Genomic DNA, 576,716 nt, shown 5'->3' with positions numbered 1-576,716 from the left:
ATGCAGCCTCGATAGTATTCCAGCTGAGGTCTTCAAAGCTGCTGGGCTTTTGCTCACATCAAGACTCCAGCTACTCATCCTACAGATTTGGGAGGAAAAAGGAATTCCCCCCAACCCCAATTCAGGAATGGGACAATTGTAACTATCTTCAAGAAGTATTAAATACTGTCTAGATGGAAAACTCTTTAACCTCACCCGCCTCCGTGCAAAAACTAAACTGACAACCATTGGCATACATGATCTACAGTTTGCAGTGCCATTGCCCACTCTGTATCAGATTTGCCAGCTACTCTTAATCTTTTCAACTTTGCCTTCAAGAAACTCAGCCTGTGCTTGAATGTTGTCAAAACAAATCTCATATGTCAACCCACAGCTGGTCAGCCAAATATTCCACCTCCCATGTATGCTGAAGGAGAGACTCTGGAATATGTTGAGCACTTCCCATACCTTGGCAGTCACCTCTCTCAAAAGGCCATAACAGATGAGGAGATCCAACACCACATCAGCTGAGCTCCAGCTCAGCCTTCTACAAACTACGGCAGCGAGTGATGGACAATGACAGCCTCCCCAAGTCAACAAAAGTCCTGGTGTACAGGGCAGCTTTTGTCACCACACTCATGTACTGCAGTGAAACCTGGACTGTGTATCTGCAACACATAAGAGTGCTAGAGAAATTCCACCGCATTCTTCGGATTCAAAAGTAGGATGGTTGAACAAACGCTTGAAGCCAGACTTTAGTGGCGCAGATACTGTGTCTGGATGGCTGAAAAGCATCCCCCCTGTCAGGTTCTGTTTTATCGACTCTCAAATGGCCAATGTTTCAAGGGAGGACAAAGAAAACACTTCAAAGACACTCTGAAGCTCTCCTTGAACCACAGCAGCTTTGACATCAATGACTAGGAGGAGCTTGCTACCAATAGTTCAAAATGGTGACAACTTGTCCATCAAGCTGCATCACATTTTGAGTTAACATGTCTTAATGATGCAGCAGAATGGTGGCAGAGAAGGAAAGAAAAGGAAGCAAACCCGGCACTCTGGATCCTACTATAGCGTGGAACATCCTGCCCAATGTGTCTGAGGGTTGAAAATCGGCCTGTTCAGTTGCCTGAGCACCGATGGCAGAAACCTGTATCCTGAGTAGACTTTATCTTCAAATCGAGGACAACTGACACCCAGGTGGAGCAGCTGTTCCCTCTGAGGTCAGGTCATATGGTAAGGCCTATCAGTATCAATAGAAAAGGAAAGATTAAGTTTTAAATTATTACAAGCTAAGAGATGGTAGCTACTTGTTTGATATGCGAGACATGAGAAAGCAAAAAAAACAATATCTTCAGTGCAACATCAGAACGTGTGGAACAGATAAACATGTAGTGATTCAATATCAACTTGCATTCATTTACTGCTTAGGAAAACATTCCAAGGTTCTTCACAGGAGTGTAATCCAACAAAAAAAAATTCAATCATTATATTGGGAGGAATGCTGGTTATGTGCATTTGAGGACATGTAATCAGTTGATAACTATAAAGTGAAATCATGTGAAAAACAATGAATAGAGTTGGCTAATGAGCGGAGGAAATTATTCATGTGAAGAATAAACAGAGTTACAGGGCAGACAGGATCATGGGAAATTCCAGAGCTAATGGAAAATAATCAGAGTGCAATCAGTCAACTGTGACACAGACAAAATAAACTGAGAGGAAACAAGAAAGCATGAAGGCAGGTTTTGTGAGATGTCCAATGATGGTACCTTGTTTTAAAGTAGACAGGTGGATTGAAAACTGACAGTAATGATATTGTTACAATCCCTGGAGAGACCGATAACGTTTACAAATAGTTATGAATTTCTCAGTGACCCACACAAAGGATTTTTACACGATTTCACGTTTTAAAACTTTTACAGTAACAAAGCACACTAAAATAGATAAAACATTGCATAGTAGGCAACAAATACATTAAACTACAGAAAAGGTACTCCTAGTAACTTCTTAACATAACCGAAAACCCATCTTGTGTTTAAGTCCAAGCTCCTCCTGGTTCTAACAGGATCTCTTCCCACTGCCTCACCAGTTTGAATCTTCCAGTGTCCTTTTAAACAAAGCCCCCTTCACTCAACCCTTTCAGCAGAATCAAATGGACTTCCCATTGCAATGTACTCTCTGGTGATTTTGTGGTCATTAACTCTTCACAATTCCCTGTTTCCTCAAACAGGTGTTCCATCCTCACCAACTCTCTGCTTGGTGATTAATTCAAAAACAGTCAATTTCTTCTCCAGGCATAGCAACACTTCCTGTGGTCTTTTTCATCCAAATCTCTTGATCTGGCAGTTCTTGAGAGTCTGTGAGTCTGGACAAAAGGAAGGCCAACTGCCTCCTCCTTTGTGTCTAGGTGTTAAAGCCTGCACCTTACTTTCAATACGTTTTGACCTAGGCCCCTGACCTCGTAGCAACTAGGTCACATGGGCTTGCTGACGCAACTCCCGTATGAGGCCACTTGGGCTTGTCTTGGGGCAGTTCCTGTAGGAGATCAAATCCCCACTCCAAACTATTCCATTTTACCTTCAATTAAAGGAGACACTTTAAAATAACATATAAAGCCCAACATTTATAACAATATGGTACAGGAAAGGGGTATTGTGCATTGCTTTAGTGTGCTATCCACAAACAAGGACCCTTAAATATTTGCTCGTCATATTGAGCAGGATCATAATTTTATTTTTATGTTGCCTTGATAGGAAGCTCCACCTACTTTTATTTGGTAGTTATCACCTCTGCATGCTGACTGATATTTATGAATTCCCTATCAAGTAGTTGTTTGGTAGTATTGCTGAAAAAAAAGACTTGTTGTTGAAGTTTTTCATCTTGCACTCAGGACAATTTGCAAGAATGCTAAATGTAAAGGGAACAACAGTTTATACTTACACTTCATGAGAAGAGAGTGCTGATGGTTGGCAAGTGGACTCTGATTGGTAGAGGCTTTGCCATACATAATGCACCAGTGCTTACAGTGTGGTGCATTTACACATGCTTGTAGCTACATATATTAATACACAAGCAGGTCCCTGTTCTTTGCAGACAGAAAGAACATGTACACACATTGCGCTTGTTTCAACTAAACCAAATAAATGACAATCATTTTTTGGTTGATTCTCTGGGGCACTGCCTTGACCAATCAGAGTCCACTTGCACACCAGTCAGCACTCTCTTCTCACAAAGTAAAAATTGTTGTTGCCTTTAGATTCACTATTCTTGTGAATTGTCCTGATGAGTGCAAGACAAAAAGCTTTGACATGTCTTTTTTCAGCAATTCCCTATCAGTAGGTTAAATGCTTTAATAAAGTTGAAATAAATGTTAATGAGGTTTACAATGAAACAAAACCACATAATCACTTACTAATTTGAGAAGGTTTTGCTGATTTATACCTTTAGAGAGAACCTGGCATACCAATTAATAATGTTTTTCTCTTTATTTCCACACTCCTTAATCTCAGCACCTCATGTCACTTTGTATATAGGAATTTTCAAACAAGTGGAGTAATGTCTCCATACTGATTACTTCCAGTTGTTTTTTTAAACAAAGAAGTGTTGAACCAATCTGTGTCCTTTCCGAAGCTCAGGAAAAGGCCTTTGATTGTTCCAATGCTCTTACTGAGCTTGTTGAATGTGAAGTTTTGAATATCCACCACAGAGGCACTTTAAGCACTCGCAAATGTCCTCAGTTCTCTCCATTCAAATACATGACAGAATGACTAAACTGCTGCCTTTATTTACAAAATGCTTTCTGATGAATTACTTGAGCCATATTATCAAGGCAACGTCTCTAGTGATGAGATAAAGCAAGACATATCAATCCATATCAAAGTCAGTCATCCTGCAACAAAAAATAAACAGAAAGCTCAAAAGTGATCAGAAATGTAGCCATGGCAAGCTTTCTGTATTTGTTCTTTGGCTGATCTAGAACTATGTGACTGATATTTGTTCAACATTGCTATTCACCTTTAATTGAGTTTTACTTCATTTTATAATTGTCCTTACAAAGGTGGTGGTGAGCCACTTCTTGAACTGCAGTCTGTGTGATTAAGGTATTTCCTCAGTGCTGTTGGGGGAGGAGTTCCAGGACTGTTACCCAGCGACATTAAAGGAATAAAAACAAAAAAACTGCGGATGCTGGAAATCCAAAACAAAAACAGAATTACCTGGAAAAACTCAGCAGGTCCGGCAGCATCGGCGGAGAAGAAAAGAGTTGACGTTTCGAGTCCTCATGATCCTTCGACAGAACTTGCGTTCGAGTCCAAGAAAGAGTTGAAATATGATGTATATGTATTTCAACTCTTTCTTGGACTCGAACGCAAGTTCTGTCGAAGGGTCATGAGGACTCGAAACGTCAACTCTTTTCTTCTCCGCCAATGCTGCCGGACCTGCTGAGTTTTTCCAGGTAATTCTGTTTTTGTTTTTGACATTAAAGGAATGGTGCTTTCGTTCCATGTCAGGATAGTCTGCAAGTTGCGGTGCAGTTTTCAGGTGATGGTCTTCCCATTTGCCTCCCCATGTTGGGGTTTGGGAGGTGCTGTCAAAGAACGTTTGCTGACTTGTTGCATTTTGTAGATGGTACATACTGGAATTACATTGTGTGGTGGTGGAGGGAGTGAATGTTTAAGGTGTAAACAAATGGGCTGCTTCATCCTGGATGATGTTGTATGTTCCTGGAGCTGTATTCATCCAGGCAAGTGGAGAATATTTAATCACATTCTGGACTTATGTCTTATAGAAGTGGAAAGGCTTAGGGAAGATATGAGATGAGTCAATTGGCAACAGAACACCTAGCCCCTGACCTGCTCTTGTAGCCACAATATTTATGGGGCTTATCCAGTTAAGTTTCTGGTCACTGGCAACTCCCAGGATGTTGATGGCGAGTTCAATGATGATGAATTTCAAGCTAGTTATGCTTTCCCTTTTTGGAGATGCCATTGTCTGGCACTTGTGTGACACGAATGTTGCTTGTCACTTTTCAGCCCAAGACTAAATATTGCCCAGGCCTTGCTGCATGTGGATATAACCAAGATGATTGGGGCTAGGACACTTCCTTCAGGAACTCTGGCATCCAAAGTTAAGGTGAGATAATTGGCCTCTAACAACTATAACTTTCTCCCTTTATTTTAGGCATGCTCAAGCCAGTGAAGAATTTTCTCCCTCATTGCCAGTGACTTCAATTTTACTTTTGTCTGTGGCACCACTGTCAAGGGCAGTCACTCTCAACTCATCTCTGGAGTTCAGCTCTTTTGTCCATGCTTGGACCAATGCTGTAAAGTCTGGAGCCAAGTGGCTCTGATGGAACCCAAACAGAAAATGACTAAGCAGGTTATAGATAATCAAGAACTACTTGATAGCACTGTCAATGACTCTATCCATGACTTTATTAACAATTGAGAGTAGGTTGATGTGGTGGTAATTGACCAGATTGGGTTTGTTCTGCTTATTGTGGATAGCACATCCTAAGCAATTTCCCACGTTATTAGGCAGATACCAGTGTTGACTAGAGATGCAGCTGGCTCTGGAGCAAAAATCTTGAACACTGAAGCCAGGATGTTGTCGAGACCCACAGTCTAAACCCACGGTGCTCAGCCATTTCCTGTCATCACATGGATTTGAATTTGCTGAGGACTGCCATTTCTGATGATGGGACCTCAGGAGAAGGCCGAGGTGGATCATCCACTCAACATTTGTGGCTGAAAATAGTTTGACTACTTAACCCTCATCTTTCGCACTTCACATGCTGAGCCCTGCCATTATTGAGGATGGGGAAGTTCATGTAGCCCCCTCCTCCCAAAAGTTGTTTAGTTGCCCATCAACTTTCATGATTAGATGTTGCAGGGTTGCAGAGCTTTGATCCGACCATTGTGATGGGATTGCTTGGATTTGTCTATCACGTGCTACTTCTGCTGTTTAACATTCATTTAGTCCTTACGTTGCAGTTTCGACAGGTTTGCACCTCATTTTCAGGTATACCTTGTGCTGACACATTCTTTTATAGTCTTTATTGAACCAGGGATTCACACCTTGCTTGATGGGTAATGGTGGAGTGAGGGATATGCTGGGTAATAAGAATACAGATTGTGACTGAATATAATTCTACTCCTACAGATGGCCGACAGAATTTCATGCATAACTAGTTTTGAGCTGCTAGAACCTATTCCATTTAGCACAGAGGTCCTGACACACAACCTAATGCAGCATGACCTTAGAATGAAGTCAGACTTTGTTTCCTCAAGAAATGGATGGTGGGAATAGTAAAAATGTTGTCAAGTAGGTTTCTTACTCATTTTGGTTTTCTCACCACATGCTGCAAGCCCAATTTGCCAGCTGTGTTCTTCAGGGCTCTGCCTGCTTGGTCAGTAATGGTGCTACTGAGCCAGTCTTGGCAATGGACATTGGCAAAGTAACCACTCAGAGTAATTTCCCCTGTGCCCTTTCTGCCCTTAGTGCTTCTTCCAAGTGATGTTCAACATGGAGGAGTACTGATTCATCAACTAAGACAGGGCAATAGCTGATAATCAGCAGGAGATCTGATCTGATACCATGAGGCTTCAGGGGGGTCCAGCCTCAAATTTGTGGACTTATGGAGCCACTTCCTCCAGACTGTGCTGCCACCTGTTGTGGGTCTGTCCTGCCTTTTGGACAGGGCATACCCAGGGAGAGTGATGGAGGAGTCTGGGACACCAGCTCATAGGTATGAGTCTGTGAATAAGATTGTCAGGATGTTGCTTGACCAGTCTGAGGGACAGGTCTCCCAATTCTAGTACAAGTCCCCAGATGTTAGTGAAGAGGACTATACAATGTTGACCAGGCTGGATATGTCTTTGTCATGTCCTAATCTAAAGCCTAGATCAATGCCAAGTGGTCAGTTTGGTTTTATTCTTAATGTACTTTTTTTGTAGCAATTTGATACAATTGAGTGGTTTACTAGGCCATTTCTGAGGGCAGTTAACAGTCAAACACAGAGATAAAAACAAAAAACTGCGGATGCTGGAAATCCAAAACAAAAACAGAATTACCTGGAAAAACTCAGCAGGTCTGGCAGCATCGGCGGAGAAGAAAAGAGTTGACATTTTGAATCCTCATGACCCTTCGACAAAACTGATTGAATATTAGAAGAGGGGTGAAATATCTGTTGGTTTAAGGTGGGTGGGGGGTGCGGGAAGAGAAGTGGGGGGGGGGTGGTGTGGTTGTAGGGACAAGCAAGCAGTGATAGGAGCAGATAATCAAAAGATGTCACAAACAATGGAACAAAGAAGTGTTGAAGGTGGTGATATTATCTAAATACATGTGCTAATTAAGAATGGATGGCAGGGCACTCAAGGTACAGCTCTAGTTGGGGTGGGGTGGAAAGACTAGCCCGGCATACAAGATTTAAAAATAATTGAAATGGGTGGGAAAAGAAAAATCTATATAAATTATTGGAAAAAACAAAAGGAAGGGGGAAGAAATGGAAAGGGGGTGGGGATGGAGGAGGGAGTTCAAGATCTAAAGTTGTTGAATTCAATATTCAATATTCAGTCCGGAAGGCTGTAAAGTGCCTAGTCGGAAGATGAGGTGCTGTTCCTCCAGTTTGCGTTGGGCTTCACTGGAACAATGCAGCAAGCCAAGGACAGACATGTGGGCAAGAGAGCAGGGTGGAATGTTGAAATGGCAAGCGGCGGGGAGGTTTGGGTCTTTCTAGCGGACAGACTGCAGGTATTCTGCAAAGCAGTCGCCCAGTTTACATTTGGTCTCTCCAATGTAGAGGAGACCGCATTGAGAGCAACGAATGCAGTAGACTAAGTTGGGGGAAATGCAAGTGAAATACTGCTTCACTTGAAAGGAGTGTTTGGGCCCTTGGACGGTGAGGAGAGAGGAAGTGAAAGGGGCAGGTGTTGCATCTTTTGCGTGGGCATGGGGTGGTGCCATAGGTAGGGGTTGAGGAATAGGGGGTGATGGAGGAGTGGACCACAGTGTCCCAGAGGGAATGATCCCTACGAAATGCCGATAGGGGGGGGGGGTGAAGGGAAGATGTGTTTGGTGGTGGCATCATGCCGGAGTTGGCGGAAATGGCGGAGGATGATCCTTTGAATGCGGAGGCTGGTGGGGTGATAAGTGAGGACAAGGGGGACCCTATCATGTTTCTGGGAGGGAGGAGAAGGCGTGAGGGCAGATGCGCGGGAAATGGGCCGGACATGTTTGAAGGCCCTGTCAACGACTTTGGGTGGAAAACCTCGGTTAATGAAGAAGAAGGACATGTCAGAGGAACTGTCTTTGAAGGTAGCATCATCAGAACAGATGCGACTGAGGTGAAGGAACTGAGAGAATGGGATGGAGTCTTTACAGGTAGCGGGGTGTGAGGAGCTGTGGTCGAGGTAGCTGTGGGAGTCAATAGGCTTGTAATGGATATTGGTGGACAGTCTATCGCCAGAAATTGAGACAGAGAGGTCAGGGAAGGAAAGGGAAGTGTCAGAGATGGGCCATGTGAAAATGATGGAGTGGTGGAGATTGGAAGCAAAATTAATAAATTTTTCTAGGTCCAGATAAGAGCATGAAGCAGCACCGAAGCAATCATCAATGTACCGGAGAAAGAGTTGTGGGAGGGGGCCAGAGTAGGATTGGAACAAGGAATGTTCCACATACCCCATACACAGACAGGCATAGCTGGGGCCCATGCGGGTACCCATAGCCACACCTTTTATTTGGAGGAAGTGAGAGGAGTTGAAGGAGAAATTGTTCAGTGTGAGAACAAGTTCAGCCAGACGGAGGAGAGTAGTGGTGGACGGGGATTGTTCGGGCCTCTGTTCGAGGAAGAAGCTAAGGGCCCTCAGACCATCCTGGTGGGGGATGGAGGTGTAGAGGGATTGGACGTCCATGGTGAAGAGGAAGCGGTTGGGGCCAGGGAACTGGAAATTGTTGATGTGACGTAAGGTGTCAGAGGAATCACAGATGTAGGTGGGAAGGGACTGGACAAGGGGATAGAGAAGGGAGTCAAGATAACGAGAAATGAGTTCCGTGGGGCAGGAACATGCTGACACGATCGGTCTACCGGGGCAGTTCTGTTTGTGGATTTTGGGTAGGAGGTAGAAGAGGGCCGTCTGAGATTGGGCAACTATCAGGTTGGAAGCTGTGGGAGGAAGATCTCCAGAGAAGATGAGCTCAGTGACAGTCCTGGAAACAATGGCTTTATGTTCAGTGGTGGGGTCATGGTCCAGGGAGAGGTAGGAGGAAGTGTCTGCAATTTGACACTCAGCCTCTGCGCCAGCCAACAACAGCACCACCCTTGTCAGCAGGTTTGATGACAATGTTGGGGTTGGACCTGAGAGAACAGAGTGCAGCAAGTTCAGAGAGAGACAGATTAGAATGGGTGAGAGGAGCAGAGAAATTGAGACGACTAATGTCACACCAACAGTTCTCAATGAAAAGATCAAGAGAAGGTAAGAATCCAGAGGGAGGGGTCCAGGTGGAGGGAGAATATTGGAGGTGGGTAAAAGGATCCGTTGAACAGGGAGAGGACTCCTACCCAAAGAAGTGAGCACGGTGACAAAGACGGCGGAAGAAGAGTTCAGCATCGTGCCGGATCGATATTCATTGAGATGAGGGCGTAAGGGTATGAAACTAAGTCCTTTGCTGAGCACTGAACATTCAGCGTCGGAGAGGGGAAGGTCAGGGGGTATAGTGAATATACGGCCGGGGCTGGGATTGGAAGATGAGGTGGGGATGGAGGGACAGGCAGGGGTGGAGGGTCCTAGATAGGTGTTGGTGTCGATGAATTGTTGGAGCTTGTGTTCCTTAGCACTTGAGAGAAAGAGAAAAAGTTTCTTGTTGAGACGTCGGATGAGACGAAGAATAAAATGAAACTGGGGGCACGCGCAGCTTTGAAAAAGGGTACGGTGGTGCTGCTGGAGGGAGAGGTCGATTGTGTTCATATGGCGGCGCATGGCACTGAGTGTGGATTTCAGAATGTGACAGGAACAGCAGTCTGAGAAACGTTTTATGTCTCGGAGATACCTGTAATCCTGGGTGGGTTCAAAACAAGAGGCTTGGAATTTCAGTTGAAATCCACGTGGGATAAGTCAGAGACGGAGACAGTCACTAAGAAAGGAGATATGGCTGTGAAAGCAGGTTTTAGTAAACACCTTGTCAAACACCAGGAGAGAAATGGAAAGCAATGAAGGTGAACAAGGCAAAAGAGAGATATGGAAATCTTGTCACAGAGAGGAACAGAGCTTCTTCAAGGTAGGCATTTCTTGAAGAGGGGTGGCAGTCAATTAAGCACAGAGATAAAAACAAAAAACTGCGGATGCTGGAAATCCAAAACAAAAACAGAATTACCTGGAAAAACTCAGCAGGTCTGGCAGCATCGGCGGAGAAGAAAAGAGTTGACATTTTGAATCCTCATGACCCTTCGACAAAACTGATTGAATGTTAGAAGAGGGGTGAAATATATGTTGGTTTAAGGTGGGTGGGGGGGGGGGCAGGAGGAGAAGTGGGGGGGTTGTGGTTGTAGGGACAAGCAAGCAGTGATAGGAGCAGATAATCAAAAGATGTCACAAACAATGGAACAAAGAATTTTTGAAGGTGGTGATATCTAAACAGATGTGCTAATTAAGAATGGATGGCAGGGCACTCAAGGTACAGCTCTAGTGGGGGTGGGGTGGAAAAACTAGCCCGGCATACAAGATTTAAAAATAATGGAAATAGGTGGGAAAAGAAAAATCTATATAAATTATTGGAAAAAACAAAAGGAAGGGGGAAGAAATGGAAAGGGGGTGGGGATGGAGGAGGGAGTTCAAGATCTAAAGTTGTTGAATTCAATATTCAATATTCAGTCCGGAAGGCTGTAAAGTGCCTAGTCAGAAGATGAGGTGCTGTTCCTCCAGTTTGAGTTGGGCTTCACTGGAACAATGCAGCAAGCCAAGGACAGACATGTGGGCAAGAGAGCAGGGTGGAATGTTGAAATGGCAAGCGACAGGGACATTTGGGTCATTCTTGCAGACAGACCGCAGGTGTTCTGCAAAGCGGTCGCCCAGTTTACGTTTGGTCTCTCCAATGTAGAGGAGACCACATTGGGAGCAACGAATGCAGTAGACTAAGTTGGGGGAAATGCAAGTGAAATGCTGCTTCACTTGAAAGGAGTGTTTGGGCCCTTGGACGGTGAGGAGAGTGGAAGTGAAGGGGCAGGTGCTGCATCTTTTGCGTGGGCATGGGGAGGTGCCATAGGTAGGGGTTGAGGAGTAGGGGGTGATGGAAGAGTGGACCAGGGTGTCCCGGAGGCAACGATCCCTACGGAATGCCGCCGGGGGGGGGTGAAGGGAAGATGTGTTTGGTGGTGGCATCATGCTGGAGTTAGCAGAAATGGCGGAGGATGATCCTTTGAATGCGGAGGCTGGTGGGGTGAAAAGTGAGGACAAGGGGGACCCTATCATGTTTCTGGGAGGGAGGAGAAGGCGTGAGGGCGGATGCGTGGGAGATGTTTGCCTTCTGCACTGAATATTGAATTCAACAACTTTAGATCTTGAACTCCCTCCTCCATCCCCAGCCCTTTCCATTTCTTCCCCCTTCCTTTTGTTTTTTCCAATAATTTATATAGATTTTTCTTTTCCCACCTATTTCCATTATTTTTAAATCTTGTATGCCGGGCTAGTCTTTCCACCCCACCCCCACTAGAGTTGTACCTTGAGTGCCCTGCCATCCATTCTTAATTAGCACATTCGTTTAGATATCACCACCTTCAACACTTCTTTGTTCCATTGTTTGTGACATCTTTTGATTATCTGCTCCTATCACTGCTTGCTTGTCCCTACAACCACACCCCCCCACCAACCTTAAACCAACATATATTTCACCCCTCTTCTAACATTCAATCAGTTCTGCTGAAGAGTCATGAGGACTCGAAACGTCAACTCTTTTCTTCTCCGCCGATACTGCCAGACCTGCTGAGTTTTTCCAGGTAATTCTGTTTTTGTAACCGTCAAACATGTTGCTTTCGATCTGGAGCCACATATATTCCAGACCAGATAAGAACAGCTGGTTTCCTCCCTCAAAGAACATCTGTGAGGTTTTTATCGACAATCTGATAGCTTGGTGATCTCCATTACCGATACTATCTTTGTATTCCAGATTTATTTAATTAGCTGAATTCAAATTCACAAGCTGCCAATGGGATTTGAATCCCTATATTGTTTTATCTGTTTGGAGATTGAAAAATAGGAGGCATAAAATTTTGGGAAAAGCCAACATATTTCACTCAGTTCTTTAGCAGAGCTGCATATAATACCAATGGCTACCTGGGAGATCTAACTGTGAGGAGGAATCCTAGGAAATCTATATGAGCGGCTAAAAATTGGTTTGCCCTGTTTTTTGAGTGACCTGAGATTTGGGCATAGGAGAATTAGGCAGGTAACATTCTAATGCCCTAGTTTCCTCAATCTTTGATGCATAGGATTTGTTTTACGCCCAATTGCAAATGTCTCTGAACACAAATACACAGGAAATTTCATTCCACTGTTCATGGCATATAGGAAATAAAGCTGCCTCTCTGTGAGGAGATTCTGAGGGCATGCTGAAAAACACTGGGGAACTTTACTGTTCAAAGTTAGATTCAGATTATTGAACTTCCACTGTTTTATTTTCTATATTGTAACTGAGATTTATGCCATTGAGACTAACACAACTACAGTTTCAGCTCTTCACTGTAAACAGCCATTGTTCTAGGTGGTCTGCTACTTTGTTGCTTCTTTGGGAAGACCATCATCAGTAAGTTTTCCAGCCTTGCATGCAAAGTGTGGGAGGAAACTGTATGTTATTGAGAGCCCTTTTAGATTGCTGAATCGGAAAGCCTGGCCAAATCAAAAGCTATTATAATCTCAAGTCTTTTCTAGTATCCTGTCCAGGAATGTAAGGGAAGCATTTAGATTTTACTAAAGAACTTTTCAGAAGGGAATAGATTATTCCTATTTACCAGATTATTCCACCATAAAACAGGCAGATAAATATAAGAGATGATATACATACCTGCAGAGGCATGGATACTTTACACTTACTAGTTCCAGCAAAGTGTGGCAAATGAATATGGTTGTTGCCAGCACTTTACTCAATGTTGAGTTTAGTATCTTATTTTTGTCACAAGTGCTTTCCCAAAAGGAAAAAAAACAGTTCAGAGCAGCGCTCTTCGCTCCCAGTTTTCACAGATTACAGAATCACAGAATTGTTATGGTGCAGAAGGAGGCCATTCAGTCCATCATGTCTGCACAGGCTCTCTAAGCATTTTAACTTAGTGCCAATATCCTGCCTTTTCCCCGTAACACTGCACGTTGTTTCTATTTAAATAATCATCCAATGTCCTCTTGAGTGCCTCAGTTGAACCTGCCTCCACCACACTTCCAGGCAATGCATTCCAAACCCTAACCACTCACTGTGTGAAAAAGGTTTTTCACACCTCGCATTTGCTTCTTTTGAAAAACACTTTAAAACTGTGCCCTCTGGTTCTCAATACGAGCAGGAACAATTTCTCCCCATCTACTCTGTCCAGACTCCTCATGATTTTGAAAACTTCTATCAAGTCCCCTCTCAGCCTTCTCCTCCACAAGGAAAACAGTCCCAACTTCTCCAATATTTCCTCATAACTGAAGTGTCTCATCCCCGGAACCATTCTCATAAACCTCTTCCGCATTCTCTCCAATGCGTTCACATTCTTCCTATAGTGTGACGCCCAGAACAGTACACAATACTCCAGCTGAGGCCTAATCAGTCAGATCCATAGTCAGTGATAATCTAATAAATTCATCAAAACCTCCCAGCTCTTATAATCTGTGCCCCTATCAATGAAGCCTAGAATACTGTATGCTTTAGAAACTTGTCCTGCCACCTTTAATGACTTATGTACATATCCACCCAGGTTTCTCTGCTCCTGCACACCCTTTAGATTAGTATTCTTTATTTTGTTACCTGGAAAAACTCAGCAGGTCTGGCAGCATCGGAGGAGAAGAAAAGAGTTGACGTTTCAAGTCCTCATGACCCTTTGACAGAACTTGAGTTCGAGTCCAAGAAAGAGTTGAAATATAAACTGGTTTCATGTGTGTGGGGGTGGGGGGGGCGGAGAGAGAGAGAGAGAGAGAGAGAGGTGGAGGGGGGGGTGTGGTTGTAGGGACAAACAAGCAGTGATAGAAGCAGATCATCAAAAGATGTCACCAACAATAGAACAAAAGAACACATAGGTGTTAAAGTTGGTGATATTATCTAAACGAATGTGCTAATTAAGAATGGATGGTAGGGCACTCAAGGTATAGCTCTAGTTGGGGTGGGGAGAGCATAAAAGATTTTAAAATATTTAAAAATAATGGAAATAGGTGGGAAAAGAAAAATCTATATAATTTATTGGAAACAAAAGGAAGGGGGAAACAGAAAGGGGGTGGGGATGGGGGAGGGAGCTCAAGACCTAAAGTTGTTGAATTCAATATTCAGCCCAGAAGGCTGTAAAGTGCCTAGTCGGAAGATGAGATGTTGTTCCTCCAGTTTGCGTTGGGCTTCACTGGAACAATGCAGCAAGCCAAGGACAGACATGTGGGCAAGAGAGCAGGGTGGAGTGTTAAAATGGCAAGCGACAGGGAGGTTTAGGTCATTCTTGCGGACAGACCGCAGGTGTTCTGCAAAGCGGTCGCCCAGTTTACGTTTGGTCTCTCCAATGTAGAGGAGACCACATTGGAGAGACCAAACGTAAACTGGGCGACCGCTTTGCAGAACACCTGTGGTCTGTCTGCAAGAATGACCCAAATCTCCCTGTCGCTTGCCATTTTAACACTCCACCCTGCTCTCTTGCCCACATGTCTGTCCTTGGCTTGCTGCATTGTTCCAGCGAAGCCCAACGCAAACTGGAGGAACAACACCTCATCTTCCGTCTAGGCACTTTACAGCCTTCCGGACTGAATATTGAATTCAACAACTTTAGGTCGTGAGCTCCCTCTCCCATCCCCACCCCCTTTCTGTTTCCCCCTTCCTTTTGTTTCCAATAAATTATATAGATTTTTCTTTTGCCACCTATTTCCATTATTTTTAAATATTTTAAAATCTTTTATGCTCTCCCCACCCCTACTAGAGCTATACCTTGAGTGCCCTATCATCCATTCTTAATTAGCACATTCGTTTAGATAATATCACCAACTTTAACACCTATATGTTCTTTTGTTCTATTGTTGTTGACATCTTTTGATGATCTGCTTCTATCACTGCTTGTTTGTCCCTACAACCACACCCCCTCCACCTCTCTCTCTCTCTCTCTCTCTCTCTCCGCCCCCCACACACACACCTTAAACCAACTTATGTTTCAACTCTTTCTTGGACTCGAACTCAAGTTCTGTCAAAGGGTCATGAGGACTCGAAACGTCAACTCTTTTCTTCTCCGCCGATGCTGCCAGACCTGCTGAGTTTTTCCAGGTAATTCTGTTTTTGTTTTGGATTTCCAGCATCCGCAGTTTTTTTGTTTTTATTCTTTATTTTGTATTGTCTCTCCATGTTCTTTGTACCAAAGTGCATCACCTCACATGCATTGAACTTCATCTGCCACCTATCTGCCCACTCCACCAATGTGTCAATGTCCTTTTGAAGTTCTACACTGTCCTCCTCACAGTTTACAATTCTCTATTGTGCCATCCGCAAACTTTGAAATTGTCCACTGCACACCAAGATCTAGATCATTTATATATATCAGGAAAAGCAAGGGTCCCAATACCGACCCCTGGGGAACTCTACTACAAACTTTCTTCCATCCTGAAAAATACCTATTAACCATTACTTTCTGTTTCCTATCCTTCAGTGGTGCTCCATTTTAAAATATACAAGACCACTTCAGACCAGTATTCTTATTTCCCAGTTTTTACTGTTTTTTTGTTCTGGGTTTACTTTACTAGTCTGCTCAACCTTGCTGTGTTGATGTGACGATTGTGGAGCAGCAAACTTGATCCACAAATTCACATCACAGCATAAAAAAGGCAATTCAGAACAGATCCATGATATTGTAAGATTGTCTCCACAGGAAGCATTTATAGAATTATAGAATGATACAGCACAGAAGTCGGCCATTCAGTCCATTGTGCCTGTTCTGACTCTTTGAAAACACTATCCAATTAATCCCACTGTTCTTTCCCCAGCCTTGCAAATTTCTCCTCTTCAAGTATTTATTCAATTCCCTTTAAAACTTACTATTGAATCTGCTTCCACTACCTTTTCAAATAGTGCATTCCAGATCATAATAGTGAGTGTAGCAATAATAATAACTCATAGTAATTCTGCAATGTAAATAAGGAGTGAGAAAGCTACTAATGAAATACTGTTGTAAATTATGTAAAACTATAGGTCTCTGAAAAGTACAACTGGCTGGTGAGGAGTAGAATTGGCAGGCACCATGAATCCATTCTGGAGAATAATTTCCACATTGAAAACATTAATTTTAGTGTTTTGCCACATTTATTATTTTTTATTATAGTAAAGTATGTAGATTTTGGACAAAGTAAAATGATTGAATAATGCTTGCAGAAAAAAACTTAAAGGATAATCCCCAAAGTCTCAAACATTGAGAGAAGGTAGGACGCTCGCCATTTAATCAACATAAATCTACAGTTGCTCCATCTCTCAGATCGACAATGGACGTTGAGGCTAATTGAAATTGAGGAATATTATACTTAAGGTTTAACTGTGACAAAAGGTATATAGCTCTCCAATTGATCACAGCACTGCAATTAATCACTCTATAAATCAACCATGAGACATATAAAAGCCAATCCTCCAGAGCAGAGGCATAAAACACTGCCTTAGTGCGCTATAGTTGATTATTTAAATGGATTTTCTGGTATCCCATTTTATCAGCTAAAAGCGTGATAATGTAGCTTTCTTATTATTATTTATTCTCAGGATATGGGTGGCTCTGGAATTTTATTGACCATCTACGGTTGCCCTTGAAGAAATGGTAGTAGGTCTTCTTGAACTGCTGCAATCCATGTGCAGAAGGTATTCCTATAATACTGCTGGATAAGAAGTACCAAAGTGACATTGACGGAATGGCAATACAAGTCCAAGCCAAGATGGAGTGTGACTTGCAGAGGAACTTGGAGTTGAAGATGCTCCCATGCACGTGCTGTCTTTGCCCTCCTAAGTCTGGGAAGTGCTGCTGAAGAGGACTTGGAAAGTTGCTATAGATAGTACTCTCCCTGGAGACAGTATGCCATGCTGTGGCTCTCTTGCCTCTAAGTCAGTGAATTTTGCATCTATGTCCCGTCAAAGGACTTGAGCACAAAATCTAGGCGTACAATCCAGTACAGCACTGAGGAAATGTTGTGTTATCAGAGATATTATCTTTCGAATACAAACATACGAGCTTACAAAATAGGAGTAGAAGATCACCTGTCAGAGGTGATCTACCTCCACCTTAAAAATAGTCAAAGACCCCATCTCCACTGTCTTCGGAGACAGAGACTTCCAAATACGCACAACCCTCTGAGAGAAAAAAATTCTCCCCATCTCTGTCCTAAAAGGGCGACCCCTAATTTTAAAACAATGCCCCTTAGTTCTGGACCCATCCACAAAAGGAAACATCCTTTCCACATCTGCCTTATTGAGACTGTTCAGGATCTTATATACTTCAATCAAATCACCTCTCACTCTTCTAAACTCCAGTGGAACCAAGCCCAGTCTGCCAACATTTCCTCATAAGACAACCTGCTCATTCCAAGTATCAATCTAGTAAATCACCTCTGAACCGCTCCAACACATTTGCATCCTTCCTTAAATAAGGGCAACAAAATTATACACAGGAGTACTGAGGTCTTGCTTCAATTGTATAGATGCCTGGTTAGGCCGCACCTGTCATACCATGTGCAGTTTTGGTCCCCTTATCTCGGAAAGGATATTATTGCCATAGAGGGAGTGCAACGAAGGTTCACCAGACTTGTTCCAGGGATGGCAGAACTGTCCTATGAAGAGAGATTGGGCAAACTGAGCCTGTATTCTCTCGAATTTTGAAGAATGAGAGGTGATCTCATTGAAACCTACAAAATACTTAAAGGGATGGACAGGATAGATGCAAGTATGATGTTTCCCTTTGTTGGGGAGCCTAGAACCAGGGGACATAATTTCAAAGTAAGGGGGAAGCCACTTAGGATTGAGATAAGGAGAAATGCCTTTACTCAGAGGGTTGTGAATCTTTAGAATTCTCTACCCCAGAGGGCCGTGGAAGCTCAGTCATTGAGTATGTTTAAGGTAGGGATTGAAAGATTTCTGATTAATGATAATGTAAACGGTTATGGGGATATATGGGTAAAAGGCATTGAAGTGTTCGATCTGCGATGATTGTATTGAATGGCGGAGCAGGCTCGATGGGCTGAATAGCCTTCTCCTGTTCTTATATTCCTATATTCGAGATGTGGTCTCACCAATGCCCTGTATAACTGAAGCATAACATCCTTACTTTTATGTTCAATTGCTCTCATAATAAAGGAAAGCATTCCATTCACCTTCGTAATTACTTGCTGAATGTAAACATTACAATGAGGCTGTCTGCCCTCTAAGGCGGGTGCAAAAGATTTCACGACATTGAGCAAAATTTGGTGAGCGAGCACGAGTCCAACCCGCTCGAGCATAAAATGACGTGCTTTGATGTTGGGCGAGCATCTCGACGTCAACATGCAGCCGCACGATGTTTCATTCGGTGGGCGAGCGCCGGATTTGGCAGCATGCCTACCGACAGTTAGAAGGCCTGTTAAGGCCATTAAAGGATCAACTAAATAGAAATTTCCACTGCCCATCCAACCATACAGTTGGCGGGCAGGTGAAAATTCCAGGCAACCTTTGCACTTTTTAGGAAACCTCATTCATGCGCAGGATAAGGTTTCCTAAAGCAAATAAAAATAAGATAAAAAATGTAAAATTCAATTAATAACATGTCCCTGCTCATGTGACAGAGTAACATGAGGGGACATGTTTTATTACATTCTTAATTTCTTTATTTTTTTTACAATCCTTCATTTCCCTGAGGCAGCTCCTCACGAGCACGCGTGAAAGTCCCACTCATCCCTTTCGCCCCGCTTTTCCTGCTCGTCCCGCTTGTCCCGCTCGTCCCACTCGCCCCGCTTGCCCCGCTCATCCCGCTCATTGCGCTGGACCCGCTCGTCCTGCTCATCCCGCTCATCGCGCTCGCCCGCTCGCCCCTCTTGCCCTGCTCATCACGCTCGCCCCGCTCGCCCCGCTCATCGCGCTCGCCACACTCGCCCCGCTCGTCGCGCTCGTCCCGCTTGTCCCGCTCGCTCCACTCGTTGCGCTCGTCCCGCTCGCCCCTCTCACACCACTTGTTGCGCTCATCCCGCTCGTCCCGCTCACCCCGCTCGTCCTGCTCATTGTGCTCGACCCTTTCGTCGCGCTTGCCCCAATCATCCCGCTCGCACCACTCATCCCGCTCGCCCCGCTCATTGTGCTCGACGCTTTCGTCCCACTCGCGCCACTCGTCCTGCTCGCCCCGCTCACCCCGCTCACTGCGCTGGACCCGCTCGTCCCGCTCGTCGCGCTCGCCCCGCTCACCCCACTCACCCCACTCGTCCCACTCGTTGCACTTGCCCTGCTCTCCCCGCTCGTCCCGCTCGTCGCGCTCACCCCATTCACCCCGCTCGTCGCGCTCGGCCCGCTCGCCCCGCTTATCCCGCTCGTCCCACTCGCCCCGCTCGCCCCGCTCACCCCGCTCACCCCGCTCGTCCCGCTCGCCCTGCTCATCCCGCTCATTGTGCTGGACCCGCTCGTCACGCTCGCCCGCTCGCCCCTCTCGCCCCGCTCATCGCGCTCACCCCGCTCGCCCCGCTCATCGTGCTCGCCACGCTCGTCCCGCTCACCCCGCTCGTCCTGCTCACTGTGCTCGACCCTTTCGTCCCACTCGCGCCACTCATCCTGCTCACCCCGCTCATTGCGCTGGACCCGCTCGTCCCGCTCATCGCGCTTGCCCTGCTCACCCCGCTCGTCCCGCTTGTCGCGCTCGCCCTGCTCACCCCACTCACCCGACTCGTCCCACTCGTCGCACTTGCCCTGCTCATCGCGCTCACCCCACTCACCCCGCTCGTCGCGCTCGGCCCGCTTGCCCCGCTTGTCCCGCTCGTCCCGCTCGTCCCGCTCGCCCCGCTTGTCCCGCTCGTCCCGCTCGCCCCGCTCGTCCCGCTCGCCCCGCTCGTCCCGTTCGTCCCGCTCGCCCCACTCACCCCGCTTGTCCCACTTGCCCTGCTCACCCCGCATGTCCCGCTTGCCCCGCTCGCCCCGCTCGTGTCGCTCGCCCCGCTCGCCCTGCTCGCGCTGCTCACCCCGCATGTCCCGCTCACCCTGCTCGCCTCGCTCGCCCCGCTCGCCCCGTTCACCCTGCTCATCCCACTCATCCTCCTGCCCTCCCTGCACAGTTTCATGCTGGGTGGGCCTAAATTGGCCAGCATGAAATCACCTTCCGGCCTTGATTGTGGGCAGTGGTTGGCTTCCCACCCACCCCTGCCCGCCCCCATCGAGCCCGCCCAACAAGGGTGAAATTCTGCCCATTATTTTGAAGATGAGCAGTTGAGTTATCCCTAGTTTCCTGGTTGATATTTGTCCCTCAAACAGAGAGAGTGAAATTTTTGCTGGTGTCAGGTGTGATCAGTGGCGTGAGTGGACAATATGGCGCTATCGCTTTTACAATGGTGGAAAACCAGTTCACAATTGTCCGCTCAGCCCGCATATCATTATCAGGCTAGCCAGCTGGGATCATCCCCCCAGCTGGATAATCCATCCACGTTGGCGGGAAAGCACTCCGACATGTTTCACGACAGCACATGAGCGACATGCACTTGGCAGCCTTCACTTTGAGGGGAACCCGGAGGTGAGTTCACAGTAACAATGTGTTGGACTTCAAGCTTGAGGGGTGCTGGGAGGTCGGGGTTAAAGGCAGCCCTGCCGTTGAGGTGACCTTTGCGGATTGGGGGAGGCAAGCGCAGCCCTGCCATTGAGGTGAGTTGTGGGGGGAGGCAAGCGCAGCCCTGCCATTGAGGTGAGTTGTGGGGAGCGGGGCAAGCGCAGCCCTGCCATTGAGCTGAGTTGTGGGGGGAGGCAAGCGCAGCCCTGCCATTGAGGTGAGTTGTGGGGGGAGGCAAGCGCAGCCCTGCCATTGAGGTGAGTTGTTGGGGGAGGCAAGCGCAGACCTGCCATTGAGGTGACTCATGGGGAGCGGGGCAAGCGCAGCCCTGCCATTGAGGTGACTCATGGGGAGCGGGGCAAGGGCAGCCCTGCCATTGAGGGAACTTCTAGGGAGGCAGGGGGCAAGGGCCTGCTGTTGAAAATAGCACACAAGCATTCAGGTAGGTATAACGTGGGTGAGGGAAGTGACCATGCATTAGGGAAACCTGTATAAAGTGACCATTCCTCTGCAACTCAGACAGTTCAGGTGATAAGATTAGAATCGGGCATCTTGCTTATCTGCCCACTCAGGCAATGCAGGAGGCACCAAAGTGCCACCAAGTGCTCCAGAGCTTTTCACCCACACCCACTTCCCCCCACCCAGCACAGGCTGCAAAGCCATGAGCATTTTAGTGGACAGCAGAACAGTTGGACAATTGCACACGTTGTACAATCTCTTTGCTAAAGCTGGCCATGGAGCAGTCACTGCTGGAGGCTCTCACAGCCCCTTGCAATGTCTGTATCCAGGTTTGGACCAGTCTTGCCCATGGTTCAAGCTAACAGTGCAGCCTTGCAGTGCAGGTTAGGAGAATGCCTGCGCCTGAGCTGAGAGCACAGCATGCAGTCCAGTGGGCAAAGCTGCCGACAATTGGTCAGATGGAGTAGGGTGGAGGTGGGTGGGGTTTTGGGCAGCCATGCAGCGCATTAATCTCTGGCCATCCAAGTGGTGGCCAGTACTCTCCGAGAATCATTAAGGGGCATTCATGCTAAACCAAGACAGGTTCTTAGTATACCCAAGCTAACCACGGATCTCTCTCTTCCATCTGCAGGAGGAATACATCAGGATCATGGAGCCTGGTGAACTAGCTGTATGCCTGATGGCCTACAGAGAGCAAAGAAGACAGAGGAGAGAGTGACTGAGGCTCTTGGCTGTGCAGAGACAGGAGCAGCACCCTCAGGAAGAAGGGACGGCTGGGGCTCCCGCACATGCTGCCAAAGAGCCACAGTGAGCCGTCGCTGGTCAGCGCCTAGCGACACCCAGAGTCTATGGACGCTGCCTTTCATTCCTGAAGATGACTGAGAACCAATGTCTCTGAAGACTGCACATGTCTAGGGAACTGGTTAGTCACATCTTCCACCTGCTGCATGATTAAGCACCACTGGAACATGGAGGGCATCCACTGCCAGTAGCTCTGAAAGTGACTGCGGCACTCAATTTCTATGCCAGTGGCTCCTTTCAGAGGTCCACAAGTGACCTCTGTGGGATCTCAAAAGCCCTGACCCACAAATGTATCCATGAGATCATGGATGCCATCTTTGTGAGGGTACACAACATTGTGCATTTTGCCTGGGACCAGGACAGCCAGGATGCAAGAGCAATTGGATTTGCCCAGAGCTTGGGATTCCCACAGGTGCAGGATGCGATCAAGTTCTCTCACGTGGTGCTCAGGTCTCCGTCGCAACACACAGTGAACACGCGGTCACAGGCCCCTGGAGTTTTCCAGGGTTCACAGAAGCTGCAGGGGACAAGGGCTACCCACAGATGCTGTGACTGATGACACCCATGGGTGGCCTCAGACTGCAGCAGAGCGACGCTATAATGGGGCTCGTGCTGCAGTTCACAACTTGGTGGAGCAGACCATTGGGATGCTGAGGGTGAGGTATCAGTGCCTGGACCAGTCTGGTGGAGCCCTGCAATACAGTCCGCAGAGGGTGTCATGCATCATTGTCATCTGCTGCACCCTTTACAACCTGGTGCTGCAACAGGCAGAGGAGCTGGCTGAAGATGAGATGGAGGAGCAGAAGGTCTCCTCCAATGAGGAGGATGTGGACGGGGATGAGGGTGAGGGGGTCCTCGAAGGAGACAATGATGGGAATGAGACCCTTGCACTGACGAGTCGAGGCAGGTGCGCTCGGGAGGCCCTCATAGCTGCTAGATTTGTGAAGGATGATGACGACATGCAGTGAGGTGACCTCATACACTCTCACATCGCATTTGTGAATGTTTGACTCCAGTCTGGCTAATGGCAGTGTGAATACCCTCTGTGAGAATGCCCCTGTCATGGAGATGCAGTGGAGGCCCTAATAGTCGCTTGATTGCAGGAGGATGATGACAATGTGCTTTGAGGACATTCCATAGATCTTCACATACCCTCTGAGAATGTCTGACTCCTGTCTAGCCGAGGGCAGCTCGCTTGCACTCTGTGATTAGGATCAGGCTCATATCATAGAGACGCATCCATGAAACTTTAGAAGCATCTGATCCTTTGTCCGTCTCCAGCACCTGAGCCCTTCAGGAGCACAGTATCACTGGTCACAGATGCTGAAGAGATGGGGGCCAGCCCTACCTTAAAGGTGCTGAGGGACACCTAGAGAATGAAGGAACTCTGCGACACCTGTCTACGACATTCTGGCAGCAATGACAAGCACCGCCAGTGCGCAGGCATCAGTAATGTGTCCAGTGAGTCTGAGGCTGGACCATCATTTTAGTCTGAAGGTTGCACAAAGCACAGGGAAGAGGCAAAAACAGAATTACCTGGAAAAACTGAGCAGGACTGGCAGCATCGGCGGAGAAGAAAAGAGTTGACGTTTCGAGTCCTCATGACCCTTCGACAGAACTAGGCGAATCCCAGGAAGGGGTGAAATATAAGCTGGTTTAAGGTGGTGGGGGGGTGGGGTTGGGTGGGGGGAGAGAAGTGGAGGGGGGTGGTGTGGTTGTAGGCAAAAGCAGTGTAGGAGCAGATCATCAAAAGATGTCACAGACAGCAGAACAAAAGAACACATAGGTGTCGAAGTTGGTGATATTATCTAAACGAATGTGCTAATTAAGAATGGAAGGTAGGGCACTCAAGGTATAGCTCTAGTGGGGGTGGGGGGAGCATAAAAGATTTAAAAATATTTTAAAATAGTGGAAATAGGTGGGAAAAAGAAAAATCTATATAATTTATTGGAAAAAAACAAAAGAAAGGGGGAAGAAACAGAAAGGGGGTGGGGATGGAGGGGGGAGCTCAAGACCTAAAGTTGTTGAATTCAATATTCAGTCCGGAAGGCTGTAAAGTGCCTAGTCGGAAGATGAGGTGTTGTTCCTCCAGTTTGCGTTGGGCTTCACTGGAACAATGCAGCAAGCCAAAGACAGACATGTGGGCAAGAGAGCAGGGTGGAGTGTTGAAATGGCAAGCGACAGGGAGGTTTGGGTCATTCTTGCGGACAGACCACAGGTGTTCTGCAAAGCACTCGCCCAGTTTACGTTTGGTCTCTCCAATGTAGAGGAGACCACATTGGGAGCAACGAATGCAGTAGACTAAGTTGGGGGAAATGTAAGTGAAATGTTGCTTCACTTGAAAGGAGTGTTTGGGCCCTTGGACGGTGAGGAGAGTGGAAGTGAAGGGGCAGGTGTTACATCTTTTGCGTGGGCATGGGGTGGTGCCATAGGTGGGGGTTGAGGAGTAGGGGGTGATGGAGGAGTGGACCAGGGTATCCCGGAGGGAACGATCCCTACGAAATGCCGACAGTGGGGGTGAAGGGAAGATGTGTTTGGTAGTGGCATCATGCTGGAGTTGGCGGAAATGGCGGAGGATGATCCTTTGAATGCGGAGGCTGGTGGGGTGATAAGTGAGGACAAGGGGGACCCTATCATGTTTCTGGGAGGGAGGAGAAGGCGTGAGGGCAGATGCGCGGGAGGTGGGCCGGACACAATTGAGGGCCCTGTCAACGACCGTGGGTGGAAAACCTCGGTTAAGGAAGAAGGAGGACATGTCAGAGGAACTGCTTTTGAAAGTAGCATCATCGGAACAGATGCGACAGAAGTGAAGGAACTGAGAGAATGGGATGGAGTCCTTACAGGAAGCGCGGTGTGAGGAACTGTAGTCAAGGTAGCTGTGGGAGTCAGTGGGTTTGTAATGGATATTGGTGGACAGTCTATCACCAGAGATTGAGACAGAGAGGTCAAGGAAGGGAAGGGAAGTGTCAGAGATGGACCACGTGAAAATGATGGAGGGGTGGAGATTGGAAGCAAAATTAATAAATTTTTCCAAGTCCTGACGAGAGCATGAAGCAGCACCGAAGTAATCATCGATGTACCGGAGAAAGAGTTGTGGAAGGGGGCCGGAGTAGGACTGGAACAAGGAATGTTCCACATACCCCATAAAGAGACAGGCATAGCTGGGGCCCATGCGGGTACCCATAGCCACACCTTTTATTTGGAGGAAGAGGCCCTGGACTGAGACACCTGCCTTTATCTGGTGCAGAAAAGTTTCACATCTGAGTGACAAGAACATTGCACATTAGAACAAGGAGCCATAGGCAGGGAGACATTCTTAGGAGTTTATTGACAATAATGAACAGTTTGTACAAGTGATCAACACCCGTGCCCAGGCTGTGCAACCAGTTCTCCTTAAATTCCCTAGCCCTGCCGTTACATCTTGCTGTACCCCGGACATCCACAGCGGAGGTGGAGGCAACTTGCTGACTGTTACACCTTGTCTGCGATGACCTTGACGGGTGTGCTCTGGAGGTCCAAGACTTAGAGGGCCCTGGCCTGCTTTCAGGGTCCTTGTGTGGCAGTGGTACTCTCCTCAGCCTGTGGAGCTGGAGCTGCTGAGGTCACAGGAAGAGGGGATTCAGATGGGCTGGTCACTCCCAGAGTCACCTGGATGCATGGGCCTGGAGTGTGCACCTACTGATCCTCCTCCCAATAAGTGCCCAGGGACCCAGGCTCACTCCTTGAGGAGAAGAGGTAGCTGGAGTGAGATCGAGCTGCCTGGCACCCCTCTCACTTACAGACTGTTGGAGGCCAACTATGGCATCAGTGATGGAGTTGAGCCCATGCAGCAGTGCAAGAGTGATATCCTGGACCAAGGTCTTCATGGCAGGCCGCCATCCTGCCAGTGTTGACCTCGGTGCATTGGTATGCTGGCACTATCACCTCAGAGTGAAAGTGAGCTGGCATCTCCATCTTGCCTTGCAATTTGAGGATATCCCTTCCTGTTGTTCCCGAGCTTGCCTTTGCAGCTCCAGCAACTGTGACATGACCGAGTCCAGAGGGTCATCATCTGACTCGGACTCAGCAAAGTTCTAGCCTCCAGCAGCCCTTCAAATGCCAGAGACCTCAGAAATCCCTGCATCCACCTGCTGTGCATCAGAAAATACGATGTGCTCATCAGATTGTGATCTCAAGGCTACTCTAAAGCTAGGTTCCACCGAGGTGTGTGTCTCTGCGCTGGTGGAGGATGTGGGTGAGCGCTGTGATGGGATTTCAATTAGGGTGTCAACAGATTCTTCTTCTGAGGTTTCTTCGGAGCTTGATTGGAGGCCCTGGGTCATGGACTCTGTCGGCTGTTTGGCAGATGTGCCTGTGGGAGCAAGGGAGAGGTAATTAGTGCATGACAGTGACCTGTGAAACAGGACACATCACCCACAGCATGGTTGTCTGATGGAATGTTGCACTGCTGGACCCTCACTTGGTACAGCAGCACCAACCTCACCGTCGGCACAGGACCGGTCCTGGTCATTACCGGCCAGCTGGATGGCTCTGTATACAAAGTCTGTGAGGACCTTGATTTCAGGCATTTTTCCACCGGTCTGCGACCTCCCCCTCTTGTTGTGTGCCAGCTTGTCCTGCATGAATAGAGTTTGAGGGAGTGTAAGTAGGTCACCTGCCAGGCCAAATGATAAGTATGCCTGGCCTGTGTGGGTGGTGAGTGGTCCCATGGATGGGATGAGGACAATGATGATCAGTGTGAGAGAGTGAATGGTGATGCTCCTTGAACCACCAGTGAGTGAGGGCCATGTGGATGTGTGGTGGGTTTGTGAGTGTGTGAGCTGAGAGTGTGAAAAGAGTGACTTACCCTGGCAGAACAGAAGAGAGAATTAATCCTCTAGCGGCATTGGGTGGCAGTCCTCTTTTGAAGGGGGTTGGTACTAAAGACCGCTCCACTGCCTCCCAATCCAGGATAGTGCTGTTGCTGCCCATCCTCAGGCCAGAGCAGGGGGTAGAAGGATCTCAGCGGGCCTCCACTGCGTCCAAGAGGCGCTTGAGGGACACATCGCTGAACCTGGGGGCTGCAGTTTTCTTTCATTTCAGGGCCATGTCTTCCGTGCCACAGCGGTGGTCTGAAGAACATTGACCCAGTTTCTTCAACCTGTCCTCATAGTACAATTCCGCTATCGAAGGAATTAGTCGAGTGAACCTCCATTGCACTCTCTCTTTGGCAAGTTTATCCTTCCTTAGATAAAGAGACCAAACCTGTACATAATGCTCCAGGTGTGGTCTCACCAAGGCTCAATACAATTGCAGCAAGACATCTTTACTCCTGTACTCAAACCCCCTTGTGATGAGTGCCAACATACCATTTGCCTTCCTAATTGCTTGCTGCACCTGCATGCTAGCTTTTAATGACTCATGAACAAGGGCACCCAGATCACTTTGGACATCAACACTTCCCAACCTCTCACCATTTAATAAAATCTCTGCTTTTCTGCTTTTCCTACCAAGGTGGACAACTTCACACTTATTTAAATTATATATCCACCTGTTATGTTCCTGCCCATTCACTTAGCCTGTCCAAATCCCCTTGAAGGCTCCTTGCAGCCTCCTCACAACTTACATTCCCACCTAGTTTTGTGTCATCAGTAAATTTGGAAATGTTACGTTTGGTCTCCACATCCAAATCATTTATCTATATCGTGAACAGCTGTAACCCCAGCACTGATCCTTGCAATGTCCTATTAGTAACAACCTGCCATCCTGAGAATGGCCTGTTTATTCCTGCTGTCTGTTTCCTCTCTGCTAACTAAATCTCAATCCATACCAGTGTATTACCCACAATCCCATGTGCTCTAATTTTGTTTACTAACTTCCTGTGTGGGACCTTATCAAAAGCCTTCTGAAAATCCACATCCACTGTTTCTCCTTTATCTATGCTACAAGTAATATCCTCATAAACTCCAACAGGTTTGCCAAACATGTTTTCCCTTTCATAGATCCATGTTGACACTGCCCAATCCTATCACATGTTCTAACATTTTCCCTGCTATGTCAAACTAACCAGTCTATAGTTCTCTGTTTTCTTAAATAGTGGGGTTACATTTGCCATCTTCAGTCTACAGGAACCTTTCCAGAACTTATAGAATTTTGAAAGATAACCACAAATGCATCTATTATCTCTATTTCCACCCCTTGCAACACTCTGGGATATAGCTCATCAGATTCAAGGGATTTATCAACCTTTAATCTAATTAATTCTTAAGTACTACATTTTTATTAATGCTAATTTCTTACAGTTCCTCATTTTCACAAGCCCCTGATATTTCTGGGAGATTTTCTGCATCTTCCTCTGTGAAGACAAACATAAAGGTTAGGATTTTCCAGTCATCGGGCGGGCTGGGTGGGGGCGAGTGGAAACAGCCACAAATCGGACCACTGCCAACAATCAGGCCACCACCGCCATTTCATGCTGGCTAATTAACAGCAAGCCAGTGTGAACCGCGTGCTACAGCGCTCAGCGCTGCCTGTGTGGGGGGAAGGAGGGCAAGTGCGGAACTTTGTACATGCGCACAGGTGTGTGCAGTAAAAACTCCCTGAGGCACAGAGTTGTCTCAGGGAGCTGAGGCTTTTTGATAATAAAAAATAAAGAATTTAACAATGTTAATAACATGTCCCCTCATGTAACTCTGTCACATGAGCAGGATATGTTACAAATTAGTTTGAAATTTTTTTTTTAAAACACTGATTGAAACCTCATACCGCCCATGAATGAGGTTTCATAAAAAATCCAAAGGGTGCTTGGCCTTTTTGCTGGTCCACCAACTGTAAGGTTGGACAGGCAGTGAAAAATTTCATTTAATTAGGTCTTTAATGGCCTTAATGGGCCAGTTAATTGTTGCCAGGCGCGCTGTCAACTCGCGCACAAGCCAGTGCCTAAAATATCACGCGAGTGCGCGATGACGTCAGGACACTGGCCCGACATTATCGTGCGTCATTTTACGCTCATTCAGGTCGGGTGCACACCTGCCTGATAAGCACGATATTCTGCCCAAAGTAATTGCTTCGTTTCTCCTCCATTTCCCTATCCTCCATTATAAATTCTCCTGTCTTTGCCCATAATGGACCCACATTTATCCTTGATAATCTTTTTCTTTTCACACACCTAAAGAAGCTTTTACAGTCCACCTTTGTTTCTCGCTAGCTTGCATTCATATTCTCTCTTCCCTTTCTTTATCTGTTTCTTGGTCATCCTTTGCTGGATTCTAAATTGCTCCCAATTCTCAGGCGTACCACTTTTTCTGGCAACTTATAAGCAACTTCCTTTGATCTATTGCAATATTTAATGTCTTTTGTTAACCACAGTTGATTCACTTCTCCTGTTGGGTTTTTGTGTCAGAGAGGAATATATACTTGTAGACCATGTTCTACTTCTTTGAACATTAGTCATTGCCTGTCTGCCATCAAACTTTTTGGTGTATTTTCCCAGGCCAGAGTTAAGTGATAGAGGGAGGCGTTTCACAGGTTTGGAGGTTGTAGGGGGTGGAAGGGGGTGTTGGCAGGCACAGCAGTAAAGTGCAAAGGGGCTTGCTCTCAATGGTCACCCCCTTTTCTGATGCCAGGCCCCCCAATTAGGCACTGAATGCTTTTGAAGGAGGGACCCCACCCCCCCCACTCCCACAACCTGCAGGAGAGAAGAAGAAGCCTGCCCAGGTTTACTTGTCGTACATACTGCATATGGAGACCTATGCCCAAACTGGTTTATTACCAGTGGCAGTGGGATGAGGGCCTTAAGTGGTCATTAATTAGATATATTCACTTAGAACGTCTTGTTGTCAATACTCTCCCACATACTGCAGTTCAGACACACAAACTGCTCTGCCTTTTCTTAGTTTGTATTCATTAATGGATAAAATTTAATTATAGATTTCTTTTCGCTTTAAAGCTATTTAACTGTTTAGCCAACACCAAAACACAAATGCTAACCACTAAATTTTAAAAAAACACAGCATTAAAAATATAAATATAAAAATAAATATAACACTTACCTGTTGTTACAATGAGTTTTATAAGATTATTATATTTTGGGACTGAAACTTTTAAATTTAGGGTAAATGAAGGAGGTCATGTAACCTGTTCTGCAGTCTGCCTAAAAGTAAGTCTGGCTGTTTTGATTGTTGAAGATCAAAGGAAGGCTTAGATGATTTTACTAAGAAGAAAATGCAAGGTATTTACACTTGGGGACAATGGCAGCAGCGTCTGGGTTTGCAGTGAGTAGTCTCTGAGTCTCCCAAAGTCCCAGACAGGTATACTTGGTATCAGGTTGTAAACAGTTTTGCCTTGAGCTGTCCATTTTCTTCTAAGATGAAAAGGAGTTCAGATCCAGGATAGCTAATTCGCATTCCTACTTAGATACAAGTTTAGTATGTTTTGTGTTGCCATGGGGAAGAGGGTGGAGGAAATCATTTTTGAGATCAGGTTGCAGGCTTCCCTATAAATCATTGAATACCACAGACAGACAGCAGAGGTCCTGTGTGGCAGAAAAGATAAAATGTTGCTTGACCTTACAAGTCACCTTAGCCAGATCCAGGAGGGTGATTGTCTCTAGACTTTTACGGATTCCAGGATATTTGTCCAGTCATGGCCAGGGAGAATAATCAGAACAGGCTTTAGCGCTGCTGGTGGATTTAAGAAACTCTCCAAAAATGGAGGGAAGTTCCTGCTCACTTGAAGTTACTACTTGATAAAACAGGGAAACAGGAACCCATTGGATTTTTTTGAATTTTAACCTCTGACCCAACCACAATTCACCTTTTTTTGGGGGGAAAGGGTTAAGATTCAACATATGATTCCATTATTCTGATTAGACAATAAGAGGATGCTTGTGAAGGAGGGATGCAGGGAGGGAATAGAGAGCCGAGTCAAATAGTGCTGAAGAGGAAGCAGGAAAATTGGAGTATTGAGCATTTGCTATAAAATATTGTGTTTCTCAGATATGATCAGTTTCATCCATGAGATCCCTCAGGCATTGTTAAAGACAATAAATGATCTCCAGGAAATCCTCTTTTCCCCTGCTGGTATATTTTATGTATACAGTGTTTTTACAGAATACATTGCCTCACTTACCTTCAGATGATTTTTTTTATGTCTGAGTTCATTCTTCATAGTTGGGAGCACTCAATGGTTTGTAATGTTATAAAATGGTTTCTTGTGGAATGAAGAGATGGACTGCCTCAATGAAAAATTATTTAAGCTCATACAATAATAATTACTTTATAGGGAAATAAATCAGTAAAATGAGATAAAATAATTTTCAAATTTGAAATTAGTTAAAATGGTTATTTTTAAGTATCCTGTCATTATTTGATTTCCTACTCAATTGCCTTGGTGTAAATGTCATAAGAAGTTTATTTCTCTTGAAAGCCAACCATTAGCTATTAACCCTACTTTTTCTTTGAAGCTATTAATGGTCTTTCTGTAATATGTTGTTTATAGCTATTGAATTACACATAGCCAATAAAGCCAACTGGAATGCTTAACATCATTCTTAAGGCAAGATGTTTTCACTCTCCAATCTGCAGCTCGAAGTGGTGCAAGGTGAATTTTCCGTTTGACGGGCGGGCCCGACCGACTCGGTGGTGGGCAGGTGGCCGATTGCCGCTGGAGAAACGGACTGCGCCGCTATTTTCCATGGGCAGGTCAATTAAGGCCCAGCCAGCGGGTAAGTGACTCCCGTGGAAAACAGGAAAATAGTCGCGGGGACGGGCAGCCTCAGACTGCCGGCTCCAATGGGGAACCAGCAGCCTGTTTAAAGAGTGGCCAGGCAGCCTGCTTGAGGCAGTGCACCATGGCCACTCGGGGAGAGAGGGAGGGAGGTCCGAGTGCACAGCAGCATGAGCAGGAGGAGGGGGGCAGGCTGCAGGAGAGGCCAGCGGGGAGCCGCTGTGTCCCCAGATTTTCAGGTGCATGCCTTGCTGTCCTCCTGCAATAGATGGGAAACTGGTGTCAGATTCTGTATCCTGAGGATGGGAGGAGGGGGGCCCCAGTGTCATCAGCCAGGCGTGGGAGGAGGTGGGTAAGGCTGTGCACTATCACCCTGTGCAGGAAACGATTCAATGATTCGCTGCGCTCTGGAAGGGTGAGTACCATGACCCAGAAGGCAGCCTTAGCCTTTGACTATCACCAACCCGCCCCCCCCTCCCCCCACCATGTATTGCTGTCTTTACTGCATTGGGCATCTGTCACACACTAGGTGGTCAAATGGGTACTGACCATGCTTACATCAGCCTTAGTGGTTGAGGAGAAGAAGGGCTTTCCTCGCAGCATATGTTGGTTTCTGTGGCATTTGAGTAGTATGGCGGCAACCTGCAGGGGAGGCTGGTAGACACAAACTCAGAACTCCAACACATGTCATATTGATGGTAATGAGATGGTCCAAGGGGAGCCTCAAGGGCTGTTGGGCAAGTCCTATCTGCTGGCCTTGGTGCCGCACCTATTTGCTCCTCCTTGCATGGGTGCTAGGACCCGTGTGCTATTCAAAGTGATGGGCGCTGAATGTGTCCAAGGTGGCTGTTGGGGGAGGGTGTTGGGACCAGCCATACTATCTTCTGGGGACTCATCACTAGTAGTGTGGACAGGAGCCGCTGGAGGCCTCAGATGGTTGGGGTGCACCGTGCACATGCAGAGTACATGAGCAAGCTGCCCCAATAAATTCTTTTCTCTGTTTTTCAGGCAAAAAGTAACCACAATGCCCGGGAGCGCCAGAGGACTGGAGGTGGGCGCGCCCTCCTGCAGCGCCTCACGCCTTTTGAAGAGCAGGCCATGGAGCTGGGCAGCAGTCAGGAGGCCAGGGCAGCGGGGGGCGGTGAGGCTGGAGTCCAGCGGGCAGGTAGTTGAGGCCCACAGTCCCATCCACTCTGTCTGCCCACCATCCAAACCACTGATGGTTGCTGCAATCATTAATGCTGCAACACTGCTCATTCACAGACTGAGACATTCTGACGTGTGGGTCTTACAGGAGGGACCCTTGTCCTCTTGAGGGATCATGTCTCCCACCACCTTCCAAAGTCAACTTATCCCATTTGTGACTACCATCCCCATGGTCTAACATGCCATTGGATCGCTGCTGCACAGCCAAAGACTTATTGCATCTTAGGGGTTTGGGACGTCCAGCACCCTTTCAGCCAGTGAGCCCCACATTACTCTGTCCAAAAGGTCCTCAGCACCTCAGCTGTGAACCTCATGGCGCTCAACTTAAATAAATGCCACCACGTTACTCATCCCTGCGGCAAGGGGAAATGTTGCCTTCTGCCCACCCGGTCTATGCCCCTCCTAACGGAATGAAGGCCAGTAATGTGACGTCTCAATCTCCTGTGCTCCACGGCAAATGTCGCTCCTGTTTGTGATGTTTCCTCAGCCCCGCAACTATCCAGGCCACAATGCATCTAGGTCAGGTACCTCTGCACTCTCCCCACTCCTATGGTACATTACATGCCATGTGGCATTCCTGAGGCCATCTGACCAGCCTGTCTGCATGTGTGTTTAATGTTTGGGGCCCGTCTTGACTCTTTTCCACCTCACCAATATTCTTCTCCTTAGGGTCTTGAAGGGTGAGTGACTTATGAGGCTGGGGTGGGGAAAGGGATGAAAGGTTGAACTGACTTTACACTAACTGATGCACTGTCCTTGTTGTTAATTTCAGCATCACCACCAGAGCGACCCGCATCTCAACCCCACAGCTCCCCCCCCACTCCACACCTGAGGGGCAACATGTGCAACTTGCAGCACATCATTTCAGCCAGCCAGGCACCAGCGCAGACACACACACCTCAGTGGGGACTTTACCGTCGGCTGGTGTCCCAGGTCACATTGGAGAGGGCACTTCACAATCGCTGGAGGAGATGGCAGGGACAAAGAGTGCCGATGGCTCCAGCAGCCAGAGGGCTGCAGGGGACAAGGCACATGCTGAGTCCGGCACTGATGATGTGCCTCTGGAGTTGTCCCCATTGCAGCAGCTGCAGGACAGGCAGCAGAAAGTGTTTTTGCATCTGGCAGGGTTGCATGAGGGAATGGTTCAGTTGCTCTCTGCGACAGAGGAGCCTAGGCAGAGTGCACATGAAGGTTTGGCCCTCATGCTTCCTTCAATGAGAGACTGGTGACTCTTATAGAGAGGGGCTTCCACCAAATGTATCAAAATATGATTGTGTTACGTTCTGACAAGTTCTCACAGTGGTACTGGCCACAGGTGGTCATTCCCAATGTGGGAGATGTTGTGGACACCAAGTGCTGGCACTTGGTGCCCATGCATCTACGGTGAGCAGGGAGGTCGAAATGGACCTCACGTCGGTGCAGCACCATCCTCTCAGGGTGCTCCGGATGAAGGCAGCAGCTCCTCCTCCCCTCTGCCAGTCAATGTTTCTTCCGTTGAGACTGCAACAACTGGGGAGGTGCCAGTTCAGGAACTGGCCACTCCCTCCCAGGCGGAGCCATCACAGGCTCCACGGGCCAGAGGATCCCCGCCAAGGTCATCGAGCCCAATAGGACACCAGAGTCAGCAGGCTGTCTCTCAGGCTATTCCAAGCTATGGGGCGGCACGTAGACGTGGCACCCGAAAACATAAGTATAAGGCACCTTAGGCACTCCACGGGTATGTCACTGGTGATTTTGTGTTGGCCTTAGAATAGGGACCCATTTTTCTGTATTTGTGAAATAATCATGTGTGCTTTAATTTTGGACACAATAAAGTCCACCTTTGTAACCATTACTGAGGGTCTTTTCGCTGTGGTGCTTATTTCTTTCTCACATAATTATCATGAGTGCTTAAGTGGTCCAGGCAACGGATGCGCATCTTGAGAAGACTGATGGGTCTCTCCACCACAGCCCTTGTGGTGCCCTGGCTCCTATTGTAGCGCTGCTCAGCTTCTGTTCTTGGATTCTGGAGAGGCATCATGAGCCACCAGCATCCATCCAGCCGAGCTAAAGCACTGAATAGCCCCCGGCACCTGGGAGTGTCTGAGGATGTAGGGGTCGTGGGAGCTGCCTGGGTACTTTGCACAAACTTGCAGAATCTGCATCCTGTGACCACACACTATCTGCACGTTCATGGAGTGGAAGCCCTTCCTGTTGACGAAGGCACCGGGCTCACCTGCTGGCGTCTTGATGGCCACATGTGTACAGTCTATAGCACCCTGGACGTGGGGGAGGCCAGCAATGGCTGTGAAGCCTCTGGTTCACCGAGCCTGACTTGCCTGGTCACAGCGGAATTGGATGAAGGTGGATAACAGAGCGTCTGTAACCTGCTTGACACAAGTGTAGACAGCTGATTAGGCAACACCGCAAATGACACCCACCGAGCCCTGGAAGCAGCCAGAGGCATAGAAGTGGAGGGCAACTGTAAGCTTCAGAGCCACTAGCATGGGGTGTCCACCCACACAGTTAGGGGAGATCTCGGCCAATCATCTGACAGATATAGTTGACTCTCTTTATGAGTCGGAGCCTCCTTCGACACTGCACCTCAGTCATACTGAGGTAGCTGCTTCGCCACCTGTATACCCTGGCAGCAGGATAGTGGCATTGTCTGCGGCCTCTTGCACCTTGGACAACCTCTTGGCCCTGCACCCCTTGTGCCTGTGCCTGGACACCCAAAGGTGGCTCCCCTGGAGGCTGATTGTCCTGTCCTGGTCTCCTCCTTATTCTATCCCTTCCTTCCTCCTCAGGGGAGCTGCCTCCAGTGGAGAGGTCAGAACCCATAGCCTCAGGCTAAATGGAGGCCTCTAGAAAGCTGCAGGCCTACTGTCTGCAGGCCTACTGTCTGCAGGCTGGTTTCAAATTACACACAAACCTCTTGGAAATTGATGTGAACTACTAACAATCACACAGGCAACTTTTAAACACTTTCAGCAATTATAACTTCTTCAAAAATATGAACAACCCCTCTGAGTCCACATATCCCGACAGTGCAAAAGTTTTCATAAGTAATCTCCTACCCGCCTGCCCATTGGGCCTGTGCGCCGACCTGCAGTTCACACGGGCCCCTCATAATCCTCGACAATTGGCAAGTTAAGGGGCTTAATGAGCCCTTCAATTACCGGTACTGTACCCACCGAAATATCACGATGCAGGGCGCTGACGTCAGCATGCTCACACAACATTTTACGCGCTGACATGCGGGCTCCGCCACCCACACGTCAGCCTGAAAATTCTGCCCGTTGTGTGTAGTTTGGTAGGTCTCACAAAGAGATTCAGAGTCTTACATAGTTTAACAGTAACTATTTATTAATTACTCCTAATTATGTACACATATACAATATATAGTCTAAGCAAAGAGCCATCTCCATGCTTGGCTTTGCACATGTCTCCATCCAGTAAGACTGCCCTCTGGACTCACATCATGTGTTCCTTTGCATCGCACTGTGGGCGGTACTGTACCCAGTCCCAAGTTAACGCTTTCAATGCCACTCTTATACTACAAAAAAGACATTTGTTGTTCAAAAATCAAGATTTTAATTTTGCATTCTCAGCTTTTATTGCATTGTATAATATGAACACTATATTCAATGCAAACCATAAGCAATTATTTCCCACAGTGACAGATCAGTATACATCAAAACTATAACCAATTTAACTCAAGAAATGTTCAGACGAAAACAGACAAAATATGTCATACTATTAATGCATTTGGTTTGAGAAAATTAATGTTGATCTACCCAAAACTTTGGATCAACCAGGTTGGTTGTAAGTGGAGGAGAGTATATTTTGACTGATCATACAGGCAGGTTAATGCAGGCCTCCACAATCAAATTCCGTTTTTGGTCAAAATTAATTTTGGAAAGTTTTCATATGCTGCACCATCTAAATTGATGGTCAGTGAGAGTTCGCATCTCTTTTTTTGCTTCAGAAGGAGGGTGCTCAAAATGTAATGTTAACATGGTACTCCAGTTATCAAATTGCACACTGCATAGGGTAAAAATGAATACTGACAAGACAACCCAGATGAATTAGAGCACTTCAACATCAAGTGATAGTAAATACATTATTTGTTTCCAGTTTTTAAAATTAGATTAGTGATGGAAAGGGGATAATGGAAAATTATCATTATTTGGCAATTTAAATGGTATTAATCTTCACAGGGTATGTTGGAGAGGTGCAGTTATAGGAAATACACTATTTTATGGTGGTTTGTGCTATTTATAATTAATTGTCACTCTTCAGGATATTTTTCCCATTTTTCCATACAAAATGCCTTTACCTAAATGTTAGTCTTCTAGAACAAACCATACTCACAATTATTTTTGAAAAAACACTGAGATAAAAGTTTATTAAAATATTAATTATCTAGGCTTTGAGGTTCTTTCTCTAAAGACTGGAAAAATTAAGCAATTTATTATCCAATCTTAGTAATTGATAAATATCTCACACTCATTGTATTGCACTCTGGGCGTTTTTTTCTGGTTGTGAATAGAGATAGAATTAGGTGTAAAACTTTGCAATGACAGCCAGGGTTTTAAACAGAAAGCTATTAGGGTAGGCTTAGGCCAATCTCAGAAGACTGAAATGTACAAAAGAAAGTTAAGAGTTCTTTTTCATGTTAAACAAGACAACTCACTAATGTGAGAAAGCATACCATCTTTGTTGTTTTGTATGTCATGCTAACATAATGTGTACAGATTGAATTAAGTGAGTCCAATCATAACTGTTGCTCTTTATGTTCACTTGCTATGAAAAAAACAGCTAACAATTTATAACAAAAACAGAATTACCTGGAAAAACTCAGCAGGTCTGGCAGCATCGGCAGAGAAGAAAAGAGTTGACTTTTCGAGTCCTCATGACCCTTCGACAGAACTTGTTCTGTCGAAGGGTCATGAGGACTCGAAACATCAACTCTTTTCTTCTCTGCCGATGCTGCCAGACCTGCTGAGTTTTTCCAGGTAATTCTGTTTTTGTTTTGGATTTCCAGCATCCGCAGTTTTTTTGTTTTTATAGCTAACAATTTATATCTGGCCCTGTCTTATCATACGTTACCTTGGACTGACTTTGAAAGTATTGGGGAAGTGCAGTGGAGCACGTGTGAGAAAGACACAAATATTCAGTTCAGACTACAAAGGAGCAATATGGTTACTCTCATGGGTTATGCTATTCTATAGCTGGATATTTAGCAGTACAGGCACAACACAAAAAGTATCAGCCCCATTGTACCTGACAAAATATTCAAGGCATGGCCCTAAACACACGTACACTATTTAGTAACGGAAAAACATAACCAACATGCATTCTGAATAATCAAGTTTTGGAACTGTTTCCAGAATATAAGTAATCTTGGATGCAGAAGAAGTGCAGTCAGGGAAATTTTTAATTTATTTAAAAGATCTGTGGAATCTCTAAAATTTTAAGGATGTTTGAAAAAGACTTTTAAGAGTTTGCATCAATTGTAAAGGAGTTAATTGTAATTTTTCTTAGATAGTAAGAAATACTGGTCCATGTGGCCAGGTGGCCTTTGACCTGGAAGTAGTATCAACAGAAAGTTAAAAAAGAAGCTGCATGGCTGGCAGACACAGAGGAGAGCTGCAGGCACAAAGGAGAGCTCCAAGCAGAGGAGCTGGAGGGTGAAGGTCCTAATGCAAACACAAGAAGAAAGCAGACAGAGAAAACACACTGAATTCTGTGAGGAGAAAAAGCAAATCACTCTCATGAAGAGGTGAGTTTTTCTGTTTGGCAGAAAAGGAGCAGCTCTTGGAGGTACTGTGTAAGCTGGCTAAAAAGGCTTATAACCTGGAAAGCTGTGAAAATAGCTCAGGGATGTTCAAGAGCTGGGTCTTTTCCCAGAAGTTGTCAAAACGTGAACCGGGATGTTATTGGTTGGTTGGTTGAGAAGGAGCTCTGGAAAGCTACACCATCAGAATTATTGTGATCCAAGGGAAAGATTCACAGAGGCATGTGAGCATGCCTTGCTGATGATAATTGTACCTGTGAAACTCGGGTGTGAATGCTGTTGTCGGATAGGAATCCTGACCTCCCCAGCATGAATAAAAAACAGCATATTGCAGAACTGAGTCGCGATTGATGCCACACATGCTGAAGGGGAATATTTGTGGTGGTGTAAGATGTTTCTTTATTGTATTGACTATTTAAAGTGAAATTTAGCTTTTTATTTGAAGTATCATTTGCCTGTTCATTTGTGTTAAAGTAAAAGTTGCAAAAAGTGAAATATTGTTGATCATTTCTTCTTTGGGGATTATTTAGTAAAGTTAGGTATTTTGGTTTTCGGTTCCACCTCAGGATTTGTTACAGTACTAATGAGATAGTTGGACAGTTGTGATATGTCCTTACATTTTTAAAAAATATGACTCCACCTATACGTAATCCAGAATATGTTCATCAATGGCTGTTTATTCTCTTTGACAATAGGCCTGTGTACTATTACTTTTGTTAATGGTTACCATACATTTTTCACATAGGTTTACATGAAAATATGAACTTGGTGTTCTACCTTTATTAATGTTGCTGTCTGCCACTCTTAGAAGCAGGCCTTCCCTGCTACACATTATGGGGCGCAGCTATGATATTACAAATTTTTAGAAAAGCTGTTCTAAAGGTCACATTTTTTTAAAAAACCTTGTACTGAGTTTAAAGACCGTTCTCAAGATGGCTCCAAGCTACCTGACAGAAGTGTGGATTTCAATCATCTTTCTATTACTGCCTGAGGAGACCAGAATTAATTCCTGAGACATATACATTTAAAATTTAATGAGCATTCCAAAAGAGTAATCAGAAACTCATTGAATTAATGGCTTTTCCTCCAAACACAATGATATTAACTGATAATCCACTGTAAGGTGAGATCAGCCTTGATCCTTTTGATCACTACTGGGGCTAAGGAGACTTTGGATAAACTTAACGGAATTACCACTTGCCTTATATGAAAAATTACTTAACATTGTTGTACAGGCCACATGATAAGAGTGGCCATCTAGCTTTACCTGCAAAAAGCATTGAATAGGGCAGGAAAGAAGCAGATCTACAGAGAACCATCTAAAAGAAAAAGGCTTCAACCTAGGGAGAGACAAATAAAGGCATCTAAATATAGCTATTGGTCTGCTATAAAGTAACTAGGCAGGTAAAAGTGCCACACCTGCTGAACAGAATTAAGGAACCTTCTCTCCTACTTGTAAATTTTGACTTCACCTACTAACCTGCTAAAGCAACCTCCAGCAATTCGACAGTGGAAGCCATCGCAGCTCTAGTGACAACTCTACCAAACTCAAGAGCTTCACTTCAGACAATGCAACACCTCGACTTCAAAACATATCAGGCCTGCACCAAATGTACAATAATTTTGATTTACATTCATTATCTTTAATTTTACCTAATCTTTTATCTTTTCTTAAGTGACTTCCAGAGCAATACAGTGAAGTAAACAAACCTTTGCTGAATTATTTGAAATTGAATTTCTCACTCCATGGGTAAGAAAATAAACACACACATATAAATATATAGTTCACAGGTGACTTTGGGGAAACAGCTTTTAAAGCGTCCGTGACACACACAAGAATTGCATAGCCATTAAGTGTGAACGATTTGTGTTTCAACCAGATTAGATTATCTTGTTTAGCAGTCATGCACACTTCAATAAAACAGCAGCAGTTGACATATAGAGTCTACCCTTAACTTCTATGATAACATTGCACTTTGCCCTGGAGATGTTAAAGGTATATATAAGCTGTCTAAATATTTCCTTTTCCCAGTGATCACTTCCTTCTCATGAAGCACCATGATACTGTTTGCTGTTCTGGAGACTGCTTTTAATGGCTTTGCTGTCTCACTGAACAAATGACTCTCTGGCTTCGTCCAAATTCTCTCTCTCCAATACGGTTTACTAAAGTTGTGTCCATGTGGATTCTGCCTTTCAGAATCTGAGCTGGCTCAGTGAAAGGAGGATTATTTATTTAACAAAAAACATCTCGAGTTCAGGGTCATGAGCTCTGACATTTTGTACATGTTATCAGTCTCCTATCTTGTACTTTTATAGAAACTAACTGTGTTTGGTAAGTGCACATAAAGTGGTCCTTTTGCTATTCAGACACTGGAAAAATGACAGCAGTGATTAAGGCTGGTATTTTCGGCCCCCATTGGTAATGGGTGTCATAGTGGGTGTTGGGGGGTGGGTTGGGGGCCAACAATATGGTGGGAAGGTCAAACGTTGGCTTCGTGTCACCGTGAAACCAGTTTGCGATTGTCTGCTCTGCCCATCAATGGCGGGACACATTTCCTACCACCGGACGTCGGGAATGTCATTTTAATACGTTTGCATCTAATTATAAGCCCCCCACACCAGAATCATCCCCACACGCTGGATCATCCGTGATTGCACACTGATGTGTTTCACAACAGCATTTAAAAGGCATGCACCTGGTGAGCTGAACTTTGAGGGGAACTTGGAGGTGACTGCTCACTAACTTTGTGTAGAACTTTCAAGAGTCATCTGTTCGACTTCAAGGAAGAGGCGCTGTGCATTCAGCTGAGGGCACAGGCAAGTCGCTTTTTCCCAGCTGTCTAACAAAGTGGTGCCAGGGCAAGAGCTGCACTGTAGTTAGGGCAAAGTGCAGGGGGCAAGGTAGCATGGTCTGATGGTAGTGCACAGGCACATGCAGGAGGGGGTGGCGGGGGAGGGAATGGTCCACGCATTAGGGAAACCTTGTATAAAGTGACCATTCTTCCGCAGCTGAGATAGTTCAGGCACAGCTACTCATCAGAACAAGGAGCCATAGACAGGGAGACATTGTTGAGAGTTTATTTACAATAGTGAACATTATGTACAAGTGATTAATGCCTGTGCCCAGGCTGTGCAACTACATCTTCTTATCTTTATTAACCTTGCTGCTACATCTTGGTGCTCCCCTGACATCCACAGCGGAGGCAGCCTGCTGACTGCTATGCTCAGTCTGTGATGACCTTGGTGGTTGTCATTTGGAGGGCCAAGACCTGGAGGGCCCCAGCCTGCTTTTGGGGTCCTGCGGTGTGGCAGTGGCACCCTCCTTGGTCTGTGGAGCTGGAGCTGCTGGGGTCACAGGAAGAGAGGATTCGGATGGGCTGGACATACCCAGAGTCACCTGGATCAATAGCACCAGCATGTGCAACTGCTGATCCTCCTCCCTATGGGTACCTGAGAGCTCCTGACTGATTCCTTGAGAAGAAAGGGAAGCTGGAGTGAGATCAAACTGTCCCACATCCCTCTCGCATTGAAACTGTTGGAAGCCAACTATAATGTCAGTGATGGAGTTGAGGTCAAGCAGCAGTGCAGGATTGGACCAAGGTCTCCATGGCTCTTTCCACTTAGATTAGGAGAGACAAACACAAGAGGACATGGCTTTAAGATGAAAGGGGAAAGGTTTAGGGAGAACATTAGAGGGAACTTCTTCACTCAAAGAGTGGTGAGAGTGTGGAACGAGCTGCCATCTGACGTGGTAAATGCGGGCTCACTCTTAAGTTTTAAGAATAAATTGGATAGATACATGGATGGGAGAGGTCTGGAGGTTTATGGACTAGGTGCAGATGAACGGGACTAGCGGAATAATATTTTGGCACAGACTAGAAGGGCCGAATGGCCTGTTTTCTGTGCTGTAGTGTTCTATGGTTCTATGTGCCTGCAAAAGCAAGGAGACATATTTAGTGTATGGCAGGGGACTGCAGAACAGAGGAACTGACTCACAGCATGGTTGTCTGATGGATGTTGCACTGCTGGATCCTCACTTAGTTGAGGACCACTGACCTCACTGTCAGCACAGGAATAGTCCAGATCATCGCCAGCCAGCTGTATAACTCTATTTTCAAAGTCTGTGGGGGCCCTGATGTTAGGCATCCCTCCACCAGTCTGCGACCTCTCCCTTTTCTGGTGTCCCATCTTTGTCCTGTATGAATACAGCTAGAGTGAGTGTATGCAGGATGCCTGCCAGGCCAGATGATAAGAATGCCTGGCACATGTGTATGGTGAGTGGTGCCATGGATGGGATGAGGACATGATCTGTAGGGCAGATGAAGGTGTGTATGAGAGAGCAAATAGTGATGTCCCTTGAACTGGCAATGAGCGAGATCCTTGTGGATGTGAATGTGGTTTGTGTGTGTGTGAGTTGAGAGTGATGAGAAGAGTGACTTACCCCAGTGGAATGGAGGAGGCCATTCATTCTCTTTCGGCACTGGATGCCTGTCCTCTTTTACAGGGCATTGGTGTTCAGCACCACTGCCATCACCTTCCATGCTGGATTTGTCACCTTGCTTGCTGGCCTTCACCCAAACCGGGAGCAGAGGACTTCATGGCGGGCCTCCACTGCATCCAGTAGGCACCTGAGGGAGGTGTCACTAAATTTGGGAGAAGCATGTTTCCTCCCTTTGGCAGCCATCAGTTCCCAGAAGCTTCCGATGCCTTACAGAGTGGTAGCTCTGTGCATGGGCAGACTTTAAATATGGTGCTCAGATTACTGAAGGCCTGAGGTGATGGCGGGGCAGACGAATCAGAAGACGTTTCACCAGCAACCCAGCATGTTTTTCCGGGAATGCATTATTAATGAGGTGGGACGTGCCGGGAATGGGACGATACGACGTGAAAAACCGCCATTGCTGCCATCGGGTAAAACATCCTTTTTCCCGCCCACTACCGCTCTTAGTACAAATCTGGGATGATTCCACCCTAAATCTAGGGGCCATGAAATATAAGGTAGTCACTAATAAATCAAATGAGGATTTCAGGAAAAAGCTCTTTACTCAGTGGGTGGTTGAAATGAAGAACTCGCTGCCACAAGAATGGAAAATAGCATAGAAACATTCAAGTAGAAGTTACATAAAAACATGAGGGAGATAGGAATATAAGGCGATTCTAATAGAGTTAAATGAAGGTGGCTGGGAGGGGGTTTGTGTGGGACATAAACACCTGTCTAGACAATTTGGGCTGAATAGCTTGTTTCTGTATTGTATATTTCATGTACCTCTATGTAATATGAGTGCTGAATATTTTGCCCATTGCTAAATTTGCATTATTAGCACTGAACATACAACAATTTCAGTTCTTACCACATGGAGGTGAGAGATGAGCTGAAGTCTGATGTTACTTTGATCATATTGGGTTGTTTTCCTTTGTTACAACTGGTGGAATCACATTTGGGTGCAGCTGAAGAGAACCAAAACAAGGGCTGGTATCTTCAACAAACTAAAATACCGCAGATGCTGGAGATCTAAAAGAAAGACAGAAAATGCCGGAAGTACTAAGCAGGTCAGGCAACATCAGTGGACATAAAGACACCATTAATATTTGAGGTCTAACCTTTCATCAGAACTTCAACAAATTGGCAGTACCTGATGGTACTGAAATACCCATAAAAACTCTGCAGGTTCCAACACTTACCACAGGTTAATGCATCATCCAGCTAACTATATTCCTGGAAGCAATTGTTGACCTCATCTAAACGCAGTTCTGGAATTGATCGCCTCTGTCATTTTATCAGTAATAGTCTCAATACAAGCTGTAACTTCAAAAAAAAATCAAGACTATTAACAACATTGCAATTGCCTGTAATGTAGCCATCCTTTATTACAAGCCCTAATGGTCATGCTCAGTCTCAAATGAGACAAAATATGCCAATATCTCATTCACAACTCCCTTGAGCCACCTACTCCATTTGTATAATGTCAACGGTTAGTGAAAAAGTTCAGGTGACTTCCTCTTGTGAAAGAAAAACAATCGTCTTGCAATATTTTAACTTAAGGGCCATTTTATCCAGGGGTTAATTTTTAGCTTGGTCCGATTGACCCAGCAAGTGTTGCACTCTTTGATCCTGTGATGAAATCCACAATTTACGGGACCAGTGGAGTGGCGTATGTGAGTTGTCTACACAGATGTCTTGTTGGATGGTTGCAAAACCTGTATTATTTTTTGAGACAGTCCACAACTGAAAGAGAAAATGTTTCTGGGAAAAATGGTTGTGACCTCAGGTTGCTAAGGGAATAATAACTTTAATGATGTTGTCAGAGTTAATTATTGTCAAACAAGCTCTCTGGCACTAAAAATTAATTCTTTGAGTGTGGGTCTCATTCAGGTATTAATTGTTGAAGATTTTTAAAAATGTACAATTTAAAATGTGTACTGCCTGTGATTGCTGTATCAGCAAACCCAGTAAGAAGAGCGCATGTATGGAAATTATGTGAGTACAAAGAATAGCCCTTAATTGAGTAAAGGCACTGGGGTGATGTATGGAAGAGCAGTTGGTACTTATGGAACCAGACCGTAGCAAGAAGTTCACATATTCAGAGGGAAACAGGTTGGAGAAAATTGGCAAAAGGTTTGTGAAGGCAAAGAACATAATATATGTTAATATAAAAGCAAAATACTGCAGATGCTGGAAATCTGAAACAAAAACAGAAAATGCTGGAGAAGCTCAGCAGGTCTAGCAGCATCTTTGGAGAGAGAAACAGAGTTAACGTTTTGAGTCCACATTACTCTTCTTCAGAGCTCATACAGACTTGAAACGTTAACTCTGTTTCTCTCTCCACAGATGCTGCTAGACCTGCTGAGCTTCTCCAGCATTTTCTGTTTTTGTTTCAGATTTGCAGCACCCGCAGTATTTTGCTTTTATCTTAGTGTTTAATTGACTGCCACTTCTCTTCCGGGAATGCCTACCTTGAAGAAGTACTGCTCTTCCCTCCGACAGGATTTCCGTTTGTCTCTTTTGCCCTGTTCACCTTCATTGCTTTCCATTTCCCTCCAGGCGTTTGACAAGGTGGTTGCTAAAATTCACTTTTACAGTCATATTTCCTGCCTCAGCAACTGTCTCCATCTCCAACTTACCCCACGTGGATTCCAACTGAAGTTCCAGCCCTCATGCTTTGAATCCACCCAGGATTACAGGTATCTCCAGGACATACAACGCTCCTCAGACTGCTGTTCTCGCCGCATCCTGAGATCCACACTCAGTGCCATGCGCCACCAAATGAACACACTCGACCTCTCTCTCCAGCAGCACCAACTCTTCCTATCTCAAAGCTGTCCCTGTCTCCAGCTTCATTTTATTCTTCGTCTCATCTGACAAAAAAAAGTTAAGCTCTGATAATAACCAGAAGTGACAGGAATTGGACAAGGAACTTCATAGTCATGAGCAGCAGCCTATTTCTCTTAAGTGCTCACTCTAGTAGGGATGTCAAGGCAACACAATAAGAGCTGGAATTACATATCGTTTGGGTGCAGCTTTTCTTATTGTCTGAATGAATTGTTGTTGACAAGGCATAAGTATGGAATAACTTTTGGATCCAAATTGCTCTTCATGTGTCTTTTGTTCGTAGTTTTTTTTAAATAAAAGATTCACTGGGAGCTGAAATCAATAGCCTCCTGGGAACAGATGTGGCAATCTCAATATGAGGGTAAACAGTGCCTGATTCTTCTTTGTGCGGCCTGCTAATTAATGTGAGTGCATTGTGCAGCCAGCATTAACTGTGCTGTTGAAAAGCTGCATACCTCTGCAAAATGGTGAGAGGCTAGCACGTGTGGAAGTGAACATTCATTACTTAAAAAGAAGCTGGATTGTGGCTGGAACAGGTGCTGGAAGCCCTGAACCCAAATGTGATGCAGTGTCTGATGGCTGATGACACAGCTTCCATAGCAGCAGAAACCACCCAATGTGGGTACCAAAGTGGAAGCTTAGATCCTGTCATGCAAGGCAACCTTGCTGCTATACAAGCTCAATTTTCTCTTATGTGAGTTCAGGTTGCTGCCATCATAGCTGTGGATACCAGTTGTCAAAGGGACTTCCAGGGTGTCACAGCAGTCCAGCAATCTGCACTTCCAACACACTACAAGGGCTGCTGAGATGCCACCCTGGAGGAGTAGCTGTTGCTCCATGGAGTTTGAACCTGCTGTCCTCTCTGAGTGTCAGTATTTTTACTCCCACCATTGCTCTTCTGCCAATGCCCTTACTGTTGCTTGTCAGTCAGCCACCCCAAGGTGCTGCTGCCCATGCCAAGATGGTGCACTCTGTAACCAGACATTCTGGAGTCAAAGCTGCTCAAAACCAAACTGCAAGGCCGTCTGAAGTCTCCTCCACTGAAAGTCAGCAGTCTTTCACTGTTATGAGACAGCCTTTTGGTAAAGCTGAATTATTTAAAGATCCCAGAGGGAAACTTTAAAAACTGTCTTAACCTATATTTTTAAGTGGTATGTTTGAGATGCAACTCTAAATTCAGGATTCAGACCACCAATTCTCGAGAGATTTCATATTAAACTAAATGAACCATTTTATTAATTTACACAAGTTAAATACATATATATGGCCACAAATTACTACCATCATAACTTTTAACAAATTCCTAAACTAATCTCCATTAAGGCAACAGCGACCCATAGGCTTTCAACAGACACCAGGCAAAACATTTTCACCTTACAAGTTCAAAATGAGGTTCCTTTCACTTTAGTTCCTGTGAAGACAGTTGGAGGCTAGCAGCTGCTTTGATCTTACATTGCCTCTGCTCTGCACACACAAAAACTGCTAAAGTTATACCTAGCACAGCTCATTGAATGTAAATTCTCATTGTATCACCAGCCTCTTTGAGCCCACCTCATCTAACAATAAAACCCCTTTCATAGTTCCAATTTTATTAGCAATATAAACACGTTACTTGGTCTCTGCTAGCTAGGTGCCAGTTTTCACCCCACTTCTTGAATGCTCTTTTCAACAAAATGCAAATGCACTCTACCTAACTTACATCTCAAAACTAGTACACATCAAAGCACCCAGACTAGTTGGCTTTAATCCAATTAAGACATACCCACAGACTAAACCTCTTTTTTAAAAGAAAAATATTTTCCAATAATATTATATACATTAATAGCTTCATGGCATTCACTGGCCATGCTGCAGCAATTGGAGCAGCACCACACAGGAGCACTAGGACAGGCAAAGGCAGCTGCAAGACAAGCACCAAGGGAATGCACAAGGGTGATTAGTTGACATTTGTGTGAAACATGGCATGGGGCAGAATCATCCCAGAATTGCACTAAGTGCGGTAACGGGAGGGGAAAATGACGTTTTCCTGCCAGTCGCAATGGCAACTTCTCACACCTCAACATCCCAAACCCGTCGCATTAATTATGCATTCCCGTGAAACACGGGAAATGGGCTCTCATTTTCCCACCATGCCATTACCTACTGCTTCATCATGCCAGGTGACACATTTAAAGTGCAGCCACATGCACACCTATCCAGTGCTTCCAGCCCCGGACTGCTGCACAGAGGACAAGATGGCCCTGAAAGGCAAAAAGACAATGCGGTTGAAGGACCTCAAGCACCCTTTGGACATTGTAATGTCCTGTACCCCTAACATGGGCCATGACATAACCAATCTGGCTTGGGGGAGTCGGTGGCAGCAGTGGTCAGTGCCAATGCCCTGCAAAAGAGGGCAGCCACATAGTGTAGAAAGAGGATGAAGATCTCCTCCATTCTGCCAGGGTAAGTCACACTTCTCATCACTCTCAACTCACACAGTCACAAACCCATCAAATGTCCAAAGGGCTGTTATTCACTCATGGTTCAAGGGACATCACGGTTCACCCTCTCACACACACCTTCAGTGACCTCATCCCGTTCATGGGACCAATCACCACCCACATATGCCAGGCATACTTATTATCTGGCCTGGCAGGCATCCAGCTTACACTCTCTTCATCTCTATTCATACAGGACAAGCTGGCACACAACAAAAGGGGGAGGGTGCAGACCAGTGGAGGAATGCCTGAAATCAAAGTCCTCAAAGACTTTGAAAACACGGCCATCCAGCTGGCTGGCAATGACCGGGACTGATCCTGTGCCGACGGTGAGGTTGGCGGTGCTCTGCCAAGTGAGAATCCAGAAGTGCAACATCCATCAGACAACAATGCTGTGAGTGATGTGTCCTGTTTCACAGGCCACTGCCATGCACTAATTATCTCTCATTTGCTTCCACAGGCACGTCTGCCAAAGATCCAAGATGGTCAATGATCCAGGACCTCCAATCAAGCCCCAAAGGAAGTGCAGAAACCCTGAAGTCCCATCACAGGGCTCACCCACAGCCTCCACCAGTGCAGAGACTCACACCTCAGTGGGACCTAGCTTTACAGTAGCCTCAGGATCACAATCTGGTGAGCACTTCACACTGTCTGATCCACAGCAGATGGAGGCAGGGACTTCCCAGGTCCCCGGCACTTGGAGCATTGCTGGAGACCAGAAATTTGCTGAGTCCAAGTTAGATGATTAGCCTCTGGACTTGGTCATGTCACAGTTGCTGGAGCTGCAAAGACAAGCTCGGAAACATCAGGAAGGGCTGTCCGCTGCATTCAACAGATTGCAAGGCACGATGGAAGAGTCCGTCAAACTTGAGGCTGAGGTGATAGCACCAGCATGCCATGAAACGAGGTCAACACTGGTAGAATATTAGGCCCCATGGAGACCTTGGCCCAGGACTTCTTTCCTGCACTGCTGTGCGGGCTGACCTCCATCGCTCAATCCATAGTTGGCCTCTAACAGCTTCAAAACGAGAGGGATGCGGGGCAGCTCAATCTCACTCCAGCTTTCCCTTCTCCTCAAGGAGTCATCCAGGGGCCCTTGTGCACCCATAGCGAGGAGGATCAGCAGGTGATCCCCTGGGGTCATCCATTTGGGAGTGTCCGGCCCATCTGAATCCCCTCTTCCTGTGACCTCAGCAGTTCCAGCTCCACAGGCCAAGGAGGGTGCCACTGCCACACAGCAGGACCCCAAAAGCAGGCCGGGGCCCCTCCAACTCTCGGCCCTCCAGAGGATGCCAGCCAAGGTCATCACAGACAGGGTGTCACAGACGGCTGGCTGCCTCCACCTCCGCTGTGAATGACTGGGGAGCACCAAAATGTAGCTACAAGGTTAAAAAAGATAAGAAGATATAGGGTCACTTCCCTGTGCTTTATGCAGCCTTCAGACCAAAATGATAGTCCAGCCTCACACTCCCTGGACACATTACTGATGCCTGCACCTCGATGGTGTTGGTCATTGCTGCCAGAATGTCGTGGGCAGGTGCCACAGAGTTCCGCCATTCTCTCCGTGTGCTCTCAGCACCTTTAAGGTGGGTCTGGCCCCCATCTCTTCAGCATCTGTGACCAGTAATACTGTGCTCCTGAAGAGCTCAGGTGCTGGAGACAGACAAAGGATCAGATGCTTCTAAAGTTTCATGTCTGCATCTCTATGATATGACCCTGATCACAGAGAGCAAGTGAGCTGCCCTCGCCCAGACAGGAGTCAGGCATTCACAGAGGCTATGTGAAGACCTATGTAGTTTCCTCATCATAATGTCATCATCATCCTTCTGCAATCAAGTGACTAGTAAGGCCTCCACTGCCTCTCAATGATATTCTCACAGAGGGTATGTGCACTGCCATAAGCCAGACTGGAGTCAAACGTTCATACCTGCAACGTGAGGATCTGTGATGTCTCTTCACTGCATGATGTCATCATCCTCATCCCCATCAACTTCCTCCTCATCAGAGGGGACCTCCAGCTCCTCCATCTTCTCCTCAGCCAGTTCCTCTCCCTGTTGCAGCAGCAGGTTGTAAAGGGGGCAGCAGACAACAATAATGTGTTACACCCTCTGGGGACTATATTGCAGGGCTCCAGGCACCAGGACCTCATTTTTCAGAATCCTGATGATCGATCTGCTCCATCAAGTTGCGAGCTGAAGCATGGGCCTCTTTATATCTTCGCTCTGCTGCAGTCTGAGGCCACCGCACGGGTAGCCCTTGTCCCCAAGAATCCATCCCTGCAGCCTCTGTGGACTCTGGAAGACGTCAAGGATATGTGACCAAATGAGAATGTAGGAGTTGTGGACAATCCCTGGAAACCGTGCGCAGACCTGCAGGACATGTTTGTGGTGGTCACACACCATCTGCACATTCAATAACTGGGAGCCCTTGCGGTTGACATAGTTGAACCCTTGTTGCGACGGAGATTTGAGCACCATGTGAGAATAGTCGATGGCTCCCTGCAACTGTGGGAAACCCGGGATCTGGGCAAAGGCAATTGCTCTTGCACCCTGGCTCTCTTGGTCCCGGGCGAAATGCACAAAGTTGTGTGACCTCGCAAAGGTGGGTGGAGGCTTGTGATTTCCCACAGAGGTCACCTGTGGAGCCCTGAAAGGAGCCACTAGTGTAAAAATTGAGCGCTGCAGTCACTTTCACAGCCACTGGCAGTGGATGCCCTCCATGTTCCCATGGCGCCAAATCCTACAGTAGCTGGCATACGTGACCGACCAGTTCCCTGGACATGCACAGTCTTCGGTGACACTGGTTGTCGATCAACTGCAGGAATGAAAAGTGGCATCTCTCGATCCTGGGTCAAGCCGACCAGCTGTGGCTCTTCAGCAGCGTGTGAGGGAGCTCCAGCTGCCCGTTCTTCCTGAGGGTGATGCTCCTCCATTAGCACAGCCAGGCGCTTCCGTCGCTCTCTTCTCCATCGTTTTCGCTCTCTGTACATCATGAGGCATACATCTAGTTTATCAGGCTCCATGCTCCTGATGTACTCCTCCTGCAGGATGAAAGAGAGAGACACATGAGTTAGTTTGAGTATACTAAGAACCTCCCTTGTTTAAGTCTGAAGACCCCTTAATGCATCCTAGAGAGTGCTGCCAACCATTAGGATGGCCAGAGTTTAATGCACTGCATGGCTGCCCAAGAGCCCACCCACCTCCACCCCACTCCACCAGACCTGATTGGTGGCAGCTTTGCCCACTGGACTGCATGTTTTGCTCTCAGCTCAGGCACAGGCATTCTCCTAACCCACGCTGCAAGGCTGCACTGTTAGCTTAAATCCTGGGGGAAACTGGTCCAAACCTGAATGATGACATTGCAAAGGGCTGTGAGCACTTCCACCAGTGACTGCTCCATGGCCAGCTTTAGCAAGGAGATTGTACAACGTGCCCAGTCGTTCAAGTGTTCTGCAGTCCACTAAATCACTCATTAGTTTGCAGTCTGAAAAGGGGTGAAAAGCTCTGGAGCACTTGGTGGCACTTTCATCCCTCTGTGTTGCTTGAATTGGTAGATAAGCTAGAGGCCCAACTCCAATCATATCAATGTGGCTGCATCCGAACTGTCTCACTTTATATATGGTGTCCCTAATGCATGGCTGCTTTCCTCCCCCCACTGTGCATGTGCTTATGCACTACCTTCAACAACAGGGCAGCCCTTGACCACACCCCCCACAATGCACATCAACCAGAGGACAGCCCTTGCGCGTCCCACACCCCCAACATGCCTCAACTTTGAAATCCAACAGGTGACCCGGGCAAGTGCTGTGCATCGTTACTGTGCACTCACCTCCAAGTTCCCCTCAAAGTTCAGCTCACCAAGTGCATGCCTTTTATATGCTGTTGTGAAACTTGTTGGCACGCAGTCACGCCGGTGTGGGTGGACGATCCAGCGGGGAGGACGATTCCTGCAGGCAGGCCTTATAATGATGCAAATTTGTTACAATGAAGTTCCCGACGTCCAATGGCAGAAGACATCAATGGGCTGAGCAGATGATCGCAAACTGGTTTCACAACATCGCCATATTGTCCGCACACACCGCCAAACACACCCGATACCAGCGGGCCTGGAAAATTCTGCCCATGGTTTGGCTTATAAATTTGATTTGGAATATTTATTTTATGGTTGCTTTTATTTTTCCATTGAGCTCAAGCAGACAGGGTGATAGTCAGTGCCAGAGGGACTTTCGCAAGTGGTGAAACGAGTTGCATTTACTGATATCGCATTCAGATGAATTCTTCATAGTCACTTCAAGAGGAAAAAGGATTTCTAGGTTGCCTTCTTTCCTCTTCCTCCTCCTCCTCATTCTCAGCCAGTGGCAGATAACCTCATGATGACGAGGCTGTGCAGTAAGCAGCAAATCCCCACAAACCTGAGTACAGCAGTCCTCCTTCAGAGGGATCCAGGTAGCTAAAGTGTTGTTTCAGTATGTCAATGGTCTGCTCCATCACATTCCTTGTGGCAGCATAGCTTTCGTTACATGAATGCTGCCCATGTGTGTGTGGGCTGTGCACTGGTATCATCAGCCATGCAGTCAGCAGATAATTCCTGTCGCCCAGAGGTCACTCTCTGGTTTGTCATCATGGCTCAAATATAGATGGTACAGCAGACTGCTGGAGAATGAAGCCATCATGACTACTGCTAGGTTACTGGGCACTTTACCTGCATTTAACTGTATGTGTGGTCACAAACCAGCTGAACATTGAGGCACAGGGAACCCTTTGGATGCAGTACATCTCACAATTGACATGCTGTGCCTGCAAAGTGACGTGTGTGCAGTCGATGGCACCCTACACCTTGGGAAATCCTGCAATCCTTACTAGACTGTGTGCTTACTCTATCTGCTTCTCTGTAGCAAGAGAAAATGAAATGTATTCAGGTCTCTTGGAATACAGGGGGTCCCTTATGCAACAGGAGATGTGAACTGGAAAATGTTGTAAATATCACCTGCTCCAGCTTGGAAGGAGCTAATAGGGAGGTCTTTCTAGGCACGATGGGAAATTTAGCCAATACTATAGGCATGATGGGATCTTTGGCCAAGGATACTTCCAGGGGTGGCTAGCCGAGCAGTTATAACAGTAACAGCTTTCACAGACATTCATTGCTGAACAGGAAAAGAAGGAGATAAGGGGGAACTGAAGGCAGTACCCAAGGTTGAGAGGTGAGATAATGGGAACATCCGCTGATAGAAAAGATTGGCTATTTAAGAAATTCATGAGAAACATTATAATGAAAACTACGAGTATAAGAATTATAAATATGTGCTTCAAAGCCTGTATCATAGAGAGAGGTACCCCATGGCAGGCTATGGTTCACTCACTCCAGCTTATGCTAAAATAAAGCCTTCACTTCTTGAAAGCTTAGGTTCAAAGTTGTTGTTTTTACCACAACAGCTGACCAGGAGACTTTCCCACACTTACTTCCTGCCATAGGTGCATCGGAAAGATTTACAACAAGTTTGGCAACATTATGAGCACACCTTCCGTGGCCATCAAGTCCTGAAGTGGGACTTGAATCCAAAGCCTCTGATTCAGAGGCAGGTACTCACCACAAGACCTCCCAGTATTATGTTTAGCAGCACTTTTTAAAAATTACTCCCTTCATTTTTATGCCTGTTCAGTTGACATAATGGTATGCACAAAATAGATTTTTAAAACAGTGAAAGGTATGCAAAGGGACAGCATCTTCAAGCGAACAACATCTACTTAAGCAAAGCTCTTTCATCTGGAGTGTGCCCAAGGCAGTGTTTCTCAAATAGCAGCATGAGAAAAGTATTATGCATCCACAAAGCAAAATAAAAATCAGATTTGGTTCAAATGATTAATATCCATTAAGTTAGCCATGCTAATTGGCTCAAGTACCACTAAAAGAAAATAAACCAACGCGGCAGATCTGAAAGCTTTTAATCAGCAACAGGTAAGTGACAAATAAGCATACTTGTCATATTCCTCAAATTTGATCACATTCCACAATCTGAAATCAGCAGCTGCCACAAGCAAGGAAATCAAAATATGCAAATTGTTTATTCAGAGTGGTTTTCACCAGCATTCTGCATTGTGTTTTTCTTCTCCTTCTGCTTACTTAGTAGATAAACATCAAGGCACAAAACACACGTAAGGGATTGGTTAACACAAAAATATATAGGTTCATTTTTTAAAGATTTGAGAAGTTGTTAACAATATTACACAGTTGGAGAGCTTGTACACATGTTTGAGTTGGTAGCTTCCTCAGACAGGCTAAGATTGAATCACATGATACATTGCAACGTTTCCCCTCCTTTGATATATAGCTTGGGCTGACAAGTTGCAAGTAACATTCATGCCACACAAGTGTCAGGCAATGACCATCTCCAACAAGAGAGAGTCCAAACGTCACTCCCTTATGGTCAATGGCATTATCATCAGTGAATCCACCATTATTAACAAACTGGGGGTCATCATTGACCAGAAACTGAACTGGACTAGCCACATAAATATTGTGGCTACAAGAGCAGGTCAGAGGCTAGAAACCCTGCAATGAGTAATTCACCTCCTGACCCCACAAAGACTGTCCACCATCTACATGGCACAAGTCAGGAGTGTGATGGAGTACTCCCCACTTGCCCGGATGAGTGCAACTCCCACAACACTCAAGAAGCTTGACACTATCCAGGACAAAGCAGCCCACTTGATTGGCACCATATCCACAAACATTCACTCCCCCCACAAGCAGACTGTGTGCCATCTACAAGATGCACTGCAGGAACTCACCAAGGCTCCAGCACCTTCCAAACCCACAACCACTACCATCCAGAAGGACAAGGGCAGCAGATAGTTGGAAGCACCACCACCTGGGAGTTCCCCTCCAAGTCACTCTCAATCCTGACTTGGAAATATATTGCCATTCCTTCACCGTCGCTGGATCAAAATCCTGGAATTCCCTTCCTAACAGCACTGTGGATACACCTACACCACATGGACTGTAGCGATTCAAGAAGGCATCTCACCACCACCTTCTCAAGGGCAACTAGGGATGGTTCCTTTTGTTTTTTCCAATAAATTATATAGATTTTTCTTTTCCCACCTATTTCCATTATTTTTAAATGGAATTTTACCTGTTCTTAGGTAAAAAAAAACCTCTTCAACATGCTTGGTATTACCGATGTTAAAAATAATCAGTAAATCCATCAGTCACTGAAACCCAGTCCAGAATAATAGCTCATATTGAATAAATGCTAAAAAGAAATCTTCTCTTTTAAGTTTTGTTTTTTTCAACTGCTCAGTTATTATTTGTAAATATTCTGTCTGGTTGTCCTATGACATGTGTTGTTAAAATACAACTAGATACCACAGCTCCTTCATGCATCTTTCTCACACACACAAAATCAATCTAAAAAAAATGACTTCCATTTGTAAACACCTTTCACAACTGTGCGATTAAAGTACTTGTGGTCATTGTTGTAATGTAGGAAAAAGCATTTGGCAATCCTCAGTGCTTATAGCCCAAATGAAAGTTCCAACTCCAAGCAGAATAACAGGTCAATAAGAGGGAAACGTTATGGTTAAATCTTTTATGCTCCCCCCACCCCCACTAGAGCTATACCTTGAGTGCCCTACCATCCATTCTTAATTAGCACATTCGTTTAGATAATATCACCAACTTCAACACCTACGTGTTCTTTTGTTCTGTTGTCTGTGACATCTTTTGATGATCTGCTTCTATCACTGCTTGTTTGTTCCTACAACCACACCACCCCCCTCCACTTCTCTCCCCCCACCCAAACTCCCCCCCACCCCCCCACACACCTTAAGCCAGCTTATATTTCACCCCTTCCTTGGATTCACCTAGTTCTGTTGAAGGGTCATGAGGACTCGAAACGTCAACTCTTTTCTTCTCCGCTGATGTTGCCAGACCTGCTGAGATTTTCCAGGTAATTCTGTTTTTGTGATGGACAATAAATGCTGGCCTATCCAGTGAAGCCCATATTCTGTGAATGTATTAAAAAAACATAACCCCCGCTTAAATGTGTACCACATTCGTCTTCCTTCAGACCACAACTGCAAATAAAAAAATTCTCAAAACTCACTGATAAATTTGATTATATAACTGTCAGAATGTAACCATAACGTTTCCCTCTTATTGACCTGTTATTCTGCTTGGAGTTGGAACTTTCATTTGGGCTATAAGCACTGAGGATTGCCAAATGCTTTTTCCTACATTACGACAATGACCACAAGTACTTTAATCGCATAGTTGTGAAAGGTGTTTACAAATGGAAGTCATTTTTTTTAGATTGATTTTGTGTGTGTGAGAAAGATGCATGAAGGAGCTGTGGTATCTAGTTGTATTTTAACAACACATGTCATAGGACAACCAGACAGAATATTTACAAATAATAACTGAGCAGTTGAAAAAAACAAAACTTAAAAGAGAAGATTTCTTTTTAGCATTTATTCAATATGAGCTATTATTCTGGACTGGGTTTCAGTGACTGATGGATTTACTGATTATTTTTAACATCGGTAATACCAAGCATGTTGAAGAGGTTTTTTTTTACCTAAGAACAGACATTGCAGCTGAAGTCACCCAAATATGCACACATCATTGTGAATGGCGACCATTTTTTTTTTGTCCAGTGGGGAGGTTCCTGGTGTTCTAATGGAATATACTTTGGGTGTAATTTTCCAGACTTAGTCTCTGAGTTCCCCAATCAATCAGGGAGGCCAGGCAAGATGAGATGTCTAATCAGACAATGAAGGATCTCTATTCAAAGGGACGTAATGGTAGGGTTCACAGTGGCAGCAGTGGCTGAGACATTGAAGATGCCAGTGAGAAAGAGGAAACATTTGCAGGCTGAAGGCAAGATGTGGAAAGGCTGCCCCCGCCTCCCTCTCTGTTCTTTGACTTATCCCTGAGCATTATGTTGAATGCAGTGAGGACCTGAGGAGGAGGCCAGTCAGCTTCATCAGGCAGGGGTAACTGCGAGTTGAAGAGGCAGTGAGCAATGTGGGTGAGGTGCAAAGGACCTGAATCCAGTGCTGCAAAGGTTTCAATGATCCCATGAGCTCCAGCAAGGTGAATGTTCTGCATCACCCTGCTGGTAACCATCACTGTCTCACCTGTCTAGCATTCTCCTGAACCACACACCTATGACCTTGCTGATATACACATTATTTTCTCTCCAGCTTTCACCTTAAATCTACATCTCAATAGACATCACTCACACACCATCATTCTATTTCCCCCTTACATCCATTCCTTCCCGTCACCCTCCTCAGATGTTCACCCTCTATCCTCAGCACTCGGATCATTCCTCACACTCCCAAATCTCTGCCTTTTCACATTGCAGGAGAAAAGAGCCCACAACTCCAGGGAGAGGCAGAGAACTGAGGATGGAGCTGCAGCCATGGTCACCCTGACACCATGGAGGAGGAAGTCCTTGAGATCGGCAGGATGGCATCAGTGTAGGACATTGGTGATGGAGAGATGGGGGTAGCCCAGTGATCTGGTAACAGCATTAGCTATCACTCTACCACTTTGTACTTAACCATCACTCACGTTGAATGGATGTCATCAGTACATTAAATGTCATGATCTGCATTATGCTAACTTGAGACCCAATTTCACCTACATTCAGCACCAACTCATGCCTCTCATCTCTCATGCATTGACAATGCCAACAGAGAAAATGAGCACTCTGAGGATGCACCATCACATGACTCCTGTACCCTCCACCTCGGTGTGTCCAGCATCTCAGATAGACAACCTGAAAAAGGGTCATGCAGACACGAAACCTTAACTCTGTTTCTGTCTCCACAGGTGCTGTCAGACCTGCTGAATTTTTCCAGCGTTTCCTGTTTTTATTCCTTTGTGCTAGGTATGACTCTAACCAGTGGACAGTTTTTCCCCTTTATTCCCATTGACTTCAGTTTTATTAGGGCTCCTGCATGCCACACTTGGGTAACTGCTGCCTTGATGTCAAAGACACTCTCACTTCACCAATAGAATAGGAGCATGGTGGCACTGCTACTGAACTCATGATCCAGACACAGGATCAATTCCCACAACAGCAGCATATAATGACTGGACCATCACGGCTCATTATTAAACCTGTCTGGTTCAGGGAAGGAAAGCTGCTGTCCTGAACCAATCTAGCCTACATATGACTCCAGACCCTCAGCAATGTGGTTGACTTATCACTGCCCTCTGAAGTTGTATCAAAATCCACGACAGAAAATAAGTTTAAAATTGTGAAAGAATCCGCAGCCACGGGGAGGCCATTCCCAACAATGGCTAAGGAACCTCGACACTGAGGAAAGAATCATCAAAAAGGTGTAATCTCCAAAAATAGGGAAAGATTTCTCAACAATGGATACAAATTCTTGACAATGGAGAAAGAAGCATCGGCCAAGGGGAAAAGTTCCTGGCAATTAGGAAAAGACCTCCGGCATCAGGGAAAGAATCCTCAACAATAGGGAAATAGACTTAGAAGGCTTCCCGCATCTGGAGATGCATGAGGCAGACAAAGCACATGCCTACATCGGTTTTCCGTAGCTTGTTTTTCCAGGAACAGCTCGCTAGCCTGAAGCCAGAGGTGATAGTTTAAGGGGCACCACTCTGCATCAAGCATGGCTGACCAGGAGTCTCTCCCCCTCTTACCACATGCCATAGGCTTATTAGAAGTATTTGCAGGTTGACATCCAACCTGTTAGGCCTCATTACAAACAGATCTTCCGTGGCCATCAAGTCTTGGAGTGGGAGGCAAACTTGGAGTTTCTGGCTCAGAGGTGGGTCCACAAGCCTTCCTCTAAAAAGGGAAATAATTGCAGATAATATTTTCAAGGGTTGCACACAGATGTCTAAGAGGAATGGAAAGAGCAGATAAATGGAGACCTAGGGAGGTAATAGTTTGGAACTATGAAGACAAGTCATTGAAGAGATGCTCTGACTCTGATTGTATAAAGTAGAGTGGAAGCAGTTACCAGAGGATATCATTTGTGACTTTGGCTTGAGACTGGAGTATTGAAAGAATAAGTATCCCTTGCAATATATGATGCTCCTCAATTCTACAGCGTCTGGCTAACTTTTGGCGATCCCAAGTTAATCTGTTGGGTATCACAAATTTGCAGATGGTTTTACCTCATTTCATTCAAGATAAAACAACCACAGTAACATGAATGCTTAACTTCTTCAAAACATTTGTGTTAAATATGGATGGAGTTGTTTCAGAGAAACACTTATTGATGGTATGGTCAAACTCGTGTTGTTTAAGTTGAAGTTGTTTGTGTTATTTCCAAATCCTCCAGATTGTCCAGTTTGCTTTTCAATTGACAGAAAATGATTACAAATTCCTTTTGGGTACATTGTGAAGAGCTCATTCCTTCACCACTCATCCTTGACTTGTTGTTGCCCATAGCTGCATCTTTAACAAGAATTCACAATCACCATGTTGTCTTCAGGTCTAGTTTGAGTTTCAAAAGAAAGATTTATTGGCCCCTTTTTCAAACTGAGAGAAATATTGGCCTAGGTTTTTCCTACATGTTTACTTACTGCACCATTCATGCATAATGCATGACTATAAACAACATCCATACCAGTATACATAATAAATGAACATTGCCTTGTTGATTTTTACATGCAGGGAAGGGATTAAAGACATTGACTTGATCTATTTCATTTTGTATTTGATCAGCTTCAAACAAATTTGTGTAACAAAATTTATGTACCACTTTCCACAGCATTGCTTTTAAATTGCATTATATAACAATAATACCAAATAAAAAATGCATTTGAAGATTTTCAATGCAATGTAATATCAGATTATGTGGAAGTGATTTGCACAAAGCACCAAATTAATTTAGCTTTCTTATAACAAATGTAAGTTCAGCATAAACCATTTATATACAAAAGTGATAACTTGTACAAAAAAAGCACTACATATTCCCTTTGGGATGGATGAGAGTTGGCAGAGTCTCTTTGGGGTCATTTTGTTCCAAAATAATAGTCTTGGTGATGGTATATTGGAAGGAGGTTGTCCTATGGGACAGATTGGTAAATCAATGTCTGACTGAGACAGACATAGTATTGCATGTTTGAGGACTGACTATCAAGACTGACTCACAAATGGAATCTGGAGGATTTATTGGAAGCATAGAATTCCCCCCGATAACCCAGCAAGTCAATGGTCAAATCAGCAGAGTGGTTCCAGCATGGAAAACTGCTGGAGAAAGTTGTAATGGTTAATTCTGTCATTATAGAAGTTTAAACTCTAACAGTGCTATTCTGCAGCAGCTGCTGCTTCTCTGCCTGGCCTCATGTCCTCCATTTCATCGTCCAGATCAAGGGGAACCCCCTATCAAGAAATCCTTCCTCCTGGTGGCTCCTATAAACTCTCCAGTAAGATGGAGTGACCCAGTTTTTTCAGGTAAAGTCTTCAGAGAATTTGTGGAATAAGCATTGCTCACGTGTTGGTGAAGTCTTTCAAAGCTCCAGAAAATCTCCAGATGTGTTGCAGAGATCCTCTCCACAATGTCAACAGCAATGACCATGAAATGGTGAGGTCCCATTATTAGGACATGGAATTGACATCAACACCATGAGCAGAATCATCCCAGGTTTGCACGGAGTACGGTAGCGGCCGGAAAAAAAGGACGTTTTACCTGCAGGCCATAATGGCAGCTTTTTGCGCTGTGTTGTCCCCTGCCTGGCACGTCCTGCCTTGTTAATAATGCATTCCCGGTAAACACGCCAGTTCGCTGGCAAGGCGGCCTCTGATTCTTCCACCCCGCCTCAGGCTGTCACCTCTGGCTTTCAGTAAGCCAGGCACCATATTTAAAGGGAGCCCCTGCACAGAGCTAGCTCTCTTCAAAGGATTGAAGGCTGCTGGGAACTGATGGCTGCCAAAGGGAGGAAACATGCTGTCCCCATATTTGGTGACACCTCTCTTGAGCGCCTACTGATCGCAGTGGAGGCCTAACATGAGGTCCTCTACAAACTCTCTGGGCAAAGATCAACAAGCAAGGTCATCAATCCAGCATGGCAGGCAGTAGCAGCACCAATGCCCTGCAAAAGAGGACAGCCACTGAGTGCCGAAAGAGGATGAATAATCTCCTCTGTTCTGTCAGAGTAATATCACTCTTCTCATCACTCTCAACTCACACATTGACAGACCCATCACACATCCACAGGGATCTCACTCACTGCCAATTCAAGGGACATCACCATTCACTCTCTCATACACACCTTTATCTGCCCAATGAACTGTGTCCTCATCCCAGGTTTGCACGGAGTGCTGTAGCGGCCGGAAAAAAGGACGTTTTACCTGCAGGCCATAATGGCGGCTTTTTGCGCTGTGTTGTCCCCTGCCTGGCGCGTCCTGCCTTGTTAATAATGCATTCCCGGTAAACACGCCAGTTCACTGGCAAGGCGGCCTCTGATTCTCCCACCCCACGTCAGGCTGTCACCACTCACCATCCACACATGCCAAGCACCTTATTAGTTGGCCTGGCAGGCATCCTGCTTACACTCTATCTGTATTCATGCAGGACAGACAGGCACACAACAAAAGGGAGAGGCTGCAGACTGGTGGAGTAATGCCTGACATCAAGGCTTTCACAGACTTTGAAAATAGAGTCATCCAGCTTGCCGGCAAAGATCTGGATTTTTCCTGTGCTGACAGTGAGGTCAGTGGTGCTCAACCAAGTGAGGATCCAGCAGTGCAAAATTCATCAGATAACCATGCTGTGAGTCAGTTCCCTGTTCTGCAGTCCCCTGACATGCACTAAATAACTCCCCTTGCTTTTGCAAGCACATCTGGGAAACAGCTGAGAGGGTCCATGACCCAGGCCCTCAACTCAAGCCCCAAAGACACATCAGAAGAAGAGACTGATGACATCCTCACAGTGCTCACCCACATCCTCCGCCAGCTCAGAGACCCACACCTCAGTGGGTCTAGCTCGAGAGTAGCCTTGCGGTTATAGTCTAGTGAACACATCACACTGTCTTATCCACAGGGTGCCGCAGCAGGGACTTCCCCAGCTTCTGGCTCTTGGAAGACTGCTGGAGGCCAGAAATCTCTGAGTCCAAGTCAGATGACAAGCATCTGGAATTGGTCATGCCTCAGCTGTTGGAGCTACAAAGGCAAGTTTGAGAACATCAGGAAGAGAGATCTCTTCTGCACTCCTCAACTTGCAAGGCACGATGGAGGAGTCCATCTGCCTTCAGTGTGAGGTGATAGTGCCAGCATGCCAATGGACCTAGGTCAATACTGGTAAGATGACAGTTACCATGGAGACCTTGGTCCAGGACATCTACCTGCATTGCTGCATAGGCTGAACTCCATCATTGATGCCATAATTGGCCTCCAACAGTGTCAACAAGAGAGGGGTGTGGGCAGCTCAATCTCACTCCAGCTTCCCCTTCACCTCAAGGAGTCAGCCAGAGGCCCTCAGGTACCCATAAGGGAGGAGGATCAGCAGGTGCACACCCTGGGGCCATCCAACCAGATGATTCCGGGAGCGTCCAGCCCACCCGAATCCCCTTTCCCTGTGACCTCAGCAGCTCAAGCTCTACAGGTCAAGGAGGGTACCACTGCCACACAGCAGGATCACAAAAGCAGGTGGGGGCCCCCATGGGCTCAGCCCTCCAGAGGATGCCCACCAAGGTCATCACAGACAGGGCGTAGCAGTCAGTCTCTACTGTGGATATCAGGGAAACACCAAGACATAGCGGCAGGGTTAGAAGGTTAAGAAAATGTAGCTGCACAGCCTGGGCAATGAACGTTAACCACTTGTACATAATGTTGACTTGTAAGTAAACTCCCAACAATGTCACCCTGTCTATGGCTCCTTGTTATGATGAGAAGTATTTGTGTCAGTCTGAAGTGAAATCTTGGTCCCTGCACAAGATTAAGGCAGGCTCTCAGTCCAGGGCCTCTTCCCTGTGCTTTGTGCAACCTTCCCAGTACTCTGATGGTGCGCCTTCTCTTTCACTAGTCACATCAGTCATGCCTGCATCTCAATGGGGCTTATCATTGCTGCCAGAATGTCCTGGGCCGGTGGTACAGAGTTCCGTCATTCTCTCTGTGTGCTCTCAGCACCTTTGAGGTGCGCTGGCCCCTATCTCATCAACATCTATATCCAGTGACAGCATGGTCCTGAAGGCCTCAGCTCATGAAGGATGCCATAGAATCAGGAGAAGTTAGTTACCCCACTGTATCTACATGATATGACCCTGTTCGCAGAGCACAAGCGAGGTGCCATCAGCCAGACAGGAGTTAGACATTCACATTAGCTATGTAAGGTTCTATAGAGTCCCCTCAATGCATGTCATTATTATCCTCTACAAATCTAACAGCTAAGTGGGCTGCTCAAGCATGCCTGCCTCGTCTGGACAATGCGATAGCTTCATCACTGTCATCCTCGACTTTGAGGACCTCCTTGCCTTCATCCCCATTGACATCCTCCTCATCGGCTGCAGCTCTTCCATCTCCTCCTCAGGCTGCTCCTTTCCCCGTTGCAGTGCCAAGTTGTGAAGGCTGCAGCAGGCAACGATGATGCATGGCACCCTCTGTGGACTTTATTGCAAGGCTCTACCATACTGGTCCAGGCACCGGAATCTCATGTTCAGCATTCAAATGGCTTGCTCCACTGAAGTATGAGTTGCAGCATGAGCTTTGTTGTACCTTCTCTCTGTTGCAGTCTGAAGCCACCACATGGGCAGCATCAGCCACATCCTCTGCGGGTATCCCTTGCCCCCGAGGAGCCAACCCTGTAGCCTCTGTGGACCCTGGAAGACATCAGGGATCTGAGACCTACTGAGAATGTAGGAGTTGTGGACACCCCCTAGGAACCATGCGCAGACCTGCAGGATACATTTGCTGTGGTCGCAAACCAACTGAACATTCACTGAGTAGAAGCCCTAACGGTTGACGTAGTTGACTGCTTAGAACCATAGAACCATAGAACACTACAGCACAGAAAACAGGCCATTCAGCCCTTCTAGTCTGTGCCAAAATATTATTCCGCTAGTCCCATTGACCTGCACCTAGTCCATAACCCTCCAGACCTCTCCCATCCATGTATCTATCTAATTTATTCTTAAAACTTAAGAGTGAGCCCGCATTTACCACATCAGATGGTAGCTCATTCCACATTCTCACGAATCTCTGAGTGAAGAAGTTCCCCTTAATGTTCCAGCTAAACCTTTCCCCTTTCACCCTAAAGCCATGTCCTTTCGTGTTTATTTCTCCTAATCTAAGTGGAAAGAGCCTACTCGCATTTACTTGTTGCCATTGTTATGACACAGCAGTTGGTAAAGGCTGAGTTTGTTTAAATCCCAGAGTGAAACAACTGTCATAACCTATATTTTTCATTGGTGTGTTTGAGGTGCAGCTCTAAATTCGGGAATAAGACCATTGAGCCTCAAGAGGGTTTTTAGTGGCCTTAAAAGTGGATAAATCCACAAGCCTGGATGAGATGTATCCCAGGCTATTGAGGGAGACAAGGGAAGAGATATCAGGGGCCCTGGCTGTAATTTTCAAATCCTCTCTGGCCACGGGTGAGGTGCCAAAGGACTAGAGAACCGCTAATGTTGTCCCATTATTAAAAAAGGGAGGAAGGGATAAACCAGGAAATTACAGGCCAGTCAGTCTAACCTTGGTGGTTGGGAAGTTGCTAGAAAGAATTCTGAGGGACAGAACATAACTGCACTTGGAGAGACATGGATTAATCAGGGATAGTCAGCTTGGATTTGTTAAGGGAAGGTCACGTTTGACAAATTTGATTGAATCTTTTGAGGAGGTAACCAGGAGTGTTGATGAGGGTAATGCATTTGATGTGGTCTACATGGGCTTTAGAATAGCTTTTGATAAGGTCCCTCATGGCAGACTGGTCAAGAAAGTAAGAGCCCATGGGATACAAGGCAAAGTGGCACATTGGATCCAAAATTAGCTGAGAGGCAGGTGATGTTAGAGGGATGTTTCTGTAACTGGAAGTCTGTTTCCAGTGGGGTTCTGCAGGGCTTGGTGCTGGAGCCCTTGCTGTTTGTGGTGTATATAAATGATTTGGACTTAAATGTAGAGGGTATGATCAAGAAGATGCAGATGACACAAAAATTGGTTGGCTGGTAAATAGTGAGGAGGGTAGCCGTAAACTGCAGGAGGATATCAATGGACTGGTCAGGTGGGCAGAGCGGTGGCAAATGGAATTCAACCCGGAAAAGCGTGAGGTAATGTATTTGGGGATGGCTAACAAGGCAAGGGATTACACTAAGAACGGTAGGACTCTGGAAAGTACTGAAGGTCAGAGGGACCTTGGTGTGCAGATCCCTGAAGGTAGCAGGGCAGGTAGATAAGGTGATTAAGAAGGCATATGGGATACTTGCCTTTATTAGCTGAGGCATAGAATACAACACCAGGGAGGTTATGCTGGAACTGGTTAGGCCAAAACTGGAGTACTGTGTGCAGTTCTGGTCACCACATTATAGGAAGGATGTGATTGCACAGGAGAGGGTACAGAGGAGATTGACCAGGGTGCTGCCTGGGCTGGAGGGTCTGAGCTATGAGGAAAGATTGGATAGGCTGGGTGTTGTTTTCCTTGGAGCAGAGAAGGTTGAGAGGGGACCTGATAGATGTGTATAAGATTATGAGGGGCATTGATAGGGTGGATAAGAAGGCATTTTTTCCATTAGGGGTCAATAACCAGGGGGCCTATTAGGTAAGAGGGAAAAGGCTAAGAGGGGAGTTGAAGACAAATTTTTTCACCCAGAGAGTAGTGGAAGTCTGGAACTCACTGCCTGAAAGGGTGGTTGAGTCAGAAACTCATATCATTTAAGAAGTATTTAGATATTCACATGCGTTGCCATAGCCTCCAGGGTTATGGGCCAAGTGCTGGAAAATGGGATTAGTGTATTAATCTTTGTTGACTGGCGTGGACACGATGGGCCAAATGGCCTCCTTCTGTGCTGTAAATGTCTATGAGTCTATGAGCGCTGTGCATAGCTAGTGAGCACTCACTTCCAAGTTTCCTTCGAAGTTCAGCTCACCAGGTGCATGCCTTTTAAATGCTGTTGTGAAATATGTTGGTATGCAGTGCCTGGATGATCCAACGTGGGGGGATGATTCTGGTGGTCAGTCAAGATGATGAGATGCAAATGCATAGAAATTAGGTTCCCAACGTTGGACGGTGGGAAAGGCAGCCTGCCATTGACAGGCAGAGTGGATGATCGCAAATTGGCTTCACAATGGCATAAAACCAATTTCTGGCCTACACGCCATATTGTCCGCTCATGCCCACCATGATGCCTGACGCCAAGGGGAGCAGAGAATTCTGGCCCATATTTTGCTCCTGTTCAGGAGAGGATGTTAGTTGAAGTGGCAGCCTTCAAAATATCTTGCCAACTCTTAATGAGCAGGTATTTTAAGTGATAATCAGTTTTTAAATGATCCTCTGAACAGCCTTTCCTATGGTTGACTTCAATTCCTTTAAGAAACCATTATGCTCAATGCTGACCAACTTGGCATTTCAGCTTAAAATCTCGGCTTGGCCACCTCAGAGGTTCTTTAGCATTTAAAATATCTATCGTAAATCACCCCTTCTTCCTGAACTAGTGTAATAGTGTAAAACGAGTGATAGTGAGTTGGCAGCCTGTTAGATATCTCGCTCCATTTGTATTCTAGGAGATGGGTAAGAGAAGCTGATGATTTGTTACGAAATGATTTACAGCAATGGTCAAGTCAGGATCTACTTCATGGTTTCCAAACCTCTCCAGCCCATTGGGATTTTCCTCACCTCATATCTAAGCCTTTTTTAAAGTAACTGATTGATCCCGTTGTTAGTCAACAACTCAATTATCATTGTATCAGCTGATTGCCAGGATGATAGAAGGTGACTTTGATGGACTGTGGTATTTTATCATCAACATTTCCAATGTTCCTATGGGAATTCTTTAAAGGATTCCAGTAATGCTGCATGATTTAAATGAGGAAGGCAAGTTCCTGAGGACAAAACAAAAACAGATGTAGCAAAACCTGAGGCATTTTGTTCGCACATGTCACATTTCATGAACCTACCATTACACAGCCTCTGCTTCAACAGACAGACTATTACATAACGATGCCATCTGCAATTTGACCTGCAGACAACTTGAATCACAGGGAAGACACATCCCTCGAGCATGTATCAAGCTTTAATATTACTACCTCTTTCCAAGCTTTCACTGAGGATACATACTAATTCCGTCACATTGGCTGTGAAAAGGAGAGGCCACAGAACATTTCCCAGGTTTCCCAAGAGTTCAGAGAAGTGCACTTGGCAACCAGATAGCGAACTATGAAGCCTGTGTATCACATTCTGAGAGGCAGGTGCACTTTGGCCCTCTGGGAACAAACTATTCCTTGCACTAACCTCACATGATGACATGACAACAGTGACAACACTTCAAAATAGTATTTCATTGGTTGTAAAGTGCTTTGGCAAGAGGTCATGAAAAGCACTAGACAAATGGCAACCTCTTTCTTCACATCACTTTGGAAACCACCAAGACCATTGATTAAATAACTTCAAGCATTTTTCAGAACTGTTTTTTTAATGTTTATAACTTTTTGGGCTGACCATAATACCTCTTGAGACCTGTGCAGCCATTTTTCAATGCCTGCCCTAAGTGGGATCATCAATGGGGGCAGAAATACTGTGGGCGGAATTTTCCAAGCCCACTGGCGGTAGGTGTGATAGGTGGTGCAGAAAATGTGGCACAGCCTGCTTCATGATGGCACAAAGGCAGGTCGCAATCATCCACTCAGCCTGCCAATGGCAGGCCGTTTCCCACCATCAATCGGCGGAGAGCTAATTGTAATAATACAATACAATATAATTAAAAGACCATCCTGCCAGGCTCTTGGAACCCTGCCGTATCATCCGTCCACATCAGTGGGAAGGCACTCTGATGTGTTTCACAACAGCACACAGGCAACGTGCACTTGGTGGCATTCACCTTGGGGGAACTGAGGTGAGTGAGCAGCGGCATTCTCCACAGTTCGCCCGTTGTTTACAGGCATTTGGGGGGGGGCACTGATGCCTGGCCCTGGAGGCGACTGCTTAGGGTGGGGGCAGGGGGGTGGGAGAAGCAGGGGGGGTGCACACGGGGATCCTGGGCAAGTGCTGGCCAGCCTCGGAGGCAACCGTTTTCGGTGCGAGGGCTTAAGTGCTGCCCTAGCGCTATATCCCGCACACAGGCAATTGAGGTGGGGGGCACACATTAGGGAAACCTGTATAAACTGACCATGCCTCTTCAACTGAGACAGATCAGGCACAGCCACAATGATATGATTAGGGTCAGGCTCCTAGTCTGCCCACCCATGCAAGCTATGGGGAGGCACCAAAGGGCCACCAAGCGCTCCACACCTTATCCTCCCCCACCCACACCCCCACCCCAACCAGCACAGACTGCGATGTACACCATCACTTTATTGGACCCGCGGAGCAGTTGGACTGCACACATTATACAATCTCCTCGCCAGCACTAGCCATCTAACAGTCACTGCTGGAGGCGCTCACAGCTCCTTGCAATCTCAGCAACCCGGTTTGGACCAGTATCCTTCATGTCACAGGTTGACAGGGCAGCCATGCAGCGCCTCATCTGCGGCCATCCGAGGGGTGACCAGCATTCTCCGGGGAGCGTTAAGGGGCAGTCACACAGGGACAGGAAAGGTGCTAAGTACAGCCATGATAACCACGTCTCTCTCGCTTTCATGCTGCAGGAGGACTACGTCAGGATCATGGATCCTGGTGTCCTAGCTGTATGCCTGATGGCCGACAGTGACTGTAGAAGACGGAGGAGAGAGCGACTGAGGCACCTGACCGCGCAAAGGTCAGAGCAGCAAACTCATGAAGAAGGGGCAGCAGGGACCCCCGCACCTGCTGCCCAGGAGAGACAGTGAGCTACGGCTGGTCAGTGCCTAGCGACACCCAGGGTCTATAGACTCAGCCTGACATTCCTGCAGATGACTGAGAACCAGTGTCGCCAACAGCTGCGCATGTCAAGGGCCCTGGTGGCTCACATCTGCCACTTACTGCAGGACTTGGCACCAAGGGGACATGGAGGGCATCCACTGCCAGTGGCTGTGAAAGTGACTGTGGCACTCAATTTCTGTGCCAGTGGCTCCTTTCAGGGCTCCACAGGTGACCTCTGTGGGATTTCACAAGCCTCCACCCACAAATGCAGCCATGAGGTCACAGAAGACATCTTCTCCCTGACACACAACTTTGTGCATTTCACCCGGGACCGGGACAGCCAGGATGCAAGGGCCATTGGATTCGCCCTGAGCTCGGGATTCCCACAGGTGCAGGGTGTGATTGACCGCACTCATGTGACACTCAGGTCTCCGTCGCTATACCCAGGGGACTTCATCAACCACAAGTGCTTCCACTCACTGAACGTGCAGCTGGTGTGCGACCCCAGAAACACATCCTGCAGGTGTGCGTACAGTTTCCAGGGAGTGTGCACGACGCCTTCACCCTGAGTCACTCGCAGATCCCTGGAGTCTTCCAGGTCCATAGAGGCTGCAGGGTGGCTCCTCGGGAACAAGGGCTACCCGCAGAGGCCTTGGCTGATGACACCCATGCAGCGGCCTCAGACTGCAGCAGAGCGATGCTGTAAGGAGGCTCATGCTGCAGCTCGCAAATTGGTGGAGCAGATCATCAGGATGCTGAAGATGTAGTTCCGGTGCCTGAACTGGTCTGGTGGAGCCCTGAAATACAGTCCGCAGAGGGTATCACACATCGGCATCATCTGTTGTGCCCTTTACAACCTGGCGCTGCATCAAGGAGAGGAGCTGGCTGAGGAGGAGATTGAGGAGCTGCACGTCTCCTCTGATGTGGAGGACGCCGAAGGGGATGAGGGTGAGTGGGTCCTCGGTGGTGACAATGACAGGGATGAGGCTCTCGCACTGGCTAGACGAAGAAGGCACACTCGAGAGGTCCTCATGGCTGCCAGATTTGTGGAGAATGATGACGACATGCAGTGAGGTGTCCCCATAGACCCTCACATCGCAGTTGTGAACGTTTGACTCCAGTCTGGCTTATGGCAGGGCCAATACCCTCTGTGAGAATCTCCCTGTCATGGAGATGCAGTGGAGGCCCTAACAGTCGCTCATTCACAGGAGGATGATGATGACATGCCGTGAGGACACTCCATGGATCTTCACATAGCTTCTGAGAATGTCTGACTCCTGTCTGGCTGAGGGCAGCTCACTTGCGCTCAGTGATCTGGGCCATCTCAGAGATGCAGCCATGAAACTTTAGGCACATCTGATGCTGTGTCTGCCTTCAGCACCTCAGCCCTTCGGGAGCTGGAGCACAGAGTCACTGGTCGCAGATGCTGTTGAGATGGGGGCCAGCCCCACGTTAAAGGTGCTGAGAGCACATATAGAGTATGAGGGAACTCTGTGGCGCCTGCCGACTACATTCTGGCAGCAAAGACCAGCACTGCCGAGGTGCAGGCATCAGTAATGTTTCCAGGAAGTGTGAGGCCGGACCATCACTTTGGTCTGAAGGCTGCACAAAGCACAGGGAAGAGGTCCTGGAGTGAGACGAGACACCTGCCTTTATCTTGTGGAGAAAGGTTTCACATCTGAGTGACAAGAACACTGCTCATCAGAACAAGGAGCCACAGGCAGGGAGACATTCTTAGGAGTTTATTGACAATAGTGAACATTATGTACAAGTGATCAACACCCATGGCCGGGCTGTGCAACTACTTTTACTTAACTTTCCTAACCCTGCTGTTACGTCTTGGTGCTCCCCGGATATCCACAGCGGAAGTGGGGGCAGCCTGCTGACTGCGACGGCCTATCTGTGATGACCTTGGCGGGTGTACTCTGGAGGGCCTAGACTTGGTGGGCCCCAGCCTGCTTTCAGGGTCTTGCTGTGTGGCAGTGGCACCCTCCTCAGCCTGTGGAGCTGGAGCTGCTGAGGTCACAGGAAGAGAGGATTCAGATGGGCCAGACACTCCCAGAGTCACCTGGGTGGATGGCCCCTGTGTGCACCTGCTGATCCTCCTCCCTATGGGTGCCCGAGGGCCCCTGGCTAACTCCATGAGTGGAAGTGAGATCAAGCTGCCCAGCACCCCTCTCGCATACACACTCCTGGAGGCCAACTATGGCAGCAGTGCAGGAGTGAAGTCCTGGACCAAGGTCTCCATGGCGGCCACCAACCTGTCAGTGTTGACCTCAGTGCGTTACAATGCTGGCGCTATCGCCTCAGCCTGAAGACGGACGGACTCCTCCATCGTGCCTTGCAATCTGACGAGAGCAGCGGACAGCCCTTCCTGATGTTCCCGAGCTTGCCTTTGCAGCTCCAGCAACTGTGACATGACCAAGTTCAGAGGCTCGTCATCTGACTCGGACTCAACTACGTTCTGGCCTCCAGCAATACTCTGAATGCTGGGGACCTGGGAAGCCCCTGCCTCCGCCTGCTGTGGATCAGACTGTGCAATGTGATCCCGAGGCTACTCTAGAGCTAGGTATTTGTCTGTGCGCTGGTGGGGGGTGTGGGTGAGCGCTGTGATGGGACTTCAGGGAGGGTGCCTTCAGATTCCTCTTCAGAAGTTTTTTCGGAGCTTGATTGGAGGCCCTGGGTCATGGATTCTGTTGGCTGTTTGGCAGACGTGCCTGTGAAAGCAAGGGGAGATAATTAGTGCATGGCAGTGGCTTGTGAAATAGGACACATCACTCACGGCATGGTTATCTGATGGATGTTGCACTGCTGGATCCTCACTTGGCAGAGCAGCGCCGACCTCACCGTCGGCACAGGACCAGTCCCGGTCATCACTGACCAGCTGGATGGCTGTTTTCAATTTCTGTCAGAACTTTGATTTCCCGTATCCTTCTCTCTGTGACCTTTCCCTCCTGTTGTGAGCCAGTTTGTCCTGCATGGATAGAGATATGAAGGTGTATCAGGACTCCTGCCAGGCCGGGTGATAGGTATGTCTGGCCTGTGTGGGTGGTGAGTGGTTCCATGGATGGGATGAGGACAATGACGGTGTGTGTGAAAGAGTGAATGGTGATGTCCCTTGTACTGGCAGTGAGTGATGGCCCTGTGTATGTGTGATGGGTTTGTGAGTGATGAAAAGAGAGACTTACGCTGGCGAAATGGAGGAGATCATTCATCCTTTTGTGGCACTGGGTGGCTATCACCCTCTGCAGGGCGTTTGTGCTGACCACCACTGCCACCGCCTCCCAAGCCGGATTGGTGACTTTGCTGCCCATCCTGCAGTCAGAGCGGGGGTAGAGCACATCCTGGCGGGCCTGCCATGGCATCCAGCGGTCACTCGAGGGACCCGTAGTTGAAGCGGGGGACTATAATCTTGTTTCCTTTGCTGGCCACGTCTCCCGGGCAGTGGCGGTGAGCTGTGGCAACGAGCGCTTTGCTGGTGGCTGCCTTTTAATTTTGGCAGCTGGCATGATGCAATAGCAGGGTGATGGCGGGCAGGCAGGCGAATGAGAGCCCGCTCGCCATGGAAACGGCGTGTTTCGTGGGAGTGAATAAATAATGAGGTGGGTTCGGGACAATACAACATGAAAACCCGCCATTTTCGTCAACGGGTAGGACACCATTTTACCTGCCTGCTACCGCACTTAGTGCAATTCTGGGAAAATTCAGCCCTGTTAGTTGTATCCCACATTACATAAAGGACCTGACCCTGGATGTGCCAGGATTCTGCTGCAGCAGAAATTCCCAGCCATTCATTCTATGTTGAATGATAGCCAATCAATATCTTCTGCAGTAACAAGCCTTTGTTAAGACAAGACAATAATTGATTACATAAACTGTTTAATTCAACCTCAGTTTCAACCCTGTTTGCATTGTAAGGTATCTGAATTATTTTCTGGTGCCTTTAAAAACTTCTTACTGTTTGTCTTCCTTGGCTATGCCTAACTCTAGGCCCTTTTGCTGTTATTTTTCTCTGAGCACTTTTTGGAGATTCCTGTAATCCTTTAGTGAGTTCCCTAACCCTGCATCATACAATAGAGCTCATCATTCTTGTTTCATCTTGCATTACCTTATTATTTATTTATCCTTCAGTTTGTATTCATTAATCTTTGGCAGGCCTTTGTCCTGCAACTGAAGCTTGGGTTTAAACTCTTTCCTCATTCCTTTTCAATTGCTTTTTTAAAGTTGTATTTCTGATGCCTGTTAATGTCAAGTCATGTCAAATTTAACCATGCCCTCAGCCCTGAGGTGCTGAGAAAAATAGCACAGGGATGTTCTCTTCATACATGTTTATTTTTCTATTCTTTGTGAAGATGATATCAAAGACTATTAAATGTACTATTGACATTCGGTGGCACATCATCAATACTGCACTAATCTTTAATTTTTACTGCACTGACAAACAAGGCATTTAAGATGTCTTTGATCTATTGTTTGTGATGGAAAATCAACCACCTTTATGGAGAGATGATGTACTCCAACCACTATATATCACGAGTTTATTACTCAATTTAAAGGAAGTAGTATAACGGGTTGGGGGCAGGAGGGATGTAATTAAAACAAACTGTAGATGGTAAAATAATATTTACAATACTGATTAGCAGTGTTGACTGGGCCATATATCATTATATATGTCGATAAGTTGCACTGAAAGTTATAATATTACATCCTTCCATCATGGTGAGAAGGTACATGTCTAATGTCTACCATATACCTGAGGAGGGAAGAAGACTTGAGATGACTGACACTGCAAGATGTTGAGACAAAGCATGTCCCTAATTACAGGGATTAGCTACTGTGATTGGATTAAAGGGCGTGGTAATAAGCAGCAACTGAAGCTTTGCACCTCCATCTGGTTGGAGATGCAAAGTAGGGATTTTGTTGTGAGTCTGTGTTGCGAGAAAAGGATGGAGACATCCAGTTACACATTTTAGGGTGAGATTGTCACATTCATCATGTCATTCATTATGAGCTTTTGATAGCTGCTGCCACCACACTCACTTCCCCACCCCAATGCCCCCCCTCCCCCGCCCCCACCTTTCCCCATTGCCCTGCAAATTTATTCTCATATAATAACTATCTAATTCTCTTTTGAAAGCCATGATTGAATCTACCTCCACACATTCTCTGGCAGTGTGTAACAAAGATCAAGAGAAAGAAGATAAAAGATAGGCAGAGTCTCTGAGTTTTAAGTGACTTCCAGATAACATGACTTATGGAAGTTTGGCAGATTGTGATTCAAACCACTTGCATTTACATAGTGCCTGTCACACTGGAAAATAGCCCAAGATGCTTCATGGAGCTCTATCACAAAATGGACACCAAGTCAAGGAAGTTGAGTATAAGGATATTTAGTTAAAGACATGGGTTCTAAGGTTGTTCTTCAGGATGAAGAGGTAGAAATATAGAGGGCTTTATGGAGGGCATTCTAAAGAATGGTGCTTCAACAGCTGAAGGCAACCATTAATAGAGTAACATGGGGGAGAGATTAATAAAAGGCCAGGGATGGATTTGTTACTGTTGGAATGCAGAAGGTCAGCATCAAGGTAATGTGAAGTGTCAGATGGACATGGGTGCTACATGCAACATCATGAGCGTCACAGACTTATGTGAAGTTCCTCAGGATGGTGACTTGAAAATGAAGCCATCAAAGGTAAAGTTGAGGTTCTTTGTTGGCAGTTGCTCAGCCTCAGAGGCCAAACCAAGTTAAGAGTCCAATGCAATGGGAAGAAAGTACATGTGTAATTCCGGATAGTGAACATGAAGCAAAGTCCCCTCATCACAGCTGAAACAAGTCAAGTGCTTGAACTGGTAATCCACCATGTACCAGAAGAGATTTTCAGTGTTTCACATGACAACAAGCCATTGACTGCTAATCAGATCCTGACTGACAAATGTCTTACTCAGATCAGCCAAATTACACAATGGATCACAACTCTTTAAGTGCTACAGGAAGCCATGATGAAAGGATGGCCAGCAAACATTAAGGTCACACCTGTTGCTGTAATGCAGCACTGGTCATAAAGAGATGAAGTGATCATCCATGATGGCATCTTGTACAAAGGAACTAGGGTCATTATCACCACAGAGATGAGAAAAGAGATGCTGAAGCACATCCATGCAAGCCATCAAGGAACTGATCTAGTCTGAGGAAAGCAAGGGAAGTGCTCTACTGGCCAAACATGAGCAAAGAAATTAAGGACCACATCAACCAATGCAATGTGTTATGACCAGATGAGAAGAGGTGAAATGGTTCCCCTCTATTCAACCTCCTCGGTTGGTCACAACAAAGATTTAAGTTTCTTTCTCATGAGAATATTTCCAAATAAGAATGTATTTAACTATTTACACTGTGAGCAATAAGGAGCCAATCATCAAGGTTTTCTTAAGTCAAAGAAAGAGCAAATTTATTAACCACTAAACCCCAGAAAATAATAAAAATGCAACATCAAACATTTGGCCCTCATGCAGTCATTCAGGCCCAGACACATGCAGGTATCAGAAATAAGGGGAGTTAGAGTCCAATAAAAAAGTTAAAAGAATATACAGCTGTCCTTGAGGCATATTTTTAATGTATTATCCTTAGACAGCTATGAGTTTTAATGGGGTTGTAGGAAATGTCTCTCTCTTCATTCTCCGCTAAGCATGGTTTGTTGGTTTCTCACTTTCACCTTGGAATGTGGCCTGGCATTTTTAAACACTTTGCTCAGTCTTAGTTCAAATTGTAAAATTTCCTCTCAGTTGAAAGTTGAAAAATCATGTTTTCAAAAATCTTGTTTTCAAAAATAAAGGGGCATAGTCTCTTAACAAATGCTTGTAATGATTATCAGCCTAAGCAAGCTAAAGAGCCACTCAGGACTCACGACATCCCAGACAGACCATGGATGAAACTAGAAATCCACTGAAGCCAGAAGTAGTAACAGGAGTGAGTGACAAGGTCAAAGTAAAATGACAGCCAGCCAAATTTCACTTGGATAAAGCTGCCGAATCATTGCCAGAGCTGAGAATTTGAGAGCGGGTCAGGATGCAAACATTCAACACATTCACCAAAGGTTTTCCCACTTGGTAACTTGGGACTTGTGTCACGAAGTTGTCACCTTGAACGTACATGGCGAAAGTGAATCATCACTGCAACCGCAGGCATCTATGTGTAACTGGAGAAGCCCCTCCTTCACAGGTAGCTGATGAGGCAGATTTGATTTTACCGAGCAAGGAACTGAACAACCATCAGTCCTAGAGGTCAACCATTCCCCAACAAATGCAACAGATCAGCAGCAACATTTGCCACATTCCCCAAAGAAGCAACATCACTTATGGAACCAGCAGACACCAGATAAATAGTCAGCAACAACTCACACGTGTCCCCTGAAACACTTGAAAGATTTAAATGCAGTGTGTGCAATGTGGCTGTAGGGACAGGTGAAATTGTAAATGTCTAGAAAGAGTAAACAGTTTTGATTCATGCATGATCATTTTTTATGGACTGTGTATGTGGAGTAAATTGCAAACACTAGTGCATGAATTTATTTTCTATTGTATGAAAGCAGGATGTTTGGATAAATATCTTTGTACATTGTGGCTTGCCATACTCATGTGACTTCTGATGTCATGATATGTAGATAAAGGTTTTAGGGAAGTAGTCATTTTACACACCACATGGAACAGTGAGAGTGACTTTCCTTGACATCAAGCCAGCATTTAACCAAGTGTGGCTTCAAGGAGCCCCAACAAAATTGACGTCAATGGGAATCAGGGGAAGAACTTTCCAATGGCTATCTAGCACAAAGGAGGATGATTGTGGTTGTTGGAGCCAAATCATCTGATCCCCAGGGCATTGCTTTCCCAACATGAAAGCAGTTCACCATCCCTTTAAGGGCAATTAAGAAAAAGCAATACGTGCCTTGCCAGTGACACTCGCATCCCAGGATATAAATTAAAAATGAAGAAGTGGCTTTCTCCTTTAAGTTGCTGCAGGCCTTCAGCAGCACATGAATTCTTGCCCCACCGCAATTCAAATCAGCAAGTTGTGAATATTAGGCATTAGTCCTGTTTGCCGCTTGCTTATGACATGCCAATGAGTTGAACCTGAAAAGTCAGCCAGGTTCTGCAAAGTGACTGATAGAAATACACTGGCTGATTCAGGCAGGTCAAAAGTCAGTTCTTGTTGAAAAAAAAACACCCTGAGAAGAGTCTTCAGAAAGTTGGCATTTCCCAGGCTCAGAGCAAAGGGAATTGCCAGCCTGGCATTGGTGATTCAGGCAGAACTACTTCTTGTGCAAAGTTCTTTTGCTGCCAATATTTTTGTGGGAAAACCCATGTGAGAAAAGGCCTGGATTACCATAGAAGCACTTTGCATTAAGAGGTGCCTTAGCAACACTTTTGCTACGACTGCACCTGAAAGAAAAGGCTTAGCAATCACTTCCACTCTCAGGCTCACTCTATTTTGATTAAAGGAAAACAAATTGGCAATTTTGTTGCTTCAAAGTCATCTTGGGGACACTATTGTTAAAGTTGCATCTTCCTAACTGTACAGAATTTTTTTCCAGGCGGAGCTGCTTTAGATTCAAAGAGAATAGCTGTCTCCTGCCTTTGAGCATTCCCAGAAAGACCATTATTGAAATAAAAACAGAAAATGCTAGAAATTTTCAGCAGGTCATGCAGCATCTCAAGAGAGAGAGAGAGAAACAGTGTTAACATTTTCGGTCAATCTACTGATGCTTCAGTCAGTACTGCCTCTGAATCAACAACATGAACTGTTTTGTTGCCACTGAACCTGCTGAGAAAGGCTAATATCTGACTACTTGTTTCCTGAGTGAATATGAAAACTGTTCCCTCAAAACTAGCAATTCTTTTTCTGCTCAAAACTTTCTAAGGCCAGCTGTTTCCTTTCTGATCAACTGTGTTTAGTTAAAATAATAGCTCAATATGATTCAATACGCACTGTTCCCTTGCTACTTTGAGATGTCTGGAAAATGCCATAATGCAGCTAATGCCTTTTTGACTTAATGTAGAAGCAACACTACATTAGAACCATTCCCCAAGCCTTTAGATAAAAACTCTATAGAAGGTTCCTCTCTTCATCAAATCAATTGTTGAACCTTTGACTAAAAGCTTTTAAAAAGTTTATTGCTTCCTAATATAAAGATTATTTCCTAATACGCAAGCAGAGATCCCATTCACTTGCAATAAAAGTGTGAAACTTTTCTCCTTCATATACTTTTTCTTAGCTCATTTTATTTAAAAACAATTTTGCCTCCAAAGAGGATCTAAAAGTAAGAGGTCACTGACATAACATGTAGCTTGTTTGTGTCTCATTAATTAGGCATATATATTTACTCAAATTAACAAATTTGCACGCAGGAAATATCTTAATTTACATCCCATAAAATATATGTATTTGGGAAAATATGATTTAATGAATTAGTATAAATTTGCCTGTCTCTATGTATGGGATTAACTCATTCACAGTCTATGAGAACACTCATCTAAAAAATTGTATCAAATCCCAACCACCCTTGGAGCTGAACATTTTTACTGAAGAACTAGCCAAACAATGCTGGTGATCAGTAATCACGTCTCTGTTTGATATTATCCAGCAATGAGTACAGAATTGTGGGTCAAGGCAAATGCAGTTTGACACATTGATTGCAAGCCAAATAAAGGAGATGGTAGCATAGTGCTGATAGACCATAAGACGTAGGAGCATAAGTAGGTCATTCGGCCCATCGAGTCTGCTCCACCATTTAATGAGATCATGGCCGATCAGATAATCATCAATCCCACTTTCTTGCCTTTTCCCCATACTCCTTGATCCCCTTACTGATTAAAAATCGGTCTACCTCAGCCTTAAATATATTTAACAACCCAGCTTCTATCGCCCTCTGCGGTAAAGAATTCCACAGATTAACTACCCTCTGAGAGAAGAAATTCCTCCTCTTTGTTTTTAATGGGCACCCCCTTACTCTGAGATTATGCCCTCTGGTCCTAGACCCCCCGCCCCACAAGGGGAAACAACCTCTCAGCATCTACCCTGTCAAGCCCCCTATGAATCTTATATGTTTCAATAAGGTCACCTCTCATTTTTCTAAACTCCAATGAGTACAGGCCCAACCTACTCAACTTCTCCTCATAATAAAATCCCTCCATACCTGGGATCAACCTAGTGAACCTTCTCTGGACTGCCTCCTATGCCAGTGTATCTTTCCTTTGATAAGAGGACCAAAACTGTTCACAGTATTCTAGGTGTGGTCTAACTAGTGCCTTGTATAGTTTTAACAAGACTTACCTATTTTTATACTCCATTCCCTTTGAAATAAAGGCCAACATTCCATTTGCCTTCCCCATTACCTGCTGAACTTGTGTTAGCTTTTTGGGATTCATGCACAAGGACTCCCAAATCCCTCTGTGCTGCAGCTTTCTGCAGTCTTTCTCCATTTAAATAATATTCAGCTCCTCTATTCTTCCAGTCTGCCAAAGTGCATACACTCACATTTTCCCACATTATATTCCATCTGCCAAGTTTTTGCCCACTCACTTATCCTGTCTCTATCCCTCTGTTGACTCCTTGTGTCATCCTCACCACTTGGCTTCCTACCTATTTTTGTGTCATCCCCAAACTTGGCAATAGTGCATTCACTTCCCTCATCTAAGTCATTAATATATATTGTAAATAATTGAGGCCCAACACTGATCCCTGTGGCACTCCATGAGTTACAGATTGCCCCGAAAATGCCCTCCTTATTCCAACTCTCTGGGGAGAATTTTCTCCCCATCGGGGGAGATTGAGTGGGAGCGAGCGTGCAGCTGATCACCGTCTGCAATCGGCTGTGCACCACCACTCCGCTTGCACCGGCCAATCAAGGCCCGCCCAGCGCAACGCACACCCGGAAGCGCTGCACGCCTCCCATGCAGGTGGGGGCAGTAGGCCGAGCCGGGGCCTGCGCTTCCACAAGCGTGTGTCCCTAAGGCACAGAGAGATTAGTTCGGTTTTTAAAAATTTTACTAAAGAGAAAAAGATTTTTTAAGACATGACCCCTCATGTGACAGTGTCACATGAGCTGGGGACATGTCAATGAATTTAAAAAAAATTTTTTTTTTAAACTTTGAAAACCTTCATGAAACCTCAGCCCGCCTGTGGATGAAGCCAGGCTAACTCTGCTTGATTAGATTATGGGCAAAATTTTACATTTAGTGTACGGGGGCAGGCCCGATACGCCGGAATGTAAAATGACACGCAATGACGTTGGACATGCGTCCCCATGTCATCATGCTTTCTTGCAATATTTCATTCGGTGGGTGCGCGCCGGAATCGGCTGCGCACCCGCCGATAATTGAAAGGCCTATTAAGGCCATTAATGAACTAATTAATTTCAAATTTATGTTTGTCACTAGCCTAGTAATCTAGGGGCCCAGGCTAATGCTGGGGACATGGGTTCAAATCCCATCATGGCTGCTGGTGGAATTTGAATTCAATAAATAAAATCTAAAATTATTAAACTAGCCACAAGTAATGGTGACCATGAAACTAGCATTGATTGTTGCAAAAACCCATCTGGTTCACTTACCAGGTGTGGCCTAGTTGACTCCAGACCCACAGCAATGTGGTTGACTCTCTGAATTGGCCTAGCAAGCCACTCAGTTCAAGGGCAATTAGGGATGAGCAACAAATGCCGACTTTGCCAGCAAAGCCCACATGAAAGAATTTTTTTTAAAAATCAGTGCAATCTCAATTTATCACCACAATAATAAACTTCTTATATCCTTTGTATATCACATCTAGGGCCAGAAATTGGTCCGCACTGACCTGTTGGCAAGAACTGGGCTTCCTGCAATGAGACCAACGAACTTCAGATGGTTGCTGAGTGTCCATAGGCAGTTCACCAGCAAAGTGGATTCCAATTTTGGATTGCTGCAACTTGAGTGCAGCCAAATTTATAGGTGCAATGTTATCAAATTGTACTCTTCGCCTACATCTCATTCCAGATGTTTCTTGTTTTATGAAGATGAAGATCTGCTGATTTGGAGAAATGACCTATGAAAGATCAGGGCAGCCTCAGCATGGGCTATCGTAACATTATTTGATATTTGTCCGTGTCTGTGCATTTTGGTTCAGTTCTTTTTTTTAATCCTTTGTGAAATGTGGGCATCGCTACCTAAGCCAGTCTTTGTTTTCCACCCCTAATTGCCCTTGAGAAGATGTTGGGAGTCATCATCCAGAACCACTGCAGTCCATATGGTGTAGGTACACCCACAGTGCTGTTAGGAAAAGAGTTCCAGGATATTGATCCAATGACAATGAAGGCATGGCAATATAGTTCCAAGTCAGGGAGGTGTGAGACTTGGAGGGGAACTTGCATATGCTGGTGTTTCTATGCATCTGCTTCCCTTGTTCTTCTAGGTGGTAGAAGCCGCAATCAGAAGGGGCTGTCGAAGAAGACTTTGCAAGTTGATATAGTGAAACATTGTTGCCAGTATGCGTCTGTGGTGAATGGAGTGAATGTTTAAGGTGGTGGATGGAGTGCTAATCAAGCGGGCTGCTTTGTCCTGGATGGTGTTGGAGCTGCACTCATCCAGGCGAGTGGAGGGTATTCCATCAGACTCCTGACTTGTGTCTAGTAGATGGTGGTCAGGCTTTGGGAAGTCAGGAGGTGAGTTGCTTGCCACAGGATTCCTAGCCTCTGACCTGTTCTCTTAGCCATAGTATTGATATGACTGGTCAAGTTCTGTTTCTGGTCAATGGTAACCCATTGTCAATAGGATGTTGATAGTTGGGGTTCAGTGATGGTAATACCACTGAATGTCAGGGGGCGATGGTTAGATTCTCTCTTGTTGGTGATGCCCATTGCCAGGCACTTGTGTGGTGTGAATGTTTCTTGCCACTTATCAACCCAAGCCTGGATATTTTCCAGGTTTTGCTGCATTTTGACATGGACTGCTTCAGTATCTGAGGAGTCACAAATGATGCTGAACGTTGTGCAATCATCAGTTCTGACTTTATGATGGAACGAAAGTCATTGATGAAGTAGCTGAAGATGGTTGCGCCTAGAATACTGCCCTGAGCAACTCCTGCAGTGATGTCCAGGAGCTGAGATGACTGACCTCCAACAACCACAACCATCTCCCTTTGTGCTAGGTATGACTCCAACCAGCGGAGAGTTTATCCCGATTCCCATTGACTCTAGTTTTGATAGGGCTCCTTGATGCCACATTTGGTCAAATGCTGCCTTGATGTAAAGGGCAGTTACTTTCACATCTCCTCTGGAGTTCAGCTCTTTCGTCCACGTTTGGATCAAAGATGTCATAAATTCAGGAGCCCTGGCGGAACCCAAACTGAGTATCAGTGGGCAGGTTATTGCTGTTTAGGTGCTGCTTGATTGCACTGTCAATGACACTTTCCACCACATTGCTGATGATCAAAATTAGACTGATGGGATATAATTGTCTGAATTGGATTTGTTCTGCTTTTTGTGGACAGTTGGTCAATTTTCCACATTGCTGGGTGGACGCCAGTTTCGTAGCTGTACTGGAACAGTTTGGCTGGGGGCGCAGCTATTTCTGGAACAGAAGTCTTCAGTATTACAGCTGGAATGCTGTTGGGGCCCATTGCCTTTGCAGTATCCAGTACTTTCAGCTGTTTCTTGACATCATGTGGAGTGAATCAAATTGACTAAAGACTGGCAGCTTTGATGCTGGGAACCTCAAGACAAAGCCGAGATGGATCATCCACTTGGCACTTCTGGCTGAAGATGCTTGCAAATGCTTCAGCCTTGTATTTTGCACTGAAGTGCTGGGCTCCCCCATCATTGAAGATGGAGTTATTTCTGGAACTTGCTCCTCCAGTTAGGTGTTTAATTGTTCACCATCATTTATGACTGAATGTGGCAACTTCATTTTGATCTGACCCATTGGTTGTGGGATCACATGCTGCTTCAGCTACATGCATGTCATGCTGTGTTGGCGCTTCACCAGGTTGTCACCTCATTTTTAGATTTGTCTGGTGTTGCACCTGGCATGCCCTCCTGTACTCTTCATTGAACCAGGATTGATCCCCTAGCTTGATAGTAATGGTAGAGTGAGGGATATGCAGGGCCATGAGGTTACAGACTGTGGTTGAATTAAATCTGCATACAACTTTGTGGAAGTGGGGGTCTGGATGTGAGATTGTGACAAATGAGCTCAGAAAATTAACAATAAATTGTGTTATGGCAATGATTGTGTAAGATTTGCAAAAACCTGTGCAATGCTAAGATGTGCATTTCAGAAGTTGTAAAATACTGTGTTACAATACAGCTTCAGCTTTAGACTCTGAGGTCTAAAAATGCAGTAAAGGTTTCTGGCAACACTTGAGTAAATAGCTTTACAGTCAGTTAATCACAGCTGCAGAAAAATAAATAAACCTGCACAGTAACAAAATAAGGTGGCATCCTTTTTTATAACAGCAAGATCGGGTGGTCTTTACTTTTAAACAGCAATTCTGTTTGTAAGGTATAAATATCTGCGGTTTCAACAGTATTCCAATTTTCCATAAAGAAATAAGTATATTTTGATAAACATGCCTGCAGCAATAATTTCTCCTGCATAAATTTCCTCTCCACCCTTTTCACTGCTTGGTTCCAGATCTATGTATCATTGCCTTAAGCCCACGTGCAGACTAAAACTTTGGCTCCAGCTTCTGTTGCAACCTGGTTTGACTTCTGGGCTAGGAACTTACTTCAGGCTGATTACCATAAACCACAAGAACTCAGCAAATCTGCCTGGGAACAGCAAGGAACTTTCAAAAATCAATGTTAGCCATCGTGCCTGCAGGCACTTATAGAAACTACTTAGGCCTTCGTTTTGCTAGACCTAATTAATGTAACTATTCTGCCTTCAGCGCTCTTGAAACAATCTAGCCTAAAGGCTATAAATAGGTTTGCCCCATTTTTTGGGTGCAAGGGTTGCAATTCATGACCTGTCCATGCTGATTCCATTGAAGATGGGCAGCATGCAAATTTGGTGCTCGCACCTCATTTGTCTGATTGTAGTGTTGGGCCAAGCAGGTTCCAAGCTGCTGGAGTCCTCTTTGCGCTGCCAGCTGCCTCTGCATCCAACAGGGGGCCAAACAGCGTTATTCTGAGATCAGGGAGTGCAATTTATTCTTAAAGACAGTCTATTCTTCTTAAAGAGAAGCTGCACTGTTATTGCTATTATTATTGCTACGATTATTGCTGTAATATGGATGATGGAAAATGCAACGTCAAAGCAGAAAGAGGGTTCCATGGCAATGGATGCAGTACTGCGGGCATTAAAGGAGGAGGATGCAGGGAAATGGTGGCAAAGTGGTAATGTCACTGGACTAGTAATCCAGAAGCCCACGTTAATGTTCTGGGGACACAGGTTCAAATCCCACCATGGCAGCTGCTGCTAGTCTCAGTAATGGTGACCATGAAACTATCAACGATTATCGTAAAACCTATCTGGTTCACTAATGCCCTTCAGAGAGGGCCCTTCAGAGAGGGCAATCTGCTGTCCTTACCTGATCTGGCCTACACGTGACTCCAAATCCACACCAATGTGGAAATGGTGTGCAAGCCACTCAGTTCAAGGGCAATTATGGATGGGCAGTAAATGTTATCCTTTCAAGCAACATCCACATTGCATGAACAAATAAAGAAAAAAAATGGTCCCCCAGAAGACCCTCGAAGACCACCCTCAAAAGATACTGGGAGCAGGTGGCTATAGAGGCCAACTCTCAGAGTCTGGACCCAAGAAACTGGCAACAATGCCATGAGAAGATTAATGACCTCACAGGGATGGTCAAAGTCAGTGAATAAATCTTCATATGACATCTCCCACTTACTGCGTCACTAACCTTACACACTGATAAACCATACCGCATCACTCACCCAGCAGCACTCCCAGGCAATCAAGATTCAAGCTTAACATCCAGATTCCTCACCTCACCCTCACATACATTCCAGTGCCCTCAGCGTCACACTCAACTCTCACTGACTCCACATAGCTTCAGCTATGGCAGGCACACCACCCAAACACAAGGCTATGCATTCACTGACACTTTGCCCTTTCTCTTACATCACAAGGTCATACACAAGAGAAGAGAGCAGAGTGGAACTGGCGGGGGACAAGGACTCAACATCTCCTGAGGCCTATGGAAGAGAGTGTTCTCTTCCTCATAGGGCCGACTGTGACAGAGCCTATGGTAACTGGTATTATTGAAAACATTGAGGATGATGGTATATTCCTGCCTTATTCTCCTTCTCAACTTCCAGCTCACACTGATCCTACTATCTGGTATGATGAATAAATTGCTGATGGTCATGGGCCTCTTGCTTTCCACCCTACCCCTTCTCTCTCATGTCAATATTATCCTTCTGGTTTCCTGATTTCAGACACTCAAGAATTGCCACCTCCCCAGCCACAACAACCCCTGGAAGAAGGGGAAGAGCACAGCATTGGATAAAGAGACCTCAACACTTGATCAGACAATTACAGCCATCAGCTCAGATACTGGCACTACATGTATCTTGGAGACCAATGTCAAGTTGGAATCAGCACATGGTGAGTCATCCTGGCATGAGTGGGCCAAGAAGAAAGGATGGTTTGTTTGCCTACCCATGGGAGGGTGAGGTTGCAGATGAGTTCTGCTACAAAGAGCTCAGATGAGGACCCCTTTGGATGGCAGACAGTAGAACATTGATGGGCATGCACACCGAGTTGCTGAGTTCATTGGTTAGCCTGTCAGACAACTTCCTGTAACTGCCAAGAAGCATGGTGGAGTCCAGCTCCAGATTGGCAGAGGACATCATGCTTGCTCTTTCTGCAGCCTCTGCTCCACCTGCCTGTCATCCTGCTAACCAAGAGGCACTGTTACTTTTGCCCCGATACCTGTTCAAGCCTTTGTGTGGACAAGTCAGTTACTCCTTTGTTACCCACATGAGGATGCAGCAAGGCTCCCCAGCAAATCCAGGAATTCACCACAACACCTCCAGAATGCATTATCTAGCAGACCAAGATAAGAGTGGGTTAAATGAAAATAGATGTCAATTGGAGGAAGCAGAACATGTGGCATGGTGAAGGAGTAGACACAACAGGATTCACAACAAATGACTACTAGGTGGGTGGGCGATTGGATGTCTAGGAAAAAGGACGTCAGTAAATTGATAGAAATTGGAAATGAAGGAAAGAGATAGAGAAAAAGGGACAAGAACTGGAGGTGGTGCGATAAGTGGAAGAAGGAAGAAGCTGGGAATACCATTTGGGATGTGAGAGGAAGGAGACTGCCAGCATTAACTGGGAGAGAATGGGGAAGAACAATGCATGAACCAGGCAGAGGCAAAAGTGCTAGAAAGCACCTTGGGGTTAAGTGGGAGCATCAGCTTGAAGATGTTAGTGGAAGAGAGATGTTAGGTTAGAGAGTGGGGAGAGTGCCATACTTAATGATGAGTTGAGAGAAGACAGTACCTCAGTAAAGGCTGAGGAGTTATGTCTTTATATGAGCTGAATCTGGAAGAGATAACTCTTTTTGAACTTGGGGGATTGGACCTGAGGGAGCAACTTGAAATATTCAAAATATAACTCATTTCCCCCCATACCATAATTAATTGGCTAATTAAGTTTTTTTCATTAACTTAAAGTCTATTGAAACATCTTCTATACAGCACAATAGAAATATAAGTTCTTTGTGTGAAGGCTTTTTGTATTAATAATGTCCCAATATTTACATCTGTTTCAATAATTTCATGATGTAAATAAGCGTACAGTTCATTGTTACTTACATCATATAATTCAGCTCTAACACTTTTACACATGAAGGCCAAATGCACCATAATCACCATAATCACCTTCTAGTGATGCAAAATTGAAAATTCAATTCTACCATAAAAAATTCCTGAACGAATGATACCACATTTCCCCATGGTTGAAAATGGTGGAATTGAGGAGGCTTGTATAAGAGCTCAAACCTTAAGACTTCATTTTCAATCCTGTATGAGTTTAAGTATTAGTGCTGCTGCTGAAAAATATATTTCCCCTCTCAATTTTTACCCTGACTTGAAAGATTGAAGAAAATTGCTAGTCACCATTTAACAGGCCTAAAATATCCATCTATTTAAATATGATTGTTTGTGATAACATTTTCTCTTATTTGTAATGGCTCAACACATCACAGAGATCTTAAAAAGAACCTGGGGTTTGATTTAAATGTTTGATTCACATTGTAATGTAATGCTGAAAACAATAAGTCTTTCCTACGAACTATCCAGGTTCATTGTATTGAGATAACTCAATTCAGCTCAAAAACAATAGGAGTTAGTGTCTAGGGATCTCCACCTCAGAGGACGCTGTAGTTGTCTTGATCGGCTGCTGTATTGGTCACCCTGGACAGGGAAGTGCTCAGAGGCGAAATTGTCAAATTCCTGTCTGAAAAGGATTAAAAAAAACAAGAAAACACATCCTAGAAATCAGTTGGGATGTTCCACTCAGAGATGCAGGGAAGGTCCTAGGTCCTTCCAACTTAAGGAGAGAGCCAACCACATCCAAGGCAGGACCTAGTCTAATTCAGTCATTAGGCTGACTAAAAAAAAGTGTTACTTAGCTACCATCAGGGTTAGGCTGGCATGGTCTTATTTTCTGTATTACAAGCATCATGTGCAAATTACTGTTATTCTTTGAGTGGTCTCATTATTACATCCCTGGGTCATACTCCTATTCATCTCATAATAGGCAGTGAAAGTGAAGCCCCGACTGTAAGGAACATGGGGAATTCTTAGAGGCAAGACTGTTAACATTTAAGCTCAGAGAATATCTAGGGCCCATTTGTAATTTCTAACATTGCTATGCAGCCCACATGGAAAATCTCCCAGAGACATTACATCTTTTTGTCTCCAAGTAGCCCCTGCTCTCAGTCAGACATTAGTTTTTCAGGCAGAACCATATCTGACTCAGTTCGCTGCTCTTTTCTTGTTCCAGAGCTTTGAGGAAAGGACCATCAATTACTCTCAATCTCTAATATACCAGTGCTGTGTCATTAAAATACAACATGGAATAAAGGAATAGCTCATTTGCACCAAATTCTTTTTGATAAATCTATCATTAAACTGAGGCCTTTTCACTTAAAAGCATTTTCCTGCTGGAGCTTAAATTAAGCTTTGTAGGAAGGGCCTCCATGGAATTTGCCTCTTTTTAGTTTAGCATAAAAAGAGGTTCTAAGGAATTGACAGTGGTTTAGTCCAAACTACACACAGTCAAAGCAAGGTAAACTTTGGCACCAGCCTTCTGGGAGAGGGCATCAGGCACCTAACATGTGTCACTAACATGTAATATGATTTACATTTTAAGGACAACTGTTTTAAAGGTACATTTCTGTTTTCAAATCTTTACATTGAGTTTAAATGCCTTTTTCAAAATGAAAGTATAGACACACAACCTGGCACCTTTCTGTATTTATTCAAACCTTTTCAGACTCATATCTCTAGAGCTAGCTCTGAAGAGTCTTTGAGGATACAAAGACTCATCCAGGGATATCCATTGAATCTTCTAAAAGGTGTGAAAACCCCTTTTACTTCTGCGGGAACAGGAGCCAGGAATGGATTTCAAAGGACTGTGATGTAATTAATCTATTTGCCTGGTGAAATAATGACTCCTTAAAAATAAACATAGCTGCCATTTTTGTGTTTTCGAACTGTATACAAGAAGCTGTAGGAACCATCTTGGGTATCAAGGTGGCAGAACCCCAGAAAGAACTCTGAGACCCAACCTTATAGAGGGTTCTTAGCCAAGGGAGGACAAAGAGGAATATATTAAGAAATCAACTGCTGTTCTACCAGAAGAGTCCAGGTGATCTGCACGGATTAGTGGGGAAAATGAAACTTTCTCGCTCTCCCAAAAACCTGCTGAGTCCACCTAAAAACCAAAGTTCTAAATAGTCCACTGCAGAAGCCATCACATCTGCTGAACTGAACCTCAGGTTTCAACCCCTTCACTTCAGAAAGAAGGAATTCAAGCAACGGCCTGCAACAACATCATACAGAGACTAATTTGAAATCTCATCATTAAATATCTTTTTGTCTTTATCTTTATTTTAATCTTTATATGTTTTTTAGTTAATAATTTTATCACTTTTACCTAAGTAACTTTCAGCAGTAGTTTCATAATAAACTAACATTCATCTTGTTTAAGAATAAAGCTTGATTACTGGATTATTTTTAAATTGAATCATTCACAAATTAAATTGAATCATTCATAAATTACACACACGCACGTATGCACAGACGCACATGCACAGACACACACACACATAAATTCTTAGCTTACAGACCACCTTGAGGAAACATTTATCATGTGGTCATTACAATTGGGGCCTCATGTCCTGGGTTATACCCATTGCAAAATGAGCCAAAGCCAAAACTGTACTAAAAGCTAGGATTTAATCCATTGGTAAAAGAGTCAAATTTTGAACTGCAAGGAAATTGAAAGGACTCACAGTTGCTTTCCCTTCTTCAGCTGTGAAGTAACAGATTCCAAATTGTTTGAAACCAAGCCAGAAGCTACAGCAGAAAGCTTTGTTTGTAAAAGTACTAAGAATACATTAAGATAGCAATTTTTGATGCTCAAGACTTTATTATTTAGGAGGGTTTAAATTGGCAAAAGTTAGCATCCTTAGACATGGAGCAAGTAAAGCCATTGCTAAGCAGGTAGGACTTAATATTCCCAGTAAGACAAAGTGACTCGCTGAAAATGCTGCATGAGCATTCTGAATTTAGTCCAGAGTCAGGATAGGCAGCAGAAGCTGAATCAGAAGCAGATTGTATTACTTTAGCCAAAATAGAGCTGGGGAATTTGGATTGAGCTGGAGTTTAAAGCCCAGAAAGAAAGGGAGGAGAGGCTAGCCCAAGAAATAAGCAGTTAGAATTTCGAGAAAGAACAACAAGCTCAGAAAAAAAGGGAAAAGGCAGAATGAGAAGCTCAGAAAGAGAGGGACAGGGAAGAAGGTAATTTCCTGCTACAGGAGTTGGAATTTGGGTTGCAAGTGCAGAGAGACAAAGACCAAAGACAGTTTGAAGCTGCTGGGGGAAATCTCACTGTGCCTAATGACAGCCAAAATCTCTGTAAATCCATAACAGGCCTTGAAGCCCTAAATTTCTCCAAGTCTGTTCCCAAATTCAAAGGAGATGTAGAACCCTTCTTTATTGCTTTTGAAAAAGTAGCAGATCAGCTACATTTACCCCAGGAGGTGTGGACACTGTTGATCTTGGGTAAAGTAGCAGGAAAAGCCCAATAGATCTTCTCCATACTAGCCCTGAAGTGACTCTTGATTACAAGCAGACTAAGGATGCAATGCTGAGTGCTTGTGAACTCATGCCAGAGGCATGTCACCAGCAATTCTGAAATTCCTGTAAAGATCCCATGAAAACATATCTGGAATTTGAAAGAATCAAACAGGGTGTGCACTTTAAAGATAGAGCACACTTACGATGGAATAAGAGAACTGTTGTTGTTAGAGGAGTTCAAAAATTGTCACCCTTACAATACTAAAATACACCTTGAGAAACAAAAAAGATTACCTCAGCAACGGCAGCTGTTGTGAAGGCTGAGGATTATGAATTGACTCACCGATCTCTGATTCTCAGCAGATCTAGGTCAACTAGTTTGTACCAGAAGGTAAAAGAGGGAGACAGAGGGTAGGAAATAGATCCTAAGGAAAAAAAGAATGGATAAAATGGAAAAACCTATCCCCAACTTTGAAAAGAAGGAATGCAGAAGGCAGAGCTGCAGCGCTGCACTATGTCTGTTTTAACTGTGACAAACCAGGCCACATAAAAGAACACTGCTGGCATGGGAAGAAAACCACCAGGAATCCTTCATCACAGCTTGTATCCTTAGTCACTAAAATCATAACCCTTTGTGCAAATGCAAAGGAAGGCACAGAAACCGATCAGGGTATCTGGCAGAAAAGGACCCTTGTGGTTCCAAAGAACTGGGGAAGGAGATTAACATTCTCTGGGATGCAATTTGTTTACAGACTCTGCCAGTGGGGAGAATTGAAGGTGTCCCATGCAGAAGCAAAACAAATTCCTAAGTGTTAGTCAAAGGCCTAACCGGGGAAGGTGTTAAGGTACCATTGGTGAAACTTCACTTAGTGGACGTGTTCCCAGGCTGATAATGTTGGGGTGTAATCTCAAACTTGCTCGTGCAAGGTGTCGACCTTTTGCAAAGGAATGACCCTGCAGGCTGGAAGGTATTCCCCCACAAAACTCAAAAACAGTTCAGAGAAGCTCAGCAAACAGAACAATTTCAGCAGCAGTAATCTGTAAAGTTGCAGAAAGTTAAGAGGTTTCAGAAGCCCTACAACGGGAGATGCTCATGAAGGTTGAAGTGGCTTAGCCAGAGCCCACAGAATTAAATAGGGACCAAGGGAATCCACAAGCAGGTCAAGAGACAGTGAGGGAGATGCCCCACTTGGTCAAAGAGCTTGAGGGGAGTCACTTGGGTATTAAAAAGGCTGAAGCCAAGCCAAATGAGTTAAAGGAGGCAGAAGAGGAATCTACCGAATTCCCAAATCAAAATGCCCTACAGGAAGGAGTGAGATCTCAAAGTGACCCTAAATGGTTAATGGCAGTTAACACTGACTTAAAAGGCCCTGGCTGAAGTAGCATAGAAGTTAACCACACCCATCAGCATGGAATCACAGAATACAACCACAGAAATAAAAGTGACTGCAGTTCAAAGCATGACTTTGATAAAATAACCTATGAGTTAAGGGGCAAACTTAGAGTGATAGAGAAAAAAGCAAAAGCTCAAAATACGGAAGCTGTTGACCTGGCTCGAAAAGAATTAAATAGGATCCGATCTGAGTGAAATGAGGAAAAACTGAGATTTTAGAATGTTCAATGAATGGCCCAAACAAGAAAACCATGCTTGAATATAAAAAGCATCTTAATGACATTCTTGTAACAGCCAAAAGGGACTTTGATCAAAGAAGGGACAATGTATTCGTACAGAAAGAGACCATTGCTAACTTGCTATTTAAAAAAGAGAATTTAAAGCATTTAAGTCTGGGAAGTGACCAGGAAGCATGTCCAGATGAAGCAGCAGCAATTGATTTAGCTTTAGATATATCTGGCACATTTTTTGTAGATAAGGAAGCTCAACTGCCGAGTTATTTTAAAATTGAATCACTCGCAAATCAAAAGGAGGCTATGTACACACACACACAAACACACAAATTCTTAGCTCACAGGTCACTTTGAGGACATACCTTTTACGTGGCCATGACACATGTTATGAGTTTGGTGCAAGGGAACAAGGTGGAACACCCATTCAAGTGCATTCAAATCTACTTAAGCATTTGACAGTGTTGGTTGGGAACATACGTATTGCTTACATGGAGAATTTGACCTAAAGAAGTTGCTGAACGTTCACCAATTTCTATAAACTTGGTGCATATACAAAAATTGCAGAGATTAGTGGGGTGGGTAGGGGCAGGGAAATGGCCAGACAGACCTGTAGAAATTTCACATTGCTAGCTACATCCTTGAGACTGTCAGTGAAGTTATCATAGCTTCTTTAACTGCCTACCTAAGATCTTCCAACAATTAGACCCTTAGTACTTGTAAAATCACTGTCAAGAATGGAGTACTGGTTTATATAATATAATGTGTGAGATCAGTTTGAAGATAGCACCGTATAAGATCATTTCTGTCTATTGAAGAACTTAACAAATCTGTTAGTGTTCATTGCCAAATATTCAGGACTTGTTATGTAAAACCAAGTTGAGCCACGTGCATAATTTGGGCCTGTTACAGCATGTGTGATGTTTCAATTCTAGTTCCTGCTTGGTAGTACAGTGGGAGCAGCATGTGACAACTGTGCTAATTACTCAAAATGAAGTATTGTAGATTTACTACTAATTGTCAATTACCACTGATTCATTCTGGTATATTGATATAGCCTTGGGCAAGATATATTGTCACAGGATCATCCTACAAGCAGAGTGTATTTTTTTTTTAAAAATACAGTTAAAATGTTATCCTTTAAGTGGAGTTGAGGCAGAAGATCAGTCATGATCATATCAGGTGGCAGAGCAAACTTGAGGGGGCATATGGTCTACGCTTGCTCCTGTTTCTTATGTTCTTAAATAAGTTACATAGAATAGTATAGAGCATCCAGCATAGAAACAGGACATTTGACCCAACCAGTCCACGCCAGCATGTATTTTCCATTTGAACCTTCTCCCATTCTTCCTTACGAACTTTATCAACATGGCCCTCAGCTCCCTTCTCTCTCATATGCTTATTTAGATCTCCCTTAAAATGCATGTATACCAACTACTCCCATGTGTCAATTGTGGCTCATTTGGTACCCCTCTTATCTCTGATTCTGGGTTCAAGTTTGCCTCTAGGATGTCAGCACAAAAATGACATTTCAGTGGAATAGTGAAGGAGTGCTGCACTGTCTGAGGTACTATCCAGTGGAATTATTTCAAAGAGGAGTAGTGGAGTTATCCACTTGTTCAGGCTGGTATTTATCCCTCAATCAAAATCACAGAAATAGATTAAAAGCAAAATGCTGCGGATGCTGGAAGCCTGAAACAAAAACAGAAATACCTGGAAAAACTAAGCAGGTCTCACATCATCTGCGGAGAGGAGCACAGTTAACGTTTCGACTCGAAATGTTAACTGTATTCCTCACCGCAGGTGCTGTCAGACCTGCTGAGCTTTTCCAGCTATTTTTGTTTTGGTTACAGAAATAGATTATTTGGCTCGTTGCATTTTGGTTTGAGAGAGTTCGCTGTGTGCAAAGTGCATGCTATATTTCCCACCTTACAATAGTGAATACACTTCAAGAAGTACTTCATTGGCTGCAAAGTGCTTTGGGATGTCCTGTGGTCAAGCAAATATATAAATTTCAAGTCTTAGAGTTAGCAAGGTTCACACTCTTACCACTCTCTGGGTAAAGATGTTTCTTCTGAATTTCCTGTTTGTTTTCGTGATAACTAACTTATATTGACAGCCTCTAGTTTTGCTCTACCCCACAAGTGGAAACATTCTCCCTATTTCCACTCTATCAAACACCTCCAATAGTGCAGCGCTTCTTCAGTATTAAAGCAAAGCAGAATTGTTGCCAAACCACTTCCTTTTGGGAAAATTGGGAGGAGCCACCAGCTGTCCTGACTGTTTTCGAATATAAACATGAGATGTGGATGTGGATGTCATTGGCAATGTCAGCATTTAATGCCCATTCCTAGTTGCCCATGCAAAGTGGTGGCGAGTCACCTTCTTGAACTGCTTCAATCGATGTGGTGTAGATCTACATGCACAGCGCTGTTAGGGAGGGACTTCCAGGATTTTGCACTAGCAACGATGAAAGGAAGCAGTAGTATATTTCCAAGTCAGGATGGTGAGTAATTTGGAGAGGAACTTACAGGTGGTGGTGTTCTCAAGCACCTGTTGCCCTTGTTCTTCTAGGTAAAGGTTGTTGGTTTGGAAAGGGCTGTTGATGAAGGTTGAAAAGGTGAGACGTTAAATGGCACCACTACAGAGGAGAAAATGGGAAAAGAGCTAATGCTAAATATTTCTATTACATAAATCATGTCCCAGAATCATATGTCCAGAAATCAAAAACAGCCCAATACAGTAAACCAGATTTATGGTTACACAAACCAAACAAGAGCCTATTGCATTCAGATTTTCATTTACTTATGTAAATGCAGGGAACGTAAGGAGCCAGTCAAAATGCATGAAGACAAACAGGTAAATGTATTTCATGAAAGAATTTGAACTTTGCAATTCCAAAATCCAAATGTAGGAGAGAAACACAATCCTGGCTTAAAAGTTCATGATCGAAACTGTGATTGTTCTCATTTGTCATACATACAAAGACCCCATTATATCCAGGAGTGGGGAGCACAATCAAACAACTGTGATTTGAATTAATGAAGTTGCCATACTGCAACTTAAACTGTGCAACTCAAAACATGTTTGGGCTTAATGGAATTCTTGCATTCAAGTTAATAATTAATAGCAATTCAACAGTGTATTGCAAAGCATGAGGATGTTTCAATGTAAACAATGAGTAGCAAATATTATAACCTTTTGATTAATCTGTTTTTCAGTAATAGTCCAAACTGCAGCAATGTTCAGAACCTGACCTTATCAGTAACAGCTTGGCTTGGCCTGTTGATATTGGTATTATGAGGCTAACCAATAGGGAAATAATAGAGAATTATTTTGTAGCATCCTGCCTGCAGAATATATGAATGTTATTAACACAGATTCAGGAACCATGTGAAAATTACACTACTGCATATGATTGATATTTCCAGAAAAAGGTGAATGAATTGGACTGGGCAAATGCTAGGAGATAATGGGATATTAAAAAAGGTGATAAAAGGGTTGATGGAAGTAAAAAATGAGGGGACAGAGAAGAATAAAGATGCTTTTTGACACCTGAATTATGGGAGAGCATATGGAGAATTGAAGAGAGAAGCAGAAGACAGTCATTTGGAGAAGAGAGATTTGAACCAGAACCTGCCTTAGGCCATTGATGATAGTGACAGAATAGTGCCCCAATTGTAAAACAAAAATAAAAATAAAAATAAAAATACCTGGAATAACTCAGCAGGTCCGGCAGCGTCTGCGGAGAGGAACACAGTTAACGTTTGGAGTCTGCATGACTCTTCAACAGAACAAAGGAAAAATAGAAGAGAGGTGAAATATAAGCAGGTTTAAGGGGGGGTGGGACAGGTAGAGCTGGATAGAGGGCCAGTGAGTGGAGATAGCCAAAAGATGTCATAGACAAAAGGACAAAGAAGTGTATTTCCAAAGATGGAAATACATTTAAACATAATGGAAATAGGTGGGAAAAGAAAAATATATATAAATTATTGGAAAATAAAGGGGCGATCGGAAAGGGGGTGGGGATGGAGGAGAGAGTTCATGATCTAAAGTTGTTGAACTCAATATTCAGTCCAGAAGGCTGTAAAGTGCCTAGTCGGAAGATGTGGTGCTGTTCCTCCAGTTTGTGTTGAGCTTCACTGGATCAATGCAGCATCCAAGGACATACATGTGGGCATGAGAGCAGGGTGAAGCGTTGAAATGGCAAGTGACAGGGAGGTCTGGGTAATGCTGGCAGACAGACCGAAGGTGTTCGGCAAAGCGGTCACCCAGTCTGCGTTTGGTCCCACCAATGTAGAGGAAACTGCATTGAGAGCAAGGAATGCAGTAGACTAAATTGAGGGAAGTGCAAGTGAAATGCTGCTCCACTTGAAAGGAGTGTTTGGGCCCTTGGACAGTGAGGAGAGGGGAAGTAAAGGGGCAAGTGATGCACCTTCTGCGGTTGCATGGGAAGGTGCCGTGGGAGGGGTTTGAGGTGTAGGGGGTGATGGAGGAGCAGACCAGGGTGTCCCAGAGGGAACAATCCCTGTGGAATGCTGCTGGGGGGGGGGTGAAGGTAAGATGTGTTTGGTGGTGGCATCATGCTGGAGTTGGCGGAAATGGTGGAGGATGATCCATTGAACGCGGAGGCTGGTGGGGTGATAAGTGAGGACAAGGGGGACCCTATCATGGTTCTGGGAGGGAGGAGAAGGCGTGAGGGCAGATGCGCGGGAGATGGGCTGGACATGGGTGAGGGCCCTGTCAACCACTGTGGGTGGAAAACCTCGGTTAAGGAAGAAGGAAGACATGTCAGAGGAACTGTTTTTGAAAGTGGCATCATCAGAACAGATGCAACGGAGGCAAAGGAACTGAGAGAATGGGCTGGAGTTCTTACAGGTGCTCATGGAGGAGTGCTATAGTCTAAATGGCTGTCCCATACTTTCGTGGTGGAAATGCCAGCAGTTTCTAACCAGATAGCTGCAGAATGGCCTGATGATGGAAAACCTCCTTATCTTTGACAGAAAGAGGTACCCAGCAGGCTTATTGGTTCACTCCTCAAAGTATGCCTCCTGCTGGCCAATGTGAAATGGTCTTCTGGCAGCATTGGAAGAGTATACAGGTATCAACCAATTGTACTGACGAAAGAACTGAATTAAGGTGACAGGCCAGAGAAGAGGATTTAAAAGAAGCATAATTTACTACAGACTTTTCAATGAAGTATGTCTGACTTTTAAAATAGTCTTCATCTTCCTTTGTGCTATTATAAAAATGCAATAAAAATGAGAATCATAGATAATGAAGCCTGTTACCTTATTCTCTAAAACTAGCCATCTTTATTATGTGTGCTAAGCCTCATTATGCACAGAATAATACCACCATACCTTATCTTACAGACTGCTCAGTGATCAGTAAAAGTTAAAGCCAAGGTGGTAAGTACAACAGGATTCCAGTTAATTGATAAGCAGATTCATGCATAGAATTCAAATACTGGGGTAGAAAGTATCACTTTCCCAATTACTTCAACTCAGTCATGTATTGATGAGACACAAAACTTATCTTTTAGCTTTGTCACGTTTGTAAGGAGCCCAAAGGAACAATCTGCTGGTTAACCACAAATTCTGCACAAGTTTGCATGATTGGAGAGCGTTCTGTTGCCCCCTGTATACGTCAGTGCTGTTACTCTGCAAATACTAACCTCAAACCAGTGAATACAGGAAAAGCTCTCATTCCTGTTGACAGATTTTTCATTTCAGACAGCACCTCCTTGAATAATACTGAATCCTCAATTACTCAATTAGTCAGTGCCTTTCTTCCAATTGTTAATCACATCTGGAACAGGCTTTTCAATTGAGTTGAGGGTTCATTAATCACCTTTCCAGAGATCTGAAAAGTCTTTATAGGTTCCAGCACTATATGTATAAAAAAATGTTAATATGGTTTGAACCCTAAACTATATTCTTGGTCGCTGGCTGCCTTCACTTAACATCTTGAATTAACTTTCTTCTCTCATCTCAAACAGAAAACCTGTATCTTATACGGTATTATTTAATATTTACAGCACAGAAAGAGGCCATTCAGCCCAGCAGGTCCATGCTGGTATTGGCCCCATATGAGCCTTCTCCCACCCTCTTTCATCTAACCCTATCAACATATCCTTCTGTTCCTTTGCCTTACGCAGCTTCCCTTAAATGCACTAATTTTTTTCAAACTACTTCTTGCAGTAGTGAGTTGCACATTTTAGCTATTATTTGGGTAACAACATTTTCCTGAATTCCCTATTGGATTTATTAGCATCTATCATATATTTATGGCCTCTAGTTATGGTCTCCCCCATATGTGGTATCATCTTATCCACATCTTCCCCGTCAAACCCCTTCATAGCCTTAAAGACCTCCAATAGGTCACTTTTCTTTTCTAGAGAGAAGATGTCCAGCCTGTTCAGTCTTTACTGATAGGTAAAACCTCACAGTTCTAGTATCATTCTGAACAATATCTTTTGAACTTTCTCTGGTGCATCTATATCACTGTTATAACATGGAGATCAGAACTGTTCAAAGTATGTTAAATGTGGTCTAATCAATGTTCCCTGTAAGTTCAATACAACTTCACTGCTTTTCAATTCTATCCCTCAAGAAATGAAATGAGGTGATTTGTTTGCTTTTTTATGACTTTATTAACCTGTGTTACTACTCCTAATGAACTGTTCATCTGTACTCCAGATCCCTCCTCTCCTAGCTCTACACTGTTTCAAACTTCAGTGTTAAAGCTACTTCAGTAAACTTAATTTCCTGTTTCAGGTCAAACGTTTCATTTCTCAACATTTTTAAAAACTTTTATATATCAGAACTCCATCAAAATTTCAGCACTGCTCTAATGTCTATGAAAGCTCCTCTAACCAGTCCATCCGACTACTGAACATAATTCAAGATAATGCTAACGGCTACGCTCTCCTGTTACTTCCAGGAACCTGCCATTCTGTCAAAAGTTTTCTTCGATATATTCTAAGAATACTTAAGCTCTTCCTGTTGCAAACATTCTTCCCTTGTTCTTCCGAATATGTTATCCTATACATTCTTCCTCTTCCCTCAAGTACATAGATTTACACAAACAAGAAGTTCATTTCTTGCTTCCTCTCTTAAGCTTTTTATTAATTCTGCAGGAGTTGTCTCAATGCTTATGGCCTTTCTATTATTGTGTGCACTTCCCCCGATCCCCACGCTACACTCAAGAGCTTCAGAGCACATTAAAATGAACTCCCAACTCTTATTCTTTCCTTATTCCAGGCAACAATTGACAGACCCAAGTGAAGTCAGAAAAAGTTGGAAAACATACATTTTTAAGAACTGTAAACCAGATATAAGCCAACTGACGCTGAAAGCTGATGATCCAGCCTGGACTTTGTGTTTATGCCCTGAAGTGGCATAAAACCCATAGTCTTCTGATTCAGAGATAAGGGAGTTACCAGCTGAATCAACCAGACACCTTAACAGATACTCACTTTGATCCCTGTCCTTTGCATCTCCCTCACCACCCCACATTAAAGCTGAATGCTGATGGTAGGATTGGAATTTTCTCTTGTAACAGAAAGAATAAGAATTTGGAGGCAGGGCTGCCATATGTTCAGTAGCTGAGTAACCGGAAGGCTGGTAGCATTCTGCTTCTTAATGACACTCCCTTGCTTTGTACAGGTGGAGAACAAGGGCAACAGAAACTGGCGCTGAATTCTGGTACCAGCAACTGTGGGCATCTAGTGGGTGCAGTTCTGATCTGGAACGTTAACTCTGTTTTTCTCTCTCCACAGATGCTGCCTGACCTGCTGAGTATTTACAGCACTTTTTCATTTTTATTTCAGATTTAAAGCATCTACAGTACTTTGCCCAAGTTCTGTCGAAGGGTCATGACGACTTGACACGTCAACTCTTTTCTTCTCCGCCGATGCTGCCAGACCTGCTGAATTTTTCCAGGTAATTCTGCTTTTGTTTTGGATTTCCAGCATCTGCATTTTTTTTAGTTTTTATACAGTACTTTGCACATACTTTAACTTTTAATGCCGGGAACATAAGAGATGCAGCAGCTGAAACCCAACAATTGTCCTGATCCAAAGTCTACTAAGACTATCATCAGTGTAGCTTGATAAACTACCTTCCTGTTTCATCGCAGATAGTATCATTCAGCCAGAGATCTGCCCCTTTCTACAGTTGGTCAGCATCACTTGCTGGGGTATGCTTTAGCAGATGTAGAGTATCAGTGCAATTACTCTAAGCCTTTCTGTGACCTGAGACAATCACCCTTCAACTTCTTGAGCCACTGACCCTAGTTCCAACAGTTTGATTTGCACCCTGTTGCTGTAGCACCCCATCTGACCTCACAGTCTGAAGGGAATGGAGACGTGAATGGAAACATCACTACAATCTAAAGAATTTATTCCTCTCAACCTTCCCAGAAACTTATTCTGTTTAATGCAAAATGTACAAGTAAACTATACAACGTGTCTATATGAGTGAGTAATTGTTCAGAAAAGAATGTGTCTTGGAAAGTCAGTCTAATGTGCTTACATACACACAGACACTCACACACAGATATTTGTGTAGAATTATATAAAAAGTACAGCTCAGAAACAGGCCATTTGGCCTGATTGGTCCATTCTAGTGTTTATGCTCTACACAATATTATATCTTGATACTCAACCCACTGCCAAATTAGTTTTAACCCTCCTCCAAAGCACTGGTTAAACTATCCATGAGATTATTGGTCCCAGCTCCATTCAGGTCAACCCATCCATCTTGATTAGGTTCTTTCCATAACAGAACTGCTCTGAATATCCCAGGAATCTGAACCTGAAGCCCTCCACTCTGTTCCATGCCTCTGGCCAAATGGAGGTTTATCACATGACCTCCTGCCTTCAACTGTATTACCTGGTCAAACAGCCCTTTTTAAAAAATCTACAATATTTATAACTAATAAAGGAAAAAGTGTTTAAAAAAAAGGGGGAAAAAAAATCTTTTTCAAAGTCCCTGTGAATATCCTTCTGAGTTGCTTGCAGTAGTGTCCTGAAGGTAAATCTTTAATACCTGGAGCCACGAGATAATTGTGCCACAGGTTGGCAAGGCCATAAAAAAAGCACACCAAGACCTTGGCTTTATACTTAGATGGATAGAATTCAAAAGTAGGGAAGTTATACTGAAACTTGATTGGACCAGACTTAAGGGTACTATGTACAGTTCCAGTCACCACATTATAAAAAGGGTATAGAGGCACTAGAAAGGGTGCAGAGAGAGTTTACAAGGATGATACCATAAATGCATGGATATATACTTATCAGGAAAGGATTGGCTGTTTGGGTCTCTTTTCCCTTGAAAAAAGATGGCTGAGTGAGGGGTGACCGAATCGAGGTCTTTAAAATTGTGAAAGATTTTGATAGAGTGGATACAGAGGGAATGTTTCCTCTTGTGGGAATAAACATAACCAGAGACCATTAATATCACATAGCCACCAAGAAACCCTACAGGAAAAAGAAACTTCAAACCCAGAGTGGTGAGAATGTGGAGCTCGCTACCACAGGGAGTGGTTAAAGTGAATTGTATGGGCGCATTTAAGGGGAAGCCAAACAAACAAATGAGGGAGAAGGGAATAGAGGGTTTTGATGATAGATTTGGATGAGAAAAGACGGGTGGCGAATGGAGCAGAGCATAAACACTAGCAAGGACTGGTTGGGCTACAAGGCCTGTTTCTGCGCCATGTATCCTATGAATTCTGGAGGAATGGCCACCTTATTGTAGGCCCATGAGCAAAAGAGAGTGGAAAAGGAAAGCCTGAGCTGAAATGAGACTTTTTTAAAAAAATGCTGTATTATGATCCAGAATACGTTGCTTGAAAGAGTGGCGGAAATGGAATCCATGGCTCTGATTGTGTGTTAAGTGGTGAAGTAATGGTTCTCAACACTCAATATATTGACAGTGGCCCACTGTTTTTTTGAGCTTTAGAGTGGAGACCTACTGTCATTGGGCATCCGATCTAGTATGGTGTATCCTTAAAAGGAGATCTGTGGCTTGCGTCAGCAGGAAAAGCAATATCATGGCTCTTCAACCTGACTGATGAATCCTACCTGATCCTTTCAGACTATAAACCAGAAAATATAAATCAGATTGAAATCATGTAAAGAAAGTGAAGTAAAAAGAGGGGCTTAAGAGAGACCGAAAAAAGACAGATCAAAGAAGTTTTTTTAAAATAAAGTCTTAAGATCTCCAACACAAATAAATCCTGTAAGATTGAGGTTCCACACTTGTAAAATTAAATTTTCATGGCGAGAGATGTTATTTCACAGTAATTATGACTGATCATGCAATTAAAAATTCTGAATGCACCAGCCTAACTTATTTTACTGTGATAGGTGGGTAATTAGCGAATAAGTTCTGGATCATAATAATTGTTTTAAAAAAAGACTCTTCATTTTAGCTCTGGCTTCTTTTTTTCACTCTCTTTTGCCCATGGACCTGTAGTAGGGTGGTCACCCCTTAGATTGATTTAATTACAGAGATCATTGTCAAGGCCAGCAAGAGCATACACTGTGGAAGAACAGGGGTGACTTAGACTAGATAGATAGGCTAAGCGAATGGCAAAGATCTGGCAAATGGAGTTTAATGTAGGAAAATGTGAAGTTGTTCACTTTGGCAGGAAGAACAAAAAAGCAGAGTATTACCTAAATAGAGAATGGCTGCATAATTCTGAGGTGCAGAGGGATCTAGGTGTTCTGGTACATGAGTCACAGAAAGTTAGTATGCAGGTACAGCAAGTAATTAAGAAGGCTAATGGAATGCTATCCTTTATCCCGAGAAGGATTGAACATTAAAGTAAGGATGTTATGCTTCAGTTATACAGGGTGAGACTGCACCTCGACTACTGTGCACAATTGTAGTCTTCTTATTTAAGGAAGGGTGTAAATGCATTGGACGCGGTTCAAAGGAGGTTTACTAGATTGATACCTGGAATGAGTGGGTTGTCTTATGAAGAAAGGTTGGACAGACTGGGCTTGTTTCCACTCGAGTTTAGAAGCGTGAGGGGTGGTTTGATTGAAGTATACAAGATCCTGAAAGGTCTCGACAAGGAGGATGTTGAAAGGATATTTTCTCTTGTGGGTGAGTCCAGAACTAGGGGTCACTATTTTAAAATTAGGGGTCACAATTTTAGGACAGAGATGAGGAGAAATTTTTCTCTCAAGAGGGTAGTGAGACTTTGGAATTCTCTGCCTCAGAAGGTGATGGAGGCGGGGTCATTGAATATTTTTAAGGCCGAGGTAGATAGATTCTTGTTAGGCAAGGGAATCAAAGGCTATCAGGATTAGGTGGGTATGTGGGAATCAAAAATCAAGATGATCAGCCATGATCTTATTGAATGGCAGAACAGGCTCGAGGGGCCGAATGATCTACTCTTGTTTCTATTGATGTTATGACTCCAATTTACAGATTTCCACATTTAACTATGCATTTGCGTGCTCTGCAAGTTGCTGTCTGATTGCCAAAATAAGAGGGCAGTGTTAATCATACATTAATCTCAACACAAAACCCAGACCATAAGCAATTTTTTAAAAAATGAGTTGAATATACCAGAAATGGAAGAAAAAATGCAGGGCTGTGGAGGAAGAGCTGGGAGTGGGACTAATTGGATAGTTCTTCCATGGAGCCAACACAAACACAATGGGCCAAATGACCTCTTTCAGTGCTGTAATATTACATGATTTTCTTTAAGAACATAAGATATTAGAGGAGTAGGCTATATGGCCCACCATTAAATAAGGTAACGATTGAACTTCTACATCAACTCCATTGTCATGCCACGTCTCATATCCTTTGAATTCCAAAGTGCCTAAAAATCTGTCGATCTCAGGCAGTACAGTAGATTAGGGCAGCTTTCCGTCTCTCCATTACCAGGCAGTACAGGAGGTTAGAGCAGATCTCCGTCTCTCCATTACCAGGCAGTACAAGAGGTTAGAGCAGTTCTCTGTCTCAGTCTCAGCTCCCTCCTCTTAGCTGGTCAAACACGTGTCTGACTGACTGAACCGATCGCTTCCGGGTTCCCCTTCCCCCTTGGCCAGTGGCTGCTTAACAGGAACTGAGCGGGTGAGTCCCACGTTTTTTGCGGCTGAATGAACTTCTAGGTTTTACATGCACTGAATATAAAGCTGCAATTTCATGTTATTTCCTGGAAGGGTGGGTTAAAGCGAGGATTCACTCCGGACACATGAGCCTTTAATGCAGAAACAGGAGGAAAATGTGGTGCAAAGCAAATGACGAAGAGGACGGGCACAACTGGAAGTGTTTGTGATAAGTTAGTGTCTGGGTCATATCTCGTACACTGCAAAGCGCTCCGAGTTCTTGCTCTAAACTATCAGTTACAATGATCCAGCAATTTCGGATAAGGGAAATTAACACCTTGCGTGTAAACAATTAAATCCCATGCACTATGTTTAGAAGTTATTGCCTAAACTGGACAAGTAGCCGTCAGATGGTGCAGCTATATCTGTGCATCTTGTGTTTCAGATGCAGATGGACTGCATTAACTCAATGTGTGTTAGGAGAGGAAACGTGCAAACAGCAGCGCGCTAAATTTTAACCTTAAACAGGCTGGCAACAGCCCCTTCAGCAAGACGTGCCCCAGGGCCTGAATAATTATCCCCTGCCTCAGGGAGTAAAGTGTGGGGATAACATTCCTCCAAGTGGGGGAACCTGCATTGCATTAAGGCCAGTAAAATGCGGAAGGTGTGGGAAGCAAGAACCTTGGCAACCCACATGGAAATGAGCCCAAATGAAACGACTCTCCGTTTTGTGTTTTTTTCCCCAGCAATAATAGTTCACCTGATTAGAAATCTCCTCAATGCAGTTTTAACGGTCAAAATAGTGAAGGAGACGGTCTATGAAGGGAAGGATTCTGTACGCTCTTTGTTTGAATCGAAGTTTTTTCCAGTTGATCTGTTTTGGAAAAAATTTACTTGCTTTTGCTGCACTTAAGTATGTACTTTTTCTGCATAAATTGTTTGAAACACAGTAATCCTTGTAAGATATGTTCTTCAGTGGTGCCCCCCACCCCATCTGTGCTGTTATGTTGGCCTCATCGATCCTACGTTACCTCGAATCCACGTCTGAACTAAGTCCAAAAGAATGTTGTTTCTTGCGGACAACTTGATGCAGCCATGCACTGCAATGAAAGGCAGTCCCAGCTTGTGTTGGACCAGTTGATGCAGTCATTCTGGATTGTGTTGAACCAGTTGATGCAGTCATTCTGGATTGTGTTGGATCAGTTGATGCAGTCATTCTGGATTGTGTTGGACCAGTTGATGCAGTCATTCTGGATTGTGTTGGATCAGTTGATGCAGTCATTCTTGGCTTGTGTTGGACCAGTTGATGCAATCAGTCCTGGCTTGTGTTGGACCAGTTGATGCAGTCAGTCCTGGCTTGTGTTGGACCAGTTGATGCAGTCAGTCCTGGCTTGTGTTGGACCAGTTGATGCAGTCAGTCCTGGCTTGTGTTGGACCAGTTGATGCAGTCAGTCCTGGCTTGTGTTGGACCAGTTGATGCAGTCAGTCCTGGCTTGTGTTGGACCAGTTGATGCAGTCAGTCCTGGCTTGTGTTGGACCAGTTGATGCAGTCAGTCCTGGCTTGTGTTGGACCAGTTGATGCAGTCAGTCCTGGCTTGTGTTGGACCAGTTGATGCAGTCAGTCCTGGCTTGTGTTGGACCAGTTGATGCAGTCAGTCCTGGCTTGTGTTGGACCAGTTGATGCAGTCAGTCCTGGCTTGTGTTGGACCAGTTGATGCAGTCAGTCCTGGCTTGTGTTGGACCAGTTGATGCAGTCAGTCCTGGCTTGTGTTGGACCAGTTGATTTGCCAATCATTTCTATTGTTTACATGTTGCTCACTCATTGAATATTGTTATAGGAGGATAGGTCTTTTTCCTTATTTTGATCTGACAATTTTTTTGTAAACCCAATTGTCGTTCTGACCCAAACAAAAACAAAAATACCTGGAAAAACTCAGCAGGTCTGACAGCATCTGCAGAGGGGGACACAGTTAATGTTTCAAGTCCATATGACTCTTCAACAGAACTAAGGAAAAATAGAAAAGAGGTGAAACATAAGCTGGTTTGGGGGGTGGGACAGGTAGAGCTGGATAGAGGGCCAGTGACAGGTGGAGATAACCAAAAGATGTCACCGACAAAAGGACAAAGAGGTGTTGAAGCTGGTGATATTATCTAAGGAATATGATAATAAAGGTATAGATAGCCCTAGTGGGGATGGGGTGGGGGAAAGGGATCGAAATAGGCTAAAAGGCAAAGATAAAACAATGGATGGAAATACATTTAAAAATAATGGAAATAGGTGGGAAAAGAAAAATATATATAAATTATTGGAAAAAAAGGGGGATCGGAAAGGGGGTGGGGATGGAGGAAAGAGTTCATGATCTAAAATTGTTGAACTCAATATTCAGTCCGGAAGGCTGTAAAGTGCCTAATCGGAAGATGAGGTGCTGTTCCTCCAGTTTGCGTTGAGCTTCACTGGAACATTGCAGCAGACCAAGGATGGACATGTGGGCATGAGAGCAGGGTGGAGTGTTGATATGGCAAGCGACAGGGAGGTCTGGGTCATGCTTGCGAACAGACCAAAGGTGTTCGGCAAAGTGGTCACCCAGTCTGCATTTGGTCTCTCCAATGTAGAGGAAACCGCATTGGGAGCAACGAATGCAGTAGACTAAATTGAGGCAAGTGCAAGTGAAATGCTGCTTCACTTGCAAGGAGTGTTTGGGCCCTTGGACGGTGAGGAGAAGGGAAGTAAAGGGGCAGGTGTTGCACCTTCTGCGGTTGCATGGGAAGGTGCCATGGCAAGGGGTTGAGGTGTAGGGGGTGATGGAGGAGCGGACTAGGGTGTCCCGGAGGGAACAATCCCGGTGGAATGCTGCCGGTGAGGGGGGGTGGTGAAGGTAAGATGTGTTTGGTGGTGGCATCATGCTGGAGTTGGCGGAAATGGCGGAGGATGATCCTTTGAATGCGGAGGCTGGTGTGGTGATAAGTGAGGACAAGGGGTCCCTATCATGGTTCTGGGAGGGAGAGGAAGATGTGAGGGCGGATGCGCGGGAGATGGGCCTGACACAGTTGAGGGCCCTGTCAACCACCGTGGGTGGAAAACCTTGGTTAAGGAAGAAGGAGGACATGTCGGAGGAACTGTTTTTGAAAGTAGCATCAACAGAACAGATGCAACGAAGGCAAAGAAACTGATAGAATGGGATGGATTCCTTACAGGAAGCGGGGTGTGAGGAGCTGTAGTCGAGGTAGCTGTGGGAGTCGGTAGGCTTGTAATGAATATTGGTGGGCAGTCTATCACCAGAAATAGAGACAGAGAGGTCAAGGAAGGGAAGGGAAGTGTCAGAGATGGACCATATGAAAATGATGGAAGGGTGGAAATTGGAAGCAAAATTAATAAATTTTTCTAGGTCCAGATGAGAGCATGAAGCAGCACCGAAGCAATAATCGATGTACCGGAGAAAGAGTTGTGGGAGGGGGCCAGGGTAGGACTGGAACAAGGAATGTTCCACATACCCCATAAACACAAACTAGAGGAACAGCACCTTATCTTCTGACTAGGCACTTTACAGCCGTCCGGACTGAATATTGAGTTCAACAATTTTAGATCATGAACTCTCTCCTCCATCCCCACCCCCTTTTCTGATCCCCTTTTTTTCCAATAATTTATATATATTTTTCTTTTCCAACCTATTTCCATTATTTTTAAATGTCTTTCCATCCATTGTTTTATCCTCATGACCCGAAACGTCAACTTTGCTCTTCTCCGCCGATGCTACCAGACCTGAGTTTTTCCAGGTATTTCTGTTTTTGTTTTGGATTTCCAGCATCCGCAGTTTTTTGTTTTTATCTCTATCCAGCTCTACTTGTCCCACCCGCCCTTAAACCAGTTTATATTTCACCTCTTTTCTATTTTTCCTTAGCTCTGTTGAAGAGTCATAAGGACTCGAAACGTTAACTGTGTTCCTCTCCACAGATGCTGTCAGACCTGCTGAGTTTTTCCAGGTATTTTTGCTTTTGTTTTGGATTTCCAGCATCCGCAGTTTTTTGCTTTTATCTTGTTGTTCTGACCCGTTTTTGTGGAACATTATCATGTTTTTTTTCTCTGCTGTACTAGTATGACTCTTAACATTCTAGCTGTATAAGGGAACCACTCACTTTCCCATTACCTCCTATCCTTGAATGCTTTGTATCCATGCAAGTTATATTGACTTGCATTGTCCTGGGCCAGGCTTGTTGTTTGTGTTTCCTGGAGCAGTGTAAGTACTATCTGCTACCAGTGCCTTATTCAGTCACCTTACTCTGAATTCTGTGTTCCAGTTTATTTCATTGCAAAGTACGTTAATGATGCTGGCCATTTGCAGAAGGGGAGAAACTGGACAATACATTGTTCATTGTGGTCATACAACAAGTGGAAGAATTTAAAAAAATAACCTTGTGCTTCTCTGTTAGTTTTAAAGACGTCCAGTACAAGATTGATGGACCTTTTAATATCTCAGCTACTAAGCAAATGGTCAACTTATACAATACCTGTCAGGGAAATTTCTAAAATTCAGAAGGGCCAATTTGACCTCAAAGTAAGTTGTGATTATTTCACTTCATGTCTTGCCAAATAAATCGACCTGTCACTAAGCTTAGTTGTTTGCTGTACAGAGGAAAATAGCTATCACCACAGTTGGATACAAGAAGTTAAAAGTGTACCACGTGGCAGGTTTAGTGCAGAAATAGGGCTTTAGATAACTGGTGAGTGTTATTTCACTAACTATATCACAGCCTTGCTAAGTGGAAGATGCACAACAAAGACCCATAATTTACATTTGTGAGTGAGCTACCCTAATAACCTTTTCACGCCCGAGTTTCCAAGTTACCAGGTGCAATGCGTAAGGTAACTACCATATAATCTGATCATAATTCTTTATCCAAAATATTTTTTTGAAAAAAATCTATGTGTAGTCATGAAAAATGATCTGTGTTGCCAAGAGATCACTTCCTGCACATTCATACTCACCATTTCCATGATTACATGTACGATGATTTGTGGCATTGTGTATTGGGGAGCAATAATTCGATTCATTTTATAATTAATTTACTTTGCAAATTTATTGCAACTACAAAATGATGAACTGTAGGGCAGAAGATATTGGTAAGATGCACTTGATAAATATGAAAAGTATATTAATGTTGCAGTGTTCTCACTATGATTTTAATGAAGTATGGTGGCTGTGTGAAATAGTCATACTTTGCATGAATTACCAAAAGAATCCTGCAGTGCAATTTAAGGTTTTTATCTTTCCAAACTTAGTATCTGGAGAAAGCATTTTAAGCATAGCAACTAGATTGAACTTTCAATGGTTGAAGGACAATTGCTGAGTGCTAGTGTTGGCAGTGGAAGTTAAAGATGATAAAATAAGAATAAGATACCATACAGTATTGAAGCATGTTGTGAAATATATGCATGAATGGTGCACCACCATACGTGCATATATTTTGTAACATGCTTTAAAAATGGACGAGTAATCCAAAGAGTGTGAGTTCAAATCTCATCATGGCAATTTGAGAATTTGAAGTTAGTTTTAAAAATACGAAAATAAAAATCTGGTATCAGTAAAAGTGAAAATGAAGTCATTGGATATTTGTTTGAAAAATCAATAGTTCACTGATGCCCTGTAGGGAAGGGAACTTGCTGCCATAACCGGGTATGGTCTCCTTGATTTTGGTGCTAAAATGGTTGACTCTTGACTGCTCTCTGAATTAGCAAACCATTCAGCCATATCAAATCATTCCAAGTTGTTACAGAAGCTGGCTCAGCACCATTTTCTCAGGGAAACTAGGGGCGGGCAATAAACGTTGACGTTCCCAACAACATCCATATCCTGAAAATGAATTAAAGTTAACACATGTTGATGAATTTAGGACCATAAAAGATAGGAGCAAGACTAGACCATATGTCCTGTCAAGCCTGCTTCGCCATTCAGTATGATCATGGCTTCAACTCCACTTTCCTATCTGCTCCCCATATCCCTTGATTCCCTGAGAGACCCAAAATCTTTCACCGTCTTAAATATATACAATATTCGAGCATTCTCAACCCTCTGGGGTAGAGAATTCCAAAGATTTACAACCCTTTGAATGAAGAAATTTCTCTGCATGTCAGCCCTAAATGATCAGCATCTTTTTCTGAAACTTGTGCTCCCTTGTTCTAGATTCCCCAGCTAGCGGAAACAATGTCTAAATATCTACCCTGTCAGTCTTGAATGTTTCAGTTAGATCACCTTTCATTCTTCTAAACTCTAGAGAATATATACCTGATTTACTCCGTCTCTCATCATAAGACAACCCTTTTATCCCAGGGGCCAATCTCGTGAACCTTCACTGTACTGCCTCCAGTGCAAGTATATCCTTCCTTAAATATGGAGATCAAAGCTGCACACAGTATTTCAGATGTAAACTCACCGAAGCCTCGTACAATTATAGCAAGGTTTCTTTACTCATGAACTGTAATCCCGTTGCAATAAAGGCCAACATGCCATTTGCTTTCCTGATGGCTTTCTGTACTTGCATGCTAATTTTTGTGTTCCTTTTATGAGTACACTCTGAACATGAATATTTACAAGTTCATGCATTTTGAAAAATATTCTGCTTTTATATTCTTATGACCAAAATGAATAACCTTACACTTCCCCACATTGTACTCCATCTGCCACCTTGGTGCCCACTCACTTAACCTACCTATATCTGTTTGCAGCCTTGCATTCCCTAGATTTGTATCATCAGCAAACTTAGAAACATTATTCTATGCCTCTTCCTCTAAGTTATTAATATAGATTTTAAATAGCTGAGGCCCCAGCACTGATCCTTGCGGTACACCACTTGTCACAGCATGTCAACGTGAAAATGCCCCAGTTATCCTTGCTCTCTGCTTCCTATCTCTATCCATGCAATATATCAGCCCAACTCCATGATCCATTATCTTTTGCATTAACCTTTTGTGTGGCACCTTATTGAATGCCTTTTGGAAATCCAAGTTTACTACATCTACTGCTTCCCTTTTATGGAGCCTCATAAATTTGTCAAACACTATATCTCCTCTTCGTCAGACCACGGTGATTTGTTCTAATCATACTGTGCTTCTCTAAGTGCATTTTTAAGACTTCCTTAATAGGTTTCTATAATTTCCTGATGACTGATATCTGTCTAACTGGCTTGAAGTTCCCTGTTTTCTCTCTCCAGTCTTTCTTGAATAGAGGAGTTACATTTGCTAGCTTCCAATCTGCTGAGACTGTTCCAGAGTCCAGGAAATTTTAGAAAATCCATAGCCATCTCTTCAACTATCTCTTTTAGAACTCTAGGATGTCAGATTTTAGTCCCTTGAGTTTCTTCAGTAGCTTCCCCCTGATATTAATCACCTTAATTTCTTCACTCCTATTAGAGTTTAGGTCACCCCCTATTTCTGGAATGTGTGTTTTCTATTGTGGAGACAGGCATAAATTATTTGTGCAATGTCTTTGCCATTTCCTCATTCGCCATGATAATTTCTGCTCTCACTGCTTCTACAGGATGAACATTTACTTTGGCTACTCTCTACCTTTTTATATACTTGCAAAAGGTCTTACACTCTGTTTTTATGTTTCTGGCTAGCTAGCTGTCATATTCTATTTGTTCCCTTTTTATCAACTTTTTTGGTGGCCTTTTGCTGGTTTCTAACACAATCCCAATCCTCAGACTTACTACTATCCCTGGCAACATTATAACCCTCATTTTTTAATCTGTTACTATCCTTGACTTCCTTAGTAAACCACAGATGGGCCTTTCTCGCTGAGTTTTTCAATGGAATCTATTTTTGTTGAACATTTTGAATTGTTTATTTAAATGTTTCCCACCATTTTTGTAGTGTAATAGCATCCATAATGCTCGATGAGCAATGATAGTGTTCATAACACTAGTCATTCACGTTTGAGTCCATGATTTGCAGAAGTTTAGGAAGCAGTAATGATTTGTGGAGGAAATTTAAACTCGTGGAAAGCTTCATTTAAAGTTCCCAGCCAAATCCTGAGCATTTACAAAACACATTGTGCTGATCAATGGAACTCTTAGGTATGGTCCGTGTTTCCCGAACTCAACCAGTTATTGAATGATATGAATTCCTTTTTCACTTTTTAATTGCATTGGCTAACTTGATTTTTTTTTTGTGCAGAGAGTGACTCATGTATTAGAATAGGTTGTAAGAATGTTACTAAAATGTATCTTAACGCTGCATGCTAACGGTTCATAACTTGGCTGGACAAGAACATGATGCATGAAGTGGAATGTGATTGAGCATAAGTCAGGAGCTCACCTCAGTGTCTTATAGACACAAGTAGTAAAGTTATGATTTGCTTTTAAAAATTCCTTTTGTTGAAATTGTATTATATATTTGAGTTTCTTTATTTGTTATGCTCTAAATAAAAGTGGGCTACATATGAATTCATAATTCGGCTGAAGAAACTGGGCCAACCACTATGATCCTTGCCTATTTTTTGAAAAAGGAATTTTACTTCTGAGGTCCCAAGGAATGGAAATCTTATTGGTGCTGATATTTTTTTATATAAATTTATTTTTGTTGAAAATTTTATATTAAAGTTCAGCTTCTTTATTAGCTCTGCCCCTTTTAAACCAGCTAGTCCGGGTGCTTTGATGTACTCATTTGAGATGGAAACATAGAGAGAGTGTGCATTTGCATTTTTTGAATAGAGCATTCAAGAAGTGGGGCGAAAACTTGATGCTTTTCTAACAGTTACCAAGCAATATGTTTATATTACTAATAAAATTGGTACAAAGAATAGGGTTTCATTGTTAAAAGGTAAAGTTCGAAGAGACTGGTGAGACAATGAGAATTTGGATTCAATCAATGGTGATAGGTATAACATCAGTAGTTTTCGGGTGTGCAGGCAGAGGCAATGTGAGATCAAAAGGCAGCTACAAGCCTCCAACTGGCTCTACAGTGAAAGGAACCACATTTTGAATTCGCTTTGCTTGGTCTTTGGTTAAGTCTATGGGTTGCTGTTGCCTTAATGAAGATTAGTTTGGGAACTTGTTAAAAGTTTTGTTAGTAGTAATTTGTAGCCATGTTAACCTGTGTAAATTAATAAAATGTTTCAATTACTTTAATATAAAGCCTCAAGAACTGGTGGTCTGATTCCTGAGTTTAGAGTCACATCTCAAACATAACACTTAAAATTATCAGTTATGACAGTTGTCTAAAGTTCCCCCTGGGATTTTTAAATAACTCCTCTTTACCAGCTACATTGGTCATAACAATTGGAGATAGGTAAGTTGCTTTTTTGTTGCTGTCACTGCACTGACCCTGTGATATCCTTAAAGGTCCTTTAAAATGATGGAACCCTCCCTGTAGAGGAGGAGGGCAGTCCTTGAGACGCTGTCCTCCTGTAGCTCCATCCGGATGGGGGTTGGGGGTTGGGGGTGGGGGTGGGGGGGGGCTGTGTGTGTCTGTCTGTGTGTGTGTGTGTGTGTGTCTGTCTGTCTGTCTGTCTGTCTGTCTGTCTGTCTGTCTGTCTGTCTGTCTGTCTGTGTGTCAAAGGTAGGTGCGGGGGTGCAGGTGTGGAGAATCGTAAAGACATATGGCAATGTTAAATATTGACAAGGACGTCTTGCTACAGTTGTACAGGGATTTGTTAAGAACATACCTGAAACACTGTATGCAGTTTTGGTCTCCATGGTCTTCCTGAAAGAAGGATAGACTTGCTTTGGAGGGGATGCAGCAAAAGTTCACTAGATTGGGTGCCTGGGATGCAAGGCTGAGTAAATTGGATCTATATTCTTCTGTGTTTAGAAGAATGAGAGGCAATCTCATTGAAACATTCAAGCTTATTGAGACGTGGTTTCCCGTGGCTGGGAAACGTAGAACACAGAGGCGCAGTCTCAGGATGAGGGACCAATCATTTAGGATTGAGATGAGGAGAAATTTCTTCACTCAAATGGTTGAGTGTCTTTGGAATTGTCTACCTCAGAGTTGTAGCTGCTCCATCTTTGAATATGTTTAAGGCTGAGATAGACAGATATTTGGTCTCTCAGGGATTCAGGGGATATAGGGAGTGGGCAGGAATGTGAAGTTCAAGCCAAAGATCAGCAATGATGGTATTTAATAGTGGAACAGATGCAACGAGCTACACCTGGTCATTTATCTTATTTTCTTATAGTTCAATTTTGCCCCTTGACCTTCAAATCAACATTCATGCGCTGCAAATTGTTGGAAGTGCACCATAGTTAGACTGATGTCTTTAAAATTCTGTTGTGCCAGGCCAGTTTCTTCAATGCGTGTGGTACCTTTTAAATTTTTATCTGTGCAGATATGAATGCGTGATATTTTGCACAAGGCCATGCAGCATCTTCCAGGTTGCTGTGTGTGTAGCCTAGTGGGAACAATGACCATGGTGCTGTGTGTGTAGCCTAGTGGGAACAATGACCATGGTGCTGTGTGTGTAGCCTAGTGGGAACAATGACCATGGTGCTGTGTGTGTAGCCTAGTGGGAACAATGACCATGGTGCTGTGTGTGTAGCCTAGTGGGAACAATGACCATGGTGCTGTGTGTGTGTAAAAGTGGAAAATGAGACAAAAAGAATATATTTTAAATTTTGAAAATTGGGAAAGGGAATTTAAAATTTTGAAAAGCCTGAGTTTGCTAACTCTAAGAATGAGAGTCAATGGTTATAATTGTTCTCTTTCTGGGCTGGAGTAGTTGAATGGCATTGCAGGAATGGGAATCTCTTCATTAATAGGGCTCAAACACTGTAAAGTACCAGCATTAACTTTCTTTGTCGAGCTTAATTGGCAATTAATGTACAAATGCAGCAATGTTTTGAAATGTGTGAGGAGTTTGAAGGAGCGATGCTTTTTCCATGAGCTGAAACTTGTGTTCTGCAACTCTCAGGGTATATCTTCCCTGCTACAAACCACTGGCGATTTACACACTAATAAAGACGTGCACCATTAACTTAAGTTATTTTCCCACAGATTCTGGGCCATTCCCTCACAGACTATAACATATATGTGGGTGTATATATGTAGTTAGCATTTGGTATCATGATAGGTACACAGAAGGCATCTTAAAAAGGAACTACAACAAAGCAAAGGTTATTCTGCGCTAGAATTATTGATAGGTGATATCCAGAAAGCCCAAAGCTGGTCCTGAGATTTTGGCAGCATTATTGATCCTTACCTTCCACTAGTAGTTGGAAGACTTCAGTGCATTTTGTGTAGATAATGTCCTGATTTTGCAGTCAGCAGCAAAGAAATGCTGCTCATCGTTCATTATGCTTAAAGCTGTCCCCAAACCTTTTGTGGGATTTTGCACAACAGCTTGCTGTCATCAGGTGTCTGATCCAGTGCAGCTCTCCTTCAGTGGGTGTTGGCAGAGTGAGCAACAGCATGTCTTCTCAACCAATCAGATTAAAAAATCCTCACTGAGCCACAGAAGTTACAATATTTAATTCAATATAAATATTGGACAGAAAATGAAATGGAGAGAGAGAAAAATAGACGGGATTGAGAGATAGACAAAAATGAAAGTAAAGAAAAATTATTAATATATTTTTAATTACAGACTGAAGGAATGAATTCATTTTCAGTACCAGAGAGGTTGTTTGACGGTAATTGACATTTAATGTTGTTAAAAAATCACTTGAATGGACACACCCATAACTTTCTTGGACATTTTTAGTGGGTAATTAGTGACCAGGTATTGTAATGTCATGCCTTTACTATGTTTTAATGCTCAGTCAATTGGTGAGTTATCAGTGTTGTGAAGCCTGTGGAGGAGCAGGCCAAAGTGGTTAGCAGCTCTAGGACTTTCATGTTTAACTATGGTGTGCAGTTGGCGGACGTTACTGTTTAGCTTTCTCTGTTGTAAAGGTGATGGGTGATAATTTCACCTTTGTTATTACCCCCAAATCTGGGCCATTGTCTTTTTTTTTAAAGTATTATGGAAAAGCACTGCCACCGGTCTGCTCTGTGCATTGAGGATTGGAGCTCTATGCTAGTATGTAGAAAATGTTCCTGGCGTCTGTCCAAAGTTTGCCTTTTTAACTCCCCTAAACCTCTATTTTCTGGTCTGGCTGGCTTGACTTCCCTGAATTTTTTTGGGAGGAGTTTCTTTCATCTCTCTCTCCCTGCCTAAATTTCACTTTGCCCTGAAGAAAATTTGGATAACTGGGAAGGTAGATGGTTGGAGTGTGGAGAATGAACATTCCAGTGTTTATCAGGATTATGATATTGTACATTAAAGTTATACTTTATGTCAACAATCATACTGTATATAGGGGTCATGGTACTGTGCATTAAGGCTAAAATGTTGCATGTCAGTGCAGTGAATCTATGTTTTAAGATAATGAGAAGCTGCAGTAGACGATTACTGGTTATGCAGTAAGTATTTGGCAGTATTCCTATGGGGGAGTTAAACCTGCAGTTGAGCTAATAGAATGACGTCATGTTATAACTAAACACTGCAGCAAAATTTGTTGGAAAGAAAATATAATCGTAAATCTAAAATTGGGCACTGTTTGAATGGGATTGGCAAGATCTTTCAAAAGGTGCAAGTTTCTCAGAAATAATCAATTTTTGCCAGGGACAATATTGGTTAGCTGGGGTATTTTTGCAGAGTTGTATGTTTTTGCTGTCGCAAGCTTTACGTTTATTCTGATTGCATCATAACATGTAGGCATTGTGAACAAGAGCATCAGAATGTAGCAAAGGTAAAGCAAAATAGATGAAATCTCATCATTTTAAATTGGCAACCTAAATAAGAATGCAGCTTTTCAAGACCTGGGTCTTTGACCTATTGTCAGAGGTAACGATGACACAGTGTATACAGGACCTGACAGACTGTGGTGTCTCTAACACCAGTGCCCTTAAATCATATTTCCAAAGGTGGGGGTGACGGGGGGGGGGGTGTGGGGTTTGTGTACCAGTCTCACATGCTTACACATGGTGGGTAAGTAAGTGTGTGGGTAATCTTTGTCCTCAACAGCTGTTGTAGATGTAAGTGTTAACCCTGCACACAGCATGCTTTGAAAGATCAGAACATCAGAGGTTGTTAGTAAGAGCTGTGTTCTGTAAACTCACTGACACACACATTGGACCTTGTTGCATCTATTTTATGGGAGTGTGGTAGGTGCAATGAGAGCCAGTTTTGGGGACCAACTTCACTCCGAGGATGCCTGAAGAGATCCAACCCTATATTGGGTTGACCGAGGCAGGCATTAGGCTCCTTCCGTATGCTGATGAGGGGCTTAAGGCCTATTTTAGCTAGCCACTGGGAAATTACACTGCTTAAGGCCGATCAGGCTACTAGCATAGATGCTGCCACCACCAACAAAAGGGTAAATGTCATTTCGATGCAGAGTCAGTGGGAGGTTACCTTGAACTTCAGAATACCGTTGTCTTTCAAAGAATCAAAGAAGCTACAGCACCCAGCCCATCACAGCCCTGCTTCCCAACAGGAACTGCTGCATCTACCTGCCTGTTAATTGGTATAAATTCTATCCTTTCATTTTGTATTTTTAAACAGGGGTGAGATGGCCTGTTTGGAGAAGGTGTTGTTAGGTGGGAGAAGGGCCACATACCTGCTGAGTTAAACTTACGAATCTTGTAACAGTGTAAAAATGTGCTAATAACTGGTTCATAAGAAATAAAGCTTTTTTTTCTGCATTTAGTTTTTAAAAAAAAAATAATTTGGTTGAAAATCATTTAAATTGGATTTTTTGACCTCCGTTTGTTTTGTTATATGTGGAACGAACTGGTAATTTTGTGTGCAGATTATTTTATAATCTGTTGTAGAACATGTGTGAAATAATTGTAGGTAACCAGCTAGCTGTTAGTGAGAAAGTTTCCTTTATTATTTAAGCATGATGATGTTGGAGGTTATTTTTAAAGTTGTATAATTGACACTCGGAAATAGAGAAAATCTCAGCAGATGAGTTTTGTTTCAGGATGTTTCCTTTTGACAAAGAAATTTTATCATGTTTTCTTGCCTGAATAAAACACTTCCATAATTTTCTTTCTGCTGTAATTGAGACCCCGGGGAAGGGAAAATAAATATTTAATCTATCAGGAAGAGAACAGGATTATCATTAAAGTAAAAGTTGGGTTAAATTGTTGCAAATTGTGAGTAAAACCTGTGTAGTCATTTGGTAGTACAGAACTTGAGTATTGCTGAAAAAAGAGACATCAAAGTTTCTTGTCTTGCACTCATCAGGACATTTCGCAAGAATACCAATACAAGGGGAAAACAACAATTTATACTGAATGAGAAGAGAATGCTGATTAATTGGCATGTGGACTTTGGTAGAGGCGTTGCCATGGAGAATGCACCAGTGATGGTGACTGACAGTTAACTGCCAAGCATTGTTTGAAATTTAAACTCGGCAGCTTGACCCTGATTGGTCAAGGCATTGATTTTCTCTGCTGTGGTTTTCTCAGTTTCCAAGTGCCAATTATACAATTTTAAAAATAACCTCCATCATGCTTAAATAATAAAGGGAACATTCTAACCAACAGCTGGCTGTTTACCTACAATTATCTCACACATGTTCTATGACAGAGTATAAAACAATCCGCACCCAAAATTACCAGTTCATCTTGCATCTAACAAAACAAATGGAGGTCAAAAATTCTTTCTTCAATCCAGTTTAAATGACTTTCAACCAAATTATTGTGTTTTTTAAAGCTATACTCGAGGGAAAAAACATCAACTGTGTTTCTTACCAGTTATTAGCACATTTTTACATCGTTACAAGGAGGTTTGTAAGTTTAATTCAGCAGGGTTAAGCTGCCTGGTTTAAATTTCAAACAATGCTTGGCAATTAACTCAATCACCATCACTGCTGCATTCTCCATGGCAACTCCTCTACCAGTCAGAGTCCACTTGCCAACCAAGCATCACTCTCTTCACATACAGTATAAATTGTTTTTTTCCCCTTATCTTGGTGTTCTTGCGATGTGTCCTGATGAGTGCAAGACAGAAAGCTTTGACTTGTCTCTTTTTTCAACAATAAAACCTGTATGTGTCTGAATATGTTTAAAGGTTTGCGAGTACCAGTCAATTGTGGATTTTCAGCTGTGTTCTGTGATCCAAACCCTTTACATTGGAACAGTCGCTGCTCTCTACGTTGTCGCAATTCTGTGGACAACAATTAGTTCTTGCTCAAAAAGTCACCATAATAACAGCCCTCTCCTGCACTCCAATAATTTTAAAATCAGTGTTTCTTCAGACAAAATTACAAAGTTTCGTCGAGTTACTAGACAGTTTGTCACACAGTAAGTTGGAAGAGGAATAAATGTATATATTATGACAGTAAGTACTTTGGTCATAAGTTGGGAACAGTGTGCTGTTTTTTATTCAGAATGGCCCTTTGGGCAAGGCTGCATTGAGAGCTATATGAAGGGTCCCACATGGCGCCTCCTTCATAATTGCAGACATTTGAAATGCTTTGGCAATCTCCTAAATGTCTACAGAAACTTGGAGATAAAAATCTTCGAATAAACTCTGGGATCCTGACTGAGCAACTGAAGCAGGTAAGATGTGCTGGGATATATTTGAAGATCCCATTGATTAATGAACTGCCAAAGCTCCATGATGTTTTGGAAAATGGTTAAGGAGCAAGTTGTTTTGTATAAATGAGAGACTTCGACCTAATAGAAAGAGGAGGCCAACTTGCTAAATAGCTTTGAAATGTGGCATTGGAGGAGAATGGAAAGAATCAAATGGACATAAAAAGTAACATGATGAAGTGCTGAGAAGAGTGAATGAACAAAGAAATTTGCTGAATGTAATTAGGAAAAGGCAGAGCGGGCAGGACACACCTTCAGAGGAAATGGACTAGTAAGACCTGCTGAGTTTTTCCAGGTAATTCTGTTTTTGTTTTGTATTTCCAGCATTCGCAGTTTTTTGTTTTTATCTAGTAAGAGAAGTTATGGAGGGAAGATTCCAAGGAAAAGAGGAAGAGAAAGGGAGAGAACATCAATGCTGGATGGCCTGAAAATTGAAGGAAGTTATTGGCAAATGAAAAGACTGGCACAGAATAGAGAGACATGGAGGAGACTATGAGCCAAGGATCTGCCTTCAAACAGAGCATGCATGATGATGGGGTAAGGTGGAGAAGTTTAGTTTCTTTTGTTGGGCTCCTGTAGCCCTCACTTCAGGGAAGTCTTACCTTGCTCTAATGTTGCCTGGTTCTGTGGTCAATGCAAAAAAGTGGTGCATAGGATCACCCTTGACTGGCACTGGAGGGAACATATATAATAGTTGAAGTCAGAGTATAGGATTTTAATCCACTTCTTTACTCCGCTTGATAAAATGCTGCCTTTGTGCCCAGGGAGGAATGCGGGGCAGAGGTATTGGCCCTGCTGCAGTGCAGCAAAATGTTGCCACATGAAGCATGCTTGCCAAATAGTCTGTGTTCATTGGCAAGTAGGGATATGGACCTTTGTGATGCACTGCAGGTGGCATCTTGGTCTTTGTCACATGTTAGCACTTCAGTGATAGCATTCTCACCTCTTAAGTCAGAAGATGGTGGGATCTCACTTCATCATAGATTTAAAGTCTTAATCTAAACTGATTTTAAAAAGTGTGTGTCTGCCTTGGATGTTCCTTCAGTGAGAGCAGTGCTAATTGCCCTTGTTACTGTTTTGAGCATCTTGCATTCAGAGTATTGTCTGCGTTGCTCAAACTTAACTAGACAATAACATAACCCGGGGGCGTAATAATATGCCCCTTTTGTCAACTGAACTGGATGCTTTTGGTACTTACCTTGTGTGCCCCATCCAATATTCTCAAAAGCAAAATGGGAGAACTCAGTGAGACCAGGTCAGATATGAATTGTGAAGCTACTTCATTTCAGACAGCAAGTAACGCACAGAGTTACAGTTATAAATTGACTCACTCAATTCAGTCAGTATAACATGTCTCATTATAATACAAAAACAATGATGGTGCTATGTTTCCCCATGTCAGTGAGTAAGCTTGTTTGATTTAAACAAAATCACTTTTGACCTTCTGACCTCGAGTCTGGCAAAAGACATCCAAGGCAATTCTGTCTTTAAAACCCTGTCTGTTGGTGTGCATTTCTGTTCCTACTCTACCTCCCTGTGTTCATACTCTGAGGAGGGACAATACTAGACAACTCCTGCCAAGCACACCTTGGGAGTGAGATGTTTATCCAGTACCAAGACAGGCTAATGAATTACTTCTTGTCCTCAGTCTTTGTGCAAGCAACTTTAGTGCCTTAATCTTTAGCATGCTAACTTGTTGCCCCCGCCTCTTTAAAAATAAAGGCTTTCAATGTACTTTGCTTTAAAAGTTCAACATTTAAATGTAATTCTTTTCCAGACCCTTTCAATGGAAAAATGGTCAAGAATCCTGAAATGTGACACTGATATTGCAGGGTAGGCAGAAGTTCTAACTTTTAGATGAAACGCTGATGTCCATGTCTCAGTATTATCAGTAGATTCCTGGGAGTGTGTCATTGTTTGTAAGGAGTTCCTGGGAGTGTGTCGGTATTTGCAGGGAGTACCCCCACATGTGCCATTGTTCTTAAGGAGTTCCCCCATGTGTGATTTTTTTTAGGAAGGATGTGAAGGCAGTGGATAGAATGCAAAAGAGGTTTATGAGAATGGTTCCAGAGATGAGGGACCTCAGTTATGAAGGAAGATTGAAGAAGTTGGTACTCTTCCTTGTAGTAAAGAAGGCTTAGAGGAGATTTAATTGGGGCACTCAAAATCATGAGGAGTCTGGGCAGAGTAGATAGAAACTGTTCCCCACTCATGAAGGGATCGAGAATGAATGCGTCACTCTGTGGAGGGAGCCCTCGGGAGCGCGTCACTCTGTGGAGGGAGCCCCCGGGAGCGCGTCACTCTGTGGAGGGAGCCCCCGGGAACGCGTCACTCTGTGGAGGGAGCCCCCGGGAGCGCGTCACTCTGTGGTGGGAGCCCCCGGGAGCGCGTCACTCTGTGGTGGGAGCCCCCGGGAGCGCGTCACTCTGTGGACGGAGCCCCCGGGAGCGCGTCACTCTGTGGACGGAGCGCCCGGGAGCGCGTCACTCTGTGGAGGGAGCCCCCGGGAGCGCGTCACTCTGTGGAGGGAGCCCCCGGGAGCGTGTTGGTATTCATACTGTGTTCCCAATAGTTAGCATGGACTACTGCTGGATGAACCAACATTGTTTAAGATGGAGTAAGTGTGAGAGACTACCAGTCAGCATGATGTACCATGGGATCAGCACAGAGTGCCGGTCACTGCCGAGCATAGAGGGAGTCACCGCACAGCGCTGAGGGAGGCATTGGCTTAAACATCAGTGGATTCCTGGCCATTTTTATAATTCCGATGTGGCGGGGGAGTCGTGCAGAGCTCCAACCACCTGCTCCACACTTTGGCGTGGGACTGGATGAACGACCCTGCCTTCTGCATGGTATTCATAGAATTGTTACGGTGCAGAAGGAGGCCATTCAGCCCATCATAGCTGCACCAGCTCTCTGAGCATTTTAACTACGTGCCAATCTCCTGCCTTTTCCCCATAACCCTGGACATTGTTTCTATTTAAATAATCATCCAATGTCCGCTTGAATGCTTCAATCGAACCTACCTCCACTGCACTTCCAGGCAGTGCATTCCAAACCCTAACTATTCAAAAAAAAAGTTTTTTCTCACCTTGCATATGCTTCTTTTGCAAAACACTTTAAAACTGTGCCATGAGGACTCGAAACGTCAACTCTTTTCTTCTCCGCCGATGCTGCCAGACCTGCTGAGTTTTTCCAGGTAATTTTGTTTTTGTTTTGGATTTCCAGCATCCGCAGTTTTTTTGCTTTTAAAACTGTGCCCTCTAGTTCTCGATCCATTTACGAGTGGGAGCATTTTCTCTCTATCTATTCTGTCCAGACCCCTCATGATTTTGAAAACTTCAATCAAGTATCCTCTTAGCCTTCTTTCCAAGGAAAACAGTCCCAATTTCTCCAACCTTTCCTCATAACTGAAGTGTCTCATCCCTGAAACCATCCCTGTAAACCTCTTCTGCACGCTCTCCAGTGTGTTTACATCCTTCCGATAGTGTGGCGTTCAGAACTGTACACAATACTGCAGCTGAGCTCTAACCAGTGACTTATATAAGCTCATCAAAACTTCTCTGCTCTCATACTCTATGCCCTGATTAATGAAGCCTAGCATACTGTATGCTTGAGAAAGAGCTCTACCTGTCCTGTCACCTTTAAGGACTTATGTACATGTGCACCCAGGTCTCTCTGCTGTTGCACGCCCTTTAGAATATATCCTTTATTTTATACTGTCTCTCCATGTTCATTGTGCCAAAGTGCATGACCTCACACTTCTCTGCATTGAACTTCATCTGCCGCCTATCTGCCCACTCCACCAATGTGACAATGTCCTTTTGAAGTTTTAGACTGTTCTCCTTGCAGTTTACAATTCTCTCAATTGTCTCCTGCACACCAAGATCTAGATCATTTATATAATCAGGAAAAGCAAGGGTCCCAATACCGACCCCTGAGGAACTCCACTATAAACCTTCTTCCAGCCCAAAAAAATACCTATTAACCATTACCCTCTGTTTCCGATACCTCAGCCAATTTTGTATTCACATTGCTACTGTCCCTTTTATTCCACAATCTATAACTTTCCTCAAGTCTGTTATGTGGCACTGTATCGAACGCCTTTTGGAAGTCCATATACACCACATCAACAGCTGTTCCCTCATCAACCATCTCTGTTACCTCTTCAAAAAACTCCAGCAAGTTAGTTAGACATAATTTTCCTTTAACAAACCCATGCTGACTCTTCCCAATTAATCCACATTTTTCCATGTGGCTATTAATTCTATCCTGAATAATTGTCTCTAGAAGTTTCCCCACCACCGAAGTTATACTGACTGGTCTATATAACCAGACCAGGGCAGATCTTTACAACCTTTTTTGAAAAACGGCATAATGTTTGCAATTCTCCAGTCCTCCAGCACCTCCCCTGAATCCAGGGAACATTGAAAGATTATGGCCAGTACCTCTGCAATTTCCGCTCTCATTTTCTTCAATATTCTTGGATGCATCTCATCCAGTCCCAGTGCCTTATCAACTTTAGGCACCGACAGCTTATCCAATGCCACCACTTTATCAATTTTAAACCCTTCACTGACTGAGTTTCCTTCTCTGCCACCATGGCCTGGGAGCATCTGCCTCATAGGTAAAGACAGATGCGAAGTATTCATTTAACACCTTAGCCATTCCTTTTGCCTCTATGTGTAAATTCTCTTTTTGGAGGTAATCGGCCCTACTCTTCCTTTTACCAGCCTTTTACTATTGATGTGCTTATAGGATACTTTGGGATTTCCTTTTATGTTGGCTGCCAGTCTTTTTTCATAACCCCCATTTGCTTCTCGTATTTGTTTTTTCACATCCCTTCTAAACCTTTAGTATTCCAGGAGGCGGTGGCATAGTGGTATTGTCACTGGATTGGTATTCCAGGGACCTGGATTTGAATTCAGTAAAAAATTCGGAATTAAAAGGCTGATGATGACCATAAAACCATTGTCGATTGTTGTAACAACCCATCTGGTTTACTATTGTCCTTTAAGGAAGGAAATCTGCCGTCCTTACCTGGTCTGGCCTGCACGTGACTCCAGACCCACAGCAATGTTGTCAACTCTTAACTGCCTCCTGAACAAGGCCAATTAGGGATGGTCAATAAATGCAAGGAGTTCTATCGGTTGGGCATTTGCCAGCAAGTGACTCGGATGGAGTCTTAAGCCCTGAGAGTGGGCTGAAGGAAGGGGGCAGGTGCAGAAGCAGCAGCCACGACGAGAGAGAGTGAGGGGGAGCAGACAGAAGAAGCATGAGCCCTCAATTAGTGAGCTGCAGCATGATGGGAGCAAGCGCCACAAAGAGAGCAGTCCAAAGCCTCGCTAAGTGTCTAGAGAACTGGTGAGGGGAATTGGAACAGGCCAGAGACCAAAGAGGACACCTGGACAGCACAGTAGCCTGAGTCTGAGAAGCCCGCAGGTGTAGAAGATCCTGTGGTCTGAAGGGCATGGTAATCAAGGGCAAGTGATCAAGGGCAATTAGCAATAGGAGTACCACGAGTGGGTGGGCTCCCAAGCCTGTTTCTTTGCTGCAATCACTAACAGTTGCTTCTGCTAGATGCAGGAATCCCTGTTCCCATTACTCTACAACCAATCCACAAAATGACTGATTCGGGACCAGGAATTGAGCTCCTAGAATGTCAGGCCATGGTCGTCCATTGTAAAAAGTTCATTTCTGCAACAATAAGCTTTGACATGAATGTATTTATAGGTTTGATGCTGGTGGAATAAAGGATCACTGCGCTGGAACCTCTGTGCATTCTGTGTGCTTAAATTCTGCGTTACACTGACAAAGCAGCCTTAGCAGTGATGTCACAGCGAACGTGGAGGAGAAGTTCTGAGAGTGATAAATTGGGTGGGTGAACAGTAAGAAATTTGTTTTGTTTAATAAAATCTGTCCTCCTAATTTTAACTCAGGCTACCTATAAACAAACAAATTAAAAGTTTAGGGATGACAGGGCAGGTCACAAGATGGCAATGCAGTTTTGTGGGATTTTGTCAATAGTGAGACTGCCCTGGGTTTCCATGTCTGCTGGAAATGCCTCTTGTGTTCAATTACTCTAGCTCAGTGTTACTGATCTGGATTGTGAGTTGGAGACACTGTGACACATGAGGAAGGAGAGGAATTTCTGGATAGTTTTCTCCATTTCCCAGGTAGTGCTGCATCGTCAGCTGCCACCTTTCAGATGAAACATTAAACTGAGGCCTGTTTACCCTTTCAAGTGAGTGTGGAAGATGCCGTGACACTGTTGGAAGAAGAGCAGTATTCTGGTCGCTCTTTCCTTCTCAGCCAATGTCACTAATCATCAGATATTGCTGTTTGTGGGACCTTGCTGCTGCATTTCCTATATTACTCTTGAGGTGCAGTCACTGCCATATTTCGTTGTCACTTTGGGACCCCCTGTGGTTGTAAATGGTGCGATATAAATGCAAACCTCTTTTTTTATTAGCCAAAGAGAGAAATTGTACCTGTCATCTGTGGTTACAGGAAATCTGCTCCTCTGTAAAATGTAACATAATCTGCAGCAGTAAAAGGCGATAAGGTTACCACTGCAAAATAGTAGTTTTGATAAATCAAAGTCAAGTAACTCAAGCCTCCCAAAATGTGGTTGGAACACATTATTTCTGTATAAGTCAGTTAGGTATGAAGGCACACCCTGGTTTTCCAGTTCTCAGCTACCTGACTACAGTCTGTGGCATGTTCTACGGAAGGGTGGAATGAATAGCACAATTAAAGGAGTGTATAATGAATGTCTGTGCCAGCTGCTGAGAGAGCAGTGTATTTACAGAAACTGACCTGCTGTGAGAAGTCCAGTGCTGCAGAGTGGGAATTCAGCATTGCTCTTTCATTTGAGCTTTGATGAATCAGGGGAGGAAGATGCTGGTACACACTGTCAGTATCGAGGATATAGGAAATAAAAGTCGTACAGGCTAATAGGTGCTAAATGCTAAGGGGGAAGATGAATGAGCAAAGAGGGGTTAAAATTAAGGAAAAGCTAAAGTGAAGGCACTATTGTAATGTCGCAAACATGGCAGATAATTTGCTTCCAGTCTGATCCCATAAGCAACAATACGGTAAATGACCAGCTAAAGGGCTGGATTTTCAGTTCAGCGTATGTCCAACATGCATGAGCATGAAATAGTGCGCAGTGACGTTGGGCGAGTGTCCCGACATCATCGCGCGCTCGCAGCGTGCTCTCCAACAATTAAGAGAGCTGTTAAGCTCATTAATAAATTAATTCGGCTGGTGGTTGGGCGAAATGGCCAAGCGGCCTTTGGATTTTTGAGCGGGATGAGGTTTCCGATGATAATTAAAAAATAAAATAAAAATTTTTAAATCTCATTTTTAATATGCTCCTACTCATGTGACAGAGTCACGTGAGGGGACATATTTTCGTTTTTTTAAAAAAAAAACTTTATTTTTAATGTTAAAAATCTTCAGCTCCCTGTGGCAGCTCTATGCCTTCAGGGAGCTTTCTGTGAGCGCACCCACGAGCATGCACTGACTTCTGTGCTCACCGTCCTCCTCCCACCCCCTCCACGCACCCAGGCGGTGTGATTGTTTCAGCGTGCTAGTCATGCTGGCTGGTTGTTAATTGACCAGCGCCCGCCCGACGAGGGGAAAATCCTCCCCCATATGTTCTTTGTAATGTTGATTGAGGGGTAAATGTTGGCCAAGACACTTGGAGAGCTCTGTGCTGTTCTTCAGACAGAAACACGTAATCTAGACTGAAATTTCAGTGCAGTACTAAGGGAGTGCTGCACTCTGAGCTGCCGTCTTTCAGGTGAAATGTTAAACTGAGGCCCCTATTAGCTGAATATAAGAGATCCCATAGCCTATTCAGTCATTTATCTCTTTGCTGATTGAGAGACCTTGCTGTGTTTGGCTGTTTTATTTCCTTTAGTTACAACAGTGACTACACTTCAAAAGCACTTCATCGACTGTGAGGACTTTGGGACATCTTGAGACTGTGGGGGGAAAAAAATGCAAGTCTTTGCTTTCTTTAAGAATGATTTTCTGCCATGTGTGGGAAGCAGTGAAAAGCAACCAGTAATTATTAAAGTTAATGACCGAAGAAAGATCAATAAAATTTGCTGGCAATTCTTGAGGTAAAAATTCAGATGTTCCATTGTTCTCCAATGCCTATTTCAGTCGTGAGGAAGAACTTCACAACCATGTTGCGTTATTCAGTCTTTGTCTCAAGTGAATCAGCCAAATTATTCATTGTACTGTTCCCTATATGTCTCCCTTTGTTTTCACGCTGTTGATTATGTCTACCCAAACTAACCTATTTGATCTGGAACATGTAGCAGCTGAAAACGGTCTTTTTTTATGATGGAATGGCAAATAGTTCAATGTTGTACTGCAGTGGGAATTGGGTCCATGTCAATCTGACTGATTTAGCTTTGTTGTGGAGCACTAATCTTGCTCCTTCTCTGGGGCAGCTTATAATTCTGCTTTGGAGTGAAACATTTTGAGTGTGTAAACCCAGTGCTACTGAATCACAGTTTTATTTGTTTGCTCTCATCAAGTTGAAGCAAAGCATTGGATCTCTTTTTACTATTTTTGTCTTTGGGAAATTCTTCAGCCTAAGGAGAGAAACAAATATACCTGGTTATGGTTACAGAACAAAAGTTGAAGATTGATGTAACTCTGTGTCTATGCCTGATTCCTTCATTTCATTAGCTTTTTTAACTAACATCTTTTCACTTTTTATTTCGCACTGTTTTTAATTTTTTTCTGTTTTGTTTGAATATTTTTTTCATTTCATTTTTCTTTCAGTTTTTTTTGCTCAATACAGGCCAGTGTTAGACCACAGTAAATATTTACTGTACAGCCATCATAAGCACAAGAGTAGATCATTCAGCTCCTCCAACCTGCTCTGCCATTAAGTTAGATCAATGGTAATCTGTACTATTGGTCTGTATTCCTTGGTACCCTTGCTTAAGAAAAATATATCAATCTTGATCTTAAAAGCTCCAATTGCCTCAGCATCCTTTAGGCGAAGGTAATTTTAGATTTTTACTCCTTTTGTATGAAGAACTCTAATTTCAAGATTATACCTTCCCCGTCGATTCCCCTCACCTGAAGAAATAGTTTCTCTGTATCTACCAAGTCAAATCCTTTTAACATTTAAACCCCTCGATCCAGTCATCCCCTTCACCTTCTACACTTAAGGAAATATAAGTGAAGTTCATGCAATCTGCCTTCATAATTTTCTACCTGGTTCTCATTCGTGTTTTGATTTATAGTTGTAGACTGCAGTTACAAAATAACTTTGGGATGTAGGAATCCATTCCTGTGTTTCACTATTAATGCAAGGGTTTCAATTTAATATCGGTTCACCTCCCCTCATCCAAAGAAAAACATGTTGTAAAGCCTCCATATGCCAATAATTTAAGTGTGAACTGCTCCAACATTCTGGTGTCACTGGTATACAAAATGTAGTTATCCAGTGTCCTGTCACCACCCTGTTAAGGCAGCAGGCTTTTCCTGTGATGGCAGCCATCTTCCATCTTTCCTAATTGCTATACTTAACCATTTCAGATCATTAACTCCAGTAATTTGCTGAATCTTCTTCATTCCATCCTCGCTAACTGTGTGAGTATTACAATGTTTTCTATATGTCCCTCTGTTTCTGAGCATTTGTCAGTTGGCTTGACTTCCTTTTTTTGTTAACCTTCCTGACCAGCGTGAGGTAGATTTTCTCTGCTCCATGTGTCATTAAGAAATGTCCCCTTGTAAATGACACCAAAGTTGCCCTCAGGAGCTGCTTGTTAATGGTAAATAGAAGCTTTTTCAAAAAAGATTCAAATTGTTTGCAACCAATTTCCTAAAGACATACTGTTCAAATGCTTTGCTGTGAGATTAGTTTATCTCCCCCTCAGTTCAGGTTCTGGGGAGATAAGCCAAGACCTTTTCTCGCATGAAACTTGCTCCCAGTTCTTCTTCAGATATGTTGGACTGTATAATGACATGCTGACTGATAAAGTATTTTACTGCTGGTGATGGAGAGTTAATAAGTTTGACTTGATCCAGATTTTCTGTTTGACAGAAGGCGGAGGCTGCAAAAACACTTGCTTGTACTGTAGCAGGATCTGATTTTTAATCTATTTTCAAAGAGTTCCATACTGCAAAGATTTCACTTCTTTCTTTTTGCACTGTTTTTATCCTCGTGCTAGGTGTTAGATGCAAGGTGGAGTTCCTGGTATTCTGCCCCTGCAGTGGCTTTCAGCTGTATGTTCAGAAAGCTGTCAGAAATTGGCAGCCATGTTTTGGTCTTTCAGAGTGAGATTGCGAAGTTAGTGCCAAATGGGTAGCAATTTGTGTCCATTCCTACTTGATCAAGTCTGTCCAAACCTGCATCTTGTAGAGGCAGCAAGGAGAGGTGACTTTCACCCAACAACAAAAACAACAACTTTCATTGATATAGCGCCTATAGTGTAGCAAAACGTCCCAAGATCTAGCTTGGGCTCAATTTGAGATTGGATCTCAGGTGAAAGGCCACTGAAAACCTGCTGAACCACATGTTGCCTTTCCTTCAATTTTCCTCAGCGCCTCCCGCTATTATTTTCAAGCTTTTGTTCCATTTTAGCTATTTAATTTATTGTCGTCTATCTGTTTCTCTCTGTCTTGTGGACTTATTTTTACTCAAAATCTTTTAACTGCCCTCTGCAGGATTTTTGTAAATTCTTCATTGTATTTTTTTTCTGTTTTTTTTTCAGTATATTTGTTGCACTTCTTCACTTCTTTAGGTTTCTGACTGATTTTCAACATGGTTAATGCAGACAAATTGAAAACTGTATAGGTTTGAGCTATGTGTGTGTGTGTATGTTTGTCTGTCTACACTTTTCAGTAATGCGCACTGTTGACCTCAAGAAATTAGAGCTGCAGCTTCTGTTCAATCGACAATAACCTCCTGCTTGCAACCAAATCTTTTTGTACATCCACACACTCCGACCGAATTTGGATGGTAATTTTTTCCATATTGATGCAAATTCCTGTGCTTTATGGAGATGAGAGCTTTTTCGTGTACATTAAGGGAGAGAAGGAAAATTGGTGAAGTACCTGGAAATGAGAGTGAGGGAAGTATGTTCCACCTCAGGCTTTATTACCATATCCAAGTGTAATGATTTTAAAACTGGAAATGAGAGGATATGTAATAATAGATATACATTCTCTGGGACGCTAACTCGATGATAAGCTGGCGATGAATAGTGGTTATTGCAGAAATGGAACTTCTAGGTTAATATGGGGACAAGATAGTTAGTGTACTTTTTGATTTTAACAGTGTTAATGGTCAGTTGGTAATGTTGTTAAAGATACACAGGTGATGGGCATTATTTGATTAAGGACTGAGAACACATATAAAGAGAGCCAGCTGGAACACTGTTAAGAGGCAGAGGTCCATAGTGCTGCATCCTGTGAATAAACCTACTAGTAAGGTAAAGACCTGTGTCCTGTTTTGCACTCCTGGCTTGAATCCATTTAACATAGAGAATGGTTGCCTACAGGTGCAGATTGGAAACTGAGAAGAAACCTTTTTTGGAAAGAAGATTGAAATTGGAGTTACTTTTGAGAAGAATGGCTGAAACCAAGTGTAAAATGTCAGGGTATGATTTTCCACCCATGTTCTCTGAATCTGAACCGTATGACCAATTGGAAAATGAAGTAGATATATGGGCATGGGTTACATCCTTACTGAAGAGAAAATAAGATCTGGCCTTGGCACTGTTGCTTTCTAACAAAAGCAGAATCAAGTGTAAAGTATATTCAGAGCTAGAGGCTCATCAGTTGGACATTGAGGAAGGTTTGCATGTTCTATTAAGCTTTATAGATAAAATTTATAAGAAAGATGATCTATTAAATACAGATGAGGCATGGTCAGACTTTGATAAATGTAGTAATACAAATGGTTAATCAATAGAAGAATATACAATGCAATGTAACAGGCTGTTTACAAGATTGCAGAAATTCTATTTGGAAATTCATGGTTCAGTGCTTGCTTTCAGATTGTTGGATTGTGCTAAAGTGTTGCACATGGATAGGATCCTGGTCTTAACTGGAGTTAAATTCCCAGAAAGGGACCTGCTTTTTGAGATGTCTGAGGCTTCAAAAAGTATCTCTGGGAAAGCAGCCATTTCCAGTGGTGGTCTTGGCACAAATGGAACATTCAGTGGTGTGTCAAAAGATGGAGGATTCAACGCTTGCAGCATTTTGAGATTGTTCAGGTATGGGGTGCAGGCTTCAATACAACAGAGGAATCACAGACAAAAGAAATGAGGCTGATCTTGATGATTGGAATGGAGTAATAACAGAAGAATGAAGCCTAGGAATGCGCTGGGAATTATTAACAGGTGTTTCAGATGTGATTTGAAATAGTATTATGCAGTAAATTGTCCAAAAGAGAACAAGAGGGTTTTCGGGGTGATGCAGGTCACGGAAGGTTCGGAAGGGGAAGATGATGATATCAATCAATCTGAAGGTAATGTACTGGTCACAAGAAGCTTCAGTCTGGTCACAAGTGCACTAGTCATGGATTCATTTAATTGTGCCGTGTTGGACAGTGGTTGCACATCCTCAGTTTGTGTAAAGGATTGGTTGAAATGTTATTTGGATTAATTCAGTATAAGGATTGAAGTAAAGTCACGGAATGTGAAAGTCTACTTCAGGTTTGGGGATGATGACACATTAAAGTCAGTGCAAAGAGTGGTGATTCCATGTAAAATAGCTGGGGTAAGCCAATTCATCAGTACTGATATAGTATCTGTAAGCCATCCATGAAAAAGGCTGAAATGAAATTGGACATGAAACATGATAAAGCAATTGCAGTTTACCCAATCAGGACATTGCATCTCTTTAACAAAACCTAGCATTTCTAATCAGAATGTTAAGATCACACACCCATGCCTTTAACAGTTATGGGGAATAGAATACAGTAGGTAAGGGGCTGGATGATGATGGACAAAGTGATATGGATGCACAGAACAGGGCTGTTTTTCGAATGGCGAATGCCTTTGTTACGAGTGTAACATAAATACCAGAAGGGCCCAGTGAATGGAGCGATGCGATCTTGCAGGGAGAGCAGGGAAAGCCAGTGGCAAATTCAAACACTGGCTAAATGTTCAAGATGATGGACAAAAGATAAAATCAATGAACCGGCAAAGCGAAGTGAAACAGTGGAAAGCAAGAAAACGCAGTGCGAGTTTACATAGCAGACCTAGAAGTGACTGGCACTAGGAAATGGTCATGTACTGGCAACAGAACCTTTGATCTGGGAGGGAGAGGTCGTTTAGCAGTCATCCAGAAAGAGATAGGAGGACAAGTAGAGACCATAGTTTGACTAGAATGAGAACGATCAAGGAACACCACTAGGAGTAGGAGCCCTTATGATCAGGAAGTTTTGGTGGCTACAAACAAATTAGAAGATAAATTGATAAGAGAGGCAAAATAAAAAGAGTTGGGCAATTGGAAAGTATTTGGTGGCTGCTCTGAAGTACCAGATAAGGGGCAGCCAATCTTATCATACAGGTGGATATGTATGGCAGAAGTATTTCCTGATGGAACATATAAGGCTAAATTGAGATTAATGACTCGGGGTTTCAAAGAGAGATTTGGTGATCAAGATGGGCTACCCACTGCAAGATGGACTAGATTGGACTACCCACTGCAGGAAAAGCAATCCTGAATATTTTCTTAGCTCTCTTAGCCACATATTTGTGGGAATGTAGGTCAATTGGTATAAAAGCCACATTTTTGCAGGATGAAACATTTCAAGGAAGTGGTTTTGAAACCACCTAAAGAAATGGGTGGTGTAGAAGGGAAACTGTAGAAATTAAACAAGTGCATTTATGGATTAAATGATGTGCCAAGGGTATGGTATTTCATATGGGCTCGCAATGTTAACTCTGTATTTCTTTCCACAGATGCTGTCAGACCTGAGTTTTTCCAACATTTTTTGTTTTTGTTTTAGATTTCCAGCATCCGCAGCACTTTGCTTTTATGTTATGGTATTTATGTCATGCTGAAAGTAGGTTTTCAGCTGAAAGCAGACCCAGCAATGTTCTATTGGTATCACAAAGAGAAACTCACAGGCATATTTATGATGCACACTGATGATTGTCTATTGGAAGATTCTGTGGAATTTGAGCAATTTATTTTAGGTAAGATAAAAGAGAAATTTAAGGTTGGGAAGTCAGGCTTTGGGGGCCTTTAGAGTTGGATATTAGTCACAGTTGGTCAGGAGTAACCTTGAATCAACAATAATACTTATTGTTAATTGTACCCTGATTAAATTGGGCCAGGTTCTCACAGTAAGATGACCTTGCATCCGAAGGAAAAACAGATCAGTTAAGAAGTTTGATTGAGCAGTTAAACTGGCTATGCACTCAGATGAGACCTGATGCCAGTTATGACATATTGGAACTTAGTACTATGGTGAAATACACTACAATTGAGGAGGTTCTGAGGGTAAATAAAACATGAAAGAAATTAAATTTGGAGAAATGCACACTGCAATTTCCAGCCTCGGGTGACCTGAAAGACATGAAGTTAGTCCTTTTTAGTGGTGCTTCCTATGTCAATCGTCCAGATGAGTATTTGAGTACAGCAGGGTTTATTATATTATTGGTGGGTGAAAAAGGAAAATTCCCCTTGGCCAAGGAAGACACGGCTGCAGAAAAACTGGGGGCTAGTGGAAGCGATAGATAAGGGTTTGCACATATCTCACATTCTGAAGGAAATCCAAGACAAGGGGCACTCTGAGAAAAGTTTTCCCATTTGAATGCTATGTGGTTAATCTTCTGTTTGTAATAAAGTACATTGGTCAAAGAGCATCACTGAGAAAAGGTTGAGGATCGACCTTGCTAGAATAAAGGAAAATGTTGGAGAATAAAGAGAGCCGACACAAGCCACCAAATATCAGACTGTTTTACAAAGTGGCTTGCTCTAAGAAATTGTTGGAGGTCCTAGGAAGAGTGATATCTTGTGTTATGATGAGCTATAAGAAATATGGAAAAACAATATTTCTTTCTCTTCAATTGCTTTGCAATTAAGTATATAAAGATTTTGTTTAAAGAAAGAAAGTGGAATCTGTTAATGGTGTTGTTTATGTGAAGGACATTGTTTGATTAAGGACTGAGAACACATATAGTTCTGGAACACTGGGTTTGTTGTTAGGAGGCTGAGATCTGTAAATGCTGCATCCTGTAAATCAACCTACTAACAAGGAAAAGATCTGTGTCCTGTTTCATACTTCAACATTTGACTTAGATCCATTTAAGAGCCCTTCTTACCATGATTGTTGCAAACTGTAGATATGCATTTTGTGGAGTTGTTATCAGAACTGTGATTATGAGAGGTGTTGGGACCACCGCCACTCTGCCACCTACAGCCCCAGATCAGGAGGGTGAATTTACATTTGTTTTTAATAGCAAGTATGAATAGAATGACCCATTCAACATTGGCTGTAGGTGCCCTGTATGTTTAGCAGAATGATTCTTTAAAAGAAATTCTTTCACGGGATGTGCTTGTCACTGGTTAGGCTAGCATTTTTATCCCCCATCCCTAATTGCCCTTGAGAAATTAGTGGTGAGCTGCCTTCTTGAACTGCTGCAGTCCATGTGATGTAGATGCACCTGCAGTGCTGTTAGGGTGAGAGTTCAAGGATTTTGACCCAGCAACAGTGAAGGGACGACAATATAGTTCCAAGTCAGGGCAGTGAGTGGCTTGGAGAACTTGCAGGTGGTGGTGTTCCCATGCATCTGCTGTGCTTGTCCTTCTAGAAGGTAGGAGTTGTGGGTTTGGAAGGTGCTGTCGAAGGAGCATACGAAATAGAACCAGAATGAGGCCATTCAGCCCCTTGAGCTGCTCTACCATTCAATAAGCTCATGGCTCATCTGGTTGTGTTTTTAATTCCACATTCCCGTCTACCCCCAATAACTTTTGATTCCCTTGCCTTGGTGAGTTGCTGCAATGCATCTTGTAGAAGGTACGCACTGCTGCCACTATGCATCTGTGGTAGAGGGAGTGGATGTTGAAGGTGGTGGATGGCGTGCCAATCAAGTGGGCTGCCTTGTCCTGGATGGTGTCGAGCTTCTTGAGTGTTGTTGGAGCTGCACTCACCCAGGCAAGTGGAGAGTATCCATCACACTCCTGATTTGTACCTTGTTGATGGTGGACAGGCTTTGCGGAGTCAGGAGGTGAGTTACTGGCCGCAGAATTCCCAGCCTCTGACCTATTCTTGTAGCCACAGTATTTATATGGCTGATTCAGTAAAGTTTCAGGTCAATGGCAGCCCCCAGGATGTTGATAGCGATGGTAATGCCATTGAATGTCAAGGGGCGATGGTTGGATTCTCCCTTGTTGGAGATGGTCATTGCCTGACACTTGTGTGGCATGAATGTTACTTGTTCGTTTGCACCATTTAAGGTAAGAGCTAAATATGGCCTTGCTGAATATAAGCTACTGACCCTGTCCTAAGAAATCTGAAGAATTGAGTTTAATTTTAGGTGAATAAAGTTAAATGTTGTACAATTGACGAGAATTTCCTTATTTAGTTAAGAAGGTGGCATGCTGATGAAATGATTAGGAATCCCCCCATACCACACTGTCGATTCCTTCAACAGTGATAATGCATGGCATGAGAGCATTGAACAAAATTTAAGACCCTAAACTCATTAAAGTTTTTGTTATTCTGAGAAACCTATTCAATTATTTTTAAATATTTTCTTTCACCAAATGGAGACCCTGTATGTCTTTGAATGGTGTCTCACAAAAATATTTGGTAGCTGAAAGATGTATTTTTAGTAGTCTTGTTGAAAATGCTCTCCCTGGTATCTGTGTGAATCTGGCCTCTCTCCAAAAGCTTCAGCCAAAACCCACGTTGCTCTTCAATCTTCTTTGGTTTGACCTCAGAGTGTCAAAGATAAAAGCAAAAAACTGCAGATGCTGGAAATCCAAAACAAAAATAAAAATACCTGGAAAAACTCAGCAGGTCTGGCAGCATCTGCAGAAAGGAACACAGTTAACGTTTCGAGTCTGTATGACTCTTCAGCAGAACTAAGTAAAAATAGAGAAGGAGTGAAATATAAGCTGGTTTAAGGGGGAGGGTAGAGCTGGATAGAGGGCCAGTGATAGGTGGAGATAACCAAAAGATGTCATAGACAAAAGGACAAAGAGGTGTTGAAGGTGGTGATATTATCTAAGGAATGTGCTAATCAAGGGTAGAAAGCAGGACACGCATGGTACAGATAACCCTAGTGGGGGTGGAGTGGGGTGAAGGGAAGGGATCGAAATAGGCTAAAAGGTAGACATAAAACAATGGATGGAAATACATTTAAAAATAATGGAAATAGGTGGGAAAAGAAAAATCTATATAAATTATTGGAAAAAAAAGGGGGGGATCGGAAAGGGGGTGGGGCTGGAGGAGAGAGTTCATGATCTAAAATTGTTGCTCTCAATATTCAGTCCGGAAGGCTGTAAAGTGCTTAGTCGGAAGATGAGGTGCTGTTCCTCCAGTTTTCGTTGAGCTTCACTGGAACAATGCAGCAGGCAAGGACGGACATGTGGGCATGAGAGCAGGGTGGAGTGTTAAAATGGCAAGCGACAGGGAGGTCTGGGTCATGCTTGCGGACAGACTGCAGGTGTTCTGCAAAGCAGTCACCCAGTCTGTGCTTGGTCTCTCCAATGTAGCGGAAACCACATTGGGAGCAATGAATGCAGTAGACTAAATTGAGGGAAATGCAAGTGAAATGTTGCTTTACTTGAAAGAAGTGTTTGGGCCCTTGGACGGTGAGGAGAGGGGAAGTAAAGGGGCATGTGTTGCACCTTCTGCGATTGAATGTGAAGGTGCCTTGGGAGGGGGTTGAGGTGTAGGGGGTGATGGAGGAGTGGACCCAGAGGGAACAATCCCTGCGGAATGCTGCCGGGGGGTAAAGGGAAAGTGTGTTTGGTGGTGGCATCATACTGGAGTTGGCGGAAATGGCAGAGGATGATCCTTTGAATGCGGAGGCTGGTGGGGTGATAAGTGAGGACAAGAGGGACCCTATCATGTTTCTGGGAGGGAGGAGAAGGTGTGAGGGTGGATGCGTGGGAGATGGGCCGGACATGGTTGAGGGCCCTGTCAACCACCATGGGTGGAAAACCTCGGATAAAGAAGAAGGAAGACATGTCAGAGGAACTGTTTTTGAAGGTAGCATCATCAGAACAGATGTGACGGAGGCGAAGGAACTGAGAGAATGGGATGGAGTCCTTACAGGAAGCGGGGTGTGAGGAGCTGTAGTCGAGGTAGCTGTGAGAGTCAGTAGGCTTGTAATGGATATCGATGGACAGTCTATCACCAGAAATTGAGACAGCGAGGTCAAGGAAGGGAAGGGAAGTGTCAGAGATGGACCACGTGAAAATGATGGAGGGGTGGAGATTGGAAGCAAGATTAATAAATTTTTCCAAGTCCAGACGAGAGCATGAAGCAGCACCGAAGTAATCATCGATGTAGCGGAGAAAGAGTTGTGGAAGGGGGCTGGAGTAGGACTGGAACAAGGAATGTTCCACATACCCATAAAGAGACAGGCATAACTGAGGTCCATGCGGGTACCCATAGCCATACCTTTTATTTGGAGGAAGTGAGAGTGTCAACTTGATTGATAGCATTGCTGACTAAGCGTCGGGAGGTCGGGAGTTCAAGCCTCCACATAATAACCTAGGCTGACACTTCACTGCAGTTCTGAAAGAATGCTGCACTGTTGGAGGTATCGCCTTTCATGTGGGATGTTAAATGAGATCTCTTCTGTCTTTTCAGGTGCATGTTAAATCTCCCATGCTACCTTTGACACAATAAGAAGGAATTTTCAGTTCTGGATTAGCATACCTACCAAACCAATGTCCCACAAAAAAGAACTAATTGTTTTTATTGTTGTTTGTGTGATTTTGCTGGTGAAAAGTGCCTGCCTTTGCATAATAGCTAGTTATGCACTTTTTAAAAAAAAAAGTATGATTATTTTATGAGATATTATGCCAGGTAGCTTAAGCTGCCTGACTCCTTAGAAGTATATGACCGAAATCAAGGTATGTCTGTTTGTTGGACGTAGGAGAGTAGGAACAGGAGTAGGCCATTCAGCCTCTCAATCCTGTTCTGCTTGAATTCATACTGTATGTCAAGTGATCTGAGGTTTCACTTTAAGCAATTGTTGCCGAAATACACCAGTGACCCAACTTTTCCATACTAATCAGCTGTTGAATTATGCCGCCATCATTTGCTGCTGCTTCCCTTTAATTGCACACTGCCTGATGTCTTATTCTGTTGGTTGGGCTGTGGAATCAAGGGCTCCCTGGTTATCGGAGTTTAAAGTTGCATTCCTTACTCATTACAGATTTTGAAGGAGTAAAGAAGTATCACCAGAATACTGCTTAGTAACTCCTGTAAGTATTGTGATTCTCAAATCCATTTAGAGTCAAATGGAAACTGCACTAAGTTGAATAACAAGTGATTTTTGTCTTTGTTATAGTCCAACTTGCTGATGTTGGTGTATTTACACCTGGCTGTTGCAACAGGTAAAATATTTGACAGTAACTGTACAGCTGTGTGGGATATATCTTCCTGCAACCACAGGGGGCAAAACCAACTGGTTATTATTAGCTATGGAACAGGTCAGCTGTGGCTTATCTTTTGAACATATTTTGCGGCTGTTTAAATGGTTTTGAATTTAAAGTACTTTCATCTCCTCTTGTCCTCTGTTGTTTCCTCGCATCTGTCTCGCTGCAGCTGAGCTTGAGCCAATAGTCTCTTCTGGCCATTTAACTGTATCATAATTAGGCCACAAGAAGCAGCACAGAAGCAGCCGAGGGAGACTTCCTATTTCTGTGCCCTTTGCTTCTGAGGAAAATGTGTAGTCTCTACTTGGCACTTCTGCAATGATATGGCTTATAGCTGAACCCAGTATGTATGGTGTTCTTCAATAAGAATATGTCCCACTCAGCTTTGGAACTCTTATAATTTCCTTTTCACCAAGTTCACAACTAAATAGCTACAAAAAAGATGAATCCAAATCGGTTTGTAAACGGCATCACATGGAATGTATCGCATAGAAACAGGCTGTACAGCCCAGCTGATCTGTGTTAGTGTTTGTGCTGCACGAGCCACCTCTCATAATACTTCAACTCATCCTATCATCATATCCTTCTATCTCTTTCTCCCTTGTGTACTTACCTAGCTTCCCTTTAAATGCGTCCATACTATGCACCTCAATTATTTCATGCAATAGTGGGTTCTACGCTTTCACCACACTTCTGATCAGAGAGTTTTTCCTGAATTGCTTATTGGATTTATTTGTGACAGTTATGCAGAAGATAGTGCTAGTTCGCAGGTATGTTGTGCAATGTCTCCCTCTGCCTGATGTTATCGCAGCCCATTTACTTCAGCTGATTCAAACTGTCTGCCTCCCGATGAATGTACTGTACAACTCAGAATTCACGGACTAAGGCCAGACTGCAGGATAAAGCAGTGATGTGCGACACATTGTTGGGGGGTGGTGAGGAAAGGGGGTGGGGATGGAAACTGGTGAAGGGAGTAAGTAACTTATATTTAAAATACATATCACTTCTTTAGTAGTGAATTATTTCTAGGTTATAAAAAGGAGGAATGAAAGTTTGCGTTGTGGCAAGTTGAATTTCAGGGTTTGTCTGATGATTCAACTGTGTAAGAATAAATCATAAAGAAGGAAAGAATTTGCATTTATGGTACATAGTACAACATCCCTAAGTGCATTACAGCTAATGCGGTATTTTCAAAGTGTAAGTTACTGTTGTATTGTAGGACCAGTGGCTTCATTGGCTACAAAATGCTTTGGGATGTACTGAGGTATAGAAAGGTGCTCTATATTAATGCAAATTATTTTATTATTCCAGACAGATCAGGAAAGAGTCAGGCCTGACCTCCGATAAACATGGAGTCTGCTGATCTCAACCAGCTGTCTCGAGGAGTGTTACAACTGGCCTCTGTACCTCTGGGTTAGGGAACAGAAAACTGTCCCCAGGTTCCTGCTGGCATCCTCTATCCGCCTGTGTACATATTTATTGAGGACAGGATCGAATGATCTCTGCTGCTCAGTAACCTGGGGACACATGCTGTCTTGGTCCAGACTCTTGGTCCAGACATGAGGAATGACTATGCCTGAGGTTTCAGTGGGTGATTGGCCATAGCGAAGCTGAACCCCACCTGTACAGTAATACTTTCAGGGCTGGCGGAAAAAAAGACAGTGATGCCAAATTATTGGGTGAGTTTCAATTCTCAATTACTATTTAAATTGCTGCCACAGGTAATAAATGAGCTGATTGTGGAAAGAACACAGATAACTGGGGTGCTTCACATCACAATGGAATTTGAAAAATTCTAGTGACACTTGTAATGATTTCTAAATCAATCGAGTTTGCACTCGAGCCTTCAGAGGAAAGAAAATCTATAACTATGACTTTAACTAGATTCCTGCAATTTTTTTTTACTGGGGTTTTTGTAAGTGCCACTGCACTCCCATACTCTGCTATTATAGTCATCAAGAGTGCCTCGGTAGCACCACTACTGACCGAGCTGGTTGAGTCCTGAAGGACACATTTGGCAGACTGGGCCTGCAGCAGGCAGCGAGGGAACCAACAAGAGGGAAAAGCCTAGTTGGCCTCACCCTTGCCAGTCTACCTTCGCAAAAGCAACTGTCCATGACAGTATTGGTAGGAGTGACCATCGCACAGCCCTTGTGGAGATGAACTCCTTTCATCACACTGAGGAATACCATCCATCATGTTGTGTGGCATGTCTAAATGGGATAGATTCAGAACAGATTTAGCTGCTCAAAACTGGGCATCCATGAGGCAGTGTGGGCCATCTGCAGCAGCAGAATTGTATTCAACCACGTTCTGTAATTGTCATGAAAGTATAATAATTTTTATAATATTTTTCTGGTTCATTGTAAAGTAGGTTTATGGGGGTAAGTATAGTTAGGTCTGTCTGTGTGTGATTCAATAACATTTGAAGTGAGGTAGATTATAGACTTTAACTCTTCAAAAGAAGCTAGGTGCTCAGTGTGCTAATAAATAAACGATGCTGACTTAGCATGTAAGGTGTGAAGTTTTAGATAGATGAAAGGGATTTTAGTTTGTTTACAAATAGCCAGACAAGCAAGGCTAAGAAATGTGTTTATTTTTCCCAAGGGTTACTGACGAGTAGTAGGAACATGAAAGCTTTTATATTGTGAGGAAGATACAATTTTAAAGACATATGAAACAGTTGAATTTATATAAGAAGAAGAGAAACATATATATAAAGGAGAATGAGGCTATGTATCAGAGGAAGGCATTATGAGATCTAACAGAAGTGTGTGAAATAGCCTTAATGAAGCCTCCAGTATTTGTGCATAAGCCTGCTGTCTACAGAAACTGGAGGAGAAAGCCATCTGGAATTCCACTGTCCAGGGTATTGTGTTAATTTGCTGGACCTGTTTAAAATCTAAAATCTGTTTTTGGACATTGCCTTAAAGGGAGTATAACTGGGAGTCAGGTTAATTAGGGATTTTAGGAGTTATCATAGTAGTAATTTGTAGTTCTATGTATGTGCTTGAAGCCTTCTGTATTGTTAATATTTACTTTAGTTTTAAAAAAGACTCAAAGTCTTGGTGGACTTATTACATCTGAGTTCAATGCACGCATCTCAAAATAAATACGAATTGCAAAACCATTGTGATAGTGCAATCAAATTTCCCTTATGGATTTGGCACACACCATCTGCTGCATCGTAACAGTAACCTCATGACCCAGCATATTACCATCAAATCAGGGGTCAACCTTGGTTCAATGAAGAGTACAAGTGGGAATGCTAGGAGCAGTACCAGGCATACCTAAAAATGATGTGCCAATCTATTGAAGCTAAAACACAGGACTACTTGCATACCAAACAGTGGAAGCAACATGCACTGGAGCTAAGCGAACCTGCAACCAGTGGATCAGTTCAAAGCTCTGCCAATTCCAGTCAACAAATAATTAACTGGAGCAGAAGGTCCCACAAGTATCCCTATCTCATGATGGGAGAGCCCAGAACATCAGGGTAAAAGAGAAGGCTTAAGCGTTTGCAATCATTTTCAGCCAGAAGTGCCGAGTGGATGATTAATTTTGGCAGCCTCCTGAGGTTCCCAGCATCACAGATGAATTAGCCTTCAGCTAATTCAATTCATTCCTTGTGATATCAACAGCTGAAGGCATTGGATACTGCAAAGCCTATGGGCCCTGACAACATTCCAACAATAGTACTGTAGCCTTGTGTCCCCGAAATAGCCATGCCCCTAGCCAAACTCTTCCAGTACAGCTAAAACACTGGCATCTACCTGGCAATGTGGAAAACTGCCCAGGTATGTCCTTTCCACAAAAAGCAGGACAAATTCAACCTGGCCACTTAATGCCCCATCAGTCTACACTTGATCATCAGCAAAGTGATGGAAGGGGTCATTTACAGCGCTATCAAGTGGCACTTCCACAGTAACAGCCTGCTCACCAATGCTCAGTTTGGGTTCTGTCAGGGCCACTCAGTTCCTGACTTCTTTACAGCATTGGCCAAAACATGAACAAAAGAGCTGGATTCCAGAGGTAAGATAAAAGTGACTGCCCTTAACATCAAGCAGCATTTGATGAGTGTAGCATTAAGGAGCCCTAGCAGAAGTGAAGTCAGTGGGAACCAGGGGAAAACTGGTTGGAGTCATACCTAGCACAAAGAAAGATGGCTGTGGTTGTTGGAGACCAATTATCTCAGGCACGGGCCAAGTTGCAGAAGTTCTTCAAAAGAGCATAAGAGTTTTTAAAATTTCTTTCATGGGATATGGGTGTTGCTAGCAAGGCCAGCATTTGTTGCCCATCCCTAATTGCCCTTGAACTGAGTGGCTTGCTGGGCCATTTCAGAAGGCAGTTAAGGGCCAACCACGTTGCTCTGGGTCTGGAGTTACATATAGGCCAGACCAGGTAAGGATGGCAGATTTCCCTCCCTAAAAGACATTAGTGAACCAGATGGGTTTTTATGACAATCAATGTTTCTTTCATGATCATCATTATATTCATATGTTATACCTATATTCCAGATTTTTATTGATTGGATTTAAATTCCACCAGATTTCATATTGGGAATTGATCCCATGCCCCCAGTATAGCAGGGGAACCTGGAGAGGCCCGAGAGTGTGGTCGGCTCTGCCCTTTTCTGAGCCCCAGGTTCAGCTGACCCAACTGATAGCCCCTGGTAGGGTCCCATGCCAGGGTTATAGTGAAGCCATTGTGGAAGCAGGGTGGTGTATCATCTTGGCTGGCAGAAACCAGTTTCAACTGGCATAATGCTAGCCAGTTCAAGCTGTTGTTAGTTGAGCACTGCAGAAGACAATGGTAAATCACTGCAGTACCTTGTCAAGCATAACTGTGGACCAACCCAAACCAAAGAAAAACCACAACATCAGGGGGATCCCCTCCAACCCAGGAGGGAATGCCTGGCTCGGTACGGTTAGTCACATGCTGCAGGTGACACTAGGTCGCCTCATTCTACTGTCGGCTTCCAAAAGAAGAGCATCAGCATCGGAACATGGAATGCGAGAACCCTGTTACAACCTGGAAAATTGATGAGCATCAAGCATGAAATGAGTTGTTTGAAAGTCAACATTCTTGATTTGAGTGAAACACGCTGAAAAGACTCAGGTAATTTTTGTATCAGACAGCACACCCATCTACTCAGGAGATCAAAATCATGAGGGAGGTGTAGGAATCCTCCTAGGTGAAGATTTTCAAAATGTATGCTGGGTTACCAGATGACCTCAGACAGTGATCCTAGTTAAAATTGCAGCCCAACCTATCAATCTTACCAATCTTACCAATGCGCACCAACATCTGACAGCGAAGAAGAGGATATTGATCACTTCTATGAGGATTTGGATAAGGCCAAACTTCAATGTAAAACACATGAGGTGATTTTTGTATTGGCTGATCTAAATGCAAAAGTAGGTTCTATCGTGAAAGGCAACATAGTTGAACTATACATCCTGGGTGATCCCAATGGATGAGGGGAATTGTGGCTCGATTGGTGTAAAGCAAATGATCAGGTCATTCTAAATACCCGGCTCATGGAGCATCCAAGAAGGAAATACACCTGGGCAAGCCCAGGTGATATGACCAGAAATCAAATTGAGTATGTGACAACAAACAGCAGCATCCAAAGTGCAGTTCAACAAGCAAAAATCTACCCTGGCGCCGACTGTGGAAGCAACCATGTACCTGTAGTTTGCACCGTCAAATTAAAGCAGAGGAAGTTTTAAAAAAAACAGGGACATTAACAAGACTAGATTATGAGCTACTCAATACAGAGAGCTCAATTAAAGAAAAATTTAAAGTGGAAATCCAAATGTTTCTAACAGCTTGAAAACCGAGGAAACCATTCAACACGGGGAATGTTCAAAGCATCAATGCTAGAATCATCAAAAAGTAGCACTCCAAATAGAGAAAAGAAAAACAAAAAATGGATGACAGATGAAATATTGGACCTGCTGGAGCACAGAAGGAAGGTGAAGCAAATAGCTCAATGGACACATCAGGAATTGGACAAAAGGATAAGCAAAAGTGTTGAAGAGAAGGAAAAATGGTTGAACAAAAAAATGTAAAGGAATAGAAGAATATAAAAAACAGACTCAAGAACAATGCATTAAGACATTAGGGAAATCACAGGATAAGTTGGGTGTATATCTGGTGGATGCATCAAAGGGAAACGTGGGAGTTAACATGGAAAGGAACTAAGTGCTTGCAGGATATACTGAATACATACAAGGCTTATTTGAAGACAAACTAGAAGAAAATCCAACAATTAAGAAAAACCTGGATAATCCAAAAATCATAAAAGATGAAGAAAGAACAGCAATAAATAAGATGAAAAACAATGAAGTCAAAGGCCCAGGTGAAATAAATTAAAAATTTAGAAGACTTTGGAATAGACAAACTGTCTCTCATTTTTAATGAAGTTTATGGCAAATGAGAAATCCCAGAAGACTTAAGTAAATAAATATTTATTCCACCCCCTAAAAACCATGGAGCAATTTAATGTGAACTCCATCATGCTGTCTGGTAAGTCACATTACTAAGGTCCTTCTTCGAGCACTGATGAATAGGGCCAGGAGCAAGATAAAGACAGACACGTCAGCTCTCGAATGTGGTTTTGTAGAACATAGAGGAATGCGAAATACTATCTTTATGGTACGCATGCTTTCAGAAAGAGCATTAGAGATGAAAAAGATGTATTCATGTGTTTTGTTGATTATGGTAAGGCATTTCATAAGGTGAAGCATGAAGAACTGATGAGCATGTTAGAGTTTTTTGACTTTGGTGGCAAAGACCCTAGAGTGATAAGAAACCTTTATTGGGAACAGACTCTAGCTGTAGAAGTTGAGAACGATCTAAGCAATTTTGTGAAGGTTAAAAGCGGGGGTCAGACAGGGGTGTGTTTTCTCCCCAGATTTATTCAATTTGTATAGTGAAAATATTCTTCGAGAGATTGAAGTCCTTCCTGGAGTAATAGTTGGAGGTTACAACTTGAATAATATAAGATACACTAGGACACCGTTCTTATTGCCAACTCTGAAGAGAAGCTGCAAGTGATTTTGGATGGAGTAGTGAGTGAAAGTGAGAAGGGCTGAGCGTCATTTGCAAGAAAATAAAATGTCCAGCAGTGTCCAAAAGAAAATCATAGAATTTAAGATTGCAGTGAAGAATGAAAATGTCACATAGATAGACAAATTTTGTTACCTAGGAAGTATGTTAACATTGGACTGAAATTGTGACCAAGAAATAAGATGAAGGATTGGAATGGCCAAAGATGCATTTCAAAAAATGAAACAGATTATGATCAACTCAAAAGTAGCCGTGAAAACAAAGTTAAGTGTCCTGGAGTGCTACTTCACACCAATTTTAACACATGAAACAGGTGTTAGATGATAAGCAATGCTGAGAAGAATGGAGGCTGCAGAGTTGTGGTTTTTGAGGCAAATAGTGAAGTCCCACTACTAATGAAGAAGTGCTAGTAAAATTTGAGATCAAAAGAACTCCGCTGACCAAGATCAGGAGGAGACAGTTGGATTTTCTTCAGCACATAACAAGAAATCATGATTTTGAAAGTCTGATGCTGATGGGAAATGGTAAAAGAGATTGAGATAGACAAAGAGTGATCTTTCCCAAGAGCTTTAAAAACTGAATGAATGTATCACCAATGACGATGATCCTCGTCTCCAGAGCAAGATTAACATGGAGGTCCATGGTCACCAACTTGGGGCATGGTAACTGAAGAGAGAGAGAGAGAGTCCCCAGAACATTAGCCGGGGCCTCTAGATTATGAGTCTAGTGACATTACCACTATGCCACCATCTCCCCAGTGCAGGAGTAGGCTATTTGGTTTCTTAAACCTGCTCTGTCATTCAATAAGATCATGGATGAACAGACTGTGGCCTTAACATCATGTTACTGCTTGCCCCCCATAACCCTTGACTCCCCTGCAGATCAAAAATCTGTCTAACTCAGCCCTGAATGTAATCAATGGCCCAGCCTCCACGGCTCATTGGGCAAGTGAATTCCAAATACTAATGACCCTCTGAGTGAAGATATTCCTCCTCATTTCCCACTTAAATTGGAGACCTCTATTTAAAATGTACCTCCTAGTTCTTGATTCCTCCATGAGGGGAAATGTGCTCTCTGCATCTACCCTGTTAAGCTCCCTCAGCCTCTTATACTTCAGTAAGATTACCTCTCATTCTTCTAAACTCCAATCTTATGGCCCAACCTGCTCATCCTTTCCTCATAGGACAGCCCTTTAGCCCAGCAATCAGCCTAGCTAACCTTCTCTGAACTGCTTCCAATGCAAGTATACCCCTGCATAAGTAAGGAGACCAAAACGATACACAGTACTCCAGTTGCAGTCTCACCAATGACCTGCACAGTTGTAGCTAGACTTCTCTACTTTTATACACCATCCCCCTTACAATAAAGTTAACATTCATTTGCCTTCCTAATTACTTGTAAGCTGATATTTTTGTGATTCATGTATAAGATCACTCTGAACTGCAGCATTCTGCATTCTCTCTCCATTTTAAATAATATTCTGCTTTTCTATTCTTCCTAGCAAAGTAGGCAACTCACATTTTCGCGCATCTGCCAAATTTCTGACCACTCACTTAACCTATCTATACCATTTTGCAGAGCCTTTGTATCCTCATAGCTTGCTTTCCTACCTATTTTTGTATCATCAGTAAATTTGGCTACAGTACAGTCAGTCCCTTTATCCAAGTTATTCATATAAATTGTAAATATTTGAAACACCAGCACTGATCCCTGTGGCACTTCACTGGTTAATCTTTGCCAAGGTGAAGATGGAACCATTTATCTTAGAATCTCAGAATTGTTGCAGTGCAGAAGGAGGCCATTCGGCTCATCGTGTCTGCACCGGCTCTTCGCATGAGCATTCTGAGTTACTGTGATTTCCCCTGCCTTTTCCCCCTAACCCTGCATATTGTAATCATCCATTGCCCTCTTGAGTGCCTCAATTGAACCTGCCTGCGCCACACTCCCAGGCAGTGTATTCCAGACCTGAACCACTTGCTGTGTGGAAAAGTTTTTCCCATATCGCATTTGTGCTCCTTTTGCAAATCACTTTAAATTTGTGCCTTCTCGTTCTCTATCCTTTTACAAGCGGGAACAGTTTCTCCCTACCTACTCTGTCCAACCCCATCATGATTTTGAACATCTCCAGCAAATCTCCTCTTAGCCTTCTCTTCTCCAAGGAGAACAGTCTTAACTTCTCCAATCTATCTTTGTAACTGAAGTTTCTCATCCCTTTAGTCTTTAGTCCCATTAGAAAAGAAGTTCTAGGAAAACTGCTGGTTATTTTTTTAAGCTCCTTCCTCCCATTTGCCTCTTGATTTTCTACTATTCTTAGGATGCTTCTTGTGTCTTCTACTGTGCAGACAGTGAGTAAATGTTTGTTGAAAGTCTCTGCCATTTCTTTGCTTTCCATTACTAATTCCTCAGTCTCATCCTGTAAGGGACCAATGCCTTCTTCAGCTACTCTTTTCCTTTTTATATACTTGTAGAAGCTTTTACTGTGTGTTTTTATATTTCTTGCTAGTTTTCTCTCATGTTCTAATAATTTCTTCTTTATTGTTGTTCTAGTCATCCTTTTCTGGTTTCTAAAATTTTCCCAAACTTCTGGCCTACCAATAATCTTCATAGCTTTTTACGCCTTTTCTTCCAATTGGATAGCATCCTTAACTCCGTAGCCATGGATGATGCACCCTTCTCAAGGAGTCTTACTTTATCAATGGAATATAACTGTATTGAGAGTTATGAAATATTACCTTAAACGCCTGCTGTACTATCTTAACTTTTAACCTATTTTCCAAGTCCAATGTAGCCATCTCCCTCCATCCCTTTGCAATTGCCTTTATTCAAGTTTAAAACACTAGTTTCAGACCCATCCTCCCCCCCTGTGAATGTGAAAATCTGTCATGTTAGGATCTTTCTTTCCTGAAGGATCCTTTACTATGAGGTCATCAATTAATCCTTCCTCATGATCCATTACTAGGACTAAAATAACCTGCTCCCTGCTTGGATCCAGAATGTATTGACCTAAGAGACTGTCCCGGATACACTCCATTAACTCATCCCCCAGCTACCTTTGGCAATTTGATTTGTCCAAAAGCTATGAAAATTAAAATTGCCCACAATTACTGCAGCATCTCTCTTATGCCATGGTGCTGTGGTCAGTTTGCTCATCCTGCCTGCAGTCCTTGTTCTTACCCACACATACTGCAAGGATGTCAAACCTTTTGTGCATGTGCAAGGGCTGTGGCTCCTCCCTTGCTACCTTCTAGGTCCCCAAACTTGCTTCACTTGCAGTCACATCTTCTTGTCCTTGACCATGGACCGACCATCTTTGGTTGCTTCATCAATGACCTTCTCTCCATCATAAGGTCCGAAATGAGAATGTTTGTTGATGATTGAACAATGGTTAGTACCATTTGTGACTCCTCAGATACTAAAGCAGCCTGTGTCCATATGCAGCAAGACATTCAGGCTTGGACTGACAAGTGGCAAGTAACATTCATGGCACACAAGTGCTAGGCAATGCACATCTCCAACAGGAGAGAATCACATGTTTACATTCAATACCATGACCATCACTGAATCCCCCACCAACAACATCCCAAAGGTTACCATTGACTAGGAACTTAATTGGACCAGCCATATAAATACTGTGGCTACAGTATTCAGGAATCCTGCGGCGAATTATTCACTTACTGACTCCCCAAAGCCTGTCTGCCATCTCCAAGACACAAGTCAGAAAAGTTGTTAAAATTATTCTTCACAGGATGTGGGGTTCACTGGCTGGGCCAGCGTTTATTGCCTATCACTAGTCGTCCTTGAGAAGGTGGTGGTGACCTTCTTGAACCACTGCAGTCCATGTAGTGTAGGTATACCCACAGTGCTGTTAGGAAGGTAGTTCCAGGATTTTGACCCAGCGACAGTGAAGGACGGCGATATGTTTCCAAGTCAGGACGGTGAGTGACTTTGAGGGGAACTTCCAAGTGGCGGTGTTCCCATCTATCTGCTGCCCTTATCCTTCTAGATGGTAGTGGTCGTGGGTTTGAAAGGTGCTATCTGAGGAGCCTTGGTGAATCCCTGCAGTGCATCTTGTAGGCTGTACACACTACTGCTACTGTGCATTGGTAGTGAAGGGAGTGAATGTTTATGGATGTGGTGCCAATCAAGCAGGCTGCTTTGACTTGGATGGTGTCAAGCTTCTTGAGTGTTGTTGGAGCTGCACTCGTCCAGGCAAGTGCGGTGTATTCCGTCACACTCCTGACTTGTGCCTTGTAGATGGTGGACAGGCTTTGGGGAGTCAGGAGGTTAGTTAAGTGTCATAGGATTCCCAGCCTCTGACCTGCTCTTGTAGCCACAGTATTTATGTGGCTAGTCCAGTTCAGTTTCTGGTCAATGGTAATCACTGGGATGTTGATATTCAGGTATCAGTGATGGTAATGCCATTCAGCGCAAAGGGGCGATTGTTAGATTCTCTCTTGTTGGAGATGGTCATTGCCTGACACTTGTGTGCCATGAATGTTACTTGCTACTTGTCCAGGTCTTACTGCATTTGGACATGGACTGCTTCATACCTGAGGAGTCGCAAATGATGCTGAACATTGTGCAATCATCAGCGAACATCCTCACTTCTGACCTTATGATGAAACGAAGGTCATTGATGAAGCAGCTGAAGGTGGTTGGGCTGGGGACACTATCCTGAGGAACTCCTGCAGTGATGTCCTGGAGCTGAGATGATTGACCTCCAACAACCACAGCCACCTTCCTTTGTGCTAGGTATGGCTCTAATCAGTGGAGAGTTTTCCCCCTGATTCCCATTGACTCCAGTTTTGCTAGGGCTCCTTGATGCCACACTCAGTCAAATGCGGCTTTGAGGTCAAGGGCAGTCACTCTCAATTCACCTTGGGAGTTCAGCTCTTTTGTCCATGTTTGAACCAAGGCTGTAATTAGGTCAGGAGCTGAGTGGCCCTGGCGGAATTCAAACTGCGTCCGTGAGCTAGTTATTGCTAAGCAAGTGCCGCTTGATAGCAATGTTGATTACCCCTTCCATTACTTTACTGATGATCGAGAGTAGATTGGTATGGTATGTGGCTGGGTTTGGCTTGCCCTCCTTTTTGTGTACAGGACATATCTGGGCAATCTTTCAGATAGCTGGGTGGATGCCAGTGTTGTAGCTGTACTAGAACAGCTTGGCTAGGGGTGCGGCAAGTTCTGGAGCACCAGTCTTCAGTACTATGGAATACCCTCTTGCCTCGATGAGTGCAGCTCCAGTAACATTCAAGAAGCTTGACTCAATCCAGGACAAAGTAGCCCACTTGATCAACACCCCATCCACCACCTTAAACATTCCCTTCACCACCATAGTGGCAGCAGTGTGTACCATCTACAAGATGCACTGCAGCTACTTACCAAGGCTCCTATGACAGCACCTTCCTAATCCGTGATTTCTACCAGCTAGAAGGACAAGGGCAGCAGACGCATGGAAACACCATCACCTGCAAACTCGTATTCAAACCGCACACTATCCTGACTTGGAAATATGTCGCTGTTCCTTCACTTCGCTGTCACTGGGTAAAAATCCTGGAATTCCCTAACAGCACTCTGGGTGTACCTACACCACATGGACTATAGCGGCTCAAGAAAGCAGCTCATCACCACCTTCACAAGGGCAATTAGGGATGGGCAATAAATGCTGGCCCAGCCAGCGAAGCCCACATCCCATGAAAGAATAAAAAAGAGCAAATGGGCGAAAAGTAAAATTTCTCAACAGATTGCGGAAGAGGTGGGAAAAAAAAATCAAAACTCAGGATAATTGGGGAGGAAACTTGAATAATTGCTCTCTGACCACTTTAGGTAATCAAAATGTGTTTCAGTTGCGTCTTTCATGAGATGAAAACTGGTTTTCAGTTGGAATGGGGAGCATATATATTGTGATGCACGCAATAACTGAGTGGGACTGGTTGGATTGACCAAAGGGGCTTTTTCCTGCCCACTCGTGTGACTTTCTGGAATATATGTCATTCCCCTACATTGGTTATTGGATGTGAGGATGGTGCAGGTGGGTTGGGGGCTTTATTTGATGTATAGAATGGGTTATCAGTGGTCTTCCATTGTTTCCAGCTGCTGGGTGAGGAATGCATTGCTGTAGGCTCTTAAAACGGCCAGAAATGCACCAAGTTATGGCAGAAGGAGGGACAAACACTGGGGATATTCCCTGTGACAAAGAACTCCCACCCTTCAGTCTCAAATATTTTCTAGGATCTTCTATAGGCAGCGATACTGGTAAGGAGAGACAAGCTCAGAAGTTTCAGAAGACCAAAAGTCTTCAAAGAGCATTATGGAGGGAGAATAGCACAGGCATTGAGTGGCACCTTGACCATCTCCTGTACTGCAGTGCCAGAAACAATTTAATAACTTACAGTGATCAATCACCAAAATAAATTATTCAGGAATGCCCATGAATATCCTGGAAAAACACAGGAAGCATGAACACCTCTATTTCTGCTGTGGTCCCCATAGTTTAAATATTAGGGTCATTTGCCCTTGCTTCAGATACCAGGATGAAATTAATGCTGCTCCTACTGGGTGCCTTTCGCGATCTATATTTTCCTTGCAAAGAAAACAGTTGCCTATATTCATCAGCAAAGAACCATCATGTGGGAGGAAGAACAATGCTCAGAAACTGAATGAAATTGCAAGGATCATTAAAGCAACCCAATTGACCACTTGTGGTGAGTTAAACTTAAGTGAAAGTACTTGTAGATTCAGGGCTTGGCCTAAATAGCCAAGTGGTTATGGTACTGGGTTTGTAACCCTAAGATTAAGAGATCAAGAGTTCAAATCTCACAATGGCAAACTATGAAACAATGTAACTTCATCTGAAACAGATGGAAACAGGTTTACTCAAAAGAGTATCAAGAGTTCAAATCTCACAATGGCAAAACTATGAAACAATGTAACTTCATCTGAAACAGATGGAAACGGGTTTGTACTCGAAAGAGCTACATAGTAATTCATTATAGAGTTTCTGTGGCGCAATCGGTTAGCGCGTTCGGCTGTTAACTGAAAGGTTGGTGGTTCAAGCCCACCCAGGGACGAAGCTTATTTTCTGCTTGGCCTGAATAGCCAGGTGGTTATGGTACTGGGCTTGCAACCCCAAGATCAAGAGTTCAAATCTCACAATGGCAAACTATGAAACAATGTAACTTCATCTGAAACAGATGGAAACAGGTTTACTCAAAAGAGTATCAAGAGTTCAAATCTCACAATGGCAAACTATGAAACAATGTAACTTCATCTGAAAAAACAGATGGAAACGTGTTTGTACTCGAAAGAGTTACAACCCTTAGTTTGGTGAGGCTTGGCCTAAATAGCCAAGTGGTTATGGTACTGGGCTTGTAACCCCAAGATCAAGAGTTCAAATCTCACAATGGCAAACTATGAAACAATGTAACTTCATCTGAATAGGAACAGATGGAAACGTGTTTGTACTCGAAAGAGTTACTTGTAGATTCAGGGCTTGGCCTAAATAGCCAAGTGGTTATGGTACTGGGCTTGCAACCCCAAGATCGAGTTCAAATCTCACAATGGCAAACTATGAAACAATGTAATTTCATCTGAAACAGATGGAAACGTGTTTGTAATCGAAAGAGTTACACCTTCTTAACGCTTGGCCTAAATAGCCAAGTGGTTATGGTACTGGGCTTGTAACCCCAAGATCAAGAGTTCAAATCTCACCATGGCAAACTATGAAACAATATAACTTCATCTGAATAGGAACAGATGGAAACGTGTTTGTACTCGAAAGAGTTACTTGTAGATTCAGTGGAGCAAATGCTGGTTGAGGTTGCAGCAGAATGTCTCACCCGCCCCACTTACTGCAACTCAGTGTCTTGTGAGTTCTGCTCAAAGGCAGGTCCTTGGCTCATTGTTGATGCTTCAGTGGGAGCCATTTCCTTTGTGTTTTTTTGTCAGTGGTGGTTTACCATTGCCTTCCACTCTCAAGGGCAGAATGAGGAGGCAAATCCCAAGTCTACCTCAGCCGGAACCGGAATCTAACCCGCACTGTTGGCGTTTTTCTGAACCACATGCTAGCCATCTAGCCAACTGAGCTACTTTGTTAGCGAATCTAGCAGCAGATGTCTCAAACACCTGGATCCCAGGCTCTTGAACTGTGGGCTACATATGCTGTGAGTGAAAGGTTGGGTTTGGTTTGTGATATTATCATCAGTGGATTATGTTATATATTGCAATATAAATTAAACATTGGATTTCTCAAACAGCAAACCTTAGCCTCTTTAATCATAAATAAACTTACTGAATGTAGGTGATTCCTCCCACCTCTCTACCCTTGAAAATAAAGAACACACTGATTCCTTCTTTAACTTTTGTGGGTGAAAAATGATTTGTCGCACTGTTTGATATTTGCATAGCTTCTCATGAAATTTCTTTTCTGCTTTGAAGTCTGGTGCACAGGTTGAGTGACGGTGTTGGTGATCTGCAAGCTGGCAAATTCTGGTACATATACTAGTCCAAACTTTAAGTTTTGCTGCTTGGCCTAATGATCAAAAATAAGTTACAGCAGCCGTCTACATATCAGCAAAAGAAACTGGGGATAGAAGGCTCCTTCATCGCAGTTTGAGAGAATGAGATAGATAGTTCCTTACCCCAGTGTGAGAGATTGGAAATAGAAGGCCCTTTCATACCAGTTTGGGAGACTGGAGACAGATAGCTCCTTCATGCCACTGTGACACTGACGATAGATGGCTCTTTGATGCCAGTGTGAGAGACTGGATATAGAAAGCTCCTTCATACCAATGTGAGAGACTGGAGATAGATGGCACCTTCATCCCAGTGCGAGTGACTGGAAATATTTGAAATGTTTCAAAGTATGTTTCAGTGCTTAATAAATCATAATTGCTGACAAAGGACAAGACCTAGAATAAAAGGATTATTTAAAATTTTTTTGCCAGGATTTCAGATATTCTGCATCTTCCTGGGATCAGCCAATATCTAAACCTGCCCATTTATACCAACTACACTAACTCCCTACCATTTCACCATTTATAGATCAGGATACACCTCCATTTGGAATACAATCGGAAGGTTTGACCACCACTTTCACCAAGGTTCATGGAAGATTGAGAGGGTTGCTTCTGGATCCTGGGGCTTTAGGATATAAGGAGTAACTTGCACGATTAAATTTTTTATTGGTGAAAACATGCGAGGTTTGAGAGAAGTATTTTTGGTTGTACTGTAGATGGAAACACACTGACTTGGATTGTGAGAGCAGAACTAAAGTTTGAAGTTAATGCTATTTATTTTGTGTTGTAATGAAAGAATTTCACATTGAACTTGGCTAATAGAAATATGAGTGAAATTGTTTGGACAGTGTGAGTGAATGTGAAGGAACTGATAGAAGTTTTTAAAGAGTTCTAGATCACTTTTCATTTTTACTCGTCAGGGAAACAGCCACTTTGATTTCATGCTTTCTGTGTTGTCTCGTGTTTAAAAAGGACCCATTAAAAGCTTTGTAAGGCACAAACCAAAAGGGGGAATCAGTACCAGTCATCGTGAGCCTGATTACATTTTCTGTACGAGTGGGCAAAAAGCTGTGTGCTCCATAAAGCTGAAATTAAGAGGAACGCATTATTACACAGGCCTCAAGAGAGATCAGGACAGATAATTAGGTTTTCCCCCGTCACCATAATTAATCAGCCATGAGCACCAAGCACATTTAAAATGGCTTGGAGTTATCTGCCTGAAATTTGGAACTGCAACTTCATTTTTCTCGTATGACATTTCCACGAGGCACGTTTTGTTTGTATCTTCAGACACCCGTTGGCATTTGGAATAATTTATTTCTTCCTAAAAACAGTGCAATAATGCATAACCAGTGGAGATGCAAGAGGCTGTGCGATTGTATCTGATAGAGAACCGAGGCTTTGAAATTACCTTGTGGATACTGGAAGTGAAAACTGAAAGTTTTCATACAAAATTCCCTCCATTTACTGGTTTTTGGGAGGACCTGGCTCATTTAGATTGTAGAGAAAAGAATTTCACACCAACACCTTAAGTGTTGCTTCACTGGTGCCCCTACCATTTTGCAAGTAGTTTTAATTTTGTTGGATTCAGTCCAGTTCAAATAATAATTTGAGGAACACACAGTTCCCAATGCTTAGTGCACCATATTTGTGGGGGAGTGAAACTTTCACCCTGCTGCACTGTGTGTGTTTAGTTCACTGTGATTACAGTAAAACAATATCCAAATGCAGTGACCTGGACAATATCCAGGATTGGCTGACAAATGGCAAGTAACATTCGTGCCTCACATGTGCCAGGCAACGACCATCTCCAACAAGAGAGAACGTAACCATCGCCCCTTGATATTCAATGGCATTATCAATGCTAAATACCCCACTATCAACATCCTGGGGTGCGCAGTGGGGGGTGAGTGGGGGGGGGGTGTCCAGAAACTGAACTGGACTAGCCATATAAATACTGTGGCTGCAAGAGCAGGTCAGAGGCTAGAAATCCTGTGGCGAGTAACTCACCATCTGACTTCCTAAAGTTGTCCACCATCTGCTAGGCACAAGTCAGGCTCCTTAGACACTTAGACAGCACCTTCCAAACCCATGACCACTACTATCTAGAAGGACAAGGGCAGCAGATAGATGGGAACACTGCTACCTGGAAGTTCCCCTCCAGGCCACTCACCATCCAGACTTGGAAATATATCACTGTTCCTTCACTGTCACTGGGTCAAAATCCTGGAACTCCCTCCCTGACCACACTGTTGTTGTACTTACACCACAGGGACTGCAGCCTTTCAAGGAGGCAGCTCACCACCACCTTCTCAAGGGCAGTTAGGGATTTGCACTAAATGCTGGCCTAGCCAGTGATGCACACATCCCATGAACAAATAATAAAAAAAAATGTAATCTTCTGTCGCAAAATTTGATTGTGTTGCATCCGTACTTTCGGTGTAATGGGTGCGACTCGGGTTCCACAATACGTTGCAGTGCACGCACACTTCTGGTGCTGGTTGTGCTGGATGGTATTTGAATGAGGCCATTGACGTGGACACGGGGATTATGCACCAGAAGTATACTGAGTAGGCTGATTGTGGTGTCAATCAGTGGCTAACATTGATTTGATGCCAGCACTGTCTTTTTCAGCCTTAAGACTCCAGTTAAGACAATCTCTAAACCTCACACAGCTAAACATGTATTCAGCAGCAGTATGGACCCCTCTGTAATCTCCACCAGCGTTATTTTAAGGGATTATCCAATACTCCTGGGATCATTGCTGCTTTATTTGAATTGATTGTTACTAAGTTTGTAGGAATGTTTGGTGCTTTATCATGCTATTTAAAGTTGCTGAAGTTGACAGTGAGTGGTGTGACTGGTACCTAAGGACTTGGTACTGACCTCAAGGGTTCTACTCAAACTACATGCTCCCAGGTATGGGTGCAATAGTTGTCTTCCTCCTTGGCCTGCAGCATGACAACGAGAATGAGTGGAGCGTCACAGAGCAGGACAAGCTGCTTAAAGGAGGAGGAGGAAGGCGGGGAGAAGGATGCTCAGCAGGAGGCTATATTCACCCAGGATCACCTTAAAGCATTTCTCTAAACTTGGACTTAGTGGAGAACAGGAATGATGTTTCAGATGTCTCTGCTTCACTTATGAAGTATCATTGAAATCTGCTACCTGTTACAGCCAGAACTGCAGCTTCAGGGCATAGAGAGGGCCTTATTGGCAGTAGCTGTGGAAGTGACTGTCCCTTCAACTTTTAGGTGACACTCCTTCCAGTCTGGGTTAAATCTTTTTGCAGTGTTTCTCAGTTTGTTGCCTACTGTTGTATAAAGAAGATCACTGAGGTTCTATATGCAAAGAGAGCTGACTACGCTTCATTTGCTCTTACCATTTGAGAAGTAGGCAATACAAACACATGGCTTTACTCGGATTGCAGACTTCCCCATGATGCAGGGTGCCATTGCTCGCCCGCACATCACTTTGTGGGTGGCCTATGTCACTTCTGAGATCTGTGCAACTGAAAGAGATTCCACTCCCTCAATGTCCAGATGTGGTGTATCATGCTCGTCACTCTTCAATAACTTGATAGCAGTCATGATTCCTTCACCCTGTAGCAGTCCACTGTGCTATCCACGTTTGAGCCACTATGACAAATCAGACTGTGCCTACTGGGTGGTGAAGGTTATCAACTGACCAGCTGGATCAAGACACTGTAATCCACATTGATGTAGGCAGCATGCATAAAATGAGAGCCACAACTGGCACAGGAAATGTGATTGTGTCGGCCTTTGGAGTGCTCAAACAATGGAGGAGCCCTTCGGTACTTGTCAGGGCACATGTCTAGGCCTGCTGTGGTCTGATGTACGTTTCACAACCTCACAATCATGAAGGCACTGTCATTGCCAGCAGACATACGGTGAGCAGCTAAGGAAAGAACCAATGCCATCCACGTCCTGTTTGGGCTGTCAAGGATTGACTCATCCGACTGCAATATTGATGAACACATTTCCAGCTCCTCATTCAACAACAATCTCACACCTTAGCTTCTCTTTGTTACTGACCATCACGGTGTCCTCTTGGCCACAATGCTAAATTAAAAACCAGCAGCAAACAAACATTTCATGACAGATTTATAAATCAAACCACCTAATATTCCATACAAAAGTTACTATTCATCCCTGTGCATGTCCTCTTTGCCTTTTGCCTGTGTTCCCATTGTGCCTTTTCCTGTCCTGGTGCTCCTACACAGAGCTACCTAGTGGCTGCAGCATGGCTGGTGAAAGGATGCTAACTTTCGTTAGGGGACACTGCCAATTACCTTGCAGAATGACCTTGAGCAGCTCTGAGCCTTGAAGGCCTGGCTTCGGACTGCACCATCTGAGCCTGGGTGACAGTCATCCTGGCTGGCTGACAGGCAACCGGAAGGACACTGGTGGAGGGGCAGTGGTGGGAGTGCAAATGCCGATAACCTGAGAGAGGACGGCAGGTTTATCCTCCATGGTGTTACCCCCCCACCAGGCACCTCCTTCGCGATCTTAGCAATATGTTGGAGGTCAGATTGCTGGGCTGCTGTGATGTTGGTTTCCAGAACTGATGGCAGCAGTCTGAGTTTGTGCAGGAGGAAATTTGGGTTCAAATCCACGTGGCAGCACGGAAATATTGGGTGGCTTCTGCTCGTGCTGCAATGAAAGCTGAAACGTTGACCATCAGACTCTGCATCCTGAATGGGTCCTCAAGCTATCTTATGGAGTTGACCACCGCTTCCACACTGGAGAGTGTGGGATCCAAGCTCTGCATAAAGCCCTGTAGAAAGTTGGTGTCGGACTCCTCCATGTTCCATGACAATGGGGGCAGGCCCTATAGTTGGTATACCAATGCACCAAGTATTTAATTGTGCATAATACCCATAATTCTCTTCCACCGCCGCCTGGCCAGGCAGTGGTGGAAGAGAATTATGGGTATTATGGCAACTCTTCGGTATCTAAAAAGAGAAATGCACAAGGGCGGAATTGTGGTGAGGGGATTTTTAAAAAATTCATTTGCAGGATGTGGGCGTTGCTGGCTGGGCCAGCATTTTATTGCCCATCCCTAATTGCCCTTGAGAATGTGGTAGTGAGCTGCCTTCTTGAACCACTGCAGTCCATGTGGTGTAGGTACACCCACAGTGCTGTTAGGGAGGGAATTCCAGGATTTTGACAGTGCAGGAACGGTGATATATTTCCAAATCAGGATGGTGAGTGACTTGGAGGGGAACTTGCAGGTGGTATTTGCATCTACTTGCTGCCCTTGTCTTTCTAGGTGGTAGTGGTCATGGGGTTGGAAGATGCTGTCGAAGGAGGCTTGATGAATTCCTGCAGTGCATCTTGTAGATGTACATACAGTTGCCACTGTGCATCGGTGGTGGGGGGAATGAATGTTTGTGGATGAGTGCCAGTCAAGTGGGCTGCTTTGTCCTGGAAGATGACAATGGAATTGGGGAAAGCAAGAGATGCAATGTTAAACCATCTGCAGCTTGCAACTCGGAGGAGATTATGGGATGAGAGGGAAGTCTGATGTGAGGAGAATTGGGTATGAGAGTACCGTCACCTTTAGTGGTTTCAGCTGCGCTGCTGGCCATCACCTCAATCTTGGCCACTCCACAGAGGAGAATTTGTCAGTGAGGATCATGCAATATGTTTGGCTGATATGCCTGTCATGGTTGAATAGCTGGCAGTGTGTGCAAGCTGTGAGATTGGGCGTGAAACTTGCAGCAGATTAAGTGTGAAATGTCTTATCTAAGGAAAGATATACTGGCATTGGAGACAGTCCAGAGGAGGCTCAATAGGTTGATCCCAGGGATGGAGGGATTTTCTTATGCGGAGAGGCTAAGTACATTGGGCCTGTGTTTAGAAGAGTTTAGAAGAATGAGAGGTGACCTTATTGAACCACATAGGATTCTTAGGGGGGTTGGCTGGGTAGGTGCTGGGAGGTTGTTCTCCCTTGTGCGAGAGTCTAGGACCAGAGAGCATAATCTCAGAGTAAGGGGTCGCCCGTTTAAAACAGAAATGAGGAGGAATTCCTTCTCTGAAAGTAGTGAATCTGTGGAATTTCTTATCGCAGAGGGCTGTAGAGATTGGGTTGTTAAGTATATTCAAGGCTGGGATAGACAGATTTTTAATCAGTAAGGGAATCAAAGCTTATGGGGAAAAGACAGGAAAGTGGAGTTGAAGATTATCAGATCAGCCATGATCTCATTGAATGGCGGAGCAGATTCGTTAGGCCGAATGGCCTACTTCTGCTCCTCCATCTTATGGTCGAATTTAACTGTCCATTTACTTCTAAGATGAATGGGGTTGGGATCAAGGATAGTTGATCAGCAATTCTACCTGGATGCAAGGGTGATATGTTTCATGATATCATGGGGAAGGGGGGCAGATGAAATAGTTTTTGAGCTCAGGTTACAAGCTTGCCTGCAAATCAATGAATATCACAGATAGACAGCAGTTCTGGAAGGTCAGTAAAGTGAAAAGGCTGTGAGCTACCACAGCTGAATGTGGGAAGCAGACAGTTTCCCGTTGATGAGATGTGTCCTGTAGTTTTCTGAGGATTCCGGGAGATTTGTTCTGGCATAGGGCAGGGGAGAAGAATCACTGGAACAGGCTTCACTGCTGGTGGTAGATTTAAGGAACTCTCTGAAAACTGAGGAAAGTGTTTGGAGATGGTCACTTGAAGTTACTACTCTGAAACAGGAATATGGCAACCCAACGGAAGCTGGGAGTAACTTTGGACTGTTTGCTAAAAGGACTGTAATTTTGTGGAGAGAGTGATGGATGATGAGTATAAAAGAAGAATGTCACTTTATGTAGTTTAAAGTCTAAGTTGCCTACAAAAGAAAATAGTGTTTATTTAATAGTATATTTTAGCAATTTCTTACAGTAAAAGTTTTTTAAAATGTGAAATCTAGTCATGTCATTTTTCAGCTAGTAACTGGAAATTCAAATCTCTTTTTAAAAGTTATCGGTCTCTACCGTGATCGTAACAGTACACTAACTCATATAGTGATGGATTATGAATATTCTATCACCCATGTGTATTGGCACAACATTAAAGTGTTATTTTTTAATTGTGCCTTTCCTCCAGCATATTGATAGCACTTTTAGTTCAGTGGTAATATTTCTGTATTAAGCTGAGAGGCATGGAGTTAGACGACATAATTCTATCTCCGGTGCAGACATAAACATTCATTGAGCCTGGAAGGAGCCATGGGAGGGGGTTGTGCTGTAGGGGGTGATGGAGGAGTGGACCAGGGTCCACTGCAGAATGCCGCTGAGGGGTGAAGGGAAGATGTGTTTGGTGGTGGCATCATGCTGGAGTTGGTGGAAATGGCGGAGGATAATCCTTTGAATGCGGAGGCTGGTGGGGTGATAAGTGAGGATAAGGGGGACCCTATCATCATTCTGGGAGGGAGAGGAAGGTTTGAGGGCGGATGCGCGGGAGATGGGCTGGACATGGTTGAGGGCCCTGTCAACCACCCTGGGTGGAAAACCTCAGTTAATGAAGAAGGAAGACATGTCAGAGGAACTGTTTTTGAAAGTGGCATCATCAGAACAGATGCGACGGAGGCGAAGGAACTGAGAGAATGGGATGGAGTCCTTACAGGAAGCGGGGTGTGAGGAGCTGTGGTCGAGGTACCTGTGGGAGTCGGTACGTTTGTAATGGATATTGGTGGAGAGTCTATCACCAGAAATTGAGACAGAGAGGTCAAGGAAGGGAAGGGAAGTGTCAGAGATGGACCATGTGAAAATGATGGAGGAGTGGAAATTGGAAGCAAAATTAATTAATTTTCCAGGTCCAGGCGAGAGCATGAAGCAGCACCGAAGCAATCATCAATGTACCGGAGAAAGAGTTGTGGGAGGGGGCCGGAGTAGGACTGGAACAAGGAATGTTCCACATACCCCATAAAGAGACAGGCATAGCTGGGGCCCATGCGGGTACCCATAGCCACACCTTTTATTTGGAGGAAGTGAGAGGAGTTAAAGGAGAAATTGTTCAGTGAGAGAATAAGTTCAGCCAGATGGAGGAGAGTAATGGTGGATGGGGATTTTTCGGGCCTCTGTTCAAGGAAGAAGCTGAGAGCCCTCAGACTATCCTGGTGGGGGATGGAGGTGTAGAGGGATTGGATGTCCATGGTGAAGAGGAGGCAGTTGGGGCCAGGGAACTGGAAATTGTTGATATGATGTAGGGTGGCATAGGAATCACGGATGTAGATGGGAAGGGACTGGACAAGGGGAGAGAGAGAATGGAGTCAAGATAGCAAGAAATGAGTTCTGTGGGGCAGGAACAGGCTGACACAATCGGTCTGCTGGGACAGTCCTGTTTGTGGATTTTGGGTAGGAGGTAGAAGCGGGCCATCCGAGGTTGGGAGACTATGAGGTTGGAAGCTGTGGAAAGAAGATCTTCAGAGGAGATGAGGTCAGTACAGTCCTGGAAACAATGGCTTGATGTTCAGTGGTGGGGTCATGGTCCAGGGGGAGGTAGGAGGAAGTGGCTGCGAGTTGATGCTCAGCCTCTGCAAGGTAGAGGTCGGTGCGCCAGACAACAACAGCACCACCCTGTGGTATGGGCCCCAGTTATGCCTGTCTCTTTATGAGATATGTGGAACATTCCTTTCTCCAATCCTATTCTAGCCGCCTACCACAACTCTTTCTCTGGTACATCGATGATTGCTTCGGTGCTGCTTCATGCTCTTGCCTGGATCTGGAAAAATTTATTAATTTTGCTTCCAATTTCCACCCCTCCATCATTTTCACATGGTCCATCTATGAGACTTCCCTTCCCTTCCTTGACCTCTCTGTCTCAATTTCTGGCGATAGACTGTCCACCAATATCCATTACAAGCCTACCGACTCCCACAGCTACCTCGAATACAGCTCCTCACACCCCGCTTCCTGTAAGGACTCCATCCCCTTCTCTCAGTTCCTTCGTCTTCGTTGCATCTGTTCTGATGATGCTACCTTCAAAAACAGTTCCTCTGACATGTCCTCCTTCCTTAACCGAGGTTTTCCACCCACAGTGGTTGAGAGGGCCCTCAACCGTGTTGGGCCCATCTCCCGCGCATCTGCCCTCAGACTTTCCTCTCCCTCCGAGAACCATGATTGGGTCCCCTTGTCCTCACTTATCACCCCACCAGCCTCTGCATTCAAAGGATCATCCTCCGCCATTTCCGCCAATTCCAGCATGATGCCACCACCAAACACATCTTCCCTTCACCCCCGGGACACCCTGGTCCACTCTTCCATTACCCCCTACACCTCAACCCCCTCCCACGGCACCTTCCCATGCAACCACAGAAGGTGCAACACCTGCCCCTTTACTTCTCCTCTCCTCACTGTCCAAAGGTCCAAACACTCCTTTCAAGTGAAGCAACATTTCACTTGCACATTCCTCAATTTAGTCTACTACATTCACTGCTCCTAATGCGGTTTTATCTACATTGGAGAGACCAAACGCAGACTGGGTGACCGTTTTGCAGAACACCTTTGGTCTGTTCGCAAGCATGACCCAGACCTCCCTGTCCCTATCATCACTCCACCCTGCTCTCATGCCCACATGTTTGCCCTTGGCTTGCTGCATTGTTCCAGTGAAGCTCAATGCAAACTGGAGGAACAGCATTTCATCTTCCGACTAGGCACTTGACAGACTTTCGGACTGAATATTGAGTTCAACAACTTTAGATAATGAACTCTCTCCTCCATCCCCACCCCCTTTCCGATTCCCACTTTTTTCCAATAATTTATATAGAGTTTTCTTTTCCTGCCTATTTCCATTATTTTTAAATGTATTGCCATCCATTGTTTTATCTCTACCTTTTAGCCTAGTTCGATCCCTTCCCCTCACCCCATCCCCACTAGGGTTATCTGTACCTTGCTCATCCTGCTTTCTACCCTTAATGTCACCTATTAGCAGATTCCTTAGATAATATCACCACCTTCAACACCTCTTTGTCCTTTTGTCTATGACATATTTTGGCTATCTCCACCTATCACTGGCCCTCTCTCCAGCTCTACCTGGCCCACCCCCCTTAAACTAGCTTATATTTCACCTCTTTTCTATTTTTCCTTAATTTTGTTGAAGAGTCATACAGACTCGAAACGTTAATTGTGTTCCTCTCTGCAGATGCTGTCAGACCTGTTGAGTTTTTTGAGGTTTTTTTTTGTTTTGGATTTCCAGCATCTCCTGTTTTTTGCTTTATTTCAAACTGGTTTGCTGAAGAAGTGCTGCTGATTACGATATGTTGATCTGATGGTCTAAAAGATAGTGATTATGTTAAAGGAATTAAAGCATCTGATGAAGTGCATCGCATTGTAGAGACTCCTGATAGCAGTAAAACACTATTAAAAACAGGCCCAGCAGTCAACCACTTAGATCATCAATGTTCACCTCAGCAAAATTGACTCATCCTCCCACCCTCGGGTACTTGAGAAACTTCTGTAGACTCACTTGATAAAAAAAAAATCTCTCAAATCACCCTACTTGCTTGACAGAAAGCAAAGATGAAATATTATTGAAACTCTGCTTGTCTCCCAAGTATTTCTAATTCCAGATTTAACTGTCCGGGTTCTTCCAGATGGTGTGACCTGCTTCTTGGATCTTGCACGATCTGTAATGTGCTGATGGTGCCGTGCTTTATCTATCTTTCCTCTTAAAATTAATTAAATTCGTAAGGATTTGGAGAAGTAACTGTGTTCTTAACCCACCACACACAACTGGGATCGTTCCAGCACCTTACTAGACAAAAAGTGTCCTTGTGTACATTAACATTCTACAGGTGTTTCCATATCCTCCTTCCATATGCTATAAACTGCAGTTACCTTAGCCTCTATCTAGGCACCATCCATGCCACATTAAATAGTCCCACCCTAAACCCAGAACCAGTTAACACATCTTATCAGTTTTGCTATCTGCCTATCATTAAGGCTTAAGTGGCTCTAAATATAAAGTTGAGTGTGTTGCAGCACCAGAGCACATGGGAGGCCATGGTGTAGTGGTATTGTTGCTGGACTAGTATTCCAGAGACCCAGGGTAATACTCTGGGGACCAGGGTTTGAACCCTGCCATGGCAGATTGGGGAATGTGAATTCACTAAAAATCTAATGATGACCATGAATTGATTGTCGTAAAAATCCATCTGTTGCAGCACCAGACCATTACCCCATTCAACTTGTTGGCGTGTGCTCCTTGTTCTGTGGATCAACAGTTGTAGCTTCCTTCTGGCTACAATCTTGACTGATGTTCCATTGCTAGGAGTCCTCTCTTTAGAAATGTAGTCTACCATGATGGGTCAGTGTAAAGGAAAGTGTCCCATCTCAAGATAATGGGCTTTGAGGAAAAAGTCTGATCCTTTTTCTGCTCAATACAACAATGCCCCAATGTTTCTACATTGTTGTAGCAAAAATATGCTTTGAAACATGACTGCTGAATCTTAGGATGTATTGTACCAGTGTGGAGTTTGAATTCTTTTCTGGTTACTGCTGGTTGATGGAGCGCATCTATGTGATAACTTCATTCTTTGTAAGTGATCCAGCCTTGCAGTGAGTGGCAAGTGATAGCAGATAACTCATGACACTACCCTGTAACCAGCACTCAATTGTGTGATGTGGTTTATTGAAGGATAATTTATTAAACAACTGTTAAGATTTTACAGCTAGGGCATACCCTGGAGCTTGTAATTTATGGTAAGCCAGAAACTCCATGTTATTTTTTATTCATTCATGGGATGTGGGCTAGGCCAGCATTTATTGCCCATCCCTAATTGCCCTTGTTCAGAGGGCATTTAAGAGTCGACCACATTCCTGGAGTCACATGTAGGCTAGACCAGGTAAGGTCGGCAAATTTCTTTCCCTAAACCAGATGGGTTTTTATGGCAATGATTTTGTGATTTTTAATTCCAGATTTTTATTGAATTCAAATGTCACCATCTGCCATGGTGGGGTTCGAACCCAGGTCCCCAGAGCATTATCCTGGGTTTTCTGTATTATTAGTCCAGTGGCAATGCCACAGCTTGCTCCCAGTCAATATCTGATAAATAGAAGAGTAACCATCTCCCAATTCCTCAAAGAAGATTTCCTGTACAGTACAGTATCACAATGTGATTTATGCATTCTCCCATCCCACCACCCCCCTTACTGCCCAACATAACTTTGTGTGTTCATGTATGTATGTGTATATAAAAGGAATGGAAGGCCAAGGGCCTTACAAGTTGAGAGAGGAAACAAGCTGGTGAAAAATGAAACTCATCTTTTCTTCAAGAAGGAATATTTTCAGAGCTAGTTTGACCTGTGGGTGTCAGTAAACATTATTCCTGGACCAATAGATAATGCATCACACATAATGCACCTGCAAGACATAAAGGAAAGAACAAATGAACTCACCTTTTATGATGGAGCCATATCACACCCTCAGGGATTCTCAGTTTGATGGCAATGGTGTGAAGTGATCTATGTAATGCTAGCAAACCAAGTTGCACTCACCAAGGCTCTGAAAGCTGTAATGAGATAACTGTAGTGTTGGTTGAGAGAGCAATGTTAGGCGCTGCGAATAATGTTGTAGGATTTTCTTTTAAGAAATGCCCGAAAAGTTGTTTCTTTATTAAACGCTTGTTGCCATTTCATCTTAGCCACAGAGGGAAAACAAATGCTAAAATGATTGTTGGGAGTGCATGTGAAAGAAAAGAATAATGGGAAACAAAATCTGTTCTATAATCCACAGTTGCATTAGCTGAAAATCTTCAGTAAGGTTTCATGATTTAAATGACATATATAAATTGTGATGCATAAATTATGACAAGCATCTACAGTTTTTCTACAATAGAATTTGAAGAAAATTAATTGCCCGTCACATAAAAATGTCTTTCTAGAAAGAGTTTCTTAGTATCAGGGCTTTGATGCAACTGTTCACTGGAGCAGAGTTTATTTGCTGCAGTGCAAGATGGTTAGAAGACGTCTCTAAACTCTGTCACCTGGATGATAATGTAAAAGTTTTTGCAATCCACCACAGTGTATCCACAGTATCATACCTTTTGGGGATTGAACCCCCTGTTGAAGAAGGAAATACACAGTCATTGTTCTGATATGCTGTGGATTTTCTCTGTTTCCACATTAGTCTGACTCCCTCGCTGTGGCTCAGTTTGATCCAGTGTCAAATGTTCCATGTGGCTTTTGGCATTTGTGCCAGTGCCACTCCAGGGGTGCATAACAGCCTTAGGTGAGTCAGTCTCCTGCTATTTAGCAACAACTTATGTTCCTGCTGGATCACATTATTGGTGAATATTTTTACGAGGAGGGCAGGATTTGTAATGGACCCTGCGTCAGTCTCTACAATGTAATACTTTAGAGAAGGTGCACAGAAAATTTACCTGAATGATGAGAGGGATTGAGGGACTTCAGTTATGTGGATAGGTTGGAGAAGCTGGGATTGTTCTCTTTTGAGCAGAGAGGATTAAAGGGAGATTTAATAGAGGTTTTCAAAAGTGTGAAGGATTTTGGTAGGGTGGGTAAGTTTCCACTGGCTGAATGGTCAGTGTCCAGAAGACACAGAGAAGGGAAGATGAGAATTTTCTTTTATGCAAGGAGCTGTTAAGATTTGGAATACATTTCCTGGAACTGTGGTAAAAGCAGGTTCAGTAGCAACATCTACAAGGGAATTAGATCAGTACATGAAAAGGAAGACATTTCAGAGCTATGGGAAAGAACAGAGTGGGACTAATTGGATAGTTCTTTCAAAGAAGCTGGCACAGTTGCAATGGGCCTAATGGCCCCGTGTTGCACGATTTCATGATTCCATGGTTTCACCTCCTCTCTCCATTTGTGTCTAAATATATACCAGCAGCTCACTTCAACCTTTTTCTTTCCTCCTCGTAGCAGATTGCTATTTTTACCTGTAGCGCAGGGTTTGTTTTGCTTTGCCCTGGGCGTGTGAGCAATATGAATTCAGAGGTTTGCTGAGAAATGCTGCTAGCCTTTGAGCTAACTTCCAGAAAATCTGCTACTCTTGTCCTACCACAGGCCTTTGAAAGTTTCTGGCTGCAGTTGGAAATGGGTCACATCTCAGGCAAATCAGTTTGTTGTGTTTCTTGCTAACTGGGTCAATTGACAAATAGATACTTTGAATAAATTAATACAGATACTATCACTTGTAAGGAGGCAGCCAGCATGGTGGAACTTTGCAAAGGAGAAGGCCTGTAGTGCTGATTCAACATTATAAGCAATACCTTTTATTTGCTGCATTTAAAGAGTCACTTAACAGCTTAAATGCATAAATCAACTATGTAAATCGCATTAAAGTTTGTTCTGCTTGTTGTCACACTGAAAATGGTCCACATTCAATCTCTCTAAATGAGCATTTTAAAAAGATGGTGCCCCTCAGTGAACAGTGAGAGATTTTGGAGTGGTACACTGGGCTGCTTTCTCAAGTAAGGTGAGCAGATGCTCTGCTGAATGGGCATCTGCAAGACATTCCATTTACAAAAAATTCAGGTTCTCTTCTGTAAACCTAACCAGGAAAGGAGGGACGGAGATGACCTATCTCCTCTGGCTCAGGACGGATTGTAGTGACCCCAGATTTGCCCTTGGTTATTCTGTAGATGGTTTTCACCTCATCCCGGCTGTTTCATCAAGCGGCAAGCTGTCATCAAAACGAGGAAGGTGCTCATACTGTTACTTAGATTGTTCTCTCAGTTGGAGGTTCCTAGCAATCAGAACTTGTGGTGGGGCAGAGGGAGGTGTGTAATTATACTTTGATTTCTAGTTTTAACTGTTAAAGCACTAATACTATTTGTTGCTGTTGCACTATGGAGCTCTCTTTTTCATGCTGTAGTTCCCAGAGACACTTTCACTCTTTTTAAATATAGCATTGCTTTGTGCAAATATAGGAGAAGTGCTTTTAATCCCAGTCCGTTTTTTACCCACTCCTAAGTGTTGTTGAGCCCTTTTTGGGGCTAGCTGTGCCTCAGTGAGAGCAGTCTTGGTCTGCTGCAGAAACTTGTGGATCCTTACTGTGCATTACAACAATGCCTGTTCTTCAGAATACTTTGGCTGTGCAGAGCTTTAGGACATCCTGCAGCCATGAAGTGCACCGTCTCAAGTCTTTCTTTTGGGGTCCAGTTCCACAGGTACTGAACAATCTTTTGGTACCTCCAAACAACTGGTCAGAATTCACCTTCTTGGTGTTAGTGGGCGTTGATGGTGGAGTGGAGATGTGATTTTGTCATTATCTAATGTCTACAAACACCATTTCTAGCAGGGGCCAGGCAGCATAACAAGTCACAGGAGCCATGCCCGTTTATTTCCCTTCCCTTGCACTGGGGCCAATAATAGCGCTCCCTACCACCATTCCTGGCTTTGATCAACTTTCTCTACGTAGACTAAAGGACCAAATCGGGGCCTTTCCTTGTGTGTTTGACACTACTTGTGGAATAAGCTCTCTGCATCATCAAACATTGTGAATTTGGTTGTTCAGAATATGGCCAACATTAGAAACAGCATTATGCTGTTCAGCGCTATTCAAGTAGATCATGGATAATCTGTACCTCTGCTCCATTTCCTCCTCTTGGCTCCATATTCATTGATAGCCCAGCCTAACAAAAATCTGTCAATCTTAGTCTTGAAAGCTCTAACTGTGCCAGCCTTTCAACAGTTTCAAATTTCTGCCATCTTTTGTGTGAAAAGTGGCATTCCAGTGTTTAGGAGGGGAGAAAAACAGAAGGTTTGGAGTATAATTGGAGGCTCTGTTGGGTTTTATACTGGTTCTTGCTACAGTTCCTGTTTATCCTTATCAAGACACTTCATTGCTTCATGGGCCCAGGATGTGTTTGAATGTTCCCGTGTCTCTGGGGTTCTGATGTGCATAAAAAAAAATCTTCCATGTTTTTTGTTCTGATTGAACCTAATCTGTTTTTTTGCTGAGTTGCTCTTACATCTTTTTATGAGTAATCTGTACTGAGGAATTTTGAATTTTATTTCATTTTCTTTTCAGTCAACGGGATCAGTGATGCCATTTCAGCAGCTCAGTGAGTCTGGCGCAATTGAAGCACAATTGCCCAGCTACATGCAACGGATTGAATTCGATAAACTACAGTTGTCTTCTCCCTGTGACGACAAGTATGTTGAGGTAAGTTCTCTCTGCTTCCCCGTGGGTCTTACCAGGACACACGCTAACCCTCAATAATTGTTCTGTAAATGACTGAAATTCCACTGTCTTCGGAAATGCTGGTTATGGCTCTTGAACACTTTGAATAAGTCATGCAGATTTATGGCATTTTTTTTTACATTGAACAGATGATGCATCTCAAATGTACAACAGTATTTAATGGGTTTCATTCTTGTAGTACTTTTTGTGCAATTGTTGATAATGAACAATAATTTTGGCTTCAGCAAGCCATGTCTATAAAACTGATTTGGCTGCAATGACTGGCTGAGTCTGCATACACTGGATAATAAGCACACCAAATTATATTGACCCTGTGGATTCTTACAGCTGTGCTAACCTTGTTGAATAAACTGCTCTGCTACCAGCCTGTACGGAGTACTACTGTTGCCATTGATTTAGACAGCGGTGCTGTTGCATCAGCCTGATAATCTGACAACCTGTCCCTCGTTACCAGTCTATCTTCTCTCAGATCTCAGTTGTGTGATGCTTATCTGGAATGTAGTTTTGATTCCGTGATAGCAGGATTTTTCAAGTGCAGACTTTTTATTCATTCACCAGCATTTATTGCCCATCCCTAATTCCCTTGTTCAGAGGACATTTTAAGAGTCAACTACATTGCTGTGGGTCTGGAGTCACATGTAGGCCAGACCAGGTAAGGACAGCAGATTTCCTTCCCTAAGGGACATTAATGAACCAGATGAGTTTTTCCGACAATCGGCAATAGTTTTGTGGCTATCATCAGACTTTTAATTCCAGGTTTTTATTGAATTCAAATTTCACTCTCTGCCATTGTGGGATTCGAACCCAGGCTCTCAGAGCATTATCCTGGGCCTCTAGAATATGAGGCCAGTGATAATACCATTATACCTCCCCCAACTTGTTGAATTTGGTTTGCTAGGAGGTTCATTATGTACTGTTCCAGTGTGGACTGGAAACTGATAGATGGCATGACGAGAACACTGAACCAATGCCACTCAAGACCCAAAGGACCTCTGTTCTTGCCATCATGTACTCAACTGCAGAATACTGCAACCCAGTATGGTACCCAGCTGCACACTAAACTTCTCAATGTGCAACTCAACTCAACAATGTGCATTATCAGGTATTGTTCAACCAACCTGCCTCCCCTGGCTCCCAGCCCTGAGCAACATTGCCACCCGCCCCCCCACCATCAGGAAGGTACTTGCCACAGGCAAGCACTGGAGAAGGTCCACTCCAGCCCAGACCTGTCTGTATTCAATGACCACCTCAACCCACCAGCAGTATGCCTTCCCTCACACCATCCCATACAGTTAAACCAACCACACTGAGGAAGTAACAGTTTAGGATCTATGGCAGGAGGATTGGCAAAGAAAACACCCACCAGAAATCACTGTCATCACAGACCTCATTGCTCAACCACTGGCTTTGACCTCCTAAGGCTGGGCCCTTTTCAACAGTTTCTGGACTGGCCAAGGCCTCTGTGTGGCCACCCAAAGCCTGTGGGGTCACCGAGACCATTCAGGCTGCAGCTGTGCTGCAGTCCAAACAATGACTCTCATTGTCACGGAATGTTCACTGACTAAACTTAAAGGCAGGCTTAAAGAACTCTACCCAGCCACTAACAAGACTATTGCTTGGCTTTGTGACTATGCACAAGCTAAATAAAATAAATCTGACACGTGGAAACCGGTTTTAGATGGAATTGACACCTTTGAAAGTGCCCTGCAATCATTCCCAAGCACTGCCACAATAATAGCAAACTAATTGTCCTGTGTGCAGGTCTTTTCATAAAGTACTTGAAAACCATTTTTAATGTTTGACAGCAATTAAATACAGGAATTTGACATTTTGGGATATGACAATCAAGTCTAGTCCTGACCTCGTTCCTACCTTTATTTTTAAAGGGGACTTGTTCATTTTGTACTGTAGCCTCTGTTACAAGTTAAACAGCCTTGTCCACAATCTGTACCCATGACATAGATCATGTTCCCCCTCAATCTCCTTTTCTAATCAGTTACAGAAGCTCAGTAATTTTGTATAATTTTATGTGTAATTCTCCACACATCTTTTCACCCCTTCCACTGCTTCTGTGTTATCAGACTTCTTGGCTGTCATCCAGTTTTGGGTAGATACAGCTGAATATTGAGAATACCTTGTCCTCCACCTCCGTCACAAATCTCATACCATTCCAACCAATTTCATCCACTTCTTAACCACTGTCTCAGGTTGAACCAGACTGTTCACAGCTTTAGTGCCCTATTCATCCCTGGACTGAGCTTCAGACCCTTTATCCTCTGCAACTTCACCAGCCTATACTCCTGCGTCAACGCTCTCTACTAAAACCTGCATCTGTACTGTTGTGAGCTCCAGATTCAGCAATTCCAAGCTCCCCTAGCCAGCCACAAATCCTGCACTCTCCATAAATCTCAGCTCATCCAAAACGGTATTTGACACCAAGTGACGCACTCAAGTTTTCTGTGGTTTTGTTGATCTACATTGGTTCCTGGTACCTTTTTATGTTTCTAATTTGGAATTCGTTTCCTTGTCTTTCAAATCTTTCATGGTCTCTCCCTCTACTTTTGCAAAACTTCTCCATCCCTGTAACCCACCTCCAAATTCTCAATTACTCTGACTCCAACCTCTTATATTTATATTCCATATGGATAACTCCATCCACCATCCCTTAGCTGCAATATTGCCAGCCTTGGTCCTGCGCTCTGTCACTCCTGAAAACCCCTCCTTCCTCTACAACTATCCCTCTCCTTCAAGACCACTAAATTGCAGCTCTTGACCACACTTCTTATCACTTAATCTCTCTCCCCATGACTTTGCTTCCAATATGTCTCTGTGTAGTACCTTGGGATAGTTATCAATGGGAACCCTAGTAAATCTAAAGTCAGTGGAGATCAGGGGACACTCACCAGCGGTTACAGGAAGATGGCTGTGATTGAAGTCCAATCATCTTGGCAAGAATTTCTCAGGGCTATCTTCAGTTTTTCCCTTAGGTAATGGAGCAGTTTATGTTTGCGTACAGTATGAACTGGATAGCACACAGGCATGGGCTGATTTGTGACAAGTAACATTAGCACTACACAAGGCAAGGACTGTCTCCAACAGGAGAGAGCCTAACAACTTCCTCTTTCAAAATGCCCAAATTCTTCTACCTAAAAGGATAAGGGCAACAGGTGCCTTGGAACACCATCACTTTCCACTTTCCCTGCAATACTCACACCACCCTGACTTCATCTTTGCTGGGCCAAGTCCTGGAACACTAACAATACTACGGGAACCCCTCTACTAGAATGACTGCAGCATTTCTAGAAGAAGATTTACCACCACCACCTCAAGAGCAACTAGGGGTAAGCAATAAATACTGCTGACGATGGCCACAGGACGAGACTGAATAAAGACAAAATACAAAAGTAGTGTTTCACTATTATATCTGTTGTAGTAGTAGTAGTAAAATTTTTTACTACTTTAAGTTTTAGAAAAATTATCTTGTTGCCAAGACGCCATTAGCCTTGTTGCCATGGAGTATTTTCTAAAGAGTTCCATGGGAGAGAGAATTGGCTAAACTCTGAAATTTGAATAAGCTTCCTCTGGATATGTAAGTCGTATAAGAACTTTGTAATAGCCAAGATAGTGTCCTCAGCATTTCAGGTTATTCTGATGAAATATAACCCCTTCTGCTCCAATCATTTTCCACCAATAACCAGCCTGCAAAGGTCACCCATGGGTACCAGTGTTCCAGTGCTCCATAGCTGGCACAGTAAACCACTACCAAAACCACAGAGGGAGAGCCATCCACAAATGTGAAATAGGAGCTTTGAGATAAATTTGCAGGCTTTCTTGCAGCTTCAGCAAAGAGTTGCAATTATAAAGAGCTTTTAATTCAGTAAACCGTCCTGTGCAGAGGTGCAAACAGATGTAACATACAGACTAGAATGCCTTATGCTGGCAAGCCACATGAGGTTTGTTTGCTTTGGGTTAGATGAAGACTTCACTTTGAGGGAGAACATTGTGCTGACATGTGATATGGTAATGATACTTGCATTAAATAAATATTCATATTGAGAAAATGGAGCCATATGTTTCCAAAGAAAACCTCCCTGGGCAGTGTTTGAATTGGTTTGCCAGCCACAGATTGATAGAACGCATTCTGGCTGTTAACAGCCCAATGGACTGTTGAAAAGAGAGCAAGGCATTACCGTGCCTGAGTGCTTGTTTGCTTTTAAATCTCTGCACTGAAAACTTCGTGTTTATGACACTTCAGTGTTGAGGAAATATGCCCTTCTAGAGTAACATAGTCAACGTATTGTGTTAACTGTAGAAAATTGTTTGGCCATCAAACTTGTTGCATCAAGTTGACAGTCTTATTCCTTGCATGCACGTATTCATTAGAACAGCCTGCATTGGTGAAGAGGGATTCATCAGGAAAATTAAAATTTAGAAAAACTTTTGGGATCTCTACTTTCAAATGCAGCTTTAGCAAATATTAATTATGCCAGACAAAAGACTCGCAAGGTGGAGCATCTAAATTGATGTTGACAAACCGTAATTGCTTTGAAAATTGCCTTCCAATTTTAACAGCTCAGATTTACTGGCCTCCTTCCATCTATGAAAGATGATGGCTATGCAATAAACAACCCATTTCAGATGGGGTGTCTTTGAATGGTGCACCTTTGCTGAAGGCTGTGAAGGCCAGTCCTTGAGAGGCAGTTCCTGCCACAAGTGTGCATATGAAGCTACCAAGTGACATTGTGGGTTTTGTTGTTTTTGACATTGGTGCTGTTGCCAAGCCGCTGTAGCCATTGGTTTTCATGGTGGTGCATCAACCCATTGGAGGTGTCGCCAATTTCCTCTGTCATCAGCTAGTGACCCAGGTGCAGTAATTGATGTCCAGGGCCTTCATGTCACGCTTGCAAGCATCTTTGAAATGGAGTTTTGAGCATCCTGCTGGCTGTCTGGCTCTGACTACCTCACTGTACAGAAAGTTCTTGGGTATGTGACTGCCTTCCAACCTGCGGATGTGGCTGAGCTACTGAAGTTGCCCTGTTTGACTAGTGCCAGCAACTTTTGAGCTCTGCCTTTGCTCTGCCAGGATATACCCCTGATACACTGCAGATAGCGAAAATGGAAATTATTGCTTCTTTTCCTAGTAACTGCAAGGCCCCCATGTTTCACAGCTGTACAACGAGGTGCTGTAAACACAGGCCTTATAAACCAGGTCAGATTATATAGATAGTAACCAATAGCTTAAAACATGCAGTCCTTTTGCCACCTTTTTATAGTCCAGAAAATTCATATTGAGGTGTTGTTTAAATGTGCTGTTTGAATTTTACTATCTTACTTCAAATTTTTCATAACTGTTGTCAGATTTTCTTCCCTGCTGATGTTCAGGGCATTGCCATTTAATCTGGTGCTTTGCAACCTTCTGCCTTGGTGCTCCTAGCTGTCAGCAATACTCTCTGAGGCGGAACCCTGCCTTCCCTCTCAGCTAGATGTTAAAGATCCCATGGCACTATTCAAAGGAGAGTCGTGGACCTCTCGGTGTTCTGGCTTTATCCCTGAACATAAAACAGATTTTCTGGTCATTATCACATTACTGTACATGGAACCTTGCTGTGTGCAAATTGACAGCTGTGTTTCCTATGTGACAGCAGTAACCACACTTCAAAAGTACATAATTGGCTGTAAAGAGCTTTAGGATGTCTTGTGGTCATGAAAGATGCTCTATAAATGCGAGGTTTTATCCTGTAAAAGTGCCAGCACAGACAGAACTGCGATGTTGTGAATGGCCTACTCGCTTGTTCAAAATACCAGCAAGAAAATCCACATTGGAGAAAAGCAAAGCTATATGCCAAAATGCAGTAGAATTAGCTAAATACTTGTACCTACTTCATACAATTTGTATAAACAGGCACAACACAACTGATCTCTCACATGAGCAACCACACAACAAGGTAAACTAATAAAATTGAAATGCTGGATCATTCTTTCTTTATAATTTTCTGGTGAGTGACATACAGTGGCAATAAACTGCTTCTGGAATCAGAAGCTAATGGTATTTTGGAACATGCTGTCATTTTGAGTCCTAGGGTAAGCTGCTGCTTATTTCAGTTGTCCATCAAAAAACGCAGGAAGAAACAACCTGTTGAATTTGTTTTTAAAATGTGAATCTTTGACTCAGTGCAATGCTCAGCAGGAGTCTTGTATCCAAGAGAGTGGATGACCTTCTCCTTTGGCTTCCACTGATAAAATTGGCACAATACAGGGGGAGATGGTGGCCTAGTGGTAATGTCACTGGACTAGTTATCCAGAGACCCAGGCTAATGCTCCGGGGACATAGGTTCAAATCCATGGCAGCTAGTGGATTAATACATCTCGGAATATAAAACTATTATCCACAATGGTGACCATGAAACTGTCAACAGTTGTAATGACCCATCTGCTTCACTAATGGGGAGGAAATCTGCCATCCTTACTTGGCCTACTGTAACTCCAGACCCACAGCAATGTGGTTGACTCTTAACTATCCCATGAAATGTTCAGTTCAAGGGCAATTAAGGTTGGGTAACAAATGGGCAGGCCTTGCCAGTGAAGCCCACATCCCATGAAAGAATAAAGAGAAAAAAAATACTAATTTCCCCGGCCTTGTATTGGAGGGAATTAGCTGACCAATGTTTAGCATCTCTTTTAAGTGAATTAGGAATCGTGAGTGGATCCCTGTTGTGAGTTTATTGGTTGCACACTACAGGTCATTACGAGGATGCTGTTCATTCTTACTCCTGGATTCTTTACTGAGTTTGCCTATTCTCCACTGGGAGACTTAGGCAGCCATTAGAGAAAGAGAGGGCTTAACAACTAAATCTTGAGCATGGTCAAACTGGCTCCAAATGTGATATTACAGCAGCCATTGTTTAATTTCCATTGTACCTTTGTTTTTGCTATTTAGGGAACTATTTTGGTGAAGTACCCACCACACGAATTTGGATCAGGAGAAAAAGTATTCAAAATGGTGTTGGGAGGTATGTTGACATTGATTGATGGACAGATTGTGAAAGTGCTGTATATCATAATTTGACAAATTTGGTGGTAAGTTGCTAACATTTCAGTTTTATATTTCAATATTTGCCAACTTCTAAAACATTTTAAATTGCTGCCATTTTAATGTGGGTAGAAGGACTCTACATGTACTTTGTACTCCAGCAACTCTGAGGTTAAGGTACTTGTGCGTGAGTTTTTAGTCATTTTGTACCTAGACACACAAATCCCTTTACTCCAATATAATTCCCAGTCTCTCTCCATTTAGAAAATATTCTGATTTGTTTTTCGTTTGGTCGTAAGTGTTTGATGTCACACTTCTCCACATTGAACTCTGTCTGTCACAGTTTTCCTCACTCATCTGTCTAGCCCCTCTGTAACTTGCTGCTCTCATCTATGAAATGGTCTATGCCCCCTACTTCATGTAATTTGAAAATTTGGATGTATAAACCTATGGGTCAAAATTGGATAGCCTCTGAAAACGGATCGGGGTAATGCAATGTGCAATTAATATGTGCCTGTTCCTTCTGGCGTAGGGAGCATACAAACGTTATACCGCCTGCTCATTACAATGATTGTGTGATGGCATCCTTCCATCTACAAGAGATGATGGACACTCAGCAAATAATCTATTTAGGTGGAGTGTCTTCCTTTGATGCTTTGATGGGTTGTGTAGCCCAATTCATGAGAGGCAGCTTCTGCCACAAGCCCTGCACATAAACTGCCAAGTGACATTGTGGGCTCTTGTTTTCGATGTTGGCACCTGTTGCTAAGCTGTTGGAGCCACTAGTCATCGTAGTGGTGCAATCCCAAGGGAGGTGCCGCCATTTCCCCCTTTCGCCAGCTTGTCATTCCCAGGTGTGACAGTAGATGTTTAGGGCTTTAAATCATGCTTGCAAGCATCCTTGAAATGGAGCCTTGGGCGCTCCACTGGTCGTCTGGCTACCTTGCCATACAAAAAGTCTCTGGGTATGTGACCCTCTTCCATGCTGAGGACATGTCCAAGCCACCATAGCCGACTCCGACTCTATTTGATTATGCCAGCATGCTTGGGGAGCTCTGCCTTTGAGAGGACAGCCACATTCATGATTTTGTCCTGCCAGAATATACTCTCAATGTGCTGCTGACAATGAAGATGGAAATTATGGAGCTTCTTTTCTTGACAACTGTAAGTCAACAATGTTTCACAGCCATACAAGGTGCTAAGAACACTAGCCTTATAAACCAGATCAGATTAGGTAGTTAATAACCAGTAGCTTAATACAGACAGACCTTCAACCTCCCTTTTATAGTCCATAATACCACTTGTCACAACCTCCTAGAGTTTATGCCTTTTATCCCTACTTTGCAAACCAATTACTGACCCATGTCACAATGTTATTTTCAACTCTGTGCGCTGTTATTTTTCATATTCCCTTGTGAGGAACCTTAAAATGTCTCTGGAAGTCCATATGAACAACATCTATAGACAGTCCTCCTTCCCTGTTAGTTGCATCCTCAAAAGTCAATTAATTAGCCCGACATGACCTATCCTTTGCAAACCCATGCTGACTTTCTCTGATTGACTCCTATTCATCCACATGCTCAGCCTCTCTGTTCCCGATGATCGATCCCCACAACAGAAACTAAACCAAGAGGCCTATAGTTTCCTGTTTTTTTGCACTCCTTAAATAATAGAATTATATTTGCAGTTTTCCAATCCACAGGCACAATTCCCAAATCTAGAGATCGTGATAAAATTGTGACCAATGCATTTATACTTTCCTGAACATCTTTTAATGCTCTGGATGGAAGTCGACATGTATAGAGACTATTCAGTTTAAATATCAATGATTTCCCCATTAGCATATTTTTTTACTTTTTTTTTAAATCAACTCAGTTTCTCTCCTCTTGTCTTCTTTTTAGGCTTCTTTATGCCTTTGGTATTTTGTCTTCTTCCTCTGTTGTGAGAACAGATACAAAGTGTTTGTTTAGCAAGTCTGTCATTTCTTTATTGCCCATTATATTCTATTCATTGGTCCCACATTTTGCTTATCACTGCTTCCCTTAGTAGTTTTATATAAACTTGTTGCTAGCTTTAACATCCTTTGCAGGTTTTTTTCCATGTTCCCTTTTTGCACCTTTTTATACTTTTATACTTCTTATATCTTTTAATGGTTTTTATAGCTTTCCTGGTCTGTTGAAGTTCCATTTTTCTTCCATTTGTGTCTGACTTTTCTTTTAGCTTGATGCTGTTTCTTACCTTGTTTGTTGACCATGATTACTTAATTGCACAAGAGGAACTTTTACCTTTTTAGGGGTTCATGTTGGTTTTGTATTGTACCAAAATACTTTTGAAATTTTTCCCGCTGTTTGTCGGTTTAACCATGAATAGTTCAGCCCAATTTACTGTGATCGATTTAACTGCACCCTTTTGAAGTTTGAATTCCTAGAGTATAAGCCAATCTCCAGACAAATAGCAAAATAGAGTTAATAGTTATCCCAGCTGGTGCAATGATCACGGAGAGAATTGTCCGTGCCCGCTGGCGTCGGGCATGTTTGGTGACGTGAGCGGACAATATGGTGAGGAGGCCAGAAATTGGTTTCACAACCTCCTTGAAACCAGTTTGCGTTCGCCTGCTCAGCTGTCGATGGCGGGCCATGTCTCCCGCCATTGAACAACGGGGCCTCATTGTAATACATCTGCACATCATTATTATGGCCAGTCTGCCAGAAACACAGCACCCCACCACCCCACTGCTGGACCATCCACCCATCAGCGTGTTTCACAACAGCATATAAAAGGTGTGCATTTGGCAGGCTGCACTTTGAGGCGCACTCGGAGGTGAGTGCACAGTAACGTTCTGCAGTGCTCATCCTGCATCACCTGTTGAACTTCAAGGTTGAGGTGCATTGGAGGTGTGGGGACAAGGACTGCCCTGCGGTTGAGGCAGCTTGGGGGTGGGGGCAAGGGCAGCCATGGGGTTGAAGGTAGTGCACAAGCACATGCAGGGCGGGGACGAGGGAAGCGCTTATGTATCAGGGAAACCTTGTATAAAGTGACCATTCCTCTGCAGCTGAGACAGTTCAGATGCAGCCACATTGATATGCATGGAGTCAGGCCTCTAGCTTATCTGCCCACTCTAGCAGCGCAGGGGCATGCAAGTGGCACCAAATTCTCCAGAGCTTTTGGCCCCTCGGGCACAGTCTGCAAACTAATGAGCATTTTAGTGGACTGCAGAACAGTTGGACGACTAGGCTTGTTGTACAATCTCCTTGCTAAAGCTGACTGTGGAGAAGTCACTGGTGAAGGCGCTCACAGCCCATTGCAATATCACTGTCCTAGTTTGGACCAGCCTCCCCCATAATTCAAGCTAACAGTGCAGCCTTGCAGCGCGGGTTAGAAAAATGTCTGTGCCTGAGCTGCAAGCACAGCATGAGGTCCAATGGGTGATTGGGGTTTCAGGTCGCCATGCAGCACACTAAATTCTGGCCATCCAAGTAGTGACCTGTACTCCCCGGAATGCGTTAAGGGGCCTTCAGACTTAACCAAGAGAGGTTCTTAGTACACTCAAGCTAAATCATGTGCCTCTCTCTCTCTCATCCTGCAGGAGGAGTACATCAGGAGTATGGAGCCTGGTGACCTAGCTGTATGCCTTGTGGTGTACAGAGAGCGGAGACAACGGAGAAGAGAGTGACGGAGGCTCCTGGCTATGCAGAGGGAGGAGCAACACCCTCAGAAGAAGGAGCGGCTGGAGCTCCCGCACACACCACTGAAGAGCCGCATTGAGCTGTCGCTGGTCAGTGCCTAGCTAGACCCAGGGTACATAGGTGCAGTCTTTCATTCCTGCAGGTGACCAACAACTAGTGTCGTTGAAGATTGCGCATGTCTCAGGGACTGGTTGGTCACATCTGCCAGCTACTGCAGGATTTGGCACCATAGGGACATGGAGGGCATTTAGTGCCAGTGGCCATGAAAGTGACCGTGGTGCTCAATTTTTATGCCAGTGGCTCCTTTCAGGGCTCCACAGGTGACCTCTGTGGGATATCACAAACCTCCACCCACAAATGCATCCATGAGGTCACGGATGTCATCTTTGCGAGGGCACACAACTTTGTGCATTTCACCCAGGACCAAGAGAGCCAGGATGCAAAAGCGATAGGGTTTGCCCAGATCTCGGGTTTCCCACAGGTGCAGGGTGCGATCCACTGCTTTTACGTGGCGCTCAGATCTCCATCGCAACAAGTGGCCTACTATGTCAACCACAAGAATTCCATTTGCTGAATGTGCAGCTGGGGTGCGACCACCAAAAAAGCATACTGCAGGTCTGTGCACAGTTTCCAGGAAGTGTCCGCATCTCTTACATCCTCAGTCGGTCGCAAATTCCTGACGCCTTCCAGAGTCCACAGGGGCTGCAGAGTTGGCTCCTCGGGGACAAGGGCTACCTGCAGAGGCCATGGCTGATGACACCCGTGCGATGGCCTCAGACTACAGCAGAGCGACGCTACAATGAGGCTCATGCCGCAGCTCACAGCTTGGTGGAGCAGAGCATTGGGATGCTGAAGATGAGGTTCCGGTGCCAGGACCAGTCTGGTGGAGTCCTGCAATACAGTCCGCAGAGGGTGTCACATATCGTCATCATTTGCTGTGCCCTTTACAACCTGGTACTGCAACAGGGAGACGATCTGGCTGTGGAGGAGCTGGAGGTCTCGTCCAATAAGGAGCTCGTTGACTGTGATGAAGGTGAGGAGGTAATCGAAGGCGAAGATGATAAGGATGAGGCCCTCGTGCTGGCCAGACGAGGCAGGCGCACTGGGAGACCTTCCTGGCTGTTAGATTTGTGGAGGTTGATGATGACATGAGGTCAGGAGACACAACAGGTCATCAGGTTGCATCTATGAATGTTTGACCCCCGTCTGGCTTATGGCAGTGCACATACCCTCTGTGATAATGCTCCTAACGTAGAGATGCAGTGGAGGCCTTAGTAGTTGCTCGATTCCAGGAGGATGATGATGACGTAGTGAGGACACTCCATAGACCTTCACACAGCCTCTGAGAATGCTTGACTTCTGTCTGGCCGAGGGCAGTTCACTTGTGACTTGTGATCAGGGTCATATCATAGCGAGGATGCCATAAAACTTCAAAAGCATCTGATCCTTTGTCTGCCTTCAGCACCTGACCCCTTCAGGAGCACAGTATCAGTGGTCATAGATTTGAAGAGATGGGGGCCAGCCCTTTTAAAGGTGCTGAGAGCACACAGAGAGAATGAGGTAACCTGCCCACTACATTCTGGCAGCAATGACAAGCACCATCGAGGTGCAGGCATCAGTAATGTGTCCAGGGAGTGTGAGGCTGGACCATCACTTTGGTCTGAAGGCTGCACAAAGCACAGGGAAGAGGCCCTGGACTGAGACACCTGCCTTTATCTTGTGCAGAAAGGTTTCACATCTAAGTGACAAGAACACTGCTCATCAGAACAAGGAGCCACAGGCAGGTAGACATTCTTAGGAGTTCATTGGCAATAGTGAACATTATGTACAAGTGATCAACACCTGTGCCCGGGCTGTGCAATTACACCTTCTTAACTCTCCTAACCCTGCCTTTACGTCTTGGTGCTCCCTGGTCATCCACAGCGGAGGTGGAGGCGGCCTGCTGACAGCTACGCCTTGTTTGTGAAGACTTTAACGGATGCCCTCTGGAGGGCTGAGACCTGAGGGTCCCGGCCTGCTTTCGGGGCCCTGTTGTTTGGCAGTGGCCCCCTCCTCGGCTTGTGAAGCTTGAGCTGCTGGGGTCACATGAAGAGGGGATTTGGATGGGCTGGCCATTCTGAGAGTCACTTGGGTGGATAGACCCGAGGTGTGCACCTGCTGATGATCCTCCCTATGGGTGCCCGAGGGCCCCTGACTGACTCCTTGAGGAGAAGGGATAGCTGGAGTGAGATCGAGCTGCACCACACCCCTTTAGCGTACACAATGTTGGAGGGCAGCTATGGTATCAGCAATGGAGTTAAGTCCATGCAGTGGTGCAGGACTGATGTCCTGGACCAAGGTCTCCAGGGTGGCCGCCATCCTACCAGTGTTGACCTCGGTGCATTGACATGCCGGCCCTATCACCTCGGTCTGAAGGTGGATGGACTCCTCCATCGTGCCTTGCAATCTGAGGAGTGCAGCGGACATCCCTTTCTGTTGCTCCCGAGCTTGCCTTTGCAGCTCCAGCAACTGTAACATGACTGAGTCCAGAGGTTCATCAGCAAATTTCTGGCCTCCAGCAGTCCTCTGAATGCTAGACACCTGGGAAGTCTGTGCAGCTGCCTGCTGTGGATTAGACAGTGCGATATGCTCACCGGATTGTGATCCTGAGGCTACTTTAAAGCTAGGTCTCACCGAGGTGTGTGTCTCTGCACTGGTGGAGGGTGTGGGTGAGCGCTGTGAGAGATCTCCAGGTAGGGTTTCAGCAGATTCCTCTCCTGAGCTTCCTTTGGGGCCTGATTGGAGGCTCTGGGTCGTGGACTCTGTCAGCTGTTTCCCAGATGTGCCTGCGAAAGCAAGGGGAGATAATTATCGCATGGCAGTGGCCTGTGAAACAATACTCATCACTCATGGTATGTTTGTCTGATGGATGTTGCACTGCTGACCTCACCGTCAGCACAGGACCGGTGCAGATCCTTATGGCCGGCTGGATGGCTCTGATTTCAAAGTCTGTGAGGACCTTGATTTCAGGCATTCCTCCACCAGTCCGTGACCTCGCCCCATTGTTGTGTGCCAGCTTGTCCTGCATGAATAGAGGTTGAGAGAGTGTAAGCAGGACGCTTGCCAGGCCAAATTATAAGTATGCCTGGCATGTATGGGTAGTGAGTGGTTCTATGGATGATATGAGGACAATGACGGTGTGTGTGAGAGAGTGAATGGTGATGTCCCTTGAACTGGCAGTGAGTGAGGGCCCTGTGGATGTGTGATGGGTTTGTGAGTGTGAGAGTTGAGAGTGATGAGAAGAATGACTTACGCTAGTGGAACGGAGGAGATCATTCATCTGATACGGCACTGGGTGGCTGTCCTCATTTAAAGGGTGTTGGCACTGACTACCACTGACCAACGCCTCCCAAGTCCCATTGGTGATGTTGCTGCCCCTCCCAAGGCCAGAGCGCGGGTACAGGATATCACGGCAAGCATCCACTGTGCCCAAAAGTCGCTCGAAGGACGCGTCATTGAACCTGGAGGCTGTAGCCTTCTTGCCTTTCGCAGCCACATCTTCTGGACAGCAGCTGTGGCTGGAACATTGAGAGGTATGCGCTCGGCTGAGAGGAAGCGGCGACGCAATGGCATGGTGAGCGAATGAGAGCTCGCATTCCATGGAAACAGTAATTAATGTGGCGGGTCTAGGTCGACACAGCCTGCGAAGTTGCCATTGCGGCCAGCGGGCAAACCGTTTCTCCCAACCACTACCACACTTAGTGCAAATCTGGGATGATTCTGCACCAGGAATTTCAGCTCTAAGCAATAACTGTTGTCACATAATTTCACCTTTTTGTGTGTCCTCCCTTCAAAATGCAGTTTAAATTGCCACTTTAAAAACCTTTTAAGTCAAAAGCATAGATTGCTTATAAATCAGCCAAATCCTCGGTAAACTTTTAACATATCTAAATTTATTCCGAAAAGCTAGTGTGCTTAAAACGTCTGAAAAACTATGATTTAATAAGCTCCCAACATCATTAAACTATAAGTGTTCATGAGTTTTTAGAAACCATTTGTTGTGTAAAAGTGTTTCTCCTCACATTGCCTCTCATTCTTCTGCCCGTCACCTTAAACCCCTGGCTTGTTGGTTTATCAACTTTTCAGTCACTGGAAACAGTTACTCTTTGTTTACCATATTTAAACCCTTCATAGTTTTAAACACCTCTATCAAATCTCCTCTTGCCCTTCTCAGATTCTCCAGTCTATCCATGTAATTGTAATTGCTTATCTCTGGAAGCATTCTGGGAAATTTGGGCTGTAGCCTCTCCTTCCTAAATTGTGACGTCCAGATTTGGACTCCGTGCTCCTACTGGGGCTGAACTTAATGTTTTGTACAGATTTAGCATAACTTCCTGGCTTTTCATCTGTACTTTTTTTTATAAAGCCAGTTACCCCATATCGGTTTCTAAACTGTCCCCCTATCTTCAACAATTTAGGCACTAACACCACCAGGTTTCTTTGCTTTTGCATCCCTGTAAAATTGTACCTTGTATTACCTCTCCCCTTCCCTCTGATCAACATATATCACCTCATCAAAAACAGAATTACCTGGAAAAACTCAGCAGGTCTGGCAGCATTGGCGGAGAAGAAAAGAGTTGACGTTTCGAGTCCTCACAACATTTCAACAGAACTGAGTGAATCTAAGGAGAGGGGTGAAATATAAGCTGGTTTAAGGTGAGGGGGAGGGGGGGGGTTGGGGAGAGAGAAGTGGGGGGGGGGGTGTGGTTGTAGGGACAAGCTTCACCGCCCCCCCTCCCTACAACTACACCACCCCCCCCCCCCACTTCTCTCCCTCCCCCCCAGCTTAAACCAGCTTATATTTCACCCCTCTCCTTAGATTCACTCATTCTGTCGAAGGGTCGTGAGGACTTGAAATGTCAACTCTTTTCTTCTCCGCCGATGCTGCCAGACCTGCTGAGTTTTTCCAGGTAATTCTGTTTTTGTTTTGGATTTCCAGCATCCGCAGTTTTTTGTTTTTATATATCACTTCATGCTTTTCTGCACTGATGTTGATATGCCATGTGTTCAACCATTCAACTCACCCATCCATGTGCTTTTCAAGCCTATTGCATCCATTTCACTCTTTTCTACACTTCTAAGTTTCACATCATCTGCAGCTTTTCCAGTTCCACCAAGTCCAAGTCATTAATGTACATCAAAAACAGTGCTGAACTCCGAGGGACGCCACTGTACATCTCCCTATAGTCCGAGAAACAGCCATTGACCACAACTCTGTTTTCTGTGCCTTAGTCAATTTTATATCCATGCAGCCATTTGCTGCACTTCAAATTTAATTTGTTGCCTGGGATTCGCATCCTCTGGGAGCTTGGGAAAGGCACTGGATAAATATATAAATGAAAGTCCGGTCAAGTAGCCACCCACCCCCCACAACCCTGGCCCTACACTTGCTGTCCAGAATGAAAATCACTGCTGTCATTTAAGTTGTTACAGCCTCTAGTAACATCATGAATTGATGTATATTGAAATGAAAACAGTTGTCAATGTAGCTGATGTAAAAAGTGCAAAAAATAGTTGTAATTTTATATAGAGTGGAGACACCAAGATTCCCTACTTTGGTGCAAATGCTTTTGCAGAACTTTTGTTAAATATATCTGTGCAATACAACTTTTGTAGATAATTGGAATTGTACCTGAAAGCTATAGCATAATGCAGCTCTTATTTTCTGCTTTTCTTAGAAGCAACTACACAACAGTCAGTGTCCAACCAAGCATCCATCAACACCTTTATTTTTGGAAAGCTGGTGAATGACTGTGAACATGCTCTTAAACAAGGGGTAAGGTATTTGATTAAATGAGTATGTCAACTGAAAGCTTATAATAATCAGGAAAGATTGAACAGGCTGGGGATCTTTTGTCTAGATAAGGACCAGGCTGAGGGGATGAAGTCTTTCAGATTATGGAAGAGTTTGATAGGTAGAGAAAATGTTTCCACTTGCGGGGAGACCAAACTAGGGGCCGCACATAAGACATAGCTAATAAATCCAATAAGGAATTCACAAAAAACTTACTTACTCACAAAGTGGTTAGAATAGGGGCTTGCTATCACAAGGAGTAGTTAAGGCAAATAATATAACTAGAAGGGGGAAGCTAGAAAAACACTTGAGTGGGAAAGAAAAGGAATAGGTTATGTTGATAGGATTAGAAGAAGAGGGGTCTGAGCAGGTGTGTGGAGAGCATAGACCCGAGAATGGACCATTTAGCTGAATGGCCTGTTGCTGTACTTTAAATTCAATGCAATTTTATATCAAGTGAAAGGTTATTTGTTTGGGCTGGAGCTTTTCATTGCATTGTGACAATGTCAAACAGGCCAATAGGCCTGCCAAATTCAGTCATTATGAATGAGATTTGTTCTTTTTGAGGTATCTGATTCTGAAAGTCAATCAGAGCACCTTTTGTTTTAACTGGCCAGCAACCTGTCTTACTTCCTGAGACTGTCATCCTAGTCTTTCTCTGATGTCGATAACTCTGCTCACCACCTGGACCATTCCACACTATACAGAGAACACCCCTGTAACCTGTCAAGCTCACTGCCCAATTTATAAGAGAATGGCAGGCTGTCAGAAAGATGGGTCCGTACAGGGAAATGCCATGGAGATAAATTTCAAAACGTTAAGTAAGCTTGCAGAATAACATGAGTACACTGTAGTCTGCAGCGAGTGATTTTTCTTTCACTTGTGTTTAAATTGAACCTTAGATGAGAGGACAGTTTTTAAATCTGTTGTGTCAGAATTCTACTACAAGAAGAAGTCTGTCAGGACAGAAAAAGAAGTGTACCATTGAACCACTATTTTACAACTGGATTTATAAAATCCTTTTTGTCATAACTGCCTTCCACAGTGCTGTAATTCTTTAGAAACATAACTTGGACCAATTTCTCTGCTCTTTTTGTTAAGAATCCTAGAAAAGGGCTCAAGGTCCATATTGCTGGATAAAGAACGAAAGAGGTGATTCATTCAGGAAGTAGTATTTACGTGATACCAGGCTTAGATATGAAAATTCTGAAGACTGCCTCCAGGCCTTGGAAGTATTTGAACATTGAAAGAGCTAATAATTTTTACAGGGAAAAGGAAGTGACTTTGTTTGGCACCAGAAGGGGAAATTCAGCTTTTTAGGAGTTGTTTTCACAATGAAGGAAATGTAAAAGTTCCATTTGAGATCAAGGGGTAAAAATATCGACAGGTGAAGAAGGACTATGGTTGAAACCATTGAAGGTACAAAGTGGACCTAAAGAAATTGTTTGAAAATTTGAAAGAATCAAAATGTTAGTGATCTCAGAGGTACATTAAAAAGAGATTATACTGGTTCAACCGTTGATCAGGAAGAGACCTGGAGGTGATGGATATAAATTTAAGAGTTAGCAGCTTTTGTGTTAAAGCTCTCTATCATCTACAGCAACCGTGACACAGCTCAACATCCCTCCCGACAGTGTTCTCCCCTCACTCCGACAGTTCTCCCCTTCCTGACAATGTTCGCCTATCGCTCCCGATAAAGGCCACTGCCCTCCCACATCTATTTTCCTGGCTCAACTTCTGGAATACCTGGCTCCCATCCAGCCCATGTCAGTAGAGCCAGCAATTTTCAGCTGTTCGGTTAGGATGCAGGGGTGGTTGTCGGGTTAGGGGGCCAATGAACATTGTTGGGCATGTGAGCATTGTTGGAATGTAAGGGAGAGGCTGAGCAGGAGCTGAATGTTGTTGGGAAGTGGGAGAGTGGGTGAGCATTGTTGAGTGAGAGGGTGTGAGGTTTGTCAGGGAGTGAGGGGGGTGAGCATTGTTGTTGGGTCGGAGAGTGAGCATTGTCGGGTGGGGGCGGTGAGCATTGAAATGGAGTTGGGGGGGTGTGGGCATCGTCAGGGAGTGGGGGGTGTGCGAGCATCGTTGGGGAGGGAGGGGGAATTGAGCATTGTTGGGCGTTGAGGGGGAAGTGAGCATTGTTGGGGGTTGAGGGGGAAGTGAGCATTGTTGGGGAGGGAGGGGGAAGTGAGCATTGTTGGGGAGGGAGGGGGAAGTGAGCATTGTCGAGGAGGGAGGGGGAAGTGAGCATTGTCGGGGGTTGAGGGTGTGAATTGTGAGAGGGTGAGGGGTCTTGAGTATTTTTGGAGGGTGGGGGGAGGGCTGAGCATTGTCAGGGGTGAGGGGGTAAACTTTGTTGGGGGGAGTGAGAGAGGTGAGCGTTGGGTGTGAAGGGGAATTGCACCCCCCACCCCAAGTCTGCGGGCTGCTGGGTTCAAACTGGAGCCGGGAGCAGAATGTCCTGAAGGCCCAGTGTAAATGTGGGCAGTTTAAATCTCAGTTAATGGCAGGCCCTCCCATTCTGACACTGAGTGGGAAAACTGGACCAACACTGTACAGTGGCAGAAAATTATCAGCAAATTTCATTTGATTACAGAATTTCTAATTTGTAACTGTGATACAATAATCACAGAAGACACAACAATTTTCTCTCAACCAAATGCAGGCCAGAATCCACAACTTACCTGAATCCATCGACATACAATTTCCATCGTTTATTTCACTTGACCCAGAAGAACCAAGGTCTTGGGAGTATGCACCCAGGGGCACACCTTTTGCGGGCTTTGAAGTCCCAGCCTGGGTCATAGGAAAACAAAGGTTTTCCAGAGTTAAAACGTGTCATCAGGATGATCAGCTATATCTCAATACCAAGATTTTATGAACAAAAAGCTAGATAACTGCAGATGCCACAAATCTGCACCAGGATCAAAATGCTGGAAACACTCAGCAGGTCAGGCAACAGCTGCAGACAGAGCAGGGGAGTTAACATTTTAGAGGTGACCCTTTGTCAACACATGAGTATTGCCTCAGTTCTCTTGGATGCTGCTTGACTTGATCAGTGTTTCCGAGATTGTTTTTATATCTCTGGTGGTTTATGACTGAAGAGGTGATGTGGGGTAAGGAAAACTCTAAATGTTGCTGGTTGGTGTCAATTAGTCTTCAGTGAGTGGAGCCATTGAATAACAGATCGCAGGCTTTTTGTGACTTGTTACTAAACATGGCGTCCGTGGCTTAGGAACATTCTGAAGGAGAATCATATGAACCCAAAACATTAACTGTTTCTCTCTCCACAGATGCTGCCAGACCCGCTGAGTTTTTCCAGCACTTTTTGTTTTAAATTCTGACCTCCAGCATCCGCTGTGTTTTGCTTTTGTTATAGGGTCTGTGGAGTTTTGACTGAGTATTTTAGAATGATGCTCCACCATTAACAGGGAGCTCAGAGCACATGGTTTGAACGGTGTTGTGGTCTGAGTCCTGGAGTTCACCCCCACTAGTGACTGCTGAGGAATAGGATTTACAGAGTCAGCGTTTTCTCCTAGCCTCTGTCCCTATCTGCTTGCTGATGGTTTGGTTTTGCCTTTTGAACTTAATGGTATAGTCATATACTCTTGTCGTGTAAAATAAATTATTCAAATACGAAAAGGAGTTTTGAACTGGAGGTAAACTATTCAATAACCCCTTGGGCTATAGAAGTATTTTTGGTCATGCATTTTATACAGATTCTGCCACTTATCGCAGATGCCTTGGTGTTAACACACTTTGCTGACAACATGAGGTGGGTGGTTCAAAGGGGTAGCGCTGGACACAGCTCAATTTCAGGGATGATTAATGAACAAACTAAACCTTGCCATTTCAGAGGATTTTGGAGGCCAAGTCACTGAATATATTTAAGAAGGAAATAGAGGGATTTCTAGACTCTAAAGGCATCAAGGGGTATGGTGTTGAGATAAAGGATCAGCCATGTTATTGAATGGCAGAGCAGGTTCGAAGGACCGAACGACCGACTCCTGCTCCTGTTTTTTATGTTTCTGTGAGTTATCCTAAGAACTATAAGGAGAATTTATTTTACGCAGTAAGTTGTGATATAAAATGCACTGGCTGAAAGGGTGGTGAAAGCAGATTTGGTCAAAAGGGAACTGGGTATATATTTGAAAAGGAGAAATTTGCAGGGTTATGGGGAATGAGCAATGGAATGGGACTAATTGGATTGTTCTTTCAAATCTATCACAGCATGAAGGACTGAATGAGCTCTTTCTGTGGGATCTGATTCTACAATCATGTTCATCATGTACAGTTCACTCATAGTCAGGAGTTGAATTTTGTTGCTGAGGTTCAGAATCTTGCCTCGTTTGTACATGTTTGATATTGGAGGCCATGCTGAGTGCAACACTACTCCGAGACGATTATGTATGTAAGGTAGTTTAATGAAGTGCAATCTTTTTACCAAAATAGCCGACACAGTTAATTCACTAAATGGTGTCTTCATGGTTAACATAAATGGTGATGGAGAATAGTTAATGCTGTTTGCCAAATATAAGCAATTGCCTGTGTTAAACGTGGATGGTATTAGTAGTGGTGTAGTACTTTTTAATTACCAACATGGCTTTACTATAACATGCTTTTATAAAAATATATCTTAAGGAACTAATTGTGTGTCTGAGTCACTGAGAGCATTTTGTTTGTAACCAGGATGCATAATGCAATGGAGCCATGTTCCATCATTTAGACCCATTGTTTTAATGGGATGCAGTTGATAATGGTTGCATTGGTGGACTTGTGGGCATGAACACAATTCAGAGCATATTTGAACGCAAGCTCAAATCCCACCATGGCAGTTTAAGGATCTTAATTCAGTTTAAAACAAAACTCAGAAAATAAAAATCTGATATCAGTCACAATGATCACGAAGCAATTGGATTGTTGTAAAAGCACAACTGGTTCATTTAATGCCCTTAAGGGAAGAGTACCTGACATCCTTAATCTGATTTATATGTGACTCCAGTCTCACATCAATGTGGTTGTATCTTAATTGCCCTCTGAAGTAATCTAGCAAGCCGCTCGACTTGCCTCAAGATCAAGGCCACCTCCTCAGGGCAACTTGTGATGGGCAATAAATTCTGCCCTTGTCAGCAATGTCCACATCCTGAGAATGAGTAAAAAAGTGGTGAGAACAAGCTCATACCTATACAAACCTGCTTTTAACACCAAGCGGAACAATAAAGAAATTAACTGTTTTGATAGGTCAGGTGCATATATGTAAAATAAATCCAGTAGCTCAAGATTCACCCATTGGAGAGCAGAAGCACTTCACTTTGGAGAAGTTTGTTCTCTCCCTTTTGTGAAATAAATTTCATTTTTAATGGCTATACTTGGAGTATCCCAATAATTTATCAGTCTGAAGCTTCTGATAGTTACAAACCTATAATATATTCTGATTGCTGAGCTTGCAAACTATTCACTGTGGGTGATAGTTTTTCAACTTGCTGATTCTCTTACAATCATTAACACTTTAGCACACACATCATCTTATTGAGTGTATAATATTAAACAAAAACAGAATTACCTGGAAAAACTCAGCAGGTCTGGCAGCATCGGTGGAGAAGAAAAGAGTTGACATTTCGAGTCCTCATGACCCTTCAACAGAACTGAGTGAATCCAAGGAAGGGGTGAAATATAAGCTGGTTTAAGGTCTGTGGTTGGTGGGGGGGGGGGTGGTTTGTGGTGGGGGAGAGAAGTGGAGGGGGTTGGTGTGGTTGTAGGGACAGAAGAGTCATGAGGACTCGAAACGTCAACTCTTCTCCGCCGATGCTGAGTTTTTCCAGGTAATTCTGTTTTTGTTTTGGATTTCCAGCATCCGCAGTTTTTTTTGTTTTTATCTGAGTGTATAATATTCGCTGACAAAAGCCAATGTGGGAATCGGGTGACTGTTCGCTGTTACGTTTCAAAAACCATTGTAAATCAGGGCTGTATAGTTTGTTGAGTTAGATAATCACAGCTGAGGAACAATTGGGAGTCTCTCAGTTGTCCTAGCGATGGAGGGTAAAGTGAGCTTGGATCGTACTATGGATGGGTTTCTACTGACTCCAGTGGGCGTGGAAATTAGCTGAGGATAGGATTGGACTCAGCAGTGATGCCCCTCCTGAAGAAGTGCCTTGTTAGTACCCAGTGATTCACAAACAAAGGATGTTAATTATGGACGAGATGCTGGGAAGCAATCATACTGTGGGAAATTTTAAAAATTATTTTAGGGTGTTGAATATTTAATCTGCATTTTCTTAGCTGATTACTTTGCATATAATTTATTTCTGATATATGATCTATAACTCTTCATTATTAATGGTCCCTCAGTTGTGCAGTATGCTTGCCCTATTATGAATAAAGGCTGGAACTTTCTTTGTGTGAATCACTATTAAAATGGATCATCTACATCAAAGATCTGTGTCTGCATTTCTTCACTCCTTGTCTGTCTTTATTTTCCTATAGCAGAAAAACATGATTATTTATGAATTATTCTTCAAAACTAGACTGTTATGGAAAATACACTTGTTGAGAATGGCTCTGCCAATCTTCAGTTGTTTATATTGTTGTTGCTGAAAAAAGACATGCTGTCAAAGCTTTTTGTTTTGCACTCATCAGGACAGAATCACAAGAATATTAAATTTCAAAGGGAGCAACAATCTATACTGATGAGATAAGGGTGCTGATTGGTTGGCAAGTGAACTCTGATCGGTAGAGGCATTGCCATGGGAATGCACAGGCAAAAACTGCCAGGCTTTTTAAATTCAAACTAGGCAAGGTGATTTTAATTGACAATGCATTGCAGTAGGGAAAGAAGCAGGGAACGGCTTTCTTCTAAGCTTTTATTTAGTTGAAAAAGGCTCAATATGTGGACATATTCTTTCTGTTTGCAAAGGACAGTGCCCTGTGTGTGGACATATGAAGCGTCTAGCATGTGTAAGTGAGCCATAGTGCAAGCCTGACTGATAATCTTAAATTAGTTGAATTGGTTGTTTGTGCCAAGAGCTACACTATCAGGATTGTTTAGTAAGTGTTGTCCAATCACAATCACATCTAATGTTGGACATTGAATTAACAAGCATGGGCTGATTGAGGACGGTCAGTCTGTTACGAACAGCCGAAGGGACGTGTTGTTTGATATGATCCACCAGTTGTTGGGACGTACAGCCCAGATATCTGGCATCACACTGGCACCAAGGTTTATACACCAAGTTAGTCATTTGTGTGATAGGCAGAACATCTTTTTGGCTTGATGGCAGCATCCTGTTTGTGGAGAAAAGCATAGTAGCAGCATGAAATGGCTAGCTTTACCTGCTGCTTAAATTCTTGAGACACCTTACCCTTCAGGGTAATCTGAGGTTGACTGGGCACTTTTCAGGACCAAAATTGGTGGTCTTGGGCCCATTCATGAGTTTGCACGATATACAGCCAGAGGTTTGAATCTGCAGCTACATATAAGAATTCCCTTACACACCTTAATGGGCTCCATTCTGCATTTAAATTTACTTTTGAAATGGAGCATTCAAATGAGCACCCTTTCCTCAGTATGCAAGTTGAGAAATCTACCAATGGGTTCTCTACTACTGTCTACCACAAACTTACCATCACTGATCAGTAAACGTGTTGAGATTCTTACATTTCCACATGCTGTAAGGTTGGCCTTATTGGCAACCTCATAGAGCATGAATCATTTGCTCACCACGCAAACTTGATGCCAAATTGGGCACATCAAAGCTATCCCACGTCAAAGTGGGAAAATGACTATTCCTGATCAGAAAATTGCTAGCTGTATATCGTGCAAACTCATGAATGGAACTAAGGATGCTACTTTTGGTCCTGAAAAGTGCCCAGCCTACCTCTACTTACCCTGGAAGTGTAAGGTGTCTCAAAAATTTGAGCAACAGGTGAAGCTAGCCGTTTCATGCTGCTACTATACAATAGCAACACAAGTCTCTTATGATATGGCATGCGGTATTTGCCAGGCTGACCAAATCTCAAAGGGAAGCTGGGTGAGGCTATCTCAACAATTTTGCAATTTATATTTCTTACGAGGAGGTATGTGTACTGAAGACAGAAGTAAAGACTGCACTACGACTTTTTGAGATTTTAAATGTTAAATTAGAACATTCATTAACACAAGAAAACTTAAACACACAAGGTTACAGTTACGCAGTTAAACTTAGTCTTATAACATTTCCCAAAAGATTTCTACTTAGCTAGACTTACAAATAAACACCCTTTTCCAGGCAACAGATCCTTTGGATTCTTAATCTATAAAACATCCAGTAATATAACCCAAGGCAGCCACTGTTGCTATAGGGGAGATATTTCACAAGCTTCTCTCCCTCTCACTCAACAATGGAAGTCCAGTGCTTGTAACAAAACCTTGCTTTCTGGAACAACCAAACACTTCTCTGGGGTGGTTAGAGGCTGCTCCCTTCTCAGGACGGTGCTCGCATAGCACAGTCTTCAAGATCATATGGTCACACACACCTCATACAGCTTTCAATCTTTCTTAAATATATTTTTCCCCTTTCACCTTTAAACCCATTGTTTTTAACTTTCTTTTGAAAGTAACCTTTCTCAGAATCTAAAGATCTTTCATGTTGTCTTTATGGCCACCACTTTCAGGAAAAATAAACTTAATAACTTTGCTTTATTTATTTATGATCTTTACCAGTTGTAGAACATCCTTTTCTTTCTCTCTTTGAAATTCAATAGCTAAAAAAATCACTCTTTATTTATCTCCTAATGCAAATTCCTATTCATGCTGGATCTACTCATATCCCATCTTAGCTTGTTCATTTCTGCTTCAAAAATGCCTGCTTTGCACCTAACCCTTTGATAATTTAAACCTTGCAATCTGACCATCTTCGGTCTAATTAAATCCGTCCCACACACACACAAGCCTGCTTCACAATATCCCACAGTAATATTGTAAAAAATGATATTTTCTTTACCAGTGGTATCCTCCACTAACAAGACGCTGCCATCAAGCCAAAAAGACATACTGCCCACCACACAAATGAGTAGTAATGTGGTATATGAATGTGATGCCAGGTATCTAGGCTGTACATCTCAATGATTAGTGGATTGTACCAAACAGCACATGTCTTTGTTCGCAACAGGCAAAGTGCTGACCAAACTGAACCAGCCCATGCTTGCAAAAATCAGAATGTAGTGTCCAATTTTAGATGTGATTCTGCGATTGAATCACAGAATTGGACAACCCTTAAAAATACAATCCTGATTATGCTAAGAATTTCACTAACAACCAATTGAAAATTATCAGTTGGGCTCGCTGTGTGGCTCACTTATGAGTGCTAGATGCTACATGTTTTCACATACAGGGCCCTGTCCTTTGTAAACAGAAAAAACATTTTCATGCATTGCAGTTTTTTCAACTAAACAAAAGATTGAGGGACAGCCATTACCTGGTCCTTCCCCATGGCAATACCTTCCATCTCTGACACTTCCCTTCCCTTCCTTGACCTCTCTGTCTCAATCTCTGGTGATAGACTGACCACCAATATTCATTACAAACCCACCGACTCCCACAGCTACCTCGACTACAGCTCCTCACACCCCGCTTCCTGTAAGGACTCCATCCCATTCTCTCAGTTCCTTCGCCTCCGTCGCATCTGTTCCGATGATGCTACCTTCAAAAACAGTTCCTCTGACATGTCCTCCTTCTTCCTTAACCGAGGTTTTCCACCCACGGTCGTTGACAGGGCCCTCAACTGTGTCCAGCCCATCTCCCGCGCATCCGCCCTCGCGCCTTCTCCTCCCTCCCAGAAACATGATAGGGTCCCCCTTGTCCTCACTTATCACCCCACCAGCCTCCGCATTCAAAGTATCATCCTCTGCCATTTCTGCCAACTCCAGCATGATGCCACCACCAAACACATCTTCCCTTCACCCCCCCCATCGGCATTCCATAGGGATCGCTCCCTCCGGGACACCCTGGTCCACTCCTCCATCACCCCCTACTCCTCAACCCCCACCTATGGCACCACCCAATGCCCACGCAAAAGATGCAACACCTGCCCCTTCACTTCCTCTCTCCTCACCGTCCAAGGGCCCAAACACTCCTTTCAAGTGAAGCAGCATTTCACTTGCATTTCCCCCAACTTAGTCTACTGCATTCATTGCTCCCAATGTGGTCTCCTCTACATTGGAGAGACCAAACGTAAACTGGGTGACCGCTTTGCAGAACACCTGCGGTCTGTCCGCAAGAATGACCCAAACCTCCCTGTCGCTTGCCATTTTAACACTCCACCCTGCTCTCTTGCCCACATGTCTGTCCTTGGCTTGCTGCATTGTTCCAGTGAAGCCCAACGCACACTGGAGGAACAACATCTCATCTTCCGACTAGGCACTTTACAGCCTTCTGGACTGAATATTGAATTCAACAACTTTAGGTCTTGAGCTCCCTCCCCCATCCCCACCCCCTTTCTGTTTCCCCTTTCCTTTTTTTTCCAATAAATTATATAGATTTTTCTTTTCCCATCTATTTCCATTATTTTTAAATATTTTAAAATCTTTTATGCTCTCCCCAACCCCACTAGAGCTATACCTTGAGTGCCCTGCCATCCATTCTTAATTAGCACATTTGTTTAGATAATATCATCAACTTTAACACCTATGTGTTCTTTTGTTCTATTGTTGTTGACATCTTTTGATGATCTGCTTCTATCACTGCTTGTTTGTCCCTACAACCGCACCCCCCCTCCACTTCTCTTTCTCTTTGCCCCCCCCACACACCTTAAGCCAGCTTATATTTCAACTCTTTCTTGGACTCAAACTCAAGTTCTGTCGAAGGGTCATGAGGACTGGAAACTTCAACTCTTTTCTTCTCCTCCGATGCTGCCAGACCTGCTGAGTTTTTCCAGGTAATTCTGTTTTTGTTTTTTGACCAATTAGAGTCCAGTTGCCAACCATTCCAACACCCTTTTCTCATGCAGTATAAATTGTTGCTCCCTTTGAGAGTTGGTATTCTTGTGATTCTATCCTGATAAATGCAAGATGAAAAGCTTCCACGTCATGTCTCTGTTTTTCAGCAATACTCAAGTTCGGCACTTTGAAGTGACTAATTTATATTGTAATTGTAGGTAGATAGGCTTTACTATAGAGGTAAGTCTACACTTGGTGCATAGGGTAAAGGTACCTAAAAGTCACTGTATCTGAACCAGGCACAAGTTAATGGTGGTGTTATCTTGTGGTTGTGCCTGTGTTACATGAAACAAGATTTTTTTGAAAAAGAAATCATATACCATCAAAGAAACTTCTGCAGACCTCCATCTGGTGTTTATTTTCACTTAAAAAAAACATTGCCTGAAGACATTTAATAATTGGATATTGCAGTGGATGGATGAGAGAATCCTGTGGCTATCGAGAGGGAACTGTTCTTGTAACTTTATGTTAATTTTGTCAACAACACTTGTGTTGTATTAAATGATCATATTTAGTGTGTGAAGGAAAACATCTCTGACATTTTCACATCATGTTGCATTGTGCTGAAGTAAGTTCCATTGTTAGTAGAATTATGGTTTGCCTCCGAGATGTATTGAAATGTGCAGGGCTCTGATTTCCAGTTGCATCACTTCTCTGCATGATTTTCCCAAGTAAAATGTTGCAGTTTCAGATACGAATCTGTGTTTGGGGCTGATCATTCACCAGTTTCAAGCTCCTACCCATTATTGAATTGGATTTAAAATCTATAATGCACAATATCAAGTCATCTCAAAACAGAGGTGAGGTTAAAAGTTGTTACCCAGATTGGTAAATGGTGGGAAATGGTATTCTATCAGGATCAGTGCTGGGATCACCGTTTACACAAAAATTTGGACTTGGGATTTGGAAGTACAATTTCAAAATTTGAGCATGACATTAAATGAGGGGGTGAAGTTAATACAGAGGAAGAGTGTGACAAAGTACAGGAAAACATTAATAAATTTGCAGAATGGACATGTAAATGGCAAATGAACTTCAATATAGATGTGAAATTGTACATTTTTGTAGGAAGAATAAGATGCTCGCATACTCTTTACAAATTAAATTTCTAAATGGGTAGAGCAGGATTGGGCAGTGCCCAGGTACAGAAATCACTAAAAAGTAGCGGCTCAGGTTAAAAAGGCCATCAAAAAATGAACAAAACACTTGAGGTTCATCTCTAGAGGGATAGAATTGAAAAGCAGAGCAGTTATGTTCAGCTTGTTTTGAACCTTGGTTCACCCACACTTGGAGTACTGCAATCACTTCTGGTGTCTGGACTGAAGAAAGTGCAGATAAGATTTACTGGAGTGATACCAGAACTTAGAGCTTATATAGGCTGTGGATGTTGTCTACATGGACTTTAGTAAGGACAAGGTCCCACATGGGAGGTTAGTTCAGAAGGTTCAGACACTTGGTATCCATAGAGAGGTTGTAAACTGGATTCGAAATTGGCTGTGTGGGAGAAGACAGAGAATGGTAGTGGATGATTGCTTCTCAGACTGGAGGTCTGTGACTAGTGGTGTGCCTCAGGGATCTCTGCTGGGACCATTGTTGTGTGTTGTCTATATCAATGAATTGGATGATAATGTGGTGAATTGGATCAGCAAGTTTGCTGATGACACTAAGATTGGAGGTGTTGTTGACAGCGAGGAAGGCTTTCAAAGCTTGCAGAGAGATCTGGACCAACTGGAAAAATGGGCCAGAAAATGGCAGATGGAATTTAATGCAGAAAAGTGTGAGGTGTTACATTTTGGAAGGTCAAACCAAGGTAGGACATACACAGTAAATGGGAGGGCACTGAGGAGTGCGGAGGAACAAAGGGATCTGGGAGTTCAGATACATAGTTCCCTGAAAGTGGCATCACAGGTAGACAGGGTTGTAAAGAAAGCTTTTGGTATACTGGCCTTCATAAATCATTGAGTATAGGAGTTGGGATGTTATTGTGAGGTTGTATAAGACATTGGTGAGGCTAACTTCGGAGTATTGTGTGCAGTTCTGGTCGCCTAACTACAGGAAGGATATCAGTAAGATTGAAAGAGTGCAGAGAAGATTTTCTAGGATGTTGCCGGGTCTTGAGGAGTTGAGTTACAGGGAAATATTAAACAGGTTAGGACTTTATTCCTTGGAGCGTAGAAGAACGAGGGGAGATATGATAGAAGTTTACAAAATTATGAGGGGTATAGAAGGAGTAAATGCGAGTAGCCTCTTTCCACTTAGATTAGGAGAAATAAACACGAGAGGACATGGCTTTAGGGTGAAAGGGGAAAGGTTTAGGGGGAACTTCTTCACTCAGAGAGTGGTGAGAATGTGGAACGAGCTGCCATCTGACGTGGTAAATGCGGGCTCACTCTTAAGTTTTAAGAATAAATTAGATACATGGATGGGAGAGGTCTGGAGGGTTATGGACTAGGTGCAGGTCAATGGGACTAGCGGAATAATATTTTGGCACAGACTAGAAGGGCCGAATGGCCTGTTTTCTGTGCTGTAGTGTTTTATGGTTCTATCTATCAGAGAAGATTTAATAGACTTAGGCTCTTTTCTCTAGAAAAGAGAAGATTGATGCCTAACCTGATAGAGGCCTTTAAGATTATGGGGAGGTTTGATAGGGTAGATGTAGAGATGCTTCCACGTGAGCGCGAGACCAGAACAAGGGGACATAATCATTAGACAGTCACTCATAAATTAAACAAAGCATTCAGGAGAAACTACTTTATCCAGGCAATGGTCAGAATGTGGAACTTGCTAACATAGGGAGTAGTTGAGGTGGATAGAATAGGTGCATTTAAGGGAGAAGGGAATTGAAGGGCTATGTTGATGGTGTTAATGAAGAAGGGTGGGAGCCCTAGCTGCCACTAGCCACTACCACTCTAGCAAAGATATATTGGGTTAAATGGCATCTTTCTCTGCTGTGAATAGTTGGTAATAGCTACCTCTTTGGGGGGCAGAATGATTCGGTTTTAGATAGGATGCGGTCACTTTTAACGTGGTCACTTTCATTGGGTGGGCGGTAGATGGAGTAAGAAAAGTGAAGAATTGGATTGTATAATAATGGAGTAATTGTTAAAGTTTCAAAAGGCTTCCTTTTCAAAATGGAATGCTTTGGAAGCAACTTGCAGAATTCTCCAGAAATATTTGCATGGAACTAGTTCATTGTGTCGTTCTAATTGTTTAAACCTAATTTAAGAATATGTTTGAATGATCTCTTCTCTTCTGTTTCTCTCCTTGTATCTCTGCAGGACAGAGTAGTGTTTACCAAATTCCAAGTCAGCACGTCTCCGAGTGCCTGTAAGGATGGAAGGCATGCTTTCCAGCTTGAACTCTCCGAAGAGACAGGAGCAACAGTGTTTGTAAGTAAAGCTACAAGGAATCTTTTTCCATACAAGTTAGATGAGGGCTGTTAATGTAATTTCCATTGAAAACGCTGGAAATTCTTAGCAATAAATGAGGAGATTGGAAGCTTACAATATTATGATGGGGCTTGTAAAGGATATGTGGCTGGATACTCAAAGTAAAACTCTGGAGTCATTGAAGTCATGAGTAGATGTGGTGCACGGTATTTTGTTAATGGATGAGCTGAGCTGGGTAGAATGCATAATCAGCTTGTAATCTTAAGAGTTAATACTGATGATGTCATTTGAGATCAGAATTAGAGCTAGTGGCAGTGAATAATAGAAGAACCATGAGTGTAATTGATAAAGTAGGTCTCTTATCAATCAGAAGCTCATAAAATATTTATGAATGAGGAGTCCATTTGGTTTATTTTAGTTCACCATTCCAGAATGTTCTTCAAGTATTGCAAAATATGATCATTTTTCTTGTGACTCCAGGGTTTTGCCTCCACTGCTCTGTTTCCACGTATTGACTGCTTTTTGCGTTAAGACCTTGCTGATCTCAATCCGAAATGTGCCTTTCATTAGCTTCCTTGTCCTACTCCCTCAGTTTAATTTAAAGTTATTTTCTGGATTTGCCTTTTTCAGATCCTTTAACTATCTAGAATGACCCCTTAAAGCTTTCATGTTGCTACCAACTTTCAAGGCCTAAAAACCCAAGTTTCTAGACTTATAACGCTACTGGTCAATACTGGGCCCTTTTCTGCACAGCTCCAAACTTTGATTGTTTCTCTTCTATTTCGGCTCAGTGGCTGGAACTGGGCACTGTATTGATGAGATGAAGACCTGAGCGTGACTCAATTTGGTCATGACTTCCATAGACTTGTAGACTTCAGTTCTGGCTAAATAATTCCAACATTCCCTTCAGTCTTATAAGTGTTGTTGTTTTCATCCTCAAGTACATTTAAAGGTTAATTTGGGAAACAAACAAAATTGAACTTCCTTTATTTCACAGTGCGGCAACACAGCCAACCCTTTGGATAGTGGATGAAACCACTGCAGAATGAAACAATTTTTGCCAAAAGATGTCTCAATGTACTAATATATTGACCTTTCCCTAAAGTTTCTTGTTTGCCCACAAGAGAATCCCATCAAAATATCGCCTATAATCTTGGAAGGACTTTTTAGTACATGCAGAGATCTATAAAATGCCATTGTTCTGCTTGGATAATCATAATTATTTTGTTCTCATTGCTGTATCTTTAAAAAGAACAGTTGTTAACATTTTGTTGCACTTTCCTATTTACTGGCAAGCTTACTCCCCTATAAATCTGTACACAACTGTCCTTGGTTCACTAGTTTTTAATTTATAAAATTGACAAGCATGTCATTGAAAGAAAGATACAAGAGCTTTAACTGTTAGTCATTTTCTTTCAAATATATGATGCAGATTTGCAATTTAGCTACTGATACAGCAAAATTACTTTATTTGCTTTTAAATCTACTTATACATATATCAAAATGTTCCACAGCAGAGAATTAATATCAAACTACCTCTTAGGAGAGGTTGAATTTATTTAGATGTTGACAAATGAATCCTGAACTCTGTTGTATCTGAAGTATTTTCCACAGTTCTGGACTTTTTTGTTGAATTAGATAGAGATTGGCTGTATTATTATGATTTTGCAGTACATCATTTTTATCATAAGTGTATCAGAAGCTGGCAGAATGTGAATGTAATTTGATTTCAGCAGCTAGCCCAAACTGCATATCCTTAATCTTGGAATGTACTTGATCTTTTATACATTGAAATGTTCTTCCTGTAAGGTGTTAAGATAGGCTAGAACCTCCTTGGTCATCTTACTATTATATCTAAAATAAAAAAAACCCCTCCTTAGTGAATGCCAAATATCCTTGCTGAAAGTTAGGACATTCTACACCATCCAGGGGTTGTTTATGTGCTGTCACTTTACTACTAATCTCTGTCATCTTTTACTATGATTTACAATTTTTCTTTTGGACACGTACCAGCCATGATGTTCCAATTTTGTACTAAAAGTAAGATTTATTAGGGTAGAGTGGAGATTCTAATTTTTCATTTTGATGAAGACTAGGTTTCAAGAGCCCCATTGTAAATGTGACAGCCACCTTATGCCTCAACACCCATCTGTACACATGAATGTCGTGAACTCTCCCCCACACCTCACGCAACCTAAATTGATCATGGATGTTCTGAATCTACCCCATATCACTTTGTCTCTGTGGTGATGGAACCCTCAGCTGGCACAGTTTGAGATCACCCTGGTTTGTAGGGAAGCTGCCATTTAAAACATGGTCACAATGGTTTAATCCTCACCACTGGTATTTTTTTATTTCTATTCAAAGCATTTGTAACTTTATTCAAGACTTTCACCCATATTTATGTTTAAATGGAATTGCCAAAGTTCCTCTTGCCATCATTACAATAACCAAGGCCACTGATTTAGAATTTTCAACTGCAACTGCATTTATGTGGCACCCTTAATGTGAAAAAAGTTGCAAAGCACTTCGCTGAGGCATAGACACTGAACCAAGAAGGCGAGATTAGGAAGGGTGACCAGAACTTGTGATGCAGAATAGGCTTTTAAGGAGGAGAGAGTGGATGGCTGAAAGAATGGTCTCTCATGGAGCAAACAGACAGTGGAGCAGATGGGTGGATTTGGTGGTGGTGGTGGTGGGGGGGGTGGGGGGGGTGGTGGTGGGGGGGTCGTGTGCAGGGGGAAGGGTGCTGTGTAGTGCAGAGATGGCTGGAATCAGAAGAATAGAAAGTGTAGTTATAGCACTGGAGAAGGTTACAAAGGTAGAGAGGGGTGAGGCTAAGGGAGGAATTTAAAAATTAAAATCAGAATTTTAACTTTGAGGGGCCAGCAGTCAATGAGGCGCTGGTTGATGGGTAAATAGAGCTTGCTACAGGATTGAAAGAGCAGATGAACTGGGTTTACAGATGACGGAGGACAGCAGGCCGACCAGGAGCACATTGGAACAAAAAACACAAATGAAGGTTTCTGTGGCAGATAAGCTGAGAGAGGCCAGTGGCAGAAGTAATATTGTTTTTGACGAAGAGAACGTAAGACTGGAGCCTCAGTTCGGGGTTCAACAGGATATCAAGGTTGTGAGCAAACTGCTTGACCTGGAACAATGGTTGGAGAAGTTATGGAATCATTGGAAACATTAAGGATTTTCACAGGAAAATCACATTGCAATACCAAAAGCACCAGTAAAAGTCCTGGGATCCTTTGGACTAATTTGATTTATTCATTCATTGCAGGGGTGAATTTGTGTTCTGGCTCTTCTAGCCCTCAACCATGTGGGACAATCAATGGGCCTAATTAGAAATGGACAGGCTCCTGAAATGAAATTCCCCAAACCCTGGGTGAAGTCCCAACTTCTAATAAAAAGTGTTTAAAATAAACCAGTCACCATAATCAGTGATCTCGATGTTGACCATTTTTCAACAAAGATGTTCAGTGCTTCATGACAGCGACTCAGCCAAATAGTTTGGTGTTCATATTCAATTATTGAACCTGTACATAGTGTTCCAATGTGCTTTGTAATTATAAACCACTATAATTTACTGGTCACTCTTCCCCAACTGTGTTCTGTTGGGCAATTACTGTCATTAAAGTTACCAGAAGACTGCCTCTTTGAGTTAGAATTCAAAGCCAGATGTAACCTGAGTTTAGTTAATAACTCACTAATTTCCTTTGGACTGTCTAAAGAGTGCAAGATCAGTAAAACAACTATATCTGCCTGACTTACAAGGTTAGCTGGTTCATCAAAACCTGAAATAAAGTAACTGATGAAGCCTCTCCTAATTGATGCATGTCACCATATTGCAATTGGATTATTTATTACAGTAATTCTAAACAGCTATCTACAGATGTTCAGTTTCATTGATGCATTAGGCAAAATTTAATTGCAATATTTTCAAAATCCCTAGCCACTCTGCATACAGTAGAAGTTAGCCTCACCACCTCAATGTCAGCTGCATATTTCCAGACATGAGAGTAAGGAGGTTTCCATGTATTTTCACACCTGTTTTGGCTGGGAATAACCACATTTCTTAGTGTTCCTCTAGTTTTTTTAAAATACTTCCAAATACGACATTTTTATTGCACAAGATAAGCCTCAATAATCCTTTTACTTCTACTGAACAGTTTCTAAAATGGAACTAAATAAAATTACAAACTTGTCACATGTTTTATCACATCTTAATTAGTTGGAAACAGAAAATACCAACTCAATTAATTGGGCTGAAATGTAAGCCTCCAAAGAACTCAGTTTGGAAATCAGAACATATTAATCCTGGTTTAGCTTTTGGGGTGAAGGAATGACACTCACTGGTCACCTCACTAATAGATGCCCAGAGATTTTTCACAGGCTTGTCAGTGGAGATTTTTTCTAACTTGGCATCTGATTCAGTATGGTAACCTCTGTGGGGGTCTGTGGCTTGTATGAGCAGGGCCAAAAATAGCGAGGTTCTTCAAACAATCTGATGGAAGAATCTTCATTGAGACATGCAGAACCCAAACCAGGAAGTATATAACATGAAATGTAAATTACATTTAAAATATACATGCAAAGCGACATAAAAATAAGGAATTACAGATAGGATCAAGCAAGAGCGATAAAAGGGACGGTCTGAAAAAGTGAATTTTTTTTTAATATAAACCCCCAATTTTAACTTCTTAGGGAACAGGAATCCACACTTGTAAAATTAATTTTTCAGGACCAGGAAGTTTTTCAGCCATAATTATCACTCATCAGGCTTTTAAAATAGAGGTTTAGTCTGTGGGTGTGTCTTAATTGGATTAAAGCCAGCTAGTCTGGGTGCTTTGATGTGTACTAGTTTTGAGATGTAAACAAAGAGGTAGAGTGCATTTGCATTTTTGACGAGCATTCAAGAAGTGGGGTGAAAACTGATGCCTATCTAGCAGATAGCAAGCCATATGGTTATATTACTAATAAAGTTGGTACTACGAAGAGGGTTTTATTGTTAGAGAGGTTTAGTTCAGAGGTTGGTGATACAATGAGAATTTACATTCAATGGAAGTGATAGGTATAACTGCAGCAGTTTGTGTGTGCAGGGCAGAGGCAATGTGAGGTCAAAAGGCAGCTACAAGCCTCCAACTGCCTCCACAGGAACCAAAGTGAAAAGAACCTCATGCAGTAGGGTGGGACAAGGCTCGTGTAGAGCATAAAAACAACTGGTGTAGATTAGTTAGGCTGAGTAGCCTGTTTGTGGTAAATTCCATGTAATTATTCAACTACATGTTTCATATTTCCTGTTCTAATGTGAATGGTTTTGTTTCCTTTTGCATTAAACATTTAATAGACATTTGGTCCCGATCCCCTTGACATGCTCCTAGTCTGTCTTGAACACGTAATGTTACTGACACGTAATGTTATCATTAATGGTATAAGTGCCCTTTGGATGCAATCTATGAAGGGTGTGAACAACAGGTCTCAAGTATCTGAAATGCTCAAATTACTCTATATAGAATCGGTAAATACAGCTTTACTTTGTTTCTACTGTGTGATTAGAGGTGAAAAGAAACCAACATGGTATTTTTTTTCTTCTATTTTAGGTATATGCCAAATCAGTGAAAGAATCCTCAGCAGCTAGCAATGTTAATTCCCCAATCATTCAAAGGCCTAAGGTAATTCCTATATGTTTGACCTCTTGAGATATCAGGTGTATTGATTAGTCAAAAATGTAAACTGCAGATTTAAAAAGGCACTTTGGGACTAATGCAAGAAAGAAAGAACAAACTTGTATTTATATACCTTGATGCTTTTCATTGTGTCCAAGACGTCCCAAAGCACTTTACAGCTCATGAAGCACTTTTGAAATGCAGCCCCTATTGTCATCAAGGACAAACTTTAACTTGTATAAAACGGTTTTGAAAGCCAACTCTTTCTGTCTTAGTTTCCATGGAAACTATTTCAATTAAGTGAACAGGATCAAAGTGTATACTTAAAACAACTGGAATGTGTCCAAAGGGGAAACTTTAATGGTGAAATAACCCTGTTATTCTAACTGTTTTAAATACATTTTCAGCCAAATTCTGCATAATTTCTGGCATTCTAGCCATTTCAAAAAATATTCCACAAAGTGCATTTAGGGAGCATTAACTTGTCTGAGATACTGAGCTGATAAATACCTCAAAGATCTCTTCACACTCACTGAGAAAGCTAGATGAAGGTCTAGAGCCAAATTGAATGACTCTTGCAACTATTACTTATAAAATTGCATGGAAATTACAGCACAGAAACAGGCCTTCAGCTCAACTGTTCTATGCTGATGTTAATGCTCCACGTGAGCCTCCTCCCACCCATAAGTAGCAAATGTTACGTGAATCAAAATACGGGAAGCAAATAATTTCAGTCGTAACACTAAAATCAAAGCATAAGAAAGTAACATATAATGAGTAATAAGAAATGAGATGCAACATAACGAATCAAAGTAGCAGAATCTAAAAGAAGTGCCATTTGTGCATGAGTACTCTGCCATTATCTTTTTCACAAGCGTTGATTTTTGAGGTTTTCCATAAAAAAAAGTTCCTTGGAAGGCACCCAGGAAGACAAAATGTTAATGGTGAAGACCAAGGATGGCACTATCACTGATAAGAAATGACGGTTGTTAATTTCATTTATGAGAGCCACAAAGAATTGAAGGAACACGATCTCTTCTGTCTCATCAAAGGCAGAAGGGAGATCAAGATGTAAGAATTTAACCATTGCAGTACAGTGTGAAGAAAGCTGCTGTAGGCTATGTGGAATCATCATCAGTAGGTTGGATTGTGCTGGTCAAAGAGTGAAGGAGGTCATTTATAAAGAACAGTAAGAGAGCTGGAGAGAGAATGGAGCCCTGAAAACCCATTAGTTGTTGTAAGTACTGTCAGAGGATCAACTATCAACTACTGTACAGATAAAGCACTCTTGTGTGGAATCACGAATAGCTGTGACCATAGTTTTGGTGGAGGGCCATTTAATAGTAACTTGCTCGAGGATCTCCAGGTGATGACAAACAAGTTAGGAAAGGAAGTACACTGGCTATAACAAAAACAGAATTACCTGGAAAAACTCAGCAGGTCTGGCAGCATAGGTGGAGAAGAAAAGAATTGACGTTTTGAGTCCTCATGACACTTCAACAGAACTAGGTGAATCCAAGGAAGAGGTGAAATATATGTGTGTGTGTGTGTGTGTGTGTGTGTTGGGTGGGGGGAGAGAAGTGGAGGGGGGTGGTGTGGTTGTAGGGACAATCAAGCAGTGATAGAAGCAGATCATCAAAAGATGTCACAGACAAAAGAACACATAGGTGTTGAAGTTGGTGATATATATCTAAACGAATGTGCTAATTAAGAATGGATGGTAGGGCACTCAAGGTATAGCTCTAGTGGGGTTGGGGGGAGCAGAAAAGATTTAAAAATATTTAAAAATAATGGAAATAGGTGGGAAAAGAAAAATCTATATAATTTATTGGAAAAAACAAAAGGAAGGGGGAAGAAACAGAAAGGGGGTGGGGATGGAGGAGGGAGTTCAGGACCTAAAGTTGTTGAATTCAATATTCAGTCCAGAAGGCTGTAAAGTGCCTAGTCGGAAGATGAGGTGTTGTTCCTCCAGGTTGTGTTGGGCTTCACTGGAATATTGCAGAAAGCCAAGGACAGACATGTGGGCAAGAGAGCAGGGTGGAGTGTTAAAATGGCAAGCGACAGGGAGGTTTGGGTCATTCTTGCGGACAGACCGCAGGTGTTCTGCAAAGCGGTTGCCCAGTTTACGTTTGGTCTCTCCAATGTAGAGGAGAGCACATTGGGAGCAACGAATGCAGTAGACTAAGTTGGGGGAAATGCAAGTGAAATGCTGCTTCACTTGAAAGGAGTGTTTGGGCCCTTGGACGTTGAGGAGAGAGGAAATGAAGGGGCAGGTATTACATCTTTTGCGTGGGCATCGGGTGGTGCCATAGGTGGGGGTTGAGGAGTAGGGGGTGATGGAGGAGTGGACCAGGCTGTCCTGGAGGGAACGATCCCTATGGAATGCCAACAGGGGGGGTGAAGGGAAGATGTGTTTGGTGGTGGCATCACGCTGGAGTTGGCAGAAATGGCGGAGGATGATCCTTTGAATGCGGAGGCTGTTGGGGTGATAAGTGAGGACAAGGGGGACCCTATCATGTTTCTAGGTGGGAGGAGAAGGCGTGAGGGCAGATGCGTGGGAGATGGGCTGGACACGGTTGAGGGCCCTGTCAACGACGGTGGGTGGAAAACCTCGGTTAAGGAAGAAGGAGGACATGTCAGAGGAACTGTTTTTGAAGGTATCATCATCGGAACAGATGCGACGGAGGCGAAGGAACTGAGAGAATGGGATGGAGTCCTTACAGGAAGCGGGGTGTGAGGAGCTGTAGTCAAGGTAGCTGTGGGAGTTGGTAGGCTTGTAATGGCTATTGGTGGACAGTCTATCACCAGAAATTGAGATAGAGAGGTCAAGGATGGGAAGGGGAGTGTCAGAGATGGACCACATGAAAATGATGGAGGGGTGGAGATTGGAAGCAAAATTAATAAATTTTTCCAAGTCCCAACGTGAGCATGAAGCAGCACTGAAGTAATCATCGATGTAGCGGAGAAAGAGTTGTGGAAGGGGGCCGGAGTAGGACTGGAACAAGGAATGTTCCATATACCCCATAAAGAGACAGGCATAGCTGGGGCCCATGCGGGTACCCATAGCCACACCTTTTATTCGGAGGAAGTGAGAGGAGTTGAAGGAGAAATTGTTCAGTGTGAGAACAAGTTCAGCCAGACGGAGGAGAGTAGTGGTGGATGGGGATTGTTCGGGCCTCTGTTCGAGGAAGAAGCTAAGGGCCCTCAGACCATCCTGGTGGGGGATGGAGGTGTAGAGGGATTGGACGTCCATGGTGAAGAGGAAGCGGTTGGGGCCAGGGAACTGGAAATTGTTGATGTGACGTAATGTGTCAGAGGAATCATGGATGTAGGTGGGAAGGGACTGGACAAGGGGAGAGAGAAGGGAGTCAAGATAACAAGAAATGAGTTCTGTGGGGCAGGAGCAAGCTGAGACGATCGGTCTACCGGGACAGTTCTGTTTGTGGATTTTGGGTAGGAGGTAGAAGCGGGCCGTCCGAGGTTGGGCGACTATCAGCTTGGAAGCTGTGGGAGGAAGATCCCCAGAGGAGATGAGGTCAGTGACAGTCCTGGAAACAATGGCTTGATGTTCAGTGGTGGGGTCATGGTCCAGGGAGAGGTAGGAGGAAGTGTCTGCGAGTTGACGCTCAGCCTCCGCGAGGGTAGAGGTCAGTGCGCCAGACAACAACAGCACCACCCTTGTCAGCAGGTTTGATGACAATGTCAGGGTTGGACCTGAGAGAATGGAGTGCAGTAATTTCAGAGAGAGAGAGATTAGAATGGGTGAGAGGAGCAGAGAAATTGAGACGAGTGCACTGGCTATCATGAGTTCAGCCAGACCATTAAATTGGTGGACAGTCTAGAGAAATCCATGATGGAAGGGACAGTTCTAACATCAAGGGCTTGTTAAAATTCAGAAAACACTCTCTATTTGCTTTGCTGGTCCTTCAATCAATTAACTCCGTTCCTGTCATTGATGTAGTTCTTAATTGTCTCTCTTTGTCCTTTTTTCTTGCTTCCATCCTTGCCATATTCAATTTGGATGAAGGATCTGTACCCATAATGTCATAATGACTTTACATTTTGCAAATGTTGACTGACACGCTGTGTATTTCTGGTGTTTTCTGTCTTTCCTATATTTATCTCTGTGGGATGTGAACTCTGCATCTCTTGTATATGTTCCAGTTCAGAAAAACTCTTTTGGCTAAATTGGAAGCTACTTTAATTATTGCTGCACGGGCATGGTAGTTGCCATTAATTTGGGACCAAACTTTGTTTTTGTGTGGGCAACATTTAGTTTTCTATTCTTTATTTTGAAACTTGGGAGGAAATCACACACAACAGTCACAAGTGTGTGCTGCAGAGCATGTATATAAAAGGCCCTCCAACTCGTTCAAAATAGAAGCAAATTTGTCCAAATTATTTTCTACACTAGCTAAATAGATTCTCATTCTATTAAAAATCAAATTCTCTATGATGGTAATCATACAACTTTCCCAATTGCGGATGCATGTGTACAAAAGTTGGCAAATTCCAGATTTGGGGTGAGTACACCTTACCAGCTGTGGCCCCCATTAATGTTGTATAGTAAACCCATACTTGATTTTGTTGGGAAGTTGATAAAGTAATCTAAACTAAACTATTGTAGGCTAATCAACAGGACTGTCAACTCATTTTTTAAACAGGTAGAATATGAAATCTAACTATGGGGGACCAATATTAATGGAAATGCCTGTGCATTAAATTAGCCTTCTGCGAGTGAATGCACTCTTGTCTGCAGTAAGAGACAATGACTTGACCTACAGTATTAAAAACAGAAAATGCTGAGAACATTGAGCAGATCAGGCAGCATTTGTAGAGAGAGAAAACCAGTAGATATTTCAGATTGATTTTATGTCAAAAGAGATGATATTGCATATTAAGTTTCTAAAAAGTAAAGAAATTTAAGATTTGTTCAGAGGACGTGGAGATGATTGTAGCCTTTTTGCTTCTTGTTCCTATTGTTTCTTTTGCCTTGCACCATCATCCCTTTTATCCCCCTTGTCATTTAACTACTCTTACCTATCTTAGAGATTCCTTTTGTTCTTTCTTGACCCAGTTTCCCTGGTTCTGTACTTACTTGAAACCATATGAACAAAGGAGTAGGAGCTGGAGTGTGCCACTTGGCCCTTGAGTCATCACAAATCTTTCAATACTATCCCCATATCCCTTAATTTTCTTAGTATTCAAAAATTGACTGACCTCTGTCTTGAATATACTTAATGACTGAGCATCCACAGCCCTCTTGGGTAGAGAATCCCAAAGATTGACAACTGTTTGACTGGAGAAATTTCTCTTCATCTCGGTGCTAAATGACTGACCCCCTTATTGTGACTCTGTGAGCCTGTGCTCTTGTTTCCCCTGGGGGAAACATTTTCTCAGCATCAACCCTGTCAAACCCCTTAAGAATGTTTGATTTTTCATTTAGCTCATCCCTCATTCTTCCAATCAGTTAATTAGTTTCCACTGGCAGGCGAGTCAGTAACCTAAGGACACAGATTTAATCTAGACTCTTTAAGGTAATTGGCAGAGGAACTGGGGGAGATGGGCAGCTATTATTTTTATGCAGCAATTTAGTCTGATCTGGAATGGAGTGTGGCAAAATCAGATTCAGTAACAACATTCTAAAGGGACTTGCACCTATAAATAAATGAGAGGGCCAAAGGGCAAGAACAGAGGACTGGGACTAATTGACATTTCTTTCAAAGAATTGACATAGGCACAATGGGCTGAATGGCCTATTTCTTTACTGTATCACTCTATGATTCTATGAATCACAAAATCCATGTGCAGTCACTGTGATCCTGATGAAGGGTCATTGATATGAAGCACTAACTCTGCTTCTCTCCCCATTGTTGATGCCTACTTTGCCAAGGAGTATTTCCAGCATTCTGTGTTTTTATTTCAGGTTTCAAGTGCCTGCGGTACTTTGCTTTTGGCTCTTTTTGTTTTACTTTATGCTTTAATGAATACATTGTTATCTGTAGTGAGAGATTGCAGCTTGTTTTACTGTGTGTTTAATGAATGCACTGGATCTGGTTGATAGCACATCACTTGCTGCAGCAAATCTCTTCCCCAAGCCATCCAGTATTTGTAGCGTTGCATGTGGTGAAGTAGTTGCATGCAGACGCAGGAGATTACTGTTCACTACAACTGTTGTTCATAAGCATTACTTAAGACTGAATAAGGTAAGCTGAACTACAAAGTTCCAGGCCAACCAGAAACTGCAATAATTTACTGGCTAAGCAAAGCAAACTAAACAAGTCAAATATCAACAGTATGGCCCACTGGTCAAACTGAACTCTGCAGAAAAACAGATACATAACTTAAACGATCCTTCCTTTGCAGCTGAATCCATAGAGTACATTTGTAACAAATACTGGCCACGGTAACAAATCAATAACATTCCGGTGCACTGCACTGGGGATCTCGAGCAGAGTTGTCATAAAATGGACAAATTCCAGCTGTAAGATTTTCAGTCGTGAGGCACCTACCACTCTATTTCTGTGTCCCTTTTTCTGTATTTCTCTTTCTGCCTTCACAACCCATCTGGCTGCGGATTTGCAAGTGAAAGAGGAGAGAAAGCTGGGGGCGGCAAAGCTAATCCGCTATTCAGTGTGCTAAAGAAAGATTTCTATTATCACTGTAGAGTTTATCATTTTCAAAGATGATTTTCTCTATTGCGATGAATGCTTGGATAGCTGTGCTTCCATAGTCTCACAATGCCTCACTCTCCTGTGAAATGCAACAAGATAAATAGAAGGGATTAAAGGCATATTGCGATCTTCTGTGTGAGAATTCTTCACAAATGCAAGAAAATTGGCGGCCCTTGCCAAAAAGATTACAGGTGCAATGTGCAATGTGTTATTGAAAGGTGCAACGTGCTATGTGTTGAATATTGAGTAGTTATGAGTGCACAGTGCTTGTATTTCCTGAAAGGCCTAATTGATTTGGCTGAAAAATATTGGAGATTGGCTTCAAGCCTAAACTGATATCCACTATAAGCATGATCAAAGCTAAAATCATCCTGATATGTTTGAATGAAACACTGCTGTTAATTCTAATTGATCTGATAGATGTATGACTATTGTTATAGTACCAGGCATCCATGAATATTGTGATTTTGAATATGCATCAGTGGAAAAGTTGTAGGAAAACCTTTGTGTTGGGTCCAAACTTGATTCCCAAGTGCACCACAACAGGGAGATGTTGAGACCATCTCGAGTCAGTAGACGTTCATCTTTCAGTTTGTGCCTTGTGTGCAATAACTCTACTCTGTCCTGAAGGTGCATTTTTGAAACTGTCCCACTGTACCTTAAACTTCAGTGTGGAATATTTTGAATGTTTCTTCATTGTGATGTACTTAATTTCCCATTTAGTCAGATATGCAAATAGGATATGTTTGTTTAACTTAAAGCAATTTCGATTAGAAAGGTAATTTTACTGATTTGAATCTTGATGTCTATTCTGAGCTTTTTATACTATATGTGGAGTTGTGGATGGATGCTATGAATTAAGAACCCTGTCTAGTTTTCTGCACCACCATTGGAAGACAACACCATAATTAGGAGCAGGAGTAGGCCATTCGGTCCCTTGAACCTGCTCTGCTATTTGGTAAGATCATGGCTGATCTAATTGTGGCCTCCACTTTCCTGTTTGCCCCCTTATTAGGATAATCCTGTAACTGGCACTCAGCCTTCCAGTTGTGGTTGGGAACTTGGAGTGCGCTGCATTTTGAAGGGAAACTACAAAAATGCCAGCAACTTGTAACTGATTTTCGAAGCACCTGTCATCTTCTAATCCAAGTGGGTGGGTTTTTCTTGTGGCGTTAGTAGGCCACTAATGCTTTCATTTCATGATATTGTAACAGCTGGGGGATGGACACAGTTAAAAGTACTGCTTTAGTTCCAGTTTTAATGAGTGAAAATGACGATGCAACTCAGGCGCAAGTGTGGCACAAGAGCAATTCATTTAAAAAAAAATCTTGTTGCATCAAACATCCTTAGTATCAGGATAAGATGGAGCAAGGTTACCCTTGTTTACATAGTGAAAGCAATAAGGTGTGATCTTTAGCACATGTCAAGCAACTTTTTCTGTTACGATGTAAGTAGACAAAAAAATGACAGATTGCTACAGGAGTGTTATGAAATTCATGAACACTGGGCCACCACAGAGGGTGGGATGAAAATAAATGGGGCACAGTTCATTATGAGCTACTGCATCTGGTCTGGAGTGTCACTGGGGTTGGGCCATTGTTCTTAGGATATGTGAAGCAAAAGATATTCTCATTTGGCCGTTTGCATGTGCTTGTCTAGATAGATTGATAGGTTCTTGATTGGTAAAGGGATCAAAGGTTATGGGGAGAAGGCGGGAGAATGGGGTTGAGAAACTTATCAGCTATGATTGAATGGCGGAGCAGACTCGATTGGCCGAATGGCCTAATTTCTGCTCCTATGTCTTATGGTCTTATGGTCTCTCCGTCATCTCTCGATGTTGAGACGTTCTAGAAAGAAGTGCAGACTGGTAATTGCTCAAGCCAGGTAAGGGTTTTTTCTTATCATTCTGTGGAGAGGGTCAGCCATGGTTCAGTGTTAGCATTCTCTCCTGAGACTGAAGATTGTGGATGCAAGTCCCACTCCAGAGAAATAAGCACATAATCCAGGCTGACATTCCAGTGTAATGTTGAGGGAAGTGCCATCATTTGGATGTATGTTAAACTGAGGCCTCATTTCCCCTCTGAAATGGATGTAAAAGATCCAATGGCATGATACAAAGAAGAGCAGATGCGTTCTCCTGATGTTTTAGCCAATATTTATCTCTCTTTTTCACCCTCCAGATCACTAAATTATCTGATTATTGTCACATTACTGTTTGTGGGTGCTTGCTGTGTGCAAATTGACTGCTATGATTCCCACAGTGATTGCAACAGTGACTGCACTTCAAAAGTACTTCAGTGTCTGGAAAAAGCTTTGAGACAACCTGAGGTTGTGAAGGCGCTATATGAATGAAAATTTTTTGTTTTAGCGGAGAGCTTTAAGGGACTTCTCTGTAGCGGATTGGTACATCATGTAGACAGTTTTTTGAAAGATGCAAACAACTCTTCAAAAGCCTTTCCATACTTTGATGTACATTTTTGCACATAAAAATCAATAGACAGATATGAAGTCAGGTTAATTGCTCAGTTGTGGGGTTTTTGTTATTTTTTGAGAATTCTAAGCGAGAGTTAATCAATTTTTTAAAAATGGCTTAATGATTTTTTTTAAAGAAAAATGAAGGTAAGCTTAGTTATTGCAATACTTGAAAGTTTTAAATAAATACACTGATTTAAAAGTTTCGCACATTGCGGACAGTAAATAGTGAGTCCTTCCTACATCTTCGGGGCTGCCAGGGATTCTTGATTTTTTTTCTCTCTTTTATCGATCGGTAGCTTTGACCAGATTTTTATTACCCTGCTACTCAATGTTCATTACGTGATTTTATGTTGGTTCATGTGGTCTTTGCACTAAAAGGTAATGAACAGCTGTGTCCAAAGCAAGGTTTCACTACATTTCCTTGTAGTAATGGAATTACCTTTGTGATCCTGTATCGACAGGAGTATGTAACAAAGAGTCCATTAACCAAGGGCTCTTTTAAATTTGCATTTGTCATTAATTTGTGCTGAATGATTCCAGCCTGTGGTACAGTATGACGTTCCCTGTTGTGACTAGTGCTATCTTCATGCCACCTTTAGATCGGAATGCAGGATTATACTTACGTACCGCTAAATCAAATCAAAGATGGAGTCACTGTAAACGTGTATGGTGTTGTGAAATTCTTCAAGCCTCCATATCGCAGTAAAGGAACAGGTACGTAAGAATATATGGCTTACACATGGTCAAAGTAAAGTCATTCGAAGGATGAGGGGTGATCTCATCGAGGCTTACAAAATTCTTACAGGGTGTGACAGGGTAGATGTGGACAGGATATTTCCCCTGGCTTGTGATTCTAGAACCAGGGGATACAGAAGAAGCGCAGGCCATTTAGGGCTGAGATGAGGAGGAGTTTCTTCATCGGAAGTTGGTGAATCTTTGGATTCTCTTACCCAGAGGACTATGGAAGCTCAAGCACTGAGAATGTTCAAGACAAAAATTGATTGACTTCTGATGCTAATGACACCAAGGAATATGGGGGTAGTGGAGGAAAATGGCTTAAAGGTAGATGATCAGTCATGATCTGTTTGAATTGTGGAGCAGGCTCGATGGGCTAAATGGCCTACTCCTCCTATACACCTAAGAGTATAACATTATAAAAATAATGTGCATTCCTATATTGCCAAAGATGATTATAGGGTTAAGAGGCTTCATTTATCATTAAAAAACTAGGAACTCAGGGATTCTTTTCTTGAGAGCAGAGAAGGACAAGGTGGAGATCTGATAGAGGAGTTCAAAAATTGGAAGGGGTTTTGAAAATGTAAGCAGAGAGAGACTATTTTCATTGTATGCTGAGCATATCAGTGAACACATTAGAGGCCATTTATTAGAACGTGAGATGTCCTATTAGAAACAGTGGTGAAGCAGAATCCAAAATATGGTTTTAAAGAAAAATAGATAAATCTTTGAAAGAGAATAATTTGGAAGGATATGAGGAAAGAGCAGGGGAATAAGATAAGTGGGTGGTTCATTCATATAGCCGACACTGGTATGATAGACTGTCACATTAAGATTCGTTCAGTGCTGTGTAATTCTTTGACCATGCACAACATGTGCATATATATTTACATACTTTACATATATATTTACATGCTTTACAATATATATAGAAATATATACTAATTATAATTAAAGCATGTAATATGAATGGAAACATATACAGTCAAGTAAATGTTTTGTTGGAAAATGTTACATTTATTGTTGAAACTGGAAATAGAAGGATGCATTTGCTTTACGATGTATCTTGTATTACTGACTGCTGTTCAGCATTGTTGTTTGATAGAATTGCTGTCTTACTGTTTGAGCAGCTGGATTAATGGTGGAGCTAGGGTGATATAAAAACAGAAAGTGCTAGAAATACTCAGCAACTCTCAGCAACTGTGAAGAGAGAAACAGAGTTAATGTTTCAAGTCAAGTACGACTCTTCTTCAGAACTCAGCTCTCGAGATCAACATTTATTACCCATCCCTAATTGCCCTTGAGAAGTGACCTTGAACCACCACCTTGAGCCACTGTAGCCCATGTGGTGTAGGTACGCCTACAGTGCTATTAGGGAAGGAGTTCTATGGTTTTGACATAGCGACAGTGAAGGGAACGGCGGTAAAGTTCTTTGTCAAGGTGGTATTTGATTTGGACAGGAACTTGGAGGTGGTGGTGTTCCCATGTGTCTGCAGCCCTTGTTCTTCTAGGTAGTAGAGGTCATGGTTTGGAAGGTCCTGTTGAAGATTCCATAGTGAATTGCTGCAATGCATCTTGTAGATGGTACTCACTGCTGCCACTGTGTGCCAGTGGTGGAGGGAGTGAATGTTTAAGATGGTGTATGGAGCACCAATGAAGTGGACTGCTTTGTCCTGGATGGTTTTGAGTTCCTTGAGTGTTGTTGGAGCTGTACTCATCAAGGCAAGTGGAGAATATTCCATTACATTACTGATTTATGCCTTTTAGATGGTTTTCAGGTTTTGGGAGCCAGGAGGTGTTGCTTACTGCAGGATCCCCATGCAGAAAGCCCCTGACCTGCTCTTGTAACCACAGTATTTATGTGGCTTGTCCAGTTAAGTTTCTGGTGAATGGTGACTCCCAGAATGTTAATGGTGTGGGATTAATCAATAATATTGTAATTAAAAGTAGAGGGGATGTAGTCATTGCCTGGCAGGTGTGGCACAAATGATACTTACTGCTCATCAGCTCAAACCTGAATGTTTTCTGGGTTTTGCTGCATGTGGGCATGGATTGCTTCAGTATATAAGGGGTTGTGAATGCAACTGAAGACTATGCAAACATCAATGAACACCCTCACTGATATTATGTTGAAAGGAAGGTCGTTGATGAAGCAGCTGATATGCTTGGCCTCTAATAATCTTCTTCATCATCATCATCATCACTGTCACCATCACCATCATGTGTGCTCTGCCTCAAGGCAGGTCCTTGGCTCATACTAGCCTTTCCATGTCTCTCTATCCTGTGCTAGTCTTTTCATTTGCCAGTAACTTCCTTCAATTTACAGGCCATCCAGCATTGATATTCTCTTCCTCTTTTTCCTTGGAATCTTCCCTCCATAACGTCTCTTACTAGCCCATTTCCTCTTAAGATGTGCCCTGCTCCCTCTGCCTTTTCTTAATTACGTTCAGAAAATTTCTTTGTTCATTCACTCTCCTCAGCACTTCATTATTTGTCACTTTTTCTGTCCATTTGATCCTTTCCATTCTCCTCCAAAGCCACATTTCAAAACTATTTAGCAAATTGGTCTCCTCCTTCTGTAAGTTTCTCATCGATACAAACCAAGCTATTTACAATTCGCGTTTTGAGTTTTCAGTTTTTCAGAGTATTCAGCTTTCTGGTTAGCTACTGTCTCTTACCAAATACAGCCTTTCCCATTGCTGTCCTTGTTCTTATTTCTTTTCTGCATCTTCCATCTGCAGATATTATGCTTCCTAAATACTTGAGTTCTGGCACCTCTTCAAGTTCTCTTCCTTCTACGAACATATGAATATTTCTTGGTGACTTTTAGGTATGCATCGCTTTGGTTTTGTCAATTTTCACTTTCATTCCGAAGTTCAGGCCTGCTGTTACTAACCTATTCAATAGCTCTTGTAATCTTTCCTCTGTCCTTGCTACACGTACTTTGTCATCTGCAAATCTAACTGATGTTACCATTTTCCCCCAACCTTAATGCCAGATTCAGTCTTCAAATGCTTTGTTGATCATTGCTTCTGCACAGACATTGAAGAGGATTGGTGATAACCAACACCCTTGCTGAACTCTTCTTGGTTCCAACTCCTCACTGGCTGCTCTCATGGTTGCAGTTTATCCCATGTACAGATTTCTTATGAGTCGTCTATCTCTCCGGTCTACTCCAATGTCTTTCCGCGCTTTCGAGAGCTTAATCCAGTCAACCAGATCAAAATCTTTTTCAAAATTTATGAAACAAACATATTGTTTCCTGTCCAAACTCTAAACTGCATTCACTCATTAATCTTATAATGCCAATTGCTTCTCTTGTCCCTCTTCCTCCCTGGAATCCAAACTGGTCATTTCTGCTGTAGCTTTTTGCCTTCCCACCCATTCTCTTTGTTGCAACTCTCAAGAAAACTTTTGATGCATGGGCAATCAGTCTAATTGTATGAAAGTCAGAGCATTGGCATGCCTTCGGCTTCTTTATAGGCTGATCATTATTGTCTGTGTGAAGTCCTCTGCTCATTTTCTTGAGCACATATCTTTACACAGCTTAGTAAACATTGGTATTCAGTTCTTTCCCATGTTTTTAATCAACTCTGTAGGTATTTCATCTATTCCAGCTACTTTTCCAGTTTTTATCTTATTTATTGCTGCTCTTATCTCACTCTCTAGTATTTCTGGCCAATGAAATCAATATTAATATTACTGTCTTTATCCAGCTCAATCATTTCGGGGTTTTCATTTTTTGCATGTAGTTCTTCAGTATGCTCTTTCCATCTTTCTCTTATTTCACCAGAGTCTGTTAATAAAACACCTTCCTTATTCTCTAACGCTATTGTTTTCAGTACTTAATGCTGAGTGCCAATAATCTCCTTTTTCATACATAATGTCTACCCTTCATGGTCAAGCCAATTCTTTGAGCATATCAAACTGCTCTTTTCTGAAATTGTTATTCAAGTGTCGTATCTCAGCTTGCCTTCTTCAACATTGATATTCTTTCATTTTCTCTTTTCTTCCATTGTTTGAGTCATTCCTCTTAAAAACCCTATATCCCTCCTTCCTTGACAGTTTCTTGAATCTGTTTCCACTGCTCACTTGTATTGATGGTATCCTTGTCTTTTCTAGCTATTGCTTTGTTCACTTCATTTGCAAATACTTCATTTACTTCTTTCAGCCTCTCTAGGCTTCACTGTTTTCTGCCTTGGGTCTTCTTCAATTGAAGTACTCTTCCCATTTTCACAACATTATGATCTGAGTCTGCTCCTGGCTGAGCTTTTGCGTTCTTAACACTATTCCTGTATCGTTGTCTCACCTCCACTTGAAATCTTCCTGTATTGCCAAACATTTTCCATGCATAACGTCGTCTTTTATGTTGCCTGAACCATGTATTTGTTATCATGAATCCTGATCTTCTGCACAAATCTTCCAGTTTTTGGCCTTGCTCAATTTCTCCAAGACCATATGGCCTCCAATAATCACGACCATTTCCCTTTGTGCTCGGTATGACTCCAACCAGTGGAGAGGTTCCCTCCTGGTTCTCATTGACTATATTGCTCAAGCAAAGCTTTTGGTTCACTAAGACACAGTTTATGTGGTGCCATACTAAAAATGTCACATCTATTTGATGGCTGGATAAGAGAGTTGCGAAGCGAGACAAATGAGAAAAATGATTTACGGAATGTTTTTCGATGTGAAGCATATGACAGGTTTCCAAGGTGGGTCAACTTTGCTACTTAAAGAAATTGAGTGTTTTTTATTCATCTATTAGCTTCCTCTGATGCTTTGGTTCTCTGTATGGATGAGTCGTATCCACATTTCATTACAATCCTTCCCATTGAGTAAAATTGAGATGCGGAATGTTAAAACATGAGTATGTTGTTAATCTTCATTTTACAGGCAGATTGTAAAGCAGTGATCTGCCATCTGCTGTTGAAAGTAAGACAACAGATGCTCTTCACCTACATATTTCTTAAGTGGCAGCTTGCTATAAACTTAGGCCATTCATTTGACTCTTGTGCATGAAATATCTTCACGTACCATGAGGCAAAGCTAAAGTCTGACTGTTATATTATGGTCCTGGTTTACAACAGTTCGCATTTGTTTTTGCTAGAGGTGTCAATCCTCCCTAAAATCAGAATGTAATATTATTTAAAACGTTTCATTAAATGTTCCTTATCCACAGCTTTAAGTTAGGCAAAGCATAGCTATTGCAAATGGAAACATTTGAAGACTTATTCTAAACAAAAACAGAATTACCTGGAAAAACTCAGCAGGTCTGGCAGCATCGGCGGAGAAAAAAAGAGTTGACGTTTCGAGTCCTCATGACCCTTCAACAGAGCTGAGTGAATCCAAGGAAAGGTCACCTAGTTCTGTTGAAGGGTCATGAGGACTCGAAACGTCAACTCTTTTCTTCTCCGCCGATGCTGCCAGACCTGCTGAGTTTTTCCAGGTAATTGTGTTTTTGTTCTGGATTTCCAGTATCCGCAGTTTTTTGTTTTTATCTTTGAAGACTTATTGTGTTGTTTTAAGCTGTAGCCTAGCCAGGGCAGCACTATAAGTACCTGATACTCCTGTACAGAGAATTACAGAGTGTACAGCATAGAAACAAGACATTCAACCCAACTGACCATTGTTATGCCGCACATGAACCTCCTCGCCTCCACATCCCCACCCCCAACTATACTCCCTCTCACCCAACAGCATGTCTTTCTGTTCCCTTCCCCTTCCACGTTTGCCCAGATTCCCCTTAAATGCATCTATGCTAGTCACCTCAGCTAATCCTTCCCAGATTCTAACCATTTTCTGCTGAAGAAGTTTCCCCTGAAATCTCTATTTGATTTATTAGTGACTATCTCATATTGACGACCCCTAGTTTTAGACTCCCCAACAAGTGGGAACATCTTATCTGTCCACCCTATCAAACTCTTTTGTAATTTTAAAGGTCAGCTCTCAGTCTTTAATTTTTTTTCTGGAAAAGAACTCTAACTTGTTCACTCTCTCCAGATAGTAATCAAGTCTCAGTTCTGACATCATACTTGTAAATCCTTTTCTTTGCACTTTCCCTGTATGCTTTCTGTACTATGAAGACCAGAACAGTCCACCTGTAGGTGACCCTCTAATGAGTATCTTCAATCTTAAAAATGTCACACAATGGCCGCTGTTTTATATTAAGAGTACTTCACTCTGTGTTTGTGTAGACTGGTCACCAAGTTGTCACAAATTGTTCAAAATACTTCCTGAACTTCTGTTTCATACCCAGTGACCAGTCTCAATGGCCAAAACTAAGACATCAGCAAAAATAACAGCATTCAAAAAAATGATACATTTGGCAATAGCATGATTGTATTTATCCATTGAATTAATACTTTTTTCTTTCATTGCCTTCCTCACAGTTGTTACTTCAAAGGCTTCAGGCTCTCCCAAGAGCCCGGGCCTGGGCTTTTGCAGACAGCTAGGAGCTGACTTTGGATTGTTCAACCTGAACATGTAGTTTGTGCCACATTCCCAACGATGCAGCAGTGAACTGCATGTACGAAGGAATACTTTCTCTTAGCAATTTATGTTCAAAAGTCTTTCAAAATTATTTTAACAATGTCTAGAGGAAAGATTTCAAAGGGTTTTTTCCCAGAGAGAGACAAAAATGGTAGTGTGTCGATTTGTTTTGTTCTGCATAAACAAGAGAAAGGGGAGCGAGAGAGATGAAGGAAAGAATCTCCCATTCGTCATGCAATGGTAGTTTAGTTTTTAATAAGATGAATTTTGAAGATTGCTGTTTAGCTCACCTGGTTCTGTTGACAGTAATGTCAGCACTAATGGGGCAGAGAGACACAAAAATGCAGGAAATGGTAGATGGGCAGCTTCTATCCTCACTTTAATTTGTTTTCTTATTTGAAAAGGAAAGTAGAATCGGGAAACAGATAAGAACATATAGCATGTAAGAGATGTGCTGGAGGGAAAGTGATCTGAGGGTGATAGGGCTGCTTGCTCTCTGCCCTCAGGGATGGTGATGTGGTTGGAAGATTAAGGGTGAGGTGAGTGACAACAGAGCAAGGCTCTGAGGATAATGAGATTAAGGAAATAGTTCATAAAGGATCCAGTAGAGGTTTTGATGTGAATGAAGGTGTGCTCTGGTGGGTGAGAGTAGTGAAATTTGAGGGGTGATGAGATAATGCAGGAAGAAGAGGTTGTGGGGAAGTATAAATGAATGGGGTTATGAGAGTGAGCTAATGCCAAATCTTTTCAATGGTTCCCACCCCAAGTACAACCCGCAGTCATTGGTGGCTCAGTTCCCTCCTACAAAACCCCCCACCACCCACCTGAAAGGAAAGAAGCAAAAGAGAAAAGAGAAGCAATTAGCACTAAAACGGGAAAAGCTGGAGAAAGGAAATAACTAGTATTTTAATATTGAGAGAAAAAGCAGTAAGAGAGAGACCATATCCTCTCACTCATCAGCCCCGATATTACAGAGAGTCAGGTCCCCTCAGGTTCTGATGAATTCAGTGACAGGCTGATGAACATTTTTTGTCCCCATCGCCCAGTCTCAGTTAGGTTGATTGAAAGATCAGCTGACTGCTGGGAGGGTAGGCTTCGGGTGGCTGGCAGGAGCCAAGAACCAAGGGGAAGGAGGGAGGGACGGATCAAAAAGGCTGGGTTTTCGAGTTTTTGTATGTTGGGGAAAATGGGGTGCGGGTTGGGGGGAGATCACAGGCCAGAGTATCAGTTGGGGGAGATTGGATATCACAGCCAAGGGAGCACAGAGGAGTGAGGGATCAGAAAGCTCAAGGCAAGGGGAGATCAGAAAGGCAGGGTCACTGGGAGATTGCGAGTCGGAGGAGAGAATGGGCTGTCAGGGTTGGGGCTGAGTCTGGACTTTGAGGTGAGGGGGGGTTGGATATGGGGGCGAGAAATAGGATTGATCATGCTCCTCTGTGTTGCCAAGTAGTGCAGGAAAGGCATTGCCCATTTCAGGCAGCAGTCCTCCCTACCTTTAGTTGACCGGTTTCCTGACGCCAGCAAAAAAACTTAAAATGGAGATAAAACCTGAGGAATGCAGCCTCGGTAAAATATTTATATGGGTGAACTGGGAGTGGGTTGCTTGCCTGCCCCATAAGCCCACCTCTGTTAAAACCAGGTGGGCAGCTTTGAAATTTGAGATATTTTACACCCCACCCAATCCAAACCCACCCATTTCCAGGGGTTAAAATTCCACTCATTGTACAAAACATCATAGAAAATTAAAAACGAGCAGCCTGGGACTTGATTAATTTTACCGCCATCCATTAAAGTTTTTTTATGATATTCAAATTCTCCATTTACTACCAAATGATCTGAAGGGATGGGGGCAAATGTGACATTAGCTGCTGCTCTCCGGATGGTGTGTTCTGATTGAACATGGCATTACCTGGAGGGCAAAATCAGTGCCTAAGTCAGTCCTCATTAGCCTTGTGCTTCATCCTGTAGGAGAATTGACTGCTTACTTTTGTCAGTAAAGTACAAGATGTAACAATAGGAAGAATGGGTAAAATTCAGTAGAGAGTTGCAGCTCAGCAGTCTGAGGCACTGAGATATTGCATCATCATGATTGCCAGAGGGCAAGATTCTCATTTAACTATCAGGATAAGTTCTTGTGGACCCCTTCATTGTTTGATAAGGTGGTGATCAAAGATTGGCTCATTAAAGAATGCATTTACTAATTAGAACTACTAACAGAAATGCAAGTTTGAGTTTGGTTAACTTTCCATTTTTTTGGCAAGCTCACCTTTTTTTAGCTGATGCAGACAGCTTGAATTCCTTGTTCTGGGTTCAGTTGAGCTTTGAATCTTATTAGTAAGCAAGAATGACTTGGGAGAGAGATAAAATTGGGGTGCATAGCGACCATTTTTCAGGTGCCTTGTGATCTTATAAGGTGTCAAAATGGAGGCATGAATTGTGTACAGACTTACAACTAGAAGTGCACTGCCCACATATTGGATGAGGACAAACAAAAGGTGACTTTATCCACATCTGACAGACATTAAGCCCTTTGCATATAGAAATGTGGAGCCTAACAGATGCTTCTTATCTCTACTGCAGCACGGCTTTTCATGGGCATTGACTGTACTAGGGTAAAGCCAACCTAAGCATCCCCTACATAAAATAAAGAGAAGTACTTAATCTCAGTTGCTATCCCAATTGCTATTGTTCCTGGTCCTGAACCTTGAAACCACTCCCCCTTACACCTCCAGGTCCTGATCTCTGGTGTTTCTTCCCTCCCTGACTTGCTCCAACCTCCAGGATCCCTGATCTTTCCACGTGAGGCTTTCTGCCCTGAGTCCAGACATTTAACTGGAGCACCTACAGTCCTCTGCCTCCAATGCTGAAATGCAAAATAGACAATGCCAGATTTTACTCCCTAGAATTTAGCGCCCAATTTAGCAGCCTCAGGCTGCTACAAAAAGGTTTCAACAAATTGTCCATAATAGTGAGTAATAAACACTTAGGCTGCATTGGTGTATTTCAGCCATGCGAGTTCCTGGTTTCCATTAAGCCGGCACCAGAATGAGATGAAGTGAGGAAATGGTTGTCCCAAGGGCAATTTGGAAGAATTCCACTGGCAAGGACATGCTGTTGGCCAGCCCTAAGCAGCATTGTAAAGCATTGTTGTATAGGTAATCAAATGAAGCAGCAGAAATTCCTGACAACATGTCACTATTATCTGAAGCTCAGTGGGGTAGATTTTAAATTTTGGGTGATTGATCAGTGGAACTGGTTGGCCAATTGGTCATTCATTCTGGCAATGAGCTGCAGGGCACTAAACAGGCCTTGGAATGAGGCCTACAAGTTGGACCCCCAGCAGCTGTCAGCAAGGTAAATTACATATGGGGGGGCAGTCATGACCACCATGGAGAGCGGGGGTCGCGGAGTGACACTGGCCCAAATTAATTTTGTGGGCTCCAAAGGAGGCACTCTTGCACCACCAGCACCCAGTAAAATAGTCCAACATTTCCTTTACTTCCATCGTTCATGGATGTAATGGTAGCTAGTGTGATGCACGTTCTGACCAGTTCTGTCTTAAAATCGTAATCTGAGTCCGATTTACAACATAAGACACCAATTTCCATAATAAAAGGGGCCTACCGCCTGAATCAGGCATGTGCTTTAGAAACTTGACAGGAGTCCTTTTCAAAATGGCTCCAGCTGACTTGCTGGTTGTAGATAATAATCTGTACTCTGTGGCTTTAATAATAGCTGTCCCTTTAATGGTGCGGTTGCCTTTAAGGTCCAGGATTGCTCTTCCTGTCTCCTGGCTGTGGTCAATATGTGTCTGACAGAGTGTCCATGTGGGACCTTCTTTATTCACAGAGCCACAGAGCTATAATGGCACAGAAGGAGGCTATTTGGCCCATTGTGTCTTCACCAGCTCTCCAAATGAGCATTATGACCAAGTGCCATTGCTCTGCCTTTTCCCCATACTCTTGCATGTTGTTTCTATTCAAATAATCATCTAACGCCCTCTTGAATGTCTCGATTGAACCTGCCTCCGCCACACTTCCAGGCAGTGCATTCCAGACCCGAACCACTCGTTGTGTGAAAAAGCTTTCTCTCATGTCACATTTGCTCCTTTTGCAAATCTCTTTAAATCTGTGTCCTCTTGTTCTTGATCCTTTTACAAGTAGGACCAGCTTCTCCCTATCTACTCCGTCCAGCCCCCTCATGATTTTGAGCATCTCTGTCAAATCTCCTCTCGGCCGCCTTCTCTCCAAGGAGAACAGTCCCAACCTCTCCAATCTATCTTCATAACTGAAGTTTCCCATCCCTGGAACCATTCTTGTAAACCTCTTCTGAACTCTCTCCAATGTGTTCACATCCTTCCTATAATGTGGCACACAGAACTGTGCAAAATATTCCAGCTGAGGTCTAATATAAATTCAGCATAACCTCCTTGCTTTTGTACTCAACACCCCTATTAATAAAGCCCAGCATACAATACACTTTATTAACTGCGCTCTCCACCTGTCCCGCCACCTTCAATGATCTATGCATATACACACCCAGGTCTTTCTGTTCCTACACCCCTTTCAAAATTTCACCCCTTATTTTATATTGTCTGTCCATCTTCTTTGCACCATATACTTCACCTCACACTTCTCTGCATTGAACTTCATCTGCTACCTATCTGCCAACCCCACCAACTATGTCCTCTTGAAGTTCCACACCATCCTCCTCGCAGCTCACAACACTCCCAAGCTTCATATCATCCGCAAACTTTGACGTTGTCCCCTCACACCAAGATCTAGATCATTAAAAAAATCAGGAAAAGCAAGGGTTCCAATACTGACCCATGGGGAACTCCACTACAAACCTTCCTCCAGCCCGAAAAATATCCATTGGCCATTACTCTCTGCTTCCTATTTTTCAGCCAATTTTGTATCCACATTGCTACTGTCTCTTTTATTTCATGAGCAATAACTTTTCTTAGAAGTCTGTTGTATGGCACTGTGTCAAATGACTTTTGAAAGTCCACATACACCGCATTACCCTCATGACCTTTTCTGTTATCTTTTCAAAAAAAATCTCCAGCAAGTTAGGTAAACGCTATTTCCCCTTTAGAAATCCATGCTGGTTCTTCCTTATCAACACATATTTTTCCATATGACTACTAATTCTGTACCGAATAATTGTTTCTAGAATCTTGCCCACCCCTGAAGCTTAACTGGCTAGTTTGTAATTACTAGGCTTATCCTTGCAACATTTTTTGCACAAGTGCGTAATGTTTGCAGTTCTCTAGTCCTCTGGCACCACCCCTGAGTCTAAAAAGACTTAAAGGTTATGGCCAGTGCCCCTGCAATTTCTACTTTCACTTTCTTCAATATCCTTGGATGCATCTCGTCTGGTCCCGGTGTCTTGTCAATTTTAAGTACCAGCAATCTGTTCAACACTTCCTCCTGGTCAATTTTGAACCCTTCTAGTGACAGAGTTTCCTTGTTTGTCACCATGGCCTGGGTAGCATCTATCTCCTTGGTAAAGGTGGATGCAAATAATTCATTTAATACCTCAGCCATGGCCCCTTCGTACACGTGTAAATTCCCTTTTAGGTCCTTCATCGGCCCTACTCTTCTTTTTACCACCATTTTACTATTTATATATCTACAGAAGACTTGGGATTCCCTTTTATGTTGGCTGCCAGTCTTTTCTCATAATCCCTCTTTGCTTCTCTAACGTGCTTTTTCACCTCCCCTCTGAACCTTCTGTATTCCTCTTGGTTCTCAGTTGTATTTTCTACCTGACACCTGTCATAAGCTCACATTTTATTATTTTCAATCTCCTTTTTCATCCAGGGAGCTCTGGATTTGTTTGCCCTACCTTTCCCTTTTGATGGAATATATCTTGACTGTGCTGGAACCAATTCTTTTTTGAAGGTAGTCCATTGTTCAGCTAATTATTCCTTTTCTGGATTGCCTATCGTCCTTTTCCATCATCATCCTAAAACGTACAATACAATAATCACTGTCTCCTAAATGCTCCCCCACTGACACTTGATCTACTTGGCTCTCCTCATTTTCAAGAACCAGGGCCAACAGTGCGTCTTTTCTTGTTGGATTGGACACATACTGTGGTAGAAAATTCTCCTGAACACTATCTAGGAACTTTTGTCCCTTTCTGCTCTTTACACTACCACTGTCCCAGTCTATATTCAGGTAATTAAAGCCCCCCATTATAACTACTCTATAATGCTTTCATGTCTCTGTAATTTCCCTGCAGATCTGTTCTTCTATGTCCTTCTCATGATTTGGCAGTCTATAGGCTACAGCGAGCAATGTCATTGCGCCCTTTTTGTTTCTTCACTCTAGCTAAATTGATTCTGTCCTGGAATCCTCTAGGACATCCTCTTCCTCCAGCACTGCAATGCTCTCCTTAACCAATACTGCCACCCCTCCTCCTTTCATTCCTTTCCTATCTCTTCTGAACACCTTGTAACCGGGAATATTTAATACCTGTTTCTGCCCTTCCTTGATCCAGGTCTCTGTTAGTGCCACAATGTCATATTTCCACGTGGCAATCTGCACCTGTAACTCCCCAATCTTGTTTACTATACTCCGTCCATTCACATACATGCATAGTAACCCTGATCTAGATTTTGTTACTTTCTCCATTACTCCGACTTTGCCTACTAACTTACTTTTCTTTATACTAGTGCTATCTGTCCCTCCCAGTATTTTGTGCCCCTTGGTATTCCCCTCTAATATTTTCCCACACCTCTGTCGAGTTAGTTTAAAGCTATCCCAACAGCAATAGCAAAGCGACCCACAGGGAACTCAGTCCTTCTCTGTTCAGGTGCAACCCATCTGGCTTGTACAGGTGCCATCTCCCCCAGAGCCAGTTCCAGTGTCCCAGGAGTATAAAGCCCTCCCTCCTGCACCATCTTTCCAGCCAGGCATTAATCTGCCTTATCCTCCTATTTCTCTACTCACTGGCACGGGGCATTGGGAGTAATCCGGAGATTACTACACTTGAGGTCCTGCTTGCTAATTTCCAATTAGCTCCCTAAATTCTGGTTGCAGGACCTCATTCCTTCCCTATCTAAGTCATTGGTACCAACGTGGACCCCACGACCTCTGGCTAATCACCGTCCCCCAGAAGAATGTCCTGCAGCTGCTTTGTGAAATCCTTGACCCTGGCACAAGGGAGGCCATCCTGGAGTCACGTCTACAGCCACAGAAATTCCTGTCTGTCCCCCTAATGAATGAATCCACTGTCATTATTGCTCTTCCTTTCTTCTTCCTCCCCTCCTGTGCAGCCGAGCCACTCATGGTGCCACAAACTTGGCTCTGACTACACTCCTCTGAGGAACCAGAGCCCTCACAGCTTCCAAACAGAAAACCGATTTGTGAGCAAAACCCCAGGGGACCCCTGCATTACCTGCCTACTTCTCTTGGACTGCCCGGTGGGGGCACCCATTCTCTACTTCCAGGCTCTTAAGCTGCAGAGTGACCACCTCTCTGAACATGCTATCCACGTATCTCTCAGCCTCGCGGTTGTGCCACAGTGACACCAAGCGCCACTCAAGCTTTGAAACCTGGAGCTCAAGTTTTTGCAGCTGGCAGCACTTCCTGCACATGTGGTCAGTTAGGACTCCGGTAAGGTGCATATTATATATGGACATATTACAGGACACACATTCCACTCAACTGAGCTGCCCAGCCATGTCTTAAACCTGCTTCCCTTACATTAACTTTATTCTACTTTGGATTATTTATTCTACTTTATTATAATGGCCCTAAATTCCCCTTATTCCTGGCACTTCTCAGTTAAACTCAAGTATAGCAACTTGGTTAAAAATATTACATTTTTCTAATTTACTTAACAGTTCCTATTAACCAAGGCTGCCGCTCTTCCTCCCGAGGAAAGGTAGAAAAAGAAAGGAGCATCTCCTCCCTTCTCATCGCACTCCCTCAGTCACAAAACTCCAACTGAAGCACTTGACTGCAGCCAAAAGCAACACTCCAGTGCAGACATTGAAGCCTTGGAGCAAGTCTGGGTACTCAGCTCCTGGTCCCTCAGAAAACTCTTCTGTGCCCTGCATGAACTGCACCTGAACATAACAGGAAAGGAATATAAGGACAAACAGTGCTGGAAAAACTCAGCAGGCCAGTTAGCCTCTGTGGAGGAAAATAGGAATGTTTCAGAACTGAGTTCTGATGAAAGGTCATCGACCTGAAATGATAACTCTGTTCGTCTGCACGGATGCTGCCTGACCTACCGAGTTTTTCCAGCATTTTTTACTCTTATTTCAGATTTCCAGGATCCTCAGAATTTTACTTTTGTGGAAAGGAAGATAAAGTTCACGATTAATTTCTGAAAACAGCTAAGTACTTTCCTTATCTTTTGTCATTAGCATGTTGCACCTTGCCTGGAAGTGTAATGAAGCTAACATGAGGTAAATGTTGATGTACTCCCTGTGAACAAATGTCCTAAAGCCACAAAAGGCAGTGTCAGCTGCTCAGAAGGATGCAGTGCAAAAATAACTCAATAAAACCTGAAATCTAATATCAGGTGAATAAAAATGTCATGGTGTTGTGGATTCCACCATCTCTCCCATCGCCAGCCACCCCCGCACTGTTAGAATCGCCTTGTAAACATCTCAATTACACCTCAATGCTGTATAGCTTCAGGTGAGAAGTACTGTAGGAGTAGCAATTAGCGAGATCATGAATGGATTCTTCAATTAGCACAAACGAAGAGACAAGTGATGAGACTGATTAGAGTGAGGAAGATGACACTTTTGTCAGCACATGATTCGGGAGTGAAAAAGAAACTTGAGATGGCTATTGGGCAGATAAATTGATGACAAATGATCAAGAGGTACTGAAAGAAGACTGTGCCTCAATAATATAATGAAATAGGTAAGTGCAATGGCAATTGACCTGTGTAGAGACTAGAAAGCATAGAATAATTTGGCCACTACCATTGAAGAAAGGAAGTGTTAGGAAACGAAGGGTGTGGTGCATTAGAGAGAAAATCATAAATATTTTCAGCACTGGATTTATCATCCTGGAAGTAATTAATGAACATTGATTTATGGTACCACTTTATGCTCTGTGTTGCTCATTCATTCGGACTGCTTTGTCAAACCAGCTTCCGAGACCCTCTGTTTCCGTCACCATTTCACAGTTTGCTTTTTTGCCCTTGCTTTGTAATTAGGTATTTACACCTGTCATGGCATTTGTCAGTGTATTTTAGCAAGAAGTACCAATGTCGTCTTAAATCAAATACCAGGCACAACATATCGAACATCTCGGATAGTTAATCTGCACAGAAGTTGGTTACTCCCAACCCCTGTGTTTCTTTTGTTGGTTTGTGAATGATCCGTATGAGCCAGTGACTGGGACAGAGAGGGTGCTGAGTGTGCAGATGTGTTTTGTTGAGAAGATGCAGCAGTGCCTTGTTGGCGCAGGATGAACAGCTGCATCTGGTGCCAGTGGGTGGTACAGTGCCTCAGTGACACCCGAGGAAGAGGTTGCTGATACCAACTGGCATGTAAATAATTCTAATAATTTTCACAGGCCATAATTAGAGAGCTGCTTCTCATTTTAAACGTATCCATTAAGTTGAGGTTGTAGGTCAAGTTGATTGACTGAGTTAGCTGCAAAGTCTGCTTGTGGTTTCTTGAGTGATCCAGTAAAAGTGATTGAACACAAATACTGTGCTTTTGTCTTCACGTATACACAAGCTATTTTTATGTTTCTTGGTGACAGCATTACTTGAGGAGAGAATGCGTATGAATGCGGCACTCTCTGTTTTGCTTGCAGTTTGCTTTCTTTCCCTGTTGGGCCTGTTAGAGAAGCATATGACACATATAGCGCTTACAAATGGTCATTCCACTTATTCCTGAAATCTCTAATGAATATTTGGTTTTATTGGCCTGGAATGTCCTGTAAATTTGTTCCAAAACAGATGCATAATTGATGCATATTGCCAGATTTGATGTGTGGCTTTGTCTTGTTTTTATGGGGCATTGACAAAGACCTTGGCGTGCACAGTCTCCTTTTCAGCTAAAACATGGAGTGTCATTTGAGCAGAATATATATGTATATGTTTTTAAAAATAGTTCAATTGCATCTTCTGCTCTGGCTTTCTCCTCTGTCTTCCTGCCCTGAAGGCCTAACTTGCTCATTGCTAATCACCATTCAGGGCTTTGACCAAATGGTCTTTATTGATGTTTGGGCCTTTACTGTTGAGGACATCATAACTTGTTCTTAACCTTTTCCAGCACGTGCACTTCAGATACAATTCACTGGACAAGGATTAATAATGAGTCAATATTCACAGACACAGCATCTTCTCTGTGTACCAGTCACTGGTGCTGAGGCCAATTGTAGTGTCTCTATCTGTATTCTGGCTAAGATCGACTGACTAGACCAAGACCAATGATTGGATTTGTAACCTTTCTCATCTGTATGGTCCATTGAGGGTGACTTTAACTCGGAACAGTTTGAGTACAAAAATATAATTTGCAGAAATAGCAGCTGAGCTCTTTGTCTCTTTCTTGTCAATCAATTCAGAGTTAAAAGGCTAAATTGTTAAGATAATATTGATGTGTTTGATAATCCAAGGACAGGTTGCTGGCCTGACCTTTGAATCCCCATTCTCAGTTTGCAGTGTCTCTTTTGAAATAATTTATGCGGTCTTAATTATGTTCCTGAATGTTGTCTGTGGTACTTAGGGGACCATTGACATTATATAATTAATAGGCATGGTTATTGACTGTTTAAAAATATCTGCTCTGCCTGTAGAGCAAGTGGGAGAGCTTACCATGTGCTCAGGATTTCAAAAGTGGCATCATGCGATTTATTTTGATGGATCACTGACCAGAGATTCCGAAGTGTTTGACAATCATTTGGGCAATGTCAGCCGGAAGATTATATGCTGTGTGCAAGCAGTATCTTAGATTTATTCAGTTTTCTGACCATCATCTGAATTTACAGATCTCAGTACTCATTCAATGGGGAACTTGAAGCTCAATTATAGAAAAACGAGAGAGAATTATCTAAAAAATATCTACATTCCTGATTGCTTAGCTTTTTCAAAACTAAGCAGCAAGATATTATAGTACCACAGTGAACAGAAGGAAAGGGTCTTTGATGGTTGTTCCCACTAATTAGCATGGCAAGTGCATTTTGATAATCCGTGATCAAGTAAAGTTAGATTATCTCAGCGATTGCCATTGCCCCAGTCTCCTGTTTGTGTAGTCGTGTGGTAGAGCTTGTAAGTCATTTATTCTAGTAGGGACAGTTAATTTTTTATTTCTTTTTTGGATGAGTAAAATAACAAACATTTACACTGTTGGAGTTAATTGTTCTATTTTGGTGTTTGATTCAATGTTTTGTATTCCATAGCAACATTTTTAAAAAAAGTTAGACAATGAATTTTTTAAATTAAACAAAAGGTAAGAGGGCAGCAAAGAACAAAAGCCACAGGAACAAACACATGAAGGTTAGAAGCAGAGGAAAACAAGAATCAAGGGGCAAAGTGAGCTGCTTTAACTAGGGGGAATCATTCTGATGAATGGGGATAAGGAAATTGAAGCTGTAAGAAGAAATAGACAAAACAGGGGGCAGCATAGAATAACTAGAAGAGAAAGATGGAAACAACAAGACTTGCATGATTAGGAAATGGTTCAGAACTAACATCACTGAAAAATGTGTGCACTCGTGTGTACATTCTGGGAATGAAGTGATATTTTCCAACTCCTGACTGCTGCACGATTCATTGTCACTTGCACAATTGAATGCTGACGTTTTTAAAAATCATTTTATCATGTAGGGCAGTCCTTGCCAAAGGCACAGCTGCCTGAATGTGCTCAGGGACAGGACTGCAGAAGTGCAGCTTTGCAGTTTCACCCCTTTCAGTCTAAAGACAATTTTGAGGGTGAAAAGTGCCAAAGCTGCACCCAAAATTTGCTAAGAACAGGGGCCTGCTTGCAACCCCAGAAGCTATGTGCTGTGGTGAACATTTCACTTACATAATGTACTGGTTATATTTTGTATTAGGAAAAAAAACTGGAGGCGATTATTCTACCATTAGGGGCAAACCTTCAAAACGATAGTTTGCACTTCTTGGAGCAATCAGCAAAACTGTGCCACCCAAAAGGTGGGCAAGGTTTTAGGTTGAGATTTTTTAGGAATTTATCACAAATGAACACAAAAGCATTCCATTTTTTTTGTCATACCCTTGAGATGACTAACAAAATGAAACCGTATATTGAATCAGCCATTTTCCTAAGTTACTATTTTTGCAATCTTTTCAATTATTTCAGTCAGACTTATGTGTTAATGACATATCCAGTGAAAAATGTTGGAGGCTAATTGTTTTAATTGTAACAAACAAATATTTAATCCCATAAACTTCACATTTATTTAAGTCTTGTAACCTTGGTTATTGTAAGTTCATGTCATTTTAGCTGAAATAAAAGTTCACCATTTTGAACCTAAAATGGTCAATGGACCTATTAACAATCTTATTTTTCAAATTATTGTGATTCCACCTTTATGAACATCTCATTCTCAGTTACTGCTTCAGCCTCGGCTTGAAAGACTGCATTGCTCTCCAGAGCCACTGAGGAGCTCCTCATCCCTAGTAGCTTTATTCTGTCCACTTTCTTCCAACTTCTCCACCCTCTTATCTGAGCTCAATCTCATTAATTCATCCCCTCAACCAGGGCAACCCCTCATCCTCACTTTTGTGCAAAGGCCCCTTGCCTTAGTGGCCTGCAGCAAGGCCATTCTGATCAATTGATTATTTTTCTCCATATTTACACTCCTCCTCCTGTGCTAATCCCCCCCACCCTTAGCCTATGTCCTTCAAAAATCCATCTTCTAGCTCTCCATCTATCAACCTGTTAAACAGGTCCTTGCATTTTGATTTTGGCACTCTTGCCATGACTAGATTCAATATAGACTTCCACAGTTCCTGTTGTATTAGTATAATCCCCACTGCAACCTTAAGGCTAGCGGTAGAGACTTTGCAGCCACTGGTATGCAGCTGTCCTGATCATTCTGTCGTGTGCCTGCAGTGGAGGCAGGGTTATTGAATGTTTTTTTAAGGCTGAGTTAGATGGATTCTTGACTGACAAGGGAGGCAAAGGGTATAGCAGGTAGACAGGAGGCTACAATCAGATCAGCCACGATCTTATCAAATGGCGGAGCAGGCTCAAAGGGCCGATAAGCCTCCCCCTCCTAATTTGTATGTTTTTATGATCATTCTGCCTGATTTGAGTTGAGTATCTCAATATTACATTTGCAATCCCTTCTCAACCTCTTGCACTACTTCAGGTTCACCTTGAGGCTAGGTGCATGAGTATGGACAATGCAAAGTCTTTTGTCAAACACACAATGCCTCTTTGTTGTACTGCATATCATTGGATGTAATGTGCTTTGTTCTGAGGTTGTGAATATATAAATTCAAACTTTTGTTTTGACTTTCTACGCTCCGTCCATCCTCATATCTTTCTTCATACATAAGGAGCTCATGTGACAATTTGCTTGATTGCTCTTGCTTCAAACCAAAATGATTGCTTTTGGTCTTGCCAAGTTTAGCTGGAGGAAATTTTGATTTATCCGTAACTTTATGTTGAACATTATGGTTAAGACAGGAGAGCAACAGTTGTGGAGGAGAGGGTGACTGTGAAGAAATTCATATAGAGGCTGACCCCAGGCTTGCAGATGATGATGTGAAAGGAAGCCTTGAGGGAAGACAGAGATCACTATGCAAGAGCAAGACAAGTCATTGATAAGGAGAAGTCATTAACTATCAAGTTAATGATAGATAACTATCATTAGGTATGGGTATGACCTTGTGAAATGCCCTTTGAAGACAATGTAAAAGAGTCAGTTATTTATGTATAAAATCAATGATCCTATTTCCTTGATAACATTTTTGTCTCTGTGGAATGTAATAAGACTCAAAACATTCAAAAGCCCAACAAAATTATATAGTCAAAATCACTGTTGTTCTGGTGAAGGAGTTTAGAAAGAATCTATTCTGTACATTTAATCATAATTTTAAATGAAATTTTACAGACATTATTGATTGTTAGTAAGAGGCAGGCCTACAAATTCCAAATTTCAAATAGTCTTTACCTGCCTTTTTTTATATAATTAACCCAGCAAAGGATTGAAGCTTCCGAATTCTGAACAGCAATGAAGAAACTTGTTTTTTTTGTGAAACCAACTCGTCCGCATGCTCTGAGTGTTGGGAGATTCTTTATGGCAGTTTCAGGGAGGAAGTGACAATCCTGCTCCTAGTTCTTATGTTCCTATTAATGGGTTAAAAGGTTATGGGGAGAGGGTGGGAAATTGGAGTTGAGGCCGAAATGAGATCAGCCATGAACGTTATGAATGGCGGGGCAGGCTTGAGGGGCTGAATTGTCTACTCCTTATGTTCTTATCCCTCTGTTCACTGAAGATGGTTACGTGGCGTTTGGGGAAATGAAGCTGCAGTAACCAGTGGAACAGAACCGGAAGGAGCTTGCTGCATTCTCCCCAGCAGATGCCCCCAAACCACTGCCTTATGGAGATGTCACAACAATGGGGTGTTCATAGTTTTAAGGGAAAAAATCTAACTATGTTTCTGGACCTGCAGCATGCTCATACTCACGGCCTTGCTCTTCGCTGGAGAGGGAGCTTCTCTTCCCTGCATCTCCAATTTCCACATTTCTGTGCAGCTCTAGGCACCAAAGGAACATAACAATCTTGTAAGTGCTTTGCTAGTCCTGGCATCCATTTTCTCCAGCCACCCAGACAATCATTTACTCTCAAGAGTGAGGGGAAAGTCTGGCATTCAGCGTTGGGCAGTCTGAATGGATACAAAAGCAAGTGCTGGAAACCGGAAATAAAACAGAAAATGCTCAGCAAGTCAGGGAGCATCTGCGGGAGAAACAGAGTTGAAGTTTCAGATCAATGACCATTCATCTGACCTGAAATATTAGCTCTCACCCTCCACAGATACTACCTGACCTGTTGAGTGTTTCAGTCTGAATTCAATCTTACACATCAGTAGTGTATGTATTATTTTGAAATATAGGAAAGATTAAGGCATTATAATCTACATGTTTCATTCATTCATAATTTTATGCAGACTTAAAGATCACTTTGGAACTAGCATGATGTGTTTTATTTTCTGGAACTCTGATACATTTGGATATTTCTACCTACTTTCTGTGTGCCTAATGTATGATGTGCTCATGTGCGTTTGCACTGCCCTCTGGTGTGATATGTACACACTGCTCTGCTTCAGAGGAGGGGAAGCTGTGTGAGTGTAATGGAGGAGCTACTTTTCATTTCTCAGTGCTGCAACCCTAGATCATGCAAAAATGTAAACTGTTCATAAGTGAGGAGAATTGTTAGGTTTTGCTGATTTGATGCAATTGTACATGAAGCAGAATCTTCAAATAGAATCAATTCTAAGTCTAATTTTTCAGAGTTCTTGAGTGCATTTCTTTTCATATTTTAATCGAGTTCAACATTCCAACTAAGTCAGAACAATGAATCATACCTTTTATCGTATACCCCAGCAGCTTCAAAAGTGAAACGGTTTTGACTGAATTGAATCGGAACTCACGATATATGTGATCTAAAAAAGCCTTTACCCCCACACACCTTTCGCCATCTCTGCCTGCCAGATGCTGTCTTCGACCGAGTGGCTGCAGCCTGGATAATAACTGTTGCCAGGGTATTTGGACTCAGGAGGCATGACAGCAGCAGCCCATACCTGTGCCCACCCAACATCTAGCCTCATGTATTTACCATGTGAAGTGCATCTCATGAGAATTCCAATGATTGATCCATCCTTAAGTCATGACTCTAAGTGGAATATAACAAATAGGTTTATGAACTGGATTTTGTGGGCCCTAGGTATTTGCGAGGAACTTTCAGGGCTTTGGCAGGTCTTCCAGTCTTTCTTCTGGGACAGGACATACTGCATGTCGTCAGTACAGTGTTTGGAGAAATCTGTATCTTTTCTGTATTTGTTGACTTGGTAACAAATTATTTCTGGCTGCTCTATTCTATTCAGATTTTATGCAGTTATAGCACTGCTTTCCTTTGGTATCCAACATTGTAATTTAGACATTACGAAAGAAGTGTTGCTGGTACTGTGTTAATATTCACAGAGGCTCCTGGCATTGTGTTTGCAGGTGGTCATATCTAAGCCAATGAAAAGGCCATTTGGTCCATTGTGCCTGTGTCGACTTTTTGAAAGACCTATCAAATTATGTTCTCTCCCCATAGCGCTGCAATTATTTCTTTATCACATAATTATCTATGTCCCGTTTAAAAGTTACAATTGAATCTCCATCCACTGCCATTCCAGGCACTGCTTTCAGATCATAACAACTTGCTGCTTAATTCTTTTTTCCTCATGGCAAAAGGACAAAAAGTGACATTATCTTAGACCTGTGTCCTACGATTCCTGATCCTTCTGCCAGTGGAAACAGTTTCCCCATAATTATGGGATTGTTATGGGATATTTCAGTCAGCACATAGAGTCTGGAGAGAGTCAAGCAGGTTTATTCAAGCCTGCATGCAAGGGAGAGTCCTTCTCTCAGAATCAATGGTTACAGTAGCCATATTTATACTCCCTCCCACCCCCCACTCCCCTGCCCCTTAGCGGAAGCTTTGCATCACAAGACAAAATTTCTGTGGCCATATTGTTCCAATTGATCCAATTAACCTTGACCCAATTAATGGCCACATGGGGATTCTCAACTTATTACTTACACTACTTCAAAAATCCTTCAAGAATTTGAACACCTATCAAATCTTTGCTTATCCTTCTCTGCTCAAAGAAGAACACATGCAGCTTCTTCAGTGTCCACCTAACTGAAGCCCCTAATTCCTGGTATTGGAATTGGCCACAGTACACCAGCTGGGGCCTAATCAGTGTTTTATAAAGGTTCTGCAAAACTTCCTTTGTTTTGTACTCTGTGCCTCTATTTACAATAGCGTAGTGGTAATGATGGAGGCTTGATTGGCCTGATGTCTAGATTGTGGTTCAGAATAAGGCCAACAGTGTGGGTTCAATTCCTGTTGCGGCTGAGGTAGACCTTGGGCTTGCCTCCTCCCCTGCCCCTGAGAATGGGAGGTAATGGCAAACCACCACTGACAAAACACTGGCAAGAAAACAGATGAAGGATCAGCTGAGGCAAGGACCTGCCTTCAGGCAGAGCAGACATGAATAAATGAATGAGTGGTAATGTTACTGGACTTGTAATCCAGAGACCTAGACTCATGACCTGGCAACTTGAGTTCAAATCTTATCACAGCAGCTGATGAATTTAAGTTCAGTTAATTGAATAAACACCGAGAGTGAAAGAGTAGTATCAGTAATAGTTACCGTGTAACCATGGGACTGTCGTAAACACCCATCTGCTCTACTAATGTCCTTTAGGGAAAGAAATCTGCTGATTTTACCCAGTCTGGCTTACGTGTGATTCCAGGTCCATAAAAATGTAGTTGACTCTTAGTTACCGCCTGAAATGACCTAACTTGTTGTACAAACCACTGTGACAAAGTGTAATAAGAGTAAAACTGAATTGCTCACCCGGCATCAGCCTAGGCATCAGATTTGAACATGGTGAAGGCATACCCAGACCAGTAGACCCAGCAAAGTTCTCCACATTAACATCTGGGACTTGTGCCAAAATTGGGAGAGTTGTTTCACAGGCCAAGTCAAGAAATAGCCCAGCATGGTCATACTTACAGAATCATACCTCCCGGCCAACGTTGCAGACTCCTCCCTCACCATCCCACCAGCAGGTAGAACCACCAGAGATGGCAGCTCTATGCAGTCAGGAGGGAATGGCTTGGAAGTCCTCAACATTTACTCCGATCCCATGAAGTCTCATGGCATCAGGTCAAATGTGGAAAGGGATTTCCTTGCTGATTACTCTCTCTCGGCTGATCGGACATAGGAAATAGGAGCAGGAGTAGGGCATGCGATCCCTCAAGCCTGCTCCGCCATTCAACTAGAGTGTGGCTGATCTTCTATATGAATGCATTTTCCTGCAGTATCCCCATATCCTTTGATGCCTTTAATGTATAGAAATCTATCAGTTTCTGTTCTGATTATACTGGATTACTCCGTCTCCACTGCACTCTGGGATTAAGAATTCCAAAGATTTACCACCCTTTGGGTGAAAATATTTCTCCTCATCTCAGTCTTAAACGGCCTGCCCTTATTCTGAGACTGTGTCCCCTGGTTCTAGACCACCCCAGCCAGGGAAACATCCTTTCTGCATCTACTCTATCGAGCTCTGTAAGAATTTTACATGTTTGCATGAGATCACCTCTCATTCTTCTGAACTCGAAAGTATACAGACCCAGTCTCTTCAATCTCTCCTCATAGGACAATCCCGCCATCCCAGGAATCAGTCTGGTGAACCTTTATTGCATTGCCTCTATGGCAATATATCCTTCCTTGGGTAAAGGGAGACAAACTGTACATGCTACTCCAGGTGTGGCCTCACCAAGGCTCCATACAATTGCAGCAGGACATTTTTACTCCTCTACACAAATCCCCTTGCAATAAATGAATCCATCCTCCTCCCTGATGGACACCACTTGGAAGAAGCATTGAAGGTAGCGAGAACACTGAATGTAGCCTGTGCAGGGTCTTCAATGCAATTACCAAGAGTGGCTCAGAGCACCACTACTGACAAAGCTGGCTGAGCCCTGAAGAACATATCTGTTAGACTGGGTCTGCATCAGGTGGTGAGAGTAGCAGCACGAGGGACGAACCTATATGTTCCTGAACAATGTATTTATAGCAGATGCCTCTGTCCATGACATTATAGGTGGAAGTGACCACTGCACAGTCCTTGTGGTGATAAAGTCCCAGCTTCCATACTGAGGGCACCTTCTTGTCGTGTTGTGTGGCAGTACCACTGTGCTAAATGGGATTGATTCAAAACAAATCTAGCCACTTGAAACTAGACATCCTTGAGATGCTGTAGGCCATCAGCAGCAGAATTGTGTGGTGGGGGACAACCCTGGTTCAATGAGGAGTGCTGAACATGCCAAGAGCAGCACCAGGCATGCCTTAAAAAAAAGTGCTAACCTGGTGAAGCTACAACAGGGCTACATGTGCGCTAAACAATGGAAGCAGCATGCAGTAGACAGAGCTAAGCAATCCCATGACCAACAGATCAGATCTAAGCTCTGCAGTCCTGCCACATCTAGCCATAAATGGTGTGGATAATTAAGCAACTAATGGGAAGAGGAGGGTGCACAAACTTCCCCATCGTCAGTGGTGGTAGAGCGTAACATATCAGAGCAAGAGACAAGATCGAATCATTTTCAGTCGTCTTCAGCTGCAAGTGTCAAGTGGTTGGTTCACTCTGATATCCCCCCGACAAAGTGGAAAATTGCTGATGTGTGTCTTGCCCACACAAAGCATGAAATTCAGTCAGGCCAATTACTGCGCCATCAGCCTATTCTCAATCACCAGAGTGATGGAAGGCATTGTTGACAGTGCTATCAAGTACTCTTAGTTACGAATAACCTGCTCATCGGTGCTCAGCTTGTGTTTTGCCAGGACCACTTGGCTCTGGCCTTCCTTATAGCTTTAGTCCAAACATGGTTCCAGTTGTGATTTGAGAATGACCGCCCTCGACATCAATAACTTATATTTTTAGCATCTTTAAGGTAGTAAAGCATCTCAGGGTACTTCATAAGCAATGTATTGAAATAAAAATTGACACCAAGTCACATAAGGATATGTAAACAGCCTCCAAAAAGAGGAAAGAAAGGTGGAGAGGTTTAGGGAGGGAATTGAAGGACTTAGGGCCTTGTTAGCTGAGGCCCAGCCACCAATGCTGGAGTGATTAAAATCAGGAACGTTTAAGAGGCCAGAATTAGATGAGCGCAGAGATCCTGATGCAGTGAGACCTGGACAATATTCAGGCTTGGGTTGATAAGTAGCAAGTAACATTCACACCACACAAGTGTCAGGACAATGACCATCTCCAACAAGAGAGAGCCTGACTGCCTTCCCTTGACATTGAACATCGCTGAAACCCCCACCATCAACATTCTGAGGGTCACTATTGACCAGAAATTTAACTGGACCAGCCATACAAAATATCACCATAGATAAATAACTCACCTCCTGACTCCCCAAAGCCTGTCAATCATCTACAAGGCACAAGCCAGGAGTGTGATGGAATACTCTCCTTTCAACTGGATAAGTACAGCTTGAACAGCACTCAAGAAGCTCGACACCATCCGGAACAAAGCAGCAGTTTGATTGGCACCCCATCCGTCGCCTTAACTTTTTTGTTTGTTCATGGGACATTTTCCCTCTGGTTCCCAATTTTACTGGGTCTCCCTCATACTACACTGAGTCAAATGCTGCCTTTCCTCCGTCCTCTGCCATGCCTGAGAATGAATATCAACTTTGGTGCTATACGTGATCCTATTTATTGCCCATCTCTAATTGCTCAGAGGGCATTTAAAAGTCAACCATATTGTTGGTGTGCCTCTTAATTCCAGGTTTTTATTGAATTCAAATTTCATCATGGTGGGGTTTGAACCCGGATCCCCAGATCATTACCCTGGGTCTCTAGAACACTAGTCCAGTGACAATAACACTATGCCACTGTCTCCCTTAATATTCACTCTATCTCCCCTGGCGTACTGGGGCTGTGGTGTGTGCCATTTACAGCATGCACTACAGCAACTTGCCAAAGCCTCTTTGATAGCACCTCACAAATTATTGATCTCTACCCAGAAGGACAAGGGGAACAGGTTCATGAGACACCGCCTCCAAGCCGTACAGCATCCTGACTTGGCAATATATCGCCGTTCCATCATAACTGGGCTAAATTCCTGAAACTCCCTCTCTTATAGCACTGTGGGGATATCTTTAAGATAAGGCCTGACCTCATTCAGGAGGGTGGTTCACCATCACCTTCTCAAGGGCAAATAGGACGAGGGGTAACAAATGCTGGCTTTGTCAGCAACGCCCACATCCTGCGATTGAATCTAAAATAAATAAAGCCAGCGATCTCATATGCTTTTATAACAGTCTTTTCAAATGATCTGCCATCTTCAGAGCCTTGAGTATGTATAATCCCTAGATTTCTCTGTTCCTGCACCTCCTTTAAAATTGTACCATTCAATTCAAACCCGATGAAAGACCTGATTCTTTAACTCTGATTCTCTCTGCACAAATGCTGAGTATTTCTAATATTTTCTGTTTTTTGTTTCAGATTTCTAGCGTTCACAATATTTTCCTTCTGTAATCAAGGTCATTAATAGATATTTTTAACATTTCTTTGGTATGAAGAATTACAAAAGTCCAGTGAATTCCGGTCCATTGAACTGAAGATGACCATTCTGGAAATTGGGTCCCCATGACTTAATTGAGTAATTACAACCGCTTAATCCGTTCTGCCACATTAGTTAACTTCACCCTTCATTGATTAGGACGTAAATCAATGCAAGAGTTGTGAGTAGTTAGTAATTTAGTTGAGGACAATTGTCACAAATCTGGCACTGACACATAACCCCCGATATATTCTTGTGTAATATTACATTTTATATATATATATATATATATATATATATATATATATATAAATTAAAGCAATTAACTGGTTTGCTCAGAATCAGAACTGGGCACTATTGTGCAGACAGCTGCAGTTGAGGAGTTGCAGCAGTTTTGCACTTAGTATTATCAGGGACCCACTTTTCCGTATGAAATAGGACAGCATGTGTCTTTAATAGTGTGTTTGTGAATGGTGCACTCTTTCACATTGTTTGTTCTACTAAAAGAAGCCTGCGCCATGTCCCACCGTTGGCTTGACTGATAGTGATGGCAGCCCACCGTTGGCTTGACTGATAGTGATGGCAGAGCATATCTTGGCATGGAAGCAACCTCACTGGTGATGTGCACAAGGATATGACAATGTTTTGCAATTTTTCTGGGCAATATAGTGGCTCAAAAACTGACCCTGAGGATCCCACTTTTTGACTTGTGTTTTTCTTCTATGTTTATGTCTACAAGGATAAAGGCAACTTGTTGTGATGGTCCAGGGTAGCTTAAGATCTAACCAGTGAGGAATATCCTACTTAAAGATTATGTGCACAGATATGCCAACTTGATCCCGTTGCCTAGGCCATGGTAAAAGAGGCTGACCCTGCATTTAGGCTTCACATTCCAGTCATTGAATTGTGATTCTGTCTGTAAGCTTGCATCATCCTCTCAGGCTACTTAGTGAGTTATGTTCTTTGCAAGCTCTTCATTTTCACTTGAGCTTTAGTATGCTGTAAGGGATGTGTCAGCATGTTTATTGCTACTGTGTTGCCAAATCCTTCAATGTATTGCATAAAGTGTGGGTAAGTTGTGTGTAGATAGGGTGATATTAACTTATTTGAGCTTTCTGAGTCTTTTTGGGTGTTTCATTGAGCAGGAACTGACCCGATTTTTTTGTTTGTCTCACAGTACGCCCATTTGAAGTTTATGATGAAGGCTTGCTCAATTTCTTGATGACAAGCATTTCAACATTTAAATTGATTCCAAAAGAACTAGGTAGACAGACACCAGCTCACTGCTTATCATCTCTGAATTAGTAGGAAGCATGCTGGTGTTATGTGAAAAGTTTATTGATTAAAAGTCAGCAGCAATTACTCACTTCCATGAATTCAGCACTGAGATTATTTTCCTCTAACATGTATGTGAGCATGTGTATATTTATTACATATCATTGTAGAGTCATCAATGTACACAATAATGAAATTTAATCATTGTAGATCTAGGCTCATCTATCATTTGGGTCCTAAATAATCAATTGGGTGTAGAAACAGAGATGCTTAGGCTAAGCTGATGAACATTCAGACTACGAAAAGAAACGGGCAGGAAAAGACCAAATACTTTCAAGTCTGGTCCAGAATCATGATGCCTACAGGATTTTACTAGATACTTATTACTCACCTTCCTTTGCATTGCCCCTATCCCAGCCCCCTCCCATAAACAGCCATGTAATCTGAAAGAGGCAAACAATGGGCCAGTAAGGAGTGGGGTGCAATTTGGAAAATTTCTCTCTGACCCATTAGGTGATCAAAACTGGTCTAATTAAACTCATTGGCCATGTGTATGTGAAATGTTAATCTATTTATGTTTTATATGATGCCATCTGTGTCCAGCTAAAATTGTTCTTTTCCCTATTGATGGGAGACAGTATGCACCCCAAAAGCCAGCAATGCATGTCAGTGGCTCTCACTCTGAAGAAAAGAATTACCTAAAACCTGGCCTGGTCCTACTTTTGCATAGTTTTAACACATGTACCCTAGTCCTGTCTGATCTGTCCAACTGAAATAATCAAGTTGTTGAGTTCAGTCTTCGTTTCTCTACAAGATACATCTTTGTTGAAAGTTCTGAATGAGCTTGAAAAGAAAGCTTCATTTTTTTTTTGAGTTTTAAGCAGTATGTTCCTCAGCTGAAACAATAATGTGCTCTCCCTGGTTGGTTGTTTCACCACTCTTGTTCCAATTTGTGCTTTGTACATGCTGCCAGCTGCAAGATAGTAGCAGTGCTCAAACTTTATCCTCATAAAATGGCTCCAGATTAAAAAAAGAAGTTAAAGTATAGTATATACTTTTAAAAAAATGGCCATTGGATCTTCAGTCTCCAGAACAAAGGTTCTGCCTTCTAAAAGAGGCAGGACGACCTCAGTTGAAATACTTGTATGAACAGTGAGTCGCAGACGAATACTGTCAGCACAGTGAGACTGGACTCAATGGATTCATTGGAAAAATGTTTGATTCAATGGAGTGGAGAGATATTAATCTTAAGATTGGAAGGAACACGTGGGAAAGCTCAGAATGGGCTGGGTGCAGAAAGGTGGGATTAGAAAGGGCACCTGGGCGTTTTCGGGCTGGCATGGACAAGATGGGCTGAATGGCCTCCTTCTGTGCTGTAACTTATCTATGGTTTCTATCTGATCTTTTGTATTGGTCGAAATGATGATAGTCTTCTAATTGCCAACCCCTTTTGTTCTTTAGTTTTTTTCATGCATGGAATGTGGGTGTCACTGACAAGTCCAGCATTTATTCCTGCCCCTTAATTGCCTTTGAGAAGGTAGTAGTGATCGTTTGCTTGAACCCCTGCAGTCCATGTGGTGTAGGTATAGCCACAGTGCTGTTAGGGAGAGAACGCCAAGATTTTGACCCAGCGACAGTGAAGGAATGGTGATATAGTTCCAAGTCAGGATTGAGTGTCACTCGGAGGGGAACTTGCAAGTGGTGGTTTTCCCTTGCACCTACTTCACTTGTTCTTTTAGCCAGTAGTTGCAGGCTTGGAAGACGCTATCAAAGGAGGCTTGGTGAGTTGTTGTAGTGCATCTTGTAGATGGGACATAACTGCTGCCATACTGTACTGGTGGTGGAGGAAGTGAATGTTTAAGATGGTAGATGGGATGCCAATCAAGCGGTTATGTTCCACATTATGTCGAGCTTCTTGAGTGTTGTTCCTGACTTGTGCCTTGTAGATGGTGGACAGGCTTTAGAGATTCCAGGAGGTGAGTTAATTGTCACAGATTTCCAAATCCAGGAACTGCTCTTGGAGCCACAAAATTTATTTATTATTCTTTCATGAGACCTGAACGTCGCTGGTAAGGGAGCATTTGTTGCTCATCCCTAAGTGCCCTTGAGAAGGTAATGATGAGCTATCTTCTTGAACTGCTGGTTTTTGACCCTGAAGGAATGACCATATAATTCCAATTTAGGATGGGGTGTAGTTTGGAGGAGAACTTGGAGGTGGTGATGTTTCCATGCATCTCTTACCTTTGACCTTTTAGGTGGCTGAAGTCACAAGTTTGGATGATGCTGTTGAAGCCTTGGCTTTATGTAGCTGGTCTGGTTAAGTCTCTGATCAATGGTGATCCCCAGGATGAGAATAGTGCGGGATTCAGTGATGTTAGTGCCTTTGCATGTCAAGGTGAGTTGGTTAGACTCCCTCTTATTGGAGATAGTCATTATCTGGCATTTGCATGGCACAAATGTCACATCACTCCAAACTTGAATATTGTTCAGGTCTTGCTGCATGCAAACATGGACTTCTTCAGTATCTGAGTAGTTGTGAATGGAATTAAGCACTGTGCAGTCATCAGCAAACATCTCTATCCAGTTTTACTCCTCATGTTTTTTGTAGCAGTTGGATGTAACTGACTGGGATGCTAGAAAATTTCAGTAGATACTTGGGCCAATCACAATGCTGTCAGCCTGGATAAGAAAGGGAAATTTCCTTCCCTAGACTACATTAGTAAACCAGATGAGTTTTACCATGACCATTCCGCAGTTTCATCATCACCATTATTGATACCTGCTTTTTATTCCAAGTGTATTTAATTTTCTGAATTTAAGTTACCAAGCTGCTATGCTTTGAACACACATCTCAGATCATTAGCCTAGGAGGCTGAATTATTAATCCAGTAACATCACTATGCTTTCGCGACTGTTCTTTGTGTTTCTGTCTGATGGAATACAAAATGTAGCAGCCTCTTCCAGGTTCATTTGTTACCATAAAAAGCAGAGAGAACCTCCCAGTTTTAAATCAGTAAAGCTGTAAATGTGGTGCTGCTGCCATAAATCATCAAATGTGAAAGGACTGAAGTTGGACCAGCACAGAGTTTGAAAAAAGCACATGCATCAGATCTGACATTCACTACTGAATCAAATTAGGGTACATAAATTGAAAGTTTAAGCCTCATTTGTTAAGTAGGTATTGGCCAGTTACTAATAGGCAAAGGTAAGAGGAAGCTGTATGACAGCAGGAGGCTGTACCCTCCATAAATCTACCTTCATCCAACTATAAATGCCAAAATCAGTTCTTTAAAGGGGTATACTTTCCTTTTTACTTGCTCAATACATTGCCTTATGTATCTGTGTTTCTTTCTGAAAGGTATGCAAATTAATAAGGATGGCGAAAAGTGTAGACAAGAAATAGGAGCAAAGAGCCAACAGGTGCAAATGTCATAGAAAAAGAATGGTTGAAAGATAATTAGATGATCTAAAAGATCAGAGAAGATGCAGACGCACAGCTAAATGTTGCTTCACTGACAACAACAACCACTTGTATTTATATAGTGCCTTCAGTTGAACGAACATCCCAAGAGGCATCACAGGAGCATTATAGAGAAAAAAATCTGATGTTCAACCATTAAGGAATTACTAGGGCAGGTGGTCAAAAGTTTGGTCAAAGAGTTAGCATTTAAGGAGCATCATAAAGGAGGAAAGAGACATGGAGAAATTTAGGGAGGGAATTCTAGATCTTAGGGCCGAGGCAAATGAAGGCATGGCCACCAGTGGCGAAACAGTTAAACTCAGGGATGCTGAGGCCAGAATTAGATGAGCGTAGATACCTCAGAGGGTTGTGGGGCTGGAGGATGTTACAGCAATGAGGGCAGGGCCATGGAGGGATTTGCAAAGAAAGATGAAAATTTAAAAATAGAGGCTTTGCATAACCTGAGACCAGTGTAGGCCAGTGAGCACAGGGGTGATGAGTGCAAGTAAGGACTCAAGTAGCAGAGTTTTGGATGATCTGAAGTTTACGGGGAATAGAATGTGAGAAGCTGGAAGTCGAAGGTTTTAGTGAGGGTGCAGATATCTGATCGGAAGTTCATTTTGGGGTGAGATATGACACCAAGGTTGTGAACAGTGGCACTGAGTTGGCTGCATTCAGTTCTGAGATGCTGTTGTACTTTGATTGGGACACCTCCCTAATTGGTGTTTCTGGTAATGCTGGTTGCTGCCAATCCCAGGTGTATGTGGGGGTTTGAAATGGAAGTGAGGAGTGAATGCCTCCCCACCCACTGCACAAATAGAAGAATATCTCCAGCAAGGTAGTTTATCTATCTTCCATGTCTAACCTACTTCAGGCACAACTGTAGCTTCCCCCTGTGATGAAGTGTGCACCAAAGTAAAAAAAGGAAAGCTGCAGATGCTGGGAATCTGAGGTTAAAGCAGGTCAGTCAACATCTATGAAAGAAAAGATAGGTTATGATGTTTTTGATGTGTATTCTTCGTTGGAATGTCAATCCTTTTGTCCTTATTGTGTCCATATATTTTCACTGATCTTTGATATCATTTAACTGGCTTCTATTAAGCAGTTCATAAGACATTCTTTAGCCAACTCCCTTTCTGTGATTTTTCTATCTGCTGGTTTTCTTCCTCTTTTTTCTCTTCATTTTCCCCATCCTTCCTGAAGTCCCTGTCCATCTTTCAGTCTGCTGTGCTGAAGGTGGGTACATGCCGAACATCATTCTGTTATTTCTCTTGACTGCTGTAGACTGGCCTCCTGTGTATTTTTGAAATGAATTGAGAAGTATGATGTATAGCTGCAAACCTGCTGCTTTAAGGTTTCCAGATAACTGCAGATGTTTGCAAAATCCCAGGATGATTTAGGGGTCATTGTATTACTTGCATTTTTCAGTCTGCAGGTCGATGACTGTATTAATTTCTCTTATTTAAGAGTGTTTGGCATGTGCAGTACGTAGTATGTGATGGACATGTACTAGCAAGACTTTTAATAGTGGACCACGAAGCTGCGGTCTCACCATAAGCTCTCTGTGTTATCTTTCTTTGTTTTGGTTTCCATGTCCTTTCTCTGTTTTTTTTGCAATATTTTCTCATTGATTTCTTTGGCTTTGTCACCTTGCTATTGGTTCTCCTCCACCTCCTCCCCCCCACCACACCTCCCCGCCAACCTTTCCCTGCTCCTTTCCCCTCCCCATCCTCTCACACTTTCCCTTCTTGAGCTTTTCCTTCTTTCTCTCCACTTAACGATTCCCTTCCACCTCTTCTGTTCCTCTTCCATGTCCCTTCAGTGACTTCCTGCCTTTCTCCTTTCCCACGCCTCTATCCCGTGCATTTCCTATTATCTTAATCTGCCTGATTCCCATCATCTCTTACCCTGTGCTTTTCAACACCTTTAACTACTCTCCTTATTATCCTGCTTTTCCATGGTTTTTACCCACCATTCTCTAGAAGTCCTTGTGCCCTCTCTCATACATTCCACTTTCCTCATCAACCTTCCTTTCTCAACCTCCATGGTCCCACAAAATTCCTTCTTCACTAAGGACTTTACTAAGCCCTGTCCTCACTTTTTCTGTCATCCATTAGGTTTCCTCCGAGCTGGATTCCTTTCTCATTCTTAGGCCATGCTGCCTTCCTTCGTATTTCATCCTTTCTTTTGCATTGAAAATATATAGATTTTACACCACAAGAACATGCTATTTTGCCCAAACTGTTCTATGCCAGTGTTAATACCCTACACGATTATCCCTCATATTATTTCATCAGTCCTATCAGAAAAGCCTTCTGTTGAAGGGTCATGAGGACTCGAAACGTCAACTCTTTTCTTCTCCGCCGATGCTGCCAGACCTGCTGAGTTTTTCCAGGTAGTTCTGTTTTTGTTTTGGATTTCCAGCATCCGCAGTTTTTTGTTTTTTTCCTCATCTTATGTTTATCTAGTTTCTCTTTAAACACATAATTGCTATTTGCTTCAACTACTCCATGATGATGGCTAGTTCCATGTTCTAACCATCGTTTGGGATAAAGATGTTTCCCCTGAATTCCCCATTAGCTTTACTATAGTGACTATCTTACATTTCTAAACCCCTAGTTTTGGACTCCCCCAGAAGTGGAAACATTTTGAAGTTTAGAAAAATGTGAGGTGATTTTATTGAAACATATAAAATCCTTAGGGGATTTGATAGGGTACATAAAAGTGAAGGAGTCTAGAACAAGGGGACACAGTTTAGTAACAAGGCAGAGATGAGGAGAATTTATTTCTCTGAAGGTAATTAGTATGTGGAATTCTCCTTCCCAGAAAGCAGTGGAGGCTGGGTCATTGAATTTATTCAAGGCAGAGTTAGACAGATTTTTGATAGGCAAGAGAGTCAAGGGTTTTGGGGGGTACAGACAGGAGGGTGGAGCTGAGAATACAACCAGATCAGCCATGATCTTATTGAGTGGTGGAGCAGGCTCGATGGGCTGAATGGCCTACTCCTGCTCTTAAATCCTATTTTCCAATCAAACCCCTTCATGATTTTAAAGACCTCTAGTAGGCAATGCTGGTGTCCCTGCATCATTGTTACAAGAAGCCTAGGTTCACAGTAAGTTATTTTTGTTCATTTTTTTTCTCCCTCTTTAGTTTTTGTGCAATGCCACCATTTGCAAATCTCGCCTCTCATTATAGCTGGACTGGCAACTGCTCCTATTTCCCTCAAAATGAGCAATGTAATCAAAGCTGCAATGGCATTTACTTCTAAAGATTCTGACTTCAATTCCTAGCGATTTTATTGCAAAATAGTTCACCTTATATGTTCCTCTGGGAAAAGTTCCACCAAACTGGTTGGAGTCCTATTTCTGGCTGATAAATGAAAAGTGACAGTGCTGGAACTTCACACACGCAGCCCAAATTGCTTTATGGAGAAAGGCCAGGCTGCCATTTTGAATAATGTGGGGAACTACTGTGGGAAGTTTATTGATGCTGCTTTTAAAAAATATTTTAGTTTATGTGTTACGTGGTATAATTCATATATTTTGTCAGCTGCATGTCTGGGACATACAGAAATGCATCACTGTGCCGAATAGCCTATAAACCAAATAAGTTAGCCTGCCCCACATCCCCCATCAAAGAAAACCATTAGGTTGCACAGAAACAGAGAATGCCAACAAGAACGCATGTTTCAGAAACTTAGTGTTGCTGTTAGCAGCCCACAATTTTTTGGCCATGGGCATAGCAGGCTTTTTTAGTTAAACCCACGTTGAGAGGAGTGAAGTCATAGGTTCGTGTCAAGAACATTGGTTTTAATAGTAGCATAGGAATCAAGTGGTTAGTGGAGCATGATTGGCAGTCGCCATTCATTGTCTTCAGTTACTTATGCTCTTTAAACCTGATTTCCTTATCCTGTCTTTTACCCCAGGCATGCTCACCTCAAATAATTTTAGCAGCCAACCCTTGCTGTCTCTCCCTGGCTCCCAGGCCTGCTTCAGGATACATTTTCTGAATACTGGGAACCAGCACTTAACCTTTCAAAAGGGCTTATAATATATGTAGAGGGTGGAAATTTACAGAAACGGACAAGGCCATTCAGCCCATTGTGTCTGTGCTGGATAAAGTAGGGGCTCGGGACCACTGGGGAAAATGAAGATTGGCAGTAAAAGCTTAAAAACACGTTAAGTCTAAGCTAAAAATAAAATAAATGTTCAAAAATATGCCTGTAAGAAACACAATGCATGGAAGGGGGAAATAGATACATCAAATTTACCTCCATTGTCATCTAAAATTGATTAGAAGTCATGCTGGCTTTTTTTAATGGCTTTGTTTTTAAACGCAGCACAGAAAGTTGAAGTGTGATACCTAATGGATGATGGAGAGAGACACAAATAGGTGTACTATTTTTAAAAAATGTGATAATCGACCTCCTGTGGCAGTGCCCACAGTGAGTCCAAACCAAGCTCTGTTTTCAGATGAAGTGATGTTCAGATATAGGGAGTAATTGGAGCAGAGCATACAGATGTAGCTCAGTCCCTGGCTTCAAGTCATTGTATGTCATGTTTTTGTTTATATAATACTTGGATTTTATATCACTACTATATAGCAAAACATAAATTAGAGCAGAGAATTAGATTTGATTTTTTTCTCTTTAGCACAGACTGAAGAACTGGGAGACCCAAAATTGAGATTAATTACAGTGAGAAATTTACCTAGGCAGCTTTTATTATAAACATTGACATAGGAAATTATAATGGAAATAAAGATGACACAAAATCTGAAAACAGGAGGAAAGGTTTTGTGGACAGACGATTTGCACAGATGTTTGACTTGTGCAATATGTAAAGAGATAAAGCAGTTGCAACCTATAGCATATAAGGATTGATAATCTATTGCTCTGACAGATGTTCATTCTTATAAGCAGATCATAATTCTTTTGTGGAATAGATATCACATTGTGTACACTTCCATTTGTTATCCCTTAGGAAATTAAAGCTTGAATTGAGGGAGCACTGCCTTGACTAACCATATTGTAGAACATTTTGTTGAATTTGAGCTCTGGAGGAAAGTAGAAAATATTTGTTTTGTAAACAAAAACAATTCAAACAAGCTGTAAACTTATGACAAAAGAATCTCAATGAATGGAAATAAGACAGATTTATTTCAGAAAAGATCATATAGTCGATGAATAATTGAGACATGACACGGAAAGTGTGGTAGGTTTGGAAGGGAACAGGTGACTTTGGACCAATGATTACCAAAGCTCTTCATTATTAGACGTTTTCCTCCAGTTTTTTTTTTAATTCCTCCTGGGATGTGGGTGTTGTTGGCTAGGCCAGCATTTATGCTCATCCCTAATTGCCCTTATAGGACATTTAAGGTCAACCCCATTGCAGTGGGTCTGGAGTCACATGTAGACCAGACCAGGTAAGGGCAGCAGATTTCCTTCCCTAAGGGGCATTAGTTATGTCTCTGTTATCATCGCTGTGGGTCTTAGGTGTGGTGGCCATGGAACTGGATTTATGGATTAGGCAGGAGGCTAGACTCTTGGTAAACTTCACCTTTTATTGAACATTAGGCTAAATGTATACAATACAGATTCTGCACAAGACTCTACAAAGAACTATCTCTCTCCATGTTCTGTTGTGCTCTTGCGTCACTGATGATGTTGACTATATATTTACATATTTAACAGTAACCCTTTCTGCTACAATGTCCAGATCTATTGTGGACTAACTGGTAGGGATTGATTGCGACAGTTAGCCAACAACAGCAAGCCAAGGACAGACATGTGGGCATGAGAACAGGGTCACATGTCCGTCCTTGGCTTGCTGCATTGCTCCAGTGAAGCTCATCTTCCGACTAGGCACTTTACAGCCTTCTGGACTGAATATTGAGCTCAGCAATTTTAGATCATGAACTCTGTCCTCCATCCCCACCCCCTTTCCGATTTTCCCCCTCCTTTTTGTTTTTTTCCAATAATTTATATAGATTTTTCTTTTTCCACCTATTTCCATTATTTTTAAATGTATTTCCATCCATTGTTTTATCTCTACCTTTTAGCCTTTTTTGATTCCTTCACCCCACCCCCACTAGGGCTATCTGTACCTTGCTCGTCCTGCTTTCTACCCTTAATTAGCACATTCCTCAGATAATATCACCACCTTCAACACCTCTTTGTCCTTTTGTCTGTGACATCTTTTGGTTGTCTCCACCTATCACTGGCCCTCTATCCAGCTCTTCTTGTCCCACCACCCCCCACCCCCTTAAACCAGCTTATATTTCACCCCTTTTCTATTTTTCCTTAGTTCTGTTGAAGAGTATTGTGACTCGAAACGTTAACTGTGTTCCTCTCCGCAGATGCTGCCAGACCTGCTGAGCTTTTCCAGGTATTTTTGTTTTTGCTTTGGATTTCCAGCATCCGCAGTTTTTTGCTTTTAAATTTAAAGGCAGTTTAGTGACCACCTGGATAACTTTAAACTCCATACTGTGCTTTAGAAATGGTGTACGATACAAGTTGAGTATTTTAATAATTGATTGGGTAGAAAATATAGGGAAGTGAAAGGTCAGAGAAAAGGAAGAATGTCTCTTAAAAATAAACTGCAGCAGTTCTGTTGAAGGGTCATGAGGACTCGAAACGTCAACTCTTTTCTTCTCCGCCGATGCTGCCAGACCTGCTGAGTTTTTCCAGGTAATTCTGTTTTTGTTTTGGATTTCCAGCATCCGCAGTTTTTTGTTTTTACCAATTTGAATCCTCCCTCCCAGACCACCTTGGAGATAGTCAAGGGTTTGACATTTTTGGGGCCTCCTCCATTTTTCCCGGTACTGCTTTATTATCCTGTGAGCTGAGCAGAGAAATTATTTTTGTGATGGTACATGTTTAAAGAGTTCATCAGGTGGCACACTGGTGCCCAAATGAAGCCCATGCTGTGTATCAGTAAAGGAACATGCATTATGCAACTCGCTTCTAACTTGGAAGGATTTGTTTTATAAATCCCTCTTAAAGTGTCATGTGAGAGCAGTTTCTGATGTCAGTTACTTCACAGAATCTTCGCAGTACTGAAGGAGGCCATTCAGCCTATCGAGTCTGCACTGGCTGTCTGAAAGAACATTCTACCTAGTCCCACTGCCTGTCTTATCCTCGTAACTTTGCACATTCTCTCTTTTCAGATAGCAGTCCAAACCCCTTTGAATACCTCAATCGAACCTGCCTCCTCCACCATATCAGGAAGTTCGTTCCAGACTCTAAAAAAATTTTTCTTCACATCACTTCTACTCCTTTTGCCTGTTATTTTAAATCTGTGCCCTTTAGTTCTTGATGCTCTCTTGAGTGGGAACAGTTTCTCACTATTTACTCTGTGCATATCCTTCAGGGTCTTGAATACCACTATCAAGTCTCCTCTTAGTCTTCTTTTCTCCAAGGAAAATAGACCCAACTTCTCCAATCTATCCTCATGGTTCTTCATCCCTGGAATCATTCTTGTGAAAATCCTCTGTTGTTTCTCCAATGTCTTCACATCTTTCCTCAAGTACGGTGGTCAGAATCAGATCCAGTACTCCAGATGAGGCCGAACTATTTTCTTATACAAGTTTAACATGACCTCCTTACTCTTGTACTCAATACCTAGGATACCATATGCTTTATTAAGTGCTCTCTCAACATGCCCTGCCACCTTCAATGACTTATGTGCCTGTACACTGAGGTCCCTTTGTTCCTGCACCTCCTTTGGAGGCTCTTCTTTTATTTTATACTGTCTCACCACATTCTTTCTGTCAATATGAATCACCACACACTTCTCTGCATTGAACTTCATCTGCCACTTGTCTGCCACCAACATGTCCATGTCCTTTTGAAGTTCAAGATTATCCCCATCACAGTTGAAAACGTTTCCAATCTTTGTATCATCTGCAGATTTTGAAATCATGCCCTGCACATCACAAATCTAGGTTGTTGATACATATCAGGAAGAGCAAGGGTCCCAACACTGAGGAACTCCACTGCAGACCTTCCTCCAATCTGAAAAACAATCATTTATCTCTATTCTGTTTTCTGTCACTCAGCCAATTTCTTACCCAAGTGCCTACTTTCCCTTTTATTCCATGAGCCAGAATTTCGCTCACAAGTCTGTTGTGTGGCACTGTATCAAATGCCTTTTGAAAATCCACATACATCACATCAACAGCATTGCCCTTATCAACCTTCTCTGTTACCTCTTCAAAAACTCCAGCAAGTGAGTTTAATTTGATTTTCCCTCAATGCATCCATGCTGGCCTTCTTTAATTCTCCCGCAGCTGTCTAAGCTGTAGTTTCCAGAAGTTTCTCTACCACTGAAGTCAAACTGGTTTGTTGGATGTGTGCCATACTGCAAGATGGGATTGTAAACATTCATTGGGGAGGAAGGTTGTTTGAAAGCTTTTGGTGGGAAGAGAAACAGGCTTTGACAAAAGACTTTGTGACTTAAATAATTGCAGCAACTATTTGCGTTGGAAGCAGCTTGAGAGTTTTGGCTTGGCACTGTTCAGGTTTGCCATCTTCTGCATTTGGAAGGACAGCCTTTGTGCACCAGACTCCTGCAGAGGTGATTTTCAATGCCAAAGAGGTAGCCCTCCTTTCCTTCAATTGCTGCAGCGTGAGATGTAACATAATATGAGTAATTGTGGTGGTGTACGGTTGAGAAAGCAGGACATCAGCTGTAAAATGTGCACACAGTCTGTAGACGAGATTGTAGGCAGATGCATATGCTGAATAGAGAAACGTATAACTACCAAATATTGAGAGCAAATAGCAGAGTAAGTGCAGTGAAAGAAAACACTTGTGATGCACAGTTTACCTTTAATTTGTGGACAAACAGAAATTTCCAGATTGATTAATCAGTGTGCTAAATCTCACTGTTAGATTTGATATGTTATTCTAGTCAGTTATTTTGTAACCTAGGCTTTTTTAGGATGATGATTGAGGCAAACACTGGGAGATTTCAAATTCAGGATATAAAACTCAAACCAGTAATTGTATTTCCAACTAAATACAACCATTTTGTTTCAATGGAGAGTCAATGTCAACTGAATATAGTTAAATTCAATAAAAATGTGATCTTGCATTTATTCCCCAGTAGTGGCATAACAGACACCAACCAATTTGAATGTTACAGACTGACAATTTGATGAAGTGAAGTAAGCAGTGAGTTCAAATCCTGACATTGTAAATAATTGGTTTAGACTAAAATGGGTGGATTCTTAACATTGATTGAAAGACCAATTCAAAGAGCCTAAGTCAAAGAATTATCACATTTCCTAGATAAAAACAAAAAACTGCGGATGCTGGAAATCCAAAACAAAAACAGAATTACCTGGAAAAACTCAGCAGGTCTGGCAGCATTGGCGGAGAAGAAAAGAGTTGACGTTTCGAGTCCTCATAACCCTTCAATAGAACTGATTTTTCTTTACAATGAGAGGGGTGAAATATAAGCTGGTTTAAGGTGGGGGGTGGAGTGAAGTGGAAGGGAGCAACGAATACAGTAGACCAAGTTGGGGGAAATGAAAGTGAAATGCTGCTTCACTTGAAAGGAGTTGCTCCCAATGCAGTCTCCTCTACATTGGAGAGACCAAACGTAAGCTGGGCGACCGCTTTGCAGAACATCTGCGGTCTGTCCGCAAGAATGACCCAAACCTCCCTGTCGCTTGCCATTTTAACACTGCACCCTGCTCTCTTGCCCACATGTCTGTCCTTGGCCTGCTGCATTGTTCCAGTGAAGCCCAACGCAAACTGGAAGAACAGCACCTCATCTTCCGACTAGGCGCTTTACAGCCTTCTGGACTGAATATTGAATTCAACAACTTTAGATCTTGAGCTCCCTCCTCCATCCTCACCCCCTTTCTGTTTCTTCCCCTTTCCTTTTGTTTTTTTTCCAATAATTTATAGAGATTTTTCTTTTCCCACCTATTTCTATTATTTTTAAATCTTTTATGCCCCCCCACCTATAGAGCTATACCTTGAGTACCCTACCATCCATTCTTAATTAGCACATTCGTTTAGATAATATCACCAACTTCAACACCTCTGTGTTCTTTTGTTCCTTTGTCTGTGACATCTTTTGATGATCTGCTCCCATCACTGCTTGCTTGTCCCTACAACAACACCCCCCTCCACTTCTCCCACCCCACCACCCCCCCCCCCCCCCCCCCCCCCCGCACCACCTTAAACCAGCTTACATTTCACCCCTCTCAATGTAAAGAAAAATCAGTTCTGTTGAAGGGTCATGAGGACTCGAAACTCCGCCGATGCTACCAGACCTGCTGAGTTTTTCCAGGTAATTCTGTTTTTGTTTTGGATTTCCAGCATCCATAGTTTTTTGTTTTTATCTCTGTGTTTAATTGACTGGCACTGCTCTTCAAGAAGTGCCTACCTTGAAGAAGTTCTGTTCGTCTCTGCGACAAGATTTCCGTATCTCTCTTTTGCCTTGTTCACCTTCATTGCTTTCCATTTCTCTCCTGGTGTTTGACAAGGTGTTTACTAAAACCCACTTTCGCAGCCATATCTCCTTTCTCAGTGACTGTCTCCGTCTCCGACTTACCCCATGTGGATTTCAACTGAAATTCCACCCCTCATGTTTCGAACCCACCCAGGATTACAGGTATCTCCGGGACATAAAACGTTTCTCGGACTGCTGTTCCCGTCACATTCTGAGATCCACACTCAGTGCCATGCGCCGCCATATGAACACACTCGACATCTCCCTCCAGCAGCACCGCCGTACCCTTTTTCAAAGCTGTGCGTGCCCCCAGTTTCATTTTATTCTTCGGCTCATCCGATGCCTCAACAAGAAACTTTTTCTCTTTTTCTCAAGTGCTAAGGAACGCAAGCTCCAACAACTCATCGACACCAACACCCATCTAGGGCCCTCCACCCCTGCCTGTCCCTCCGTCCCCACCCCATCTTCCAATCTCAGCCCCAGCCGCGTATTCACTTTATGCCCTGACCTTCCCCTCTCCGACCCTGAACATTCAGTGCTTAGCAATGGACTTAGTTTCATACCCTTACACCCTCATCTCAATGAATTTCGGGCTCGGCACGGTGCTGAACTCTTCTTCTGCCGTCTTAGTCTCCGGGCTCACTTCTTTGGGCAGGAGTCCTCTCCCCGTTCAACGGATCCTTTTACCCACCTCCAATATTCTCCCTCCACCTGGACCCCTCCCTCTGGATTCTTACCTTCTCTTGATCTTTTCATTGAAAACTGTCGGCGCGATATTAGTCGTCTCAATTTCTCTGCTCCTCTCACCCATTCTAATCTCTCTCTCTCTGAACTTGCTGCACTCCGTTCTCTCAGGTCCAACCCTGACATTGTCATCAAACCCGCTGATAAGGGTGGTGCTGTTGTTGTCTGGCGCACTGACCTCTACCTCGCAGAGGCTGAGCGTCAACTCGCAGACACTTCCTCCTACCTCTCCCTGGACCATGACCCCACCACTGAACATCAAGCCATTGTTTCCAGGACTGTCACTGACCTCTTCTCCTCTGGGGATCTTCCTCCCACAGCTTCCAAGCTGATATTCGCCCAACCTCGGACGGCCCGCTTCTACATCCTACCCAAAATCCACAAACAGAACTGTCCCGGTAAACCGATCGAGTCAGCTTGCTCCTGCCCCACAGAACTCATTTCTCGTTATCTTGACTCCCTTCTCTCTCCCCTTGTCCAGTCCCTTCCCACCTACATCCGTGATTCCTCTGACACCTTACGTCACATTAACAATTTCCAGTTCCCTGGCCCCAACCGCTTCCTCTTCACCATGGACGTCCAATCCCTCTACACCTCCATCCCCCACCAGGATGGTCTGAGGGCCCTTAGCTTCTTCCTCGAACAGAGGCCCGAACAATCCCCATCCACCACTACTCTCCTCCGTCTGGCTGAACTTGTTCTCACACTGAACAATTTCTCCTTCAATTCCTCTCACTTCCTCCAAATAAAAGGTGTGGCTATGGGGACCCGCATGGGCCCCAGCTATGCCTGTCTCTTTATGGGGTATGTGGAACTTTCCTTGTTCCAGTCCTAGTCTGGCCCCCTTCCACAACTCTTTCTCCGGTACATCGATGATTACTTCAGTGCTGCTTCATGCTCTCGTCGGGACCTGGAAAAATTTATTAATTTTGCTTCCAATCTCCACCCCTCCATCATTTTCATGTGGTCCACCTCTGACACTTGCCTTCCCTTCCTTGACCTCTCTGTCTCAATCTCTGGTGATAGACTGTCCACCAATATCCATTACAAGCCTACCGACTCCCACAGTTACCTCGACTACAGCTCCTCACACCCCACTTCCTGTAAGGACTCCATCCCATTCTTGCAGTTCCTTCGCCTCCGTCGCATCTGTTCCGATGATGCTACCTTCAAAAACAGTTCCTCTGACATGTCCTCCTTCTTCCTTAACCGAAGTTTTCCACCCACGGTCGTTGACAGGGCCCTCAACCGTGTCCGGCCCATCTCCTGCGCATCTGCCCTCACGCCTTCTCCTCCCTCCCAGAAACATGATAGGGTCCCCCTTGTCCTCACTTATCACCCCACCAGCCTCTGCATTCAAAGGATCATCCTCCGCCATTTCTGCCAACTCCAGCATGATGCCACCAGCAAACACATCTTCCCTTCACCCCCCCTGTCGGCATTCCATAGGGATCGTTCCCTCCAGGACACCCTGGTCCACTCTTCCATCACCCCCTACTCCTCAACCCCCACCTATGGCACCTCCCCACGCCCACGCAAAAGTTGTAACACCTGCCCCTTCACTTCCTCCTCACCATCCAAGGGCCCAAACACTCCTTTCAAGTGAAGCAGCATTTCACTTGCATTTCCCCCAACTTAGTCTACTGCATTCATTGCTCCCAATGCGGTCTCCTCTACATTGGAGAGACCAAACGTAAACTGGGCAACCGCTTTGCAGAACACCTGCGGTCTGTCCGCAAGAATGACCCAAACCTCCCTGTCGCTTGCCATTTTAACACTCCACCCTGCTCTCTTGCCCACATGTCTGTCCTTGGCCTGCTGCATTGTTCCAGTGAAGCCCAACGCAAACTGGAGGAACAGGACCTCATCTTCCGACTAGGCGCTTTACAGCCTTCCGGACTGAATATTGAATTCAACAACTTTAGGTCTTGAGCTCCCTCCTCCATCCCCACCCCCTTTCTGTTTCTTCTCCCTTCCTTTTGTTTTTTTTCCAATAATTTAGAGAGATTTTTCTTTTCCCACCTATTTCTATTATTTTTAAATCTTTTATGCCACCCCCACCCACACTAGAGCTATACCTTGAGTGCCCTACCGTCCATTTTTAATTAGCACATTTGTTCAGATAATATCACCAACTTCAACACCTGTGTTCTTTTGTTCCTTTGTCTGTGACATCTTTTGCTGATCTCCTATCACTGCTTGCTTGTCCCTATAACAACACCCCCCCTTCAACTTCTCCCCTCCCATCCCCACCCCCCATCCCCCCCACCCCCTCCACCTTAAACCAGCTTATATTTCACCCCTCTCATTGTAAAGAAAAATCAGTTCTGTTGAAGGGTCATGAGGACTCGAAATGTCAATTCTTTTCTTATCCGCCAATGCTGCCAGACCTGCTGAGTTTTTCCAGGTAATTCTGTTTTTGTATCACATTTTCTATGTTTACAGCTTGTTCGTTTACCTGGAAATTAAATTAGTTCTTTGCTAAGTGGATGGTGATTCTGAAACTACAATCAAAGGATCAGATCAAAGCTCTGCTTTCCAGTTCCAACCAGTGGTGAATTGTGATGGATAATTAAACAGTTAACAGGAGGAGGAGGCTGCATGAATATCTGTACCTTCAGTGATGACAGAGTCCAGCATCAGGCTACAAAAGACAAGGCCGAAACATTTTCAACCGCTGTCAGCCAGAAGTGTAGAGTGAATGGCCTCCTGTTGAGCTTTCCACCATCACTGAACCAGGCTTCAGCCCTTGATTCACTCTATGTGGTATTAAGAAATGGCTGAGTGCATAGTATACAGCAAAGGAAATGGGCCCTCACAATACCCTGGCTGTAGTACTGAAGACTTGTGATCCAGAATAAGCCTCACCTTTAATCAAGTTGTTTCAGCAACTGGAGCTGGAATTCTCCCATGGTTGTTAGGTTTAACGGTGGGCAGGTGGGGAGGGGGAATTCGGCGGGAGGTCCAAAAATGCCTCCATCCCCCTGCCCCGCACCTGCTTGTATGTGATGCCAGTGGGAAATCATGCCAGTCCAGCTTTGGACCAATAGTTGGAATTTACCTTAAGAAGGCCTTGGGCGGCTTGCAGAGATCTGAGGAGAGGGTGGAGGCTTCCAACCACCGGACCCTGGAGCACCACGTGCAGCACAGGGTGGGTGGAGCTTCATCCACATGGCTCCTTGGCAAAGCATCTTCCATAAAGTGGGAGTTCTCCACTCAACAATTCACTCAGGCATCAGACCTTCTTCCGTGGACTTCATGGGAGACTTATAAAGAAGCCAAATGCACATGGGATACAGGGTAATTTGATAAGGTGGATTCAAAATTGGCTTAGTGGTAGGAGACAGAGGGTGATGACAGAAGGATGCTTTAGTGACTGAAAACCAGTGCCCATTGGTGTACCACAGGGATCTGTGCTCGGTCCCTGTTATTCGTCATTTATATAAACGACATAGATGACTATGTGGGGGGTAGGATGAGTAAGTTTGCGGATGACACAAAGATTGGCCAGGTGGTTAACAGTGAGGTTGAGTGTCTTGGGCTACAGGAAGATATAGATGGGATGGTCAAATGGGCAGATAAGTGGCAGATGGAATTTATCCCTGAAAAGTGTGAGGTGATACACTTTGGAAGGAGTAAGTTGAAAAGGAAGTATTCAATGAATGGCATGACACTTAGAAGTTCTGAGGAACAAAGGGAACTTGGCATGTGTGTCCATAGATCTCTGAAGGCGGTGGGGCATGTTAGTGGGGTGGTGAAAAAGGCATATGGGACTTTATCAATCGAGGCATAGATTACAAAAGTAAGGAGGTCATGTTTGAATTGTATAGAACCTTGGTGAGGCCACAGCTGGAGTACTGTGTGCAGTTCTGGTCACCACATTATAGAAAGAATGTGATTGCACTGGAGGGGGTGCAGAGGGGATTCACCAGGATATTGCCTGGGATGAAACATTTAAGTTATGAAGAGAGGTTGGATAGACTTGGGTTGTTTTTGTTGGAGCAGAGAAGACTGAGGGGCGACCTGATCGAGGTGTACAAGATTGAGGGGCATGGACAGAGTGTATAGGGAGCAGCTGTTCCCCTTAGTTGAAGGGTCAGTCACGAGGGGACATAAGTTCAAGGTGAGGGGCAGGAGGTTTAGGGGGGATGTGAGGAAAAACTTTTTACCCAGAGGGTGGTGATGGTCTGGAATGTGTTCCCTGGGAGGGTGGTGGAGGCGGGTTGCCTCACATCCTTTAAAAAGTACCTGGATGAGCACTTGGCACGTCATAACATTCAAGGCTACGGGCCAAGTGTTGTTAAATGGGATTAGGTAGGTAGGTCAGGTGTTTCTCACGTGTTGGTCAGACTCGATGGGCCGAAGGGCCTCTTCTGCACTGAGATTCTGTGATCCTGTGACTTCATCATGGCTTCGGGCCTTCTTCCAGGCCTTTGCCCTGGGATTGGTCCTTCTTCCTGGGACTTCGCCATGGGATTGGATCTGCTTACGGGGATTTGGCCATGGCATTGGATCTTCCAGCTGCAGGTGGTAGGCAGCAGGAAGTACTGTTGGGTGGCAAGAAGTACTGTGGGGTGGCAGGGGTCTTCTGGGGGTGGGGGGTTGGTTGAATGAAAGGAAGCAGCTGAATGAAGAGGTGATGCGGGGGTTTAGGCCTAGAGGGGAGTATGGGCAGATCAAATTGTCAAATTACTCCTTCCAAAGTGTGTCACCTCACACTTTTCAGGGTTAAATTCCATCTGCCACTTATCTGCCCATTGACCATCCCGTCTATATCTTCCTGTAGCCCAAAACACTCAACCTCACTGTTAACCACCCGGCCAATCTTTGTGTCATCTGCAAACTTACCAATCCTCCCCCCCACATAGTCTATGTTGTTTATATAAAGGGAGAAAGGGTAATAGGGGGATCATGCAAGGCAGCAGATGGAACAGAGCAGGAGGGCAGGAAGGGCTGTGGTGGGTTCTGGACATGGGGATGGGAGGTGATGTTGTGTGCATGCATGGGGCAGGTGTTGTGGGTTGAAGGGGCATGGGGGCTTGACGTCTGAAGGGACATTGGGGGGGTGTGGAGGTGTGAAGGGGCATTGGGGATTGTGGAGGTGTGAAGGGGCATTGGGGAGTGTGGAGGTGTGAAGGGACATTGGGGGGGTGTGGACGTGTGAAGGGGCATTGGGGGGTGTGGACGTGTGAAGGGGCATTGGGGGGTGTGGAGGTGTGAAGGGGCATTAGGGGGTGTGGAGGTGTGAAGGGGCATTAGGGGGTGTGAAGGGTTTCACAGGGAGGGATCGATGGAGTCAATTTTGGACTCCTCGGGTGCAAACTGAGGGTAACTGTGATATGAGTGAATGGTAAGGGTTACAGGGGCAGAGGGAGCGGGTAGGATGAGGATGCAACGATGTCGCATGAAGAGGCGCCGAGGGTTGTTGGTGGGGATGTGGCGATAGACGTGAAATTGGCAGGGGGAGTGTGGGCAACTCGGTGGTTACGGTGATGGGATTCTCCAGGAGAAAGGGTACGTGGACATTGACCTGTGCGTTGTCGAAGGAGAAGGGAGAGGATTGAAGGGTAACATGGGGAGGTCAAATGTTATCCTAGGGGATCAGTGGTTATGAGGGATAAGATGCGAGTGACTGGGGGAGGGGACACTGTATTGGAGCTCAAGAAAAATGTGACTACCACCATTGCTGGACTGGTTGAATATGCAGAGCCTTGTGGTGGAGATCCTGAGATGCTGCATGGGAGTTGGGTCAGTAGGTATGTGAAGATGCAGGTCATCTCAACTGGAAGAGATCCCCAGCAGGTAGTATTGCCAATGTGAGGGACCAAGGACACATGAGGCTTTGAAGAATAAGAGCTCAGTGTGTGCGGAAGAGTGTGCTTGCACATGGCTCGCAAGGGTCCTGGCTCAAACTCTTGACTCCCTGTAGGTGCCTCATTGTTTGGCGGAGGGGGTCAGGTGTCTGCAAGAGAACTGGGGTTGGGGTGGGCGGGTGGGTGGAGGCGGCCAGTAAGCCTTAACCACGCCGAAACAAGACAGGTGACATTATTGAAGTAAAAGTGATTATATTTATGAAAGTTCTGTAATTGTTACCCGTGCAGCTAGTTATGATTTAATATTTCATGCTTTTCCTTGCCCTGTTGCCTTGGGTAACTTTGGTGGCCATCCTTTTGAGAGCCGAGGCCTGGAGGGCCCTGGCTTACTCTGACTGTCCTGCTGTGGGCCAGCTGCTGCCTCTGTGACAGAGGTCGAGGTTGAAGGGGTCACACGCAGAGGAGATTTGGAAGGCCCAGACAACTTCTGAGATTCCTGAGTGGATGTCCTAGGGGTGTCCAGCTGCTGCTTCTTCTCACTTTGGGTGCCCAAGGACCCCTGCCTGACACCTTGAGGTGAAAGGGCACCTGGAGGGAGGTCGAGGCACCCTGTTCCGCCCCTCTTGCATAGCCACTGCAGTGGAGTGCAGGTCTGTGCTCATCTCCAGAAGAATCTACTGGACTAGGAGTCTGCCATCTTCCCCATGGAGACCTTGATGTGTGCACATATCGACACCACTTCCTTAGCCAGCTGGCAGACGGACCCTTCCGACTCATGGGCCACCTTGCTGAGGGCTTCCAACTTCTCTGCCTGATGTTCCCCCGCCTCTTACTGACTCTCCACCTTGAGTTGGAAGGCTGATTCCAGAGGCCCGTCATCCAATTCGGACCTCACAGATGCCACTTTTCCATCAGTCCTCCAAGTGCCGGTAAGCTGGCTGACCCTCCCTCCTCATGCTGTGGACACGTGTCCGTGCAGTGACCACCAAGTGTCAGACCCTTCCCACACTAGAACTCATATCCACTGAGATGTGTGTCTCTGGGCTGGTGGAGGTTGCAGGTGTCTGCTGTGACACCTCTACAGTTGCACATCTCACTTCTTGTGTTCTCTCCTTGCTTCTCTCCAGGCTTGGGCTTGTGCTGAAGCCTGACAGGGCTGTTCCTGGCTCAGCCCTTGGCCTCTCCCTGGTGGCACCTGTAAGTGAGAGAGCAGAGAAGGAGTGACAGCATGGAGGCACCCTTGGCCCTGAGGTTTCTGTTCCATACATGGACCCTTATTGGATGGAGACCCAAATCCAGTCTCCCCATCTCCAGTGGCCTGGTCCCACTCCGCACCTGCCAGTTGGCCTGCCCTCTTCTCGAACTCAGTCAGAATCTTCAGTTGTGGGCGGGCCCCCTCCCATCTCCCATCTTCTCATGCTCTCGCTGGCTGTGGCTCAACTTCTCCTGCTCAAAGGCAACTGAGAAAATAGGGTTGAGAGGAACTGAATGTTACATCCATTTGTACATAGCAATTTCATGTGCTCCCACTCTTAGAGATAACTCACTGGATTGTGTGGCATGGCATTAATGCAATGCATATTGCCCAAAAGGCTTGTGGGTAAGGCTCAGAGAGGCACATCATTTGCAGAGGTTTCTGGTGCCTTTTGCACCTAAGCCCCTTCCGCCACCCCCCAACCTCTCCCATACAACATTGAGCTCTCTGTGTGGAAGGGTGAAGGAGGCATAGTGGTCACTCCATTGCAGAGTGAATGGACTGCAGTGGGGCTATGAGGCACGACTATACCATTGCCACTGAGGCCATGTCCCATGACATTCATTGGTTTTGTTGTGGTTAGTGCGAAAAGCTGAAGCTGGCAGAGCGGATGCGATTGTTCATTCTGTTCCAGCGTTACAGGGGTGGCCTGTACCGCACAGCCTGGGCACTAACAGCATCAGTGACCTGCACCCACGCAGAGTCGGTTTCCCTGCTCAGCTTCCTCCTCACATCAGCTGGGTAAAGAACATTCCTCCTGACTTCCACCTGGCTGAGGAGGACGTGCAGGATGCGTCACTGAACTCAGTTGTGGGTGATCCCTGTCCCCTTCCTGCCTCCTCAATGGCCCATGTCAGCAACTTGGATGCCTGAGCGCCTTTTAAATATGAACTCAGCTGCTATTCAGCCCACCCTGCCACTCGAGAGATGGGAAACCCCCAAATTCATACTTAATGACTCTCGGGCCACAAGATAGCGCCAGCCTCCACGGCAGGAAATACACCCCATGCCGTCCCCGCCACAGCACTTAGTCTCGGATGGGAGAATTATGCCCTAGGGCTGTAGTAAACACAAAATAAATAATTTGGCTGGGGAGGGGAGGTGAGGCTTCATGTGATGGGGGTGAAGGTTCAAGTGAGGGAAGCTTTGGAAATTAAAGAGAGAGGACAAGGCATTAGTGCATGGTAGCAATACAGGTAATGATAACCAGAGTGTGACAGGAAGGGACAGAGTGTACAAACATAAGAGTGCACCAGCAAATATGGCCAGAGTAGGGAAAAATGGCTTTAAGCTAACACAGGGGAAGGAGGGTTTGGGTGAAGAGAGATTTAGAAATCCAAAGATAAAAGTTGAGACAGGAAGAGCTTTTTAAAAATTCATTCACGGGATGTGGGGTTCTCTGGCTGGGCCAGCATTTATTGCCCATCCCTAGTTTCCCTTGAGAAGGTGGTGGTGAGCTGCCTTCTTGAACCGCTGCAGTCCATGTGGTGTAGGTACACCCACAGGAAGTTCCAAGATTTTGACCCAGCGACAGTGAAGGAATGGCGATATATTTCCAAGTAAGGATGGTGAGTGACTTAGAGGGGAACTTCCAGGTGGTGATGTTCCCATCTATCTATTGCCCTTGTCCTTCTAGATGGTAGTGGTCGTGGGTTTGGAAGGTGCTGTTGAAGGAGCCTTGGTGAATTCCTGCAGTGCATCTTGTAGATGGTACACACTGCTGCTCCAGTGCGTCGGTGGTGGAGGAAGTGAATGTTTGTGGATGTGGTGCCAATCAGTGGGCTGTTTTGTCCTGGGTGGTGTCCAGCTTCTTCAGTGTTGAGGGAGCTGCACTTATCCAGGCAAGTGGGGAGTATAGCATCACACTCCTGACTTATGCCTTGTAGGCTGTGGACAGGCTTTGGGGAGTCAGGAGGTGAGTTACTTGTCGCAGGATTCCTAGCCTCTGACCTGCTCTTATAGCCACAGTATTTATATGGCTGGTCCAGTTCAGTTTCTGATCAATGGTAATGGTAATAGTGCATCAGGGACTAAGGTCCATGCAAGGAATCGTAGTAGGAAAATAAAATTGAAGTCATGTTATCTGAACGGACGGAATACCCACGAAACCATAGATGAACTAACAGCACAAATAGAGATAAATGGTTCAGATCTCGTCACCATTACAGAGAAGGTGTATTTATAAGGTTGGGAAATAAATATTCCAGGGTACACATCATTTCTATTATCTGGTTATCATTACCCATATCGCAAAGGTAGATTGGAAAAGGAGGAAGAGTAGCTCCGATAATAAAGGATGACAAAAGGACATTAGTGAGAAAGGATGTTGCCTCAAAAAAATCAGGAAGTAGAATCAGTATGGGCAGAGATTAGGAATAGCAATGGTCAGAAAACACTGGTGGGAGTAGTTTATAACCAAACTCCCCAAAAAAACGGCAGTTATACTCTTGGACAGAGCGTTAAAAAATAAATTATTGGAGCTTGGGAAAATGTGAGGTTATGCACTTTGGCAGGAAGAATAGAGGAGCTGAATATTATTTAAATGGAGAAAGACTGCAGAAGGCTGCAGCACAAAGGGATTTGGGAGTCCTTGCCCATGAATCCCAAAAAGCCAACATATAAGTTGAGTAGGTTGGGCCTGTACTTGTTGGAGTTTGGAAGAATTGAGAGGTGAGCTTACTGAAACATATAAGATTCTTAGGGGGCTTGACAGGGTATATGCTGAGAGGCTGTTTCCCCTTGTGAGAAAGATTCATCCTTGGTTTACTAAGGAGGTATTAGATTAAAAGATGACGCTTATAATGTTGCAAAGAATAATATTAAGTCTGAGGTTAGGGGTGTTTTAGAAACCAGCAAAGGACCACCAAATGGTTAATAAAAAGGGGAAAACATAGAATATGAGGATAAACTAGCCAGGAATATAAAAACAGATTGTAAGAGCTTTTACAAGTATATATGAAGGAAGATAGTGGCTAAAGTAAACATTTGTCCCTCAGAAACAGGGACAGGAGAAATTATCATGGGGAATGAAGAAATGGCAGAGACATTGAACAAGTATTTTGTGTCTGTCTTCACAGTAGATTCATAAGCTACACACCAGAAATAGAGGGTAACCTAAGGACTAAAAAGAGTGAAGAAATTAAGGTATTTAATATCAGCAGAGAAAAGGTACTGGAGAAACTCAAGGTTCTAAAATCCAGCAAATTCCCAGGACTTGAAGATCTACATCCTAGGGTTTTAAAAGTGATAGCTGCAGAGATAGTGGATGCGCTGGCTATGATTTTCCAAAATTCCCTAGATTCTGGAACAGTCCCAGTAGATTGGAAATTAGGAAATGTAACACCGCTATTCAAGAAAGGAGTGAGAGAGAAAACTGGGATCTGCAGGTCAGTTAGTCTGACATCAGCTGTCAGGCAAGTGCTGGAATCTATTATTAAGGAAGTCTTAACAATGTATTTAGAAAATCATAGTATGATCAGACAGAATCAACATGGTTTGACGAAAGGAAAGTAGTGTTTGACAAATTTATTAGCGTTGTTTGAGGATGTAATTAGTAGGCTAGGTAAAGGGGAACCAGTAGATGTAGTATATTTGGATTTCCAAGAGACATTTCATAAGGTGTCACAAAAAGGTTAATACACAAGTTAAAGGCCCATGGAGTGATATGTTATCATGGATGGAGGATTGGTTAACAGACAGGAAGCAGAAATTAGGGATAAATGGAGTATTTTCAAGTTGGCAGGCAATAACGAATGGATTACCACAAGGATCAGTGGCTGGAGCCTCAGCTATTTACAACCTATATTAATTATGTAAATTAAGAGACAAAGATGATGATGACACAAAGCTTGGTGGGATTGCAAGCTGTGAGGAGGACACAAAGAGGCTGCAAACAGATATAGACAGTTTAGCTGAGTGAGCAACAAGATGGCAGATGGAGTATGTGTGAGGTTATTCACTTTGGTTGTATGAGTAAAAAAGCAGATTTTTTTTTAAGGCGTGAAGCTTGTATGTGTTAATTTTCAAAGAGACTTGAGTGTAACTCTTTCGAGTACAAACCCGTTTCCATCTGTTTCAGATGAAGTTACATTGTTTCATAGTTTGCCATTGTGAGATTTGAACTCTTGATCTTGGGGTTACAAACCCAGTACCATAACCAAGGAACACAGAAAAGCTAGCAAGCGGGTATAACAAGTAATTAGGAAAGCAAATGTTGGCCTTATTTGCAAGGTGATTGGAGTACAAGAATGAATAAGTGTCGCTACAATTATGTGGGGCTTTGATGAGATCATGCCTAGAATACTGTGTGCAATTTAGGTCCCTATATTTAAGGAAGGATCTACCTGCACTGGAGGCAATGTGGCAAAGGTTTAGTAGACTGGTCCCTGGGTTAAGAGGGTTATCCTATAATGAGAAGCTGAGTAAATTGGGTCTTTTTTTTCATATTTGTTCATGGGATGTGGGAGTCACTGGCTAGGCCAGCTTTTATTGCCCATCCCTAATTGCCCTTGAGAGCTGAGTGGCTTGCTGGGCCATTTTAGAGGGCATTTAAGAGTCAGCTACATTGCTGTGGATCTGAAGTCATATGTAGGCCAGACCAGGTAAGGTTTTCCTCCCCTAAAGGGCATTAATGAATAGAATAGAATAAAGAATATAGAATAGAATATTCTCTGGAGCTTAGACGAATGAGAGATGACCTCATGAAGCATTCAATATGATGAAGGGACTTGACAGGGTAGATACTGAGAGGTTATTTCCCCTGGCTGGGGAATGCAGAACACGGGGACACAGTTTCATGATAGGGGCTGATCATTTAATACTGAGGTGAGAAACTTCTTCACTCAGATGTGGATTTTTGGAATTCTCTACCAAAGGATTGTGGAGGTTCCATTATTGAATATATGTAAGTCTGAGCAGGCAGGAAAATGTAGTTGAAGCCAAGATCAGCCATGATCATATTGAATGGCAGAGCAGGTTCAATGGCCATTAGGTCTTCTCCTGCTCTTTTCTTAACGTCCTTATGTTTAGTACAGCTACAACACGGACGGCTGCCCAACAAAGTATATCCTATCCACAAGAAGCAGGCTAAATCCAATCCATCCAATTTTAGCCCATAACCATCAGCAAAGTGAAGATGTTGTTGACAGTGCTATCAAGCGACATTTACTCAACAACAGTCTGCTCACCGATGTTCAGTTTGGGTTCTGCCAGAGCCACTTGGCTCCAGACTTCATTACAGCCTTGGCCCTAAATGGTGAGCTTGGCTCAGCCGCGCCTTAACTTCCACATTGAATTGCCTCATCTTCAGCCAATCATTTAGTGTCTCCCACCTTGTTCTCCCATTTTCACTCCCTCATGAGCAAGAAGCACAAACTTGAGCATACTTGGCTCACAACAGGCTTCAGCATTCATCACCAGACCTGGCTACATCACTCCCTACTATTAAAAAATAAAGTATTGCAGTTGCTGGAAATCTGAAGCAAAGACAGAACCTTATTTTTTAGCTCTTCCATTTCCATTTCTTACATTTCAGTTCTGGAGAAGCATCCACACTGAAGACTGAACCGAATCTGTTCACTCTGCTAACTAACTAAGCTGCTTTGTGTTTTCAGCAATTTTTTTTGTTTCATTTTACTTCCTCTTGGTTTTGATTTGTTTCATGCTCCACTGAACACCAAGTGGTTCTGCCAGAACTGTCCAGTACTTTAAAAACATATTTGTGGTAAAAAATATCCCTAGACTCTCTTCCTCCACTGACAGGAAATGCTGTACACCTCTCCCCTCTGGCTCCCTCCATCTTCCTCTAACATGTAAGGTGCTTTTGGATTTCTTACTTTGTAAGATGAGGACAGTCTCCATTCACCTGCTTCTGCTAGTTTCTAACTATCCCCTTTCCTGATGAGCCAAACCTCTCCCAGTCCACAGCTAACTTTCCTCCATTACCTAATGCTAGCTATTGTTAATGCTTCGCTCTCATTCGACACCAATCCTTTCTCTTTCAAAAGCACAATCATTACTCTTTGCTCACCCTGCGTTAGGCTGAATCAGATTTTTCTCAACATCAGTGCCCCTATTTGACTTCAATCTAACTCAAAGCCCTCTCCGTTGCAAAGGATGCTCATTCCCACCTCTGTAACATCATGTATCTCTGCACCTACTTCAGCCCATGTGTTACCGAAACCATCAATCCTGCTTTTGGAACCTGCAGACTCAATTACTCTATTTCTCACCTAGCTGGCCTCCTATCTTCCACCCTGCAAACCTTAACTGCTCAAACACAATGCTATGTATACTACCCAGCATTGAGTTCAGTTTACCCATCACTTCATCTTTGCTGATTTATAATGGGCCCTGCTCTCCCCAGTGCTTCATATTTTGAATTCTCAATCTTGTCTTGAAATTCCTCTTGTGGCCTTGTCCCTCACTATCACTAAAATTCAGTCATCTTGGGCCCAATATTCTGAAATACCTTCCCATCTCCCTCTTCCTCCTATAAAAGCCAAATCATTGACCAAGAGTTTGGTCACTCCTGATATCTTCCTGATTTCCCTTTCTTGATCAGCACCCTTTTTTTTTCTGTCTCACCTTTGCGAAATGTCTTGGGAAGATTTCCTATGTTCAAGATATTACCTGTTACCTGTTGTTTAATAGAGCTTAGAACTGTTGCCTGTAACATGGCTGTAGGAGCTGGCAAACTGTGTCAAAACCTTCACAATACGCTGGCGCAGATTGGGCAACATCTCTTTTAATGTCCATCACATCAGTGTCACAAGCACAGCATTAACATTCCACAGAGAGCTAAACACTGACCTCAGCAAATGTACAAAGGGCGCTATAATTACATGACTCAATCTGAGCATTAACAGTGAATAACTGGTAATAAATATTAAAAAATAGCTTTTAGAGGGAGAAGCATTTTTATTGAAGAGCAGCTCTCCAATGTTTTTGCTAGTATGTGAAGCTCCCCAGCTTTTAATAACGATTTTCTCAAACACCCCAGCATTTCAGATAAGAAGGAGCAGTGCAAAATCAGTCAGTTCAGCCAGAAAAAAAACTGCTAGTACTTGCTGAAGTCAAGAGAAAAGGATCACAGTGCCGAATAAAATGACTGAATGTCATAGAGTGATAAAATACAACTGTTTTTCTTGTAGTACTTTAGTTCAAACCTACTAATAATAAATTAGCTGTAGCTAAGTGCTAGCACTCTTTCCTCTGAGTCAGAAAGATATGAGTGAAAAGCACATTCTGGAGTCTTCAGAGCATAGTCTAGGTTGGCATTTCAATACAAACCATAATCACAAACTTTCTTGATGTTAAGTTTAGTTATTCAAATGCTAGAGTCATTGGTGCTGCCTGCAATGAAGTAGAGCTTTGGACAGGTTTCATGCTGTGGTTGCCTCCTATCACTGTATTTGCCCAAAGGACAATCAGCTCAAAGTTTACGCACCGCCACAGAAACCGTTTCTGTTATTAAGATACATGAGCATGAGTTCACAGTAATCTTGCCAGAGTTTGAAAAACAATAGTCTATCTTACACATTGGGCCCTCTTGTCTGAACTTAGACATCAACCATTGGTTGCACTGTCGCCTCTGAGTCAGGAGGTTCTTGGGTTTGTCTCACTCCAGAGGCTGGAGCACAAAATCTAGGCTGATAGTCCAGTGCAGTAGTGAATGAAAGTTGCACTGTCAGAGTTGCTGTCTTTCAAATGAGACAAAAGGCCCTTTCATTAAAACCACCCCTTCAGATGGGCATAAAAGGCCCCAAGCACTGTTTTACAGAAGATCAGGTGAGTTTTGGCCAATATTTATCCCTCAACATCACCAAAAAAGATTATCTCGTCATTTATCTCATTGCTCTTTGTGGACCCTCGCTTTGCTCGATTTGGCTGTTGGGTTTCATACATTACAACAATGACTACACTTCAAAAGTGCTTAATTAGCTGTAAAACACTTTGGGCAGCCCTGGGATTGTGAAAGTTGCTATACAAATGCACGTTTTTAAAATATTATTCCTCTTTAACAGCAGGATGCATAATGTGGAAGTGTTTTTTTTAAATTCACCTTCATTCAACTGGGCAAAAACTGATCAACACTGTGAGAAGAAATGTAGTTATTGTAGTCCTTGTGACTTACCCATTTACAATTCACTAAAAACATTTAAAGATTCCAAAATCAAGCAGATTGAAAATGATCTTGCTGAAACAGTAATAATTGAGCAGGTAGACTCAATTGCTTCACTGTTAATTGCTTGATAGGTTCACTGTATATATCCCTATGGTGCCACCTGAATTAAATGACAGCTGGCTCTTAGAAATAGACTACCCCTGTGGATGACATTGCAAAGAACACACTGCTCCGAAAACATTATTCCTAGACATTTCTAATGATAAGTGGGTGTTCATTCCAAACCTGAGAGAATACAGTTGGACAAACATATTCAATTTTAAAAAAACATTTTATTAAATTATCTTTAGAGGGGCTGAGGTCTCCAAAGCTGGAAAGTTGTGTTAAATCAAAAACTATGGTTTTGAAAGCCTGTCGATCATAGGAGGGAAAAGAGTTTGAGTGAACTCAGGATAGTTTGAAGTCCCAAAGAGTGATTTAGAGTCGGAGATATGTGATAAATCTTGATCTTAACATAGCTGAGATTGTAGCAAAATGGTACTGAGTATCCAATGGCTTTGGAAGCAAAAAAGAGAGCAGTTATCCCCACAGAGAGAGAAGAACAATTGTGACAGTGTTACTGAGGTTAAAGAAAAGTGAGAACATTGGGTTAAGTGAACCTTAAAAACAAAAAACTGCAGATGCTGGAAATCCAAAACAAAAACAGAATTACCTGGAAAAACTCAGCAGATCTGGTAGCATCGGCGGAGAAGAGTTGACGTTTCAAATCCTCGTGACCCTTCAACAGCGTCATGAGGACTTGAAACGTCAACTTTTTTCTTCTCCGCCGATGCTGCCAGACCTGCTGAGTTTTTCCAGGTAATTCTGTTTTTGCTTAAGTGAGACTTATCTTGTGCCCCCTTCAGGGCTGTAAGAGATATTAGAAAAAACATCACCCAAGGAACCTCTTGTGCAACTTGCATGCAGGAAGCTGTCTCATGTTACTTCACAGTAATGAAGCCAAAACATTGGATGCCGTATTGTTGCAGGGAAAAATAGAATTGGCGAGGACCCAAAGCACAGTTAAAAGAAGGTTTCTGAGGATGTTGAGAGCAAAGTGCGAGATGGTAAGGTGGAGACAATTGGGCAGGGAGTTGCAGAGGGGATGAGTATCGTGGCTGAGCAAGAAGCCATAATTTGGTGAAGTAGGGAGACTGGCAGCTAATGAGAATCTCAATGCAATGTGTAATGCAGTAGAAGGTTGTGCGGGAGAGTTGGATGAGTCCATGGGGAGAATTAAAAGCAAAAATTGAAACTTTGAAGTCAACTCTTACAGGAAGACTGTGAAGCTTAGAGATGCCAAGGATGACCGTGTGGACAGTGTAAGTGAGGAATATGCTGCATCATTTTTTGATTAATTTGACTCTTGAGGCTAAGGAAATGCTTCAGAAAAGTTGAACCTCCAGCTAATGAAGGCTTTGACTAGTGCAGAAGTGGGCAACCTTTTTATTACCTGTAGAGTCTTCTTAAAAAAAATTGCATAAATAAAAACTGATGGCAGCTACAAGACAAAAATTGGGCATTTCTAAACCAAATGGTTGGCAAATTGCTAAGTGTCTCTGAAGAATGTATAATTCACATATATAATGAACAAAATCCATATATTAAATAATGTTTCAATAGAAAGAAAAATTAATATTAAAATCAACCTTACTCTGAATTATCACATTTTTTGCCTTTCTTTACCATAATTTTGTCAGTAAAGTCGTCTTTAAAACAGATTTTAACTTAAGATGTGTAGAATTAATTCAGACATTTTTTTCAGCTATTGATTATTGTGATTAATAAAACTTCTAATAGTACATACAGAACAATTTATCATCTGTTATATTAGAAACAATAACGGTCACAACCATATAACCTGTACCTTGAAACAGAGGCATTATCTATAACCATGAATCTAGATCACTCAAACAGGTTTATATAGAGCACAGTGATTTTTTTAAAAATTCATTCACATGATGTGGGCTTCGCTGGCTGGGCCAGCATTTATTGCCCATCTCTAGTTGCCCTTGAGAAGGTTTTGCCCTTGAGATGTTTTTTGTTAAAGTAATTATTTGAAACCGTAAAGCGGAACATGATAATTAGCCTTTTAGCCCCATAATAAAAACACGGCTCTCACTTTTCTTGACTTAATTTTTTAATCCAGCTAGAAAAGGTTGGGAGGCACTTGGGGGATGGTAAAGAGCCATAGTTTGCAGACCCCTGTACTCAGGTTTTGCTAATGGAAGGATAAAGTTTGGGTGGAGTGGTCAATGTTGAGGAAGTGAAAGAAAGCAATCCTGTTAAAGGGATGGAGGTTGGGTGGAACCTGAGCACAAGACCAAGCAGTGAACCAAAACGCCATGGGCAACATCTTTTATTCGGCGAGCGGGGGTGGGACCCACTCGCTGATGCGTAAAATAATGTGGGGATACGTCGGGCGTGAGTCCCGACATCACCCCACGTCATTTAGATTTTCAGTTTGGCGGGTGCGCAGCCAAATCAGCTGTGCGCCCTCTGAACTGTCAGTGGCATATTCAGGCTGTTAAAAATGTAATTAACCTGATTGATGGACTTAGTTGTTGATAGGCAGGCTGGGAGCCCAGGCAGGCTTCGGAAAAAGCATGAAACAGCCACGGGCAGGATGAGGCTTCATGAGGGTATTTATTAAAGGTTTCAATAAAAATGATGGACATGTCCCAACTCATGTGACAGTGTCACATGAGGAGACATGGCAGGGAAATTTTTTACATACCTTTAATTAAAGTTTTAAATTGGAGCCGATCTCCCTGAGGCAGCGCTTTGCCTCAGGGAGACCTGTGCACTCTTCTGTCAAAGAGCGCACTCCCGGCTGAGGGAATCCTGAACAGGGAGTGCATAGCGCTTCCTGGAGGACGCCACGCTGGGTGGGCCTTAATTGGCTCACCCATGTAAAATGGCGTCCCCCCCTCCGACCAGGGTTGCTGATCGGAAGGTCGCCTGCCTGCGGCCGCCCCCAATCCCCCCTGCCCCCACTCCCCCCTGCCCCCGCTCCCCCCCACCCTCCCTGACAGGGGGAAAACATTGCCCCATAGCTCTTGATAGCCTGAGGTGGCAGCCAGGCAGGTTGAGTGTAACAAGAGGGATTAAATATCTGACAAAGGCCAAAAAGGATATTTGGTATTGAGCAAGAGGGAATTCTGGTTCAATGCAGGTCCTATTATTGAATAGGCAGTTGGACTGTGTAGCAACCATTCTATGAGGAATAGGAACCATATTCAATTCTTGAATAGCCTTAGTCTTTATAAGTTGCTCAAAGAGGAAAGTATTTAGCTCAAAATGAACAAAGCAAACTTCTTGGAGGCAACTTTACAAAGTCAGAGCCATGGATGTTCCAATTAAGTTAACGTAAAAGAATAAGGCCAAGAATGTCACTAAATGAAGAAGGATTTTAAGGTTAGAGTCTTCACAAGTAAGAGATGTTAGTTATTGGTTACATTTGATAGAGACCTGTAGAAGTTGGCCTAAGTTTTCCAATCACGGTGTCAATAGTCTTCCACTGACATGAATGGATTACTAATAGTGTTGTAATCAGAAAATCTAGGCCACTGTGTCTTTCAGCTGTTGATTTTAATTTGACAAATTAAAGATCTTTATTATTTGCTGAACAATGACAAAATCTTCTCTAGCAGATTCTTACCACACTGCAACGTGTCAGTCAGGCACTGCAACATCGGTTGAGAGTGAAGACAAGTTATTGTTTTGCGTGCATTAAGACTTACGTGTTTCTGTGCCAGATGCTGCTCCCCATGCAATGCATTCTCAAAAACTTGTGTTTCATTTTATAGATTTTCCTTTTACCTTTCCAATCCGGTAATAGAGCAGCAGCAGGAAATTTATCCCTTCCACTTCATATTCTTGGAAATATTTTTGTTGTTATGTGCCCCTCTTATCTGCTGGGAACAACCCATCAAAACTCAACAAGTTTCCTTTGTCACCACCTTTTAGAAATGAGTACTGTCACAATAATTTTTATAAAAATATTTTATACTATGTACCCAACATGAACAAAACTTCAATATACCAAACTATCTCACAGTCCCTCTTTACATGCATCATTTTGACTCCAGCATTGTTTAAATCTTCCACTTTTCTTTCCTTAAGATGTTGACTTCTTGTTTGAGTAATGTTTCATGGGATGCAGCAGTTCAATCCCCTCTCCTGTGTAAGCTCACAATGGGAAAACAGACCCAGGTCAGGGTTGATGGTCACTCATTACATAAGAAAGAAAGACTGGCATTTATATCGCCCCCTTCACAACCACAAGGCATGCTGAAGCACTTTGTGGAAAATGACGCACTATTGTAACATAGGAAACCCAGCAGCCAGTTTGTGCACAGAAATCTCTCACAAACAACAATGTAATAGTGACCAGGTAGCCAGTTTTTGTGATGTTGCTTAAGGGATAAATTTTGGCCAGGACACTGGGGTAACACCCTTCATCTTCTTTGAAATGGTGCATTAGAGCTGTTACAACCACCTGAGAGGGCCTATATTGAACTCTTATCTGAAAGACAAGATGATAAAGCATGTACAAAAACAGCTCTGAAGAAAGGTCATACGGACTCAAAATGTTAACTTTGTTTTTCTCTCTCCACAGATGTTGTTGGCCTGCTGAGTTATTCCAGCCTTTTCTGTTTTTGTATCAGATTTCCAGCATCCGCAGTATTTTGCTTTTATCTGTGATAAACCATACGCTGTTTAAATTGATTTGTAACCTTAGTATTTTTTTTACCATCCATATTCCATAAATTCCTTTGTTGTGCCTATGACAAAACTGGCCAAAATGACACACACTCAACCTGTAAAGACTGACTGATGGTGGAAATGGTAAAAGTGGCAAATATAATTGGGGGACACTTTGGTGACTAGGATGCGGTTTATTGATCAACCAGAGCACCGTAGAGTAAACTTTACTCTGCACCTGACAGTGATGTAACTGGATGCTGACACCGCTGGACAGTGAGTAACAACAACTTAGATTTGTGTAGTACCTTTAACACAGTAAGATATCCCAAGGCATTTTTGTAAACCAGAATTTGACACCGAGCTACACAAGGAGATAGTAAGGCAGATGTCCAAAAGCTTGATCAAAGATTTAAGGGGCACCTTAAAGAAGGAAGGAGAGTTTTAGGGAGGAATTTCAGAGTTTAGGGCCTAGATAGCTGAAGACATGACTGCCAATGATGGAGTGATCAAAATCCAGTTGCTCAAATGTCACAATTAGAGGAGGTACATAATCATAGAAAGCTGATGGCACAGAAAGAGGCCACTTGGCCCATCGTGTGTGTGCCAGCTGTAAAATGAGTCACCCAGTCTAATCCCACTTTCCAGCATTTGGTCTGTAGTCCTGCAGCTTGAGGTGCATATCCAGACACCTTTTAAATGAGTCGAGGGTTTCTGCCTCTACTATGCTTTCAGGCAGTGAGATCCAAACCCATACCATCCTCTGGATGAAAAATAGTTTCCTCATCTCTCCTCTAATCTTTTTACCAATCACTTAAATCTAAGCCCCCCTAGTCACTGAACTCTCTGCTAAGGTAAAAAGGCCCTTCTCATCCACTCATACAAACATGCAAACGAGGAGCAGGAGTAGGCCATTCAGCCCCTCAAGCCTGCTCTGCCATTTAATAAGATCATGGCTGATCTGATAGTAACCTGAAATCTGCGTCCCACCTACCCCCGGTAACCTATCATTCCCTTGCTTACCAAGAACCTATCCACATCTGCCTTAAAAATATTCAAGACTTTACTTCCACCACCTTTTCAGGAAGAGAGTTCCAAAGACTCACAACCCTTTGAGAGAAAATGTTTTTGCCTCATCTCTGTTTTAAATGGGTGACCCCTTATTTTTAAACAGTGACCCCTAATTTTAGATTTTTCTACAAGAGGAAACATCCTCCCCACATTCACCCTGCCAAGACCCCTCAGGATCTTACATGTTTTAATCAAGTTGCCTCTTACTCTTCTAAACTCCAGCAGATACAAGCCCAGTCTGTCCAACCTTTCCACATAAGACAGCCCACCTGTTCCAGGTGTTAGTCTGGCAAATGCTTTCAACATTCTTCCTTAAATAAGGTGACCAGTACTGTACACAGCACACCAAAGATAAAAGTAAAATACTGCGGATGCTGGAAATCTGAAACAAAAACAGAAAATGCTGGAAAAACTCAGCAGATCTGAGCATCTGTGGAGAGAGAAACAGATTGACGTTTCAAGTCTGTATGTCCCTTCTTCAGAGCTAGAGAGAAGTAGAAATGTGATGAAATTTGTACTGTTTAAGGGGTGTGGAGCAGGTGAAGCTCAATAGAAGGTCAGTGATAGGTAGCGGCAAAGGAGAGATTGACAAAGATGTCATGGACAAAGGGAGTGTTAATGGTAGTGGTAAGGGCTAAAAAAGGTGCTGATAATAGCAAAGGTAAGAAAGCAGAATGTGATAATAGCAGAGCAAGGGTACACACAGTACTCCAAATATGGCCTCACTAGTGCCCTATACAACTGAAGCATAAACTCCCTACTTTTGTATTCAATTCCCCTCACAATAAATGATAACATTCTATTAGTTTTCCTAATTACTTGCTGTACCTGCATACTAGCCTTTTTTGATTCATGCACTAGGACACCCTGATCTCTTTGCACCTCAGAGCTCTGCAATCTCTCACCACTTTGATAATATGCTTATCCTTAATTCTTCCTGCCAAAATGGACAATTTCACATTTTCCCACGTTATACTCCATTTGCCAGATCTTTGCCCATTCACTTAACCTACATATATCTTTTTGTAGCTTCCTTATGTCCTCTTCACAACTTTCTTTCCTAACCGACTTTGTGTCATCAGCAAATTTGGCAACCATCCCTTCAATCTCTTCATCCAAGTCATTTTATAAAGTGTAAACAGTTGAGGCCCCATCATTGATCCCTGTGGCACACCACTTGTTACATCTTGCCAACCTGAAAAAGACCTATTTATGCCTACTCTCAGCCAGCCAATCTTCTATCCATGTCAGTATGTTCCCCACTATGCCATGAGCTTTTATTTTCCGCAATAACCTTTGATGTGGCATTTCATTGAATGCCATCTGGAAATCTAAGTACAGTACATCCACTGGTTCCCCTTTATCCACGGCACATGTTACTTCCTCAAAGAACTCCAATAAGTTGGTTAAACACGATTTTCCTTTCACAAAACCGTGTTGATGCGACCTGATGACCTTGAATTATCCAAGTGCCCTGCTATAACTTTTTTAATAATAGCATCTAACATTTTCCCTAAAACAGATGTTAAGCTAACTGGCCTGTAGTTTCCTGGTTTCTTCCTCCTTCCCATTTTTAATAACAAAGTTACATTTATTATCTTCTAATGAGACCTTCCCCAAATCTAGGGAGTTTTGGAAAATTAATCAACTCTAGCCGCGTCTGGAAATACCTCGGTATTGGTGGGGCTGGGGGAAATTACAGAGATAGGGAAGGGAGAGGCCATGGGGGAGGAATTTGAAAACCAAGATTGGAATTCTAAAATCAAGGCATTGCTTAATTGGGAGCATAACAATGAGCAAAGGGGTAATGGGTAAATGGGACTTGGTGCGAATTAGGACATGGGCAGCAGAGCTTTGCATGTCTCCCAAGTTTATGGAGGGTTGAATGTGGGAGGCTGGTCAAGAGTGTGTTGAAATAATTAAGTGTGCAGATATCAAAGGCATGAGTGGGTGTTTCAGCAGCAGCTGAGCTGAGACATGGATGAAGTTGGGCAATGTTATGGAGGCGGAAATAGGTGGTCTTGGAGATGGTGCAGATATTGGTTCAGAATCTCATGTCAGGATCAAATATGACACCAAGTTTGTGAACAGTCTGCCAAAGAGAGGGCTGAAGTCACTGGCCAGTGAATGGATTTTGTGGCAAGTCTTCAGACAATGCAATGGCTTTGGTCTTCTCAGTATTTAGTTGGAGAAATTTTAGCTCACCCAGTTCTAGATATCAGGCAAGGAGTCTGTCAATTTAGAGCTAGAAAAGAAGTTACAAAGGGTGGTGGCTGGATAATTTTCAGCATTCGCATAGAAATGGACACTGTTTTTGGATAGTGTTGCTGAAGGGCAGCATTTAGGTGAAATGTGGGATGTGGAGCCAAGGATAGGTCCTTGGGGAACACCTGAGGTAAGTTTGCAGGGGTGGGAAGAGAAGTAACTGCAGCTGATTCTCTGACTACGGTACGATAGATAAGAATGAAACCAAGAGAGAGTAGTCCCAAGATAAAAACAAAAACCTGCGGATGCTGGAAATCCAAAGCAAAAACAAAAACAAAAATACCTGGAAAAACTCAGCAGGTCTGACAGCATCTGCGGAGAGGAACACAGTTAACGTTTCGAGTCCGTATGACTCTTCAGCAGAACTAAGGAAAAATAGAAAAGAGGTGAAATATAAGCTGGTTTAAGGGGGGGTGGGACAGGTAGAACTGGATAGAGGGCTAGTGATAGGTGGAGATGACCAAAAGATGTCACAGACAAAAGGACAAAGAGGTGTTGAAGCTGGTGATATTATCTAAGGAATGTGATAATAAAGGTACAGATAGCCCTATTGGGGGTGGGGTGGGGGGAAGGGATCGAAATAGGCTAAAAGACAGAGATAAAACAATGGAAATACTTTTAAAAATAATGGAAATAGGTGGGAAAAGAAAAATCTATATAAATATTTGGAAAAAAGGGGGATCGGAAAGGGGGTGGGGATGGAGGAGGGAGTTCAAGACCTAAAGTTGTTGAATTCAATATTCAGTCCGGAAGGCTGTAAAGTGCCTAGTCGGAAGATGAGGTGCTGTTCCTCCAGTTTGCGTTGAGCTTCACTGGGACAATGCAGCAGGCCAAGGACAGACATGTGGGCATGAGAGCAGGGTGGAGTGTTAAAATGGCAAGCGACAGGGAGGTCTGGGTCATGCTTGCGGACAGACCGAAGGTGTTCCGCAAAGCAGTCACCCAGTCTGCGTTTGGCCTCTCCAGTGTAGAGGAAACTGCATTGGGAGCAGCGTATGCAGCAGACTAAATTGATGAAAGTGCAAGTGAAATGCTGCTGCTGCTTCACTTGAAAGGAGTGTTTGGGCCCTTGGACGGTGAGGCGAGGGGAAGTAAAGGGGCAGGTGTTGCACCTTCTGCAGTTGCATGGAAAGGTGCCGTGGGAGGGGGTTGAGGTGTAGGGGGTGATGGAGAAGTGGACCAGGGTGTCCTGGAGGGAACAATCCCTGCAGAATGCTGCCCGGGGGTGGTTTGGGGGAGGGGGGGGTGGGGGTGATAAGTGAGGTCAAGGGGGACCCTAACATGGTTCTGGGAGGGAGAGGAAGATGTGAGGGTGGATGCGCGGGAGATGGGCCGGACAAGGTTGAGGGCCCTGTCAACCACCGTGAGTGGAAAACCTCGGTCAAAGAAGAATGAAGACATGTCAGAGGAACTGTTTTTGAAAGTGGCATCATCAGACCGGATGCGATGGAGGCGAACAAACTGAGAGAATGGGATGGACTCCTTACAGGAAGCGGGGTGTGAGGAGCTGTAGTCGAGGTAGCTGTGGGAGTCCGTAGGCTTGTAATGAATATTGGTAGACAGTCTATCACCAGAAATTGAGACAGAGGGGTCCAGGAAGGAAGGGAAGTGTCAGACCTGAGAGAACGGAGTGCAGCAAGTTTCATCATACCCCCTGACCTTCTGATCTCTGATGCTGAACCTTCAGTGCTCAGGAAAGGACTTAGTTTCATACCCTTACGCCCTCATCTCAATGTATTTCGGGCTCGGCACAATGCTGAACTCTTCTTCCGCCGTCTTTGTCTCCGGGCTCAATTCTTTGGGCAGGATTCCTTTTCCCGTTCAACGGATCCTTTTACCCGCCTCCAATATTCTCCCACCACCCGGACCCCTCCCTCTGGATTCTTATCTTCTCTTGATCTTTTCATTGAGAACTGTCGGCGTGACGTTAGTCATCTCAATCTCTCTGCTCCTCTCACCCACTCTAACCTGTCTCTCTCTGAATTTGCTGCACTCCGTTCTCTCAGGTCCAACCCTGACATTGTCATCAAACCTGCTGACAATGGTGGTGGTGCTGTTGTTGTCTGGCGCACTGGCCTCTACCTCACAGAGGCTGAGCATTAACTCGCAGACACTTCCTCCGACCTCCCCCTGGACCATGACCCCACCACTGAACATCAAGTCATTGTTTCCAGGACTGTCACTGAGCTCATCTCCTCTGGGGATCTTCCTCCCACAGCTTCCAACCTCATAGTCTCCCAACCTCGGATGCCCCGCTTCTACCTCCTGCCCAAAATCCACAAACAGAACTGTCCCGGCAGACCGATCGTGTCAGCCTGTTTCTGCCCCACAGAAGTCATTTCTTGCTATCTTGACTCCCTTCTCTCTCCCCTTGTCCAGTCCCTTCCCACCTACATCCGTGATTCCTCTGACACCCTACATCATATCGACAATTTCCAGTTCCCTGGCCCCAACTGCCTCCTCTTCACCATGGACGTCCAATCCCTCTACACCTCCATCCCCCATCGAGATCACCTGAGGGCTCTCAGCTTCTTCCTCGAACAGAGGCTCGAAAAACCCCATCCACCACTACTCTCCTCCGTCTGGCTGAACTTGTTCTCACACTGAACAATTTCTCCTTCAACTCCTCTCACTGCCTCCAAATAAAAGGTGTGGCTATGGGGACCCGCATGGGCCCCAGTTATGCCTGTCTCTTTATGGGGTATGTGGAACATTCCTTGTTCCAGTCCTACTCCGGCCCCCTTCCACAACTCTTTCTTCGATACATTGATGATTACTTCGGTGCTGCTTCATGCTCTCGTCGGGACCTGGAAAAATTTATTAATTTTGCTTCCAATTTCCACCTCGTCACGTGGTCCATCTCTGACACTTCCCTTCCCTTCCTTGACCTCTCTGTCTCAATCTCTGGTGATAGACTGTCCACCAATATCCATTACAAGCCTACGGACTCCCACAGCTACCTTGACTACAGCTCCTCACACCCCGCTTCCTGTAAAGAGTCCATCCCATTCTCTCAGTTCCTTCACCTCCATCGCATCTGTTCTGATGATGCCACTTTCAAAAACAGTTCCTCTGACATGTCCTCTTTGTTCCTTAACCGAGGTTTTCCACCCACGGTCGGTGACAGGGCCCTCAACCGTGTCCGGCCCATCTCCCGCGCATCCGTCCTTACACCTTCCTCTCCCTCCCAGAACCATGATAGGTTCCCCCTTGACCTCACTTATCACCCCACCAGCCTCCGCATTCAAAGGATCATCCTCCTCCATTTCCGCCAACTCCAGCATGATGCCACCACCAAACACATTTTCCCTTCACTGCCCCGGCGGCATGCTGCAGGGATCATTTTGTCTGGGACACCCTGGTCCACTCCTCCATCACCCCCTACTCCCCAACCTCCTCCAACGGCACCTTCCCATGCAACCGCAGAAGGTGCAACACCTGCCCCTTTACTTCCCCTCTACTCACCGTCGAAGGGCCCAAACACTTCTTTCAAGTGAAGCAGCATTTCACTTGCACTTCCCTCAATTTAGTCTACTGCATTCGCCACTCCCAATGCAGTTTCCTCTATATTGGAGAAACCAAACGCAGACTGGGTGACCACTATGCAGAACACCTTCGGTCTGTCTGCAAGCATGACCCAGACTTCCCTGCCGCTTGCCATTTCAACACTTCACCCTGCTCTTATGCCCACATGTCCATCCTTGGCCTGCTGCAATGTTCCAGTGAAGCTCAACGCAAACTGGTGGAACAGCACCTCTTCTTCCGACTAAGCACTTCACAGCCTTCCAGACTGAATATTGAGTTCAACAACTTTAGATCATGAACTCTCTCCTCCATCCCCACCCCCTTTCCGATCCCCCATTTTTCCAATAATTTAGATAGATTTTTCTTTTCCCACCTATTTCTATTATTTTTAAATGTATTTCCATCCATTGTTTTATCTCTACCTTTTAGCCTATTTCAATCCCTTCCCCCCCACCCCACCCCCACTAGGGCTGTCTGTACCTTGCTCGTCCTGCTTTCTACCCTTAATGTCACATTCCTTAGATAATATCACCAGCTTCAATACCTCTTTGTCCTTTTGTCTGTGACATCTTTTGGTTATCTCCATCTATCACTGGCCCTCTATCCAGCTCTACCTGTCCCACCCCCCCCACTTAAACCAGCTTATATTTCACCTTTTTTCTATTTTCCTTAATTCTGTTGAAGAGTCATACAGACTCAAACGTTAACTGTGTTCCTCTCTGCAGATGCTGTCAGACCTGCTGAGTTTTTCCAGGTATTTTTGTTTTTGTGTTGAGAATAGTTCCACCCAGCTGGATAATGTTGGAGAGGCTTAGGTGGAGGATGGAGAGGTCAGCTATTGTCAAAGACTGCAAATAGATTGGGAAGGATAAGGGTGGATAGTTTACCTTTGTCATACATAGAATATCATTTGTTGAAGGAATAGTTAAGTGCATAATTTCAGAGCAACTGAAGTGCAGAATCCTCTTTGATGAGGCCTTTGGAAGCAGGAATAGAGGTGGTGAGATTGAGGGTTTTAGAAAGGTAGTTAGGGAGCAGCAACAAATAGGAGAAAGCAACTCTGAGGTCAGGGGGTCTCTCTTTGAACCCTGATGTCTCAGAATGGCGCAATTAACATATAACAATGTTCATAGCAATCTAAAAATAGTAGACGGTTTTTAAAAAAAACAGAGGTGTACTCTTTACTCATGGTGAAAGCTGCTCCACAGTTGGAGTAGAATAAAATCCCAAGTACCTTTTAATAGGTGTGTAGTGAGATTTGTGATTGATGGAACAATATGTACATTGGTATTCAAGCACGAATTAAAATGAGCCAAAAACCCTGGTCGATGCATGAGACAGTTTCAGTTTTCCATCAATGCCAGTGTTTTAGCCAGTCTGTCCCTCTTCATTGGTGTTAAATGAGACGGGAATAGAATTTGTTCCTTGGTAATTTTTAATTATTTTTCCACATTATTGTGTTAGCCGAACCAATAGCTTCTGACACATCATAGCGTCACGCATCACGTTCCTTTATAATCATCGCTGTTTCCCTTGAGAAATAACATTATGAAAAATAAAACTGTAAAGATACTTACAGATTCGAGGGAAGGAAAGCAAAGTTAGGTGAAGTTCCAGAAACTCCTCTTTTGCTGTCAGATAATAAAAGCTCACTTCAGTGAATTGTGCTGCGCACATTTGATTGTGTATCAAAAATCACAAGTGGAGGAGGAAGGTAAACGGGGAGTTGGGACAAAGGGAGGCAGAGGTCAAAAATGCATTCATGATGCTGAATGAGTAAACGTGGTATTGAGCCAGTCAGAGTGAAAGGTCCTGGCTATTTCCACTCACAGCCAGTGCTGAGGTAGCTGATCTCTGCTGAAGCAACAATTGAGCTGTTCACCTCTTGGCCAAAGAGAAGTAAAATCCGTTAGGGATCCCATTCCCGATCAGCGACTCCTGCTGTGAAGTATGAAGGTGTAGATGTCAGCTCAGGACAAGTTGGGCTCCTTGATGATACACATCGCAATTGAATATCTTATCAACCCAGTAGCCAGCGTTATGAATTAAGAATGGCAACTTAGGCGAACTTCAGAAAGATACTGGGGCCGGTTGAGCTGTACCTCAACAAGAGTTGGCTACTTCAGGGTCTGAAAGGTGGATTCTCCTCTTCTACAAGAAATGTAATTGTGCAAGTATTACTGCTGTTGATGAGCTGGGAATCTTTGTAAAATGATAGAATTGTATCTGCTTAATCCGTTGATAGCTTGGGAATTCTGCAAGGATGCAGCCTTGTCCCTTTTCCTGTTTCTAATCTATATACTGCCTCTTGACAACGTCATGCGAGAGCAGAGTCAGGTTCCACATGTATGCTGATGAGACTGAGGTCTACCTCAGGTCTCTGTGTTGTCATACTGTTTGGATGGCCTCCAAGCTTGGATAGGCCTAAATTTGCTCCCATTAACTTTTGCAGAGACCATTGACTTTGGCTCTGGCCACAAACTCCATCCCCTAGCTCCCTGGCTACTATCTCAGACCAAACCAGACAGTTCCCAGCCTCACCATATGACCCTGAGTTGACCTCCCAACCCCATATCCTCCCTATTGGCACGACAGCCTCTGTCTACCAATGTAATATTGCCCACCTTTGCCCTGCCTCAGCTCATCTCATCTATGGCCTTATTTTTGCTGCCTACAGACTTGACTATTGCAATGCTCCCTCCACTTTTCCACTCACTGTAAACTTAATACAAAACTCTGCTACCCATATCACTGCACCAAGTCCTATTCATGCATCACCACTTTATTCACTAATGCACCTTGGCTCCGAATCCAACAAAGCCTCAATCTTAAAATTCTCATTTGAGTATCAGATGCCTCCATGGCCTTACAGCTCCCATCTTCATAATCTTCTCTGGCTGTACAACCCACATAGAAATCTGCATACTTCCTTTCTGCATTACCCACTTCCTACACATGACCAGTGATGGCCATGCTTTCAGCCATCTAGATCCTAAGCACTTGAACTCCCTGCCTAACCTTCTCTGCCTCTTCACCTTTTCCTTTAAGGCTTTGCTGAACATTTACCTCTGACCAAGCTTTTGTTTGTAATGTCTCCTAATTCCTTTTTTCTTTTGTCTAATTATGCTCCTGTGTAGTTCCCTGGGAGAGTTTGCTACATCAAGGGCTCCATATAAGTCCAAGATTTGTACAAAAGCATTAGAATTCTTCTTGCAGGATTTGGTGAATCTAGCTAAATACTTTTGTCTGGATTTTCTAGTCGGTGGTGATCAAACACCACTTGACCTTTATTTCACTGATGCTTGCCCGTATACTTTTTGTGGGTTTTTGCACTTTGGTTTGTGATAATTGTCGGGTTAAAAGAGCACAGCACCCTCTCCAGGGATCTGAAACCTGTGTGAAAAGGGCAGTGTGTCTCCTCAACCAATCAAATTGAAGAATCCTTACTGCGTCACGCACATTCTAGTCCAGGAAGTGTAAATTAGAATTTGATTCAATGACAAATCATGTACAGAAAGCAAAATAGAGAGGAAAAGAAAATTGTATTGAAAAAGTTAAACAAAAAAAATTGTAATTTTTCAAAATCTCAAACAACAATTAAAATCTGAAGGAATGAAACTCCTTATTTATAAAAGTTTATTTTCATGTCTGAGAGGTTGTTTCATAGTAATTAGGACTCCTCACACTGTTGAAAATTCACTTACAATGGAATGGACAATCCCTAACCGTTTGGCAGGTTTGGTGGATATATATCATAATGCCACATATCTCGCTGAGATACTATTATAGTGAAACTGAGCAGGACAACTCAGGCTGCAACCTGGGTTTAATTGCACATGTGTGTGACCAGAAGTTGCAGACAGTGACAGCCTCACTTCCACTTAACAGAAAATCCTGACCAATAAATATTTAGTGACAGAAGAACCATTACCTTAATTGTAGAGCTGATTTATATATTTTTCCAGGTCATGTTGGCAGCCTGAAGAAGCGAGCAAAGAATCCAGAGCATCATACATGATGATATAACAGAATGAATATAAACCAAGTCCAGTAATGAGTTTTGACTTTAGACTGTCTCACTAACCTTAAATGGACGAAATAATTATAAACTTACATGATACTGTTGGAGATAATGAATACTTTATTGCATTGTGACCAAAGCATCATTTTCTTTACGATAACAAAAGCAAAATCTTGAAGCCTGAAATAAAAACTGAAAATGCTGGAAATACTCAGAAGGTCAGGTAGATTCATCAAGAGAGAAACAGAGTCAACATTTCAGTATCCTGATGAAACGTCATTGACCTAAAATGTTCTCTCTTTTGTATAAATGTTTCAGGTCTGAGTTCATTGTCAATTTTTATCCTCTTATACTTTCTTTGTACATGTGCAGTTCATTAAAGAAAGCCATGGGGCACAAAATGTAGTTAATTCAGAAGCAGGTGTATACACAGATGAAAACAAGCATAGTAGGTGCACACAATTAGGATGACTGGCCGTATAATATTTTAATGTTTTTGAATACGATTTAGGCTCAGACATAGCAATAGTGGTGGTTTGTTTCTGTTTGTAATTTTATGTGATGGTAACAATCCCTTTCACAATGTCTTGAATTCTTAAGGCTCATGCATTATTTGTGATCAGATGACTGGCATTTTGAGCCAGACTTTTCAAGCTTTGGAACAAGAACCCCAAATGGCATTCCTCCCCGATTTTTCCTCTCCATTCACCTTCTTCTCTGGTTCCCCGCCACAGCCTTGGTTCAAACAAAAGGGCCGAGCAGGTGAGGTGAGAATGACTGTCTTTGACATCAGGGCAGCATTTGAATGAATGTGGCCTCAAGGAGCCCCAGTAAAACTTGGGTCAATGGGAATCTGGGGGAGAATCCTTCACTGGTTGGAGTCATACCTAGCACAAAGAAAGATGGTTGTGATTGTTGGAAGTCAATCATCTCAGTTCCAGGACTTTACTGCAGGAGCGCTTCAGGGTAGTGCCCTTGGCTCAACCATCATCAGCTGCTTCATCAATGACCTTCCTTCCATCATAAAGTCAGAAGTGGGGATGTTCGCTAATGTTTGCACAATGGTCAGCACTATTTGCAGCTCCTCAGATACTGAAGCAGTCCATGTCTAAATGCAGCAAGACCTGGGCAATATCTAGCCTTCGGTTGGCAAGCGGCAAATAATATTCACGCCACACAAGTGCCAGGCAATGACCACCTCCAACAAGAGAGAGACTCTAACCATCACTCCTTGAATTTCAGTGGCATTACCAACACTGAATCCCCCTCTATCAACATCCTGGGGGTTACCATTGACCAGAAACGGAACTAAACTGAACTAGACTAGACACATAAATACTGTGGCTATAAGATCAGGTCAGAGGCTAAGAATTCTGTGGCGAGTAACTCCCCAAATCTTGTCCACCACCAACAAGGCACAAGTCAGGAATGTGATGGAATACTCTCCGCTTGCCTGGATGAGTGCAGCTTCAACAACACTCAAGAAGCTCAACACCATCCTGGACAAAGCAGCCCACTTGATTGGCACCCCTTCCATAAACATTCACTCCCTCCACCACCAACGCACAGTCGCAGCAATATGTCCTATCTACAAGATGCACTGCAGGAATTCACCAAGGCCCCTTAGACAGCACCTTCCAAACCCACGACCCCTACCATCTAGAAGGACAAGGGCAGCAGAAAGATGGGAAAACCACCAACTGGAAGTTCCCCTCCAAATCACTCACCATCCTGACTTGGAAATATATCGCCGTTCCTTCACTGTCGCTGGGTCAAAATCCTGGAGCTCCCTCCCTAACAGCACAGTGGGTGCCACCATCATCAGCTGCTTCATCAATGACCTTCCTTCCATCATAAAGTCAGAAGTGGGGATGTTCGCTAATGTTTGCACAATGGTCAGCATTATTTGCAGCTCCTATACCACATGGACTGCAGCGGTTCAAGAAGGCAGCTCACCACCACTTTCTCAAGGAAAATCAAGGATAGGCAATAAATGCTGGCCGAGCCAGCGATGCCCACATCCCGTGAACGAATAAAAAAAAACCCCGCCCTCCACTACCTCGCTAATTCAAGGTAGGAAATCACAAATAAAATGCTTGTGGAGAAGATACTAGGGCCAATTCCTGTCTTTGGAATAGAGACATAACCAAACCAAATGTTTTGGGGGTATGGAATGGGAAACAGCCCCCTCTGTGCCCTAGTGCTTGTGTCCATCTGCTCAGTGTCTAATCAAACTGAGATTGACAATGCGAAGGGATTGAACCCTGGTCCCTGGTCACTGTTCACTGCCCACACACAAAGTGCCAGACATCCAAAACTTCTGCAGCTTCTTCTGTTAAAAAGATGCTTTAAAAATATGGGCTCATGAGGAAAAAAAACTGAACAAAGAAATCACAGCTTATGAAATTGAAGAGCACATTTGTATATATTATATTAACAGTGGCCATTTTGTTTAAAATTTGCCCTTTGATCAGTTTTAAGGTCAGAATCAGTAGGACCACAAATAATCATTAAGGTATTAAAAATAGTGATAACATTTGTGATATGTGAATTAAACTGAAAACATGAAAGGCTAAAAACAAAAAACTGTGGATGCTGGAAATCCAAAACAAAAACAGAATTACCTGGAAAAACTCAGCAGGTCTGGCAGCATCAGTGGAGAAGAAAAGAGTTGACATTTCGAGTCCTCATGACCCTTCAACAGAACTGGGTGAATCCAAGGAGAGGGGTGAAATATAAGCTGGTTTAAGGGTGGCGGGGGGTGGTTGTTGGGTGGGGGGAGAGAAGTGGAGGGGGGTGGTGTGGTTGTAGGGACAAGCAAGCAGTGATAGGAGCAGATAATCAAAAGATGTCACAGACAAAAGAACAAAAGAACACAGAGGTGTTGAAGTTGGTAATATTATCTAAACGAATGTGCTAATTAAGAATGGATGGAGGGGCACTCAAGGTATAGCTCTAGTAGGGGTGGGGTTGAAAGGCTAGCAGGGCATAAAAGATTTAAAAATAATGGAAATAGGTGGAAAAAGAAAAATCTATATAAATTATTGGAAAAAACAAAAGGAAGGGAGAAGAAACAGAAAGGGGGTGGGGATGGAGGAGGGAGTTCAAGATCTAAAGTTGTTGAATTCAATATTCAGTCCGGAAGGCTGTAAAGTGCCTAGTCGGAAGGTGAGGTGCTGTTCCTCCAGTTTGCGTTGGGCTTCACTGGAACAATGTAGCAAGCCAAGGACAGACATGTGGGCAAGAGAGCAGGGTGGAGTGTTAAAATGGCAAGTAACAGGGAAGTTTGGGTCATTCTTGTGGACAGACCGCAGGTGTTCTGCAAAGCAGTTGCCCAGTTTACATTTGGTCTCTCGAATGTAGAGGAGAGCACATTGGGAGCAACGAATGCAGTAGACTAAGTTGGGGGAAATGCAAGTAAAATGCTGCTTCACTTGAAAGGAGTGTTTGGGCCCTTGGACGGTGAGGAGAGAGGAAGTGAAGGGGCAGGTGTTACATCTTTTGTGTGAACATGGGGAGGTGCCATAGGTAGGGGTTGAGGAGTAGGGGGTGATGGAGGAGTGGAGCAGGGCGTCCCGGAGGGAATGATCCCTACAGAATGCCGCCGGCGAGGTGAAGGGCAGATGTGTTTGGTGGTGGCATCATGCTGAAGTTGGCGGAAATGGCAGAGGATGATCCTTTGAATGCAGAGGCTGGTGGGGTGATAAGTGAGGACAAGGGGGACCCTATCATGTTTCTGGGAGGGAGGAGAAGGCGTGAGGGCGGATGTGCGGAAGATGGGCTGAACAGGGTTGAGGGCCCTGTCAACGACCGTGGGTGGAAAACCACCGTTAAGGAAGAAGGAGGACATGCAGAGGAACTGTTTTTGAAGGTAGCATCATCAGAACAGATGCGACAGAGGCGAAGAACTGAGAGAATGGGATGGAGTCCTTACAGGAAGCAGGGTGTGAGGAGCTGTAGTCGAGGTAGCTTGGTGGACAGTTTATCACCAGAGATTGAGACAGAGAGGTCGAGGAAGGGAAGGGAAGTGTCAGAGATGGACCACGTGAAAATGATGGAGGGGTGGAGATTGGAAGCAAAATTAATAAATTTTTCCAGGTCCCGACGAGAGCATGAAGCAGCACCGAAGCAACCATCGATGTACCGGAGAAAGAGTTGTGGAAGTGGGCCAGAGTAGGACTGGAACAAGGAAGGTTCCACATACCCCATAAAGAGACAGGCATAGCTGGCGCCCATGCGGGTCCCCATAGCCACACTTTTATTTGGAGGAAGTGAGAGGAGTTGAAGGAGAAATTGTTCAGTGTGAGAACAAGTTCTGCCAGATGGAGGAGAGTAGTGGTGGATGGGATTGTTTGGGCCTCTGTTCGAGGAAGAAGCTAAGGACCCTCAGACCATCCTGGTGGGGGATGGAGGTGTAGAGGGATTGGACGTCCATGGTGAGGAGGAAGCGGTTGGGGCCAGGGAACTGGAAATTGTTGATGTGACGTAAGGTGTCAGAGGAATCACGGATGTAGGTGGGAAGGGTCTGGACAAGGGGAGAGAGAAGGGAGCCAAGATAACGAGAAATGAGTTCCGTGGGGCAGGAGCAAGCTGACACGATCGGTTTACCGGGACAGTTCTGTTTGTGTATTTTGGGTAGGAGGTAGAAGCGGGCCGTCCGAGGTTGGGCAACTATCGGGTTGGAAGCTGTGGGAGGAAGATCCCCAGAGGAGAAGAGGTCAGTGACAGTCCTGGAAACAATGGCTTGATGTTCAGTGGTGGGGTCATGGTCCAGGGAGAGGTAGGAGGAAGTGTCTGCGAGTTGACGCTCAGCCTCCGCGAGGTAGAGGTCAGTGCACCAGACAACAACAGCGGGTTGTCAGCGGGTTTGATGACAATGTCAGGGTTGGACCTGAGAGAACGGAGTGCAGTAAGTTCAGAGAGAGAGAGATTAGAATGGGTGAGAGGAGCAGAGAAATTGAGACGACTAATGTCGCGCCGACAGTTCTCAATGAAAAGATCAAGAGAAGGTAAGAATCCAGAGGGAGGGGTCCAGGTGGAGGGAGAATATTGGAGGCGAGTAAAAGGATCCGTTGAACGGGGAGAGGACTCCTGCCCAAAGAATTGAGCCCGGAGACGAAGATGGCGGAAGAAGAGTTCAGCATCGTGCCGAGCCCGAATTCATTGAGATGGGGCTGTAAGGATATGAAACTAAGTCCTTTGCTGAGCACTGAAAGTTCAGCGTCGGAGAGGGGAAGGTCAGGGGGTATAGTGAATACACTGCTGGGGCTGGGATTGGAAGATGGGGTGGGGACGGAGGGACAGGCAGGGGTTATGGCTTATCAACCTGTTTTGCTCTAAAGTGTGCTATCCTATCCCCTGGCCCTCATCAAACTGTGAAATGAAAAACCCCTGTTGAGGCAGGACACAGGATGAAGCAGTCTCATGTTGTACACTGGTGGAATAGAGTTTTTGAATCATTCTGAAAACCAAACTCCCGAATAGAGCAAAGTCAAGTTAAGCAGACTTAGGTGTCCAATGTCTTCCATTTGCCAGCATGAATGTAAGGGCTGGTTTAAGCATAAAACAACATGCTGACTGGAGAAAATGTACCTGTTAGCTTGTGAACACGAGTAGGCCTGCTGCTTTCTGCAGCTTCTTAGTTTATGAGTAACAGCACTAAAGCCGTTGTCTTCTGATGACTGAGCAGCTCAGTGGGTTAGTATTCTCACTTTCACCTCTTTAGTGAGATGAAAGACATTTCTCTGCTGGCTGTTGAAATTGCTCAGTTCCCAATGGATAGAGGTAAATGGCACAAAACTAATTGGCACTAAATTGGCAGCCTTTACATTTAAGAAAACAGAAAACAAAATGACACTTGCATGGTGGCAAAGAGCGTTTTTCAACCTGTGCTCTCAAACCTCAGGAATTCTGTGAGGGAGACACGAAGGACCCCCAGGGTCATCACATCTCTGGCCACCTCTTCTAATTTCTGTTTGTTAACTCGGTGACTTTAGCCCAGGCCTTGCTGGTATAGAGTATCTTGCAGTGTGCCCTGTCATTAGATTTTTTTCTGCTCCCTGCAGCTCAGTTTTTTTGCAGTGCAAATTGCTGGAAGTCGGAGCTAATAATGGGCTGGCAATGTCAACAGGGCATTTGCAACCTTAATGAACAAAAGGGAGAAGCCAATTATTGGCATTATGGAAGTTGGGTGAATTCGACAAGTTAGATACAGAAAAAGAAATAGGGAAAGAAAGATTGGATTAAGCAAGAGAAAAAAAGACTCAATGGGAAAGTAAGAAAAAAATAGTAATTTTAAAAATCTTCAAGAGCAATTCACTACTTACAGCAATGAGATTTCTCAGTTTCAGTTGTTCTCTTTCTAGGCTAGAGAGTTTGAGTGGCACTGTAAGAAAATGAATCTTGTTACTAAAGGAGTTCTTATATCGTTAAGTATCAGCCCATGTTTTCTACCATACTGATTTGTTTCAACAGTGCAATTGCATCAATGTCTTGAAACTCATGAGAGGTTTTGTGGCAATTCACTTCTCACGAGATATCTCTTGCTTGTTACAAATAGGTGAGTTATTTTTTTAATGGTGTGCATATTAAAGTCCCCCTCATTTTCGCAGTGAATTTTGGGCCATTATGTTGATTGTCATATTCTACTAAAACACTGTTTCTGTAATGACTTCTTTGAGCAGCTGATGGACTCTTTTGCACACAAGGTATGTGGAATTGTGGAGTGGGTGCAGATCCAATGAGTGTGTTAATATTTGCAGAGTCTGTGCACAGAGAAAGAATTCGTTGTGAGGGTGCAAGAGGGGTTAAACCCTGCTGAATGGACATGGAAGTACTTGACACTAGCCCTGGATGAAATAAGCGATTTATTTTTCAAACCTTTCCTTGACCCCCTCCCACCGCCACAATCGCCTCCATCTGTTACTGGCTCATGCTGAGGTCCAAGATCACAAGCCACCACCCAACCTTCAATAGTTTTGCAACTTTGCTTTTATTTAACTCATATCTATACAGAGATACTAGGGTGTGCCCAGAGTTTCCATGACTGTTAGAAAGTTAGAGCTTATCCTTTGATAAATCCTTTGTGTCCCTCCCGTTGATTGTGTTCATTTGTTTGTTGGACACTTTACTGAACTTAATTTCAGCTTGCATTTCTCTCCAAAATGGAGTTTTTACTCTCTCCCAGAGCCGCTTCATCCAATTCAGGGTCGTGGGGTGTTGGAGCCAATCCCGACAGGCAGTGGGCACTAAGTGGGGTATAGCCAGGACAGGATGCCAGTGTATCACAGGGCACGCACACACGCAAACACTCACCGGGGGACAATTTACTGTAGCCAACCCACTGAACCAGCACGTCTTTGGATGCTGGGAGGAAACTGGAGCTCATGGCGGAAACCCACGCAGAAATAGGGAGAACGTGCAAACTTCACACAGATGGACACCCGAAGTCAGAATTGAACCTGAGTCCCTGGAGCTGTGAGGCAGCAGTGCTAACTGCTGCGCCACCATGCCGAGAATCTTCAGTGATTGGAAAAAATTAACTGTAGTCAACCTTCACTCTAATTTTGCTTTTAATGCATGAGCGATTCCTTAAAGTACGTGACCTTTTAAGTTTTTTTCTGCACCCATCCACTAAAGGGACCAACTTGTGTGTGGCCTGTGTGGGGGCTTTCAGGCTGTTGCATAGCCCTGCAGCTCAGAGGGAGCATTGACTTTATTGATGAGGTGTGCTGTTTTGTGGAATAAATCAGTTTTGAATATAGGTATGTCCTCTAGATGTAGGGAAGACTTTATTTTCACTTGGAATATGCTAAAATTACGCAATAAATGATGCAAACAGAATGATGCATTTGTAATACAGGGTATCTATGCCTGAGTACCACGTAATTTGAGGTGCAATATGGCAAAGGCTGTATTGATTTTATCCTTCAGGACAGATTGAAATGACTGCCTGAATCAAATTACTGTAAAGCAAGGATGATGGACAGTGGTTGTTTTTCTATTTTGAAGCCAGTTGCAATCTCTGAAGAGCATAATATTCCATTGACTTACATTGATAACCAGCTGGCTGCTACTGCTATGGCCAGTTCGGCTGATGGTAGTTGAAGGTAAATTTGTATGCTATTCAGCAGAAAAAAATAATTTGTACTGAGCTAACAGAATTATTCTATTAGGGTGAATAAAGAGAGAATACTGATTAGTAAAATTTTGGGAAAATGAGATAACTGAAATACAATACTGTTGATGTAAGCTTGACTTCGCATTTGTTTTGCTGTAGTGACTGCCTGGCAGAGTTGGGTCTTTTTGCATCCAGACCACATAGCTCTGTACATTTGACTGATTTTTACTCACTTACAGGGTTAGGATGCGAAATTATTAGGGGTGTTGGGGTCAGGCAGAAATCTTGGTTCCTACACTTACACGGGGACTAAAAGTGGTCAGTAACTGCTTGGACTACCTTGCCTTTCTGGGCTTTAGAGATGTTGGGAAGCTGGCGTGATGGTCTGAGTAGGTGTTCCTATGTTGGTAGTGGGCTAGTGACAGTGTCATGTCACTGCTCCGTGATACCTTCTCATGTTTGGTTCTAGTGCCGTGGGTAATCATGGTTGCTTGTCCAGCTGTCAGGGGAATAGGGAGGCAGCAGATTGGATTTGGGAGGAAGGCATGTGATCCTCATGATGTCCCAGATGATGTGGAAAGGGACATGATTTGAATGTGTGGGAGTAGCCTTTTTTGTTCCATCAGCAGCCACTTGTTTGGAACTTGCATGTATGATTGTCATCTGTCATTCTCTTACAGATGGAGGTCATGGCGGGTCAGCCACATTACCTCCCACTGCTCACTTCCTGTTAGTGACTTGTTGCATTTTCCAGCCATTGTCTTATTTCACCATGTTTTCTTGGTATGTGTGGATCTTATGAACAGAAGAAGGAAATGTGTACGTGGGGAACTGCTATACTATGAGGAAAAGCTGTACTAGAGTCAGGTGACAGTTGGAATTATCGGGGAATGGTAGGGTCCAAGAAATAATTCAGATATATAATGGAGAGTAAATTATAGAAGAAACCAACTAGGCTATCTGACATGATCTTCTTCTAGATTAGTTTTAATTTCTTGAGGTGGGGTTGAAAAGGACAATTCCCCATGTTTTTTATTTCCTTATTGGCAATTTTTCTTTCTCCTTATTTGCTTTTCCCAGTGAGTTTCCATGGCCATGTGAGAAGGGGGAATGGGTGGAGAGGGAAGAAAGAAATATTTAGTAATGATGTTGTGGCCATCATGCTTTGGACAAGGCTTGCTGGACCAGCTGGTATCTTCCTGCCTATCTAAGTTGCATGTTGGTAACTAGCTACAAGAAAATCCTGAGCTGACTGTTGCAAAGCAGTTTCCCATTTTGTTAATGTCCTTATTGTATCAGATTCTGAAGTCACTCACAGCTAGTACCTCTGAGTATCACTACAGTGCCATAGTAGAAAGGACTGAGTGGCCAAATGGCTTTTTCAGATTGATGCAGGCTTCACTCCAAATAATTGAAGTTAGTGACCCTGTGTGGTGTTTCTGTCACCTGCTGGTATTCTGGGATCTATAGAGGAAAGGATGTGTAGTGAGGTGAAAGAAGAGGGAACACTGTCATATTCAACCAAATACAATGGTGGAAGGCATTGGGTGTGGCTTTAATGCACTACTCTTCCTGCATTACAACTGTGACTACTCTTCAAAAGTACTTCATTGACTGTAAAGCGCTTTGAGACATCCAGTGGTCATGAAAGCTGTTATATCAATCCAGATCTTTCCTCCCACATGCTGCAGCAGCAACACATCACCCATCCTGCCATCACTATCGTATTCTAATTAATTCATTAATTACTCCAGTACCCCCTGCTCTTTACACTTTATTGTCATTAATTTTTTTTACACCAGTATCAATCTTATGCATAACAAGCTATTTTTGAAAAAAAAGAATAGGGACCTAAATACAAAGTAAAGACCTTACTATTACTTTAAAGACTAGAAATACTCACCAGTCCTACTCACTGATCAGTTGCTTTCCCTGCACTTGTGTTTCATGACATCACTGCCGCTGGTCTCACTGGAGGTAGGACTCTCGATCTGTACTGTTTATCCTTTCCTGCTCATCCCTTGCTCAAAATATATCATTTTGAGCCTTAGCAATAGAATTAACCTTAATAACTTACTCGAAACTGTGACTATTGTGACTATTTGGATATTAGTTGTGCCCAGATAATTAAAACCTATCTTCTGCTACATTCCAAAAAGTAGCCTGCTGTCTCTTATTTGACCTGGGAAATGTTATGTCCTCCATTTTTGAGTAGTTGACCTTAACACCAGAAAGCCAGTTGAATTCGTTGACAGTTTGGAAAACGCAGGGAAGGATATGGTCAGATTGGTAACACATTTTTCTCTTCACCAGCGCAGCAGCATTGCAGCCAACTCTAACCCATTTTAATGCTCTGGTGAGCCCAGCTAAAACAGCCCAGATCAAAGAACAAATTTGGACTGTGCTGCTTGTATAGGTCAGTTCTACCTCTGGGAGTTTATTTCACATTCTTTGCAAATTTGAAATCTGCATTAGATATTCTTTTGAGTTCCGTGTCATCGTTCCTGTAAGTGGACTTTGCACTTCTTGCAAGCAGGAGTTATTCCTCATTTCCTAATATCTAGTTATATAAGAGCTTGAGCTGGGGTTTGTATCATTGAAAACCTCTTGTTATATGAACTGGGCATCGTAAATTCACACTTCCCCATCATGTTTGTTTCTCCTACCTTCCTAACACAGAGCTGATGAAAGACTATAATGATACGAGGCCAAATAGTTTATTTTTCATGATTGAGAGAACAGGGCAACAATTATGATGAATTTCCTCTTGATTTGTAGCATTCCTTGTAACAAAGTGTATATAAGCATGGCTAAGTTTATATCAAAATTATTATATGGCTTAAAGCGAAAATTCATTTTCAGCCCAATACTGGCAAACCCTGATATGCAATATCTGACACTCAAAGCATTAAAGGATACTTAGGACCAACTCAGTTTTTTTCTCTTTCTACTGGTTGTTAATATATTTATTTTCTCACGAACGCCAGGAGACTTGATGTGCACCTGTAGACATTGCTACTGGGTGATGCCTTTGTATATTTATCAGCCCTGATGGAGAAGACACTTTGCTCTTCTGGATCTTTGTCACTGGCTGTTTTTTCAGTTGTATTCACTCTGTCCCTGCCTTAGCCAGTTGAGCCTAGCCTAATCAGAGGTGGGACTTGATTAATATTTTAATGATCACATTGGCTCCATGTGCCCTTGGAAATACCATTAGGTATGGACTGTTATCTCTCTACTAATGATAACATTGGGAATTAAGGTGAATGGTTGACAGCAGTTTGGCAATACCACTTGCATATTCTTTTTGTCATACCTTAGCTACTTAGGATAGGAGGAATGCCATATGTACGGTTTTATGATTGGTTATTAGTAACAGTCGATTAAGGTGAAAGATTCAACCATTATCAACATATCCCTCTTTTGGATGTTGATAGACCTATATGGCACTCTGTCGAAGGTCCAGAACTGTTCAAAATTATTCATAGGAAACAGGAGAGGTGCACCTGGAAGTTGATAAGAGTTCCTTGGATTCCTGTAGCGGCACAGACCAAGTAGAATTGGCTGAGCTTGCTATGTATCAGCTATATTTCATCATTGGAATTGTCTTCTGGAATTGGACTGGTGCTGCCTCTCTCTTGATTTCTTGGCTTGTGGTCAACTTGTACAATCTTGAGAGTTGATACAAATTGCCTGTGAGCATAATTGTATTGCTATTGGACAAAAGCTGAGCAAATTATAGCTTCCACCTGACTTGAAGTTTACTAGTTCACATAAAAATATAAACTATTAACTATTTAATGAGAACATGACACCAACTGATTAATGCTTGCTGTATTAAATCTTTATTTGAGTTGCAAATTGCTGAGGGCTAATGGTGGAAGTGCTAATGCGTCAATAAAAATGATTTGTTTGTTTCCTGGGGCAGAACACAGTGAAATACAACAGTGATCCTAATACAAAGAGAGTCTCTGTGGTATCATTCACTGTGAAAGTTATTTGCTGTCTTGTGATTGCCTTCATTTGTTTCCAGAGAGACTGCTCATGCGGTTCATTCACTCAGTGGTATGCCTACAAGCACAAAACAAACCGATTGAAGTGTTTTTGTTAGGTCTTCAACTGATGTTTTTATATTTCTGCTTTAAATGCTTTTTTTCCTGCCCATTCTGGATCCTTTTACTTATCGAGTAATCAATTCTTGCATTTGGTTCCATTCTTGTAAGATTAATTATTATTTCTATGTGGAGCCTCGCCTTTGGTTGTCTTTGTGCTGGTGGAATAAACATTGCTGATAAACTTCTGATCCACATCTTATCCAGTTGCACTCAATAGCACTCTGATCAATTAAAAGGATGGAATCTCGCCAAGGTGATCTCACTGAACTCTGGATATCAGTTAGTGTGTCTCCATTTGTGGTGGAATTGAGATAGCACTGAATTAGTCCAGATATTCAAACAAGCTGCTAGAGTGTAACAGCAGCAATTTGCATTTATATAGTGCCTTTAATGTTATAAAACCTCAAGGCGCTTCCTGTAAATGTCCTCAGCCAAATTATTACTCATGAGGAGGAGACTTTAGGGCCAGTGACTAAAAGCTTTGTCAAAGAAGTATGTGTTGAAGAGAGTATTAAGGGATGAGAGAGGTAAAGATGCAAAGAGGTTTAAGAAGGAATTCCAGAGCTCAGACCCTAGATACGCAGAGGCCAGAATTGAAAAGCACCTTGATCTCAGGGGATTATAGAGCTGAAAGTTACAGAGATAGAGAAGGGGGAAGGCATGGCAGGATTTTCACATAAGGATGTGAATTTTAGGATGGAGATATTACCAGAACAGGAGCCAATGTAGGTCAGTGAACACAAAGACTTGGTGTGACTTAGGATGTGGATGGCATAGTTTTAGAATGAGTGTAAACTTTTAGAAGCTGGGTGAAGAATATTATAATAATTGAGCCTAAGGGGTAACGAAAGCATAGCTGAGAGTTTCAGCAGCAGCTGGGCTGAGGCAGGGGCTGAGACAGATGATATTTCAGAGTTGGAAGAAGCAGTCTTTGTGTTGGAGAGCATATAGAAGCTTAGTTCCGGGTCAGATAAGATGCTGAGCTTGCAAATGATCTGGAATAAAAAGCATTTCCCCTTTATCAGATTTCCAGCATCCGCAGTAATCCACTTTTATTAATGATCCACTTCGGTTTGTGGCAGTGACCGGGGACTGTGGGGAATCAGAAAGGTACCATGCCATTTTGTTTTTTCCTAATCATCATTTCAGTAACTTCAAGGCTCAGAATGAATAAAACTTGGTATCCTGCAATTGCAAAACTCAAAACATAGTGTCCAATATTAGATCTGATTCTGCGCTTGGACAACACCTGCTAAACAATCCTGACTGTGCCAAAAATTACACTGAAAACCAATTTAAGATTGTCAGTCGGGCTCACAATGTGGCTCACTTACACCACATATATTCTCACACAGGGCCATGTTCTATGCAGACAGAAGGAACATGTCCACACATTGTGCCGTTTTCAACTAAACAGAAGCTTAGGGAACAGTCATCCCTGGTTCATTTCCCAAGGCAATGCCTTAACCAGTCAGAGTCAACCTGCTTGCTTTGAATTTGAACAAAGCTGGGCAGTTAACTTTTCCCTGCTGCATTCTCCATGGCAATGCCTCCAACAATTGGAGTCCACTTGCCAACCAATCAGCATTCTCTTTTTTTGCAGTATAAATTGTTGTTCCCCCGTTACTGTTGGTAATTTCTTGTGAGCTATCCTGATGAGTGCAAGATGAAAAGCTTTGATAGCTTGTCTCTTTTTTCAGCAATATTCTGAGATAGTACTTACAAGGGATAGAACAAGGACTCTGCTCTAATATTGGAGTTGTAGCATGATCCTAGTAACTTGAAAATCTTCCATGGACTTTTTGCAAAGCATGAGCTAAATCTCATCGCAGTTTGAATCCCTTTGGAAAATTTGATCACTTTGGTACAATTCTAAGTAGCATTGCTTTTAAGTCTTGTTTTTTTAATGCTCCCAAGATATGTCTGAATCTGAGCCAAGTAAAACAAGTAGGCAGATGTTGTATTGTTTAGGGAAACATCATAAAACACCTCAAGGTGTCCAAAGCAATAAAACCACTATGGAGATTGCTGAAAAGTGAAATAATTCAAACATTATTTCCATAGACTTCCAAAGCCTTAGTACCTGTGTGCATTTCACATTCATTGATATCAAAACGCATAGGCTTGTAACAGCCCCTTTTTAAAAAATTCATTCACGGGATTTGGGCTTTGCTGGCTGGGCCAGCATTTATTGCCCATCCCTAATTTCCCTTGAGAAGGGGGTGGTGAGCTGCCTTCTTGAACCGCTGCAGTCCATGTGGTGTAGGTATATCCACAGTGCTGGTAGGAAGGAAGTTTCAGGATTTTGACCCAGTGACAGTGAAGGAATATATTTCCAAGTCAGGATGGTGAGTGACTTGGAGGGGAACTTACAGAAGGCGGTGTTCCCATCTATTTGCTGCCCTTGTCCTTCTAGATGTTAATAGTCGTGGGTTTGAAAGGTGCTGTCGAAGGAACCTTGGTGAATTCCTGCAGCGCATCTTGTAGATGGTACACACTGCTGCTACAGTGCATTGGTGGTGGAGGGAGTGAATGTTTGTGGATGGGATGCCATATAGCAGGCTGCTTTGTCCTGGATGGTGTCAAGGTTCTTGAGTGTTGTTGGAGCTGCACTCATCCAGGCAAGTGGGAGTATTCCATCACACTCCTGACTTGTACCTTGTAGATGGTGGACAGGCTTTGGGGAGTCAGGAGGTGAATTACTCATCGCAGGATTCCTGGCCTCTGACCTGCTCTTGTAACCACAGTATTTATACGGCTAGTCCAGTTCAGTTTCTGGTCAATGGTAACCCGCAGGATGTTGATAGTGAGGAATTCAGTGATGGTAATGCCATTGAACATCAAGAGCCGATGGTTGGATTATCTCTTGTTGGAGATGGTCACTGTCTGACACTTATGTGGCATGAATGTTACTTGCTACTTGTCAGCCCAAGCCTGGATATTGTCCAGGTCTTGTTGCATTTGGACATGGACTGCTTCAGCATTTGAGGAGGTGCGAATGGTGCTGACTATTGTGCAATCATCAGCGAACATCCCTACTTCTGACCTTATGATGGAAGGAATGTCATTGATGAAGCAGCTGAAGATGGTTGGGCCAAGGACACTACTCTGAGGAACTTCTGCAGTAATGTTCTGGAGCTGAGATGACTGACCTGCAACAACCACAATCATCTTTCTTTGTGCTAGGTATGACTCCAACCAGCAGAGAGTTTTCCACCTGATTCCCATTGACTCTAGTTTTGCTGGGGCTCCTTGATGCCATATCTGATTAAATACAGCCTTGATGTCAAGGGCAGTCACTCTCACCTCACCTCAGGAGTCCAGCTCTTTTGTGCATGTTTGAACCAAGGCAGGAGGTCAGGAGCTGAGTGGCCCTGGCAGAACCCCAACTGGGTGTCAGTGAGCAGGTGATCGCTAAGCAAGTGCTGTTTGACAGCACTGTTAATGACCCCTTCCGTTACTTTATTAATGATTGAGAGTAGACTGATGGGGCGGTAATTGGCTGGGTTGGATTTCTCCTGCTTTTTGTGTACAGGACATAGCTGGGCAATTTTGCATATAGCTGTGTAGATGCCATTGTTGGAGCTGCACTTGATCAGCTTGGCTAGGGGCGTGGCAAGTTCTGGAGTACAATTGCCGGAATATTATGAGGGCCTATAGCCTTTGCAGTATCCAGTGCCTTCAGCTGTTTCTTAATAGCACGCTGAGTGAATCGAATTGGCTGAAGACTGGCATCAGTGATGCTGGGGACCTCTGGAGGAGGTTGATGGATCCCCCACTCGGCACTTCTGGCTGAGGATTGTAGCAAATGTTTCAGCCTTATCTTTTGCACTGATGTGTTGGGCTCCTCCATCATTAAGGATTGGGATATTTCTGGAGCCTCCTCCTCCAGTGAATTGTTTAATTGTGCACAACCATTCACGACTGGATGTGCCAGGACTGCAGAGCTTAGATCTGATCCGTTGACTATGGGATTGCTTAGCTCTGTCTATCACTTGCTGCTTATTCTTTTTGGTACACAAGTCGTCCTGTGTTATAGCTTCACCAGGTTGACACGTCAGTTTTAGCTACGCCTTGTGCTACTCCTAGCATGCCCTCCTGCACTCTTCATTGAACCAGGGTTGATCCCCTGGCTTGATGGTAATGGTAGAGTGAGGAAATGCTGGGTCATGACGTTATAGATTGTGTATACAATTCTGCTGTTGCTGATTGCCCACAGCGCCTCATGATGTCCAATCTTGAGTTGTTAGATCCATTTGCAATCTATCCCATTTAGCATGATGGTAGTGCCACACAGTGTGAAGCCAGGGCTTTGTCTCCACAAGGACTGTACAGTGGTCACTCCTACTGACACTGTCATGGACAGATGCATCTGCGGCAGGCATGTTGGTGAGGATGAGGTCAAGTATGCTTTTCCTTGTTCCCTCACCACCTGCTGCAGACCCAGTCTAGCAGCTGTGTCATTTAGGACTCGGCCAGCTCGGTCAGTAGTGGTGCTACTGAGCTACTCTCGGTGATGGACATTTGAAGTCCCCCACCCAGAGTACATTCTGCGCCCTCAGTGCTTTCTCCAAGTGGTGTTCAACATGGAGGAGCCCTGATTCATCAGCTGAGGGAGGGCAATACGTGGTAATCAATAGGAGGTTTCCTTGCTGCCATGAGTCTTCATGGGGTCCATAATCAATGCTGAGGACTCCCAAGGCAACTGCCTCCTGACTGTATACCATGTGCTGGGTCTGTCCTGCCGGTGGGACAGAGCATAACCAGGGATGGTGATGTTGGTGTCTGGGACATTGCCTGTAAGATATGATTCTGTGAGGCTGACTATATCAGGCTCTTGCTCGACTGGCCTGTGAGACAGCTCTCCCAATTTTGGTGCCATCCCCCAGATGTTAGTGAGGAAGACTTTGCAGGGTCAAGAGGGCTGAGATCGCCATTGTTGTTTCCAGTGGCTAGGTCGATGCTGGGTGATCTGTCTGGTTTCATTCCTTTTTTGTGACTTTGTAGTAGTTTGAGTGGCTTGCTATTTCATAGGCCATTCCATAGTGCATTTAAGTCAACCACATTGCTGTGGGCCTGGAGTCACATTTAGGCCAGACAAGGTAACGGCAACAGATTTCCTTCCCTAAAGGACATTTGTGAACCGAATGGTCATCATTAGACTTCTAATTCCAGATTTTTATTGAATTCAAATTCCATCATCCACCCAGAGCATTACCCTGGCTCTCTGGATTACTAGTCCAGCAACAATACCACCACGCCATCGCCTCATCCTTGTTGCACAATGCAAAAGTAAGATGTTGGTGATTTACTTTACACTTAAGTAGCTGTTCATTTTCATCTGTTTGTCCAAAATGTAGTCATGTCTTGAAGAAGCTTCATTGCTTAGCTTTAATCACACTTGGATTGTGAGCTCAGGTGCTGGATGGGAGCTTGAATCTGTTTCGTCATGTGTTCAAGGTCTAGATGGGGTTCTTCGGAGTTTGTCTATTTCCCTGAGTGAGTTACTCAAGACTGTAGTTTGTCAGAACCATTATTTATTTAAAGCTGTATGTACGTCTTAGGAATCTGCATGAGGTTGGACTTCTCCTCTTTCCAGATCTCTGTTTCTTAGTCATGTGTCATTACATCGTTATCTACATCAGCATCAGGAGCTTCTGATGTTAACCCCTCACTCTACAGAACCCATAACTTTCTGACATCGAGGTGAGAATGTTACTGCGTTAACAATTCCAGCCCAATTTTAACTCTGGTCTGGTTACCAGCAGGTAAAGGTGTGTTAGAAACAACTCCACTACTCCAGAAATGAGGCCTCTGAGATTTTAATTCCCAATCCTCATTTAAATTCCACCGGTGACGTTCATGTCCATTCCAGACGCTGTGGAGCACTGCGTATGGCCAGAGATGGCTGGCTGAGATCAGGAAAGGATCAGCTGCCAGGATTGTTCAGTACAGGGAAGGTCAACCTTTCTTCGTTGGGTCCCAAAGAGCAGTCCTGCTCCTCCATGCTTCACAACCAAAGTAAAAATGTTACGTTTAAACCTTTTTGGGCCTCTTCTGGCTCCAATCCAATTCCAAACTTGATCAGCCTGGCTTCACACTCGGGCCACAGAGTCAAAATGGCAGTCGGGTCCCAATGACATAACCGGGACCTAATCTGCAAATTTAAACAAGGGCTTTATTGCTTTTGGCGGTGTGACTTAGCCACTCAAAAACCTGAGCTGAAGATGCAGTCAGTTGGATCTGAGCAGCTTTTCTGTGTGTGGGTAAGTAACCTGAGTGATTTTAACTGCTCACCCCAATAATTTCCAATGGTTCATTAAGAGTTAAAATCGCCCCTTGAAATGTAACTGGCTTTACTACAATTGAATTTGTTTGTTTCTTTTCTGTTATGCTTTCCACGGCCCATGTTAGAGGTGAGCACGGGCCGCCCGAATTGGCTGAAATGCTGTGCTAAAACCCAGGCGCTGAAGGTTGACAGGGCTGTGTCACTCAACACAACCAGGTCAAAATTGTGTCAAAACAGGTAGGGCTGTCAACAGATGAGCACATTCACCAGTGACCAGTCAGGCATATAAATTCATCTATAGAGTGCCAAAAGGCTGAAGTGCAATGGGTGGGAAAAAAGCAGCTTTGTAGGATGAGAGCCAGAAAAAGTCACTAATATTGTGGATTTTTGAATTGCCAAAGAATTAAGCTTCAGTTACAACATAGAGGTACTGGCCTCCTTCAGAATTGAGTCTAATGACAGCTCCTGAAATGATTTGGCAGCTAGCTAAGATCAGCAGGTTTTCACACGGTGTGCAGTGTGATGTCAGTCTAATTCATTTCTTTTTTACCACTGAAGTGTGCAGATCAGTACTGGCATAGTGAAGGGAATAATTGCCCTCCTAGTGTGTGGCTAATTAAGCACAGTATTTTAAAAAAAAAGGATATTTTGAAGAAGAATTTTATTTAACTGTCACGTTCTAGGAAATTCTTGTTTCCTCTTCCATTCACTTGACAGGTGAAGTTCAAAATACCCATTGTGCCATCTTTAAAGATACTGTCAAAGTGAAGAAGTACTTGGCCAGTGTATATTTTGATTGAGGCAGCAGAAGATAGAGTATAAGGAAAATGGGTATGCACTTGAATTAAAAGAAAGTGACAAGTGGTGTCCCACAATGATCTGTGCTTGGGCCTCAACTATTCATTATACTTCTAATGATAGAATCCGAATATCACAGTAGAAAGCCATATATCCAAGGTTACCAATGACACAAAAAGTAGTGTGAACAACGGTCATAAAATTATAAATTTTAAATTTGAGTGACTTGAGCAGAACTGTGATAGGATAGATCTCAGTATTAAATTAAATGGTGTAAGGCATAGAACAATGGAGGCCCAAAGAGGTTTAGAGGTCCACGTACACAGATTGTGAAACTGTGGTACTCGGGTACAAAAAAATCAATAAGGCTAATGAAATATTAGCCTTTATAACCAGCTGGCTCAAATATAAAGAGAAGGAAGTTTTAGACCAGCCATACAATGCCATGGTTAGACCACATGTAGAACCGTGTATCGTTCTGGATGTTGCACCTCAAAGGATATATTGGCCTCGTAAGGAGTACAACACAGATATTCTTATTTTATTCATTCATGGGATGTGGGTGTTAATGGCTAGGTTAGCATTTATTGCCCATCCCTAATTGCCCTTGAGAAGGTGGTGGTGAGCTGCCTTCTTGAACCGCTGCAGTCCATGTGGTGAAGGTACACCCACAGTGCTGTTAGGGAGGGAGTTCCAGGATTTTGACCCAGTGTCAGTGAAGGAGCAGTGATATATTTCCAAGTCAGGATGGTGAGTGACTTGGAGGGAAACTTGCAGTTGGTGGTGTTCCCATCTGTCTGCTGCCCTTGTCCTTCTAGATGTTAATGGTTGTGAGTTTGGAGGCTTGTCAAGTTCCTGCTTGCATCTTGTAGATGGTACAGAATGCTGCTACTGTGCGTTGGTGGTGGAGGGCATGAATGTTTGTGGATGGTGTGCCAATCAAGGGGGCTGCTTTGTCCTGAATGGTGTCAAGTTTCTTGAGTGTTGTTCAGGCAAGCGGGGAGAATTCCATCACACTCCTGACTTTGTGCCTTGTAGATGGTGGACAGGCTTTAGGGAGTCAGGAGGCGAGTTACTCACCACAGGATTCCTAGCCTCTGACCTGCTCTTGTAGCCACAGTATTTATATGGCTAGTCATGTTCAGTTTCTGGTCAATGGTAACCCCCAAGTTGTTGATGTTGTGGGATTCAGCGATAGTAATGCCTTTGAATGTCAAAGGGCAATGGTTAGATTCTCTCTTGTTGGAGATGGTCATTGCCTGGTACTAGTGTGGCACGAATGTTACTTGCCACTTGTCAGCCCAAGCCTGGATATTACCCAGGTCTTGCTGCATTTGGACATGGACTGCTTCAGTATCTGAGGAGTTGCGAATGGTGCTGAACATTGTGCAATCATCAGCGAACATACCCTCTCCTGACCTTATGATGGAAGGAATGTCATTCATGAAGCAGTTGAAGATGTTTGGGCCTAGGCCATTACCCTGAGGAACTCCTGCAGTGATGTCCTGGAGCTGAGACAATTGACCTTCAACAACCACAACCATCTTCCTTTTTGCTAGGTATGACTCCAACCAGCAGAGAGTTTTCCACCCAATTTCCATTGACTCCAGTTTTGTGAGGGCTTCATGAAGCCACACTCAGTCAAACGTGAAGGGCAGTCACTCTCACCTCTCCTCTGGAGTTCAGCTCCTTTGCGCTTATTTGAACCAAGGCTGTAATGAGGTCAGGATCTGAGTGGCCCTAGCGAAACCCAAACTGGGCAGCAGTGAGCAGGTTATTGCTAAGCAAGTGCTGTTTTGATAGCGTTGTTAATGACCCCTTCCATCACTTTACTTATGATCGAGAGTAGACTGACAGGGCGGTAATTGGCTGGGTTGGATTTATCCTGCTTTTTGTGTACAGTACATACCTGGGCAATTTTCCACATGGTTGGGTAGACCCCAGTGTTGTATCTGTACTGGAATAGCTTGATTGGGATGGGGGGGTGGGGGGTGGGGTGTGGGGGGGTGCACGGTAGGCAGCAAGCCCTGGAGCAGAAATCTTCAGTACTGTTACTGGAATATTGTCAGGGCCCATAGCTTTTGCACTATCCAGTGCCTTCAGCCACTTCTTGATGATATGTGGAGTGTATCAAATTAGCTGGACACTGGCATCAGTGATGCCGGGGACCTCCAGAGGAGGCCAAGATGGAACATCTACTCGGCACTTCTGGCTGAAGATTGTTGCAAATGCTTCAGCTTTATCTTTTGCACTGATGTGCTGGGCTCCTCCATCATTGAGGATGAGGATATTTGTGGAGCTGCCTCCTCCTGTGAGTTGTTTAATTGTCCACCACCATTCATGACTGGATGTGGCAGGACTGCAGAGCTTAGACCTGATCCATTGGTTGTGGAATTGCTTGGCTCTGTCTATCGCTTGTTGCTTATGTTGTTTGGCTTGCAACTAGTCCTGTGTTGTAGCTTCACCAGGTTGACACCTCATTTTTAGGTATGCCAGGTGCTGCCCCTGGCATGCTCTCCTGTACTCTTCATTGAACCAGGATTAATCCCCTGACTTGGTTATGCTAGAGTGGGGGATATGCCGGGCCAAGAAGTTACAAATTGTGTTCGAGTACAATTTTGTTGATGGCCCACAGCGCCTCATGGTTGAAATCTAGATCTGTTTAAAATCGATCCCATTCAGCATAGTGGTAGGTCTACACAACAGGATGGAGAGTATCCTCAATGTGAAGACAGCACATTGTCTCCACAACAACTGTGTGGTGGTCACTTCTACCGATACTTTCACTGGCAGATGCATCTGAGGCAGGCAGGTTGGTGAGGTTGAGGTCAAGCATGTTTTTCCCTTTTGTTGGATACCCCATAACCTGGCGCAGACCCAGTCTAGCAGCTATGTCATTTAGGACTCGGCCAGCTTGGTCAGTGGTGGTGCTACCGAGCCACTCTTGGTGATAAACATTGAAGGCCCCAGAGTACATTCTGCGCCCCTGCCCCTCAGTGCTTCGTCCAAGTGGTGTTCAACATGGAGGAGCATTGATTCATCAGCTGAGGGGTGTTCGGTATGTGGTAATCAGCAGGAGATTTCCTTGCCCATGTTTAACTTGATGCTGTGAGACTTCGTGGGGTCCGGAGTTGATGTTGAGGATTCCCAGGGCAACTCCCTCCCAACTGTATACCACTGTGCTGTCACCTTTGCTGGTCTGCCCTGCAGGTGGGACAGGACATACCCAGGGATGGTGATGGTGGTGCCTGGGACATTGTTTGTAAGGTATGATTCTGTAATTGTGACGATGTCAAGCTGTTTCTGACTAGTCTGTGGGAGAGCTCTTCTAATCTTGGCACTAGCCCCAGATGTTAGTAAGGAGGACTTTGCAGAGTCGACAGGGCTAAGTTTGCCATTGTCGTTTCCGGTGCCTAGTTGGTCCAGTTTTGTTCCTTCTTATTGACTTTCTAGTGGCTTGATGCAACTGAGTGGCTTGCTGGGCCATTTCAGAGGGCATTTAAGAGTCAAACACATTGCTGTGGGCCTAAAGTCACATGTAGGCTGGACCAGGTAAGGACGGCAGATTTCCTTTCCTAAAGGACATCGGTGAACCAAATGGGTTATTTACGACAGGGGTTTCATGGTCATTATTGTACTTTGAATTCCAGATTTTTATTGATTGAATTCAAATTCCGCCATCTGCTGTTGGGGGGCGGATTGGAACCTGGGTCACCAGAGCATTACCCTGGGTCTCTGGATTACTAGTCCAGTGATGATGTGCCAGAGTATTACCAGAGCTCCAAAGATTTTTATGAACATACGAGCAAGGAGCAGAAGTAAGCCCTTCACCCTCCCAAGCCTGCTCCGCCATTTAATAAGATTACGACTGATCTAACCTCAAATCTGCATCCCACCTACCCCCAATAACCTATTACCCCCTTGCTTACCAAGAATCTATCCTCCTCTGCCTTAAAAATATTCAAAGACTCTGCTTCCACCACCTTTTCAGGAAGAGAGTTCCTCACGACCCTCAGAGAAAACATTTTGTCTTATTTCCGTTTTAAATGGGCGACCCCTTATTTTTAAACAGTGATCTCTAGTTCTAGGTTCTTCCACAAGAGGAAACATCCTCTCCACATCCACTCTGTCAAGACCCCTCAGGATCTTATATGTTTCAATCAAGTCGCCTCTTACTCTTCTAAACTCCAGCGGTACAAACATAGCCTGTCCATCCTTTCCTCACAGGACAACTCACCCATTCCAGGTATTAGTCTGGTAAACTTTCTGTGAACTGCTTTCAACACATTTAGGTCCTTCCTTAAATAAGGTGACCAGTACTGTACACAGTATTCCAGATGTGGTTTCACTAATGCTCTGTATAACTGAAGCATAACTTCCCCACTTTTGTATTCAACTTCCCTTGCATGAAATGTTAACATTCTATTAGCTTTCCAAATTACTTGCTGTACCTGCATACTAGCCTTTTGTGATTCATGCACTAAGACACTGGATCCCTCTGCATCTCAGAGCTCTGCAATCTCTCACCATATAGATAATATGCTTCTCTTTTATTCTTCCTGCCCATATGGATAATTTCACATTTCCCACATTATACTCCATTTGCCAGATCTTTGCCCACTCAGTTTATCTTTCTATATCTTTTTGTAGTCTCCAATGTCCTCTTCACAGTTTAATTTCATACTTTTCTTTGTGTCATCAGAAAACTTGACAACCATCCCTTCAATCCCTTCAAGTCATTTATATAAATTGTGAACAGCTGAGGCCCCAGCACTGATCCCTGTGGCACACCATTCGTTACATATTGCCAACCTGAAAAAGTCCCATTTATACCTACTCTCTGCTTCCTGTTAGCCAGCCAATCTTCTTTCCATGCCAATATATTACCCCCGTACTATGAGATTTTATCTTTCTGCAATAACCTTTCAAGAGGGATTTTATCAAATGCTTTCTGGAAATCTAAGTACAGTACACCAACTGGCTCCCCTTTACCCACAGCACATGTTACTTCCTCAAAGAACTCCAATAAGTTGGTTAAACGTGATTTCCCTTTCACAAAAACCATGTTGGCTCTGTCTGATTGCCTTGAACGTATCCAAGTGTCCTGCTATAGCTTTTTTAATAGCGGCTTCTAACATTTTCCCTATAACAGATGTTAAGCTAACTGGCCTGTAGTTTCCCACGTCCTGCCTCCCTCCCTTTTTGAATAGTGGAGTTACATTTGCTGTCTTCCAATCTAATGGGGCCTTCCTCAAATCTAGGGAGTTTCAGAAGATTAAAACCAATGCACCAACTTTCTCACTAGCCACTTCGTTTAAGACCTAGGATGAAGTCCATCTGGATCCGGGCACTTGACAGCTCGCAGCTCCAGCAATTTACTTACTACCACGTTCCTGGTTATTGTAATTTTCCTGACTTCCTCCCCCACTTACATTTCCTGATTTATAGCTGCTTCTAGAATGCTATTTGTATCCTCGATAGTGAAGACTGATGCAAAATACCCAGTCAATTCATCTGCCATTTCCTTGATTTCCATTATCAATTCTCCAGACTCACTTTTTATAGGACTGATGTTCACTTTTTTAAGTTGTTTCTTTCTAAAATATTTATAGATATTCTACTATCTGTTTTTTTTTCATTTCTGTCTAGCTTTCTCTTATACTTTAGTTTTTCCCTCATTAATATTTTAATCACCCTTTGCTGCTCCTTACATTTTGTCCAATCTTCTGACCTTCCTTCTATCTTTGCAGAATGAAACGATTGTTCTTTCAGATTGATACTATCTTTAACCCTTTCTAGTTAACCACGGCAGGTGTCCATCCCTTGGACTTTTTCTTACTTGTTGGAATGTATCTATTCTGTGTATTCTGAAATATCCCCTTAAATGTTTGCCACTGCATCTCTAATGATCTGTCCCTCAACTTAATTTGCCAATTAATTTCAGCCTACTCTGCTTTCATGCCTTCATAATTGCTCTTATTTAAGTTTAAAAACAGAGTTTTGGACCCACTCCTCTCTCCCTCAAACTGAATGTAAAATTCAATCATATTATGGTCACTGCTACTTAGGGGTGCCTTCACTATGAGATCATTAATTAGTCCCATCTCGTTGCACAATACCAGGTCTAGTACAGCCTGCTCTCGGGTTGGCTCCAGAACATGTTGTTCCAAGAAACTATTCCAGAAACATTTTATGAAATGCTTATCTAGGCTATCTTTGCCCATCTGACTTTTCCAGTCTATATGTAGATTAAAATTTCCCATGATTATCACTGTGCCTTTCTGACAAGCTGCCATTATTTCTTACTTTATGTTCAACCCATGTGATTACTATTAGGGGGCCTGTACACTACTCCCACAAGTGACTTCTTGCCTTTACCATTTCTCATCTCTACCCAAACCGTTTCCACATCCTGGTTTCCTGAACTTAGGTCATGCATCTCTATTGTGCTAATACCATCATTAACCAACAGAGCCACCCCTCCACCTTTTCCTCGCTTCCTGTCTTTCCTAAATGTCCTATACCCTTTAATATTCAGGTCCCAATCCAAGTCTTCCTGTTGCCATGTCTCTGTAATGGCTATCAAATCATACTTATTTATTTCTATGTGAGCTCTCAGTTCATCTGTTTTTTTTGGGTGCTTCATGCATTCAGATACAGAGCTCTTAGTTTTATCCTTTTATTCTTTTTATAACCTCTGGTCTCATCTGTTGACTTACTGTTAGATTTGCACTCTCTATCCCTCCCTGTCATGGTCTGTTTTTCATTTCACATAATAATACCTTTCTCTTTTGCCATGTCTCTACTCTTTGATTTACCACATCTTCCCAAATTTTATCCCTTGTCCCAACTACTTAGTTTAAAATCCTCTGTACTTCCTTAGTTAATGCGGCTCATAAGAACACCTGTCCCAGCACAGTTCAGGTGCAGACTATCCCAACGGTACAGATCCCACTTTCCCCAATATTGGTGCCAGTGCCCCATGAACTGGAACCCACTTCTCTCACCAGGAAGAGTCACATCTCATATTACCTTTATTTTAAGTGTCATCCGTGCCGTTGTGGTAGTACTCAACTCTGAGTTAGACATTAGAAGTCTGAGATGCAATCTTCTGGATGAACTGTTAAATTGAGGTCTTGTCTCCCCTCTCTGATATTTGCAGAAGACTGCATGGTATAATCTCAAAAACCAGGCAAGTTTACTGCAAGTTCACCACGAAGTAATAGAGGCAGCTTTCAGGATGAAATGGGACATGGGCGTAGAGCTGGCAACTGGGGGGAAGGAGCAAGACAAGAAGAGTGCGGAGAAGGCAAGAATTCAATTGGCAAATGGCGGGAAAATGAAACCACAGCGGGGATATAAACAGCGCAGAGAAGGCAAGAGTTCAGTTGACAAACGGCGGGAAAGTGAGACCAGAACAGAGGTATAAACACATTGAAAAATTAGACTCTCAATACTTTAGCACTATATCCACTATCTCAGCCACTTTTGGTGAGTCTTTGTACCAGGACCCTCACCTCACAAAACTACTCAAGTATTTTAGTATTTTTATACTCTTAAATGTTCAGTATCGAACAAGTAACAGAAGCAATTTAAAATTGGACTTTATTGCAAAAGGACATCCATGTGAAGTTGAGAAATATTAATATTTAATTCAAAAATCAGTGTTGTTTAATATATGAAGTGATGTATGTAATTGATCCCATGAGTTCTAATGTCTGATGAGGTAGTGGATACATATGTCAAGCAGTAAGCAGTTAACACAGGAGGATAAGCACTATTATGTTAAGCTGTCATTTAGAAGTAGACACAAAAACCCTAGGCATTAAAATTCAAAAGGTTAATCTAATGACTTCCTGCTGTTCTTCTTCACAAAGTGGAAATTAATTTATTCTGGGACCAGCATTTTATTGGTCTATTGGGAACAAGTACATGACATGCTTATGAAATATACATTATGGAAGTTACAAACTTGTGCTAGTTTTTAACTCTCTGAGATGCTCCCTCGTTCCTGTGAAATTTTCTTGTTGATGCCAAGCGCCATTATAATTTCTGGGAACTCTCTCAAATACCTGTGTTGATATCCAAATTTAGTGTGGACTAAGCAATCGTCACAGCCTAGCTGTATGAGTGCAGCACAACATTTTACTTGGGGGCAGTGTTTATAGTGCACAGTTTTTGGTTGACTGCCTACTGTCATTCATGGGTTTACCATTATGCTGTATATTGACGATGCAGGTTTACACCATTGATCATCCAAATACTGAACTTGTGCATAAGGAGAGGTGACAGTGTTAGTGGCTCCAAGATGATTCTCTGGTGGGGGGTCTAATTGAAAGAAGAGTCAAATGATTAGTTAGAGAGCTACACTGGGAGCAAGATTCCTCCCAAATTATTTAATCTAGGAAAGAGCCAAAGGACCGAGGAAAGTGGGGAAATCTATGAAATGGGATAAGAAAGAGAAAAGCAATGTCTGTGGAATTCAGACCTACACTGACGATGCACAGTAAAGCTACAAATGTAATAATAAGCCACTTAGAACCGCAGCTGTCCGCCATCCCCACAGACATTACCTGTTTGTTTTCAGCCTGCTGCTCAGACAGAGGACCAATATACAACTTCAACCAATTAATGGTAAAAAGCTACATGTGAATTGATGTGGATTCACCATATGTGGGACGTGCTTCAGTCCAAATGAATGCTCAAGTCAAAATATATTCCAGTATTCCACCCACACCTACCAATCACTCACAACCCACCACAAAGCCAAGAGCAAACCCTCTATTTCCTCTCTGTCTTTATTGGTCAGTTATCACCATGCCCCAACCCTGCCACTCTTCAGGTTGGCATGCAGCCACTTACCAAGTAGCAGTCTCAGTCCAGCTAATACATAGTGTTACTTAAATATACTCACCCGCCAATATATTGGTGAAAGTGGCATGACCAAGATTCTATATCAGATTGTGAATCTACATGCACCATGACAATGACTGCGGTGTGACCTTATCACTAAAAATGTAAACTTCAGAACTGATGATAAAATCCTTCAAGAAACTCTAAAATTCTCAAGATCTTACCAATACATTGTTCCCATAAAGACAGAGCGCACAATATTCACAAATGGCTGTACAAAAACTTAGCATTGTGATTGCATTTAAGACACTGCTTGAAATAATCTATTTTAAAATGGAAGTATCATTTTAATTTGTGCCTGCGACTTTAAAACTGCAAAGTTTTAAAATCTTCTAATACATATTGTGTTATGTCTACTAGCACAGTGAAAGGCCAGCGGTGGGATTATACATTTAAAAGAGCTTTTCGTTTTGCGATCTGTGTGTTAACCTAAAGTAGAAATGGAACCTACTTGGTAATTGGTACTTGTAGAGGAAAAGTCACCTTCAGCAAGCAGTCCCGAGTTTGCACATTTTAATGATATACAACCACCAGAGATTTGTGCAACAGACTGGCAGGGGCAGTTTGACTAATTACTTTATACATAGAAACTGTCATGGAGAGAACTCGAAGTCTTTCATAACTTCTAAGGACTTTTTTCAATAAAAGCAAGCATTCAAATTTCAAGCAGTAAATAGTTTGGTGTTTGAATTGGGGCTTGGTGGCCCGTAGGATGCATATTGTAATTGGCCTTGTAAAGTTGAGATGCTATGAGGTAGCTGCCAAGTCTCAAGTAAAGTATGGCATTTCAGATTTCAGTCCAACAGGATAGTAGGGAAGCAAACTGAAAATGGACTCACTGAAGCCTTAAGTAGAAAATTGCTGAAAAAAGAGACATATCTGAGCTTTTCGTCTTAGACTCATCAGGGCACCTTGCAAGAACACCAGCTTAAGGGGAAAACAACCATTTATACTGTATGTGAAGAGAATGTTGATTGGTTGGCAAGTGGTATTGCCATGGAGAATGTACCAGTTATGGTGACTGATAGTTAACTGCCAAACATTGTTTGAAGTTTAAACTAGACTGCATGACCCTGATTGGTCAAGATATTGCCCTGAGGAATGAGTCAGCGAATGGCTATCGCTTATTTTATTTAGCTAAAACAGGCGCAATGTGTGTACATGTTCTTTCTGTCTGCGCAGAACAGGGCCCTGTGTATTAATATATGTAGCTTCCAGAACACTTTCATGTGCCACACTGTGAGCCCAACTGACTATCTTAAATTGGTTGTCAGGGTAATTCTTAGCACACTGAGGATTATTTAGCAAATGTTGTCCAGTCACACAATAGCATCTAATGTTTGACACTGTGTTTTGAGTTTTGCAAGCACAGGCTGGTTGGGTATGGTCTGTACCTTGCCCATTGCAAACAGCGGAAGGGTCATGCTGTTTGATACGATCCACCAGTCTTTGGGATGCATGACCTACATACCTAGCATCACACTGGCACTGAAATTCATAAACCACATTACTCACTTGTGTGCTGGATCAAACCTCTTTTTGACTTGACAGCAGCATCCTCGTGTTGCTACTGCATAGTAGCAGCATGAAACAGCTAGCTTCACCTGTTGCTCAAATTTTTGAGATATCTTGCCCTTCCAGGGTAAACTGAGGTAGACTGGGCATTTTTCAGAGTCAAAAGTTACGGTCTTAGGCAGATTGCGTGATATACAGAACGAAATGATGTGATCAGGGTAATCATTATCCTCAGGATGCCTTTGATGCACCTATTTCAGCATCAAGCTTGCATGATGAGCAAATAGTTCAGGCCCTATTTACAAGGCTGCCAATAAGACCAATCTTATAGGAACTGTAAGAATCCCAGCGTGTATATTGATCAGTGAAGTTAGGCTTGCGGTACACCATGGAAGAGAATCCCCTGGCAGATTTTCAACTAGCATGTTAAAGAAGGGGAGTTCATTTGATTGCTCCATTTCAAAGGTGAATTTGAGCGCAGGATGAAGCCGATCAAGACGTGAGGAAATTGTTACATGCAGCTGCAGGATTAAATATATCAAACGTATCATTCACACATCGAAAATATGTGAGAGGTAGGAGGCTAAGTATCATTCCATCAAAGACACGTTGTTGGGTTCCATGAGAAATGTATCTTCGATGGAATGACACCTAAATAGGGCCCGTGCCATTTGCCTGCCATGCAAGCTTGCTGCTGAAATAGGGAGCATCAAAAGCATCCTGCGGGATAATGGCTACCCTGATCACATCATTTCGCGCTGTATATCACACAAATGGCCTAAGGCCATCACTTTTGGCCCTGAAAAGTGCCCAGTCTATCTCAGATTACCCTGGAAGGGCAAGATATCTCAAAAATCTGAAGCTAGCTGTTTCACACTGCTACTATGCAGTAGCAACACGAGTGGTATTTGCCACTAACAGCTACTGCTGTCAAGCCAAACAGACGTTCTACCTATTACACAAATGAGTAATGTAGTGTATGAATTTCAGTGCCAGTGTGATGCTAGGTATATGGCTGTATGTCCCAAAGACTGGTGGATCATATCAAACAGCATGTCCCAGCCATTGTTTGTAATGGGCAGGGTACAGACCGTACCCAACCTGTCTGTGCTTGCAAAACTCAAAACATAATGTCCGACATTAGATGTGATTCCGTGATTGTACAACATTTGCTAAATAATCCTCAGTGTGCTAAAAAATATGCTGTCAACCAATTTAATATTGTTAGTTGGTCTCCAGTGTGACACATTTGTGTGTACTGGAAGCTAGATATATTAATATCTAGCCCTGTTCTTTGCAGACAGAAGAACGTGTACACACATCACACCTGTTTCAACTGAACGAAATAAGTGACAGCCATTCATGACACATTCCTCAGGGCAATGCCTAGACCAATCGGGGTCAAGCTGCCTGGTTTAAGTTTCAAACAATGCTTGGCAGTTAACTGTCTGTCACCATCGCCGCCACTTGCCAACTAATCAGCACTTTCTTCACATACAGTATAAATTGTTGTTTTCCCTTAATATTGGTATTCTTGCGAGGTGTCCTGATGTGTGGAAGACAAGAAGCTTAGGCATGTCTCTTTTTTCAGCAATGCTTAAGTTCTGTACTACAAATGACTATTAGGTAAGTGGAACATGGAATGCCTCAGCTATTGCGTTTTCAAGCTCAGAAAGAAGGCTATTTGGCAAAACGAACCTATTTTTCTCTTGACTGTTGTCAATCTTCATATGCTCCTTCTTAGAACAACCTTAAATCTCTTACTCTTGCATCACATCTTTGTCCTTTGAACCTTTTTGAACTGTGACCTTCCCTGGTAACTTACTTCATTGCCTTTGTGTAAAAGAAAATGTTCAACCTGACTTGCCATCTTTTTTTAGACGTGGAGTGGGAAGGAGCTTCATCAATTTGTTAGCTGCATTCGTCCCTTTTCACTCGGTCAGAATCTATATATATATATTGATTTGGACCGCTTACCTCTTAGTGAGCTGAAATATCCTATTTAGTCTGATTGTTTTAGGGCCATAAGAACAAGAGGAGGCCAATCTGACCATTGAATTTATTCTAGCATTCTGTTAAATCCCCCTCTAATTTGTATCTTTACCCCCTTCCATCTGGCTTGGTTCAGTAACCCTTGAGATCCTTGCTGAACAAAAATCTTTCCACCTCATTTTGAAATTCTCAGTTCACGCAGTCTCAACAGCTTTTTGGGGAAGAATGTTCCAGATTTCGTTTGCACTTTGTATGGAAAAAGCATTTCCTGATATCACCCCTGAAAGGCCTAACTCTAATGTTAAGGCTACGTCCACGCTCTCAAGCCTCCACACCAAAGGAACTGGTTTCTCTCACGTAAACTTAAGCGTTATTATATCCGTGTCGTGCCAGGTGTGGTCTGCCTGAAGGCAGGTCCTTGGCTCATTCTCTGTTGATGCTTCATCCTGAGTCTTTTTCTTGGCAGGTTATGTCAGTTGTAGTTTGCCATTTCCTTCCACACTCGAGGGTGGGGAGAGGAGAGGAGGCAGATCCCAAGCCCACGTGAACTGGAATGGGAAGCAAACCCCAACTGTTGCCGTTATTCTGAACCACCAGCAAGCCACCTAGCCACTTGGGAACTGGCCCCCTGTTGTTAATACGATTTAAAGAATTTTTTATGTATTTCTGTTCCATGGCCTTTTAACTGAATGTTGTTGCACCTTTGCAGATTTCTGTTCCACGGTGACCATAGTGGATCCTTCTAACGGAAGGTTGAATTGTGTAATTTTCAGTGGGAACGCTGATCTACTTCCTAAAATCTACAAAGTTGGAGATGTGGTTCGTTTCCATAGAATAAAGGTGGGTTTGTTAACTTGCTTTGTGTGAATTGAGCATTTTTCATCAAGAAGGGCGCACAGTTTAGAAAGAATTTGCATTCGTATTGCGCCTTTCATGACCCCAGAACATTCCAAAGCGCTTTATGACCAACGAGGTACTTTCTAAAGTGTCATCACTTTTGCGATGTAGGAATCATGGCAGTCAATATGCGCACCGTGTATGACCCCATTTTAATACTTGAGAACTAACATGACCTCAGCAACATTCAGTATATAATTATTAAAGTTTGTGTATGATAGATATAGAATAGATATAGATTTGGGGAGATGGTGGTGCAGTGGTAATGTCACTAAGTTAATAATCTGGAGGCCCAAGCTAATGCTCTGAGGACATGGGTTCAAATCCCACCACGGCAGCTGGGGGAACTTAAATTCAAATAATAAAATCTGGAATATAAAGTTAGTCTCAGTAATGGTGATAATAAAACTAACATCAATTGCTGTAAAACCCACTGGTTCAGTAATGTCACTTAGGGAAGGCAACCTGCCATATTTATCTGGCCTGACATATATGTGACTCCAGACTCACAGCAATGTGGTCGACTCTTAACTGCCCTCAAGTGGCCGAGCAAGCCACTCAGTTCAAGGGCAATTAGGGATGGGCAACAAATGCTGGCCTTGCTAGTCACACCCACATCCTATGAAAGAATAAATCAACATATAATAATACATCATATAAATATGAAAATGTTCACTTTGTGAAAATGTTATTCACTTGTGGATTTCAGCCATATTCCCTGGTAGTGACAGAAGAGACTTAATGAAGCCCCTGTCCCTTCCACTACCACCCCCCCCCCCCACCCCCAAACAACATATTCTAATCACCGGTCCCAACCACAAACACACACACACGCGCACACACACACCCCACCCCAACTCATTCACTCACTCAGCAGGTTCTCTTCCCAACCTCCCCCCCTCCCACACTCATTCACTTACTCAGCAACCTCTCTTTCGAAACACCAATCCCCCAAGCGCCAGCTTCTCTACGTTTTCCCCTTTTGGGTCTCGGTGCCAACGCATGTGAAGCAGTTTTACTAGCCCAGGGCAAGGATCCTGTAGAACAGGCAGACAGGAACAAAACTCAATCAATTTTCAGCCACCACTTGCCTTCCCAGCTCAGCCACATAACCTCCTGACTTTTCACACACTCAGTCAGTGATTAAGCTGCATTTGCCTGCCTCTGCCTGTTCTTAGTTACATAAAAACATCCTGGGCCCACTGGATCTCACTGCTAAACCCGTTTCTAATGTCCTGTCAGAACCTCCAGGCTAGGCAGTCTCCTATCCACAATTGTCATTGCTGCCTCGGAGGAGGGGCAGCTCGGACCCGTGACTATGACCTCTGCGACCCACAGTTTGGGAAGCCCTGGACTAGATAATTTGTTTCAGTGATTTAGTTGAGAGTTAGATATTGGCCATGCTGGAAGAAACTCTCCTGCTCCTCCTTGAATTATGCCATGAGATCTTTTGCTTCCATGTGAGAGGGCAGACGGGGCCCTCACTTTGACATGCCATCTCTTAACGAGAAAATCCGAGGACTAACCTAGGAACGATCAAGGTGATGAGATTGATTATAATGAGAAGTGTGACAAACTGTGGGGAAATCATTTGAGAATCATGAGGAAACCTGCTGAGGTCATCAGTGTCTGAAAAAGTTAATGACTTTAATTAATTAATTAAGATCAAGATGCAGGCAGAGATCATTGTAGTTGAATTATAGGAACAGGAGTAAGCCATTCAACCCTTTGAACCTTTTTTGCCATTCTAGGAGATCATGGCCGATCCTTACCGTTATTGCACCATCCACTTTGGATCCATATCTTTTAATACCCAAGTTAAGCAAAAATCCATCAGCCCAATTTTGAGCTAGCATCTACTGCTTTTGTGGGAGTTTCACCCTTCTACCAATCTTGGCATGAAGAAATGCTTCCTGACGTTCCCCTGGAAGGCCTGGCTCTGATTTTACGGTTATATCCCTCCCCAGACTAACTCACAAGATGAAAAAGTTTCTCCACGTGTACCTTATGAGTTCCTTCCAAAATTCTGATAGCCTCAATCTTAACCTTCTATAATCCAGGGCATACCAGACTAATTTATGTAAAATCATCTCATAATCTAACACTTGGGAGTCCTGATAGCACTGTGGTGAACATTAGATGGGTATGATCCAGTCAGAGACTGATCCAAACTGCACTGCAGACTCTAGGAAATATGGAGCTGACTCAACATCAAACTCTGAAGAGCATGGAGTGGTGGTTTAACGGAGCTGAAAGTTTGCAAACATATTAAAAGGCAACAACAGCATCTTGCATTTATTTAGCACCTTAAAGTATCAAAAACATTCCAGGAGGGTTTCACCTATCAAATAACCTTTACTTGGAGAAGATCCTAAGTTGATGGATCTTGACAGACGCAGCTGGAATCACAGTTGAATTTCCATTGATGTAATATCACTACTAAAGATTCATAACTTCATATTTCAGGTGCGATTTATGACATATTTAGAGGAACAGAGAGCTTGGGGACAAGGTTTGTGGCTCGAGTGGAGGTTTTGGAAATGGGATAGGGCAAGGCCATGAAAAATTTAAACACAAGGATTGGGATTTTAAACTTGAGGCATTGGGTGATTGGGAGCTAATGTAGATCAGTGAGGAAAGGGTGTTGCTACAGGATAGGGTACAAGCAGTATTTTGGAAGAGCTTAAGTTTACAGGTGACTGGGAAAACCAGGAGACCTTTGGAGTACTAGAAGTGGGACAGGACAGTGGTATGGGTGTGAAATTCAGTTCCAGATAGGCTGAGTTGAAGCAGCCATTGTAATGGAGATGGAAAGGGTGTTCTTTATGACATAATGAGGTTGGAAGTTCAGCTTGGAGTTCAATGCAATCGAATGCTGAGGTTGAGAAATGTCTGGTTTATCCTGAGACAGTGGCTAAGGGAAGGGGGTTGCCCTGTCATCCATGTGGTATTTATCTTGGTGACAAATGACTCCTTGGCTTTCTCACACACTTATTAGAGGTGACGGACAATGGAGAGGGGTGGATTAAAGAGATAGTTGGCAAAGGAGAAAAAACACCCGGATTCCTTTGCTCTCCAAAATGATCCCAGATTATAAGTCTCGAGTGTAGTGTCTGTCACACATCAGATGCGCCCATAACCAAAAGGAAGTCATATTTTCCACTTGGTATTTCGAACACTTTTAACACTACTGAATTGTTTCAGTCTTACTCTGACAAACCTTTACCATTCCTTCCAAATCCCTGAGAGCGACTAGTTATATAAAAGTATTCAGATTCCAAGCTCTTGAAAAGGTCATGCCAATTTGAATGCTGCTGAGGTCTGACAAGAGCAGGTTTCCATACAGTACCTACATTTTACAATTCTCCTGCAGTGAATTAGTATGAATACATATTGCCAAATGCTATGTGTGACTAACAGTAAACATTGATGCTCGCTTACCTCTGAATAATCCAAAGAAAATGTAACTGACATTTTGCTCCCTAAAGGTTATTTTTTTTCACAAGCTTGTCTCTAATCCCAACGGGATTGTAACACACGTGGGAGGAAAATGAAAAGAACCAAATCAGGTTTCAGGCGGTCTAACAATCCAGATAAAACTGAGCAAACGTGAATAGAGCTGCTCCCAGTGGATCTTATATGTTTACTTGCATGCTTACTGTTAATTTTCTCATTATGTACTGAACAAACTGTTGAGTAGGGTTTCATTTCCTGGGCAATGGAGAGACAGGATGTGAGCTACCTATTAATGAATCAGAGAACGAAATATCACAAAAGTAGGCCATTTTGCCCATCGTGCCTGTGCCAGCTCTTTTGTCCAGCTATCCGTTTACTCCCCTGTTCGGTCCCCATAGTCCTGTATTTTTCCCTTTCATGTACTCAGCCAGTTCTCTTTTGCTTGCCACTATTGAATCTGTTTCCACCAGCCTTTCAGCAGTGCATTCCAGATCACCATAACTCGCTGAGCAAAGACATATTCTCTCATAAAACCTCTGGTTCTTTCACCAATCACCATACATCTTGTCCTCAGGTGACCAACCATTCGCCACTGGAAGCAGTCTGTCTTTATTTACTCTATCAAAACCATTCATGATTTTGAACACCTCTATAAAATCTCCCCTTAACCTTCTCTGCTATAAGGAGAACAGCCCCAGCTTCTCCATTCTTCCCACATAACTGAAATCCCTCATCCCTCGTACCATTCTAGTAAATCTCCTCTGCATCCTTTCTAAGACTTTGACATCCTTCCTAAAGTGTGGTGCCCAGAATTGAACACACTACTCCAGCTGATGCCTAACCAGCCTTTTATAAATTTTAAGCCAAATGTACTTGTTTTTGTATTCTCTTCCTCTACTGATAAAGCCAAGGATCCCATGTGTTTTTTTAAACAGCTTTTCCATTGGTCCTACCACCTTGAAGATTTGCATATGTACACCCCAAATCTCTCTGTTCCTGGAACCCCCTTACAGTTGTACCATTTTGTTCATATTGCCCACCAAAACTTATCACTTCACATTTCTCTGTGCTAAATATTATCTGCCATGTGCCTGCCTTTTTCATCAGTGTGTCTGTGCCTTCCTGAAGTCTGTTACTATGCTCCTCATCAGTTACTATATTTCTGAATTTCATGTCAAATGCAACCTTTGAAATTATGCTCTGTTTACCCAAGTCCAGGTAATCAATATATATCAAAACGAGAAGTGGTCATAATGCTGACCTCTGGGGTACACCATTGTATACCTCCTTAAAGTCTGAAAAACAACTGCTCAGCGCTACTGTCTGCTTTCTGTTCCTTAGCCAATTTCTTGTCCAGGCTGCCACTATCCTACTAATTTAATTTTGTTAACCAGTCCATTATATGATATATATTTGAGATTAGAATTGAACTCACACGAGACTGTGATGGTGCATGTTAGATCTGACCTTTCATGGTAATATTGATTACAATAGCTCTAGAGAGGGGCTGCTCCTCACAGCAAACAAATCCTTGCAATATCTAAATGACTGAATATTAACCAGCTCTTGTAGACAACATTTTGGAAAGAAGATGATATCAAAAATATTTTTTTGAAAATTATTGGATGGCCGAGGTCCACTGATCTTCAGATGTTTCACAGTTGTCTTCCCTACATCATAAAGTCAGAAATCAGGATGTTCACTGATGACTGCACAGCGTTCAATACCATTTGCAACTCCTCAGATAAAGATGCAATTCACATCAGCATGTAACAGTAACTGGACAGCGTTAGGCTTGGGTTGATAAATGATAAGTAACATTCGTGCCACACAAATGCCAGGCAATGATTGTCTCCAACCAGAGTTGCAACAGAATTCCTTTTGCTCACCATCAGCATCCTGAAGGTTAACAATGACTAGAAACTTAACTGGACTAGCCAGGTAAATACTGTGGCTACAAGAGAAGGTCAGTGTTTCATTGTGTGGTCAGGGTCTAGACAGAGGTTTTGGGGATTGTCTATTCTCCCAAAGGATGCTGTTCGAGCCTATAGTTTCTCAAAACCATTACTCTTTATTTACAGCATGTATTTACATATTTGGACCTCTACATGAGGTTGGAGCTTCTCCTCCTTCCAAATGTCTCTTGCTTCTCAGTCTTATGATCTGACATCAATATTACATCAGTGTCATATATGCTTCTGATGTTAACCCTTTACTCTATAGTCAGGGGTTTAGAATTTTGTGGGAAGTGACTCACCTCCTGACTCTCCAAAGCCTGTTCACTATCTACAAGGCACAAGTCACCCACTTGCTTGGATGAGTATAGCTCCAACAACACTCAAGCTTGACACCATCCAGGGCAAAGCAGTCCATTTGAATGGCACTCCATCCACCTTAAATATTCACTCCCTTTGCAACCAGTACCCAGTGGCAGCAGTGTGTACCATCTACCAGATGCATCCAGGAACCCGCCAAGGCTCCTTCAGAGGCACCTTCCAAGCCCATAACCTGTATCACCAAGGAGGTCAGTGGCAGAAAATACATAGGAACATTATCACCCACAAGATCCCCTCCAAGGCACACACCTTCTTGATTTGGAAATATATTGCTGCTCCTTCATTGTCACTGGATCAATAACCTGGAACTCTATCCCTAACACATGAACTGCAGCAATTCAAGAAGGTGGCTCACCACCACCTTTCAAGGGCAATTAGGGCTGCTCAATAAATGCTGACCTTGCCAGCAATGCTCACATCCCCTGAATGAATAGGGAAAAAAGTTGAGAAATATAGTTGAAAGGCCAAGGTTGAAAAGAGTTATACGATGAGGGCAGTCTGGAGGTCCATGGCTTGAAGCCCCAGAATGGGTTGTGTTTAAGTGAAAAGAACATGGTGGGATATAGGAAAATGACATATTTGGATCTGAGAACGTTCAAGAGAGAAGAGTTCATAAGACAGAAAGATGAAGATTGTGAGAGAATGTGTGGTTAAAACTTGAGTAAGAGAGGGATGACTTCCTTTTTTTTTGTATTAATCTGTAACAACTTAAAGCACAATTTACTTTTGTATCATGCTTTTAGCTTAAGTGCCTTGGGATGTTTTACCAAGAATGATATCAATAAGAAAGATTTGACATCTTTTTAACACCGAACCATCGAAGGGAAATCAGGAAAGATGACCAAATGCTTGATCAGAGGTAGGCTTTTTGGAGCAACTTAAAAGAGGACTCTTAGGTAGAGAGATGAAGAATTTAAGGGAGGAAGTTCTAGGGCTAAGGGCCAAGGCAACTGAAAGCACAGTTACCAATGGTGGAGCTGTTACAAGCAGAATGTGCAAGAGGCAAGAATTGAAAGATTGCAGAGAATTAGAGGATTGTAGGTGAGGAAGAGGTTACAGAGGGATAACGAGGGATAAGACTATGGCCGGATGAGAATTTTAAAATTGAGTCGTTGCTGCTCCGGGAGCCAATGTAAGTCAATAAACATAGGGGTTATGGTGAACAGGACTTGGTGCAAGTTAGGACATGGCCAGCCTAGTGTTGGAATGAGCTCAAGTTTATGTAAGATGTGCCAGGAGAGCAGTGGAATAGTTAAATCTAGAGAAAACAAAGGTGTGGGTGAGGATTATAGCAGCACATGAGCTGAGGCAGGGCTGAAGTCGGGCACTGTTATGGAGATGGAAGTAGGCGGTCTTGGTGATGGAGAAGATATAGGAGGAGAGTGGCAAGGACGGCAGATCTGAAGGAGAGTAGGACAGTCGCTGAGGCGAGGGAACTGTTAACGATATCAGATAACATGGGAGCCAGGAAAGAAAGTTGGGTGGTCCGCAGTTTGGTGGGATTATGGTCAAGGGAGCAAGGGGTGGGTCTCATTCAGATGCTGAGCTTGGAGAGGGCATGAGAGGAGATAGGAGAGAAACTGAAGAAAGTTCAGGGCTAGGGGCAGCAGGGGGGAAGCTTGGCCTGATGAGTTATTGGACAGGAAGAAGCAGCTGGAGTGCCAAAATTCCATGAGCTACTCACATTTGTTGTTGAAGATGAGGGTGAAGGAGGCAGGGGAGAGGGTTTTAAAGACATAGTCTGTAGTGGCGATGGGAAGCCAGAGGTTTTGAGTAGACCTTGGAATAGTGAGTAGTGTTGGCAGAGGACAGCATGACCTGAAGATGCTTTATGTGGTTCAGCCAGATCTGGCAATGAATGGTTAAACCAGTTTGCCATTTATACCCAAGTCTGCGACCCTTATATCTTGTAAAATGAATGTGTAACACTAGTCTGAAAGAGATGTAAGTTTCACCTGTTAGCACAGTAAAACCCTTATTACAAACGTTTCAAAAAGGCACTTTAAAATGTTTGGACAGTTGTGTGTAGATGTGCTGTTGACCTTAAAGCAGAGCTCTCATTATCAAAACTGCCTTTAGGACACATGGAAAGATAATTGAAGGGATGCCTTCCAGTTGCTACAAACTGAGTATATGTGTAAAATATATTTGATTTACAAAGACATATGTTTAATCAGAAGCGGTACAAGTTAGTTGAATTTTCTTTTGGAGTGGGGTTTGACATTTGATTCAAATTTTCTACTGAGCCCTGCTCCTCATCCTCCCTGCTGTTCAGTGATCAGTGACCAGGGTGTAGGTTAGTGTGGGGAGGGGGAAGGTTAGCTGTTCATCAGGTTTTATCTCTTCCTCCGTGTAGAAAAGATGTTGATCTCTGCTTGATAATTTTCTGCAATGGCACTATTGAGATCAGAGCCTCACATCTTGGGGTGCCTTTAATGTGATTTATCCTTCTCAGGACTCCATGACAAGCCATGTTGGAATTCCAAATACTGAATTACCCATCATTTCTCTTTCACACTGTAAGATTCATCACCAAGAATCATTGATGACCAATTGATTATATCTACAGGCCAGTGCAACTTTGAGAGATGAAAGCAAAGGGCTCATCAAAAAAGCAACTCAAGACTGGACATCCATGCGGCGCTGTGGGCCACAGCAGCAGCAGAATTGTACTCATACACAATCTGTAATCTTATGGCCCAGCATAGATAGAAGTTTACAAAATTATGAGCAGCATGGACAGAGTAGATAGTCAGAAGCTTTTTCCCAGGGTGGAAGAGTCAATTACTAGGGGACATAGATTTAAGGTGAGAGGAGAAAACTATAGAGGAGATGTGTGGGGCAAGTTTTTTTTTACACAGAGGGTAGTGAATGTCTAGAATTCACTGCCAGAGGAGGTGGTAAAAGCAGGTACAATAGTGGTGTTTAAGAGGCAGCTTGACAAATACATGAATAGGATGGGAATAGAGGGATACGGATCCCAGAAGTGTAAAATGTTTTAGTTGACGGGCAGTAAGATCGGCGCGGGCTTGGAGGGCCTGTTCCTGTGCTGTACTTTTTTTTGTTCTTTGTTCATATCCCCCAGTCTACCATTACCATCAAGCCAGGGGATCAATCCTGGTTCAATGCAACAGGGCATGCCAGAAGCAGCACCAGGCATACCTAAAAATGATGTGTCAACCTGGTGAAGCCATAACACAGGATTACTTGCATGCTAAACAGCATAAGCAGCCAGTGATAGACAGGGCAAAACGATCCCACAACCAACAGATCAGATCTAAGCTCTGCAGCCCTGCTACATCCAATCGTGAGTGGTGGTGAATGGGGCAATTAAACAATTCACTGGAGGAGGAAGCTCCACAAATATCCCCATCCTCAATGATGGAGGAGCCCAGCACATCAGTGCAAAAGGTAAGGCTGAAACGTTTGCTACAATCCTCAGCCAGAAGTGCCGAGTGGGTGATCCATCTCGACCTCCTCCGGATGTCCCCAGCATCACAGATGCTAGTCTTCAGCCAATTTGATTCACTCCACATGATATCAAGAAATGGCGGAAGGCACTGGATGCTGAAAAGGCTGTGGGTCCTGACTTGTGCTCCGGAACTTGCTGCGCCCCTAGCCAAGCTGTTCCAGTACAGCTACAGCACTGGCATCTACCTGGCTATGTGGAAAATTGCCCAGGTATGTCCTGTACACAAAAAGCAGGACAAAACCAACTTGGCCAATTACTGCCTCATCAATCTGCACTTGATCATAGTAATGGAAGTGGTTATCAATCGTGCTATCAAGTGGCACTTGCTTAGCAATAACCTGCTCACTGACACCCAGCTGGGGTTCCGCCAGGGCCACTTAGCTTCTGACCTCATTACAGCCTTGGTTCAAACATGGACAAAAGAGCTGAACTCCCAAGGTGAGGTGAGAGTGACTGCCCTTAATATCAAGGCAGCGTTTGACCGAGTGTGGCATCAAGGAGCCCTAGCAAAATTGGAGTCAATGGGAATCAGGGGGTAAAACTCTCCACTGGTTGGAGTCATATGTAGCAAAAAGAAAGATGGTTGTGGTTGTTGGAGGTCAGTCATCTTAGCTCCAGGACATCACTGCAGGAGTTCCTCAGGGTAGTCTCCTAGGCCCAACCATTTTCAGCTGCCTCATCAATGACCTTACTTCCATCATAAGGTCAGAAGTGTGGATGTTCACTGATAGCACAAAGCTCAACACCATTTGTGACTCTTCAAATACTGAGGCATTCAACGTCCAAATGCAGCAAGACCTGGACAATATCTAGGCTTTGGCTGACAAGTGGTAAGTGACATTCGCACAACACAGGTGCCAGGCGATTGCCATCTCCAACAAGAGAGAATCTAACCATCGCCCCTTGATGTTCAGTGGCATTACCATCACCGAATCCCCACTACCAACATCCTGGGGGTCACCATTGACCAGAAACTGAACTGGACTACCCATATAAATACTGTGGCTATGAGAGCAGATCAGAAGCTAGGACTCCTGCGGCGAGTAACTTACCTCCTGACTCCCCAAAGCCTATTCACCATCTACAAGGCACAAATCAGGAGTGTGATGGAATACTCCCCACTTGCTTGGATGAGTGCAGCTCCCGCAACACTCAAGAAGCTTGACACTGTCCAGGACAAAGCAGCCTGCTTAATTGCCACCACATCCACAAACATTCACTCCCTCCACCACCGATGCACAGCAGCACCAGTGTGTACCATCTACAAGATGCATTGCAGGAATTCACCAAGGCTCCTTCCACAGCACCTTTCAAACCCACGACCGCTACCATCTAGAAGGACAAGGGCATCAGACACATGGGAACATGACCACCTGGAAGTTTTCCTTCAAGTCTCACCATCCTGACTTGGAAATATAGCATCATTCTTTCACTGTCGCTGGGTCAAAATCCTGGAACTCTCTTTCAAACAGCACTGTGGGTGTACCTACACCACATTCAAGTTCAAGAAGGCAGCTCACCATCACCTTCTTAAGGGCAACTAGGGCTTGGCAATAAATGCTGGCCAAGCCAGCAAAGCCCACATCCCGTGAATGAATTAAAAAAAAGTAGCAGAAGAAACAGGATGAGATTGTATTTGGATCATTTTGTTTGGCATGGAGCCTCTCTCTATTGAATACTAATGATGGACTTAAAGGGGGACGTTTATTGTTTTCCTTTGTGAAAAAGATGGAATTTTCATCTGTGATTTGCAAAGGAAAGGGTGGGAGGCACGGTGATGATAGTCAGCTAATGCCTGAACACAAATTAAAGGCTTGGAGTGAGATAGTTTGAGACCAGTGTTTGGGGAAGAGAGGTGATCTCATTTTCTCATCAAACCGTTCAAAGAGATCATGGAGTGGGATTGTAGATGATTTCATCAGGATTCATTCCCTCTACTATGCCCAGCACTTTTTATGGCATCCTGCTATCTGCTCCGAGAGGCCCAAGACACAAAACTAAAAATAGATTGAAAAGATATTTTATACTCAGAAAGTCAGCTTAGTTGGTAACACTCTTTTCTTTGAATCAGAAGATTGTGTGTTCAAGTCCCACTCCAGGACTAGGAATCAAGGCTGACACACCGGGGGAGTGCTGCACTGTCAGAGGTGCAGTCTTTCGGATGACACATTAAACTGAGGCCTCATTTCCCCTCTCAGGTGGATGTAAAAGATCCCATGGCACTAGTTCAAAGAAGATTAGGCTGTTATGGTGTTAGAATTCTTTCACTTCTCCTTTTGAAATTCAAATGAAGGTGGGATTAAAATAGGCAACTGGCTTTTTTATTTTTCAGCTGGCACAGACACGATGGGCTGAATGGCTTTCTGTACTGTAACTTTTCTGTGGTTCTATGCCACAGCTCTCCAGAATTCACTTTAATTTCTCCTTGGTGTTCCAGCTATTCTCCAAGCTATGAGATTTCATGGATATTAGTTTTTGGCCAAGTGATCCTCCAACTTTTCTTCAAAATCCCACGACTGTGGACTTCTCAGCTCAAGCTTAAGCCTCACTGATTCATACTCAGTGATTTAAAGATCAGGAACACCCCTGGTTCCTAATGGCCTTAACGGTCCTGTACAGCTCTTGGTCCCACAACTGCTTTTCAGTTCCTGGCAGACTTTCTCTTTCGCTCTCCCTTCTCAAAACTAACTGCTTGTTTTCACTATGAAGGTTAGTGTAGATTTCTTCCTCTAGCTCCAAGCTAGGCAAATCTTCCAGCCTCTTTTCCCTCATAAACTCTGTTGCCAGCTGAGTGACAGCTCCCACCTGCATTCCATGTGGTCAATGATAAAGTTAGTATTTTCTCTGCTCGAGGTGCAAGCCTGGCTAACAGTTATCTCCTTTGCTCCCTAGGCTCAGTGAGCTGCAACTGTCTCTGTCTGTTCCCAAACTAAAATGCTTACTATCTGCTCTGTGAGCAAATGCACAGATAAATAAACAAAGGAACCTCTCTAACCCCAAAAGCCCATCTTCATGGCAATGTGCCATACTTGGGACATTCCAGGTAGAAATGTAAACCAATTATCTTTTACCTTCAAAACCAAACTTTTTGATTATGGGACCCACATGACTAATTTATATCTCTAATAGAGTTAACAGTCCTCTCTTTAGAGCCCCTGGTTCCACGAAGAAACTCCCTTGTTTACAAAGGTGCTTTTGGTTTCTTTGACCTGGGAACTACCTGAATAAACCAAATCCCTTATTGAAATAATTACAGACCTCCCTATCAAAAGCCTGAAGGTGGGCCATCCATTGTTTAAGTTTACTTCCTGCTAACTCTAATTTTATTAAATAAACACAGGTTAGCCGTTGAAATTGTAATTGCCTCACACCTCCTTGAATTGCACTTACTTCAGGGTTGTTTATCAGTTTCTCAGCCAAGTCTTTCCATTTAACACTTCACTTATTAAAACTAAAAGTTATGCCTCTAAAACACACAAATTGTGGAATCAGATATTCGCAACAGTACACTTCCAAATTGGATTTAAGTGCTTTGGAAAGTCTGGTGGATGTGAAATGTGCTATATAAATGCAAATCTTTCTTTTAGCCTTGTCCTTTTTGCTAAATGGATTCATTTGTAAATCCTATGTGTGATTTTCTTTTTTTGGGGGGTGGGGGGCGGGGTCATGTATTTTTACACGTTTTTCCCCAACATACTTTTTATTGGAGTATTTTTTTTGATATTTGCTATTATTTCTTTTGAGACAGTAAATTAGAATCATTTAAGTCAGTTAAATGACCCCATGCTAGCTTCCAACCCACAGCCAGTCTTCCAATGGACATGAAAGGTAGAAGAATTGACTTTGTGTTGAAATATATGGCCAATTTGAAATGATTATGTGAAAGGGTTGATACAAGTGTAATTGGCTCATTGTCTGATTTGTCTAAAATCCCCTCCTCCCTCTCATTTTACACTCACTGACTCACTCACTCACTCATAGATCTCCATTGCCAACTGACTATATAGGAATTCTTAAATGGGGATCTGAGCCAAATGAGTCTATGACAGGGTTGCATCACTACACTTTTTTTCCCCAAAAGAAGACTGGTAACTGATGCTGATACTAACTCAAGCCTCATGATATTCTGTAAAATTTATTTCTCTTCAGTGTTTTTGTAGCCCCTAACATGTCTGGTAAGATGTAGCTGATCACATCATCATCATCGCAGCACATTTACATAGGCTTTCTGTTTTCAAATCAAACACTCAGTGTCACACTGTGCCTCTAAATGTACCCCAGCTGTGTGCAGGCCAGTGAAGCATGAAGGAGAAAATGAGATTATTTACCATGGAGTGACCTTCATTCTTCAATGGAAAGACTCTTCTACTGAGCGAGCCCGACTTCCTTTCCCCTGTGGCATTGTAATGCAGGACAAATTTAATGCTCGCAGTTGGAAAATACAAATCACTGCAGTAACTAAAATTCTTCTAATTAGTCCTCCTATGGGACTGCTCTCTAATCCAGTTACGTAAAAAGTGTAATGAAGTCAATCCGATTTTCTTTCGAATGGAAATTAAAAATGAAAAGCAATTTTAAATTATTCCTCAAGCCTAGCTATGAAAAATGCACTGTAGTGCCATCTGTGGGTTTAAGTCAGTACTCTGTCATGTGTGTGATCCGTAGACTTACACAGGTGTCCTTCAATGGAGGGAATGCCATGGTTTGTAATAAAGGCCTTTGTTAGCAGTGCATCCTTTATATTTAGGGGATGCAGAAATACGTAGAACAGCGATGGCACATTGTCGTGGTTAGATGCCAGGCTTTTCCTGCAAGAATAGATCTCTGGCAAACGTGCCTCTAACACAAAGTGAGATCTCCTGCACAGGGTGGGATCCCTCCTGCGCAGAGACATCACCTACACTGAGGGAGAACTTTTACACAAGGATTTCCTACACAAAGAGACACTACAAAAGCTAGTTCACAACATTAAATGTTATAAAAGGGACATACGTAATAGCTATCCGAAAAGCTCAAATAAATGCCTGGATTTTCACCGAATCAGGATGACTTGGGAGTCCTTTAAAAATGTTGGGTAAGTCCCGATTCCGTAATTCCCAACCCCATTCATGGATTTCAGTATTTTGGGAGTGACCTTTAAGGGCGCAGGTCAGAAGTCCACACCTTGCACCCTGACCTGGCTGGCTCCATTGAGAGGATAGGCATGTCCTAGTCCTCTGCAACTTTCATGGAGTTGGGCCAAGTCTTCAGTGAGCCTGCATGAGGGGACCTTTTAAAAGGTAAGTTCAAAAAGCCCTCCTCATGTCTCCCATGCCAAGGTATGCCCCCCCAAAAAAGACCTTATGGCCCCTCCTGGCTTGCATGCCAAGCTATGGCACTTTCATGCTCATTCACCCCCTATACATTGTATAGAACCAATGAACCCTATAGTGACAGTAGGATGTGTTTAAAAAAAGGCTTTAAAAAGTCATTCATTGCTAACTTTCCACTTTCTTAAAAAAAACACTGGGCTCAGTTGTTTTAACACTACTGGATGTCTGGGCTCTCAATCAAGGATACATAATGAGGCTTGACTGAGATCCCAGAAATCCATTAGTTTGTTGAAACAGCTGTACCCCAAGAAAAACATTGCTTGATTGACAGCTCTGGCTCTCTGATCCATGCTGTCAATTTCACAATGTTTATTTACACAAGCTTGAGAGGTTTCAGGTGTTTGTAGTTTCAATTATTGAAACTTTAATGGGCCTGGATGATTGACACTTTTATTGAGCTGTGGTAAACAGAAGTTTTTTTAAAAGAAAATGTAAAGTTAACAATGAATGACTTTAAATTTTTTTTACACATTCTGCTGTCTCTGTATGGTTCATTTGCTCTAAATAGTGTATAATGGGTGAATGGGCATGGAGGTGCCATAGCTTGGCATGAGAGGCCATAGGGTGCGGGTGGGAGAGCATAGCTTGGCATGGGTGACATGAGGGGCCATAGGCAGGTGGGAAGGACATATGGTGGCATGGATGGGGCATGGGGACTGTGTGGGGTATGATGGGTGAGGGTTGGAGGACCTTTCTGTTTTTATTTTAACTGTTTTTATTTAAACAGCCTGGCTCCACACCTGTTAGCCCCTGTGGCTGCCTCCAAACTGTTTCCTGGGCTGGCTGGCCCGATTCCAGCCTGCATCTGGCCCCACCGCTCCCACCCCTATTCCCAGTCCCCAACAATGAAAACCTGGCCTTTGCGGGCACTTTTTTCTAAGGCAGGCGGGCCAAACCGGGAATTTTTCTGACTCCCGCTACCTGCCTCCAGGATGAAAATCCAGGCCCAAGTGTCAAGCCTACATTAAAGCATTTCTAAAAGACTATGCATGAAGATTAATGAGAATATTAAACTGACATTTCTCTTTCACCATCCTGTCATAAAACTTGTTCTTAATACCGTCACAATTTGGGCTTTTTGAAGCCTCCGTTATAGTCCCTCAGTGTTTATTAATATTCATAACTATTTAACCTTAACCAAGATGTATAAATGAGGTTGATGCAATGAATCAACCAGGATCTAATTAAATGGCCGAAAAGGCACAGGGGGCTGAATGGTCTGCTCTTATGTAACATTTAACATTATAAGGATGTGATTTATCATCAATGATTAGCAGGAATCCTGCAAAATAATGTGAATATTTAGCCTTGGAGGAAGTGATTTTTGCTGTTAAAACAGGTAGCTGCACTGGACCCAGTCTGTTTCTTGGGGACCAAGCCACCTATAATGGAATATGACTTGAGAAAGGGTTAAAAGTAATTTTTGTTCTTTGCATCTTACCTGAGCATATAATTATAAGTGATGTTGATTAGTTCAGTACTGAAGAGCTAGGTTAGTATTATCACTAGTCTGTAGGTGACCTGCCCAAGCCTGCATTGTGAGATAGGAACATGTATTGTCAAGTACATAGAGAGCATAATTTGTGTCTGCATGACAAAATGTGACACTTTTTGCAAATGAACTGTATAGGCTAAGCGCAAGGATCCATTTACAGCACGTACATTTTCATTTCTTTCCAGGATGTCTTTATGCGGAGTTAATCGCATAGCAACAAGTCTAAATTACCTTGTAAGAGCTAAAACCATGTGAACAAGGGCAAATTTTCAAGATAATGTAAAGGAGTAAAACATTTTCATTCAAATAAAACTAACTTTGGTGAGTGTCACAACAGATCTATAGCCTGTCTTGAAATCTAAAGGATATCGAGCTGGATTTTGCACTCAACAGTGAACAAACAGCGCCAGCCATTCTTTACACTTACACTTGCCCATAGACCTTCTATCACCTTTTGCACTGGGACTTGCTGTGATTAGAGAGCCATTTCAGTCAGCATGGCACCCTCTACAGGGCAAAAGGGACCTCTGTGAACAGCGCAAGAAATTGTATATTTCCTTAGCCAATCAGATTGATGAATCCTTAATGAGCCATGCAGACTCCGAGCCAGACAGTGTAATCAGAATAAGGATTTCAATGTAAAATCAGGTACAGAATGTGAAATAGAGGGAAAGAAAAACTGGCTTATGAGAAAATAAAAAGAATTATAAAAAGTACATCTTTTTAAAAAGAAAAATTATTTTTAAACAATCTCTGACAATAATTGATATCTGAAAGAATGAGACTCCACACTTTTAAAAGTAACTTTTCAGTGCCAGAGCAGTTGTTTGGCAGAAATTAAGACTTATTGTGCCATTAAAGATTTGCTTACACGGTATGAACAAGCCTAGCCTTTTTGTTGAGCTAGTGGGTTTATATCATCATACCGAATCTCTGGGCAAGATGCTGTTATAGTGAAGCTCCTGAAGGAATAAGCAACTCAGACAGCATCTTCTTGCTTTCCGTGTTTAACTGAGCATGTGCACTTGCTGGAAGTTGCTGTTCGATTTCCACTTCAATGGCGAACACTTTTAGCGTCATTGTTATTTCTACGGCAAAATCCAGCCCAATATTTTAAAAAGCAGCATGTTAGTACAAAATCATTCCATGCTGAAGGCATTTGCAAACTAAATTCAGAAATTTACCCACCTTATCCCGGTTCTGTTTTCACCCTGTCAACGTTACTCTACAATTTTCAAGCATTTTGTAAGCATCCTTTGGGAATTGATATTCAACAAATGTGCTATAGCATTGTACCTGAGGAATTATTCCAGATCAAGGTACTAAATGGTCAAGTGTTGATCATCAAGGTACACCTCATCATGTGTTTAAATATTTCAGTGACAGTTCTCAAATGGAAGCATTGTGACTGGCCATTCAATCAAAGTCACTTACCTTCATTGCATTTCCAATGTTCTGATATGGAATTATGACACTCCCATCATTCTGGCCTGAGCTCCAAGCACTCCACATTCCTGGCCTTGTTTCTGTAAGTGGAAGCCTTATTCCCAAAGCCAGGCACCTCACTGTAAGCTTAGAGCTGCATTAGTTTATTCTTAAAAGTAAAATAACATTGTGCTACATGAATTGGCAAGAGTAGAATTGTGCGTGTCACATGGGAGAAACAAAGATTCTCCCTTGGCATATCGATGATCTTAGTTGGCTATGTTTCAACTCTTTAAGTAATTAAATTATTGAAGTATGCGATATATGAATATGCAGGCATTTAAAATTTTTAAGCTTCAGAAATATTGAACATTAGAAATGGATTTATATAAAGTCTAGCAGATTTTAATTACTCCAGAAACGTGTGCAATTTATTGTGGTGAATAAATTATTTCCAAGACTAAACTTGGAGCAGAGCATTACAAATAGAAGTTTCTGATACCAGTAGCCCTTTTGAATTCATGCAGCTTGTGGTAATTTGCTATTGTTCACTGCTAAGAGAGGGTGACTATGGCTTTCATCATGGAAAGTGTCAGAAAATGACAGATGTTGACTGACCCTGTTGTTTCAGCATTGCCTCCATGTTTCACACTTTTTATTGTTCACTTGACTAGTTTAGCCAAGGTTCAATTCCTTCCACAGCAGCTTCCAAACCTGTGACCTCTACCAGGTAAAAGGACAAGGGCAGCAGCAGGAACATGGGAACACCACTACCTGAAGGTTCCCTTCCAAGCTACCCTCCATCCTGACTTGAAACTATATCACCATTCCTCCACTGTTGCTGGGTCAAAATCCTGGAATTCCCTCCCAGTGTATGAATCGTGACAGCTATTTTTGCACACTCTCTCCCCAATGTGATAATGAACACATAATCTTTTTTAGTGATGTTACTCGTGGGATAGATATTGGCTGGAATACCAGGGACAACCCCCCTGCTCCTCTTCAAAATAATACCATGGGATCTGTTACATCCACCTGAGAGGGTAGACAGGGCCTCAGTTTACAATTCTATTCAAACATTTAGAACAGAACTTGCTTCTGACATTTATCCAACCTAGTTCAGTATGACTTGAGTGTACGGAGTAATGAAATAGGTTGGACAATTTAGCAAAGGAACTTGAAAATAAATCTATGGCAGATTTGGTCCGTGCATTTAAAGGGGAAAAGGGTGTTATCAGCACTGTTAAGGGCTTTTTTAGATGCAATACAAAGGATACAGGAATTCCTTTTTAGAAAAAAGACAAGCAGAGATAATTTTATAAAATACAGAGCACAGTTCAACTGTCTATATTTGACTCCCCATTTGTAACAATGCTGTTTACTGCCAATATTTAGCTGTTTCTATTAGGTCCTTTTCAAAAAAACCTATGCAAAATTTAAGCATGTCATTTTAAATTGGATCCAATAATTTGATCCGAACACTAAACACAATTCTATTATATAAAACCCTTCCATTTCTCTATGGGCAACATGACCTGTGAGCAGTGGAATAAACTCCTGATTAGGTTATTGTGTGAATTAATAAGGTATTTCTTCTGTGCTGATTTTCCTTTACAGCGTCTTGAACTGTTTGCAAGCCCTTTAATCAAATTCCGAATGTGGCAATAAATGCTCTGTGCTACGAAGCACAGAGGAGCCTTTAGAGAAAAAGGATCGAAGTTTTAACTCTTGTGGGTACAGCTACTTGCTTTGTATGAAGATGATGAAAGCTGACATTATATAAAAGGGTAAACCACCACCCCGCCTCCACCCCTCCGCTTGCAAAAAGAAATAGGAACTCATCTGTATTTCTGTATTGATGATCTGAAGAAATCACATGGAGTTGTGCATTCCTGTAGTTTTGTTAGCAAATCATTAATTACAAAGAGATACCCAGTATTCCCCCCTCCCCCTTTCTCATGAAGAGTAATTATAGAAGCCAAAAAATTTTTGGTGTTGCACTGCAAAGCCGGTAGTGATAGTAGTGGACTTTCAGAGGAACAGTTTCAACCTAAGGGTCCATGATTTTGAAGTAGGTTGTACAAAGTTCATTGATACGGAATAATATGAAGCTATGGATCACCATTTTGAGAATAGTTTTGCTAAGAAAAATTGACAAGTCATGCATTGTTTTACTCAACATATTCTCCCCTATAATTGTGTATATGCAATCTGCAAATTAAGTTCCCTTTTTAAGAAATGTTACAGATTCAAAAAAGTGAGGGGAATAATTTATTCTCAATATTTCATCGTCATTGTAGTGCAGACTGCCGTTGTATAAACAGAGAAGCTTGATCCAGAATACAATGATCATAATACTTTGCTATGCAACAGGATTGGAATTGTTCTGTGGAACAGTTTATTCAGGAAGACTTGATGAAACGTTGTCGTCAGTTTTTCTTCACCCCAGGAACGTGGAATACTTTGTCAATCTTTTAATTAGAAAATATATTACCCAAAAACTTCATGCTCAATTATGAAGAGTTCAGGCTTAGCAATCAGTGGAATATTTTCCATTGTTGCTCCCCAGTTAGTGTCTGCCTTTGTACTTAGGAGTTCAATCCATGAAAGGATAAAACATTTGAGAAGACTGAAGCTTTTATACGTCCGCGGGAACGTGTAGCAGAGGCAGGAATTTAAAAAACATTGCGTACACCATCTGCTTGAATTTCTCCTCCTAGTGGTAGCCTTGCAATATGTTTTCATTACAAACTGCTTCCCTCAAATTATGGTGGATGTTCGTTGTTTACCATCCTCTTGTTTTGAGTAATGTCCTCCTGGTATCTTTTCAGTTTTAGAAAGGGCTACTTTCTCCGCCCTCATTAATACTGTCTTTGTAAAATTACTTGTTGGAATTGATGTTGAACAAACTGCAGCCAAGTACTATGTATGCCAAGACCGATTTCTGTTTGTGCTGATTATTAATTTAGCTTGAAAGGCATGAAGTTGTTGAATCCATTAGTTTTGAGCAGACCAATTTTCAATCTGTCGTGCTAGCCAATTGTGCTAAATGTGAAAAATAGGCTTAGCATTATATCCTGGGTGATCAATTTAAGGTAAAAGTGGCCTTCTAAAATGTAACCCTCTATGGCATTTAGTTAGTTAAAAAAAAAGTCTTGAATGGAAAAAATACCGGCATTGTAAGAGCAAATTTATGGCGCAGGGTACAGCATAATGCTCTTTCAATAAACCTTCCCAAACTGCATTAGAACTGTTGAAAGTGCAATTGTTTTCTGTAAAATATTATGTACCTCCATTCAAACATTTTTAAGTACTGGAAGCTTACATTTTTAGACTTTGTTTTCATTAATTAACAATCAGCTTTAGAACCATCGTTTTAATACATTTGAATTACACTGTTTTATGTAAGGTAACTGATACTGTATTAGTTGGATTATTTTGTTGGTCTATCTTAATGTTATGACTCTGTGAGCTAATTATCTTGCCATTTGAACCAGTGTTGTATGGAGATGTAAAAGAGAACATATCTAAATGTGAGGCATAATGTATTAAAAGTATATAATGAAGTGTATTGCCCCTTCTGGCATGCTATATTTCAATACCATGTATATAAGGGAAGGGGAGTTTAGAGTCTGGGAGAAAAATACTTCAGAGTCTGTAATGTTTCTCCAGCAGTTAGGTAACATTTGTCACTTATTGGCTCAGTGTGTAACATATAACTTTGACAGCTATATAAATATAAAGCCTTCTCTTGATCTGTGGATTCAGCATTGATAGAGGGTTTGCACACTACCCTGTTTTCGATGAGTATGCTGCAGATGAATATAAATTCTCCTTGAGCATTCATTCTTCACTTCACAACATTGATCCGTGAAATCTTCCATTATTCAGCAGAATGTTAATGGAATCCAGTGGCCATGTATATGCCCTGCCCTCATGTGGTCTACTGTTTGTCCTCTCTGCCATTGCACTATCACTCTTCAACCATCTTTCCCTGATACTCTAGAACCTTCTACTCAATCCCACCTCACCTGTGGAAAAGCAATACCCACACTTTTGCTTGAATCTGACCCTTACTTCTGATCATGCTCATTGCTTGTGATATTAAATGGCCTGAGTGAGTGTGAAATAGGTGGATTATGATTAACCCCAGCCCCGGCCCCATTTTTGTAATTACACACAGTATAGTAATACAACAGATACTGGAATGAAGCCAAATAAAAAAGTGGGACTTTATTCACAAATAAGTGGGATGAAATGGAAAGAATAAAGAAAGAATTTGCATTTATATAGAATGTTTCACCAGCTCCAGATGTCCCAAAGTGCTTTACAGCCAATGAAGCACTTCTTAAGGGTAGTCACTGTTCTAATGTAGGAAATAACAAAAAAAAGCTGCACTATGAAGCAATGTCTCATGGAAGACAAAGATTTTGACAGCAACTTGGGAAGGAACATTGTAACGTAGCAATAATTTCAGAGTAGACCTTCAGTCCGTCCAATCACACTCTGCACTGTGTTACGTTGGGACATTCGAATCAGTCCCATTTGCCTCGTTCCTTCTTGAAACCTGTTACGGTTTCTTCTTCCACCATCCGTACCGTTAACCTGCTCTGCATACTGACCATCCAACTGACCAGTGCGGAGGAAGATTCTGCAATCTGTGCCAATGGGGGTCTGCTCATCTGTCCAACTAGTAAATTAGATAAAGTAACAAAACTGACTGTGGTACTAAACCTTTTTGCATTTTCTATACATATATATATAGATACAAGAATTCAACCAAGAGCTTCAAGCCATCAATGCTGCTGGTTTCTCAGCTTTGACGTTTGATGGAACTCCAGGAGCACCCCTAAAACCACGGACAAGCAGCAAATCATATAAGTTCACTGCCACTGATCAAAGCACTGTGGAGGAACTGCGCAGATGGGCAAATGTAAACCTTTCAATCCATAAGCCAATCATCAAACTCTCAGAAGTCAAACCTGCTGAATATTTTGACTTGACCTGTCAACTTATTGCAAAAGCTGTGGTGGATCGATCTGCTGTTCTGCTGAAGGTAAGAAGAGATTTATGAAGGCACCTCCTAATGATATTGAAAACAAATATGACATTCATGAATCAGGTCCCTACTTTACATCAGGAGTTAATGGCACACAATCGATACGTGAATGTAGCGTCAAAGAAATTAGAAAGTTCAAAATAAATTCAAGTTACTTGATTATTTGATAAATTCATCAAATTGCTAAAGGAAAGAATCGCAGTTGAGATTGAAAATGGCCCTTCATGAGTCCAGCCCTATTCAATAGAATGGGGTCTCCTTTTTGATGGCTCTGAGATTGCTAAGTGAAATGAATTTGGGGAGTCTCACCCAGAGAATGGTTGTCTCTTGCACTATCCATTGTATGTCTGTCCTCTTCTTGACTTCCTATCACTGGCCTAAGATACTGTGTCATAATCCTCCACCTAATCCCCTCACTGTCTGACTTGGTAACACTTGATGCCAAACAAAAGTTCATTCATATTTTATCCAATGAGGGGATTGTGTACAAAGCTTGATATATAAAAAGAGCGGCTCAATAAATGGACATTTCTCCCCTTCCTTTACAATGGCAGCAGAAAGCTAATTCTGTCACGGTATAAAATGTATTTCATGGTAATGGCAATTCCCGACTCTTGTAAGTAGAAAGTTATATTCTCCACCCTTCTTGCCCCCTCCTACCATCATAAAATTAGTGCAGATTAATTGACCCCACGGGGCCTTATGTTTTGGGCCAAAATATTTCAACATCAATCATAGGGAGGAATCGTCCCAGATTTGCACTAAGTGTGGTGGCGGGCATGAAACATGACACTTTACCCGCCGGCTGCAATGGCCAGTTTTCAGGCCATACCATCTGCTTCTCACCTCATTAATTATGCAGCCACAGGATACCATCTTGCTGGTGAGTGGCCTCTGAATCGCCCGCCACGCTATTACCTCACCATTTCCTCACTCCACGTGCCATATCTAAACTGCAGCCATGCACATAATTCTCAATGCTTGCAGCCCAGGATCGCTCCAGTGAAGACATGGCCCTGAAAGCCAAGAAAAGTTCAGTGACCCTTCACTGGAATGTCTTTTGGAGGCCACCCATGATGTCTTCTACTCCCACTCTGGCTGCAGGAGGTCCAGCAATCTCACCACTCCAGCTTGGGAGGCTTGGCAGTGGTGGTCAGTGCCAATGCTGCATGGAAGAGGTTGGCCATCCAGTGCAGAAAGAGGATGAATGATCTTATCGATGCTGCCAGGATAAGGCAGTCATCTCATCACTCTAAACTCACACACTCACAAGGCCATCACACATTCACCGGCATCTCACTCACTGCCAACTCAAGGGACATCAACACTGACTCTCTCACACACCCTCACATCTCCTCTGGAGACTGCCTCCTCAGCCCTCACCATCTTGAGGCCACTTGCACAGATCAACATGTCCTGGGATAGCTTCCTTCCACAGAACAGCCCTCACTCTGCAGCCTTTTCCCTTGCCTGAGGCCACTCCTCCCCCTTCTCCAAGCAAGCCCTGGCCCTGCAGCCTGTGAAAGGCCACTCCCGCCTTATGGCTGATCTGGTGGGTATACACCCGCCCTTGAGCCTCCCTAAAAGTGATGTGGTACAGCCTGTGAAGCCTGGCACTGATGACTGCAAGTGCTGCCTGAAGCAAGGTAGGCAAACAAACCTCAAAGTCCCAAGCGAAGTGCAGCCCACTAGGTGCATGTTGCTTATGTGCTGTTGTGAAACACGTCAGCGTGATGTGTCTGGATGATCCAGCGTGGGGGGATGATTCTGGCAAACAGGGCTTATAATGAGATGCTAAATTATTGAAATTAGGTTCCTGACGTGCGGTTGTGGGAAATGCGGTCTGCCATTGACGGGTGAAGCGGACAATCGCAAACTAGTTTCACAACGGCATAAAACTGATTTTTGGCCTTCTCGCCATATTGTCTGCTCACGCCACCAAACACACCCATCGCCAATGGGAGTGGAAAATTCCGCCTTGTCACAAAGTCTGATTTGCTTACAGTTATCCTTTCTATTGTAGTTCCTGACTCTGAGAAAATGCAATGGTATCCTGACTGTGTCTGGAATGAATGAATGAATGAGAAACCTAGTATGGCAATATTCCAAGGGCTTGTGATTAAAGTCATGTTAATATTTGTCAGGATGTTTTTAAAAACCAGTCAATTGATCATCAATGTCCTACCATCCTCCTGAGGTGTTGACCCCAAGGGATTCGTTTTCATCCTGTGACAATCTAGTTTAACCTGAAGTATGATAATGTGGTCAGGAAATTTGGGAAATTGGTGTGCTAATTTTGAAGCCCTGGTTTTGGGTAGTAAGTTATTGATAAGAGGTAGAAAAGTTGAAGGACTCTGACTTGTGGAGTTGACTGTAATGGTGATTCCTGCTTCCTTTCACATCTGATACTTAAGAACTGGTAACAGAAAGAGTCATTGTTCTGTCAGTGAAAAGGAATCCTACCCAGCTCTCCAAAACTAAAGGCAGTGATGGAAACAGTTATCTTTGCACGTCCACCTAATTACAAGAGCTAAGTATTGGGATCCTGGAAATCTGAAATAAAAACTGACGATGTTGGAAATATTCAGCAGGTTGGGCAACATCTAAAGTGAGGAAAACAGTGTTAAAGTTTCAGGTCAATGAACTTTCATCGGAACTCCTCCCCGGAACGATGGTGGACCATAGAACCATAGAAAAGTTGTGGTGCAGAAAGAGGCCAATCAGCCCATTGTATTTGCGCCGGTCAGTAATTGACCCCTCAACTAAGGAAAACAAGTTTTTCCTGTCTACCCTATCTAGGCCCCTCATAATTTTGTACCCCACAGTTAGGTCATTCCTTAGCCTCCCCTATACTAAGAAAAACAACACTAGCCTATCCGATCTCTCCTTATAGCTGCAGTTTTCAAGCCCTGGCAACATTCTTGTAAATCTCCTCTGCAGTCTCTCCAGAGCAATTATGTCCTTCATGTAATGTGGTGACCAGAATTGTACACAAAATTCCAGCTGTGGCTTAACCAGCATTTTATACAGTTCCATCATTACATTCCTGCTTTTATATTCAATACCTCACCCAATAAAGGAAAGCATTGCATATGCTTTCTTGACCACCTTGTCCACCTATCCTGCTACCTTTAAGGACCTGTGGACATGCACTCAAAGATCTCTCACTTCCTCAACTCCTCTCAATAACTTCCCGTTTATTGAGTGTTCCCTTGCTTTGTTTGCTCTCCCCAAATGCAATACCTCACACTTGTCCGGATTGAATTCCATTTGCCACTTCTCCACCCACTCAACTAAACCATTGATATCATTCTGGAGTCGACAGCTATCCTCTTCACTATCAGCTACACAGCCAACTTTTGTGTCATCTGCAGATTTCCCAATCATGCATCCCACATTTAAGTCCAAATCATTAACATATGCAACGAACAGCAAGGGTCCCAACACTGAGGCCTGTGGAACACCACAGGAAACAATTTTCCATTCGCAAAAACCCCCATCGACCATTACCCTTTGTTTCCTGTCACTGAGCCACTTTTGGATCCAATCTGCCACATTCCCCTGTATTGCATGAGATCTCACTTTCCTGACCAGTCTGCCATGTGGGATCTTGTCAAATGCCTTAACTGAAACCTATGTAGACAACATCCACTTAACTATCCTCATCAATCCTCCTTGTTACCTCCTCAAAAAAAATGCAATTTTTTTAAGTTAGTAAGACACCATCCTCCCCTAACAAAACCATGCTGGCCATCCCTGATCAATTCGTGCCTTTCTAAGTGACAGTTTGTCCTGTGTCTCAGAATTGATTCCAATAATTTGCCCACCACCAAAGACAGACTGACTGGCCTATAATTTTCTGGCCTATCTCTTGCACCCTTTTTAAATAATGAACATTGTTCACAGGCCTCCAATCCTCTGGTGGCTCACCTGTATCTAGAGAGGATTGGAAACTGATCCTCAGAGCATCTGCTATTTCATCCCTGGCTTCCTTCAACAGTGGGATACAATCCCTCTGGCCCTGGTAATCCATCCACTTTCAAGGATGCCAGTCCCTCCAGTACTTCCTCTCTCGCTACGCTTATTGTATCTAATATTTCACACTCCTCTTTAACTGGAATGTCTGCAACATCCCTCTCCTTAGTGAAGACAGATACAAAGTATTCATTGAGAACCCTGTCCACATCTTCTGCATCAACCCACATGTACATATGAATTAGGAGCAGGAGTAGGCCACTCGGCCCCTGGAGCCTGCTCTGTCATTCAATAGGATCATGGCTGACTGATTGTAACCTCAACCCCACATTCCTGCCTTCCGCCGATAACCTTTCACCCTCTTGTTAATCAAGAATCTATCTAGCTCTGCCTTAAAAATATTCAAAGACTCTGCTTCCACTGCCTTTTGAGGAAGAGAGTTTCAAAGACTCACTACCCTCAGAGAAAAAAATTCTTTTCATCTGACTTAAATGAGTGACCCCTTATTTTTAAACAGTGACCCCTAGTTCTAGATTCTCCCACAAGAGGAAATATCCTCTCCACATTCACCCTGTCAAAACCCCTCAGGATCTTAAATGTTTCAATTAAATCACCTCTTATTCTTTTAAATTCCAGTGAATACAAGCCTAGACTGTCCAGCCTTTCCCCATAGGACAATCTGCCTATTCCTGCTGTTAGTCTAGTAAACCTCTGAATTGCTTCTAACGCATTTACATCTTTCTTTAAACAAGGAGACCAGTACTGTACACACTACTCCAGATGTGGTCTCACCAATGCCCTGTACAACTGAAGCATAACCTCCCGACTATTGTAATCAATTCCCTCACAATAAATGATAACATTCTATTAGCTTTCCTAATTACTTGCTGCATCAGCACATTAATCTTTTGTGATTCATGCACTGGGATACCCAGATCCCTCTGAATCTCAGAGCTCTGCAATCTCTCACCATTTAGATAATAAGCTTGTTTTTTATTCTTAAACAATTTCACATTTGCCCACATTATATTCCATTTGCCAGATCTTTGCCCACTCACTTAACCTATCTATGTCACTTTGTAGCCTCCTTATGTCCTCTCCGCAATTTACAATGTACATCCCTGATAGGCACTACCTTTTCTTTATTCTCTTGCTCTTAATATATAATCTTATGGTATATCTTAAGATGTTCTTTGATTTTTCTTGCCAATATTTTTCGTACCTTCTCTTTGCTTTCCCAATTTCCATTTTTACTTCATCCCTGTACTTTCTATACTCCCACTAAGGCTTTCTATAGTATTAAGTCTTTTGTGACTGTTAAGCTTTCTTTTTCTGTTTTATCTTGGCTTGTATACTTCTGGATAACCAGGGGGCTGTACCACCCTTTTTTTTGTGGGGACATGTGTACACTGTGTCCGTAGAATCTATTCTTTGAATGCCTCCCACAGTTTTTCCTCTTAACAGTTGTATCCAGTCCACTCCCTCCTGCTCACCTCTCAGCTTTGTAAAATTTGTCTTCCCCCAAAGTAGAAATTTTACTCTTGTTCTATCTTTGTCCTTTGCCATAATGATGCTAAATCTAACTGTATTATGGTCACTATCTCCAAAATGGTCCCCCACTGCTACTTCATCCACTTGCCCAGCTTCTTTCTAAATCTAGAATTGTACCCCCTCTTGTTGGTCTTGTTACGTGCTGGCTAAAAAAGTTCTCTTGAATGCAGTGCAAGAATCTTGCGCCCTCTGTGCCCTTCACACGGTTCGTATCCCAAGTGATATTAGGGTAGTTGAAGCCCCCAACGATTACTGCCCTATTGTTTTTGCATTCAGAAATCTGCCTACATATTTGCCCTTCTAACTCTTTCCACTATTTGGGAGTCTATAGTACACTCTGAGCAGTGAGGCTGCTCCTTTTTTATTTCTGATCTCAACACATATTGCCTCACTTGATGCCTCATTTAGTATATCATCCCTCCTCACAGCTGTAATTGATACTTTAAACCCCACCTTTTTTTATCCCCCTCCCTATCCTGCCTGAAAACTCTATATCCAGGGATGGTGATCTGCCATTTTTGCCCCTCCTTAAGCCAATATTAAAGTGATGATGTCATGCTGCTATGTGTCTATCTGTGCCCTCAGTTCATCGGATTTATTTACTATGCTCTTTGCATTTACATATATACCTTTTAACACTGCCAAATTCCTGTGCTGGACACTTTTTAACCCAATTTGCTTCTGTCCTCCCTCCTACACCAACTTTCCAGCCATGTGTTTATTCGCTCGATTCTCCTATTTCTATACTCGCACGTAGAACTGGAAGTAATCCTGAGATTACTGCTTTAGAGATCCTGCTATTTAATCTCCTTCCTAGCTCCCTAAAGTCTGCTTTCAGGACCTCATCCCCTTTCTTCCCTAAGTCTTTGGTACCAACATGGACCACAACCTCTGGCTGATCACCCTTCCCCAGAGGAATGCCCTGCAGCCAATCTGTGACATCATTGATCTTGGCACCAGGGAGGCAACATACCATCCTGGAGTCACGTCTACAGCCACAGAAATGCCTGTCAGTTCCCCTAACTAATGAATCCCCTGTCACTACTGATTTTTCCCTCTTCTCTCTCCCCTCCTGTACAGCAGAGCTGCCTGTGGTGCCACAGACATGGCTCTGACTGCATTCACCTGAGCAATTAACACCCTCACCGGTATGCAAAACAGAAAACCAATTGGTGAGCGGGACCCCAAGGGACTCCTGCACTACCTGCCTAATTTTCTTGGACTGCCTGGCGATCACTCATTCCCTTTCTGCCTTCAGGCTCCTAAGCTGCAGTGTGTCCACCTCTGAACAAGCTATCCACATAGCTCTCAGCTTCATGGATGTGTCACAGTGACTCCAGCCACCACTCGAGTTCAGAAACCTGGAGCTCAAGTTTCTGGAGCTGGTGACAGTTCCTGCACATGTGGTCGCCTAGGACACTGGTAGCATCCTCGACTTCCTACATATTACAAGACTCGCATTCCACACAACCAAGCTGTCCTGCTATGGCTTCAATTTACTTCATTGTGTTAACTTTATTTTACCTTGGTTTACTTATGCAACTTTATTTTATCTGGCCTCAACTCAACTTTATTTCCCTATTGCTTGTGTTTCTTACTTAAATGTAAGTAGCCCCTTCCATTAAAAAGAATGTGTTTTTCTAATTCTCAGCTACTTGATGACACTCCCTAATGGCAGTTTCTCACCAACCAATGAACTTAAGTTTTTCTCGTGATGTTAGGTACTAGGTGCTGCTGACTGCCTGTCTCAGGGTCCTCCTCTCGCACTCTCCTCTAGGTGCTGCTGACTGCCTGTCTCAGAGTCCTCCTCTCGCACTCTCCTCTAGGTGCTGCTGACTGCCTGTCTCAGGGTCCTCCTCTCGCATTCTCCAAGAACGTGGGGATTGCGAGGAAATACAGAACCCGCTGTGGAACCTCATGCAACAAAATGATGAAATAAAATCAAGATCAGCCAACCCACTAAAAACACCTGCTCCTTCTGTGGGAAGATTAAAATGAGGGGGTGTCTGCCATCGTCGATCCTGCATCAAAATTCTTGCGGGAAGCGCTTTGTCTCACACCACTGCCTCAGCCATTGCTATGATGTCAGCAATTTGCTGTTCACAGGAGCTGAAGGACTAATGAGTGTGAGGCACGGAGTCAGAGTTTTACATGCAAAGAAACTGCTTAAAAAATGATTGCCGATAAAAGACACATGTTGTACAAGCTTTTCACCTTGCACTCATCAGGACAATTTGCAAGAATACCAAATGTAAACAGAACAACAATTTATACTGCATGAGATGATGCAGCATGAATTGTTGTCCCCTTTACATTTGGTATTCTTGTGAATTGTTCTGATGAGTACAAGATGAAAAGCTTCGACAACATGTGTCCTTTGGCAGCAATACTCAAGTTCTATACTACCAAACAAATAAAGAGTTAAAGGAAAAGGCAAAGAAAAATGTGGTTGCAGATTTCAAATGATGAGGGTCAGAGGTCGGGTGTGTTTATATTGAGCTGATCATTTGTCATAATTAGGCTGTCTGTAGATGACTTTCACAAGTCATCGTTACATTGTCGATGATGGAGTGTCTTGTGGTCGATCTAAGTGCCCAGATTGCTTGTGGATTTCAGGAAATCAATATTGTGGTACATGGTAGCCCTCACCTGCATTCTTGGGAGGGCTGAATGATCGTGATGATTATATGATATCTCGTTCTCACTGAAGTAGTGGTCAGCATGCTATAATTGTTGTCTTGTTAGGATTGCAAGCAAAAAATTCATGGGCAGGGATGATCTTATTTGCTATTGAACTATATTTTGATGGAGCTTGACTGCTGGTATTCCTAAAGCAGGAACATGGTAGCTCCAGTTAAGCATTGCTTTATCAAATACTTTTCCTGTGACATATTCAGACAGCCTTGACGTCAATGATAAACTTGTGGATAGGATAGTGCTTGGTATTGGAGGATCTCCTCTAATGGAATCTGATTTCAGACTGAAGCTGCCTACCATGCAGCTCCGGATGGATCCATGTTTAGTCCGAAAAGTGAATGGAGAAGGAATAATGTATGGAGATTTAAATCAGTACGAGAAATGATAATGAGGGAAATACACTGCCATCAACAAAGATAATTATCCACCAAAGAAAGAATAGTGGCAGACAGAAGAAAGTGTCTATCTTGAGAGAAACTGGCAAAACATCTTCTGATTAGGCATTTTACAGCCTTCTGGACTTAACATTGAGTTCAGCAACTTCAGACCATGAACCCTCTCTTTTATCTTCACCCCTTTTTATCTCTTTTTTTTCAATATTCATTTTTATTTTTTAACTTTTTTTATCCACTTATTTTTATTTACTTTCATTTTCATTCATTGTTTTATCCCTACCTTTTATCCTATTTTCGATCTTTTTTCTCCCCCACCATCCCCTCCCCCCTCCCCATCCCCAACTGTCACTTGTTCATGTTCCAGAGCGCTTACCCTTATCCTGCTATTATCACATTCTGCTTTCTGGCCTTATTGCCACCATCAGCACCTCCCAGTACCACTACCATTAACACCATTTTGTTCTTTTGTTCATGACATCTTGGTCAATCTCTCCTTTACCTCCACCTATCACTGGCCTTCTGTCCAGCTTCACCTGCTCCACCCCCCTCAAACAGTATAAATTTCATCACACTTTTACTTCTCTTTAGCTCTGAAGAAAGGTCATACGGACTCGAAACGTTAACACTGTCTTTCCTTCCACAGATTCTGTTAGACCTGCTGAGGTTTTCTGGCAATTTCTGTTTTTGTTCCTGGTAAAATATTGTTCAGTAAAAACTTACTGGAGAGCCTATTAACATGCAAAGAACGATTTCAGAACCAGCAACCAAAGGATAACCTTAAATCAGGGCTGGGGACCCTTTTTCTTATCACGAGCCATTCACACACAGACATGAGCAGTCGTGGACCATACACACATTAAAACCAATTTAATTTAGCTTTTTAGAAAGAATACAGAAACGTTCAACTCACCTGCTGTTTTAATGCAATGGCTGAATTTGAATATATTGTTAAATATAATTATAGTAATTTTTCTGATGCTTTTATCCAAAACAAATTTGTAACAATGATGATAAATGCTATTTTGAAGGCTCCATTGTCGTAGGTCCATATTTAATTGCTGTGGGCAGGATGAAAGTGAGCAAAGGGCCGAATCCGGCCCACGGGCCATAGGTTCCCCACTCCTGCCTTAAATGCTAGAAATTTTGCCGTATAGCAGCCTGGAAGTTTATACCACAGAGTGGGATGAGTTTTGGCTTTTGATATGGAATCTGAAAGCCATGTACCCCAGGGCTTTAGGTGAAACAAATTACTTGGTGAGTATGAATCTTACCAGATTAGTTTCTCCTCGATGCGTGGCTCTGGGTGCAGTTGTCTTGACATAGGTTCTTTATAAAACAAAACGCACTGTATTACTAGAAAATGTAATGCCCAGTTTCATATATAAAAGCATTCACATAGCAATAAGTGGGTACAAAATGATGTGTCAGTGCGCACAGCTCTCATTTTCCCTTAACTGGAAGAAAAATGTACAATGAATTACTTTTCACCCAGTGATATTATGTTGTCACCTTCCCTCCTCCCCACACCTAAACCCACACCCAGTTTCTGGCCAACACTAACACCAGACAGTCCACCCCTTTAAATAATGTCAGGATGAAAGATAATTTTTGGCTGTGGCTAGAATGGGAAGGAAACCCAGTAGAACAAGGTCCAGCCCCTGCATCCTCTCTACCACCCATCCCTCCACAACTGACCAACGACTCAACCTCAACCAAGTCTTTGATCCACCTTCCTCTGTCCAGGAAATTCAGGGTTATAATGTTGAGTACACTGGATTAATACATAGCAGAGAATGAGTTGGCTCAAACTGAAGAAACTTGATACTAAATGGGCCAATAAACAAATCAATTGAAACAAAGAGAAATATTGAGGCATCAACCTTGTAGGATGAAAGAGTTGGGGGTTCACTGAGCTGAATATAGGGACATGCAGAGACACATTAGAAAGGTGATCGGATGGGTCAAAAAAGACATCGGTAACCATCAGCTGCTGAAGGCACAAAACAGTAATCAATTTTTTTAATACTTCAACAGCAAGAGGATGGTCATGGAAAAGGTGAGAACCATAAAGGTTACAAATGAGTATGAAATAGAGGATGAAAATGTGAATATTCTCATCTAACAGGAAAAGCGTCAGCAAGGTGCTCTTTCCCCAAGTAGAGATAATCTAAGCAAAATTACCATGAGATGAGATAGTCTTCCAAACAGAAAGCCTTTAGTTAAGTTTAATGTTGAAAGGGTTTAGGGTCCAACTGATAATTGGACAAGAAGCTTGACAAGTGACATGAATTTTAATACAGAGAAGTGAGGTGATGCATTTTCGTAGAAAGGATAGGGAGAGGCAATATATGCTTAATGGCACAGTTCTAAAGAGTGGCCAGGGGCAGAGGGACCACATTGTGTATATGGGTGGGGGGTTCATGTGCATAGATCTTTGAGGGCAGGACATATTGAGAGAGTAGTTAGCAAAATATGAGATGTTGGGCTTCATAGGTAAAGCTATTGAGTACAAATTTAGGGAAGGTATGTGGAACCTTTTTAAAGCTCTGCTTAGGCTACAACAAGAGAATTGTGTTTAGTTCTGGCCATCACACTTGAAGAATATGAAGGTCCTTGAAAGGGTGTAGAGAAGATTTAGCAGAATCGTTCCAGGAATGAAGGAATTTAACTGCAAGGTTAGATTGGAGAAGCTGGGTAGTTCTCCTTGAAGCAGAGAAGGTTGAGAGGAAATTTGATAGCGGTATATTAGATTATGACAAGTTTAGATAAATAGTAAAGGAAAAACTGTTCCCATTAGGCGATGGCAGCAAGGACTAGTGAACTAGATTTAAGGTTTTGGGCAGGAGATGCAGGAAAATGTGAGGAGATATGCTTTGCACAATGATGGTAATAACCTGGAAATCGCTGCCCATGAGGTGGTGGAAGCAAAAATGATCAACAATTTCCAAAGGAAATTGGATAGGCCATTGAAGGAAATAAACTTGCAGGGCTACAGGGTCAAGTGGGTGATTGGGGCTGACTGGATAGCTCCACAAAGAGCCAGCATAGACTCGATGAGCCGAACGGCCTCCTGTGCTGTAAGTAAATTAATTGAATTATAGAGGGAGGTAGGGAGTGCGTGTAATCAGAGTGGCTGAGCTCATAACTATTTTAAAATCATATCAGCAGCTTAGATTCAGAAACTGAGTACAAGGTAGTCAAATTTAGAGACAGTACCAAAATAGGAGGGTCAGTGAAATTGAATGGCAGCCTTAAGATTATAAAACAGATTGGACAAAGTATATTAGTGGGCAGAAAAAAGGGAAAAGTTAATGTGGACAAGTATGAAGTATTGCATAATGAAAGGGTAAATTGGCAACACATATGCCAGGAATGTGTTAAAATATTTAAGGATGAACTAGAAAGAGATCAAGGAGTCTTAGTATGTTTAACAGTCAACAATCAACAAACCCATTCGAACATTGTTTGATGGAACCAAAGCAATACAAGTCAACAGAAGGCATGATTCAAACTGTGCAATGTCCTGGTCACACAGTCAGTATTTTGTCCCGCTCTGGTCATTGAGGCACAGTGAGCTATTCATGTGCTGGAGACAGTGCAGAGAAGAGCCACAGGGATGATCCCTCAGTTGAAGCTCTGAGTTATAACCAAACATTAGCAAAAGTTGATCTTTTTCATCCCTGAAACAAGGTACATAACATAGTTAAGGGAGTGAAAACATTGGGCCTGATTTTGCAGTTGGCCTCCTTGCTGCTGATATCCAGTCAGTCTATGTGCCTACCTACTACGATCCCCATGGGAGAATTGTGGTTGCCTTAGGAGAGGATTTCCTCCTAATGTCGGCTGCAGCAGGGGCTCAGCAGTATTATGTAGTACAGGTGTAAACAGCAGGCAGTTGAGTGTATGGCTTCTAGTTACTGAACCACAAAAACTGTATAAAGCAGTGAAAAGACACTGGAAAATCAAATTTGGTAGATATGATTAATTTTACAAAATTAAATATTTAAACAGTTTTAAAATGTACGATAATTTTGATCAGATCAATTATTTTAAAAAATTATATTTGAGAAGTCTAATAAATCATGCCAGAAAGTAATAGATTTTACCTTTTAATAAGATTTATCAGACTTTTAATAGTTTTCATGTTAAAAAATTAATCCATTTTAACATTTAAAGGATTCAACCTGTTGTGGACCTCTATATTAAGCATTTGGGAATTGTGAGGAGGCCCCTTTAACAGCACTGGATGTACCTACGCCACTTAGACTGCAGCGGAGCAAGGTGTCTCACCACCACCTTCTCAAGGGCAATTAGGGATGGGCAACACTAACGACACCTACATCCCAAGAAAGAATAAACACAAAATGCCTGGATCTATCAGATCTAAAAATTTAAATTTTAACAATGTAATTAACTCGTAAATAGTGGGAAATTAGCCCAAATTTGTGCTGGTTCCATACTTGCTGTTTGAAGTAGTAAACCCTTGGAAATAGTGTTGGTTGGCCCATTGTAACATTCCATTTGTGCGCTACTTGTGCTCACGTTGCACTCTGGAAGATGTGGGGCCTGCCTGACGTCCATTAGCAATGAATGCTGAGCAAAACCTGACCAGAAGATTCTTCATGCAGAGGGTAGGGTGGACTCCCAGATAGAATAATGGAGGTGAGCACCCTGGAATCATTTATAATCCAATTCATACTGCAAATGGGTGGAGGGGGAGGGGGGCAGGGGTGGGTAGCGATGATGGAGTGGCTTCCTGGGTGAATAGTCTCAGATGGCTTTTGTTATCTTCACTCTCTGTTGCAGACATTTATCTTAGAGAAGCTATGAGCATCAAAAAATGACTGGACAATGTTTATAATATGATACAAGATAGAAAAAAAAGGAAGGGAATGAAAGGCAATGACTTTAAATTCGTTGCATAGCTTATAACACACTGAATTTTTGTCTGGATTTCTACCCTGGAACTCCATGTACTGCTATTGATTTGCCCACTCATCACTGCTTAAATGTAATAACCATAATTGGAACAGTCAAGCACAAATATGATAACACTGTTGAATTCAGAAATAATAAGGGAAATGTAGCAAATCATGTTTTAAAATCTAGTAATGACTGGACTACAATGATTATGGGGTTTATTTGTTGACACAGTTCATTGGTGTGGATACAAGGTCATTCTGAATTAATCAGATTATTTTTGTTACAGTAATTATTTGGGCATATTTGAACTTGTTTTTCGTTGTTAGATCCGCACAGAAAGCCTATTGAATAAAAGAGTCAATAGTAATAACCTTAGACTTAAAATCCTGTGCATGTTGCTGTAAATGTTGAATTGTAAAAACGTGCTTATAACTCCCAGATCCAATTTTTTCCTCACTCTCTTTTGTTTTCACTGTGACTGACAATAACTATTTTCAGCACAGTGAAGACTGGGGAAGAAATTAAGACAGCATAGTTACAGTTTAGCAGTATCGAGAGCTGTTGAATCTGCAACAGTTACTATGATAATCAAACCAATGTAGTGATAAAAAGGTCCTGGCTTCTGGAGGATGCTCAGCATAGGATGTTGTGAAACTTCAAAATCCTAGATGTTATCTGTAAATCCATCGTGCCACACTGGGGAACATCACACAGACCCCATACTAGATGGAAATCTCCACAGTGAGATAGTGATCTGTTTCCAATCCAAATAATAAGCAGCTGTCCCCAAGGGCGAAGGCCAAGGGAACAGGCGATCTGTGCACTATGCGATATAAAATATGAGCTGACAAGCAGCGTGGCTGAATCGAATGGGACAGAGTGAAACATTCATGTCGTGACAGACTGAGTTAGAATGCATTGGCTCTCTAATGTGAGCTGTGCTAATATTGAAGATAGTCCACTGCCTGGCTGGGACATACATGGTCTTTCTTCCAAGCTGGGAGATGTAACCTGTCACGATACAATTAAGTGGAAATGCACAAAATTATAACAACACATTTAAAGCACCTGATATAGAATAAGCAGTAAAATATTCTTTTGCTTCAAAATAAAGTCATTGCATCATACAGCATAGAAAGAGGCCTTTCAACCCAACATGCCTGCACCGGCTTTTCAAAAGAACTATTCAATTAATACCACTCCTCTGCCTCTTCCCCAAGCTTTGCAAATTTTACCTTTTCAAGTTTATGTCCAGTTCCTGTTTGAAAGGTACTGCTGATTCTGCTTCCACCACCTTTTCATTCCAGGCTCCAGGTCATAATATGATTGCTTCCAGGTATGTTCAGGCTGTTGACAAATGACTCAATTAAAATAAAGGGGCCCTTAGAGTACAAACACATATATTTGGAAATTGAATAACGTTAGAACAGAAAATCAACATAATTGTACCAGTTTTTTATACTTTGCGTGCACAGAATACAGAGGCTGGAACAAGGGAAACCTTAATGTAGCTGAGGTTTATTTGCTGAAGATTGCCCCTTTTGGGACTAATAATGTAATGGGGCAAGGCTGCTGCATGATTGATAAAGGGGAGAAGGGCAGAGCTCTTGCATGAACTCGTTTGCTCTGAAAACCATGGAAGTTCTGAGGGAAAGAGGGATTAGTTGGATTAGTTAGTTGGCTGCTGCTTCACCTTGTTGAGATTGCATGCAGCGCAGAAGTGAAACTATCAAAGAAAAAAGGTTTGCCTACAGCAAGACTCCATTTGACTGAGGCATGAGAAAAGGCAAGGCCACCAGAGGCCTTCAAAACTGGAACAAAAAAAGGAAGCAAATTCACAAAACAGAGAGCCTGTCCCCACTTAGCGGAGAAAAATAATGTTTGATTTTTGATATCTTCAAAAATTGGGATTTGATTGAAAGCTGTATCTCATTACAATAATAAAAAATATGAAACAACTGGTCTAATTCAGCAAAACATGAACAGAGCCATTGATGCATATGCTGACTTTAAAAGGCTGCAGCAGGGCATTAAGCTGCGAGTTTCAGGGAAATTCGACGGAGCATAAGGGAGCTTTTATCAGCTCATATCTTGGAGCACAGACATCAGCTTAGGACAAACCATTAAATACCCAACAGCAACAATATCATGCTAGCCTGATGCACAGCACAGTTAAGACAGTTTGAGTAGTAAATATATAAAGCACTTCCCATCCAGGGCATAATTAGCATGAGGACAATATTCCACCCAATAACTTCAGTTCCCTTTAAAGCCTACTGGGATGAGCTGCTCTGCCCCATTTAAATGAATTCAAGGAGGCATTGTTAACTCCTCCACCCTATTCCCATCTACTGCCATGCTATACCTATGGATTACCATCACTGATGTGGTGTTCCTAAGAGCTGCAGCAAGGTATCAGTGAAGCAGATACCACTGAGGAGGCCAGTTTATGTGATCCTAATGGAAGTTAGTGTTCCTTGTCTGTATTGTAATCTGAATAAAACTTTGGGGGTTGAGTCCAGACATTTGCTGCTACTTCTTAATCAGCTCGAGTCCAAGTACTGCATTTGCCTCCAGACGTGTTCCCATTGAGAAATCCCTTTATTCTGATGTTATAAAGAAAAGGATGAAGACATGGAAGAGGTTAGTTTGGAGATCATTTAGCGTTAGTCATTGCACATCAACACTCACCAGGGTCTGCAGAACAAAAAGGTCGCACTTCGGAATCCCTACAGCATGGAGAGGTGTGCAAGAAGTAGAAGATGTGGATCATTAGAGCGAGGTGGGCACTCCAGAGCGTTCAGTAAATAATGGTTGACCCACCAAACAATGTTCATTCGCACCTGCCCACATAACTTCACTCTCGGGTGGGAGCAGGGGAGTGAGGAACCCATTGAGGCCTCAGTGGAAATATGTATTTTTTTCTCCACGCTTTCCTGAATTACTATAAATTGTTATTTAAAGCATTCAGAGATCCGCTACCTGTTGAATAAGCTTGCATTTTCCTTCGATTCTGAAAAGATATCTGAAAACCATTAAAGCACTCCTGACAGATTGATTATCATAATTTAAATTATTTTTCCGCTCTACTTATTAAAAAGTAATCTTTCATTCCAAGATAGCATCAGATTCAATTTTGCAACCCAAACATTCATTTTTTTTAAAAAGATCAAAATCTTAGAAAATATTTTATCAGCAGTTTTCAACTTCCAGTCTCCTGAATCTTTAGTGACTGGAATGAAATACTTTTGCTTTGAAAAGCAAAGAGATTTTTATTTGCTTAATGTGAGGCCTGCAATAATTTTTATATTACATGCTAGGACAAAGGCAGTTCCTGTGGCTCCATTTTCACATTTAGATTTGTACTGTCTAATCAGAAAAGTGCATTTTTTTTAAAAAAAGCACTCTTCCTTCTGGCCCCGCATAAATAAAGGCATAACTTAGTTTGGGCCTCCTACAATATCTACAACTCATTTTTATATAGTGTTTTTAATGTAGCAAAACATCCCAAAGCACTTCATAGGAACATTATCAAACAAAAACTGACACTGAGCTAAATAAGGGGACATTAGGGCAGATGGCTTCAAGCTGGGTCAAAGAGGTAGTTTTTGAGGAGCATCATAGAGGAGGTAAGAGTGGTAGAGAGGTGGAAATGTTTAAGGGGTTAATCCTAGTGCTTAGGGCCTTGGGAGCTGAAGGCATGGCTGGCTACCACTTGTAGAGTAATTAAAATTGAGGAAGCTCACGAGGCCAGAATTAGAGGAGCCTGGATATCTCGGAGGGTTTAGGGCTTGAGGAGATTACAGAGATAATGTGGGGTAAAGGGATTTGAAAACAAAGTTGAGAATTTTAAAATTAAATGACTGCTTGACCGGGAGCCAATTTTGGTCAGCAAGCACAGGGTAGGTAGGTGAAGGGACTTGGTGTGAGTTAGAACATGGGCAGCAGCATTTGGGATGACCTCAAGTTTACGGAAGGCAGAATGTGGCAGGTTGGCCAGGGGTATGTTTGCAAGCCTAGAGGTTGCAAAGACATAAATGAAGGCTTCAGATGAAGTGAGCTGATGCAGGGACAGTGTCGGGTGATGTTATGGAGATGGAAATAGGTGGTCTTAGTGAATGCCACTTGGGCCTTACCACCATTGATACCACACAAACTATTTACAGTTAGTGCTTCACTCTGTTCAGTACTAAAATGGCATCAGAATCCTCCTGACATCATAGGCACCTAATTTAATTATCTGAATCACTGTATGCCCTTGGCACACAGCCACCTACCTATTCATGGGACCCCAGCCAAAGTATTGGCGGGAGCAGGCTTGCAACCGGCGTGTTGAAATGGAACTTCCTTTCAGTGCAATCAGTACATTCTGTGATGAGGCATTTGACTCAGTACAAAGAGACCTTAGGGTACAGTTCAACCCAGCACAGATTTACTCTTTTCAGCCCCACAGCAGGTAGAGCATTAACAGTGAACATTTGCAAGATCAAGGCCAAAATCACATTCTGTGCCAGCCCACATGGTCAGAAAAAGAGAGTTGGTGAAATCTGCATCCTACACAATCCTTTACCACCACAAAATTGCACAGCCTTTGTATTCAGCTTTAGAGCTAAATTTTGACAGTGCACTAAACTTACCCTCAGCAACCAGTGCAGCTTATTTGTAAAAGCAAGGATACTAGCAAAGGCTGACACAGCCGAATAAATGATATCAACTTAAATGGCCCTGAATATGGGCCTGCAGCATGTAAAAGTTTAGCAGAACAGGTACGTCTAATGTAAACCCTAGGGATACAGGATATGTTTTCATATTGATGAAGCAGAACATGTCTGAAATATTTGAAGGATTGTCATCTTGTTCCTTGTAAGTCCATTCTTCTTATTTATTTTGGAACAATGCCTTTCCTTTTAAATCAACATCTTGGGATTTATATCGCACCTTTAACATAATAAAATGTCCCACAGTGCTTTACAGGAGCTTTATGGAACAAAATTTGACACCAAGCCACATGAGATTCTTGGGTGAATGACCAAAAGCTTGGTCAGAGAGGTAGGTTGTAAGTAGTTTCTTAAAGCAAGAAAGTGGGGTAGCGAGGTTTAGAGGGAGAATTCCAGAGTTTGGGGCCTTGGCAACTGAAGGCATGGTTACCAATGATGGAGAGATTAAAATTGGGGATGCTCAAAAGACCAGAATTAGAGGAATGCAGCTATCTCAGAGAGTTGCAGGGCTGGAGATTACAGAGATAGTGAGGGTGGTGGGGGTGGTTTGGGGGTGTGGGGGGGGGGGGCAAGGCCACGAAGGAATTTGAAAACAAGGATGAGAATTTTAAAATCAAGGTTTTGCTTCACTGGGAGCCAGTGTAGGGCAATGAGCCCAGGAGCAATGGGTGAACGAGAGTTGGTACGAGTTAAGACATGGGCAGCAGAGTTTTGGGTGATCTCAAGCTTACGACAGGTAGAACATGGAAGGCCAGCAGAGGTGTGTTGGAATAATAAGCTTGGAGGTAACAAAGGCATGGATGAGGGTTTCAGCAGCAGATGCGCTGGGACAGGAGTGGAGTCAGGCAAAATTGCGGCGTTAGAATGCAGAGATGAAGAGATATGAGGTTGATACCGCTGGGGTTAAATGTGACACCAAGTTTGTGGAATCCTGATCAAATACATGAGGAATCTAGAAACCAGCTGTGGCCAGAATCTTGGAACAAACTGAATTTGAAGTTGACATTTCAAGTTTTGCCCAGTTGTCATCTAATTTTGAGGAAGGGACCAAGCTGCTGTCCAAGAAGAGTAGGTTGTGTTTTGTGTCTAACGGGTACTTTTTTTCTACATGACCATTGGTTATTTCTATTGCGGAAGCCTAAGTAACAGTTCTCATGGATTGTTTAGCTGCACTACTTGAATCTGAGAATCAATTATGAATTTCATGAGGAAGTGCACTCATTCTAGTTTATTCTGTCACAACAATCTGAAATATAAGAAAAGAAACATTGAACACTGCATTTTATTAATAGGGGCTTAGAGTACAAGAACAGTGAGGTTATGCTGAGCATAAGTAAGACACTAGTTAGACCTCAGCTGGTATATTGTGTACAGTTCTGGGCGCCACACAATAGGAAGGATGTGAACGCATTGGTGAGAGTGCAGAAGAAGTTTACAAGAATGGTTCCAGGGATGAGAAGCTTGAGGTACACAGATTGATTGAAGAGGTTGAGACTGTTCTCTTTGAAGAGGAGAAGGCTAAGAGGACATTTGATAGAGGTGTTCAAAATCATGAGGGGGCTGGACAGAGTACATAGGGAGAAGCTGTTCCTGCTCATAAAAGGATCGAGAATGAGAGGGCACAGATTTAAATTGATTTGCAAAAGAAGCAAATGTGATGTGAGGAAAAACTTTTTCACACAGCGAGTGGCTTGGATCTGGAATGCACTGCCTGGAAGTGTGGCGGAGGCAGATTCAATCGAGGCATTCCAGAGGGCGTTAGATGATTATTTAAATAGAAACAATGCGCAAGAGTACGGGTAAAATGCAGGAGATTGGCACTAAGTCATAATGCTCTTTGGAGAGCCACTGCAGACACGATGGGCCAAATGGCCTCCTTTTGCGTCGTAACAATTCTGTGAACATATCAAATAATTCCACCAAAGAATAGATTAGTATTAGATTGTGTTCTTTGATTGGTTTCTTTCAAGGAATTTTCCAGAAGGACTTCAGGACTGTTAGAAATATGTGTAATATATTACCGTTGAGTATTTGCTTGTTCAACTTTCTTGAAATAGATCCTTTCAATAATTTAAACCTGAAGAAGAACCAATATTTTAACACTCTGCCTTTATCTTTTTAATTAAGATTTGCTACACATAAAATTTGTGTTGTATTAATGTTCTTTTGCTGCACTTGCAATATGCATAAAGTTATTGTTTGAGGAATAGCATACTGCTCTAGTTTGATAAATATGGCATTGACTCACAGGAGGCCAGAAGGTGTTAGAGAGATCACACTACAAATTAAAATATTTTCCAGGTCTTTATTATTATTTTTATTTTTATTATTTGTTATTGAAGTACAGCATGTTGGATTGCATGGCCCCACCATACATAATCCAGAAGAATATAGAGCATGCTATTGAATTAATTGGATGTACTGTGACATGATACACACTACCACATTGATCCAAAATTGTACATTATGCTAACCTTACTGGATCCATCCAAAACACTCCATTGCATTCAACAGTGGCCTCACTGATTCTGGAGTGGCATGCAACACAGTGTGATCAAATCCATCCAGAGGAGCTCTTATCTTGTTGCATTTGATGCAGTCTGGCAGAGAGCTTTGTGTCCGTTGAAGAGAGATAGCAAATGAATGACAGAGACAAGATTGCAGAGAAATAGGAAGATCAAATCTGAAGGATTGTGACGAGTAAAGATGGAGAGTGTTAGGAGTTCAGCAAGCTTGGAACAAGGAAAAGGATGTGGTGGGGGGACGGGTGGTGTTGCAGGGACAATAAGCCAAGCAGAAATAAAGACCATATAAGGAGGGAGGCCATGGGCAGAATCGCCCCAGATTTGCACAAAGTGTGGGGGGGGGACGACTCATTTTGGTTTTTGCCATGTATCGTCTCGTTCCCACTCACTAACTATGCAGCCACAGGAAACACGCCGTTCTGCTGGCTGCCAGCCTCCGATTTGCCCACCACGCCATTACCACACCACTTCCTCACACATAAATTGCAGCCATGCACACACTTCTCAATGCTCACAGCCCAGGACTGCACCCATGAAGACTTGGCCCCAAAAGTCAAGAAGAGAGTAGCCCCCGTTTCAGCGACGCGTCCCTGGGATGCCTTCTGGGCATCATGGAGGCTTGCCACAATGTCCTCCACTCCTGCTCTGGCTGAAGGAGGCCCATCAGTCTGGTTTGGGAGGTGGTGGCAGAGGTGGTCAGTGCCAATTCTGCACACGAGGTCAGCCATCCATTGCAGAAAATGGACGAACGATCTCATCCGTGCTGCCAGGATACGGCAACCATCTCATCATTCTAAACTCACACGCTCACAAAGCCCATCACATATTCACTGGCATCTCACTAACTCTGCCAGCTTAAGAGACATCACCACTCTCTCTCACACACACATCCTCACATCTCCATCTGGTCTGATCACCTCTGCTTTGTCCTGGATGGTGTTGAGCTTCTTGAATGTTGTTCAAGCTGCACTCACCCAGGCAAATGGCGAGTATTCCATCGCACTCCTGACTCATGCCTTTTAGATGGTGGACAGGCTTTGGGGAATCAGGAGGTGAGTTACTTATCACAGGATTCCTAGCCTCTGACCTGCTCTTGTAGCCACAGTATTTATGTGACTGATCCAGTTCAGTTTCTGGTAAATGGTAACTCCCAGGATGTTGATAGTGGGGGATTTGGTGGAGATGGTTAGATTCTCTCTTGTTGGAGATGGTCATTGCCCGGCACTTGTGTGGCATGAATGTTACTTGCCACTTGTCAGCCCAAGCCTGAATATTGTCCGGGTCTTGCTGCATTTGGTCATGGATTGCTTCAGTATCTGAGGAGTTGCGAATGATGCTGAACATTGTGCAATCATCAGCGAACATCCCCACTCTGACCTTGTGATAGAAGGAAGATCTTTGATGAAGCTGCTGAAGATGGTTGGGCTGAGGATACTATCTTGAGGAACCCCTGCAGTGATGTCCTGGAGCTGAGATGATTGACCTCCAACAACCACAACCATCTTCCTTTGTGCTAGGTATGACTCCAACCAGTGAGAGTTTTCCCCGATTCCCACTGACTCCAGTTTTGCCAGGGCTCCTTGATGCCACACTTGGTCAAATGCAGCATTGATGTCAAGGGCAGTCATTCTCACCTCACCTTGTGAGTTCAGCTCTTTTGCCCATGTTTGAATCAAGGCTGAAATGAGGTCAGGAGCTAATTGACCCTGGTAGAACCCAAACTTGAGTGCCAGTGAGCTGGTTATTGCTAAGCAAGTGCTGCTTGATTGCACTGTTGCTGACTCCTTCCATTACTTTACTGATGATCGAGAGTAGGCTGATGGGGCAGTAATTGACTGGGTTGGATTTGTCCTTCATTTTGTGTACAGGACATACCTGGGCAATTTTCCACATTGCCGGATAGACTCCAGTGTTGTAGCTGGACTGAAACAGCTTAACTAGGGGTGCGGCAAGTTCTGGAGTACAAATCTTCGGTACTATTGCCAGAGAATTGTCAGAGCCCATAGCCTATGCAGTATCCAATGCCTTCAACCATTTCTTGTTATCACATGGAGTGATTTGAATTGGCTGATGACTGGCATCAATGATGCTGGGGACCTTAGGAGGAGTCTGAGACCAGTCGGCACTTCTGGCTGAAAATTGTAGCAAGTGTTTCAGCCTTATCATTTGCACTAATGTGCTGGGTTCCTCCATCATTGAGGGTGGGGATATTTGCAGCACCTCCTCCTCCAGTGAGTTATTTAATTGTCCACCACCATTCACGATTGGATGTGGCAGGACAGCAGAGCTTAGATCTGATCTGTTGGTTGTGGATCACTTAGCTCTGTCTATCACTTGCTGCTTATGCTGTTTGGCATGCAAGTAGTCCTGTGTTATAGCTTCACCAGGTTGACACCTCATTTTTAGGTATGCCTGGTGCTGCTCCCGGCATGTCCTTCTGCACTCTTCATTGAACCAAGGTTAAGACCCCAGTTTGATGGTAATGGTAGAGTGGGGGATATGCTGGGCAATGAGGTTACAGATTGTGTTCAGATACAATTCTGCTGCTGCTGATGGCCCACAGCGCCTCATGATGTCCAGTCTTGCGTTGTTAGATCTGTTCGAAATCTATCCCTCATTTAGCATGGTGTTACTGCCACACAGCATGATGGAGGGTATCCTCAATGTGAAGGCGGGACTTTGCGGTGGTCACTGCTACCAACGCTGTGATGGACAGATGCATATGCAGCAGGCAGGTTGGTGAGGATGAGGTCAAGTATGCTTCTCCCTCTTGTTGGGTCCCTCACCACCTGCTGCAGAACCAGTCTAGCAGCTATGTCCTTTAGGACTCGGCCAGCTCGGTTGGTAGTAGTGCTACCGAGCAATTCTTGGTGAAGGACGTTGAAGACTCCCATCCAGAGTACATTCTGTGCCCTTGCCACCCTCAGTGCTTCCTCCAAGTGGTGTTCAACATGAAGGAGTGCTGATTCATCAGCTGAGCAAGGGCAGTACGTGGTAATCAGCAGGAAGTTTCCTTGCCCATGAGACGTCTTGGGGCCTGAAGTCGATGCTGAGGACTCCCAGGGAAATTCTCTCTCAGCTGTATACCACTGTGTTGCCACCTCTGCTGGGTCTGTCCTGCTGGTAGGACAGGACATACCCAGGGATGGTGATGGTGTGTGGTACATTACCTGTGAGGTATGATTCCATGAGGATGACTGTCAGGCTGTTGTTTGACTAGTCTGTGAGACAGCTCTCCCACTTTTGGCACTAGCTCCCAGGTGTTATTAAGGAGGACTTTGCAGGGTCGACAGGGTTGAGTTTGCTGTTGCCCGATGCCAGGTGGTCCGTCCAGTTTCGTTCCCTTTTGACTTTCTAGCAGTTTGATACAACTGCATTTAAGAGTCAACCACATTGCTTTGTGTCTGGAGTCACGTGTAGGCCAGGTAAGGATGGTAGATTTCCTTTCCTAAAGGGCATTTGTGAACCAGATGGGTTTCATCAGACTTCTAATTCCTGACTTTTATTGAATTCAAATAGTGGGATTTGAACCCAGGTCCCCAGAACATTACCCTGGGTCTCTGGATTACTACTCCAGTGACAATACCACTACATCACCATCTCCCCCAGAGAAGAGAGAAAATAGAAAGGAAACATATTTTGAAGAGATAGATTGCCTTAAATTACACAAATTATTAAAGATGATGTTGAGGCTGCATTCAAGACCAGCACGAGTCCAGCCCACCAAATGCTCATGATAAACTGGGAAAATATAATGAACGTTGGTTTATTATACAGATCCTGAATATCTGTATAAAACAATAGGTTTCATTTAAAGCCCAGGGTTTTCGGTAGTGGGTTGTTGCTGTTTTGAATTCCTGAAGTCTGTACATGATCCAGTAAAATTAGTAATAGCTCACAGCAACTGTTTATGAAAGAAGATTGCTTCATTTCACAATTCAATGCTGAGAATACAAAGTGGAACTATGCGAGTTGAGTTGCGGGCAGATTTTCCAGTTCTCAAATTACATGAATAAAAAACACATTTTAAGTGTCCCTATGATTTAATTTCCAATCTCACCAAAAAATACTTTTAAGGTTCTTTGTCTCTTTTTAAGAGTATCGGCAATGCTTTTTTCAGTCCATTTGCAGGGTGGCTGTTCGTTAATTTATTACATTTTAGATTACACTTCAAAAATATCTTTATTTTCCCCACTATTCTCCTCAAATCTAAAAAGATTTGAAAGGAATTGAAAAAGCTTCACTTTATTTCTTCTCATTTGAAAAGACTAATGCTTATTGTTAGCGTTATGGATATTACTGCTGTTGCCTTGATTTAATTTTTTATTTTGTGGTGGCACCCAAGAGAAGTGAATGGTAAGAAAAGCCATTCAGTCCAATGAAGCTCTGCCCTCTATATGTCACCCCTCAGCCTACCAACCGTAATGGAATGCCCTTGACATTAATCGGTAGATCACTACAAATGCTTATCACAATTTTGAGTCAAAAATTTATTCTGAGGACTGTTTTTCAGTATACTTTTCACTAACGTATTTGTTTTTATTCAGGTTTGCGAACCTGACACCTTGAACTAATATTCTAAGGGCTGAATCTTCCGGTTGGTGTGCAGAGGCGGGCCTGACACGCCAATACATAAAGTGATACGCGGTGATGTTGGGCGTGCGTCCCGATGTCTCTGTGCATCATCTTGCGCACCCACCGAACTGTCAATGGCCTATTGAGGCCATTAAAAAAGTAACTGAACTAGTTAAGAACACTGCCTGTCCAACCTTAATGTTGGCGGGCAGGTGAAGAGCCCAAGTGGCCTTCATGTTTTTCAGGAAAACCTCATCCATGGACGGGATGAGGTTTCCTGAAGCTTTAATAAAATAAATAAATTTTCTTAACTTCACAAACATGTCCCAGCTCATTGAAACAGTCACATGAGGGGACATGTTTAAATAAGTTTTTACTTTATTTATTAAAATGTTTCCTGATCCATTCAATCTCCCCGAGGCAGCTCCGTGCCTCAGGGAGATTTCTGTACTCTTTTGTGCACATGCACGAAAGAGTGCTAGCCCCAACTCTCCTCCTCCCCCCGCCTGCACAGGTAGCGCTGAGCGCTACTAGTCACACGTTAGGCTGGGCGGGCCCAATTGGACCCACCCGTGTAAAATGGCGGCGCGCAGCTGATCGCGGGTGGCAATCGGCTCTGCCCCCGCCCCCACCCAGCCCGCCATAGGAAAAATTCTCCCATAAGTTCCTCTTATCTCTGGTCTCCAGCACTTCATGTACCAGGACAAGGTTTCTTCATAACCTTCACCCTAGATTGTGAACAGGAAACTTCTCCCACCTTGCCTCATAAACCATCCATTTTATATTTTAGACCATTCTTTTGAACATCACCACCAATGTATGTTTACTCTTTCTGAAGAATTGCAACTCACCTTGTACACAGCAGTCCAACAATGATCTGGCCAACAGATTTATAAAACTTCTGGGCCAACAGATTTATAAAACTTCTGGACCACCTGTGTGCATCGTGCTAGATATTATCCCAACCACTAATTCACTTTTTCTCGTAGTTTTGCATCTCCAAGCTATCTTGACACTGGTGACAATTCTCATGTTATTTCTGTGCTTAGTCACTTCCCTTCATCGCCACCTATGCTACTTACCTTTTGCCTGATGTACCTTTGTCAGCATCAAATGTTATTTTGTATTTGTAACCGATCTGAATTTTTTGGTGAATTGCTAAGGCCCTGCCGCTGTGATTTAGTGTTAGCTGCAAAATTGTTGAGGTGACAAGTAGCTTCTGCATTGAGGTCATTGATTTGGATTGAATCCAGCAGCGACCCGAGCCTCGATCGCATTGAACAACGCTGCCATTGAACTTTGACACTGCAGGCAGGATTTTCTCTGCGCACTTCTGAACCAAGCAGGAGTCAGAAGACTGCACTCTGGGCAAACAATCACTCACATGTGATTTTCATCGATTTGGCCAGTGAGTGGCCAGAGGACGGGCTCGCCATCCAATGAAGGATGCTGGACAGGCTGTCAAAACTGGAGGGCCAATAGGAGGCCTTTCAGCTTGAAAGCATCAGCAGGAGGCCATGCAGGTAAGTGAGAGAGAGGGCACCTCAAAATGGAGACATCTGTCTCCTATTTTTTTTAAATTTAAAATAACAAATGGCCCTAAGTGGTCCCAGCACTGTGGGTGGTTTGAGTCCCTCCACAAGCCACATTGAGGCAATTAATGAAGGCAGTGAGGGTTGCTGAGTCTGCCAACCCCGCCCACCACCCAACTCCCAGTCTGAGGCCGCCTCCAAGCTATAGCGGGGGCCTGGAGGCCAACTGGAAAATCCCCTTCAGTAGGCCCTTAATCACTTCAATTGGCTATTCACGGTTTCTAGGGCATAGACCTGATTCACCCCTCCCCTCCCAAACCCGCCTCCAAGAAGATGGCATGTGGACAGAATGGAGCTGGGGAACTGGCATACACAGCGATGGTGCAAAATTCTGCACCAGGGTGCCTCCATTCCTGGCCTTGGTGGCATTTAAACACCCCACCCTACATGTCACAGCATACCCTCTGTTTCATTTATTGTAGACAGTGGTAACGTAGAGGAGTTAATGTGGAGAAAGCACTTGACAGGCAAAAGGGTTCCAATCATATAGAACCTCTCCATATCCAATGAAGTTTTTATACTAAGAGCCACTTCCCCACAGTCTCTTCAATCATCTAGGATATATGGAGTCTTCACTTCCTATAAGACAACACTTCCAAATCCCATAATAGCTGTAAAGTGCTTTGCCCTGAGGCCTGAAAGGTGCCATGTTTTCTTTCTATCCTTTTTCTTTTTCTCTTTCTTCTACTATACTTAGATAACAACGCAACAGTTTTCTACATAGTCATTTTTTAGGAAGTAATTATTAAATAGGGCCCATGTAAGCTTGATGCCGAAATAGGGTGCATCAAAGCTACCCTGTGGGATAATGTCTTCCCAGATCAGATCATTTCATGCTGTATATTGCACATACTCATGAACAGGCCTGAGGCTGACACTTTTGGACCTGAAAAGTGTTCAGTCTACTTCAGGTTACCCTGGACGGATAAGGTATCTCAAAAATTTGAGCAACAGCTGAAGCTAGCTGTTTCACACTGCTACTATGCAGTAGCAACACGAATGATATTTGCTACTAACAGGATACTGCCATCAAGCCAAAAAGATGTTCTGCCCATCGCACAAATGAGTATTGTGACAGATGAATTTCAGTGCCGATGTAATGCCAGGTACATAGGCCATACATCCCAACATCTGGTGGATTGTATCAAACAGCACATCTCTTTGGCTATTCGTAATAAGCAAATTACTGACCGTACTCAACCAGCCCATGCTTGCAAAACTCAGAACATAATGTCTAAAGTTAAATGTGATTCTATGATTGGATATGACTTGCTGTACAATCCTAAGTGTACTAAGGATTACACTAATAATCAATTTAAGATTATCAGCTGGCTCACATTGTGGCTTACTCGTAGCCACGTATATTCAGAGAACTGTCCTCTGCAGGCAAAAGAAACATGTTCAGGCATTGCATCTTTTTTTGAATTAAACAAAAGCATGGGGGACAATAGTACCCTGATGCGTTCTCCATGGCGATGCCATGAACAATCAGAGTCGACTTGCCAACCAATCGGCACACTTTTCTCATGCAGTATAAATTGTTGTTCGCTTTGAAATTTGGCATTCTTGTATCTGTCCTGATGAGTGCAAGACAAAAAGCTTTGATAGCATGTCTTTTTTTTTCAACAATACTCAAGTTCTGTACTACCAAGTGACTAATTATGAAATAATTCTATTTTCTCTGTCTCTTCACTTATTCTATAACTCTCATTCTTTCATATTCTAATCTGCTTCTTGAAACTTATCTGGGACTGAACTGACACTCCATTCAGAGATCAACTGTGAGATTTCAAATCTGCATGACCACCCCACTAGCCTGAGAACAATAAATGTCCATGACTGTCACAGGACTGAAGGTTAGGTGAAATGGCGCCGCAGCGTACTATTAATCCTCTTCACGGGGAATCCTGCACCACACTGTGAAGGTACAAGAACGTTGGTGCATCTTGTTTTGCTAACACAGTTGATCAATGGCAGTTTGTTGCAATGAGCTATGGTGGGTGTAATCTTGACAGTGCAGCCTCATGCTTCACAACAGATGAACAATGCACAATATTTCCATCAAGACTGGCCTCTAAAGATCAGGAAGGGTGAGTCACAGGCTGCTTTTATGGTTTATGGTTTATGGTTTAAAACAGGGCTTGACACTGAAGTTGATATACTCAATGGAAGTGTATCTGGGCCCAGTGATAATTGGTTAACAGCCTAGTGATATCTGAGATATTAAAGAAAGACAAGCTGATTGAACTGGAACTATTCTTCCATATCGAAGCAGGTTGTCCACCAACTTAATTAACCCTTAAATTAGTGTTGAAATCTGTCTGGAAATGAACTGAGATTTATCAATGATTTACTGTTACCCATCAGGGAGCAAGCAGTGAATTAATAAGACATCCTTGAAAATGCTGAGAGCTTTATACACTGTCTGTTTGAAGAAGTGGGACTCGCTACAGCAGCTGAATACCTGAGTGGAGTCCTGTTCCTTAGTTCAGAGAAGACAAAGTAAAATGTGGGACTATAACAGGAAGCTTGATTATCAAAAATCTATCTAACACTGCCTAAAAACTTTCTAAGGCTGTGCTTCCACTCCCTTTTGAGGAAGAGAGTTTCAAAGACACTCTACCCTCTGAGAGAAAAAGTATCCCCTCAACTCTGTTTTAAATGGGCAACCCCTTATTTGTAAGCACTGACCCCTAGTTCTAGATTCTCCCATAAGAGGAAACGTCCTTTCCACATCCACCCTGTCAAGACCCCTGAACGTCTTAAAGGTTTCAATCAAGTTGCCTCTTATTCTTTTAAACTCCTTGGATGCAAACCTAGCCTGTCCAACCTTTCCTCATAAGACAACCCACTCATTCCTGGTATTAGTCTAGTAACCTTATGTGAACTTCTAATTCATTTAGATCCTTCCTTAAATAAGGAGACCAATACTGTATACAGTATTCCAGATGCAGTCTCACTGTGATCTCACTAAACTCTCTGGAGTGCAATTTGAACTAACAATCTTCTGGATTTGAAGGAGAGGGTGAAATCAACTGAGCCACGCTGATTCTCAGTAGACTTTGAGCTCTGGAGCATTTTGTTGGGGGTGGGCTCCCTGCCGAAACCTTGGCATCATCATCTTGGACTGACATGAGGATACCAAACAGCAACCTGTTACATTCAGAACTGATTGTTGAACCATTTGCAATGTTGTACCTGCTGAAGCAGAGGAGATGAATATAAATGATGTTGAAGGAGAGACAGGAGGAAAAAACAGAGATATAGCAAAACTAATAGCGATAGCATGACAGAAAATAAGAGTGAATCGTAATGGAAAGAGAAACTGTTATTTTCAATTTTCTCCCCTCCTGTTCTGAAGACTGATTCAAGCTGGGTTACAGGCAGTGACTACCTCACCCAAGTGGCCATTATTTATGTGAGTCTAGGCTGTGTGTGTTATGGAGATATTTAACCACATGGGTTATTACTTCCATCAGAGCTTACTGAATAGAGATTGGTAGTGTCAATCTAAGCCTTTGTAATGCTGTTATGACCCTGCGGAGATTGGTTGACTAAGCACAGATCGGGATCAAACTGAAGACCCTTCTGTGGTCCAGTCCATCCAACAAGCTGAGCTCCAAAGGAGTATTTCAACAATTCAAGGTAGTCTTCAGAAAAATAATGAAATAAATTGCAAATAATTCCAGGTGATTGTCAGTCTCATCTGTTAGTGAAACAACTTTGTCAGTATTGCCCCATTTTGCAGTGCTGGTGCTGCCAAAGCACCTCTTCTAGATACCATGCTTAAATTGTGGAGATAACCTCCTCTTTTCAGCCCTTCAACAATTCTATGCTTCTTCAATTCTGGCCTTTGGTAGTGCTGTTGGGAGGAATTTAAACTAATTCTGCAGGGGGAGGGGACACAGAATGTTAGCAGAATAGGGACACATCATAATACAGTGAAACAATCAAGTCAGAGGGAGTACAGCTGCATTAAGTTTCAAGGGAGTAAGGCAAGGCTAGATGGCCTCTACTTTAATGCCAGGAGTATTACAGGTAAAACAGATGTGTTAAGGGTGAGGATTGACATGTGGAATTTTGATATAGTAGCCATCATAGAGGCATGGTTGCGGGAGGGGCAGGATGGACAACTCAACATTCCGAGATATAGAATCTTCAGGTGAGACAGGGGAGGGGGTAAAAGAGGAGGAGGTATTGCATTATTAGTTAAGGAGTCCGTTACTCTAGTAAGGAGAGATGATATCTTGGAGGGGGCATCAAATGTAGCTTTGTGGGTAGAGCTTAGGAATAAAAAAAGGGCAGCCGCATTATTAGATGTTTATTATAGACCCCCAGATAGTCAGCTGGAAATTGAGGAGCAAATATGTGCACAATTCACGAGGTGTGTAAAAACAATAACAATAGGGTAATTATATTAGGCGATTTCAACTTTCCCAACATTATTTGGAATAGACATAGTGTTAAGGGCTTGGATGGAGTAGATTTCTTGAAATGTGTACAGGAGAACTTTTTAGGTCAATATGTAGAGGGTTGAACAACGGACGGCCCAGTGCTGAACCTAATTCTGGAGAATGAAGCTGGACAGGTGGCTGAGGTGGTGGTGGGGGAGCATTTTAGTGATAGCGACCACAACATGGTATAATTTAAGCTTGTTATGGTCAAAGAAATAGACAAGTTTCAAAAAAATGTTTTGGATTGGGAGAGAGCAAATTTTAGTAAAATAAGGCAGGATCTGGCCAAGGTAGACTGGGAACAGCTACTTGTGGGGAAATCTACAGAGGAGCAGTGGGGGGTGTTCAAAAAGGAAATTTGGAGGGTACAGGCTCAACATGTTCCCTCTAGGGTGATAGGAAGGAGTAAAAAGCCCAGAGAACCATGGATAGCCAGAGATATTCAAGATACGATGAGCAGGAAAAGAGAGGCTTTTAGCAGGTACAAGGGGAGAAAATTAGCAGAGGCATTAGTGGAGTGCAGAAAGTGCAGGGTGGAGCTTAAGAAAGCAATTAGGAGAGCAAAGAGGGGATATGAAAAGGCTCTGGCTGGTAAAAGTAAGGAAAATCCCAAGATATTCTATAAGTCTAACAATGGGAAGAGGATAACCAGGGAAAGAATAGGGCCCATTAGGGACCAAGGGGGCAACCTATGGGTGGAGCCAGAGGACATTGGTAAAGTGTTGAACGAATACTTCACATCCATCTTCACCCAAGGGAATGAGGATGAAGGTATTGAACTCGGGGAGAGAGACTGCGAGGTTCTTGAGCAGATTGATAGAGGGAGTGACAAGGGATTGGAGGTGTTGACAGGCTTAAAAGTAGACAAATCTCCAGTTCCGGATGATTTGTGTCCCAGACTGCTGAGGGAGGCAAGGGAGGAGATTGCAGGGGCTCTGACCCAATTTTTTAATTCCTCCGCCCCATGGGGGAGATGCCAGAGGACTAGAGAACAACTAATGTGGTTCCGCTATTTAAGAAGGGTTGTAGAGAGAAGCAAGGGAGCTACAGACCAGTGAGTCTCACGTCAGTGGTAGGGAAACTATTGGAGAAAATTCTGAAGGAGAGAATCTACCTCCACTTGGAGAGGCAAGGTTTGATCAGGGATAGTCAGCATGGCTTTGTCAGACGGAGGCCAAGCCTAACAAATTTCATTGAATTTTTTGAGGAGGTGACCAGGTGTGTAGATGAGGGTGTTGCAGTTGATGTAGTTTAAATGGATTGCAGCAAAGCCTTTGACAAGTTCCCACGTGGGAGACTTATAAAGAAGGCACATGCACAGGGGGTACAGGGTAATTTGATAAGGTGGATTCAAAATTGGCTTAGTTGTAGGAGACAGAGGGTGATGACTAAAGGATGCTTTAGTGACTGGAAGCCTGTGTCCAGTGGGGCACCACAGGGATCTGTGCTGGGTCCCCTATTATTTGTCAGTTATATAAACGATATAGATGACTATGTGTGGGGTAGGATGAGTAAGTTTGCAGATGACACAAAGATTGGCTGGGTGGTTAACAGTGAGGTTGAGTGTCTTGGGCTACAGGAAGATATAGACGGGATGGTCAAATGGGCAGATAAGTGGCAGATGAAATTTAACCCTGAAAAGTGTGAGATGATACACTTTGGCAGAAGTAATTTGACAAGGAAGTATTCAATGAATGGCATGACTTTAGGAAGTTCTGAGGAACAAAGGGACCTTGGCATGTGTGTCCATAGATCTCAGTAAGCGGAGGGGCATGTTAGTGGGGTGGTGAAAAAGGCATATGGGACACTTGCCTTTATCAATCAAGGCATAGATTACAAAAGTAAGGAGGTCATGTTGGAGATGTATAGAACCTTGGTGAGGCCACAGCTGGAGTACTGTGTGCAGTTCTGGTCATCACATTATAGGAAAGATGTGATTACACTGGAGCGGATGCAGAGGAGATTCACCAGTATGTTGCCTGGGATGAAACACTTAAGTTATGAAGAGAGGTTGGATAGACTTGGGTTGTTTTTGTTGGAGCAGAGAAGCCTGAGGGGTGACCTGATTGAGGTTTACAAGATTATGAGGGGCATGGACAAGGTGGATAGGGAGCAGCTGTTCCCCTTAGTTGAAGTCACGAGGGGACACAAGTTTAAGGTGAGGGGCAGGAGGGGATGTGAGGAAAAACTTTTTTACCCAGAGGGTGTGACGGTCTGGAATGTGCTGCCTTGGAGGGTGGTGGAGGCGGGTTGCCGTATATTCTTTAAAAAGTACCTGGATGAGCACTTGGCACGCCATAACATTCAAGGCTATGGGCCAAGAGCTGGTAAATGGGATTAGATAGGTAGGTCAGGTGTTTCTCTCATGTCGGTGCAGACTCGATGGGTCGAAGGGCCTCTTCTGCATTCTGTGATCTGTGATTCTCTTATACATCCCCAATTTCCTTCCCTGCACCATTGGCAACTGGGCACTCACCTACATTGCTCCCAAGCTCTGGAATTCCATCCCTAAATCTGGACACCTCTCTCTCCTTTTAAATATGAACATAGGAACATATGCACTGGGAGCAGGAGTAGGCCAATCGGCTCTTTGAGCCTGCTCCACCATTCAGTAAGGTTATGGCTGATCTGATTGTGGCCTCAACTCCACATTCTTCCTACCATGAAGAACCTGTGACTCTCTTTTTAGACAAGAATCTATCCAACTCTGCCTCCTAAATATTTACTGACCCTGCCTCCTGCCTCTGTCGCTTAAAATCTGTCTCTTTGCCCAAGCTTTTGATAACCTGTCCTAATGCCTCCTTATGACATGGTGTGGTGACAAAGTTTGTATGTTAATGCTTCGGTTTCACTGCTTTCCTATATTTGAAGTGCTATATAAAAACAAGTAGTTGCAATTAAGACTGCATTTTGCCATAGGTCCAGCACAAAGAGAAATTCCAAAGCAGGTTTGCAACATGGCGAGTTATAAACTGCAGTGAATGTCTCAATCACCCTGATGCACTTCATCTTTTTATGGATGAGAGAGTGCAGTTGTGATTATCTGTCTAATCGGATATATTTTGCATGCGAATTAAAACAGGAAATCAATAGGACCCAAACGGAGTTAACTTGGGAATGGATATCCACTTATTTTGACACATTGTTTTACTGATATCCTTTTATACTGATGAAGTGCGGTTTTATCTTGAATTACGAAGCTACTAATCCTGTGCTGAGTGCTCCTGTTCCAGTGAAGGATATGGACTATTTTTCTGCCCGCTTTCACTTTCATTGGCTTGAATGACAGTAAAAAAAAATGCAATGATTCAATCAATAAAAGACATTAGAATGGATGCACTGTTTAAAACAATTGCATGAATTGAACTCAAGCCAATATTTTTAATGTTAATACTCATTTTGGTGTTTCTTCCTACAGTGCAAATATTTGAATGGATTTTTAGGCGTTTTGATGTGATGATCCCTTGCAAATGGCCCATTTTCTTTAAATGTTTAAAGCTGCAATGAAAACGTAAAATTCTCTGGATATTTAAGGGTACACTTACCTAATCTGCTTAGCTCTGGTGTGAAGTGCTTTCTAATTAATGTTGAAGCTAAACTTGCACTGCACAAACCCAGAGTTCGGACCCAACCTGTGTTTGGAGGAAGGAATCTGATGATGCTTTGCTTCAAAATCAGGTTCAGCCTTGATTGAAGGCTATATTCAGACTATCGAGGAAATTCATTGAGGGTGTGATCCCCAGTGTAGAGCCCCCTCAAGAGGAGGATGGATCAGAGAATTATCTTGGCGAATCAGTACTTCTGATTTCCAATAATAGATTTTAATTGCTGGAAAATTGGAAGTGTAGTGGGTTGCTTCCATCAAGTATCATAATATTCGAACTCTGCATCATTGTGCCTGACTCCATTCCTCTTCTCTGACTACTTACTCTGGTTGAAGACCTGTTGTAAAGGGCTCATGAAATAAAGCAGCTCAATAAAACCTGGCTTAATAGATTCCAGTTTAATTCGTACGCCTTCCTTTGTACTCCCACTCAATTCATTGAAAGAGATTTTTTTTATTGGTTCATGGGATGTCAACTTGACTGGCAAGACCAACATTTATTGCCTACCCCGAATTGTCCCTAAGAAGGTGGTGGTGGTGAATCATTTTCTTAAACCATTACATCCTGTGTGGTACACACATAGTGCTGTTAGGGTGAGAGCTCCAGGATATTGGCACAACAACAATGAAGGAATGGTGATATGATTACAAGTTAGTCAAGGATAGTGTATGATTTGGAATAGAACTTGATGCCATTTTCACCCCTCCACAGGGTGATGATAATTCCATTCTCCTGCTGCCCTGGTCCTTCTTGGTGTTAGAGGTCATGAGTTTGGAAGGTGCTGTTGAAGGAGCCTTGCTGAGTTCCTGCGTGCATCTTGTAGATGGTACACACTGCTGCCATGGTGAGCCAGTGGTAGAAGTGATTAACGTGGGAAATGGGGTGCCAATCAGGCAGACAGCTTTATTCCAGGTGGTGTTGAGCTTCTTTGTGTTGTTGGAGCTGCACTCATGCAGGCAAATGGAAAATATTCCATCTCACCGCTGATTTATATCTTATTGATGATGGGGAGGCTTTGGGGAGTCAGGAACTGAATCATTCACTGCAGTATACCCAATCTCTGACCAGCTCTTGTACCCATAGGTTTTATGGGCTGGATTTTCATGGGAGCTGGGGAGACTCTGTGGAGGGGTGAAAATGGCAGCTGGAGCCTAATTCTGGGATTTACAACCCTATTCCCAGGGTTTCCAATTTTCAGTTCTGTTTAAGGGTGCGGATTGGTTTGGGTTGTGAGCTGCACCCTGTGCTCCTGACCTGGCTAGCTCCCTTGTGGGGAAAGGCATGTCTTAGTCTTTCATGGACTCGGGCCAGCTTTTCAAAGAGTCGTGGTTCACAGCGTCTCAGACGTGTCGTGAACATAGCCTGGGTGAGGGAACCTTTTGAAAGGTAAGTTCAAATAGTCTTACCCATACCCACCATGCAAAGTGATGCCTCTCCATCTAACCCTGATGGCCCCTTCGTACTCTCCATGCCGAGCTATGACAACATGCCCATTCATCCACTGTACACTCTGTATAGAACCAATGAACTTTGTAGTGATAAGATGTGTTAAAAAAGCTTAAAAAAAACAGTCATTCATTACTAAAATTACTTTTGCTACAGTCCAATAAAAGTATCAATCAGGCCCTTTAAAGTATCAATAGCAGAAATTGTAAACACTTGAAACCTCTTTATCTTGTGTAAATAAACATTGTGAAATTGACAGAAGAGATCAGAGAGCAAGAGCTGTCAATTTAGCAATGTTTTCTCAGTGTGGGGTGGGGGGGCAGCTGTTTCAGTACTTTAGTGGATGCCTTGTCTCTCAGTCAAGCCTCATTATGCATTCAGGTGAGAAACTGCTTCAGGCACAATCTAGCAGCTATGTCCTTCAGGACTTGGCCAATTTGGTCAGTATTGATGCTTCCAAGTGACTCTTGGTGATGGACTGTGAAATTCCCCACCCAAATACATCTTTTGCTACCCTCAGTATTTCTTCCAAGTAGTGTTCAGCATGGAGGAGTACTGATTAATCAGCTAAGGGTGGGAGGTAGGTGGTAATCAAGAAGATTTCCGTGTCCATATTTGACCCGATGCCATGGGATTTTGAGGTCCGGGTCAATGTTGAGGACTCCCTGGGCAACTCCCTCCAGACTGTATACCACTGTACTGCCACCTCAGCTGGGTCTGTCTGTTTTTCCTGTGGAACGGAACATATCCAGGGATGGTGATGGAGGTGGTTGCATCATTGTCTGTAAGGTATGATTGAATGAATATGACTAAATCAGGCTGTTCCTTCACTAGTCTGTGGGAGAGCTCTCCCAATTTTGGCACAAGTTCCAACATGTTAGTGAGGAGAACCTTGCAGGGCCGATTGGACAGGTGTGCCTTTGTCATGTTCCATGCTGAGGCCAATACTGGGTGATCCATCTAGTTTTATTCTTAGTATAGATTTTCATAGCTGATTGATACAGCTAAGTGACTTGCTCACCATTTCAGAGGGCTGTTTATAGTCAGCCGCATTACTGTGGATCTGCAGGTAGGAATCTTTATTTATTTAATCTTTGTATGATCGATGCCAGCCTGCCTCCCACTTATCATTTATTTGGACTGAAACTCTGTACTGAACAGTATCAAATTATCTGTTTGATATCAAATCACATCAAGACAGAGAGTAATGTTTTGTTTTTATTTAACAATGATAATTTGTATTTATATATCGCCTTTATTGTAATAAAATGCCCCAAGGTGCTTCACAGAGACGTTATACCAAATACCAAGCCATATATGGATGATCAGAAACTTGGCTCAAGGGGTAGGTTTTAAGGAAAGTCTTAAAGGAGCAGAGAGCGAGGTTTAAGGAGGAAGTTCCAGTGCTTATGACCTGTGCAGTGAAGGCAGGGCCATCGATTTGGGACAGTTAAAATCAGGAATTCTCAAGTGGTCAGAATTAGATGAGCACAAATCTCTGAAGGCAGGAGGAGATTACTGAGATAGGAGGGGTGTGGTCTTGGTGGGATTAGAAACCAGGGTTAGAATTTTTAAAAGTGAGGCAATCCTTAATCAGGAGACAGTGTAGGTTGCTTGTGGTCTTATGTCAGCGGACACAAGGTTGATGGTTGAGCGAGATTTGCTGCGAGCTAAGACAGTTGAATTTTGGATGACCTCAAGTTTATGAAATATAAAATGTGGGAGGTCAGCTAGGACTCTGTTGGAATAAAAACAAAAAACTGCGGATACTGGAAATCCAAAACAAAAACAGAATTACCTGGAAAAACTCAGCAGGTCTGGCAGCATTGACGGAGAAGAAAAGAGTTGACGTTTCGAGTCCTCATGAGAACTCTGTTCTGTTGAAGGGTCATGAGGACTCGAAACATCAACTCTTTTCTTCTCTGCCGATGCTGCCAGACCTGCTGAGTTTTTCCAGGTAATTCAGCTTTTGCTCTGTTGGAATAGTCCATTCTGGAGGGAACAAAGGCATGAATGAGGGTTTCAGCAGTAGAAGAGCTGATGCAGGGGTGGAATCAGGCAATGTTACGGAGATAGAAATAGGCAGTCTTCGTGATGATGTGGGTATGTGGTTGAAAGCTAATCTTGCAGTCAAATATGACACCAAGGTTGTGAACAAACAGTCTGGTCCAACCTCATGGAAAGGGGTGGAGTTGGTGGCAAGGGAGCGGATTTTGGAACAGGGACTGAAGGAAATGGCTCGAGTCTTCTCAATGTTGAATTAGAGTAATTTTCTGCTTATCCAGTACTGGATCTTGGATAAGCAGTCGATAGTTTACAGTCATTGAGGGATTTGAGAGAGGTGGTGGTCAGGTGGAACCAGGTGTTGTCAGTGTATACATGGAAACTGATATTGTGTTTTCTGATGATGTGACCGAGGGGGCAATGTGTAAATGAGAAATTGGAGGGGGCGAAGGGGTAGATCCTGTGGGGGGGTGGGCAACACCAGAAATAACCTTGTGGGAATGACAAGAGAAGCCATTGGTGGAAATTCTCTGACTACGATTCACTAAGTAAGATTGAAACCAGGCCAGTGCAGTCCCAGCCAGCTGGACAGCGGTGGAGAGATGTTGGAGGAGGATGATGTGGTCAACAGTGTCAAAGGCTGCAGACAGGTTGAGAAGGAGGAGAGAGGAAAGTTAACTTATATCACAGTCACATAGGTAATGTCAGAGGGCGAAAACCTGATTGAAGGAATTCAAGCATGGAATTTCTGGGAAGATGGGTTTGATTTAGGAGGTGACAACATGTTTAAGGGAGTTAGGAGATAGGGTGCTAGTTTTCAAGGATGATGGGGGTCAAAGGTTGTATTTTTGAGAGAGGTTTGATGACTCAGATTTGAAGGAGAGAGAGGGAGACAGAACCTGCAGGGAGAGAACTGTTAACAATGTCAGCTAAAATGGGACCTGGGGAAGGTGGAGTGGGCAATGGAGTTGGATCTCATTAGTTTAGTGGGAATTGGGTTGAGAGAGCAGGAGAGAAACTAGAGAAAGATACAAGTTCCGGACTAGGACAGGGCAGAGCCTTAGAGGAAGTTTGGCCTGGTGGGCTCAGGAAAGAAAGGGTAGTAACAAGCAGCTGCTCAGATGGTCTGAATCTTAGTGACAAAGAAGCCTGTGAGCCCTTTTCTGTACTCATTGGAGGTGAGGGGGGAAGAGACAGGAAAAGGGGTTTAGGAGGACTGTTTGCAGTAGAGAAAAGAAGCCGGGGTTATCTTTGCATTCCAGGATGATTCTGAAAAAGTAAGCAGTTTTTGCAGATGACAGCAGTCCATGATACTGTTGTACATGGTCCAGCCAGATCTGATAATGGTTGGCTAAACCAGTTGTCCTCCATATCCATTCAAGTTTGTGCCTCTTGGACTTGGGAGTGGAGATGGGGGTCAATAATAGAGGGCATGGTAGGGTGAGGGAGAGAATAATGGTTTTATTGAAGATTGGAGCATCAAAAGTGGAGGTGACATGGGTCTATGGAATGAGGATGTCACTGACAAGGGCAGCATTTATAGCCCATCCCCAATCACCCTTGAGAAGGTGATGGTGAGCCTGCATTTTGAAACACCAACCTCCTCATGATGGTGACCCATAATTCTGCATCATTGAAGATCTTTTGTAGGCTTGGGCCCACTTGGATTCGCATGTCAGCTTGCCACTGAATTTCACAGTCACAGTGAAGTGCTGGCACTCGCTGCTGACCTCGAAAAAAGCTGCCTACAAAGATCTAGTGATTTCACTAGCATGGATTTCCCCTTTCCTGATGCCAGTTGACTATAGTGCCAGCTATAGGGGATCTCCAGGTGTCCAGCAACAGTGCTATCATAAAGCATGGTAAGCAGCCAATCACATTGAGATATTCTCACAGACAGCAAACCAGAAAGTAAAATGCACTGCATTTTTCACTTTTAATTAAGTTTTTCGCAAAGAACAAAATAAATAATTGGAACATGCACTTGGGATTAGGGTAGAAGCTGAAATATCTTTTTAAAAATTTTATTTTATAATTAAAAAGAGTAATTTGCTGGTTTTGCAGAGCTATTAAGACTATTTAGCAATAATTATGAACTTAGTAAGCCTTTAAAAACCCAGTTACACCTCATTCAATGAGGAGTAACTTTTTCAAGGGTTTTTACAGCGGGAATAATAGTGTGAATGGGTAAATACTGGTCAGCTCAGTGATTTTGAATTGATTGCAGTCCAGAGGCCTTCAACATCACCATCTATGGGAAATGTAGCATCACTGACAACAACTTTGAGATTTTCATGTTTAATTCCGCATGTGCAGTTTGCTGTCAGCTTCAGGGCAGGAATGATGGCCAAAGCTGAGTTTTTCCGTCAATACTACCACAAAACCCAAACCCAAGCATCTGTTCCAGAAGTTGAACTAAAGATACTTGGATAAACTTGCCAAAGGAGAGGTGTTTTCCAAAGGTACATGGACTAAGCATTGGCGCTACAGCCCTATATTCTATACGTGTGCCTTTAGACCAACAGCTGTCTTCTTGGACTGTTGGATTGGTAATTCTGCTCTATTAAGAAAAGTTTGCTGTATAGCCCAGACCAAAAGGCTGCTGAATGAAGAGCAGCCAATAAATCAAGTTTAAAGACACAATTGTAAGAGATTATTGCACTGTATTCTATTGATTATTGCATTATTGCATTGTATTCTATTGACTGAGACATCTGTTGGCTAGAATTTGTTGATGTTTGAAACAATAAATAATTAAAATGTGTACACCAAACCTTCTTTGATAGTTAAGCCATTTAGAGGTAATATATTTTTCTGTAAGCTTGTTACCTTTGATACTTACCAGCAATTAACATCATTCCTGGATGTGGTTGTTTTAGTTTTTGGAGCCCCCCCACCTCATGACCAGCCAAGAAAAAGAACATTCTCTTTTATCTCTGCCTCACCCGTCATTTTTCATTCTTTGCAAATGTTATAGTGCGTTCATCACGATAATTCAGCATTTACATGTAGGGGAGTTAAGAGCTGCAATATTTTAACATATCGCATATGCAAGCCATTAGGGAAAGAATATTCGGTCCATTTTGCTCGTGTAAAGTAAGACTTCCTTTAAAGACACAGAAAGAAAAAGCCTAATTTTCACTGCTTTTGTGATTTTGCCTCCTCGTTGGCAGGTTGCAATATATTTCTCAGATTTATCCGGCATTTTGGGGCCTCCTGTAGTTTGGGGACCCCATGCCACCACACTGTTCGTTTCACAGTAAATCCGCCAGTGCCAGAATCAACAAATACATTGCCCATTCCCTTTCAGAAGAACCAATAATTGAATTAGCGTCTAGAACCAAGCTTCTACATCCTGGAGAATCTAAAGATTAAAGAACATACTCACATGGGGCTCGACTCTTCATTTTAAACTTTAAACAGGGGAAAAGTATTTTGGGACATGAAAGGTTGTACATAAATGCAAGATAAGCCTTCCATCTTAAGTCAAGAGTAAATGTAAAACATTAGGTCAATTCATTAAATCATTCTTAAATCCAGTTATTTATAAAAGACACTCACCTCTAAATTTATCACTGTATAAGAAAAATGTACAGCTCTTCCAAAACTTTACAGCTCTCAATCCCTCCCTTAATTTTTGAACAGTTTTGTTTAAGCAAGTTTCTGAATTGTTTTAAAATGTATCTATTGGCAACAATATATTCGGTAACTGTTGTGGACATCATTAATTAACGCCTTTCATTTAGGACAAAGCTGTGTGGGTTGTTTGAAGCAATGGTGGCAGTTTGTGCTGGGAGCACTCATGAGATTGGGGGTGACACCAGACACTGGTCTTTACATGGCAATCACCTGTGCCCATCAGTGCAAATGGTGCCACCTATACCTTGGGCAACTGCTTTAGTTGCAAGGTAAAATATGAATGAGGGTAACTGATGGTTCTGCCGTCCTTTAATGACTGGGGCATATCTTGCCATTCCTTCATCGTCACTGGATCAAGATCCTAAGATCCTGTAACTCCCTCCCTAACAGCACTTTACCATATGGACTGCAGCAGATCAAGAAGGCTGCTCACCTCTACCTTCTCAAGGGCAGTTAGGGGTGGACAGTAAATACTGACCTTGTCAGCAATGCCTGTATTCTATGAACGAACATAAAAAAAATAGAATGCAGATGTACCAGTTCTTAAATGCACAGGTGCACATCAGGAAAACCTACCAGGAGAATCTTCACCTTTGTGTGTTGTGTTGGCGGCTAAACAATCAAATTGAATGAAAGCACATTTTTTAAAAAAAATTATTCTGGCCAAAATGTGCAAAAGCTTAAACTAAATAGCAATAATATATTGTAGTCTAGTTGTAGCAGGCTTGCTGCTCAGGTCCTAACTTGCATCAAGCCCCATTTACCCGTTAACCCTATCTTTGCCAACCTACATTGGCCCCCAGTTAAGCATTACCTCATTTTAAAATCCTCGCCCTTGTTTTTGAATCCCGGATTTCCTTCAACACCGCCCCCCCCCCCGGCAATCCCTGTAATCTCCTCCAGCCCCACAACCCTCTGAGATATCTGTGCTTCTCTAATACTAATCTCTTAAGCATCACCTAGTGTTAATTGGTCCAGCATGGGTGGCTGTATCTTTAGCTGCATAGCCCTTAGCTCTGGAATTCCCTGGCCAAACCTCTCCTCCTTTCTTTAGACATCTTAAAATCAAACTTTTGGTCAACTGACCTTATTTTCTCCTTGTGTGCCTCAGTGTCATCCATTGTTTTATAATGCCCCCATGAAGTGTCTTGCGACATGCTATTATGCTAAAGGTGCTATATAAATACACGTTTCTGTTGCGAATTGAGGGTATGACAGAATAGATTGATTTTACACGCTTTATTACTTAATATACTTAGTCCAAGAAATTGAATGTAAAACATTGGATTAATTCATTGAATTTGTATATAATTATGTGAAAATGATGTTTCCAAACAGGTTTGGGACGGTACCAAATGCCTTCACCCATTGTGGCAGATCCCAGTGGATACAAATGCCCTGGAGGGAGATCCGGCTAGTATTCATCGACTGTGCAAGCTAACTGTGGACGTGCTGGTTTATGATAACCATATCAGTGCTGCAAACTCCCTCAAGGTACCATGTCTGAGCAACTGGACAATAATAGATAACTGAGACTGGTTAGAGGGCCTTGTTGAGGTGCTCAGGCAATGACACGCAACCTGGGCTCAGAGTTATTGACTGAATTTGGTTAAACATTTCTGCTTTTCTGTGTATGGTTCAGGTAGATCTCCTATGGTATGACTCATGGGTAGATCAAGAGGACATGTTGTTATAGTGATGTAAATGACATAAGCAGTTTAGCAGAATGGGCAAAGCCCTTGGAGAAGTGGAAGGTTTTGAGGAAGAAATTAAGGAACGGGAGTATGAACTCAATGGAAAGAGACTGAAGGGAGTGGGAGAACAGAAGAGATCTAGGGATCAAATAAGTAAATACCTAAAAGTATGGAATGCGGGTAGAATGCTCCATTATAAAACAAAAGCAAGCATCATTTTAGGTTTTATGAATAGGGCACAGGGAATAGGAATAAAGAGATGACAAATTTGTGAAAGATAATAATCTGGCCCCAGAGCACTATGTGCTTCTTTGGTCTTTCCATTATATAAAATACATTAAACTAGAGAGAGTGTAGGGCATAGGTTTGTCAGGATGAAACCTGGGATAAGAAATGTGGTTTATGAGCAGAGACTTGAGATGCTGAGACAATTTCCACCAGAGCAAAGGAAGCTGAGAGGAGAATTCATTGATGTTTGTTGATCATCTGAGTAGTGAAAGGCTTATTATCTCCAGTTAGCAAGTTGCTGACAAGGGATCATCAGTTTTAAATGGCCTAAGTTGTAAGGTTAGGGCTTCATGCAGAGAGTTGTTATGATATGATTTACCATGGGAATTAGTTAAGGCAGGGATCACTGCATCTTATAAGGGAAAGTGGTTATGTCATTGAAGTAGAGGAAAATTCAGTAGTGATTGGCTTCAGCACAAACACAAATAGCCTCCTTTGTTGGTTCAAAATCAAATGACTAATTTATTGAGAATTGCCATTCAGCGTTATAGATTTTGGTTCAATTGATTTGAAGCCCCAAGCATTTCTCCTTTACTGGTTCAACAATCACCTGTTTGTTAGTTAAGCAAAAAGCATTGCTATGGGGATGCAAAGGGACATTGATAGATTAAGTGAGAGATGGAGTTCAATGTAGCAAAGTATGATTTCACCACTTTTGGACATGAGAAACGTAGATCAGAGTGTTTTTGAAATGCAGATAAGCTAGGGGCTGCGAATGAGCAGACACCCAAGGACAGAAATCAGTAAAAGCTAGTGGACTGGTATAAAGAAACCCAAAAAGTCTAATGGAATGTTGTTCCTTGTCTCAGGAGGGCTGGAATACAAAGGAGTGGACATTATATTACATTTATAGATAAAGCTGTGGTTAGAAACCATCTAGAGTACTTCATTCGGTTCTAGGCAATGCACCTGAGGCAGGAAATATTTACCTTGGTGGATCTGGTTCAGTGCAGATCCACCGGAATGACACTGAGGCTGAATGGGTTAAATTATGAGGAGAGGTTGTATTGACTAGGCTTCATTCCCTTGAGTATAGAAGATTAAGGGGTGATCTAAGAGATGGGCGGATAGAGAGAAACTGTTTGCTTTGGTGGGGAGTCCGGAACAAGGGAGCACAAACTTAAAGTTAGAGTTAGGCTGTTCAATGGTGACGTTGGACTGAATTTCATCACACAAAAAGAAACCTGGAACTCTTGCCACCAGAAAGCTGAGGTTAGGTTAGTTGAAAGTTTCAAAACTGCGATTGAGAGATTTTTGTTAGGCAAGGGTATTAAGGGATAAATCATCGAGGTGGGTAGATGGGGTTGAAATAAAGAGCAATCATGATATAATTAAATGGCTTGAGGGGCTGAATGGCCTATTCTTGCTCCTATCTAAGACCTTCTGAGCACACATAACAATAGCAAAGATTCTTCTGATTAATAAATTAGTTGAACATGTGAGTGACAATGTGGGGGATGGACACACAAATTATTATAGTTCCCTGTTTGAAGAAATGAGGATACGATTTACAATGAGCATTTTTTCCTATTGTGAGTCTAATTTCTTTCTGGGCCAAGGGTTTGTGTTGTGCTAGCAGTTTGAAATAAATTACATGAATTGTCTGAACCAACTTCAACACAAAGCATGTGGAAGAAGGGAAAAAGCTGGATATATGTGAGAGTTGTGGTGACACAGGCCAGCAGTCACACTGCTACCTCGCTGTCTACTGTCTTGTCAGATTGAGCACAGGGCCATTTTACTTCATGTAAGCTCATCAGGATAGCTGGTGTCAGTTTGAGCAAGTAGAAATGTATTATAATTTCAGATTAATTCTGGAGCTATTCACAAAAGGCGTATTTGAAATAAACGAAGGAAATCCTAAGCGCACAATTTTTAAAAGAAGTATCTTTGCTTTGAAAGCCACATCTGTGAACCACAACTTCGCCAGTACTTGCTATTCATGCAGCGTGTCCCTGATCAGGAGGCTGATTTTCACCAAAAGTTAAGCCAGCTCGAAATGGTTATGGGCTGGTTCAAATCTTGCCAGAATTGGAAAGTGCTCAAAGCACATGAGTTTATTTTGGAGTAAGCTTATCCACAAGATGATTGCAAGGTCTTGGGCGCTTGTAGGAAGCGCTCCAGTGGTAGGAGTGGAGGTTTGAAATTTAGAAGGATAGGACCAGTTAAGCTAAAGTGTCATAATAATAATGAGCTCTGAAGAAATCCTACAGAGTCGAAACGTTAGCTCTATTTCTCTCTCCTCAGATGCTGTCAGACCTACTGAGCTTCTTCAGCATTTTCTGTTTTTATTTCAGATTCCCAGCATCCACAGTATTTTGCTTCTTGGGCAGGATTTTCCCTTTGTCGGGTGGGCTCAGGAATGGACGTGAAACGGATTGCTGCCCGCGATCGGGCCCTGACCGCGATTTCATGCTGGTTGGCCAATTAATGGCTGGCTGGCCAGCACAAAACGTGCGCTGAGAGGCTCAGTGCTGCCGGGGTGGGGATGGGAGCAAGGCGAGTGCGGAAGTCTGCACATGCGTGAGGGAGCGTGCGCTGACAGCTCCCTGAGGGCACAGAGCTGCCTCAGGCAGCTGGAGATTTGGACAAAGGCAAATAAGGCTTTAATAAATGATATCAACATGTCCCCACTTGTGACTCAGTCACACGAGGAGGGCCATGTTTAAACTGAAGTGGAAACATTTTTTTTGAGTTTTTTTACTTACCATTGGAAACCTCATCCCTGCCTGTGGATGAGGTTTTGTAAAAAAAATGCAAAAGCCGCTTGGCCCATTCACCCGCCTACCGACCGAATGGGTCAGGTGTATGCGTAGAGGAGGGATGGTGATGTCTATCCCTTCCCCTTAAATGCACGTATGCTATTCACCTCAAACGTTCCCTGAGTAAAGAAGTTTTCCGTGAAGTTCCTATTGGATTTATTAGTGATTATCTTATACTTATGCCCCGATTCTGATCTCTCTCGCAACTGGAAAGATCTTCTCTCCACTGACCCTATTAAACCTTTTCAAAATCTTAAAGACTTGTATCAAGTCACCCTCAGCATTCTCTTTAAGAACAGAAGAACAGAACCCCAGCTTGTTCAATTGGTGTGCAATCCTGAGGTGATAGTTTAGCCTTTCTCAAGACCTGGTCCCTCCACACTCAGCCCCGTCCTTCCCCCCCTGCTCCCACTCCCACACCTATTTATTTTACAGTCACTCTCATGAGTCCCTCTCACTCTTCTGCTCAGACTGCCCCATACAAGCTACTTACACTCACCTGGCACCTGTACTCGTGAGAGTCACTGGATAATTACTAACAATGGAATCATTGACCTGAACTCCTCCGGTCAGAAAAGTCATTTTGTGACATCCTGGTTAAGATCAGCTAACTCAGTCTAGACTGGAGAGCAGGTCTGGAAGCTTCCTCTTTAATGTTATAATGGTTCAGTATGCTGCCTGCTTAATTCAGGGCAGAGCTGGCTGCCAGATTAAAACTGAATGCAGCCATCCCTGCTTGCAGAGGTTAATGTGCAATTCAGTTCACTCTCATCTGTTATGTTTCAGGGAATGATTTGTATTTTCATGGTCTGTTTGTTGCACCAACAGACTTTTGGGAGATCAATTTCAATAAATGAAGCCAGGAACCTCTTGCAGTGTGAACACTTTTTGTTTAATGGTTCACAATTGAGACAACAGAGCCTGTGTATTTGGCACTCTCCCATTCTACAACTCCCCTGACTCCTGGCCGATTGCTCCACACCTTCATTTGAGTTGATTTCTGTCTCCTCTTTTATCCAAGGTAGTGATTAAACTGAGGTTTAAAATGTAATTTCCTCAGTGTGTTCTTGGCTGGTAGCCTCAGATGGCCGAGGTAGATTGTTTGCAAGTGAGCACTTGCCTCTGCCAAACATGGATTTGTAATGTTGCTGTGGTGGGCCCAGATGCACCACAATGGGCTGAATGGCCTCCTCCTGAGCTGGAGGAATGTGTTGACTCAGCAGAAGAGCCACAGCCTCCAGAAGTAGTTCCCCTGTCATTTTCATATTGTACTGGTGTCTGCTAAACTTTTGAACCACCCATTGTGGATTGTCGATAGTCGATGGGCCCCAGGCTGATGGGCAGTGATCTGTCGCTGCTTTGAATATGCATTCATGGAGCTGTGAGGGCCCCTGCTGTCACTGCTGCATGGTCCTGGAAGAATGACAGCACAAAACTGAACAATTAAAAGCACTCTTCAGGAAATGAACTGTATGGGTCTAACTTCAGCCGCACAGTTCAGATATAATGTTCTCTTAGATGTTCTTTGCAGTTTAAGTATACTTACACCCACCCACAGTCATGCTGGCCAACTGTCTACAGCAGTTAGGATACAGTTGTGGGTGCTGCATTTAAGGAGGGATGTGAAGGCATTGCAGAGCACTCAGAAGAGGTTTACAAGAATGGTTCCAAGGATGAGGAACTTCAGCCATGAAGATAAACTGGAACAGCTGGGACTCATTTCCTTGGAGAAGAGAAGGCTGAGGGGAGATATGATAGAAGTATTCAAAACCATGAAGCGTCTGGACAGAGTAGACAGGGAGAGACTGTTCCCACTCATGAAAGGATCAAGAGCGAGAGGGCAAAGATTTAAAGTGATTAGTAAAAGAAGCAAAAGCAACATGAGGAAACCCATTTTCACAACAGCGAGTGGTTATTGACTGGAATGCACTGTCAGAGAGTGTGGTGGAGGAAGGTTCAATTGAGGCATTCAAGAGGGAACTAGATGATTATTTGTAAAGAAACAACTGGCAGGGTTATGGGGAGAAGGCAGGAGAATGGTACTAGATGGAATGTTCACTTGGAGAGCTGGCACAGACACAATGGTCCTAATGGCCTCCTTCTGCACTGACAACAATTCTCTGATTCTGTGAGGATACAGGCTGCAGTTTTGGATGCGCTCAAGTTTACGGAGAGTGTAAGAGCCTGACCAGGAGAGCACGAGGATAGTTGAATCCAAAGGCGGGAAAAGAATGGACGAGGGTTTCAGGAACAGATGGACTGAGGCAGGGGTAAAGAGAGAGATGGACAACATTACTGAGCTGGAAGTAGGGAAGAGGCTGTCGGTTTGGAACATGAGCTCTGTGTGACATAGGGCACATAGGTTGTGAACAGTCTGCTTTTATCAGTGGCCAGGAAGGGATTTAGAATCAGTGGTGAGAGATTGGGCTGAAGATAATGGCTTTGGCCATCTCGGTGTTTTATTGGATGAAATTGTGGCTCATCCAGGATTTGATCTTGAATAAGCCGCATGGGAGCACAGCGTGAGTGGAGATATGGAGAGGGCTGGTAGTGAGGTGGAGCTGGGTGCTGCCAGTGTACATGTGGAAACTGGCATTGTATAGGGATGATGTGACTGAGGGGCTTCATTTTGATGAGAAATGGAGGGAATGTAGGATTTATCCTTGATTTTCAGAGTCTGGGAACAGGAGTGGAAATAGGGAGATGGAGCCTTGGTTTAACATCGCCTCTGAAATTTGGCACCTCCGACAGTGCAGGTTTTGTGGTGACGGTGCTTTAACAGCTACGACTGGGCTGATGCAGAAAGTAGATATTCATTGTGCAGTTGCCTCCTCAGAAATGGCTATCTATTGACTTTGCTGAAGTAATGAGGTGTGACCCAGGCCTTTCTCTGACTGTTCACACTCGGCAAGCGTTGATTTTTTCTTTTACATTGCCACAAACCATTCAGTCCAGCTGTTCCTGAATAACATCCAACAGGCTTTTCGACTACATAAGGTGCATTTGTTTTCCTGCTCCCATTGGCCTGAGATTGGGCTGGAATGACAGTACAGTGGCAGTTCTCTACATTGCTCGCTGAGAATATTGGCAGTTGCAGCAAACATTAATGGGCCTGATTTTTACAGGAACAGGAGGAGGCCATTCAGCCCCTCAAGCCTATTGCTCAATTCAGTGAGATGGTTGACATGTATCTTAACTCCATTCACTCACCTTAGCTCCATTCACCTTAATAACCTTAGCAAACAAAAAAAAACCTATCCATCCTAATTTTGAAATTTTCAATTGATCGAGCCACAGCAGGCTGCAGAGAGGGAGAAAGTTCCAGATTTCCACTAAGCTTTGTATGAAGAATGCTTTCGGACATCACCACTGAATGACCTTGCTCTAATATTATTATTCTGGACTGCCCTGCTGCAGGAAAGAGTTTCTCCCTTACCACTCTGACAATCCATTAGTTGTCTTAAACACCTCAATTAAATTGCCCCAATACTCAAGGGAGTACATGGCCTAACGTCTATGCAATTGTTCCTCATAATTTAACCCTTTTAGTCCGGACATCACAGAATTACAGAATCTCAGAGTGCAGAAGAGGCCCTTTGGCCCATCGAGTCTGCACCGACACATGAGAAGCTACCTACCTAATCCCATTTGCCAGCACTTGGCCCATAGCATTGAATGTTATGACGTGCCAAGTGCTCATCCAGGTACTTTTTAAAGGATGTGAGGCAACCCGCCTCCACCACCCTCCCAGGCAGCGCATTCCAGACTGTCACCGACCTCTGGGTAAAAAAGTTTTTCCTCACATCCCCCCTAAACCTCCTGCCTCTCACCTTGAACTTAGGTCCCCTCGTGACTGACCCTTTAACTAAGGGGAACCGCTGCTCCCTATCCACCCTGTCCGTGCCTCTCTTCTCTTGCTGTGCATTGTGTGTGTCTAGTGAAACAGTGAAAACTGTAGTAAACCATAATATCTAGTGTAATATCTTCTGGAAAATGTCTCTTTTTAAACTTCCAGTTGCCTTGCCTTATCTCAAGTTATTTTTTGAAATGTTTTTGCTGCTTAAGTGCATGTAATTTTTAAATTTATTTGTGGGATAGGCAAGCATTTATTGCCCATCCCTAGTTTGCCTTGAGTAGGTGGTGGTGAGCTGCCTTCCTGAACTGCTGCAGTCCATGTGGTGCAGGTCATCCACAGTGCTGTTAGGAAGAGTTCCAGGATTTTGATCCAGCGACAGTGAAGGAACGGCAATACATTTCCAAGTGGAGAGGAACTTCCAAGTGGTGGTGTTCCCAATTATCTGCTGCCCTTGTCATTCTAGATGGTAGTGGTCGTGGGTTTGGAAGGTGCTGCCTAAGGAGCCTTGTTGAGTTCCTGCAGTGCATCTTGTAGATGGTACACACTGCTGCTACTGTGTGTCGGTGGCGAATGGAGTGAATGTTTGTGGATGTGGTACCAATCAAGCAGGCAGCTTTGTCCTGGATGGTGTCAAGCTTCTTGAGTGTTGTTGGAGCTGCACTCATCCAGGCAAGTGGAGATTAGTGCCTTGTAGATGTGGACAGGCTTTGGGGAGTCAGGAGGTGAGTTACTCACGGTAGAATTCTCAGCCACTGACCTGCTCTTGTAGCCACAGTATTTATATGGCTGGTCCAGTTCAGTTTCTGGTCAATAGTAAACCGCTGGATCAAAAATAAAAATACCTGGAAAAACTCAGCAGATTTGGCAGCATCTGCGGAGAGGAACACAGTTAACATTTCGAGTCTGTATGACTCTTCAACAGAACTAAGTAAAAAGAGAAAAGAGGTGAAATATAAGCTGGTTTAAGTGGGGACAGGTAGAGCTGAATGGAGGGCCAGTGATAGGTGGAGATAGCCAAAAGATATCATAGACAAAAGGACAAAGAGGTGTTGAAGGTGGTGATATTATCTAAGGAATGTGCTAATTAAGGGTAGAAAGCAGGACAAGCAAGGTACAGATAGCCCTAGTGGGGGTGGGGTGGGGTGAAGGGAAGGGATCGAAATAGGCTAAAAGCTAGAGATAAAAAAATGGATGGGAATACATTTAAAAATAATGGAAATAGATGGGAAAGAAAAATCTATATAAATTATTGGGTAAAAAAGGGGGGGTTGGAAAGGGGGTGGGGTTGGAGGAGAGAGTTCATGATCTAAAATTGTTGATCTCAATATTCAGTCCGGAAGGCTGTAAAGTGCCTAGTCGGAAGATGAGGTGTTGTTCCTCCAGTTTGCATTGAGCTTCACTGGAACATTGCAGCAGGCCAAGGATGGACATGTGGGCATGAGAGCAGGGTGGTGTGTTGAAATGGCAAGCGACAGGGAGGTTTGGGTCATGCTTGCAGACAGAGCAAAGGTGTTTTGCAAAGCGGTCACCCAGTCTGCATTTGGTAACCCACTGGATATTGATGGTGGGGGATTCAGTGATGGTAATGCCATTGAATGTCAAGAGGCAATGGTTGGATTCTCTCATGTTGGAGATAGTCATTGCCTGGCACTTGTGTGGCACGAATGTTACTTGCTACTTATCATACCAAGCCTGGATATTGTCCAGGTCTTGCTGCATTTGGACATGGACTGCTTCAATATCTAAGAAATTGCAAACATTGTGTAATCATCAGTGTAATCATCATCTTATGATGGAAGGAAGGTCATTGATGAAGCAGCTGAAGATGGTTGGACCGAGGACCTTGCCCTGAGGACCTCCTGCAGTGATGCCCTGGAGCTGAAATAGTTGACCTCCAACAGCCACAACCATCTTCCTTTGTGCTAGGTATGACACCAATCAGCGGAGAGTTTTCCCTCTGATTCCCATTGACTTCAGCTTTGGCAGGGCTCCTTGATGCCACACTTGGACAAATGCTGCCTTGATGTCAAGGGCAGTCACTCTCTCCCCAGTGAAGAATGGAACCTTTCCCACTTCAGTGTTCAGCTCCCAATGTCAGATATGACAGGGAAAACCAGCAGCATCTCCATAAACCCCACTTATTAACATCTGTTCCTGCAATGCTCCCTCTGAACAATAAATATCACTATCCCACAACATTAGGGATTGACGAGCCCCTGTGTCTATTAAAATTTTAACATCTTTCCCTACTCCGCCCTGTACATATGGAAGAACTTTCCCTTCACATATAATATCTTTAAACTTTTCTACAACCTACTCCTCCAAATTCTCTTGGGTAAATTGTGAGCAAATTCCCACTTCTTCACCTATCACTGATTCTCCCTGTTTTACCTGTACACAAACCACTGGTTTTTCCAGTGCCTGAACCTCAGAACCCACAGCACTTTTACTTCCAGAACTTTTCTGCACCCTTATAATTCTAACTGATTTTCCCTGCAATTTCCAGCACACTGACGTCATGTGTCTAGTAGCTTCATTGCAATGAAAACACCTCAATTTTCGAATGTTACTTCTGCCTTCAGCACATTCCTTTTTATTCTGAGAAAAAACTTCCTGGGAATTTCCAGCTACTCCATCTCTTCCCTGACTACCCACCTTCCTTTCACCTTCCCACTTTCCTTTTCTGATTTGAAAGGGTGATGAAATAAAGGTTTAACTCATAATCATCAGCTATCTCGGCTGCTTGTCTTCTAGAATCAACCCTCTGTTCCTCCACATGAGTTCTCACTACTGAAGGAACTGAATCTTTAAATTCTTCCAAAAGAATTACTTCTCTAACAGTTGCACATGTTGTCTCTATTTTTAATGCCAATATCCACTGGTCAAAATTACTTTGTTTTACTCTTTCAAACTCAATGTAAGTTTTCCCAGTCTGTTTTCTCATATTCCTAAATTTCTGCCTGTGTGCCTCAGGAACCAACTCATATGCACTCAAATTAGCCTCTTTTACCACATCATAATTCACCGACATTTCTTCTGAGAGTGAAGCATAAACCTCATGTGCTCTACCCACCTACCTGGATTGTAACAACAATGTCCAGTTTTCTTGTGACCATTTCACCTGTTTAGCTATCTTCTCAAAAGAAATAAAGAATGCTTCAGCATCTTTTTCCTCAAATTTTGGAAGAGCTTGTACACATTTAAACATCTCCCCATTGCCATCAGAACTTTCCTCAGAATCAGGTTTCTTTCTTAACTTGCAGCCTTTTAAGCCAATATTCTCTGTCTCTTTCCTTCATTCTCTCTCCCATTGCTAACTTTTCCCTCTGGAGATCATGTTGTCACATTTCCATTTCTTTTTGAAATAATCTCTTTCTCTCTTTCTTTTGCTGCTTCCTCTCGTTCCAGTTTTTTCATTTCCAATTCTTTTTCCTTTTTGTTTGTTTCCAATTCAAGTTTTCTCAGTTCCTTTACTTGTTCAAATTCAAGCCTCTTCATTTCTAACTGAAGCATCACTACCTCCAGCTGTGACTCACCAGTGTCAGGTATCACTTCCAACTTTAAATGCTGTGTTATACCTTCAATCATATCTGATTCCTTAGCCCCCACAGGTAATCCCAATTGTAATTTATGTGCTAATTCCAGTAACTTAACTTTTGTAAACCAGCCAAAGTTATAACTTCAACTTGCAGACAAGCCTGCACAACTGCCAAAGCTATATTGTAGTCTCACCACTTTAAAAAAAAACCTCACCCCAACTCCTCAATTCAAAGTGCTTCTCGTACTCGTAACCTTAAGATTCACCAGCTCCAAAAAAATCAAGGAATTTCAGATGTATCCCAGACAAGTCCCCAACTATGTTATGGCATAGCCAATGGTAAATGCTGAGTTGGTCAAATCCCACAGGGAAACTTGAAACAACTGCCACAACTTGTTTTTCAATTTGTATAAATTTTTAAGATACGTGTGTTGAATTCAGTAGTAATAAGACCAACAAGTCTTATAGGCTTTTACAAAACTAGATTAAACATTTAGTACTAGAAGAAATGACTTCAAATACATACATAGATCTACAAATTACTACTTTGATAATTTCTAAATCCTCTAATTAATCTAATTCCCAGTTACACTTTTGTTAAGGCAACAGTAAAATACATAGATTTTAAAAGACCCAGGCAAAGAAACATGATACCCTGAACAAATCGGCTTTCAAGTGAGTTTTCTTAACTTCAGTCCTTTGAATACAGCAACTTGAGGCATAGATGCTGAAGGTTTTTCACACACTTGTAAGATCTTAAAAATGCCTTCCCGTACACACAGCCCTTGCTCCTTCTTTATACATATCTTTCTCTTTAAATGCAAACACCCATTGTTTCACTATGTCTTTGGACTTTATCTCCCTAATAATAAACCCTCTCATAGCACTAAGTTTTGCCAGTAATCTTTAGGAAAAATAAACACACTGTTTCTAAACTTCACCTGACAAGGTGACACATTTCATCCCTCCTTTGAAAATAATATTTCAAAATGCAAATGTTCCCTTGATTCCGATGTTTCTAAACTTCCCTATGTTTACCTAATTAACATTTCAAACCTAACCTCTCTTCTTAGATCAAAACACCCAGACTAGCTGCCTCTATTTCAATTAAATCTCACACAAACACATAGACACACCTGACTATTACTCTATTTTTTAATAAATTCCAATAACGTTATGAGAATTATTATATTTTCTTGATAAGACCAGTTCAGACCAGTATTCTTATTTCCCAGTTTTTACTGTTTTTTTGTCCTCAGAATCAGACTGCTATCCCTCCCGTCCCCTCCCCAGGCTGATCCCTCTGTCAATCAGCACAGCACAGACTGCAACTAAGTTCCTTTCACATGAGCGGAAAGAAACTTTTTGAAAGGAAAAGCTGCTCACGATTTTAGAGTGCTTGCTGCTAGTTTCTTTTTCCAAACATGGTTAAAGCTTAAATGCTGTACTCGCGGCTTAACGGTAATCCTCTTATACTGGATGCACTGCTCAGCTCCGCGTACCTGAGGCTAATGTTCACTCTGAAACAGTGGCTTCACATTCTGAAGCTACTGATCTGGTGCATTTTGCTTTTTGCAAATGCTGGCATGTTAATTGAGGATCCAGTTGCTATGCGAAAGTGGCTGTTTTGATTAAAAGAGAACCACAGGCCAGTATTACTAGAGAGCACCAGAGCTATATACACTGAAGCATCGACAGGCAGGTCTTCCCAATGGCAATGTTCTATCGAACTCATTTCAGCCAAATTCACAGCCATGGAAATGTGGTTGAAGGAGTGGGGCTGAGAACCATTCAATAAATGCAGAGAGCCCGGTTTTAAATGCATCTAATTATCCATGTAGTCCAATGTCTTCACATTGTTTTGAATTTATCATGAAGTCCTGTTGTAAAATATAGAGAAAAGCCCTCCAGCTACAGATAATAAATGCAATTGTCACACTGTTTACTTAGCATTTATTACAGAATAATGAGCAGGTTAATCAACATTAGCATGGATCGTACCTGGAGGGGTAAATACAGCAGCTCTTAAATACTGGAAGGCAGAGGATGTTCTCCATTGTGAATTCAGATTATGAGCCATGTGCAATGCTGCAAGCTTTGATGGAATTTATTGGAGTGTTGGTAAGTACACTTCCCATGATTGCTTTCACTAAAGAAATTCTTGCAATTAAGTGCTCATTAAACTGGCACTTCAAAGTTGAGAATGGAGTTTCAGGATAATTAGATGCCACACAATCCATTAAATAGATTTTACAAACAGTTTCTCTTCCCCCATCACCACCCACCTCCCACCACCCTGAGTGTAACTTGTTTTCTATTAGTTAAGCAGCAGTGATCTCAGTCTCTTAAAATTATTTATGGCAGAGTTCATTCAAAACAGCTACAAATGGTATGTGGAGCTCTGGTGCTCTCTGCTGGTGAGTGGAGACATTGCATCTGGTGCCCAGTGTTCCAGTTCATGTGCTGTTACATTTGTTCACGTTGAGATTTATCAGGAGTTACTGACTGAAAGCTTCCACAATGGCCTCAAGGCTAAAGAAATGAAAGGTTACACCTATCCGATGATCAGACTCCATCTCCTCTCTCTGGAAAGGAGAAGGCTGAGGGTTGACTGAATTGAGGTTCCTAAAAGTATGGAAGTTTCGGGTTTACTTCTGTTTTGTCAGTTAATAGTCTAGCATTTGGGAAGGTGGCGCAGTGGTAATGTTACTGGGCTAGTACTTCAGAGACCCTAACTAACACTCTGTAGACATGGGTTCAAAGCCAGCTGGTGGAATTTAAATTCAATTATGTAATAAATCTGAAATTCAAAAAGACTTAAAATCAGTAATGGGTGACCGTCAAACTACCAGATTGTTGTAATTCACCAAGGTTCTTTAGACAGCACCTTCAAGCCCACGACCACTACCATCTAGAAGGACAAGGGCAGCAGATAGATGGGAACATCACCACCTGGAAGTTCCCCTCCAAGTCACTCACTATCCTGACTTGGAAATATATCGCTGTTCCTTCACTGTCACTGAGTCAAAATCCTGGAACTCCCTTCCTAACAGCACTGTGGGTGTACCTACATCACATGGACTGCAGCAGGTCAAGAAGGCAGCTCACCATCACATTTTCAAGGGCAACTAGGGATGGCCAATAAATGCTGGCCCAGCCAGCGAAGCCCACATCCCATGAATGAATTTTTTAAAACCCACTGGGTTCACTAACATCGTGGGTCTGGCCTCCTTGTAACTCCAGACCCACAGCAACATGGTTGACTCTTAACTGGCCCCTGAAATGGCCCAGCAAGCCACTCAGTTGTGTCAAACTGTTGCAGAAAAGTCAAAAAGGAATAAAACTGAGTGGACCACCCAACGTCAACCAAGGCAACAGAAACAACAATGGCATACTCAGCCCTGGGAACCGTGCAAAATACCCCTCGCTAATATTGGGGGCTTGTGCCAAAATTGGAAGAGCTGTCCTCTAGACTAGTCAAGCAACAGCCTGACGTGGTCATACTCACGGAATCATACCTTACAGACAATGTACCAGACACCACCATCAACAGTCCTGGGTATATTCTGCCCCACTGGCAGGACTAACCCACCAGTGGTGGCATGGTGGTATATAGGTGAGATGCCCTGTGAGTCATCAACATTGACTCCAGACCCCAGTGGACGCTGACTATCTCACCAACTATCCCACCACAAACCAGAGTCCACTGAAGACAGTGAATCCTTGAAAGCACACCTAGCTGATCTAACGCATGCATATTACAGGATTCCAAATGACCTGTTGGACTTTCACATGCAACATGAATGTCTTACAGTGTTGTGAGGCCTTCAGACCAATCCGGACCCACACATCAGTAAACCTGACAAAGGGACGGGAATAGTCATCCTTAACAAGCGTGACTATATCAACAAAATGCACGCCATTCTCACTGACAGGTTCGAATTTTTATCCAAATTCATAGCTATTGGTCCTGCCACTCAACATGACCAGACAGCCTTGCTCGAAAGAAAGCTAAAAAAAAAAACCCGCTTGCTGGACTTGTGTAAGAGCGATGAGCTGCCGCGTGATATATATGACAGGGTTTGTCCTCACGGTTCACTACGTCCTTGTATGTATGGGCTGCCCAAGACACACAAAAGTGATGTCGCTCTATGTCCCATCTTATCCATAACCGGTTTGGTACGACATGAGTTGGCCAAATGGTTGGACGAATTATTACAACCAATTTTGACCAAGTTTTCCACACGGTGAAGGATTCCTTCACATTTATGAAGGTCATACAGGACTTACATATCAGTAGCAATGCTGTGTCCATGTGCTCATTTGACATTGCCAGCCTATTCACCAGTGTTACACTTAAGGAAACAATAGATATATGTGCTGCAGCACTATATCATAGTGATCTAAACCTGCCACCATTGCGTGAATCAGTATTCATTAAACTCAGCAACTTGCACAGTTGAGTTCAGTTTTAATGACACCATGTATGCCTAAATAGATGGTGTTGCCATGGGATCTCCTCTAGGCCCAGCTCTCGCAAACATCTTTGTTAGGTTCCATGAGAAATATGTCTCTGATGGATTGACACCTAACCTCCTACCCTTCACATATTTCCGAAAAGTAGATGATACGTTCGCTATATTTAAATCTACAGCTACATGTAATAATTTCCTTACGTGTCTTAATGGGCTCCTTCCTGCGCTAAATTCACCTATGAAATGGAGCAGTCAAACGAACTCCCTTTCCTTGACATATTAGTTGAGAAATCTGCCAGGGGATTCTCTACCATCGTCTACCGCAAGCCCACCTCCACTGGTCAATATACACATTGGGATTCTTACAGTTCCACACCATATATGGTTGGTCTTATCAGCAACTTCGTAAAGAGGGCCTGAGCCATTTGCTCACCATGCAAGCTTGATGCTGAAATAGATGTATCAAAGGCATCCTGCAGGATAATGATTACCCTGATCACATTATTTCGCGCTGTATATCACACAAACTCATGAATGGGCTTAAGGCCATCACTTTTGGCCCTGAAAGGTGCCCTACCTCAGTTTACCCTGGAAGGGCAGGGTATCTCAAAAATTTGAGCAACAGGTGAAGCTAGCTGTTTCACGCTGCTACTATGCAGTAGCAACACAGGTGGTATTCACCACTAACAGGATACTGCCATCAAGCCAAAAAGACATTCTGCCTAACACACAAATAAGTAATGTAGTGTATGAATTTCAGTGCCGGTGTGATGCTAGGTATATGGCTGTATGTCCCAAAGACTGGTGGATTGTATCAAACAGCATGTCCCAGCCATTGTTTGTAATGGGCAGGGTAGAGACCATATCCAACCTGCCTGTGCTTGTAAAACTTAAAACACAGTGGCCAACATTAGATGTGATTCCGCGATTAGATAACATTTGCTAAATAATCCTCAGAGTGCTAAGAATTACGCTGACAACCAGTTTAAGGTTGTCAGTTGGGATCGCAGTGTGGCACATTTGTGTGTACTGGAAACTACATATATTAATACACAGGGCCGTGTTCTTTGTAGAAGGAGAGAATACGTACACACATTGTGTTTCAGCTAAACAAAATAGGTAACAACTGTTGACTCATTCCTCAGGGCAATGCGTTGACTAGTCAGGGTCAAGCTGCCTGGTTTAAATTTTAAACAATGCTTGGCAGTTAACTGTCAGTCACCATTAGTGGTGCATTCTCCACTTGCCAACCAGTCAGCACTCTTTTCCCATAAATTGTTGTTTTCCCCCTTGTATTGTTATTCTTGCAATTTTCCTGATGAATGCAAGCCAAAAAGCTTAGACATGTCTCTCTTTTCACCAAAAAGATATAGAGGAAGGAAACTATCCAGCCCATCAAGCCTGCTCTGTCACTTCACACAATCATGGCTGATCTTCAGCTTCAACTCCACTTTCTCATCTGCTCCCCATATCCCTTGATTCTCTGAGAGACTTAGTGTCTATCCCAGCCTTAAATATATTCAATGATGGAGCATCCACAGCCCTCATGGGTAGAGAATTCACAATTTTTGAGTGAAGAAAATTACCTTCATCTCAGCTTTAAATGATCGGCCCTGTATCCTGAAACTGTGCCCCCTTGTTCTATATTCCCTAGCCAGGGGAACCAATCTCTCAGTATCTACCCTGTGAAGCTTCTTCAGAAACTTGTGTGTTTTCTGAGACCACCTCACACTCTCCTACACTCCAGACCCATTTTATTCAGCCTCTCATCATATGACAAGCTAATGAACCTTCACTGTACATCCTTCTTTAAATATGGGGACTAAAACTGCACATAGTATTCCAGGTAAAGTCTCACCAAAGCTTTGTGCAATTGTAGCAACACTTCTTTATTCTGGTACTCCAATCCCCTTGTAATAAAGGCCAACATGCCATTGCTTTCCCAATTATTTGCTTTACTTATATGCTAACTTTTAGTATTCCTTGTATGAGTACACCCGTGTCTTTCTGAGTATTAACATAAACAAATTTCACATGTTTCAAAAAATATTCTGCTTCTCTATCCTGCAACCAAACCTCTGACTTCCTCACATTACACTCCATCTGCCATCTTGTTGCCCACTCACTTAACCTGTCCCTATCTCTGCAACCACTTTGTGTCCTCACAGTTTGCATTCCCCTCAGGCTTTGCATTGACAGTGAACTTAGATAACCTCACTCTGTCTCTTCGCCTAAGTCATTAATATAGATTGTAAATAGCTGAGGCCCAACATCGAACCTTGCAGCTGAAAATGCCCCATTTTTCCCCACTTTCTGCTTCCTATCTGCTAACTAATCCTCTATCCATGTCAATATATTAGCCCCAACTCCATCATCCCTTATCTTGTGTATTAACCTTTTGTGTGGCACCTTACTGAATGCCTTTTGGAAATCCTATGGTGGAATTTTACTGTCCCATTGCGGCGGGAGTGAGGCCGTGAAATGCGTTGAGCCATTTAGAAGTCTTTTGGTGGGGCTGTAAAATTCGGCTGACGTAAAATTCCAACCCAGGTATACTACATCTACTGGTTCTCCTTTACCTGCCTTACTGGCTACACCTTCAAAAAAACTAATAAGTTTATCAAACACTATTTCCATTTTCAAAAACCATGTTGACTAGACCTAAGTATACTATAGGTTTCTAAGTTCATTGTTAAGACTTCCTTAATAATAGATTCCAGCACTTTCCCAATGACTGATGTTAGACTAACTGGCCTGTAGTTCCCTGTTTCCTCTCTCCCTTCTTTCTTGAATGGCGATGTCACAATTGCTAACTTCCAATCTGCTGGGACCGTTTCAGAATCGAGGGAATTTTGGAAAATCATAGCCGGTGCATCTTGCAACCAGTCGTGAATGGTGGTGGGCAATTGAACAACTCACTGGAGGAGTAGGTTCCACAAATATCTCCATCCTCAATGATGGAGGAGCCCAGCACATCAGTGCAAAAGTCAAGGTTGAAGCATTTGCAACAATCTTCAGCCAGAAGTGCCGAGTGGATGATCCATCTCGGCTTCCTCCAGAGATCTCTATCATCACAGATGCCAGTCTTCAGCCAATTCGATTCACTCCACGTGATATCAAGAAACAGCTGAAAGCACTGGATAGTGCAGAGGCTATGGGCCCTGACAATATTCCGGCAATAATACTGAAGACTTCTGCTCCTGAATTTGCTGCAGCCCTAGCCAAGCTGTTCCAGTACAGCTACAAAACTGGCATCTACCCAGCTATGTGGAAAATTGCCCAGGTATGTCCTGTACAACAAGCAGGACAAATCCAATCCAGCCAATTACCACCCCATCAGTGTACTCTTGATCATCAGTAAAGCGATGGAGGGTGTCGTCAACAGTGCTATCAAGCAGCACTTACACAGCAATAACCTGCTCACGGACACTCAGTTTAGGGTCCGCCAGGGCCACTCTGGCCTCATTACAGCCTTGGTCCAAACATGAACAAAAGAGCTGAACTCTTTTGTGGGGATGTTTGCTGAGGATTACACAGTGTTCATTACGATTCATGACTCCTTAGGTACTGAAGCAGTTCATGCCCAAGTACAACAAGACCTGAACAGCATTCACATTTGGGATGATAAGTGGCAAGTAACATTCAGGCCACACGGTGCCAGGCAATGATCATCTGAGAGAGAATCCAACCATCTCCTTTGACATTCAAAGGCATTCTCATTGTTGAATCCCCTGCTAGCGACATCTTCCTGGGTGTCACCATTGACCAGAAATTGAACTGGACCATCCAAATAAATACTGTGGCTACAGGAGCAGGTCAGAGGCTGGGAATTCTTCAGAGAGTAACTCACCTCCTGACTCCCCAAAATCTATCCATCATCTACAAGGCACAAGTCAGGAGTGTGATGGAATTCTTTCCTCTTTCTAGGATGAGTGCAGCTCCAACGACACTCAATAAACTCAACATCATCCCAGACATAGTAGTCCGCTTGATAGGCATCCCACCTTCAACATTCACTTCCTCCACCACTGATGCACAGTGCAGCAGTGTGCCCCATATACAAGATGCACTGCAGCTGCTCACCAAAGCTCCTTCGAAAGCACCTTCCCAAGGACAAGGACAGCAAATGCATGGGAACATCACTGCCTGCAAGTTCTGCTTCAATCCACACACCATCCTGAGTTTGAACGAAATTCACTGTCACTCCCTGGAACTCCCTCCTTAGCAGCACAGTTTCTGAGATTCAGCAGCAGCTTTTGTCACTGCAGTGTATACAGGAGGCTGAGAACGACATGGAAAGCACATTTCAGGAGGTGGTCACCCTGCACGTTCGGAGCGATTGAGCAGAGAGGGATTGGGTGTCTGCCAGACAGACAAGTTGGTCCAGGCGAGTAGCGCAGGAGCCCCCTGAGTGCATCTCACTCTACTACCAGGATTAAGTTCTGAATACTGGTGAAACTGATGGTCCATCTATGGAGAGCCATGGCTGGCTCAGCTGTACAGGGGCACACGAGGAAGGTTCGAATAGTGCTAGGGGATTCGATAGTTAGAACACTTAGACATTTCTGCAGTTGCAGATGTGAATCCACAATAGCGTGTTGCCTCCCTGGTGCCCAGGTCAAGGATGTCACTATGGCTGCAGAGCCTGAGGGGAAGGGTGATCAGCCAGAGGTCATGGTCCATATCACTATCAATGACATAGGTAGAATGGGGGATGAGGTCCTGCAGTCAGAATTTAGGGAGCTAGGAAAGAAAGTAGAAAGGGAGACCTCAAAAGTAGTAACCTCCAGATTACTCCCTGTACCACATGCTAGTGCATATAGAAATAGGAAGATAAAGCAGAAGAGTGTGTGGCCGGAGAGCAGGAGGGAGGGTTTTAGATTCTTGGGACATAGGGACTGGTCCTGGGGGAGGTGGGACCTGTACACTCCAGACGGGTTACACTGCTACAGCACCAAGACCAATGTCCTTGCAGGGCTGTTTCCTAGTGCTATTGGGGAGGGTTTAAACTTACTTGGCTGGGAGATGGGAACCAGGATGTAGCAACAGAAAGGAGAAACAAGGATAACAAAGGATTTGGAGAGAGACAGATCACACTAGAGTAAGAAATAGTAAGATTTTAACTGGGGTCAGAGTAAGAGGAAATATAATGATGTCTAAATTTGTGTACTCCATGTATGTGAATGCAAGGGGTGTGGTAAATAAGCTTAATAAGCTGTAGGTTCAGTTAACCATATGGGAATATGATGTTGTGGCAGTAACAGAGACCTGGCTCAAAAAGGCAGGACTGGGTACTAAATATTTCTGGACACAACATGCTCAGGGAAAGATGGGGAAGGAAAGAAAGGAAGAGGTGTGTCAGTATTGACTAAGAAAAATATTACACTGCCGGAGAGAAGAGAAAGCTGAAAGGAGATTTGATAGAGAGGTTCAAAACCATGAGGGGTCTGGACAGCGTATACAGGGAGAATCTGTTCCCACTGGAAGAACCAGAGGTTTAAGCTGATTAGCAAAAGAAGCAACAGCAACTTGAGGAAAAGCTTTTTACACAGCAAGTGGTTAGGATTTGAAATGCATGCCTGAGAGTGTGGTGGGAGCAAATTCAATCTTGGCTTTTAAAGAAAAATTGGATCATTATCTGCAGAGATGAGATTTGCAAGGCTATGGAAAAGGATGGGGGAGTGGGACGCGATAAGCTGCTCTTACAGAGAGCTGGCATGGACATGAAGGGTCGAATGGCCTCCTGTGCTGTAACCAATCTTTAATGTAAACATAGAGAGAGTTTTTCCTCTTGTGAGGAAGAGCAAAACTAGAGGACATCAATATAAAATAATCACCAAGATATCAGAAGAAGCGCCTTTACCCGGAGAGGTGAGTATGTGGAACTCACTACCACAGAGCGTGATTGCGGTGAATCATATAGATGTATTTCAGTGGAGTCTAGATCAACATATGAGGGGGAGTGGAATCGAGGGTTATGCTCATAGATTTAGATGAGGAAGGATGGGGGGAGGCTTGAGGGGAGCATAAACACCAGCATGGATTAGTTGGGCCAAATGGCTTGTTTCTGTGCTGAATGTTCATTGTAATTCTGAGTAATGTAAAAAGAGTTGGGTCCAGGTTCAGTTCCTGGTCTCTGCTCAAATGATCTCACCTGGAACAGCAGTTATTGAGCTCTAACTGACGTCGGCACCCACCAACTATTGAAAGGAAATATGATTGTCGAGCCCTGTATGTGAGGGTGGTTGTGTATGTCCTTAACTCCTCTAGTTAGGCACAGTTGGACGACTTTGTCTCTGTGAGCTGAGGATCAGTCGGTGAGTCTATTCAAGAATCAGATTGATAGGTTTTTAGAAACTAAGGGATTCGAGGGACTTGGTAGGAAAGTGGAATTGTGATAGAAAATCTTATTGAATGATGAAGCAACCAAAGAGGGACCATGTGGCCTCCAATTTCTTACATCCTTATTTCACCTGACTGGGTGAGTGCTCCGAGACTGTCAGTTTGGCGGTGTTATAATCTAATTCTGATTGTATCCTTTCTTTTTGTTGATGATCGCTCTCTTCTCATACTGCTCTTCTTTTGTTGTTGTTGTCCCTAATGTCACTATTGAATCTGCTTCCGCTGCTCCTTCAGGGTACGTATTTTAGATCATCATAGCTCACTGCGTAAAAAAAAAGTTTCCTCATGTTACCTCTGGCCCTTTGTTCCAAACACCTGAAATCTGTGCACTCTGGTTACCGACTCTTCTGCCACTGGAAACAGTTTCCCTTTAATTACACTATCAAAACCATTCAGGATTTTGAACATCTCTATCAAATCTCCTCTTAATCTTCTCTGCTCCAAGGGGAAAAACCCCAGCTTCAGTCTCTCCATCCTGGTAATTCTCTTCTGCACTTCTCCAAGGCCTTGACGTCCTTCTGAGAGTGTAGTCACTAGACTTGAACACAATTCTCCAGTTGAGGCCTAACCACTGTAGCTTTAGCATAATTTGCATTTGTATTGTGTCCCACGACTAATACTGCCATCTCTCCCATATGCTTTTGTAAGCAGCCATCTGCCCTGCCACCTTTAAATATGTGTGTACATATGTCCCCCAGGTTTCTCTGTCCCTGGATCCCCTTTAAAATTGCACCATTTAGTCTATATTGCCTCAGCAGTTCCTTCACTGTCGCTGGGTCAAAGTCCTGGAACTCTCTCCCTAACAGCACTGTGGGTGTACCTACACCACATGGACTGCAATGGTTTAAGAAAGCAGCTGATCACCACCTTCTCGAGGGCAACTAGGGATGGGCAATAAATGCTGGCCTAGCCAGTGATGCTCAAATCCCATAAACAAGCAAAAAGAAGTGTAACTGGACAGTTCTCTGTGTTAAATATCATCTGCCAACTGTCTGTCCATTTTAACAGCCTGTCTGTATCTTCTTGAAAGTCTTTTACTATCTTCGCTGTTCATTACATTTCTCAGTTTTGTATCATCTTCAATCATTGAAATTATGTCCTGTATATCTAAGCCCAAGTCACTAATATAAAGAGCATTGGTCCTAATGCTTATCCCTGGGAAACAGTGCTGTTTACCTGCCTCCAAAAAACATTCGCCATCACTCTGCTTTCTGTCCCTTAGCCAATTTTGTATCCATGTAACCACTGCCCCTCTAATCCCATAGGCTTTAATTTACTAAAAGTCTGTTCTGTGGCACCTTGTCAAAAGTCTATATAAATGACATTTACCACATTACCCTCATCAACTCTTGCCATCACTTCTTCAAAGACCCTGATCAACTTAGTCAAATGTAATTTACTTTTAACAATCCATGTCAGCTTTCATTTACCAGCCTGTACTTTTTCAAATGCCAATTAATTTTGACCCAGCTTATTGTCCCTAAAAGTTTTCCCACCACCAGGGTTAGGCTGACTACCCTGTCATTGTTGGATTTATCCCTCTCCCCTTTTTCAAATGAGTGTAACATCTACAATCCTCCAGTCCTCTGGCAACACCCCATGTCTAAGGAGGACTAAAAGATTGTTGCCAGAGCTTCCACAATTTCCACCCCCTGACCTCCCTCAGTAATCTAGGATGCATTCCATCTGGACTGGGCAATTTTTCTATTTTGAGGACTCCCCATCTTTTAAGTACCTCCTCTTTATCTATTTTTATCTTATCTAATGTTGTTATTGCTTCCTCCTTTACATTGGTATCATCCTCTTCTCTAGTGAGGACAGGTACAAAGCACTCATTTAGTATAGAGACCAGTTAGCTTGACGTCTGTCATGGGAAAGGTGTTAGAATCGATCATTAAAGAAGTTATAGCTGGGTACTTAAAAAAACACAAGGTAATTGGGAAGAGTCAGCATGGTTTTGTGAAAGGGAAATTATGTTTAACCAATTTATCAGAGTTATTTGAAAGAGTAAAATGTGTTGTGGATAAAGGGGAGCCTGTAGTTGTACTGTACTTGGATTTCCAGAAGGCATTTGATAAGTTGCCACATCAAAGGTTATTGCGAAAAATTAAAGCTCATAGTAGGGGATAGCATAATAACCTTTATAAAAGATTGACTGGCTGGCAGAAAACAGAAAGTATGCATAAATGGGTCCTTGTCTGATTGGCAGGAAGCCACTGGTGGAGTCCCGCAGGGGTCTGTGCTGGGGGCTTTTACAATTTATATCAATGACTTAGATGAGGGGAGGGAAGACATGGTAGCTAAATTTGCAGATAAGACAAAGATAGAGAGGAAAGTATGTTGTGAAGAAGACATGAGTTTGCAGATGGATGTAGATAAGTTGAGTGAGTGGCAGATGAAGTATAATGTGGGAAAATGTGAGGTTGTTCACTTTGGCAGAAAGGATAAAACAGTAGAGTATTACTTAAATGGAGAATGACTGCAGAACTCCATGGTGTTCTAGTGTATGAGTCACAAAAAGTTAGAATACAGGTACAGCAAGTAATTAAGAAGACTGATGGAATGCTTTATTACGAGAGGAATTGAACATAAAAGTAAGGATGTTATGCTTCAGTTATACAGGGCATTTGGTGAAACTGCATCTCGAATACTGTGTGCAGTTTTGGTTTCCTTATATAAGGAAGGATGTAAATGGGTTGGAGGCAGTTCAGAGGAGGTTTACTTGGTTAATACCTGGAATGTGCAGGTTGTTTTATGATGATAGGTTGGAGAGGCTGGGCTTGTTTCCACTAGAGTTTAGAAGAGTGAGGGGTGACTTGATTCAAGTATATAAGATCCTGAATGGTATTGACAAGGTGGACGTGGGAAGGATGTTTCCTCTTGTGGGTGAGTCTGGAACTAGGGGGCTACTGTTTTAAAATTAGAGGTCACCTTTTTAGGACAGAGATGAGAATTTTTTTTTCTTTAAGAGGGTTGTGTAACTTTGGAACTCTCTGCCTCAGAAGGCAGTGGAAGCGGTGTCACTGAATATTTTTAAGGCAGAGGTAGACAGATTCTTGTTAGACAAGAGACTCAAAGGTTATCGGGGGTAGATGGGAATGTAGAACTCGAAGCACAAACAGATCAGCCATGATCTTATTGAATGGTAGAGCAGGCTTGAGGTGCCCAATGGCTTACCCCTCCTGTTTTGTATGTTCTCCTGTTGTATTGTGATACTTACAATTGTCATAAGCTTCCTCCTTCTGTCTTATCAACCTTTGTGTCTTTAGCCTTTCAATTACTCTACCTTGGATGTTCTTCCTTTCCCCCTGCTATGGATCTGAAGCATCTCCTTGAGAAGACCTCCCACTGTTCAATTACTGTAACCAGAGGCCTACAATCCACTGATTCCAGTCTATCTGAGCCAGGTCCCTTTTCAACTCACTGAAGTTCTCCCTCCTCCAGTTAACTAGTTTTACCCTTAATGATCTTGGAGGATGTGCTCTTATAAACGTTAATTTTAATTTGAAAGTGGGTATGAGTAATTGAGTGAGAAAGATGGGTAGAAGTTGTAATATTACCAATTGGGCCACACTTGTTTTCTGCTTATTTTAATTCTAGTGATGGAGAAAGAAGCTTGCTGTGGTGCAAAGAAAACCACTGAGTGGCTGTGAGAACATGACTTTGTACCAGTTTCACCCCAGTTATTTTAAATAGGTTACCGCCGGCATTATCCTATTGAGGCTGCTGTACTGCTAGTTATCTAGACCGAGTTCATCATGTGCAAGATCAAAGTCCGAGATTAAACCCTCACATTCCTTCAAAAGCACAAAAAACAAATACTGTGATGCTGGAAATCTTGGGGGAAAAAACTCAGAAAATACTGGATATATATACTCAGCAGCTCTGGCAGCATCTGTGGAGATAGAAGAAGAGTTGATGTTTCAGGCCTATCATCTTTCATCAGAACTGGGAAAACTTAGAGATGATTTTTTTCTTTATTCTTTCGTGGAATGTAGCAAGGCCAGCATTAGTTGCCCATTCCTAATTGCCCTTGAACTGAGTGGCTTGCCCAGCTCAATTCAGGGGGCAGTTAAGAGTTAATCACATTACTCTGAGTCTGGAGTCACATGTAGATCAGACCAGGTAAGGATGGCAGATTTCCTTCCCCGAAGAGGATTAGTGAACCAGGTGAGTTTTTACAACAATCGATGATAGTTTCATGGTCACTATTACTGACACCAGCTTTATATTCCAGATTTATTAATTGAATTTAAGTTCCACCAGCTGTCATAGTGGCATTTGAATGCGTGTCCCCAGAACCTGAGCCTGGGCCTCTGGTTACTAGTCCAGTGACATGGCCACTACACTACCATCCCTCCATATTTATAATAGGTTATCAGCAAGTGAAAGGAGGAATGTGGTGGGGAAAAGCACATAAGGAAGGTTTGTGATCAAGAGAGGGCAGGAGAGATTAAATGAAAGAGGTTTCATAGTGCAAGGCCAAAAGGAGTGGCAATGGTATATGAAAAGAAAAGATGTGTCTAAAGGAGGTATGAATGGCAGAACCCTGAATGGTTGCCATCTGAAAGCAAAGTGAAGGAAAAAAAGAGAGAAAGTAACCAAACCACAAAGAAAAAGGAAACAAAATGGGGGTCGGGGTTACGATCTAGAATTGTCAAATTCAACTTTAAGTTCAGAAAGCTGTAAAGTGCCCAGTCAAAAGCCGTCTCTGGAACCCACGATGATCTTCATTGGAACACTACAGGAAGCCAAGGACAGAGGGGTCAGAGTGAGAGCAAGGTGAAGAATTAAATTAACAGGTGACTGAAAGTTCAGAGTCATGCTTGCAGACTGAACAGAGGTGTTCCCCAAAGCGGTCACCCCATTGTAAGCAGTGAACACAATGTAATAAATTGAAAGAAGTACACGTAAATTGCTGTTTCACTTGGAAGGGTTGTTTGGGGGCTTGGCCTCTGAGAAGGGAGGAGGTAAAAGGACAGATGTTGCAATTGCTATGCTTGTACGGAATGGTGCCATGGGAAAGGAGGAGGTGCTAGGGGTAACTGAGGAGTGGACCAAAGTATCGTGGAGGGAATGGTCCCTTCAGAATGCTCATAGGGGAGGGGATGGGGATATGTGTTTGGTGGTGACGTCACGCTGGAGGTGGAGACTGACCCACTGAAAACAGAGGCTGGCAGGGTGAAAGATGAGGACAAGGGGAACCCCATTGTAATTCTTGGAGGGAGGGGAAGGGATGAGAGCAGAAGTCTAAAGACCTAGCAGACTGACTTTTCTCAAATTACTTCTTAGTTGAATTGATTTCCAAAACATTTTTCAAAAATTGTTTGCTAATTTTCATTTTGCCAATTATTTCTTTATTTGCATTTTTTTCACCTTTACAGATTATATTTCACACTCCATTCCATTTTATTTGTTGCCTTAATGTTTTTAAATAGCCTGATCATAGCTCTCCTCATTAACTTTTGTGAGAAGCAGAATGCACTGATTTCCCTAGCCTTTTCTCATAGTACATCAATTACCAACTCCTGTGGACCGTGGAAATATCTGTGTCAGGTGCACGGGGCATGCTGTGTACACAATCAATCAGAGTGCATTCTTCCCTCTAGATAAGCACTAATATTTCTCTGCTTGCAGTGCTTCACTTACACTGCACCAACAGTACAGTATCACTCCCAAATATTATATCCAAGTGTTACATCCCTCATAGTTTCCTGATAAGAATGGATAGTATTTATGAATGTGCAACCCCCAGATATGAAGCCTCTATTGCTAACTTTGTAACATTGCCTCTTAAGTTTAATCATATCACCTATATGTTCAGGCTGTCTCAGTGCTTGTAACAAACCCTCTCCTCACCAGCACCATAGGTTCTCTGTCCCATCTAGCTGATAGTGTCATGGGCAATATGCCAGACTTTATGGTTAATTTGCTTTCCTGATCTGCATTGCACAAGTAGAATGAGTCAAGTATACAGATAATAAGTAGCTTTGAGTTCCTCGCAAGGTCAACTGCAATTAAGAGAGCAAGAATTTATCAGATCACATTGCCATTTGAAACTAAGGACTGTCCTACACACTTCTGAGAAATGATCAAAAACAACTACTGATATTTATAATATGTGGGACTTGGACAGCACTTCACCACTATTATTTAAAACATGAGACATCCTATTAGGCAAGAGATGTCAGCAGCGAGGGAAGGTATACTCTATGCATCATGAGCCGATAGTCTGATTGTAGGCTAGCTGTCCCCTGAGTGCTGCCCACACCTGCTCTTCAATGTGCTGATCCCACTCCATAACCTGACAGCCAACTCATTATATTGTTAAAATGATGCTTTGCATTACTTGAAGGGCTTGGAGTTCATGGGATGGATTCCAAGCAGAAGTACATTGTGAACAACAAGGGCCACCAACTTTAAAGAACCTTACAGGAGTTGGGCTGGAAGGAAAGCAGGTGGCTGCTTTGGGGTCAAGTATATTCTGCCTACTCTCTACATGAGCAGAAGCTGAAGGATTCTAATGCAAGGCCAATGCTGCCCAGGGTATCAATAATTTCATTTGGATCCATTGCTCCTTCCGTGCCCATCGTCCAGGAGCAGCTCCAACTCAAATAACAAGCCTTGTAGATACTTGGTTTTTTTGTGGACTCCCAGCCTATCATGAACTGGCCGGTGGTACTGGGAGACACATTGCTCATGAAAGGGTCTCAGGTTCAATAATAGAGGGAACAAGTGCCTGATAAGATTCAATATAATAGGCATACTGCTGTACGTGTATTTGTGTATGGTACAGTTGTAAATACGGTCTTTATCACTAGATTCTTGATTCCACAATGTCCTGCTCACAGCACATCTCTCCGGGGGAGAACTCTGCATAGCCATTTGCTATTTTGTTACAAAGTTTAGAAACCCATGTCATGAACAGTTTCCTGCATTGCCAACACTCACTTGAGTTTTAAATAGAGCAAGATTCCAGTTTGCTTTTTATTGGAAGCACTGGTTACTCACAACATGAATGCAGCCACAGATTAAATTGTAATTGTTTTAAATAGGCCTAGGACTGACAGCTAATGTAGCCCCCTGTGTATATACGTGTTATATGAGAGTAAGCATCCTTAGGCAGTTGATTTCTAGAGCCTAGCTGAATTAATGAGTAATTTAGCAAGATAACTGTATTTGACTCACTGCAGATATCCTCAGAGGACAGCTCTGATTAAATGTTCATTTTGTAATAAAAGTGAGTGACAGATACCATATTATTATAGTTTATTTCGCTGTGGCCACATCAATTAGTTATAGCCCTAAATTAAAATTGCCTTGCATTGTTGTTAGTGTTTCAAGGGTAACTTGCTTAAGCAGCAGGGCTTCTCCAATATCCTCTCCTTTCCTTCTCTTCTGAAGATGTTGTCTCCGTGCTGGGGCAGAGATTCACAAGGGCTTGGCCACCCTCTGCCTCTTCTGTTATATGTGCACCTACACAGAATGTGTTGGCAGATCATTATGCGACTGTAATGGGGACATTATTTCCAAGTCCTCCGTAAACATCTATTGTACATGTTGTTGTTGGAGAATAAAATACTTAACAATTTAAGCTGTCCAGATATAGCTCCGTTGCTTGTACTCTCACCTCCAAGTCAGAAGGTTGACTCCAGAGACTTGAGTACTTAATGCAGGCTGACATTCAGTGAAGTACTAAGGGAAATGTTCTCACTCTTCACTCTCTTTGCCTTTGTCCACCTATTGAATTTAATCTTGAATCTTGACCTTGTTTCTGCCACAACCATCAACTCTGGAGTTCCACAGTCTCTCAATTTTTCTTATTTCCTTCTTCAAAGTCTCCCGCATTTAATCTTGGCTCTTGTTCTTGACCTCTCAATTACTGGAAACAGAAATTAAAACAGAAAGTGCTGGAAAAGCTCAGCAGGTCTGGCAGCATCTGTGGAGAGAGAAACAGTGCTAATGCTTCGATTTGAATATGACCCTTCTTCAGAACATTTTATTACTGTAAACAGCTTATTTTGACTTGCTCTGTGCCATGCTATTCTACTTTACAATACGGCCTGCATTTCAGAGTGTTTTCATTGGCTTTAAAGCACTTTGAGATGTTCTGAGCTCATGAAAGGTGCTTTCCAAAGGCAAATTCCTCTTCCTTTTAGAATATGCACCAAGGCAGTGGCGGCTTATGTGAACTAGCCGCTTGACTGGTGAACACAGTGCCACAATGCAGTCCTGCCACATCCAGTCGTGAACGATGGTGGACAATTAAACAACTCACTGGAGGAAGAGACTCTACAAATATTCCCATCCTCAATGATGGGGAGCCCAGAACGTCAGTGCAGAAGATAAGGCTGATACATTTGCAACAATCTTCAGCCAGAAGTGCCGAGTGGATGATCCATCTCCGCCTGCTCCAGAGGTCCCCAGCATCACAGATGCCAGTCTTCAGTCAATTCGATTCACTCCACATGATATTAAGAAATGGCTAAAGGCACTGGATACTGCAAAGGCTATGAGCCCTGACAATATTCCAGCAAGAGTACTGATGACTAGTGCTGCAGAACTTGCCACGCCCCTAGCCAAGCTGCCGCACTGGCATCTTCCTGGCTATATGGAAAATTGCCCAGGTACGTCCTGCGCAAAAAAGCAGAAAAAATCCAACCCAGCCAATTACCGTCCTATCAGTCTACTCTTGATTATCAGCAAAGTGATGGAAGGTGTCATAGTCAAATGCAGCCTTGATGTCAAGGGCAGTCTCTCTGACCTCACCTCAGGAGTTCAGCTCTTTGTCCATGCTTGAACCAAGGCTGTAATGAGGTCATCAGCTGAGTGACCCTGGCGAACCCAAACTGAGCGTCAGTGAGAGCAGGTTTTTGCTATGCAAGTGCCGCTTGATAACATTGTTGGAGTGTGGCATCAAAGCAAAACTGTAGTCAATGGGAATTGGAGGGAAAGCTCTCTGCTGGTTGGTGTCATACCTAGGAAGGTGGTTGTGGTTGTTGGAGGTCAGTCATCTCAGCTCCAGGACATCACTGCAGGAGTTTCTCAGGGTAGTGTCCTAGGCCCAATCATCTTCAGTTACTTCATCAATGACCCTCCTTCCTTCCTTAGATCAGAAGTGGGGATGTTCGCTGTTGGTTGCACAATGTTGAGCACCATTCGAGACTCCTCAGACGCTGAAGCAGTCCATGTCCAATGCAGCAAGACCTGGACAATATTCAGGCTTTGGCTGACCAGTGGCAAGTAACATTCGCTCCACACAAGTCCCAGGCAATGACCATCCCCAACAAGAGAGAGTCTAACCATCACCCCATGACATTCAACAGCATTGCCATCGCTGAATCCACCACTGTCAACATCCTGGGGGTTACCATTAACCAGAAACTGAACGGAACTAGCCATATAAATACGATGGCTACAAGAGCAGGTCAGAGGCTAGGAATCGTGCGATGAGTAACTCACCTCCTGAATCCCCAAAGCCTGTCCACCATCTACAAGGCACAAATCAGGAGTGTGATGGCATGCTCTCCACTTGCCTGGATGAGCACAGCTCCAGCAACACTCAAGAAGTTTGACACCGTCCTGCTTGATTCACACCCTATCCACAAACATTCACTTCCTCCACTACCAACACACAGTAGCAGCAGTGTGTACCACCTGCAAGATGCACTGCAGAAACTCACCACGCCTTCTTAGAACGTACCTTCCAAACCCACGATCACTACCATCTAGAAAGACAAGGGCAGCAGACACATGGGAACACCACCACCACCCGGAAGTTCCCCTCCAAGCCATTCACCATCCTGACTTAGAAATATATCACCATTCCATCACTGTCACTGGTTCAAAATCCTGGAACTCCCTCCCTAACAGCACTGTGGATGCACCAGCACCACGTGAACTTCAGTGGTTCAAGAAGGCAGCTCACCACCACCTTCTCAAGGACAATTAGGGTTAGGCAATAAATGCTGACACTATCAGTGAGGCCCACATCCCAAGAATGAATTTTAAAAAGTGACTCAAAGAGAGATGGACAAAATAAAATGAGAGAGAAAAAAATATATTTTTTTTATATAATTGAAAATTTGATTTCATTTCTACCTAAAGCACAATGGTAGAATGAGGATGATTCCAGGACTTAGAAGGGCATGATCCTAGGAAGCAGAAAAGTAGAGATTTAAACAGGCTGTTTGACATGGACAGCTAGAGACAAGTTTAAATTAACAAGGCCTCAAGTGACCAGTAGGGAATGTTTTTGTACGCAGGTTAGTGGAGCAGGTTCACTGTAATAGCAGTCAGTGCTGAGGTGGATAACTCATTAAAACAGCGCTGGATAAATGTGCATTTGAGAATAAGACTGGGTTGTAAACAGGGATAGTTATAGACTGAAATGATACTGAATGGAGAAGTGGAGTTGTTAGTTGGCGATCAGTAGGCTAGTGTTAAATAATGAAGATGTAGAAATGGGTGATTATTCTTTGAATGGCAGGGATATTTACCCAGTATTTTAAATGAATGGAGTAAAAGCCCTATTCAACACGGTTGGCAGAAGGACTAGGCTTGATTGAATGGTCTTATCATGCTTTTATGTTCTTAACAGAATGGAAAGACCTGATGATAACATACAGTTAGAATGAGGAATTTTCATTGTTGCATATATTTTTCTGCATATTTGTGGAGTATTAAGTTAGCCACTTGTACTTGAATGTTAGCGGTGTGTCAATGGGAAGAGCAGGTATGTCTTGCACAACATAGCTGTTACACACAGATGTAGATACCAGATAAAGATTTAACAAACCAGCCAGTCACAGGATTCCTGCCTTTTGTTGCAGTAACTGGAACTTTTGCACCAAACATGTGCAGGTACCTGAATTTACCAAGAGTATCCAGAAGCCAGGGTTTATAGACTTTGGGGTTCAGGTATGGAATTTCCAATTTCATCGCGAATATAAAATAGCACAAAGATAAATTTGATGTGGCTGTTTTCATGTGATAGGGCTGGAAACTAAACTTTCTTGATGATTTGTTCACAGATTATAAACGGACGAATACCTTTCTTAAAATATACTAATAAAGTTTTACTTCTGCCCAAAGACACATATCCTAGTGACTGTTAGTGACTCTCAGTAATATACTAAAGTTATCTTTTACTCTATTTACTAATTTTAGCAGCAGAGTGGACTCTATTACAAAGGAATGGTGAGCCCTTTATGCTCACATTTGCATTTTTGCACTACAACTGGTGCACATGGAAAATGTGCTCCCAAATTAGCAAGAGTAATAATACTGAGGGTTTTTTTTTTAACCTTTACAGGTGGGAACATACCTGACAATCCACAATGTTCATACAAAACTGGCGACATTGAGTGCTGACAAACCAAGTAGGAGCCTTGATACCGTGCCAGAGATGGAATTCCACCTTCACGGCGGGACTTCGTATGGGAGAGGAATAACAGTGCTACCGGAGGACTGCAGCAATGTCCAACAGCTGAAGCAGTGAGTAGCATTTGCGGAGAAGTGGTTTACACTTTGAAAGATCTGAAGCCTTTCTCTCACTCCCAATACCTAACCGCTTGATTGCAAAGTGCTGACGGTGCAGTGAAAGCAGGTCCCTGTCCTCTGAGCAGATGCAGCAAATTTGATGGGCAAGTCAAAGATCAGTTTGGATTTCCTCAATCTCTAGCATTATATTGTGAAATGGTAAAAACCTTTCACCTAAATTATAAAATATTACCAGCAAGGATGAGGCTGTTTGGCCCATCATGCCTGCTCTGGGTCTTTGAAAGAGTTATCCAATTAGTTCCACTCGCTGCCCTTTCCCCATAGCCCAGCATTTTTTTTTCCTTTTTCAAGCACATGTTCTATTCTTTTTGAAAACTTCTGTTGAACCTGTTCCACCACCGTGCATTCCAGATCATCACAACTTGCTACAAGAGGTCAAAAGAATTCTAATTTTGTTAATTGGAGGGGTGTGGGCTCGCAGCTCCCTAGTCCCACCCTCCCATCGCATCATATCTAACTATTCTCCTCATCTCCTTCTAGTTCTGCCAATTATTTTAATTTTGTGTCATCCAGTTCCTTGACTAACACCCTCATGCTGTTTGCTGGGAGGCAGGAACGGATGAGAATGTTTCCGAGCTACCTTTCTGATGGCATGTTTATAGTTGATGAGTTTATTTAAACAACTTCCCTGAGATTTCCTATCAAGCAATGCCAGGTCCTGAGGTTAGCACCAACCCTCTCTCTGGGGTTTGATCCCTTTGTCCACTGATCTCAGGGAAACTGGCAACAGGACTTGGGTTGCTGCTGACTGTGTGAGACCCACATGTCCAGAGTCAGCAATGCCAGCGCAGGCCTTAATCTAATTTAGCAAACATTAACAACTTGCATTTATTTAGCGCCTTTAACGTAATTATATCTCTCTCTCGAGGCATTTCACAAAAGCCTTATCAAAGAACCTTGATACCGAGCCAGATAAATTGATTTGGGACAGGCGACTAAAAGTTTTGTCAACGTTGTAGGTTTTAAGGAGTCTTTTAAAGGGAAAGAGAGAGAGGCAGAGTAGTTTGGGGAGGAAATTCCAGAACTTAGGGCCTAGGAAGCTGGAGGCATAGCCACCACGATGGAATGAGTAAAACGAGACATGTGCAGGAGGCCAGAATATTAGGAATGCAGAGATCGGGGAGGATTAGTAAAGATTACAGAGGTAGGAAGGGGCAAAGCTTTGAAGGAATTTGCATCCAACAATATGCATAGATCAACTGTGTGTACAATCAACCAGTTCGCAACCTCTGCTGTGTTTTATATGCAGATTAATAATGTCCCCATCGCACTAAGGATCCATTGGGCCAGAGTTAAGACAAAAAGGTTAACACAAAAATTTAGTGCTGTGGTTCCAAGAAGCTACTTCCTCCCAACAGTAGTTTTGAAGCAATTCTGAACTCCCCAAAGTTGCTACCACATAACCCATAAACAGCGTAGGGGCTTATTGTATCGGCTCCAGGCTTCAGCTACTGTGGAACTTCCAGTTGCTTAGTGATTGTCCATAGTTCACACAAAGGTTATCGCTATCTGAAGTCACCCCAAGTCTTTTTTTTAGTCACAATCAGCTCTTTTGGGAGTTGAATAAAAAGTATTTTGTGTGAGTTTTTTGGGGATTTTTGCTTTCTTTCAGATCTTTAGAATCAGCACTTGTGGCAGACCAGGATAGTATAGGAGATCTTACGCTGCTGGACATATTTAACACTTCAAGAAGGCCCTCTGGTAAGAACCATTGACTGTGTTATATACTTCTGTACCTTTGCAGTCCTGTCTTATCAAAGGCTCCAGAGAAACTAAGTAAGTTTGAACCAATTGGATTGCCATTGGCTCACTTGCTGCATGACGGAATCAATGTTCGGAAAGCTGAACCTGCTCCAACGATATATAATGGCTTATTCATATTCCTGACTCAATGTCTAACGGCCAAGTGCCTGGAGTCAGATATTAGGAGCTGCATTTTCAAAAGTCCATGAGAGTGAGGTTGGGTGCGGGTGCAAATTGAAAATCACAATCTCGGACGGTGTCACTGGATCCCGATGCCTCTGAAATGTGATGTGATTTTCAAGGAGAGGGTGGGCATGGGAAGCTGCAATCCCACACGCCTCCAATTAACCAATTGTTAAGCTCGGTATGAGACTCATTAACAATCTTTGGAGCAGCAGTTTTGAGATTTTCAGTTGGGAGGCGCAAGGAATATAGAAGGTCCAGGACACAGGGTGCAGCTGTCAGGAACACAGCAGGAAGCCACGAGTGGTTATGAGTGCATTGGTCAACAGTGTGAGAAACAGGAAAATTGAACTCAGCTGCTCAACCCATGGCACAGAGTTACCATCACTGGAGCTGAGGGGCCTAGATTTGTGGGGTGAGTGATTGGACTCTTGAGAGGGACCTGAGGCTCCTGGCATCACTTAGATGTCAGAGCTGGATCAAGGAAAGCCTGGTGAACCAATGGGATTCAAGTGAGGGAGTTGAAATGGAGGCAAGCTGCCCTGACATTGGGCAGAGTAGAAAAGAGAAGCTTCAGCAGATGCATCCTCCTGGTCAGGAGGAGGCCAGAGGAGCAGAACAAAGGGCTGCAAGAGGAAGAAGGGGTGACCCAAGGCATCAGGTGTACCAGCTAAGAATCGACTACCTTGAAATGACAGAGCACCAGTACCCTGGAGACTATGCCTGTCCAGACAGATGGTCTCGGATATTTGCACTCTGGTCCACAATGACCTGGTGCCTCACGGCCCCCATGACAGCCCCTACCTGCAGCCATCAAGGTCACTGTTGACCTGAATTTTTTATGCATCCTGGTGTGGACCTGGGTGGCATCTCACAGTTGGAAGCTCATCACACGATCAGGCAGGTCACACATCCATTTTGAGACAATGGCCATCATTGCTGGATTCCCTCAGGTCCAGGGGGTAATTTATCCTCCCACAAAGCCACCAAGGCACCAAAAGACCAGCTAGACTCCTGAGCAGAAAAGGCTTCCACTCAATGAATGTCCAGCTGGTCTGTGACTACAGAAAGTGCATCTTGTAGGCCTCCACACAGTTCCCAAGCAGCTATCATGATTCCTTTATTCTTCAAGAATCCCAGGTTCTGTGCCTCTTAAGGCCAACATCCAGACTCTGTAGGGGACTGCTGAAGGATCTGAAGAGGTGGCTCCTGACACATGTCTGGTACCCAGATACGGAAAGGTGCTACAACCAAAGCCATCTACTAACACATACCTGCATTGAACAGACAATTGGCATCTTGAAGATGTTCTTCTGTTGCCATGACCAGTTGGGTGGTGCCCTCCAGTATGTGCCAACTGTGTGTGCACAACAAGACAGTACAAAGCGGCTGGAGCTGGAGGATGAGGAGAACCTGGAATGCCACTCTCCCTCAGAGGTGGATGGGGAGGAGGAAGAAAATGAAGAGAGAGCCCCAGAGGAGCCCAGGGTTCAGACATTGAAGGAAGTCTGCCAGGGCAGTCCCAGAGCTCTCAGCGATCAGTAGACAGGCACAGCTGAAAGGGCCATGCTAATTCAGCAACATTTCACTTGAAACTCTCAATCCTTTTGGGATGACTCTGTAACTCACTTTCCTTAGAGAAAGAAATTATCCAGTAAGCACCCACGTTGAAAAGTTCCATTTGCATTCGAAAATGGGGTCTCCACCACCAACACTCTCCTACAACACACACCATGGCACCATCTGGATCCTACCACCACCACCACCACCACTACCCCCTGACTCTTCACTCCCTGTTCCTTTTGACATTATGCACAGTACACACAAGTTTCACCACCGCCATGACAGTCCCCTACCTGCAAGCTGCTGAAGTCAATGTTGACCTGAATTTTTATGCACCCCGGTTGTTCCAGGGAACAGCTGCAGCCCTGGGTGGCATAATTAATAATGTCATAAATGAAAAGTCAATGCACTTACTAACTCAAAAAACATCGCCCAAGGGACCCTTAAAATGCATTCCCACCCGCTTCTATAACGTGCTCCCCCTGTGGCTGAGGTAGAGGTAGAGGCAGCCTGCTCTCCTGTCTCTGCTCACAACTGAGATGTCGGTGGCTTCTGTCCTCCTAGTGAAGCTGCCCGAGGGGGCTTCTACACAGGCTGCTGAGCCTGCATCATTACAGGGGCAGCCTCTGTCATTGAGCCTTGCGCAATGGATGGTTCCTGAGTCAGAGCAGCCGAGGAAGCAAGGGCTGACATCGGTGCCTTTGAGGAGTGACCTCTTCGTCAGCCTCTTCGACTGCCTCAGCCCTTCCATGGCACTCTGGCTTGCTGGATGAGGCTATCGGCTGGAAGACACCTGGCATCTACTCCAAACACCTCTGCACCATCAGTGACCCTGAACAGTCTATTCTACAGTGAGTCTGACTATCTCTGCGCATGTCAGTGCACTGCTCCTGCACCCACTCAGAGCAGTGTAGCATGTGGCTCTTCAAAAGGTTGGCCACTCTCTCAATGGAGGAGTTCAGAGCTCAAAACCCTGAGTCATGACAGAGCCCATCTATTGCATGGACTCCTCCATTGTCTTCCATAGTTCCTCAGTACATCAGGGATCTCCAGCATTCAGGAATTCACCTGCCTCTGATGCGCCAGAAAAACCCTTTATGTTTGTGTCACTCGAGGACCAACCTTGTCACCCAGTGGACAAAGGCTATATCTGCCCATCGTCCTCCAAGAGGGGCTGCCCACAGCTAAATCTGCCTCACCCTCCTCCCCCAACCTCTGCTTACTCGTGAGGTGCAGTTCACCCAGTGCTCCCTATTCTAAGGGTAGGGTAAGCTCCAACCGAGGTCCCCCAATTTGTTAACTTCCTGAGCGGACCCCAATTTTGTTATGCTCCCAGGTGAAGGGGAATGAGCTGGCTCCCCTTTATTCAACTCCCTCGGTCGCAACAAGGTTAATTCAAAAGGGATCCCTTCCCCCGTGAATACCTATTCCCAGTCCAAATGTATTTATTTTTTAGAAGGAGCCAATATAACCAGGCTTCCTTGAGTCAAAGAAAGTAAGTTACTAAAACCCGAGAAAAATAATAAAAATGCAGCATATGTACACACAAATCAGAAATGAGAAGTTAAGAGTCCAAATAAAAGCTTAAAAAGATATACAAATCAGTCTTTGACTTGTCCATGAGGCATAGATGGCATTACATTGCAATGGTTAAGTTAAATGATTCCGGTAGAGCTGACTTTGGCAGTTTCACAGTTGGTTTGGAAACACTTGGTTTTGCAGGGTAGCTGAAGAGGCTGTCCTATTTCCTTTTTAATTGTGGCTTCTGCTGAGCCTTCCCTCCAGCAACAGAGAGAGAGAGACTTTGCCTGTAACTGCAGGGGTGACTAGTTGGTCTTCTTGTGCTGTCACTTTCGCAGCACACCAGCACACACTGCACTGCCCTACAGCTAGCTTTTTAACCTGTTGTCCTCTGTGGATTCCTTGAAGGGAAATAGCCATCTTGCATCCACCTCTGAACTATTTACACATTCTGAGATATAAATCAACAGGAGATGGATTTTTGAGTGACTGCTGAGATGTGCAAATCAGTCTTTTGCCTCTACAACCACAAGATTAAAGTTCAGTCTTTTGCATCTTTCCTATCACCCTTTCAAGTGTCTCTGCTTGAAGAAGGCTATTACACCTTTTCAGGTGAGATATTGATGTTCTCTCAGGACAGGTCTGTCAGTAGAATCCATATAGGAATTTTCCCAGAAACTGGTCATTTCACTTTATCAGCCATCCTTTGCTCAGTGTCTTTGCTTGTATTTCTTTATAAACATACAAGTCTTCCTTAAAAGTTCAATATGCCTGCAAGTACTGCACCCCTCTCCTCCTATTGATGCCATGGCCATCTAGATTTCTCGTTCCAGACAGAGGGAAGAGCACATCTCTCCTGTTGGAGACAGTGCCCATTGTTGCCTCAAGGGGGGCATTGTAAAAACATGGGCCGCTGAGGAATGCATGTCCAACCCAGCGCTGGCCTCCTGATGCTCCAAACCCCCAGGCTGTCATTTGCCTTTTAAAATCACCCTCTGTGACAAGGTGCCAGTTCCTGGCACTGCCAAATGGGTGCTGTACCCACTTCCAGGCCAATTAGGACCATTGCATATGAAAATCAAATCATGTTGTGCCATTACTGACACGATGCAGGGTTAGGACCCGGAAATGATCAGTGCTGAGCTCCTGATCCTGGTTGAAAATCCAGCCCTAAGTGTGGAATGCATTTAATATTTGAGGTTTGGATTTAGGTGGGTGGGGCTGCCTTTGGAGCTACATAGAAATACATTGGAATTGTAACAAGGAAACACCATTCAACCAGTCTTTGTTGGTGCTTAGTCTCCTCCTGAGCAAACACTAATAATCACACTTACCCACCCCATTCCCATATCCCTTCAACACATTTTCCATCATCTACCCATCCAACTATTATTGACCTTGTTCCTGCCCAAACCACTAAACCTTGAAGTGAACTCCATAGCTTTCACCCACTGTGAAGCAGTTTTTCCTATCTTTGTTCTAAATCCCTTGTATTTAATTTTATTCTTGACCGACCCCTCAACGACTAGAAACGGTTGTCTCCACCCTGTCCCAATCTTCATAATTCTGAACACTCCTATTGCATCGCCGCCATAACTGTGATGCTCGAACAAAAATAAAACCATAATTTTTAAGTCTTCCTCTGGATTTACATTTCCTCACACCAAACAGTATCCTAGTGAACCTGCACTGTGCCCTCTCTGAAGTCTTGATATCCTTCCTATAGCCCATTACTGAACACAATACTGTAACTGAGGCCTTATGTAATAGGCTCAGCATTACCTGCAGCCTCTAACGTATTGAGTTAAACCTAGAATTCTGTTGGCTTTTATTTTGCAGCCTTATCAACCTGAGGTGCCAAGTTTAATATCCGCTGAACCTGTAGCCCTAAATCCTTCTGCTCTTCCACATCACCAACACTACTATCATTCAGACTATAATTGCTTTTTAAAATAATTATTTTTTTTTTAGCCAAAATAGAGAACCATTTTGATTTGCAGTATCTATGCTGGTGGGTAGTTGATACTATGGCTGCATTGTCTTGTCTATTAAATAACACTTGAAAGGTATGATATCTGCTGCACTGAGATCTCGCCATGCGTCATTGGAATTACTGTGCTGCCCTGATGGTGATATCCCCCAAATATTCATTGCATGGATGGAAACTAGTCTAGAATGCCTCTCGTTTTTACTTATTCAATGTATATTGTGCCGTCCTCCAGACAGTCTCTGTTCTGTAAGCACGGTAGTATGCCTGGAGGAGGGTAGGTTTTAACCTACAGATGTTTCCATATGCAGGTGCTGTATGTAGAAATATGCTGAGAAGCCTGCGATATCCCTCCAGTGAATGGATTGTGTTGCGCTGGGCATTTGGTTCTAACCTCATTCTTTTTCCAATCTGCTTCCCCACGAGCCATTGTACATCTGCATGAATAACCTACCCCATGACAATTCACCCACAATCACAATCGCCTCAGGTCTTCACTTACTGTGCTTTTTTTCAACACTTCCTCTCTGCCTTCGCTGACTCGAGGAGATCTTTCGGAATAGTGAGAGGAGTGGCAGTTCTTCACCATTAGATGGTGCTATTGTTGAAGAATTACCACAGCTGTGGTGTTACAGCCGGAGCCGTCTTCTGCCTGCTCAGCACAGGATGTTCACTGAGTTTCTTCTCCTAAAAAACCAGTCAGTGATAAGAAAACAATGGATTATCCACCTCGTCGTGGGGTGGTCTCTTTTGCAATGGTTCTCCACATGCCATGGGTGTGATACTGGTGGTGGGGCTTGCAACACATCAACATCATTGTAGACACAGGTCTCTCTCTATAAGAAGAAGCCAGTGTACCTGAGTGTCAGTTTAATGGGCTCTGGCTGCAGTACTTAGCTGGATAAGACAGTTTGAATGGAAAGTGGAGTTTCAAACATGAAACGGTATGTAGACAGCGCTTGCCGCACTCTGAATCCTCCGCACAATCCGGGGACATACAAGGGTAGTCAAACTTCGTGGGGGGGGGGGAGGGATGGGGCGGGGTGGCAGAGAGGGGCAGAGGGCACAGCCCATTGGGCTTTCAAGGCTGGCAGGCAGGACCGATCTGCCATGTGTGAAATCCAAGAAACACTCGAACCCATTGCTTTGTGAAAGTCAGAGGGTTATCCTATGCAGTGGCTTCACAAACAAAATGAGTGGATATCTGGTTAAGAGACCCCAGGGTGTGGTCATAAAAGAGTCTTCAATCTATCCCTGGGCTCACTAGCCACCAAATGAAAGACCCATTCCGCCATCTGGTTAGCTATTCTTTATTTGCTGAATAGCTCACCTGGGGTTGTCACTCCATGTAAAATTAGTACCTGTTGGATTTTACAGAAACATTCCACTGTTTTTGACAAGATGCTGGAGGCCCCTGTGAGCGTCTGAGTCGACAGCCCGATCTCAACTTGCACCTCGAAGGAGAAAATGCTGGAACAACCACCTGCTCTCCTCATTGACCCTGAGAAGATATCTTGGGCAGGAAGTTAAGTTGAGCCTTAAGGATATCTGACCAGATAAATAGGGTCAGTTCTATAATAAGGGCCAGTAAAGCACTGTCTCCATACTAAAACTGATGTTAGTAATGTGGTTTTCCAAGAAATGAGCTTTGAATCGTCAGAACTCATAGGTTCAGATGGAGAACTCACCAGCAAACTAAATAACAGACGTAGTTCAGATGAAAGAAGATCTTATTTCCAGATTGCCTTTTTGAATTGGGATACCATTGGATGGTCCTCTAATGATCTTGTTATTAAAGATCTGCAGGAAGTCAAAATCAACATAAATCATAGAATTGTACAGCACTGAAGGAGGCCATTCAGCCCATCAGCCCTGAACTGAGAGGAATCCAGTTAGCCCTATTGTCCTGTCTGTCTTCAGTCACTTTTGAAATTGTATTTTTCAAATCTTTACCTATATCTCTAGTGGAGGATTTCATGTCTAACCAACTCTCTGGGCTTAAAAGAAAGCGAGTTCTCCTGCTCTTATCCTTTCATTCTTATGGCGTTGGTAGAATTGTGAAGCTGGCTGTGAAACTACATGCGCTATGATAGGGATTTAGAGAGTACCACCCACTAAATTGAAACATAATACAGCCTCAGATCTCCCAGTCTCTGGGGAACCCTCGGAGGTCCTAATGCACTGACTCCATCGGATTGCCCGGCAAGTTTGAACTCCCCATGAGTAATTCCTCTGCTCTCCGGGATCCTCCAAAAAAGTCTCCAACTCTGAGTTAGAGTCAGAGGCTTTGAACACCCTGACTTAACCAGAACAGTTACCCAGAAAATGTTAGACAGATTAAAACCTGGTCCAACACTTGGGTAACTATAGAACTGATTCCTGAATCACTCACACTGACACCCCCCTCTCCCCCTCTCGACTCCCTCGACCTGACCTGACTGGCCCTCACCACCTGACAACTCTTCAACCCCCGCCTCACCCAGGACTGAATCTGACTAGCCTCTAACACTCAACTCCCCCTGACATGACCTGATTATCCCCCATCCCTTGACTAGCCCCACCACCAAACTCACTCCAAACAGCCCGACTCACCTCCTGACACCACCCCAATGCCCCAACTCCTCCCTGACACCCCAAATTCCACCTGATGCCCCGACCACCCCCAATACCCAACTCCCCCCCTAAGCACCCAACTCCCCACAATGCCTCAACTCGTCTCTTGACTCCCCCCGATGCACCGACTCCCCCCTTGAGGCCCTGACTGATGTCCCAACTCTTCTCTGACCCAACCTCACCACCTTATTCATTCTGTCTCCTCATCACACCCCCCCCACCCCACTTACTCTTACATATTTACCTTCTCTTTGTAGCTTTTCAAAGAAGCTTTGGGACATTTAAATTCTTTACTTACCAGTATTTGACATCTAGTGGCATTAAAGAGAGGCGTGGTTTCTCATTGATTCTCTCCCATGCTCCCTCTGAGGATTCCCGCACTGACTGAGTTCTGCAGGATCCTCCATTCGAAGAGTGCCATGGAAAATCCGAAGAAGGCAAGTGTATATCTTTTTTAAAACAAAAACAGAATTACCTGGAAAAACTCAGCAGGTCTGGCAGCATCGGCGGAGAAGAAAAGAGTTGACGTTTCGAGTCCTCATGACCCTTGGACAAGGGTCATGAGGACTCGAAACGTCAACACTTTTCTTCTCCGCCGATGCTGCCGGACCTGCTGAGTTTTTCCAGGTAATTCTGTTTTTGTTTTGGATTTCCAGCATCCGCAGTTTTTTTGTTTTTATCTCTGTATATCTTTTTTGTCTGTCCAGGGTCATAAATTAGAGTTCCAACCCTGAACAGAGGATTTAGGCCAATATTTTTATTCTACTGTCCTAGCTAAGTCCCTCAAAGAACCACAGCTGCCTCAATTGTTTCTCATATACTGAAAATAACCTCCTTCATTGCGACCAATCCTGCTCATACATCGTCTTTCAAGTGCCTTTGTAACCTTCCTCAAAGTGGCTTTGCTAATCCTTGATTATTTCTAATAGCTCCCTCTATTCTCTGTAAAACCCTTACTCTGGAATCCCTCTGTTTTGTTACTTGGGTTTGATGTTGCCATGTTGAGTGCCTTTATTAACAAATGAAATATTATTTTCAATCCTGTAACCAGTTTTGAACGTGAAGAAAGGAGCATTACATTTTGAAGTCAAAACACTTTCTGACTCTTGTTCAAGTAATAAAAACCCTGTTTGGCTTTTTGTCCACTCCTCTCTCAGCACTCCCCCCGTGTGTGCTTGTGGAGGCGATGTTAATTTTCTGTTTGGATTGGAAAACATTTTGCAATTAGAACCAGTTTCCTGTTTGGTTAATTGGTTAGCTAGTTATCTCATTAATTCGATTGTTACTATCAACTCTTCCAGCACCTGAGCGGGCCTCAGCAACTCATGTCGAGCGATGTCACCAGGAGTCTGCAACAGGTTGGTCTCAACAATTAATTTTTTGAACCTTGTACCTTAATTGTATCTATTCTTTGGCATGACTTCTTGTGAATCTGCCTTTAGAAATTGATAGCTGTTACCTGCGGTCTGACTAGTCATTTTCCTTGGTTCAGTTGTTCAGTCAAAGTGCTCTCACCTCAGAAGGTTGTGGGCTCAGAACCTGCTTCAGAGGCCTGAGATCACAATCCAGGCTAACATTCCAGTGCAGTACTGAGGGAGTGCTGTGCTGGAGGTGCCATCCTTTGGATGAGATGTTAACCAAGGCCCCATCTGCCCTCTCAGATGGATACAAACGATCTTAGAAGAGCACAGGTGTTCCTCTAGGTCTCCTGGCCAGTATCTATCCCTCAATCAACATCACCAAAACAAATTATCTCGTCATTTACCACATTGTGGGATCTTACTATGTGGAATTGGCTGCTGCCTTTCCTACATTATGACTGTGACTTACTCTTTCAAGGAAAAGTAGTTCATTGGTTGTAACTCACTTTGGAACATCCTGAGGTAGTAAAAGATGCTGTATAAATGCAACTTTTTATCAAACATGCTCTATTAGGGTTGAGTGTATTATTCTCTAATTCCTACTGATCGTTAAACCTTACCTTTGTAAAATGATGTTAGCTATACAGTCTTGTAGACACCTCCGAGTCTCAAAGAGGATCTTGGGGGAATATAAGATACTTAACAAGAGAATAACTGAATCCAGAACAACACATTTAGATATGCCAGTGCAGCAGGAGAAGAGGACAGAAGTTCAGTGTTTTGATGGGATGGGTTTGGACAGAATTCGGGATGTATTTCCTTACCAGGAGTCTGATCAGCAGCTGGAATATGTTATCATGAAGTTTGGTTTAGGCCCGGAGAATGGAACCTAATTAAAAACAATAGGATAATGTAGTGGAAAGATGGGAATTTTGGAAGTGGCTATGCTGTCATCATTGTCACGTGAGTGATCAAGTATTCCAATCCCCCAATGCCAAGTTATTAAATTGCAACCAATAATTCTGGTAAAAATGGGGATTAAAGCTATCAGATTGTCCTGAACAGCAACATTTTCATTAATATCATGAAATCCTACCTGGTTTGGCCTATACCTGACTCCACAGTGTGTGGCTGACCATAAAGTGGCCTTCATCAGAGCATCAAAAGATGGGCAATATGTTTCACTTTGCCAGTGTCAGCCACAGCTTGAGAAGAAAGAACGGATGAGATCCATTGGGCCCAAGGCCGTTTTCATCTGAAACTCAGTTGTGTGACCTTGTGATTTTGGTTTTCCTTCATTCTCAACTACTACAGTTAGGGGGCAGGGCTGTGCAGTGTTCTGTGTTAGCTACGTTCATTTTGGTGGAGAAATAGGGGAGGCTGAAAGCTGAGCCAGAGTTGCTGATTCCAGGGGAGATACAGAAGTACATTGAAAGGAGTTGCCAAAGCTTCAAATTTTCCAGTCCCTTTAAGATCCTTAACATTACCACTGTTTCTGCTTAACAAGTGGTTATGACACTGGAAGATTTGTCATCCTCCTGTACTTCTGTTGTTTCTGATGTCTTCCTTCTACCTTTTCAACCTTCATTCATGGCGCTCTCAAAAACTCTTTGTTGCAGTGCTCACAGCTCATCAACACATCAGAACAACCTCACTTCAAGAAGTCTTAGACCAAACACCACCTCAGAAAAACCGCATTAGAGCTAAGCTGGTGAATTATGAGCCCAAAGTTCTTCACCAGTCAGTGAAACTTTATTGTCCCAAGTGCCGTTCACTGTAAGTACCTGACAGGTTGTTGCTACAGTTCTCTGACTAGACGTGCACAGAAAAATAGAATGGGAAACTAAGCCTATGGTGATAAAGGAAAGCATAGGTTTAAAATGAAGTTGGTGCATAAAGGAGCTCAATGAAGAGTGAGTTTATCTTTGACAAAATAATCTGCCATTAGCTGAGCATAAGAGCACCTTGAAAAAAGCAATTACCATTTAATCCATCAAGCCTGCTTCTTCCGCAGTCTACACAAGATATCCCAGACATGGAATACACTAATCCCACCATCCCCAGCCTGAGAGCTCTGCCCCTTTTTCGAATGTCCATATGCAGCAAACAGGATCCATTAATGTTTTGGATTTCCAGCATCCGCAGTTTTTTGTTTTTATCTTTAGGATCCATTAATATCTTTTTAGCCCTCAACCCCCATCCCAGCAGGATTAACCCAAAATGAACCATGTGTGATCAACTGTGTGATCAACCATGGAAAGATGCTGTTCTGTGCCATACCCCTTGCTTTCAACCACAGCCCAGGTTAAATTGCTTTGCAAAGATAGACTTGAATTTACACAAGCTGAATGGGAGCCAGTGCTTAACCATTAGGGAGGGTATGGGTCTAACACCATCCAATTGGTTAACAGCCAAAGAATTACTACGGAGATGCATGTTTGGAAACGATTAGTTAATTGGTTTGTGAGCAACTGATTGTCTTCTAGTTCTTTTCTAATGTTAGATTTTATTGAGTTACCAATAGTAACTTATATTTATGTCACAAACTGTATTAACATCTATACCAAAATAGTGGAAAGCAGAGGCTTGATAGTATATGTTCATAAAGGCATTACACTATAACATTGCTGACAGTAATTCATCACTATTACACGCTCCAACAGATAAAATTAAATTTACAGCTAGGAGAGTTGGGGGGTGGCTATCTATTTTAGGTGAGTTGGGGATATCTAGGTCTAGAAGCATCTAGAGTGAATGTCTGTCAATGGAAAGAAAGTTAAGGAGGTGTCTGCCACCTCTTCCTTACAGCCTGCATTGCTAGAGCTAGGGGTCACTGTTTAAAAATAAGGTGTTGCTCATTTAAGACAGTGGTGAGGATTTTTTTCTCTGAGGGCTGTGAGCCTTTGGAACTCTCTCCCTTGAAAGACAGTGGAAGAAGAGTCTTTGAATATTTTTAAGGCAGTGGTAGATAGATTTTTGATAAGCAAGGGGGTGAAAGGTTATTGGGGTTAGGCAGGAATGTGGAGTTGAGGTTACAATCAGATCAGCCGTGACCTTATTGAATGGCAAAGCAGTCTTGAGGGGCCGAGTAGCCTACTCCTGCTCCTAATTCGTATGTTTCTATGTATGTATGTTGGTACTTTCACTATTCCCTGGCACAGGCATGATTTCTAATTTTCTTTGATCTAGTGCTGCATGACCTTTATTTTTTATTTTTATTTTTTACTTTTAGTGAGATGGGTGAATAATATAGTTTGACTACATGTCCTGATAAGAAAGAATTGCTTATACTCAAAAGTGACTGAAGTTGTTTGACTTAAAACTGGATTGTTATAGAACAGGAACACCAATTTAAAAAAAAATCTAAGCCATGCCTCAGGCATATTTACCCTACTGTTATATAAGGATTCCCCCTAAATGAAGGGGTGAAGTATTAATTCAATCTTCCAAATTTTAATTCTAATACTATAAAACTAAGACTAAAAAGTATAGACTTCTTCATGGATTTCTAACCTGAGATACCCTCCCCAGTTTAAAGAATTGGATGTGGCTCATCGTATAATGGCTGCAGGAAAGATAAGGTATTGGAATTCCTTCCTGAAGACTCTTTAAGGGAGGTATTTTGCTGTTGCTTATCTTACCTGTGACATGTGGGCTTCAATCTTGATTTGAAACATGATGACTGGTTACTGTGCGTAACTACGATGGATCTGTGCTCACTGCTTCCCATGGGTTCATTTTTCAGGAAGGAGATTCCAAGTGATGATCACATTAGCAGTTTTTTGCAAGATGTTTACAGTCCTGATTCTATGACTGTTGACCCTGATACCCAGTCACATGACACTCTGTGGTACCAAACAACTACATGGGAGGCTGAAGATCAAAGACGGCGCCAGATCACTGTTCGTTTTGTGAAGACAGATAAAGTGCAAAGAACTCCAGAACACTCCACAATTCTGGTGGAAGGTAGAATTTTTGCAGTACACTATTAGTGTAAGTGCAGAGCAGCATTGCTAAGCAAATGTAAACCATCAGGTAGTATTTGTTTTGACACTAGCATGCTGTCACAAAGCTCAAAAGACTTCTATATATCTAGATCACACTGTGCGAGAAGACGGGTACATTCAATTCCAGAGTTAAGCTCTGCACTTTCCATCACAAAAAGTGTTATCAGCCAAGGTCCTTATTTTAAATCCATTAACTGCTGCCACTTGACATTGGGTTGTCCTTGGCTTTGATGGCTTCAATGATGGTTTTGTGGATTAAGAATTGCCACTGGGAGGTGTGAGGTATTATAGAGAGTTGCCAAAGTTTAGCTGACCACAAGCAAGGAAATTATTGGAGAAACCAAAAAAAAATTGCAAGGCTTCACCATCAATAATTCATAAGGCCCCACAGTTGACCCCATTGCTCTTCCTGAAGAAATGAGTTTCATGCCTGTCTTCAATAAGAAACCCTGAAATCGTCACTAGAGTCTGGAGTCACTCACTAAATGTTCTGGTCCATCTGCACCTGTCAGCTTTGACGTTCTTACAGCCAGTGTTTGTATTTTGCAAACTGTATCACTGACAAAGATTGCTTTTAATGAAAGCCTAGCAGCTCTCCATTTATATTTTTATTTATGAAAAGGTGTAACTTTATTAGCAGCCCAAAGCACAAATGGGAAGCATATTAGCCATGCGTTTGCAGCAAGTATTCTTGCACTTTTGCTCGATTTTGAGATAAAAAAGCATTCCTCCAGTTCCATACTTTTACTGGTATTAATGGAATTGATAACATTGAACCATAGATCAGCTAGTTTGTCCCAGTCAGAGTGGGCCTGTTATGTGTCCACTGTTACTGTAATTTAAAGAAGACAATGAAATGCAAGAGAAAACTGAAAACCTACCCAAGCCAGGAATGCATATTTGAATGAATTCACTTCTGCAGATAGACAATAAACATGGTATTGAGTTATGTTGAGATTATGTTCAATGACCACACTACAATGAATTTTGAACTGCTTGTATTGTTGAGTTACATTGTCTGTTTTTTTTTAAAGGAGTATCTCTAAATGAGCTGTGCCGACTCTCCAAGAGATTTGGGAGGGTCATTCCTACCACTTCCAGGACCAAGTACCTGACTTTGAATGATCTTTCCATTCCATTCCTGATACAAGATAGGAAATGGCATTATGGGTAATTCTTGTTGAAGCTTGGCTTCTTTGCTTTATCCTAGCAGCTTCTCTGGACTTCAACCTCCTCACGCATCACATCAGTTTATTTTTGTCCTTTAGAAGAAGAGGGCTTAAAGGGGGAAAAAAACAATGGTTGAACCATTTTCAGGTTGTGCTGACTATGTTCCTTATCCAATAAGATACATAATTTCAATTCCCCCCAACCTCCAACAAAAAGGTTGTGTCCCAACTAATTGTCCATCTGAAACATGACATTATTCCACATACATGGAAAGAGAAAGTTCCCTCATACAATTAGCACCTTGCCCCGTGTAATCAGTTCCCTCGTCTCTTTGCAAAGGCTTACTCTATTGAGCTGCACCAAATCTAGGCTGCAGAGGCAATGGGAACCATCATTAGATTAACTTTGCCTAAATTCCCCTTCTCAGAATGGCAATTGGTTGGTGAGTGAACAGTTTGTGTTCTGCAGTTTCTTTTCCATCATTCAGAGGCAGAGCACTGACATGTCACCTGGGACCCATTTCAAGCTGGGTAATTCAGACAAATCATACGTTTGTCTGGTCCTCTCAATGGTTGCCCAACTACACCTAATATATAGAACAAAGTCATATTGGGAGCCAGAACAGTGAAGTCACCTGAGAGACTCTCAACATCACGTATCACGTTAAAAGTGCCCTTAGCACAGATTGCAAGTCTTTTTGATTGCCTCGCATTTTAAACCAACTAAAAACATTTCAGTCATTGTCCCCTTATCTTGATTGGCTGAAATTTTCCAGGAATGAATCATTCCATACTTTATACCTATCCATTTACTTTACAGTTTCTTTCTCATCAATATCTTACACACTTTCTTCCTGTCTTGTGATCACTGCCACATGTCCACAAGTCATTTATTTAATAGATTAAATGGGCTGTTGTGCATCGTGTCCAATGTTGTTTGCAGTTTACAGTGATCTAGATATCTGCAGAGCATATCTTGGTAAGCCAGTTGTGTGCTTATCAAAATTCACAACTATAACCCATTCATTGTAGAAAAACCAAAGAAATTATAGGGTGAATGTGTATTGCGATATTAACGTATGAACACGATCACATTCTTTTGGCCATTGTTTTAACAGAGGCATTCAAATTGCAAAGGCATGTCTTTCAAACTCATTGCATGTACCTACCAGAACCCTACAGCACTGCAGATGATGAACATGGTCATCTTCACCTTTTAGGATGAGCAACACATGCATAAACTAATATACTCAATCCAGTAATACTGCATTGACTAAGCAAAGTTTTTTTTTAAAGTTCTAGCTTATATTTAAATATAATTTAAATGTCAAAACTGCCGTGTAGCTGTTGTATATCTTGTTAGGTTCTAATTCGTAATAGAAAAAAGATAATGTGTTGTTCAAAGGAATGGAATGTTAAAAGCTATTAAATGACGCAAAGGAGATGGGGAAATTTGGTTCCCAGCTTGCTTCCTAAATGGTGATTCTTTTTTCTCCAGATGCAAGCATTGTTCTGACCCTCAACCAGTGAATGCTCTTCAACCCCTGTCTCTAACAGGATCATGGGAGTCGTCAGTAATAGCCGAAGGTAAGCTTTATTATTTTCTAGCAGACTTTATGCCCCCACATCACACTGCAAGTTGTTTTGGAATCATTTTAGAGCACAAAAAGTTATTCTGTAATTGTGCAGTAGAATTAACCACCAACTTTAATCCTCTCCCTGCTCACTGTCTGAGGTGGAACCAGACTGTTTGCAGACCTGGCATCATATTTGACTGTGAGTATCTGCTTAATCAATAAGATGACCTACTTCCATCTTGTAACATCACCCGTCTATATCTTGATTCAACTCACTCCTGTTGAAACCCTAATCCGTGCCTTCATTACCTTTAAACTTGACTATTCCAATACTTTTCTGCCCAGCTTCCCATTATCTGCCCTCTGTAAACTTAAACTCATTCAAAACTTAGCTGCCTCCACCCTAACTCACACCAAGTCCTGTTCAATCATCACTGTTGACCTAACTGGCTTCCAGTCTAACATTGCCTCAATTTTAAAATTCTTGACCCTGTTTTCAAATCCATCCATGGTCTCATCCCTCCAGATCTTTGTAACCTCCTCCAGCCCTGCAACCCTCCGAGTTCTCTGAGCTCCTCCAATTCTGGCCTCCTGTGCAACCCTATTTTTAACTACTGACAGCCATGCATTCAGCTCCCTGGCCCCTAAGCTCTAGAATTCCCTCCCTATACCTCTCATCCTTTAAGACACTCCTAAAATCCAAGCTGCTTCACTGAGTATTTGGTCACTGGTCATGATATTTCTTCTTGTGGCTGGGTATCAGACTTTATTTCATAACTTTCCTGTGAAGCATCTTTGAATGTTTCCGCTACATTAAAGGCGCTAAATAAGTGCAAATTATTGTTACTGTTTTGGTGTTCATGATATGCTTGCTGTATTAAACATGTAATGTTACCTCCTCAAGTCTGTATTTCCAGAGAATTTTTTTTTTTACATAGAGGAAATGATATAAAACCCATAATGCAGGACCTGGCCAAGATTGAAAAGTGGTGTTGGTTCAGTGATATTAAGTTTGAGTTTTACAATCTGGTTATTGTAAGAGGGAGTGATCCATAGTTTTGAGATGCTGCAAAATGATAAATTATTCAGCTTTAATTACTCTGCCCAGTGATTGTTCAGTTTTAACACTATTTTAATGGCGATCAGTGAGTTAGGGGCAGATTCCTTCTCATACATGGGGCATAGTGTTCTAAACATTATTTTTCTGGAGCAAGAGGTAATAAATATCAAATATAGATTATATGTTAAAGTCACGTACCACAGTGTACTATGACTGCATTTGAATTCTTCCTGCATTGGAACTTCAGTCCTTCCTTCAAAGGTCAAGATGATGTTTGGACAATTAGAATCATATAATCTTGCAACAGAGAAGGAGACTGTTCGGCCCATCAGACCTGTGCCAGCTCTTTGGAGAGAAAAAATACAACTGATGAGTCCCACACCCCTGCTCTTCACCTTAGCCCTGCTTTTCTTTCCTTTTCAAGTATATGTCCAATTCTATTTTTTAATGTTATTATCGAATCTGCTTCTGTTATCTTTTCAAGCAGTACAGTCCAGATCATCATAACTTGCTGACTAAAAAGAGTTCTCTTCATCACCCCTCTCATAGCTGTGGCCACATTCACAATCAGAGAGTGTCCTGTGGGGCCTAACATACCTGTTGCAGTGACTTTATTACACATTAACATGCTTTCCTTGCACCAGTTTTAGGCATTCAGCTTCTACGTTATGTCTTTGTCATGAGGTTTGTGCTTGATGATGGATCGGGATCACTTGATGCATTGCTTTGGGATGAGGCGGTAAGTCAACCTTTGATTCCCCTCCCAGCCCTTGTTGCTTCCTGAAGCGTTGACAGGAACTTGTACCACGGACGCTATTTTGTTTTGAAAGTACCACTTCCTTTTAAAAATTAACAAAAGACCAGTATAATATGGACACTTTATCATAGAGGGGAAACTGGGTTAGTGAGAGAGTGAGTTCTAAAGCTCTAATCTAGTTGCGGTAATCAGATGATGGTGGAAATTATGAGGTTTCAACAGTTTAGACTATAACCTGTAAACCTCTGTCATCAGTCATTATTTATATTCATTGGGTATACTTTTTTAAACATTGGTGCCATGAGTTCATGTTGATATGATACAGTGATAGAACTCAATGACTCTGCCCAGATGGTCAACTACAAAAAAAAAATTGCCATTCTCCATACAATGGCCAGGATTTTCCCCTTGGCGATTTGGGGGTGAGGCCCGCTCGCTGAGGGGAAAATGACACGGGATGATGTCGGGAGGAATCCCCGATGTCATCCAGCGTCCATTTAAATTTTTAGGAAGGCGAGTGGTCAGCGAAATCAGCTGTCCACCCGCCGACCTGTCAATGGTCAATTGAGGCCATTGACAGGCTAATTAAAGTAATTAAAGACCCTGCCCGTCCAAGCTTAAGGCTGGCGGGCAGGCCAGGTGCCCCAACAAGCTCCACATTATTCATAAAACTTCATCCACTGGCCGGATGAGGTTTCATGTCCTTTTTGTAAAAAATTAATAAAGTTATAGATGTTTTTTATTAACATGTCCCATCTCGTGTGACACTGTCATATGAGGGGGACATGTTAATAATTTTTTAATGTTTCTATTTTTAAAGTTTTTTTCCACGGTCTTCTCACTGAGACAGGACTTTTCCTTAGGGAGAAGTGCGCTCTTCCGCGTGCATGCGCGAAACAGCGCACTTTGACAGATGAGGATATCCCCCCCCCCCCAGGCACAGGAAGCGCATAGTGCTTTCTGTTGGGGATGCCGTTGGGCGGGCCTTAATTGGCCCACCCACTTAAAATGGCTGCGGGCCCTATTTCAGTGGCGGGGGTCGGCTGTCCGCCCGCCGCCAAGCCGGTGGGGCCCGCATGTCATCTGAGGGCAAAATTTTGCCCAACATACAGGAATATCAATGACATTTTAGGCTGAGGTTTTGCATATTCCAGTTTAATCTGTATTGTCCCAGAGTCAACCAATTTGTGAGGGGAATGCAATAAAAATAGCCAGGAGTTTGATCCTCAGCATCAAAAAAATTGAGGTGACCTCAAATCACCTCAGAAATACCATAAAATTCTGTCAAAAAGTAATGACTATAGAGCAGATAGTCCTGGAACACAACATCGAACCAGACTGACCATGAGACATGGGGACATGAGTTAAAGCTGGGAAGATGCACATTTAACAGATGTTCCTTGAATTATATTCTCAAACAATGATTTATCGACACGTAGAATGGATTCCCAGGGGATCTAGTGATAAACAGAGTGTGGGTTAGGAGGAGAAGGGTGGAGACTGGATTGGTTTGTGGGAAACCTTTAAGTCCTTTCCAAATGAGGATAAACCAAATTAACTTCCTCATTGAATCTATTCTGTAAATCCAAAGAACTGAAACCAAATTAGTCTAAGCAGAAGTAAGAGCACTCAGTAGGAGCTGGAAGACAAAACTCCAATCTAGACTGAGGTGTCCAAAGCTCTAAGTAAATGGCCAAGGTATTCATGAGACCCGCCAATGGTAAGAACTCTTTTCCTGGTAAGCCACCATTTGCAGTTTATTTTCTGAAAAACATAATGGGATCTAAACCAATTTATAAGGTTGCTACTGTGTAATTCTTTACAACTAGTGGATCTCCTCTGGCATTGCTCAAGGATAATGAGAACCCCATGGTAGAACTCAGAATGACATTGTTTAGATGGTCAGCTATAAAAAAAATCACCATTCTCTATAGAAAATGTGGGAATATTGGTGACATTTTAGGCTGAGGTTTTGCACCTTCCCAATTTGATGTGTATTGTCCCAGAGTCAACCAATTTGTAGAGGGAATGCAACAAAAAGAGCCAGAAGATTGATCCCCAAATTTCCCTCAAGTTGCTAACTGCTTGAGCGAGGTTGGTTAAGATTATTTAACACTTGTAAAGCTTTAGCTAATAGCAAAAAGTGCACAGTTGTAAGAATGGTTGTTTGTCACAAGACTGATGTCAATTAAGAATCGCGTGTGACATGTAGCGAATCCAATAGAGACATTTTTTGGTGATTGCTGATGTCAAGTTGAAAATCCGGTCTAGTTTTTGAAATGTAGTGCCTAAGGACCTGCTTTTCTATAAAATTGGAGAAAGCTTCAGAAATTCCTTCATGCAAATAGTTGTTTGAGAGCCCGTTAAGGGTAATGTGGATAAATATTTGAAGCGGAAGAAAGATACCAGAAAGATACCTGTTCTGAAGAAGGGTCATACGGACTCCAAACGTTAACTCTGTTTGTCTCTCCACAGATGCTGCCAGGCCTGCTGAGTTTTTCCAGCATTTTCTGTTTCAGATTTCCAGCATCCGCAGTATTTTGCCTTTATTGTAGAAAGATACGATGGTCTGGTGAGAGAACCAGACAGTGGCATTGTTTTTTTGATCGATCTGGCATGAAAAGGATGTCCTGAATAAAGCCTCCTGTTGCTGGCAACTTTATAGAATCATGTCAATCAAGACAAATATGTATGAAGAAAAGTGATAACTTGACATTGACGAAACCTTGCAGAGGCCATGTTTCTCCTCCAGTAGTTTCTGGATTACCACATTATTTTCAACAAACCAATCTTGATGCTTATGAGAGGTAGAGTAGTGGAATAATATATCCCTGAAGGTCACCTAGTCATCCTCAATGCAGTGAGAGTCCATTTGTGCTCCATACACCATCTCTTGAGTTTCTCTGAGAGAGATTCCTTCATGACTGCCTGTTTGAGTTTGAGACATTGAGATGCTTCTGAACCTTCATGACCTGGGGGCATCTAGACGGTTGGATCTTGATGTCTAGCTTCGAAATGATAAGACGGTAGTCAGACCTGCAGTCAGCGCCGCACATAGCTTTTGTTACACGCACATCCTGCCTGTCCCTCTGCCTGGTGATGACATAGTCAATTAGATGCCAATGCATAGAATGATGGCGCATCCAATATGTATTGTGATGAGGGAGATGGAAAATTGTGTTGATGATTGAGTTCATGCTCAAAACACATTTTGAGCAAGAGGAAACCATTGCTGTTACAACTGCCAACCACAATTATTCTGATGACCTTTTCCATGCATGGTGATCTGCATCAATTCATGTGCTGAAGTCACCAAGAATGATAAGTTTGTCTGACTTTGGCAATCAAGAAGTGGGGGTCATCATAGAATTTAACCTCGACTTTGTCAGAGTTGGACATGATAGGGGCATACACACTGATGAGAGTTGCTTGTCTGTTGCCATTCAGGAGGAGTTTAAGCACCATCAGCACCCTTGGGAAGGCAAGTCAACTTACTGACAGCGTTGTTCATGATAAATTCAGTGCCTTCTCCGTGCCATTCATCTTTTCCATGGCTGCTTCAAAAGAATGTGTAGCCTGTACCAATTTCTTTGAGCTGACTCAGGTAGGCAAGTCTCACAGGGCAGCAATCTGGACATTGTACCTAGCTACCTCTCTGCTTACCAGAACAGTTCTCTCAGGCCTGTAGGATGTGGCGTTGTCCATGAGGGTGTTTTTCATGACAATGGGAAATTGTGCCTGAGTGAGATCTACCTGTAACTTCACCAGCTAACTGAAAGCATATTGAACTGTTTAAAGAGGACAAGAATACAAGAAAAGACACTGACCAAAGATGGCTGACACAAGTCACCTGATGTCTGGAATTGTAAGTTGGCCACTTCTGAATAGTTACTATATGGATTGCACTGCAGGCATGCTGTGACATGTTGTTCGTGGAATGTCACATCATGGGGGTGTCAAGGTCCAATTCAAAAAGAATTATTGAAAGGAACGGATATGTCATTTGCATCTTTGAGCTTACCTTTCATGAGACCATCAAGACAATGGGGAACTGCTAGCCAGCCAGGGTATACAGCCAACAGACACTCAAACACCCTGTGGAGGATGCAAGACCTCCATCTTCTGTTGGTTTCTACTATCTTGAAATGTGTCAAAGATTTCTGAGATGCAACATCAAAATATGATTACTTGTTCTACAACAATGACTACAGCAGACATGGTAATCAAATTTCTTGGGAATATACAACAAGCAGGACTTTAAGAACCAGGTTTGCTAGGCAGAAGCAGAGGAATCTGGAAGAGCTGCTAATGGAGCAGCGAGGAATCTCTCTCTCTCGCTCATTCCCTCTCACTCTCTCTTTTACTCCCTCTCTCTTTTTATCCGTCTCACTTCCTCTTCATCTCTGTCTCTTTCTCTCCCTATGTCTCTTACTTTATCTCTCTCTCTCTCTCTGCCTCTCTCCCCCTATTTCTCTCTCTCTAAATCTTGCTGTCTATCTCTGTCTATGCCATTCTCTCTCTCTCTTTCTCTCACTTTGTATCTACCTCTGCCTCTCTCTCTATCAGTCTCTCTCTCTATCAGTCTCTCCCTCAAGTCAAGTAAAGCCCTATCTCTACAGTCTAAAAATCCATTCACAGGGGATGGTGAATTTCCATCGGAAAGAACCTCAGAAGAAATTCAACAATTTCTGGAAAATGGATTACGTATTAAAAGAAAGGAAATTGTCTCCAGCAAATGCAGTTACATGGACTTCAGTTCAACTTTGGGACTTTAAAAAAACCAGCTAACTTGAAACAGCTGCAATGTTCAACAATCTATGCCTCAAGGACAAACAAAGGACTTAATCATATATTCTTTTAACTTTTTATTTGGACTCTAACTTTCCTTACTTCTGATACCTCTGTGTGTGTGTGTAACATCACAAATTTTATTTTTTTCTCAGGTTTAGTGGCTAATAAACTTGCCCTTTCTTTAAACATGCAAACCTGATTAACTGGCTCCTTATTGTTAACTGCATAGATAGTAAAAAGTACATCTGGATTTGGAAAAGGCATCCACGGGGAAAAGAAATTGAAAAACCTTTATCATGACCAACCAAGGAGGCCGAATAGAGGAGAGCTGGTTCACTCGTCCTCACTTGCTCGTAACAGTGTGCATATTCCATGCACCAGTGGTCATCGGTATCACCTTTACTTTCTTTGGCGACATCAGCTTATGACCTCATCAGTGGGATCCCCACCAGCTGCAGCCTGCTGGCCAGAGTAGGTGAAGCAAACAATGTTTGGGGCACCTTTTCTCACCCCTTCCTCAAACTAGGAAGATGAGCTGTGTGATCCTGAAAAGGCTGCTCAGTGGCCCAGGAGCTGCCGAGTCCAACTTCTGCTCCCTGAGTGGCGTGTGTGCAGGTTCGCAGCTACAGCTCCCAGTGAATCCACACCTGCTACTACATCGCTCACCCATCACCACAGGACTTGTGACAGCTAGATAACGGATGACAGATGATAGAAGGATGATCATCCTGATTTGCATGTGTATTTGATTCGAATGGGAGAGAGCTGCACATCGTCAGGCTGCATCATCTCATCCAGACCTATGTTGGTCCATTGGCAAGACGAGTCTGGACAGTGGCTCTACGGCTCATCTCACTGACTCATCAGTTTAGCTAGTTTCCTCATAACATTTAATAGGCATTTTCTTGCTTGCTAGGAAGCAGACAATTCCTTAGGAAATTCAGACATCTGGTTTGAAACTTGCTTTTTGCTTGCTTATTAGCATTTTCTGCTACATCCTGAGAGTCAATCAGTAACGATAAGTGACAGCTTCGAACATCTGTGGCTTCGGTGTATGCTGAGGCTGATACAGAATCTGGACAGTTTTAAAGTTGCTAGTTGTTAGCTTTGAGATAGATAGAAGTCATGTTTCTTTTTAATTTTGTTGATAATTAAACTGAGAATTCAGCAGGTAACAGGAGCCCAGTTAATTCTCGTTCATCCATCCCTTCAGGAAAGATTCTTTGGGATTTCTGCAGCTGATGTTGTGATCGACAATGCACTTCAGGAAAAGCTAACAAGAATAATGGACACATTGTGTCCACCAAGGGCAAGTAAAGGTAACAAGCTACAGAGTATTTTCATTTTAAATAATCTACACAAGGGAAAGCTGGATGTTTTCAGTCTGATTTGCGCTTGTTTTGCTGTGGATGCTTGGCACTTCAAAGAAGGCAGTGTTTCAACACAATCCAATTTAAAGTGTTAGAATTACACTGATGGTTCCTGGTGATTCATTACCCAGTTGTAATCATTAATAATTCGATGGGGACGTTATCATCAAATTCATGAAGTATCATGTATCTGCACATATCGGCTGCAGAAAAAATAAACAGAAAAAATTGGCAGCTCCTGATCAATAATCGCCCCTGAGCTCACTGACCTATGTTGGCCTGTCCACGAATGCCTCGATTTTAAAATTCTGAACTTGCTTTTCAAATCTCCCCATGCCCTTGCCCCTCCTGATCTCTCCACCCTACAAGCCTTTGAGATCTCTGCCCTCCACCAATTCTGACCTCTTTCACATATCCGATTTTAACTGCTCCAGCACCATACTTATGGCACACTTGGACGTAAGCTCTGGAATTCTCTCCCTAAAGCCTCTCCACGTCTCTCTTCTTTTAAGATCTCCTTAAACCCTACCTATTTGCTTAAACTTCTGGCCATCTGTCCTGATATCTCCTGTTTTTAATGGTATCACTTTTGTTAAGCACATTGGGATCTTTAACCATGTTAAATACACTCCACAATGGCGACTTGTAGCATTTTTTGTAAACTCTACCTGCAATTCCATTTTTGGGATGTTTGAACTGTGCAGCCTTTACATGGCGATGTAGATGTGATAATTGCAAGGATAACTGCTGAAAATATTGCAGCAAGCTCACAATGCAGCATCATTTTGGACAACTCGCAGCTTATTCATGAAGGGAATAGACCATCTCCTCACCTCCCCTTATCAAATAAAATGATACTAAAGCTGCTGTGCTCCATAATTTGTCACGCCTGAAGATGTTACATGAAGCAAGTGCCTGGCAAGTAAAGTGATTACTGTAATCACTGTTTAAACATGATGTTAAACCCTTGTGACTGCTATCTGTATATCTCCATTGTACTGGGTACAATTTCAGTCAGTCATTACCTTTTTTTCTCCAGTACAAGGGAGGAATGTGATAGAAAAGAGGCTGGTGAAGAGGGAAAACTGACAAGTCCTGAAGCACTCTTTTATGCAAGAAAAGGTCTGAGGAAGAAAAGCAGATTAAAGATGCTCTGTGCAGAGCAGTGAGCATATTAGAAAGTTAATATAGCCTGAAGAATTAGAGGGAGGTACACAGTTGTTGAATTCAATAATCAGAAGGCATCAGTGTCAGTAAAGAGGTGGAGGAAAAGAAGTTGATACATTTTTAAAAAATTTCTAGTTAAAAGCCTGTCTTTAATAATCATTCAAACTCAGTGGCCCTCTGTGGGTGAACCATGCTGTTTCCCAGCAGTACTGAGTGTCATGGCAACAGACAGTTCCCTACATGATGAAAACGATCAGGTGGGGTGGGTTGGGGGGATGGGGTGGTGGTGAGCTGCATGTATCAGTTGAAAGGAGTACAATTGACTCCTACGATGTGAAACCCTCCACCCAGAATGCTTAAACCTCCCTACTGAGAGGGAGGTCACGGGGTGGAAGACAGTGAAAGACAACGAAGTAGGAGCAATGTGCTGCACTAATGTTCTTCCCAACTAGCACCGAGTGACCTGCTTGCCTGGGCCTGTTAGGGTAAAACGTATAAGAATGGGGAATAAGAAAATGGTGAGGAAGGGGAGAACTGTCTCACTAAATTAATAACATTTTAATTCATCCAACAACTCAACAAATTTATGACTCCTAGGGAGGCTTGAGTCCTTGGTCTAGGCTGAATTAATTATCTTAAGATTTTTTTTCTCCTTTATTATTTCATGAGATATGGGCATTGCTGGCAAGGCCAGCATTTGTTGCTCGTTCCCAATTGCCCTTGAGCTGAGTGGCTTGCTGGGCCACTTCAGGGCGCAGTTAACAGTCAACCACATTGCTGTGAGTCTGGAGTCACATGTAGGCCAGACTAGGTAAGGACAACAGATTTCCTTCCCTGTAGGACATTAGTTTACGATAATCAATGATTATCATTATTGAGACTGGCTTTAATTCCAGATTTATAAATTGAACTTGAATTCCACCAGCTGCCATGGTGGGATTTGAACCCCCCCCCCACCGACCCCCCGCTCCCTCCGAATATGAGCCTAGGCCTTCGGATTACTAGTCCAGTGGGGATTACCACTATGCCACTGTCTCCCCTGGTGGTAGGATGGCTGCCACTAGACTCAGCTCCCCAGTTAATGAGAAGAAAATGGGCCAAGTTTTCAGCTCCACTATGTGGGTGCTACATGAGCTCTGCTGAAATGTCTCCTGCAATCAAATAGCTGTCCACATTCCCGATTAAAGGTCACTTGCAAATAATAAATGCTTGGGCACATTTCCAGAGCATGGGTGCTTGCCTCTGGAACTGCAACACAGGAAGGAAAAGGAGTCAGCATCAACAGGAAGGAAGGAGAGATATCTGGTGGGCAACTGATACCTGATGGTTTGGAAATAGGAAATCAACTGTTGACAGTCTGAAAAGTAGTGGAGATCAAAGTACTTAGAATACAGAAACAGGCCATTCAGCCCAACTGTTGTTCCACATGAGCTTCCTGCCCCCTCTTTTCATCTGACCCCATCAACAGATCTTTCTGTTCCTTTCTCCCCCGTGTGTTTAACTTTTTGCCCCATGTGCTTCCTTGAGTTCATCTGTGCTATTCATCTTATCCACTCCCTCTGGTAACAGGTTCTGCATTCCAATCACTCTCTGGGTAGAAGTTCACAGCATGGAATGAGATCATTTGGTCTATCGCGTCTTTGCTGGCCAACGAATAGCCATCCAGCCTAATTCTGTTTTCCAGCTCTTCACACGTAGCCCTGTAGGTTACACCATTTCAATTTGATATATGCCTCTGTCACCCTTTCAGATCGTGAGTTCCAAATCTCTTCCACCTTCCGTTGTGATATGATGTGCATGCACCTTTAGGGGAAGTGTACTTTGAATTGCTGTTGATCCTCACCCCATCTCGACAGGTTGGGATGCATCTGTCCCATGACTTGTAGTCAGTATGCAAGTAGCGGGGTAGAGATTAGAGATACTATACTTAGCCTCCTAGTGACAGTTATCTGCATATAGCTTTATCTTCAAAGAAAGAACCCACATTATTGTTTCACCAATCCTTTTGTATGATTGGCACGTTATGTCAAAGAGAAGGAGAACATAACACCTTCTGAGTAAAAAGGTTTCCCCTTGAACCCCTCTAAAGCTCTTACCCTAAATCTATGCCCCTGGTTATAAACCCCTTGACGATGGGGATTATGGTGTCACTATCCACTCTATTATTTTATACACTTCTCATGAATACTCTACGAAATTTATTAATAACTGTCTTAAATTTAACTTCCCTATGTCTACTCTGTCAAACTTCGATTGTCTGAAAGATGGGAACACATTGCTCATTAAATAATTTCCACTGTAGTGAACATGCCTAGGGAAATGGTTACAACCCAGCATGTCACACATCTTGCTGTCACCAACCTCAGTAGAGTTTTTAACACCTATGTGTGGATTTACAGAACCATAGGAACAGTACAGCTCAGGGCTAATTGCACAGGCACTTCTGGGATGCTGTTTCAGACCTGCTGTCTATTCTAACCATCAGATTATCAACCACTGGGCACAATTACTTCACACATTGAAAACCTTTTAAATCATACTAACATTAAACAATGAAAAATATCACTGAAACCTAGACTTTATTCCAAAATCCTCTTTTGGTTGTAAGAAACTTGCATTCCTGATTTCATCAAGGCCCCAAGGCCGCAGTGTAGAAATCTTACAGCAATATTTAAATAATATCACACTTTCTCACCCAGAATGCATGAACTCTTATTTTTTTCAATGTTTTTGTAATTGGTCGTATATCAATATTGAACATCCGAGTCTACCAGTGCCTGCTTGTGATGTTAATTTGTGTGGCATTACTCTGTCTGGTTTTTAGCCAGAGTAATGAAAAGAAATCATGGCTAGAGGAGTATTACATTGTGGAATATTATGTTGTTAGTCATTCACTTACACCCACTTGCCTCCCTTCCTTTCTTACCCAACCCTTTCCCTTTCTCTCCCACCCATGCTTTTGATGTCACCTATTCCATTCCCTTTCCCCCGTCCAATTCCCCTCTCCCGATAACACATGACCCCTCCTCTCCCACCTTGCCTCTCCCATTCCCTGGCCCGCCTCTCTCGCTCCCTGGCCCTCCTCTCCTGCTCCCTCCCCTTCCTCTCCCACGCCCTCCCCCTCCTCTCTGCCCCTGAAGCTGTAACAATGCTTCTTGAAATTAAAGGCCAGAATTCAAAAAAAATATATTTTGTTTTTTGATCGGCCAGCCAGAAATCTGGGTTCTGTCTATCTAATAAAAGACTTTTATTAAATAAAAAACTTAATAAGTAACATACTTTTATTAAATCTGCTTTGATCATACTAAAGAGGCTTTGTAATCCATGTGCCCGCAGATGACTGCCCCTGGCTGGAATGCTGCATCAAGTCCTATTATGTCAGTGACGGCTCAGAACAGAAGACATACTACCAAATATTTGATACTGTTGTTGCAGGAGCTGAGGACCTTTAACATTTGATGTGCATGACAATAGCCCAGCTTTACCGAGAATGAATTTAATCATATTTCCTTTTTTTAATGAACTAACAGCAGTGTTTTCTTTTAGAAAAAACACAACTACAGAACTTCATGTGCAAATATTCAGCCCAAGTTTCAGTATGGGTATGACTAGATTTAGCAATGAAAACCAAAAGCTCATTCTTCTGTGAAGAAACAGACTGGAATAATCTGGCTTTATTAACATCTCCATAACACTCCTGCACACAGTTTTAGGATGCCCTTGTGGCTGGATTTTGTTTTCTGAACAAATGCATCATTATCCGCTGTTAACTATTTCACACAGTGTACTATTTTATGGAATATCTAAAGAGAAGGATGTAATTAAGGAAGACTATTGTTTTATCATAAAACTTAATGACATAGACTGATGAATACATGTAAGCTTATAACTACATAACTTGCTTTGCTGCTTAGCGAAGTAAACACTTCATGTTCAATTTGGATAAATGTTATTCATTTTGTTATTAATCATAATGTTTTTTTCTCATGAAATGCTTTGAGTTTTCTCCCTTTATTCATTTTGTTAACATCTGCGTTATTTTTTCTTTTGTACTTGTCACTTTCAGATGTTGCTGAAAAGAGACACATGGTCCCATGCTTTTCGTCTCGCACTCATCAGGACAAATGCAAGAATGCCAAATTTCACATGATCACAGCAATTTATACTACAGGAGAAAAGAGTGCTGATTGGTTGGCAAATAGACTCTCATTGGCCAAGCTTTTGCCATGGAGAAAATAACAAGGAACCAAAGGCTACAGATAATTCAATATAGGTCCAAGGCTTGAACATGTTCCTTTTGTTTGCAGAAAACGGGTCCCTGCATATGAATGTATATTGCCACTGGCAAGCATAAATGAGCTACATAATGAGCTCAACTGATTATATTTAATTGGCTGTTAGTGAGCTATTAGCACAATCAGCATTGTTCAACAGGTGCTGCCCAATCGTGGAATCACATTTAACAGTAGATGTTTTGTTTTTGTGTTTTGCAAGCTCCGACCGGTTGAGCATGGTCTGTACTTTGCCTATTTTGAACAACCGGAAGAGCATGTTTGATTTGATCAGCCATTCACTGGGACGTACGACCTACATACCTGGCATCACACTGGCACAGAAATTCATACATGACGTTGCTCAGTTGTGTGGTGGCAGAAAATCTTTCTGGACTAACAGCACTCCTTGTGTCACCACTGCATCGTAGCAGCATGAAATAGCTTGCTTAACCTGTTTTTCAAATTTTTGAGTTACTTTGCCTTTCCAAGATCAATCTGATCATTGTAGTGAAGGTACAAATGGTGTTTTCCATCAATAGGATACTGCTGTCAATCCAAAAAGACACTCTGCCAACACTCAATTGAGCAACATTGTGTATGAATTTCAGTGCCTGTGTGTGATGCCAAGTACGTAGGCCGTACATCCCAGTGATTGGCTGATTAAATCAAACAGTATGCTCCTCCAGCTGTTCTTAATAGACAGACAGTACTCAACTAGCCCGCACTTGCAAAATCCAAAAACAAATCACCTACTAAATCAATGTGATTCTGCAATTGGGCAGCACTTGTTGAACAATCCTGAGTGTGCTAAAGCTACACTAGCAACCAATATTAGACATAGCTCATAATGTGGCTCACTGACGCCAGCTAGAAGTGACATGCATTAATACGAGGGACCCATTCTCTGCAAACAAAAGGAACATGTTCAAGCCCTGCACTTGTTTTGAATTACCTGGAAGCATGGGGCACCTATATTTCCCCATTGCTTTCTCCATGGCAATGCCTCAGAAAATCAGGGTTTACTTGCCAACCAATCTGCAACCTTTTCCCCTGTACTATAAATTGTGATGGTATAAATGTATGATGAGTGTAAGGTGAAAAACTTCGACAACATGTCTCTCTTTCCAGCAATATTCAAATTCTGTACTACCAGGCGACTTACAGATAACTTTTGTGTTGGACTTTAGTTTATAAAGATTGCCCCTTGTTCCTTTTTTGCTGCAGAAAAGTGCATTTGAAAACTATTATCCGGGCAATAGTTTATTTTTATTTTTCTCTGATTGATTCCTCTGAAATTGAATGGTCTGAAGTGCAGCACATTTCATTTAGCCTACTTTCAATGGAGTGAAATGGTAGAGTATTTAATACATAACATTTCTAGCAATGGATTTATTACAATTTGGTAAGTGTTTGAATTTCTTTAGGAGGTAGGGTACTTTGGTAACACAGTGAAGAGCTTTAGCAACTGCAGGCATGGGCTGTTCTGTATATAGACCCATGTGTTACAGTATCATATAATCATGTGTTAGAATACTATATTGTTATGATCCAATTAGCGACCAGTAATTTTTCTTTAAAGTAGGCAGAGTTTGAAATCCAGTTACTTACTAGGAGAATAAAGTCACAAAATTCCACGGTTTTAACCAAACAGAATAAACTTTACCATACGAAGTTAGAAAAATAAAGCAATTTACGATATTAACCTTCAGAATTAATATGAGGTACATATGAATTAGCAGGCAAACTGTGATCAAACACACCTCACTGCACATTAAATGGCAGATGCAACCAAGACAGATCCCAAGGATTTCTCAGCAATCCACCCAGACGTCAGTGTCTACTGTGAGTTACACAATCTTGTTAAAACTCTGTATCCCTCAAGCAGGATTTCAATTCTTCATTTTCCCAAAAACCACTCCAACTTGGTTGCCTCAATAATTGCTTATCTCCCGATGGTTCAGCCTCTCCTCCTGAAACTGCTTTCTATGTGATTCAAAGAGCTGCACACCATCATCTAATTACTTGCACAATATCAGCTCTTTAGCAGACAGCTAACTTCACTGGGTTGGCACTGTCCTTGGATTTCACTGAACTGCAATCTTCCCAGCTGCAACAAGCTATCAATGGCTCCCAGGGCTTCCTATGGGCCCTAACCCTCTTGGCAGCATGAAGCCTGTGACCTTCCGCTGCCTTCTTGGCTCCTCAAGACTTCTCCTGAGCCCTAACTGCACGGAGCTATCAATCAGCTTCTGGAAGTTCTCCTGAGCTCCAGCTACACAGACCCAGGTAACAGCCACACCTTTGCTGCCTGGACCTTTATCTGCCTCCCAGCGCACCCAATCACCTGAGCTTACCTTTACCCGCCACCAAGTTTCCCTTGGGTTTTCACAGCACCACTAGCACCAAGCAGCTGCCCTGGTGATCTCTGTAACCGGACCCCGAAGAACGTGGAACACTGGGCTGAGCATGCGCAGCACGTCCAACTCTGCACATGCACTGGAACTCCCAGGGCATGCTGAGACTCAAAGTCCTCGGCCTCTGCCTGGAAAACCAGAGAGACAAGTAAGTTCACATTTCTTAACATCTTATAGAGATGTGTGTCACGGTATCATAGTAATGTTAGAGTAATACATATGAAGCTGGGTTACAGTATCATATACACGTGTTAAAGCACCATTGCATTGTGTATTAATAGTATTTTGTCAATTTAGCTTTTCAGTCTGAAAGTATGATTCTTGTTCTGGAAATGTTACTGATTAAAATGTGAGAATTCGCAGATTCAAATTCAAACTGAATTCACATTTCCGGCATTTTGGCTTACAATAGCCACAGTGTACCATTGGCCTTTGACTTGAGTTCTGCTAGACCCCAGCCTCCCTCAAAGCCCTTTAGGTGCAACCTCAATCCCATCAGATGCTTCCAGACCCCAGAACTCTTAAAGCCCATCACTCATGATTATCTCAAGTCTAGATGCAATAGACCATCATCACCTATTCTCGCCCGTGTTCCTATTTCTTCTCCCAACCATTGTCCCCCTCAGCCCTACCTGTTCTGTGAACTGCTGTAGCAACTATTGTAAACATCTTTGACAGCTTCACCCCATCCTACATCCAACCTGATATACATTGCTTCCCATCTTTCTGCATATCCTTGACCCCAGATAAAATTTAAGAAATTCATTCAGGAATGTGCATAAGAGTGTTATAGAAATATTACATATATACAAAAGAGTGGGATAGGAGACTTATACAGAAAGAGTAAGACAGAGGCAGTGTGTGTCTGACACAAACACCACAGAAACTTGTGACAACCATAAAGAGAGTGTAAATAGGACACTCAGGTATACAGACAGAAAATGACTCAAAAGGGGAGAATGGGAAAGAAACATAATTATCTTTGAAGTGTAGATCCTGTTAGTATATAGAAGAATACAGCAATCAAAAATATTGATGAGGACACCAGGGGTACTGCATTACGCTTTGAACAGTGGCACAGGATTTCTTTACATTCATCTGAGAAGGCAGATAGGAGCTTGGTTTAATATTTCATCCAAAAGATGGCACCTTCGACAATGCGGCCCTCCCACAGTTTTAACTGAAGTATCGCCTCACATCTCTGGAGTGGGACTTGAACCCCTGACCTTTTGACTCAGAAATGACAGTTCTTCTGCTGTTCTGGAGTTGACACCTTTGCCGATAAAGGATAAACTTTATTGCAGGCCAGCCCGCTCATAGCATGGTGAAGGGCAAATAGATCAGGTCATAGGAAACTCAATGTTTTTGGAAACTGCCCCTCTGTTTGCAGCACTGCAATGATGTTGGAAGAAAACCTGAACAATTACAGCTGTCATCCACTGAAACATCCAGGTTTAGTGGGATGTTAACTATGGACTCACTTGATTCTGGGAATATGGGTGTTACACTTACTAAAATGGTGCAAAGAATGGTCATTTTAATCCTTGGCAAGATTATGGACAAGCTGTCAGGTAGAGCAATGTCATCGATGGGCAAAGATTACTGCACAACCTATTGACATTTATCATTCCAGTCTTTGTGCCAAATAGAATGCTCATGTCAGTGAGAGAAGCTATTGAAAACAGTCTGGTCACTTGCTAACAAGTCTGTGTTTAACTTACAATTCTCAATGAGAATCATAGATATAAATATATATATATAATATATCATATATATTATTATATGACTCTCCAAAGCAAACATCAAGCTAAAATACATCAGTTCTGCCATGGAAATATTGCCTTAGTTTTACTAGAAAACCTACACATCCCAAAATAAAGATCCACCACTGCAGATGCTTGGCAAATCTTACCAGTGTCCAGGCCAACTTGGCTCTTATTCTGAATGACCATCAATTCAGTCTGTTTGATTGGAGTGCTATGTTCACATCCCAAGAGTTACACTGGTCACCGTGCATTCGAGTGTTTAAAATACTCTTTCTGTGGGTATTGAAGCCCCATTCCACTCTTCAGCAAAGGTAGACAGGCTTTCTAATTAGTCAGATAGGATATTATTCGTACTTTCTGAAATCTTAGGCTGCAAATTCTAACTATAGCTCCGTTCGTATTCAGAGCAAGGATTATGCTGCCAGTATATGTGAAACTCACCGTGGCCCTCAATTTCTATGCCAGCAGATTCTTTCAGGCCAGAGCAAGCAACATTGCCAATCCATCACAGTTTGCCTTCATCGCTGCATTAGGAAGACAACATAGGCTCTCTGTGCCTGAAAAGGGAACTTCATCATAATCTCTCTTACCAGACACAAGCAGGAGGAGCAGGCACATGGCTTTGCCAAGCAAACAAGATTCTCAATGGAACAGGGTGACTGCATGTGTGTGGTACTGTGGACCCACATATAAACAGGGAGCTGTATTACAATCAAAAGGGCTACCATTCCCTGCATGTGCAGTTGATATCTGCACATAATATATCAGTAATTACCCGCCATTCTAGCAGCAATCACGAAGCATTCATCCTACAGCTATCAGCTATATCTGCCATATTTGTGCCACCATGATGAGCCAAAAGCTGGCTATTTGGTGACAAGGTCTACTCACTCCACACCTGGCTCATGACTTCACTCCTCCACATGTGGACAATGCACCTACAACCAGAACATTGCTGCCACCAGGAACATTACAGAGCAGATCATCAGCATTCTGAAACAAAGGCCAACCTCCTGTTCGAGATTCCCACTCGAGGAAAACGTTTTTTCAGCGTCTATCCTGTCAAGACCGTTATGATTGTTATAAATTTCAATTCGATCATGTCTCATTCTTCTAAATCCCAGGGAATTTTTTAAAATTCATTTGTGGGATGTGGGCATCACTGGCTAGGCCAGCATTTATTGCCTTTCCCTAGTTACCCTTGAGAAGGTGGTGCTGAGCTGCCTACTTGAACTGCTGCAGTCCATGTGATGCAGGTACACCCACAGTGCTGTTAGGGAGGGAGTTCCAGGATTTTGACCTAGCAACAGTGAAGAAATGGCAATATATTTCCAAATCAGGATGATGAGTGACTTGGAGGGGAACTTCCAGCTGATGGTGTTCCCATGTGGCTGCTGCCCTTATTCTTTTAGATGGTAGTAGTTGTGGGTTTGGAAGGTGCAGTCTGAGGAGGCTTAGTGAGGTCCTGCAGTGGATCTTGTAGATGGTACACACTGCTGCTACTGTGCATCGGTGATGGAGGGAGTGAATGTGGATGGGGTGCCAATCAAGCGGGCTGCTTTGTCCTGGATGGTGTCAAGCTTCTTGAGTGCAGTTGGACCTGCGCTCATCCAGGCAATATAGGCCCAGTCTACTCAATCTTTCCTCATAGGACATCCCTCTCATCCCAAGAACCTGTTTAGTGAACCTTCATTGTACTCTCTCGAGGGCAATTATGACCTTAGGTAAGACGACCAAAACTGCACATAGTAATCCAGATGTAGCATCACCAATGCCTTGTTTGGGTCAATAACTTTTTTGGTGTTAATGGTTAAGAAAGTAATGCTGACCAGAATATTCAAAGGTTTCCCAATTACTTTAATAGTATGGGTTTGTACATATCCACCTGAACCACCAGAGCATCCTACCTGATACCAGCAGTATTCTAGCTCCAACTATCTTGATAAATGACCTTCCCTTTAACATAAGGTCAGAAGTGGAAATGCTCACTTATTGTTTGTACAGTGTTCAGTTCCATTCATAATTCTTCAGATAATGAAGCAGTCTATATAATTTTTTAACAACATCCATAATGATGTGTTGAACACCAGCATTTTTCATTCATTCACAGGATGTGGGTATCGCTGACAAAGCCAGCATTTACTGCCCATCCTTAATTTCTTCTGTGAAGTTATTGATGAACTGCATTCTTGGCTACTAAGTGCTTTGCTGTGCCATTTTGAAGGGCAGTTAAGAATCCTTCATATTGCTGTGGTTCTGGAGTCACATGTAGGCCAGTCTAGGTAAGGACATCAGATTTCTTTCACTAAATAACAGTGAGCCAGATGCGTTTTTACAACAATCTGGTGGTTTCATCATCACCATTACTGAGGCTAGCTTTTTATTCCAGATTTATTTAATTAATTGAATTTAAATTTCTCAGTTGCTGTGCTGGGATTTAAATTCATGTTTCCAAAGTATGAGTCCAGGCCTTGGATTACTTGTCCCATAACATAATCGCTATGCTAAATAATTAAGCATTAAAGAGTACTCAAAGTATTTGACTATATATTATTGATTGACAGTTGAAATCGCAGGCACATATGTTTAAACATATTGCAATATCTCAGCCTTTTTTTTTGTTTTCTTTATCACTGCCCTCTATTCTCCCTTAATGTATCCCTCCATATAAACTCGCCTAACCATATTCATGGTCACCTCTCAACCTTTTGAGAGACCTCCTATGGTCTCTAGTCCCATCAGGTCAATCACAAGTAAGGCCATCTCTATTCATTGCCTTGTGTCCTCCTCCATTGACACCCATTGCTCCTGCAAACCCCATTTCTCTATCAATGCACCCTGGAAAAATAACTAGCCTACTCATTTACAATGGCACTTCCAAAATCCGAACTGTCCAGCTATTGCTTCCCGATTGCCACAGCATTTCTGCAGCTACTAAGCAGCTCAGTTATGTTGTCATCACTACCTTTGGTGCCCTTGTCCACATTAAAACTATTACACTCTCTCCCTGGCTAGTTCCCTTTGTAAAGATCTCATCTCTGCTCCCACAGACTTGAACACTTATGGCAGCCAGCTAGTTTAGCCATTCGTTGTCAGAGGTGGCTGCACTGCATAAAGCACCATTGTCCTGTTGTCCTCTGCCAAACTGCTCAATATTCCAGGACCATCCTAGAATGTAAAAATAGCCCTCGACATCTGCTCCACTACAAACTCTTCTTAAATCCATCTCCAATGCCCCTCCACCCTCACCTCCAATAACATGCAAAGAGCTCATGGACTGCTTTGTCACAGAGATTGAGACCATCTGAACAACTGCCTCTGCAACTTCCCTCATTACCTCTAAACCACCAGGCCAAACTTCCCTAAAGCTCCCATTGATCTCTGTAGTTTCTCTCTGACCACTCCCTATCCTCTCCCTGAGCCCATCTTGTCCATGAGACCACCTCCTGTGTCCTTAAACCAATTTCCACTGAACTGTTGACAACCCAACTGTCCCCCCTAGTCCCTGTGTTAGTGGTCAGTGGTTCCCTCTCATCATATATCGCCCCCTCTCCAAATTTATAATCATTGCCCCTTCTCAAAAAACCACATTTACCCTTCTGTCCTTGTGAGCTACCCCATCTCTAACCCCTCTTTCCTTCCTGAAATCCTTAAATGTGTTGTTACCTCCCATATCTATGTCCATCTTTCCAACACCTCTATATTTGAACCCCTTCAAACATACTACTACCCCTGCCACAGCACTGAAATGGCACTTTTTTTTATTCATTCTTGGGATATGGGCTTCGCTGGCTAGGCCACCATTTACTGCTTATCCCTAATTGCCCTTGGGAAGGCGGTGGTGAGCTGCCTGTTTGAACCGCTGCAGTCCATCTGGTGTAGGTACACCCACAGTGCTGTTAGGGGGGAGGATTTTGACCCAGTGACAGAAAAGGAACGGCAATATATTTCCAAGTCAGGATGGTGAGGGAGGGGAGCTTCCAGGTGGTGGTGTTCCTATCTATCTGCTGCCCTTTCCTTCTAGATTGTAGTGGTCATGGGTTTGGAAGGTGCTGTCAAAGGGAGCCCTGGTGAATTCCTGTAGTGCTTCTTGCGGATGGTACACACTGCTGCTACTGTGCATCAGTAGTGGAGGGAGTGAATGTTTGTGGATCTGGTGCCAATCAAGCAGGCTGCTTCGTCCTGGATGGTGTTGAGCTTCTTGTGTTGTGGGAGCTGCACTCATCCAGGCAAGTGGAGAGTATTCCATCACACTCCTGACTTGTGCCTCATAAATGGTGAACAGGCTTTGGAGAATCAGGAGGTGAGTTACTCATCGCATGATTCCTAGCCTCTGACTTGCTCTTGTAGCCACAGTATTTATATGGCTAGTCCAGTTCAGTTTATGGTCAATGGTAACCCCCCAGGATGTTGATAGTTGGGGATTCAGTGATGGTAATGCCATTGAACATCGAGGTGATGGTTGGATTCTCTCTTGTTGGAGATGGTCATTACCTGGCACATATGTGATGAGAATATTACTTGTCACTGTCAGCCCAAGCCTGGATATTGCCCAGGTCTTGCTGTATTTGGACATGGACTGCTTCAGTAAGTGAAAAGTCATGAATGGTGCTGAATATTGCACATTCATCAGTGAACATCCCCACTCCAGCCTTATGATGGAAGGAAGGTCATTGATGAAGCAGCTGAAGATGGTTGGACTGAGGGCACTACCCTGAGGAACCTCTACAGTGATGTCCTGGAGCTGAGGTGACTGACCTCCAACAATCGCAACCATCTTCCTTTGTTCTAAGTATGACTCCAACTAGTGGAGAGTTTTCCCCTTGATTCCCATTGACTTCAGTTTTGACAGGGCTCCTTGATGCCACACTCTTTCAAATGTGGCCTTGCAGTCAAGGGCAGTCACTCTCACCTCACCTCAGGAGTTCAGCTCTTTTGTCCATGTTTGAATCAAGGTTGTAATGAGGTCAGGAGCTGAGTGGCCCTGGCAGAACCCAGACTGGGTGTCAGTGAGCAGGTTATTGCTAAGCAAGTGCTGCTTGATAGCACTGTTCATGACTCCTTCCATTACTTTACTGATGATCGAGAGTAGACTGATGGGGCGGGAATTGGCCGGGTTGGATTCGTCCTGCTTTTTGTGTACAGGACATTACTGGGCAATTTTCCACATAGCTGGGTAGATGCCAGTGTTGTAGCTGTACTGGAACAGCTTTGCTAGGGGTGCTGCAAGTTCTGGAACACAAGTCTTCAGCACTGTCAGGGCCCATAGCCTCTGCAGTACCCAGTGCCTTCAGCCGTTTCTTGATATCACATGGAGTGAATTGAATTGGCTGAAGACTGTCATCTATGATGCTGGGGACGCCCAGAGGAGGCCGAGATGGATCATCCACTTGGCACTTCTGGCCTTATCTTATGCACTGATGTGCTGGTCTCCTTCACATTGAGGATGGGGATACCTGTGGAGCCTCCTCCTCCTTGTTTAATTGTCCACCAACATTCACGCCTGGATGTGGCAGGACCGCAGGGCTCAGATCTGATCCATTGGTTGTGGGATCGCTTTGCCCCGTCTATCACTTGCTGTTTATACTGTTTGTCATGCAAGTAGTCCTGTTTTATAGCTTCACCAGGTTGACACCTCATTTTTAGGTATGCCTGGTGCTACTCCTGGCATGCCCTCCTGCACTCTTCATTGAACCAGGGTTGATCCCCTGGCTTGATGGGGGATATGCCAGGCCATGAGGTTACAGATTGTGTTCGAGTACAATTCTGCTGCTGCTGATGGCCCACAGCGCCTCATAGAGGCCCAGTGTTGCTAGATCCGTTTGAAATCTATCCCATTTGGCATGGTGGTAGTGCCACACAACACAATGGAGGGTATCCTCAATGTGAAGGCAGGACTTTGACTCCACAATGACTGTGCAGTGGTCACTCTTACCGATACTGTCATGGACAGATACATCTGCGGCAGGCAGGTTGGTGAGGATGATGACAAGTATGTTTTTCCCTCTTTTTGGTTCCCTCACCATTTGACACAGACCCAGACTAGCAGCAATGTCATTTAGGACTCGGCCAGCTCGGGCAGTAGAGCTGCCACTCTTGGTGACGGACATTGAAGTCCCCCATCCAGAGTACATTCTGCACTCTCGCCACCCTCAGTGTTTTCTCCAAGTGGTGTTCAACTTGGAGGAGCATTGATTCATCAGCTGAGGGAGGGTGGCACGTGGTAATCAGCAGGAGGTTTCCTTGTTCATATTTGATCTGATGCCACGAGACTTCATGGGGTCTGGAGTCGATGTTGAGGACTCCTAGGGCAACTCCCTCCCAACTGTATATCACTGTGCTGCCACCTCTGCTGGGCCTGTCCTGCCGGTGGGTCTGGGACATTATCTGTAAGGTATGATTCCGTGAAAATGATTATATCAGGCTGTTGCTTGACTAGTCTGTGAGAAAGCTCTCCCAATTTTGGCACAAGCCCCCAGATGTTAGTAAGGAGGACTTTGCAGAGTTGATTTGCAGGGCTGTGATTGCCGTTGTCGTTTCCAGTGCCTAGGTTGATGCCGGGTGGTCCGTCCAGTTTTGTTACTTCTTGTGACTTTGTATCGGTTTGTTACAACTGAATGGCTATCTATGCCATTTCAGAGGGCATATGTCTGGAGTCACTTGTAGGCCAGACCAGGTAAGGATGGCAGATGGTGAACCAGGTGGGTTTTGTATAAACATTGACAATGGTTTCATGGTCATCATTAGACTTTTAATTCCAGATTTTTATTGACCATCTGCCATGGTGGGATTTGACCCAGGTCCCCAGAGCATTACCCTGGGTCTCTGAATTACTAGTCCAGCAACACCACCACTACACCATCACCTCCCCCTATGAAAATCACAAATGATATCCTCTGTAACTGTGAATGTGGTTCTCCTTCTTTTTCACCTACCTTTAGCGTTTCAAAGGGTTAACCACATCCTGGTCCAAATATCTCTCCTCTGTTGTCAAATTGGATGAGATGGTGGTGATTTAGTCTTCATTCTTAATCATTTTATAGCCAGAGAATCACCTGCAATGGCTTCTCTTGATGCTCCTACATTGTTACCTTTGGAGTTCCACAAGGATCTACCCTTGTCCATACATTATTTCTCATTTACATGCTATCGCATAATGTCTGGTTCCATACATAACGAAATCCAACTCTACCTCACCATCACTTTCTGCTGCCTCTGATTGGTCATACTGCTTGTCTGACCTCCAGTATTGGATGAGTAGAAAGATCCTTTCCATCACTAAAACTGTCTACTTCCACCTCCTTAATGTTGCCCATCTCCACTCTGCCTCAGTTCATCTGTTGCTAAAACCCTCATCACGTCTTTGTTATCTTTAGTCATGGCTATGCCAATGCTGACCCGGCTGGCCTTCCACCTTCCACTCTCCATAAAATTGAACTCATTCAAAGCTCTGCTGCCCATGCCCTAACTCTCACCAAATCGCATTCACCCATTAACCCTGTGCTCGCTGGCCTACATCAGTCTGACAATGTCTCAATTTCAAAATTCTCATCTTTTTTTCAAATCCCTCCACATCCTTGTGCCTCTCTATCTCTGTAGCCTCCAGCAGCCCTGCTACCATTCAAGATCTCTGCATTTCAACAATTCGGGCTGCTTGCACAACCTCTATTTTCTTCACAACAAAAAATAAAAAATACCTGGAAAAACTCGGTAGGTCTGGCAGCATCGGTGGAAAAGAGTACGGTTGACGTTTCGAGAACTCATGACCTGTTGAAGGGTCATGAAGACTCGAAACATCAACTGTACTCTTCTCCACCGATGCTGCCAGACCTGCTGAGCTTTTCCAGGTACTTTTTGTTTTGGATTTCCAGCATCTGCAGTTTTTTGTTTTTATCTCTATTTTCTTCCCTCCACCTTTGACAGTTGTGCCTAGGCCCTAGGTTTTGGCCCTAGGCTCTAACTCTCTCTCCACCTCTCCAACTCTTTCTCCTCCTTTACAATGCTTCTTAAAACATACCTCTTTAATCAAGCTTTTGGTCACCTGCACTAATATCTCTTTACCTGGATCGATGTCAAATTATGCATGTTAATTGCTCCTTTGACATGCTTTGAGATGTGTTGCAATATTTAAGTTACTATATAAATGCAGATTTTTGTTATAAAAATATTATGAATTAATATTTAATGTCTGAGATAACAGTACAAGCTTACAATGCGTGTTCAGCAAACTTACAGAATTCATCTATTACACTGAAATATCAAAATACATGCACTCCTCCATTTAGTAAACTGGTTGCTGTCACATTGAGTGATGCTGTCTTGGTGAGTTAGCTTTGGCTTTTTGTTGTCTCCATATCTTAACCAACTTGCACATATTTCTCCTGTCTGAACAGTAACTTTATTTATTCTGGGTTCAGAGACCAGCTAATGAAAAACAGTTGTGATGCACTTTTCAAGTTTGATGTATGTTCAATTAAACGCTTGACAATTTAGTCTTATAGATTTTACTCGGTAATCTCTTCTTACTGAGGCATTGCTTTAAATTTATTAACTTCAAAGTTTTAACTTTCTGTTCTTTCTAAAAAGTTCCTTAATGCTTTCTTGGAACCCTCTGAATCTTCTGTAAAAAGATTAGGATTGATACCCCGACACAATCTTCTTCTAAGACACTAGATCAATTGTTAACTCATTTACCTTAACTCCTTGTCAAGAACTCATTGGGAATTTATTACCTAGTTTGGCTGGCAGTTGATCTTACAGTCTTGGAGTTGAAATTTGCTCTTACACCTGTCAATGTGGATTCTATTTGCATTTACATTACTGACCTCATCAGGAACCCTGCAACCCGCTCAGTACAAGTTGTCAAAGAAACCACCATACAAAAATGAACTAACAATTGTTTATTACTCTTAAAATGATAGCTAGCACCACTTAAACATTGAATATGAAAATAATTTGTAGATCGGGTTAATTATCAAAATAAGATTTCCAAAGGCAGTTCAGTTATGTCACAATAATTCAGCATTAATTTTGCTGATTATAAATTTATTGTTGAGATTAATGCCTGATATTGATATTAATTATTGATTAGTCCCTTGATAGCTGACCCCAATAACAATATTAGAGAGGCAAATGATTAAATAAATTCAAATCTATATACTTAGCAGTATTCCCAGAACTTAAACTGTCTGTAACTCCAGAATTGATTGAAACAGTTAGTTGTCTGAATTTCAGTTTGCACCATTTAAAGATTTTGTTTTATAGAATGCCTGTAGTTGGTTTACAGTTGCTAGCTTTCCTGCAGATATCTAGCAGAAAATTCCACGGAATAAATATTGGGTAGATGGAGTCATCTTCTACACTGCCCCTGCCTTATCTCAGCTGCTTTGTAAACTTGAGCCCACTCAAAACTCTGACTCTGCTGTCTGTATCCTAACTCACCCCAAGTCCTGTTCTCGCATCAACCCAGTGCTCGCTGACCTACATTTGGATCCTGAAGTTTCTCACCTTTGTTTCCAAAAGCCCCCATTGCCTATCTCTGTAATTTTCCCCAGCTCTACAACCGATCTCCACACTCCTCCAATTCTGGTCTTTTGCCTAATTTTCATCTCTCAGCCACTGGTGTCTGCGCTTTCAGCCCCTCCTTAATGGAGCATTGTTGAATTTTGTCCAATAACATTCTTGTGAAGCAACTGGGGACATTTTATTACTTTAAAGGTGCTATTTAAATTCAAGTTGTTGTTATGGAATGTCTCAAAATGTAGCCTGTGTTTGAATCACACCAATTGTGGTGATGTTCCACGCAAGTGATGCATGTTCTACGGGAATTATCAGCATGTGGCACAAGTTCTGCCAAGTCACTGAATTGTCGTGAGCTCTCCCTCCTCCAACACTTGACACATTGTGACACCTCTGCCTTAGAACTTTGGCAAACAATTTGCTTCTGTATTTCAATGATCATTTTCCAACAAGGCAGGGTCCCTTTAAGGAGCTGAGCTGGAGAAGGGAAATGTTAGGCTCAAATGAGGCTCGGACAGACTTCGCTTCTGTTGCAATGGCTTGCCTTTCACAGGAGGGAGCTATTGGCACACTATCTGTGTGGAACTGTTGGTGATGTGTTGAGACGAGAGTGTGTGTGTGTGTGTGTGTATGTATATATATACCGAGGAGTGTCTGTGCTCCAGGTGAATAGGGAGGAGTTGGGTGGCCAAACGTGTGGCATCGGGGTGGAGATCTTACAGGTGGAATCTGGAGTGATGGGAAACCGTGGTCAACGCTCCCCATTCAAAGGGGGCAAGTTTTGAGTCATTTAATAACACCACTTATAGGGTCTGGGGGGTTCGCAAAGTGGAGGAGAAATGCTTGAAAATATTGCTCTTCCACTGTAACGTTCGACCACCTTGTAAAATGTTACAGTTTAAGCGAAAGCTACTGATCGAAGAGTGAATGGGTTCAAATGGTGCTGCTTGGAGGGGGTCTCCAGAGATAAGTGGGGAAGTCAACGGCGTCCATCCCCCGCCCTCCCAAACCCCAGCGGTTTATGTCAGGTTCGGTTCCCGGTGGATTTCTTCGGACAGCGAAGAATTGACTCCAGCCTCCACACATCAGCCCCCCTCCTTCCACACACACACAACGAGCGGCGCTCTCTGGCTCCTTGGACCATCTTGCTCAAAGTGTCGGCGGACCCCAGTCTCTGGTTCCTCGGCTCGGCTCCTCCCCTGAAAGCCAAGCAGGGAGAAGCGAATGTGGGAGCTGCCCTCCCCCGGTGCCGCGCCGTGCCCGGGCCAAAGCGAGAGCCGGCTGGGGAACGAAAGCATGCAGAAAGCGAGCCGGACGGCGGGGGGACTCACAAAGCAGGGGCGAAGAGGCGGCGACTAACGGCGGAGAGCGGAGCGGGACTACACCTTGGCTCAATCTGTCCGACGGTCAAATCCAGGGAGCGCTGGAAGTTGCGGGGTTGGGAGAGGGGAAGACGAGAGCAAGACGATGCTCGATGAAACTGATACTCATATTTTGTTGATGCTGGCTTTCCAAGAAGACTAGGGTTAGCGAGCGGAATACTTTTAATGTTTTAAAACTGGAAGCTTCAAACTCCCGATGTCTTAATCCAAACAGTTTCGATGGTGCTGAACATTGAGCTCTTCTCAGGTGGGTAAGGGGCAGGTGTTTTATTCTTATATAAAGCTTTCATACCGCCCCTGTGAGCGGGAGATCCGGTCTGAGGATGTGCTGCCCTGTACTCGCTCTTGCATTCTGTCTACTGTGGGCTGCCCCTGCAAACCTGGGTCAAGTTCAGCTCAACAGTTCTTGGACTGTGGTTTCTCCTGAGCCAACTGCAAGGGGACGGGGAGTTAGGGGAGCTGTGTCTGAGCAGGGACGTGAGGATGGTTCAGAGCCTGCACTGAGTAACCTCCAACAGAGAGGAGAGGATCCTGCCTGGTGGCCTTTCAGTGAGACACTGGACATTGGCGAGTACCCATGGGATAAGTCAAAGTACCTCCGCAAGATTGCAGCCGAGAAACATCCCGAGCCAAAGGGAGCAATTTTACAAGGATTTCTGGGGAGACAGGGCTCCGGACACAGCCAGTCTCAACATGAAAAGATGGAAAAGACCATCACCAGTGGATATCGGCATTCCGGGAAAGATGGGCCTTTCCATATGAGCATGTCCAGGTTTAAGAGGGGAGCAGATGGGATTGAAAACACTGACCGAATAAGAGGCAAAAGTAAGAAGCGACAGAAGGGTACAACTTCTCCCATTCACAACTCCACGGGGCCCGGCGGATTGCAGTTTACCCTGGAGCAGGAGGCTGCGCCCCTGTATCTCAATGCATCAGCAGAGAGCTCCAACACACACACCAGAACTGAGGGATTCCTCAACACTTCCAGGGACTTTGTCTTGGAGGCTGCTCCGGCCCTTCTGCCTGTACAGGCACCAGGCAAGAGGCGTCCCCTGAAGAACGCTTTCTACCCTGTGACCGAGGACTCCTATGGGGCCTACGCTGTTACGTGTCTCTCCATTGTCATATTTGTGATTGGGATTATGGCAAACCTATCCATCATGTGCATTGTCTGCCACAACTACTACATGAGGAGTATCTCCAACTCGCTGTTGGCCAATCTGGCTTTCTGGGACTTCCTCATCATCTTTTTCTGTCTTCCTCTGGTCATATTTCATGAGCTGACTAAAAAGTGGTTGCTTGGAGATCTTTCCTGCAAGGTGATCCCTTATCTTGAGGTGAGCAATTTAAAAAGAGAACAACCTTCCGAGATGTGAATGCATTTTACACGCAGTTTGATGCTAACTCGCGCACTCTTTAAACATGTAAATCAATGCGTAAATATTATAAATAAATTATTCATTCCTCCGTTCTGGGCCTCGCCAGCAAGGTCAACGCTCATCCCTCGTTGGCCTTGAGAAGGTGGTGATCAGCCGCTTCCTTGAACTGCTGCAGTCCCTGTGGTGAAGAGACCCTGTACAGTTTACACCCAAGTGCTGTTTTGTAAATCTGCCCTGGAGATCTAAGGACTCCATGAGCACTTTTTTGACTGCAGCTTTTCACCATATGCTGATGTGAGACGGCCTACTCCAGACAATCTCTCATTGTTACCATTTGGGGCTGGGTGAAGACCCATTCTGGAGCTATACTGACTGCTGTGATAGTAATGCTGCAAAACGGCAGCACTGAACTTTTAAACACAGCCGTAAAATGCGGTTTACAATCCTAATGAACAGCAGAATTCAAACACCTGGTACACGTGTTAAAAAGAAGGCAATGCCAGCACTAACAACACCAAAATGAAAATACACAGCAAGTCAGTCAGTTCCTGAGCAAGTCAGTCAGTTCCTGAGCTGCTTTAATGTCTCAAGGGAACTTAAATCAAAACTGATGTTTAGACATTGTTATCTACCATTGCTGAAAAGAGGCAGCTTCATTAGTGAATAGAATAATATGCTGCTTAAAGTTATTATCTTGCTTCATCTCAGTTTCCTTGGTAACAATGTCAGGGAAAATAGCTTGTTCATTCACCTGCCTTGTTACATTAAGCTAGATGTTATCATTTAAATTAATAATTAGCATTAATCACTCTGAACTCACAGTCTAGCAGCCTTACACAAATAAGATGCAGGCACAAACTTACATTCGCTCCCACCTATCCTATGGTTAATTATGAAAATAGGTATGTTGTGTAAATAGGATAAGCTGATATATTGCTGTTTGTGGGCTAATTTATATTAGTAATATGACAGCAAGACAAGGCACCCAAGCACAAAGTGCCAATCAGCATTGATCCATCCTGTTAAATGATCTTAGAGTGAAATAAAACAGAAATAATTACATGTTTTACTGGTAACACAAGGGAGGATGTAAGCTAATTGCTGAATAAATGTGTCGATTAAAACCCATAATAGTTTTAAAGTGATCCTGTCTCAGTGATTCTCAACTGTTAAAATGAACCATGGATTTGTGTTCCAGCCCTGTTAAAAAAGGGATCCGGGAACCTCGTCCAGTTTCAGTGTAGGAGTCAGTCATTGCTGCTTCCAGTTTGACTGCTGTACAAGCCTCCATTAGTGTGCCAGATATAACAGATATTGCCTAACAATACACTTTCTCATTTAGTGTTCTTAGAGATCTGTCAGGTGCATTTTATTTTAACACTTGACAAATTGTTGACACCTCTGGTTTAGAACTTTGGCAAACATTTTGTTTCTGTATTTCAATCATCATTTTCCAACAAAGGCAGGGACGTGAAATGAAAGGCTCAAATAAGGCAACTTATGCACTGCCCCTGCCTTAACAGAATACTTTCAAATAGTGAAAACTTGATATGTACAGTTTGAACAGTAGCATTTTTAATGCAATTTTATTTTCTGAAAACTGTGGCCCGACCTGGCACCTGGCTTCATGTAAATCAGCACTTCAGCACCCTGCCCACTGGCTGGGAAGAGAAAACCCGATCCTTTGTGCATTTTCTAACAGAAGGGATCGGTGAAGGAGGTTAATGAATGGCAGTCAGAAGTGGGAACTGGTTGATTCCTCCCACACCCCCCTCCCCTCCCCGCTGCCCGAGGGCAGGAACACAATTGCAGAGAACGCTTCAGCACACCAGAAAACTTCACCACATGGAGAAATGAGTTAAGTCAAAATAATTTCAGCAGTAAGTTGCAAAGCTGAAACAAAAATATCGTCCTTTTGTCGATGTCTTTTAATATTTGGGCAGGGACAAGGAGACACGCGAGTGTCAAGATGTAGATTGTCATCTTCATTTCCATCACTAATGTAAGCTAGCTTCCTAGTTACGAGTTTTATTAATATTCCAGGGGCAATCAGAGAAATGTTTCATTCCATTGCAAAGGCAGCAGTACATAAAACGTTCAAAGTTAAATGTCAGTTTATTATTTTTTTTAAAGAACAGTAGACTGCCATGTGCAGTGCCTGACTTGGATGTGCCTGAAGTCTTGGACCTTGACTTCCCTATGTCATCCTATGAACGGTCTTGGAGGTTTAGCCTAGCAGGGGAGTGCAGCTGCGTCATATACCCTAGACTGGCAGAGCGGTCCTCTTCTAGGGGGTCATCCTCTGCGACCGAGCGCTGAGGTTCAGGAAGGACACACATGGAGCTGTGAGAGAAGGGAGACACCCACCTAGCTAGCTAGCTAAATCAGCTGAATCAATCCTAGCGATCAGTGGGGTGACAGATGCCACACCAGACATGATCATTTTCTGACATAGAAGACAGTCCATACAGCAGCTGCCTGACTTATTTTTTCCCTCCCACTTTATGTAACTCTTTCGAGTACAAACCTGTTTCCATCTGTTTCAGATGAAGTTACATTGTTTCATAGTTTGCCATTGTGAGATTTGAACTCTTGATCTTGGGGTTACAAACCCAGTACCATAACCACTTGGCTATTTAGGCCAAGCCGTAATGAAAGCACTTATCGGCGGGGAATTGAACCCCGGTCTCCCGCGTGACAGGCGGGGATACTAACCCCTATACTAACGCGGAGCTACCTTCCCACTTTATGTAACCACTATAATAAACCCGCCCCACTAATTGGTGCCAGTTAACTGCACACAGATCAACCTTCAGCAGTACAAATATCAGCACCTGTAACCCAATTAGCCTAGCCCAACATTCATCTCACAATAATTCGCAATAGAACCCACAGCATCAAACATACAAAATGGGATGAATTAAATTGGTCTGGAAAATGTATAAATTAGATTGACACTTTGGGGCAAGTGCAAACTGTTCAGAGTGATTTTATTTTTCCTACCAAATTTCTGGACAAATACAATATCAACATGGAGGGGATGGGTTAACTCAAGCCAATATGGCACAAGGACCTTGATTACAGCCAGTTAAATGCATGATAGTAATAACATGTTGAAAAGTGGGTAATTCAGATTAATATCTGTGCATCTCGGCTATAGCACCATTTCTATCAACATAAATTCTGTCATTATGGCATCTAATTGTATTGAATGGCCTGAATGGTTTTGTACCTGTATTTGTCTAGCAGAATTTGTCAATTTTTGAGTGAAGAGCTTCTTCTTGATATCTGTTCTGAATGTAATTTTCACCAATTTCCGATTACGCACTTTATCCTGATGCTTGGAAGTAATATCATTTTAAAGTAATAATCTTAATTCACAGAAGCACAGAATTGTTACTGCACAGAAGGAGGCCATTTGGCCCAATGTGTCTGCACCGGCTCTCCAAGCAACTCACCTGGTACCATTCTCCCGCCTTCTCCTCGTAACCATGTGCACTCTTCCTTTCAGATAACAGTCTAATTCCCTTTTGAATGCTTCAGTTGAACCTGCCTCCACCACACTCTGAGGCAAAGCATTCCAAACCTTAACCACTGACTGCTGAAAAAGTTCTTTCTCATACCACTTTTGCTTATTTTACTAATTACTTTAAACCTGTGTTCTCGCATTCTCGAACAATTCATGAGTGGGAACAGTTTTTCCTTACCTACACTGTCCAGACCCCTCATGATTTTGAATACCTCTATCAAATCTCCTTTCAACCTTCTTTTCTCGAAGGAAAACATTCCTAACGTCTCCAATCTATGTTAATAACTGAAGTCTATCATCCCTGTAACCATTCTCATGAATCTTTTCTGCACCCTCTCTAAGGCCTTCACATCCTTCCTAAAGTGTGGCGTTCATCTTATTCATCTTAATTACGCTATTTAATAATTAATATACCCACATGATATCCACCCATTGTTAACCGACTCCTTTCTAGGCTGGAAAACTTAAGTTGCTCATAATTTTTCCTTATAATAAAAGAATAAAATAGATAAGAGTGCAATATAATCTTTAGTTTATTTTCATGGCTCATTCCTTTACACATGACAAGAGTCTTACGCTGTTTCTAACATTTCTGATGCAAGTTCATTTTGTAACATATTGATTACAATTGAGCACAGCTCTTTAAAGTGAGGTCAAGCCCATGCATTGTAAAGCCTTAGCATTGAGCAGACTCCTGATTAGAAATCCCAGCTTTATGAAATTGCTTTGTTGCAGTATCTGACTGATTGGCAGCAAAAAGAGAGAACTTCTACATTAATAGTCATTATATTTCTATACATCTTACACTTTCAAATTAGTTAAAGGCCATACATGCCAATAGCTTTGAGGCCAATAGTTACCAGTTTGGATCTTTTCCAGGTGATAAATTAGTTGATCTCTGCTAGGGAGGCAGAAAATGAGCTGGGATATCTTGCTATCTAGTAATGTGGATGTCAGGTGAGGACAGAATCAGAGGTGGTTACAATGCTGTTGAATAGCTGAGTCAGTAACATGGACTTTCTGCTATAATAAAAGCAGAAAATGCTGGGAAAACTCAGCAGTTCTGGTGGCATCTGTGGAGAGAGAAACAGAGGGCAGAATTTTTCTGCCGGCGTGCAGGGGGTGGGACCTGCACGCCGACACACAAAATGACGCGTGGTGATGTCGGGCAAGCATCCCGAAGTCACCATGTGCCATCGCGATATTTTGCTGGGCAGGCGCGTGACTATGTCCGTTGCGCGGCCGCTAGTCATTACCGGGCCAATTGAGGTAGTTATAGCTCCAATTACCCTGGATTTTAAGGTGTCCATGCGATATTCAGCTCATCACACGGGCGCAACAGACAGGCAGCTATCCGAAACCTTCATGAAGCTCATCCATAGGCGAGAAAGAGGGATCATTGTTTTTGCAAATCCAGACATTAACAGTTAGTGCTCAGAAGTTATCGAAAGTTGCGTGCGTGAGGTGGAGAAGTCCAACACATAGCAACTGCTTGGACTGCACTCATTACCTTCAGGTCAGCACTTTTCAGTGAGGATTTGTTTTGGGGCCTGTAGGTTTCAGCAAGCCTCCCTGAGCCTGGGAATGGAAGGTGATCTCTCCACTGGAGGCACCTCATCTGAGGAGAAAGGGAGGGCTAGAAGGGGGAGGAGGTCAGGAGTGCACATTAGCCTCCAGGGGAGTCACCTTTGGGAGGACAAGCGCAGGCACAAGGGGCGCAGAACCAAGAGGTAGCCCAAGGCGGAAGGGGCCGCAGAAGACACCACTATCCTGCTGCCAGGGTATACAGGCGATGAAGCAGCTACCTCAATATCACTGAGGTGCAATGCCGAAGGAGGCTCCATCTGTCAAGGGAGACAATCAATGCTATGGGCAGAATTTTCCCCTCGGTGATTTGGGGGTGGGGCCCGTTCGCTGACGGACAAATGGCGTGGGATGATGTTGGGAGGAACCCCCGACGTCATCCGGTCTATTTAAATATTGAGGAAGGTGGGCGGACAGCGAAATCAGCTGTCCGCCTGCCGACCTGTCAATGGCCAATTAAGGCCATTGACAGGCTAATTAACCTTGTTAAAGACCCTGCCCGTCCAAGCCTGTCCTGGTAGGCCAGGAGCCCCAGAGGGCTCCAGATTATTCATGAACGTTCATCCACTAGTGTGATGAAGTTTCATGTCCTTTTTTTTAAAATTTAATAAACTTTGTGTGTTTCTTATTAACATGTCCCATTTTGTGTGACATTGTCACATGAGGGGAACATGTTAATAATTTTAATATTTCTCTATTTTTTTACTTTTCTTACCTGTCAGTGCTCTCCCTGAGACAGCACTTTGCCTCAGGGAGCAGTGCGCTCTTTTGTGCGCATGCGCGAAACAGCGCACTTTGACAGATGGGGAATCCCTCCACCCCCTGTGCACTTCCTGTCGGGCAGGCCTTAATTGGCCCGCCCACTCAAAATAGCGGCGGGCCCCGTTTCGGCGGCGGAGTTCGGCTGCCCCCACCAAGGTAAAAATTCTGGCCTACCTGTCAGATGATTGGTCCAGAGATATCAGCTAACTGGGTGGGTGGACACCCCATGCCTGTATCTCTAAAGGTCACATCTGCCCTCAACTTCTATGCCTCTGGCTCTTTCCAGGGCTCAGTGGGTGATCTCTGCGGTGTCTCCCAGTTGGCTGCCCACAATTATGTCAAGCAGGTTACAGATGCTCTGTTCAGGCATGCACTGCCCTTCATCCACTACTGCTGGGACGAGGCCAGCCAGACACAACGAGCCGGAGGCTTTGCAGCGATTGCTGGCTTCCCCCGCGTCCATGGTGCAATAGACTGTACACGTGGATATCAAGGCTCCAGCAGGTGAGCCCGGTGCCTTCATCAACAGGAAGAGCTTCCACTCCATGAACGTGCAGATAGTGTGTGATCACAGGATGCAGATTCTGCAAGTCTGTGCAAGGTACCCAGGCAGCTCCCACGATGCCTACATCCTCAGACACTCCCAGGTGCCAGGGCTCTTCAGTGCTCCAGCTTGGCTGGATGGATGGCTGCTGGGTGACGAGAGCTATTCTTTCAGAAGGTGGCTCATGTCGCCTCTCTGCCATCTGAGAACAGAAGCTGAGCAGCGGTACAATAGGAGCCACGGCACCACAAGGGCTGTGGTGGAGAGAACCATCAGTCTTCTCAAAATGCACTTCCGATGCCTGGACCATTCCGGGGTGCACTCCAGTACCCCCCAGATTGAGTGTCGCTGATAGTGGTTGCATGCTGCTCCCTGCATAATCTAGCTCTGCAAAGGGGGAACACTGTCGATGGAGTAGCTGAGGCTGAGCGTGATGAGTCCAGCAGTGAGTCCAAGGATGAGCACGCACAGGGAAATGCTGAGGGGGCACACACTGACGTGGGCATACTCCAGGGAGGCAGGGACACCCGGGACGCTCTAATCCAAGGAACCTTGAGCTAGCACAGCACATATGAATGTGCAACACAAGCCTGGCATGTACCCTCCAGCCTGGAGACCTCATCTGTCTGGATAGGTGGATTGGTGATGGGCGCTGTGAATAAATCTGAAAGACACACAAATCATTCATCCAATCTCAGGAATCCATGCACCATTCCAAAAAAAGAGGAACCCAAAGCCATTTGAGGCAACATTCATTTAATATTGTGACCAAAGTCTCGTCAAATTACAAAAATCAAAATGTGTTGGACTTCACACAAAGTTCTAATGAACTCTTGGTTGGCGGGGGGGGGGGGGGTAACAGAAAACCACCAGTGATGAACCTGGGATGTGCCTAAGGTGCCTTCATCTTTCGTTTGTGGGTGCTACGTCTTTATGGTGCGTTGTCGCTGGCAGTGGCATCTGAGACAGCTTGCTCTCTCTCATCACAAAAACAGAATTACCTGGAAAAACTCAGCAGGTCTGACAGCATCGGCAGAGAAGAAAAGAGTTGACCTTTCGAGTCCTCATGACCCTTCCACAGAGTTCTGTGGATAGGTCATGAGGACTCGAAAGGTCAACTCTTTTCTTCTCCGCCGATGCTGCCAGACTTGCTGAGTTTTTCCAGGTAATTCTGTTTTTGTTTTGGATTTCCAGCATCTGCAGTTTTTGTTTTTATTTTTGCTCTCTCTCATGTTCTCGATGACCTTGGTGGACGTCCTCTAGCCCATTGAGCGTGTGATGCACCTGCCTGGGAGGGAGCTGCCAGCTCCGCAACTGGCATCTGCCCAGTCGTTGCAGCCTCATCGGGTGCCTCGGTCACTGGCAGAGGGGCGGAGGAGCTGCTGCCCTCATCCGCAGCACCTTGAGAGGCACCGGCAGAGATGACAGGCAGCTGCTCTGCTGACGTGAGGTCCATTTGGCCCTCCCTACTCACGGTAGATGGATGGGCACCGAAGTGGGATACCTGGTGGCCAAACCAGCGCCCACACGGGCACTGACCAGATGAGGTCGGAGCCCCTATGAGGGCGCGCAGGTCCGAGCGCAATCCCAGGAACCCCTGATCCTGTCCCTGGAGCTGCGTCTCCATGAGAGTTGCCAATCTCTCCATGGAGGAAGCTTGGTGCTCAGCCATGATGCTCAATGCATCAGCCACAGCCCACATAGACTCCTTCACCACTGACACCAAGCCAAGCAGAGCCTCATGTATCTCCACTAGATGTTGCTGAGCACCCGGCCGCATGTCAGCATTTGGCTGCATCGCCCATGACTCCGGATGCTCATCTGCCACAGACTGAGCATGTGCCTGAGTCTCTTCAGTCCTCCGACTGCAGGCGCCATTGGCACTCTCTGTCTCTGCCAGCTGCTCCAGCGACTGTAAAGTGCCCTCACTGCTGTGACCCGGGACACTAGCCAAAGATATGATGCCCACTGAGGTGCCAGTTTCTGCACTATTGCTTGCCTGGCAGAGATGGTGTGACGCTTCCAATGGTGTAACTTCATGCTCCTCAGGTGTCAGAGGGGTCCCTGCTGCTCCTGCTCCCGGCCGTGTGCCGATGATGCTGAAAAGGAAATTCGATCAGTTGCCTGCAGGCAATGTCAATGTACATGCCTGTCCCCTGGCTCATCAAGCGCTCATCATTCCACACGCACTGGGCAAGCCATGTTGGTAACGTCACTCACTGAACAATCAGCAATGGTATGGATGTTGGGAGACTACTGGTGACGTGAGTGTGGCCATACGTACCTGCCCCTGGAGCCCCAACCTTTCCGGCTCCAGTGGACCTGGGCGCATGTTGCCTCTCCAGGTGCAGCGCCTCCTGCTCATAGCGACTGAGCATCAGCATCTGAGCTGGCCCACTGCCAGTCCTCAGCTGCTCGGTACTGTTATAAGAATTCTTCTGCAAATGAAAAATTGCGTTGATAAATGATATTTGTACCGTCAATCTCCTCGCGGCCAGCCCACCCCAAGCCCAGTTGGCCACTGCAGGTCTGCAGTGCATCCTTCCCCGCTGGTGGCTGGCACTCACGCTACAATGCCTGGTCCTTTTCCCCGCCCACATGCTGCCTTCATCACAGTTGGGAGCACACAGTTGTACCTGCTGTTGCAAGGAGGCACAATGATGTGGAGAGCAGAGGGTGGCAGATCCATATGTGCCACAGGACCCTGAAGATCCCCTGACATCATGTCATCACCCTGACTTCCACATGTCGTGGAGTTCGACCAGTGCGCCTGGGTGTAGCTCCTCCAGGTTGAACCCCCCACAGTCATGTGGGTGACACAGCACCACATGCTGCGGGTGCAGAACCCATCTCATCTTAACCCTCTCATGCTGAACGCATAGACAACCTCTGGTAGGTCGTCCAGCTAAGGACACATGCCGTCACTGACTCATTGCACTCAGGCCACTCAGACATGGGTGGTCCACCAGCGGGGGAGAAGGTTACATAATGGGTACAGTGAACGATGTCAACATGCTACTCACCCTTCGCGTGCGCAGCAGGTTATTGAAGCGCTGGCGGCACTGGGTCCATGAGCGCTGCACCACATTGTGGGAGTTCACAATCTCCGCAACTTCCTCCCACGCATGCTTGGGGTGGCCTCCTCCTCCTGTCCTTGGGGACAAGTACATCCCACCGTGTTGCCACCTCCTCAAGGCGGGCAGCAAGGCACTCATCGGAAAACCTGGGCGCACACTGACCACCGGCCCTACCCTCCTGCATGTCTCTTTCTGATTTGCCTTGTCCCCAGCCTCTGACCATGTACAGCAGCCTTGGTGTGGCTGCAGCTTGGCCTTTAAACAGGCTGCCGGGTCACCATTGGACCCGGCGGCGATTGCCGTTCTGCCTCCACCCGCTCACTCCCGCCGTCCCCGGGAGTCACCAAAAACACTGGGCGGGCCTTAATTGGCCCACCCAAGCAAAATGGTGGCACGGTCCCAATCGGGATGCGCCCTCCAGTGCCCTTACCTGCACTCCCCGCCCAATATGGGGAAAATTCTCCCCCGAGTTAATGTTTCGAGCCTGTGACTCTTCAGAGCTGAAGAGATAGACTTTCTGCTTCTGAGCTCACCAAATTGTCATTAAAGCAAACGGTGAGAAGAGTGTAGACTGGTATGCACGAAAGCAGAAAACCCCAACCTTTGCCTATACATACACACGAAAATCAATCCCTTTGTTGAGGTACTGGTGTCGAGTGCCGATGGAGTCATACACCAACATGGATCACTTCTTTCAGGAAAGGAGGAGTGAAATGGGAGAAAATCTGAGAGAATGGAAATGGAATGTTGTTAAATCCATATGCACATCAAATGGCCTCGCACATACTTTAAAGTACATGACAGTGTCTGAATTTGCATACCTTTAATGATAAACAAAGGAACATGAGTAGTAATAGAAAATTTAAAGAAACAATGTGTAATCAATTGTGCTTACTTACTTAAATTATAATCATAAAACTGTGTGGATGAAATTCTTCCTGCAAGTAACTTTAGTGAAAAATTGTGAGTTTGGGTATGATCTGAGTCACCCTTTGCTTTCTGTCAGCTTCAGTTTTCCCCTTCTTGCTGTGTATATTGTGAAGAGGTACTTAACAAGATTGGATTTGTACAACGGTGAATTCTTGTCACTAAGGCAAAGATATGTGCCTCAGTTCAAATAAAGTGCTGGATTTTAACTAAGTTATGACCTCTACATGGAAAAAGAAATAGGGCGGAATCATCCTAGATTTGCAGTAAGTGCAGTAGCGGGCGGGGAAACGATGTTTTATCTGTCGGCCGCAATAGCAGCTTCTCACGCCTTATTGTCCCAAACCTGCCGCGTTAATTGTGCTTTCCTGGAAATACGCTATTTCCACGGTGGGCGGCTGCAATTTGCCTGCTAGGCCATCATGTCGCTGCTTCATCACGCCGGGCGCCATAATTAAAGTACAGCCACACACACACCTCTCAGTGCTTCCAGCCCAGGATTGCTGCAAATAAAACATGGCCATGAAAGGCAAGAAAACTGCTGCCCCCAGGTTTAGTGATGCATCCCTCGAGCGCCTTTTGGATGCTGAGGAGGCCCCGCTGTGATGTCCTCTACCCCTGCTCTGGCCTCAGGAGGGACAGTAACATTACCACTCCGGCTTGACAAGTGGTGGCAGTGGTGATCAGTATCAATGCTGCTCAGAAGAGATTGACCATCCAATGCAAATAGAGGATGAATGATCTCATATGTGCCACCAGGGTATGGCAACCATCTCATCACTCTAAACTCACACACTCAAGCCCATCACACATTCACTGGCATCTCACTCACTGCCAGCTCAAGGGACATTAGCACTCACTCTCTCATACCTTCACCTCCATCTGGCCTCATCTGCTCTGAAGACTACCTCCTCATCCCTCACCATCTTGAGGCCACTTGCACAGGTCAACTTCTGCCCCTGCACAAACCCTGGGATGCACCCCCTTCGTCAGTAGAGCCCTCACCCTTGCCTGAGGCCACTTCTCCCCCTTCCCCAAGCAACCCCTAGCCCTGCAGCCGTACAAAGCCACCCCTGGCTAATGGCTGATCTGGTAAGTAGAGACCTGCCCATGAGCCCCCCTAAAAGCGATATGGTGCTGCCTGCGAAGCCTGGCGCTGATGACCACGAGTGCTGCCCAAAGCAAAGTAGGCAAACAAACCTCAAAGTCCCGAGCGAAGTGCAGCTCGCCAGATGCACATCACTTATGTGCAGTTTTGGGCAGATGATCCAGTTGGAGGGAATGAATCCGACGGGCTGGCCTTATGATGATATTTGTCACAATGCGATTCCCGATGTCTGATGGCAGCTAACACAGCCGCCATTGATAGGCTGAACGGTTGATCGCAAACCAGTTTCACCCTGTCGTGAAACCAATTTCTGGCCTTCTCGCCATATATTCCACTCATGCCGCTGAGCACTCCTAACCCAATAGGCATGGATGATTCCGCTTATAGTATTAAGAAAAAGAAATCAATACCTAAAAAGGCAGGAGCTTAATCTTCTCCTGCTCTCCCCACCCCTGCAAATAAAATATTATCTATGATTCAAAGCTTTACAGTGGACAAGGTTTAAAGCAACCATTTGCAGGCCAGTAAGATTGTGACATTCGTAATTTATACATGTGGTATTGTTTCAACCAGTCCCAGGCATGGTCCCCTGACTTGTTAACTTTCCAAATGGGACCCCAATTTTATTCTTCTCTTGGGTGAGGAGGAATGAGTTGGCTCTCCTCCTTTATTCCGCGTCCTCTGCTTGCAACAAGATTAATTTAATCCCTTCCACATGGATACCTTTTCCAAGTCCAAATGCATTAATATTTTAGAAGGAGCCAATTCAACCAAGCTTTCTTGAGTCAGAGAGAGAGTAAGTTTATAAGTTACTAAAAACCTAAGAAAAATAATAAAAACTCAACTCTCATGCACACAGATCAGAAATGAGAAGTTAAGAGTCCAAATGAAAGTTTTAAAAGATATACAATCAGTCTTTGGCTTGTCCGTGAGGCGTAGATGGCGATACATTGTGGCCATTAAGTTGGGTAGTTCCGGTAGAGCTCCTTTGGAGACACTTGGTTCTGTAGGATAGCTGAAGAAGTTGTTCTGTTACCTTTTGGACTGTGGCTTCTGCTGCCTTGCCTCTAGCAATGTAGAAGGAGACTTCATCTGCAGCTGCAGGGGTGACCAGTAGGTCATCTTGCTTTCACACACACAGCACACTAGTGCTGCTCTACACCTAGCTTTTTAAGCCATTTTCCTCTATCTATTCTGTAAGGGAAAACAACCATGTCTTGCGCCCAGAGTCTGTGTTCTTTGATCTCTGACCAGTTTACACATTCTGAGATACGAATCAACAGGATTTAGATTTTAAAAGACTGTCTCCGCAACCACGAGATTAAAATTTGATCTTTTGCATCTTTCCTATCTCTCTTTCAAATGTTTCTGTTTGAAAAAGGCCATGACACCATTTCAGGTGTGACATTCCATGTCTCTCGGGGCAGGTCTGTCAGTATAATCCGTATAGGAATTTTCCAGAAAGTGGTCACTTTGCATTATCAGTCATCTTTTGCTCAGTGTCCTTGCTTGTATTGCTTTAAAAACACACACGTCTTCCTTAAAAAGTTCAATATTCCTGTAAGTAATTCATGGCTGTAATCAGCTTTTCATGAAAGCTTTCTCTATCATCTCTATAAAATCTAAAGTCTGTTCAATGTAAATACAGTACGCTGTGTTGTACCTTGTAATCATCAGATAGGTTCTATTTAATTGGATTGAGTGAGAAGTGCATCTCCCTTTTTCTGTCATTATGCCTGAATGGAGTGTTGAAACATTTGAAGAATTATTAGCAGAAGTATTAAAATTTCTGCTGAAGGGAGTACTGTCATACACAAAAGAACTATTAATATTAGAGACCAAGTCAGTTGAAGTATTTTTCTTTTATTCATGTGTTGAATTAACAAGTTCCCTTCTGAAATTTTATTTGAAGCTGAGGGACTCCCTAATGTCACACATACCCATCATACTAGAATTCAGCGACATCCACCTTGTTCCCAACCCATTGCACTTCACAAAGAAGCAAAACATAAGCATAACTTATTAGTGAATATTTTTAAAATTGTTTTATTTAAAAAATATGCCCTTGAAGATGCTTTTGAAGATGCGACTGATCGAGGATTAAGGATCAGTCCTGTTCTGTCAGAGAAGCCTGAGTTTGCATGTCTCCTTTCTATTTTATGCTGTGCGATGCTTGTGGGCTGCTTCATTGATTAAATCATTGACTGTCAAAATTTAATAAATTTACTACTTCCAGTTTTTTAAATTCATTTTTGGAATACAGGAGTCAATATCGAGGCCAGCATTTATTGCCATTCCCTAGTTGCCTGTGAGAAGGCTGCGGTGAGCCACTTTCTTGAACTGTCACAGTCTGTGTGGTGAAAGTGTTGTTAGGGACGGAGTCCCTCCCTTTCTATAAGTCAGGATGGTATAAAATATAGAATAATAGAAGCTTACAGCATTGAAGAAGGTCATTCCGCCTACTGTGTCTGTGCCAGCCATCTAGCCTCATTCCACTTTTCAGCTCTTGGTCTGTACTGTAGCCTTGCAGGCTACGGCAAGTGCATACCCAAGTGCTCCTTAAATGTTTTGAGTGTTTCAGCCTCTTTCACCCTTCCAGTCAGTGAGTTCCAGACTTCCACCACCCACTGGATGAAAAACTTTTCCCTCAAATCCTTCTGGACCTCTTACCTCTTGAATCTATCCCTCTTATTATGGAACCTTCAGCTAAGGAGAATAGAGCCTTGCTATCCATTTTATCTGAACCACTCATACATGATATGGATTGTGACTTGGAGCGGAACTTGGAAGTGGGGGTGTTTCCATGCATCCCCTGCCCTTGTTCTTCTAGGTGGTGAAGATCATAGGTTTGGAAAGTACTGTCAAAGAAGCCTTGGCAAGATGCTACAGTGCATCTTATAAATGGTACATACTGCAGCTACAGTGCCAGGGTGGTGGAGGGATTGTATATTTAAGATGATGGATGGACCATGTCCTAAGTCAGTTCTTGTGAAAGCATTTAACGATCTTTAAAATGCAGATTTTGGGAAAAAGTAAAATGAACGATTTGGAACAGTACAGTAAGAAACCACTCGATGTGATGCATGGTATGAAGTCTTTGATAAAATTTTACGGTGGGTATATTTTTATTCATTCATGGGATGTGGGCTTTGCTGGCTGGGCCAGCATTTATTGCCCATCCCTAGTTGCCCTTAAGAAGGTAGTGGTGAGCTGCCTTCTTGAACCGTTGCAGTTCATGTGATGTAAGTAAACCCACAGTGCTGATGGAAGGGAGTTCCAGCATTTATACCCAGCATCAGTGAAGGAATGGCGATGTATTTCCAAGTCAGGATGGTGAGTGACTTGGAGGAGAACTGCCAGGTGGTGGTGTTCCCATCTATCTGCTGCCCTTGTCCTCCTAGATGGTAGTGGTCATGGGTTTGGATGGTGTTGTCTAAGGAGCCTTGGTGAGTTCCTGCAGTGCATTTTGAAGATGGTACACACTGTGCTACTGTGCATTGGTGGAGGGAGTGAATGTTTGTGGATGGGGTGCCAATCAAGTGGGCTGCTTTGCCCTGGCTGGTTTCAAGCTTCTTGAGTGTTGTGGGAGCTGCACTCATCCAGGCAAGTGGAGAGTATTCCATCGCACTCCTGACTTGTGCCTTGTAGATGGTTGTTATGACTGAGCAGTTGATAAAGCTGAGTTACTTTTAAAAATCCCAGAGGGAAACTTTAAACAACTGTCAAACCTATAATTTTAAGCGTTATGTTTGAGATGCAACCCTAAATTCAGACCCACCAGTTCTCGACAGGTTTTATATTAAGCTAAATGAAACATTTTATTAATTTACACAAGTTAAATATATACACTTGGCTACAAATTACTACGATCATAATTCTTAACAAATTCCCAAACTAATCTCCAGTAAGACAACAGCAACCCAAGGACTTAACGAGACACCAGGAAAAGCATTTTCACCTTACTAATTCAAACTGAGGTTCTTTTCACTTTGGTTCCTGTGGACACAGTTGTAGGCTTATTGCTACTTTGATCTTACATTGCCTCTCCTCGACACACACATAAGTTGTCTTGTTATACCTAGCACAGCTCATTGAATGTAAATTATCATTATATCACCAGCCTCTTCTAACAATAAAACCCCTTTCATAGTACCAATTTTGTTAGCAGTATAAACATATTGCTTGGTCTCTGCTCGCTAGGTGCCAGATTTATCCCACTTCTTGAATGCTCTATTCAAAAAATGCAAATACACTCTACCTCTCTTTTTACATCTCAAAACTAGTACACATCAAAGCACCCAGACTTACTGGCATTAATCCAATTAAGACACACCCACAGACTAAACCTCTATTTTAAAAGAAAAATATTTTCCAATGAGAGATACATTAATAGCATCGTGACAATGGTGGACAGGCTTTGGGGAGTCAGGAGGTGAGTTACCTGGCGCATGATTCCTAGCCTCTGACTTGCTGTTGTAGCCACAGTATTTATATGGCTAATCCAGTTCAGTTTTTGGTCAATTGTAACCCCCCCCAGGATTTTGATATTGGGGGATTCAGCGATGGTAATGCCATTGAACGTCATGGGATGATGGTTAGATTCTCTCTTGTTGGAGATGGTCATTGCCTGGCACTTGTGTGGCATGAATGTTACTTGCCACTTGTCGGTCCAAGCCTGGAAATTGTCCAAGTCTTGCTGCATTTGGACGTGGACTGCTTTAGTATCTGAGGGGTCACGAATGGTGCTGAACATTGTGCAATCATCAGCAAACATCCGCACTTCTGACCTTATGATGGAAGGAAGGTCATTGATGAAGCAGCTGAAGGTGGTTGGGTCAAGGACACAATGCTGAGGAACTCCTACAGTGATGTCCTGGAACTGAGATAACTGAATCACAATCATCTTCCTTTGTGCTAGGTATGACTCCAACCAGTGGAGAGTTTACCTCCTGATTCCCATTGACTCCAGTTTTGTTAGGGTTCCTTGATGCCACACTTGGTCAAATGTGGCCTTGATATCAAGGGCACTTGCTCTCACCTCACCTAGGCAGTTCTGCTCTTTTGTCCATGTTTGAACCAATGAGGCAATGAGGTCAGGAACTGAGTGGCCCTGGCAGAGCACAATTGGGCGTCAGTGAGCAGGTTATTGCTAAGCAAGCGCCACTTGATAGCACTGTTGATGATTCCTTCCATTACTTCACTGATGATCAAGAGTAGATTGATGAGGCGGTAATTGTCCGGGTTGGATTTTTCCTGCTTTTTGTGTACAGGGCATATCTGGGCAATTTTCCACATTGCTGGATAGATACCAGTGTTGGAAGTGTACTGGAGCAGCTTATTACTGTGACTTATTATTGTGCATTAATTGGTTGTTGTATTTCCTACATTACAACTTGACTAAACTTTGAAAATAACTAATTGACTGTGAAGCACTTTGGGAGCTCCTGAGGTCAAGACAAGTGCTATATAAACAGAAGTTCTTTCTTTAGGAAACCTTTTAGTGGTCAAATCTGCGGACAAGGCAGTGTTGAATTTTCCTTTTTAACATTTCCAACCTCCCCAAAAATATTTTACTTTTAATTCCCTTTTTGTGGTGAAATCACCATCTGCAGTATTAACAAACATGTTAACCTGGATAAAATAACGAGTTCAATACATTCATTAAAATAGCAAAGGAATTTTAAAATGTTCATATATACATTATAGTGTAATTTCACCATTTATCTAACATTTTGTATTTCTTTGTAATTATTCCCCTACTTTTTGATTGTCTGTCGATTTAGCAGGGCTAAGCTTCCAAGTTGACAGATTGCCTGCACCAAACTGCCACCAGTTGCCAGCCAACAATGGTGCTAGGGTTTCTAGCCAGTGTACATGCCGGTGGGGGAGGATTGTTGGCAGGTGTGCACTAGGAGTACCAGCCAATGGGGGAGTACCAGACCCAGGATATTCCTTCCCCTATGAGGCTGCACCAAGTCTCCAATCAATGGATAGATTTTCAACTTGCCACCCATTTGAAAAATACCAGCTTCCAATTTTTTCTAACATACAGCGGAACCTGAACCACAGCACCAGGATTAGGTCTGACTTGATATCTCCTCATTCATTTCAATGAAACCAGAGTTATGATCAGCTCTACTCTAAGGCTTTAAGCATTAGTGCTCTAACACTCCAGAATGACAGTGGACACAGTAGTGTGTGGTTACATTACTGAATTTATAATCCTTGTATGCCATTTCAAGAATTTGAATTCAGTTTGAAAAAAATATCCATATCAGTGAAAGTGTTCATGAAACTGTTGAACTATTGTTATAAAAAGAACAACATGTTTACTTATGCCCATTAGGTGACAAGGCATGCCAGCTTTATCCAGTCTGCCATGTGTGTGACTCCATTCCCACACCACTATGGCTGACTCTTAACTGCTTGTTGTAGTGGACAGGCAAGCTGCTCATTTGTATAAAACTGTGAATTGCAGGGACTATTAGGTTGGGCACTATATGCTGAGCAGGTAAGCAATGCCCATACACTGAGAATGAAGAAAACTCTGAACCAGCCTGTTCAGTTTTTAACTTTTCTTTAAGGAGCCCAGCTCAGACACTATTTAATTTAATGGGGATAGTTAAGGGGCCTTCTGTAATGTAAAGGCATTTGTGCCCACCCTCCCAACACTTAGAAATTATTACAAAGTACTACAGAGCACTTACATCAGTGAAAAAAGCCACTTAGCTCAATAGGTCCACACCAATACTTATACTCCACATAAGCCTCCTCCCGCCCCTCTTTATCGTACCCCCATCAACATACCCTTCTGTAACTTTCTCCCTCTTGTGCCTGTCTAGCTCCCCCTTGACACCAATGAAGGACTGGGATTAAGAAAGAGTCCTTCCATTTTATGAATAAACACTTAGAATTGAGGATTACCCCTTAATGTTTTTTTGCCTAAAATTATATTCAAAAATACTTGCAAAGATTACTGTAAAAATAAAACTGCATTGAGATAAAATAACATGTATATATACATACATATAAAATTAGTAACATCTGATTTACATTTAAATTATGAGCACTAAAGTTTGTCAGGAACTGTAAAATTTATTAATATCTAGCAAAATCAATAAGTAAATAATCCTTATAGACTGTCATTTTTTATGGTATCAGGGATGAGGGACAAGCTGGAGTTGTTCTGCTTAGTAGAGAAGAGCAAGGCAGATTTAACAATATCATGAAGGGTTTTGATTAAATAGATGAGCACAAACTCTTTCCAATGGCACACAGATTCAAGGTGATTGGCAAAAGAACCAGAGGCGACATGAAGAAAGTTTATTTTTACACAGTGAGTGGCTTTGACCTCTCATGTGCTGCCTGAAAAGGTAGTGGAAGCAGACTCAATAATAACCCTCAATAGAAAATTGGATAAATAATTAAAGGGAAAGGTTTGCTGGGCTATGGGAAAAGGACAAGATAGTGGGAATAATTGGATAACTCTTTTGAAGAGCTGGCACATGTGTAATGGCCAAATTGACCTCCTTCTCTACTGTATGATTCTCTGATCTTCATTCCTCAGTGGGAAAGACACTCACATTGTTAATGAGGAAACTGCTGTGAAAGTATCTTGCAAAAGAGCTTTTTGCACTTATGACCCACAACTATAATCTGGCCAGCATTAAATGTTTCTGCCTTCCCACGAAGTTGGCCAATATTGTTAAAATATTGCTTAAAAAAAACCCCTAGAACACCAAAATAAAAAATAGGATTAAGTAGTGGTGGATGTTGATCCTCTCTGATTAACTTTTCTTAGTCGTTGGAGTGATGGTGGTAGACTCTACATTGTTCAAGTATGACCAAGTTGTAAAGAATTGCAAAGGTCACAATTTACGACTAAACCTATGCTAGGGAGTTTGATTGTGGTGTAGGCAGGGTGCATTGCCCCCACTCTCCTAGAGGCAAAGGGGATTCCAGATGTCAGGTAGCTTGGCAACTGCATCACAATGGGGCAAGGCAAAAAGGCAGGCCCCAAGAACTACCTCAGCCCGTAGAGGAATTGAACCCGCATTGTGGGCATTACTCTGCAACACACTCTTAACCAGCTCCTCAACTGAACTGTTCTTAATGCCACATTAAATAATATTGTACCCATAATATTTTTCTCTTGTCCTTTTCTTTGACAGGTTGCTTCCCTCGGAGTCACCACTTTCACATTGTGTGCACTGTGCATTGACAGGTTCAGAGCAGCCACCAACGTGCAGATGTACTATGAGATGATTGAGAACTGCTCATCGACAACAGCCAAGCTGGCCGTCATCTGGGTGGGCGCCATGTTACTAGCGCTTCCTGAGATTGCTCTTCGGCAGTTGATAACAGAGGAGGTGGCAGCCTCCGATGTAACTGCAGACCGCTGTGTTGTGAAGATATCGCCTAAGTTACCAGACTCTCTCTACGTGCTGGCACTGACTTATGACAGCGCCAAGATGTGGTGGTACTTTGGTTGCTATTTCTGTTTGCCCACCCTCTTCACAATTGGCAGCTCCATTGTGACAGCTAGAAAAATCAGAAAGGCCGAGAAGTCCTGTGCCAGAGGCAATAAACGTCAGATTCAGCTTGAAGGCCAGATGAACTGCACAGTGGTGGCCTTGACCATTCTCTATGGGTTCTGTATTATCCCCGAAAACATCTGCAATATTGTGACTGCCTACATGGTTACTGGGGTCTCCCAGCAAACGGTGGATCTTCTGCAGCTCATCAGTCAGTTCCTTTTGTTCTTCAAGTCTTGTGTGACCCCAGTGGTCCTCTTCTGCCTGTGCAAACCATTCAGCCGGGCCTTTTTGGACTGCTGCTGCTGCTGTTGTGAGGAATGTGGCCCAAAGTCATCCACTGTCGCAAGCGACGACAATGACAATGAATTTACCACAGAACTTGAGCTCTCTCCATTCAGCACAATACGGCGGGAAATGTCCACCTATACCTCAGTGGCAACACACTGCTGAAAAGCTTGGTACATCTTACTTTGACAAGATATAATGCCCCATCATGGTGGACAAGTGTCCCTTTTTGCCACGTTTCAACATCCTTTGGAAACAAACTGGATGGATCCCTGCCAATAGAGCTCAAACTTATCAAAATGCTTTATTACTATTCCTCAGTTTTGCAAGGGAGTCTATTAATGAGAAGATAACTGGCTGTTAGTTTCCAGAGTTGCATTGTAACACATACAAAACTGTACATCATGGTTGTAAATGAGGAGAAATCTGTGGCAGAAATACAATTTGGGATGGTTTCCATAACTTCGGTTTGAATTAATAAAAGCAGTGTTACATATGGTATAAGTCAAATTCCACCAGAATTCCAAGTTAACATCATATGGTCCTTAATCCTTGAGTGTGAAGAAAGCTTAAAAATTAAGTTTGTGACATGTGATGTGCATAGGGAATAGTAAGGACTAGCTAATGTACTGTATTTTGCTCTATAGTAACTGCAGCTAGTTGTTGTACATTGAATATCTGAAGTTTGTAAGATTTATTATTGGAAGCTGTATACACAGAGAGAATAAGTGCTGATTGTCCTGATGTTGACAACATTCTGTTCTTATTTTGTGATGTTGGTTTTGTAATAATGGAGAAAATTAAGTTGTAAATCGTAAATGTCGTTTTTTTTTAATTTTCCTCATTAAGAACTCCATAACTATTTGGAAATTGTGTTTTTGAAAAAAAACAACACTTAATTCCCTGCAAATAAAACATTGAATTAAACAAAATAAACTATTTCATTCAGTAAACCCAGCTCTCACCACGGTGCATTGCCAGTTTCAGACAGCTGGCTGCAGCATATGTTTTTAAACCAGCCGTCTGTGCACCTTTGGGGATCTTCAAGAGCAACAGGATGGAATCTGTTTGTATGGGCTGGTCATATGAGAGCAAGGTTTCTCAAAAATTCTGTAATTTAAGAGGTGATTTAACTAAAGTTTTTTTTAAAAATAATGTAGAGTTTTGATAGAGTCGGTATGAGCCAGAATTTTACATTCTGCGGGCGGGTGCCATTAATTGGCCAGCCAGTGTAGGATCGCGGGTGGGGGCCGATCACAGGCGGAATCACATTTTGCGTCTGCTTCCGGGCCGGCCAATCGCATATGCCCGGCAATGGAAGAATTCAGGCCATGGTGGAACTGTTTCAACTAGTAGGGGCTTCAGCTAGTAACCAGAGGGCAAAAATGTAAAATGATTGTCAAATTAGCCAGGGATAAGATTACAAATTTTTTTTAAGCCGTGAGTTATTACGATCTGGAATTCACTGTCTGAAAGCGTAATAGAAGCAGTTTCAATATTAATTTTCAAAATGAAAATAGATATATATTCGAGAAAGAATCTGTAGCACTTGGAGAAAAAGCAGGGGGATAAGACTAATTACACAGCTCTTTCAAAGTGCTAGCACAGGCACGATGAGCCAAACAGACTCCTTCTGTGGTCCACAACTTTACGTTACGGTAGCAAACACAGACAAATGCCACATTGGCCCTGATATTAACAGGGAGGTCAGGAAATTATTGGGGAGCATGGTAGCACTTAGAAAACCTGGCAAGGCTGGGCACTTAGAGGCCAAGCTCATCTTAATATAGGGCCTTGTTAAATTAATCTGCTGCAGACTCCCACAAGACAGCAGGCCAAATTTTCAGCCTGGCCAATGGTCAGCTGCACCATCAAACATCAGGAGGTTCCAGCCAGTGACCTGTGGGATAGTCCGCAGCAGTCAGATGGGACCAGTAGCTCCGAGCCACCATTAGGAGTGGGGTGAAAGAGGTATCAGTGATTGGGTCCCAGTGCTGGGGAATAGAAGTCTGGACTGTGGAGCTGAGGGAGGCTGAATGTTTGCTGGTGACACCTGGTGCGAGTACTCAAGCTCCTCTGGGCCCACAAGGAGTGCTAAAGGAGTAGTCCTCTGGCAATCACATTGGGCATCTCCTGCATTGAACCTGCTGCCAGGGAGTCCAGAGCTCAGGTCTCCCCGACACTCAGTTAAATTTAAGCTGTCATGCCCATGATGTCTTCAGGTCATGACTTTGGAAAAAAAATAAAAACAAAGAACTGCGGTTGCTGGAAATCCAAAATAAAAACAGAAATACCTAGAAAAACTCAGCAGGTCTGGCAGCATCGGCGGAGAAGAAAAGAGTTGATGTTTTGAGTCCTCATGACCCTTCAATAGAACTGAGTGAATATTAGGAGAGGGGTGAAATATAAGCTGGTTTATGGTGGGGGGGCGGGGGGGGGGGTGGGGGGGGGGGGGGTGCGGTTGGGGGGAGAGAAGTGGGGGGGACGGGGCGTAGTTGTAGGGACAAGCAAGCAGTGATAGGAGCAGATAATCAAAAGATGTCACAGACAGAAGAACAAAGAGGTGTTGAAGGTGGTGATATTATCTAAATGAATGTGCTAATTAAGAATGGATGGCAGGACACTCAAGGTACAGCTTTAGTGGGGGTGAGGTGAAAAGGCTAACAGGGCATAAAAGATATAGATTTTAAAATAATGGAAATAGGTGGGAAAAGAAAAATCTATATAAATTATTGGAAAAAAAAAGGAAGGGGGAAGAAACGGAAAGGGGGTGGGAATGGAGGAGGGAGTTCAAGACCTAAAGTTGTTGAATTCAATATTCAGTCCGGAAGGTTGTAAAGTGCCTAGCCGGAAGATGAGGTGCTGTTCCTCCAGTTTGCGTTGGGCTTCACTGGAACAATGCAGCAAGCCAAGGACATACATTGGGCAAGAGAGCAGGGTGGAGTGTTAAAATGGCAAGCGACAGGGAGGTTTGGGTCTTTCTTGCGGGCAGACCGCAGGTGTTCTGTAAAGCGGTCGCCCAGTTTACGTTTGGTCTCCAATGTAGAGGAGACCGCATTAGGAGCAATGAATGCAGTAGACTAAGTTAGGGGAAATGCAAGTGAAACGCTGCTTCACTTAAAAGGAGTATTTCGGTCCTTTCCTTTCAAGTGAAGCAGCATTTCACTTGCATTTCCCCTAACTTAGTCTACTGCATTCGTTGCTCCCAATGCGATCTCCTCTACATTGGAGAAACCAAACGTAAACTGGGCGACCTCTTTGCAGTACACCTGCGGTCTGTCCGCAAGAAAGACCCAAACCTCCCTGTCGCTTGCCATTTTAACACTCCACCCTGCTCTCTTACCCACATGTCTGTCCTTGGCTTGCTGCATTGTTCCAGTGAAAGCCCAAACTGGAGGAACAGCACCTCACCTTCCGGCTAGGCACTTCACAGCCTTCCGGACTGAATATTGAATTCAACAACTTTAGATCTTGAAATCCCTCCTCCATCCCCACCGCTTTCCGTTTCTTCCCCCTCCTTTTGTTTTTTCCAATAATTTATATATATTTTTCTTTTCCCACCGATATCAATTATTTTTAAATCTATATCTTTTATGCCCTGTTAACTTTTCCACCCCACCCCCACTAGAGCTGTACCTTGAGTGTCCTGCCATCCATTCTTAATTAGCACATTCATTTAGATAATATCACCACCTTAAACACCTCTTTGTTCTTCTGTCTGTGACATCTTTTGATTATCTGCTCCTATCACTGCTTGCTTGTCCCTACAACCACAACCCCCCCACTTCTCTCTCTCTCTCTCTCTCTCCCCGCCCGCACCCCCGCCCCCCAAACCTTAAACCATGACTTTAGAATGTTATTTTGGCCTCTGCCTGCCTTTTGCAGGAACCTCTTTGATAGTTTAGTTTGTGTTTGTTCAAATTTAAATAGTCAGGAATGAGGTCAAGTTTGATGTTGGATTGCTCCAGCTCGATATTTTCATCCTCTCCCTACCACTAGGAGGTTTGAGATATTAAAATCAAGGCCATTGTTCCTGTTGCTATGTATATACTAGTTAAAAACATTTTCAACAATGATAGCATTCTTTTACTTGAGAGAGAAGACACTGTCTTTCAGATGGATAGGGTGTTGCTGAGAGTACGCCTGTCTCTGTATAAGGACCCTAAGATGCCTAAGTTTTTACAAGGCTCACCTGGAAGACTCAAAACAAATACAGGAAGTCCATAGAAGCTTATTAATATACACAGGGAGTCCCCTCACACAGTTTGAAAACCATTAGGCTGTGCATTGAACATGTTGATAAGTTTGTCCTTGATGACTGTTTCTGTGCTACAGCCTACCTTCCACCCATTTCAATGTAACATGTGAACATGAGACTTGAGACTTTGCCAGCTGCTAATGGTTGGACTGGTCATTTGCTCAGTTTTTCTCTCTCTCGAGTGAACAAGGTCAAAAACTAACTGTCAGAAAAAACACAGGTGTTAAATCTCACTCAGCGAGTCACTGAAGAGGTTAGAATTTCATTAAATTGTGCATGTTTACGTTTAATTGTTTCTCACTGTTCTGCTTTGATAGGACCAGCTCTCTGGTGTCTAGTGACATTGTTGTGATACACTTTGAAGCAAGTATATCTTGCAATACATTTTTCAGACATCAAGGTCCATCTTAGTGGTTGCTCTACGAGGATTATTTTTCTCAATGTATTTGGATGGTGATGAACTTTGGCTGGATCTATTTCTTTAGATTTTTGAATCATGTGACAGAAACTAGCTAAAATCATTCCAGTGAACCAATATAAATTCCTTCCTGCCAGCACTACAGGATAATGAAAATTCAACTTAAAAAATGTTTTTGTATTTAGGAGTACCGGCAATTCGGGATCATAATTTGTGCAAATTTCTAAGTCACACTTAGAGTCATTTCAACACAGAAGGAGGCCATTCAGCCTGTTGAGTCCATGTTGGCTCTCTGCAGCACAAACCTCCACTCTATCCCTATAGCCCTCAAGTTTATTTCCTCCCAAGTGCCCACCCAAATTCCTTTTAAAATCGATCATCTTGCCTTCCACCACCTCGTGCAGCTACTTAAAAAATATCTTCCTCACACCCGCCCTTGTACCTTCAGCTAATGGGAACAGTTTTTCTTTGTCTAGCTTATCCAAACTTGTCATCATCTTGTACACTGCTAATAGATCTCCCTTCAATCTCCATTGCTCCAATGAAAGCGATCCCAAGCTTCTCTAACCTAACCTTGTAGCTGAATGCCTCATCTGTGGATTCATTGGGTATGCTTGTACAGGGAATGCAGAAAGTTAGCATGCAAGTGCAGCAAGCAATTAGGAAGGCAAATGGCATGTTGGTCTTTATTGCAAGAAAATTCGAGTACAAGAATTAAGAAGTCTTGCTGTGATTGTATAGGATTTTAGTGAGTCCACATATGGAGCTTTGTGTGCAGTTTTGGTCCCCACATTTAAGAAAGGATATACTTTCATTGGAGACGGTAGACCAAAAGTTCACTAAATTGGTCCCTGGGTTGAGGGGTTTGTCCAATGATGAGAGGCTGAGTAAATTGGGTCTACGTTCTCTGGAATTTAGAAGAATGAGAGGTAATCTCATTGAAACCTACAAAATACCGGAGGGGCTTTATAGGGTGGATGCTGAGAGATTGTTTCCACTGTTTGGAATCTAAAACATGGGCACAGTCTCAGGATAAGGGGCCAATCATTTAGGACTGATATGAGGAGAAATAACACCACTCAAAGGGTTATGAATCTTTGGAATTCTGTAACTGAGAAAATTGTGGATGCTCCATGGTTGAATACTTTCAAGGCTGGGATAGACAGATTTTTGATGCTTCAGCGAATTATGGGGAATGGGCAGGAAAATGGAGTTGAAGCCCAGGATCAGCCATGATCATATTGAATGGCGGAGCAGGCCCAATGGGCCATACGGTTTATTCCTGCTCCAATTTCTTGTGTTCAATCTGGTAAGTCTCCTCTGCACCATCTCAAGGAGCCTCACATCCTTGCTAAAGTGTGACGACCAGAACTGGATACTATACTGTAGTTGTAGCCTAACCAGAGCATTACACAGGTTCAGCATAACTTCCTTGCTTTGTACTCAATACTTCAGTTTACAAATCCCAAAATCCCAACTAATGTGTCTCGCTACCTTCAAAGATCGATACACATGCACCCCACGTTCTCTTTCCCTGTGCACTCTTTAGAACTTTGCCATTAAGTCTATATTGCCTCTGTGTATCCCAAGATGCATTATCTGACACTCCTCTATATTAAATTCCATCTGTCTCTTATCTACCCATTCTGCTAGACTATCCATATCCTGTTGCAGTCCACTGTTTGCCTATCCTTCAAGTTTTGTATTATTGGCAAATTTTGAAACTTTACTCCATATTCCAATATCCATGTCATTCCTATATAATAAAATAAAAACAGTGGTCCTAGCACTGACCTCTGACCACCAACCTCCAGTCTGAAAACATCCATTTACCATGACTCACTGTTTTCTGTCCTCAAGCCAATTTTGTATCCAAGCTGACACTGATTCTCCTATTCCATGAGACACAATTTTGTTAACTAGCCTTTTATGCGGTACTTTGGCAAATTTCTAATCAAGTTGAAAGTTTATATTCATAAAAATAGCAATACATCAGAGCCGGTATGGCAAATGATATTCAGTAAACAGCAAGCTGGGAAGAAAATTATTAATACAATTAGCAAAAAAAATGCAGGGGGAAAATGAGGAAATGTATGTTTACACAGCGAGTTGTTATGATCTGGAATTTACTATCTGAAAGGGTGTTCGAAGCACGTTCAATCATAACTTTCAAATGTATATTTGAAGGGAAAACAAAGCAGGGCTATGAAAAAGGGCGAGGCAGTGGGATAGCTCTTTCAAACAGCTGGCATAGACATGATAAGTAGAATGTCCTCCCTCCATGCTCTCTGATTTCAGCATTGAAGTCAGCATACAGCAGAAGGTGAACTAAAGAAATCACAACAAATGCTTTCTAAAACTATCTACAAATATCCTCTTGCTTTGTGCACTAAGCTGAGGTCATAATCCTAGAAATAAAATACAATTCATGACATAAGAAGGATGTAAAAATACAAAATGTTTAAGGAAATTATTAAACTCATGTAGAAATTCCTGTTGTATAGGTATGAAGTAATAATAATGTTGTCCATTGCACTCCAGTACTTGACTGTCTTTAGGGCCATCAATTCACTGAGTGATTCTCAGAGTCCATGTATGCCTTTACAGCTTCGATAATTGTTCTTTCCTGATTGACATCAAAACAAAGTAAAGAATTGAACTATCCTAATAAAACAATGTGGGTTACTATATTTATGGCATGGTTTATTTACTAATTTGAGCATGTTATATCTGTAAAAAATGAAACTTTGCACTTAGTAAACTGTGGTATTGTTCAATGTTTTTATTCTCTAGCATACTTTAAATGTTACATATATTTTATTTATATTTACCTCTAAAGCACCTCAAAACAGCTAGAAAACAAAATGATTACTGTGAACAGTGAAAGTTTGGAATGATTTTCTGAATAAATGTCCTGAATTTAAATAAAAGCAAAATACTGCGGATGCTGGAAATCTGAAATGAAAACAGATAATTCTGGTAAAGCTCAGCAGGCCTTTGGCTCTGAAGAACAGTCTTACGGACTCAGTTTTACCAGCATTTTCTGTTTTTATTCCTGAATTTAAATGTTTATTTGAGCAGAAATGTCTAATAATATGATTTGCTGCTGCAGAAAAGATGGGTGGAGAAAGGATAAACTTACATTTATAAAGCACCTTTCATGACCTTGGGATGACTTGAGTGTAAGACAGCCAATTGAAGTCACATTGAGAACTGGTGTGAAGCAAATTGATCTAATCTTTTCTTAGGTTGATGTGTATTTGCTTATTTTGCAGGAGCCAAACAAAACTTACTGCGCTGTCCCCCTGAGGAGATCTCTCATCAACTTCTTTCTCCATTCTTGAGACTTGCATTGCTCTAGAACTTTCACACCCCAGCACTGATTTCCAAAGTCTTTGGGTGGATATGTGCATCTCCCTCTCCCCAGTCACCTTCTGAGTTCTGATTCAACATGATCAATGCTAAGGGAGATCTGCTGGTATATTAAGAAGTGTTCTGAGTGAATTTGTAAAGTGTGCAGGGGGTGTACTGTTTCCCTAAAAATCTCTAAACCCAGCTTGGCATTATCATTTGTGAAGTGCAAGTTGTGTGAAGTACATTCAAGTGCAAAACTCTAGCATGAGATTGCCTCCTCTGGAGCTCATCAAGTCAGAATCGAACTCTGCAGTTATATTGCAATATTTGTATCACTGAATCAATTGCCAGTGTTAATAAAATTGAAGTATAACAGGGACCTTTGCAAGATTTTATTGGCTTGTTAGTGAATATGGAAACTACAAACAATAAATAATTAGTTGTTTGGTAGTACAGAACTTGAGTATTGCTGAATAAAGAGACATGTCAAAGCTTGTCATCTTGCACTTTTCAGGACACCATGCAAGAATGAAATTTAAACCAGGCAGCTTGACCCTGATTGGTCAAGGCATTGACCTGAGCAGCAACTGGCAAATCAGGGTCAAGCCTTTTCTGTGACACCCCACATTATAGATGCTGAATTGAAAAATAAAAGGGCATAAGAAATAGGAACAGGAGTAGACCATATGACTTCTGGAGCCTGTTCCACCACTCAATATGATCATGGCTGATTGCTGCCTTAACTCCACCTTCCTACTCACTTTCTGTATCCCTTGATTACCTGAGAGGCCAAAAATCTTATTTATCCAAGCCTTGAATATACTCAATGATGGAGCATGCAGAATCCTCAGTAGAGAATTCCCAAGATTCAAAGTCCTCTGAGTGAATAATAATTGACTCCTTATTTTGTGGCTGTGCTCCAGTGTTCTAGATGGGCAGAATTTTCCCAGATTTGCACTAAGTGCAGCAGTGGGCAGGTAAAATGGACTCCTACCCGCCAATGAAAATGGAGGGTTTTCAGGCTGTATCGTCCCGAGCCCGCCTCATTATTTATTCACTCCCGCGAAAAACACCATTTCCATGGAGCACAGGCTCTCATTCGCCCACCTGCCATCACCCCGCTGTTGTATCACGCAGCCGCCATGTTCGAAAGGCAGCTGCCAGCACAGCACTCATCGCCAGCAGCTCACCCCCGCTGCCCAGGAGACATGGCCAGCAAAGGTTTTCCTTTTTTAAGTCTGCAGCCCCCCCCCCCGCTTCAATGACAGATCCCTCAAGTGACTGCTGGGTGCTGTGGCAGGCCCACCGGGATATGCTGTACCCCCGCTCTGGATGCAGGATGCGCAGCAAAGTCACCAACCTGGTTTGGGTGGCGCTGGTCAGTGCAAATGTCCTAGAGAGGAGGACAGACACCCAGTGCTGCAAAAGGATTAAATGACCTCCTCCATTCTGCCAGGCTAAGTCTTTTCATCACTCCCAACTCTCACACTCACAAACCCATCTCACATCCACAGAGCCCTCACTCACTACCAGTGCAAGGGACACCACCACTCACTCACCGTCATTGTTCTCATCCCACCATGGGACCACTCGCCACCCACACAGACCAAGCATACTTATCATCTGGCCTGGTAGGTGTCCTGATACACTGCCCCCATCTCTATCCATGCAGGACAAACTGGCTCACAGAAGGAGAGAAAGATCGCAGACAGGTGGAGGGATGCTGAAGATCAAAGTTCTGACAGAATTCGAAAACAGAGCCATCCAGCTGGTAGGTGATGACCGGGACCAGTCCTGTGCTGACCGTGGGGTTGGTGCTGCTCTACCAAGTGAGGATCCACCAGTGCAAAATCAATCAGACAATCATGCCATGAGTGATGTGTCCTCTTTCACAGGCCACTGCCATGCACTAATTCTCTCCCCTTGCTTCCGCAGGCACATCTGGGAAACAGCCAACAGAGTCCATGACCTAACGCCTCCAATCCAATCTGAAGAGGAATCTGGAGGCACCATCCCTGAAGTCCCATCACAGGGCTCACCCACACCCTCCACCAGCACTGAGACACATCTCGGTGGGGCCTACCTTTGAGTAGCCCCGGGATCACAATCTGGTAAGCACATCGCACTGCCTGAGACACAGCATGTGGAGGCAGGGTCTTCCCAGGTTCCCGGCACTCGGAGGACTGCTGGAGGCCAGAACTTTGCTGAGTCCAAGTCAGATGACGAACCTCTGAACTCGGTCATGTCAACAGTTGCTGGAGCTGCAAAGGCAAGCTCGGGAACATCAGGAAGGGCTGTCCGCTGCTCTTGTCAGATTGCAAGGCAAGATGAAGGAGTCTTTTTGTCTTCAGGCTGAGGTGATAGCGCCAGCATTGCAGCGCACCGAGTTCAACACTGGCAGGATGGCAGCTGCCATGGAGACCTTGGTCCAGGATGTCGCTCCTGCACTGCTGCGCAGGCTTAACTCCATCAATGATGCCATAGTTAGTCTCCAACAATGTGTAGGCGAGAGGCATGCTGGGCAACTCGATCTCATTCCAGCTACCCCTTCTCCTCAAGGACTCAGCCTGGGGCTCCCAGGCACCCATATGGAGGAGGATCAGCAGGTGCACACTCCAGGGCCATCCACCCAGGTGACTCTGGGAGTGTCTGGCCCATCTGAATCCTCTCTTCCTGTGACCTCCGCAGCTTCAGCTCCACAGGCCGAGGAGGGGCCACTGCCACACAGCAGGACCCCGAAAGCAGGCTGGGGCCCTCCAAGTCTCAGCCTTCCAGAGCACACCCACCAAAGTCATCACAGACAGGGAGGGAGTTGCAGTCAGCAGGCTGCCTCCACCTCTGCTGTGGATATCCGAGGAGCACCAAGTAGGGTTAGGAAAGTTAGGTAAAAGTAGTTGCACAGCCCGTGCATGGGTGTTGATCATTTGCACATAAGGTTCACTATTGTCAATAAATGCCTAAGAATGTCTCCCTGCCTGTGGCTCCTTGTTCTGATAAGCAGTGATCTTGTCACTCAGATGTGAAACCTTTCTGCACAAGATAAAAGGCAGGTGTCTCAGTCCAGGGCCTCTTCCCTGGCTCTTTCAGACCAAAGTGATAGTCCAGCCTCACACTTCCTGGAAACATAACTGATGCCTGCACCTTGGCAGTGCTGGTCATTGCTGTCAGAATGTAGTGGGCAGGGATCACAGAGTTCTCTCATACTCTCTGTGTGCTCTCAGCAACTTTAACGTGGGGCTGGCCCCCATCTCACCAGCATCTGCAACCAGTGATGCTGTGCACCATCTCCTGAAGGGCTGAAGTTTTGAAGGCGGACACAGCATCAGATGAGTCTAAAGTTTCATGGCTGCATCTCTGAGATGGCCCTGATCATGGAGCACAAGTGAGCTGCCCTCAGCCAGATAGGAGTTAGACATTCTCAGAGGTTACGTGAAGATCTATGGAGTGTCCTCACTGCATGTTGTCATCATCCTCCTGCCATCAAGTGACTATTAGGGCCTCCACTGCATCTCCATGACCGGAGCATTCTCCCAGAGGGTATTGGCGCTGCCATAAGCCAGACTGGAGTCAAACGTTCACAACTGTGATGTGAGGATCTATGGGGACACGTCACTGCATGTCGTCATCATCCTCCACAAATCTGGCAGCTATGAGGACCTCCCGAGTGCGGCCGCCTCGTCTAGCCAGTGTGAGAGCCTCATCCCTGTCTTCGTCACCACCGAGGACCCACTCACTCTCATCCCTGTTGGCATCCTCCTCATCCAAGGAGACCTCCATCTCCTCCTCAGATAGCTCCTCTCCCCGTTGCAGTGCCAGGTTGTAAAGGGTGCAGCAGATGACGATGATGCCTGACACCTTCTGTGGACTGTATTTCAGGGCTCCACCAGACCGGCCCAGGCACCAGAACTACATCTTCAGCATCCCGATCATTTGCTCCACCAAGTTGCGAGCTGCTGCATGAGCCTCATTATAGCGTCGCTCTGCTGCAGTCTGAGGCTGCTGCACGGGTGTCATCAGCCAAGGCCTCTGTGGATAGCCCTTGTCCCTGCAGCTTCTGTGAACCCTGGAAGACTCCAGGGATCTGCGAGCGACTCAGGGTGTAGGTGTTGTACACACTCCCTGGAAACCGTGCGCACACCTGCAGGATGTGTCGCATTCCAGCTGCACATTCAGTGAGTGGAAGCCCTTGTGGTTGATGAAGTCCACTGAGTGTAGCAATGGAGACCTGAGCACCACATGAATACAGTCAATCGCACCCTGCACCTGTGGGAATCCCGAGATCAGGGCGAATCCAATGGCCCTTGCATCCTGGCTGTCCCGGTCCCGGGTGAGATGCACAAAGTTGTGTGTCATGGAGAAGATGGCATCCGTGACCTCATGGCTGCATTTGTGGGTGGCAGCTTGTGAAATCCCAGAGAGGTCACCTGTAGAGCCCTGAAAGGAGCCACTGGCATAGAAATTGAGCACCATGGTCATTTTCACAGCAACTGGCAATGGATGCCCTCCATGTCCCCTTGGTGCCAAGTCCTCCAGTAAGTGGCAGATGTGAGCCACCCTAGACATGTGCAGTCATCCGCGACACTGGTTCTCAGTCATCTGCAGGAATGGCAGGCGGTGTCTATAGACACTGGGTGTCGCTAGGCGCCGACCAGGTACGGCTCACTGTCGCTCCTGGGCAGTGTGTGCGGGAGCCCCAGCTACCCCTTCTTCCTGAGGTTGCTGCTCCTGCCTTTGCGCGGTCAAGTGCCTCAGTCGCGCTCTCCTCCGTCTTCTACAGTCTCTGTCGGCCATCAGGCACACAGCTAGGTCACCAGGATCCATGATCCTGACGTAGTCCTCCTGCAGTATGAAAGAGAGAGAGAGAGATGTGGTTATCATGGCTGTACTTAGCACCTTTCCTGACCCTGTGTGACTGCCCCTTAACACTTCCCCGAGAGTGCTGGTCACCCCTCGGAGGACCAGAGATGTGTGCGCTGCATGGCTGCCCTGTCAACCTGTGACATGGGGAAGTGGGTCCTAACCAGGATGCTGAGATTGCAAGGGACTGTGAGCACCTCCAGCAGTGACTGTTACATGGCCAGCATTGGCGAGGATATTGTATAATGTGTGCAGTCCAACTGCTCCGCAGTCCAATAAAGTGGTGGCAGACTTGAAGTCTGTGCCGGGGCTGGTGGGAGGGAGGCAGGGAGCGGGGTAAGGTATGGAGCATTTGTCGGCCCTTTGGTGCCTCCGGGTTGCTTGCATGGGTGGGCAGGCTACGAGCCCGACCCCAATCATATCACTGTGGCTGTGCCTAATCTGTCTCAGTTGCAGAGGAATGGTCAGTTTATACAGGTGTCCCGAATGCATGGCCATTTCCCTCGCTTCCCCTGACCCCACCTCAATTGGGTTGCCCCCGAGGCGGGTCGGGAACTGATTCGTGCGCCCAGCCGATATCTAATGGGCTCGAAGGTTTTGGCACCATATTTAAACATCACCCTCACTCTCTCCAGCCCAGCTTTGAGAAGAGGTGGTGTGCAAATGGCTGCTGCAAAGAAGGAAGCTGCTCCTAGGTTCTGCAAAGACTCCATGGACGCTCTCATAGGTAGTTGGTGGCAAAATAGGGATACCCATTACATCAAGGGTGGTTGCAGGAAGCATACCAGCCTCACCTCGCCAGTCTGGGAGAGCAGTGAGGGTGGTGAGCTTATCAGGCAGCCGCCATCAAAATGCAATCTAGAGCAGGAAGAGGATGAATCATCTTATCCGCTCAGCCAGGGTAAGTTAACCTTCTCCTCACTCCAATCTCACATTCTCATAATGGAAACATGCATTCAAATGATCACACTGCTCAGGGATCTCACACAATATGAGTGGGGTCACATTATCACTGATTCTCTCACAGGCACTTTAGCATCACCAGCATCTCATCTATCGTGCTGCACAAACTCCATCCTCACTCCTTATTGGAGAGGGCTTAACGCACACACAGTAGGCATGTAGGCTTCCAAGCAGGTGTCCCGAATGCATGGCCACTTCCCTCACTTACCCTCCCCCCCCCACCTCAATTGCCTGCACGTGGGATGCAGCTCCAGGGCAGCACTTGACTCCCCCCACCCACGGAAAAGGGTTGCCCCCAAGGCGGGTCGGGAACTAATTCAGCCGATATCTAATGGGTTCGAAGGTCTGGGCACCATATTTAAACAGCAACCTTTCTCCATCTATTCTCAGCACATCCCATTCACTTGTCTTCTTCCAGGCCAAGATTGTGCACAACAAGAGGGAGAGATCCCAGACCAGAGCAGAGAGGGGCCCATATCGTGGACCTCACTAAATTCAAAGAGGTTGCCGCTGAGTTGGCAGGTGTGGACAGGGACCACTCCTGTGTGGAAGGCGACGTCTGCTTCTCCCAGCGAGCCAGTATAGATGAGGTCTCCATGAGTTCGTCACATCCTGACATTCTCAGTGAGTGACATGCTATGTTGTATTAAATCTGTTCATGAACTAAATCTATCTGCTCTCTCGTACAGGCAGCAGCAGGTCCAGACATAGGAGCAGAGCCAACATAAGCCCCAGCCCCAGAAAGATGGCCACCACTGCATCAAGGCTTTTGACGCTGTTGTGGTGACTAACTTCCCAGAGCGCACCAATGAAGGGTTCACCGCCAACCTTCCCAATGGACAGGGCCTAGTGAATCATGAAGTTCGAAGGTGTAAGGCCAAATGCTGAGGTTGCTCTCGCTGTCACTGGCTGTAAAGGCCTTTCAGTCCACTGGCATGGCATTAAGGGACGGAAGGAATGTGGCTTTGCCCTGTTGCCTGCACCTTACTCCTCCTGGGATCTTGTGTCTGTCAACGTGTCAGTGGCACATCTTCTATGTCATGCTTCTTCGAGGACATCCTCATCTGGGAGCTGACCCTCATCTCCCTCTTGAGGTTCCTGCCCATCCTGCTCCTCATCATATGGGAGCTCTTAGCCTGCTCCATATCTCCCTCTGGCAAGGGAACCCCCTTTAAAGAACCAGGTTGTTAAGGGTGGCGCAACACACCATGATGATGTGGGACACCCTCTCTGGAGAGTGATGAAGAGACCCACCAGAACAGTCCAGGCATCAGAAGCACATCTTAAGGATGCCAATGGTTTGCTCAATGGTGGATCGTGTTACCTTATGCACCTCATTGTATCTCTCCTCCGAGTGACTTAGAGGAGAACACAGGTGTTATGAGCCATCGATTGAGCAGGTACCCCTTATCCCCAAGCAGCCAACCCTGCCATCACTGAGGTCCTCCAAATATGTGAGGCACCTGGGAATGGCTGAGGATCTATGAGTCATGGCAACTCCCAGGGTACCTGGCACAAACATGCATGATGTACTTCTGATGATCGCACACCATGGAATGGAACCCTTTCCTGTTAATGAACATCAGGGAGCTCTCAATGCCACATGTGTACAATCGATTGCACCTTGTACTCTAGGGAAGCCTGAGATTTCTACAAACCCTAGAAATCCAGCAGCCTGGCTAGATTCATTGAGTGTGAAGTTCACATAATGATGAGCCTTTCAGCAGAGGACACCTGTCACCTCCTTGATACACCTCTGTGCTGAGGGCTATGAGATGCTGGAAAGATACTCTGTGGATCCCTGGAATGATCCGCATACAAACAAATTGAGTGTGGCGGTGACCTTCAGGGACACTGATAGGTGATGTCCTCCCAGTCCATGGGGCGTTAGATACTCCCACAATGTGGCAGATATGATCCTGTCATGAAGCAATTAGTGCATAAAATGTTGGAATTTTTTTTAAGTAGCGTTTAGTCTGTGGGTGTGTCTATGTATATCATAATTCGATTAAAGCCAGCTAGTCTGGGTGCTTTGATATATTCTAGTTTTGAGATGTAAGAGAGGTGGAGTGCATTTGCATTTTATTGAATAGAGCATTCAAGAAGTGAAGTGAAATTTGGCATTAAGCTAGCAGAGGCCAAGCAATGCTTATATTAATAATAAAATTGGGTTTATTGTTAGAAGAGGTGGAGTTCAAAGGGGTTGGTGATACAATGAAAACTTACATTCAAAGAGAAACGCTGGGTATAACTTCAGCAGTTTTGTGTGTGCAGAGCAGAGGTATGTAACATCAAAGCCTCTAAGTCGACCACTGTGTCTGCAAAGGAACCAAAGTGAAAGGAACCTCATTTTGAATTCATAAGGTGATAATGCTTTGCCTGGTGTCTGGTTATGTCTATGGGTTGTTGTTGCCTTAATGGAGATTAGTTTGGGAATTTGTTAAAAGTTATGATAGTAGTGATTTGCAGCTATGTGTTTATATTTAACTTGCATAAATTAATAAATGTCTCACGTAATTTGATATAAAAACCTCTCGAGAACTGGTGGTTTTATGCCCGAATTCAGAGTTGCATCTCAAATATACCAAATGAAAATATAGGTTAAAGTTTCCCTCTGGGGTTTTTAAATAACTCAGCTTTACCAGTTGCTGCGTCATAACAATCCACCAGTTCTCTTGACAAGCACAGAGAGGCGCAGCATTGTCTGTCGCTCATCTCCAGGTAAGGAAGTCTTCTTAAGTAGACACTTGGTCGTGCGAGTCGCCTCCTTGGGATGGGCCTAATCTTCTCATCCCTGGCTGTTGCTGGTGCTTCCCTGGACCATGGACCTCAGGCTGGGCCTCCTCTCGAAGCTGGGCTAGGTGGCGCCGGGATCTTCTCATCCTCCTCAGTTGGATCAGAGCCAGCATTGATTACAGGCTCCATTTTCAATCCTCCTTCTCCCTGGGCAATGATAGATGCAAGAGATTAATGAACACAGAGCAGATATAGTAGACCTCCCACTCACATGCAGAAAGATAACGTAATGCTCAAGAGCTGCATTGCACTACAATCTTTTCGTTGATGCAGCCTTGCAGCTGAGGCACACGCTTACATATCTAGGTGCCCATGATGCCAACCCTGACACTTTACATCTCAATCCCACAAATTTGTGAGAGCTTTGGGAACATCATGAAATGCACAATCTATATCATGTATATTAATCAATCTTAACTTGCTCTTCAGCAATGACTGGATGCCCTTAGGCCTGTGATCTAGGCCAATTGGATGAAGCACATTAGAGGTTTTCATTGATGACGGGGCACATACGCAGCAGCTGTGCTTCCTGTGCTCACCCTTATTTACATTTTCACATTCCTCTCTGTTGGTGCACAAATGTAGTGACTGCATTGTGAAGTTCCTAAAAATAAGGGGAGGTTGAGGGTGAGCTGCCACTTTTGAGAGGCTAACAGTGGAACCATCCAATAATTTGTGGTGATTTGCAATTCACAAAGTATCTCTTGCTCACCACAAGTTGCTGGATGATTTACACATCAGTAACAATTAGTGGCATTAAACTTGCCATTACAGTATTTTGTTTGCAGATTTTGGGCTATTAAAACACTTTATATCTTGACTAGCAAACACAGGCGATGGCCCGATTAGCATTTCATTTAAATGCAATCAGAGAATGCATTCAAAGTCAATTACTGCTAATCACACTGCTGTCAATTCTCCTGTGTCATTATTTTTTAATTCCAAGTGGCATTGGAGTAAAAATTGCCTTAAATGCAGAAGATTGCGATTGCCATTGATTTTCATGGAGGCAGAGCTATGATAATCGCATTCAAACTTTCCGGCAAGGCAGTGCAGAAGTCTCAGGGAAATATGAAGTGGTATAATGAGTGGCATAAGTCACTTACTGTATGATAGCTCTTTCTTTGTGTCGTTCAAGAGGCCCTACACAGTAGATCAGCCAGAAAATCTGCGCATTGTGATAGACTGCTCTTAGTTATGGTCTCATAGTCTCATAATATAGTTCCAACCTTTCTCAAGGTATAGAATTATAGTGTTAAAGGTATAAAACTGAAAGGAGAAGTCCAATTAAATAACTGGATCTTACAAAACAAATCAGTTTAGTGAAAATGAAACCTGAATTTTATTTTCCCTTCATTCTGTCTTGGGATGTGGGCATCACTGGAAAGGCTAGCATTTGTTGCCCATCTGTAATTGCCCTCAGACTCTCAGAGGGCTATTGAGAATCAACCACATCTCTGTGGGTCTGGAGTCACATGGAGGCCAGACCAGGTATGGATGGAAGATTTCCTTCCCTAAAGGGCATTAGTGAACCTAATCAATGAGAGTTCCATAGCCAATATCAATATTACTGAGACTAGCATTTAATTATAGATTTATTAATTTAACTTAAATTCCACCAGCTGTAATGATGGCATTTGAACCCACATCCCCAGCATATTAGCCTGGGCTTCTAGGTTACTAGCCCAGTGACATAACCACGATACACTTCACACACAGTGACACTACCACTAGGCCATTATGATATAACTTGCACTGGTCATTCACATGTCCCATTTAGTCCCATTCATCAGTTTATATGAAGTGAAACCAGTCATGACCCTTTCAGCTGTGCAGAGGCTTATTACCAAAACTGTCATTCAAATGTCGTTGTTTGGATACTTTCTGTGTGAATTAACTCATTGGACCATCTGTGCAGAGACGCTCAGGTATATTCTTGATGAAAGCTGATTTTGGGAGCAGTATCAGTTGAGACACTGGTTTACACTGTTTTAATTCTGGAGAATACAAGCTTTGGCCAGGAAATAGGTTATTAAAAAAACAGACTTCCAAGTTATTGGATCTTTTAGTTATCAATTGATGCAGCAAATGATAGACATCACATCTAAAGCATTCTCTGTAAAATCGCAGTTCAAATTATATTATGTTATACAATTCATGATGAATGAAATGCTGCACTATTAATATTACAGATTATATTTCTTCAAGAAACGTTATTCAGCTGCATTCCTTTAGATTCTACAGTGCAAACTAACCATGATAAAATCCAATTGTTTATTGTAATCTCATTTTTATAATAACCTTTCCTGATCATATCTGTGCTATTACTTAGAACATCAGGTCTTTGAATTTTAAACGATCCTGATTTTTTTTCCAGTAAATGCCTCTGATTCTATGTGAATGTTCAGCTTGAGTTTTACTCAATTTCTAATTGGGCTCTTGTAACGTTGCCCTTAGGGAGTGGAGAGGGGAGATTGGAGAGGGGAAGAAAGGGGTGAGAGGAGAGAAATAGCATGACAGGCTCCTGACAGGATTCCCAGCACTCCCGAGGAGCCCATCATCGGTCCTAAGTAAAATGCTGCAACTGCAACAGGGCTAAAAAAGTGGGACAAGGTGTTTCTCATATTGCCTGAAGTGTCCAGTCTTCAGTGCAGTACTGCAGCACTGTCTTTCAGATGAGACATTAAACCAAGATCCCAGCTAGCCTCTCAGGTGAATGCAAAAGATTCCACAGCCACCATTGCCTAGAAGAGCAGAGGCACAGGTCCCTGACCAAAATCATTAAAATACAGAATGTCTGGTCATTATCACATCGTTCTTTGTGGGAGCTTGCTGTGCACAAATTAACTACTATGTTTCCTACGTTACAATAGTAACTACACTTCAGAAGTACTGTAAAACACCTTGGAATGTCCTGAGGTGGTGAAAGACACTACACAAATGCATGTATTTCTTTCTTAGTGAATTAGGCAGTGTTGTGATCATGTCTTCTCATTTTCTGCTCCTCTCACAGTACTATTTCTTTTCAGAGAGACATCAGCATATGAATGTAATGTATATAATAGAGAAAGAGAGCAAGAGTGCTGGCCAGAAATGGGAAAAAAATCAGACAAGGTGTTAAGTGGAAATTGACAGATTTTTTTTTACAATTAAAGTGATCCATTTTATACTGAATATATACAGTATATTCTATACTGATCCACTAGTACAAATTTCAGCTGCTGAGTTCAAAATATACAGACAGTAATTTGGAACCCAATGTTGTTGGTTGAGTTTCTGAATGTTAACTAAATGCTAGATTTTAAACTTTGGACAACGTGAAACCTGAACCAGCTTGGGGTGAGATGTATCATGTAAAGGAGAGTGTGGAATGATTGAAAGATCTCAAAGGTGGGGTGGGGTGCAGGGGAGACTAATGCTGTAAGGTGGTGAGTTGTGCTATTAATGATAGAATTGATCTGCAGACACTTCGTGAATGGAAACATTAAGTTTATTTACAATATATTCAGCAGCAACTACACATGTGCTTTCAACTCCAACTCTATCTCTGCACTGACTGCTGAGTCAGCCTGTGCTACTCTCCCATTGGTTACTACAGATCATGTGATCTTCCTTAACAAGTACTATTCTTAAAGGTACATTACACACTAACTAAAACCATAATTACTACATTCCTCCCTCTTTAACTCGACTATACATATTATATTTACAAGTACATAGTTTTCGAGACAACACAATATTTACACTGGGTAAGGAATTTACAAGTTCAGTCTTTCAGGTGGTTTCCTGGTACATGTGGAACGTCACAGCTCCACAACTTCAGATTCTTTGTCAGGAACCTCCTTTCCCAGAATTGCCTGAACATCAGGTGCTTTGGTGGGCACTTGCAGTTCTGTATCCTCAACTCTTACAGGAACATCAGACATGTCAGTCCTGGGCTGAGTATCCTCAACAGGAAATGCAGACCCGGTCATGGTCACTGGTGGAACCATATCTTGATGATTTGTCTCTCTCTTCCTTAAATGATCCACATGTTTATAGAAGATCCATCCTTCCAACTCCATGTGGTAAGATGGAGGTCCAGTCATCGTACTTATTTCACCTGGTAACCACTTTGGTCCTTCCCCAAAATTTTTCACGTATACCGTCTCTCCCAATTTCGTGACTATGCCAGTCATGTCTAGTTTTCTGGCTTCCCTGACTCCTTTCCAACTTCCCCTCTAAATCTGGCATTATTAAGCTCAATCTCATCCTGAGACAGCATTTCAACAATAACTCCGCAGGTGTGACACCTGTTGTTGTATGAGGGGTAGTTCGGTAATGAAAAAGAAAGCATGCTAGCATGATTGCCAAGGAGTCACCAGTTAGCTTTCTCTTGTTTGTTTAGAACGTTTGAACCGCCCTTTCAGCCAGTCTGTTTGAGGAAGGATGGTACAGTGCTGTTTTTACATGAATGCTACTGTTGAGACTGATAAACCGTCGAAACTCAGCACACGTAAATGCCATACCGTTGTCAGAAATGACTACTTCTGGTAATCCGTGAATGGAAAACCTCTGATGTAGTTTCTCAATTGTCGCACCCGACGTTGGTGAATTCACGTCCAACCATTTTGAATGGGCATCGACAATGATCAGAAACATTGTTCCCAGGAAAGATCCAATGTAGTCAATGTGTAAACTGCACGCTGTGTCTATCTGGCCATTCCCATGGGTGTAATGGAGCTGTCACTGGCAACTTTTGCAGTTGCTGACATTGCCCACAATGCTTTACTGTACTCTGTATTTCACCATCCATCCCTGGCCACCATAGATAGCTGCGTGCTATGGTCTTCATTTGGGAAATTCCTGGATGGGCACTGTGTAGTTCAGTTAAAAGTGGCTCCCTTCCCTTAGGAGGAACTATCACTCATGCTCCCCACAATTAGTTGCCATCCTGACTGGTTATTTCATGTCTTCTGTTGAAGTACAGTTTCATTTCATCAGACAGAGGCTCCTGTCACCAACCATGTAGCACTTTTCTCATACTTGAGTTAGGATGGCTCCCAACTTGTCCAGTCTCTGATCTGTCAAGCACATACCGACAAGGAATCTAAGAAATTTAACAATAAAACAAGTCCCTATGGAACTGGGATGTGCTTATCATTTTCTTGTAAAGCCAAAGGGCGTCGGTATTTGTGATTTGATTGCCAGGCCTACATACGAAAGTGTATTCATATGCTGCCAGACTTAACACCCTATTAGTATTTCTGTATCTTCTTTCTAGTGCCTTCTTCTTTCTAGCACTGACTTTGATCTCGACCTTCTTTTTGACTTCACTATTGGCCAGACTTCTCTCAGATGCAAGCTCAACTTGTCTGAGCTCAGTGGCTGAGTCTCCCAAAATTTCATCATCTGTCGGCACCTTGGAAAATTCTGCGACTTTTGCTTCCAAAGCCTCTTTGGCTTCATTTAGCTGATTCTTCAGCTCTTCCATTTCATTTTTTGTATTTGTTTGCTGCCTCCTGGAAAATTGAACATTGTTGTGTCTTCTCTGCCAACTCATTCTTCAGTTTGTTCAGAGAAGTGCTGAATTCTTTCTGTACGATCCTATCCCATCCTCGTCGCCATTTTGTTGTAGGGTGGCTGAGTTGTACTATTAGTAATAAAGTTGATCTGCAGACACTTCTTGGGTGGAAACATTAAGTTTATTTAAATATGCTCCGCACCAACTACACATGTACTTTCAACTCCAATTCTATCTGTCCACTGTCTGCTGAGGTAGCCTGTGCTACTCTCCTATTGGTTATTACAGATCATGTGCTCTTTCCTAACAAGTATTATTCTTAAAGTACATTACACACTAACTGAAACTATAACTACTACACTGAACAAAGAAAATGGGCTTCTGGGAGAGTGAGGTTCATAAATCTGAGCAATTTTAATTAAGAACATAAGGACCAGGAGCAGGAGTAGGCAATTCAGCCCCTCGAGCCTGCCCCGCCATTCATTACGATCATGGCTGATCTTATTTCGGCCTCAACTCCAATTTCCTGCCCTCTCCCCATAACCTTTTAACCCATTACTAACTAAAAATCTGTCTATCTCCTCCTTAAATTTATTCAGCATCCTGGCATCCACTGCTCTCTGAGGTAGTGAATTCCACAGATTCACAACCTTTTGAGAAAAGTAATTCCTCCTCATCTCTGATTTAAATCTACCACCCCTTAGCCTAAAACTATGGCCTCTCATTCTAGAATGCCCCACAAGGGGAAACATCCGTTCTACGTCTACTTTGTCTATCCCCTTTCAGCATCTTATATACCTCAATAAGATCATCTCTCATCCTTCTAAACTCTACGAGTATAGGCCTAAATTGCTCAATCTCTCCTCATAAGAGAAGCCATGCATCTCTGGAATCAATCAAGTGAATTTCCTCTGAACTGCTTCCAGTGCAACTACATCCTTCCTCAAGTAAGGGGTCCAAAACTGTGCACAGTACTCCAGGTGCGGTCTCACCAATGCCTTGTACAGTTGCAACAACACTTCTCTATTTGTATATTCTATTCCTTTAGCAATAAATGCCAAAATTCCATTTGTCTTCCTTATTACCTGCTGTACCCGCATACTAGCTTTCAGCGATTCATGCACAAGGACACCCAGATCCCTCTGCACTGAAGCATTCTGAAGTTTCTCTCCATTTAAATGATAAATCGCCTTTTTATTCTTCCGACCAAAATGGATAACCTCACACATATCCACGTTAAACTCCATCTGCCAAATTTTGGCCCATTCACCTAACCTGTCCATATCCATTTGTCCTTAATTTACAATTGAATTGGATAAAGGTCTTTCAAAAGTGGCAGGTGGGTTAATGGGGCTGATACAGGACTGGGAAAGATGCTTAACTTCAGACAGTGTTTAATAGCAAGCCCTGCGTAGGGAAATATGATGATAGGGAAATACTTAAACACTGGTGATTGTCACGTTATCAGATTCTATTTGTTAAGCTAGGTTAATAAAAATGGTAAAATGACATGAATGCATTAAGGGCTAAAGCATTAACCCTAGGACTGCTACAGTTTTGTACTGGTTGGATCTGTGAACCAAAGAGCTAATTTTGTGATATAATGTGAGGTTAAGTAATTTAAATAATTTTTCTGCACTCCCAACACGCAGCACACAGCAGACCCAGAAACTAATGCATTAAAGGGGGGGAAAATATTTTAAAATATATTTGTTGGCCTTTTCAAAGCCTCAGTGAGAGGATGGTGAAAAGTGGCAGGACCGAAGCAACTCAATGTTGAGAATGAAAAACAATATGCAACAAATAATGGATCAGCCTTCAGCTTGATGCCTTGCCAAGTGGGCATTTATTGGGTGAAGTGAAAGCAAATGGCACCCTTCTTATAAGACAATAGTACGCCTTGCAGAAGGTGTTGGCTGGCTATATACAGTACCTGAAGGACTCATGAATCAATCGAGCACAAAGTGGCACACAGTAAGGGACCTGACAAGATGACACTATCCTTAGCTTCAAGATATCTTCCTCTTCATTCCTACATTGCACACTCCAAAAGTACTTCATTGACTGAAAAGCACTTTAGGGCGTCCTGAGGTCATATAGTGAGGTTTGGTAAATGATTATTTTTCAGACAGGAGGGTAGTTGGCAATGATGTTTACCAAAGTTCAGTGCTGGGACCGCTGTTTTTTTGAAATTTATAACTGACCTGAATATTAGAATACAGAGTACTGTTTCAAAATTTGCCGAGGATACCAAGCTTGGTGGTATGGTAACCAGTGAGGATGATACCTATCGACTGCAACAGGACATGGATAGTCTAGCAGAATGGGCAGACAAGTGGCAGATGGAATTTGATACAGAGCAGTGGAAGGTAATGCATTTTGGCTGAAGGGATAGGGAGAGGCAATAAATACTTAGTGGCAAAGTTCTAAAGAGTATGCAGGGACAGGGGGATCTGGGGATCATGTGCATTGATCTTTGAAGTTGATAAGATATATTGAGAGAATAGTTAGCAAAGCATATGGGATCTTGGGCTTCATAAATTGAGGGATTGAGTATAAACACAGCAAAGTTATGCTGAACCTTTATAAAGCTCTGATTCGGCTCCAGCTAGGGTATTGCATCCAATTCTGATTACCACCTTTTAAGAAAGATGTGAAGGTCCTTAACATGGCGCAGAGGGGATTTACCAGAATGGTTCCAGGGATGAGGCATTTTAGCTACAATGTTAGGTTGGAGAAGCTAGGATTGTTCTCATTGCAGCAAAGGAGATTGATTGGAGATCTGTTAGATGCAGGTCAGAGGTGAGGAATCCTGCGGCAAGTAACTCATCTCCTGACTCTACAAAGTCAGTCCACCATCTACAAGGCACAAGTCAGGAGTGTGATGGAATACCCTCCATTTGCCTGGATGAGTGCAGCTCCAAAAACACTCAAGGATCTTGACACCATCCAGGGCAAAGCATCCCGCTTGATTTGCACTCCATTCCATGAACATTCACCCCCTCCATCACCGGAGAACAGTGGCAGCAGTGTGTACCATCTACAAGAACTCATCATGGCTCCTTAGACCGCACCTTCCAAACCCACGACTGCTACCATCTAGAAGGTCAAAGGCAACAGACACATAGGAACACCACCGCCTGGAAATTTCCCTCCAAGCCACTCACCATTCTGACTTGGAAATATATCGCCGTTCCTTCACTGTTGCTGGGTCAAAATCCTGGAACTCCCTCCCTAACAGTACTGTGGGTGTACCTACACCACATGGACGGCAGCAGTTCAAGAAGGCAACTCACCACCAGTTTCTCAAGGACAATTAGGGATGGGCAATAAATGCTGGCCCAGCCACTGACACCCACATCTTGTAAAAACAATTTAAAAATACAGCGAGGCAATGGGATTGACTGAATTACTCTATGGAGAGCTGCCATGGACTTGAATGGACTGAATGGCCTTCTGTGCTCTGTGATTCTCTGTGAACATTTTGGGGAGACTTAATAGCTATATTCAAAATTATGAGGTGTTTTGCTCCAGTAGTTAAGGAGAAACTGTTTGAAGGATCAGCTGTTAGAGGACACAGATTAATGATAATTGGCAAAAGTACTGGGGTGAGATGAGGAGAAATGATTTTGTGCAGAGAGTTTGTTATGATCTGGAATGCACTGCCTGAAAGATTGGAGGAAGTAGATTTAATAGCTATGTTCAAGAGAAATTTGGATATGTCCCTGAAAAGGAAAGCTTTTCAGTGCTATGAGGAAGAGCAAGAGAGTGGGATTAATTGGGTAGTTCTTTTAAAGAGCAGACACAGGCACCATTTGCTAAATGATTTCCTATTGTGCCATATGATTTTAACGAACAGTATAAGGTACCAGCTTCATGGTACAAGACTGCAAATTTCAGCCTGTCCCAAATGCCCTACAAGTTCATACCAAGCCTTCTTTCAATATTTGCCAGTTCTTTCACAACATCTCATGCATAGCTGAGCAGGGAGCTCATTCGAGATGTAATGCACCACAGAAGGCCTTGCCATAGACACAGCTTTGAAAAGCTTCACACATTAAGTATTTGTAACACAAATTTGGCTATTTACTTGTTCTACTGAGCCAATGAAATATTACAGTATATTCAAAATGTTTTAGAAGAGAACAAAAGATGTTAACAAAAACAAAATTACCCCTCTACAGAATATTCCTGAAATAATTAAAAATTGAAAATTGATTCGGATATATGTGAAAAATCTAATAAATGAAAAATAACATTACTATACGAAAAGAAAACACTTTAACTTTTTAAAATACATATTTTTCCACAGAAGGGAGTCCTGTGGCAAGTGCTCCCCTACTCGTGGTCATTGTGAGAAAAGAAGTGCAGGATTGCCACAAGTACCACATGAAAACATGATCTGCTCCCTTAAATATTTTTGCATGAAATCTAGGGCCCTAACAAGGCTTGTTCATGATTGCTGCACAAACTCTCAATCCCCCTCAAGTGCTTGCTCACAGCATGACATTCCTCCATGTGCTGCAGAAGCAGAGAAGGCTTCAGGCTACTGTCTTAGATAATGTGTTGAGAAACCAACTATAGCATGACAATGACAGATCTATTGGAGTGTGTTATCAGAGATGTCAGAAAATTTAATTTGACATTTGGTCAAAATAGAGGGAGGAAGAAAGGCACAAATTTTGAATGAGAGAGTTGTGTCTTGTGGTTTCCAGATGTTCCAAAAAAAAAAATCAGGCTTTTAGACGCAAATTCTGAAACTGACATCAAATGTATTTCTCAGATTTTACCTTGTGCTGTAGACTGATACATTGTTAACTCGGTAAACAGACTACAGTGCAATAGTGAGTGATGTGGCATCCTTGGGAAGGTTTCCCTCTACTTATGATTGACTTACATCTGACTCAGGTAGGTTCGTTCAAAACTACTTTATTTACACTATATACATAATAATATTCTAGGTAAGTAAGTCTCTCTCATGCATAGACTATTGCATCTTATCTTCTTAGGCACTTGCACTGTTACTTCATGATACACATCACCATCTCATTGCCATAACTATTAGCCCATTATTCTACTGGAAGGATGTCAAATAAAAATGGAAAGGATGCAAATTAAACTGTTTCAGTGGAGTGGGTTGAGATATAAATAACATGAATAGAAACAAACATGTTAATACTGAAGCCTAGACTACCAGAAATTTAAATATAATATATATGAAATGTAAGAAAGGATGGAGAAAGTTTGGGTCAGTGGTAGCACTCCAAGTCAAAAGGTTGTGGGCTTTAAGCCCTCCTCCAGGCACTTGAACATGTGATGAAGGCTGGTACTTTAGTGCAGTACCAAGAGAGTGTCCCATCTTTTGGATGAAATGTTAAACCAAGACCCTGTCTCCCCACTCAGGTGGACGTAAGTGATCCTGTGGCACTTTCTGAAGATGATTAGTGAAATTCTCCTGGTGTCTTGTCAGTATTTCTACCTCAGCCGACATCACTGATACAGTTTGATTGTCATTTATCCCATTGCTGTTTGTGGAAATTGACTGCTTCTTTTCCTACATTACAATGCCACACTTTGAAGGTACTTAATACATTGGGAAGCGCTGTTGGATGTACTGAGAGCATGAAGGCAGTTTATAGATGCAAGTTCTTTGCTTCTTGTAAGTCTTTTCCATAGTCCATAGCAGTGCAAACATCAGCCTACCTCATCCATATGTCATATCTGTGGGGAGGTCACTCTGCTCCTGGGAAAAGTAGAAACAAAATAGTGTACTCCAGATGCCAAGGGAGCTGCAGAGATTGGAATAGGCCTGCATGTAAGCTGAAGAAGCAATTCTTCAGTGCTACTTCTGAAGTTTCTGTCTAAAGTTGTATCAAGAAAACCCAGAGGGTAACTAAATGAAGACAGTAAAAACAAATCTAGAACTGTCCTACCTGTCCTCCATGAAACTTAGTTCAGGAACTTGAGCAGCAGGTGATTAGTACACAGTGCCATCTTGGCTGTAGGGTGTTTGCTAGATGCCCCCCTGGGCTGGCAGAGTGTTGTGGGAGATTTGCTCTGCATGCAAAGCGGAGGTGGGATACAGAGGCAGCCAGCCTCTGACTGGATCATATGGTGGGAGAGACAAGGACCAGTTTCTTTAGAATTCATGTCACCTGAAATGCAATTATTTTCTCCTATTTCCTCTTTATGTGAGCTGAATTCTAAAGGAATCCCAAAATTCATATTCAAGATGCCGGTACACGGTTTCATTCAAGGTGCATTCTAGCATGCAATGGGAGGATTCAATTGAGCAAGTGCAACAATGGATTGTCACAGATAAACTGACAGAGTTATGAGCATTAATCAGTATCACACCTTTAGGTTAGAAAAACAGAATTCTATTTAAAAAAATACACTTATTAGTAACAACTTGAGCAATGTAACCAGGGAAACATAGAATATTCAACAAATTTCTCAAAATACACAAGGTACAGAGTTTTAACTTTTGCATTGCCGTTTAGGGAAATGGAAGCCATTGCCATCAGCAATTCTTGCTAATGCTGTCCTTTTCCTGTTTCTAAAAGTCATTTCTAAAAACATATTATGGCACATTTTCAATTATTCATGTTTTAAACATATTTCATTCGCAGATGCTTTCACGTTGATATGAACACTGCATAAATAAAAAGACCTTTCATTAGGAAGACACATCTTCTGAGTTATGATTTTTTTTCTTCCTCACTTACTGCATTTGTGGCTCATCTGTTCAGTCTGTAACTTATTGCAGGTTTAAATGCATCATGGTGTTACTAATACGGATTGTGTTTCAATATATTGTTATGCAAGTCCTTACTTCCTCTGCTGAAATGTAGTTCCTTGGATACCAGGAGCATTTCAATGTCCCATATGTGAGCCTAAATGGTAGGTGGCTAGTCAGTCATAAAGTCTCATATTTGAGCCTGAATGGCTCAATACACACCCTCCAGTAACTCAACCAAGCAACTATTCTTCATGTGCAATGCCTGGACTGTGCTGGCAGTCTATTGAGGCATCAATGTTGATCCCAGTTCAAATCTGATATCAATTCCTGGGTACATCCACTGGAGAGTGGAAATCCACTCCAGTTTTTCATTCTTGAGATGAGATCAGAGTTGTCCTTCTGCTGCACATTTAGATCAATAAATACAGACCTACGATCAAATCTTAGATCTGCCTGTGTCTGCTACTTGCTGGTTAAACAGCTGAGCCATTGAGGGAGAGCAAATTATTTTTCAATGGTTTGGAATGCCTTGATTCCCACAGAGGGAAAATGTTAAGCATCAGCATCAAATAATCAAGGTGCACATTGTCACCAACCCAGAAACAGTTTGTATTAAATGTGAACAGTTGACACTGAGGTTGTCACCTTGATTTAAATGCTCTTCACTTGTGACTTGTAAAAGGGCATGGCAGTGGGAAGACTCGGCTATGAAACATTCTCAAGCATTGCTGAGGACTGAGACAATTCAGAACAGCCATGTGCCTATCAGTTGTGTACCCTCTAACATGGCTGAGATCAGATGTTTGTTGGGGAAGGGGAGACTGAATCTGCTCTGTGACACTCTATGTTGGCACTCTGATACACAGCCTGGTATTTTCAGTCAGCGGTGATTCAATGGGAGCATTTATGCCTCTAATCAGAAGATCATTGGTTCAGTTCCACTCCAGAGACTTCAAGACAAAATCTAGGCTGACACTCCAGTGTGGTACTGAGGGAGTGCTGCCCTGTCCAAAATGCTGACTTTTGGATGAGATGCAGAACTGAAGTTCCAACTGCCCTTTCAGCTGGCTGTAAAAGATCCTGCAGGACTATTTTGAAGAACAGCGGGGGGATTTTCACAGTAATGTACATGGGAGCTTGCTGTGCACAAATTTGCTGCTGCATTTCCTACATTACAACGGTGACAAGTACTTCACTGGTCGTGAAGTGCTTTGAGGTATTGTGAAAAGTGTTATATAAATGCAAGTCTTTTTTCTTTTACTAATATTGTCTTTTAAATCTTGTGCAATATAAGATTACCCATAAACCTACAGCTAGTTGTGTAACTGAGCTATTAGTATAACCCCAGTGAATGCTATATTTTAATAATCATTCTATTGTCAACATAGACTTGCTTTTGTTTTGCCAGTACATAGTGATAGCATATATTTAAAGTTACATTTTATACAATACAGATTTAAGTGCAACAACTGTACAAGTAAAGTGCATGAGATGTCTGCTCATTTTATTGATTAAATTTTCCTCACCTCAACAGTTTCAGACAAATCAGAGGAGACACTGCTCAGGTCAGACTTGTCAAGGTCATTCATTCTCCCTAGTAGCTGAAGCAGGGGATGTGTTTGAATAATTTCCTGTATCAGTGATGAAATGCTTGGTCAAACATCTATAAGTGCAAACAGCTTCTAAAATGCATTTCAAATGGCATGTCCAATGTAATTAGACCAGACTTCAGCAAACTCTTCTGCATCAGAATCTTGCACAAGGTTGTGCATATTAACAATGTTATTTTGGGTTGTGCAACCTTTCACCTCACTCTGAAGCACATTGATTTGATCGACGCTGGCATGGATATGGGCACAGGCGTGCTTGCCCAGCACGTGGGCCAACTTACGCACTCAGAATAAATCAGCTTGAATCTGATGCTTTTGGACTTCAGTGAAACATGTTTGTTTACCTTGATAACTCCAGGGTGTGAATGGCTTTTTCGTAGCCTACCGATAGATGAAGTGCAGTGTCTATCACTGTTGCTAAGTGAGTTCCTAATGCCTCCAGTATTTTAACAAGCTCGTTCTCAAACTAGGCTGCTTGCTCCTCATTGCACATGTCAACCTTGAGTGTGAGTGTAGAATTCCAAGTCACATAGGTTCTTAGAATCACTTCATTGTTGATGTGTGGCAGAATGAGTTACAGTCCTACACCCTTGAGAATTTAAAAGTATTTCATAATCTCTATAAAGAGCATTTTGAAGGTTTTAATAATTGAATCTGATCGTTCAAATGAAATTTTGTGACCTGAGTTGAGCTACAAACAACACCGTCTCCATACTGTTTGTATTCCATAATTGTACGCCTTCACGCAACAAAGCTCTCATAATGTTAGCCCTCTTTTGAGCTGAATTTTCACTATGGAGCTGGGAAACAGGAACTAGGTTGGATTTTTGACCAGGGCTAATTTAACAGGGTTAATTGGTATGGAGACAGGTTCCCTGTGAGATTAAGGGTGGTGGGTAGGGCCTCGAAACTGGCAGGTCAATCCCATTTCAGAGAAGCTCTGGGCTACAGTAAAAGGTAAATATGTGAGAAGGCGCTTCACCAAGAAGATGCCCTCTGAGCCATTTTTTAAAAACTTGAATTAAAAAATACAAAAATAAGCCAGGCCACCACTGCAGGGGTTGGGGCAAGCAGAGTGCTGCTACATAAATGCCATTGGCTGTACCCCCACAGGGAGGCAGGGAGGGGCTGTAGGTCTGCCTGGAGCACTGGCATCTCAGCCTGACACTGGGTACCTATCACGAGGCAGCTAAACTGCACTTTTTTATGCTGGGAAACTGGAGACCAATTGAATAATCCCAGTCGGCCTTCTGGTTATCAAGTGTCTAAATGAGCCTAATTGCCTGCCCACCTCGTGGGGGCAAGTGGCCTCAATGAGCCATGAAACTGCATCGGCCGGACTGGCTTACATTGGGGACAAGGGTCAGGAAACTGATATTCTGGACAGCCCATAGTTTTCGGGACTCATTGCATTCATCGTGGGCCGGGCCCAAAAATTCAGCTCATTATCATAGACCATGAATGCCAGTAGGCTGTTCCACTGTGGGGCATCATAGCTGACATCCTAAAATGTGCACATCCAGCAGGAAACACTGGACACCAGTGGGGTACAAGGACTCCAGCTCATTTTACTTTCTGTGACCCTGGAGGATTATTTGACATTCACTATATACATTTTTGAGCAACATTTTGGTCATGCATTTTAAAGGTCTACATGATCCATACCTGTTTAAAGAGGGATTCTCTCTTTGTAAAAGGTATTTAGTGAACCTTTTGTTGAGTATTGCTGAAAAAAGACATTTTTTCAATGCTTTTTGTCTTGCACTCATCAAAACATCGCAAGAATACCACTGTCATGGGAAGCAGCAACTTCATGCTGTATGAGAAGAGAACGCTGATTGGTTGGCAAGTGGGCTCTGATTGGTAGAGGCATTTCCATGGAGAATGCAACTATTAATGGTGACTGACAGTTAACTGCCAAGCATTGTTTGAAATTTAAACCGGGCAGATTGGTCAAGGCATTGCCCTGAGGAAAGGACCAGCGAATGGCTGTCACTTATTTTGTTTAGCTAAAACAGGTGCAATGTGTGTACATGTTCTTTCTGTCTGCAAAGAAAAGAGCCCTGTATTAATATATGTAGCTTCTAGTACACACAAATGCACCACACTGTGAGCCCAACTGACAATGTCATTGGTTGTCAGCGTAATGTTTAGCATACTGAGGACTATTTAGCAAATGTTGCCCAAAAGCGGAATTATATCTATCAAATAGCATGTCCTTTCCACTCTTTGTAACAGGCAAGGTACAGACTATACCCAACCAGCCCATGCTTGCAAAATTCAAAACACTGTGTCCAACATTAGACCCCCTGCCTTTTCCTCATAGTCCTGCAAATGTTTCCTTTTCAGGTAATGATCCAATTTTCTTTTAAAAGCCTCAATTTACCCTGCCTTCACCACACTCAGGCAGTGCATTCCAGATCCTAACCATTCCTGGCATGAAAAAGCTTTTCCTCAAATCGCCATTGCTTCTTTTGCATATTACTGTAAAGCTGTGCCCTCTGAGTCTTGATGCTTCCATTAATGGGAACAGTTTCTCACTATCTATCCTGTCTCGACCCCTCATGATTTTGAATACTTTCTATCAAATCTCTTCACAAATTTCTATTCTCCGAAAAGAACAGTCCCAAATTCTCCAATCTTTCTACATAACTTCATGTTCCTCATCCCTGGAACAATTCTCATGAATCTTTTACGTTATTGCATTGGGCATCAAGAAGCAAACACAAAAGCTGCAAAGTCCTTTTTGCTGGAAACACTGTCCCTTTAAGAATTGCTCTGCAGATTTCTGTTAACAGGGTAAGTCCTAGAACAGTCCAGAGGCATCTATACTTTCCTTTGTCATGATCACTGTGGGCAGAACTTAGCCCTTGTCGGGCGGGCTCGGTGGGGGCAGGTGGGGTTGGTCAGGAAGCCGACCGCCGCCCTCGATCGGGGCCAGACAGCGATTTCACGCAATTAAGGCCCGTCCAGCGTGAAAGGTGAGCAACAGCGCTCAGTGCTGCCTGTGCAGGTTGGGTAGGGTGGGGTGTGCAGGTGGGAGTGCAAGCACGAACTTTGCACATGCGCGTGAGTGCGTGCTTGCAAGAGGGAGATAAAGACTTTTCAGAAAAATAAAGGCACATAGAAAATGATAAAACATGTCCCATCATGCGACTTGGTCACATGAGCAGGGATATGTTATTAATTAAATTTTTAATTTTATTTTTATTTGCTTTGGTAAACCTCATCCCGACTGTGGATGAGGTTTCCTAAAAAGTGCAAAGGCTGCTTGGCCTTTTCACCTGCCTGCCAACTGTAAGTTTAGGCAGGCAGTGAAAAATGTAAACTAATTAAGGCTTCAATGGCCTTAACAGGCCTTTTACTTGTCGGTGGGCGAGTGCAGGAATTGGCAGTGCAGAACTCGTTGACTCGATTTTAACCCCTGCCAACCTGGCCTGGCAGAGACAGAGTTGGTGGGCTGGTTAAAATGAGCACTATCATTCATTTCCGCACCTGCACCCCCTGCCCCCCGTCATCACCTCCAGATCAATGCTGCCCTTCCTACCACCCCCCCACTCCCCCCTTAACTGACTATTTCCTGGCAGCAACTTCCTGTTGTTAGGTTCCCGCTCCTGCCCAACAGCCCGGTAATGGATCTAGTCAGGTTTAAGTGTGACTCTGATTAAATTTATGGCAATCGTGCTGGGCCTCCTCTTCGCCTGATTCCCTGCACTCCACAGGGCATGTGTGTACCAGATCATGGCCCATTTAAAATTGGGTAACCAGGAGACAACAGCAAAATATTTTTGGTGCTGGAACTTGGAAATAAAACCACATAAACTTGGAAATACTCAGCAGCAGCTGTGAAGAGAAAAACAGAGTTAACATTTCAAGTCAATGCTCTTTCATGGAGCATTTTTTGGTTTTATTTAAGCAATCAGTAAGCTATATTGCCAATGTGATAAACAAGAGGAAGAGTTGTTGCCTAATTACACCCTATATTAAAAAGTGGATAGAGCAAAGGGGGTATTTAAGCCTGTTATCAGTTTCATTTCATTTTGCTGATAAAGATATACAAGGCACATCAGAATTTATACCTAGATCAATCCAATGAATCTACCTCAGTATTTCATAATTTACTGTACCCTTTCTGAAGTTACAGCCTCATAGACATTGTGTTGAGTTCTGCATTGGAATTATCAAGACTGAATGCGATTCCCTCTGGGGTTTCATTTAGGGCCTGTGCCTATTCAGTACATCCACTGCAAAGTATTGAATGACTTGTTCAAGAGCACAATGCAAGTGCTGCTTCTCCAGCAGGAGATCTACGTCAAGTATTTATGTCAGCCAGTGTCACTCCTTCATCTTTAGGTTGACTCCAAGATAAATGAGTCAGAGCTTGTACCCCAATCTACAACAGCAGTAGATACACCCGTACTATTTTAAACTGAACATTGGCTGCAAATTTGCACAAATAAAGCAAGTCTGCAATTTGACTACCAATGGGATTACTGTTGCAGCAATATTAGACTGCACAATTCTGTGGGAAGAGCAAAACTAACTTATTGTTTAAAGGACTTTCCTTTGTAAGAGCTTTAAGCTGTTATCTTTCTTCAGTCAACGAATAAGTCTCCCAAGAGAAGAGGCATTTGATGTGAGCTTTACAAAGGATTCAAAGAAAATGACCATTTTATAAGTTCTCGCATTAGAAACCTTAGCTCGAAGTAGGGAGTTGGCATTAGACTCACAATAGAATACAAGCCATTCACCCCCTACCTCCCCCAGGCCTGGATTCTCACACAGAGCAAAAGCATCACTCTCCAATGTTGGTTTGTTCAAACTATATTCAAAACCATATTATTGATCAAACTAGTTTAATTTTGAGCAGCAATAAAATGTCAGAACACCTTCAAAGACATAAACTAATATGTACAGTAATAGACATACCCTGCTAGGCATGAGCTGATGAGGAGGGGAGAAGAACAATTAAATGGGGTTCAAACTTTACAAAAACAAGTTCTGACTAGTTCTTAAAATCTCATATTTATTTTGGGACAGGACCTACTGGTTTCCTTTTGGGCATCATGAAATTCTATCAACTTGGGCTTATTATGGTTTAAACAGATCCTTCTTCAAGTGTCAATAAATTCATTCTGTGAATAATTGAATGTTATAGAGCAGACAGACCCCAGGTTTCATCCCTAAACTCTACTGTCTGTCTATACATTGAGTTCTACTCTAGGGTATATCCCAACTCAACTCTCATGTATGAGACTCTTGAGCCGCTTACTTGGGAAGATTACCTTCTCCTTGATGGACTACAACCAAGTTAAAGAATCTCACTTACCCGTTTAATGGAGAGTGAGGTACCAATCATACCAATCGAATGCAAGTATCCCCATGTAATGCCAATCTAGTATTTAAGGCCAATGCTGGAGCTGTCTAGAGTGGGACCCAACCCTAACCATTCTGACTCCAAGGCAGGGTAGCTACCACTGAGCAAGTGATCACTTTGTCCAGGCTCGAATACCCCGTTAGATATCATTTCAGTAATTCCAGAATGTATTCCAGTTTCTGTTCAACCTTCTGACTCCAAAATAGGAATGCTACCATGGTTAGACATGCAGTTATATACACACACATAAATAGCTCTTGCTCTCTCCCTTATGCTCCTTTTAATCAAATTACCAGCTGATATCAAAACTGAGACCAATACAATGGCTGCCTGTGTACCGGAGGGTGACTGTCTCTTAGTGAACCATATCCCTATAATGAGTCAATGCTCTCAGAAGAGGAGAGAAAATTAACATAAAGAGAAAAAGAACCCCTTGATCCTAGACCTTTTCCTGCAATTATTTTCCGACTGCTTTAGAAAAACGGTAAGGAAGATTTTCATTCCAGTGCTCCTGCATGGAAGTATTCTCTCAGGAGCCCAACTTGGGAGAGTCTCAGTTTGGGATTGTCAGTCCATTAAAGGATGCACAATTTTTCAATATATCTTCCTGACTCTCATGCCAAGAAAATTGGAACAAAAACCTTCTTGTATTCAAATTCTATACTTGTATTACAAAATTAGAGTTTCATTCAAGCAGATTAAAAGCACAATCCTTTCAGACATTGTTACCTTGAAAGTAGAATGAACCTTTGGCATAGTGGTAGCATTCCTATTTTGGAGTCAGAAGGTTGAACAGAAACTGGAATACATTCTGGAATTACTGAAATGATATCTAACGGGGTATTCGAGCCTGGACAAAGTGATCACTTGCTCAGTGGTAGCCACCCTGCCTTGGAGTCAGAATGTTTAGGGTTGGGTCCCACTCTAGACAGCTCCAGCATTGGCCTTAAATACTAGATTGGCATCACATGGGGATACTTGCATTCGATTGGTATGATTGGTACCTCATTCTCCATTAAACGGGTAAGTGAGATTCTTTAACTTGGTTGCAGTCCATCAAGGAGAAGGTACTCTTCCCAAGTAAGCGGCTCAAGAGTCTCATACATGAGAGTTGAGTTGGGATATACCCTAGAGTAGAACTCAATGTATAGATGAGCCTTCAAAGCAGGCATCAACGAGAATTTCTAGCATGTAATGTGGCATTGATAATGTGTTAATTATTTGAATGGGGGCGATGAGGATAATAAGCAATACTGGCCCTCGGAAAATGTTCTGCATTTCACAAACAGAATTCTCCAAATCCTTCTTAATGAACATAATTTACTAGTAATCTATTTCTTGACCTATTTCCTGCAATTTAGATTACTCAGCAGAAGAGACAAACCATGTTTATCCTTTATTAATAATATCCTGCATGGTTGCAATGTCAGAAGTGCAATTTCCTAATTATTTTAAGAACTCTGTGTTTTGCTTTGAAACCAAATTTATACTTTTTAATACCACTAAACAAACATTAGAAATTGAGATAAATAGTAATGTTTCATAGATTTGCAAGGTAAATCACAAAATATTAAGAGATGTCCTAGAATTTATCAGAAATTCAAAGGATTTATGACCAACAAACATCAGTGAGAATTTATAATGACTTCAAAAAAGAATGGAAGTAAGATGAGCAGTGAGACAAGGAGATTTAATATCATCCAATCTTTTCAATCTATTGCACTGAACAACTTAGAAATTAGGTCTACAACCAATAAGAATTGATAAGGTTATGCCGATGGTACAGTACATGATTGGAGATACAATAAGAGGTACTTGAGAAGCTAAAACAAACAGTTGGAATATTGATTTAAAAAAAATAGATCTAGATTAAATTGACGGGAAGTACAAATAAGAAATGTCCCCAAAAGTTAACCATTGCACAAGCTGATGAGAATGGAGTAAGTAGATATTTGGGGAGAATTTTCCCCCCGTTGGGGGTTATGTGGGGCGGGCGGGGGCAGACACGGACCTGATTGGCGCCCCCGATCAGGTCTGTGCCATTTTACGTTGGCGGACCAATTAAGGCCCGCCAGCGTGACATGTGCCCAGAAGTGCTGAGCGCTCCCAGTGCAGGCGGGCAGGGGAGGAGGTTCCCTGAGTTGGGGCCTGCACTCTTTCACGCAGTTTAAGTTCCCAAAATTTTAATAAGGAAAAGAAAATAATTTAAGAGATGTCCCCTCATGTGACAGTGTCACAAGAGTTGGGACATGTCAATGAATTTTTACAAAAATTTTTGTTCAATTTATAAACACTTCATGAAACCTCATCCCTCCCGTGGATGAAGTTCCATGAAAAATGCAAAGTCCGCCTGGGCTCTTCACCTACCTGCCAACCCCATTGGTGGGCAGGTCAGTTAATTAGTTTAACTGAGGTTTAAATGGCCTTAATAGGCCTTTGACAGTTCAGCAGGTGCGCAGCCAAGTCGGCTGCATGCCCGCCGAGCTGAAAACCTAAATGACGCGCGGTGTCGGGACGCATACCCGACATCACTGCGCGCCATTTTCCGCCTTGGCGAGTGGGCCCAACCCCTGCTTGCCGAGCCGAAGATTCAGGCCATTGTTTACTTGGTGGGTCTATTACATCAGATGCTTGAAATAATAGGCTTCAACAGAGGATAAGAATTGTAGAGAGACATTTAATATCATGGAGATATTTATGTGCAATTGTAAACTCAAGCTGGCAATTAAAAAGTAGAATAAATGTTCAAATATTACTTGAAGTGTACACATTGGACCCTGAATGCTGAATTGCCACTAGGGGTGTTTGAGTTATGGTGTTGTAGAATATACTGTAACTTAGACACCAAGAGCAATAAGATCACCCTTGAACAGGCAAAAGGAAAGACAGATGATGAAGATGATTAGCTTGAGAAATGACATATAGTGAGAAGGTTATTCATGAGGCACAAAAAGAAGCTGAGGCTGTTAGTATCTGAAAACTTTAAAGGTAATAGAGCAAGAGGCAGACAAAGACCTTGGCCAAATGATGTGATGGATGAGCAGGCTGATACAAAGTATTGAGATAAGTACAGTCACCATGTTTTCAACAAGGAAATGTCACAACAAGCTTAGTCAAAGAGGGTGGTTGTCAGGAACATCTTAAGGAGAGAGAGGTAGATAGGCGGAGAGGTCAAGGAGGAGATTCTAGAGCTTAGGGCCTAAGCAGCTAAAGGCACAGCCTCCAATGGCAGAGCAATGAAAATTGGGAATGTGTTAGAGAACACAACTGATGAAATGCAGCGAGCTTGAAGCGTTATAGGGCTGGAGGAGGTTACAGAGATAGGGAGAGGTGGAAATATTGAGAGATATGAAACCAGGGATGAGAATTTTAAAAGTAAGCTATTTTTGGAGAGTTTTGGATGAGTTCAAGTTTATGGAGGATGCAAGATGGGAGACTGACCAGAATAGTTTTTGAATTGTCCTCTCTAGAGGTTGCAAAGGCAAAAAATGGGAGTTTCAGCAGCAGATAAGCTGAAGCAGATAGATATAATGTTACAGTGGTGAAAGTGGGTGATAGTATTGATGGAGACGATATGGAGTTGGAAGGTCAGATTAAGGTCAAACAGGATGCCCAGGTTCCAAACAGTCTTCTTCAATTTCAGATAGTTGTCAGGGAGAGGAATGCAGTCCCTGGTCAGGGAAAGGAGTTTGTAGTGGGAACCTGAAATAATGATTTTAGATTTCCCATTAATTAGGAAATACCTGCTTGTCCAATAGTGGACATCAGGCAAGCATGGGTAACAAATAAGAGGCCATAGAGGCGTCAAGAGAGGTGGCAGTGAATTAAAACCCAGTGTTGGTAGCAAGCAGTCATTCGCCAGGATAAATCCTTACAAATGCAGCAAATAAATGTAGGAGACCGGGTCTGAAGTGAGCAAAGGAAGCTCATTTCAATATGGGAGTGCTTGGATACAGGCCTCAGTACTTCTAAATTGGTTAGTGTTGCACCAGTTTTAGGTTCATGAAAGAGGTGCAACAATATTAGATTCATACCATGATGCACGTACAATTTCTATTGTTCACAGTGTCTGTGATTCAACTTAATTGTCTTGCGTTTTTTTTCCAGAACTCCCATCAACAGATTCTCTGCAGGCAGAACATGACTTTGTACTGTTTTTCCTTTTGATTCTGAGTGAAATTTGCTGGTAATTCCTCCAGGGATTTGCTCCATTTTATGGAAGAGAAAAGATGCTGCACACATTACATTGTTAGCACCTCCAACTCCTGAAATTAGATATTCAGGGGGGAAAACAGCATTTAAAGGAAAACACAAATATTGGTAGGCCGTCAGAAATGCAAAATCAGACAGCAAACCGAACAATGGACTACTTCAAATTTCCGGAGTTAAAGAGTGAAAAAAATTAATGTCAATAGAATCAATTTTTAATAATGGTTAAATATGAAAATATATTGTATGTAAGATGTACAAGGTGATCTTGGGATAAGTAATAAAACGCTTCAGGTAACAACATCAGGTAGCTTCAATTTTTTTAACATAAAGAAATATCTTCCACTGTATTTTGAATTGAAGAATGATTATATTCCTATTTTTCTACATTATCCAAATTTATTTTTGTCCAAATTTTGATTTTAAGATTATTTTTTAAAAGGGTTCGAAAGCTAAGCTTCCAATAATTGCACCAAAAGTAAACTAGGGACTGGATTTTAATGGTGTCTGCCAGATGTGTTTTCGCCAGGGGACAGATGCCCAGCCTACCTCCTTCCCACCCCATCAAGCTATTCCCCATAATGCTCAGGGTGGTTAAGTCACCCACTAGGCCACCCACCCTTAGGCCTATTGAGGCCCTTGACTGCCCAATTAATTGACAATTAAGGGCTTCAAATTGCTTGCACTGCCATAAAACGCTGGGCAGTGGCAGACGGGTCAGAGTGCAGAGGCCGCTTTTTTAAAAAGCTTCTTTGAAAAGGCAGGAAGGAAGAGGCGGGTAAATCAGTTAATGGGGGAGGTGCCCTGTGTGCATCAGGGGCACTCCCCCCACCTCATTGCTCATCACCTGCCCTCCAAAGCCCAGCACTCCATCCCACCCTCTTCTCTCCCATCCCTAGGCTCTCCAATCCCTCCCCACCCTAAAAACTTGGAACTTACCTGCCTCTGGTTGCCATGATATTCTTCCCGGGGCCTCCTTGCAGTCCCAGCAGTGCCCACTGCTGCTGGACCTGCTCACCAATCTGATTCACCAGCAGCTCTTGAATTTTGACTCCCCCCCCCCCCCCCCCCCCCCCCCCCCCCACCCCCACCTGCTGCACCACCAGCATGGTGTTATTGCTGTAAGCCAATAAAGAAATCCAGCCTCAGGCATCCTGCTCTGAAACTGATTTGGTCTCAAATTGTGAATAACTGACTTTAGTATGGAACTGTAAAACTTATTGACTGAGTCACTCAAATTCTTTGTATTTTATTTATTATTTGCCTGAGTAGGTGAGATGAACACTGTTCATGACCTAAAGTCAAATAATGTACATACTTAATATTTCAGGTGCTGCCATTATCATCAATGAATAGCAGTGCCCTTGTTTCCAGGATCTTGATGGATGGCTCTCCAATGTGATCAACAAGTAGTGATCAACAATTTTGGCTTGAAATGTAATCTATGTGAAGTATACCACTCAGTTTAGTTCATCAGGTATTAATAATTCAATAACTCAGTTTTGTCACCTCTAACTTAATGCTAATGTTGACAGCTGCCGTTTTTGACTGTACCTCTAATAGTTAGGATCTGGTCGATGTTGAATTATGAAGAAAATCCTGGTAATATTCCATGCTTCTATATTTAGTTATATAGTCCATTCACAGATCATTAAATATGTCCCTTCGCATATAAGGAAAGGTTTCACTTCTTTGTCTATATACCACAATTACTCTAACACTGGAGGTTTTGAGAGCTAAACATGGAATTATTTAAAATATCTTGCCTAATTTAATACAGACCCAAAAATATTTAAATAAAAATGAATTCTCTCTTGGCATAGTGCTTAGCACATTGGCTGAATCATCAGAAGAATGCATTTCTTTCATCTTCAGGATGATACATTGTTATCATTCATCACCATCAGTAATCAGCTACTTAAAAGTGACTGGTTTGTCATACAACCTTGAATAACATTCATTTGTCAGTATAGGTCAGATGTTAGTTTTTCGTGGCTGAGTACACTGTACACAACAGAAGTACATAGAGTTGGCTTGCAATACAAGTTAAGAGGACCTATTAAAATAGAAATTTACAATAAAGTAATCAAAATGAAGGATGATGATGATGATCTGAATGTGGTTTATGTTCGCGTTCTGAACAGACACGTTATTTAATTGCATTTTGAACATTCAGCTGTAGAGATTTTTAAAAATGCATTTAATATTCACACTGACCAGCTCTTTCTTAACAACTGATTACCTCACTCAGCTTTCTAATAATAACAGAAAGTGCTGGAATTACTCAGCAGGTCCGGAGGCATTTCTGGAGAGAAACAGAGTTAATAACATTTCAGTTCAATGATGACACTTCAGCTATTAATCATATTTAAATATTATAGCAGTTAGTACCAATGGATAAACTGGAAATGGAAAAGATTCTTCTCAAAACTTTTCCATTGTTGGAACATAACTGTGGCAGAAAACCTGCCTATTTTTAAACGACTTGGTCCTCACTTACCCTCCCTACCTCTGATTTCCTCCAGTCCTACAACCCTCCAAGAACCCTGTGCTCCTCCAATTCTTCCATCTTGCGCATTCCGGATTTTCATTACTCTACTGTTGAAGACCACCTACAGCTCCCTAGTCCCTAAACTCCAAAATACCCTCCTTAACTCCTCCGCTACTCTACCTGTCCTTCTATTTTTAAGATGCTCCTTCAAACTTATACTTTTGACCAAGATTTTGGTCTACACCGAATACCTTCTTACGCGGCTCAGAATCAAGTTTTATTTGGGATATTTTACTATATTAAAAACCCTGTAGAAATAGAAGTTGTTGTGATTATTTTCTCTGGGGCCCTTCTTGTTTGTAGAGTCCACACCATTTTTTGGGCAGTCAAACAAACCATTGTCCTGTGCTGTGAATCTTAAAATTAAAACAGGAATAGGGAAAAATGTAATAGTTGTTAACTTATATTTTACATGGAAATGTCATAGCAAGAGCTCAAAGGTTAAAAATATTGGCTGATGAATTCATACAGAGCTTTTTAATGTCTTTGCATTAATTCACTGATTCTGCATTATTCAGTTACAATCTCAAATGTTTCATTGCTGCAGTCTTCAGACATTCTTCATTAAACAAGTATTCCCCAACAAAACTGTGATAGGTAATTATTCCACTGCAATTGTATATGAGATAGGGTAAAGTATTTATATTGTAACATGCATGAAGAATTAGGTACAGTGATATTCTGTGCAGTACATTAAGTTGTTTGTGCAAATGAGAGTTAGTATGAATACCTGTGAGCATTTGAATTGATGGATGCAGTTGCAGTGCCGATGCTGGTCTGAGACAGATAGCTTCAGTTCAGGTTGCAACCAAGCAGAACCCTGAGCGTTGATAGATTCCTCCTGAGATTGAACTTCAATCTGCCCTTTTTAGGTGAGATGCATGCATCTCTTCCAGCAGTCTAAAGCTGAATGCTTGGGAGTGGTAAGGGCACCACCCTATTCTCTAAAAATTTCGATGAAGGGTCCGTGAAATTCAACAGATCCTCTGAGCGTTTTGCAGGCAGTTTTTGGAGTTCCACTTTGTGTAAACCATAGTGCTGCAAGGCCATAGTTTTCAGGTTTGACGTTGACAGTTTAATATTGGAGCAGAGCAGAAATCACTTTGCAGGCAGGTTTGACACTCCCAAGTCTCCTTAATTCACTATTCTATAGAAAACAAGATCAGCTATGTCAAATCTGACTTCTGTTTTCTGAAACTATGTTAGGAATCCCCTATAACCCAAACAAGGTCCAAATTCTCCATTACAGTGGTCCTTATGATACTTTGCACAGCCTTTTTTTTTATCTTGAGTCCCTTTAATGCACTCCCTGTATATGAGCTGCAGCAATCTATCTAGTTTCAGTCCTATCTGTTGGACAAGGAGCAGATCCAACTTCATCCCAGTTAAAAACAGATGTAACGTTTTGGTTCCCCACTATCTGGATGCCATTGTCATCGTTTATAACTTTCTCCAAGTCACCCAGCAATTAATATATTTGTTCTCTAACTCGCCTTTGATTCCCTAGTATGAGAAAATGTTGCTTTTGCGTTGTCCTGACAATTATCTGCTATCTTTTTTTCAAACCTAAGTTAATTTTGGCCTTTTTCAACAACACTGCTGTTTATTTGTGCTATTCTCTATCAGAAGGACTGGTACTCCACTTATAACTCCTAAAGTAAATCTTCTTGAGGGCCAGTTGCTGAACTAACTACCGTTGACTAAATAATCCTTGTTGTCTAGTAGCCAGCCATTGATGCTACGTTAGAATAGTACAGAGAACTGCCACAGAATGATGGAACCATGACCGCTGCCAGGATAACAGACAATCGCCTGTATGTTGCACTGCCTGTGGGGACAAACCAGCATATTGAGGGACTGGATCTCTTTTGGTTCAGGAAAGCGGCAGAGATTCACATGAATAGTTGCAAAGCGTGCATGCAATCAAAGGCACCTTGCAACATGGGGTTGCCCTTGCAAACCCTTATGCCACCTGTTTACCTGCTTGACCCTGGCAAGAGGGCTGAGATGAAGCTGTCTATCTATAGTCTCAGTGGCCTCCATTGTACTGTAAATGATAAAATGTTGCTTATATTTCCAGCAGCAACCTGAAAGAAGCCAGATGTATGAATGATAAGAGGTGCATAGTCATCTTGATAGCCATAGACAATGTAATCCTTGCCCTGGTCTGAGATCGCAGTTTTGGGTATAGAAATTAGTATATTTTAGTCGCAACCTCTTCCGCAAAGCACAGCTGTCTCATGCATTGGTCCTTATTGAGGTTGAGTGCGTGAATTGCTCCCTAAAAACTCTTGGCAGATATAACCTCCTGCTGAGAGCCCTTCTCTGTTTCTTCCTTCTCCCTCTTCTAGCAGCTTGTCCTGCTCTGCATGGCCCCTCTTCATTCTGCTAGTCATGCTCCATTTCATGAGCAATGCCTACCCAGGCCATCCATTTCTGAAAGCAACATTTTTAGTACAAGCCTTTAAACCACCAAAAATGTGCTTCAGCCATGGTAATCCCTGCATACAATTCAAACTTTAGATAACTATAGGGAAGTTTCAAGAGTGTGTAGAATTGCACAATGTGGTAAAGTGACGTACTCTGTCCCTTTAAGAGAATGCAAGTATACTGATCATGTGACAGCGCTGACAAATCACCGTACAGTGATTCACTGGGAACTATAAATCTAGCTCTGGAGGTTTCTGAGTGAGCACATATCATCTGGTGCTCTGCCTTATGTCTCAATAAACCATCACTGTTTATCCTTACATCAGTCTCTCCCATTACTGATTGCAAGCAGCAATTGATGAAAAGATAGGAAGGCGTGCAGTTATAGTTCGTTTGGCCAACAAACTCATTTACTCAAGACATAAAACACAAGCAGCCAGAAGAAATAATCCAACAGCTAACCTGCAGTTCTTTATCCCTTTAAGTAGCACTGGTGCTGACCATTCTTCAAGCTGTTGAACGAATGTTCAGCTGTGGGAGGTTAAAACTGTTGGCTGGTGCATGCCATTTGAAAAAGGTAACACTAGCATCAAATCCACATTGCATCTTGGTTGACATCATGAGCTGCCTATACTGCATGGCTGCTGACAATCATTAGGTGTGCACGCAAACACCACTGTAACAAGATGGCGACCGATGCACTTGCTGTCACAAATGTGCATGCACATCTAGGAGCTGATTTTTTACCTTTAGGATGCCATATAGTGCCTAAGGAATAGGTGTTGTCTGTAATGGAGCTCTGTGCTTGGGCTCTCATTCTTGTTCTACAGGAGGTGTATTTGTCCCCTGGCCTTATTAATTTAAAGAAACCTTTAATGCTTCCTCTTCATCAGCAATTTTGGCACCTGTTTCTCTCTGGTGGTCTTGTTAATTAATCTCAGTTGTCTCCAGGTGTCAGTAATCTATATTCTCTCTATCCTTTCTCAGCACTGCAACCACAAGTTGAAGCCTTTAATTCTACTGTTGCAAGGTGACCATGTTCCAGACTTTGATCAGGCCCTGATAAAAGACGGGCAACGCCCACAAGGAGCCACGAAGGCCCCTCAGCTCTATAAACAGGAGCTGCACATCATAATTCAGGCTGTGCACCTGGCAGAGGAAATACGTCGTCAGGGCACACCATCTCGGAGGAGGCTCAATGTAAAGGTATCACTGCAGGGTCTGAATGTGGCAAGTCACCACCTGGGTGCGTAGGCACACCAGCACCTGACCGCCCTCCCTAAGTGGGAGACTCAGAACCTCAGCAGCGACCCAGTGCAATCTTTTGTCCCAGAAGAAGTTGACAAGGCATTCCCTAGATTTTTGTGACAAAATCGGAGGAGAGGTCAAAGTGACCAGCTGGTACCACAACATGGCAGCAATCAGCTGGTTTATAACCAGAACTTGACCCTGGTAAGACAGCACTCGGAACAGTCCTGTCCAGCGCCGCAGGCGAGCGGTGACTTTCGTCTCCAGTTGCTGCCAATTCACCGGCCAGGATTCCTCAGCAGGGCAGAGATGGACCCCCAGGTAGAGGAGGCTGGTCCTGCTCCAGGTGAAAGGCCTGAGCTCCTCGGGTAGGGGATCCAACTGCTATAGACCGTCCAGGAGTCCGGAACACTTGTCCCAGTTGATCCTGGCAGAGGGCGCGGCCGAGTAGACCTCTTAACACCTGTGCATCTTCCGCAGGTCAGCCAGGTCAGTGAACATGAGGAGCACGTCATCGACATAAGTCAAGAGGCCCGGCCTGTGCAGAACCAATCCCAACAACCTCCTCTGCAAGAGGCACAGGAAAGGCTCCACACTGGTAGAATACAATTGGCCAGACAGGGGGCAGCCCATGCACTCCTCTCCCAAAGTGAAGGGCTACCGTCAGGGACCTGTTAACCTTCACTAGACACTCTGCGGCAGTGTACAGAAGTCGAATCCGGGCGACGAAATGTGTCCTGAACCCGAATGTTCGCAGAGTTCTGAATAAATATTTGTGATCCACCCTGTTGAACACCTTCTCCTGATCAAGAGACAGAAGGCGCTAGACAGACCAGTCCTCTGGGAATAATGGATGGTATCCCGGACCAGATGGATATTATCGTAGATTGTGCGGCCCGAGATGGTGTAGAACTGGTCAGGGTGGATCATGTGGTCCAGCATGGTGCCAAGGCGAGAAGCTATGGCCCTGGCAAAGGTCTTGTAATCTGTGCTGAGGAGGGAGACCAGGCACCAGCTCTTAAGTTGGCGGAGAACGCCCTTCTTTAGCAGCAGGGCAATCACAGCCCTGCACCACGAGAGGGGCATCTCCCCAGTAGCAATACTCTCCCCCAGGACCCCAGCGTAGTCGCTCCCCAGAACCTCCCAGAATGCCCTGAAGAACTCCACGGTCAGCCTGTCCAGTCCCGGGGACTTGCCCCTTAAGAGACTGTCAAGGGCACCGGTCAGCTCCCCCAGACTTATAGGGGAATCAAGCTTTCCGGCGCCCTCTGGGCCAACCTGTAGCAGGTCCTCCCACAAAACTGTGAGCATCCTCGCTGGATGGATCCGGAGAGAACAAGGCAGTGTAATAGTCTTGGGCAATGACCCTGATGCCCTCCGGATCTGAGACAAGGGATCCGTCGTTGGCCAGCAGCGTAAGGAGCTGCTGACAGACTCTGTGCCTTTTTTCCAGCGAGTACAAGAAGGGGGAGCCGCAGTCCAGGTCCTGGAGGAACCGGATCCGCGACCTCACATACACCACAGGACCCGATGAGCTGCAGGTCCCGCAGCACGGCCTTCTCATCGTACACAGACCACAGGGCCAGGTCCGCGTCGGGCTGACAGAGACGTGTCTCCAGGTCGAGCACCTCCTTCTCCAACTCCTCAATCCTGGATTTCCGCATCTTTGTCGACACTCTCGTGTACTCCTGACAGAAAATGCGGACGTGAGTCTTGCCCACGTCCCACCATATCCTCAAGGAGGGGAAGCCTCCCCGCTTCCTTCTCCAGCCGGCCCAGAAACGACGGAATGAGTTCAGGAACCCCTCGTCCTCCAGCAGCAGGTTGTTAAAGTGTCAGTACGCGGACCCCGTCCGAGCGCAGAACAAAGCGAGCTCCGCCCACACCAGACGGTGGTCCATGCATGGCACCCACCGTGCAGAAGCCGATGGAATGCAGGACAAGTACGCCTTCGAAACGTAAAGACGGTCGAGTCTGGATGCTCCGACTCCAGGTGACACAAAGGTGAAAACGCTGGAGTCGGGATGGAGATTTCACCAGACGTCCACCAAGTCGAAGGGCCTGACCAGGTCCTGGAACTTACTCACATCTAGTGAGTGGTACTAGGTACTGTGACGGTCCTGGGCCTCAAGGATACAGTTAAAATCCCCCCCGAGGACGATGCACTCGCCCGCGTCGATGGAGCCCAGATGAGTGGACACTTTCTCAAAGAGTCTTGCTTGCTGCGAGCTCAGGGGAGCGTACACATTCACACAGTGAAACACTGCACCCCCCCAGGCGCACAGTAATGTGCAGCAACTGGCCTGGCACCAGCTCCTTGACCCCCCAAGATCTCCGGCTGAAAATGTGAGGCCAACAAGATAGCCACCCCGCCAGAATTGGAGGCTAGGTGACTCATGTAGACCCCCCCTCACCACTCCAGGAGCCACGTAGCTTTGTCTCCCGGAACAGTCTGGGTTTCCTGCAGGAAGTACAGCGCATACTTCCTGTCCCGGAGGACCGAGATGTTCTGGAACCTGTGCCGTGCGTCCCTGCTGCCGTGGATGTTGAGGCTGGCCATGGAAGTCTCCATTGTCAGAAGTATTTGCTACCTTCACCATGCTTGGTGTAAGAAGGAGACGACTGTTTTAATCCTTCAGCGAGAAACATGTGGACCCTCCTCTTAGCATTCCGGTCCAGCCCAGGGGCCTTGCGGGCACACCAGAACACAAGAGGAAAAGAATGCCACCGTTCTAGGGCTGACTGGACCCTGTCTCGACAACTGCAATTATTCGCTAAAAAGTCCTGGTGTTCCCAGACAGGGATGAGGGGTCAAAAACAGAACACTCACATTTGTGTTGAGAAAGGAATGAAGAGGTGCAGGATCCTTACTAGGATGTTCGTCGCTGATCTCACCGTCACTGTGGGCATGGTCCACGTCCTCACCAGCCAGTGCAATGGCCCGCTCCTCAAATTGAGTGAGAGGCCTTATGTGGGCCACTTCACCACCAGCCCCCAACCCCCCCGCACCCGCAACCCCCTCCCCCTGCCTGCCCCGGCCTGTGGCCTCTTCCTGCTGATGTGAGCCAGTTTCTCCTGCATGAAAACAGGTGGAGAGAGTATGAGCAGGACACATGGCATTGTATGGAATGTTTATGTGGTGAGCGCAGCCATGGACAGGATGAGGATGCAAGGTCCAGAGGATATGAGCCTGATGCAGATGTGAGGGTGTGTGTGAGAGTTAGTGATGTTGGCCCTTGAGATGTGAGACCCCTGTGGATGTGTGATGGGTTTGTGAGTGTGTGAGTTGAGAGTGATGAGAAGAGTGAATTACCTTGGAGGAACGGATGAGACCATTCATCCTGTAGCAGCACTGGGTGGCTGTCCTCTTTTACAGGGCATTGGCGCTGACCACTGCTGCCAGCACCTCCCAAGTCAGATTAATGAGGTTGCTGCCCATTCTGCAGCCAGAATGGGGGAGCCTCCATTGCGTCTAAAATATGCTCAAGGGATGCGTCATTGAAGCTGGGGGCTGCAGTATTTTTAGCTTTCGTGGATGTCTTCCCTCCAATGGTCCTTGGCTGGAAGCACTGAGATGTGTGTGCACGGCTGGACCTTAAATATGGCGCCCAGTGTGATGAAGCAGCAAGGTGACAAATGAGGGCCCACCCACCATGGAGACAGTGTGTTTCCTGGGAATGCATGATTAATACAGCGAGATTGGAATGATATGGAGTGAAACGATGCCATTGCGGCCAACAGGTAAAACATCATTTTACCCACTCACTGCTGCACTTAGTGCAAATCTAGGACGATTCTGCCCGTTAAGTGAGTGGACAAAAATTTGGCAGATGGAGTATCATGTGGGAAAATGCGAACTTGTCCACTTTGGCAGGGAGAATAGAAAAGCAGGATATTATTCAAATGGCGAGAGACTGTAGAGCTGTATGGTACAGAAAGACCTGGGTGTCCTGGTACATGAATCACAAAATGTTAGTGTGGAGGTACAGCAAGTGATTAAGAAAGCATTTGAAGATGAATGTTGGTATTTATTGCAAGAGGAATTAAGCAGGGAAGTGTTGCTACAGCTGTACAGGGTCTTGGTGAGACCGCTTCTGGAGCACTGTGTACAGTTTTGGTCTCTTTACTTAAGAAAGGATATAATTGTATTAGAAGCAGTTCAGAGAGGGTTCACTCAACTGATTCCTGAGATGAAGGGGTTATCTTACGGGGAAATGTTGAGCAGGTTGGCCCATTGGAGTTTGGAAGAATGAGAGATGATCTTATTGAAACATATAGACCAGGATTTTTCGCTGAATGGGTGGGTGTGCACCCGACTTGCTTGAGCCTAAATAGTTGCGCGATATTTTGGAGGGTGGGCACGCGTGAGAGTTGGCAGCACGCCCACTGACAATTAAAAGGCCTATTAAGGCCATTAACAATCCAACTGATTTAAATTTTTTGCTGCCCGTCTAACCTTATGATTGATGGGCAGGCGAAAAGGCCAAGCGGCCTGTGCGTCTTTTGCGAAACCTCATCCATGGACGGGATGAGGTTTCGATCCATCATTAAAAAATAAAAAAGAAGTTCACCCTAATTCCTAACATGCCCCTGCTCATGTGACAGAGACAGAGTCACATGAGGGGACATGTTTTTGAATACCTTAAAATTCTTTATTTTGAAAACTGTTCATCTCCCTGCGGCAGCTCTGTGCCTCAGGGAGCTTTTCCAACGTGCACCCATGCGCATGCGTCAGGTTCGTGCACACCCTCCTGTCCCCCTCCTCACAGGCAACGCTGAGAGCTGTAGCATGCCTTTCATGCTGGGCGGGCCTTAATTGGCCCAACTATGTGAAATTGCGGTCAGGCCCCAATCACGGTCGGGGGCAGTCGGATTCCTGATTGCCCCCACCGAGCCCGCGTGACAAGGGCAAAATTCTGCCCATAAGACCCTGAGGGGCCCTGGCAAGGTAAATGCTGAGACGATGTTTCCCCTTGTGGGGGCGTCTAAAACTAGGGAACACAGTTTAAAAACTAGGGGTCTCCCATTTAAAACTGAGATAAGGAGATTTTTTTTCCCCCAGAGGATCATTAGTTTGTGTAATTCTCTTCTACAGAGAGCATTAGAGGCTGGGTCTGAATATATTCAAGGCTGAATTTGATAGCTTTTTGATCGACAAGGGAGTCAAGGGTTATGGGGGCAGACAGGTGTTGAGGCCACAATCAAATCAGCCATGATCTTAAAATGGCAGAGCAGGCTTGAGGGCCAAAATGGCCTACTCCTGCTCCTAATTCTTGTATTTATGCATGTTCACACAGCAGATAATTTTGGAGAGTTTCAACATCATGCTGTAGTGCCACAATGTATCATGGGCACAGGATAAGTTAACAAAAGCAGTTCCTGTGTTCAGGTCTTTCTGAAAACTGACCTCAATATGTGAGGTCTCCGTCAGGACCTGCTTGGAGCAGTTGCAGCCTGTCCACTATTTGTTTTGTGGTGGGGGGTGGTGGGGGGTTGGTGGTGATGGGGAGGTGGTAGGTGGTGTGAATCGCTGCTTCCAAGGTAGGACCCAGTCTGTTTAGCAGGATGTGATCTAGGATTTTATATGTTAACGAGGGCAAGGCGATGGGGCAATAGCTGCATGGGTCATCGAGTGGCTTCCCTGGCCACTCTCTTGGATTGGCGCCAGATGTTTGGAATGGTGCCTGTACTGTCTATGTTGATAAACAGCTTTGAAAGTTACTTCCTTTCCGTTCATCCGATGTTCTTCAGGAATTCTGGGTAAACCTCATTGGCTCCTGCTGCTTTGCCTGACTTGGTTGCCGTGAGGGCACTATTCATTTCCTCTTGTGCGTAAGGGCTTGAGATGTCTTCTGCTCTGAGTCAGTCTTGAGAGACAGAATCAGGGCTGTTTTTACTGCCCACTTATCTTCCTTGCTAGCTGATATCTTTGAGCTTATTAGGAACTGTGAAGTGACAGTATCAGCATTGATTTTGGGCTACTGGTGTAGTTGTTGCTTGCTACTTCCAGGTGGTGTAAGAGTTTCCATGCCTTTTGACTTGAGTGCGTGAAGTCAAACTTCTTTGCTGTTTCTAACCATCTTGTGAGGTGTCATGAAGCTATTAATGTATTTAATATTTTGGAAAGTATTTTTCTTGTCTGTGGGTGTCTTAATTGGGTTCAAGCCAGCTTGCCTGGGTACTAATTTTGATATATAAGAGAGATAGCATGCATTTGCATTTTTTTGAATAGAGCATTCAAGAAGTAGGGTGAAAACTGACGCCTATCCATCAGCTAACAAGCAATATGTTTATATTACTAATAAAATTGGTACTATGAAAGGGGTTTCATTGTTAAAAGGTGAAGTTCAAAGAGGCTGGTGAGGCAATGATAATTTGAATTCAATCAGTAGTGGTAGTTTTAACTTCAGTAGTTTTCAGGTGTGCAGAGCAGAGGCAACGTAAGATCAAAAGGCAGCTGTAAGCTTCCAACTGGCCCCACAGCTACTAAAGTGAAAGAAGTAGCTGTATGTGTATACCTGTGTAAATTAATAAAATGTTTCAGTTAGTTTAATGTAAAACCTTGAGAACTGGTGGTCTGATTCCTGAATTTAGACTCGCATCTCAAACATAATGCTTAAAATTATAGGTTATGACAGTTGTTTGAAGTTTCCCTCAGGGAATTTTAAATAACTCTGCTTTACCAACTGTATCGGTCATAACAGAGGTGTCCTTCATCAAGGGTCTTGAGGAGTGCTCTTATCACATCGAGGTTTTCATTTTCCCTGTATTCTTCCATGGCCTTTCACTTTCTGGGGTACAGCAGAGCATGAAAGTTTTCCTTAAGTCCCGGGTAACAAATTAAGTGGCTGCCAGTTTGAAAAGTCGAGTAAAGCAATTGTAGTTTTCGGGGAGAGGTGGGATCCAGTTAATAGGAGTTTCTAAGTATCTGCTGTAGGTATCCCAGTTGCCCTTCCACAGATTCCAGCATGCTTTTGGCTTTGAGTTGATGAATAGTGGTTCAACATGGATGCAAGTGAGGGTTGGGAAATGCTGGGAGATGGGCAGCACTTGTTGGCAACATCAGTTGTTGGACGTTGTTGTCGTGGGTCGTGAAGCAAAGATCATGTGTGTAGTGCTTCTTCCACCTAGTAGAATGAAATGTTCTGGGTTGCTTTGCATTGTACACAAGTTCAGGTCATTCACAGGGACCCAGTCTGAAAGTTGTTCTCCCACTGTGTTTTTGAGGTACTCCACATGTGATATTGGGTGTTGAAATCACTAATGTGGATGGCTGGGTGTGCTGCAGGCTGTATCACGATGTTGAACCACAGGTCATTTAGTGGTTTGTAGAGACTTGTGATGGTCAGCTTAGCTACTTTGGTGGAGATGAAGTAGGCGTCCCTTGATTTTAGGTCTGCTGTGCCTTTGGTAAGGATTTCCTTGATGTAGGTGGCTCGGCCGTAAGTTTTATTATCCCTGCTTGCAATGAGTTGATACCCAGGAATATGGGTTCGACAGCTATTGTGGTTCATGAGGATGGGTTTCTTGCAGGGTGACTATATCAATATTCCTCTCAGAGAGTCTTTTTCCAAGTAGCTCATGTTTTTCCCAAGATAGGTTGAATGATGATTTCCATTGCTTGTCCCCATTGCAAGCTTTGATAGATTCTAAAAGCACTTTACTCCAAGATGGCAACACTTCCAAAATGGTGAGAAATAAATATCCTGAACCTCAGATCCACTAATGAGTTAAAATCAATCGGTTTATGCCTATGGTAAAATTAAAAAGGGGAAGACTTGCAATTAAATAACACCTTTTATGACCTCATGATGTCCCAAAGCACTTTATAGCTGAAGGAGTGTATTTGAAGTGTAGTCAATGTTGTAATGTAAGAAATGTGGCAGCCAATTTCCACACAAGAACTCCCAAATACCAATCAGATAAACAAGATAATCTGCTGCAGGTATTGGATAGGAGATAAATGTTAGCCAGGATATCAAGGATCTCTCCTGCTCTTCTTTGAGTAGGTCTATGGGATCTTTTATATCCATCTGAAAGGGCAGATGTGACATGAGTTTAATGTCTCTTATGTCTTATGAAAGACAGTGTAGCACTGGGGAGGCAATGGCGTAGTGGTATTAGCTAGCTGGTTGCTCAATGTTAAAAGTAATGTGGACTAGTAATCCAATGACTCAGGTAATGTTTTGGAGACCCGGGTTTGAATCCTGCCATGGCAGATGGCAGAACTTGAATTCAATAAAAATCTGGAACCAAAACAGTTGGTCATCTAATGATGATCATGAAATATTTTTTGTAAAAGCCCATTTGGTTCACTAATGCCCTTTGCCCTCTGCTGTCCTTACCTGGTTTGGCTTACATGTGACTCCAGGGAATGTGGTTGACTCTTAAATGCCCTCTGAACAAGGGCAATTAGGGACGGGCAATAAATGCTGGCCTAGCCAGTGACACTCACACCCCATGAATGACTTTAAAAAAAACTCTCTCAGTGATGCACTGAAATTTCAGTGGAGATTTTGTGATCAAGTCTCTGGGGTGGGACTTTAACCTGCAACCTTCTGACTCAGAGTCAAGAGCGACACCAATGAACCAAACATTAACAAAATAGCAGACGATTACCCAACAAATCCACTAGGCATTCATCCAATAATATTGCTAACTGTAATTTGTAGTTTTCAATTTTAGCTTTAATTACTTTTAGCATTGAGCAACCAGCTAGCTAATTAACTCTTTAAAAATATATAAAGTTCCACCTTTACTTATTGTGCAGTATGTGAAAGCCAATACTCGGAGATCATACCCAACCCATATGTCAGTCTTACACGAAATATACACCATTTATATAATTACTGTACCTACCTTAGAGGCTGGAGGAATGAATAACAGGCCTGGCATCACCAACATATATCACCCCGCTGTCAGACACCAGCTCATCTGGTGGAGTGACTAAGTATCCTGGCTGCATTACATTAAATAACTGCAGGTACACGAGTAGAGAGACAGACATATGCTAAATTTACACTAAATATTGTAAGTCAGTCCTCAGCTTTTATTTGGAATAGCCTGTGGAGGAGAATGCTTTATTAACCTTGTGAAATGTAAACAAAAGGGACCAAGAAGTAGCTGTGAATGCAACCAGACGCTCAAGTATTATTATTTCATGTACTGAACTTGACCTGGTTTCAGAAATTTAATATTCTGTTGCCTTCAGGATACTTTACACTAGTTATTTTGCTAAGCACAATATTCCCCCAGGCTTTAAATCCCAATGAAATGTTTTTCAGGACTGTAACCCAGGTGGCCCACGGATAATGCCATAGCTTTTTTGACTATTGAGTCATTATCTTAGAGCAGTGTTCAGATGGCATAATACTTATCAAGATCTAGAATGTTTCTAAAAGAAGTTCTTGTGTGATCTGTACAATCTTTCCTCTCAGCGGCTCAATTATTCCCCGTGGACAGTTTTGTGCCCAAAACTTACTGCCGTACACAAAGGATTTCTACAGGTTGGCAGCTGTTCCAAAGAGGAGATTGGGTGTGCTGACAAAACAAGAGAGCTTGACACATTCATGTGTTGTTATCATATGTTTATAATTTTTTTTCCAATGTATACTTGGAAAGATTGGCAGCCATTTTAAGATGATCACTCTGCTTGCCTTATACTCTGTATCAATCCTTAATGAAACGGCACAAAAGCAGCACAACTTCAATCATCGGCGGAGAAGAAAAGAGTTGACGTTTCGAGTCCTCATGACCCGTCAACAGAACTGACTTTTCTTTACAAGGAGAGGGTTGAAATATAAGCTGGTTTAAGGTGGAGGGTGGGGGGAGGGGGGGTAAGGGGGGGAGAGAAGTGGAGGGGGGTGTTGTTGTAGGGACAAGCAAGCAGTGATAGGAGCAAATCATCAAAAGATGTCACAGACAAAGGAACAAAAGAACACAGAGGTGTTGAATTTGGTGATATTATCTAAACGAATGTTCTAATTAAGAATGGATGGTAGGGCGCTCAAGGTATAGCTATAGTGGGGGTGGGGGGACATAAAAGATTTAAAAATAATAGGAATAGGTGGGAAAAGTAAAATCTATATAAATTATTGGGAAAAAAACAAAAGGAAGGGGGAAGAAACAGAAAGGGGGTGGGGATGGAGGAGGGAGCTCAAGACCTAAAGTTGTTGAATTCAATATTCTGAATATTGAATTCAACAACTTTAGGTCTTGAGCTCCCTCCTCCATCCCCACCCCCTTTCTGTTTCTTCCCCCTTCCTTTTGTTTTTTTCCCAATAATTTATTTAGATTTTTCTTTTCCCACCTATTTCCGTTATTTTTAAATCTTTTATGCCCCCCACCCCCACTAGAACTGTACCTTGAGCGCCCTACCATCCATTCTTAATTAGCACATTCGTTTAGATAATATCACCAACGTCAACACCTCTGTGTTCTTTTGTTCTTTTGTCTGTGACATCTTTTGATGATCTGCTCCTATCACTGCTTGCTTGTCCCTACAACAACTTCCCCCTCCACTTCTCTCCCCCCACCTTAAACCAGTTTATATTTCAACCCTCTCCTTGTAAAGAAAAATCAGTTCTGTTGAAGGGTCATGAGGACTCAAAACGTCAACTCTTTTCTTCTCCGCCAATGCTGCCAGACCTGCTGAGTTTTTCCAAGTATTTCTGTTTTTGTTTTGGATTTCCAGCATCCGCGGTTTTTTGTTTTTACAACTTCAATTGTGTCTGTTTAAGTTCCACCACCCTGATCCAGCCTGAGCCATGCAAGGGAAGTAAGAAAGACTTCCATATATATGGAGCCTTTCATGACTTGAAGACTGTAGCGGTTCCTCTTTTCCCACAGAGACCCCTTCCCACACTCAAATGTGTGACACCAGATTCACAAGTGTATGGCTTGAACAGAATGACCAGCGAGACAAATTTCTTCTGATAATCCAGAATTGATTTATTTGAATCACCCACAACCCCACAGTACAAAACCCAAAATTTAAAACAACCTATTCCCAGAAAGCGACACAAAGTCACCACAACTCAGTTAAAACTTACAAAAACACAGGCAAAACATCACATCCTGCCCTGAAACCTTAAGAAAAAACCCTCAGACCAATATCACGAAGATATGGGTGAATGAAGTTATAAGGTGCCTGCAAAAAAACATCAAGTTTTCACCCCAAACCTTCACAAAATCTTCAGATTAATATCACTAAGATTTGGCTGAAACTTACAATCCCCAACACAGCTGGTCTGTCCAGTGTTGGCTGTAGGCCTGAGTCAAGGTGACCAAACTCGATCCTTCTTCCAACTGCAGGACAGATGCTCAGATCAGCTCTTTTTTTTATAATGTCAAAAAATATTTCTTGTTGCTCCAATGTCCATTTAGTTGATTCCACACAATGTCCAGACAAATGTCATCAGCTCCTGCTGGTTGAAACTATACAGGGTTTTCCATAGAAGATAAATCCAAATATATGTTTTCAGTTCTCATTGTATGAGCAATTCTCTTGCTGTTTGAGGTGGCACAGTAACAGCACAGTAACAGTCCTGTAACAGCACAGTAACAGCACCTGGCTCTAAAGTTAGTGAGGATCTGAATGAACCTATTCCAGTACTATTATCTGTGGTAGTTGACTAATTCCTTGTGTGTATATGTTTGGAACTGATGATATGTTTTTTGTTCGATTGTATTGGGCAAGCAAACTTCGTGATTGCATTAGTCAATGTCCAAACCCTTTTGATGAGTCACTGTGTTTTCACTAGTCTGAATTAATTCTTTTCTGCCCAGCCCTGTACTGTTGACTGCAGCTTATCTTTTTGAAATTTATAGTTCCAATCATGAGGTAAAAACATGTCCATGGGTTTGAAATTTAAAATTATGTTCCATAAATTTCCCAGTTGGAGGGGATTCTGATCCTACAAGACATCCCAAAGTGCTTCATAACCAATTAAATTCTTTTGACATGCAGTCACTGTTGTAATATAGGAAAACAACAGCCAATTTGCATGCAACAAGTTCCCACAAAGGACATTATGATAATGACCAGGTAATCAGTTCCCACCCCCACTAGGGCTATCTGTACCTTGCTCATCCTGCTTTCTACCCTTAATGTCACCTTAGCTAATATCACCACTGTCAAAACCCCTTTGTCCTTTTGTCTATGACATCTTTTGGCAATCTCCACCTATCACTGGCCCTCTATCCAGCTCTACCTGTCCCACCTCCCCCCCACCTCCTTTAAATCAGCTTATATTTCATCTCTTTTCTATTTTTCCTTAGTTCTGGTAAAGAGTCTTACAGACTCAAAACGTTAGCTGTATTCAGGTGCTGTCAGACTTGCTGAGTTTTTCCAGCTATTTTTGTTGTTGTTTTTGTTTTGGATTTCCAGCATCTGCAGTTTTTTGCTTTAATCAGTGGTGGATTTTGAAGGATGAATATTGGCCAGGATATTGGGGGGAACTAGCTGTTCTTAACTAAAGTTTTGAAGAAAGGCACATCGCTGACTGAGCCTAGAGCACCTCCTGACTCTTTGAACATTGATCATGTTTCTGGTATAGGTCACCTTTGCCCTCAGGACAAGTGGGATAGGCTTACTACATCAAGTTACGAATTCTGTTATGCTGACCTGAGATGTTAACCAGGATAATCGGCATGCCTTTTAGTAGATTATCAGTCGCTATGACAATTTGAATCAAAACTTGGTGAAATCAGTCACAATTTGCAAGTACAACATTGTTATTAATGCAGTCATCAAAATACAAGGAGACAAATATAACTTAAATAAAAAATGTGAAGCAATGAACTGAGTCTATCTTAGGCTATAGTTATACTGCACATGCTAATCTGATACCAATTTCTGTTTGAGTACACAGCCAATAAATGGAGAGCAGTTATATTGCGAATTTATTGAATTTTCTCCATTTCCAAAACCAGGTGTTAGGATATCTGAGTACTGTGGCTGCCAAGTGTAACGTATGTGTATGTTCCCCAAAAAGGAGCATTGCAAGTGAAAACTTATGGGCAAACGTTTCCTTGAACACAGGGATTAATTGTACAAAAGAAAGCAGAATTTTCCATAAATTGTGTTGCTGACTTGCATTATTAGGTGTTCATTTGATTCCTTCACCACATGGACTGTAGCAGTTCAAGAAGGCAGCTCACCAACATTTTGTCAAGGGCAATTAGGGATGGGCAGCGAATGATGGCTTTGTTAGAGCCTCTCCATTGTGGCTAAAATCCAAGAAATGGCAGAAAATCCTAACTCCCACCCTGAACATGTCATGTTCCATTTCCACAAAGGCGGGAATGCAGTCAGGGCTGAGCTTCTCATTTATGCACAGTTCGCAAAGGCAGCTGGCCATTTTAATCACCAGCTGCCAACACTGAAGTGGGATTTTGCTAGGCCAGGAGTGTGAAACCCAAAGTGTGCAGATTAGACCAGGTAAGAGAAGGTCTGAACTTGGTGGATTCAGTTGGATAGCTAGGGCATGTCTTTAGGAGAGGTAAAGCACCCTTTGGAATTGTTAAAAGTAAACATGCATTGCATAAAAAGTGTATAAACTCATTGAGACTATCAAGCTGTCAAACAACTTCAAAGGACTGTCAAGCTGTCAAGGAACTGCTCAGTGGGCAAAGAACTGTCAAGCTGTTAAGGAACTGTCAAAGGACTTTCAAACTGTCAAGGAACTGCTAGAGAATTGTCAAGCTGTCAAACAACTGTCAAACTGTTAAGTAACTGTCAGGCTGTCAAAGGACTGTCAAGTTGTCAAAGAGCTGTCAAGTTGTCAAGGAACTGTCAAGCTGTTAAAGAACTATTACGCTGCCAATGAACTGTCAAAGAACTTCAAGCTGTCAAAGAACTGTCAAGCTGTTAAAGAACTATCGAGGGGCCATGAGGGGTGGGTAGAGGGAATGGGTGGTATAGGGGACATGGGGGTCCGGAGGAGGTGAGTGGGTGGCTTAGGTTGGCATGGATGAGGCATGAGGAGTATGCAGCTGGGCTGAGGTGGGGGTGAGGGCTGGTGAGTTGTTTTTTGTTTTATTCTTTTTTTAAATTTAATTCAACACAGTGTCAGAGCACAGAGGTAGGCCTTTTGGTCGGCCCTCCTCTGCACCCAGCAGTCCCCACAATCATTGTGGGGGTGGAGGGCCTGGCTTCGAAGTCAGCCTCCTCCTCCTTCCACCCTACTGGAACCAAAATCCAATTTATCGGTGGCCATTTTAAAGGTAGGGTTCGCAGAGCCGGGAATTCTCCTGTCTCTGTGCATCTGACCCGGGAGCAAAAAGCTGGATCATTATGTTGTGTCCTGGAATAAATGAAGACTTTGTATAATGGTTTTCACAACTTCATGACATCCCAAAACACTTCCCAGCCAAGTAAATACCTTTTGTAGTGCAGCCAATGTTGTAATCAGGAAAATGCGGCAGCCTATTTGCATAAAACAAAATCCTACAAACAGCAATGTGATAATGAATTGCCCACCTATTTTTAGATCCACAGGATCCTTCACGTTCACCTTAGAGGGCAGAGAGGTTTAACAACCCAACCAATAAACAGCACTTCCAACAATGCGGCACTCCGTTAGTGCTAGACTGCAGTGTTAGCTGAGATTTGGGGACTTCAACCCACAATTTTCTGATTCTGAGGCAAATGTGTTACCATTGAGCCAAGGGTGGCATCTAATTGTGAGAGAATGCTGCCAGGCAACCAGGATTGAAACCACATCCTGCTTGAAATTGTGCTCCTGTTGTGTAATCATAAGTTTGCATATATGTCTAAACTCCTCAATGTTTATTTACTCTTTTTTCAAATAATACTGAATTGCATCCATTTTAAACACATACTAATAGGGAGAAATGGACAGTGTTTTTTATCACAGAACTTGGCATTCCAAAGTAACGTCTCAGTGGAAAAGGAATTTGGGACATAATTGAATAAATAAATACTGGGTAAAAAGACCACCGAGGGACTTATTGGAAGGTAGCTAGCTGAAAAGTCTGAAGGAGGCAGGAGGCTAGTGAATAGCTTTGAGGAACCAGGATACATAGGCTTGCATGACCACAGCGTGGAAATTAATAAAAACAGGGTAGATAAAAGCTTACAGCCCTGTGGAGGTCACATTCAGTTTGAGTCAAGATGAGCTGAACTGAGATTCTCCAGGGTTTAGCTAGAGGCCTGTCTCAGTCAGTTCATGTGCCAGCAGGTATTAAATATGCTGCTCGATGGAGCATAATACATTTTGAATTCCTGTTGAATTAGCAAGAGAGTCCATCAAGTGTGCATGAACAGTTAGAAGCTGACTTCCTGCTCCGAATGCTACATTTGTACATCAGGAGCTTTTATTTAATTTAACCCCTGCCATTTACTGATTGGTGTGAAAAATGACGAGGAACATGAATTTAAAGTAACTGCAAGGAATGTCCAGAAAAAGAAAAGGTGATATGTGTAGCAACAGCGAGATCAAAGAGAGTGACAGCACATAATAGCAATAACAAGTTGATGTGAATATTGTGTTAAAGTTAAACTATGAATGATGCTTGTAAAATACTAAGGCCATGTGGCCCATCATCCTCACTCCATGCTGACCAGGAGCACGGAGATTTTAAAAAAATCATTCTTGGGATATGGAGCATCGCTGGCAAGATCCATATTTATTGCTTATATCTAACTGCTCTCGAGAAAGTGGTGGTGGGCCTTCCTTTGAAATTCTGTGTGGTGAAGGCACTTTTGAAGTGAGCAGCACCTAGTGCCTTGAAGTAAATTAAATATGAAAAGTGTACAATGCATACATGAGGGCAGGGGATAGTGACTGGGCAGGGCACACAGAGAAGAGAAATTCCAGGAAGGTACTCGGCCTTAAACGTACCTGCACCATTAAAAATGCAGGTATGCTTAAAGCTGCTCCATGATCCCTCCCCTCCCGCAGCAGTACCACCTGAGCGAAGGAGGTAAAACTGCAGATCCTGCACAAACGACATCTTATGATCTCAAAACGGAGTCCATTGAGACATAACATTCATATAAGCAGTACAAGCCTAAGCACAAGTTGGTCAGCAGTGAGCCATACTGGGATGATTGCAGGGTAAACTACAGAGGATCCTAGAGATGCAGAGGATGGGGGCAGGGAGGTTCTGTCACACTAGCTGATGGAGAAGGAGGGTGGAAGGGGTGGGTCTACTCATCTGGTCCAGGCGCTGGACTCAACCAATGCTTTGAGTGATCACAGGCTTGATGCTGCAGCATTTCTTCATGATTATGTTGGTGTAGTTTTTCATTATCTTGTTGATCTCACCCACCTGGACAAAGAGCAATGAGTGAGTGAGTAACTGCAGCAAAAGCTCAGACCATGGGTGGAATCTTCCGGCCCCACCTGCACCAGGGAGCTTGGTGGGTGGGGAACTTAATTTGGCAGGAGGGCAAAAATTAGTTTTCCAACTTCAGGATGAACTTTAGAAATAAAGTTCTCAGGACTTTAAAGGTAGATTAAAGGCGGGTTGAGTTTCTTGACAAACAATGTCAAAAAGCCCTTTTGCATGCATTAGCCTGTCATGCACACTGACTAAAAGTCCACCTCACCAGAATTAAGTTCCCTCTCCAAATTAAGTAGCCTGCCAGCAAGAAATGAGAACATTCGCATTTAAGACTGTATATAGATGGTGCGCACCTGGCGAACGTGATTTCTTCCATGACTTTGAGGTGAGCAGACATGGCTTTGGCCTTTTTGGGAACCGCTCACAAATCTCAGCCTCTTGACTCAGATCAGGTGCTGGTAGGCCAAGCTGCACAAGATGGACAAGGTGGTGGGATAAGGGTGGAAGGGAGGGAGGCCATTTGGGGAAGGAAGATAGACTTTCCAGTGCAGGGAGGGAGGCAGCGAAGGAATGTGAGTGTGCAGCTACATGGGATGGAGGGAAGGGCCTTGATTGTTGGGACTGAGGGTCCTGTGGTTGGGTGGAGGCAGGGGATTCCAGGCAGGGATGGTGAGAGAGAGATGGCCCTGGAGAACGGGCTATATGCTGTCAACAGTGGAGTCCTGGAGTTGAACTAAGGGTACTGGACAGCTGAGCGAACAGTCACCATGAGAGGGGGAAGTGGGATGCAGTTGGGTGGCAGGCCCAGGGTGATGGTCGGGTAGCTGAAGGTTTCATGGGGGGGCTTGGGTGGCGGGGGAGGGGCAGTCACAAAAACGGATACTGATGAAACAGGTGGCTTGGATAATGGGAGGTATCCAGGTCAGGGTGGGCATGGGGAAGGTAAGGGGTATAGGCTCAGAGGGGAGTGAAGGCATTTGGAGGGTGATATTTATAGGTTCAAGGCTAATTGCGGGGAGGTTCAAGGTTGACAGAGGGGAGAGGAATGGTTATATTGATTGGGTCAAAGGGGGAGGTTGTTGGGTGACAAGGGGGTGGTAGAAGGTGGTGAAGCAAGTCTCGAATGTGATGCACACCATTTTGGGATTTTGGACATCCTAATAATCATGAGGTTTTTGAATGAGAAACATGATCTCCTCTCGATGGTGAAGCCCACATGGCAGCAAGTTTGCTTCCTGACTCACGGGTCTTGTAACAACGTGATCCTAGAAAGGTCTGGAGGCCATTCATTCTGTGCAATTTGCCATCTGCTGTTGTTAGAGGGAGGGAGGAAGGGAGGGAGGGAGGTGGTTGCCTCCAAGGGGCGTGGCTGTAGGACGGCAGCAAACTCCCGAATCCAAACCTCCATCCTCCCAGCTAAATGGTCATGGCTGACAAGGGCTCATGTGGTAAGGCCTTCTATGCTGCCAAGGCAATGATCACTCTATAGCACTTTGAGGGTAATGGAGGCAAGCTGAATAGCGTCTGATGGAGGGTTCTTGCACATGTCATCATCCTGGTCAAAGAGCAATGTCTCCATGTGCAGTCATGTACAAATGGGAGGAATACTCATTGCTGTTCTTCTAGGATGTCCTTCACCTGGAAGAGGTTGGGTGGGGATGACATGTCTAGACGGAAGCCAGGCACAGGGCTTAGCACTGGCTTAGTGGCTCCGAGATGGAGACAAACCTGAATGGAATATGTTCAATAGAATGATTAATGCAATTCCCTTCACAGATCCAGGCATAGATGATACAGGCTCCAGGCAACCCTGCCTTTCTACTCGCTCTCATCCAGTTGAGAAAGAGAAGGGACCGGCGTAGGTTGGCACAGGGCCAGGAGGAGAAGCAGCCTGAGCAGGAAGAGGTAGGCGGGCCTCATGAAGGTCAGAATACTGGCAACTAGGGGCCATTGTAACAGTGAGCATTGGCCCAACCATGGATATATCATAGTTGGTTCAGCTATCTACAAATCAGTGAAAGGCAATGCCGAAGGCACCTTAGAATGTCCCTCAATGTGGTTGCACATATCTGACAGCTTCTCCACGACGTCCTGCGACTGCAAAGGACTTAGTGGCAATCCAAGGTCACCGCCGCCTTAAACTTCTTTGCCTATGGCTCCTAGCAGGGACCTGTGTGACATCTCCCAGTCAGCGACACACAAGCGCATCTGAGAGGTGACAGATGCCCTGTTCAGGAGAGTGCACCAATTTGTCCAATTCTGCCTGGATCCCAAATACCAGACTGCAAAAGCGTTGGGTTTTGCAGCAATCCCAGGTTTCCTGCAAGTGTAAGGGGCTATTGAATGCATGCATGTGGCCTTGAGAGTTCTCTGGCAACAGCCTGTCACATTCATCAATAGAAAAAAAGATTCCACTCTGAACATGCAGCTGATATGTAATCACAGGAGGTAAATCCTGCATCCTGCTTGTGTTCAACTCCCAGGGAGCCATCACGATGCTTACATTCTGACCCACTCATAGGTACCACAAGTTTATGAAGGACCTTGCAGATTGCAAATCTAGCTCCTTGGGTACAAGGGATACCCCCAGAAGATCTGGTTGATGCTAATTCATCATTTGCAGAGTGCTGCTGAGGAGAGTTACAATGCTGCATATGCCTGTAAGAGGTTCACGATTGAACAGAAAATAGACCTCCCAAAGATGAGGTTCAAATCTTTGTACCACTCAAGTGGGCTTTCCAATATTCACCACAGAGACAAGCCCAGATCATCATTGCCTGCTGTGCCCTGCATAACTTAGCTCTACAAAAGGGGCATGTCTTGACTAAGGGAGACTTGGAGGACCAAGATGTCTCCTCCAATGATGAGGGATCGTACTGGTGAGAGCCAGGAATGACATGCAGAGATCTTTGCAAGGGTATGTCATAGCAGAGAGGCCCATGACAATCTGATAGCTAACAGATTCCAGGCAGAGTAAGCTGTCAAGACATTTGCTTTATCATTTGGTTTTCTATCCTCTGCTGGTTGGAAGGCCCCAGCTCCTTCTTTGTTTCAGACATTATACTTTGCTCTAATGTAGTCTGATTTATGATCACTGCATTAAATTGCACTACTTAACATCTGCCTTACTGGTGGTTTGATCCTTTGCATACACCAAACTGTGCTGATAATACACAGCCCTGGCATTAAATGCACATACTAGTACCTGCAAAGCACTCTATTCTCCCGTGACCTTGGGCACCTGTAAGTAGAACTGAGATTTTTTCCATAACCTCACAAAGTCTGTGAGCATGGCAACTTGGAAGCTATACAAATCTTACCTTGGCAATGATGCACTCAAGTCACCCTCATATTGCTCCCAATAGGAGTGCAAACCTTGCAGAGAGATCTTTCAAGCAGAACCAGATATTTGGGTCCACAGGGAGGAGCAGAATGAGAACACCATTTGGCCCCTCAAGGTTGCTACTCAAAGGAGATTGATTATGGAAGGTGGTGTTCCTGGCCCTGATCACCCCTCACTCATAATAAACACATAACTCTTGGCATCTTTATCATGCTGAAAAGTTTTGAGGTTACTTTGGAATCCACTCACTGAGAATGCCTCACCTGCACCATGTGTTGTTGAGTAGCAACCACCCCAGACCCTCCAATTGCAGAGACTCCTACAAGTCTTGGTCCTAGATGGCCTTAGTATTAGTGTGAGACTGTGATCAGTCATTCTGGATACCCCAGCCAAAATAAACATCTTTCCTGCATGGACCCTGTTCGAGCTGCTGATGCTTCACATGGATAACCTCACAGTCCTCAGCAGACAGGCCCCTTCTACTCTCTGTCACCTCATGGACTAGGATCTAATCCTGCAATAAGGTCCGATGCGCTTTGGTTGCAAACCCTTTTTAAGAAGTCTACTGCCACCCTTGATAATGAAATGAGCAGGCCAAACAAATCTCCATGTGAGGTCTGACAAAGGCTTCAGTCAACTGCACAGACACCTCTTTAATCCTACACTCAATCCCTCTTGCAGTCAAGGCTAACTTGCCCATTCCCTCTTTACTTGCAGCCTTCATCTGCATGTAAGCTCAAAATGACAAATCACTGAGGACAGCCAGTAACAGTTAGACATGCCCACCACAGCTTTCTCCAAGCCTGTAGGGAAGCCTCTGGTTTTCTACCGTTAAGAAGACATGTAGAGCTTCATTCTTTCTACCCTCAAACTGCATCTATAGTGTTCGTTGCAACTCACATAACCTGTTGAACCCCCCTTGAGTACTCCTTACATCTACCCATTATCTCACATCAGGGCAACAGCAGCAGGAGATGCAATGAGTTAATTGGGCACATTTTCAGAGCTCAGAACATGGTGAGCTGCAAGTAATGGCTTGCATGGTACATGGTCATCATAAATGATGGCCAATGCTTAATCATGTGCATGTGGGATTATTGAGTAATACAATGTTGATCATGCGAGAGAAGTGAATCTATAGGAGTTCATTCTTGGACTCTGAAGGTGGTCCAAATTCCACATCCTTAAATGCTCATGACCATTGAAGCAACTAGCAGCAAGGTGGAATCCAAGATGCTTCCAACTGTGCAAGTGAACATATATTTACAAGTGCCAAAAGTATATACAATTGTTGTACACCTGTGCCACCTGTGTGACTTCAAAACTTCTCTATCTTTCTCTTTCTATTACTACATGCAGCCCCAATATCCACATCTGAGATGGAGGCAGCCTGCTGACTGCTATTCCCTGTTGACCGTGATGACTTCAGCGGACAACATCTGGTGGCTCAAGGCCTACAGGCCCCCGGCCTGCAAAGGGTCTCTAATAAGCAGGATGACCAAATGCTCCAATCAGACTCTTAATTTTGTTTTTAACATTTTGCACTCTCCTTGGCCTGACCTGCTGGAGCTGATGGGGTCACTTGCAGAGGGGAGGTGAGGTGGCAGAACACCCTTGGAATGTCCTGGGATGAAGACTCTGGCATGCCAGGCTGACGCTCCTCCTCCCTATGGGTGTCTCCGATGGCATTATCCTAACTCCTTGATGAGAAAGGGCACCTGGAGGGAATTTGAGATGCCCATCCCCTTCACATCTAGCCACTGCTGCACTGTACCCATGTCTAGAGTGACGGAGTGCAGGTCCGAACGCATATCCGGCAGCCACTGTGCGCTCTGTTGGACCTGATCTCCAGGTGGCTTCCATCCTTTCCATGGAGACAGCCAAGTGCTCACATGCCAGAGTCAAGGCATCAGACAGAATGTGGATGGACTCCTCCAGCCTTCGGTCCACTCTGCACATGGACTCTGGCATCTCTGCCTGATGTTCCCTGCCTGTCTCTGCATCTCCATCAGATCTCTTATGTCCAAGTCCAAGGCTTGACATCTGCATGGATATGAGCAGGGGCCTTGTCTCCAGCAGTCCTCCGAGTGTCAGAGACTTAGACTGTCACTTCCTCTGTTTGCTGTGGATCCACGTCAGCTGATTGTGGCCTTGACCCTAGTTTAGAATGTGGGTCCACTGAGGTGACTGCATCTGCACCAGTGGAGAGTGCAGGTGAAAGCCATGATGGTGCATCCTCTGAGGCTTCTGGGGCATTCTCCTCAGAGGTGGGGTTGGAGTCGGGGCTGTGGCTGCCATCTCCTATGAGCCTCCCCTTTTCTTGTTGGTACCTGAAATGGAGAAAAGAAAGATTTAGTGAATGCTGAAGCAGGCTCCTTAATTAAAGTAATGTATTATTCTGTGGACGCATCTGACAACTGCAGACTGGAGGCATCCTCACTGGCTTCCTGGGGTAGTCCTTTCTCACCTTCAGTGCAGGCACGGTCCTGCTCCACCCTGGCTAGCTCTGCAACCACCTTCTCAAAAAGGATGAGGACGCTAATATCCAGAATGCTACCTCCAGTCTTGGCCCATTCTTTCTTAGTGTCATCCCAATGGTTGCATGAGCAGTTTAGGAGCATGTATGCCTATGGCAGCTCCTGAGACCTCCCCAATAAATGATTAAGAAGCAGGACGTCCTGCAATTGATATAGGGTTGAGAGCATGAAGTGGCTGGCACACATTCAGTGCACATGTCCATCTGCTGTGGGGCCCTGCAATGCAAACTCATGTCTGACATCCATGTGCACTCACACGCTTACACTGCCTGATGTCATTACGGGCATTGCTTTGCAGTGAGTAGACTGTGTCACTTAGGTGGGGCACAGCAGATCATTCATCCTCCTCCTGCACTGCAGGACAGTTCCCCCATGGGCCCCACGGGTGCTATCCTCCGCTGCGACCTCCATCCAAGCCGCTATGGTTAAAGGGGAGGACACCCTGCTGCCATCCCTGGGAAACAGTACCTTCTGCCTTTCCTGGACAGTTTGGAGGAGGACCTGCAGGGAGGCTTGGCTGAACTGTGGAGCCACATGTTGCCTGGTCTGCAACATCTTGGTCCCAGTAGAATCCAGAGCTCCTGATTTTCAGTGAGTGCATCGCTGTCCGGGTGCTCTGTAAATGTAGAGCCTGGACGTTCGACCTCATGAGGTAACAGCAGGAATGGCAACTTCCTGCCCACCCCTGCCGTGAGATTTAGCGAACTCCCCATGGATGCACATGTAATAAGCTGATCCATGCAAGATCCCACGCGGAAATCACTTTCATTTTCTCACCTGCCACCAAACGTAGGCTCCAGATTGGAAGATTCTGGTGGTTGGGGGATGGGGGGGGGGCTTGTTATTGTGGGGCTCTAGTCTCAGGGGACAAGTCTCAGGCTGTCCCTGGCTCAAAAGGGTCCTGGTCTCAGGTGACCTTGGTCTTAGGGGTCAAGAACTTGAGGTGAGCCATTTTCAGGAGACCTACACACAGATGCAAGTGATCTCGGGGGCCCTGGTGTTCCTGGTCTCAGAGGCCCTGTTCTTGGGAGGAGCCTGTCTCAGTTGCAGCTTGGGGGTAGGAAGAGCTTGTCTCGGGATAGAAAAGCAGGGAAATTCTGCTCTGACCAGCCCTCCCAATCCCGCTTAGGCAATCAGAAGTAGTCCAGGAGACCACCCTGTCACTGATTAACTTAACAGGACATCTGCCGCGTGTACAAGGTGATCTTCGCCCCAGCCAGAAACAGGCCTAGCTCTCACTTGAGGGAGTTCAGCAAATCAGCCTATAGAAGGGAACAGGAGTTTGTGGTCCAGGAGGGTGCCTGATTTCAACAGCTGCTAAAGGGGAGGAGAGACCAGTGGTTATTTGTTCCGCTTGTCTGCCTCAATCCAAATAAACAATATCACAAATAATAACATAGAGAGGTGTTGGTGTGTGTGGCACGGTATTCAACATTGCTCCTCCACCGTTAAAGTATGAACTGTGTTAGGCAATAAACAGAAGCAGAAACTGAATTTTTTAATTCCAAAAGTCAAACTAAAGACCTATCTTGGCAACAGCTGCCCCTCCGCAAACAGCAGCTCTGGAATCAGTTGCACCAGTTTCTTCTGGGAGCAGTCTGTTCCTGTACTGCAACCAGTGCAGCTATAAAAAGAAGCTTGAGTGCGCAGGCCTTTAACATGTAATTGTACAAAATTTATATTCTTGCACCTTTTTTGGATCCAATCAGATGCAAACAGCAGAAAAGCCACAGAGGAAGTTAGGACATAGTGCTGTTCAGGAGTAAAATGGGAGCAATAAGAATGTTCATTCATTTGTCCTCTATACCGCACCAGATTTTTGGGCACTATTTGAAAAAAGGGCAGAGGAAGAGCACCTCTTTTTTTCTTCCTTCTGTGTGAAAAATGTATCTTTATGGCAGACTTTAAAAACCAGCAATTAAAATTGAGCACAATTTGACTGCGAGTGACTTGAATTTGTCAGTGGGACTGACAGCCAACCAGGATGCCTCTGTTAAGAGCCCCTTTTGCACCATTAACTGGTACAACGTTTGATTGTGTTGCTGTAAACCTGTGGCAAGGCTGCTCTCTGGAATGTCACCTCTCATTACATGATCTTCCTCTGCTCTGAGGGACCCTGCTGAATCTGTCTTATTTAACAGACTGCACATGAGAGAGTGGAGCCTGTGGCTATGATGATTTCAGCCTCTTCATCTTGACATCATGAAGTGCACTCAGGGCTTCATTATTTCAGTGCAAAGCTCTTGAATGCAGATCTTGTGCAGTTGCTTTCTTACATTTGTGCAGGAGATCTTTATCTTTCACTTTATTTTGAACTGTGGGAAATTCCTCTGTGAAGAGCAGCTTAGTTATTACTGGGGAGTCTGTATGTTTTCTGGACTGCTCCTCATGGTTCGATGAAATACTGCATGTGGAAAACTCTAGGTAGAACAGACAACTTGTAATTACTAAGATAAAAGCAAAAAACTGCAGATGCTGGAAATCCAAAACAAAAACAAAAATACCTGGAAAAACTCAGCAAGTCTCATAGCATCTGAGGAGAGGAACACAGTTAACGTTTCAAGTCCGTATGACTCTTCAACAGACTACTTGTAAAGGCAAATAGCTTATCCTCAGTTGGTGAGCCTGGAATGAGATCTATCGTTGCGAAGTTCATTCAGTGATTGATTTTCTGCCAAAAGCTCCATGTTGAGATGAGAACAATTTGTTACAGAAAGCAACTAAAACATTATAAATAATTAACCTATTGCTCATTTGGCACTCGATTTCTTGCTTTATAGAGTGGAATATAAGTTGTAGTATTACATTCACCAGGTGTATATAATAAGAATGTTCTCAATGAGTCTCCCTACTCTCAAATTCCTGTGTTGTGTGGGATTTGCCAAATACAATAATTAAGCTGGGCAGTACTAGCACAAGGTGTGAACGTACCTGGTCTACAATCCTAATAACTATGGGAATGTTTCTGTTGTACTGCTTTTTATATATCATGCATATATTTAGAATATTGATTCTAACTAACTATCATTTACACATTTCTGCTGTTTTAATTATGTGATGTGCTGTTTTAACACTATGAAGTATTTACACTGATACAGACCCAACTCTCTCTAATAAGTGTTTTCTATTAAACTTCAGAATCGTTGTATCAAAAGAAATTCTGCAGCTAGTGGGAGAAAAACACCACAGTGAAAGAGAGAGAGAGGACATTTGTGGAAAACTGATTGTATACATACATTCTGGAAAAGGATATGACTGAAAAATTCAGTTCCACAGTGCTGTTGAAGCTGGAGCTACAGAAACCAAAGTTGCTAAAAACGTAGAACTCTGTTGAAACACCATGACTGAGCATGGGTCAATTGCGAACACCCAGATACATTCACAATGCTGACTTAGAATATTCCAAAACAGTCGTCGCTGGTTTGCCTTAGGCCAAAATGATCACTCCTGAGAATAAATCTTTTAATATTAACACATCTTAATGCTCGTTATTGTGGAAAACAACAGGCAAAAGGAAAGAATAGAAAGACAAACAGCTCCAATGTGTGCAACTCTACATGCACACCAATAAGTATGAATGAGTGTGAGTGCATAAACTAAAAAAAGTTGGATAGAGAAGTATCTTTTTTGCTTCACTTTTCTGGTTTCAATGTAATTCAACAATATACCATCCCCAACGTATGTATAATTAATACATTTGGCTTCCTTCTAATGGATGTCCCAGAATTTTTAATTTCCTATTGCACTAATGTACCTTTCCTTAGATGGAACACGTTTGTTCAAATGATTAAGCTTATTACTCCTGATAATGTGATGACAGCTTATCTGACTGTGAATTTATTTGCTTTGATATGGAATGAAAGATTATGTATGCAATATAGTTGTTCCCCTGCGCACCCACCCCCTCCCCATCTACAGACACCAAATAAAGCAGATGAAGACTTTGTGGAAATAAGATGTAAAACTGAACACAAAGAAATTCTCTCCTCAAAGGTTATAAAGTAGATGAACGAGGACTGCACTTCACTCCAATTAAAATTCACTGCAAACAGATAGAAAAATTCACTGTGGCTACCTGAACGTAATTATTGTCAGGAAATTATGCATGCTAATCAAATTCCTTTGGCTAGTATTTTAACAGAAGGGTTATTTGTTTAACAAAAATTTTGGAGGAGAAAATTACTGAGAAAAAAAACATGAGACAGTTCCAATGTTTGAGTGATTTTTTTTTTGCCTTTATAGAATGGAATCATCGAATGTTACAGCACAGGAGGAGGCCAATCAGCTCATCATGTCTGTGCCAGCTCTTTGCAACTGCAATTCGCCTAGTGCCACTCCCCTGCCTTTTACCCTGTAGCATTGCAAACCTTCCCTCTCCAATCCAATTCTCTTCTGAAAGCCACAATTGAATCCCCCTCCACTAGACTCTCAGGCAGTGCATTCTAGATCCTAACCCCTTGCTGTGTAAAAAAAATTTCTCCATGTGGCGCCACTGCTTTTTTTTTGCCAATCGTCTTAAATCGGTGTCCTCTGGTTCTTGATCCTTCCACCAATGGGAAAAGTTTCTCTCTATCTAAAACAAAAAATAAAAAAATACCTGGAAAAACTCAGCAGGTCTGGCAGCATCGGCAGAGAAGAAAGAGTTGACGTTTTGAGTCCTCATGACCCTTCAACAGAACTAAGTAAAATTAGGAGAAGGGTGAAATATAAGCTGGTTTAAGGGGGGCAGGGGGTGGTGGGAGGGGCGGGGGTGGGTGTGGAGAGAAGGGGTGGGGGTGGTTGTTGGGACAAGCAAGAAGTGATAGGAGCAGATAACCAAAAGATGTCACAGACAAAAGAACAAAGAGGTGTTGAAGGTGGTGATATTATCTAAAATAATTTGCTAATTAAGAATGGATAGCAGGACAGGCAAGGTACAGATTGCTCTAGTGGGTGTGGGGTGTAATAAGACTAAAAGGCCATAAAAGGTATAGATAAATGATCAGTGGAATACATTAAAAATAATGGAAATAGGTGGGAAAAGAAAAAACAAAAAGGAGGGGGAAGAAACGGAAAGGGGATGGGGATAAAAGATCTAAAATTGTTGAACTCAATATTCAGTCCAGAAGGCTGTAAAGTGCCTAGTCGGAAGATGAGGTGCTATTCCTCCAGTTTGCGTTGAGCTTCACTGGAACAATGCAGCAAGCCAAGGACAGACATGTGGGCAAGAGAGCAGGGTGGAGTGTTAAAATGGCAAGCTACAGGGAGGTCTGGGTGATGCTTGCGGACAGACCGAAGGTGTTCTGCATAGCGGTCACCCCGTCTACGTTTGGTCTCTCCAATGTAGAGGAAACTGCATTGGGAGCAACGAATGCAGTAGACTAAGTTGAAGGAAATGCAAGTGAAATGCTGCTTCACTTGAAAGGAGTGTTTTGGCCTTTAGATGGTGAGGAGAGAGGAAGTAAAGGGGCAGGTGTTGCATATCTTGCGTTCGCATGGGGAGGTGCCGTAGGAGGGGGTTGAAGAGTAGGGGGTGATGGAGGAGTGGACCAGGGTGTCACAGAGGGAACAATCCCTGCGGAATGCCGCTGGGGCGGCGAAGGGAACATGTGTTTGGTGGTGGCATCATGCTGGAGTTGGCGGAAATGGCGGAGGATGATCCTTTGAATGCAAAGGCTGGTGGGGTGATAAGTGAGGACAAGGGGGACCCTGTCATGTTTCCTGGAGGGAGAGGAAGGTGTGAGGGTGGATGTGCAGGAGATGGGCCGGACACAGTTGAGGGCCCTGTCAACCACTGTGGGTGGAAAACCTCAGTTAAGGAAGAAGGAAGACATATCAGAGGAACTGTTTTTGAAAGTGGCATCATCAGAACAGATGCAACGGGAGCGAAGGAACTGAGAGAATGGGATGGAGTCCTTACAGGAAGCGGGGTGTGAGGAACAATTTCTCCTTAAACTCCACTCACTTACTCCAAATAAAAGGTGTGGCTATGGGTACCCACATGGGCACCAGCTATGCCTGTCTCTTTATGGGGTATGTGGAACATTCCGTGTTCCAGGGCCCTCAACCGTGTCTGGCCCAACTCCCGTGCATCTGCCCTCACGCCTTCTCCTCCCTCCCAGAAACATGATAGGGTGCCGCTTGTCCTCGCTTATCATCCCACCAGCCTCCGCATTCAAAGGATCATCCTCCGCCATTTTCGCCAACTCCAGCATGATGCCATCACCAAACACATCTTCCCTTCACCCCCCTGGCAGCATTCCATAGGGATCGTTCCCTCCGTGACACCCTGGTCCACTCCTCCATCAACCCCTACTCCTCAACCCCCTCCTACGGCACCTCCCCATGCGAATGCAAGATATGCAACACCTGCCCCTTCACTTCCTCTCTCCTCACCGTCCAAGGGCCCAAACACTCCTTTCAAGTGAAGCAACATTTCACTTGCATTGCCTTCAACTTAGTCTACTGCATTCGTTGCTCCCAATGCAGTTTCCTCTACATTGGAGAGACCAAACACAGACTGGGTGACCGCTTTGCAGAACACTTTCAGTCTGTCCGCAAGCATCACCCAGACCTCCCTGTCGCTTGCCATCTTAACACTCCACCCTGCTCTCTTGCCTACATGTCTGTCCTTGGCTTGCTGCATTGTTCCAGTGAAGCCCAACGCAAATTGGAGGAATAGCACCTCATCTTCCGACTAGGCACTTTGCAGCCTTCTGGACTGAATATTGAGTTCAACAATTTTAGATCTTTTATCCCCACCCCCTTTCCATTTCTTCCCCCTCCTTTTTGTTTTTTCCAATAATTTATATAGATTTTTCTTTTCCCAACTATTTCCATTATTTTTAATGTGTTCCACTGATCATTTATCTATACCTTTTATGCCCTTTTAGTCTTATTACAACCCACACCCACTAGAGCAATCTGTACCTTGCCTGTCCTGCTATCCATTCTTAATTAGCACATTCTTCTAGATAATATCACCACCTTCAACACATTTTTGTTTTTTTGTCTGTGACATCTTTTGGTTATCTGCTCTTATCACTTCTTGCTTGTCCCAACAACCATCCCCCCACCTTCTCTCTCTCTCTCTCTCTCTCTCTCCCCCCCCCTTAAACCAGCTTATATTTCACCCTTCTCCTATTTTTACTTAGTTCTGTTGAAGGGTCATGAGGACTCGAAACGTCAACTGTAGTCTTCTCCACCAATGCTGCCAGACCTGCTGAGTTTTTCCAGGTATTTTTTATTTTTTGTTTTGGATTTCCAGCATCCGCAGTTTTTTGTTTTTATTTCTATCTATTCTGTTCAGAAACCTGATGATTTTGAATACCTTATCTAATCTCCTCTCAATCTTCTCTTCTCCAATCTCAACAACCTTTTCCTCTCCCCTCCTCAGACTCTTTAATGGAACTGCGAGTTTGTCCATTGAGAGGATGAGGTAGAGTAATACTACACATGCCTCATCCGATAGCCATTCTACATGTATCAGGTTTAGCCAAGAGGCCTGACTGCGAGAGCTTGACAGCTAAGCTCATTTTTGGCTTCAGTCCAATTAAAATTCAAGCAGGGGTTGCAGCATATAAATACAAATTTGTGCATATGTATTGACAGATAATTTTCCCACTGAACCTAAATGAGCTGAATCAGATTAATTCGGAAATATTCAGATTTTCCTAACTTGGACAATGTAACTCTCATGTTTCCCTATTGTTTAAATAAGTGCTGCAGCAAATGTGTGTTGGCTCATTCTACCACAAACTGCACAGCTACAGATCTATGTCAGTAATAGAAAATGATAAAATTACTTTGGTTTTCAGTATCTTATAAGGAAAGGTTGAACAGGTTGGGCCTATACCCATTGGAGCTTAGAAGAATGAGAGGTGATCTTATTGAAACACATAAGATCCTGAGGGGACTTGATAGTGTGGATTTAGGGAAGATGTTTCCTCTGACCATAAGAACATAAGAACTAGGAGCAGGAGTAGGCAATTCAGCCCCTCGAGCCTGCCCCACCATTCATTACGATCATGGCTGATCTCATTTCGGCCTCAACTCCAATTTCCTGCCCACTCCCTATAACCTTTCAACCTATTACTAATTAAAAATCTGTCTATCTCCTCCTTAAATTTATTCAGCGTCCCGGCATCCACTGCACTCTGAGGTAGTGCATTCCACAGATTCACGACCCCTTGGGAAAAGTAATTCCTCCTCCTCTGATTTAAATCTACCACCCATTAGCCTAAAACTATGGCCTCTTGTTCTAGAATGCCCCAGAAGGGGAAACATTGCTCCACATCTACTTTGTCCACCTCCTTTAGCATTTATATACCTCAATTAGATCTCCTCTCATCCTTCTAAACTCTAGCGAGTATAGGCCTAAACTGCTCAATCTCTCCTCATAAGACAAGTCCCACATCTTTGGAATCTTTGTGGGGGAGACTAGAACTAGGAGACATAGTTTAAAATTAAGAGGCCCTCCTTTTATGATGGAGGTGAAGATACTTTTTTGTCCTCCCAGAGGGTCATTGGACTATAATATTCTCTTCTCCAGAAAGCAGAGGGGAGGCTGGGTCATTGAATTTATACAAGGCAGAGTTAGATAGATTTTTGATAGACAAGGGAGTCAAGGGTAATGAAGGGCAAACAGAAGAGTGGAATTGAGACCACAATCAGGTCAGCAGTGGTCTTATTGAATGGCAGAGCAGGCTTGAAGAGCAGAATGGCCTATTGATGCTCCTAAGTCCTATGTTCTTATGCTGCTGTGAGGGTACTTACATATATGGATACATTAGTTTAAATAACTAAATTCAGAACTGCAGAAATCATTATCAAAGAACATAAAAATAGGAACAGGGTTAGGTCATTCGGCCCTTCGATCTTGCTCCACCATTCAATAAGATCTTCTACCTTAGCTTCCCTCATTATACCCATATCCCTTGATTCCCGCAATATATAAAAACCTATTGATCCCTGACTTGAATATACTCAATGGGCAGAATTTTCTGCCTGTCGGGCGGGCAGGCCTGACCCAATCTCTGGCAGGTGGGGAGCCGATTCCAGCCAGCGAAGCAGGCCGCGCTGCCATTTTACTTGGGCGGGCCAATTAAGGCCCGCCCAGGGTGACGTCTGGTGGGGAGCGCTATGTACTCCCTGTGCGGGCAGGGGGATTCCTTAAAAGCGAGAGTGCACTCTTTCACGCATGCGCACGAAAGAGCGCATATCTCCCTGAGGCTAAGTGCAGCCTCAGGGAGATCACTTCCACTTTGAAAAATATTAAAAATAGAGAAAAAAAAAATCCCTAACGTGTCCCCCTCATGTGACAATATCACATGAGATGGGGCATGTTCATAATTTACAGAATAACTTTATTAAAATTTTTAAAACCCTGCATGAAACCTCATCCCGCTGTTGGATGAGGTTTTATGTTTTCTCTAGTTGCCGCTGGGACTCCTAGCCTGCTCGCCAACCTTAAGGTTGGACAGGCAGCTACTTTAATTGTTTAAATGATCCTGTCAATGGCCTCAATTGGCCAATGACAGGTCAGCGGGCCTGCAGCTGATTTTGCTGTGCCCCCGACGTCCTGAAAATTTAAATGGGGCGGGATGACATCCGGGTTCTGCCTGACGTCATCCTGGGTCATTTTATGCGTCGGGGAGCAGGCCCCGCCCCCTGCTTGCCAACAGCAAAATTCTGCACAATGTCTGAGCATCCACAGCTCCATGAGGTAGAGAATTTCAAAGGGTCATAACCCTTTGGGTGAAAATGTTTCTTCACATCTCAATCATAAATGGCTGACCCCTTGTTCTAAAACCCCTCGAGACTTCCCAGTCAGGGAAACATCCTTCCAGCACCTACCCTTTCAAGTTTCTTAAGAATTATATATTTCAATGTGTCCTTTGTACTGTCTAGTTCTGTCCTTTTTCTAAACCCTAGGGAATATATCCCTCATCTACTCAGGCTCTTCAAATGCATTAGTTCACTCTCCTCCAGATTGAACTCCTACTGTTTTTCTCTGTCTGACCAGTCCATTAATATCTTCCTCTGGCCTACAGCTTTCTTCCTCACTTTCTTCCTCACTATCAACCACGTGGCCAATTTTCATTAAATCTGCAAACTTCTTAATCATACTCCCTAAATGTATGTCTAAATTAGTGATTATATACCTTGGGTAGCAAGGGTAATCAGCCCTGTGGAACCCCACTGGAAACAGCCTTCCAAACACACCCTTTGACCCTTACCCTTCCTGCCACTGAACAAATGTTGGGTCCAACTTGTCGCTTTTCCTTGGATCCCATGGACTTTTAATTTCCTGACTAGTCTGCAATGTGGGACCTTGTCAAAAACTTTGCAAATATCCATTTAGACTACATCAAACACTCTACCTTCATCAACGCTCCTTGTTACCTCTTCAAAAAATTCAGTCAAGCTCATCAGACATGATTTTCCCTGAACTATTCTATGTTGACTTTCCTTGATTAATCCATTCCTTTCTAAATTACAATTTATAATGGGTCTCAGAATATTGTCCAATAATTTAACTGGTGGGTAATCACTGAGGATATCCATTCTTAAAGAAAAGTACAATGTCAGTTGTTCTCTAGTGCCACACTTGCATACCACTATTGTATCCTAACCTGAAAACAGCACTATCTAATACATCACATTTTTACTGCAACAATTACATCAGTGCAAAGCTACCATAACATTGCATTGAATTTACAGAAGTAGTTCATTTTATGTCCAGCAGGTCTAGGTCCATATTTATGTGCCACAGCCTCCTCCCAACTTCCTTCACCCAACCAACATATTCTTCAGTTCCTTTCTCCCTTGTGCACTTAAATACATCTATGGCTTCCTTTACAAATGTTTTATAGCACAAATTTGCATTTGGAAAGAATATAGAAAGAACTTGTGTTAATATAGTGTTGGAAATAGTTCCCAGTACAGCTGTGACTAACTTCCAAAGACTCTGTGAACGAGAGCGTAACAAAACGCAGCATAATTCTCACTGATGACTGTAAAATGTGAGTCTCTGATACCATGCCGAGTTGGCATTTTCTGGTTTTAAGGCAGGCCTGACAAACTGATGTATATAAACATGGTCCTATATCATCTCGAGCTTTATTCTATTTTCAATGAACACATTATCAATAATTTTCACAATTCTATTTGCTATAGCAGTTGCTTTCATAAGCACTGCTTTAGGAACAATTATTTAAAATTATTTTTCCCATTGAGTTCCAAAGGTTTTGCATAATAATTACACAACTGCCAACATTAATTTAATTCTGATGCTCATTGTTTTTCTAAAACTAACAATACCAGACATTCAGTTTATTCATTAGCATTTAATTAGGGCCTTTTTTGTGCCAATTGCATGATAGCAGCTGAGAATATATTCACCCTGCCACTTCTCCTGGCTGAACAATGCTGAGATTTCTTCATTTATATGTGGGACACCTCTGCCATCAGCTGCTGAATGGTGAAGTGGAGCAATTATTGTCCGTTCAAGTTCCTTTGTTTCTCCAGTTTTACTGTAAGTAGCACAGGCTACATTATGTTGACTGATTATTTAAAGGTCAAAATCAGAAGGGCTTCATTGAATAAAATTCATTGTCAGTGCGGACCATCACAATGCAGAAATGGCTCATTTTTGAAATGTCAAGACAACTATATGTCTCTCATATCCACACCATCTCTTCAGCTGTATATTAACAGCACAACAATTGATTGGCTGCATAGGTTGCAGCATGTTCCATCTTTTAAATCTAATTGCCTAAAGTTTCATTTATATCAGGCAAGGTACTAAAAGAGGAGTTATCTGAAAATACTGCCTCTCTAGTTTATCGAGCGGACACTGCAAATTGAGAAAACTTCAACTTGTCAATGACAGGAAAATCTGCAGTCGAATCTTCCTGTCTGTAAAGGGCCTTTTGCCAGTGAGCATAGACTAATCACGTAGAATTATACCCCGTGTGATGTGATTTTCCCCATTATTGTGGAGTAAATTACTGCCTACATGAGCTAAACCATCAAATCAAAGCAGCTAAACTGGCCTGTACTGAGCCCCTGGAGTTGCTGTTCACTTTCATGAGCACACATCCAGCCATCCTTAAGTCAGTTTGCACAGTGATATTGGTTGCGTGATTTGTTCCACTTTTTAGTGGATTGGATGATTTAGTTGATAACAGTACCCAGTTTCTTTTCAGGAGTGATTCCTTTAAGGCAAGTGTTTACTGCTGATACTTTTCTGGGCTCAGCTAACATCGATATGGTCTTTCTCTTGCTCCATTTTGCAACAATCTTTCTGCTTTTTGAATGAAGTGTGCTTGGTCATACCTTAGAAATAACTGGAAATTAAGGGGTGTAAAAGCTGCTGAACATCTGCTTCATCCAGAGCCAGGGAACTGATTGTTGCATCAGGGATGAGAAACAGGAATCGGAATTGCTTCCAGTTTCCGAAACGACCACCCCCACCCGGAAAGCAGTCACTCTTTGGCATTTTCATGGAGACAGGTTGCCTGTTCAATTAAGGGTGGTGGGCTCTCAAAGCTGGTGGGTCAGTCAGAGGCCTTCTGGCTTGAGTGAAGCAGCAGGATGTAGGGATGTAGTAGAGGTTAAGTAACTGAAAAGGCACTTTAAAATGGAGAAACTCACCAAATTTACTGGAATAAAAAGAAGGAAAAGCAGTGAGGCTGCCTCTGTGGAGGCAGGATCCCTTGACAGGTTGACCTATGGCTGCCCCCACACCCAGGCAGAAGGGCTGTAGGCCTAAGTGCTGTCCCCAATGACCTGCCACTGGATGCACGGTCCCAGGCAGTTAAACTGCTACCGCTTGCATAGGAAAATGGGAGGCTGGCTGGAATAACCCAGTCAGCCTCCTTTAAAAAAAACAGAAGTCCATCTCTGACACTTCCCTTCCCTTCCTTGACCTCTCTGTCTCAATCTCTGGTGATAGACTGTCCACCAATATCCATTACAAACCCACCGACTCCCACAGCTATCTCAACTACAGCTCCTCACACCCCGCTTCCTGTAAGGACTCCATCCCATTCTCTCAGTTCCTTCGCCTCCGTCGCATCTGTTCCGATGATGCTACATTCAAAAACAGTTCCTCTGACATGTCCTCCTTCTTCCTTAACCGAGGTTTTCCACCCACGGTCGTTGACAGGGCCCTCAACCGTGTAAGGCCCATCTCCCGAGCATCCGCCCTCACGCCTTCTCCTCCCTCCCAGAAACATGATAGGGTCCCCCTTGTCCTCACTTATCACCCCACCAGCCTCCGCATTCAAAGGATCATCCTCCGCCATATCCGCCAACTCCAGCATGATGCCACCACCAAACACATCTTCCCTTCACCCCCCTTATCGGCATTCCGTAGGGATCGCTCCCTCCGGGACACCCTGGTCCACTCCTCCATCACCCCCTACTCCTCAACCCCCTCCTATGGCACCACCCCATGCCCACGCAAAAGATGCAACACCTGCCCCTTCACTTCCTCTCTCCTCACCGTCCAAGGACCCAAACACTCCTTTCAAGTGAAGCAGCATTTCACTTGCATTTCCCCCAACTTAGTCTACTGCATTCGTTGCTCCCAATGTGGTCTCCTCTACATTGGAGAGACCAAACGTAAACTGGGCGACCGCTTTTCAGAACACCTGCGGTCTGTCCGCAAGAATGACCCAAACCTCCCTGTCGCTTGCCATTTTAACACTCCACTCTGCTCTCTTGCCCACATGTCTGTCCTTGGCTTGCTGCATTGTTCCAGTGAAACCCAACGCAAACTGGAGGAACAACACCTCATCTTCCGACTAGGGACTTTACAGCCTTCCGGACTGAATATTGAATTCAACAACTTTAGGTCTTGAACTCCCTCCCCCATCCCCACCCCCTTTCTGTTTCCCCCTTCCTTTTTTTTTTCCAATAAATTATAAAGATTTTCCTTTTCCCACCTATTTCCATTATAAAAAAAACCCCACTAGAGCTATACCTTGAGTGCCCTACCATCCATTCTTAATTAGCACATTCGTTTAGATAATATCACCAACTTTAACTTTAACACCTATGTGTTCTATTGTACTATTGTCGTTGACATCTTTTGATGATCTGCTTCTATCACTGCTTGTTTGTCCCTACAACGACACCCCCCCCTCCACCTCTCTGTCTCTCTATCTCTCCGCCCCCCACACACACACCTTAAACCAGCTTATATTTCAGCTCTTTCCTGGACTCGAACTCAAGTTCTGTCGAAGGGTCATGAGGACTCGAAACGTCAACTCTTTTCTTCTCCGCCGATGCTGCCAGACCTGCTGAGTTTTTCCAGGTAATTCTGTTTTTGTTTCAGCCTCCTTTAACTCTGGTTAACAAGGCTCTTGATGAGTCTAGTTGAGTTTAATGAGCCTTTTGGGGGTAGGTAGCCCAAATGGCTCTGAATCCAACTTGGCAAAAATGGTAGGGATGAGGCTATTTGGTGCTGGTATTTTTAAGCCCAGTTCGCCTCCATTCCTGACTTTGGTGGGGCCTGAATATTCAGCCCAAGGTCTTCATCCTTTCTTCACACACATTAGGGATAATGCTGCCATGAATCTGATACTGGGTAGAGGATAGCATGCCACAAATATTTTTCATACTTTATGTTGAAGCCTAAGGGCACCTGTCACTCCATCTGAACACTGGGACCTTAAGTTCAGCATCTCAAATGTTAATATTGTGCATTTCTGCTTCATTGTGCTTATATTCCACTTGATTATGGAAATGTGGCATGAACTAGAATTTTATAACAACTTATAGTTAGAAGCTAGTTGTGGAATCCCCATTTTTATCAACAACAGTTGGCAGTGTTGATCCTCTCACGGTAAAAGAGTCTTGAGCTGATTTTGAGTAGTTGGCAAAACTACATCAAGGCATCTTGTGGGCTGTGCCACCTTCTTATTGATTAACAGCTGTCAAGATTTTCACGTTTTACAGACTTCATGTACACATAGTGTAGGAATTGCCATAGTGCATGATGCAGAAGCCTTGGGAATTTGGCCATTATGATGTAGCTATGGGGCAGAATTTTTAGGTCAGCATGCAGGCACGCGCCTGACCCAATCGGATGCGAAATCACGCATGATGACGTCGAGTGAGCGTCCCGACATCATCCCTTGCTGATGCGATATTTCAGTCAGCAGGCACATGCAGGTGTCGGATCTATGCCCATCATCAATTAAGAAGCCAGGTAAGGGTATTAAAAAGACATTTGATTCCGATTTTTTGTTGCCCGTGCGATTTTGGGCCCGTCGCACAGGCAAAACAGGCAGGTGGGCAGCCGACTATTTGCAAAACATCATCCAAGGGCGGGATAAAAAGGGTCAGCAGCATTGCCAGTGTGAGTAGTGAGGAGTTTGGGAGATAGTTTGATGCTGGTTGCTTATTGGTACTTGGCAGCTTCCTCTCTTTTCGGGGTTTCATAGTTGGCATTTCCAGGTTTCATTTCAGTACTCGTCGGTGTCTCCAAGGCCCCCAGAGGATTCAGACCATGTGGACCCTTCCAGCCTTCCCTTACCCTGTAATGGGGATTGTGGTCTCTGCTGGAGGCACCTCCTCTGAGGAGGAAGAGAGGGGCAGAAGGGGGAGGGGGTCAGATGTCCCAATGCAGCTTCCAGGAGAGTGACCTCTGGAAGGGAGGCGCAGGCACATGGGGCTCAGAGCCAAAGGAAGTC

At 43.4% G+C, this 576,716-nt stretch overlaps 2 protein-coding genes and 1 non-coding gene across 12 annotated transcripts; all 3 read left to right on the top strand.

Annotated features, from left to right (window-relative positions):
• Positions 1-104,616: 104,616 nt before the first annotated feature.
• On the top strand, positions 104,617-455,431 carry pot1 (protection of telomeres 1 homolog). 10 transcript variants are annotated; one of them, XM_041216490.1, is made up of 24 exons: positions 120,024-120,188; positions 120,576-120,761; positions 122,002-122,057; positions 139,616-139,664; positions 139,751-139,796; positions 171,434-171,568; positions 178,545-178,617; positions 188,041-188,138; positions 202,406-202,516; positions 208,126-208,197; positions 217,940-218,054; positions 325,092-325,222; positions 347,601-347,891; positions 391,332-391,487; positions 424,323-424,504; positions 426,183-426,271; positions 435,482-435,538; positions 437,161-437,317; positions 439,287-439,507; positions 440,583-440,718; positions 442,216-442,304; positions 443,999-444,093; positions 450,116-450,221; positions 454,776-455,431. In XM_041216490.1, exons 6-24 carry the CDS (start codon positions 171,449-171,451, stop codon positions 454,889-454,891), a joined length of 2,415 nt encoding a protein of 804 aa, XP_041072424.1. In that variant the 5' UTR covers positions 120,024-120,188; positions 120,576-120,761; positions 122,002-122,057; positions 139,616-139,664; positions 139,751-139,796; positions 171,434-171,448; the 3' UTR covers positions 454,892-455,431. The 10 variants fall into 10 exon arrangements, with proteins under 10 accessions (XP_041072418.1, XP_041072417.1, XP_041072425.1 ...); XM_041216486.1 differs by lacking the exon at positions 139,751-139,796; XM_041216487.1 differs by lacking the exons at positions 122,002-122,057; positions 139,751-139,796.
• trnan-guu lies at positions 153,912-153,985 on the top strand. The gene has a single exon. It is a non-coding gene; the product is annotated as a tRNA-Asn (tRNA).
• A 15,686-nt stretch (positions 455,432-471,117) lies between the features above and the next one.
• On the top strand, positions 471,118-493,208 carry LOC121293055 (prosaposin receptor GPR37-like). Its single transcript, XM_041215647.1, has 2 exons — positions 471,118-472,131; positions 491,876-493,208. The coding sequence occupies exons 1-2, from the start codon at positions 471,118-471,120 to the stop codon at positions 492,689-492,691; spliced, it is 1,830 nt and encodes a 609-aa protein (XP_041071581.1). The 3' UTR covers positions 492,692-493,208.
• Positions 493,209-576,716: the final 83,508 nt, after the last annotated feature.

This window comes from Carcharodon carcharias, chromosome 21 (assembly GCF_017639515.1).
Source record: "Carcharodon carcharias isolate sCarCar2 chromosome 21, sCarCar2.pri, whole genome shotgun sequence".
Classification (NCBI taxonomy): domain Eukaryota; kingdom Metazoa; phylum Chordata; class Chondrichthyes; order Lamniformes; family Lamnidae; genus Carcharodon; species Carcharodon carcharias.
The sequence above is the reverse complement of the archived record's forward strand: the minus strand, read 5'-3'. Positions and strand labels throughout refer to the sequence as shown.

Coding starts and splice junctions, on each gene's coding strand:
- pot1 (XM_041216483.1), top strand. CDS start 120,705: ATGGAGGAGACTATGAGCCAAGGATCTGCCTTCAAACAGAGCATGCAT. Junction 325,223..347,600: donor TTCGTTTCCATAGAATAAAG/GTGGGTTTGTTA, acceptor ATATATATATAG/ATACAAGAATTCAACCAAGA. Junction 440,719..442,215: donor GATAGGAAATGGCATTATGG/GTAATTCTTGTT, acceptor TTTTTTCTCCAG/ATGCAAGCATTGTTCTGACC.
- LOC121293055 (XM_041215647.1), top strand. CDS start 471,118: ATGTGCTGCCCTGTACTCGCTCTTGCATTCTGTCTACTGTGGGCTGCC. Junction 472,132..491,875: donor AGGTGATCCCTTATCTTGAG/GTGAGCAATTTA, acceptor TTTCTTTGACAG/GTTGCTTCCCTCGGAGTCAC.